This window comes from Fundulus heteroclitus, chromosome 4 (genome assembly GCF_011125445.2).
Source record: "Fundulus heteroclitus isolate FHET01 chromosome 4, MU-UCD_Fhet_4.1, whole genome shotgun sequence".
NCBI classification, from domain to species: domain Eukaryota; kingdom Metazoa; phylum Chordata; class Actinopteri; order Cyprinodontiformes; family Fundulidae; genus Fundulus; species Fundulus heteroclitus.
This window is the reverse complement of record NC_046364.1, coordinates 29,968,143-30,519,462: the sequence shown is the minus strand read 5'-3', so window position 1 is coordinate 30,519,462 and position 551,320 is coordinate 29,968,143. Positions and strand designations below refer to the sequence as shown.

General features: G+C 39.8%; 4 protein-coding genes and 1 long non-coding RNA gene across 17 annotated transcripts in view; 2 read left to right on the top strand and 3 right to left on the bottom strand.

Moving 5' to 3' along the window:
* Positions 1 to 64,783: 64,783 nt before the first annotated feature.
* On the bottom strand, positions 64,784 to 422,100 carry zfhx3 (zinc finger homeobox 3). 7 transcript variants are annotated; one of them, XM_036136359.1, is made up of 16 exons: positions 421,698 to 422,100; positions 368,463 to 368,580; positions 344,155 to 344,226; positions 294,679 to 294,713; positions 266,428 to 266,502; positions 232,003 to 232,352; positions 165,061 to 167,577; positions 164,322 to 164,901; positions 161,189 to 161,682; positions 130,868 to 131,099; positions 98,468 to 98,575; positions 83,349 to 83,485; positions 82,637 to 82,837; positions 77,739 to 77,862; positions 71,804 to 77,329; positions 64,784 to 71,424 (listed from the first exon to the last, which is right to left on the bottom strand). In XM_036136359.1, the coding sequence occupies exons 7-16, from the start codon at positions 167,539 to 167,541 to the stop codon at positions 69,683 to 69,685; spliced, it is 11,625 nt and encodes a 3,874-aa protein (XP_035992252.1). In that variant the 5' UTR covers positions 167,542 to 167,577; positions 232,003 to 232,352; positions 266,428 to 266,502; positions 294,679 to 294,713; positions 344,155 to 344,226; positions 368,463 to 368,580; positions 421,698 to 422,100; the 3' UTR covers positions 64,784 to 69,682. The 7 variants fall into 7 exon arrangements, with proteins under 7 accessions (XP_035992252.1, XP_035992255.1, XP_035992253.1 ...); XM_036136362.1 differs by lacking the exon at positions 98,468 to 98,575; XM_036136360.1 differs by lacking the exon at positions 344,155 to 344,226.
* On the top strand, positions 248,482 to 264,309 carry LOC110366585. 2 transcript variants are annotated; one of them, XR_004930931.1, is made up of 5 exons: positions 248,482 to 248,570; positions 259,584 to 259,708; positions 259,953 to 260,061; positions 261,050 to 261,309; positions 261,608 to 264,309. It is a non-coding gene; the product is annotated as an uncharacterized LOC110366585 (long non-coding RNA). The 2 variants fall into 2 exon arrangements; XR_004930930.1 differs by lacking the exon at positions 248,482 to 248,570 and having other exon boundaries at positions 257,964 to 259,708; positions 261,608 to 264,308.
* A 57,798-nt stretch (positions 422,101 to 479,898) lies between the features above and the next one.
* hnf4b (hepatic nuclear factor 4, beta) lies at positions 479,899 to 495,581 on the top strand. 3 transcript variants are annotated; one of them, XM_012882438.3, is made up of 11 exons: positions 479,899 to 479,960; positions 482,144 to 482,519; positions 485,865 to 486,036; positions 486,930 to 487,024; positions 489,396 to 489,502; positions 491,051 to 491,182; positions 491,279 to 491,366; positions 491,463 to 491,615; positions 494,733 to 494,993; positions 495,092 to 495,175; positions 495,325 to 495,581. In XM_012882438.3, the coding sequence occupies exons 2-11, from the start codon at positions 482,432 to 482,434 to the stop codon at positions 495,366 to 495,368; spliced, it is 1,224 nt and encodes a 407-aa protein (XP_012737892.2). In that variant the 5' UTR covers positions 479,899 to 479,960; positions 482,144 to 482,431; the 3' UTR covers positions 495,369 to 495,581. The 3 variants fall into 3 exon arrangements, with proteins under 3 accessions (XP_012737892.2, XP_012737896.2, XP_012737894.2); XM_012882442.3 differs by having other exon boundaries at positions 479,901 to 479,960; positions 495,358 to 495,581; XM_012882440.3 differs by having other exon boundaries at positions 479,903 to 479,960; positions 494,736 to 494,993.
* Positions 495,582 to 521,556: 25,975 nt separating this feature from the next.
* crispld2 (cysteine-rich secretory protein LCCL domain containing 2) lies at positions 521,557 to 539,733 on the bottom strand. Its single transcript, XM_036135725.1, has 15 exons — positions 539,533 to 539,733; positions 536,777 to 537,130; positions 535,656 to 535,774; positions 531,476 to 531,608; positions 529,903 to 530,018; positions 529,628 to 529,700; positions 528,100 to 528,295; positions 527,942 to 528,002; positions 527,779 to 527,845; positions 527,562 to 527,692; positions 527,327 to 527,370; positions 527,139 to 527,211; positions 526,806 to 526,881; positions 525,505 to 525,635; positions 521,557 to 522,793 (listed from the first exon to the last, which is right to left on the bottom strand). The coding sequence occupies exons 2-15, from the start codon at positions 537,044 to 537,046 to the stop codon at positions 522,742 to 522,744; spliced, it is 1,542 nt and encodes a 513-aa protein (XP_035991618.1). The 5' UTR covers positions 537,047 to 537,130; positions 539,533 to 539,733; the 3' UTR covers positions 521,557 to 522,741.
* Positions 539,734 to 549,623: 9,890 nt separating this feature from the next.
* usp10 (ubiquitin specific peptidase 10) overlaps positions 549,624 to 551,320 on the bottom strand; it is a 27,347-nt gene continuing 25,650 nt past the window's right edge. For all 4 annotated transcript variants that reach the window (XM_036136355.1, XM_036136356.1, XM_036136357.1 and 1 more), the window contains one exon: positions 549,624 to 551,320. This exon is cut by the window's right edge and continues 1,314 nt beyond it. The gene's annotated coding sequence lies outside the window, so the exon portion shown is untranslated.

Below are 551,320 nucleotides of genomic sequence, written 5' to 3'. Positions count from 1 at the left end.
AGACATGATGTCCCAGATGTGCTCAGCTGGATTCAGGTCTGGGGAATGGTCCATAGCTCAATCCTTCGTCTTGCAGGAACTGCTGACACACTCCAGCTACATGAAGTCTAGCATCGTCTTACATTAGGAGGAACCCAGGGCCAACTGCACCAGCATATGGTCTCATAATGGTTCTGAGGATCTCATCTCTATACCTAATGGCAGTCAGACTACCTCTGGCGAGCACATAGAGGGCTGTGCGGCCCCCCCAAAGAAATGCCACCCATCACCATTACTGACCCACTACCAAACCGGTCACACTGGAGGATGTTGCAGGCAGCAGAACGTTCTCCATGGCATCTCCAGACTTTGTCATGTCTGCTGGATGCAAGGCTTTGGCATTACTCCTCATGTTCCTCCTTGCACAAAGGCAGAGGTAGCAGTCCTGCTGCAGGGTTGTTGCCCTCCTACAGCCTCCTCCACGTCTCCTGATGCACTGGCCTGTCTCCTGGTAGCGCCTCCATGCTCTGGACACTAGGCTGACAGATACAGCAAACCTTCTTGCCACAGCTCACATTGATGTGCCATCCTGGATGAGCTGCACTACCTGAGCAACTTGTGTGGGTTATAGACTCCGTCTCGTGCTACTAGAGTGAAAGCACCGGCAAGCATTTAAAGTGACCAAAACATCAGCCAGAAAGCAAAGGAACTGAGAAGTGGTCTGTGGTCACCACCTGTAGAACCATTCCTTTGTTGGGAATGTCTTGCTAATTGCCTCTAGTTTCCACCTGTTGTCTATTGACATTTGCACAGCAGGAGGTAAAATTGATTTGTTAATCAGTGTTGCTTGCAACATTTGGCATTGTGCACCAAATGATATTAGGTATGGTTTATTTCTCACAGGCTGCTGGCTACCCCTCTTGGCTGGTATAGTCCATCTAAATTAGTTGAGTTGCTGTCAGGGTTCTGGCTTTTAAGAGGAGTTCTCAACTTTTTAATCAAGATCTGGACAGTTTGGTAGGCTATTTCAAAAAACTCAATGCCGTCCTTGCTTTTTATGTGCCTTTCAGCCTTCTTGCTGGTTGACCTGTGATGAAGTAGAAGAATTTAGAGGTTGCCATCTTTCCATCAGAGTCCGCTTTGCGTGATGCAACAGAACCAGAGCCATTGACAGAAAAAATACTTCCAACCACATTACTCCTATACCATGCTTATTGCTTGGTACATTATTCTTATGTTTAAAGCTGTACTTTGGGCTTCTGAAAATACTTATTTCAGCTTAGTTGCGTTTATCTTAGCAGACCATATATATTTAATCAAAAGGTATGCACATTGCAATTGAGCTCTAAGGTGTTGATTTTGGACCAGGGGCTGCTCTCTTGGATGGTAAAGGACATGTTAAACTGTCTTTACTTGTGGTTCAGTGACAGAGTTTTTTCAGCATCCTCCAATTCATAATAGTCTTAAAACCTACATAGGCTCCATCCTTAACCAGTTATTTTGAATCTGAGGGGGCAGTTTAAGAGTTTTGAACTCTAAAACACTATTATGGACACAATGGAGTGTTTTCTACACAACAACACATCAAAACTGTTTTTTGTGAACAGAATGCAAAGCTTTATGGATTGTTAAGGTTCTTGGTGAAAGCCAGACCTTGAAAATTCTGTTGACTATGTTTAAAAGCCAGGGGAGTCACAGGACACCAACAATTAAATAAAATATTAATTCTGCTAAGATGAGTGCTCAAATATGTAGCCATAATTATGCCAGGAGATTAGTTGATAGCTGCAAAAAAGCTTGTAATCACAGTGCAAACTGCTTATGGAGATGTGAATCAACTGGGGTTGTATTTATATATTTGACCTTGTGAGGATTAAGAGAAACCCATTATATATTCAACCTTCTGGCTCTGCTTTTAAAGTATTTAAAGTTTTGTATTATATGATCCATCCTAAGGTTAAACTAAATAATTTAAGTCTAGAACCACCGTGACATCTATAACTATGATGAGTAGATGAAAACTTTTCACAAGGACAGTATGTGTGAGAATTGCTTTGTCCATACTGAGCAATAGCAATATTTCCTTAGCCACTGTCTTGTGTGAAGTCTGTAGATTAATTGGTTCCCAGCAATTCTGTCAGATTATTAATAATGTGCTGTTACTGAAGCAACCACAGTGACCCAAGGTATCTGGCCAGCTCTTCATAAGTGCTGAGAAGGTCAACTGTCAATCAGCATACACAGTATGATAATCAGTCTTTAAGTCAGTAAGAGGACGCCATTAGCACCAGCAGTAATGGCTGATGAAAGAACTGTCATAACTGATAGCCTCCAGGGATGATTGCTTCAAGACTGATTAGGTGAGGAGACAAAGGAGAGAAGGTGGAAGCTCCACAGCAGAGTGAACATACATTCAGACAACAGATGAGATGGTCCTACAGCACATCATTAGCTCCTACAGAACTATCTAATAAGTTAGAGAATGGTTTAGTGGCCATATGGCTAGCAATATAACAGTATAATGCCAAAGCAGCAGAGCCATGTTTCTCCGATGAAACTGAAGTCTTAAAAGAATGTCACGGACACGTCGAGAAGGAAACAGGCAGACTAAGTGCAGTACTCAGAGTACACTATGTCAGAGAGATAAAGATGTGTCATTACAGTTACAGTATTCTGCTTGGTTTGGTGAGAAGCAGGCCTGTTTCAAAAAGTAAGATCGACTACCCATGAGAGATAGTAAGCAGAGCAGGACGTCCTGTGGGATCCAGCCACTGAATGCCCCTCATGAGTCCTACATGCTCTTTGAGATTCTGTATAATTGTATGGAACTGTTGGCAACTTAAGAGTTTAGTGTCAGGCAAACGGGAGAAAAAGAAGTTTGACATGCATGAACCTCATTCAGAGCCAAGTTTAAAAACAATGGCATGTGAAAGGACAGATGAGACAGAAGCGCTGAAACTATCAGAAAAGAAAGAATCGAAAAAGAGAGAAAGAAGAGGAACGAGTGCAAGAGCAGCAGATGAGACAGCGTGAAAGAATGGTTTGTCTGTACTGGTCCCACATGGCCTGAACTGGCAGCTGGCTAGGGAGCCATTACATTGCATGTCTCTGACAGCTCACTCTCCTATTAGGCAGCAGAAAGTTAACACCAACACCCTTGTGCCCTGGCTTTGTAATCCAGACTATATCATCAGCTATTGCATATACTTTAATAGTTTTAGTGTTGAGTTACTTCACATCTGAGATCTTTGCTGGCATTTAAAGCATTCATCAAAGTCTGTAAACACTCTTTATAAAGAGATTGCAAAGAATCACATTAAAAAAGACTTCTTATGTCTTCTGTAGTTCAATATAACAAAAACAAGTGGTCTGCAATTTCAGTGCATGCTCTCAAATTATAAGACAGAGATTCCCCCCCCCCCCCCCCCAGACATTCCCTTAAAATTAGTCAAAACTCAGTTTAGATATAGTTTTTAAGGCACCAGAAAAGGGGTGGCCAACTACTTCAGCATCAGTAGATGAGGATGTTTGTTTCCCCTCTTTTTTCCTCAGTGTTGTGAGGGAGGGGCAACGGCGTGCTAGTGTGCTGTGCCAACAAGCGATAATGACGAAGTGACAGTACTTTATGGTTTAACTGCACTCCCCCTAGTGGGAGTATATATATATATATATATATATATATATATATATATATATATATATATATATATATATATATATATATATATATGTTAACATCACGTCACCAAAACCTTTGTAAAACAAGTGTACTATTTTCAAGCATACAAATAAAGACCATTCAACTGTATGGACTTTCAGTTGACATCATTTCAAACGTATGCTGCAAAACCTAAATTTGTTGAGCCATTCATTAGATGCACAATAAAAAAAGACACAAACTCGTAGGGAGTTGAATTAACTTTGTCTCAGATTATGTCTGGTTTGATTTAAAATTACATTGAAATATACAATACGTTCAGTGCCATCTTAGTTTAGTGCAAGATTGGTTAGTAATCAACATGCTGTGGAGAGGAAACTTTCACTCCATGTCTGCAGATTTTAACTTTGATTTTTATATCTAAAGTCGACGATTTATAGTTCAAGTAGTTGCAAATACAGTGAACAACATATTGTACTTTGTGTACAGTTGCCAAATCTCTATAAACCCAAAAAGAGACTTTAATACAAAACTGAAATAGAAAACTGAAAAGCAACCTTTTTAGTGCATTTCTACTTATTTTTCCTTGATTGAGCTCACCTTTCCTTGACCTTTTCCTCCTCTGATTTGCAGTTTATTCTTTTGTATATCTGGTCTTATAAAAAATATGCAGATTTTACTTGGTCAAATCCCATTACTCCCCTGGTTCTGCCTGTTCTGCTATTTTTTAACCTGATACACTATAGCTGCAAGGCTGCTCTCCTCAGCTCAGCATTTCAGACAGCGACAGTTCTCAAACAGGATGTTTGGATGATAATCTGCTGATCCTGTGGTGGCTTTTATAGTGAGGTTAGTTCTTACCTGGTTCTTTATAGATCCAATTTACAACTTGGTCTAGAAGTCCTCCGAAGTCACGAGAAGCGTTTTAGCTGAGAAGGATAAACAAAGTTTAATACAAAGACGACTTAGATTCCCGTAACACAAAAGAAGATTTAAAAAAAAATAACAGGCTCATAATACAGTAAGTTTTTCAAATGTATATCCTCAATAGAAAGATAATAAGCTACTGTTTCAATAAGAAACAGAATAACTGCCACAATCAGAGACAAAACAAAAGAATGGAATATCCTTTTACTATATATTTTAAGTATTTTAAGTCTTAATATGAACTTGATAACACATCACAACATACTGAACATTTAATTACTTCCTCCCTTGGCATTACAGACCATGCTGTTCTACATTTTGAGTTTCTAAAACATTCTACTTCAACTTTTTTAAACAGGGCTGTTTTGAAAACCATTTACCAGGATTTAAATATTACATACTGTATCCTGTGGTTATGTATGAGTTAAATCACTGAGCGTGAGTTATTGTAAAGCATGCTATAACATCCTTAGCTGGTGTCAGCATTTGAAAAAAGTTAAATAACATTCCTGTGTGAGAGGTAATAAATGTTAACTTAAATGTTTTACAAACAACTCCCATTATTATTAAAATGCATTTCTCCAAGAGCAACAGATAACTTTTCAACCTTTTGATCAAACTTTTTCTCTTCCTGAAAATGAAGTGCTACTGACAAAATTAATATATTAATATCAATTATATATATATATATATATATATATATATATATATATATATATATATATATATATATATATATATATATATATATATATATATATTTTTTTTTTTTTTTTTTTTTGTTTTTTTTTTTTGTTACTGCATTTATCCCAAGTATGTCAACGTGTTATCATATCAATCTAGGTATTGTTATTTCAAGATCTGAAAGTTGATACAATGTTTCAACTGTCATTTAACTGTTAAAACAACTATAATATGTATTTGTCATGAACCGGTGAATTCTCTGTATTGTAGCAACGCTCGGGTTTCTTTTATAAATATTGGTTCATTTGTTTTTATTGTGGGAATTTACTGTACAAAAGTTTGGTCAGATCTCAACAGACTTACATGTGCTTAATAAAAAAGCTTTTCAGACAATCAATAGACATTTTCATTGGATATACGATGCTCTCTTACTCCTTATCCAGTCCATACACCTGTCAATTTACGCAGTAAAAAACAGACAAACCTGAAAATCCCCCCTACACAGACACATTTTCTGACCTCAGCTATAGAACAATTATTTAAACACATTTTGAAAGAGTTGTTCTTAAACTAACCAACATTACAACCTAATATTACCCGGACAATAAAAATAAAACCTAAAAACCTTGTTGATTAGAAGAGTATTGACATGCATGAAAAAGTTTCTGCCAAAATATAAGCTTACATAACCACTTGTGCAAAAATCACTATTTTTGCACAATGTTAGACTCAGGAGTTTGTATTAAGTAAATTTTTACAGCACCAAGTTAGTCTAGTTTCCATTTAGTAACCTAGTACACAAATAAGCATTAATCTTATAAAAATCCTGTTGTTACTGGAATTTACTCTTTAAACCAAATTCATCGTTATGTATTTAGCTAAAATTATGTGGGTACCTTATGTTCAGAACTGGACAATTTAGAACAGTCCAACTGACAGCAATCACTACTGAGCATTTTTATGTGCAAATTATTCCATTAGACTTTTAAGCTTTTTTAAATAATATTAACTCACAGTAACATAAAAGTAGTATTACTTGCTGTGTTTATGGGAAACTTGAAGAACTCTAATAAAGGGAGCAAGTGACTAAGCAGTTAGTACATTGCAGTTAGGCCATTATTTTTATACCAAAATAAAGTGAACAGCATCAAAAGCACTGGTAAATATCAGCATTAATGAACTGCATCAGTATTCACCTTCGTAGCATTAATTTCCAAACAGAAATCTCTAACAAAGATTGCTGGAGCAGCAATCTGTATCGATTTGAGTGACAAACAGGTCAGAGCAGGTAGAACAGGTCTTAAGAAACACTTCACAGAAACATCTAGTGAAAAAAGAAGATGGTGGTGAATCTCTTAAAGGAAATCCAGGATATCCTTCTTAATAAAACCTCCTCTGTCTCTTTTAGTAGTCCTGCTTTGTATTATCAGTATGTTGCAGCAAAGTGTTGCAATTAGAGCAGCCTTTTTCATGCAAATCAATTTGACAGCATAACAATCAGTTAGTTATGCCGGCTCCTATCTCAATCTCCTTCATTACCCTGCCCTCTCCCTTCTTTATGCACAGTTTTCCCTGGCATTTTCAGGGGTTGCTACATTTGCATTATTTATCATATAAGGTTAGTGTATGCATCACTCAGGGCAAGGGTGGATAGTTATTAGTGGCATATAATAAATGCTAAATTCAAAATGCAGTCTTTCACCTAACTTGTGCTACAGTGCAATCTTAGAATACAAAGAGAGAGAAATGACTTGTCTATAGTTCACATTGAATATTCAAAACTAAATCAACAGCCCCACGTTTCCTGATTAAACAGTTACTGATATAATTCAAACATGCACCGTTCAGAAACAGCAATATACATGGTAACTGTCGCTTTATAAAACTGACAAAATTAGTATTTTTTCGCCATTTCTCCCTTTTAGCATCTTGTCTCAAATTTTTCTCTCCTTTTTTCTTCTACCTTCCCATTTTTGTGTCCATTGAACATGAAATAATCCCAGACTTAAAGCTTTTTGGATATGGAAATCAAGCAAAGCACTATGGTGAAAGCAGTAATGCTCCACCTGTTAAAGTAAAATCTGTTGGCCTCTCTTTGGCATTAAGACAGCAATTCGTAATGCTACACTGCCAGACAGGACAGGTAAAAAAAAAAAAAAAAAAAAAAAAAAAAAAAAAAAAAACGAAAAAGAAATGTAAGAAAAAATAAAACTACAAGCCAGCCTGTCAAAAAAATAACAACTAATCAGGCAACGAAATCTTTCCATAAGACTCTTGATTTTCCAGTTAGTCACTGATGTCCACTGTTTTCCTTAAAATTTCACACCCATGCAATTGCTTCCGTCTCTTCCTTCTTTCCAAGTGTGTGCCCTGCAGTTACTTTGTCCACAAATGATGAAACAAGTTTGTTTTATTTCTGTGTCTAACTGGGACTAATTATCTTGTACATTTTGTAGGACATTCCGCTTTATTGCCAGTCTCTGTTTCTGTAATAAAACCACTTTCATATTACATTCTAAAGGCCAACTCCCTGTTCTAAATCTAATAGAGTCCACTCTGTGAGCCGGATCCAGATCCAGACATGTTGCTGGATATCAGTGTGTATGTCTCAAACCATTCCTGAAGAGAGGAGCGGCAAACTTCGCTTTTCCCTTAGCATGCTGCAACCTGGAAAATACAGAAACCTAATGTAGGGTGCAAAGGAAGGATTCTTATTCTTATTTTTATTTTGGCCTCTTAGGGCTTTTACTGTCCTGGGCAGAAAGCCATACTGCCCATGTCAAAGACTGAAATGGGATTTAACACGGATCACTGAGAAACTTAGCATCATAACCATTTCCCGACAGGAGTCTCGCCAGATTCCTGCATTTCAAGATCTATCAATAAAAGTGATTTCCATCTTAATAAAAGTCATTTTCAAGACAAATAAAGGCTGCTTTATTTCAGTTAATACATTGCAACCCATTGAATCCAGAGTTCAATTACAGAGTTTGGTTTGCTGTGCTGGCAGTTAAAATTCAAACAAAGGTTGCCATAAGCAAAAACATGTTAACACAGATGCAGTTTTTTATTATATGAATAATAATACATATTGAAAATGTGTGACTTTAATCTATGATGAGACGATTTTTATGAAGTCATCTAAATTCATATTCTCTCTGTTTTTAGTTACATGCAATGGCAAGCTGGGGAGACAGCCTAGTAAAATCAGAGGGAAATAACTGCTTCTTTTTCTAAGGGTCAAATAAATTGAGTCTGACATAAAAACTGGGGGAGAATTTAAAATAGATAAGAAAGAGAAAAAGATGTGGGTGAGAGATAAGAGAGCGTATGGATATGCATAAAAGTGAAAGAGAAAAGGAAAATGAAAACGAAGCTGCAGGAAGGTCTGTATGTCTTTAAACTGAAATCTCAATCTCATGTAGTTTTGTTCGTTAAAAGAAAATCATAGAGCTCAGTGAAGGCATTGCCTTGGAAGTCATGAATAAACATTGGATTGCCTTTCTGTGCATACATCATACATCACAAGATGATTCTATCTAATGGAGGATATTCCTTGCCCCCAGAAACATGAAACTACCCACCAAACCATTCAGCCACACAGTTGTAAAATGGACCGCTGAGGGAGAGAAAAGGAAGTTCTAATGGGAAGAAAGAGTGGGAGTAGAGAAAAAAAAAAGGGTTTGCCAAGTGGAGCCTACACACACACACACACACACTATCTATCTATCTATCTATCTATCTATCTATCTATCTATCTATCTATCTATCTATCTATCTATCTATCTATCTATCTATCTATCTATCTATCTATCTATCTATCTATCTATCTATCTATCTATCTATCTATCTATCTATCTATCTATCTATCTATCTATCTATCTATCTATCTATCTATCTATCTATCTATCTATCTATCTATCTATCTATCTATCTATCTATCTATCTATCTATCTATCTATCTATCTATTATTGAAACGTTAATTTATAGACAACAAAGACCGAACACGTTTATATGTTGTTTCGCTGTTTCAGTATGCATTCACACAGCAGAGCGTTGCGTGGTGCAGTTTGAAGGGCCCAGACCACGACAGAACCCTGTAATTGGGCTGTCTGTGAAGCTAATGACAGCTAGCGCTAGCACACAGGTCTGTTGTCGGGGGCGGTTTACAACTTTGCTGATGCACATGAGCTTTATACTGCTCTGAAACATCTGTGTCGTACTGTTAGCGTACTCTAAGCACTGTTATCATACTCTTAGCACGTAGCACCGTTACACTCGCAGTCTAATTTCAGATTAAATGTAAGTTTTAATTTTGTATTGTGTTAAATAAATTTCTTAACAAATGTGTGTAGTCCAGTGTGACTTATAGTCTAGTGTGACTTATATGCTTTTTTCCTCTTTTTGACATATTTTTTGATTGATGCAACTTATATTTCGGAGTGACTTATAGTCTGAAGAATACAGTAATTCAGAAGGGCCGGCTCACATAAACTGAAAGCCAGCTCCCAGTATTTCCCTTTTTCTACTTGTCTCTCTTTGCTCAGCGCTAGTTCTTCGCATGGCAGAACTTTGTCTTGATCATATGTGACAAATCATATGTGAGGATATAAGATCATACCATTATGAGAAAACAGAGAGGGGGAAGACTATCCGCTTCAAGTGAAACAGTTGACATTGGTGAGGAGAATGTGTGATGTGTTGCATTGTCGTGTAATATAACTACAAGAGACCTGTGGCGTCTCTGCATTTGAGGCCAGTGGGGCCAGGCCCCACTAGATGTTGCTATGGAGCTCTATGTGCACAGTAATCAGTGGGACATGATCGTTCTTTCTAGAGTAGTATTGTAAAATAAAACCAATACCCTTATCATTAAATTTCTGTTAGAAGCACCTGTGTCTTCTAACAGAAGACACACGTCTTCTATTGGGGCTGGCCCAACAATGTTTGTTTCAAAAATTAACATCTGAAATCACAGTGTGCATGCCCAACACTCTCTCTGTAGACGGCTATGCCCCAAGCTTGGATCATCCAATAAAAATACTGGAAATGCACACATTACGTTTACGTTCTGCCGAAAAGTGTGTGTTGGTTGTCCTTGCTACCTCATTGAAGGATTGTTGTGAATATTTTCTGTACAATAAATTAACATTATTAGTAAGCCTTTATTTGTAATTTTATGTATAAAATGTAATTACATTAAGCTTATATAAAATGGCATTTCTAATGGGTTGGTTTATGCTAATTTATCTATTTCATTTAAAATTGATCAAAGTCAGGTTGTATCCATCACAAAACAATTAGTTGTTGCTAATAGGTGTTGATTTTTTTTGTGCCCCATTTAACTTATGCCAGAGATGCTACTGCAAGAGACACTTAAACCTGAAGCAGCAGTCAGCTGCAGTTGAAAGATATTGGGAAGGACAATGCAGAGTACCTTCACTGCAAAATGAAAATAACCTTAAGAGCAGGTTTCACTATAAAACTTTATGGACATGTCAGGACTGTCCATCCCACAGTGAAGTCAATTTCTTTGTAAACTTGTTTTTAATTTGTGCAATAAAAAAACAAGCTCAGTGTAACTTGAAACTTAAGTACACTCTAAAGATGCGTTCACATTGAATGCAAATGGCACTACAGTGTCGCCACTTTTGCTTGCTGTCGATCACCTGACATATTGCCGGCCGTTCGCACAGCAGGCAACAGAAATTGCACATTAGGTGACAAGCCAGAAATACAGCAGTACAATGGTGCTATCCGGTGACGCTTTCACTTAACTGCCACTCCATTCTCCTCACTCACTCTTCTCCAGGCTTGCTCCTTTCTGGACTTATTATTTCTTAATAGTAATAATTGGTTCAGTCATACAACTCAGGCTGACTGCAGACCACCACTATCAGCTTTTCTTCCATGCTGAATGAAAATAGCTTTGTCTGCGTCCCATGTCACAGCCACATACAGTTCATGATTAGTTGTTACTCCGCGACAAGACACAATTCCAACAATTGTCATATTGCATCCATTGCAGATGTTGCGCTGCTCTGGCTCTACTTTAATTGGCAAAATGGCACATTTTGCTTCACTAGAATTGTCTCTGTGGCCTCGCTTAGTGTCGCTTTGTGTCACATCGCACCTGTGTTGCACCTCTGCATAGGGATGTCATGTAAATGTGTCACTCGGCCTGCAACATTTGCATTCGATGTGAAGGCACCTTAAGGGCTTTCTTTTATTTGTATTACATTATGATTACTGACTAAAAAAGTCTCTTCAAAAACCTAGAATGTAATATGCAAACAGGAAGTCACTTTTTCACTCTGAGAAGTCCCTCTTTGACCCTCTTGATCCAATCCAATTGAATCAGAAGACATATAACAAGTTGGTCTCACATGCTGTCCAAAACAGACACTTTTGTTGGAGGGTGTGGCCATGATGAAGTCTGACGTGATGCTATAGCCATATGTTTGGCTCTAATTTCCATATGTACCATCAGATAAACACAGATAAGCAAACTGAATATGACTGAGCTTAATGCAGCCCCTAAAAGATATTCAGTCAAATATTTGGTAGATGTGACCGAATTCCTCCACAGCTTCCCCTCAAAGCATTAAAAAATTTAGCCCCAAACCAAGCTTTGAATATTATGGCATTTGGTCCCCAAATGTAACTTCACGAGATTTACAAAATAGTATGTCATAGTTCAACCTCCACAGGGAGTCAGCCAATTTGGATCAAAACCGCCCTTTTGTCTCTTTTGCACATGGGCTGTTTCTCAATATGCATAATTGTTTGTACTTGTGTACACTCGTACTTGTGAAACATCATCTGTGTCCCAAGTGCAGTTCCAATCCTAAGTAAAAAAAGTTTGTGGATGTGTTCTTGCCTATTTTATTGGTCATTTATCAATGCACAATTCTGCATACTTGGAACAACAAGGTATCCCACAATGCATTGGATCACTGGCAGCAGTAAATGGAAAAGGTAAGTGAAGAAATTATTTTTTTTATATTAATTTGTCATAAAATGTAGTTTTAATATTTTTTAGGAAAGATAGTACACCTCACAACTTTATCTCTGCAGTGGGTTCATCAAGAATGTGCCTATTTTTAAATGTGCTTTGGAGTTTTCTGGAGCTATTGACAGGCCTTGGTCATTGCAGGCTCAGCGGGGTAAGACTGATTTTTTTCCCTTTAACTAAAGCTAAAGATCTAGGCACGTCACTATCATTTTATGCTACCTTTTATCCATTTATAGTGGCTGAAACTGAGGTTTAAAAATTTTTGGTATATGTGGTTGAAAACTGCAAGTACCAGAACATACAATATATTATTTTTGTCTTGAAATACTTTACAGTTTAAGTCAATAAAGGTATTTTATAAACTGTGTCACCACAATTTTTCCTTAATTCTATTTTCTTCCTAGTAACTTTTCAGCATTTTAATTTATAGTGAGTTAAACATGTTATATAACATTGATGATCAAACCAAGCACTTTCCCTTTTCCTTGTACATAAGAGTATCTTTCCCTAAGATTGACTTTTTATGTAAACCTAATTTAGTGGAGATTGAACTCTATTATTTTACATTTTTCAATATTTTATGCAGACAACTCGACAGGACAAAATACTATATTTCCAGGTTTGGATGCAGATTCCCAAAAGCTCACAATGATCCTCTTCTCCCTTCCATATATAATATTTTCTCATGATTAGGCAGTTGAGGTATCAATACCCAGGACTTCCAGTTGAGAATCCATTTGTTTTTTGTTATTCTAAGAAATAATTATTTTAATAAAAACATTTTGTCTCTGTTTATGCCATAGATATTTGAAATTAGTTTATGGGATGCTAATAAAAGAAAAATAAGCTTAATCAGTGTTTAGTAGTTAATGTAAATGGATCATGCAACTACAATATAACAACTCTGGGCATATACAGGTTAAGAAAAATAAATTAATTAATAGTTCAACCTGTTTATGGATCCTGTGAAAACGTAAGGTTAATGGAAGGAAATATACAACTGCATAACCTTAAAACTGGTCATCATATACACTGCCTGGCCAAAAAAAAATAATCAACACCTAAACAACTGGTCACACTAATATTTCGTTGGACCACCTGTAGCTTTGATTAGGGCATGCATTTGCTGTGGGACTGTTTTGATAAGATTCTGCAATGTCACAAGATTTATTTCCACCCAGTGTTGTTAGTTTTTCACTAAGATCTTCCATTGATGATGGTAGACTCTGCCCAAAGATTCACAGAGTGTCATGTTTCATGAAGAAAAACTCTGAATGAGGGCAATCCCAGAGGCAAATGGTCAGTTAAAGAGTTTTATTGAAAGTTGTGGTCTGGACTGAGATGATGTCGGCTTGCTGGGATATCTGGGCTCTGCTGGGAAAGGTGAGGTGACAGGTGAGCAGCTGGAAGGTGCTGGTTTGAATGATGAGGTGCGCAGAAACTCACTGAGGTGGAGGCTTGGCTTTGGTTTGGGAGGGTGATGTCCAGTAACCTGACCCTAGCCAGATGTATTTCGCTCTGCCTAGCTCCACTCATCCATCTGGAACTGATCCATAGGAATGGCGTTTCAGAAGGCTGGGCCTTATCAAAAATCCTTGCATATGATTGGATAAGCCACTTGTCTGTCATCTTTATTGACGTGCTATTTCAACCACTCACACCGAAGCCAATCCGTGACGCTGATGAGAGCGACGCAGGAAAGAACAAAACTTGCCAAATCCGGTCGGGAGAAGGGCGAAAACATCGTTTCCACCAACAAAAGCCTTCAGAACCATTCTCTGATGTTATTTTAATGAAACAATATTAGGTAGATTGGACAACACGAAAGAAATAGCAGCATCAATGTTAACGCTTGCTTCCTCGATGCGAGCCGCCATTGTTGTCTGAATCAAAACAGTCTCACGGCCGCTTCTCCACTACGTCACATCTATGACACTCCAGCCCTGCGTCCTGATTGACTGGACAATAAAATTGGTTGAAGAAATCACTCTCTATGGAAGAGGTCCCAGATGGATGTGAGTGAGGCTAGGCTGAGCTAAGCGGAACGAAATTCATCTGGCTCGTCAGGTTAGATATCCAGTGGTCCAGGTGGAAGGTGCAGATCCGGTTGGTGATCTCCAGTGGTGGTGTCAGAGGTTGGACAGGCAGGTGAGCTCAGGCAGGAGGGCTTAAGAAGAGAAAGGATCCGAGGTTTCACAGATTCCAGGAGGCCGGCTGGGAGCGTCTCAGAGGAGTGTCCAGAGTTCTGTGGGTTTGAGGAGTGGTCTCTAATTTGACCCTTCTGAAACCAACTGACACCTTTTCCATGACCACGGGTGTGTCATGGAAAATGAGCAGCAGCTCATTGCATCAGTTGGGGTTAAATAAGTTGTTACCGGCTGAAATATAATTGGCCATGCAGTAATTATCCAATGGGAGGCTCTTACCTATTTGTTTAGTTAAATCCAGGTGGCAACTTTTTTTTTTGTCCAGGCAATGTACTATTAGTCAATTGAGACAAAAATAATTTATAAGCAAGTAGACGTTTGAGGGGAGCAAACATTTTATTTTTAGTGATACTTCATCGTAATATAAGGTGGTAAGCCACCATTATCTATATAATGAAGCTTTTTGTATACTATCAAAAATGAAAATGTTCTCTCATTTTAAAAAGGTTTCAATTTACTATTGACACTTCTTCCTAATCATGTATATTTGTCAAAATACATTTTTTTCTTATTTTACTATCAAATATAAATGTGAAAATTATATTCTTGAGTAAAGCAGGACCATTTATAGAAACTCCTGGATATTAACTGAATAGTGACATCATCAAGTATGCTCCTCTGTTCCAATTGCCAAGCAACGATAGTGCATCCTTGTGTTTTTGGCATGAACATACTTTCAACTGTACTTGCAAAGTACGTACTTACCAAGCACACAAGAACGTACTTTAGTAATGTGAACCGGCCATGGTGTATCTGATTAAACTCCTCCTACAGCATCCAGACTTCAAAATGATTCAGTATAGTCTTATGACTTTGGAGATAAAAAGTAGCTGAAAGCTATTTGCTGCATTGAAGCCTCGAAACCCTTGCTTTTTACCATAAAAGATGCCAATTCATTAACTTATGCACACAAGGGCTGTACCAAACGTTCTGTGTGTCATCAGAAACCAGCACTCATGGACATAAATGCTGATATTACTTCAGCCATGCTCTCTTAGAACAGCAAGTCACATGTTTCTCTGATGGATGCTCACTTTTTACTCTTATTGATATAACTTTTAATCTGTGTCTGAAGATACAGAACAAGATGATGCTGAATTCTACCCTGAGCAATAGCTGCAACCTGGACCTAGTGGATGTGGCACTGCAACAAATTTAGATTTTTCCCATTTGCATACAGTTGGCTCTAAATCACACATCCATGATTAACTTTACTCCAAACTGGATATGAATGATCTTTGTTGACTCACAAAAAGGTCAACTCGACTACATTGGAATCTGAAGCAACCATGCCCCCTATAATACTGTATTTCAAATAGCTTTATCTCCATGATGCAGCAAAAGGATCCATACTAAATTTTCTGCTTCCTTGACAACTGTTGAACACATTGATATGGAAATTGATTACATCGCTTTAGCCCCATTCATTTAGAGCAAAGTCACAGGTTTCTGTGATGAATGACCCTCCTTGACAGTCTGTCAAAGTTTGAAACTTTCTCTGATAACAGATCATTTAAAATCACATTTTCAAAATACTACAGGAAGTCTTGATTAATGCTTCACCCAATAAACAGGAAGTGATCACAGCTTCTACCGGTGGGACGCCTGCAGTTTTGAAGCTTTAATTAATCTTTTCCATTTTAATTTCATTGCAGTCCACTTTTGGGAAAAAATAATCTGGATTGATAGGGTAAAATCTCAGCTCAGACAGAGAAAATATTAATTCACATTTTAGCAAGTGTGCACCCATAATGCATGCTGATAAGTCAATGAAAGAGCTGCCTATTTAGATATGGTTAAGTTATCCAGCAGGTCTCCTAGCACAAAGTTACCCAAAAACTCAATAGTGTTCCTACTGTAGATGTTTGCAAGAGTTTTTTCTTCAATACATCTTCAAGCTGGATACCATTCTACAATTTATTGTTATAACAGAAATGATGAGGATATTACTATATAACTAAATGCTGCTGAGAAATGTCTGGCAAAAGTCCAGTTAAAAATACTACTTATGGTAATGTGTAGGGTTAGAGAGAAGGGACTATCATTTCGAATTAATTTCATTTCCTACCTGAAAGTGTGGTGCATGAACCATGGGAAGCCTGAGGCAACTATGTGCAGGACATTTCCACAGTGGATCATTTGGAAAATATCTATCAAAGGCAAAAACTAATTAGACAAAGTCTATGTATCCATGAGTGTGTATGCGCGTCAAGGTATATGCGTTGTAGGGCAGGGGGATGTACACCTAGTCAACCATGAGAGCAGTGTTGTGCAGCCAAGTGCAGTAATTTCTTTGATCATTTTTAATGGCCATTCTTTCATGTGAGGCTGCCGCTCATACACATCCCCCTGCAGGTGTCATTTCATTCCTTCAGTTGCGAGATTAGTATGCGGCAGGCAATAAAAAGCCAGACCATTACACTGCGCAGCACACATGCATAATCTCAACACAGTGGGATCATTACCTTTTCAAAGGATGATATCAGCTCACAGTCTGCAGAGAGACACAAAGAAAGCAATACAGGCTAAGCAGAGGAAAAGGAACCAAAAGGAGGGGGAAAAAAGAAACAGCAAACCACAGCTGCACTTTGGGATGGAAGGCCTGAAAAATGCTCCATCAATCAGCATCAGAAATGATGGAAGCTAGGTATACAGGCAAAAATGTATAAATAGTTTTTCTGTGAAACCTTTATCAAGACACTGGCACTGAAATTAAGTTTAAAAAAGTTAGTAATACTATTGCATGGCATGTGGGTATTTGTTTTAGTATTTTTCAAATTATAATTTTTCATCTAAATAAAGAGTATAAATGATTGTAACATTTACAAAGTAAAAAGGCCAAAGAGATAGCACACAAATTTAAAACTGCATTCATATAATACTTTTTGACAATAGAAAAAAACAAACGACTCACTTGACCACAGTTGATTAGTTTGTTTGGCTCACTTAAAATCCTGCATAACTGTGATATGTGAACATGTAACAGGTCTGTCCCGTCAACAAAAATAAGATCACTAATACATGTGAATTTGTCTAGACTAGAATAATATTTATTAATAAATAGTGAGAAACTGATCACATGCACCCTCATACAACATAACTCATGGTGGTGTAAACCTGTTGCAATTTACGTTTGATCAATTCAGGCAGTTTTTCTTCTTCTGCCAGCACCCTTTAATTAGAGTGTTTGTGTGTACTAGACAATATCATATAAATAAACATTATATATGCAGTCTGAGGTTGATTGCTTTTTCCAAAGAACTTTTAAATGCATGCTGACTAAGGGTTTCTCTACTGCCTCATTATTTTTTATCAATAACACACATTACTCAGATACTACATAAAGTAAATGGATCAGAAGGTCCTTTAACAAAGCCGTGTCATCTATATACAAGACACATTGAAAAACAATGAAAGCACATATTTTAAAAAGTACAGAGTCACTTTCAATTTTTAGCATCGAAATGTAGAATGTTAGAATTAGAGGTCTAAGTAAAGCCTACAAATCCTAAAATGAAATGAATGAAATATTAGACCAGGATTTTAGAAAAAAAAACAATATGCAGCATTTCACTCATCCATCCATCCATTTTCTAACACGTCTATCCCTTGTGGGATACCCACTGCTCCACTCTGCAGCCCATTTTACACATATTTAAATGAAATAAATTTAAAGGAAAGGCTTTCCATATTCACAGAAATTTGGAGCAAACAAGAATTTAATTCTCAAAAAACATTTGTACTTGCAACACAGTCAGTGTAAAGTTGTTACTATCTTCTTAAATCTGCTGGTAGCTTCAACAGTCAGGAAACAAAACTAGCAGCTCTACCACTGCTTTTACAAAAGAGTGCAGAAAATCTCACTAAAGAATAATCAATATTTTCTTTCAGAGCGTAAGAAGTTATTGTTTTTAAAAAAAGAAATTGTAAAAAAAACAAGTGTACAACTTACATGGTGCAGATACGGACCATATGACTGTAGATTATACTTCCTCAGGTTAATTAACATTTCTTATGTGGACTAATTTCTTCATAACCTATGTATCTGTTGGAACAGATGGTCTGCTGTCCAAAAAAAGTCTAAATAATCATCCTGTCGTCTCTTCATTTTTCGGTGGGCATAAACTTGTTCTCACTCTGCTTAGTTTTTTTTTTATAATTGTCGTACTTCTTATGTTGGCCAAGCATCCCCAATTAAGTCGCTCAAAACATCATAACCCCTTTTCTGTTACAAGCCCCAGGATTTAAAGCCCCAGTTTCCTGGGGTAAACCGAAGTCTTGGGCTTTTGGGTTTCCATTTGCTAAGAGCCATTCTTTAATGTTTTTTCATCTCTTTCTTTATATACATATTAGCTTATATATTCTTTATATATATACGCTCATGACCTGAGTCCAGGAAAAACAAAGAGTTAACAACAGATGTGATTGAGGACTGTAATGCTATACAATTGATTTAATCTTTTTTTAAAAGCTGTATTTTTCATTTAATATCAGAGAGTAAGGAATAGCATTTAGCATGTGGTATAAGCTCCAAGTAATAGTTTATTTTATAGTTTGTCTTTGAAATACCAAAACCATCCTAATTTATTTATTTATTTGACCTATGTAATCATCTAATTAGGCCATATCATTTTTTCACAGTTAGTTCAGGAATACCACCCTCTCATCAGAAACAAGATCCTAAATATAGTTTCAACCTCTGCTTTCATCAAACATCTTTGATCTTCTGGCAGGATGTGGGAGATCCTTGTATCAATGGAAGAAAAATAATTAGCACTTAGATTATGTCTATGTTTGTGTTATGTGTGAGAGAGAGAGAGAGAGAGAGAGAGAGAGAGAGAGAGAGAGAGAGAGAGAGAGAGAGAGAGAGAGAGTGAAGCTGTGAGCACAGCAAGTTGGAGAAGATGGAATGGATGTGACTAAGATGCGAAGCTGCCTGTTTGTGGTCAGAGGATACGGCATGCTGCTTCTGTTGTGTGATACTTGATCTGATGTTAATGTGCTGCTGTGTGTAGGAGGAAGAAAGCTGAAACAGGCAGTGGGAAAGATGGGTTGATAATCCCGTCTGCTTGATGAGACTGAATGCTGGGATTGATTGATCGCCTAATCATAGAAGGAAATGGGCCTGAAAATGAATGGGGAATCTGCCCCTGGCTTGCTGTGGAGCTGGCTAGTTGAGTTGGAGGGGATGTTAGCTGCAGAAAGACATGGCCTTAATGTGCATGAGACCTGATTTCATTTGTGTCTGATATACAGTTATATGATCCTTGCTAAATGATCAAATAAAAAAGGAAGAAGGAGAACAGGGAAGGGGGATGTAAATCAAGGTTTATTGCTGGAATATTACTTTTTCATCTCATCTGAAATGGATGCTTTGAGAAAAGAGCAAGAATAAAAATCCATCATCAGTGTAGAATTGATGGAACTATGTGTAGGTACAGAAACCCTTGGTCCTGGATCTAGTTGACTGGCTAGTGATGGATATTAGACCATTTCATGTGACAATTCTTGGTTTTCTCCAGTTTTTCATGTCAAAACAAGTGACATTTTTTACACATAAATATATAGTTTTATGAAGGTCTAACTGGTAACGTCTGTTTTCTTTTTTAATTTTATTATACTAATCTTTTGCATATTTGCTAAACCAAAGACAAAGGTGCAAAACTGAACATTATGTGCTTCGGAAACCAATTTGTGATAAGGGAACTTTGCTTTTAATTATTTTCTCTCGTTTTTTCAAAATGGATTTGCCAAATGTCATTTTGAGCTGGATCACTATGTAATTGTCTCACAAAGATTCTAGAGAAGCAATTTTTTTTTTTCATTCTGGGTACATGCCTCTTTTTATGTGTGTTGGAATAGTCAAAAAACCCTTGAGAGTCATCCATCCATCCATCCATTTTCTGACCCGCTTATTCCCTCATGGGGTCGCTTTTCTTCTTCTCAAGAAGCCCTAGTTTTAAAACAGTGCTGTCTGAAGGTACAAATGTCTCTATTTATTGAGGATCTTTTTACTTGATGGTCAGTTCATTACATGCGTTTGATGAGCTACTACTTGTGCTGAATACTGTTAAGGTTGAGAAGATGGCCATGTAGCAAACTGCTGCACCTGATGCATGTCGGATGGGGTACACCCCAGAGAGCCTCATCCAGTCCACCACCGGGAAAGACAGACACACAAAACAAACAAGATTCAACCACTCATTCTTTAGAGCAATTTAGAGGTTAGAATTAACATAAACTGTCCGTATATTGACTGTTGAAAGATGTCTGAGTATCCTGAGAAAACACACCATGAGGCAAACTTCATACAGAAAGGCTCTGTCAGCACCACGGTACTGTGCGTCCCACAATTTGGTAGTTTGATTTTTTGTTTTGTTTTTAGGGAAGGAATAACGTATAATGCGTGGCTTTTCACATGAGGTTGTACTTAACTTGATGTAAATTTAATATGCTGATACATAAAACTTTGGACATATCAGAGGGTGTACTTACTTTTTACTGTAACTGTATGAAATTAGTCGGGCCTTTTGCTCTGTCTCCCTCTAGTGTGCAAGTTGCATTTGATTGTGTCTGAGTTGTACTTTCTTGTGATCTAGAGCTTGAAGCTTGAGTGTGGAACGACAAAAGGGTAAGACATAAATGTAAAGTGGACCCAGTGATCAATAGAATTGATCAGCCAGTCAATCCCAGGGTCTATATTGCTCTCTGTTTACACTTCACTACTGCTGTTGAGTTTAACTGAGCATGCTGTGACCAGTCACCTTAGGGACCCTCTAAAAGCCACTCTCACACGAATCATTGATTGACATGTTGATTATCTTGGGAGTTGTTGATAATGCACCTGTTAGCCATTTTAAACATTAAAGATGATTGGGATCAGGAACTTAAAGTTATAGTAAAGGCTGTGATTATTAGCCCATCACCGGTTCTTACTAAAGTGAAACACATTGAATATAATGTTGCAGTGACACAAGGAAAAATCCATCCTATAAATGTCCTATTTTTATCTTTGCTGGAGCTTTTCTTGATAACTTGGGATTTTTCTCTGGTAACCAATATAAAAAAATTAGAAACACAAGTAGTGTACTCTCAACACTTTCAGACTCAAAATGCAAACAATTTTATATAGTTTGCTAAATGTGTTATAGCAAAGTAATTGTTAATATTTAAAGGTAAGTATTTTGTTTAGATTTAAACTTTTGTGTCTTTGCTAGACTCAAATGCAGAAGAAAATAAGCAATGGGTAGGAAGAAGCACATAGTTTTATCTAGTAACAACTGACATGCTAGGTGCAGATTTGGAAAGGAGTTTGTGTTACAAGAGATTCTAGACAACTGACATACAGAAAGAAAAGAAAGGTGGCACTTATGATACTAGAGGTGAAGGCAGGCTGAGTATCAGAAGCTTTCAGAGCTCATCACATGAATGAAATCATATCTGAGCAGAGAACAGGTGGGTGAATCTTAATTTTTTTGCCAATACCTGTTGTACCCTGGTCAAGATATTTGTGTATATAAGAAGCTAGATTCTATGTACATTGTGTGTTTGTTTTTTTCCGCCATGTAGTGTGAGTTTGATGATCGTTAAAGGCCTCGTTTCAGCCTGACTTTAAGGACACGAGCACAAAAGTAATTGCATTTCAATATTCAAGATCATCCTTTGGCATCATGTTCCCTCCTGACGGAAGTAGTAATTTCTTTATGATAGTAATTTCTTTTCTCTTTAAGATTATTTAATGCAGCTATACTCTTCCTCAAAAATATTTTGGTCACAGACAGTATTGAATATTTTACCATTTCTATACATGATTGTCCTTGGCAGTCATGTCACCTCTAAATGTGTGGAGGATGATATGACAAGGGGTATTAGAGCATCCAGGGTATTAGAGCTGGCTTATTAGGCAGCACATTAATAAATGTATCATTTGTCACTGGCCATATATAGGGATCACAAAGGGAGGTAGGTAGGTTGTTTAAAGTCTGACACTCAAGAGACTCAAAAATAAATAAATGCAACCATGAAGTATTTTAACCAGTGGCACTGTCCCTATAAAAATTGCAAGAATACATGTAGACAGTAAAGATAAAATATGAAATAAAAAGTACATATTACATCTGTTCACTCATAAAATGTTTCTAACACTTGATTTTTCAGCATTCTCATTCAATTTTGAATTTACTTGAGGTTATTTGTTTAAGTCTAAAGATGAGTGTGTACATATGCTCTAACACTTTTGGCTTCCATGTGACTTAATGTTGGTTTCTAATTGGTTACTCAAATATTCTCCTTGAGGAGCAGCTCCCTGAACCAGTTGCCAATCAGTGCTTTTTGGAGCAATCTTCATCCATTCTGATTACTTAATTATACCCGTCAGTCAATGTCACACCCTGGCAACTTAAATGCGCAGGCAAAACTGTCACTCACACGATGTAAATGGCAGAGCCAAACTGCAACAACAAAAACAGAGGAGACAATGGCGGCAGTAAAAGAACATTTTATAATTTATTTACAAAATAATAATTTCACAAGGCTTATGCTGGATGAAAAAAGTGCATAAAGAAATTTAGACCAGTTGTAATTACCAACCTCTGGTACACCCCCCTTCCCCACCTTTTTATCTCCGGCCGCCACTGATTTAGACATGTATTGTTTAAGACACAGGAGCTATGGCTTATATATTTAATTTCAAAATGAAACTTAAAAATCTGTTTGAACTTAAGATTTCATTAAGGATTACATTGTACTACTGAGGGGTCTCAGTTTCACTGTCATTACACCACCGTGTTTCGGAAGTCAACACCCTTACGCATTCGTTTTTGAAGGGATCTCCAGTCGTTTTTCCGGGATGTTATGTGTAATAACATGACACAACTACTCTCATATTAATTTTATTTGGTACCTTTTGCAACATGCAGGAGGACAACAAAATGCAGGGAAACCGGTTCTGAAAGCTGGACGCTGGCTATAGCCATGGGCTCTGCGGGCAGGGGCGAGAAGAAAGACAAAGAGAAATGAGTCTCAAAAACACAGCACAGACAGACAGTTCAGAAAGGCTTTGGGGCAAGGTAAGGTGTGTATGCAGACAGATATTTTAACTGGCTTGTACTGTAATGCAGCAGCACTGCCAGCAGGTCTCTTAATAGCTCTTGTTGTGCGGCGCAATAGCCAGGAAATAGGGTTATGTTGGTGGGGAAAAAAGTTAAGCCCAAATGAGTGACTTGTCGTTCAAAAACCAGCCCAAAAAACAGAAACCTGTGATTTTTTTAAAATAACAAGCCCAAAGTCGCTTATAATAATCGGACTTGGCAACACTGTTTCCACCTCCCCTGTTGACAAAGTTTGCTATGCAGAAGAACAGAAAAATCGTTTTACAAGTCCCCCCCCCCCAACACACACACACACACACACACAAAACGGAGGGTATGTAAGCTTGTGAAAAAGCTGAAAATTGTGAACGACCCCTGAAGTAGGGCTTTGATTAAATAATTAATAAATAGATAGCGAAAGTTGTTTAAATTGGTACCAGGTGGAGCTAAAACTATGGTACTTGAAGATTTCTGGATAGAGCATATTCACAGACAAAGAAGATTAAATTGGTTTTAATTGGAGCAAAGCTGTGAGTGACAGAGGTTTTTGATGTGTGGCACACAAAATACAATTTGGGCAAGAATGTAAAGAAGCTCATCTTTGATGCAAAACATGTATACTCTTTGTATAGTTTTGACTTAATTACTGCTCTTATTGTGTTGCCCTTTCATTAAATGACATGTTGTAGACAGTGTATACCCAAGTTAACAACTACTCAATTACTAAATCAGTTGACGATTATTTCAATTATCAGTTAATCATGATTAATTCAATTATGTCAGCCCTAGTAGAGTGTTGCATTTTGTAATGCATTTGTATGTGCATGTAAGTGTTTATGAACTTAACTGGTTTTAATTACTTATTCGTGGAGACATTGTACTATTGGCTCTGTTCTTTAGTCTATTTAGTTAGAGAAAGATACCCAACTAGGGGGACTCATCGGACATATTCTTAGTCTATGAATAGATAAAGAAAGAAGTTGGAGGAAAGGATACTACGTAAACAATAATTATGTGGAAAGCAACAAAGTGCTAATCCATTTATGGCAAACATTATATTTCAGGTTTACAAAAGCTGTAACAACAACAACAACAACAATAATAATAATAATAATAATAATAATAATAATAATAATAATAATAATAATAATAATAATACATAAAAAGACTCCTATTCTGTTCTTATTCAAACTGTTCTATTTTTTAGGAAATATGATTAAATAATTGATCAAACTGGATGGTAAAAGAGAAAAAAATTAATAAATAATAAACATGACGGCACTAAGAGCAGTTATTTAATCTCTCTTCAGATAGGCACCTTGTAAAATGGAAATTTTCCATACAGATGAAAATATTTAATGAATTTTGCTCAATGGCAAAAAGCTTTTTGATGTTGCAGTGGTAATTCATAAAACAACACTAATGAACCTTTCATGCTCTCAGGACACACTACCTTTTATTAACCATGTGCTGAGTTTTCAATGTTTTACCTCTGAAAGATTCTGAACTCATGCCTTTGTGTCTGTGGACCACAAATAATAAAAATAAGACTACAACAAAAACTATCATAGTAGTAGACTTGCTGGACATTTTTTTCCACATTACCTTCTCACCTTATTTAATTAATTTGCCATCTATGTTTAATGTATTAGCCTACAGAAATTATATACTTTCTGACATAGCATTAAAACTAAAACTAAAAGAAACAAACCAAAAAAAAAGATTGACAAAGTATTGTCATAGAATAAATGTCATTCAGCAGAATATGTGGCTATTTATTTCGGTCCCACTATGATGAATCGTGCTGCCAGGTTAAAGCCTTTGGTCAGCTTGGCCTTGCCTGTCCGACATCCTGCAACATAGACACTTCCACTAGCCAAAAAACCATATTAAAGGGGAAGTCTGGTCAACAAGGAAAAATCAGGGGACCATTAGCTATAGCTAAAACTAATACGTTTGTGGTTATTTAATTAACTTATCTTTAATCAATAAGAAAATAAAAACATGAATTGTCGTCTGGATCTTTGTGTTTAGTGCCCAAACAGGGGCCCTTACTGCCCCTGTTTGGGCAGTAAGGGCCGTCTGACATCACATCCAGCGACGTGGAAAAGCGGAAGCAGTGACAGCATTTCTCTCCGCTTTCCAAGCAAAATCAATAGGAGCTGTTCTACACAGCTGCGATCATCAACAATTTTTTAGGATTTCCAGAGGACTTGACCACTGACATTCGCAAGAGCTATTGTAACAGCAACAATGCCCATGTGGATGGCCATCGGATGTTCCAACACAACTGGTAAAAGTGGAAAAAACATTGCTTATTTCAACTTTCCGATTCATGAGCCACCGGGCTCGTCGCTGGATTGCCAACTTGAAGAGAACGGATTTGCCATCTAACTTCTGGCCAGAGAGACAACACGTCATATGCAGCGACCATTTCAAAGAAGAATGTTTTGAACATGACATGAGAGTGAGGATTTTCGGTAAGTTATTTTTTAATTTTTAATTTAGAATTTGCGGGGATGGTTACGGACCAGAGGGGTGGAGGGATACCACATGTGATGTGGTATCCCTCCGCCCCAGCATGTGCTGGAACGCTTTTAAATTTTATTATTTATACAATAATGACCACCTGCCTTATTTACTAGGAGGGAAATATAACTCAAGTCACTTCAGCGCGATCTCTCCTCCGCTGCAGCGCGGCAAAGTGCTGGGCCGGAGCGCACACACACACACACACACACACACACACACACACACGTGTATATATATATATATATATATATATATATATATATATATATATATATATATATATATATATATATATATATATATATATATATATATATATATATATATATCTTGGGGGGCCCGACTGAGTTTACACTGGAAATAGGTACGGCTGGATTCCGTCAAAAGTCCGGTTTCTGTCAAGAAACTCTTCTAAAAGATCCATATCACTATCAGATGATGATAGCTCCACGGAACTCCCACCACTGTCACTAAGTAATATGTTGATGTAACTCTGCAAAGGGTATTTGTTTTTCTGGATTGTTTTTTGCTGGATTAATAGTATTCCTCTAGATGTGCAAAGCACCATTTTCTCTCCAATTTCTGAATGTTGTGCTTCAAATTATGCAGCTCTAAATAAACCAGGGAGCCATCTTCCTGTGAATAATTGTTTTCCTCTTTAGGGGACTATGTTGTCTAATGCAAAAACATAATGAGGAAATAACACCATCAACAAAAGTAGCAATTGCCAACAACAGTAGCAAGGGGAAGAAATAACATTGCTGCCATCTGCTGGGCATTTATGAGAAATTAAATGGGGGACAGACTATTATAAGTTTGATACAGCATTATATGATAAATATTTACTGTAATGAAACCTTCTTTTGGCAGTAGAGTACTCATTCAAATTGAACTCAAAGGTTATTAAAAATGGTCAGATAGGAGAGGGTTGTGAGTTATTCGCAATCAATGCCATATGTCACCTTAGGTCCTGATGGTTCTTGTCACAGTAAGATCAGGCCACTGGAAGGAAGCTGCACAGAAAATGTGTTAACATTTTCTCAAATTGAAGATTTTTGTTCAGAGGGACCAAATGTCTGTTTCTGAATACATTTTCTTCAATTTGTGTAAATTTCACTCAGAGAATTTGCCTGTGTAGTGACCCACTATTTAACTCCTACGGATACACCAACATCCTCCTGGCTTGCCTCATATTTTTCAGAACCATGTATCAAATTCTAGATTGGCTCAAACTGAGAAAGAGAGAAGGCTACAGATGAACATAATTGATGCTGTGAACAAAGCCTCAGCGATAAACCTTGAAAGTTCAAAACTATTATGAAAAAACATTTAACTTGAATAAATGCTTGTTAAAAAGTGATTGCTACTGATTATTTGATAAATTGTGATCACAGAAACACAGTTATGCAGTTCAATTTATTTCCAATTTACTGTCATGTGCAAGTATTAGTGGAAAATTATGACTGCAATGAAATTCTTACACAGAGACCATTTATTTTGTGGAGTATAATTTAAATAGAAGAAAAAGTAAAACAGCATCCCTATCATAATAAAACTTTAAAATTATAAACAGTTTTCACTTAAACACTTGCTTAATGATAATATATTATACTAAGGTAATTGCATTGTATACAGTTTTAATATGCTTGAGTTTATGTGTAAAGGTCACTCAGCCTGAATACAAAGACTTATGAGAACATGATATTAGTAACACCACATATTATATTGTGTTCAGTTTTCAGTTGGTTTGTAAAACATCTAGCCTGATGTGACAAAGTCCTACATGTTGAAATAAATAAAAACATATTGCAATAAAGGCAAGCAATTAGGCTAAAGACATTATGTTAAGACACACTAACTAATATAAGTACATTTATTCATTTCTTGAAGAATTGTTTGATAAAAACAAAAAAAAAACCGTCATAAATGGAAAATATTCAGCAAAATTTGGAAACACTTGCTTTAGTGGCTGTTCTCATAGAATTACAAAACATTATTTCAACGCTTTGCAAGTTCAAAAGTAAAACACTATCAAGTGCATGCATCTAGAATCAAGTGTGTGTATCTAAAAAAGTTATGTTGATTTTATGCACAATTATAAACAGGTGCAAAAAATTTGCCCCTTTGCAAAGAGACGATTGATCGCACAAACCCACCGCCATTAATTTGGTATGAAAAAAACCCAGTTGTACTTTTTAGCCTTGAATTCTCAACATTGTTTTGTTTTTTTGGCTTGTGAAATGTTCGTGGCTTCATTCTCAAAGACAAAACTGGGCCTTTGTTTAGCTTGGAGTGGCAATTGTCAAAAGGTAAGTCAATAAAAATACATTTTTCTATTTATTTTTTTCTATTATAAAAGGAGCAATAAGCAACCTTTCAATACTAGATGGTCTGTTGACAAAAAGACAAGCCATGCCTCTTGCTACCTCCAAAATCTAAGCACCAGTTATTCGTTTCCATTTTACATTTTTTGTCAAAAAAAGAATGCCCTGAATGTAAGCGAGGATCACGGTGGGCAGTTCACAAGCCCATGGGATTACATTAAACAATGCTAACTGTGTGAGCTAGGCTACTAGCTACTTGCCTCAGATACCAGTAATGCCTGGCCTATTGCTGGTTAACTCCAACCCACATGCCACAATTGTAGCATTACATTGAATCGAATCAACATAGCAACACATGTCTAACAAGACTGTAACACCAACAAAAACAAACATTTGTAACCGTGGTAAAAAAAAAAATTATGACATACTCCGGCTTAGGACACACAAAACAACAAACAAGCTATAAGCAATGGGTGCAGGTAATAACAGTGAACTAGAAACTGAAATTTACTGAACTGAATTCTACTTCTCACTCCCCAAACGGAGACAGTATTGTTGGAGTGTGTATATAAAACACAACATTACAGTTGTTTTCAATAAAGTTTAAGAGACAAAAGAACAAACAGTCACAAGACTATTGTAGTAGGCAAAAATCTACAGTATGTATCAGCTGCTCCGACTACAGTCCTTTATTTCTCCAGAGTCAAATCTGAGTAAAGGGGCAATGTATTTTGATGGCCAAAATGTACAGTAATGTGATGCAGGTTTTAATAAATTCGAAAAAAAAAAAACATTTGTATCACAGTGTGTTATCTAGGCATGCCATATATTTATCCACCCTCTTCATCTTTTAGCCTCACTTTTCCTCACGCTCAAATATCCACCATGGGGTAAAAAACCTTCAGCCACTCGGACCCACCCACCCAACAACCCAACAACTGCAACATTGATTTGCCAGGCATATTTGAATCCTGCCTCAAGACCCATCTTTTTAAACTGGCCTTCAATTTGAAACCAATGTCTTTCCACTATGTTAACTTTCTTTGAAGTCTTATTTCTTTGAAGACTCCTGGTTCATTGTACATTTTTCGTTTTTTTTTTCTTACTTTAATTTATGTTTTTGCTTTTGTGCATTGACCTTCAGTGTCCTGAAAGGTGCCTACAAATAACATGTATTATTATTATTATTATTACTATCATCACCATTATTATTATTATTATTATTATTATTATTATTATTATTATTATTATTATTATTATTATTATTATTATTATTATTATTATTATTGCTGTTTACATTTACCACAAATTTTACCTTAATAAGACAAGTTGTCATTAAACATAGCACATTATTATGGTGCAGTAACATTGTGATTGTAAACTGGAATTCACATAAAAAAATGCAATAAGTTTTGTAATTGTAGATTAATTCCTGCCCTTCACAAATACAAAACAGTTAAACCTCTTTGACACTATGCTCAACTGCACAAATTGTATTGCATGAGTCATATATCAAAAACCTCTGACATTCACAATCTTACTGCAATTGATCTAAAACAACAATTCAAAGATTCAAAGTCTTTATTGCCACCTCATGTTACCGTGGCAAGATTTCTCTTTGGCCACTCCCATTCATAGTACACATAATGAAGGCAAACAGACAAACAAACAATGAACAAGCAATGAACAAGGGTTAGAGTGTTTTTTTGTTTGTTTTTTTGTTTGTTTTCGTACAGTTCAAGAGAAATTAAAAAATAAGAGGATGATTCAAAAGTTGTTTGAAGTGGTTGTCTTTCATTAGTCGCACATGACAGATGAGGTAATAAGGTGCTTATTGTGCAATGATCTTTATTTACAGAAATGGACATTTAGATATGCTGAGATGATAGTCTGCAGGTAGGCAATAACATTAAGGTGATTGTTACGTATGGTGGCTAGTAACAGTGGGGTGATTTTAAAGCGTTGGACTGGAGTCTCCCATCAGGGGGTGACTGCCGTCACAGCTCTTGGGAGGAAGCTGTTTCTAAGTTTATTTGTTTTAGCTTTGAGGCTTCTGAAGTGTTTACCTGATGGTAGAGGGGCAAACAGTGCATTGCCTGGGTGGGTGGGATGCGTCTGACCCTTCTTTGAACTCGTTCTGCATAAATTGAGTCAAGATCCTGCAGACGGCATCCCACAATCCCCTGCGCTGTTTTCACCACCCGTGCTAGGTCCTTCCTCTCCTGAACTGTGCAGGTCCGATACCATACAGTTATGCTGATACATAAAACACTCTGTATGGTAGCTCTATAGATGTTTTTTAGTCGTTTAGTGGAAAGAAAGGAACCTCTTCCGCTTTTTAGTCTATAATTTAAATAGAAGTGTACTCTCAGCACTCTGAAACAAAAGGAAACTTAAAGCTAGCATCTAATAATGATTCAGTTCAGTTCGTTGCAGGCCTGAGGGTAGGGTAGGTGCGTTCTTCCTTACCCATGAAACGTCCCTTGTAACAAATGTCCCAATCACCTCACAGTGTCCGAAAAAAGTCGTCCTCACCGTTACTACTCTGGTTCTGTCAGAACATCTTCCTCGAGCGCCAATGATCCGTGCCACAGTGTGTTGGCAAGTCGTCAACACTTCAGCCAATTCCCGGTAGCCACTGAGCTAGCAGCCAAACCAGGTTTTTTTCTGCTGAGTTTGTCACTCATGCAGCTCCAAAAGTCCATCTGGTTCTTGGAAATGTTATGTCCACACACTTCCCCCTTTCGAAGACATACGTCGGCCGTCCAAACGGGTTTCACTTTCCATGCCAGCAATTCACTGCAATTCCACTCGCAGCAGTCACATCACTCTCCTGCTATCATCGCCATGTGCTCTCCTCTTTCGGTTTTTCTTCTTCGCTCTCTCTGACGAGATCTGCTTTTAAGCTAACTTAAGTTTCAATACACTCATATGTGGGAGCAAACACTTCTCCAACAACCAAAGTAGTAGATTACAGTTACATCTCGCATAAACAGGCCGAACAGGCATGAAATTCCAAAGATAATATATTTATTTACCCATACCAGCTTTGAACCTTTTAAAATCCTATTTATTTTTCCCCATAAACTTACTCTTTTTTCCCTACTTATTTATTCATTCATTTATTGCCAGTTACAAACCATATGATAATGAACATAAACCCCGGGGGGTTACACATGTGTAGTAGTTGACATTCTATTTGAGACCATTACTTCTGCCACCATCTGTTTTGGAGGGGAATTGCTTCTTCCTGAGGTGCGATCTGCAGGTCAATTACATCCCCATGAGGACAAATCACTTTGGTCTGGTTGCCAAAGATTTTGCTACCGAAATACCTTGTTACATTAAAAACAAATTAGTCCAAGAGCACTGTCAGTTTCACAGTTTAGAGTCATGCAGGCCCTTCTAAAAGGAGTTTGCTCGGCCGTTTTGTTGCAGGACTTACAGTCCAAAAAACAGAAAAATGAATGATAGCAGAATTAATGATTCAAAATTAAACTTAAGAGTGAGCATTGCTATTTGCTGTATGTTGGCTCTGTGAGGATCTAGGGATTAATGTCTACCCCACCTCCCTCATCTTTCTACCTGTTTCAAATACTTTTCTTTACATTAAATCTTGAACCAAGTTGAGATTCTGAAATTGTCCAACAGATGATTTGAAGTCATCGTTGTGTTCGAGTGCTGAGGATGCTGGGACTTTTCACTGTCCTTGTGCCTTTCTTTTACAGCTCTGATACTGAACAACAAGCTGCAACTGAATCAGACTTGGATGTTTACAAGAGGAGAAATTTGCTGTCATGACTTTTTTTCCATTTTATTTATTTATTTATTTTTTTGTCTTTTCCTCTATTGTTTTAACTCTAAAAAAAAAAACAGGCCAAAAAAAAAGTCTGCCTTAAACCCCTGTTCTAGTTTGTCTTCAGACCCACTCTACTGTATTACTGAACTGTTCAACATATCTGTGTGAGCCACAGATGTCCAGAGTGCAGCCTGAGAGTCATTTGCAGCCCCTGGACTAATTTTGAGCAGTCCTAAACTTCAATTTAAGAATAATTTGGTCCACCAGCACAGGTGAGTGACGCAGATGAATTTATTTGACATGACATTGATTTAAATTAGGGCAAAACATTAAACATTTTTATTTAACATTTAGCATTAAGTTAACATTTTTTCTACTATTGAAAATGTTATGTACAACACAATTTATTTGTCATTTAAAAATAAGAATTTTTATAATAACTAAAGATAATACATCTTTAATTTCATGGTAAAAAGGACCACATTTATCCAATTACCTTTACTCAAATGCAGACATTGGTACACCAAAACCTTTTAATAAATGTATTAAAATTTGGGAAAATAGAGTACGCGTTTTTAAAGAAAGTAATTTTCAAAACAACTTATGCTTTTTAAAATTCAACTGTAAGGTTTGAGGACAGAGTCAAAAAACCTTTGTACTTAAATTAGCCAGTGCAGCAAACAAAATACACACCAATAAATAAATAAAATTAAAAAATCAGACAGAATCAAAAAGTTGCAGAGCTCTAATGTTTTTCCAAGAAAGAATCGGATGCCACTTTCCTCAACCACCAACAACAGAAAAAGAAAACCTCCCGTTAGACTGTCCAGCTTTTAAATAGTTAGCCTGTACAATTTCAATTAAGAGGGATGACAACAACATTGACTGTTTCTATCCAGAAACAAAAACACAGTTAACCAAATTAAACCTCTAGAAAAAATACATTTACATTCAACATCTCCCCTCCCTCCCAGCCAGTGTGAACTTTCCCAGTGAGGCTGACAGAAAACACCAGTTCCTTGTCAGTGCTGCTCATGGCCACGTTTCCATGGCAATACATGACCAGGTGACCTCAAAGAAAAGGAGAGAGTGGTGAGAAGAACAAAATATTAAATATTAAATCGTTTAATTGATCAGCAGTTTTAAGCTTTCCCAAAAACTACATTTATGAATGAAGTTTAGAGCATAGAAAGTACATACATGCAGCCCTGAAGTAATTTTGACTTTTTTTTGGCCATTGTGATAGGTTTGGACACCCCATGCCCAAGGCTGTTCTCCTTTATGTCAATACCACAGTTTTTGATTAAAACTGTAGTTTATAAAACAGTCTTTTGTAAGCATTTAGTGTTCTGAAATTACCTCATGGTTTTACAAATTAAAAAAATGGATTGTATCCAGATGTTTGACCTGATATTACATATTCCTAACTGCTAATTCAGAAATTCAGCCATGGACTAATTTTTCTTTTCATTTCCTTCAACTAAGCGTCTTTGAACAACTACGTAAACTCCCTCCCTTCTTTATTTGAAACAAAATCTAATATATATGAATGTTGGCAATATTTTGTCATGAAGAGCTACATTGTTTGATTTAATTACTTGGTTTCTGCTCTGATATGCATTGTCAATAGTGAGACCTCAAATATACAAGTGTGTACCATTCAAAATAATTTTTGATCAACTGAACCTAACAGAGGTGGCCTCAGTTTGAGCTAAAAACCTATCTCACAGGAGATCTGAGGAAATCAGATGCTCTGCAGCTCAATCGTAAGCATCATGGAAAAAAGTCCTTTTTTACCCATCTCACCAAATATTGGGCAATGTATCCAACAAGCTAGTCTGACTGGAAGGCAAGCTATTTGTGAAGAAGATTTTATAGAATGAATCAAATGGTGGACTGGGAGTGATTGTGTTGATTGTACATACAATTTGCAGCACCACCCTAATTAACACAGGCAAAACCTTATTTTAAAAGAAAAAAATAGAGAAGATGTTTTAAAACAAGTTATTGATTCTTTTCTTGATGTTAGGGCATTCTAGAGTGAGGAAAATGTTAAAGACACTTTACTCATAGATTCTTTGCATTTGTTGATGTTAATTAAAAATGATGGAGAAAATGAAATCATCTCTTTAGTCAGAAGGATTTCAGGAAAGGAGTGTTCTCCTTGGGGCCGGTGTGAATTATCAGGCCGGTGGAAGTGGACAGGAAAGGCTCATAATATTACCCTGACTTGGTAACAACTTTGTTACAAACTAAGATTATTAAAAAGATGTCCCTGGGCAACTCATTATACTGTCAACTCAGGCCATTTTCTCCTGGAGTCTTTAATTAAATTTGAATGATTACAAAAGTACAGACAACAGTCAACAGCTACACGACTCCCAGCTACAACTGCATTACACCCCCGGGCAGATGACTTATTATAGATTTTAAAAACATTTTTTCTACATGCTCACAGCTCCTTGGCATGCTTGTTGGTCTTCATAATCTTGACATTTATTACTGTCTGTCTTTATGTGCTCCTCCAGTCTTCTGTGTCTTTGCAATAGATTAATAAGTCAGACCCCCAAGAATGTTTTTCTGGTGACATTTATAGGGGCGAGAGTCTTTTTCAAAGCAAGCTTTGGCAAACTGTGCCGACTAATAAATCAGGGCCACTCCTGATGTACATTAGAACCAGGCATGCATTCAGCATGTTCATTCTTTGCAATTATATTGATTTATTAACATGTGTAGCTTTATTGTAAGTGCAATTAGAAGTACAATTACTTAATGTCTGAACAAAAACACTTTAACAAAAGTCACATTGAAATGCACTCAGTATCAGAGTTTTTAGGTCAGATCATCAAAATAAGCAAACAACATGATAAACATGATTTTTAAAAATTATTTTGTAGATAATTAAATGTTAACTGTGGGCATGTTTCTTACATTTTTTATATTTTTAATTTGGATATTCTGTTTTGATGGTTATCACAGTAAGGCCATGTCAGGAGGAAAGTCCAACCTGCTCTAGGCTTGCACAGATTCATCACCAAATATTCATATTCTTCTTGCAAATTAATTGTACCCTGTGGCAGATATTAGACATTGGCATAGAAGGAAGCATGCAGTTTAAGTAGCTGCACACGCAATGTTTGATCCAGTTTTCCATAATGCTGCTGCATGTCTATTAATCTCACACTTTGTCTTGGATCTGAGTTTAAACAGGCGGTATGAACGATCATACTTGGGTAATAAAATTGTTTCAGTGAATATGTTGAGGCTTATGAAGGGAATCAAAAATATTTGAAGATATAAACACCTTGTCAGAAATCAGAGAGGCCAGTGCCAACACTGATACATTTTGTTTGTGTTCCATTTTCTCACACAGCTTCTTACAAGCACAGCCTATATCTGCCCTCTGTTGGTGCCCTCTGTTTATACACTGTTTGCCCACCAGTGCCTTTAAATACATGCTGATACAGTGATATGATAGTGAAAATCTGTGCTCTATGCATCAACCTTCTAAAATACAGATGTGTCCTAGCTACATTCCTCATTAAAACCAAGGTGGATTGAAACAGAAAAGGAGAGAACACATTCATAAACTGACACAAAAATGGATGACAACAAGGCTTTAGTGAGTACAGTTAATATTTGGCATGTGCTTGTATATTCCTATGTATAGTAGCATAAGTATTATCCCTTTACCTTTCGAAAATGTTAGCATATTACACCTTAACTTGAAAGTATTTTATTTGGATATGAGTAACATAGTAGACACAATGGGATAACTAGATAAGCACACTTTAGAGATTTCTATTTGAAAATGTAAAGATGACTTTACGTTATTTAGACTTTTGTAATTATTCTATTGAAACATAGAATATTGTAAAAGAAATTAAAAAAATCTAAAGTTTCTAATGTCTAAATCTCTTATACGCTAAGAGTAGTATAAGTAATGACAAGTAGGTTCTAACATCTCTACTACAGTACAGTAACATAAAATTATATACTTACTAATATACACTGGCACATTACATGGAAGTCAGTTGTGTCCTTAATTGACTGTTGACTAAGTTACCCTTTGAAAATGTAACTTTTCTAGGTACTTCATGAATTTAGGATGGCTTTGTCACCCTACCCCTATCCCATCTAAAACAAAACCATTAAAATTTGTAGACATGCCCCTGAACCAACCCTGTTGAATACTTCCATTGCTGCAACAGTCTCAGAATCTGAACATAAACATCTGCAAATATAAGGTCTTGAAAAAGAAGATCTCCCTGTTTAACAGTGCTGTTTGATCTGTTTATCGCCACTGTTAGTGTGTCAATGAAGCTGCCAATAGATGAGCTGTTTCTTGGAGAGCCCAAATACTGTCATTAGTTCTCAGCTGTGGTGCTAACCTCTTGGCCGAACACACAAAAAAGCAAGCCAACTGCTGTTTACAAGAAGATCTGGCCGTTGTAAATAGAGATGAGCATGACATATGTCAAAGCTGAAGACTGCAACATGAGCAGCAGCCGTGCCGGATGTGCCTTCTGTTGACAGCAGTGTGAACGTAGGAGCAGGTGTCTTTCCATTTGGTCTGATGTTTCCAACTGAGATGCTTGAAACAATCACCAAACAGTCCTGTCAAAATGTATTTAAGTTAACATGAAGCAGTTAATAATCAGAAGTTGTTAGAGCTATTTTATTTTTATTTTCTCTGCATAAGCTTCTAGTTTGACTTTATATTGGTTATCAGTCAATTGGTTATTATTTGACAACTTTGAATATCTTTCTGTGACAGCCGGTTGGTCAACTTTATTATTCAAGTTCTTGCAAATAATTTCAGTTTCACTTGTGTGCTGTTTTTTGAGGGATTTGTTGGGAAATATCACCAACTAATGTCACAGATTCAGTTTATAGCAACTTATATCTGTTGAGCCAGTAAAGCAAAGATTCTTTGGTCCCATTGGTCAGGAATTAAAAAAAAAAAACAACAGGAGCATACCTGTGCAATTTAAAGCATGTTTGCCATTCTATACACCTAACCTCATATTAACCCCTATTTCATCTACTTAAACATTCAGCTTGCCTGGAGAATAAGTCTGTCGTCAGTCTACCTAGACACTGCACCAGAACACTTCTGCACAGGGTAATGCAAAAATCCATTTTTCATGGTAATATTTCAGTTCAATGTGCAGAGTAACCTAATGTAGTCTGTAAGTTAACAAACACTTCAGTTTTTTAGACATCTTATCAATGAAGCCTCAACGTAGGGAAATGGTGCACTCCGTAAGAAATAATTAGCTCCAAATGAAATTAATTTGGTCACAATCCTCTCAGTCATAAGGTCATGTTTTATATTCTTCATAATAAAAACAAAAAGCAAAACACTGTATTTACTTGCTGAGGATCCAAAGTATGTCATAATACTGATAGAAAATATGCTTTGACTTAAAACATTTTTGGTTTCTTTAGACATATATTTAAATACAAATGAATGCATGCTAATGTTGAATGCATGCTTATGTTGTTATAATAACAGGAATACCCAGGATTTTACCTTTTAAACAGTATACTTATGGTCCTCAAAATACTGCCAAAGAATATCCATCCATCCATCCATCCATTTTCTGATCCGCTTAATCCCTCATGGGGTCGCTGGGGTTGCTGGTGCCTATCTCCAGAGGCGGGGTACACCCTGGACAAGTCGCCAAAGAATATATCACACTTAAAATGTGGATTTCTATAACATCTGCTTAATTTTAGTTTACAAAGGTCTAGATAAAAATTATGGCATTCACTTTATGGCTTCTTCATCATGAAACTATCTAGTTGTCTTTCATTATTTTAGAGTAGATTGCATACCTCCTTAAAAACATTAATGAAGGGATTATTTAATATAAAAAAAAGAGTAAAAAGAAGAATATGGCTGTTGAAACAGTTCTAATGTTTGTATCTATTACAATGCAGCTGAGTAAGCAACATTCTGTTTAAAGCCTGGGATAGATGACAGAATTAATTCTGACCTTCTCAAATTTCTTCATAGGTCATTCACACATTCTGATCTGAATGTCATATGCTAAATAGATTCATCAAATGAGGAAAAAATACCTTTCTGTTGACTCATGTAGGGTCTCATCTAGATCTGTAATCAAAAATTGGAGATTGTAGGTTAGTGTATGCATTAGAAAATGGTCGGATTATCAATCTTAGTTATATTGAAAGTAATTGGATTTTTTTTCCTTTTGAAGCCCTGCAGAAAGAGACACTGTGGTGGTAGTGGAGGGGGTGACAGGTTAATTGAGGAATAAAACCCTTCAAAGTGATGGATTTTGGTGACTTGAGATATCACAATCCATTATGGAAAATTTAAATTTGCAATTAAATCGGAGGGGTTGAGTCGAGAATTCTTCAATTCTTAGTTTCCTAACACTCCCCCTCCATTATTATGAGTGTTCTGCATCTTAAGACTTTTTCTTTGAGCTTTGGCACTTGCCTTGTCAAAAACACCATTAATACTGAGGTTTCATTTATAAAGCTACATTCACACACACACACACACACACACATATGAGCCAATTAAGAATATGCATTTGTCTCTACCAAGTTGGTTGTGCTATGTACACACAATAAACAAACTATGTTTTATTAGCATTACACTGCTTTGCAAAAGCATTGCCTTCTCCCCATGACATTTCATGTTTTGTCACGTTCCAACTTATAAATTTAATTTTATGAGATGGATCTGCACAAAATTTTTGAAGTTGGTGAAGTGAAATAAGAAACATATATTAAAATTAAAAAAAGTATTTTAATGTGCATATGTATCCTCCTCCTTTGCTATAAAACTTCTAAAAAGGTTCTGGTGCAACCACTTACCTTAAAAAGTCACATAATTAATTAAATGAAGTCCACCTGTGTGCAATCTAAGAGTCACATGGTCTGTTAGTATAACCACACCTTTTCTGAAAGGCCCCAGGGGCTGTTGCACCACTAAGCACGACACATCACAGCATGAAGACCAAGAAGCTCTCCAAACAAGTGAGGGACAAAGTTGTTGAGAAGTATAGGTTAGAGTGGGGTTCTAAAGAATATCCAAATTGTTGGCTTTATGAGTAGTCAGAACAAAAAGCCATTATGCAATGCGCCGATCAGAAAAACCTCATAATTCAGTTGGACTTAGCGTTGCACTTAAAAAGGTTTATTGTAAAAGATGTGTTGATGACAGGCTAAACAGGCAGGATAATGGCTGAACCCGCTGGTGGCAGGCTGAACAGACGCATGGTGGGTGAACAGTCAAGCAGAACACAGTACAAAAGGGGCGGGACAGGAAACAAAACCGAAGAGCGTCCGAGGTTCTGACCAGAATAACCAGCCAATGAGGTATCCGGTGAGGGCAGGGCGGGCAAAATCTCCATACAGGAAAACAGAATGGCGGGCTGTGAACACAGACACTCGAACATATATCCAGTAAGGGCAGAGAGAGCAGAAAGTCCACACAGTAACACAGGAAACGAGGCGGTGAACACAACGCTGGAGCGTAGCTCACACATGGCAAGAATTTACAATCTGGTGCTGACTGGCTGTTGAGGCAAGTATAAATAGGCAGAGTTCCATGTGTAATGAGTTTCCAGTGATTGGAGCCGAGGCAGGTGTTGCAATTTGTGTAAATGAGTGGAGCAGAGCAGGAAAACAGCCAGCCAGCCCAGAAAATGGCCGACAAAAGGCCAGCTGCATGACACCATTATATGTGTTAAAGATAAAAAGGCATGTTAAGAGTTTGCCAAAAGGCATGTGGGCGAATCCCCAAATGTATTGAGGCTGCTCTGGTCAGATTAAAATTCAAACTTTCAACCACCAAGGGAAATGGTTTGTCTGCAGCGAACCCAACATCTCCCACATCCCCAAGAATTCCATCTGGGCAGTAGAATTTGGTGATGGCAGCATCATACTGTGGGGATGCTTTGCAGCAGCAGGGACTGAGAAACTCCTATAAGTCTAGAGAAAGCCAGATTGTGCTAAATACCATAAAGGATATTCTTGAGCTAAACCTGTGTCAGTCTGCTAGTGGTTTGAGCCTGGGAAGGTTCACCTTAATGCAGGACAATTCCCTGAAGTATACTGCTAAAGCAACACTATGGCTTATGGTGTTACAGAGTAGTGTCAAATAATGCCAGTAGACTTTAATGTTATTTGTTACATAGTGTGAGGCATTTTTGGCACTTGGGTTCAAAAGAGAGTCTAAATGTTTCAACTTATCAAGCCATTTTATATATTTCAATCACACTACTTCACGGGAACAGTGTGGGGATGGCCCCTTCCTCTAGTTTAGCCTAGGAACCTCGCAATTTCCCTTACTGGCGTTAAGGAGCTATAGGGTATCCCACAATGCTTTGGATGACAAAGCACAGCCCACCTCACAGAAATCGAAAATGTCTGAAGAGAAGAGAGCAGTAACTTTGTAGTACATTTTCTGAAACGCGTATGCCTATATTTGACTCGCATCATCTATGTGCATTTCTGTCACATAATGATGTCAGAGTTAAAGGCTGTCCTTTCCTCATCAAAATAGAGTTCTTAGTGTTGACCTCATGAAAGGTCAAGGAACAGGAGTAAGGAGCTATGATTAGAGGTAATCGGATGGAGCCTTTGTCTTGAGAGAGGGGCGAGTGCTGCTATGAACCCCTTCCCACTTCTCCAAGCATTGTCTCACAGGCAGCTGACTGACTGCAGTCGTCCTGATATCCCTGCCTGCAGTCAGAGCGAAGAGCGGAGAGCGGGGAGGAGAGCCAGTCTGTTTCCACACTGCAAATGTATCCCACCCTGGATTACAAAGCGAGATTAAATATAATGTTTTTAATATAGTCTTTACTGTTGCACTAAGTCAATTCCCTGAATTTGATTCACACACAGCTTCAATCCATTATTCACCTTGTTCACTTTGTGTATCTCTGATAACTGTTGTTTTGGTAAATTGTGTTTTATGTGGTGTGGATTCAGGTAATCTATTAAAATTCATAAATTATTGTATTATTAGGGCTGGGCAACGATTAAAATATTTAATCGCGATTAATCGCATAATTTGCCTGATTAATTGTGATTAATCGCATTGTATTTACAAACTCCAAGAATGAATTCAAAAGTAGTGTAAAGAGCACTTTTATTTTAATGTTCTGCTGCCATATGAACAAAAGTGTTGTAACATTTGTAGCACTTATCAGTAACACATATTTAGCGTAAAGCTCAACCTAAACATGTAAAACAAAAAATAGCAATAATAATAAATTAAAGCTAATTGCCACTGACAGGGAATTCTCTTTATAAGGAAAAAGTCTACCAAAAACAGGCAATTTCTGAGGTAACCGCAGGGAGCAGCATTACCATTTTATGTTCAATACCAAAGTTTAACTTGGCAGTGGTTACAACTAACTTGTTTCTGTCATATTCGATGCTGGAAGAACTTTAAATTGAAATGCTTGCTAACTAGATATGCTTGCGTTGCTTGCGTTTATTTGACGTTGACACGCGTTTTTTTGTTGTTGCTTTCTCGCGTGCATATAGTGAATGGCAGGGGGAAAACAGGCAAAAACACATGGATGCTTTGAAACGAGAAGCGACTTCACCGACGGCGTCGATGCAGGCTTTGCTCCGCACAAAACTTGTTCCGTTCGCCAACTCACCGCCTCGCCTAAGCAAATTCCTGCGGGAAACACCGCCTTCCGCATGTCGGCTTTGTTTTTTTTTTTCGGCCAGCACCTTTGTTCCTCTTTGAATCCGAGGTTTGGCGCATTATCGCCACCTACTGTTCTGATTCAAACCCCTACACCGCAGCAACAGACCTTCTCAAAATAAAAGCATGTGAGCAACATGCGTTAATGCGCGTTAAAGAAAATATCGCCGTTAATAGTCTAATGAGTTAACACGAAATTAACGCGTTAACTTGCCCAGCCCTATGTATTATTAACTAACATTTATTACCACTGAAACACACAAAATTACCAAAAAAAAAGGTATTGTTGCGTACCGGCATTGGGTATCGGTAACATATCGGATCAAATGTGAAAGGTAGCCATCCCTAGTCAAGGAACAGGAGCTATGATTAGAGAGTTTTAGTTGCAGCCGTGGACCATAAGTTCTGTCAAGTCTTCAGAAGCTGTCAGCTACCACACCACATATACTGCCCATAGCTGCCATAGAACGCATGCTCAGAGTTGCCTGTGAGCCACTGAGTAGAGTCTAGATCCTGCACTAGGGTTTGCTTTATTTAGTAAATATACATTTTAAATATGGAACATCGTGTCTGGCTGAATATCAGGTTCTCTGCCAAATCAGTGCAATACAGTTATATTTTTTTAGTTTTTACCATGTTCAAGGGGCTCTATTATTAGGTAGATGTTGTCTTATTGGATCATTTCCTTGCTGCGTAATCTTCTTGTTAATGTTTGTGTTCATTTTATGAGTCCGACCACTTATTTTAAGTTTTCCTGTCCATGCATGTTTTCTCTTCCACGTGATTCCCATAGGGCGGTTTCACAAAAGCCAAATTTAGAAATCCAGGATAAGCAATAAAGCTAGGGTTGACATAGTGTGATCAGTGCATCTTGGCTTTATCCATTTCACAAAGGCCAATCCAGGCTCAGAAAGTGCGAGTGTGTCAAGCCAGGTTTAGGTAATTCAGGTAAATGCGCATCCACAGCTTTCTTCAAGAGACCATGAGGTCGATCACAGATTCATTGATGCTACACTGGATCAGTTGCTTGCACTATTCTTCAAACTAAAATAGCAACATCTTTTGATGGAGCCTTAGGCAGTATTGAAGCATATCATACCCAAGAAAGAAAAAAACTGCCTCTATATAGCAAACAGGTATTACACCCATTTTCTCTGACCTATCAAAATCTGTTAGCTCTTTCGCTAACCCCTCCATTACTCCTGAAAGAAAAGGGATAGACGGCTAAAACTTTTTGAGGAGACAGCTGTTGCAATACAATGTTCTCCTCATATCAGATTTTGGTAGTGGCATTAATGATTAATACAATCATTGTTTACATTTAAAAACAATAAGCACAAAATCTAAAACAAATTGAAAGAAGGTAATGTAGGATACATGACATGAAATTTAATGACCTATTCATGATAAAATATATCAAATAACAGAAAATATTTTCCCTTAACAGTTGCTGACCGCTGACTAAACAGATAAGTCACCAGGAACAACTACCCCAGGCTGTTGGCCTGGTCGGGAGAAGAATAAATCACCATGGTAACCTACATGCTACTACTTTTGTGAATCTCAGTCAAGGCTTAATTCAGCCGGGATGCCTGAAAAATCCCGGCTTAATCCACTATCGTGGTTTTGTGAAACAGCCCTCAACTCAGTTTTACCTGTGTTAATGAGTCTCTCTCCCTCTGTTTCCCCGTTTCCATGTTCATTCATACTCTCTACAAGGAAACTCATTCAACCCACCTGTGCCAGTCAATCACACTCATGTCGCTTACCGGTTTTGCCTGCTTTTTAAGCTCACTGGATCTCTTTTTTTAATTCTTCCATTTACTGACCCATTTCCATCACCTCATGCTGAAAGTATTTATTATTATTAAAGAACACTATTGACTTCAGTGCGTCAATGCTTTTGAGTCCTTCACTAAAACATAACAGAACCAGAGGAGTTTAAGTTGTTATAGTTGCAAAGGGCTGACATATTAAAGCCTCTGGTTTAAGAATAAGATGTCAATCAAGTTTATATGTATGTATTTGCACATGCAGATACCTGCACAGTGAATACATTTTGCAATGGAGTTTTTTTTTATGGACAATTTAGAACAAAGTGATTTTTGTCTATATAGGGAAATGGCCTGAAAAGGCTTCCACCAACTGACCTCAGATTTATGCTTTCAGCTCTGAGAGAACTTGTTGGTTGTAGCAAGATTTTTCTTCTGGACTGCATCAACTCATTTCCAAAAGACTTAATTTGTAGGTGAAGGACAGTCAGCATAAATCAATGCAACAAAGCTGTTGACTGTTGGTGGTGATATATATTTTTTTTATTTCAGCTATTTTCACAGTTTATATCCACAGATTATTTTGGCTTTTGGTGGCATATGCCAACACTTGTGTTACTATGGTTTGGAGGAGAAAGCTGAACTTTCAACAGACATAATAAGCCCTGTATTGAATTTTCTTGTGCGATTTGTATTTTCTCTAATTATATACTGTTACAATTTTTTAAAATTATTTTGTTATTTTAAAATGTTACAGTATGTTACCTTTCTACAAAGCTGAGGATTAAACTTGTAATATTTATCCTATTTACTAAAGATACTTAAGAGATGACAAATAGCAGAGAATAGCAGTGTTAGTTAAAATGATGAAATTAAAACTATACTAAATGTGGATGTGCTGTTTCTTATTTCTTTTGATTTTTATTGCAAACTCATAAGAGCAGAAGTTCTTTCACAAACCCTGCAATAAATATAATTTAAACGACTTGAAACTGAAAAGTGCATTTAATCTTGAGCAAAGGTACATGGACATGTTAAGAAAAGTGCAGTTTCTTATCCTAGTTTTGTCGGAAATATGTTTCTTTTCTTTTGCAGTTTGTGATGCATAAAATTTTTTGGCATCAGTACATCAGCTTGTTCAAGTGACTTTCTCCTTGTACTAAGAAAGAAATGGAGCTATATGAACAATATTTGGCATGTGCTGGCAAAATGGAGATGCAGGTAAATAAATTTAGTACTTCGGTTTCCCTGTGAGAACTATCTTCTGCTGCAGCACATTAATGCCACTATCAGCTACTATATCACCAGTCAATGTGACAAATGGCAGACAAGCGCCTCTCAAATATTCAGAGAGGGTGGGGAAGTGCAGTGGGTGGTAACAGGAGACAGTGTTTTTCTCAGTTCTCCATGTCGACTGTAAAATTTGCTGAGTGTGATGGTTGGAGTAAAAGTGCGGGGGAAAAAAAATCAAAACAAAGCATAGTATTTGTCTGTATGTTTGAATATGTATATGACTTTGGATGCCGAGTGAATTATTGTTATTGTCCTTTTTCTGCACCCCAAGCCCCTCCAACGACACTCCCACCCCCATCTTCCCCATCATTCGGACAGCTGGGAACAGAATTCATCCAATTCGTTCTGCTGCTTTTCTCTCTCCCAACTGCCCAATCCCCCTCTGCACCACACCACTCTCGAGTCTCCCTCACTGTCGTAATAGGATCTGCAGGAATCATTCAAAGGCTAGATATAATTTACTGCTTGCCGTGCACAATGCCCCCTCCCTCTCTCACCCGCTTTCTCAATCGCACAAGGTGCCCTGCGGATGAACTAATCATACTTGAAATATTATTTCTGCTTCTTATTCCTCCATTTTATGAACAGCTCCTTTTTATGGGGCGACGGATTTAACCCATTCCTGGTCACACTCCCACCAGTTTATGCAAGCAAGAAAGTGGTGGGTGAGAAAGAGGCAATCTGTTAATCTCTTCATGTATTTTTGTTATTATTTAGTTTTTTTGTGTCTTTGTTTTGCATTTCATCTTTGGTTTCCTTCAATTCAAGAAATAAATCTAGCGAGGAGCTTAACGAATAGACAATAACTGTTGAAATAAATAACTTCATTCACATTAATGTGTGTATATATATATATATATATATATATATATATATATATACAACTAGTATTAATATTAGCATATTTGATGAGAGACAGAGAAACAAAATAAAATAAAATACAACTTTTTAATGGGAATGTCATGATTAAACACAGAGCAACATTTGTAATTTTGCTTTGAGGCATTAGCAAATATAAAACAAGTAATTGACAAAGAGATGGATGATAAGAGGGTTTACTTCAGTAGACAGAGCAGTATTTAGAGGTCTTGATGAGGATCAAATTCCAATTAACCTGTTACAAAAATGTAATATTAAAATGTACAATATTACATAGATGAGCTTTCAAAATTGACATTAATTTTATTTAGAGCTTTCATGAGCTCGATTATTTGATTATTTTAACTTTCTATGTCTCTATTTTTGTAGTTGTACTCTTTACAAACAACCACATTGTGTGGTGCACATGTCCATACAATACAAAGTGGACAAAAACTTGATTAGGGATAGGTTAAGGTCTAAGGACTAAATTTTTAGGTTAGGGTCAGGGCATGTACGAGTAATGGCAAAAAACAACGTCGCTCTGGAAGGACGTGGCAGTCCCAGGGTGAGAGAGACAAGTCATTGCTGCAGTAACTTTGCCTAGAAGCTGAATTCTTACAATATTTGTGCATTCACAAACACACAAGACTATCTTGTCCCACTCCCGCCTCAACTGTTCAAGGCCGAACCAAAATGGGTCAGGCCAATCAAGTTGCAGTATTATGGTTTAAGGCAGGACATACAGCTGTGACAAAAGCAAGAGTTTCCGAGCCCACAGCCAAACCAAAATAAACATGGCAGCGCAGGAGGACGCATGCGTGGCTACTGTTTTCATGTCTGCTTTTCAGAATCTGCAATACTATCCTAATAAGCTCGCCTTGACTAGGCTTAACTTGTTGTTTCTCATGGCACCTACTGCTTATCACATTTTCATTTGATATCATGACTGGCAGTGTTACGTTACATGTAATATAGGTGCGCACTTTTAAGGGTCATTTTAAGGAACTTGTAACATCGGGGGCTTTAGCTTAGATCCATTTTTCATTCTCTTCCCTCTAAAGGAGCCCTACAGTCTTAATTTATGCATTTTCCCCACCGTTTATCCCTTGCGTGCAGCGCACCGATGAGGGTAAAATCCAGCAGCTGGATCATGCGTAAAGACGCAGCATGAACCCCTGTATGCTTTAAGTGTTGCAGCTGAGGGAAAAATGTTGGACCGCTTGATGAAACTCTGTCTCATTCACAAATGAGACCAACATGGATAGAATAATGATAATCTGTAGTGTTTTTATTGCCTGGATGTGAATCTGATAATTCATATTGTGCCTTTTATAACAAACTTAATATTTTCCTATCAAAGGTAGGAAACACAGATTTCTCTTCCACGGTCCAGTCAGCCACGCCCCCAACCCCCCTCCTCCCTCCCCCAATTTTTTTTTTTTTTTAACATAATCTCACTCTTAATTTTTGGTTAAAATTGAGAGGTCTGGTCAGGATTAATATATTGGCCCGGTAAAAAATATGCCTGGCCGGTTGATTTTTACATCTACCCGCCAACTTGGCCGGTGAATCAGGAAGTTAATTTCGGACACTGCATAGACCACTAGACTCTGGGAAATGGTCAACAACACCCCACTAAAAAGAAGTTTCACCCTCTCTGTGCAGTGCTTCCCCATTACAGCAAGGATCATTGTGCGCCCCAAGACCGATTAATATATAGTGTTACATATATACGGGAGGAAGCTTGGGTGCCAAGCCACCAACATGAATGCCCCCTTAAGACCAGCTCCCCAACTGGTCCAGTCTTGTCCCGCAAGAGTTAATACAAACACAGCACCAACCAAGGCCAGGGAAAACCCACAAGAAGGGAGCCCAGAATTGCCACACCCATGAGCGAGAGCAGTCTGGGAGAACCTGGGTTAGCCAAATCAAGCAACCCCAGTGCTAGCACCCCAGCAAGGACAGCAGGCACCAAGCAGACCCCAGCAGGGCTAAGCAGGTGCCCCAAGCCTTTAAACTCCCACTGTCTACCCAGACATAACCCAAATCCACCAAACTGTTTGTCTTTAAACACCTTATCTGTCCTTAGCTTGCTTATATTGTTTTTTTTCCTTTCACTGAAGTAAGTTGTAAATTTGTTCCTTAAGATCATTTTATTGCGATCCTCTAGCACAAATTTTGAATTTCTAAAACTAAGTACTCAGATAAAACTTCACACTTCCTTATCACTGAAGAAACCTTATTTTTTTAAATTGAATACAATAGAAATACATTTATTGTGTCATGGTTTGGTGGCGAGGACCAATGAGGCGGAGGCAGGCGCATGATGGAAAAAAAAGAGTCTTTAAAAGAGGTAACTTACGGAAACAGGATACAACTCAAGCTCGGAAAGGTTCAAACAGGAAAAACACGACCAGCTCGGGAACAGGCTTCAACACAGATTGCACAAACCAAGGAAAGTTAAATATGGCAAGTGACTCCAATCAACTAATTAAGTCTCAGTTCGGAGGTCTGGCATATTGTCCCACGATGAGGAAATGTGGGCATCAACAAGGCAAACATACGTAGAAAGGATACATCAGAGTTACACACTTGTTTTTTGGAGAAACTCTTAACTTTTATGAGGGGTACAGTAGAATCCACACAGAAATTGATAGTCTGCAATGCATTCTGTTATTCCATCGATGTCCTAGTCATGAGGATAGCAGAGTTCATCCCATAAAATGCATTTAAATTTGTAAACCAGTTCTAAACACAAAATCATTCAAAGAGGGAGTTCTAATGTATGCTCTCTGATGATAGAGTTAGCCTAAAAGATATAGACAGAGATTGTCTTCTGTGTTGATATTTGAGTAGTGAGAGATAGATAAAGAGAGAGGATTAGATTTTTGGATGAAGGGAAAACGTGAAAACACACAGCAAGAAATGCTTGTGTGGAGGCAAACCGAGAGGAGCGATCAGCTGTTCACTTTTAGTTAGAGAACACATTTACTTTCAATTGATTTCCAATGCTTTAGTCAATTTCCTGCCACTTTTCATTGCAGTTACTTGTGATCTCAGTTAAGCTTCTTTTAGGAAGATGGTGAAACAGTAACCCAATGGCACAAAGTCTTGTGTTGTATATATTTATATATATATATTTTACCATATAAAAATCAGCTTTATTGGTAGTATTGCTGAAAACGAACCAAGACACAAACAAAAATAATAGGTAAACTGACCAGTAAACACACAGGTCACTGTTGCGCCATCATTTGGTGATTCAAAGAAAGACATTTTAATGAATTATAATTCCTTTTTCACACTGTTTTCTCCCTATTTATTTATGAGTTGCAGTTTTTTTTTTTTACATTTTCACAGCTTACAGGTTTGATCTGTATTCTATTTGTTTTTCTCTGTCTCTTCTGTCTGTCACTGCTTGTCTTTAATGCAAATACTCATTCACCTAGTTTTTATTTTGGTGTTTTTTTCATGTTAGTTTCCATCAGAGAGTATTGCAAGATGAATATTCGGTTTGGAATAGCACACCTTCAAACAAAGAGGTCCCCCACCCACACTTCCCCAGCACATCTGCTTGCAAGAGAGGTAGAGCCTTAACACCTGGAAGTAATAAAAGACCCACAGTGAGAGAGAAAATAAGGTAGGATTATTGTTCTGTGTGAGGAAGAGATTATGTTCAGAGAAAAGACAGGGGAGGCATGCGGCTACACTTTCACCTCGAACAACAGGGCTAAAAAAACAGCCTCTGATTAAAACTGAAATGAGGGGAGAAGAAACACCTGAAAATGAAGCACAGTTTCATGCCGAGACAACAAGTATAAAGCTTTATACTAAATGAAAATAAAAAGAACTGGAATATTTCCAAGCAACTGTAGAGCTGCTACTGAGTCACAATGTTATTATCTTAGCACGGCTTTAAGTGAGCAAACAGAGCAACAGAGAGGGAGCTACAGAGCATTGGCCCAGCTGTGATGAAGCTCATTTGTTTCGTTTTCATGTTTTTTTTTTCTCTCTGCATTGAAGCTGTTGTTAATTTGTCTGCTTTCTTTTCTCTGAACTCAGTCAGCCCGTAATTTTATCACAGTTGTGGAGAAAATGAGAATACCAAGATATTGTATTATTTTTCATCAGCACTCCCCCTAGTTAGGTTACTTGGAGTAAGATATTTGTTATGAGGGGTTAAAAAATTAGCACTTCTCGTTTGATTTTCTGAAGCAAAGGCTGCAAATTCTAACATTTTTTTGTTATTTGCAAAGACATTGGACACAGGGATGGAATACCTGTGACAGGTAATTACTCTGTGGCATTCACATGAATTCTTCTGCAGGCCAACATCAAAGTACTTGGATTTGCAGAACATACAAGGACTACAATAGATGCGCCTCTCCCCAGGTGAATGACCTGACAATGATTCTGCACAAAGTTCACTGGCCTACGGCATGCAGAGAAATCCAAATGATGCACATACACAAAAACTATTCCAACTCAGGCAAGGGAGTAACGGTCTCTCTCTTCCTCATCGCTCTCCTTTATGTTGACTGGAATGACATTAGATGCCAGCACTTGTTTGTGCTCTAATGACAAGTAAGAGGGGATGGTTGTCTCCATGGCAACGACTAAGGCTCAATACATCATACCTCATTACAGTAGTCAAACAGGGACGTTTGGTCAAAAATTAATATATCAAAGGAAGGGGAAGGGAAATAGTGCATTGCGGGAAGATTGCCCAGCATTTGTTATTTGAATCTGATAAGTGAAGTATTTTAAACAGTGGCCTTATTACTTTCACACTGCAGCAGTAGGCGGCAGTTTGAAATGACTGCTCAGTGACCTTGGCTTGATACGTTACGAGCGTCATGTTCCTTCGATGAAGATGGTGAGACTGATGAAACGGCAACCCAGAGGAAGGCCTGCGTTCGTATGAGTTTGTGTTGAAGCTTTGGATGTGCTTCAGGCAGCGTGGTGCAGACTAATTGCCTGATGATTCTCAACTGGAGGAATTGTGGAGAAACAAACGGCTCAGGCATTGTTTAACTGACTCCTGTTACTGTGTGGGTGGTGTTATATGAACTAACCAGTATGAACCAGAAAATGAGGAGAAGATGTGATATAGGCGTTAAATGTGTCACTTATTATTTCTCTTTTTTCTTCCTTGTAAAACTAGTCAAAACAAGCTTGTTTGAAGCATATATTTAAAAACTAAAAGGCAAAACAATAACTGTAAATTATAAAATTGAACTACCGGTTGATGCTTTATCTGGTCCATCCATCCGTCCATCCATCCATTTTCTAACATGTCTATCCCTTGTGGGGACGCGAGGGGTGCTGGTCCCTATGTCCAGCTGTCAATGGGCGAGAGGCGGGGTACACCCTGGACAGGTCGCCAGTCCATCGCAGGCTTTATCTGGTCCATCAAGCTTACTTTATTTTGACATTAACTGAATAACTTTAAAAAGTTATGTGCAGTCAGACATATGACCAATGGGTACCTCAGTTCTAAAAGGGGTCTTAGCCAATCAGGATAGTCACCCACAACAGGTGATCAACAAAAAAAATCATTAGGTAGCTGAAGATGAAGTTGTCATGTTTGGTGGTACATGAAACCCTTGAGTAAGCAACAACTACGGACAAGAGAGAAACATTTAAACGGTTTATTGACAACAGTGAAATAATGAATCTTTCTTCCAGGTTCAGGGGAGGAGTCCAGGTTGGCATGGAGAAGGAGATGTAAGTAGTCATTTAGGGAAGCGATGAAAGGCAATCTATAATGGTGATGAAACAGCTTCATTGTTGCGGTGATGATAAAGATTTCTGGGAGGAGGACAGTGAGCCCAGAGGCTGAGGTTTGCAGATTGTGGTGAGTGGTGCAGGTATGTAATGATCCTTGTGTTATGTTTCCCAAGGAAGTTGGAGATGATGGCGGAGCATTGGATGGTGGACAGGCAGGTGAGTGTAGAGGGGTGGGAGTGTGGTGGTGGGGGAAGGTGAGTCCAGACAGTGTATCCAGAGGAGGGACCAGAGGAGCAATGAGGAAAGGAACCCTGGAATGAGTGTTCTGTGAACTCCAGGAATGAAGGGGCAGATATCTGGAGTCGTAGAACAGACTGTGGACTGGATTCCAGCTTCTTGTAAGGAGGACAATGACAGGTAAATAAGGATAAATTAGTCGGACGGCACACTTTAGGACGACACATGATTACCACTGAATGCGTTGAAAGGATTTGGCATCTGCTCAGGAGATCTGTTGCTCCTCCTGATTGGACCATGATGAGCGCCAGCTGTGAGGACACACCTGCCAGTCACACCCTCCAATCAAAAGAGGTAAGGCATGAGCACAAGGTGTACTCAAAGTTGGAGATGCTAAATTTGAGGTCCAAAAATGTTTTACTTTACCCTTTTAACTGAATATAAATCACATTTCAAAGCCTGGCCTACAGCCTTCAATGGAAGGGTTGAGGTCTTCTAAGACATTTTGTTAATGAGCTGTAACATTTATAACATATCATAAAAAACCTTCATAAAAAAAAAACACATTTTCAGGCAACAGATAGATAGATAGATAGATAGATAGATAGATAGATAGATAGATAGATAGATAGATAGATAGATAGATAGATAGATAGATAGATAGATAGATAGATAGATAGATAGATAGATAGATAGATAGATAGATAGATAGATAGATAGATAGATAGATAGATAGATAGATAGATAGATAGATAGGATTTTTTTACTCTAATGCCTTTTTTATCATTTATTAATTAAATGTACTTATTTTTGCGCAGCCTCAGATTTCATGAGAAATTAAATGCAATTTCATTTATGTTATGCATTAAGTACTATTTATTTTTCTAGTGTAGAATTCCATACATTTATATTTTTAAATATTCTTTATAACTATCTCTTCGGTTTCCTCTTTTATGATTGCACTTCCTCAGTTCTTTGTAAAATGGCATTGGTTATTTTATTCTGTGTAAAATAATTTTTGTAACATGCTGGGGACGGTGCAATTAACAACTGACCATTTTGACTGATTTACTTGTAGCCTTGGCATCATTCTGCTTGGACTCCAAAATCAATCTGACAAATAACAAAATGGCGGATTCACAAAATTAGCAAGCTGTAAGTCCATGACCCCGTTTAGCAGTTCCACAGCAAATACTGTGACGGAATTGTGAAAAAAAAAACATAATAGAAAACAGAGAATACTGAACAGTGTAAAAATGATGACCCTAAAAGAATATAGAGATATCTACGCAGCTTCTGGACAGACTAAATTAACAATTCCCGCTCCAAGTAAACAACAAAATATATTTAAGGGCTAAAGAAAGAGGATTTTGCATAGTGTCCCTTTTAACTCGCAAATGTTCATGAACACACCATTCGACCTTATAAGCACTTGCTGTTTTATTCTCACATCCTTTTCTGTCTACTTACAAAACTTGTGTACATACAAAGAGAGGATTCCAGCACATAAAACACATTTAACATGTAGTTAACAAGCCAGAAAGAATATGACATACAATTCCTGCTGAGACTGACTTTAGATGCTTGCTCATATAGTGACTGTCCCTGCCTCTTCTTTCTTTGTGAGTGATTCACTCATTTAAAAAGAAGTCTCAGTAGGGGCTTTTTAGAATCAATTACGAACTAATCTCTGGAAGACAATGCACGTTGATGATAAAGAGAGTCTTTCTACTTATATGTAATCAATGTTTTATATTTGTGATTCAACAAGCTCTTATGTGGAAAGTGCTAATGAGGACTTATCTTAACTCGAGTCTGTCTTCAGCATTTCAACACTCAGGTCAATTGACGTCTGTTGACCTCCTGTCGAGGACAGAAGTAGGGTGAACCATACCCTATTGCAATCTTTGCTCATGGGGGAGGGTGGGGTGTTCTTGTAAAGGGTTATTTTTAATGTTAAACTGCATGTTGGATTCAGCTAGCTGCTTGCTAATTAGATTGTAATTATAGACGAGCTTAGCAAGCCTGTCTGGTCCAATTAGAAACACTTTTGTCGCTGATACGCCTTGACCTCTTGTTAAAATCTTCAATACTTTAAATTAATGGTGAACACAAGGGATAAATGTTCAAACATAGCTGACACATGCACAGCATTAAAAATGGTCCTCTTGTTATCTTTTGTCATTTATAAATTAAATAGATTTGATGCATCAACTGAATGCAGTGTAGCCTGTGTTTTTTTGTGGGCACTATCAAGCATTTATAGTGCCTTTATATCCACAATACAGAACCAAGAAGATGATTAAGGTCTGACTAATTTCCAGCAGGGGCAGTGTGCCCTCCTTCTCACACAGAGGAGCTCTCAGACTGACTGAGCACTGTCTTGTGCATCCACAGCACACCTGGTCTCCATTATCTCTCCATTTCACAGACTTGCACCCCCTAACAGGGCAGCCTGGGAATGGGCCTGGTTCTTTCATCTTCCCATTATTATAGCAGCCGGCCCAGGGTCAGGGCCCAGTCTGACAGGCATTCCATCCTCAGTACTCTACAACTGAATTTGTTTGAGGTTTTAAAAAAAAAAACACAAAGAAATATTTATAAGAGCGAGTCTCTAAACAATTATTGTATTAAGAATTCCTCCCAGACTTGGCGTTTTCCCCAGAGCAAGGCAAAATCTGAAGCTGCTTCTTACAGCTGTTCCTCTCACTTCCTTCTGCATTACTCCTCCCTACCCATGACTCAAACAAAGGCATAATTTGTGGCACAAATACTCGCCTGTCTCAGAGAACTATGTATAGATTCACAGTAGTTTTGTGGTTCGTAACAAAACACACAAGGACAGGCAAAACAATTCTTCCTATTCAAAAACGGTGTTTACAAGTGATCGGTGAAACCATGCCGTGTGTCAGCTTTATCCAGCTGGTTTTATTGCTCTTAAAAAACCTTGTCCGCAGAGAGACATCTGAAGACAGATCAAGGAGGAGACAAATTCCTTCCCCTCTGCTGTTTAGCTGTTTAAAGCATTTCGCAGACCCCTTCAGAAAATCTGTGAAACACATTTATGGAGAGACGATACACCACCTGATGGTTCAGGATGGACATGGTCCACCCATTATCATTTTGCATATGAGGACAAAACGAGGTGTGATAATTGATCTCTCATGTACTTCAGCTCGGCCTCTCACGATACCGTCAGAACGGCTTTGTTTCAAGGGAAAACACTTTGAGGCAGCTCTCACCAGAGCCTTCTTAATGCATCATCACTTTGAGGTTACAGAAATGACACTATGAGAAGCACTTTGAAGTGAAGTAAAATTATCCCCATTTTCTGCTCCCACAAATGATTTATTAAGGGGTAAGAAAGAGAAGGGGGTGAGGAAAGGCAAAAGGGCAGATGAAAGATGGAGAAGGACAAACACATTCCCAGCACATATTCTCTTCATTACAAGTAAGGGGGGAGCCGATCATTCAATTACTGACTGCCGTCAAAGGCTGATATTCCTGCCTGTCAGGGCCCATTCCGGCTCAGTTTTGGTCAGAGTCCTTCTGATGGACTTCATTTCCTATTAAACAGAACCAGAAGGTGCTGTGAAAGTGGTGACACCTGATCCTGTGTTCGGGAGATGGGAGAGCCATGGCAAGGCCTGGAGTCTGCCAAGGCACCTTCCTCATCTTCCTGAGCATGAATCCCAGCTGGTTACTGAACATGGAAAGAGGACCTGGCCATTTAACCTAGAGCCTCAGTTTTTAAGACTGCATACTTTTTTTTTTTTCCGTGGTATAAACATGATGTTAACATATTTGAACTCATTTTGAATTTCTGAACTTGAGGCCAGAATTCAAATGAAACAGATCTCGATTTTAATTTGATTTCATCCCAGTCAGTTTCTCTTTGATGCTCGCTTATACCACCACTTTCTATTCTGATAGATTATATTGAATTAGTTTGACCTGTCCCTAAGGCTACGGCCTATTTTTTCTTTGACAATGATAGGAAAAGAAGACTATGTGGCAGGCAAAAAAAAAAAAAAAAGTAAATGAGGGGGCGGAAAATGGGGACGAGGTGTAGGTGTATTGAAGACTGAGTAGCTTCCGGGCTCTGCAGTGAAATTCCCATTTTTCACGGTCAACTTAGGTAATTCACCAGACTGCCTGTCAGGGGTTAACCTTTGACAGTAGCTTTGCACAAGCTGCTCATGTGCAAAGCAGCTCCGGTTAGTAAGGTATTTTATTGGCTTAGTCACCAATACACCCAGCAGATCCACCATGTTTGCTGCTACATGATTTAATTTAATGCACTTCAGAGAAGATTACAAACACTTTTAAAAATCTGAATATCAAGATATTATTTATATGTAAAGAATGTAGAAAGCTCTTACCAGAGACAAAACATGGCTTTTCATCTAAATGCCTGAGAAGTTTTCCTCTGATTCATATTCATGGTGTATGATGTAAATATTTGAATTAGTGCCCGTGGTTTTCTTGAATGTCTTATTAACAAAGGAATTACCCTTATTAATTAAATAGGTGGTTGGATGCTTTTTTTTTTTTTTTACAAAAATCTGACTTTAGATGAGGAAATGTGTAGTGGATATCAGGTCAGAACAGTCCCTGCTTCTTGTTTTCTTCTTTTATTGTGTCAAATGCTAATCCCAACAGTTCTTTTTTTTCTGGTTTAAGACAAGGCTCCAACCGCTTCAAAGTCTTTTTGCTGAGACATTTCTACCATTTACTCCCTGCAGCGACTGAAAGCTGATACTGAAGAACTCTGGGAAACCCTACAAGCTATTATTCCTACAAAGCTAAAAGTTAAACCTCTACATTGTAAAACTTCCCAACTTGGGATATAGAATACAATTAGTCTCTCTGATATTCTATCCAGTGGAGGTAAATCTTCTTGGTAAAAAAGAAAGAACATTGTGGGGCATGTCGGGAGCTTTTTAGGGGAAATAAATTGCAATCAACAGCAAAATACTGAAAAATGTCAACCTATTGTACTGTAGTGAACGTCTCATATTTGAACTGCTCCCTTTCAAGCCCTTCAAAATACCTTTGACCATCTTTAGGCCTAGTTGTAACTTCTCAACCCACCCTGATGGAGGACACTAAAATCTTAGAAAAATAAAATAAAATTATATATATATATATATATATATATATATATATATATATATATATATATATATATATATATATATATATATATATATATATATATACTGTATCTATATATGTCTTGAGCCAAGGGAAAATGAATTAATCCATTCTTTATTCATTCATTTTTGATTGTGATACTAATTTATTTATGAACATTAATGTATTTTACAAAGCTTACCAGTGCTGCATTTTACAAATCTGCACACAGCACTGTGTAATGATGAAGAAATGTGTAGAACTTCACTGATTTGTTTTAAAAACCCACCAATTGAACCAAACAGGTTCAAATTAAAAGCCATTTACTGGGTAATCTTAAAATCCCAAATTCTCCTGTTTGCAAAGGATCTGTTGTTGAGGAGTGGGCTCCACCTGGGTACTCTGCTGCAAAGACCGGACTAGTTAAGGGCTGCAGTGATGCTTGTCAGTTAGGACGCTCATTTTAGGCCAAAGTGGCTTTCTGCTTGCTGTCAAGGCTAACTGTCAGCCTTGGGAAGAATTGTGGTTATTTTAAATTTACGAAAGCCACTCTTCTATAGCAGATTTGTTTTTGTATTATCTGATCCAAGACATTGTTTTGTCCTTGGCCAATGAAAAAAGTACCTTTCTGACCTGATGGCTTAGCTTTTGGTCTGAATTACACTTGTGAGCATTGAGAACTTTTTATGGATGAAGACAATATGTGTTGAAATCATGCACAATAAACTGGACTGGCCATAGAGAAGAGAAATGGGAGACAACCCAGCTGAATTCCAACTTTTTTTCTCCATTTATTGAAAAGGGGTTCCTCTTGTCATTTGTGACAGTGCGTTTTAGTTAATGGGTGGAAAACCCAATCTCAAATAAACATTAGTGGCTTCAGAGTGCACTGTAAAATATGTACTTGTCCAAAGAGATGTATGACAATAGGAAGCTGGAAGCTGCACCTTTGGCTGTAATGGGTAACTTAGTGATGTGCATTGAGAATAGCGATTACATATGGGGCCCAACGATTGGCAAGGTGGACCCTGCAACTTGAGGCCAATGGAAAATGGGCTTGAGACCTCACATTGCCCAGGGCCTATGTTAAACGCAGGCGCTAACCCAATTTCACACTGTGTGACTGAGCCTGGCCTGTTTCAGTGAAGCCTCCAAGTGTGAGTGCCATCTGGTCCAGGCCTGTGAAGGAAATGGCCTTGCCTTTCACACTGATCGGATTAGGGTGTTTTTAATTCATTCGGGATGTGCCCTTGCGTGTTAATTGGCTCAACATGGCCAATGAATCTTGCCTGTTGCTTGCAACAAGATGTTCATTTTGTCAAAGAGTGTAACGAAAGTAAGATTTTAAGGTGTTTTAAATTTTACTTGCAAAGTGGTAAGATTTTAACGAAGAATACAAATAAGGAAGGAATTCAGCCACACTGTAGCAATCTAACTATATTGCAGTGTAATTGATTTATGTGCATTTAGAAATATTATTCAAAGAAAATTTCCCCCCAAAAACAATTAACTTCCACTTTTTCTATTAAAGTTAACTGGTCATTTGTTTAACTAGTTATCTTAGTACTGAAATGCTTTAACAATGTATTAATAAGTGTGGTTATTTTAAGATCAACAGTTAATGCATATGTATGAACATCAAAAAGCATCTCATTTTAGGAAGTTTCATCAAGCACAGTTGTTGGTGGTTCTGATTACATTAGCAACACACTGCCACCTCTTATTAAGAAGTTCACAGTTGTTGCCTAACATGTTCAAATTATGCTGGCCCACTGACGATACTTACTGCCAGAGTTAATATCATGCATTTGCTGAAAAAAAATCCAGGTGATAAAGGGATCTAACAAGATCACTCTACATAATCAAAGTAACTCAAATTCATTACATAAAATAATTTTAACACACAAACAGATTTAAGTTGAGGCTGGCTTAGAGGCCAAGTTGGGAATGAAAGTTGGCCAAGAAGCTAGAATCTGGTGCAGTGCATCTTTTCTCTGTTAGAGTTTCATATTTTTTAGAACATTGTCCTTGATCAATCAAATGACTAAATAAATGTCTAACCCTTTACAGACCAGTGTCAGTTCATTCAATCCAGCACCATATGCTTCTTCAATCAATCTCAGGCCAACAAAATGACGTGAAGTTCATATTGTTTTGGATATAAGCGAGCATCAATGGTGCCTTTTAAGGGATAGTCTTTGAAATCCAGATTTTTTTCATCTAAACAAGAGATCTCTCCCAATGTCCAATTTTCACTTGACTGTAGAAATCATTAACCTCTTCTCTACAGTAATAATCATTTAATTAATTTAATTCTAACAACATAATACTTTAATGTATGACCCCCCTTTTCAGACAATTTCAATCAATTAAAACGTTCCACACTGTGAAGTAAACTTGCAACAAACATGGGAGCCACATCTTCCAACATCAGTATACTGCACACTAAGAAATGTGATATATAATTGCCAGCTTGGCTAAAAAAAAGAAATCTTGTTTTTGGTGATATACGTCTCCTTAATTAGCCTTGCCTCTATTTTCAGCAGAATAATCATTTAGCCTGGCCTTGGTAGATATTTTCTAATATGGTTTGTAAAAACACGTATTTGTAGAACTGAGATATCTTTAAGTTCAACTAAACAAATCCTTAATGGAGGAAGTGCAGATAATCTAAAAAAAATTAAGCTATAAAAAGTGAGAATTGAAATTTAAAAAACAAGGAGATGTTTGACATAAAGCAGATGTCTGAATCTGAAAGGCACAGATATCACTATGGTGATAATAAAAAAGGTTTGACAGTAAAGCAATATAATTAAACACAAGGATAACTCAAATAGCACAATTATTACAAACAGAGCTACAGACACAAATATGGGCTGAAAATTGTTCAAACTACAACAGAAATGTTGCAAGCGAGAGGTTCAACCAGTTTAACAGGTCATGAAACTAAACCCATACCTGATATTACAACAGACTACAGGAAGACTACAGACGACATCCTTTTGCTTGCGCATTCAAGAGCAAGTATAACATACCAAAGATGTACTACATTTCCAAATGTATTTGCTCACCTGTCCAAATAATCAAAATCAGGTGTTCCTGATCCCTTCCATTAGCCTCGTGAGACCATCCTGATCTCGCGAGCTTTCAAGGTTTCACTCGCAGATCAGTCTGGCTACTTTCCGTTAAAGAAAATTTGGAGCCGTTCACCAAACGAACGTCCAATCAGCGTTGGCTTTGAGGCGGGTTGAGGTGTGACGCAACGAGAAGCGCGACAGTTCAGTCTTAAGAACATGGCGGCTTCAGTGTTTATTTAGAATCCATGGCTGGTCAAAGTAAATCAATATGCGCAGAACATCCCGTCTCAGCAAACTCTATTACGCTGAAGCATGTATTTTAAAATGGAGCATCTCAAGAGTAACAGTAAAGCAACAAAAATTGAAATAATGTTCAACTTAGTGATTATTGTGACACATATTTGTATGAAGAGATACACTTACAGTTGAAATCAAAAGTGTATATACAATATATAAAACGACACATGAGCTTTGTTTTTCTCACTGTCAACCATTAAATCTAATTACACCATCGTCTGGGTGAATACTCGATTGTGATTGGCTAAAGCTTGTCCGTTTAAAAGGTGTTATAGGACACCTATAAAAGCTTTCCAGTCAAATAACCTGATTGTTCTGAATTATTGCTCTGGCTCAAAGGTTAGCTGGTAATCTCAAGACAGTTGACGCAGGTTACCTTGCCAACGCGTCACAACGACAGATATTCTCTCAGCCGCTTCTTGTTGAAAACTTGCATATTTAACGGTGAAAAAGCATTAAAGTATCAATGATTGATTTGCTATTTATTTATTTCGTAAGTGACCATAGTATAAGTGGGATAATGCACTTCAAGGTCTCCATTATCAGCAATTAACAGACATCGCGGAAGCAACCATCTTCCTCTTTGTGTTAGAAGTTTCACGCTTCTGCGTCATCCATTCATTTCTGAGAATAGACACCTCGTCGGACATTACCCCTTACATGAACCTTTCCTTCCACAAGCTTTTCCCAAAAGCTGGCACAAACTTTGGCCCATTCCTCCTTACAGAACTTGCTCGCACACGCCTTTTCAGCTATGACCATACATTTTCAATAGGCATGAGATCAGGACTTTGTGATGGCCACTCCAAGATATTGACCTTGTAATCCTCAAGCCACTTTGTAACCAGTGTGGCTGAATGCTTTAGGTCATTGTCCATTTGGAAGACCCATTTGCACCCAAGCTTCAACTTTCTCTTCTATTTTGTGAAGTGCACTAATCTCTCCTGCAGCAAAACAAGCCCACAGGATGATGGTGCCACCCCCATATGCCACTGTTGGGATGGTGTCTCAGGCTTGAAAGCTTCCCCCTTATGCCTCCAAATGTAGCAATCATCATTATGGCCAAAGAGTTCAATTTGGCCATAATAGGGGAGTGGTGGCCTAGTGGTTAGAGCACAGAGCTTCGGTCCCAGAGGTTCTGAGTTCAACTCCCACAAGCTGTCATTCTGGGTCCCTGAGCAAGACCCTTAACCCCCAATTGCTCCCCAGGCGCCACACAGTAGCAGCCCACTGCTCCCCAAGGGGATGGGTTAAGATGCAGTGAATTAAGTGAATTTCTCCATTTTGAGATCAATAAAGTTCAATTATTATTAGTTTTAGTTTTATCAGACAACAGGACATGTCTCCAAAAATGTATTTTGTGCATTAACATCATGCTTCCTTGAATGTTTTAGGTGTGCCTTTAAAACATCCACAGGTGTATCTCAAAAAAACTTTAAACATAAACCTACAGTATGTAAACTTCTAAATTTGAAGAAGGTAATACATTTTTGTCAAAAATAGTCCTCTCATTATTCTGGCATTTAGAAAATAGAAATAATTTTGGTACTTAAAGCAGACCTGGAAGTCAGATTGTGTGTCTCTGAGAAAAAAAGCTCGTCTTTTTTATAGTGTATGTTAACTTCTGGTTTAGACTTTATATCTTATTTACCTGCATTTACTGATCCAAACTTCCCTTAATGTTCAGTATTATTTTTCTAAATGATGTTGTCTTGGTTCAAATCAAAGCATTTGCCATTTTTCGAATAACTTATGGTCATGATGTGGTCTTGAGAATTACACAAGATTCACTTCAAAAGGTTCTTAACACAATGTTGCATTCAAATAAAAAAAAATAAAAAAACATTGAATTTAATTGTATAATTTTGCACTGCAGAAATGAGAACTGTGTTATCCTTTGACCACTGTGGTACACCATGTTAAGAAATACACTTGCAGTAGCAGTGTATTACAGCTTTATTGTTGGCTTGCTTGTTTGTTTTGGAGGAAATATCCCAAAACATTGTGCTGTCGAGTTTTGTGGGAACATTAGAGGAAAATAAATTGAAATATATTAACCAATCAGTAGCTGTAATTTCTGCTGCTGCCAAAACAGCACCTCTCAACTTCTAGTTTCGATTATCTTTTTAGCTCAGGGATGCCACACAAATATATTACACAGATATATCCTGCAACCATGATTGCTGGTGTAAACAATCTGTCCTGTTATCCTTGAAACAAACATTAAGGAGGATGGGAAAAAGGGGAAAGTTGATATGGAGCCACGCTAGGTTGAAAAATCTGATCTGTGCCCTTCTGTGCTCTTAACTAGCCCGGCAACAGGGTTTTATTCAGTAATTATGTCTACTGTCGTTTCACTCAGTCTAAATGTACTAAACAAGTCATTGTCAGGCCTTGTCTGTTATATTTGTAGTCATAAAGGACAGAATCATATGTTTTATAATGCTCCGGGAGACCCCTTACTGTTTGTTTACACACACACACACAGATTAAAGTTAACAATTACAAAAGTCCAAAAACAGAAGAAATCTCAGAAAATGTATTATTTTGCGAAACACCAAAAAAAAAAAAGGATAATCTAATTTTATGCAATAACCAAAATTGCTACAAACATGGCAATCTGGGTCGCCCAGTCGGTCGGCTCGACTTTTCTGTTGCTAAGGCTCAAATGCACCTTTGCAACCTTTCATATGTCCAAACAACAAAATTATTTTTTTTCAGTCCTGGTCTGCAGCATTATGATTGTAATTCTAATCCTTACACCCTTTATCTCAAAAAGCCTTTGTACTCCTGTATGTACAGATGGACTGTCTTCCCCTCACTACACTGCTCCAAGTTCGCAATACGAGTCGAGCGTTTGGCATTTTCTGTATCTGTCTCTTGTTTTTGTTCATTTTATTCCAAACCAGCACTCTAACTGTTTAACTAGTGTCAAATGCTTTTGCTTAGACCAAAATTCACTCAACAACAAAAAGACTTTTAACTCCTTTGTTTATAAAGTGACACACACAGTCAGTATGTTCAGCTGAATAAAGCAGGTCTCTATGCTGCAGTGATATTGAGAAAAAAAAGACAGAATATGGGAGGCAAAGTTTTTTTCTGTGTTCTAATTAAGCAGACTGAACACGAAACTAACTTGAAATCCTTAAAAATGCTACTCAAGGCAATTTAATTGGTTGTTGACTTCAATGAAATCTTCTTCATGTCCTGGTGTGCTTTTTACCACAGGGCAACAAAATGCTTTGTGCTTTGCCTTTAATAGCGTTGTTTTCATTATGTTCTTGTTGAAATTTTGCACTTTTCTCCTTGTGTGCAACATCTGCACATCTTCTCTTTTTATGCGTTTTGTCGTTAGGGACAAGTAGACTTGTCTATTAGGTTTTAATAAACTTTTTTGTTCTCCCCTCATCTACTAATGGCACCTTTATATCAGCGAGCAAAAGTGTTTAAAGAAATTACAAATCTAAAAATGTGCTATTTAAGATACAGAATCACCTCCCTTTTTGATGTCCTGTCTGTCTCTTCTGGTACTGAAACAGGAACCAAAATGGTCAAGTTATTACTTTTTGGCTAAAAACTGTGTTATTGTTTATAAAAACTTTACTTTGCTCACTGCACAATTGCATTATTGTCCAAGTATGTTTGCTTGTTTATAGTGTGTTCATGTGTTTTTTACACTAAAGGCTCTGTTTGGTTTTTATTACTGCATTATTGTGTTTTTGTATTATTGTATATAGGTAAGCACACTGTGAGCTTTGTACAACCCAGAGTGAAATTACTTATGTGTTCACATACCTGGCAAATAAAGCTGATTTTGATCATAAAACACATTTTTGTGAAATTTTACTTGCTCAACAGTAAAATAAACCGGATATTTTCATGAAACACAGTAGTCAGATTTTTTTTGTATAAAAGACAGGTGTAAATTGTCAATGTAGATACAAAATATAAAAAGGGTTTTGGATGTCTGTCCTATCAAAAGAAAGGCATGCATTGTCGTACTATATTGGTTTGAGTGTTTAAACATTTTTTTTTTTCTTGAGAAGTTTTTCAGTTTGTTCTCTGCAGCAAGAACAGGTAATGAGACTCTTCAAAAAAATGTTGGTTTATTTTAATAAACGGGCATGGCCGAGTCTGCTTTTAAATAAGTCAGTGATGTCACTCAAAACAAAAAACATGGATAGTAAAAGATAGATTTGACATTTGAACAACGTTAATTTCTCAGCATCTTTTTTCAAAAAGTTACCTGTACCAACCACCTATGCTGGTGCCAGATTCCGACAATTTTTGAATTGTGGTCATATAAAATCAACTGGGGCCCATTAGCAGTCGAACCTTGGGGTACCTCTGGTTGAAGAGTTTAAACACAAAAAGGGAAGGGAACAAGGTACAAGTAAATATTTACCCCACATACAGGAAATGTGCAACCCTCACAACACTCAAAAATGAGTCCAAAACGTGCAGTTTATGCTCATACTTTTTTAATGTATCACAATGAGCAAGAAACATACTTGATGAAATATTTTCAAAGGAGTATATTCAATTACCATCTACAATCAACTTAACTAGGACAACAAGGTTTTGTGACAAAAGTTTCTTTAAAAGTCTGAAGTTCCATGTGGTTGTATGTATGTTAGTTTCCATGTATTTTGGTACAGTCTGGAAATCTTCATATAATTACAGTAACAAAAAAAAACTAACAAGACTACAGTATAGAAAAGACATCAAGAACAACATTTTTGGTTTAACTTGCTCTTTTTTGTACATTGCAAGGCTGTTTTTTTCTACCCTCAGATGGGCTTCCTGGAGCCACAGAGCCATGCTTATGAGGCTCAAAGGAGGAGAAATTAAAGAAAAGAAAAACTAAAAGCATAAAAAAACATTGTGGCACCAGAAGTCACAAAAGGAACAGAGCGCTCCAGGTAACAGTTCATCTTTGAAGCTGGAGCAAATGGTTGTTTGGTTGTTAGTTTGGTTGGTAATTTTGGTTATTACGCTTTTTTCTAGTGTGTCCGCCTCTAAGAAGGACAGCTCTGAGAACTCATCCCCTCCCTATGTTATTAATTCTCCTATTTAGATTATGTAACCAACACAGAGAGGGGCGAGTCGCCATTTGACTGGAGAGCTGTACTTGTCAGCCAGAGACAAGCACAAGGAAATTAAACGGGTAGCAACACGAAAAGGAAGAAATGAAGCAAGCATCTGTCCTGAAATCTGAAAAATGTCCATCAAAGAGCAGAAGCTGAGGCATAGCTGGAGAAAGAAAGGACAGTGCGCGGAGGGGAGGGGTGGGGGTTAGAGGCAGCTGGAGCCACTTAAGTTCAGTTTCATTTAACGACTTCCCTCAGTGTGTCACACAAGTCCGTTGGTTCCAGAGTCCATTCCCGTTACAGAGATGTCAGTAATCAAATAAGGAGGTGGTTTTTAAAGCTGTTTTGAGCCCGTCTTTGGCTCCCGTGCCCAGTTTTGGTGTGCCCACAGCCTCTAACGTCCTCCTAACGAGGTCTCCAAAGCTTCCCAGAGTCCGTTTTAATCATTTTCATTCTTTCTTCATCTCAAAGACAAAAAAACAAAAGAAAGATGTCTTTAAATATATCTATATCTGTATACAGGTACATGTTTCACAGTGGGCAAAAAATGACCTCTACAGCAAAATCTTGTCTTTGTCTTTCTCAGTTAAGTGTCCATTAAATGTATCCCAATGTTAACTAATGTGTATTTCATTGTAACCACAATAAAATATGCACTTATAAGGGGCAGAAATTGTCTCTTTTTGTCACAACTGCATTAAAGCTTTGGCCACATTAACATATTCAATCAAAGTTAAAAACTGCTCAGTGCTTCGGTTTCATTGTTCTCATTAAGAGCTATTATGTTTCAGTTTGATTTGTTTATAATTCAATCACAATCCAGCTTTGTGGTTCTGTTTATTTGGTGTGTAACACATAGATAAAAAGGCAAACAAGAAAAAAAAAATGAATTGATGCTGGCTCTTCTGAAATACACACAGATATACACAGGCACACGAAAACACACCCATACTGGCAAAATAATAATAATAAAAATTCTATTGTGGAGACCTCAACTTTGTAGTCCACAAAAGAGCCCGAATGATTACACTTTGAGTAAACAGAGAAAAAAAATAACTTTGAACAGTGAATATCAAGAACATTGTCACACTATAAAGTGGCTGGGTCATGTATCTCTTTTTTTTCAAAGTTTTCAATTTCAGCAATTCAAATTAAAGCTAGTGTTAATTTATGATTAAAATATACAGAAACTAAAGTAAAATACAAACACATAAAAAGAAAATAATACAGTACATATTTAACAATCTTTAAAAACAAAATATGGTTGAGACAGTAAACCGTATAACTTAATAATTGTTTTCAAAACAAGGTACACATTAACAGTATTCCAAGGAACTGGATTGGAGAATTTCAAAGCTTGCAGACCAGATCTACTGACTTGAACAGCACAGCATGGTATTAACACCAGATCACATTTCTCTGCCAGAAGTAGCACTTTTTAAACACTTTAGAAGTGTGCCTTGTATTCATAAGGGTAAAATATTGGCCAAAAGTTATTTTCCCCCTCCCCCCAAAATAATTTAAAGACACCTTGGTTTTGGTTTAGAAAATATTGAGTTTCACGTCATCAATGAGAAAATGCGGCCACCTACAGTTTACACAACCGTTTCAAATTGCAGCAAAATTAATTAGATGACTTCTTTGGATATGAAAGCATCTGAAGTATTTGAAAGAAAGAGACATCTTTAATGCAGAAATAATGCTTTGGACTGAAGATGTCCCTAAACAAAGCTGTAATCTAAGGGTGGAAGTGGTACCCTGCACAAACATGAAACAAGTCACTAGTAGACCTCATGGGAAAGAGTGATAAGACCTCGGCAAAAAGCCATCGATTCCCTCTGAGACTAGGAGGAGATTGGATGACATGAATGTAAAAAACAACAAAACAGAAAAAAAAACTATGAGACACATCAGTACCAGATGTATTATATACATTTTTTGGTAACCACTGTTACTTGCTTAACAAGTAAGCAACAACCTTGATTGGATGGAGGGATTTTCAGCCATGTTCCATGCCAGCACAAAATGACACAAAGAGGTCACTGCGTTCAGCAACCAATGATGCAAAAAATATACACAACAGTTTACAGTCATTTAAAAAAAATGAGAAAAAATAGATTGTGAAAATAAAATAAAACTATCAAATGAAATTAGATCGATCAGTCCTTGCTTAAGAAAAATCCATAGTGATATTTGGAATGCACTGTTCTTTACAAACGTTGTAGATCATTGGCTTTAAACATTGGTCTGTTCAAAAAGAAACTCCGCAAAATGTCCTTTGGAACATATATTCACAGTCTTCAAAGTTCCGTTTTTGCAACAAGAAAAAAAAAAAAGGTGTTGCAGAGGCAAGAAATTGGTTTATTGTTTGTTTTAGTTAAAGCTTAGCCAAAAGCAAAATGAGCATGCATCTAGGTATTAATTTTTTTGTTTGTTTTTTGTTTTTTCAAAAATCTACATTAGCAGCAAAACGTATGTCCTTGAAGACCAGACCTTATACATTTTCTTTAAAAAAATGGACATTTAAATGTGACAAAAGTCAAACAAAGTTCAATAACCTCTATCTTACAAACTGCAATGGCTCTGTAACGATGCTACTCCACAATGCAAGGACAAGGGCCCTTTTTGGTTTTTGGTTATTTACGTAAAAAAGCTACCCATGTGCTTGCGAACAAGCAGAAACGGCAACTTGGATACGTACTCCTTTAACTTTTAAAACTGTGTTCTTTCCTCAAAAAACAGCAACAAATTCTCAAGTATAAAGAAGCCTCTTTTCTCATCTTTATGCACCAATGGTGAAAGTGTTTCGTCTTTGGATTTTCTTTTGTCTTAAAGCGTGAGAATTATTAGTAGTAATCTTTTTTTCATTCATGAAAACAAAAAAGACAAAAAAAACAAAAACATATCGTAGCCACTCAACATGAAGAACAAAAGACCTGCTTTGTAGCATGCATATCCACAAAAACAGGGCAGAAGAGAAAATAAGTGCGACGAGAGGAACAAGAAGAGTGACAATTAGGAGTCAGACAATGATAAGTGCACAAAGTTAAACCAAAACTTAAATTTAAATAAATCTCTCAGTATTTCACCCAGGATCATTTGGTTTGAACAACACCAACCACATCACAAAATTAAATAAATTTTTGATCCTCAAGAGGATCCTGCCTTGTCAAGAGGGGCATTTGGGAGAATGTTCCACAAGAGTTTGAGAATAATACAGAAACGATGTTTAGATAAATTACCTCTCAATAACCTAGACTATTGGAATGACCAAGTCAACATCAAATGAAGTGTCTTAAAATTAGACGATACAAAAGTTAAATTGTACACAAAGTTTTTTTTCCCCAACCTACCATACTGTTGAAATTCATCTCCAATGCAACAATCTACTTAACACCAAAAATGCTCATATCTATCATAAATACAGAAGGTTTTATTTCATTTTTTTTATCAAAACATTTTTTTTAATTGCCCATCACTGTGTCTGCAATGCTCTCCTTATCTGAATATAATCGGAATTCCTCACTTTAAGAGGATTTAAAAATTAGGAATATTAAACCATTAATCCTTTAAAATGCCCAGTACAAATGCCTTGGTAAAATTTAATTTAACATAAAACTTTGTTGTCAAATCAAGTTAAGGAAGAAAATGTAAAACATGAATTTCTGTAACAGAAAAAAAATCTTAAAATTGTTGACCTGAGAATAAAATAGACATTACATTATTCTTTTACTTATGCAAGCCATTGGTATCTGAACGCTGAAGTAGCAAGACGACTGAACTGAACAGACTATTCTCCCATACAGTACATACTGGCTTTTGTGACTGTGCTCTTAAGTAGAAAGTATTAGGTTGTTAACTTGCATTCCTTAAAAAAGGTCTATTGGGCCATTTACCAACATTGAGGCAGTCCATTGCCATACAGTACAGCATTCCTCCACCATTACACAAAACATAACCGCAGCGATCTTTGATCTTTTATGTCCTCACACCTTAGTATGCTTGGATTTTAGTTGGGTTAAACATACAGAAAAAGAAAAAAAAAGTAAAAGGAAAACCAGCATGTTGATATGGGAAAACAATCCACTAACATTAAAATTTTTGGTTACAAGCTTTGGAATTGCAGTTAGTCTTTACACATCTTTTTCTGAAATTGGTTTGTATACTTTTAATGTATTTTTAACATTGCTGCTTTTTATGATTTTTTGTGTTTTTTTTGTCATTTTCTTTGTATTTCTTTAAATATTGTCCATCATCTGAAAGCTCTTTTACAATCTGATGGAGTCTGTTCCTACACTAGCCAGGTTACTACTACAACTATTACTGTCTTTGACATAGGTAGGCTGCTGTAGCTCCTCTGCCGCCCTGCTCTGCCTATCTGCTGACTTCTGACTGCTGTCAGAGTCAGACTCGTCGGTAAAGACGTCTGTTGGTATCGAGGTCTGAACTCCTGAGGTGCTCAATGAACTTGAGGTAACCGTTGAGGGTGAGGACACTGGAGGAAAAGAGGAGGAGGAGGGACTAGCACTGGGCTTTCCAGCTGAAGCTCTGGAGAAGGGGGCCTGGGGCCAGGGTTTGCTGGCAGCTGCGGTATTGAGTTGGGGCTTAGAAGAGGAGCATAGGGAAGTGGAGACAGCAGAGGATGGCATGGTGGCTGATGTTGTTGGCAGGGGAGATGGGCTGCTGATGGGATGAGTGGCAGACTGCGAGGTAGATGTGGTGTTAGGACTGGGGAAGCAGGCTGAAGAGTGAGGTAATAAACTAGTCACGTGCTCTTTGGCATTTCTGACTGATCGCTTGATTGTTCTGTGTTTGTGCAATGCTGATTCCAGGTGTTGACTGAGTGCTTTCTCCCCATCCAACGTAGTGTCACAAGCCAGGCAATCGTAGAGACTACCACCCCCTACACCACTGGGGACACGCAGCAACACCTCTTGCAGATTTGCCACAGATTGACCAAAGAAACAGTTAGATTTAACGTGGGTAATCGCCGCTTCTTCCTTGGTGAAAACAGCTTGACACTTGCGACAAGCAAGTTTACTCTGCACCTTGGGGACAATGTACTGGTCTAGATGAAGGTCCACAGCTTTGTCATCTTTCTCGTTCTGCTCAGAAGATACTTTGTTGTGGGAGGACGACGATGACAACGAAGAGGAGGAAGATATGGGGGGTTCACTGTGGGGGTTGCTCTTTTGCTCCTCTGTTTTGACCAAATCTTTGGCGGACTCTTTGCGATCCCCTAGGTTTTGAGTGGGAACTGCAGTTTGGCTTGCCTTGGGTTGCTGGATCTGCTGAAGCTGCCGCTGCTGCTGCTGTAGTGCCTCTTGTAAGCTTTGCTGATATTGCTGGTAATGCTGCAAAAGTGACCCTGGAGAAAGGCCCATGAGTGCTTGTGACAATGCTGGGTTGTAAGGGAAGAGACTTTCCATACCATACATTGGTTGCAAATAGCCTCCTTGGAGAGCTCCAGGGATCTGTGGGGTGTAGTAAGGGGAAAAGCCTGGCATGAAGTAGGGTAAAAACTGGTTTGTAAGGAGAGCTGTGGGGTCTGATGCCAAAGCAGCCTGCAGAGCTTGAAGCTGGGCAGGGTCGACCACATACTCCATACCAGGTGTTGGCATGGAGGTTGCAGGAACAGCCGTGTCTGGTTTCTCCTTCTTGGCACTGGCAGCAGAAGTGGAAGGGGCTGGGGTACTTCCAGTTGAAGATGGGGTTGAGGGTTTTTCTGTCTTTTCCTTGGCTTTCTCCTTCTCCTTCTCTCTTACACTTTCAACGTCACGTTCCTTGTGGTGAGCAGGTCGCAAGTCTGATGGGGTAGTTGAGGAAGTGGAGCTTGATGTAGGGGTGGGGCTTGAGTGGGAAGCAGATGCGTTGGTTTGGGCAGGGCTAGATGCCGCAAGAGATGCTGAAGAGGGAGGTTTATTCGGCAATCCAGTAGTGGGCAGGCTTGGCGAGGGAACACTGGCACCCGGGATGTTCAGGAGGTTTGATGGTTTTGGAGGAGTTAAAGCTAAAAAGTTTGTCAAAAAAAATCAGAAATGTTAGACTCACAAAGATATATCATCAACAGTTGTAAAGTACAAAAACTAACATTTTATTAACTATGTGTTATAAAAAAAGATTGCCAAAATATGCAAAAGCTATGACCCATGTCAGTCAAGCTAAACCAATCTTTTTAAAATTCCAACATATTTCTCGAACTTTTAAGAACAGCAAAAGGTCAGTATAAAATGCCTTTACAGCATGTGGGTACATTGTGGAAATTTAGGTGACACAAGGACAAGAGCAATTTAATAGATCTTCTAGATTTCTATGATTAATTTAGATTCAAGTTTTTTTTTTGCACAACTCAAAGTCTGTGAGTAAGTCAGTTTGAAATAATGACATACCTGAATTGGATGAGTTAAAGCTGGATAGAGAAGGGCTACCAACCCCCGGCAAAAGCACGGGTGGGATGCCTTGCAGATTTGGATAGGCTGACTGGAGATTCAGGGCCTGCATAGCCGGGTTATCAAACATCCCCTGCTGCTGCATGGCCTGCTGTTGTGCCAGACCCAAAACTTCATTGGCCTTCTTAATGCGATCCATCTCTTGCTGGGCCATGAGCTGGCGAACAGTAGCTGGGTCAAAATATTCTTTTTCCTTATCGATCTGGCTGCCAATGGTGTCCTTCACCTTAGATATGTGTTGCTGAGAGAAAATATGATCACGAACAGAAAGGCGAGCACTGTACTTAACTCCACACAATGTGCATTCAGTCTTCGGTCCCTCATAAGATGTCTGGTTTATTCCAAAGTGCTTGGCCATGTTCAGTTTTGCTTTTTTTTCCTTGGCACGAGCATTTTGAAACCACACTTGAACCACTCTCTTTGGAAGTCCGATTTCATTGCCAAGTACCTCACACTCCAGCATAGTGGGAGTCCTGTAATCATTAAAGCAAGACTTTAACACTTTCAGCTGGAGGTTAGTCATCTGGGTCCGGAAGCGCTTTTGGCCTGGTCTGTCTCCACTGTCAATGCTCCTGGTACCTGAGGCTCCAGGACTTGGTGAGCAGGGGTCAGCCAGGCTGGATGTCTCACTGTGGTCAATAATATTTTCGTTTTCATAGTCCTTAGCATAATAGCTTGTTGCCGGGCTCACAAGCCCCGACGACATTTGGTCATCATTTTCGTGCATACTGCTGGTACCCACAGACTTGGATAGGTAATCACCACTATTCTGGTTGGGTTTTGCATCAGCACTGTCATTATCTGCATTGGCCTCATCCCCTGTGGTTGTGTCTGTGATCGCTGTATTCACAGAGGAACAGTCATCATTATCCAGTTTGTTTTGATCAAAGCTAAGGTTCACAGAGGACATTGTTGCACCCTCAAAGTCTTCCATTCCTTCCACTTTGATGGATGAAGGGCTCAGAAGACCCCTGGGAGACAGATCCATGTTTTTGTTTACTGGAGACATGGAGGAGCTTTGGCCATCACTGTTCACTGTTGTGGCTAGTTGGGAGTAGCCGGATGTATCCAAAACATCCATTTTGATTTGCATGCTCTCCTGCTCAGGTAACAAACCAGTGAGCGTTAAATTATATCCAGCCCTTTTGGCCTCGTGCCAATGACGAGATCTAATGTGTGCCTCTAGGGCCGTTTTTGCTTTAAAAAGAGCTCGACAAAAGGGGCATCTACGATGAGCTTGGGCTGGCCCTACAGCCCTGAATTGGCCTTTTCTCTCTCTAGCTCTTGTGTTTTGGAACCACACTTGCACTACTCTCTTTTTTAGTCCCACCTCATGGGCAATGTGGTCAAGCATTTTACGAGTGGGGTTTGAATCTAACAAATACTTCTGGTAAAGGATCTCTAGTTGCTCAGGTGTAATGGTGGTTCTGAGCCGCTTGTCTCTCTGTGGTTCCTCACCACTATTTGCACTGTCATTCTCTCCAGGGCTAGTACTAGCCTTTTCCTCCAGCTTTCTTTTCAGAGAGTTCATGGTGGAGGTTGGGGTGGAGGGAGAAGTGGCAGAACTACTAGGTATCTGAGGCATTGCACCAGAGAGAAGCTGGGTCGCCAGGAGAGGATTGCTGGGATCAAACAGCATAAAAGGCATGTCAATAGGACGATCAAGGAATTGAGGATGTATGAACTGATTTTGCACAGAGAGAAAGTGCAGTTGCTGGTGTTCCTGCCAATGCTCAAAGGAGGGAAAGCCAATCTTGCACTGTTCACACTGGTATGGGATCATCTGGTGTGCCAACTGCTGTGTGGCAGAGGACAGGTGTGGATTGAGGCCCAAGTGGGAGCTTTGTGATGATGCCTGGGTTGTCTGAGAAGATGAGGGACCGCATTGCTGATGTTGCTGAGACATCGATGAATGCTTGACAGCCTTAGAGACATTGTGCATCTTTTCATCTCTCTGAGATCTATTGAGTTGGGACTCAGATTGATTCTGGAGCACAATTTCCTGCTTTATACAAGTTTGAGTGTCTTGTGGATCAGTAGAAATCTCTGGCAACTGCTTGGGCTTCTCATCATAGAGGTTTGAGGTGGTTGCTGGTGATGCTTCCTCTTTCTCAGCAGATGACAGTTGTGAAAATGCTGATGTTGATGGAGGAAGAGGGCAAAGACTTGAAGAGGAGGGCATCGGTGTGTGACAGGAAGACCCAGAGGGAGTATAGCTGTCATGGGAATAATCCATTGAATCCTCATTTTGGCTGTCATATGGCCCATCCTCATCTTCATCCTTATAACACAGCTTCTTTTGGTGTTTTATCAGGTCAAAAATACGCTGGAAAACCAGACTGCATTTCTTGCACTGATAGTTCAGATTTGATGTACGGATGTATCGGTCGTTTGATAGTTCTCGCCTTTCTCCATCTTTACCCCCATCACCCTGGTTTTCATAATTCTTTCTTGCCTTTTGTCGAGCATTTTGGAACCATACAACAATAACACGAGTGGGGAGGCTCAAAAGGTTGGAGAGCTGTTCAAATTCGTCATCTTTAGGATAAGCATTCGCATCAAAGAAGTCCTGCAGGACTCTCAGCTGGTAGTCTGTAAACCGGGTCCTGGATGATCTCTTACTCCCATAGAGTTCATGTTTCTGAGGTTCAGGGGAAGGAGGTTTGGAATCAATTTTTGTTTCCTCCAGAGTTGTTGTCGGGGGATTGTTGAAATTGTAAGGAGAGTCTTTGTTGCGCTGACGTTCTTTAAAGAGAGTATTTCTGAACCAGTGCTTTATCACTTTCTGTGGCAGCCCAGACTTATCAGCCATCTCTTTTATCTGTTCTTCATTTGGTGAGCTGTTAATATCAAAGTACTGTCGCAGGACCCTAAGCTGGTCATCAGTAATGCGTGTCCTTGGCCTCTTGTTTTGTTGCTGTAGCATGGCAGGTGTAAGCTGTTGTTGATAGAGTTGGGCCAAGTCTGATGCCAAGCTTGGCTCAACAGAAGATAATTGAGGAGGCAACTGGGTGGGCAAGGACTGCAGAGACATAGGCTGCATCATTAGTGGAGAGAACAAGGGTAAATCCATTGGCATGGATATTTGTGTCATTGGAACTGTGGGCTGCGGAGGAGGTACAGTGGGAGGAGTGAGCGAGGCAGTAGAAACTGGAATATTTGGTGTTGGAGCTCTTTGGGGTGGCGGAGGAGGTGGAGGTGGAGGAGGAGGTGGTGGAGGAGCAGGAGCAGCTTCCGGTGTTGGAGGTCTTAGTGGATACAGTTTATCATAATGCTCTCTGTATTCCTTAGCAAATCTCTCCAAAGATCGAAAAGGGAAAAAAGCCTGGTGGATATGCTCCTGGTGACTCTTTAGTATCAGTATGTTAGAGAACAGCTTTCCACAGGCTTCACATTCCAGTTTCTCTAATCCCTCAATGGGGTCTACAACCTTCATTATTCCACCTGGACCACTTGATCCAGTAGGAACACTTGCCTTTTTCTGAGCTTTTTGTTTATTTTCATTGTATTGAATCACTAATTCAAATCCAAAGTTTTCCAGCAAGGCTTTAGTGGCGTTTCCTCGAGCATCTGAAGCAATCCTGGGCGGGAGCAAGCCCGTATCTTGGTTAATGTTTAGTGAAATGTTCTGAATGTCCTTCTTTTCTTTTGGTTTACATTGAGTGGAATCTTTATTTACATTGTCTTCACTTTTTTCAGCTGTGTCTTTCTCCTTTTGCATTTCTTTCTCTTTTTCATCTTTAGAGGAGGAAAGTTTCTGCTTTTTTTCAGCCTGCTGGAGAAGGGATGCACTCTGCTGTAGCAAAGCCATCTGGCCTTGAACCTGTGAGTGAGCATGTTGTTGCTGCTGCTGCTGTTGATGTTGCTGCTGTTGGTGCTGCTGCTGAAGGTGGTGATGCATTAATTGCTGCTGCAAGCAACTCTGCTGGGCCTGCTGGGCTGAGTTTTTTAAATCTTCTTGCAGTGTAGAAGCTGCGGATCCTGCTAGGCCGAGTACGGAGTTGCTGATGTTGATATCTGGGTTAAGTTGAAACTCTGCTCCTGGGATGTAGAAAGGGAACAGTAATTGCTGCTGCTGCAGCGGCAGAAGTGCATCAGTTGTCATTGGGAAGTGCTGCAGAAGTGCTGGATTGAATAGCTGTGATTGTAAAAGAGCAGCTTGCTGTTGAAGCTCCTGCTGAAGCTGGGCTTGAGCATGAGCTTGTGCCTGAGCCAATTGCTGCTGTTGCTGAAGCTGCTGTTGTTGTTGCCCCCTTGAAGAGAGAATCTCTGTGAATTTAGACTTTTTTACTTCATGGTTCTCTGATGCTGAAGAATGGCAGCTTGTTGAAGAATTACCCAAACTTTCTATACTATGAGTCTGGTTGATGTGATTTCCTCCATGAATACTCTGAGCTGCCTGAGATCCAGAAGAACTGTGGTTTGCAGAGCTAGGAGTTGAGTTACTAGCTGGGCTTGGGCTAGATGTTGAAGTGCTCATGCTGGACCCTCCGCTGATTAGACCAGTAGTACTTGCAGAGCTAGTGATCCCTCCGGCTGCTTCAAGTTTGGCTGCCCTAGCTTTGGTCTGGTGTAGAACAGAACGCATGTGGATTTCCAGAGTTGAACTCTGGCTGTATGCCACATTACATGTGCCGCACTTAAATGGCTTATTATCAGGACTGCTCGTAGGCTCAGGTTGACCAGTAGTAGATTCTTGAAGAGCTCTTTTCACCTTGTGTAAGTGGGAGACCGAGTTATAATGGACCAACAGAATGTTCTTCTGTGTAAAAGACTCTTTGCATACAGTACACTTGAATGGACGAGATGGATCCAAAAACTTCTCCATTGTAAAGTTGGGACCCTTTCTGAATGGTAGTGCACGTTTGGGTTCAGATCCAGAATCTTCCTGTAGTGAGCCAGAATCACTGCCTGTTGGACTTTGTTTTTCCTCTGGGTCACTGTCATCTCCCTCTTTGTCATCTTCTCCCAGACTTCCATGTTCCTCATTTAGAGCTAGATCACTCATTGCCATAATGTCACCATTCATCAATAATCCTCCATAAAGTTGCTGGATATCAGCTTCACTCAGCTCCAAGTGGCTGGTTTCTAAGTGCTTCTTCAGGGCTTGTAGCGTTCTGAAGCTCCGCTGACAAAGGCAGCACATGGTAGCTGCTCTGATCACATGGTACTGTGAATGAAGCTGCAGTTTCTCCACAGTCTTGAAGGCCAAACTGCACTGGTTACATCTGTACTTGTAGACGTGCCGATCAGAAACGGGCAACTGGGGCCTTTTGTTGTGAACTTCATTGAAGTGCATTTGGAGAGAATTGGAGGATTTAAACACTTGACTGCAGCCTTTCTTCCAGCACAGAAATCCAGTGGCATCTTCCTTTTCTGACTGCTGATCTTCAGAAGGTGACTTGCGAGATTCAGCTAGGTCTGTGACGAGAGATACCCCTTTCTCTGGATCAGCATCTGTGGCATCTGTGAATGGATCAAAAGAAAGAACTTGTCACCATTACATCAACATTTGCAGTTATTTTCCAATTATATTAAGTAATGGAGAAAAATGCTGTTATTGTGCTTAAAGGGGAATGTTTACAAAAAGATCAACCTTGTGATTAATTACAAGGCGTTAATAAAACCAGTCATTCATCCAGTTGTATTATGAGTGAAAGTGAAAATATGAAAATTTATTTAATATACCGAGGGAGAAAATGAGTGGCAGGGCCTCAACATTTTCTAATACTCTCTTTAAAACGTATTCTTTTTAAGCTCAATTGCTAAATAACAAAGTAAATTAAATGCAACTTAAAAACCCCATGGGTGGTATTACAGAAAACATTTCGATTATGTTGAATAAAAATAACATTTAAAATACTCTCATACTAACCAGTCTGCTTTTTTTTATCCTCAGAGTTAGAGTTGGCTGTAGCAAGTGGGGTGCTCTGGGACTCTTTGTCTGGACTAGGCACAGGGATGAACATGCTTGCTGGTAGAACCTCAGTGGCTGTCACCTGTGAACACAAATCACAAAATAATAAAAGTGTTAATCTTATTTAGTGACTATGCATGCTTACATTTAAATTTAAAAAAGTTCAAATAACCTTTCAGGCCAGACTCCCAAAAACAGCAAAAATCCCCTTTAAAAGTCAAATAACATCAGATTTCAGATCCGTAAGACCAATGAATATGTATGTAAGAAACACAGATAATCAGCCCTTCATTATTTTTCCAGAGCAGATAAAATATTTTAATGTCAGTTGATGTAAATACAATAACCTTTGTAGCCACACCTCAATTAAAAACAGAAAGTGAGAACATTATATGGATAATGATGGGTAGTCTGGATCTGCAGTCCAGTGTCCACATTAGTAGAGGCTTGTTTTGATTAAAAAAAAGATTGTTGAAACAGAAACAATTATGAAACGAGTTATGACTGCAGCTGGTGCCTGAGAGCATAAAGTTTATCAAGTAAGAACAGTCTTTCTTTCACAGCAGCTTTTTTCTTTTTCCTCAGCAGATGTCTGCAGATGGTGTTAAATCACAATGCATGCTTAGCTTCAGCTGTGACTCTCTTCTCTGTGTCTGAGCGAAATGAAGGAGAGTGCAGATACAGTTTGATAGTTTATCAGTATTTTAACTTTCTTTCTATTTGACATGTGTAACATTAGATGGGAGTAACTATTTAGGGTCAAACCACACCAGGCTGCAGAGAAACTAACTGTAGACTGACTTTTAGAGTTTTAGCAGCAAGACAAATGGCATCCTTGGAATCATGTCTTGACAGCTACCTTACTGTAGTGTAGAGCAATACAAAGATGTGGAGAAAAGTGAGATGTAGTAATATCAAGTAGGTTATTCTGTTAGTATAGGTGTTGGGAGGAACTTGCTGATGAAAAACTGTCTACATCAGAGGAACAATGCTGGTCCAGCATTTACATGAATTCTGACAGAATTTGAGTTATTTGAATGTTTTTGTCATAAGCGGTCCCTTACCACTGGGGTAAATTTCAGATCACAATTTTCAGATCACCCCAGAGCCAGAATTGGCTCTCAACAAAGAGCTTTTAAATTCCTTGATAGGCTGCTGGTTTGTACAAATCTGAGAAAATATTTCTGCTTCCTTACTCCTCTTCACTGGATAAACTGCAACATAAATCTTAAATTTACAAACTCACATTTGAATTGAGGCTTTGTTGTTGGTGCTTTTTGGCTTGGATGGACATTGTGTTATCGTTTGATGCCCATCATTGGCATTCCAAACATAATTCAAATTCAAAAATACTCTATTAATCGCAAAAAATAATGTATTAATTCAAAAATACTTTATAAATAAGCCCAACGGATAATTAAATGTCATGACCCCTTAGCGATGTCCAGCACCCTTCTTTTGGTGCTCTGTGCTCACTTGCTTACTTTTGCTTTTTATTTTTATTTAATTTTTACATCTTTCATAACCATCAGGAGGTTTAAGTGTAAACTTAACTGGGAAGATAAAGTTGTAAAAATGACTATATATGGCCACTTAACATCCAATTGTAAAGTTAACTTCAACTGGTTAAAGTAAATGTTTACACACTAAAACCTTTCAAAATTAAATGTATAAAATCCAAACAACAATTAAACTCACAAAAGAAGACAAACAAATATGCGATTCGTACAAGAACCCTGACAACTTCCAAACAATTGCTTCATTAGGCGATTAGGTGAAAGAGTGGAGAATCCTAAGGTCACTTTTAATTCAGACTGCCTAATTGGCAAACATAGTTCAAAATGGCCATCATCCAGCCAGACGTGGAATTAATGAAGCACAATTATTTTCATCACCCCTATCTAACACAGACAGACAATGAGACCTGGAATGAGGGAGAGAAGACTAAAGGAGTAAATGTATTTTATATATAAGAGACTCAAAGGAAAAAAATAAATAAAAGGAGAGGTGCAAGTGCAAAGACAACAAATGAATTAGAGGAGCATAAACGTATCAGTATGCACACTTGGCGAGAAATAAAAGTCACCTATCTCTGAATTAATTAGGGTATTCTACAAAGACATGTGAAAGGGATGAAGTACATTTTCATCTACATTCACTAGCTGTAAAAAGCTCCTGGCTTCAATGTGTGTTATATTACTTCTGTTCTATCTCCTCTTATAGTGTTTCAGTACATTACTACCTCTCTGAAATAAATAAATATTGCTATCTACCATACTAATGTGCTTGCCATTTACTTCCCAGATGGGGGATGGAGATGGCTAGACAGCAGACAGAGAAATGTTTTATATGGTGATTGTTCAGCATGTTATTTAGCCTCAGAGCTTAGAAGGGGGGAAAAAAATGTCCTCACTGATTTAGCAGCATATTGGGAATCTTTGATTATTGCACCCTGATGTGTTAAAAAAAAAAAAAAAAAAAAAACACGAGCAAAAATAAATGTAGATTGAGAGTCACTGATGTCTCAGATAAAACAACAAGTATTTAGTATTTCTTTATTTTAGAAGTGAGTCTGCTCGCTCTAAAATATTTATTGAAGAAGTAGCAAATAACATCTCAGTTTCGGAAAATGTTCATAAAGTATTAATTGGTTTAGCTGTGTCCCCAGTATTACAACAGTTGTAATGAGAAGGCTTTGTTTTGACCAGAACACAGGTAATCACAGACGTAGCAAAACATGTCAGTGAAGTAACAAGTGATCTAAGAGCAAAGACGCCTACTCATTCTGAGATCGTTTAAAAAAGACAGAAATGCATCATGAATTTACTTCTCCAAACGACAGTAATCACAGGAGAGCTTCAAAAGCTATGAGGAATGGAAACAATGAAAAGGAGAAAAAAACAGGACTCTTAAAAAGGCTAATCCTTTTTCATAAGCCAATGGGATCGCCTGAAGCCATTTTACAATTACCATCCCTCTTTGTACTTGAAAAACAGGCTGAATGTTGTGAATTTAGATCAGTGGGGTACAAATGTCTCCAAAGGTTGGCATTTACTGTGAGCTGAGGCATTCATTAAGAGCAAGTTACTCATCCTCTTTAGAGTTTGTAATCCTTCCACTGGTCCTTAACCTGACCCAAAACTAGTGAAATTATTTGCTGCAATATGAGAAGCCTATGCAGTATTACTGAGCGAAATTGCTCAACAAAGCTTTGACCTGCCTTTTAGTGCATCTAGTGAAGAATGTGAAATACTTTGAAGCAAACTCTATAAGGTAAGAGATGATGTGATTTGAAGGGTAAACGTTGATGATGCAAAATAACTTGCAAATATAGCAACATAACCTGGCTGTTTTGATATTAGATAGCCTTGACAAGGCCAACTCAAGTGCTACATCACTTTGTTACAGTTTAGGTCAGTAACAAATTATCTACTTTATGCTCACTCACAGTCCACCATTTAAAACTCTGGACTAACTTCATAATATAAAACCTGTTTTGACTCTCACTTCGTAGCTTCTCTTAGTTGTGGCTCCTATTGTTTTGCAGGGTCAAGCTTGGGCACTGAGATCTGTGTGCATACGTCCAAGTAAACCACCAGATTATCAAATAATCTTTTCTCTAAAGATATGATATACATATTGCAATGCTTGATGTTAAACAATTTTCTTTAGATTTGAGTATTTTTAGACTCGCTGTTTTATTCAGTGTGGCAAATGAACAATGGGACAGGGGCAAATACTCAAAAAAATGCCATGATATTGGTATCGGTCAAATAGGCTTCCCACCAAAAAAAGGTCAATAGAAGAAACAACACAGATTAGTCTGGAATCAGTGAAGTTGTTTCGAAAACAAACAATGAGTTGCTAACAATGCTTTACTCCAAAGTGTAAAAGTTAAAGTTAGGACTAAATGCAGTCTTACTAACTGATATCTGCAGAAGCACCTACAGTGTCTTGCATAAGTATTCATTCCACTTGAACTTTAATGTACTTTACTGGGATATGCCTATGCAATAGAGCTTTCTTGTTCCTTGTCAACTTGCTCAATTTAGTCGAGCCATGTATAGGACACAGATAAAATGTAAAGTAAGGTGCTTTAGGCCTACATGCAAACCACTACATGTGTGGCCGGAGATATTTTCAAAAGGAGAATGAGAAGAGTTTTTAGTGTGTAGATGTGAAAGGCTGGTAGAGGCATGTTTGAGCTGTAATAGCAGTAAAGCCTGCTTCTCCAATGTTTTGACACAGGTGGGGCTGAATATAAATAACAGCAACACTTTTTACATTTTCACTTCTTTCCACTTCTAATTACCGTGCTACTTTGTTAGCCTCTCACAGAAAATTCCCCAAAAATGCATTGACACTCGAACACGAAAACCATTCAAAGGGTACGCATACTGTTGCAAGACATTGTGTCTTATTCCAGTTCAGGTTTCTTATTATTTCACTGTTTAGGGGCTACAACCTTAAATGTACAATCACCTCTGTGAACCAGCCAGGACCTTGGTACGGCTCAAAACACATATCACATGCATTATTGAAATTCTTCTGCTATGCTTTTTACATCTTAGTTTTCAAACAGTTTTAGTTTAATTTGTTACTTAAAGACTGATTCAGAAACCTGGATGCACATTTTTGCAAGTATTAGATTTAATAAAACAAATTGTGCAAAGAAAGCCTACTTGGTGCAGTTTAAAACCTACTTAACGTTGCCTGTGAGACACTCATATTAGATATGACAAAACAATAATCACAGAGAAGTACACAGATCACAATGGGTACTCAAACCTTCTCAATGTTCCCAATCCTTTTAGGTCCAGTCACATTCAAAGTAACTGTAGTAATTCAGGACTTACTGTGGCTATTAGCTTGTCGACACAGTCCGGTGCAACACTGTGGAGGTGTGTGAGGTGGAACTGCAGGTGGATCTTATTGTTGAGCATGTCCTGGCACAGCGGGCAGCGTAACATGGGCTGAACAGAGTGCTGTGTCATCACGTGCATTCTGAGGCGATTCAGGTCCGTGTTGGTGAACTTGCAGTAGGGGCACTGGTACATCTGGGGGTGGTGGCAGAGACAGAAGAACTACTGGGTTAACATGGAGAGAGAGAGGGATCATTTTCTGAAGAGAAGCTGCCGGTTGGGGGAAGAGTGGCGGCCCCTTCCTACTAACAGCAGATCTCTGTGATCACACACACTCGTGTGTAAAAGCAAGCAGCACAGAGTCTTGGCACCCACTTGAAAGCGGTCTCATCTGTCAAATGCTATATTGATTTTCCAGCTTATACACAATTAGCAGAGCTAGCCAAGCAGATTTGCTAAATTAATTTTGAGTAGATCTAAAAGAAGAAAATCTGCATTATATAAAAAAGGTCAGTGCTGAAAATTACTTGGAGAGTTTTATATTGAACTGATTCACAAGCTTGAGACTTTTAATGATGTCTTGGTAATTAACGATGAGATCATCTTTAACTAGATACCTTTAATTCAAAGGAAGGCAGGACTTTTATAAACAGCACATGGTATCGATATTTAAAAAAAAAAAAAATCTGTGGTTTATAATGCTGACCTGCTCCGCAGTTCCCTTCTCAGACGGCCTGGGACGCTTCAAGGACAGCGGGCTCTCAGAGGTCTCAGAGCGGGAAGAGGGCCTTTTGGAGGGTAGAGGAGAATCCGACTGGTGCCGCTCCAAGTGGCCGGACACACCTGAAAGTATTCAAACAAAAACAGAGGGATTTAAAAAGACTAGCAGACACATGTGTCAAGACAATTTGGGAAACTGGTAGCTTGGTACCAGATCGATAACGCAGAGAATTAAGGGCTCTGGAATGTCTTTCGCAGATGTGATGTAAGTGCATTCAATGGGATTTAGACAGGAACATTATTTTTATCAACAACATACTGTTTAGGGAATCCACTACCAATGCAAACTGCTGGGCAATTTGAGACTTAAGCTGTGGTATCAAACAACATCACAACATAAGAAAATATGTAATGGTGTGGATTCAAGTTTCACATGATTACAAAATGTCACATAACAGGAGATTCTTACTTTGATTTTGACTGTTAGATATTCCCATACTTTACGTAGGGGCAGACATCTCGGTCAACCACCTAAATGGGACTAGTATGTGTGTGCATTTGTTTGATACTACGTGATGTGAAGAATTGGGGACTTATAATGTCCCCTCGTTATTTACAGAGCTTCGCTCAATCCACCCTCGATCCTCCAAGGGTTCTTGGAAAGTCTCTGAAAACCAGTACCTGTTCTTAGCATTATAAAATTATAACATAGAAAACAATTTTATATTTAAGACATCTAATAATATGTTTTGCCTTTGATGATTTATTCTGCCCAGCTTCATACATTAATTTTAAGTATTTATTCCATAACATGTGGCTGATATTTGTTTGTAGCAAGCTGTATCTTATTGAGTATGATGGCTTTAACAGGCCTCTCTAGAAAATTAGAACTTTTTCAAGGGTTTGTATAAATAAATGTTAGAAATGAATGAATAAATTAATGTAACAATAGTTATATGTGCGTCTAGTGTAGAAAACAACAACATCAAGGTTCTAAAGCTCAGGAAGTAGATGCAAACTGGATGAAGTGAGACTTGACCAACAGCCTGAGATCTGTTTAATGAAATGTATATAACAGTAAGAAAGAGTCATGAAGCAAGTATTAAAAAAAATCAAAAAAAATAAATGTTTAATGGAAGTGTGCTAAAACATCTATTCCGCTTTTTGTGGCTAAACAGCTCAAAAGAAGTAAAGTTCAGCTTTAGCTTTCCATCTTCTTAACTATATTAAAGTTTCTGAGAGTAATAGGTGAAAAGAAGAAAAAAAAACTCAGAACTACATAAATAAATAAAAATAAATCTTGTTCTCAAACACCTGCACAAATCTCCCAGCTTCCAAAAAGCTGTTTCACAAAGAACATGTCTTTCAACTCAAGACATAATTACATGCAGCGGGGTCTTGATTAGTCATATCCAAGCATATCCATATACAACTTTTGATGTTTTTCCTGGAAGTAGAAAAAGAAAAAAAAAGACTATTGTGACTGCCAGGTGGGTGTCAGTCTTTTCCATTCTCTAAAGAGATATCAAGTATTTCACTGGCTCACACATCAAATTAAATGGCAAACCCATTCAAATGCAAACAATGCTGAAATAACCAAAATAACATGCCTATTTTATTCTGCGTCTGCAGAGCAAGGCCTCCCAAAAGAGCTCCTGTAAGCCACTTTAAAAGTACTCCACTTTATAAAGAAAAAGGATAAACGACAGTTGGCACTCTAGAGGTGTAACTTTAGTTGAACAGCTAAGCACACGTTAACTAAAAAAAAGCTAAAACCACAGAGCACCTGTAAAGGGGAAACTGCAGCAGGAGCGCCAGTGGAAAGTGTTTATTGTGAAACTTAAGGAGTTGTCTCACAAAACCCTAACAACCCCATAAAGAGTTAAATTTGGCCTGATTCGTACAGTTCTTGAGGGGCAAATTGAGAACAGAGGCCACTACTAAGGGACGGGTGGTATGGCAATGGGGGGGTCAGGTTAAACAGGGCTGACCACACTCCTACTCCAGACATTAAAATGTCAGCTCCAATCAGGATGAGGGCAGTTGAGGTGATTACCCGGTGGGAGACCTGGCTTAGGACAGAGGAGTCTGTAAGATCTCCCAGAGACACCGAGATCAGCCATGGAGACCCTATTAGGGTGCAGTCACAGTCAATCCTATTAAACACATCCGCCAATAAACAAAGGAAATGTTAAACAAAAGGAACCTCCCATTCGTTGACATTAACCTCTCAGTCATGGCACTGTGCTCACCAATTCGTCCTCCAACTCAACTCTACTCCAGTCCACTTTTTCTTTTCCCTTCTCCTTCTTCTCCCGAAAGCCCTCTTTTAAGGAGAGTTTCTCTCAAAAGCCCTCTTTCTGTCAGCATGCTTTACATAAAGATGGCCTTTTTAGGGTTCAGGATTTAAATTCCAGTTTATTCATTTCATTCATTTCTCACGGACAAATTGCATTCTACGGCACTGAAGATCATGTTTTTTCAAAAATATGTTTTTAACTATGCAATCAGCACAGAACCATTTCCTCTCTCCTTCAGCAGCTCATTATTTCAACAAGCGGCTCCTTGACTATAATTAACATCAACACCCACAAAGTAAGGAAGGATGCCTTCACTCCTTGCAACATAAAAAGGATTAGAAAAGAAACAAATGTGGAACCTGATAAATGATTAATGTGCGCATTTACATTTTTAGTGAGGATTGCGCTAGTAACTGCAGGAGGGTAACAACGTGAACGTATGGCTGTAAATACAGTCAAGAACGTATTAAACCCCCTCTCTGCCTCGTGATTAAGAGAATAAGCATAACGATTATGATTCCAGAGCTGCTCAATTAGCACCAGAGAGGTGCAACAAGTGGCTGTTCTTGTACTGAAAGCTGCTGAAACCCTGTTTTCCGGCTGAGGTGCTTCAAGCTCAAGTGTGGGTGAGAGAGAAGGTGTGCAAGGTGAGGACAGGCGCAGGACTGCACAGGCCTTACTCCGGTGAAGTCTCTCTGTCACGGCTAATTAGGACTCCATAAATCTGATCCACTGCAGCAACACTATCATCAGCAGCCCCGTGACCAACTTGTAACTACTGTTTTCCGTTTTTTTTTCCCTTGTCGTCGGCAGTGAAAACTGTTCAAACAATGAAAAACCTAAAACAGAAATATAATTTTAAAGAAATTATAGTTTTAGGTTCTATGTCCAAAGCTAGATATGAGACGTAAGAGTTGGCTAAGAAGCAATGAACAAAATGTGCTCAAATGGAACTGTGCAAAGGACTGCCACAATGACTGTGATTGGAATAAACAAAGATGTCCCAAGTGGGACATGCTTTAAATGTCAGTGGCTGACAAGTATTCTTACTTTCTAGTTATGAAGAAAAAAGAAACAACAACATTTACATTTTATTTACTTAGCAGAAACTTTTATCTGTAGTGTCTTTGAAGTGAAAAAATATATTTAAGCTTCAGTACAGTCAGAAAAGGTAGCTCCAAGATTGGGAGCTAAATACATTTAAATGGAGGGAAAACCCATTTAAAGAAAGAACATGAAAGATCCTTTCTTTGTCTCTAGTTTCATCAGAGAATCACTGAATAAAAGTACTATTTATTAACAGCTTATATATATATATATATATATATATATATATATATATATATATATATATATATATTTATATATGTGTGTGTGTGTGTGTGTAAGATATGTATACATTAAAACTCAGCCCTTGCAGGCCGTCTACCCTCAACCTAAAAGTAATTGTGGATAAAACCTTAACGGTAAGTCAGATCTGCTTTCTTGACCTTTTTTGGCCTTTAGTTCGATGGAGAGCCTTAATCTCCACCAAACATCTTCTGACAGATGCATCGGGTGACTATTGCATGAAAGCACCGACGGAGTACACAGAGCAGCAGAGGAGAAGAAAAAAAACTGCAAGCCAATAAGGTAATTATTAATTCATGTCCCTTTTCCGTAAACCAAAGGCTTTTCTGCTGTCGAGTCCCGTAAGTGAATTGGACTTTGGCACCTTGTCTCTCTTTCTTAGCTGGACTGTATAATTCAAGCAGCAAGCGGGGCTGCCAGTTTTCTGAGCCAGTCTCTGGAGCAAATCCTTGCTGCCTTGTTGTGCTTTCAAGGGGAGAAAAAAAAAAAAGACTGCTGCTGGACAGAGTGACTGACACAGCACAGACTGGATTAACCACAATAGGTCATCTCCCACTGAAATCTTCGGTGAGTGCAAAAATCGCCGCTGCCCCTAACCCTACATCATTCTGAGAGGTTATCCATATTGTAGAGATAAAAGTAAACAGCATGCAAACCTGTGAAATGTGGAGCAAGGCGGCTGGTGTTTTGAATAATGTCCCTCCTAGGAGCTGAGGCGAGGTGCACATCTTTGCAGCCTCTATTGCTTCATCGCAATTATTCCCACCATGCTCACGTAGCTTCAGGTCCTATGTTAACATCAACTATCACACATCCTGGCCATGCCAGGGAGAGGGAGTAAACGTCAGGTGGTAGAGCCAAAGTTTAACCTACGCATGTAGGAACTCCAGCACGCTCCGAGAAGCCTGCCTGCTGAAACCTTTCACCTTCAAAGCGCCGAGACCCTGCGACGCCCTTCAGCTTCTCGCGCTGCGTGAAATCCTCACCTCTATTCCCATGGAGAGTTGGCTATTAATATGGAGATGATTCAACTCCCATGGTGCTACAAGTCATTTTCTCTCTGCGCTATGCAAACAGCATTGCCTTTTCCTTTTCCCCACTTTTAACCAGGTTTTTAATCTACGGCCTGAGTCAGAGCCCAAAGCAATAAAAGGGCAGCGCTCTGTTTGGTCTTTTATGCAGCGAGAACCAACAGAGAAGATTTCAACTAGGGAGGTGGGAGCAAAAATCCACATAATTGCATTTTGAACAGGGCAACAACAAAAAAAAAAAAAAAAAAGTCAAATCTATAGGCTGTGGGGAAGTGAAATTGTTCAGTTATGTTGAGATTTCTGGATGCGGTTGTCGGCAATTTACAGGCTTCAATGAACGATAGCATGGAGTGTGCTTCACCTTAGCAGGACACAGCTTTGGATGTTGGAAACCTTGTGGTAGACCCATAAACACCGCGCTTTCAGGGAGGTGCCTCACAAACAAGGACAATTTATGGCCTATTATCTTCAAAGACGAAAGGAATTATAATTTGAGGGACGACAAACACTTGAGAGACGTGACATGAGTATGTAAACGTCTCCACTGCTCCCTCTCCCAGGGTCCTACACTACTGAGGGGCCTTAAGAGCAACAAATCCCGGCTGCACTGAATGACCCACAATTTAAAGTGGACATGCTAAACCTGAATAATTGAATTACAACTAAGCTGAGCCAGACAATTTCAACTTAAAAAACGAATAAAATCTGCATATATGCACTGTTGTGCGGGAGAACAGTTTGGATCATTTCATTTGTGCGTTTCTGAATGCGCCCACCCTGAAAGGCTAGCAGCACAAAGCAGAGCCGGAGAATAAATAAAGAAAGAAATGAAAATGACTGGGATGCAATGCCACACTGTCGCGTCTAGGGGACGCTAATCATCGGCTTCATTATCCCGATTACAAGCAGCCGCCGCGGGAGAAGCACATCTGCTTCTCTTAGCCGCAGAACACCTGAACGGCCGCATGTGCTCACTGAGGCAAGTCGACGAGAACAGCTGGTGAATGGGAAGCCAGGAGCACACACACACACACACACACACAGCTTGGTCCTCAGTCACACAGCTATCCAGATTTTGTGTTGAGATTTAGTTGAAAATAGTTTGGAGCTTTTTTTTTTAACACATCTGAGTGAATAAATAAAAGGAAGAAAAGGAAGCCAAAACGGAGGCATTTGTGTTCAGCTGCAGTAATTTAAGCAGGACAAACATCTCTTCGGAGCTGTATACTTCTGCCACACATGCGTGAGCTTTGCAAAAAAATTAAATACAAAAAGAACAACAAAACTCTATATTCAGGGTTTTAAATTACACGTGATTCTGGTTTTAATTGTTCTTAATGAGATGTGTTTAAAGGTGGCTTGATGACCTCTGCTGAATTCAGAGAAGGGCATAAATATTTGTGCACAGATTGAGTAAATGCTGTAAGGCAAGGCAAGGCAAATTTATTTATATAGCACAATTCAGTACAGAGACAATGCAAAGTGCTTTACATGATTAAAATATTGGAAAATAAAACAGAATAAAAGCAAGTAGGGATAGTGTAGAAACAAAAAAAAAAAAAAAAAAAAAAAAAAAAAAAAAAAAAAAAAAAAAAAAAAAAAAAAAAAAAAAAAAAAAAAAAAAAAAAAAAAAAGAACATTTGAAAACAGTAAAACATTTTAACTTGAACATTCAAAGGCAATTCTAAACAAATGTGTTTTTAATCTTGATTTAAAGGAACTCAGGCTTTCTGCACTTTTACAGTTTTCTGGAAGTTTGTTCCAGATAAGTGGAGCATAGGAACTAAATGCTGCTTCTCCTTGTTTAGTTCTGGTTCTAGGTATGCAGAGTAGGCTGGAGCCAGAAGACCTTAGTGGTCTGGAGGGTTGATACGCTGATAACAAGTCTGTGATGTATTTAGGTGCTAAGCCATTTAGAGATTTATATACTAACAGAAGTATTTTAAAGTCTATTCTCTGAGATACAGGGAGCCAGTGTAAGGACTTTAGAACGGGGGTTATGTGCTCTACTTTCTTAGTCTTAGTGAGAACGCGGGCAGCAGCGTTCTGGATCAGCTGCAGCTGTCTGATCCACTTTTTAGGCAGACCTGTAAAAACACCGTTGCAGTAATCAATTCTACTAAAAATAAACGCATGGATTAGTTTTTCCAGATCCTGCTGAGACATCAGTCCTTTAATCCTGGAAACGTTCTTCAGGTGATAGAAAGCTGACCTTGTAATTGTCTTTAGATGCTTTTGGAGGTTCAGGTCTGAGTCCATCACTACTCCCAGATTTCGGGCCTGATCAGTGGTTTTTAGCTGAAGCAACTGAAGCTGTGTGCTAACTTTTGATCTCTCCTCTATTGGTCCAAATATTATTACTTCTGTTTTGTTTTTGTTCAACTGAAGAAAATTTTGACACATCCATGCATTGATTTCTTCTAGGCATTTACTCAGTGCTTGAATTGGTTTATAGTCACCTGGTGACATGGTGATGTAGAGCTGTGTGTCGTCTGCATAGTTATGGTAGCTGATGTTGTTATTTTTTATTATCTGGGCTAGAGGGAGCATGTAGATATTGAAGAGGAGGGGACCCAGGATGGACCCTTGGGGAACCCCACATGTGATTTTTGTAATCTTCGATGTAAAGTTACCTACTGATACAAAAAAGTCCCTGTCCTTTAAGTAAGATTTAAACCAGTGGAGAGCTGTACCAGAAAGGCCGACCCAGTTCTCCAGGCGCTCTAACAGAATGGAGTGATCAACAGTATCAAATGCTGCACTGAGGTCCAATAGTACCAGCACGGTGGTTCTTCCACAGTCTGTATTTATATGGATGTCATTAAAAACCTTGATAAGGGCGGTCTCTGTACTGTGGTGAGCACGGAAACCTGACTGGAAACCATCAAAGCGGCTGGTCGTTGTTAAGAAGGTGTTTAATTGTTGAAATACAACTTTTTCAATAATCTTACTGATAAAGGGGAGGTTTGAGATGGGCCTGTAGTTCTGGAGTAGAAGTTTGTCTAAATTGTTCTTTTTCAGCAGTGGTTTGATAATTGCTGTTTTTAGGGACTGGGGGAAAACACCTGACAGAAGGGACGCGTTTATTATCTGAGTCAAATCAGACGCTATTACAGGTAAAACTTTTTTAAAGAAAGCTGTGGGTAGAACATCAAGGCAGCTGGAGGAGGAACTTAACTGCTGAATGATCTGCTCTAAGCTTTTGTGGTTTATTTCGCTAAAATGGGACATTTTGTCAGAAATAGTTCCAGCTGAATAAAGCATTGGTTCTGGTGTTGATATGGTAGTACAAAATGATCCTCTAATTTTTAGGATTTTTTCAGTAAAGAAGTTAGCAAATTCGTTGCAGGCCCTGGTGGAGTGGAGTTCGGAAGTCACGGACACAGGAGGATTTGTTAGCCTGTCAACTGTGGAAAATAAGACATGAGTATTATTAATGTTTTTCTTGATGATCTCAGAGAAGAAAGATTCTCTTGCATTTTTCAGTTGTAAGTTATATCTGTAAAGTCTCTCTTTATAGATGTCGTAGTGAACTAGGAGTCTATTCTTTCTCCACCTGCGTTCAGCTTTTCGACATTCCCTTTTTTCACTTCTAACTGATGGAGCATTTCTCCAAGGAGATTTTTTCTTCCCGGGAAAAAACTTCACTTTGACTGGAGCAATGCAGTTAATGATGTCTGAGACTTTAGACTGAAAGTTATCTACTAGCTCATCTACTGAGTTGCAGCCCAAGGTTGAAGTATCAGAGTAAGCTTGAATAAAAGTTTCCGCGGCATTGTCCTTAAAGGTGCGTTTTCTTACGATGTCCCTTTGGCTAAATGAGTCGCTGGTAATTATGCTTTCAAAGGTAACAGAAAAGTGATCGGATAAGGCAACATCAGTTACATTGACCTGTGAAATCTTTAGACCTTTAGTGATGATCAAGTCTAAAATATGTCCCTGTTTGTGTGTTGGCTGTTTAACGTGTTGACTTAAACCAAAGTTTCTAAGTGTGTCACACAGTTCTTTTGCACTTCTGTCTTCAGGGTTGTCAACGTGAAAGTTGAAGTCTCCAACAATAATTAAACAGTCATAATCAACACATATCACAGACAGCAGGTCACTAAAATCATTAAAAAAGTTTGATGTGGACTTAGGAGGCCTGTACACATTCAGAAACATAGTTCGTACCGGGCCCTTTACCTGGAGAGCCAAATGTTCAAAAGAGTCAAATTTTCCTAAAAACACCTTTTTACACTTTAGTGAATCATTAAACAATGTTGCTACTCCTCCACCTTTCCTTTGCTGTCTGCTCTCACAAAGAAAACTGTAGTTTGGAGGAGTCGACTCCATCAGTATAGCTGCTTCACTAAATTCATGCAGCCATGTTTCTGTTAAAAACATTACATCAAGATCATTGTCAATAATGAAGTCATTAATTAAAAGGGATTTTCCTGACAGAGATCTAATATTTAATAAACCCAGTTTATATGACTTAGTGGTTGATGATGTCTCTGTGACAGGTTGCATCTGACAGTTTATGATTTTTAAGTATTTGTTCCTGTTTATCCTTTTGTTTTTCTTATTTCTGCCACGTATTATCACAGATATTCCATAATCTCCGGCGAAAGGCCCCGGCTGATGCTGGGAACTCTCATGTCTGATAAACGTGTGGCCAGGGCCCAATCTGTATCACAGCGAAGTAATTTGGAGTTCCTCAGTACCAGAGTGTTCTGTGATACGTGGAGGGGGAGGATCTGAGGCTCTGAGGCCTTTGGAGAATCCTGGTTTATTCACAGCAGAATGGCTATGTGGAGAGGATGTCATCTGTAGGCCAATCTTAAATACTTTGTTCATGTTATGAGAAAATTCCAGAAAAGGAACTTCTGGGCTTTGTGGAGAAGAAGGGGAGGCGGGGTCCAGTCTGGACCGGTGTTTGTGAAGATGGAGGTTCTTGGTCCTTTCGTTGTCCTGCTGAGATCTGGGATGAATCGTCCTGTAGCTCTGACAACGCCTCATTCTGTGTCATCTTTCTGGCCATCTTTATCTTGGCTTGTTCGGGCTGCACTGGGCTTATCATTTGTTTTGGCACTGGATGTTCCTTGTTTTGGGACAAAGCTGATGACGCATGGTTCACAGAATAGAAGATGTTTGAAATCAGCCGTTTTGCACCTGACCTATTTAGAGAGAAACAATCTCTGTTGAACAGATGTCTTCTTTCCCAAAATATGTTAAAGTTGTCTATGAAGGTTACAGTTGTTTCTTTGCATGTTTTTTCCAGCCATTTGTTTAGCATCAGAATTCTGGAAAAAATCTCGTCTCCGCAGTTAGCGGGTGAGTGAGGCCCGCTAAGAAGAACCTTGACATTCAGGCCATCAACAAGTTTCAACAAACGAATGTAATCCTCTTTTAATACTTCTGATTTTCTTATCCTGTTGACGTCCGTCAGGGCTTCAGCTTGTATTATGAGGTTTTCCAAGGTCGGACGTTTTCTCAAGATCCTTGGAAGGTCTGTCTGAAGGATGTCTGTTAAATCAGACACCAGGCCACAGTTCCCGTCGTTATAAATCAACACCTCTGTATTTTTCTTGTTACAGAAATGTTTAATCCCCCTTACAGAACCATTGCATAATATCAGGGTCCTTGGCCCTGTGGCATGTCTTTTCTCTGATGTCTTAGAACGAAAATCGTTGACATACCTCTGGTTTTTGTCCTCCTGGGTCACATTTTGGAGCGGAGCGAATCTGTTTCGTAAAGGAATTCCAGCATTTCCAGCAGGTTTACTCCTATCATTTGTTGTGGGAACAGCCCGCTGTTGTTTTACTTGTCCTGGGACATCTCTCTGTAGTCTTGGCCAGTTTTCTTTGTCTAGGCGTGGGGTTCGTTGGTCCTTTGGTCTTGCACCCAGAGTGGTCCAGGGATTCTCATTTTCCTCAGGGAACTGTTTGTTCGCTGAGTCGCTGGGCTGGTGGTCACCGCTCGGAATCACGGGCAGGGTCGTATCATTTCCATTCGCGGCGTTTACATCATAATTCACTTCAAGTCGACAGATTTTCAGTTCCATAACAGCTATCTTCTGTAAAAGCTTGTCAAAGTCCATTGTGTTGAAGGAGGGCATCTTTTCAAAATCCAAATCAAAAAATAAGTAAAAGAAAATAAAAAGAAAATAAATAAATAAAAACTAAATCCAACTTTCTGTGGTTTAGGTTAGGAGATAAAGAGATAAAAAGTAAAAGGCAGGAAAATGCAAGCAAGCAGAGAGCAGAGAAAAAAGCGTCCGAACAGGCTGAGAGGCAGATATGAGAGTGTATACTCCAGCCAATCGGAGTCTAAGTTAGAACCTGCGTGTCACATTTAATTGGCACTACACGCAACTGTGTCAGAATACACCTACTATAATAATAATACACTAAGCCCCAATAGTTTAAATGTAACAAATAAAATAATATGGAAGGCAGAAAATCTGTTTATGGAACTGCAAAATGACACATCCATTCTAATTAGACAGACACAAATACTTTAAATTGGCTTAAAACTGTCCACTACTTTTTTAAACTGTTTTACAAAATATCAATGAAACAGTATATTCATCCTGCGCTCCATGTTAACCATTTGGAACCATTTGTTTTAGCCTACTTGTGAGTCTGCCTGTTCCCTGAGGTGTTACAGTTCAGAGAGTGCGGATGACCTACGCTGAAATATAATTTTTCACCCCTTGCTTCCACCACCTTGCTCTGGCTTGTGTAAATTGAATATAGGGGAAGGCGCGGGGAGGAATTATTTATCAACTTCCACTAAAGCCCAGAACTGAGACGCTATACTTTCCTCATCCTCTGCTTAATGCAACCCCTCATCTCTGCCACAACGTTTAGGAAAAAAATATTAGCCATACAGTTTATGCTAAATATCAGATCACATCGTGTCTAGGCCTGTGGGTGTATCAACAATTTCCAGCTTTTTTTCCACCTCTTCTATCACGTCTAGCTCTGATCACCTTCTTGTTTGACCCACACTGATTTTCAGCCTGCCTCATTTCCAGCTGCATTCTCATGGATTCATGCAAGTGCAGCAGAAATACATCATCCGCTTTAATAAAGGTAAGGATCCTGTTCGTGTGCCTTTATCTGTAGGTTATCCACTAGGAGAGGGATGGGCAAGGAAGAAAGTAGGAGGGTTAGCAATTTATACATATTTTATACATATTGTTTAAGACGACCCTTCAGTGGTGGCTACGGCTAACATACAGGTGCCATTTGGAATGGCTTCGAAATTTAAATTTTTTCTAACGCAATCTGAACGCAATTATGATAATTCAAAAGTGGCACAACACAGTGCTTTCTAGCAAAAGACATCTACATTCATTGCATGCCTTTACATGCGCATCCGTGTTTTGTCCCTGAGACAAATAAAAAAGCAATGGAATAATGAAGGCATCTTTCAAGAGATGACAGGCCAAATACATATGCATGTTACAAAGGCTTCTGATGTACCTCTAAATGATTTTAATGAATACTGAGGAGCCGTGCAACAAGAAGGAGAAAATAAGATTGACAGTGGCTTTAAAAAAGGAGGAATCTTTTTTTTCTTCCTGTTTTCACTAATGCCGTCTGTCTGACAGTGGCTGTCATTTGTAAAGGGAACAATGTTGCGCTCCGTTCCAACAGCAACATGACAACGACGAGAAGAAGTGCTTCGCTCGTTCTAATGATGGATCTTAGGAGGAGCTCGGGGTCAGACAGTGGAAGACTGAGAACCTTTCTGACTGATAACAGATCGGCTATATTTTAACAAATGCACCCTCCAGGTTCTTACTATGCAACATTTTTAGACGATCAGCAGCTCAAACAAGTGCTCCTCTGCTCGCCAAATGCACTGTGAGGTGTTGCTCCAACAAGACATGCTTTCTGCATTTCTTCTGAATTGGTATTGTATCTTTTAAATCTGCAGGAAGTTTCAAAGTACAAAAAAAGAGCCCTTCCTATTAAACTCCAGCTGTCTACTTTTCCCAACACAGCCTTGAACCCACCACACCATCCTACCCACCTTCCTTTCCACTGACATCAAACAGATCCTCAGACCTGGTTCCCTAATGCAATGCTATTTTTAACTAAGCGTTTCTAATAAGCTGCAGGGAAGCTGTAAATTTTTCATATGCAAGCACATATTTCCTTTGTGAAAACACAGAAACACTCTTATTTGCTGATTAGTGACTGACAGAGGGGAGGAAAGGAACTGAATATGCTTGTATCAGATTGCATGCCTTTCAAAAAGGAGGAATCCTAATGCAAGGAGTCGTCTTCCTGTGCACCACAGGTATGAGTGAATTATTAATCGGCCAGCTCATTTTAATGCTTTTTAAAGTGCTTTATTTTGATGTGCTAAAACATACTTTTAGCCATATTCAGTCAGGCATGCATATCATTATTTCTTCCATCAAAGAGGAGTGTCGCCCTTTCAAAGAGCACAAACAACTCAGCCTCATTTAAAATAGAAGTTCAAATATCAAAGACGTTTTACAAAGGTGAGGCTTCAAACACTGTGATGAAGTTTTTTTTTTTTTTAATCTGTACTTTATGAAAACTTCGGTATGCAAAAAGGGTGCGGATTGTTTTGCAGCTTTTAACCTGACTCGTGTAAATCAAAACACCCCACAGTCAGACAAGGGAAGTTAGACACAAGAAGAAGTTAGACAGGTGAAGAGCATCTATCAAGGCCTGTTACTGCTCTGTGCCATTAATATCAAAACTACTTTCTATTGGATAGGAGAAGTCTAAACTAGCTTTGTTTTTGTGTAATACAGGCATTGAGATTAAACTGAGCATGAAAAAAGAGAACTGGAAAAAGGTTTCATTTCCCCCCTCTTAAAAACAACAACAAAGAAAAACAACACAATCAGTAAATAAATTAAGCTTTTTGAGTTTCACGCTCTTTGATTCTCTGATACACATGCATTGTATACTATTATGGGAAAGACTCGACTTTTAAAGTTAACTGAACTTGCTTCTCATTTTGTGGGGTTTTATTTGTCCCCCACCTTTGTGAATTTGCAGAAAAAACTCTTGTTCTAATGCTTGTACCAAACATTATTAGAGCTAAATTCAGTTTGTATGGATGAGTTATAGCATATGAAGTCACGAGACAATGTGCGCGTATAGCAGGCCACATGTTTAAAAGACTATTGCCTTAATAGAGAATGATAATAACTAGCTATCGGCAAAATGGACTTAAAAATAGCACACCGTTTTGTGTTGTTTGTTGGGATAACAATAAAAAGCATTTCAAATTTCATATCTCTCTGCATACAGTCACAGCTGCATATAAACACAGACGCTGCTCAAACAAATAAAATGTACTCATTAACAAATAGGCTACTTCAGGACACCGGTTATAGCTGCCATTGAATAATTTGCAATAATTGCATTTAATCATATTTTCAAATATCTTAATTATATTGGATGCTCTCAGGGAATCAGCAGCAGAAAAAAATAATTAAAACAGTGAAAATGGCAATCCAAACCCATGTTGTTAGATTTTAGGCAGCTGTGGGTATGCAATCATCACCAATAATCATACCCTAATAAAAGTAAACGACACAACAATTGCCCCATCCCTAATGGTAGCATAAGGTTCGGACTTTATTACTTGGTTCTAGTATCTTAAAGACTATCAAGTGTGCCAGAACTTACACATCCATGCAACGTTCGATAAGGTTTGAAACTATGTAAATATTATCGTGCAATTAAGTTCATGGACAAATCATCACACTCTAAAACAAAAACCTCTGCATGCATTTTAAAAAGAAGTATTTCAAGTGAATGGTTTAATATATATATATATATATATATATATATATATATATATATATATATATATATATATATATATATATATAATATGGTAATGAAACAGAATAATGTATGTTTTTGAAACAAAATGGAGCAAGCTTGATCAGAAATTGAGGCCAGAAGCCCCTCCCCTCAACCTGAGGCCAGGCCCCTGCTTAAGAAACACCCCCTCCATTCACCATAATAGATAAGTATGGAAATAGCAATCCCGGTATGAATAAAACTATACATTCAGTATTGTCCGTGTCTAACTGTGTGCGACACAGTAGAGAGTGAGGATCACATGGGGGTTTGTACACAAGGCCTGCTCATCTATTGAGCAAAAACAAAACAAGAGTCACATGACACCTTAACTTATTTCATATATTGACAGCTTAACCTATCTGTATTATTTCTAGTGAAATTTGTAGTTTGCAGTATTGTTTAACCGTATAATAGGGTTTTATAAGAGCGTTTGTAGTTTTTTTTTCCCTAAAAATGCTTATTTAAGTAGGTTTATTATAGTTAGATAAAAGGCCTTTTGTTTACATCCCTCAGCTGCATGGCTGCAAATCCTGTGTCTAGTGCTGACTAAAAAAAGTCTGTGAATGTTGGCCTTACCTGTCCCTTTGGTGAGCTCCTTCTCCCCCCCACTTTCTCTATCTTTGGTTTGGTCCTCCTGGTCTGTGATGGTCTCACTAGCAGCCTCCACATCCTCGCTCAGCTCTCCTGAAGGGGGAGGGAGACCGGGATATGTAAATCAGCACGCCATCAGAATTGGTGGAAGCACTTAAAGGGACGGCAGCATTTTTTTTTTCTATAGGAGCTTGCAACAATTACATTTGCTGACACATAGTTGCAAGGCTAGCAGACAAAGAGGACAGAATCTGCTTTCTGTACTATCTGATAACACTGTAATATTTAGTCAGACTTGAATTATTAAATCAGAGTTGAATCATGGGGAAGAGGAAAACAAATATTGATTCATAAAGGAAGTATTTTTTTTTCTTATTTCATTGGGATTCAAAACTGCAAAAGGAAGAAAATAAATGACACGCATGTCCTAGCAGATGGAAAAATAACCGTCCTTCAAGAAAGGGACCTTATATAAGACCCCATTTGATATTGCACACGTCTTACAATCCCCTACCGCAATCTGCTATATTGCAAACCAATACCAATAACCCAATTTCGCTGCTGTTATTTTACTATTAAAAAATCATAAATATTTAAAACTTTCAGTCCTACAATTCAATGTATTTTTATGCCAGGTCAAAGTCACAAATCCCTTGTAACCACCTTAAAAGCCTCAGCTCGATATATCAGGGCCATTTAGGAGCGTTGAAGTCCAAACAATGGATATCCAATAACTCCATTTGTAAGTAACACACAGAGGAAAAGATAGCAAAAACAGATAATAAAAAGCGCATCAATCATGTTTATTTCCCTCCAGTGCCCTGTGAACATCCCCTCTGCCTGTTAAGTTTGTTTAAAAGTAGAGAGACTTGCATGCAACAGCATTGATTTGACAACAGTAAACTAGGCCGCAGTCAATAGGCTTTATCAGTTATTACACAAGTCAGCTAATTCTCAGCAAATGTACTTAAATGCTCTTTTGAAAATGCTTTCATGCCTCGGTCTCTACTCTATGAGCTATTGATATATTGACAAAACTACAACAGCAACTGAAATATCCTGGTCAAGTATTCAGCCCTGCAGTCTCTGCGCATTTAGTCAGCGCTCTTACCACAGGAATACCCCGCGCCAAAACTGCTTTTATGACGTTACGCGGTCCCTCATCACTCCCTGTTAACTCCCTCAGTTAGGGAACAGCGCTGCTCATCAACAAACCTGCATATAAAAGTCAGCATTTTATATGATTTCGATATGATATATGTGCATCTATAGTTGCAAAGAAATTAATACATTAGAGTTATTGTAATAAACTATAATTTTACAGACAACTAGGTTTCTTTACATAAAAAAGCTAGTTTGTAAAAATTAAAACACAAAACAAGACACACAATAGCTGAAAGGACAACACCTTTTTAATATTCCCCACCAGGCAACAGCAGCTACCTTCACTTCCTGCTTGCCAATACAGTTGTTGTAGGAAACAGCTGTCCGAGCAGGGTGGGAAGCGTATGGATTTTGTTGTAAAACATTAGTGCTAAAAGACCACTTGATGGCCCAGGGTTTTAAATAAAGATATTTAAAGAGAAGGCATATGTTAGAAAAGAAATACCTAAGGAGCTATTTCCGTTTTCCGCTTTAAATTTTTAAATATCTTAATTTCATCCAACACATTCCTGAATTCTGAAAAAGATACCAAATGCTCCTGAAAAGGGTCCAAGAAAATCTGCAGATTGCTAAAATCCCATCTATCTGCTGCCTGCATGAATCTTCATAGGTGCAAGAGAATTAAAATACTGTACAGCTGCACAGGTGCTCAGATTACAAAATAATCCCCAGGTAAAAAAAAAAAAAAAAATAACCTTTAAAAATGGGGCAAGGTGTCATTTTCCTGCTATGTGATGCATGTAGTGAGACTAATTCCCCACCCACACATCAATACTTACTTTGTTCTCAAACATTACTGTGATAGGCAGCCTGCATTCTAAAGCTATTTAGCTCCCGTGTAACCGCCTCCAAAATGGAGCACAAACACGTTACCTGCACATATGTGCATGAATGTTTCTTCCCCACCCCGTCGTGTTTTTTTTTTTTATTTTTTATTCTGCTTTATCAAGATGTTTAATCAACATGCATGACAATTTGAGCCTGCACAACACAGTTCCATGCATAATTTATACAAAAAAGCAGACGTATGATTCCAGCAGCGCTTTCACATCTCCGAGCGGCAAATGGTTTTGCCCGTTTCTTGTCTCATCTACAACCGCATTACAGAATGATTAAAGCTAGGTCGACTTTAATTAATGAAAGGTCACGAGTGGCCTAAGAGTAGGATGCAAATGGAAGAGACACTAAAACTGCAGCTGCAGATTAACTCTGGAAATAGATTAGGAGAAACACTCAAAGCTATGGCAGCGGGCCATTTCTAACCCAAATCTGAAAGATGTAAAGGACAATAGCCTGAAGGTTGTCTTCTAATTAATTGTCTTCATTAACCATTCTAATACAATAATATGAAACAGTTCCATTAATCTAATCATGCAAGCTGAATAAGCCCATTGCCGACACAAAGATTAAACTCATCTGTTCTGAGCATATAAATTTCAGTCCTGCTCTGTCAGTCAGTCAGAGGGGACAGTTCATGGGCTCTCTGTTCCAGCATCCCCCGACAGACACACGCACGCACACACACACACACACACACACACACACACACACAAACACACAGAGACATTGCTTTGTAGCCTTCCCCTCATGCGTTTTTCTGCCTTGCCAGTGACTGCAAAGGCCTACTCAGACCCATAGGTGTCACTCTATACAAGCTGGGAGAGAGCAACTTGCTCGCACACATTAATGAGGTGGTGGTAGGGGGGAGGGTCCGAGCCGCATCAGACAGAAACACATGGGGAAAGGAAAAAGGGAAGAAATATGTGGAGACGACAAAAGCAGATGCTACGCAAAAGCTGTCCGGTGAAGATGAGACACTGAAAATGGAAAGATTACCTTCAGATGAGAGAGAGCAGTCTTCCTCTTCCCCCCGAAGAGCAGTGATTACACTAATGCTAATCAGACTGACAAGCACAAACGGCCTAATAAATAATTGATGGTAACCACTGCACTTTCCAGTATTCCTTCCCAGACTGTGGAGAAGAGCAGCAGCAAGTAATGATAGTCACTCTGGATATCTTTCACTGGGTCAGGCTCCTCCTCCGTCCGCGGCCTCGGCTGAATATACCGCTATGATGGTAACTGCCTTTTTAAAGTGCCGAACCGCAGTCCCACCTGAAAACAGCCCCGTGGTTCTCAAACTATTTGCCGTTGGATATTCAGTTCTCAGACAATAACCCGGACGCCGGCTTTAGCTAGGCGTACACATGTCCCGGATCACCACTGTCAGGGAGGACCTGAGCTGCTTCCACTCCCGGGCTCCTGAGTTCCTGGAAGGAGGGATGTGTTCTGCCTCTCTCTGGTTTGTAGCTCAGTCTCTAAGCCCTCATTACTCTCATTATCATTATCAAAGCTGCTGTTGTCAGTCTTAACCAGGTGTCACGAGGTTATACTGTAAATCAGGGAGGAGTGTGTGCTCCCCCCCCCCCCCCCCCCCCCCCCCCCCCCCCCCCCATGCTTTATTCCTGCGTGGACAGCTTCCTTTTCTATAGCGCTGTTCTGTTGGATAAAAAGCAATCTTATTTCACACTTCACAGACTCCATCTTTCTCGCCTACTTCATCTTTTAAGGCACCCCCCCCCCCTCCTCCTGCCTCCCCCTATCACCCAGTGCTCCCCTTCCTTGTATTAAAGTTGGCCTGACTCTGGACTAGAGGGCGCAAAATGAAAGTGACAGGAGGGTACCATGGGACAATGAGACACAGGACCCATGCTGAGGGCTTTCTTGCATTGTCCGCTCCTCATATCAGCACCTCTGCACCCCGTACACAGGACCTCCCTCGCTCTTCAAAAATCAAACAAACAGGAAAACCCTCCCATCTCACGCTGCCGCCACCCCACCCTCCCGACACTCTTAGAAGCTCTCTCCTGGAGTCCTCACAAGGTGCACCACATAAAACCCCAACTGAGAAAAACATGCCTACAAAGTAGCCAGAGACAAAATTAGTTTTTTTTTTTCTTTCTCACGAACATCCAATAAAACACAATGTTATGTTATCAGACACATTAATGGTCACTTGTTTTATAATACTTAAAGCTGAAATAAAATTAAATTAAAAATGGACACATCGTATTAAAAAGAAGGAAAATCAAATGGCCGTCAAAACACTCAAACTGATATGTGGGAAAATTGAAAATGCAATTTAAACTGCAAGTAACATTATTTCCAATAAATTAAAAAACACCCAAACGGTATAGTAATATCTCAGAAACCGCACCAAACGAGAGGCAGACTGGCTCGTGCAAAATGAAAGCCTGTTTTGTCTCTGTGCCCCACTCACACATGCCCTCGGTCCCTGCTCTCCCACACAGTATCACGGTTTGGAAAGGAACGAAGAGTAAGGCTACCGCAGTGCTGCTGGTCAGCGTTACGTGTTAGATTCCTGACCTGCCTATGGGGGGGCTACGCTCTGACCTCAGGATCTAAATGTGAATGAATACTTTGTGTCTCCACAGGACTAAACGGTGTGAGAGCAAGGGAGGAGGAGGTGCAGAGTTATAGCATCTAATGACAGAAACAAAAAACACAAAATGTTAAAAAAAGAAAGTTAATCACAGATAGCCTTAGAAGCTGCCATAGAAACATGTCAGAAACTCCTTATTTGAGCCTCTGATTTTCCCTTGGTGCATGCTCATCACACCAGCCTATAGGTCCTCATTCTGATTCCCCTTGCATCTCAAAGTCAGTATTTTTGATGTGCTATGGGAGATAAAAAAAAAAAAGATTAAAAAAAATCTCTTAAAGCAACCGATGTAACCAATTTTATGCTCTTGATACTCAGTCAATTAAAAATATTTCCCCTAATGTGTTACCACGTGGGAAACTATTCTAATTAGAAATACGTCTTGCAATAATGACATGTTTGGATGCATTACAAATAAAGTTAAAGAGCGTTGCTCCAGTTCTTTTGTCTTTGTGTTTTACTCAGGTGATGAAGGAGAGGAGGATCTAGGTTAATGTGGCTGTACGCAGGGACTGAGCAGGCAGGGACTGCTCACTCTTCTGCCCCCGTCTGATGCACACACAACACACACACACACACACACACACACACACAACCCTGACTTCGTTGAATGCCTAAGATGATGGCTGCTAACTAACACATATTATGTCCACAATGGAAGATGCAGGCTGTACTTTTCCCTTTCCCCCCCTAGGAAGGCAGACTAAAAGCCTGGATAAGGGGCAAAAGCATCATTGGGCAATACTCTTCTATCTACTCCGCCTGGGGGACATTGTCCTGCACAAAGAGTCACTCTGCCTCTTTAGTTAGTCGGTACAGCAAGCCCTCCCCCCATACCCCCCCTCCCATTCTTCACCCTCCCCGTCTTACTATGCATTTATGCTTATCGTCTTCCACTCCTGCATGCTTTTAATTCAACCTCTTTTTGTTGATGCGTCCTTTTTTTTCTTAATTTTCCTCAAGCACAAACTACAATCCCTTTTACTTTGTTTGTGGCTATTCAAAGGGGCCAGGCAGAACATGGACGGGAGGGGAGGGGAGGGGAGGGGGGGTGTAGATGAAAAAAAAAAAAAAAAGAGGCATCACCGCTGTCATGAAGGGCAATCACATCAACTCTGAAATATTCACCAGTGGCTTGGAAAATGCGATGGTACAGTTATGACAGACGAACACTCTAGCCCCCGTCCCCCCCCACCCGACTCCCCGCTCAGCCCCCACTGCACCGGCCCCTCTCTCCATCAGGGCGGAAGCACGGTGGACATTCTGAATATGTAGAACCCGGAAAATGTATTGATTTTTCATTTGGCGGAAAAGGGACACACAAAAATCACATAACCTGAAACTGTCACAGCTCTTCTGTTCATAGCTCATCTCTCCTGATGTTTGGCTTTTGCCACAAACTCTCTTTAATTACCAGGTATAGTCAGCTTCAGAGCCTTTCCCCGCAGAGACACAGCCAGATACAGCCTGCTGGGCTTAACAAGGCAGCCCACATCTATTATATATGACATACACCCAGCAGCTTTTGTTTCATATCTAGCTAATAAGTGCACTGAATGTGACTATACTCATGGTTTGTTTTTGTCGTTGTGTTTTTACACAATGATGCAGCGCAAAAAAGCTTTCTTAAAGAAAGCCTTGAAAATTAAAAAATGCAGCGCAGCACATTAAAAGGGCCTTTTCATATGAAAAGATAATCCTGAATGGTCCAAGCACTTATTTCATGGGCTTTTTTGAATCCCCTCTGCTTAACATGAAATTCTCCCATTGATCCAAGTTTTTCGAGGTAGCATGCAGGTCCCCCTATGTTTCACTGAATGCGCACACTTGTGTATATCTGTGTCCATTAACAGGTACTTATCTGTTTATCTCTCCTTTTAGGCACTGCAGAGCAGTACAGTGAACTCTCTGAAAAAGATCTCTGTGTCGATTTATCGAATGTACCATTTGCATATCTTTGTAGTGCTTCCATCTGCCTGTGGACCGTTCTGTGGTGGTATTACCTCAGAAAATCAATGTTGCCATGGCGGGATGTATGCAGCCCCTACCTCTGCACGTGCTTGGAGTCTGACTTATAGCTCCCACATGGGTCCTATTTACATGAGTCCTGCTGGTAAGAAGACCCCCCACACCCCTCTTTTCAGTTCTTCAAATCTTTGTAAACTTAAAGTCCACAAACACATTTCTCAGCCCGCCTCCCAAGAGGAGGCGGGCTTGCCATCCTCCTCTGTGGTCCTATTGCCTCCCCGTTTCCATCCAAAGCCCTGAGCTTGACCGTCTGTTTGTTTATGAAAGCGTACGCAGAGATAAAACAGAATCCAACGAGGTTATGAATACCAATTTTGCTAATCAATTTTATTTCAAATCTAAAATGTAGGGTAGCATTGACGTGTGTTTGCTCTCAAAGGTCGAGCGGCCCGCTGAGTTGAGATGTTTTATGTTAGTAGAAAGGAAAGGTGGAGATAGGTGTGATATGTTTCATCTTATTTATTCATTTATTACACTTATTTCTGTTTGTTACATCATGCCGCTATACATTTATGGATGGAGAAAGCACACGAGAATACCTTAGAGTTGATATAAATCTCTCTTGGAGAGACTGTAGCAGATGTGCAGGGAAACTTTTCTTCTCAGTACCAACTGGCTGGTTACTCATAGCTAATTGCAAAAGAAATCCAATGATTACACTGCAGAGGCCCTTTAAAACATCCCGAGAGAGCGACCACATATTGGGCAAAGGGAAAGAAAACGAAAAGCTCTCTCTACCTCCATCCATTCCGTTTCTAACACAAATCAAACATGGGGCACTTTCTTTCGCCATTTGTCTTTCTTTCTGCTTCTCTTTGCATAGACCATCCATTTCTTTCACATGAAATATGAAAAGGCAATATCCTCTCTGTGTTTGTACTGAAGCGTAATGCGATTGTGTTGTCATTTATAGGAAATAATCACAAACCTCTCTTTCATTTTCCAGTTCAAATAACCATGAAAAATTAGCCTTCAATGTCAGGGAGGACAACAAAGGGATGCACACAGACTATTGCTCCACCACTGCGCTTGACATTTCGCCTTAATAGGAAAAGGGCTGATTGTTTCTGTCTTTCTTTTTTTTCTCCCCAATCTTTTTCTTCTGCTAACCCCATTTTTTTTTACCTAATTAAAAAGTTCTGGCCTGAGATCTTTGCAAATCTTTGTCTCCATTCACCATAGCGGGTCTGTGTGTTAAAGGAACAAAAAATTGGAAGGTTAGAAAACGCTGGTCCCGTGCACACAGTGCACTATGCTCATTAGCACCCTTTCCCCTGTACATTAATGGCCACTGCAGAGGGGAGATGTCGCCAGACAGCCGCTAAGGGGCCCAGGTCGCTGTGACTACCGTCCAGCAGCCTGATAAATAAATAATTCAAGAGCTATCAGACTCTCCAGCAGCGGCTAGGCCCCCCCCCCCAAAAAAAAAAAACATGCACTCAGGACACGGCTTGTAAAGGCCTTCCTAACTGATCAGCATTTAGCCCTTACAATGTACAATTATATATCTGGACAAGATTCAAGACAGCCTGAGTTAAAGTCTGAGGATCCTTTTTAATTCAGGCAATCTTTGTTTTCGCCCTGAGCAGCAAAGCAACGGCGATTTTCTTATATATTGCTACCAATAAGTGTGCAAAAGGCATGTTATTTTCCACTTTAAATAAACACAAAACAACCAACCCTTTTTTTTTCAGTGCAGTCACAGAAAACGCTTTGAAACAGGTGAATTTTAGGAAGCATCCCAAGTCAGAAAGTCTGGTGATAAAACCTAGACTTAATGTTTTAAACCCTCAAATACACATAAGACAACGTTAAGTGAAACAACAGCAACACTGATACCACACCGATCAGCACAACATTGAGACCATTGACAGATCAAGTAAATACAATTCCTGAACACGACACTTGTCTGTGGCTGGGATGTATTGAGCAGTAAGTGATTGTTTTATCCTTAAAGCAGATGTGTTATAAGCAGTAACAATAAGCAAGTGTCAGGATATGAATGTGTTTTAAAAGAGCCAAATTCTGGTGACTGGACGACTGAGTCAGAGCATCTCCCAAAACTGTAGCTCTCGTTGGGTGTTTCTGATCTGCAGGGGTCAGAGTCTCTTAAAAGTGGTCCAGAGAAGGAACTGGGGGGAACCAGTGACAGGTCATGGGCATCCTAAGCCCTATAAAACCAATAGTAGAGGTGATCCACCACTCAGCATAAAATCATCTAAATGTCTTAACTCCTCATCTCTTTCCACCGGTCTTTGATTCGTTTCTGCGTTGTATTTATTCTTATTACAGCTTTTCTCCATTTCTGTCTATGATTGTTGGTGTAACTGTGAAGCCCTTTGTTCAGCTGTTGCTTTTAAATGTGTAATATAATACAAGTTGTGCAAGCAGCTCCCCACAGGCCAAGCCAGCACAGGCAGTGTGATGCTTTGGAGAATGGGAACCTGGAGTCCTGCCATGCTTTTGGATGCTGCTTTAATAAGCAGCACCAAACTAAGCATTGTTGCAGACCATGGAAACCTTGTGTCAGACACTGTTTTAGAATAATGCAGAAGAACAATTCACCTGGCCACCAAGCAGAGATGCTTCAGAGAATGGTTGGAGAAGCCTAACAAATAGCCTCCAAAAACATCTGTGCGATGAGCTGCACAAACAAGTAGGATCCACCTCACGACTCGCAGGACTTGAAGGATCTGCTGCTAACATCTTGGTGTCAGATACCACAGCCCACCTTCAAGGGACCTTGGGGAATCCACACCTCCCTGGGTAGGGGCTGTTTTGGACCAGCAAGCTATTAGGCAAGTGTTTATAATGTTATGCCTAATCAGTGCGTAACTGCATCACAACTAAACGTCCATTCGAGTACAGTGCTTTGCCTCGGATCGTTTCCCTAACAATCCTTTTGCTAAGGCCTAGGGCTGATGAAAGAAAACTCTCACGTGATTAGCAGCTTCTTTATGCACTTGTAGTCACTTTCACATAATTTCTGCCAGAGCCTTTTAGTTATTTGATTAAACAAACACCTTTCAGTCTTAATTATGGAGCAGATGTTGCATTCAGATGTCGTAATTCTGGACTTGAAGATAGAGGTTTGCCGCGCGCCTTTTTCTATTTTGCACCTCAAAGATTGTTATCACCCAAACAAAAGGGTTGAAGAATTCAGTTTTAATTTAATGTCAAAAATATCTGAAAATGACATTTGACATTAAAAAGCGAGCACGGTTCACCCGACTTTCTTTCCAACCGCAGCTGGAGTGTTGCTGATTATGAGTGGAGGAATCATCCCATAAGATAAGGCTATTAGGTTTAAACAGGTGTGATTGCATGCGAGCTAACTTTGCTTTGCTGTGAATCTGAGAAAGTGAGCTGAAACCTCCTACAGGGGTGGAACTGTGCTGCCCGCTGTGCTGCTCTCCAGAGAAGGAGCCTTGGAGTGATTACAGTCAAACATTGCTACTCAGTTAACTTTGGCTCAGCCGCAGGAGAGGGAGAAGACGAGACGGGAAAGAAAGAAAGAAAGAAAGAAAGAAAGAAAGAAAGAAAGAAAGAAAGAAAGAAAGAAAGAAAGAAAGAAAGAAAGAAAGAAAGAAAGAAAGAAAGAAAGAAAGAAAGAAAGAAAGAAAGAAAGAAAGAAAGAAACTAGGAACAGATGATGTGACTGAAACGCGGGCCAGCTTTAAGAAACAAAAACAAAACAAAAAAACTTGTAGTGTCTGATATTGTGCTTGTATCATTTACCCAGCACTAAAAAAAGAAAAGCATCCACTCTCCAGCGGCAATCACTGAGGTCAAATGTCTTTTTTTTGTTGTTGTTGTTTTTTTTTGTTTCAGGTTTTAAGGCTGTCTGATGTCCAAAAGCTTTAACACACCCCTGGCTTGGCAAAAAAAAAAAAAAAAAAAAAAAAGATTTTCTTTCTTACAAAATACAGCTGAGGACAGCTCTGTAGGGGAGCAGATATTAAAGAGACATTTCGCATGTCCTTGGATTCTGAAGTAGAGGCCAATTAAATGGCTTAGCAGCATCCAATTTGTGCTGAGTGAACAGGTATGAATGTTGGGGTGGGGGCTTCCGTGGCAGCGGGCGGAAAGAAGGACAGAGCGGAGCGCACTCTCAGGACGGTGCCAGCCGATTCTACTTTCCGAGGATTTCGGAGCCGTGCATGTTTGCAGAACATCAGGATGACGCGACACGACATTATTTATGGTAACTTTACCTTTTACAGAGAACCTTTAGCGTTCTGAGCATCAGAAACACCCGCAGGACACTGGCTCTTCCAATCCAGCCCCTGCTCTGTTTAACGCTGACTGAGCACAGACTTATGGAAATGAGTGGGTCTGGATGGTAAAGTTCATACCCTCTCAGAGGCATCGTCACAAAATTAACAACCTCTCCCCTACAGAGACCTGGCCTCCTGCTAAATTGGTACCATGTTTTACCACATCTTGCATTTTTATTGTATGTGCATGTAGTTGTTAGCGTTGCTGTTTCGGTTCTTTTCAGTATAATAGGAGCTGTTACTGTCGTCGCTGCAGAAGACTTCTCACTCATTAGCAAAAGGTTTGAGAGCTGGGGGTGAGAACCCAGTAAGGTACGAATTTAATTATTCATCTCACTGGTTGGCGTTTTGTTGCAACTCTAGGACCTAAAGGCCGGGCCTCTAACTAGCAAAGGGCCGTCTCTGGAGAACCGCTGGAGTAAACAATTGAGAAAATGTTATGCCAGGGGTGTCAGTTACCAGGAGAAAGCAAACACTAATCACTAAAGTAATCATTAAAACACCCTGCCTATGATAATATGGCTCTCTGTAGATTTGTGGTTCCTCCCCTGTGTACTGATCCAACATCCTAACGCTCCATCATGCCCTCAGCCCCAGTCCTGCCTCTCGCTCATGAATAGGCACCGATACAGATCCCTCCTCTTCATTCAGCCATAGTTTCTGTTGGCTCAAGCCAGGACCGGTGGCCTCTTGAGGAGGCTGTGATGAGAATTCATTTCTACCCATTATGTGCTCTTGTCCACTGCCTCAGTTCATCAGTTCAGTGCAACCAAGTCAATGAAAGGGCCTGTAATGAAGCAATCAGATGCAGCCTGGTTTTCTGGGCCCAACGCTCCATTCTTAGCTACCAGACCCCATCTCCTAGTGCAGAGCATGTGGCAGGGGCTGGGGAGGGAGGGGGGGGGGGGGGGTACAGCGAGAGAAGAGCAGACATAAACTGCACAGAGGCATTAATTCAAGACCTTGTCCTTCATAGACTGGAGGATAAGCTGCTGTAACATGTGCTTCACGCCAGGTCTGCTGGTTCCTGCGGTGTCGGAGAATCACCCAGTTTGTGATAGATCCATCAGTTTAACCAGCTAACCCAGCGAGTCAGATATGGCTGGAATGTATTGTGTGATTTACGGTTTAAGATGGTTTGGTAGAGATATCTGTCATCAATATCATCTTTTTTTATTAAAACCTTTCTGGGCAAATCAGGTGCTCCTGCCCTCAGTTCTTCACATCTCTTCAAGATGTGCAAACTAACAGGAGGAGTTCGACCTTAATTTGTGACTCGAAGTGCAAGATTATGCATCTCAACACTAAAACATTTGACAACACCAAACATCCTGGAACATCACTGGGATATTTAGAAAAGGAGTTAGATTATCGGTCTCTATACGCTTCCATTAAAGTGTGCTTCTTTATTCACAGTTCAACCGCTGCCAGCTTTGGCCAAAAGACCCCACAGCTGGATTCTACCTGACAAGAACTCCTTAACAAGCAGCAGTGATTAACCTCAGGAGCAGGGAGCTGCCATGTGATGTAGTGCTTTCGGCCTGCTGCAGAAGGGCCCTATTGATCCCAGACATACTTGGTGCCTTCCTGGATGTTTATAATCAATATGCAAATGGCCAGCTGCATTGATTCAATATTAATTTTCAATTAGGGAATTCTCGGGGGGTCCTTAGGGGTCAATACAGAACCATTGAAAGGGAAGGCTTGAGCAAGTTGCAGGCATTGACGTTCCTCCACCCCAAGACAACTTACTTACTGTTTATTTAGCCTGCCTGCTGTAAGTTCTGATTAAGGCTTCAGATAATGGCCAGAGAGACAGATGGACCTTTCTGCACTCCTGCAACACCCATTAGCTAAACTGGATTTTGGTGTGAAGGGCTTGTCCAAATGAATGGAAAAAAGTTAGGATTTCACACATTGTTCGGTTTGTTGTTTCATGAAGTCGGTGGATGTAAGAATGGTGAAACTATATATAAAAAAGAAATGTTCCACATCAGTAATAAAAGACTTGCACTACTAAGAGATAAACTGATGAGCATGTGTTCACGAGCAAGTATACAACAAATCATAAATTTGATGGCTGCTTTTAAAGTCAATTAGGGAGTCTAAATAGGTAAAGGAAAACAGCAAACAGCAGATTTTTTGTATTGACATAACCTGAATTTCTTTCCGAAGTCGGATCGTCAGCAGAGCTAGAACTGCTACAGTTGTAAGAGTGTTTGACCAAGCTGACAGACCAAGCAATGAAATTAAAAACAGTTTTTATCTATAACATATAAAATAAAAGAGCAAAGCCATTGAAGGTGACTAAGGTTTCTTGCCGTCAGATAACAGGGTGGGGTCTGAAACCTTTCCTCATCAGCTGAAAGTTGCAGAAAGCATCAAGTACAGCTAGAAAAACTTAAAAGCCTGAGATGGAGAAGAAAATCAAACCAAAACTGTACAACTTTCTTTCCAATTCTCCTTCTCAAAGACGCACGATATGAATCAGATTTGGCCAGACAAGGAAAAAAACACGTTTAATGGATTGCATTACTTCGTTTCGGAGCCGGAAGATCAGTTAGCATGGCTTTGATGCAATATTAGGGAGGATTCCTTATAGAAAGCAATACTCAAGTGGCTGATAACCTCCAGCATTGCTTCTCACTTTGTTGTAAACGCTGTGGAAACTCTAGGAAAGATTACAGCTTTACAGCCATGCTAACCTAGAGCACACTAAAGACTGTGCGTGAGTATAACAGAGATAACCTGGTTGGTCCATTTGCAGGGCTCTCCTGAAGATACATCGCCTGAGGTAATTGGTTTAGGGATAACATTAATTACCACATTCCTCATTAATGGATGAAGCCTTTATTGGTTCCATTGATCAGCTGGACCTGTTAGCCATCATCCTAAGCAATGGTGGATGTAACAAGCTTACATATTGGCATATCAATTAATGCAATCAATTCCTGTCTAGCAGTTATCATGCATCCTACCCACTTTCCTTTTACCACACCAGCTTACAATCGCAACTAGCTTCCTCTCTGTCAAGGGGGTCTGGAACAGAAGACCAAGTCAAACAAAGGTTTTTGGGGGTGGAAAAATAGTCATTTAGCTGAGTTTTTTGTCTGACGTATAAGTCATAAAACCAACAATTACAATTCAATTTAAAAGTTATGCTCAATAAAGTGAACTTATTTAGAGAGATAGAGAAAAGGAAATCAACTTTGTGTGTAAATTAGAATGGTTTAAAATGCAAATTTGTGAACACGGACTCCATAGATTTATTTGTCTCGTCGTACAAGTCTTTTGACTTTAAGACGAATCTTAAGGTTAAAGCCGACTCGAGTTTTTGAGATCAGCGCGCCTTTTAAGAAGGCACAGATTACACCTCAGAATCCTTCCTATGTCATCCATGCTCAAAAAGGGGTGACAGGCTTCAAACACTAGGCTGTGGTTGCCTGGCATAATGTGGTGAAGTGGGTAGAACATCGGCGGTGAATGAGGGAGTCGGGTGAGATAACTGAAAGCACACCATGACAAAGTGGAGGGATTTACCGTTGGGCCCGCAGCACTTCATTTGCCTAATAACAGATCATTCTATAAGAAAGTGGCTGCTCGGAGGGGGATATCAACCAACGAGGATGTCTCACTCGCAGAAATCCTATTTGAAGACAACACCTTCTGAGCGCTCATCCTCTTCCATGCCTAAGACGATCCACGCGCATGACAGGGCCCATTAATATGATGCCCATGTTACCTGGCTCTTCCTGCCTCTCTCTTCCAACAGAAACAAAACCGATAGCCAGGGAGGAGGGGCATTATGTTGTGAATGAACGTGTAACAAGAGGGGTGGTGTTCATTTTTGAAAAAAGATGTCTTAAATACCCTCCTCTGAGCCACCTGGAGCCACCAGAACTAGGAGAGTGCAAGAAGAGTCCCTTGCATCCAAATATCACAGAAAGGGAAATGTTTTGGCCAGGGTTTTAGTTCTCTTACTTCTTAGTTGTGCCTCCCTGCATCGCACATCACTTAAACACCTCACACAGGCCATGCACAAGGGCCCTTGGATTCACAAGAGAAATGCTACAGATCCATTTTTACGTGTCGGCAAGATGAGTAAATATAGATATAGGGAAGATGATGACAAAGAGTTATTATCTGCAACTACGCCCACTGAGCTGTAACACAAACACATCCCCTGATTATTTCTTTAAATACACCGTGTGTAAGAGAGGAAGAAAAATCGCTTGTGGATTTCATGGGGAGCGGCGCATAGACGAGGCGTTCATCGGACAGTGTTAAATGTCGAGTGGGAGGGGGGGGGGGGGGGCAGACGAGCAGGCAGTCAGAAGGACAGCTCATTCTTACTCTGCGCGGGACCTCCTGTATGCCCCTGTCCCCCGAGCAGCACACAAGTGGGCTGAGCAATTAACAATTTCATGCTGATTGCCTGAAGCGTGTTTTGCTATGCCATAAAGATAATAGCATGAAGGGTGTAGCATCCCCCCCCCATTCCCCCTCCTCCAGTGCTCCTCTATTGCCTCCATCTCTCAATTCTCTCCTGTGTAATTCACATGTTGAAATGGTGCACTGCCTGCTTGCTTTATTAAAGACCGTCTCCCTGCTTAGAGGGCACGTTTAAGAAAAAAAATATATAAAGATGACTCCCTGAAGAGTAAACAGGGATGATTATTAAAGGGAAGGAGAAACTAGAGACTTGGTCTCCCACTGGCTTCTTGATTTGAAAGTCTAATTTGGCAACTGCACACAACAGGCGTGCAGGTATACAAAACAAACCAGTTCCATTTTGAGGCATGCTTGCCTTGGATTCAGGTGACAGCCCTCTCCTTCTTTCTCTCCCTCAACGTGGCATGACAGCCATCCACTTTGACCATGGAGCTCACCACTGTGAAACAGGAATATCTGTGCGCCAGCCAGTAAACCCGCGACTCGTGTTCAGAGCAGGCGATATCAAAGAGTCTCAGAGGGGGGAAAGAACATGAGACATTAGTAGTTGTAGGAAGCAGGAGAAGTGATGTTGACTCTGAGCAGGAATACAGACTGCATTTTGAATAGACTAAGTAGGCCTTAGGATGAATGATGGCTTTATATTGTTTGAAATGTTTTGTTTCACCAAATAATCCCAGTAATTATGATTAATGGTGGACCATTCCCAGAGACGTTCAGGTTTCTACGTGCTAAAAAGATAAAATAATTATATCTACTGCTTTATAAAACAAATATCGGAATAACTATTATGATTATTTTGGTCTCTGTGAGGGTATAAACAGCAAGTAAAAGAAATGAAAATGTAGCCATTTTCCTGAAATTCTCATCCATTTAGTGGAATATAAGGCTTTGGTTCCAGAGTTCAGTATAATCATAAAGGCTTGATTCACTGGGCATTAAATATTCCAGCAAAGGCATTTTAATATTGAAACACAAAGGTAAATAACGGCATTGAATCTACAAATCTCTGGAAACCACATTATTGACAAACTACCCAGAGAATATTGCTGTCACATACCCAAAAACGTACCCTAAAGACATGATGGGTAGTTGTGGACAATAGGTTGCAGCAGCAGTCCCTTCTGGCCCTCTGGCCTGTCCTCGTTGACCCCCACCTCCCCCCCTCACCTCCCAGGCTTCTGGTTGGCTTTCCACCCCCCCGGCTGAGTGTGAAAGTCCAGCTGGCACACTGACAGTCTCTGCACCACAAATGAATAAACTGGAGCTGCATTAAAGCCCCCATATTGTTTATAATGAGCTCCTTCCAAATGTGCATTCTGAAGAAGCAAACACACACACACACACACACACTCACACATTTACCACACAATAAGAAGAAACATGTTTTTGTGTTCATTTATAAGATATAATGTCACCCCAACACCCACCCACCTCCACACAACAACACACATGCACAGACTTATAAATTGCAGTCACATCCCCCTGCTAGAAGGGGATGATAATTGCGGACGGCCAATAAATTACTGCTGCCTCCACATCAATTATAAGCATCACGTCTGGCAATGAGGAAAATGAGATCTTGTGACAAATTTCATGAGGCTTGGCTGCCCAGCAGCCTTTCTTAACATGCTACAGATAGCAATCCCTTATCTAGCCCCTGTAATGGGGAGCTACGGATAGAGAGATGGAGCTGCAGCCATTTAATTAAAAAGCTTGGGGTAGGGGGTGGAGAGGTGTAATTCATTGAAAAAGCACAGGAAGGAGACAAAGCCTTTGTCTGCAATACATATTTTTCTCAGTATTGTTACTCATCACAAACAAAGTTTGGATAACCTCTGAAAAACAACCCTGAAGATTTTCCCACTCCTTGTGTACATTTCTTACCGTTCCCCCCTTTCTTTCCTTGTTTTTAATATTTCCCACAGGGTTTGTTTTTTATGTTTTTTTTTTCCTTCTTCTTCTTTTTAGAAATGGATGGCTGCAGCGGACAGACAATGGCAGTGAATGAAATGGCCCCTGCACCTAATTGTATTCCCACCTGGGAAAGGCAGACAAGGGCGGAGGTTTCAGGAGCGCAGCAATGAGGATTTATGGCAGACGGGGAGACGGCAAAATAAAACATCGAAAGGGATGGCCCTTAAATCTCATTCCCGGTGCAATATTCATTGTAGTTGCAATCGGGAGTGCTGATAGCGCGCCGAGGAAAAAAAATGGCCGCATGTGTTCAAATTATGGCTGTACTCGCTACTAATATTTAACATCATTAGAAAATCATTAGAAAACCATCATAAAACCTGGGATTATGACCAGAGCATTAAACACAATGATTATTCAGTGTGTTCCTTCCCCGCTTCGCCTTGGAAATGAGATTTGTGCCGCAGCGGCTATGTAGGGGAAACGTATGAATATTTTTCATAATTATGGTAACATTTGAAAAACATTGGATTGCATGAATTACTATACCATTATAAAGTCATGTTTGTCTGCCCAAAAGCAAAGCTTTCAATGAGGCTTTGCATGGGATATCATTAAAGCAGTTGCAGAGGGGTCTCGGTAATACCAATATATTAGCAACTTTTAACCTTCCAAAGCTTATGCAGTAAGATGGCACCAGATGCTTGAAAACTGTGCTTATGAGGTTTTTTTTTTTTTGTTTTGGTTTTCATATGTTAGCTTTTTTCATGTTGATCCCTCTGATCAGGCTGCGTTTTTTTCTTTTTTTTTGTAAGACTTGGGATGTGAAGAGAAAAGCTGCATTCATAGCAGGATAGATTCAAAGAACAGAAGCGACTTCAAATAATGGATATGATTTTTTTTCTTTCTTAGATAAACTCTTCAAACGGGAGAGAAATCTTACAGTTTGGGTTTTAGGGCCACAAACAAGAGTTTAGATACCTTCTACCGTACACGAGGAAAACGAGGCCCCAATACAGTTGAGTCTTTACTTTTTGGGATTTCTCGGCAGCCCCATTATCAAATGCAGCCATCAGCACTAAGATAAAAGATCCTAATGGAGCTGGCCCTAGCAGAGATGAAAGGTGCAGAGATGGCACACTGTTATGAATCTCTAATGCAGCCCATGTTTCTAAGGTAATGACTGACTCTCAGGCCTATTACACAGGCATACCTGCTCAGGGACCAGACAACAAAGTTTGCATCTTTTCTTGTCAGTAAACTGCAAGATGGAAGACCCTTCACCTCTGAGAACGGCGCAAAAAGACAACTCTAGGATGCTTTTGGTGAAACACATTTCTGGGTTTACTCTAACTTATTTAGTGAACTTAAAAATCAGTCACTGAATTTGTCTAAGAGCGCTCGCAACTTCTTAAATGAATACCAGCTACCACGATTTGCACCTTGAAGTGGCTGATGACAGTGTTGGCTGAACATGCAAGACCAGTTTCCTTTTAATCCCAGAGGCTTTTCTAAACGCTAAACTGCACTCGTTTTACTTCAAGCGAAGACCATAAACATATTCTTTTCGGGTCAGCATGAGCAGGAGGCTAATGTAAGAGCAATCTCTTGTCAAGCTTTTCAGACTAATTGAACTGACACTTATGAGAACCGATCTTTTTTTAAACACATTACTTGGTAGATATTCTGGCTTTTGTCCCTTCAAACTTTGCCAGAAAAGGGGGGGGGGGGGGAATCATGCCCTTTGAACAACACAGAGAGGTGAAAATACATGGTGAGAGGAGTCTTTTCTCCAGTCTCTTTCACAGAACCTAATGGATTGTGAGCACTTAATGCATTAATCAATCAATATCTCTCACTGTACATCAGTAGCGTGACTAAGTTATGAATGACCTTTGCAACAAGAAAAGGACACTTAAATGCACACAAGATTGCTCCTTGGTTAGTGACTTGGGCCCAGTTTTTACCATGCATGATTACACCTTCATAAGTCACAGAGCCGTTAACAGAGCACTCAATACACCGAGGTTAGTTGCTAGACCGTTTGAATAAAAGTCTGCTCGTGATAGATCGTAACTTAGAAGCCTCTTAGAAATGTGCTTCCTGTCCTTCAATACATAAATCTACTTTCACCTGTAACTTTATTATATACACAATCTTAGTACCGGGTAGGTACCCCGGTTGCCTCTGGAGCTGCCTTAATTTGTCGTGACATAGATTTAACAAGGCTCTGCATCCAACATATGAATCGCCAGTTCCACAACATCCCAAATAGGGCTCTATTGGACTGAAGGCTGGTGTTGTGTTAAAGAAACCAGCTTCAAATGATTTGAACTCTCTAACATGATTCATTATCCTGCTAGGAAGTAGCCATCGGAGGCTGCGCACTGTGCGGTCGCAGAAGGGCGGACATGGTCGGGTAGGCTGTTGCATCTTAACGATGCTCAGTTGGTACTAAAGTACCAACGCAAATATCCATCCCAGTATAACAGTATCTCTCCCGACTTCTCACGTTTTCATCCACAAAACTGCCACTCGCCGAGTATTTTCTCTATTTTTAAATCCTTCTCTTTAACACTGACCGATTATTGCGTTTAGAAATCCAAGCAGATCAGCAGTTTCTGAAATACAGACCAGCCCGTGTGGCACCAGCAACCATACTGCATCCAAAATCGCCAAACTTCCTCTGATTCCCCCCATTCCGATGTTTGATTTGAACTTCAGCACCTCTAGATGCCCAAATGGGCTGAGTCGCTGTCATGTGATTGGCTAATTATTTTGACTAGCAGTCAAGCAGAACTACCTCATAAAGTGGCTGGTGAGAGTATATCTACATTCTACATCACACAAAATCTCCAAATGGGATTCTGATTTATGCACTATAATCCAGGAGTAAAAGCAGCCTAGATTACTTGCCAACATAAAATTTGCTTTGACTTGTTCCTAGAAGTAATCAAGAATGGTAAGTGCTTTTCTTTTAGCATGGCTCACATAATTTGAAGATGGTCCCTGCCTTCAGATAAAAGAATCTGGAAGAAAGGCCATTATGAAAAGGGGGGTATTGTTTAGAGGCAACCTATAGCCCAAAGGTTTCACATTTAGTCATTTTCAAAAGCACTATTGAAAATCTCAAATAATTCAGCAACCCTCATAATAGCGGGTTGCTGAATTATTAGGTATTTTGATTTATAGTGAACTGTTAATATATACAACATTTTACTGTCCTAAATAAGCATATTTGAAAAAACAAAACAAAGCTAAGCTAAGCAATAATCTAAATCTTTTGGAAAGACAGCATACAAATTGTTCCCCTCACTATATATCTTCTATCGTAGTAGAGAGAGGAAATCAGGACAGAATGACCTGTAGATGATAATGATTTCAGATGATGGTGAAGGAGGTGATGGAGGTATAGGGTGGGTTATGATGGGGTGGAGGGACAGGGGCGTTTTTAGCCCTCTCCTGACTTTGAGTACCAGAGCATGGAGGTGAAGCGAGACAAAGTGGAACGGACAGGAGCTGACTGCAGAGTCAGAAAAAAAAGAAGATCCCAGAACAAGAGCACAAACTAATGCTATTGTGGTCAATGAACAATAGCCTTTAAAAAGTGACTGCATAGAGACCTTAAACAAAGAAGCCATTGGCATTCGCTCTCCCCCATCTAATTAGATTCTTTTAGCCAGTTTAACATGACAAAAAAAAACTCCCCATTTTTCCTAATTCTGGCTGCCGTCCTGGCCCCTGCATCACCTTAAATCGAGTAAAGCCTCGGAGTGCGGGCTCGTCTGTTAGACTGACAACGACCTGTGACATGGATTCAGACACATCCACTGTGTTCTCTGCTTCACATTTCACACACAAATATGTGCCCCGTCTCAGCTTTCCCAGGTGCTCGAAATATTCACCATATGCATGATGAGGGCTCATTTCCCAAGAAACCCCCCACTCAACGAGGAGCTCCTTCACAGAGTTGACCAGAACACAGCTGCATCAAAAAATATCTTCAAAAAGATTTAATCTCTTCAAGGTTTCACGCCAGAGTGAGAATTAAACTTGATATATTTCCTGATGCAAGCAAAACACTGTTCTTAACGAATCACAAAAAAGCGTGATCTTATTTTCTTGTATTGTTGAAAGAGTCACACACACTTTTGTCAATAAAACGAATTAAGAAGAGGAAAACATACATAAATCGTTAATCCTGCAACCCTGAAGTTCTTGTACTTTAGATATAATGTGGTTTTACAACCTTCTTTTATTAATATTTATAATATTGACTAATGTATTTAATGTTTCCTAAATTTAACAAATATTGAGAATTTATACATCATGCTTTACAAATTATTCTGTGTGAAAAACACCTAACTAAACATCCAGATGATAAAAGGGTGAAACAGTAAATGTTTAAATATTAAAGGCTTACCATAGTTTACAAATTATGATTTTGGATTATAGAATTTTTTCTTTAAATCTGGAAAACAAATTTAGCTGCAAATAACACGATGAATAATTAATTCAACCAAATACTACCAGAATAGAAAATAAAACTAAAATTAAGAAATTTTGTGCCGTCTGTAGATTTTTTTTTTTAAATCTGACAAATCATAATCGATTAATCCAAATGAATTGCTGAACTCCACATAATTTTTATTTAACAATGTAACAATGTTTTTATTTAACATCACTTGTTTGGTTGCAGCATGTTCTAATACAAAAAAAGGCATCCTCATCATCATGGTCAATTCCACTGTGCAGCCAAATCGACTTGATGTGTCCGGCTGCATGCTTACTGGGCAACAAGCATGAAAATTGAGATTTGCTTGCTATCTAGATAATGGATCAATTCATCTTAGTGCTTCAAATGACTAAATATGCAGAGACTAGTTGGGAGTTACATGCAAGTCAACAAGAAATGAAAGAATGAGACCCCTTTTTTTCTCATAAATCCATTACTTTTTACCTGTGATAACGGAAAGAAATCCTTTCCAAATGCAAACAAATAATTTTGACAGATCTAGTTAGTTAAATTCAAATTGAGAAGTCTATAAAGCTGCAATGAGCGAATTATGAATATACTCCTCAATATACATGTCTATACAGAACTTCACCCAGAACATCTTTACAAGCCACTTCTGGGTAAATACAGCTAATAGATAAAAATATATAGTTTTACAATTTGGGAAAATAAATAAGAATAAAATAGTTAAAACATGTTTTTTTCTATTGCACTCTTGTTGAAGTCTTGCTGTACACTTGTAGCGTAAATACCAGGCTTCATTTACTCGGCTAATTTAAATCTCAGTCATCGCTTTGTTCATCTCAGCCGTTTTGCTCCAAATAAACAGAAAAAAAGAACAGCAGCCAACTTGTAAAAAAAAAAATAAACAGCCACAGAGAGGCACTGATTTTAAAGCCAGACGGAAGAAATTATTTTAATAATGGTTAATTTTTTCTGTGTGTGTATGTGTGTAAAACATGAAGTCATGAAGTCCAGCTTCTGAAAGCCTTAGACCTGAAAGTGCTGTGTGATCCGTGGCATCCTCCTGTGGCGTCACAACCAAACCTGGTGACAAATTTTTTTGTCTGCTGCCAACATCCAGCTGAGGGGAGAGCCGGGCAGGAAACTAATCAAATCCAGCATAATTTTCCAGAATCCATCTGTGGAAAGTTCCCTCTAATGTCACACACACCAACACACTGTAGAGCTGTCCTCCCACTCACATTATCCTTTTTGTGTTTTTCACCAAACTCATCCATTTCTCTTCATCCATCCTCCTCTCACCCTCCTCAGGTGCTGTGTAGTGGTGCTGTCAAGCACTGCATGAATCAATGACTAGTGCTCACGCCCACAGGTAAAGGTTAGAGAGGTTCACTATTGAATTATTTCTGCACTTCTCTCATTGCTGCCATCTGCCTGGCTGCTTTTAGTTGATGTGGTTGAGGCACTGGAGGGGACTCTTTGCTAATGCATCGGAAACATGAATGTGTGTGCGTGTGTGTGTGTGTGTATGTGTGTGTGATTCCTGCTTAAATGTTTTTCGGACCGTAATGATCTTTTCTTTGCATGTAACCAGCATAACGTGAAACTGCACATTAAGCAGTTGTTCACAAACGCCCTTCTGCATGCTCAGTTCTCTCCTTGTGTCCATCTATCAGACAGCCGATAATGATTTACAACATGTGTGCTGTTAGCCAGCCTTTGTTTCATCTGCCTTTATTCTAATGGAGCCTTCTGAGTTTGAGGCCAGTTAGGGCATCCTTCATTCTCTGCTTTTGTTTTGCTGTCAGCAAAGCTGATCATCTCTGCTGGACCCCAAGCAGCACAGATCATGCCCTTTGATCCACCGGCTATCTCTGGGGGGCAAAAACAGCCTTATTAAAAATGGCTAAATAAAACTTTTCTGCCTAGGCTCAATAGTTCTCAAAGTTTCCCCCCTCGTTTCCACCCTGATGTTGCCTATGGTCAAATTGAGCTGCCTAATCCTGAGAGCGAGCCGCGTTGTTAAACCCAATACCAAAACGCTGAAACAAATGAAGCAATCCAAGTGTATAACAATTTATTGGTTGTACTTCCCAGATTACCTGGCATACAACTCTTACCACAATCAATATCACAGATGAGAGCGGGCTGGATGTACAGTGATAATGCGAGCCTTAGGGGAAAGTTCAAATAAGGATTATGTAGGAAACCTTTAAAAAATGAAATATTACAACGACTGTACAGCAGTAAACAAGAGAGGCGGAATCTGTACTTTAGTGGAAACATAAGCGGCTATTTCGGCCAGCATGGACAGTGTAAGAGTCTTAGGTCATTCCTCATTTCTTTACATTTTTATTCTAAGCAAGCACATATCTAAAGTGCTGCCTTTTCTTATCATGGACCATTCAGGCATAAAAATGTTCCTAAATCAATATCATGGACCAGTGGTAACAGACAACTAAGCACCAAACCTTCTTGAACTTGGATCTTTAAAGATTTTGTTTCAAGAAGGCTGTCGGGTATAGTTTCTTCCAATTCTTTTGGTTAAATCTGAAAATCACTTGCCGATAGCACAGTTTGACAAAAAAATTGTTTTTCAGCACCAACAAGTTGATTTCAGATGAGTGTCAGTAAAAACAAAGTACCGCATAGCTCCGAAGTTATACTTTTAAGGATACATAGTATGCCATGAATTTACATCCAGGCTCAGTTAATCTGATACTCCCTAAATAATATCCAGCACCATCAATTGCCTTATGAAGTCACCTAATAAGTAAATAAAGTCCACATGTGAATAATGTTTATCTCAGAATAAATACAGCTCTTCTGTAACAGAATCAAAGGTTTGTCAGAGAACATTAGAGGACATGGCCTCGCGTAGACCAAGAAACACAGCAGACAGGTCAGGGATTATGTCGTGGAAAACTTTAAAGCAGGATTTGGATATGAAACTATATCCCAAGCTTTCAACATCTCATGGAGCAATGAGTCAGAAAATGAAATGGATTTAGCCCAACAGCAAACCTACCAAGACATGGCCTTCCAGCTAAACGGACAGGCTGAGCAAGGAGAGATAATCAGAGTAGCATCCGAGAGCTCTGGCATGGCTGCAGAGATCCTCAGCATGGGTTGGATAATTATGTGTATGTACAACTATTAGGAATGCTCTCTACAAATCTAGACTTCATGGAAGAGAAGCAAGAAGGAAGCCATTGTTGAAAGACAGCCATGAGACGTCCAGTTTAAAGTTTGGCTGATGGTGAGCGGGGGAAACAGTAAGTCCGTGAACGAAGATGCTCCACTAAGATGAGACTAAAATATAATGCTTTGGCCTTCAAGCAAACACCATGTTGGGTGAGATTCTAACCGTGCATATCACCCTGAACGCACTGCGTGCACTCTGACACATAGTGGTTGCGTCATCATGCCGTGTGGATGCTTTTCCTCAGCAGGCCAGAGAAGCTGGTCAGAGTTTATAGGAAAATGGGTGAAGCTAAATACAAGAAACCCTGTTAGAGCCTACAGAAGGTTAGAGTCGGGTTGACGGGCCGTTTTATTTTTTTATGATGCTGTTAATCTTCTAGACATACATTCAATATAATGTGCTTATGCAGAATAATTTGTGTTTTAAAATTCAAAGTGGATATGACAATAAACAACAGACTTATATGGGACTTTGTAACTGGCATTACATTTACATGGTTGGTTGCTTTACTATTAGGATAGTTGCATACACAAAGACACACGTAGATGCCAAACGTTCATCTGAAGGGTGGAAATGCGTTTCTTCTTCATCTCATCTACCTGTGACAGAGACATGACCGCTGCTATAATTAAACCCATCACAACCATTATGTCTCTGGCACCTAATCTATTCCTCCTCCCTCCTCCGCTGTCCGTCTGTAACCACAGATTTCCCGCCTCAGCCCTGACTGACAGACCCTGTGGAGGCTGTGGTCACTCTGAGTGACAGACATGAGGGGCAGCGAGGCTACTGCATTACCCCCTTTCCCCTCCCTGCGAGCTCCTCCGGATCATTCAATCCAGCACCTCACACCGCTGATCGCCACCTCTGCTCCAGTATCCAGCGGCAAAGCCTCTTGCCCCCGAAAATAGAACTCATTAACACGTTTAGTAAGAACAAATGAGATGACAGTCTCCTGATGGACTGTCTATCTTTTGGATCAGCTTTCAAAGAGAGCGCGCAGTAATGGCAAGAGAGGGGGAAACCAATATTATAATGTGCTTTCGGCCTCCTTTAAAGATGGTCTCGATGACAGGGGGGAGCCTCTTGCAGCCACACACGGCCCAAGTTTCAGTGCAGACACCTAGGTGCGTGCCTCGTTTATGGGAATGCGAGTTTGCAAAGTAAAATCTGGTGCATACTTACACCCACGTGACATAACTGACAGTGAAATCAGAAAACATACAGCGCGCAAACAAGGTGGTCTTGGCAAGGCGCGAGCCTCTCCATGTTTGACCTGCTGAACTAACAGATCATGCTTTTCTCCAACAGTTCATAAACAACCCGATTATGTCTCTGTATGTTCACAATATCATTCAGCTTTTGTCTTTCACTAAACAAGGGGTCTCAAACTCTAGTCCTGGGGGGCCGGTGTCCTGCAACTTTTAGACGCATCTCTGCTTCAACGCGGCCGACTTAAACATCAGCTCATTGGCTGAGCTTGGCAGAGCCTTACTGCATGCTTTGATTCAGCTGTGTAGGGAAAGAGACATTGAAAAAGTTACCGGACACTGGCTCTCGAAGAGCTGCGATTGAGACCGCTGCTCTTAACCGGATGCATCTCACAGGGAGTACAGTCCAACATCACCTATGTTCCAGTCAGGGTGCAAAGCTGGCCTGTCTTTCCAGAACAGAGTCTCAGTCAGGAGTAGTAATAAAAATCTGGACAGCAGACATTCTTATGTGCAGCCTATCCCAGAATAGAGTGGTGGCGTTTGGGTCAATTTACTACAACAGGTGGGGGCACGGGGAGGATTTCATACCGAGCCTGTAAAAGACGAGGCAGGAGACTTCCTTGTGTTAGTTTTAGCAGAGGGGTCACAAAAATGCTAAAATCCTGCACTGGAAAATCTATAAAGCCATCATTTTGGCTTTTTAATAAATGTCCCGTCCTCTGTAATATTTTCGAAATGAAAAGTAATGTATTTATGAATTTCCTGGCACGTTCTACAGAAAGCAAACAATTTCCTATGCTGCCTTGATGCCCTTTGGACAAGGATTAGAAGGCAGGCGACTGACAGAGGCCTGAGTGAGCTGTGGGCCCTCTGGGGCCCTGCTCATCCAGGCCTGCACAGCCCTCATCCTCATATCCACTCTGCATCAGTGGGGCAATAACAGTCTTTATTAAAAGCGCATTGCCGCAGTGTCTGTCCATACAACTTACTTTCAGATTGCCCATAATGTGGCATGTAGAAAGGGTCTGGTGGTTGGGGGCTACAATATCCTGTTTCTGGAAAGGTTTACTTTGCATTTTAACAAGCATGAATAAAGAAGGACATTCCAGAAATGGCTACCGTCTGTTTCACTCTTGCCTGTGGGAAGCAAAAGCTCAGGCTCTGGACCTTGCATGCCATCCGAGCGTGGCCTGGCTCACTTCTGATTTTACCTGGATTTCACAGCTGTAGCATAGCCACGGGTCATGCAGATCATATGAGAGCTGGACAAAAAAAAAAAAGAAAAAGCCTCATCTTTCATGTGTTGCAGAAACGATGAGATGCAGCAGATAAAACAAAAGGATATTAAGCATATCTGACCTTGTACGGTGATTCTGACTACCTCAGAACAATAGTTGCGTTAGCGATCCGGCATAGGGTGAGTTTCCACATTTATTTGTTTTAGGTTTTTAAGAATGTTTAACTATTCATACTGTGCTACAAAAAAGAAAAAAAAAGTTCTACAAAGAAAAAACTGATTATTGAATGGTTTTAAGAAAACAAACAAAATAAACAAAGATTTGAAATATGACAAAATGTTCTCTTTATTTTTTTGCATCATATGACACACAAGGCATTTATAGTCTTGTACTTATGAGATTTTGTCCAACCAAAATAATTTGATTTGCATTCTTTCAGAGTAATTTATGGCAAAAACTCATGAATTATACCCTAATATTTTATTATTGTGCTTGATACACACACTTTCACCACAGTCTTCCACGAAACTGTTAATCATATTATATCTTATATTTGTTTTGTTACAATATTTAAGTCTCGTATTTAAAAATAACATATTTTCATTATATTGTATTACTTGCAATTACTTAAGAGAAACACTCTTTGTACTTTATGAAAACTCTGCTTCCTAGAAGATGTGTGTAACAATCTTATCTTATATTTTCCACCACAGGGTAGAGTTTATGTTTTGATACAGCAGGTTTTTGAACAAAGTAACAACTTTTCTTAAGAAGCACAGATCTCAGGAATGTTATTATATATATATATATATATATATATATATATATATATATATATATATATATATATATATATATATATATATACTGTTATTCAATATATAATAGTTTTGCATGAGATAAAAAAGGTTGTGTGTACTTGCATCTCAAAAACACAGACAGGCTCTGAAAGTAGTGAATAAAAGGGATGTTGATCTAAACTGGAGGTTTATGCTCTACATACAATCAGTCATACAGTAGCGGTTAAAACAACATCAAAAGCCTTCTACCTTAAAATCCTCCAGTTTTTACATTCACTCAGACAAGACACAATGACTGGTGGCTTCCCAGGTGGCCCCAGCCCCGGTCTTCTCCTTCCCAGCCTCCACGGCTCGCAGACAGGGATTTCCTTCTGCGAGGAGAGCCAAGCCGTCACAGCCCAGCGATCAAGGGCCTGCCATCTGTGACTGAGGCAGATTTACAGCAGGAGCTAATCCTCACTGTCAGCCACGTTTGTTCTCCATCTCTGCCTCCTTCATACACATACATTAAAACTCACATATATATACACACACACACACACAGACACACACCAGAAAAAATACTAATATTTTACCATCTTCAAACACTCTGCGCCTTGCTTTTGTCTCCTCGTCTCTTTCATAGGCAGACACAAACCAAGTGTTCACTCTTCGGTTCACTTTGCCCTTTTGTAAAGTCATGCCCTCATTCTGCTCCATGCTAAAGAAAAATAGTATTTGATTAAGCGCTAAGAAACCCCAATGTTTCACAGAGCTATACGCCCTGGTGAGTACCATTCAAATGAAATAGGGTCATCATAGGCTGGAGTGTGCCAACAGACCTCACATACGTGCCACCCTAACATCTCTTTTCCATCTTGTCTTGCATCCATTTTTACTTTCATTCTCTCACAACCCATACGATGTTCTATCTACAGCCTGGAAAGCTGACATCCCTATGCTGACATCTAGCTCACAAATGGTTGCCTCACTTTTTTTTTTTTTTTTTTTTTTTTTGCTGAACCAGGGACACATTTCACTCTCAGTCTCCTGAACCACCTTTCACCTCCTGTAAACGTGTCTCTTCATCCCTAGGAAGCCCCATGCATGTACCCATCTTTTGTCGGCATCTGTTGAGCCACTTTTCTCAAAACTGGAGTTCAAGGCTGGTGTTTTGGTTCATGTCAAAGCTGGGATTTACTCAGCGATCGCTGCACACATGGCAGCTGTGTGAGGCTGAGGTCCCTCAGAGACCTCCTTTGTTTCCCCTCAGATAAAGGGTTAAGGAAGACAAATGGAGGTGGGCCCACAGCGCAACATGCCTAAGCAGCACATTTATAGTATGAGCAAGAATTAAAACAATGCAGGGCCATTTGTCTATGTGTATTCAAATTAAAAATAAAACTTTGCTCTCTTTGGGCTTTATGCCCGATGGAGATCTGAGGCTCCAAATCCCTGCTGTCCATATTTGCATTATCTTCATGAGACAACATAATATGCGAGGATATATTAAATCCATAGTGCTAAATTATGTATTTCAGAAATATGGCTTGAATTATGAATTATGTGCAGAAAGTGTTTTATAATAAAATGTTTGTTTTGTTTTATTTCGAAGGGTATGTGGGGAAGTGGACTATAAACCGACTACCTAAACCACCACAGCAAAGTGTGAAAAAAGTGATAGAGATGGGAAATTAGGTGCTGCACTAAAAGAAGGAAAGGTTTAGCCTCAGATGAGAGGGTGGCGCTTTAAGGCGAACCCCCACAGCTGTTCAGAAGAACCAAGGCACAGTGTAAGCACTTTTGGACATTATAAATGAATACTGTTACTGTGGTATTTTAATCACAATGATTACTTCCACGCTTTGTGTAAAACAAACACTAATGTGGCTAAATAATTGACTCCCCTAAATAATATTGGGTCACGATCACTGATCTTGTACACGATCAGGTTTTTGTTAAGTACAAAGAGTATAAATCTCCAGGACAATTATACTCCACATATTCTTTCATTAATTTTTCCATGCTGCTATATTGAACAAAAATTATATTTTCGTCCAGACAAAACAGAAATTTTAGCAAAAATGGTGAAATACCCATGAGCTGTCATGGCTATGAAAAGAAAAAAACGCCATCTCTACATGCACTAAATGCTGGGCTTTAAAAATCTTAACATTGGGAATTGTAGTTACTTCATAAAAACAATTACTTCATAAAAAAAAAAAGCTTTAGATATTACAAAATTACCTTTAATTACAATCTCATCACGGTAATGTCCAAAAATTGCCTATCCCTGCACCTTCTGGAAAAACAGATGTTCGTCAGAAAATTAACTATTGGTGAAAATCATTGAACGTGTACGTGATAAGACAACGGGGAATATTTTAATGGATTATTTTCCTGACTGAAAAAGCCTTTTTGATTAGATGAAATACAGAAATTCTGCCAAAAATCATGACGTTTCTATGCCCTGCCAATAGGGGGCAATAGTACCAACTTAAACACACACACCCACATAAACATAGAAAACAACAAAGGAAGTAATTCATCCAAAATGGCAAAGGGCTAGCATTATAGTCAGTAACGTTTTCAGCTCAGGATTGATGTGTAACAACAATAGGGTCAAAGCGAAACTCGTTCTTTCTAGGTCACAGAGTAACAGGAAGCAGCAACATGATTTCTCAAGATCTAAAACTTTTCCAGCCTAAAAATTTGAAAAAAAAATCTTCACTTTGAAAAGTATTTTAAGAAAGTTTTAGTTTCTCTCATCAAAAGTGCAGTTGACATGAAAAATAGATAGCGAGTAAGGAGAAAACTTCTAATTACTGATATATCCAAGTTAGCCCAATAATAATTAGAGATATAGCAAAGCTCTACATTTTATAAAAAAAACAGATAAAATCAGTTTTGTCAGTGAATCATTATCAAACTGCCTGGTTGAATTATATACACTTTGACGGTGTTCTGTTAGGTTCCAGTGGTCTGTTTTAGTGAGTGGGGCTTCTTGTAGTTTGATAAGGTTCTGCAGGGCTGTAAACATTTCCACATTGCCTGACTCAAGGATTGAATTCCTAATTTGGATACAGATATGGTCATCCTAGACGTGAAAGTAAATTAAAAAGTAAACGGTCGATCATTTAGTAAAAACAATTTGCAAACAGAGCAACTCTTGTCTCTATCGTGAAAACAACTAAAAAAAAATCCCATCCCCCAACCCTTTTAACCTAAATGGCCCTTCCTCTTGCCTTTGCATGTTCGCCTGTCCACTGTACTGTAGTCATTAACATATTTGGAGTGCAGTGAGCAGAAAGCTTAATTGTCCCTAATTGCTCAGCTAAATATGTTCTCTAATGATTTGCTTCAGATCTGTGACTGCCTTTTGCGCAATTTCCCGGCCGCTGGCTTCATTATCCCTGCCTCCTTGGAACAAAGCGTCTTCACAGGCTGGCCCTTTTTTTTTTTCACCCACATAACACAGACAGCGAGTATGTGTGCGAGGGAAGTAAATGGTTCCTTCTTGGAGAGACACACAATAGAGGCCCTTTGTCAAGACACAGAAGTTAAAGTGATTAAAAAACCAAATCTCTACTAAGAAAGCGTGTTAATTGACCACAGCTCACTCCTCCTAATCAGTTCATAATAAATGGACAGTGGAGGCACTTTGTTTCAGCCGTTCTACAGTTGAGGCCGTGTCTGTTTTTTGGTGTACTTGTTTAGAAAGCCGCTGCTGTTGTTCAGCTCCTCCTTATTCATACATAATGCTCTTTTCTAATGCGCTTCTAATGGCAAAAAAAAGGACAGCTTCCATTAACAGGGAGTTGTGCCTTTGCATGAATATTTTGTCGTAAATCATATTTGCAGCTAAAATTCGATTAAAAAAAGTTAGGCACGTGTCGCTTATTTTGCCCTTTAGTTCAATCAGGGTAGAGAGCATGCTTACTGATGTCCAAAAGCAGAAATATTCAAACAAGCAAGAAAGTAAAACAAAAATAAGTAAAAAAAAAAAGAAAAAGAAAAAAAAAGAAAAGGTTTTAGGTGCACCCGTTATCGAGTAAGGCATGTGAAGCTTCTCAACCGGGCCACTGGATGAGAATTTACGTGTAAACTGCATGAACAGTAAAAAAATGAAGGTGTTCACACATAAAGAGCCAAAGGGTCATGTTCTGACCTGTATCCGAAGAAGGGCATTTGCGGATGGTGAAGATGGAGCTGAGGTCCTCCTCCTCCTCCGGCAGGCCCTTCTGCAAGCGCTGAAGCTTCCTGAGGCTCTCGCTGCGTTGGTGCTTCATGGAGCGCACATGTTGGATGAGGTTGAGCTTGGCCTTGGTCGAATAGTTGCACAGCACGCAATGGTAGTAGCAGGCATCCCCCTCCACCGCGTTCTCGTGCTGCTGCAGGTGCTGAGGGACGGGGGGGGGGGAAAAAAGGAGAACGACGGAGTGAAAGAGGGAGAGAGAGAGAGGGAGAGGGACGAGAAAGAGAGAAGAACGAAGTTATTGTGGATGGCAGATAGCTGGCCAGGCACCACCGACTCACTTTCACTCACACAGCTGGCAAATGAACAAATCAATTCCCAATCACGGCCCCGTTGTTTAACATCCAGACCTCTTTCACTTCAAGACAACTGTTTGGACTGCACACTTGTCTGAGTGAGCGCCTGTATCGTGGGCTAACAGGACAGGAGAAGCCAGGGAGGCACGCAAATCTCCAGGGGCCCAAGGGTGAGCGGGAATAGCATCAGCCATCCTTCAGAAGCCGTGGGTCCGCAGCCTCGCAGACGGAAGGAAGCATTGATCCCCTTCACTCACCAGAAGCTTCCCGTCTCTGAAAAAGGAAACTCCAAACATCTGCCTGTTTCACGCATGGGATACTAAATATTGATCATAGCGAGTTAAATTCTCGCTCTCGTAGAGGAACAGAGGCAAAGCCGGCCTGCGGTGAGGCAGGAGGGGACTGAGCGCCATCCGAGGGAAAACAGAACATTCCCCAACAGGAGGACAATCTTCGGAGAGCAGGAAACCGGCATCAGTATTGACCCCGACACTTAACAGCATGCCCTGTCCGGCCTCCAGCCTGTCCCTCTGTAGAGTCACAACATGCGCAACACCCCATAGTGACACCGTGCCACCGCAACCACTCGTCACACCACCGAGCTCAATCTAATTACCTCCTGCATGACTCAATCAATGATGCAAGGCCAACACAATATGGCTGGGCCTGGTGTGAGCAGCAGAGTTATTGACCATTATCCTAAAGCATCACACTAATGCATGTATACAATAAAAGTCCCTCGCTCGGTGTGTGTCACGCCTGTCATTTCTCACACGCGTATGAAACTGGGATGTCTTGCTGTGGATTTCTGGGGCTACAATCAATGTCAATCCCGAGGATTTCCTGTTCTGCCTGTAATTTTCTTGACTCCTGTGTAGACAGTGTGAGAAAAGTGTGAGAAATGTTTCCACATCTTTGTTAACTTCAGCATGTTCTAATCCTTTTGGATGATTTAAAATCCCAAAGATAGTTTTTAGGTTGAATAGACAAAGAGAACATGACATTGCCTTTTGGTCTTAGAATGAATTTTTGGTGCAAATGTAAATATTTCAAACTATAATTTTTTTTCTGGGCTAAATAAACGCAGAGACTGACCAGCCTTGTATAGCCATAAAATGATTGTACATTAAATGTCCAGGGTTTGAAGGGAACGGTTACACAAACATGTTTTGGTGATTAAAAATGAAAGAAAAATGGAAGAATCCAATAGTAAATGAACGCATCACAACTTTAAAACAAGACAATGGTTTGAACACTGGGTGAAGCTAAATGCACAAATGATCAAATGACTGCTGAGTATCTTTTATCCTTACCTCAAGAATATAATCCTTTAACTTTATTTGCCCTGAACATTCGCCCGCAAGATCAGAATGTGGTTCTGCTTATGAAGAAGAAATTGAACTATCCTCTCCTGAACTAGATGGCCTCTTTTTTTTTTTTTTTTTCTGGCTGCAAAATGTAAAAGCAATGGAAATATCACACATTTAACTGCATTACCTTCAAATCAGGTGTTGACAGCCTGGTGTAGAAAAAAGTCCTAACAATATTATGCCTCCCTAAAATGCTCTTGTCCCTTTCTCCTAATGTTTAATTTTCTGGCAATATTATAATATTGCCATGGGGTTTTCTGCGCTATTGTGTTTCATTCTCTTTGGTTTCACATTTCTTACTTCTACACCTAAAATGTGCATTAAGACACCGCTTCCAGGAAAAGGAATAGGAGATTTTTTTTTCCTCTCTTTGTGAGCCCCACAGCTCAGTGTAATAGAGTTATTAGGTGATTGTAAAAGGCTCTGTGTGCTCTCCTTTCTCGCCTCGTTTTAAGCCATCCATGATGTCATGAATAGGTGTTGCTGGATACTGCGGGGGCCCTCATCCTTCTCCTCCGTTTCCTCTCCACACAAATATTGCATCAGAACTAAGGTAGAAGGAAATCTGAGACAGATTCAGTTATAGATGACAGCAAATCAGTCAAATTGCTTTTAGTCACAGCAGATGTCTTGAATTAAAAAGGGCTGCTGCCGCAAATGACGCAAGGCTCCAAAAATCTGCGAGGAGACAAGTTTTAAAAAATGACAGCACCTGACTTTAACTTCAAAGCCAGTCACATGAGGATGGAGAGGGAAAAAAAAATCCTGGGAGTTTTATAGGTCTCCATAAAAAGCACAAGGTTTATATAGGAGTGAACTCCAGACAGCCTGCCCCGCAATCGACCATAATTCACTATAAACCTGACTGGTCAGGGAGTTGGTCTCAGTGGGGCCAAAAGCAGCCTGCCCCGGTGCTTGTAGCTCTGTCTACTATCTCAAATGATTACACCTGTAAACCAACACTTTCACCATCTCAGCACTGGCTGTGACCTGGAGCAGTCTGGGGCATTTCAGCATCAGGGAAAGAGTGAGGTGGGCGCTGCTCATTTAGCATTCTAGACTGGAGACTTGGGCAAAATTGCGCGTTGCATAAGAGAGGAGCAGGGAGACAACCTGCAGCCCTCTGATCACCGCGCTGACAAGCTTTCTCTGATTCTCAGTGGACTTCTCGAATCATCCGTATGTGATTCCTGGGATCACATCTAAAAGCACAAATACTATATATACTGGATATTCTCTTAGGCCGGCTCCAGGTTTCACTCAGACATCTACACTTTGAATGTGAAACATAATAATGCATGAGACGGGGCTTGTGTCTGTTTCCTATGAACCTGCAGTGAAGTCCCTGGTTGATAAATCACCTCCAACTCGAAAGGAGGAATTTGGCAGCCTAATGAAAAAGTCATGTTGGTCTAGGAGGACTTGGGCTGCCTGACTCTGGGGTCTCCACCTACCCTATCAAGGCCCCAACAGGAGGGGAATTGTGGACCATGGGGTGGGGTGGGGGGGGGGGGGACTTAGGGGGTTTAGGGGGGTACTGATTGCCTTGGTTGCAATAATTTCAGAAGCACTTAACTGTTGTGGTAATTTACAACATTTATATAGTGAGTCTGGGCGGAGGGATCAGCTATAATGCAACAAAATCAAGACATACTAAGACCATATCCATTATATATGTGGTGTTTAATAAAAATAAAAAGTCAATGAACATAAGTTGATCGGTCATAGTGTTGTGAGAACTGTAATTTATGTGGATTTATTAATAGGTTTTTAGCCAGATCAGTCTTAAAACATTCCCAGCTACTTTGTAAATATTTTAATGCTTGAAAAGGTATGTTCCTGTACCTTTTGTCACATTACAAATAAATTGGAAGAACAATAATTCATGGTTTCAAAAAAAAAAAAAATCAGAACAGAAAACTGGAACCTGTGGCATGCATTTGTATCCACCATCCGCAGAGCATGACACTGCCACTACCATGTGCGTGTGTCAAGGGGAATGTGTGGGTTTATCTTTCTTCCCCATATAGCATTCTGCATGCAGGACAAAAAGTCAATCATTGGTCATATCTGACCAAAATACATTATTCCGCTTGTTTGCTCTGTTTCCTACATAGGATGTAGCGAACTTTAAAAAGGACTTTTTTTTTTGCCATTTTCCCATGAGATTCTTGCTTTGTGGAGTGCATGACTTACAGCTGCCCTATTAGGAGATTGTTGAATAAAGCGGTGAATCTCTCTAGCTCCTCCAGAATTCCCATGGACCTCTTGGCTGATTCTCTGGTTAATTCTCAGTCTAGATGGACACTCAGGACTTGGTAGGGTTTGTAGTTATCATATACTCTTCCAGTTATTAGTTGCTGGAGTGAACGGTGCTCCATGAGATGTTTTAAAGCTTAGGATAGTGTTTTCTAACCTAACCCTGCGTTGGGCTCTCCACAACTTAAGACTTCTGTCTGGTGTGGTTCTATGGACTTCATGATGCTGTTTGTTCATCAGTGGTTTGGGACCCAACCTCTAAAGCTTTTATAGAACCGTTGTGTTTATACTGAGATAAAATTACACTTAGGTGACGTCTGAAGGCAGTTTGACTAGATTTTATTAAGAGGTGTGGGATCAAAAGCAGCTACTACTACTAATACTACTACTGTGTGCGGTCCATTAAATAAACTCCAGTAAAACTCTGACATTTATACTCGTGATGTTAAAAAATGTTAAAAAGTTAAAGGGGTCTAAATGTTTTTGGAAGGCACTGTAGATTTCTATCATGCTACGAGGTCCAGTTCTCAGCTTTATTTTATTTTCATGGTCTAAAATTGCAATCGTGGCGTTTTAAACCTCTCTCCCCGATGAAGGGCCTTACCTCTCGATGTGGAGGCTGAAGCAGTGCTCTGCGCTTTTTCAGGTAAAGAGGGACAGGGGCGGTGTGGGCACCACCCCATCCTCTCTCACACAACTCTACGCTGCACCTTGCCCTCTGAGTGGGCACACACATGCCTGTATCAGTTACAACACCCACCCGGGGCACGACATACATCTGCATTTCCATCCACTTAAATGCAAAGTAAAAGTGCACCTTTAACACAGAATAGTGTGGTTGCCGGGAGAGTCCGGCTAATACAAGATTAAGGGGGTATTACTGGAAGGGTGGAAGGGAGAAAGAAAGCCGGTAATTTCAAAGAATGGCTCCCAAAGGAGCCGGTAATATAGCACGCGAACGCAACAAACACATGCAAAAGTATAGACAAAAAGAGCATCAGAAATGTTCACACACGGACATGCACAAACACACACACACACACACAGTCACATGCCATTATGATCATAGCCTAATTTCCACCATTAAATTTGGCAGTGCTGTTAATACAAAATTAATGCATTAAAACAGATTACTATCTGTGAGCTAAATAGCTATCAATTCCAAGAGAGCTGCCAAATTCCCTGTGAGAGCCAGCGAGTATCAGCTTGGATATTGCTTTGTAATTGTCTCCCTGATTCTCAGCACTAAAAGCTCTCCCCTGACTGCGTGTGTATGCGCGTGCACGTGCATGCACACCCTTTATGAGCAGCATACGTGGTTTAGAAAGCTACAAATCACACCTGAAGCCATGCAAAGCACTGTAACTGGGCAGATATGAGAAGATTATATCATTGAAATCACAGAGGAAGGAATCAGGTTTTGGCTTCCTGTTAGAATAAGTCACACAGCACCTTTTGTTATTTGACCACAGTGAGGTCATTGTGGAAGTTATAAACGATGACACAACTGTTTTTATTTTTTAATGAAGACATGTTAATGTTTCCTGTTGTGTTGAAATACCCAACAACGGCAAGAAGCAGAAGAAAATACTCCTTGGCGATCCACTGTGTGACAAGTGTGCCCTAAGTAAAGACTGAGTTGGGAACAATTAAATAAATAGAAAATACCTAGACAGTTAGTCAGCCTGTCATACCTTATTTTATAAGTGAAAATGTGGACACATCTATCCATAGACTGATTAATCATTAAGAACTGAGTTAACAGATGTGCAAAAACTGGGTGCACAAAGAGGTCAAATTTATTTTAGGACAGAAGATTCAAAGAAGCAACGCACAGTGTTGCTCACGCACACACATCTATCGAAATCTTGATTAACATAAATTTGGGCACCGGGAATCCCCTGGAACACAAGCCGGTTGTTTAGCAAAGCAGTGACTGGAAGCGGTGAGTGCTCGCAGTTTTGCCTGGTGAGGCAGCACGAACAACAGCTTAAACCACAGAGGCCCCCACTGGGTGCCAAGTGCGGTGGCTGCTTTGAATTAGGCCCGGCGAGTTACAACACGCCTAAAAGTTAGTTTGTGGCTTAAGGGGACTGTCTATTCCAGGCACACACAGCATACCTACCGCTTCCTGAACCTCATCCCCACCCGTGTCCTTTCATTCCCTTTGCTCTTTAATCCCAGCCAACCCTCCACTGCATCCTGCCCCTGTGACTCAAAGCCCATAATGTGCTACGTAGCTTCCTTTATAGCAGAAATGATCCATCACTACCGGAGAATAAAAGCAACCTGTATATTTGTCTCTTGGAGTGGAGACAGAAACGGAACGGACCTCTGTCTTAAGGAAAACTACAAAGGTAAAATGGATAACTAGGTGTCCTCTAAGAGAGAATTACTTAACATTAGCCAGAGAGACAAAGTCCTTTTTGAAAGGGTGGTCATGGATACACTTAAAGGCAAGCTATTGGTGCTCCACACCCACCGCTCTTACTTACTTTTACATTAAATAAAGCAATAATTATTGAATTCCATTTGAATGAGCAAGATGCTAGAAAGTAAACAATGGGAACATAATTGCAGATGGAAGGCAATCAATGCAGCCAGTCATTTGGGCCACGGTGATTGTGTAGGCTGCCGCATATGTGCTCGGCGTGCCCGGGTGCGTGCGGACGTTTGTGCGGCCGTCGCGAACCGAAGGTGAGCCAAAGGGAGCATGTGCTGTGACAAGGAGCTGAGTAATACACTCTCCAACATGCAGGCACAAAACACGAGTTGGGTAATCCCTCCTTCAATAATGACCCAGGGCTCTAAACAATAGCTCTCAATCAGCTGATCAATGCGTCCACATAATTCATGTGCGGCTCGCTGTTTTTGAAAGGCTTGAGGAGAGGGAGGATAAGCAAGCAGGCGGTTTAGAGATCAATGCCCTGTGTAGTGATAACGAGCCTGGGTCTATGCCCACAGGAGCCCCACACTGGCGCCCAGGGTCTCTCTCATTAAGAACATTTGGATGGGCATGGCTCTACATACATAATGCACACTTTTAATCATAGCCTGATAAACACATTTCTCTCCCTTTTAATGAGCTGGGTCCAGCTTTTGTGACATATAGAAATGACTCCAAAACAGGCAGGAAATGATGTCAGCTTTGAAAGGAGCGAGTGAAACAAATTAACAGCAAGCTCCTGGCCTCCTCTCTCAGTAGCTAATTAACAGCTTAACCTCCTGGAGCTTTTATGAAATCCATGCTGGGAGGAGCTCACCAAAACTGCAGTACAATAAGATTACCTGCAGGTGGAGAGAGCAGGGTGGAGTCATGGGGTACCAAAGCAACTGTTACAAGCGCTTCATGACACATGTAGTGACAAGGTACCACCTGGAAGCCAGATGAAGCAAATCGCAACGTGAGCCGGAGCTTCTTACCCAAAAACAAGAGCCTCAAGGAAACTATCATTCATTTTGGGACAACAGAGTCAATGCACGACCAAGAAGGGACATTGTATGGAATTATACTGGAGCATATGGAGATGTAAAACTTTTGAGCAACAATAATAAGTAACTGCTTCTGTTTTAGATGCTGTCAACTCAAACTAACAGACATTGATCAGGTGAAAATGGCTTTGGGTTGAGAACATTTCCTTTGATTGTTGTTGGGCTGCAAGAAGCATCCACCCAGGCATTGCCTTCTGCTTATGCAAAATTGGTCAATGAGGATAATGAGGGAAATTAAACATCCCTCTCCCAGGTATGTTCTCCAGCTTGTTCTGGGGGACAATGAAACATCCCCGTGCCAAAAGGAATGAACAGCACCTCAAGCAGGTTCTGGGTTTGCCTCGGAGTCTCTTCCTTTTGGGGCGTGCCTGGAAAACCACCTAAGAGGACCCCTGGTAAGATGCACAAACCACAGTAAGTGACTCCTTTCAGTGTGGACAAACGATGGTTCTAATCCAAGTGCCCCCTGGAGATGGAGATTCTCATCCCATCTGTAAAACTTCAGATGGAGGAATCTAATCTTAACCACTTGTATCCAAGATCTCCTACTTTTGGTTATGATCCATAAATCATGACCAAATATACACAGACCAGTAAGTCTTGAGCCTTATTTTTTTTCTTTTTTGCTCAGACCAGAACAGCTGATTACTGCTGATGGGGCCCAGACCCGTCCATCCAACGCCATCCTAACTTCACACATAAACAAGACACCTAGATACTTGAACTACTGAAATTGAGGCAGGGACTCAAGAAACAAATGGTATGCTAATCAATTGGGCATTAAGAAAATAAAAAATAGTTTTTCTTAAAGCAATACTGTGTAACATTTAGCCACTATAGGCGCTAGACCCATAACTTCCAGGTTTAGCGCCCATGAAGGCCACTGGCAACACTGCACTATCACAAAATTAAACAGTCTCCCTCTGTGTTTTGGAATCTGATAGCAGCTTTGAAAAGTCCTGGAGTTACTAGTAAAGACAAGACCACATTCACCCCTCTAGATTAAACCTTACATCAGAGAACCAAAAATATCTGTACAAAACAATAATAACTACGCACAAAGAGAATTAGAAAATTATTTTGCAAGATCCGCTCTTGTTTTTCCTCTGGAGCGACTCCTGTCTCGCTTTCTCTTCGTGGCCTCCTCAGACATAGTTTCCCTTTTTTTTGCTTCCCTCGGCAATGACAAACTTTGACTCAAGGATGAGAAAAATAGAAGCTCGTAAGGTTAGCTCTCGTGTTTAAGGGGAGCTCAGACTGCCGTAAAGCAACCCTCTAGGTCACATGACCCATTCAGCGACGGGTCCGACCCTCTCAGGTTACATAGGGTTGATGCATCGATGCTCGCACAGAGCATCAACATGCACCAAGTGCTCTGTATTGAACTGAATAATCATTTAATTTACCTCCACTTAAGCTAAAACGTGGGTCAAAACTTACACAGTGCTACTTTAAGGAAATAAAACTACTTGAAGCACAAACCTGACACTTCGGCACTCCAACCAGGATTTTAAAAATTCCTTTCCAAACAAAAGTGGTGTCAAACAACAGAGGTTCCCATTGTGTAAATACAATATACACCACTCCCAGACTACAGACGAACTAATTGGGCCAACAAAAATACGTCACAGACATTCTAGTTCTGTGAGTCCAACGCTTTTTTGCAATCCAGAACAAATACTTGATAAAGTTGCTCAATTCAAAAATGAAAACTAACAGCCACCTAGAGCTTTATGCAGATATATGCATCTGCATATATCTGCTCCATGAGATGATCTTGAGAAATATCCCAGGTAATATGTAAAGCATAACACCAATCCTCCAACTTCAGAACTATCTGGAGATGTTAACTGATAAGATTAAATGTATCCATTTAAAAACAGTTAATAAGCAGAACTTTCGGCCAATGATGAGTTATTTGTCTCTCCCTAGGCATACAGTGGATGCAACACCTTGTTGAGTTGCTTCGAAGGAGAACGCTTGTTAGATAAAGATGAAGAATGAAAGTGAGTTTAGTGATGGCATAAGAAATACAAAAAGAAAAAATGGAGTCATGGGATGGCAGGGTGTTGGATTAAGATACAAGCAAACACCACTTGTAATGATTAATGCAGTCAGTGAGAATTAAATTCAGAGCAGGAACATTACCCAAACACAATTAGTCCTTGAGAACAAACATCCCACTCTGCAGTGAATGCAGATCCACATGCCGTATCATCCTGCGAGAGTCGAAACCGCGGACTGGTGGGATGAAACTGAACAGGCCATGCTCGGACATCCAGCGAGTCGCTGTCATAGCTACATTTCTGCCTCTTTAGACCTGTTGTAGTTTCAAGCTCAAATGTTCCCATAGCAGGAGGTGAGACTAAGAAGTCTTCTAAATAGGAGATTGGCTGATGACAAAAAGTCTCAGGAGGAAGAATGTCAGTACAGCTGCTGTTTTACCTTTCCCACTGACAAAACAGTGGAGAGAAGACACCGAATCCACTCTCCTTAGGCTTGTATTATCTCGCGCTCACCCCTGGCGTTCTCAGTTTGGTAGTGTAAATATTTCATTAACACATAATTGGTTGCAGCTTCAGGCTATGCAATAAAGCTGTGATAGCTGTAACACTGTATGTTTTCTGACTATCCCATATCCTTTCTTATGTAAAATTCATAGAAATATGTTTTGGGGAGAGGAGGGTGGGTGTGAGATTTCGTGAGGGGAAAATGTTTCGTTTTTCATGCACTGCCCTCACAACGCCTTGCTAGAGACACCAGCTAATTAAGAACAGTGATGATGTGCTCAGCCAGTGTCAATATTTAACCCAGCCTTGCGCTGCTATCTTTATTAGCAGCACTACACTGACAAAAGGAGCAATGTGCCCTTTGAGAGGTCTTCTTCTTAAAATGAAAATTAATGAGTGGGGTTGAGTGGAGGTGAATATACAGAGTAGGTGGATGTGTGGGCTCCTCTGTGTGGTATGAAAAGTACCTTGCTGGAGCAAAAATCGCTGTTGAGGGTTCTTCAAGCAGTTCAAAAAGCAAACACCCACCATTTCACCTGTTAACTAATTCCTATTCTAAACTAAAAAGCTACACTTCACTTCATTCTACAAAGCATTTGGTGACCAGTCTTTTAAACTCATTGTTTTGATTCTTGTCCTAAAGTCCTAAAGCTATTACACCCATGAACTACAAGAATCATAAAAAAAAACCATTATAACAGAGCCATTGCAGTAGGGGAAGTGTTGAACTTGTGCTTAAAAAGGTTGTTCTCTGCAGTGCCCATTCTATTCATCTGAGCATCCCCAGCTTTTATCAGTAATAAACTTTGCCTTGCTAACACAGATTGCTTTACAGTCACTGCTTGGTCCATTCATTAGCAGGGAAAAAATCCCTTTACATACAAAATAGATACAAAAACTCTCATTGATCGGGATGATCAATTAGGCATCAATAACCTAAACCCTCATCATTCCCAGCGCTGTATAATTGCTGCTAAGATATAGTTGTCATAACTAAAAATCGAACATAAACCAGGCTAATTGGAAGAGCCATTTTGCTTTGACCAGGCAGGCAAAAGAAAAAATAAAAGGCCTAGAAAGTGTTGATGAACAGTCAGCTGAAGCTTCCTAAAATAACTCCCGATGCCATTAGCAAGTGTCATCATGGAGGTCATTCTACTGGCTTCCAGGACATCAAATATAGAGCACAACGAGCCAAAACAAGAGCTTTGACTCTCTTTATAATGTTATCATGCTTTGGACAAGAAAAAAAGGAATTGTGTTACAGCAGGGGATGGGTTTTCAAAAATTGTGTAAGGTTTTGGTTCAAAACCCTGTGGTAGGAGTACCACATGGGATACTCAAGTTGCCAAAAGATGTTTGGTATAGATTATTTGCACGGTAAATGTGACTGAGATTTCCAAGTATGCTGCTTTATCAGATACTTCTCAAAGAGAAATGCAGGGGAGAAAATGTTGAGAAATCTTAGCATGTGTTAATGGCTGTTTTGCTGCATTTGTGTTGGAATGTGATTCTTGGTATGGCAATTTACCTGTCTTCCTGCTCATAATTCGAAACCCTGCAGGAGTTGTTGATGGATATGATCATTCAACTGCCCTTGCCAACAGTAATATTAGCAATAAAGGCTAATAATCAATTCCTTTGCATTTTCTACCTTTAAACACTGTAGCAACATGTTCCCTAAAAGGTTTTACATTAACATTATTGTGTGAAAGATTTAATGCCAAACAACTTTTTTCTGTACTGTAGTGCAAATAAGCTTTTCTTTTACTGCAGCTATAGCTAAGTCTATGCACAAGGAAGCCATATTGGATTTTTTAGGCCAAGAATGGTACAAAAATATAATGTCCACCTTTCTGTAAAACTTTCAAACATCCAATGTAGAAACGGCATCTTCTGAGTAAAATGAATAGCATAAATGCACTGGACCATTTAAATTGTGTTTTTTTCTTATCATGAATTAGCACCACAAACTGAAACAGCCCATTCCCTGTTCTACTACTGTTTTAAAACACTTATTGAGAAGGTGGTACTTGTCATAAAACACATGGCAGTCAGTGGCGTAGCCTAATACAAAGTACATAGCTGGCCAAGGGGATAGTTCATAGGCTGGCATCGCAAGCCAAGTTTCCCCCCAGCTGCCACACCAAATACTCTGCTCAATTGTGCAAAAAATCTAAAACTATACTTCAAAGATTACCACTTTTCCCCTTCCTGTTTATTGATTTGGTAGAAGTCTTGTTCAGTAATTGTGCAGTAAATCAAGCATGGTGACCACTAATCTCAACCCCGGGAGGAAAGTGTTAAAGGTAAAACCTGCTGAAAAGGGCATAATTAGGGTGCCGTGTTTAGTCAGGAGAGAGGACATCCTCCTCCTTCTCACATTTCTCGCTCAGCGCCTGCCTGCACAACCAGCGGCAGCCGGGAGAGGGGTTGGCGGAGGAGCAACGGGAAGTGTATACAGTTTCCAACCACCTCTCGCTCCCTCCCTCACTCTTTCAGTCCTTCTCTCTCTCTTTCTCTCTCTCTCTCTCTCTCAATGCATTCCCAACCAAAGTGCCGGGGGCGCCATGCTTGTAAAGAAACCACAGCCTTTTGAGTGCCTCTTGTATTTACAAACGGAGGCATGTTGGAATCAAAGGCATTACCACATGACATAACACATTAAACAGTTGGCAGATTGAGAATTTATACACCGCACAGATAGTGAGTGGGGTAAACAGGAAAAAAGTGCCTTTGTTGGATAAGTTTAACTAGCTATACGTGGTGTGAGAGCCAAACTTACCCAGACCAGAGTACAGGAAAGGAGTCGGCAGCAGAAGCTCCCCTCTTTCCCTTGCTTTGCCTCCCTTCCTAACACACAGCTTAGGCTGTACTCCAGGTGGAGACAGCTATCACTTTCCCATCAACTTCCTGTTCCTCGTGTCTCTCCGCCCCCTTTTTTCTCTCCAGCATCTCCCTCCCAGCCCTTTAACTTTTCGATGTCATTTTTCAAGTAATAACCCGTGCCTCTTCCGCAAAACTAAACACTGGAAGTGAGAAATGTTCCCCTTTCGCCTGAAATCTCCATCCTCCTCCCCAGAGCAGCTTCCTCGTGTTGCTGTTCTGCCTAATTCCGCCTTACTTTTTAATTCTCCATCATCAGCAGGGATCTAAAAATAAATGATGAATGGAATAAGATATTTTACAGTCTTACCTCTTATCTGTTCTTACAGGGGTAATAATAAGGTAGTTAATCCTCGAGATCCGACTCAATTTGATTAATCAGCACATGCGGACAATCAAATAAATGATTAATATTCCCCGGTCATGTGGTCGGACAGTAACCCCTGGAACCATCAGTAATAATTCAGTAACCCTTCCCAGACCACAGGCTGCAGCTAGTCAGCCTCACTCAGCATCAGCCCTCTGATGTTCAGCAGGACTTTGAACTCCCCGCACAGAAGCTCAGACACACCATGGGGGGAAAACTTTCTGCAGTCTAACGCCCTCCTACACTGCCTGCCTACCTGATCGGAATTACCCACTATAGAGACAGCAGAGGACAGAGTTTATCTAACAGCTGGTAAACACAGACGGATAAAGATCTGGTGAAGGGAGCAATAGCTGGAAGAGCAAATTTAGACCATCGGACATCTCGATAATCAACACGTTAAGAAAATGCATATGGGGAACGACAAAAACAATCATTATATACAATATAAACAGAAGAGATGCCTAAAAATAATAGAGCCGAGTTCCTGCCACAGCAGAAGCAGATATTTCCAGGAGCAGATGGGCTGTTGAATAACAACTCCTTAGATCTCTATCGCATGCTACATCCAACAGTAGTCACCGGGTCATCATCTTCATGGCTATTTGTCTCATCTCCCTCAACAGGCTAAAAGTTTTTAATCAAGTAAACAAAGCAGAGCCACTTTTGCTGCCTTATATTTGCATAAAGTTTTCACCGAATGGAGACAGAATGGGTAGTGTTCTCTCTCCATGTTTGCAAATATGAAGTTGTGAAAAGTATGTTTTTTTGCACCACAGCGATGACATTTATTCTGTTAATGTGCAGACTACCTCTGACTAGCTGGTTTCTTAAATCAACACGTGTACCATCAAGAAAGACATTTATTTGTTTTCTTAATAGGTGCAAAGTGACACTAAAGACATTTTAAGTCCAACGAAGGGTCACAGAGTTTATGGAGAGTTTCAGTAGTAACACATACTGACTTTTTTTTACTCACAGATAAGCAATGTTTTGCATGTTTCATTTGTATTTTGACAATTTCTCTTAACTCCAAGTCTTTGAGTTTGGAAAGCTTCCTGCCATCCCTTTAATATTTTATCTCCTTTCACAGATTCTCTATCATCCTCAATAGGTGCTCCTTGCTAGGCCACTCCAAAATGTATGCTTCCAGTCAGAATTTTTTTTTTTGGTAAAAACCTAAAGATTCCCGGGGGTATCAATAATTTGGGGACCTCAATAAATGTGCAAGAAAGTGAGAGGTATGAATGGAGGGTAAAATAAACTATAAAGCAGGTGAAGATTTTTTTTGAGGAGATTTTATAGCAACCAGTTCCAGTGCTAAAGTAGTGTTAGTTTAGCACCAGGATTTTCAGTTTTTACCAATGCAAGCATAAGGCCCTGATAAAATGGGTCTACCACTAGCTTCAACATTAGCCTGGGCCAGAGGGAAGAACCAATTTCATGGAGATCAACAGCCAATTGAGTTTAAATCACCTGAGTTAGTTTCTCTTTTTTTTTAAACAGAATTAAGAACAAATTTTAAACATAATTAAAAACAAAACAATACCCAGAGCTTGAAGAGTAATAAAAAGGACAGGATTAGCTCTGAACAAACATCAAACCATTGTCACTTAACTTCCTGCCGTTAATTTTAATTTCACCTGTCGAAGAGTTTGCATAGATCAACATCTACTGAGCTCACAGTCGCTACTTTATGCTTGTTCCATGAGTGTCATCTCAAACTCCATTCTAAAAAAATTGTTGGTATTTCAACATTTCCAGATAGCTAAAAAGTCCTGTTGTAAATGTTGTGTTCAGCTCCCATTTCCTGCTCCTGTCTCAGATCAGCTGGTCAAGACAGAAACAAAAACTAGTTGTTGTTTAAAACATCAATACATTATGCTGGTGTTATTGAGTAGGGGGTACTCAAATAAATTCTCTCTCTCTCTCTCTCTCTCTCTCTCTCTCTCTCTCTCTCTCATAATAGTAATAATACTAACAATGTGACTTATGCATCGTCTCCTTGCACTGGATGAAATGAGATGGTTTAACTGATGAAGTGTTTAATAAATGAGAGTTTTACAGTAATAGTTATAATGTGCTTGACATTTGGAAAACCAAACCGGTTCTCTACCAGAACCAGAAAAGAATGGGCTCCAGTACCAGCCCTGCATTTTAGTTCTTGCCAATACACACTGTAGCACATAACTTTAGCCTTAGTATGTATAAACTGGGTGCGCAAGTGGGTGAAAAGCCCTGGCTTTAGATATAGGAGTCGGGTGTTCACTTTGATCTCTTTTCTTTGCTCCGCTGTTTATAAATTGGTTACACAAATATTTATGAGCAGAATGAAGAAAATGGCTGGTCTGGTTTGTGTCTCTCTCCCTCCCTCACCCCCCTCCCCCCCGTGTGGCTAATGATGAGGCCACCGCAGACGCGGAGCGAGCACATAGGCCCCAGGCCACATCCATCATATCTGCTCCGTCTCTGGATAGTGTGCGACCCCAGAGAGGCCGGACCTAACCAAAACCAAGGAAAAGAAAGGATGACCCATTTGCTATGAATAAAGAAAATAAACAATTAAAGATGGAAAAACATCACTCATCAGTGCTCTCGTTTATAGGACACTGTAAATAATCGTTGAAGGAGTGAGAGCGTACCGAATAGGCCAAGAGCTGTGCATGTATAAGTGTTTGTCAACGGGCAAACATTTGTGTTTGGGACTAATGTAATATTAGTTTCTCAGTAACAAAGTTCAATAAATTAATACTACTGCGTTCAATACAAACAGCCTCTGCCTCTTCCTTAGTTCACCTATCCATTTCTGTCAGCAACACATACACAATGGACAGGCTCCGAGCTTCTGGATCCATATTCTTTAATTGCTCCCCCCTGCCCTGACCTCTGATCCAGATCACTCTGATATACAGCGTCTCTATTAAACTGGGAAGTAGGAAAATATTCTTCTAATGACCCTCAGTTCTGGCAATAGCACTGAAAATGGCGAAGAGGAAAAAAAAAAAATCAATCTTCTTCTTTCCTTTTTGCCCTTCGCTGACTCTATTAGTTCCTTTTTTATCTAAAGGTTGACTCCAAAAACGTGGACGGAGTTGCAGCAAAGCAAAGCACGCATTCCTATTCTGCTGGGGCAACGGACTCTCCTGAGATGAAATTTGGTAATACATAGCCAACAAGCCTATGTCAGGAAGGGAAGCTTGTTTTTGCACACCATCATGACTGTCCTTCAAGCAGGTATTGCGTTTGCTGATCAGATACATAAAAAAGTCTGGTTTCCTTTATCTAAGCTGTGCACAATGTTGACCCTGCAATCCAGACAGGAGATAATTCAGAGATAACACGGATTAAGCAAAAATAAGATGAGAACTAGACAAACTGTTTCCCCCCAGAAAATGCACAGAGAGAAAGCCTGTGTGCATCTGTTTGAGCACGTGTTCACTGTACAGTAAAGGTTGATGAATTGTGCGCGTGTGTCCGTGGGCAGAGGTTGGGCGTAGGGGGTTGAGACAGGGTGGTAGTGGTGGACTGGCTTGTCGATCGATGCAGTGATTGGCAGTTAATGGCTTTCCCTGTTCTGCCTTGGTAACCCTGGCCTGATGGCTGTTGGGTCTGATCACAAATGGCAGATGGTGTTTGATTTTCGTATATAGACCTCTGACTTTGTGGAGATGGCTTCATCATGTTTAATGATTTAAAAGTTAAGTTGAATACTGGGAATACTCCAATGCTGGATCTCTCATTTAAAAAAAAAAAAAAGCTTTAACCTTCCTTCCAGATGGAAGGGCTAATCTCTTTAAACTATGTGCACTGATTGTGGCTAGCTTGATGCTGTAAGCCACTCAGCTCTTTGGTGAGAAATGATCAAAACAGGACCAACAACATATGCTATGATCTATCCACTGTTATCCAGTCACACACTTCACCTACAACTTCAATCTTCAGCTCAGTCACATTACTAATCTGACTTAAAAAAAATTGCCTGACATAAGAAACTAATCGTAAACACCAAACGGTCTATTGTCGATTTATTCTAAAAGTTTAAGATCAACAATACAAGTCTGAGAGAAAAGACTAAAATCAACAAGTCTAGAAATGGAGATAAATTTGGCAAAAAGCTATGCTTATGTATGAGAGAAGACGGCAGACGTGTAAGAACATCAGACACAATTATTCTAGTTTAATACACCGATTATTCTTCCCTTTTAAGATTTTTATTGATATAAGATTGAACCCTAATTATTTTCTAATAACTGACATTATACTGATAATGTTTGACATCTTGCTAAAAATTAAAAAAATCTTTTTAAAATGTATGTCGAAACCATCCAGATGTCCTACAAAAACAGATTATCTGTAGGTTTGATAATGAAAATGTTTGATACTTTGGTAAAGTCTTTATCAATGTGTGTGTATGTGGAGGGAGAGCGAGGGGGGGGGGGGGGGGGGGGGAGTGTGTGTGAGTGAATGAGCGAGAGATTCAGCGATATTCTCAGTGGAATAGGGAAATTAATACATTTTTACTTCTGAATCATAAACAAATAATACAATATTTTGCTTTACAAAACTTAATAAGATTCTCTCTCCCTCGTGGCTTTCTGCATGCAAATTAAACGCTGATCATTTGAATAATCATTTGCATTCCAGATCTCACAATTTCAAGTCCAAACTTTAACGGCTCCCAGAGTTCTCATTTCAGCTGCAGCTGCACAGGCCGTCCTTATGGCTCAGATTAGTTTAACATGATTCACTTCTGGAAGGATAACTCAGGGAAATTCCTAGTTTGTGAGAAGAAAAAAAAAAAAAACGGGCCACCTATAGGTGAAATCAGAGTTTATGTTATTATGAAAGCACTCATTTTTAGGGAAAATTGAAGGGTGAATCTGGTGACATTTAAAAAAACAGAAGCAGTTTAACAGCCGGGCAGAGAGGGATGTTAAAGCGTGATCTGGGGGAGAACCTGGACGTCCACCGGCTATGCAGTCTAACTTGAGCATAAGATAGAAAAAGGACTTAACAAATGACAAATGCTCAAATTTGCTTGCAGAAGAGAGGGCTTGCTGCACTTGTGTGCCATGAAAACAAAGAAAGTTGAGGTTAAGGTGAGTATAGACGAGAGATGATATGTTAGGGAGGGGCTTAAAGGCGGGATAATCAATCTTTCCTTTTTCTTCAAACATCGCTGAGTCTATTCTGGGCATCAGTATGTCATGAAGGAATGCTTAAACCATGAAGTATCGGTGCTATTGAGAAGCTGAAGAACATTCTTATCCCCAACCTTTTTAAGTATGTTTTTCATTGTCACCTTCCGCTATTCACTATCCTTCACCCAACTTCATAACTAAATCTTAAGTTCAGTTAAAGTCTAGATGGTATTGTTGGTAAAGTTAACATTTGCAAATGTTTAATTAAAAATAACATTCCTCCAATATTATTCTTTGGTGAAACTAAGCAATAGCCTTGGTCCCAACAAAATTACTATCTTTTGTCTCCACCGCCCACTTATCCTTCACAATACCATATTGTAATTTCCATATAATGTAATTTAAAAAAAAAAAAATCTAACATTCTTACCCAGCATTTTTGTTTCAATGTTATCCATCTTTTGTATTCAGGAGTAAAAGGCATTATGAGAAAACAAGGTGGGAAAGAATCTTTTCCAGACCTCCTAATAAAAACCGCATGACACCCTGGCCAGCACCGCTTAATTACAAAAGGATGAAATCTTTTCTTCTCCATCTGGAGAAAACATTGTCTGCATAACACTGGGAGATTTACAACTCCCAGCACTGGACTCCAGCACACAGCAATTAGGCAAAACATGGACGGACAACCAGAGCCATGAAATTCAGGAAGAGATGGCTATTCAGTCTTCACAGAGCCAGAGGCTCTGCGATTTTAAAGAGAAATTCTTGACTGGGACACCTTTTTTAGGGGTCAGTCTGTGGTCGTGTTGACAGCGAAGCAAGAAGGACTTTCCACAACAGGCTATAGTACTTTACATCATTAATGCATAGATTTTAGCTCCATTTGCTTCAGAAACTTTAAGAATGGAAATGGAGCCAGAAAAGTTAAAGGAAGTGAAACAGGCAGGGGAACATATCTGTCCATATGTAAGATTTATCCCTCCCATGACTCTACCCAACATGCCAAACCCGGAGAGAATGGGTCCCCGTGTACTCATTCCTGCAGCCAAGACTTCCTCCTCTCTTCATCTGTCTCTTTAACCGAACTTCCCTTTATGTACAGCTCTACTGAACACAGCCCTCAGAACTGAGTAGTTTTGTGGCCCTGACCACTCCGAGGCCATTAATCTGGTGGCTAAGCCACTGATGTATTGATGGCACAGAGCCGGCAGGCTTGTCTGCCTCACTTTCTCCATCCCTCCAGCTTAGAAGTTAAATAGATTCAGAGGAACTTCCCCCTGGCCTCATCAGGGCAGCATTTACCTGCCAATTGCTGGTGTTAGCTTCATAAGGGCAGTAGCCACACTCTACCCAATGACAGGAGGTTTGGTGCCGGCTGGAGATCAACAATCTGGGGGGGGGGGTTTAGAGGTTGTTTATTGTTGCTTCTCCAAGATGCACAACAATAAATTCTACCTTAAAAAGTCCATCCACGGCCACTTTAATGTACCTGGATTTTTTTTTTAGTCTGGTTGGTCTAGTCTAAATCCCTAGCTGCTTATTCTACTCCAGCGAAAGGCTCGTAAAATTACTATTTTATAAATACATTATAAAATGTTCTTTAACTTCCACCATTATCTCCTGTCCTATTGTTGTTGTACTCTGACTCTGTCTGCTTCCGAAGCTGCCAAGGGTGTGACTTTGATTGGCAGGTGTGATGAATTAATCTGATTACATAAAGAATTACACAAAAAAGGGCCAATTTGCTACATGCCCCCACAGGAGAATCCTTATGTAACTAATTAGAGACCAGCATGAAGTCACATGGATGTCAAAGGTTTAAAAACATACACATGTCATTTGTCCAGCGTCACATTTAAAAGACTTGTATATAGACTTGCGCGAAAAAGTAACCTCAAGTAAGCCCAAAATGAAATGGGAATGCTGATAAATCAAAAGTCAAATACATTTTATGAAAGAACAAATGTGTTTTTATCTGAGTATCTGAGCGCCTCCCTATTGACAAACCGCCATTGCTAAACAAGATGAACACAGTTCTTACGCATCCTCCTCATGCTGCAGAGTTACATTTTTTGTATGGGCTTCCTACACATTTTTACTTTTATATAGTTTCTCAGAATCAATTTGCTAGAGTTTATTCTCCAAATGTTATAACATTTGAGTCACCTTCAGTTTATTCGTACAGTTGTCTGCTCTTATCACAAGAATGATTAAACAAGGCTGCTTTTGACTTCAGAATGACTTGTTCTCAGCTTTTTTACCATGATCTCTGTTTTAAAATACATGTGACTTGATCTTATCCAATCAGCTTTTATCATTTTCCACTAAATGCCGATTCCTTAACATGATGTCTATTGTTTGAGGTTAACTTCATTCTGTTTAATAAAATAGAAAAAAAAATATTTGGCATCTAAACGGAAAACCTCAATTGAAAGTTTTAATAAAGGCGATATAAGTACTAAACTTGCGGTTTTTATTTTAAATAACTCAGAAATAAAGCAGGGATGGCTAAAAGATTAAGCTCAAGGTTTGATGGGAAAAACAAAAATACCTCAGAACTCATGTAAATATTGCTGAGTTTAACATTTTGTTTCAAAAATTACGTTTTTTCCCCAGTGTAGAAATCTTTCCATTATGGGTTATGTTATGCTGCCTTGTCCTCTCCCTTTTAAATATTATAACTCGGCTGGATACTACTTAAATAGAGATCACATAAAACAAATGTGTAAAAAATGTAAAAGTTTGAGAAACTCATGAAAGCAGTTTTCTGTGTTTTACTTTCTTTTTTTATACTTATCCAAACCAAAGCAAAAGACTATTTAGGACCGTCTAGAAACACAGTCTGTGGATGAGGACATAATGACAACGACATAGGGAAAAAAGTAAATAAATTGTAAATATTTTATTTTAAAGTTATTTACTGAATTACACCTCATTTTAATGCAACTTGCGAACAATCAGTAATTAACGCCAAAGCCATGGGTGCCACATTGATCACGACATGGAAACCATCTCCCAGGGATCTCAGCTGTAGGGATTTTGTGGAAGTTTTAACCACAGGAGACCATGACTGATAGGGCATGTCTGTAATATCATCTTTACAAAATAGAATCAGGTCAAGCTATTGTACAAGATTAGACACAGAAGGCTTCCAGTAGGTGCAGGAAGAAGTTTCTCCAAGATGCAATTTCCCCCTCAATAAAGCTCACAACTCCTAAAGGGAAGAACTTCATTTTGCCGTTTGTCCTAAGAACAACACTGCGGTGTAGACGGCGTTGCGCATGTTCTTGTTGAAAGGCAGACCTGTTGATTTAATAAATAAAATCTTTAGGATGACGACGTTTAAATAACTGTTCTCATCAACGACCGGCCTTTTGAAGAAACTGAAAGCAGCCCAGCGTGGAGACATCAGTTTCGAGCAAAATCCCTATTTGATGCTCTGAAAGAAGAGCTAAACACTGCTGTAATCAGATGCAGCCGTACTGCTCAGATCAGAAAATGGTGACAATGATCAGAAGTTTTTAATCCAAGGCACATCAGACTACTCATCTGTCTTCCTTCAGAGGGTGACGTGTTGGCTTTTTTTTTTTTTTTTTTTTTTGCCTTACACCTCTACATACTGACTCTTTCATTTGCTGAAACGACTGCGGAGATATGAGACAAAGGAATGTTTACTGGGGAAAATTATTAGTTTTCCAGCATGGATGAACTACAGAATCCTGCCTTGTCTATGTAAAGTTTATTTTCTATATTTTATCTTGTGGAGACAAGAGAAGGGAAAAAGTTACTGCTAGAGAGATGTAAATAAACAGTAAGAATAAGGCACGATTCACAAGCTACATTTCTGCATCATTCATCACACCTGATTTTGATAAAACTATCCTCACAAAGTGGTGCTTATCTCCGTTTTGAACTGTGATGATCCCACCCGCCGAAGTTAATCTAACACTGCTTCCTCTTCCTTTCCTAAACAGCAATCCCCGCTTTCTGCTGATCAAACTCCGATAGCAGGATCACCAGTTTGTTTGTTTGTTTGTTTTTTGGTTTTACAAACTAGCAAAGACTTAGTGCTCTTCCCAAAGGAATAATAATAATAATAATAATAATAATAATAATAATAATAAAAAGGTTTCAACTATTATAGCTTTAGAGAACAACGTCTAAAATAATGGGAACTTAATGGGAAAAACAGTGGGTCTGATTTGTTTTCATTCACCATCCATGTGTTAGTCTCAGTAATAACCTGTGTTGGGCCTTTGTGCGTACAATTAACACAACCAGAAAGAGCAGCTGTGTTACGGGTCAAACCCTGACCCCTCTCTGCCTTCCTGAGAGGTGGGAGCTTAAAAAGGTTGTAAAATTCCTGCACCGCACCAAACACAAAAACCTTACCAGACCTCCTTTACCTTTCCTGGACTTTAAGATGTTTGCTAGTCTTTCCTTGTTAGAGACTGAGACTGGTTAGAGGTAAGATGCTGGAGTTGAAACCCCTGCAGGCAACTACCGGCACCCAACACGAGGCAGCTCGGGTTGCGGGCCCTAAGGGTAAAATATAAGGTTTGTTGCGGGTTTACCACGTTCACAAATCTGTCTTTGCGATGAGCTATTAAAAAAATACTATGAGGGTGCAGGAAAGCATCTCCCTCACCGTGGTTAAGCATACACTCACACTGGCTGACAGGAAGTTTGTTTGTGTTTTGTTATGCTTTCTCTCTCGGAGGTCACTCTCCTGAAGGCGAGATTCATGATGACGCGCACACGCGATGACAGCCTAATGATTTCACCTGGCGGGAATTCCCTAATCATCCCCCCATTGGGGCAGACCATTGGGCTAAAGGTGAGGGTGGAAATGGATTGAAGCCTAGATGGATTTGACTCAGTTTGTTTTGTACTTAGTCAGGTTTATGTTGTGTATGTAAAATAGCTTCAGTAGCAAATTGTATATCTTTATTTGTAAATGTACTGTTTAGGCAAAATGTGATCAGTAGTATTGTCTGTATATATTTAAGCAACATTGTAGTCTAGATGCTATGCTAGATGCTACGACCTTAATGCCGCAACTGGTGAGACCTCTTGAAAATCTTGAAAATTTAAAGCCTTTGTCCATCATGTGATCCCGTTCATGACCGCTGGTCTTTGTCCTAATTTGGCTGTTTCAACAACCACAAACTTGGCCAAATACAAGTTATGATTGCAGTGACACTTTAGATTGCTCGTGAGTATGTGCCCATCCGTCTCTTTGTGTGCATTCACACGCCTGTGCATGTGAAAGGAGAGAATGGGCTGTCTCCCAGGATGTGCAGCTCACGCTTTATTAGAGCAGTAGTACCAGTAAATCAGAGCTCAGCTCTTCCTGGAACTGCTACAACCTTTCCCACTGAGCACTATTACTGAACAATCATAGGCTAGCCATGATAATTAGTAAAGTATCTATCCGTCGAACCCTCCTGTAAACCCCCACCCCCACCCCCACCCAACCACACACACACACACACACACACACACACACACAGCCCCCTTTTTCCTTCTCCTCCTCTCTGTCTCTCCAACCTCTCTTCTCCACCCATCATCTTGCTTGAAATCTGAGTGATTAAGACAAGGCTCTCACGGGAGCTCACTTTGAGGACATCTCACATTATCTGTCACAATTTTTCCTTTGATGTTTGACAGAGTAGCATCTACTTCAAGTCCACAGGTGCATCCCAGTGAATTTAAATATCGCTGAAAGCTGGTTTCATTCTTAATTCAATCCAAAAAGTGAAACACATATGGATTTATTAAGCACAGACTGATATACTTCAGATATGTACTGTGGCTCAGTTGATTTTGATGATTATGTCTGACTTAAGGAAAACCCAAAATTCTATTTCTCAGAATATTACGTTAGACAAGACAGATAAAAAAACTGTTAGCAACGAAGACATTTTACCTACTACCTGTGTACTGTACAGTATATGCACACGCAATTTGGTTGGGGCTCCTTTTGCATGAATTAGAGTCAGTACAGTGTGGCGGGGAAGCACACAGCATGTAATAGCGGTCTTAAGCTTGCTCAGATAGTAGGTTCTGGTGTCTTAAATCTTCCTCTTGCCGATGGTCGACAGATTCTGCAGGGGGTTAAATCCAGGCCTGTCTAGTGGCAAACCAAAGGGATACCATGGTGATATTTTTTTTATGTCATTCTCAATTTTTTGAGAGTGACCTGTTTTAGAACAGGTGGGTTCTTTTGGCGGCGAGGTACCACGTGTCTGCTGCAAAATGTTATGAGCATCTCCATAGAGCTTGACAACAGTGGGGAAACCATGAAGTGCTCTAACTTTTCTTGATAAATAGCAGCACTGACTTTGGACTGAGGGACACAGTGGTGCAACAGCAGCACATAAAATGGAAACTTCACACTGGACCTTAAGCAACTAGGATTTTCTCCCTCTCATTTCTTCCAGCAAATTTTGGGGCTTTGATTTTCAGAGGAAACTGAAATTATATTTTTTTTCCTAAAAAGAGGACTGGTGAACTGAGCAGTGGTCCAGTCCCTTTTCTCTCAAGCCTAGGTATAGACAGGACTGAGGTCATGCCTGGTTCGGGAGTGGCTTAATGCAAGTAGTGTGACATTTGTAGCCCATGTCCTTGAGATGGCTGTCTCTTGAAGCTCCAGCACAGTCTCCCTTAAATTATTGAATGGACTTTGCATCACCTTCCTTTCAAGGCTGTGGTTTCCCCTATTTTTGCACCTTTTTCTCAAACATATTTTCCTTCCACACACCTTTTAATATACTTGGATTATGTAGTCTGTCGTCATTGCAACGCCACAGAAAAATGGATACGCAGAAAACTATTGAAGGGAAGCTAAATGTCAAACTAACATGTCATCAGCTAAAATATCACTGTGCTAAATGTAACATTTTTTTTATTATCATTAAAAGTCACATTCTTATCAACTGATCCTCTGTTTTAGTGAATTAAGCCTGAAGAACAACATTAACCTCTGTATATTTCCCCCCAAACCTCACATAACTGTAATTCAAAAGGGTTTGGAGTCAATCCCATCGCTCAAGATCATTAAAATGCGAAGTAATCAAGGCTCTCATTCCACAGTCTGCTGAGAAGGATAATGAAGGAAAAACGTAACGCATGTAACAACTAATCCCTTCATTTATGTTAAACCCTTTATTCCTCGATCAGCAGTTATCGGGATTATTTACTCCGTGCAGAAGATTGATGTTTTCTTTGGTTTTACTTGCTCCATTTCAATCATAATAAGAGATAAAGTAACTGTAGGTACTCCGAAAATTGTTATCTGTGTTGATGGATAGGACATAGGATCAAAAGTGATGCTTTTTGATGGAACAAATAGTGGGTTTGAATGAGCGTATGAGGCCAACAGAGGACGGAGAAAGCATTTTACAGTTTGGTGTGCTCAATAGAGCAGGAAGGGATGTCAGGACTTTCTCAGTTAAAGATCCACGTTTGATAGTGACGGCACTTTCTCCCCATCTTTCCGTAGCCAACTGGCATCTGGAGTGGATTTTGTGCTAGCAGACACCAAGGAACATGATTACATTCGGCTAACTGTGCTCTAAACTGATTATGCATGTGCCAAGCTAATGGACTACATTTGCAAGAGGAAAAATAACATCCAATCAATCTCAATTACTGCCGATTGCACCGGCCCCCGAGACAAGGAAGGTAGCCAGCAAATGCACCCCCCTCCCCCCATGCTTCTCCCCTTTCCCCCCAACCCTCCAAATGCAAACGGGGGCCTATACCTAGGCCTGGTTAGTCGCCATCCTCTAAAACGTGTCAGAGCATCAAGGTTCTGGAGATGGATTAGCCTGCCAGTTCCATGTAATATCATAAAAGGTTATCCTATACAAATAAAGTATCATGTAAATGTCCAGTTGCAAAGCAGGTTTACTCAGTATCAACGACAAAGTTACAAGCTACACACACACACACACACACACATATATATATATATATATATATATATATATATATATATATATATATATATATATATATATATATATATATATATATATATATATATATTAGGGCTGGGCAAGTTAACGCGTTAATTTCGCGTTAATTCATTAGACTATTAACGGCGATATTTATTTTATCGCGCATTAACGCATGTTGCTCACATCATGCTTTCAGTCAGTGTCAGTCAGCACGCGCGCTGTCACGGCAGCACTCTCCCGCCCCCCCTCCCCTCTCGTACATGGCTCAGCGGCGCCAGCCAATCAGCACGCAGGCTCAGCCTGGCCCGCGCACTCAGCTCTCACACAAACTTAATACACAAACAGCTGAGAGAGAACGCAGCAGCGAAAAAACATGAACAGAGGAAGTAGCACCGTTCGGCTTTATTTTAATACCGTAAATGAAATCAAGCTGTATGTTTTGTAAAAAGCCGGTTCATTTAAGTGGAAACACAACAAATTTATCTAAGCACGTGAAAAAACATGAAAACGTCGAGCCCCAGAAACGGAGAGAGGAGACGAAACTTCTCTCACTGCCCCGACAGATCCACAGACTGATGTCTCTGACTGAGGCGTTTCAGTCCTCCAGGGAACATCCAGGTAGATGGATGGATGGATGGATGTTACTGGAGCCCACACATAACATGTAATTAAGACCTTGAAAGAACCTAGTACATATATTAAAAAGTGTTATTTAAGATAAGATAACATTAGCTAATCCTTTTTTTATCCCACGACGGGGAAATTTATAGGATTAAAGCAACAGGCAGGTGCACACAACACAGACAAAATTACATAAGGATTGAAATATATAAGAGGTGGATTAGCGAAAAAACACTGAACATAACATTATTATTATTATTATTATTATTATTATTATTATTAAATTGTAATAATAAAATAAAAAAACACAAAACCCAAAAGGTCAACAGTTTCATGATACATCAAGCTTAGGGACTGGCTAATATACAGCAGGTCAAAAAAGGCCATATTTTGGCTGCAGTGCTTGTTCTCTTATGAAGAAAAGATCAACTAGTGCACTAAATTCAATAGATGGGTTGAAAATATCCAGTATAAAATAAGTGGTACAAATGTTACAACACTTTTGTTCATATGGCAGCAGAACATTAAAATAAAAGTGCTCTTTACACTACTTTTGAATTCATTCTTGGAGTTTGTAAATACAATGCGATTAATCGCGATTAATCGCGATTAATCAGGGCGATTAATCGCGATTAAATATTTTAATCGTTGCCCAGCCCTAATATATATATATATATACACACATATATATATATACATATATATATATATACACACACATATATATATATATATATACACACATATATATATATATATATATATATATATATATACACACACATATATATATATATATATATATATATATATATATATATATATAGTCATGCAAACCAATGATGATTATCTGAGTCATCTGCAGAGTAAAGTAGCATGGGTTAGAACTTAGTAATGACCATTACTCTCATCAGAACCACTGAGTCCCCCATGGCTCTCTTTGAATATAAAAAGGTGAAGGAACGCTTGACATCACATGGTCAAGAGGGACAGAACACAGGTTTGAAAAAGGGAGTATTTCAATTGAGAAAACAGTTTATAAAGCAGAAAGCATCAGCCCCCACTGTGTGGTGGTCCAGTGGTCAGGATAAGTTGCTGGATCATTCTGTGGCCTCCTGAAACATTCCAATACATGGGGTGGTGGGGGTGATATTTTTAGAAAGCCCTAATATGGGCCACATACCACAGACTCTGAAATTATCTCATCTAACTTAGCTCTCAGTTTAAACCTTCCTTTTTAATTCCAGTAATTACAGGCTCCAATTTATATGGAGCTGCGCACACAAAAGCCCTGTTTAATGCAAACCAGTTTGATTTGGGTGAGCATGTCCCACATCTGTTTATGCTGAGTTGATGATTTATTTTGTCCCTGTTTTGATTTTGTCTTTTTTTTTCCATCCATGCATAAACTAAGAGACTTTTGCAGCCATTGGTGGGCAAGGCGGATTTTTGCCTGTCAGTATCTCGACCATAACTGTAAATCTGAAGGAGTACGAAAACTGTGCAGCTGAGAAACCTCAGCACCATGTATTTGTCACATTACTAAGCCATAAACTACTGTAATGAATCTTGTCAACTTGTGCTCATCTTTGTTAGAGTTGTGTCGGGGATGAGGCAGAGCTTACAAGGACTAACGTTTTCTCCGGTTTATGGAGCAGGTGATTTCTGGACAAACGCACAAAGTCTTAGTTGGAAAACCAATTGGTTTTAAGAAATATGGAGCCATCTTAAGAGGCTTAAGTCATAAAAAATGATCATGCCTGGATGTGTTGTACATATTTAATCCTCCACAGCCTGAACTCTAGTGTGACATATGTATTTTCTCTCCTTAAAGGCTTGTGTGAAAAAATCTGGGGGGAAAAGAAAGCACAATCTCCTTTGATTTTTTTTCCGCCTCATGCCAAAAATACAGCGCATAGACAATAGGCAATAAGAACAATATTTCTCTCTGCAATTGTGTGAGGATGACAGATACAGTACCTAGCCTGAGTCTGTCCACTTGGATCCAAAATTGCACCCCTAAAGGTCAAAATAGCTACTCAGACTTACATAGAATGTCAATTTTCCAGATAAACAAAAAAAAAAAAGAAAATCTTCAGCAAACCTTATTTTGTTTCCAAAGAAAATGGCAAATCAAAAACCTTCCCTGTCCTCTGTAACAGATACAGCCAAAGCACTCCATTTCACCTGCCTTTTTAACAAGACCAAAAAATTGATTTCCCCATTTTTACTGTTGTTTCAGTACAATAACACTTTGAGGAAGAAAACATGTCTGTCATGCCATTGAGCCAGGGTTACTACTTGTCATACCACTGGGTTCTCAAATAGATTAGAATTTTTTTAGAGGTTTGAAATGATTTCAGCTCGGATTTTTGTGTAATTAAAACCCCCATTCTTAAAGCAGCAGGCATGCCTTTCTCACCCTCATCTATAAATATTTCTTGCAAAAATATACGGCAACACAGGTGCAATGAAATGCAATAAGTTAATAAAATTCCTGTCTACTATTAGAAACCTAAACTGGTTAATGGCGATAAGGGAATCCCCCCTCACCCCCCCTTTCTTCCCAGCTGTAGATAGATGGTGATTTTCTTGTATGTCTCGCCTAAACTCCCCCCCCCCCCCCCCCCCTTGTGGTACCAGAGTTTCAGTGTTTTGTGCGTATGTGTAACTATGCCAGTTTGGGTTAAGCGCAGAATGGCCAAAGCCGCAGACGTACAGGATAGGCACCTAAGTGGAATCAGGCCTGTTAGATTTATGGCCATTTGTTCTGAGAGTGTTCATCCACTGGCTATTATGGAATGATTAGAGGAGAAGGTGAAGCTCCAAGTCCAGCAAAAATCAATACGGCTGTCGAGAACAATTCAGCCCTTCCCGCTCAGAGGAGTATTAGCACCAAACCTCTGTCTCCTAACACTTCTTCATTCGTCTACCAAACGATTTAGTCCTAAGCTTCCAAGCCGGCTTGTCCTGCCATGTTCTTCTCAGGGCAGCAGTATGCCCAGCTGGAGTATGACAGCTCCACAACAAAGCTGCTATTCAAGCCTCCGCAGAACAGCCGGCAGTGACGTCGGCAACACAAGAATATTTATTAAGTATTGCTGAGGCAGATCAAGTTTGCAGGGAGTTAGCATTGAACAAGCCTCCTATGCTTTGTGCGAAACTCTATAATGTCCCAACATTTCTAAAAGATATTTTTCAGAACCCATCTGGACCAAAAATTGACCCCTTTCTTAATTAAAATATTCCCCAACTGATAAACTTAAAAGCAAAGTAAAAAGGTGAGAGGTGGGTGTGATTAAAAAGCAACTAAATGACCACTAACCTTATACAGTTTGAGGCTGGCCTCATGGCGTGAATTGACCGTGTGCATCCTCAGCTTCTCCAGGCTGTTAGTGTAGTAGTCACAGGCATTGCACTTTAAGTGCACGGGATTGCCTATTGCCACACACTTCAGGCGCCATTCATTGCCTTTGCCCCCTTCTTTGATGTGGGCGACGAGCTGGTACTTCTGCACATGCTTGTCTGTTTTGCAATGCAGCTGGAAGTTGGCCTTGAGCTGAGTGGTGTAGTGGCACAACTTGCACTGATGAGAGTCTCCCACCACGGCGCGCCACTCGTCCTCCGACAGGCTGCGTTCGGCGCCCATATGCATGCCCAGCACATCCAGGTTGTCAGTGGTGAAGCGGTTGCACACGGCACACTGAAAGAGCTTCAGCGAGGGATCTGTGGTCTGTGACAGACTTTCTCCAAGGGTCATCAGCTCTTCGGACACCAGCTGCCCACCGCCAAGACGGACATCCATTGGGATTTCCCCGCCTACAGGAAAACAAAAATGAAAACAGAAAGACACAGGGAAAGTGCGGATAGGTTATCAAACTGATAGCAACGATAAATTTATTATTAGATTACATGATCTTTAAACCAGATGCTTGCATACACTGTAAAAGAAAACTTTTTACTCTTACTATATGACATTACACTATGTGATATGGGTCAAAAATTTTGGTTTATCCTTCTAAAGGCTTTCAGTATAGTTTGCTGGAATTCTGGCCCATTCTTCCAAACAGAACTGGACACATTTCTAAGCAAAACGGCTGAAACACGCCTTTCACATCTGCCCACAAATCTATTGTAGAACTGAGATCAAGATTTTGTAATGGCCGCTCTAAAAAAATAACTTTGCTGTCGTTGAGCCATGTTGTAACTAGTTTAGTGGTATGCTTTTAGTGATTGTCATCACAGGTCTTGAGAGGTTTGCTCCATTTTATCTACATAACTTTAATTTCCCATGTTTTCATGTATTTTGTTAAGTGTGCTAGTCCGTCCTGCGCCACCCAGGTGGGATAGCATTAGTCCCTGAGTGCATGGGTCATTTTGTGTTACTTTTGGAATGATGGCTTCTTCTTTTGGTACAGGACTTGTTTCACCGTGGATCACGACACACACCAACTTCAGCCCACATCTTCACAATGCCTCTTGCTCATATTTTAGGGGTTGATATGTCATCAAAATGCACTAGTCTCTGGGACACACAACCCACCTCCTTCCTTAATGTGATGGGTGGACATGCCCATGCAGAATTGTGGAGATCTACAGTTCTCTCCCTGATAAAAACATATCTGTGCTGATTTCTGAAATGTTGTAACATAACCCATCAGAGCTTTACAAACCCAAACAGTTTAAAGGCATAGTCTTTTTAGTGTATGTGAATGTCTCACCCCGAAGAAAGCAATAAAACATTGTTTAAAAAGTTATGTCTGTCATTATTCTCATATGTTGCCAATAAAAATTATTTTTGTAATTCTAACTGAACCTTTGGAAACCTTAAAAAAACTGAAAGTTTATGTGATTTTTTTATGCGTGGTAGTTAAGCATCTAGTGTCAACTGTATAATTAAATGTCACAATTTAAAGTTAATGCCATTTTTTTCTATTATCTTAAAAAAAGATAACTTGTTAAGTCCCAGTACGAGCATATGTTCCCTCCCACCAACAATGCAACCTAACATGAAGGTTAACTTAAAATTTTTTATTAAACATGAGGTAAGAGGTGTCACTTTTGTCTTGATTTGCTGTTCTGACTGGGCATGCATGCCTGATTTGGCACTGCTTTACTCTAAATTAATACTAGCGGCTCCTTTTTATTTATTGCTGCAAAAGGCAGGCTTGTCTTGGACGTTACTCCATTACCTGGGTTTTATAGTATATCACACACAAACACACATATACACACAGAGAGAGACAGAGAGAGAGAGAGAGAGAGAGAGAGAGAGAGAGAGAGAGAGAGAGACTTTTGAGAAGTCCTCTGAAATCACTTGCAGACCATTGCTGTTATTGCTGCTTGTGCTCACTAACAGATGCACCGACATGCTGGTGACACACTATGCTAGTACTGTTCTGCATCTCATGCCTCCCATTTCTCCGTGACTTCATGCTCCACACCTGTATAGACTTATTGATTCACTATGGGTATGGATCCTGCATCACAGTGAATTTAGTTGTAAGTCATAAGTTCACGGCACTGATTTGAAGCTTAGCACCTGTTTTCACACGATTCTTCAATAATAAACCACAGAGTTGAAATAAACACACAGTATCTCCGCCAATCTGTATTTAGGTTTTTATAATTCCATAAATTAGCTGTTAGATTTAAACACTAGTACTTTTAGGTAGTGAGCCGGCTGTACGGGGAGTACTGCTGCACTGTGGTGGACAGATGATAATCTATATCACAAGTTACCACTCACCCACCCTTGTTCTTTAATTATGAAGATTGTCCTTTCATTTCATAATTCCATGACGTTTGTGTTAAGCTGTACACAAAAAGTATTTAGCAGTACATAGAGGGCCAAATATGGTAGGTATCATCTGTTTTGGTCTGACATATAATTGGATTATATATACATTGTCTCATAGGATTTACACAGCCATGAAGAATATTATATCAGATTGTGTGGAAGCAGGGGTAATGGTCAGAAATCCTGCAGAACTCGGTGGTAGCAGAACAGACTGCAGGAACGAAAAGTAATGGTTTGAAATCCACCGGGAGCAAACAACAGTGGAACTTGGGCACTTGTGCAGGGCTCTAGTAAGAGACACTAACTCACCAATATTAAAAAGAGATGGAAGAATGCATTATTCTTTGGGTTTCTGTTTCACATATTACACATTTTGCTACAGATTAGCAGTGTTTTATATTATAAAATGGCCACGTGGACCAATTATTTTATGAATTAAGGTAGAAACTCAATTTAAGGTATAGGTTATCAAAATGTACAATTCTTACTCCTAATCTGGCCTGTGCTTGATCCCAAAAAAGTTGTGTTCATGTAAAATAAAAGCATGCGAGAACAGAGTGAAATCAAAATTTTGCCACATGAAATCATTTGCTCTAGTCTCTAACTGGTGGGTAACTACCACGATTTTTAAAATCAAAGGAGGAAAAATGTAACTCACCAAGTGCAGGGCCCAAGGCAGCCATGCTGGGATCCAGATGAAAACTCCCCATCAAGAACTGAGCCTCAGGTCCAGCTGGATCGATCTTAAGGCCTGGTGGAAGGCTCATGTTCTGGGTCAGGTAATATTGGTAAAGCTCAGCCTCAGATGGTGAAGCCATGGCCCCGAGGCCAAGTCGCCCATGCTGCATCTGAGTCACATTTTGTTGCAGGAGCATCATGTTGTGCATGTGCTTCTCACTGGTCATGTGGATGCGTAGATTCCGTGCAACGTTGGTTTCATAGTCACAAACCTCGCACCGCCAAGTCGGTTTGCTCTTCGGCTTGGTTGGTGAGGGGGCTCCACATGGTACAGACATATGAGTGGACGACTGCGTTGGATGATGGTGAGGAGTGTGATGGCTGCTGGCTTGGGTCACCGAGGGCACAGCCACCACTCCGCCTGGGGTATGTCCAAAGACCTGCTCCTGTGCAGAGCCAATAGAGCCTCCGTTCTGCAGCGTCTGCATGTTGTTTAGATGCTTGTCTGACTGCATATGGATACTCAAGTTGCCTTTTGTCGTGGTGGAGTAGTTACACACCTGCAGAACAAAGCATGTTTTATCTTTAAGTGTGATAATGCTATAGAGAGATAATTCTTAGATCAAATTTCATATTTTACATTCATTTAAGTTAAGTAAAACTATAACAACATATGCAACTCTTAAAAATGGGCATAAGCCCTTTTGCAGGCTTCATACCTCACACCGGAAGGGCTTGTACCCGCAGGTATAGCTTTCTCCACGAGCCAGTCGAGGGTGACTCTGACCACTGCTGCAATAGACACAGGAGCCTCCAGAATCTGGGTGTTTTTCTTTCATATGGGCCTCCAATGTCTGCTGGTACTTATAATGCCAATTGCATTTGGGACACTTTAGTGTCTTGCATGAGTTGCGCGAATGCATCATGGTCATATGACCCCCCAAGGAGCGTGATGAACCCAGAACGGTATCACATTTAGGACACTCCACTCCACTTCCTCCACTCCCACCTGGGCCGTGGTTCTGTGAACACTCACCCATCCCAGTTATGTCACAAGAGCCCCCGGGGAGGGGGAGGGAGTGACCATGTGATGAAGGGTGGAGGTGATGATGATGGTGGTGTATGTGGTGATGATGCAGAAGGGTTCCATTTTCCTCCTCTCCTTCTGCTGGGCAATCATTTGGTTCTGGAGCTGTGGCACTATCTCGATTGGCACTTTCATCAGCAGCAGCATTGGTGGACAGAGGCGAGGAAGAAGTGCCAGCAGTGTCATCCTCGCTCCTTCTGACGGCAGCTGCCGCTATTGCCACGGGAACAGTTGGTCCCTGGCAGTTAAAGCTCAGAGGGAGCTCTGATGTCCTCCCCCCACCATCTGCAGCTGAAGCCTCTTCCTTAATAGAGGAGGATATGGAAGCAAGGGCTTTGCTGTTGAGTGTGGAACCGACTGCAGAGGTGCAGGCAGAAGGCTGGAGAGTGCTACTAGGCATTAATAAAGGAGATTTGGAATTGCTTTGGTTTGAGACAGCTGGTTCCCACGCCTCACTCCCACCGCTGCTACTGTTACCACCACAGGCCACTGCGGTGCTTTCTGCCTCCACCTCATCTTCCTCTTCCCCTAATAATAGCTCGTCCTCTTCTTCTGAGCCCCCCAACTGGTTAGATATCTGCACATTGCTTTCATGTCCCTCAGTTCTTCCATCGTCTCCCTTGCATGCCAACTCTTTCCCCACAGGCTCCTCTATTCTCCCTCCCTGTTTGGAAAGGGCACTGGAGTCTTTGGCAGAGCCTGGAGAAGAGGTAAGAGTGGATGCTTTGGAAATACTTAGCCCACCTAAAGAAAGGACTGAACCAAGTGGCGTTTGTTGCTGCTGCTGTTGCTGAAGGCCAGAGTCAGAGTCTTTGTTCAGGAGGGTCTCACTGCCCCCACTGCTGTTTCCAGGCTCCAGATGTACACCACTAAATGTGCCATAGAAGCTCTGTCCAGAGTTCATGGGTAGCAAGGTAGGTGGCAGAGGACTGCTCCTATTTTTTGGTTCCAGGAAACTAATAAGGGGTTCTTTGTCCTTCCCAATGCCCTGGATGATGGCAGACGCATGCTTGTCCCCTAGCAGCTGTCGTTCATCTTCACACAGTGTCATGCGGTGATCATGGACAGCATGAGTGGCAAAAGAACGAGCATAGCCAAAGGACAGCTTGCAGAGAAAACACATTAGAATGGGCTTACCCTTGCCATAAAGGGCTAGCCCATCAAATTTGGAAAAATCCACATTGTTGGGAACATCTTTGGATACACAGGACTTCTTGGCAGACCCATCGCTGTTCAGGTAATCCTTGTTGCTTTTGTGCCGCACATCAAAGACACGAAAACTGTGCAGGACAGGGCTGAGGCCTGCAATCGTTGAGGTATTGGGAAAACCTTGGTCTGAATTACCAAACCACTTCCCAAAAGACGATGCTATGTGGAAAGTGTTGATGATCTGTGGGTAGACTGAGGACGAAGCCCCAGCAGGTTCTCCCGGTTTCCCCCCACTTGTGACAGAGTTTGTAGGAAGCAGGCCAGGTACCATACCTCCACTACTTTGGATCAACTGGCTGAGGCTCTCCACAATGTAGGCTGAGCCATCTGGCTGGTAGACTATCTCTCCAGCCAGATTTTCCACATCACTGCTCTCCTCTTCCTCTTCTTCCTCTCCTTCTTCGCTCCCACTCTCAGGCGGTCCCTGCTGTTGTGTGGGCTGATGTCGCAAAAGAGTGGGCATTCCTCCTCCCCCTGAAGTTATTGGCACCCCAGGGAAGGGCTGAAGACTTGGGAAACAGCTGTCAATCTCCATTTCATCCAAGTCTTCCGATTCTTCCTCTTCTCCACAGCTCACTCCCTCCTGCTCCACTTCCTCAAGACCCTCTCTCCTGGAATGCAGCTGGCCAATGACAGAGCTTTCGCGGTGGGTCTGGGGTAATGTCTGTTTTGACTGTGGCTGCTCTGACTGCAGGTCTCTCACCCCGTCATGAGGAGCAATGGAGTTCGGGGGCTGAGAAGGGTAAGACCCAGAGAGGGACAGGGCATCCAGAGAAGGGGCCTGGTTGGTGCAAGTAACCTGTGAGCTTGAGTGATCGTTCCAGGGCTGTGGCGGTTGCTGCTGTTGGGAGGAGCTGAGCCCATCCTCTGTCCCAGAAACCACGGGAGACTCACAGCTGTCCATGCTGATGCCTACATGAGGCGTTCATCGCATCCAGGCCTGCAAAGATACATATAAGGGATTATTGGACTGTAGATACTTTACACGTCCCATTATTTACCATGTCAAAATTAGAAACAAGTGTCCATATTTTAAACAAAATTACTGCCTCAATTGGAAAAAATCCAATGTTGAAGTATGAAGTTGAAATCTATGCATGGATCCCTTAAAAAAAGTATATCAAACGCATGGCACATTGAACAAGAGCCAAAACCCTGAGATATAATTGGAAAGCTGACACCCTACTCATTACGCTAGATTAGGCACTTAAACACAATACCTGAGACAAGCACTAATAAGCCGTCCGCGATTCATCTTCCTGCCATATCACAAAAGTACCATCTTTTATCTTCACCTTCCAAACAACACCCTTAATCTTATATTCTGTGAATCCTACATCCGTTTTTAATTAACTTGCAGTCAGACTAACTTAATAGATCAAATAGATTCCCTGTAAGATAATTAGATGCTGAGAAGCCGCCCATCAGCATATCACACATTTATAAAACTTGAAGAATAGGTGAAAATGTGTTGTTTAAAAATTCTTTAGCAGTATTACAGTTATTACTCCAACTAGAGTTGCACTAAAAAAGGAAAAATATAATTCTTTGGCTTATTGAGATAAAAATGCCTAAACTCACACAAGCAATAAAAGGCTGCATTTTTTTTAAGGAGCTCAAAATATATAAGCTGGGTTGGGACTTCGCTGCAGCTGTGTTTAGATCTTGCATCCAATAACCTCTGAGCTTAGCCTGGTTTCAAACACTCCAGCCATCATCCGCCTCCGAAATAATAAATGGGAGCTGAGCTTTCGGGAGCTGGCCATGCCCCGAGCATCTGAGAGGCCCAACGCAGGCTGCAATTTAGAGCACAGAAGAGATAAAATGATAGCACAAGATACTGCTGAGCTAATAATTTTATTAAAGGGATGCAGCCAACATTGATTAAAGGGGGCAATCGGGCTGAAGCCAATAACTCTGGGCTGCCCTTTAACCCACCAGTGCTGAATATTACATGAGTAAAGTTTCCCGGCACCGAGCTCACTGCAATGTCCCAGTTGATTAGCAAATTCAGTGCTTGCACTTGATTTATTTACTTATTTACTTAGGGATGCAAATTTCAGCTGTGATCAAAATGGAGTCTATCCCAGCAGCCTAACATATTAACCACTGAGCAAGAGGAAAGATTGATAATGTCTGTCTGCCTATTCATGAATGTCTGATGAAAAGTACCCCTTGTGAAAATTACCTCTTTAACCTATAATATTGCCCACTACAAAAATAATGTGCAGCTATTTTAAAGGTACAAATTTGTGTTTAAGTTTCATTGGTAACAGTAAGAGACCAAAAACCAAACTAAATATGTTAAATAATATAAATTAATATTTAAATGAATACAACAAAGGAAAGGGAGTAAAAAACTTGAAGACAATTAAAAAGGGAAAAAAATAAAGATTTAGACACATTGTAGTTCCTAATTGTTAGAAATGTGCACAAATCGGTTTTAGCAGGACGCACAAATTGTTGTTGCTTTTTAATGCTGAACAAACTAACCCTGAACTTTTGAGCTAGTTTGCATATAATTTAATGAGATATTGGAGATGGTAGACTGACTGGCTTATTAACAAGATTGCTTTATACAACCAGACATGATTTAAAGATGGCTGCCATATTGAGTGAGGGGATACTAGCCCTACTGGTCTGTATTTATTATCTGCTCCATTAATAAGAGGCTATGAGCTCAACGGCCATTTCACACAAATGGACAGACGGCTGTGAGAGTGGAAGAAAGAGAAAAAAAAGAAACACCAAACACAGTGATTCTTCAAGCTAAAAGCCAGAGGATAAATCGTGCAAAATTAAGCCGAACAAACAGCAGGAATGAGCAGGGTCTGAAAGAAACATCTCGCAGGGAAATATTCCCACGTCTGAGCACGGAATATTTCATGCTTTGTTTTTAGCATCCACTCGCCCATTCCTTCACATTCCAGTTGTTGCTGAGAAGGGGGGAACTTTGCACACATGCACAGCTAGCAGTTAAGACTGCGGCTTAACAATGACCTGCTTTTGGCCTTGATGAGTGTGAACAAGCTGAGTACAGTGTGGGCTACTGTATCGAGAATATGTAGCCCTCAGTTCCCATTACAGCTCTAAGATACCGCAGGCAATTAGCAGTAGTCAGGGTAACACAATGACTCTCGATCAGAGGTGAAGCTCGGAGCTAGCTTGGTGTGTCCACTGCTTACAGAAAACAGGATTGCCCTTTAAAAATCAAGATGGTGTAATTCAATAACCTGCGCTGGTTACAGATGAGCAATGGGATTGTCTGGAGTCAGAAAGTCGCAGATGGGGCCAACTGATATAAAACTGTTTGTCTCTTGGATGTCTGCCTGGCTCGGTGACACCTGTTTAAAGCAGGAAAAGCTTTAATCTCTGGGAGGCACTAAACAAGTACAGGAGACAGACACAGAGACGCAGTCGAAGTAGAGGGGAAGTGGAGGAGGCTGGAGTCTCTGAGTGCTGACTACGTTAATAACCACAAATCAAAATGAAGGAGGAGCCCGCTGAAGGTGACTACAACCGAGCATTATTATGGACAGATATATCATGTCGTGTCCAGAAATAAAACTATTCTTTTCGCATGCTGGCGGTACAACAAGTGATTGAGCCATGGCCCCTGCAGCCTGTGTTGCTTTGTAATTCTGAATGTGGGCCCACTGAGTTCACAATAAGCAGGCTGTGTGCAGCCAAAACAAGCCTTAGCTGACAATATGAGATAATCACAAGGAAGAAAAGGCTGGATTCCTGAGCTGATCTAAAAGGGAGCATGCCGATGCACAGATCCTGCTTGTAGAAGTCACCCTCTGCTGCCACCTACCTTCAAAGACTCTTTGCCAGAATTACTCTGCTCTCTTCTTCTTCTTGTGATTAAAAAAAAGCATCATTCCACTAGATAAGTTTTCAGCTACAGGTAATTTTATTTGGTGAGATTTATCATGCAGGGTAAGAATTAAAGGCCAAGGAACCATCTGATTAGAGGCATGCCTGATTGCTTGGTTTGAAGGCTAGATCCTGCCTCTAAGTAACCCTGCTTTCCAGGATGTCCTAAGAGAATAAGCTCTCACTCAAACTGCAAAAAAAATATAGGCAGGAGAGGGACCGAAACACCTCTATCCACACATACGTCAGCAATGAGAGACCTCCTCTTTAAAAAGGAAAAGACAGAGCTACTTAATATGCCTCAAGGACCACTAACGATACAGCAGATCTGATTCTCAATTGTTCCTCAGTGATGTAGCTTGTCTGTGTCTAGTCTCTGAGCCATCACAGAGCCAGGCCAGCCACCGCAGGGTAAGGGGCGCTTATTGAAAAATCAATGGCGTGAACGCTAAGCAAGTTACAGGAAGATGTGGGAAGGAAGGATTCTTATTGATAAAGCAGGGGAAGGCTTTTGATGTTGCACCAGGGACATGCTCATTGACGAGGGAACTATTGTAGTCCTCAGGCAGGGAGAAGCCTGGGTTTATCTCCCAGGTTTGTTCCACTTAATCACCAATAAAGGCATACGTTCACTTTAACATTAGCTTAGTGAATCCCTGCTCCAACACAGCACACTAATAAAGATGAAAATGGAAATATGTGGTACCCTTTTTGCTAAAAAAAAAGCAACCCTTTTAAATTCCCCTTAAAAGAAGCATCTGAATAAAACAGGCAGACTAATGTTCAAAGATGCTTTGCTGAGCGAATAAGGAATAGTTGGATGTGTGAAAAAAAGAGTTGCAAAATTAAATGAGGATAAAATATACAGCAGGTAAATAGATCACTGACAAAAGACCAGCCAGGAAAAGAAAATAAATCCATCCCTGTATTTTACTGTCACTCTATAACTTTAAGAGCCGTAGCCCAAAAACAGTACTATAAACCATTATGATAATACTAAGCACAAGGAGTTCTTGTCCTCCTTTTTTTCTACATAAAGCTACAATCGTGACAACTGCTGCGCCATACATTTGTTGTTAATTGTGTTCTGCAACTGTTCAGCCTTCTCTTCCACTAATGCAGACATAAGGATGCTCCAACTGCAGGAGGTAAAAAGTCACCTCAGGTCGATGGCACTCAGCCTGTAAACAGGGCTTCCCGTAAAATCAATGATGTTCAGTGGGAGCTATCAGTCTGTGAAACAGAAATAGCTAACGCTGTGTCAAGTCTGAGGCATGGAGGAACAGTCATGTGTGTTTACAGCAGAGCGTGCATGTGCAGGAGGCTGCTCCTTGGCACGGCTGGGAGAATTTCTCAAGTTCGCCTGAACTGAGGCATGCAGTCTGCCGTTCACGCTTGCTGGCAGCTACTGTGCTTTAAACAAAATGTAAAGCACTAGCAGACATAGTAATTTCTGATAATGGTCCAACAAGACTAAAATGTGACTCAACATCACTCAACCTTAGTGAGGAATTTTAATGCTAATAGTATCTGTGGAAGAATGAAAAATGTATTTATTTGTAAAATAAAGTAGAATCTTAAACTTTATTACATCCTTACAAAACACTGCAGCAATAGACACATATTGTGCCAATCCAATTAATGCTGCAAACTGGAAAAAGTTACATAAGAGACCAAAGCACTGAAATCACAGATGCACTAGATGGTGTGATTCAGTGATAGGGACACGAGCTAGGCAAACTTCTAAAACCCTGCAGAAAAGACTGATACTGCATCAGAGTTGGTCTGGTTTCCAAAGGTGTGATGGAAACAGCTCGCCGGTGTAATTAGAAGTAGTTAATTAGCTGAGGGTTAATTACTGGGTTCTGCAGAGTGATGGTGAAAGACCTGGCGGGGTGGCAAAGCAAAGAGAGAAGCTGTGAACGCACAGCAGGAAGCTCCCAGTCTCCCACCAATTAGCAAACAGAGAGGGCGGGGGGGGTGCAATGTGAAAACCCCTCAAATGAGAGAAGAAATTAAATAAGAGCAGGCAAAAGGTCCATGCTCTAAGAGGATTCTTATTATTGTCTGGTGAAAAAAAGTCAATAAATCACGGCAAAACTTTCCATTTTTTAACATTAATGTATCTGGAAAAAAAACAACAACATAAAACAAAAGCAACTTCTTCTCACTGCTTTTCATTCTGAAACATAGCAGTCGTTTTTCTCCTTTGTTTCATGTGGTTTGCTCAGAAAACTTTGTAATTTAGAAGTGCATAAATTATCCTTGCAATTAAGATATTGATGTAAAATCAGAGAAGGGCTATTGGGCACAAACTACTGTTCACCCCCAGGCAACCCCGTGAACAGCGCACTGGTTGACATCCACACACAGTGGGGTGTCTGTAAAATTGCGAGATAGAGTGGGAGAGATTTTCAAATACTCATCAGATTGGTTAGATACACATCCTCCATTTCGGTTCAATTTGAGACCAACAGACATGGATGTTGAGTGATTTGAAACGGTTTGACATGGAGCTTCACATCCTTTAGCACGGACCTCTGACATTCTCACAGAGTGGAAATCCAGAGGAAAGTCATACTCTGTGCCTTTATCTTTCAGGAGTTAATCTTTAATGCTTTGGAATCCTTCTGAATTTAGAAAAGTAGAAAAACTTCTAAATAAAAGACCTGTGTGTGTACACTTGGGCTTCATTGTGTCTGAAAATTAAATGGAATGGAAAGATGTAAGATTAGATTGAGATATGGAGCTAGACAGAAAGCGGGGAAGCTAAAGATACATGTCCAATGAAAGGTCAGGGACAAGGGGAAAATGTGCTGATCAAATTCTTGGAGCCCTAGGTCCTTCATTTCTTCTAATTATCAGATCTGCCCCTATTTATAACCGCAGGAAGCAGACATTGTCTCCAGAGAGGATGGAAGTGAAATCTGCAAACTACAGTGCTTTCAGGGGCCTTTTTCTGCACTCAGTTGATCCTATTAATTTTTTTTGGGGGGGAAGAGTTGGAATAGAGTGAGTTTTGGGAATGTCGCTATAAAGTGTCGGACAGAACGTTGTGTGCGCAGACTTAGTGAGGCTAATCAAGGCCAAATATTCTATCATCCTATTTTCAGAGGTGGGACACTGGTTTTAGTCAACAAAACGAAACATCGAGAACCGGCAACACGTACGAGAGCCGAGAGCGCGTACACACTGCTCTGCAGCACATCAGCTTAGGCAAGGCAACCACAAACAAAGTTGTTAAGATGATCAATACCATTGAAATATGAAACCTTAAGAAGCCACAATATTGATTTGGAGCCTAGTGATAAAATGGTTTGTTATCACAATTGTAAGGCTTTATGTAAATGTTTTGGGGTTTTGGGGCGTGGGAGGGGAGCTTTTGTGATTCCCAACACCACACAGCTCTTCTCCGTTACCTTGCCACCCAAAACCTGAGGGGCTCCGGTGAACAGGGAGACGTCGCTACCATTACCACTACGTCCATTACAGTTTGCACACAGAGTTCCAAACAACAAAAAGGAGAGAAGAGGCGTCCCCTCAAACCCCCTACTGTCCACCCAGGAACAAGCTAAGCCCCCTGAAAATGCTTCTGAAGAATCCCAAGCAGCCTATTACATTAAATAGGAGCATACAGATACACAGGACACAGGCTTCTTGTGAGAATCATGCCCTGGCAGATAAAATGGGGACATGGATGACATGCCTATAATGCTCAGCGTTACCATGTAATCTAGAAAACAAATACCTTAGTAATGACCCAGTCCTGCACCTGGAAAAACACAGGCTTCGCAGCCACCTGGAATTAGGCAAATACCCATTGGCGGGGTTTCTTAAAGGGGCAGAAACCAAAATGCCAAGCATATTTTTAGGACATAATTATATGAAGTGACCATACATGTAAGGAAATGTATGCATTTTCTGCGCAAAAATTGAAATAGACAAGCAAAATAACAGCTCATGTACCAGGTAATGTAAAGATCAGCATTTGGGACACTAAGCTGGCACACATTGCAGAAGTATGAGGAGTGAGTTATGCCAGACAGAAACTCAAGAGAGTCAGGGGCAGTGTTCGGTTAAGTGTGTAAACCTGAGCAGGGTGATAAGATCCCTTTTAGAAGGCATGTGAAGGCCAAATGACCAGGAAACTTGAGCAATGTGGGTGAAAGCAGTCTGGTGTGAGAGCGGCATGGAGGGAAGTCATGCAGGGTTATGTGTGGAAAATGGAAACTCGCTATCTCTTTTACGCACCTCTTACTGAGAACCGGTGCAGTCCCATCCACATACTATAAGCTTGTGTGGGCATATACCATATCATGTGAGTGAGCACATATCCAGACACACACACACACGCACATAAAGCATGGATTATAGTATCCCAGTGAAACCATTCGGTGGAAATTATTTTGCAGCAGAAAAAAAACATGAAAGCCTAATTCTAGAGTAGGATATCCTGGATAAATAATTAGAGGGTTACTCTAAAGACCTTGTTCAGCTGAACCGTTCACTCTCCACTTCACATTTGTTAAAGTCATTAAGGACAAAGACTTAAAAGGGAAAAGCAAAACTCTCTCTGCTACACAGATCCTATATTTGTAATATCGAGGCTGGTCCAAAATCCCCTCTGCCCAGAAGAGGCCCTTATCCTGGGAAAGGAGTGCTCCTGTTTCAAACAATAAACCTTGGTGGGAACTGTTTGCCTCTGCCTCCTTCCTCTGCTCAACTTAAAAATGTCCATCCTATAAACAATTATTTATCTTTTGTTTATAAAAGGAAAGTTATATATTTTGAGGGCAAATGGATAAAACACACTGGGGGGAAAAAACCGACAAACATCGCGGACATTGACAGAGCACGTCAAACGTATTTGCTAAGCCGCTTCACATTTTGTCACATTACAAAGCAAAATCTTCAGTGCGTTTTCTTCAACACACCATCACAAAGAAGTGCATTTGTGGTGGGGTAAAATGGGTATGTCTCTACCAACTTTTCACATCTGAAATTATTGCCCAGGATTTATTTATTTTTTGCAAAATATAGCTCCGGCTCAGGCAGATGAGGTGGTGAGCCTCTATGAAGTTTGTTTTCAAATCTTGCCACAAGTTTTCAACTGGATTTTGATCGGCACTTTGATTATGACAGTCTAACATCTTGATCTACGCTGTAGCTCTAGCTGTATGTTCAGAGTAGATCTAGTGCAAGAAGGTGGACTGCCACCTTGGAATCAAATCTTTTGCAGCTTCCAACATTTGTTTGATTGTGAGGCCCAGGGTGATGTGCTGTCTAAGTTTTCCACCATGAATAACATTCACGTAGCTTTTTTTCCTCAAACAGTGGCTTGATCGAGCCCCCTTAAGGCCAAATTTGTTAAGTTAATTTGCTGCATTTTATCGAGGAGTACCCGTGTAAAGGGGCTAAAAACAACTGCACTCCACACTTTTCAGATTTTTAAGTGTAAAAAAAAAAAAAACTAGTTTTAACCATCAATCACTTCACTTCCGCTTCACCAATTTTCACACCCTTGTGTTGGTCTACCACATAAAAATGCAGTTTTATTCTGTTGGAGACTGTTTTTAAATTATTAATTTTCCATTCTGATTTTAACAGTTTTAATTTGAGTGTTTCTGCTGTTATAAAAGATGTTATTCCTGCTAGACTGCTTTATTGCTGCTAAAACTGCTCTATTTGTTGTACTGTTTTTTTCATTTGCTACATCATTGCTAAATTACAGGGCTGTTTAAACACATTTTGTTGTACTGTATGCCTGAACAGTGCAAAGACAATGAAAGTGTTGTATTCTATAAAAGCCAAATAAAATACCTTAGATTATGTGGGTATAACATGAGAATATGTGAAAAGAAAATACTAATTAATCTATGCAAGAAACAAAAATAAAGTCTGACAAACATGTAAGGATGACAGACGCCACCTACGTCTCATACAAAGCCATTGTTATGTCAACCAGGCAAACATTTCCTGTGTGAATGCTCTAATTAAACCTACTCAGAATGGTATAGGGTTAACATTAAATGATTGCAGGAGTAAGGAACAAAATTGCACACAATTCGATCCTTACAGGTGAGCTTGAATCTCTTATTATTTTGCAGAAGATAAATTTACTAGCTGACATGCTAGAGACACGCCTAATCTTCATACCAGTGGTTTGTAAACACGGCATTCATAAATCAGCTTTTGACACAATTGTCATCCTAGAAGGACAAACGTGCTTGCCTTACGGTTGACAAGGAAAGATTCCAAGGCAAACTTTGGAAGGTAAAGCAAATTCCTTCGGAGCAAACCAGGGATGAGGAACTGTCAACAGAGGAAAGGGGAAAGAAAACAAAGGAAAAAAACAACTTGTTAAGTGTATAACAAGGTGGCCTAGAGGGCAATGCTGAAAGACACCTCAGCACTTGACTCTGAAGTGTGCAAGAAACATCAAACGGCAGTTCTGTTGAAAAGCCGAGCACTGACGAAGCAGACCACAGCGCACGGAGACTCTTGTGTAAAGAGACACGCTGCTGCTATCAGGAATAAACAGGCAAATGTGACAAAAAAAGACTGCACCTTTCACGTTATTACTTTTAATAAGTGTTCAAATGCACCAAATCTGAGGCGAGGGGAGGGCTGAAGCTGTCACCAGATTCCACAACTGAAACATACTTCTAATAAAAATGAAGGTGAAGGCAGTTCATGTCTTCCCAGCAAACTGTGTCTCCCTCTATAGGTACAAGGTGCTGGATTCTGGGATTCAAGCAGACGTGCAGCTGTGGCGAGGCTGGACCTCTGTGTCAAGCTGTACAGATGGAGAAAATGAGCTTAAACCCTTCCCTGCACAGCAAAAAAATATCTAAGCAATTGACAACAGCTTGTGCCAACCAAATAGTAGCATTAACTTTGGCACAAGGCTTTTCTACACTCAAAAACTAAGAAAAACTTTCAAGAACGCCACCTCTGTAGACAGAGCGACGACACGAGAGCAAGGCAAGAGACAAAATCCGAAGGGGATATTTTAAGAGTTGTGGAGTGTGTTAATAAGTTCCTTTCCTTCCTCCGCTCTCCCAGCTGGGTCTCAGTGTTGTGACAGTGGTGTGGAGCTATATTTGAGAAAGACCAGCCTGCTGTCCCCCCCCCATCTCTGCTGCACACACACTGCAGCCCTTGTTCGTCTGCTTTAATGAAAAGGCCACATGTCTCCTCTCATCCTTGAGTTGCTTACACGCCGTAACACCTGGTAGATATAAATCAGCGCTAGTGAGCTGTATTTGGGAAGTGAGGCATTACGCATGACATAGGCTGTCAAAGTTCACGTCGCGCCGACCGCAACATCTCGTTGAACCGCTCCGAAACAGACCCAAGACCAGGGAGCCGGCCTACCATCAGCCTCTTATCTTGTGCCTCACAGCTCTGCATGACATGCTGACACATCTGGACCCCAGCTGGGAAGCCTGCCGAACAAACCATAGCCAAGCTATGGCTAAGCTGCAGAGCACAGGAGCACCAGTGGTTTTCATGGTAAAACTCCCTTTACGAGGGATCAAAAACAGTCGCCTTTTAAATGAGCACTGTTTGCCAGCATCTACCTCTGGGTTGTCTTATCAGTGAGCTGTGAGGGGGTTGTGGGTATTATTGCAGGATTTTCAAGAGGTGCAGGTTCTATTTCTGAGCAGGGAGATAAAAGCATCTGAGGGTCCAAGTGTTGCATATATGCAGTCTGTGTGTGTATGTGAATGGAATTTCAGTCACGTGAGTCCAGGGTCTGAGGGTCAATTGCTGCAAGAGAACCCACACATTCCTCAGAGGACAGGCACACATCTTTTAGCGCCTGGGTACTCTGAAGTTTGCATCAACTTGAATGCATGCATGTGTCAGCAAATCAAACTAGCACAGATCTCCCTTTTCAACCACTCAAGTTCATCAACATATTCGGCAGAATTAGATATTTTTCACAAGGAAAAAAATGTTATTTTATTATGTAGTTTTGATTGTTGGGTTTTTCAAAGGCTTGTTTTTTTTTTTTTCCAAGGTGCGAGAGTCATAGTTTTAAAAAAAATTAAGTACTGGAACAGGACAGAGCTGAGGGATGGTACAAATGACTACGTTCAAACAAACCCATGGTGTTATTACACTGACTACAACCTGTAATATTATTGTTTACGCTGTTGAGTAATTAGCCAGAGAATCATAGTGCTCCAGCCAGCAACTGAGGTTTTGCCATGCAGGCACAAGCAAGTATGTTAACCTGCAAAATAAATACTCCGCCTGCCTTTATCTGTGTCGCACAAAATAACAACTAAAATCACAGGAATTCCCTGACAAAATAGGCTGAATACAGACAATGCTTTTTCTTTTTTTTTTACAATCCTTATGTGTATACACATTTGCATATGCATAAATAGAAATTACATGATTGTTTAGAACACCAGAGGCCAACATAAGAAGTAACTGGAAAACACAAAGAAGAAGGCACATTAATATCATATCAGGAAAATAATATAATATTGGACATATATTCATATCGGCAAAAAAGAGAAGCCACGTATGAGTGAAATGGAGGAAGAAGAACACATGGTTTTTCCACATTTTCAAAAGTTAAAAACCAGAAAAGTGTGGCATGCGTTTGTATTTGTCTTGTGTATATTAAAAAAAGAAAGAAAGAAAACTGCATCCACCAATCTCCGAAGCAGTTAAAATCGTCCCGTGTTATAGTGTAAGTAATGCAATCGCACCATAAACAAAGGTTTTGAATGGAGGTTTGTTGGAGAGCATAAGTGAACAAGTAGGATCATGACGGTCGAGGAACAAACCAGTCAGGTCGGGGATAACGTTTTGATAAGTTTAAAAACTTAAATTATAAAGTAATATCCAAACCTATTAGCATCGTATGGAGCACTAAACCCCCATGAATGGGTAGTGGCAGCACCATGCTGTGGGATATTTTTCTTCAGCTTGGACCGGGAAGCTGGCCAGAGTTGATGGAAAGGTGAACAGAGCTAAATACTTTCCAATACAGGAAGGAAAGCCCTTAAGCCTCGTTCACAAAACATTTCTGTCATAAACTTACAAAGGCAAGCCACCTCTGAACAGCCAGAGGGCATTCATAAATAGCAGGTGGATACAATGATATCCTCGACAGCTAGGCATTTTACACAATATAACTGGTGGTGTTGGACAACAGTAGTTGTTAGAAGACTCCCCATACCGCTCTTTTCAAGACAACAACAGCAGATGGTGGTTTTGGGTGAGCAAATGCTTTTAAGTTTAAATGCAACGTGTTGCCATCTTATTCTTCTCTTTGGACGTTATTTCTGAGTCTTGTTTGCCTTTTAAAATTCCTGCAGCTTTCTGCTCGCACAAACCCTACGTCATCACTCCCTCGACCTGCCAAGCCAGCTTGCCCCTGCGCAAGTCAGTTTTCTGGGCCGGAGACAACCTCACTGGGCGAGCCAGAGGCATAGCAGAGGTGGGCCGACCTCACCCCGCCCTCGCCGGATCGGTCCTTTCACAAAACCCACGGAGATGGCAAAAAAGGTGCCTTAATCCCACCTTGAAGTGTTTTGTGAAAGGGGCTTAAGAGACAACAAAAGACATGAGACTCAGTCAGAGGTTCCCCTTCCAGGAGACCAAGACTAAAAATAGAATAGTTCAAATCAAACATTATTCATGTTTTTTTAAAAAGAAAGAAATGACAAAACTAGTACTAGATGTGCAAAGCTGGTAGATGACATTGCAGCAAGAATATTGACTCAAAGGGTCTGGATACCAACTTTTCAGACTTGTATTTGTATTTCTTCTTTCACTTCACGATTATACACTACTACCACAACTAATACTACTTAGTGTCGGTCTGTTACATATATTCTCAATAAAAATATACTGAAGTTAGTGGTTATGACACGACGAACTGTGGAAAACTTTAAGAGGAATTACTGTTTTTGTGAGGTGCCACATGCTAGAGTACTGTTCATATATTGTTCTCCACACATGCCAACTAAAAATGGGAAATGAGCCATCAGGGTGAGGATTCAGATTTCCTTACATGCAAGGGGCACATGACACAAAACGCACCACAACAGAAACAGAATCTTAAAAAAAAAAAGAAAAAAAAAAGAAGAAGACAACAGTACGGGGGGGAAAAAAACACTCATTCATGTGAGCATGAGCAAACTTGCTTGTCCACATTTTGTGCTCACCTCCTATAACGTACACAGTGAAAAAAAAACATGTCAGCAAGGAGGTGAGAATTACACCAGGGCCAACTGGCTCACCCTGAAAGTTCAAGTTGAGTGCTACTACAAATTACAAGCTGACAGCTATAACTGTCCCTGGAATGTGTTCCTTACAATGTATGTGCATGTTGGAGTTTGCTAAGGCAAATGCCTGCAGACAGCTGTTCTGGATGAAGTATTTACGTGTCACAATTATAACACACACACACACACACACACATATATACACGCACAGAAACAGACAGAACAGTTATCTATATTAAAAAAAACTGATTTTATTTTAACTCAGCTGAACACCAACTTGGATCAGTCATGTCCCAAATAACAAGATCCTCTACCCAATGTCTAACAGATGCCCCCATATTTGATCTTTGAGAGTAGAGGATGTTAGGGACAGTGTAAGATGATAGGATGACTAATTGGGTCATAACCCGTAATTGGGGAGAAGTAATTGGAAAGGACTGGCAGATGCCAGGTGCGTCTCCATGAGGTGGGGCAGCGCTGTGCCCTTTTGCCTGGCCATAAGCGTGTGTTTGGGGTTACAAGCGACTGCACGGGGATTATTTGCTGAGGGGAAGCAACGTTTCAACGGCAGAGCGTCCCCAAAGAATTTATTTTAAGCGTGACATGTGCTTATTAGCTTAGCAAAACCACATAAAAGCCAATGACCTGAAATCTGAAAACAGGACAGCCACACCCAGAGTGAATAGGCGCATACACGCAGAGGGGAAAATAGGTATTAAACTGGTCAACAATACTCCTGTTGAGCTGAAATTCATAGCGGGAGTTAGTAAGAACGAAACCATTTCACACATAAAGAAATAATGACGATTCAAAAAATACACTCCACAAATTAAGTTAAGCATAATAACGTAGGATGAGAAACCAGTCCTTGTATTGCTCGGGTCAAAGTCTGACCCATTCCTTCACACGAACTGTTTTCAAATCTTAAAGTCTCTGCGGGCCTCTTCAGTGCACTCTGATCTTCTGTTCTTTCTATAGATTTTTAATAGAACTAAAGTCAAGTGATTACTGGGCTATTCTAGCAGATTAAGTTTTCTCTCCGCTTTCATTACTTTGTAATTTGGGATTCTCTTGCTAAAAACTGTACCCTCTTCAGATTCTTCCTTCAAATCTTTTCCTTCATCCTTCCAGTCGTATTAATTCTAGCAGTGCCATATGCTGAAAAATGCACACTAAACTGTTGGAATGGTGTCTTTGGTATCGTGTGCAGTACTTTTCTTTTTTTCTTAAAGGTGCATAGCCACAATCTTTGGCTTTTTTTTCAGTAGTTTACTCTGGTTGCATTCAAAGTTTTTATGCAAGATTATCACATCCTGTTGGAGTATTAGTTGTTATTTTGGTGTTTTATGCTTTGTTTTTGCTCATTTTGTTGGTAAATAAAGCCTTTCCTGTTTATTTACAATTGTAACGGAGGTACGTACTGCGCGTGCGCAGCAGGGGTTAAAACAAGGAAGCGGCTAACGGCTATTAGCATCTCCCAGCGAAACAATTAAGAACGGTCCAAGATCCAGGGGAAAATAAAAACCAAAAAAATATGATACCAACACTATCAAGATGGAGGCTTGGTGTATATAACCTTATTCTATGGTGATCAAATGGTTTTTGGTCTTTTTTATAAGCCTATTACGTGGCTACATACCTTTAAATCTTCCTGCAAGTGGTCCACGGCTCCTGAACAACTGTTCTAATTATGTTTTTGATAGCTTTGGGAGAAATATTGCAAGGATCAGGTATTCATGTAGTCTTTTGAAGAAGTGACACTCTTTGCACTTCCAAATTATGGCCTCAACTTCAATAAGAAGGTAAGCAATAAGTGGACAGAAGGAGCAGGGTGGTTTTCTAATACATAGAGTTCAGGTGGTTTAAGGGCTTTAATGCATTTTCTTCACGTCCTCAATACTTATTGCATGTGTCAGTCCACTATATTACACATTACTTGATTGATGAACAATTTTGTTCTTGAGTGTGTGCAGTACTTAGGTTGTTCCCATGTCAATTTCCTGTGAATATACAGTACATGAGAAATATATGTACTGTATATTCACTTAGGAAAACGTTGACCAGTTCAACAGTTATTTTTTCCCACTGCCCATACTAATATATATATATATATATATATATATATATATATATATATATATATATATATATATATATATATATATATATATATATATATATATATATATATATATATATACACACACACACACACCAAGACTCAAACGAATACACACATACAGTACCACAACTTCATGTTCAATGGTAGAGTTGCACTATGCTGTTTGCTATAAGAAATCTGCAGCTCAACATTTTCTCATGGTTCATGTGGTGGGTCAATATGATCAATGTGTTCATGGTCCACCTAGCCAATAACACACCTCTCCCAATCAATGTAATGGGGGCTGAGTGTTAATTGGTACAGAGTAAAAGAAGGGTGGGTGAAGGAGCGATATAGCTTTTTGCCGAAGCATCAGAAATGCTGTACAGGGTTGTGAGGAAAGCTGCGTAATGTGGACAGCATGACCGCTTGTTTAACTGATTGGTTAGGGTCTTTTTAAGCAACGAACAGGGACAGATAAACATGCGCGCAATACAGCCTTTGAAGAAGACAATATTTAGCGGAACATCTGTTTGTCCAGGCCGTCACCTTATTATTGTCTGTTATTACTAAGCGGTTGTGTGAGTGCAGTCATGCATTCCCTTCTTTGGGCAGGCAATCAAGGCACCCACATAATACACACTCCCTACATCTTCCGTAATATCTGATATTTTGGTTTAACATTGTGTTTCCGTCTGCATCAATAATGAGCAAGAGAGAATAAACCTAAAAACAGCAACCAAAAGCAAATATTTACTCCTTGAAAAGTACTGCAAGAAATGCAATAAGAAAGTTCCCTTGACAATGATCTCAGTCATGCACAGAGGTGTTCTCTATAGAAACGAGAGCTTCACATCCTACTTGAAACAGGATGTTAAGATCCACTTCAAAGACAGAGCAGATCAACTCAGCAGCAATGCCTCCAATTTATTTAGTGGGGAGGGGAAAGAAATGCTAAAAATGACGACGAGAAGTAAAGTGGGAAGTTGTTCTTGTAGTTGTTCAGCGATGCATCTTGCATTGTTAAAAATAAGACTGCCACACTCAAACATTCGCACATCCTTTCCACACCATGCACCTTTTGATGGTAATCTGGGGGAACTTCAACTGAAGAAATGAACAAATTAAACAAGAGCAACACATGAACAGAGACAGCGAGAAAAGGAGGTGGAAGGAGGGGCATTTCAGAGTCAACTGTTTATCCAGCGTGTTAAGTGTATGCTTGTTTATTTCTGGTGAAAAGGCTGCGGCAGACAACTAGAAAAAGCATGTAAAGCACAGGAAAAACCTGCCTGACAGATATTCTGTCTGTCAGCTAAATGGAAGTAGGAAATGATGGTAGGGGAAACAGCCTCCACCAGAGTAAAGGCTGCTTCCCCAGTGTTGCTGTTGTCTCACCCTGTCCGCACAGGACACGAGGTTCATCTCATTGGCATCCAGCCCAAAATCCAACTGCAACGCACTAGTTCCGTAAAAGTTTGGAAAGCAGACAATCAAAAACACAAGGACAGTTTGGACTTTTTGACATGAATATTAAAATACATCTTACTTTTACAATTCAGTGCTATCATTCACTTTACTGAGTTATTTATCTGCCATATATCGCATAACAACAGATTGCTTTTCCACTGTTATGGTATGATTTGGTAAAGATTAACACAGCATTCCCTTGCTCTACCCTAACCTGCTCACACAACAGAAGAAGGTCCAACGTGAGGATACAATCAGTCCAAAACACAAGGCGACGCCCTGTAAGACCCTACCATGGGTCCAACCTCCAGACCTCTAAATTACCTACGAAGGCACAAAGGTGGTGGGAGAATAGAGGGCCCGTTTCAACTGTTTACTGAGGCCAGTCCGTGAACGGGTCAAGACCTCCCCATTAGGAAGCAGGTCAAAGCCACATAACTCTTTAGCTAAGGTGAGGGTCACTGCGGAGCTCTGTCCAGCCAGGGTCAAACTGAGGTTTCTGGTCGGTGAGGTTCATGGCAATACAATAAAGTAATCAATCTGGCCGCTGGACCCTGGTCAATAATACACTCCCAGATTGTACAGGGTCACCACCTGTTCCCCGTCCTCTCCTTGGACTGTCCTGGCCTATTGAACTGGCAAAGGCTCGAATTTCGCTGTTCTGAGGAGAAACTAAAAGTCAACGACAGAAAAATCCCAATTCCCAAGACACTGTTTCGGATTTTAGTAAAGTATTTGGCAATCATGTAATATTAAACATATTACATGATGGTCATAGCAATTAGAAAAGCTAAGAAATAATACAGATCAAAACCTTCTCTGTCGAAATTTGCTAATTTTACATCCAACTCCCTTTGCTAAATGTATATAAAGTGACGGTGCACCTGGTTAAAACTTCTCATACAGCATACATTGTCAGCATCACCATATATGAAATCACATTGCTGTTCCCCAATACGCGTGGCATTAATTTTGTAGGGATACAGATTTGTTTTTATACATGTATTGCACAAAATAACTGTCTTTTGGTACCCAAGAGGATAACATTCTGTTTCAGAACCCATAACACTTTCTTCACAAAGTTTTTTTTTTTTTTTTTTTGTGTGTGTGACAAACACTACCAGAATTTATTTTCCCTCTCCGTCTTCTTTTTTTTGCCCTCTCATGGCTGCCATGAATGGAGGCAGACAGTACCCTTGGCGACAAGTAGGATGAGGGAGCGATTAATTCTTGGCTGGCTTCCTTCTCGGCTTAAAGGCAGGTTTAAGGTTTCCAACAACTCCAGCTGGCCTTTTAGAAAGGTGATTTCAGTGAAGGGTCAGAGTTCCAAGCAGGTTAACCAACATCTTCTCCTTTCCCTTGTCACCCTTATCGGTCTCCCAGTGGTGCTACCAACACCCTTGCAGCATCACCGGAGCTTACCCAAATTCCAGTAAAAAACAATCTTCAGGTCTCACACTGCTTCCTGCCTGGCAGGTACTGCGGTCTGTCTCACAGAGGAACATAAAACTACTATGATAAGATCAGAAATGGAATCTAACAAGCTAATGAAACAACAAGGAGTTGTTGCCAAAACCTCTTCTCCAGCAACGACTGCTTCCTTCTCTGTTCTCCCTCGTATTTTCTCTTCACCTCAAAAGCATGTCATGTCATTAGGCAGTATAATCAGCATCTTATTTGCATGCATCTCCTTTATTTTATTGATTGCTACTCATTCGTTAAGATTCAGGGTATATAATTAATGACCAACCCCCTGGTGCCACACCCTGGGGACTGCTAATTCCGCTGCATGCCAAAAGGATTTCAGCATAGGGTACACAAGTGGGCTTGTCACACATTGGGCACTGGGCCAGTGTCAGTCCCAGTCCCCTCCCCGCCTCTGGCTGTCCTTGGTCCCAGCCAGCTTCTTTAACAAGGAGAGCTTTCCTGGGCCACGTTAACTAAAAGGACAATTATCCGGAGAACAATGATGCTTTTCACAGGGGCTGTTGTCATTAATGCAGTGGATCTGGTTACAGCAGCCTGCTCCGGCTAATTAATGAATGCTGTCTGTGGACTCTCATTGCTTCTTAATTAAGTGAGATGCATTTCAAAATGGGGTAGAAATATCATTTTTGGACAGAGGGTGCATCCTTCACTTTGTTTCCTGTTTAGCTTTGGTTATTAATAAAAAAATAAATTTAAAAAAATGGCTGCATGGCATGCAGTGTGACTGCATGCCATAGATACAATCTGGTAGTTGACATCTCTTTTTGGATTTTGTCTTTTCTTTTACCTAAACACTCTTCTGATTAAAATGACTGACTTGTTGACCGGGTGACAGATGCATTGAATACTTTGGGAACAGTTGCTTTCCAAAAAGACAGCTGACTCTTTCTTTCCAAGGAGCGTGATGACCTTTTATAAGGATGAGGGCTGTTAGTCACCAGTAACTCAGCACTGACTGACAGGAAGAAGGATACTGAATGAGGGATGTGTGTGTGTATTTGTGGGACAGCAAGAAAAAAAAATAGTTACTGAACAGACATTCAAGAGATCCTGTTAAATGTTTGACATCTTAATGATGAACAAAGAGTTTAAAGTGGCATATAAACCCATTAAAAAGGTATTATATAACATTAAGCAAGCTACATTCTGCTGTCTGCAGTACGTCCAGACAGGCAGTTTATAAAATGTGCTGTTGTAAACATGCCATCTTGTGGCATGGGATCTCAAAATATTCTTAAACTGCAATGTTTTTGTTAAAGAGAAATATTTCTCCTAAAGCTGAGATAATGTGACATTATCTAACTTTATCCCTCTATGTTAGAGATTCTTATTTTGAAGAACGAAGGAGTAATTCTGGAGCTGTTGGCCTGATGTGTTGAGGGAGTCACCTAAAGACTTGTTATTCTAGCCGAAAACACATAGGCCTTAAAGAAGCCCTCTGCACCTTTTAAATTGCTAACTAACTGTTAGCCTGTAAGGTCGTGAAGTTACCATCTAATATAAGCTTCCCATCAATGCTAAGACAAAGGATTATTTCACTGTTTTTTTTTAAGAAAGTGGACTAACTGTGATCATTTATACTTGAAACTCTAAACAGCTTGTGAAATTTAGGCTGGATAATTCACAGAGCAGAGATTCATTAAAACACAATTTGAAATATATATCATACCTTTATTTTATTTGTGAAACAAAAGTAGCATTTTCACTGCTGTTTTGTGATGTTCGGACTACTTTAGAATTAGGCAAGTGCAAAAAAAAACAAGAACATATTCCTTAACTTGAATATTATGTATTGAATACAGATACTTGAAAATACAGTATGGGATTTGTGAAAGCTTTCCTGTATGTGAAAACAATACAAGAACATGGTAATTCTTACTCTTTTTAAAGCTATTGCTAAAATCTCATCCCGTCCCTTTCTGGTGAAACCAGTACTGTGCACCGTGACGTCCCACGAGCTGCTATCACAAACTACTAGCTTCTAGGTGTGTGGTAGCTCAGAGACAACCAGATATGTAAACAGAGCCATGCATGAATGCATGGAGCTGGTTTGGCAACTATATATGCCCTTACTTGCTGGGTATTGTCAGGAAGGTTACAGCTGTCGATTGTGATTAAAATGTAAACAAAGGAAGAGTTCGGAGAAAGGGTAAATGAGTGAGCTTGGGGACTGATCAACTGCAACAGTCCTCCACGCCCTCCCAAAAGGAGCAGGTTTTCATATCGCTTATATGGTAACATAGAAAAAAAACAGATATACACACACACACACACAAATATTAGAGCGAGTGAGAGAGACAGAAACCGAGTGATTTCTTTATATTTTAAACAAAGCTTTATTTACAATGATTTCAAATATACAAAGAGACTATTAAAGCAAGTTTAAAAATTATTTGAATGAGGAGCTTATTATATCATAGCTCTGCTTGTTCAGACAGAGCATGCAAAATCCCATTGTAGCCCCACAACTGCATAAAATCCCCCATGTTCTTAGTGGCCCTGTGGAAGCAGTACTCCTGCCTTATTCACACAGCCACAGCATCAGAAGTTAAGGTCCTTCCTGCAGTCTGAGAGAGAGAGAGAGAGAGAGAGAGAGAGAGAGAGAGAGAGAGAGAGAGAGAGAGAGAGAGAGAGACTTTCTCTTGAATGGGGTGCCCATATTTGGGGTCACTCTTCCCATCAGCAGCAGTTCTGCTTCTTCCATTTACCCTGCTTTTAGCCTCTTAACATGAAAAATGTACTGTTTTAAGTAATCCTTGTTTGTCTTCACCATAATTGATTGGGTAATCCTGGTTTAACGTGCACTAAAGCCAGTGCTTAAGAAACTATTAGAAGCTTGAAGAGTCAGGATCTGTCTAAAGTTGCCTGCTAGATCTGCATTTGTGTGCCAAAAGGTTGGAGGCATTTGCTGACCCCTTGTTTTGTGACCCACTTTAGGTCCAGCGTTGTGCTCTGCTTGCTTTAATGTTCAACATGTTTCTTTATTTGCTCGTGCAGCCACGTGCCCAGGCGGCACCGAGGTTTATCCGCTGATCGTCACTGGTAAATCTCTTGGCCCTCTTCCATTAACCTGGTGACACAGTTCTGGAGGTGTTCAAGCCAGCTTCACCCACAGCGCAGGCCATCGCCACAGACCCAGCGCCAACAAGTTGCCGTCACCTTCAAATGACACCCGCCAAGCCGCACACCCATCAATGTCACAAACGCTGTCATAATCAACACAAATCTCTCTGCATCAGCATAGGGGCAGGATAGTGCTTGGGGCCGGAGACGGCAACAGAGAGGCAGGCATGCTAAGCATAGGTCATAATACAGGATCAAGCTGCAAGTGTGAACATTGGTGTGCACACAAGGCAAGCTGACTAGGGGGAAGGCTAATTCCTGCTCCTCCTCCTGCTGCTCTGGCCGCTGCGGTTTGTGCATGACGCATTAGGAGGTGGGAAGGTCTTTCTTTTACTTCATGTCTCACACACATCCATCGTGGAAAGAAGAGAAGGAGAATAATCCCCACCAAGACCTCTGCCCTAATGGGGCCCACTACTGTAATTACAAGGCACAGATTTCAGATCAGCCACTTAAATAGGCAGCGAAGAGTGCCCAGAAAATAAAAAAGCTCTGTAATTATCGTCTGCCTCGTCTCTCCGCTACTCAACTTCAGTTACCTGTCACGCTGCTGTTTTGTCAAGAGTTCATTGTTTTCCTGGATTCTCCCTAATCCATGGCTGGAAGCAGCCCTGGCTGTACGCCTGTCTGTGTAGGATGCACATTTTGGCTCACGAGGGCGAGTGACGACATGGCACAAAAAGATAGCAGAAACCTGAGTCCTCAAAGACCCACAAGTCATGAATGCATTTTTTTACAAGAGGCGAGGGAGAGAGAAAAAAAGGAGGAGGAGTGTTCAGTTTGCTTGAGACAAAAGAGCCATTGTGCAATGAAACTTTATATACATATTAGAAACTCGAAACCCTTATACTCGGCAAGTTGGATTCTTGTAACTGTGAACGAGATAACATTACCCACCATTCTCTCGTTATGTCCACACACAAAAAAAGGTAGAAAAAGCCTACCCTGTTTTCTGCCAGGATCTTATTCTGTGCAATGGATTCCTGGGTTTTTTTCCTCTGTTTTTTTTTTGCAGGGTCATCTAATATCAGTGATAAGAGAGCTGCGGTCTCCAGGCAGTTTTGTGGCCCATTAAGTAACACATTCCCCAGGAGGAGCAGGGCAGGAGAAACAACTTGTCGACAGACATTTGGACCCTGCATTCTCTTAGCTTGCAGTCAACATCTGCCCTACCTCTCAGGTGTAACAAAAGGAATTGTACGCCCATTCCCATATTTGCTCGCTCACCTGCTTCAGGGTGGAATGCATTGTATGCATACTTCCCCCTGCTTTGGTAACACAACTCAAACAGATAAGAGTGTTTCACTGTTTTTCTTTTATTTTATTTTTAACTTAGGAAAAAGGGCATAACTGTTATAGTTAAGAAAAACACAATGACAAATCCAACAACATGTGATTAGTTTAACAAAAGACAGAAATGGCCAAAAATAAGAGCAAAGTGACCCAACACCAAAACCATGACCTGAAAAAAACAATCCCCGCCCTTGCAAAGATAAGCACTGCTGCAACAGGCAAGTAGTAAATGATGTGCAAAGTGAACTACAACAGTCATAATAACCTACTAATAAAATCCAAGTTAGGCTGCAAAACACAGAGTGTGATCCATTACAGTGAAGCATTACATTTGATCAACATTTAGTTCACTAAAACTGTAATTTCATTAAAAAAAATTGAACTTGGAGCTCAATTTCTGTTAAGTATAAGTGCAAGGGTATGTCACACCGATTAACAGACCTGCCCAGATCTGTTCAACTGTACACCCTTTATTACCATAGCCTAAGCTTGCACGTTTACCTCTAGAAATGGTCTGAAAAGTCATAATAAAACTCTGGCAATTATTGAATTCTTAAAATTACATAGGAGGTTTTCAACTTTTTAATACCAAGGAGTATTAAGCTCAGTAAATATTATTCCAAGAAAAAACAATGATGACATAAAAAAAACTTTATCAATTTGTTGTACTTACAACAGCAATAAAAAATGCCAGTATTGTCCTTTTGCACATTATGTTTAGTTGAAGGATCCAGTATAAATGTACATACAGTTTTTACTTGGAAGTCTAAAGGTCCTCCATACTAAATGTTCAAGTTCCAGGATGAAAAAACAGACAGGAAGTCCATTGAACTTGAAATGCTAAGTGAGAAAACGGGAAGGTTTCTTAACAACACCAAACCTCAAATTCCAATATGGCTGCAGCCTTTTTAGAAAACGGTGAAAGCTGCAGTGTTAAACAGTTTGTTTGCACATCGGATGGTTTGTAAATCCAGTAGATAGTTCTGAGAAAATGTGAACTTGAAAATTCTAACAAGAGCATCATCCACGTCTTCCCCTTGCTCTCCCTCCCTGCACAGCTCCTCCCCTACGGCGGAGCCTGCCGTGCTGCTCCAATGTTAACCCTTTTTTTATTTTGGGCTTGGTCTAATTCTTTGTTTTTAAGCTTGCTTTTCGTCATCGGTCTTCATCTGTTTACCTGTCTTTGTTTACTGAGCAGGTGCCAATCAGGATATTGTCAGTTTCCCATGTGAGCAGTGCATGCACCAGTGTGATTGACACTGCTAACCACGAATCAGAGCCAGATATTCCTCCTGGCTCTGACTGGTTGTTTCTGACCGGGAGCAGTGTTATTTCTGCAAATGGCAGTAGGAGCACGGGGGAGGAGCAAGAGGCGCTGGATTTTTTTCCCACTGATTATCCATCTCATATTTTACTGTCAGGATAGAGACAGTTTTAACAAATATGTAAAAAAACAACAACATTTTTACAAAGGTTAACTACTGCAGCTTTAAACCATTCAAGCATATAATAGGTTACTGTGCAACACTGGCCAGCAAACATGTTCAAAAAAGGCTGTCATCAGCTACTGGGAAGAGAAACGCAAAAGCACACTTGCCACTGCCGACTAGCTGCTACCCTACCCCGTAGGTTTTCTAATTTAAAACTGGAAAACTATCAAGTTGGGATTGGTGTTATCCCATAATTAATGTTCTGATCTAAATAAATTGTTACTTTAAAATAAATGAAATTCTACCACTTGTCGGTACAAAGTTAATTTCTTCGATTTTTACTGGGAATTCTCAAACTGTACTTCACTGAACTTATCTGTTGAGAAGTTTCTAATGAAGCAAAGCTCAATCTGCTTGAACAATGCAACTTTTTAGTTGGTATTAAGATTTCTAGTTACCTTGTAAATGGATGATGCAAAAATAGTATTACTAATGGCAATCCAGGTACCATCAGTGGTAAATGAAGACGAGTTTTTGAACATGGTTTAATGATGACATTGTTTCATTTTTTGTTTTTCTTTTATTTATTTTTTCTTTTCTTTTCTTTTGTTGGGCGGGGGGGGGGGGGGTGTAGATTAAGAAAAAGATTATAACTCACACAAATCTCTCCTCTATAGTCAGAGACACATTGTGTGACAAACTATGATACTTATGATTCTAGCAAAAGTTTACATCATAAATAGATATTGTGGTGTGTTTGGATAATACACTACAATATCAACAACTTTCATTGTAACAACTTCAATTAATAGTCTCAATGTGGATGATTCATTGTGAACTGGGGAATTTTTTTCTTAAATTCGTAGCACTAAGAAATTATGAAGCAAACACTTATTTTAAAGCTTTGGTGTACCCTGCTGAATTTGTCATTTCTTTACACTTTCAGTCTGTTCTTGCTGCGGTTGCCATGAAAAAGTGTCGTAAAAAGGACATTGTTGAATAGAGAACTAAGCCCAACTTTATCATTTATGGGCCTCTGTGGTTTTGCATGAAGCGAGATTAGGCGACGTCCAGTCAAATGATGCAACTGGCGCCAAATCACCCTTTGTTAGAGCCCTTAACTATGGAAAGATCATATCAAAGTTTGGAAATCAAACTGGTACAGGGGACTCAATGTGAACACTGACTCTGTCTTATCTCATACTTTGTGCTTGGGCAGGTCTTGCCTCACAGAGACTGTTCTGGTTGACCTAATGTAAGCACAAGGCCTGGTTTGGTGTGCCAGGGAGCCTAAAGAGTAAAGAGGATCCTAAGTTAGTTTTAATAGGCACATTATTTCTATCCCTGACACCCGCACAGGCTCCAATCTGAGCCACTAGCCGTTTGAAGTTGGTAACAGCTGTAGTGGTTCCAGCCTTTATTTAGAGGTCAGCACTCTGACTTCAGTTAAAAAGAAGAGAAGGACTAAAGGGTGAGAGAGAAAGAAAGAGGAGAAGGCAGCAGGAGGAGGAATAAAGAACGCAGAGCAAGTAAGAGGTGAAAGGAGGAGTTAAAAAAAGAGTTACTAGTGTGGCGAGGGATTAGCTGAGAGAAAGGTTAAAAGTTTGTGGAGCTGCATCTGGCCTCCTGCCTGCTCTGTTGTTTGTTGCCGCCGGCGTGAAGATCTGGTGCCAACATTAACCGCACCTGAACCACTCTACGGCACACACAAGCACGTAAACACACACACACAGGGACAAAACAGGAAGAGGCGTGCATGTGCACAGCTTGCATTGTACACCAGCACTTTGGCAAGATTTAACAGTGTACCAGCTTTTTTTTTTTGTTGTTTTACCTTCTACTCCACTGTGTGTGCAACTTTTAGCGTGTGAATGTATGTAAATGGGCTCATACTCCACTAGCAGATGCCTAGTCATGTCTTCTCATATGTTAATCCTATTCCCTTCCCATATTTGTGCTGTGTCACTCTGGACGGCTGCCAAGCCTGTCTCAGCGTAATCTTCCCGAGCCACCCAAAACCTTGCTTTGACAATGTTCCACCTCTGCAGAAACTTCCACGTGTTCAACAAACACAAGACAGAAGATGGTCTTTCTAGAAGTCCCATGCGCCATCATCTGTCAAGCCAACACAGACTGGAACAGAGACGTGCTTGGGGGGGTCACTGTGAGCAGAAATTACACACAATAATGCCACCCACGACAAACGAGTAAGACAGACCCTTCTCTGTTCGACTTCTCTCTTTCACTGGAATTTCCCATAATAAAGTGCCAGTTTACACATTATAGCATGGGCACATACACACGCATTAGAGGTGCAAAGATTTGCAGGATTGATTACAGGGCATTCCTTTAACCCCCCACTGCCGTTGTCAAGGCTAGCAGCCAGTAAGACCTGAAAATCAGCACCAATATCATTCTACCCTCTATATCACCTCTTCTCAACTCAGTCTTTGTCTTTGGAACTTCAATTGCCGGAGGTCATGCTCAAAAGCACATGAAAAGTGACTAGGTGTGAGCACCGTGGATTAGGATAAGTGAATAGACCTTCACATCTTAGGCTAACTTCTCCGAAGCACTTGGCTTCCTCCTGCCACAACAGTATCCAAGATCATTTTGGCCTGACACAGACCCCTCCTTTGCTTATGGAAGTAATACCAGATTACAGAGCAACTGTTGTTAAATGTTGATATAATGTGTTTTCCTTGTTCTTTCCCCCCCCCCTCTCCCTGTTTGCACAGCTGTTCCCTAACAGCAGGTCATCTCACGGTTCTTCTCTTGTATGGCTTACTTTGGGCAAAACTGACATATCACTTCAGTTTAATATGCTTGGAAAACATTAACGTGCTGGCTGTAACAGAAAACATTTTTGATGAAAATAAATCGCGGAATTCCAGTGATATATGCATATCTGGCAGACATTAGCTTATAAGGCTAACTTGTTTCCTGCCAACACAGTGCTGTGAGAGTTAACTTATCTCTCTGACTCAGTCGCACACGACAAGTCCAGACATGGCGACCAGCAACTCAGAAACACACCGGCTGGGATCTCCACAGCTCATAAAACGGGTGATATTTCGCTAGAGCACGAAAGGTCTGAGAAAACAAAGCCAGAAGAGAAAAGAAAAACACCTCCTTGACAGCATTTTTGTCTTTGTTGAATCAAAGCGGGAGACGATAAAAGAAAAACACCCATCAAAACAACCATTCATAAAAATAAAAGAATACCACCCTCGGGTGCCTGTGGTGAACAAGGGAGGGGCAACATACTGAGAAATGGGTCCACGGGTCAGCAAGTGAACAAAGCAAAAGGTAGATTTACGCAGCGTTTGAGCAGAAGCCTGGCCTCTGCCTGTCCTACTCCCCGCCCCACCTTCCCTTCTCTCTTTATGTGTACATGTGAGGAACCAGCAGGCTGGAAGCTCTCCCAGGACCCAGATGTGCTCTGTCAACACCGAGATTCCAGAGAGGAAGCAGGGCTTTACAGCAGCAAGCTGCACACACACAGCCAGAACCTGCAAAGACCGGGAGCCAGGAGAGAACAACCTGCTCCATGTAAACACAGACCTCCCTGTCCTCTGTCTGAGCCACTGGTTCTGCTTCCTCGCTCCGAATGGGCACAGTCCACAGCAAGCCGCTGCAGCAGCAGCAGCAGCAGCAACATAATCCTAGTGGTGGTGTAGTGAGCCACAGAGTTCCTCCTGCCTCGCTGGGCCCCCTTCTCTGCCTGCCACCGTCAAGAGGTAAATAGCTATTGGCTGCTCAATAAGTGGCTTCAGTGTGTTGGAGTAAGGGGCCTTTTTTCCTCCACACTCTCCCAGACTTGACAAGCGTGTATTGACAGAGCAGTTACACACTAACCCATTGGGGGAAATCCTCCACATTGTGCCGCGGGCAGCTGATAAATGGAACTCATACAGTACCTGTAAGCATGATCTCTTAGGCATGGGCCTGGAAAGGTGCACTTTCGCATACGAGCCGCTTAATGTTACAACGCTAAAGCAGACACAAGTAAGGAGAATGTTTCTTTTAAACATAATGTGATGACTAATAGAGGATGCAGAAAATAGAGAAGAAGGCTGATAGAAAAAAAAAAAACACATTTTGATGTTTCTGTTCCATTGCTAAAACCGGCATTCTGACTTAATGCAACGGCGACGATTACTAATGAAAACTAGGAAGAAAATCTAACATGTGGAATGCTTGAAGGGGAGCTTAATGCTAACTGTAGAAGTTTGGAAATTTCCATTAAAAAAATAATCTCTGGACTCTTTACAAGTGCAGAGATACGGAAAATCATGAAAAGGCAAACATAGTTTGGACATCCAGGGATGTTACTGGCCACTGGCCCTATACAGCCTTAATAGCGTGTCCAAGCAAAGCGAGGGTGACTACTGTCCAGGAGCGAAGCCTGGTCACATAGGTGGAGTCAGTAAAGTAGCCCCCCCCCAATATCCCTGTTGCGATGCGTTGCCACCTCCCCTCCTTCCCTTCCACTCCCTTTCATGTTCGACCCACAGCTGATAAATAGCTACGGGTGCAGCACTTGCTTTCACTTTGTGATATGATGTCAGTAACCTTCATTGATCTGTTGGCGGGTAGGCACGCCTTATCGCTGCCTCTCCCCTTGTGATATACTGTGATCCAGGACCCTGACTGCTTTTTAATACACTGCACTTTAGGTAACCATGTCGCAGGCTAACCACCTCAGCGACTAACACCTGCGGCCATATTTTACGACAGCCCCTATGATGGCCAGAAAGATTATGGAGAAACTAACTGTGGAAGAGCCTGCCAGCCAAATGATAACACTGGCTGAAGCATAAAAGCGGAGATGTGAGGAATCCTCTGGTTTGATCGCGTATTTCGGTAGACCTTTACGGAGCAGGAAATGTATGAAGAAACGCTGCAAAGTCCCACTCTAAGGACATTATGTTGTAAAAGAGGGTATGATATTCCTCATCAACGTCATCAACCCATCGTATTTCCCACCCTAAATCTTTACAATCCTCTCCTGCTTCCAGTTGGATCCCTTCAATCCCGAGGCTTTGTTCAAGGCACTACCTGTGCTGTGTGTTTAAGTCTAATCAAGCACCTCTGTCAGAACATGGAGCATGTGTGTTGACAGAGCACAATACTCTATGCAGGGCTGAATTAGTGCTGACAGATACTTCCTCCCACCAGATTTATATATGTACCTACTCTGAGACAACAACCTGAGCTAATGGGCAGAAGTTTCATTCACATCATATGAACCCTTAAGAAGTGAACAAAAAAAAGGTCGGGTTGATAGTGCACTTGGCAATGATCAACTTTGTATACATGTGTTTTCCAGTTTCAAAAATTGTGGCAGTGATTATTGTAATTAGGTCGGATGTGTACAAACTCTGAAAAAGCAACGTTATATCCAAGTTATATATCCTATATAATTAACACACACCGAGGCACACTCCCGCTAAGAAAAACACCCAAGTATACAGGTTGGAGAAGGCTGCAGATAAAGCAGACTGGGCGACTAGCAAGAGAATTATCCCAACTATTGATTTTAGCTGTTGGGTATTACAGAAGGAAACAGCGGGTTTATCAGGCCAAGATCCCTCTGCACTTTTACTAACTAAACGAGTATTTTCTGGGCTTATCAGGCAAAAAGCCCATCACTGATGTTCTCAGCCTCCCCCACAAACAGACAAAGGAAGACGTTGGCCACTATTATGTAGCCATTGCATGGGTTGGATTATGTCACGCTTTCACAAGATCGCCTATACTTATCCAGCACAGCACAAAACCAGAAGGATGGTCACCTAGTCTCCTTTAACATGACACCCCTCAGGATGATTGTACACTTCATTATATTTATGCATATTTACGGTTATCTGCTAATGGACTTGTGACCTTCTCAACAATCTGCTTAATACATATTTCTCTTCCACTATCTCTTACTATTTCTTTGGGTCAATGTCATTTCCATTGCTTTTGTATATGAGAAATACAGGCAGAGATAGTGGAATGTGCAGTAATCCGTGAGTGGAGCCTAATGCTGGTCTTAATCATAAAGCATAAAATGTATATGTTTTAATTAGAGACAGTAGATACCTGTGGAAGTACCTCTAATGACGTTTTATCTATGTTCTAGGAATACATACTGCTCTGTATCTGCTGGCGTGAATTGAAGGTTCAGCTGTTTTAATCTGAAATTACTCTCAGACATTTTGAATGAACACAGATTTCCCAATATTAATAATGAACAAGAACAGAGACAGAAAATTTCCCCTCAGCAATTACTGTGGAAATCCATAAACTGATCAATGCACAATCCCAAGGATTGTCTTAATACATATAAAATATGGACAATACCATGCGCTTGTACCAATGTCCGTGAATGTATTGTGGTGTAAAACGATCTCGATGAGATGAGATTATAATTGAAAAAAATAAACCATGGGGTTTCATGATTTGCGTTTTTCATCGCAGGCATAAAGAGCTGACAGAAAAAGGTTATTGGCGAACTGCAAAACAGAACAAAGTCATAAAGAAATTATACAACATGCTGTATATTTAGTTTGGTCAGCCAAACTAACTGTACAGCATGGATATCTAAGACATTTTAGATAAATAAAACTAATACGCTGGTCAATAAAATAAAATAGAAGAAAAAGCTCCATCTACATGAGTGAGAACAAAGTTGTCATGGGCCAGACTGGAAGGGTTGTCCTGAGGTACACCACCAGCTTTACTGGTCAGGAGTGGCCCTAATGGTGTCACTGGAGGAGGCTGGAGATCCAAATCCAAACTTGGCACCGATGAAGGGGCGGCGCTCAACTGCCAACTGGCCTGCCTTAATGTCTCCAAGCCAGACCTGTAATTTGCTTGGAGCAGAGATAAATCTTATCTCAGAGACCTGATTAAGTTTTTAATTTACACACCAATCAATAGCCCGGGTCTATTGGCAATGTGTCTAAAACTCTATTTACCAAAGGATTCCCTGCTATCAATTGATCAAGGACCCGGCAGCCATAAATTATGGGAACATGTGTGCGCGTGAGCAAGAGAGAGGGAAGCACAAGGAAAGGGCAAGAAAGTACTCCAAGAGGGAGAAATTGAAAAAAAAGCCTGAATGTATTTGGCAGATTTTTAAGCAAATAATTCAAAAAATGGCTGTAGCCTGCTAGCACCCAATATAGACGGGCGCATGTGACCAGGGAGTAAGACAAGCACATGGAAAGCTCTGTTTAAACTGCTTTAAAAAGGTCTCCCCAAACATCATGCAATGACAAAAAGAAGCTGAGTGACTTTCCGAAGATTCACACCCAATGTGGCCATGCTAAATATCTGGACAAATGAGACACCCTCCCACTTCCTGCACGTTCTGCATGAATGCCATTCACTGTTTACAAAGTATAGTTTCCCAGCAGAATAGTAAAAAAAGGAATTTGCAGGGGTCTGGTTCCACAAACAAAGTGACTACATATAGCTGTCATACTATGGCCCATACAATCCTTGCTGGAAAACTAATTGAATGACTTTTCAAGCACAGGTCCATTTTTATAACATCCAAAGCCACAGGTTTCATGTTGATTCATGTAGTCAGAAGTTCAAGATTTGACTGGTCAGTGCTGCAATGGTGTGATTCTGTAAAAACACAAAGACATTGTCATTCTGACTAAAAGTTAGAGGGGACAGATACAGCAAAGCCTCTCTCTGCTCCCGTGCAAAGGGAACGAAGGGGAGGAAAAGGAGGGCAAGCGCTATCACCGTGGAGAAAGTCTCGTCATGGCGGTTCTGCTTTGACCCTGCTGACTCGCCAATTCCTTAACATGAGATCATTCTGGACAGCTGACCTCAATATCACTGTGCTCCGAGGATGAAACGGATCCAGTGGAAGATCTTATTCCCTGCGCCCTGCTGCCAAAATATAAGCAGGATGCACATTTACAGCAATTTTTCCTGCACCAACAGTAACAGGAATTCCCAGAATAAAGGGAAAATGTCACCTTCGTCCCCCCATGTGCCTACGCTCAGTATGAAGTAAAAAACTGTTTTCTTAGTTTGTGAGCAGGCCAGGCAAACTACCATTGTGTGTCTCCCAGCTTGTAATTAAAATTACAACATAGAATCATAATGCAGAAAAACATTGTCATAACAAATGTTTAGGCGGAAGTTCTGCACTACTTTGTCATTAGTGGAGAAGCTGTCTGGTAAAATCAGGCATAAACATGTGTCAGAATTACATGTAATTATAGTTGGAAAAACTTCCGCATGAGAGTATGAATCACCTCTGCAGCTGGCTGGCGTGGCAGGAGAGAAAACAGTACCCTGCTATCCTCACCTTCATAACTGCAGTGGGGGAGGGGTGCAAACCACGGGAGACACGCTGTCTAAAGAAGACAGACAGTCTCATACGAAGTCAGAGCGGCTGGCTTGCTGGTCCTTTGCTGGATTATCTAAAGAGCCACCGACGGATATGTGTAATCAGCCCCATCCCCATGTTTCTCGCTCACTCTCTGCCTCTCTGGCTAATGTCTCCGCCTGATTCGATTGAGGCAATTAGGCAGTAATCTATAGAGCTAGGGAGTGATGGAAACATTTCCCACTGTCCTCCTCATGTTTCTCAGAGCTGCTATAATTAGCTAACTTTGTTTCTCATTAAACATCAAAGGAGTATTTACATACCCAGATCCAATTTGGCTCTATGGAGCCCAGCCCTTTTAAACCATTGTGAAATCCTGAAACATGTCTTTAAACATAGGAATGAGGGAGCTGCAATCTACAATTAATTCAATCAAACCTTCGTTTAAATCAGTAGGACACAGTGGATATTCGGGGTATGGAGTACAACAAGTAAAAGAAGAAAATGCCAACATGTGTGGAGGAAACAGCTTGAATAAGTTTGATGCAGTGGGTAGTTGGAAATGGGCAAAAAGCTTCTAAAAGGGCTTTGGTGAAGTCAACCTGGCTTTTAATAGAAATGCCCAAATTCATTGTTCTAACATCAACTGAAAGGACATATGTGTGTTGTCTGTTACACAGGGTCGAAAGAAGACAACCTCATATGGATTCCTAGAGTTTGCAATGTGCATTTAAGCAGAATACATAATCCATCAATGTTTCTGCATTTGTCCCAACATCACAAACCTAATCAGCTCAGACTATATAAGAAACACTGTGTTTTGAAGGATATACAACATGTATATAGTGCATGCACATTGTAAATCCAAACAATTTTCTGCTCTGCAAAGCTAGATTTCCTAATTTTCAAAGGATACCTCAGAATAACTCATCTCATACAATATACATACATTTAAATACGCAAATTAGCCCCGCATCTGACTTCATGGCTGTTAAGGCTGCAGCTGCTCACCCTTAAATCCACTTAAACATGTTCCCTCTTTGGCCTGACAAGTACAACAATAGGGTTGAACCATACTAGCTACTAATGTGTTGTTAATGTTAAACGAAAAGCTTTCCCCAATCACATAAGTTCTTACCCTCTCACACACACACCCCCATCCCCCAAGTCTATGTGACTGGTTCCTTAAATTTGTTTTAGGAAAAAAAATCTAGACTGTTTTAATCTATATCTTCTAAAATTGTTTCCACGGTTCCTAGTTTGAGAGTATAAAACAAGGAATAGACAGCACATTTGTGCAACCCTTAACAGTTCTACAGTTTAGTGTCTTAGCCAGTTGTTAGCACAGTTGCTTTGTAGTAAGAATGGCCCATTGAAACTGTGTGGTGTTTGCGTGTTCTCTCCTTGCATGCCTGGGTTTTCTCCAAGGAGTATGGACTCCTTGGAGAAACATGTACGTAATGTTGACTGATCACATTAAATTGTCCCTAGGTGTGAGTCCATACATGCACAGCCGTGCATGTATGCTCATTCACATCTACCCAAATTGGCGCACTTCTTCCAGCAGCAGCACACAGTAACACTGCAAGCTCCTCCCTGGAGTCACTTGCCTGACCCAAACTATGAGCCGCTGCTGGAAGTTTTAAAGTCTGCCAACATGTAGAGAACAGCAAGAAGAAAACATGCAACTCTCTTTAAAGACAAGATAAAAACAAAAGCGTTTTTCAAAGAAACTTTCTTTGACGGACAAGAAAAACAAAACGCTGCATGCTAAGCTAAAAGTTGAACACAGATTTTTGGACAAAAAAAGATCAGTAAAGCTCCTGTATATGCGACAGTGAAGCAGTACACCTCCCGGACAACATAAGCTAACGCTAGCTGTTATTAGCTTGACAGACAGCCCGATACCGTGGTTATGTTGGTCTGACTGTGAGCTCCACCATGCAATGCTGCGCTGCGTGGTTAAATAAGCAATGAAACAACAAACCAACCCCCCCTCTTACTTCTACTGCCAGATTTAGCCCACTTTTCCGAGGTAAACAATAAAGTCACACCATTCAGTGACCAACTGGAGACTCTTAAACCATGGGAGGCTACTCTTCAAAACAGGAACAGGTTACTTGATGAGACATTTTAGAAGCTTCTTGTTTTGAGATGGAAATACTAGTTTAAAGGATGGATGGAGTTGAAGTTGGATTTGGCAAATGAGAATTCTTTATATTTGATTGTAAGTAGAGGAAATGAAAACGGGACCCTTTACTAGACCTCTGCTGTCAGATGAGCACTTGTGTGACTTGAGATAGACTGTCAATTACTAAAGACAGTCATCAAGTTCAGTCTTTTTAACAACTTGTTTGCATGTTTATACCTTAGTTTTATTATAAAGTGCATTTACCTTTCACTATTACACTGATACCACATTCAACCACGTTTACTTTTGGAAAAGCTGAAAATACTTGTTGAAAGTCATGACAGTTTGGCTTATTTAATTTGTACGTTACGTGACAATCATAAATAGATTTTTGACTTATTTGATAGCCAGCTGCAACTTGTTGATGTGCAAAATCTAAAACACCTGAACTTAACTTGATTGGTGTCTTGTTTTATATTATCACTGAGTAACATAGGAATAGCTTAGATTAGCATACAGTGTTTCCTGTTTGTAGTTTCTTCTGTTAATTGTCAATTTACATTTACATTTATTTATTCAGCTCTATAATAAACATTTGAACATATATTTTAAAATTCCATTAGGAGGGTCCAAATGTTTTTACATATTTAAACATGTTTATTTAAAAGTAATGCAATAGTTATTTTCCCTGGTAATTAATGACTTTTGTAATGTTGTAACTTGGTAAATAACTAAGTTTCTTTTTTAAAGAAGTAACTAGTAACTTTAGGTTTTTAAAGTAACTTACCCAAAACTGACTTATTCCCTAAAACTGCCTCTATGAGATATAATGCTAAGGAACTGGCACATACCTGTACTAGATTGAGTAATAATATGAATAAAACACACAGAGGGTATAGTACAGGGAGGATTGAGTACATGCGCAACACTGCAGCCAGTTTTGGGGAAAAAAGGCTAATTCAATTAGCTGGATTCCAGCATGACACAGATTTACTTTGTCAGTTACGCTTTAGGAGTAATTCATGTTTCTGAAAACAGACACAATCTCGGCAAAAAAAAATTTTTTTTTTTACTTTGATACCTGGGAAAGGTCATGAAAATATATATAGAAAATATATATATATATTTTGTTTTTTTGTTACCACCACAGTCCTGTCAGAGCTGCCTATTTTTCCATTTCCCTGGGGTCAGACAGAAACAAAGTTCTTAAATTAATGTATTGTGCAACAAAAACTTAATTCCTACAGTACATGGTTTGACAATCAAGGAAATTGATGTAAAACAAAAAGTAGATGAGCATACTGATTATTAGTGGAATGCAAAAGTAAACAGTAGGAGGGGCAGGGTTGCATGTAGAAGGCCATATGGGCTGGCAGGGGGGCTTGTCCAGGGAAAGGCTGTCCAAGCCCCCCTCCTCTGTTCCCCTCTGCTCCTGTGTGTAGAACTGCAGCTAGCCTGGCCTGAGCAGCAGAGGGTTAACTGCACTGCCCAGTTGCAAGCATGAAAAAAAGTGAAACAATAAAATAATGGCAGTGACTGAATGCTCAAAGGCAGGGGGCACAGTGGGTGTGGGAGTGCGGGGGTCTTGCCATAGGCTCCTGCAGATGTTGCTGGGCTTCTGGGGGTCACACAATCATGCGTATTAGCATTCCTGATAGAGGGAGCCTGGATTAGGGAGCTGAATGCCTTTCTCAACTCGGTCTCTGAGTTTGAACATGCCAAAGAAGCCAAGAAGAGGCAGAGAAATCCCAGCAATGTGGAAATGTGGCAAAAGAAAGGTGAGAAGATAACTGTAGTAGAAGAAAGGCAAAGGAAAAGAGCAGCCACAACACTGAAGTTATAAGGAGAGAGGAGAAAAAAGGACAAAGAGTAAGACTGACAGACAAATTGAGCAAAACTGGTTTGAACAGACAATGAAACAGTTTAACAACCGGACAACAACCAGAAATGAAGCAAATGATAATGTGGTGGGTTTTAAAGCGGTGTTCCTATGAAACGAGCATTTCTATTTGTAGCAATGAGTGAATAAGCAAAGACAAACGGCTTTCTTTCTTCTTTGTATGTCTGTGTGAGCGAGAGAGGGCAAAAGAGGGAGGGAGGGAGAGAGAGAGAGAGAGAGAGAGAGAGAGAGCTACATGAAATAAAAGCTTTTCAAAGTGGATGTATGCTGTCCTGTCCCTTTTTTCCCAGGACAGAGGTCTGGAGAGGCCTCATATTTCTGGCTGCTGTCAGGCCAGGGTGAGAGGCAGAGACAGCAAGGGGGCAGCTGTTTTCTGGGAGCCCTTCCCCACACATGGCCTTTGATCCATTTTGGTTTCTTGGGCCAAACACTCTCCCAACCCCCCCACCCCACCACCTCTTTTAAATTTATTAGTACATCGAATGCATTTATGTGATAGCCTATGTCAAACGAAAGTATAGTTAGCACAGTAAGGCACACGAGTAGTGGCGAAACGTGGAACCAACTCTGAAACTTAGGTGGTAAACCAAAATGAGAAGAAACACGAAACCAGAGCTTTGTTCTCTTCCCCTCTCTTTGTTTTAGACAAGACAAATAATTTCACAGGAATGCGGCAGAGCTGGTCTCTACTGCTTTGTTTTCAACTGTTTTTTAGAATATAATGAAGAAACTGATAAAGACATCTTTGTAACATCCAGCCTCTTATCCAAGGATAGTTTTAAATGAGTTAGGTTAACTATAGATTTGTTTTCCTTTCATCTGTTTGATGGGTAACAATTTAAAGCGAAACGGAGGGCCAAGTAAGAGAGTCATAAGTGCATCAAAACTTGAAGGAAATTTTCACCAAAACTTTTTCACCAAAGCCAACTGATTATAAAACCAGATTTCGTCCGTAGTGTGCTTTAATTGAATTCAGTTGTTTTGAATACCCATGTCCAAATAGGAAAGTTCTGGTGCCTGAATATTGCCTAACTTATGCACTAATTCGACAGATAAAAATCCCAAATTTATACTGAATCGTCAACCCATTGCTTTCCTAATGTGATCCACTTTGAAATTCCGTCCCACCCGGTTCCAATGCTACTTCTACAATCAGTCTAAGCATTAAACAAAGCCTCACTTTAAATTCTGCTTTACTTCATTATGTTATTGCATGCAAGCATATCATTACACTGGTTCAAGCAGAAGAGAATCACAGCCAAAAAAAAGAGTCTCAGCTCATCAGTCTCACCGCCCCCGCAAACAAAAAATTATGAAAAATAAAAGAACATGCGGTGACAATTATAGCAAACACAAATTTTCATATTTGACAGTTGAGGCGGGTGAACCTTTGTCCCCATCCAGCGACTATCCGTCACTCTACAAGTTAATATTTGCTTCTGCTTGCTCATAAATTTGCATCGCATTAGAACCTGACCTAAATGCATTTTTATCACCCAAAGTAATTAGCCGAGCATTAGTTGTAAGCGAGCGTGAGCGTAGTACGAGGTTGAATCCTCCCTGAATGAGCGGTGGCTGGCCCAAAGCTGCAGGCAGGATGGCTGCAGAGTAAAGCAGAGCTCCGCCACCAGATAAAAGAGGAAGTAAACATGGCCAGAGTGCTGCCTCTTTAATCTGCTACATTAACTCCAGCACTACAAGGGGAGGAGCCAGAAAGCAGGCAAACAGCGCTGCCACATAAAAGGGGAGTGTCAATGAGGGGGTAATAAGGAAAGACAATGAGTAAACAAGCAGGGGAAGTCCAAGCCCGGTGTGCTAGAAACTCCCTGCTTCTCGCTGCATGGCACACACAAAGGCCCCGCTGTAATTAGCCACCCCAATAGGTTGTTTAGCATTTGCATATAAATGCCCTCACAGGCAAACGCTAAACACGCTGACACAAGCCATGCCAAAAACAGACGTTCGCCACACCTCTACCCCTCCAGGAGGTCTCAGGGGTCCACTTATGCAGGGGATGCCCCCCCCCCCCTCCCTCCGCCCCGTGCTTGTACCCACTACAGGCAAGCTGGCATCTATTTAAGAAAAAAAAAAAAAAAAAGGCGCACCCGAGTGCGGCCGCTCGGTTCTTGTTTCTGGAGGGATTGTGAAACACTGCAGCCAGGCTTCCTGTTGAAGGCCCGCATACCCATCTGTCAAGTCAAAGTACATTTTCCCCAAACCACACGGCGCAACGAGGCAGCGCAGGTGGCAGTCAGTCGTTTCATATATCTGTATAAAAAAAAATACTAAGAGGAATTTGGTAAAGTTGAACATCTACAACCAAACACCTGTGCAAGTCTGCGAGTGTGCATAACCAGCAGAGCGAGGGGTCAACGCACGGGGGTCGAGAAATAAAGTTTAGGTTTTGATCACGATCAAAAGATAACCGGTTTAAACGCACCCCTCCGAGAAGAGAAAAGGGAGATGACCAAGATGATAGTTGCGCCCCGTTACCACTTCAAACTAATGTTTTCAACTGTGTTGTGCGCGTTTTCCAGGATTCATCAGCCTTCCTCTTGTCTATTGTTTTCATGAGGGAAACGTGTGAAAACCTAAAGAAAGGAAGGAAGTGATGAAACTGGTGCCTGCCCTGACCACCTCCTCTTTCTTTTCTCTCCCGCCTCCAAAACTCAAGATTCTCTCCTGTGCAAACAAAGGCCGTGTCATCCCCACACTTGTCCTGCTCCTGGCTCTGCTAGGAGTGAGAGAGCGTAGAGCTCCTGCAGCATACGAGGGCTGCTTCCTGTGCTAATCCTCAGCGCAGAGAGCAACTTCACCGGCCTGCCCCGCTTGCTTGCAGTGAGGTCTCTCTGAGCTCTGCTTTTGGCACAGGAAGACCACAAAACGAAAAGCTATAGTTCGGTGCCATCGACCACAAAAGCTAAAGCTCAACACTGAATTCTCACCTTCCGTGTGGCCTGTTGTTCCCCGTCAGGGCATGATCCGACATGAGGAAACACCTGGCTGAAACAAAAAAGCAAGCTGTAAGAGGAGCCCTTTTTTTTTTTTTTACCCCTCCTCCTTGGAAAGCTTGTCCTGAGATACATCGACGACCAAACATAAAAAAAAGACACATGGTCCAATTAAATATGAATAAAACTTGTTTTTACATTTTTGCTTGTTCTAAGCTAATCTACAATGGCTGAGGCGGGAGAAGAAGAAAAAAAAAAAAAAAAGAAAGGTGCTTCTGGGCGAGTTTGCAATGACAGCAGAGAGGAAGGAAAAAGCAGGGCATATCTGGTCAAAAGATTGGCACTTAGCACAAAGAAACTGTTGAAACAGCCAGCATCCGTTTTGAGCCTCGCTCTTACCTCAGGTTGACTTCCTATGTGTGGTCAGTGTGCGTATTGTTTCATCGCTTCGCTCGACAATGCATATACACCGCTTGTTACCACCTGGGTAAAACTGAAATGTCAAGCGTTGAGCTTTGCTGGAAAATGTCGCCTTTAATTAAACCGAAACTGAGCCGCAGCAGGCTTGTGGCCAAGCAGCAGGTGATGAGGTGATACAGGGGATGCTTTAAACTCAAGCCGCCATAATAAATGTACATAACGCCCTTCCTAGCCGTCTATGGGATTCCATTTCAGCAGAAAGGAAAGAAAAATATTAACTGTATGGGCTAGCCTGAGGATCCCATCCTCATTCATTAAACAGTAGAGGGGGGGAAAATGAACGCCATGGTGACCAGACGAGGCAGATGACGTCACAAAGCCGAGGTCACCAGTCTGTTACGACCGTCTAGCCCTCAGTCGGCCCCTTGGGAGCTCTCTCACCCCCTCCAGCCTATTGGTTCGACCTAAGCTCTGTGGTGCTGAACATTAGAATGAAAACTGTCGAGGAGGGCAGTGTGTCATATATTTATTCATTCATTTTAATGAGATCAGCTATAGAATGAATTATAGCAACTCAACTAGATAACACACACATATTATATATATATATATATATATATATATATATATATATATATATATATATATATATATATATATATATATGGTTTTAAATCAATGCATTTTGGTAGGGGGAAGATGAGAGGATGCCTCATCTTCTTCCTCAGGCTACATACACAAATTTCTGTTTTTTTTTTTCTTCTCTCTTTTTTTGCTGTTGCTGTGTGGGAGCCTCGTCCCCTCTAATCAATTTATTATGAGGGACTGAATTCCTTATGTTTGTTCATTTAACACTGGGAAAATGAGAAACAACATTTGTTTCTGGCACGGTGGGACCAAGCTAAAGTCCATACGTGTTTTGTGAGAGAAAGAATGAAAACCAAGAGAGGATAGGGGGAGAGATAGAGACGCACATGGTGGAAAGACCCCCTCCCACCACCACCACAGTATAACATAAAGGTGTAATAATGTGGCTTTGAGGAAATACGGCTTTAATTGCAGCAGGGCGTAACATTTAATGTGACCTGTATGACACCTGGCAAAAATGGTTTACGCTCAGGACGGTGCCAATTATAATTCAGCCAATGAGGAATCTTTCATAAATCCACCAACATGCCCACTGCAAGCGTTAGATGCTTATTTGACAAGATGAGATGGGGCGGGACGGCGACAGGCGCACATGCAGTATATCTTCTTTTTAATTACAATGTCTGCAGAGGTGGAACTCTGCTATAAACAATCATCTGTGCAATCAGACGCAATAGCGCCAACACTGTGCCTTATAGAAGCCCATTCTAAAACCGAGAAGCTGGATTACCTGGAGAATGTTGTTCTCACCGGTCCTAGGTTATTTTCTTGAATACGTTATTAAATTATTCACCGACGTCAATAGCTTAAAGCTGAGGCGTCTAAATCTGCAGGCTATCTTTCATTTGCCGGCCAGAGCGGCGGGACATCCTCATTCGTTTTTACAGTGCCTATCAGGCGGTGGTGTCGCTCAGATGAGCGTAGATATTTACAGGCATTCATGAGAGCCAAACATACGTCACTGGCTATATATACACAGAGCCATTAGCATTCTACTCAATTTAAATCAAAGAAATATTGAATGTGTGCATTTATCCAGGTGCTTTTTAAAAACGTAAACCCTTTTTTGTTCAGGTGTCATCAGTACCCTCACATTCATCTCCTAATATAACCTTGCATAATCTTCTCTGATTATGTGCGTTCTCCGTTTGTTACAGATCCAAAGAAAGTGAACAAAAATGCAGTTCAAATGTGTGCACGTCCCAAAAAGACTCCTCTATTTGAGCCTATTCTCGCAGAGACTAACCTTGCGTGAGCAATAAAGACATATAATAGCGAACACAAGGATGTACAGTATATGTAGGCGTGCAGTGCATACACGCGGCACACCGACGCAGCGAAATACGGGAAAAAAAAAATAAAGCGGCAGAAGCTGAAAGACAGCTCACTTCAGATGACTATGGAGGCTGCAGCACTTAGAGGCCATTTTATTGCTTTGCTGTGGTCAAGTGAGGTGCACCGAGCTCAATTCCACCACAACAATGGGGAAGAGGGCCGCAGAGACAAAAGAGGGCTATCCTTGCTTCTTAACCCCTTCGCTGCTGGCAGATCAGTGGCCTACGACATCGAGCCAACAGCATCAGACGCCTCAGGGGAAGATAGTGGAGCGACAGCCCCCGTCCTGCAGCGTCTACCTGCCGTATTACAGCAGCTCCGAGGGACACATAACTATAGCTGCTTATTCTTACAAAGTCGAAATAATTTAACAAAAATATTTACATGATCTGGAAATAATTAGTGCAGATCAGTTGGTTTTCCTGACCAGGCTAGAAACAGTAGCTGCACCTAAGCCCTGATTCACACCAAAACACGCCGCAGCCTTCCTCTCGCCATCTCTCCCATATGTGCCCCTCCCTCTCGCCTTTTCTCTCCTCAAACAGGGTACTACACATTTGCAAGTGAATTACTCTTTTTGTTAAGATTTGTGTGCGTGTGTTTAAGAAAAAAAAAAAATGGGGAAGAGGGTGTGTGAGAAGGAGAAGGAGTGCTCCTGCCATCGCTCTTTTCTTTTCTTCTCTCTATAACCCTGGGGAGGATAAGCTGTGAGGTACACAGAGAGGAAGTGCCACAGGGCCTGCTGGGGTCCAGCACATCCCCAGCAGTGCATTCCTGCAGCCGTGGCCCCATCAGACACGCAAAGATCGAGTGATACTGAACCATCACGGCCAAAATCGCATAGACAAGTGGAAACTGGCAAATCTGAAGTCAAAACTGAGCTCTGACATGAATAACGAAAATAAAAAAACAACAACAACCTATCCCAAGATAGGCAAAGATATATATATATATATATATATATATATATATATATATATATATATATATATATATATATATATATATATATATAGTAAATGATAAGCATGCACAAGTTGTAACATAGGAGAAATATTACTACAGCAAATAAAATATTATTACTATTTTTAAGAGCTCTTTTAAACATTGACACCTGAAAGACAGAGTCTAATTGTGAACACACACATATATATACTAACACACACACGATGCATGCACACACAATGACGTTGCATCACTGGGTGACCCGCCAAAAATTTCAACATTTAAATGTTATAGATATGATTTAAAAAGCCCGAAGGATCAGACCATAATGACCTTTGCCTTCTTCAAACCATTTTCTATTTTCTTCAACATTTTTTTTTCATTTAGTCAGTTGGACTTTTGTGTCTCAAATGAAAAATACTTTATTTTTCCAAAAATCCAAATGGATTTTAAAATCCATAAAGATATATATGATATGAAGCATGAAAGCAGGAGTAGCGCCAATGAGGCAGCGACAATTTGTTAAAGCTGTCAGTCCCTCAAACAGGGCGCCGCTCGCGCACACTTACACTTTGGTTACACAATGGAGATTTCACAGACACAGATAAACAATGCGAGGGCAGTTATCACTCCACAGAGCACAGTAACACAGAGGAAGAGGAAGAGCATGACAAAGAAACAGGGGGAGGACAAAAAAGATGGCGTGTGTGTCGTCAGAGTCACAGGCCAGAGGGGCCTGCACATTGTTTCGCGGCTCGGCGTAGGGAGAAAAAGGCGACCTGGGCAGCCTCTGTCTAAGCGTCCTCCATGTTTTATGCATTCTGTCCTTTGTGATGATAAGCGCCAGCGCGGAGGGTGGAATGTTGGCCTCCAGGGTCCAGAAAGAAGGGTGGGCTTATGAGGAGCAGCGTGGGGGCGGGGGGTGGGATGGTGGCCGGGGTGCAGCTCCATTTCAATTTTGAAGCCCTCAGAGTCCTCGCTGTCATCCCCGCCTGGCCCGCGTGTGGGCATATGTAGCTTCTGCAGACACATCCCTAAACATGAGAGCTAGCTGCTGCTGCTGCTGCTGCTGCTGCTCCTGCTGCTTCGAACAGGATGGAGTCAGCAACCCTGCTCTACCCCGACACACACACACACACACACACACACACACACACGCTCACACACTTTTACAAAACTGCCAGTCACGGATAGGCATGCATCACGCAGGCCTCTGACTCACGTGCAGCAGCACAGAAAAATAAACTGTTTATCAATGTTATAGTAGCAGTATCTAACAAAAAAAGCCTGGTTTGCTAGCAAACTAACACATTTATTACAGAAATAACATTCAACTCAAGGACAGATGAGCGCATTTTAAGCTGCTTCTGTCACTGCGAGTGCTTCAATTCTTTGTTTGAAAAAAATAAATAAAATGAAAATAAATATTTCACACATCATTCAGCCACGTTCTGTCGCCTCGACTGTATCCAAGAGTGAAGTGGAGAAAAGGAACCGCAGTTTGCTTTTATGCTTAAGCTGCTCTTCTCATTATGACTAGTAGACAATCAGAACAATGTTGCTGCGAGACACTTAAATTTAGCTTTTCTCTGTTAAATTGTCAAAATGTTGATTAAAACCAAAACTATGACCTATACATAGGTAAAAATAAAATTGGATTTATTTAGGATGCTTCCATATAAATAAATCCGGACGTTGCAACAGACACACACACACACACACACACACACAGGCTGTGACACATGCGCATCTTCTCAGTCATAAATCTAGTCGACCACAATGATTTAACCAAGATTGTTAACACGATAACGTGTTGTGAAAAAGCAAACCACAAGAAACCCCGCCAACTTCACTTCAGAAAGATAAAACATTCGACAGTGAGAAGGAAAAAAAAAAGAGAAACTGTAAAGGGAACAGGAGGGGGAATTTTTGAGAAGGAGGGGGGGGGGTTGCTCTCTGTGGATCAAGAGGACACTCTGGACTGCTGGGATTAAGGATCAGGTAGAGGATTCGTTCACACTGTAAGCATGCCTCCACATACACACACACACACACACACACACACACACACACACACACACACACACACACACACACACACCTGCCCATCGCATCCTTCCCACTCAGTGTTGAGCCAGGACCACCGCCACGCCCCCAGCAGCTTGAACCCTTTCTGGGAGCCATGACGAGCATTTGCTGGACTTGGCTGCAGCATGACTGGAAGAATCGGTCGTATCGAAAAAGCACACATCAGACGAGAAGCCCTTCATCCGTGTCTGTCAGCCGCACTCATCTAAACATTCATGCGGTTAATGGTGGAGACAAGACTCCTGGTGTTGCTTTCTGGTTTCAGAGAACACACACTCCGGCACAATCGCAGACATATTTATGAAGCCGTCTCGGAAGAGGGAAATTAATTGGAAATGACCTGCGATTGTTTAGGGGAAATGGAAATAAATTGTAAAGCTAAATAGTGAATGATAATAATCGTGTTACACTGGTGGAAAATAAAACACTTCTTGTGTGTGCATATCTACATGCAGTTTTTTTTTTTTTCCTAAGCATAACACTGCCTCAGTGCTGAATCCTCCATGTATGCTCCCAGCCAGCTCCTCACCCAAAGAGGGCTCCCTCTGACCGAAGACGCGGCACCGATTTCCCCCCACAGTGCCACATGGAAAAGGTGGGCGTTAAGGACGGGGAAATCTGCAGAGATGCCAAGAATAAGATAGGGAGAACGAGGCGCACCGGGGGTGTGGAGGCGAAGGGGTTATGACAGCCAGAGGCGCTGTCTCTGCTTTTCTCCGTGTTACCCCCCACAACCCACCTCCGCCTCACGCCAAACCATAAAGCAAGCCAATCCGTGACGACTGCGGCTCCCCCCCCCCCTCTTTTATCTCCTTTACCCAACTGCTGGACGCTCTGTTCCCACTCCTGCAGACAAATGGCACCTGATTTTTCCCAACATACCTCTCATCAAACGTTGCCACAGACGTGGGTCAAGTGCAAACGGTGGACGGCGCGGAATCGGTGGCTACTGGACGTCCCCGCGCTGAAAACTGCAACCGTCTAACGTCAACACCATAACCCTTGTTTCTCCCCGCAAAAAAAGCAATGACAACACGTCACGTCTGCTCTTGGGTGCATGCTGCTGAACGCAGAGCACAAAAGCTGCAAACATAGCTCCTCTAATCATTTAGATCAAATTAAAGCATTTCCTGACATCTAATTTACACTGTGTATGTTTATAACTGTGAGCTATCTCCAATCACAAATGCATATAAATAAATGAAATGCACTACTAAATTAACCAAAATGAGGTAGAATTCATTAATTTCTTCTCTTTTTTTATCTCAAAATAAAATCTCCCAAAATATTTTTAAATATTTTTTTTAAATGTGACGAAGAAAACGTTAATAAAATGTGAATAAAATAAAACAAAAAGTGATAATTAAAAAACAAATTTATACATATATTTTTTATCTATTAAAACCATCACTCTCTGATTGGAAAAGGAGTCAGAGTTGAGGATATGTGAGCTACAGCCACCAACACCAAACACCTGACTGAATTTCGTGAAAAGGGAATACATGGAAAAAAAAAAGAGAGAAATAAAGCCTGTGACATTCCCATACCTTTTCCTGGAACTGGTATAATTAAACATAAATATGGGAATGGGAAAGAGGAAAGACGGAAAGGGATGGGGGGGCAGGCAGGTGCAATGACAGTAAACATTTTCTGCTGTCTTTGTTTTGTAACAGAAGAGGGAGAGGAGGAGGAGGAGGAGGAGGAGAGGAGTGTTTTACTGTCAAACGGTGCAGGAAGGGAGATTATTGGTGTGTGTTTTTTTGGCAAAGCAGCCTTCCGGTCCTACAGAGCATCTATAAGTTTTTCATCACAGCAATCCGAAGTCACCTCTGCAGGCAATAAAGCTGTTCTGTGTAAGAAACCCCCCCTCTCCAAAAAAAAAAAAAAAAAGAAGAAGAGACAGAGCTAAATTATGAGAACTAATGCAATCGTAAGTACTGCTAAATATTTCTAAAGAACGCCCATTTCTTGTTTTCCTTACGCTGCTGTCTCCTGTATGAAAAGTAGGGATCTGTTTACCTGACCTCTTCCTCTATGGCCCATGGCTATCTGACCTCTCTGCTCTCCCACCCTATCAGCCCTCCCTTCCCCGCCCCTCCCCTCCTCTGTGGATGGAGTTTCTCGCCCCGCTTGGCGATTAATTTTATTAAAGCCGGTCCATTTTTGATTCCCTCGTTTTTAAATAAAGCAAAAGCCTTAATCCTAGCAAATGCTGACAGCAGTGAGACCCCGTTTTTGAGTCGCGGTACACCCCGGCTCAAAAAGACAAATATCAGACCCCAACAACAATTCAGATCAGCCTTTTTTTTTTTTTTCTACCAGCCAGACCCAACTCTCTCCCCATTATCCTCTGGGCTGTTTGCTAGGGGGTTTCCTCTCTTTCTTTCTTTTTTTTTTATCTCTGCACTCACTCCATGACCCCTGTTCCCCTCTGTTTCTTGCTGTCTGACCTAAGCCCCCCCACCCACCCACCCACCCAACCCAGAACCCTCGTACTCCCCACAAACACACTCACAACTGCCACCACCGCCCCACTCCCCCTCAGCAGTGCACATATCCTAGTCTCTGCTCATCGCAAAACATTTCCCCCATTTTTTCCCCCCTCTCGTATTTATCTGGCAAAAACTAAGAACACTCGACGTGTTAGCTTATTTTTTTTTCTACTAAAGGAAATCTGAATCTATTTCGACCTCTCATTACAAAAAATACGCTCTTTTTTTTCATTTTAATTACTTTTTTCTCTGATTTTTTTTTAAGGTTACAGCCAAAAAAGGCCCATTTCGCGTTGCTGCTTATTATTATTGTTATTGTTATCATTGCAATCGGTCTGATTTAGCGCATTTTGTCATATATTTATTTCCTACATCCTGATGCTCTGACTAAAAGCGACCCCGCGGATGCAGCCTGGACCTCCATCCAAAGTTTCCGGTGGCAAATTTGCATTAGTTAGAACATCCTAAGGTCAGATGCATACGGGCAGTCGGTGTTTTGTTTTCTTTCCAGGAGGAAGAGGTGTGGGGGGGAAAAAAATGTTCTCTCGAAAAGTCAGACTCGGCAGCCGGGTATAGCAGAGCCAGCCTCCCTGTCTCTTCCCTGAACCCACATGTCTGATCCCTCGCCACGCCAGCTCCCACTCGCAGGCTCTCTCCGTGTGCGGGGTCGTCGTCCTGATCCCGCACCCCGTCACGCACCGAGACCCGGTGCTCCGTTTTATTCTCCCAACCCCATCAGCAACAGCACCAACAACCACATCCAACTCAACGCCGAGCCCCCCTCGCGCACGCACGCACGCACGCACGCACGCACACACACACACGCTTGTCAATCGATCCGCATGTGACTTCGTCAGTGAATGAGCGAGAATCGAGTGAAAAACATCCCCGAAAGGAGGCAAACCTCTGTTTCAAAATAGAAAAAAAAAAGGGGGACTAGAACACGGACAAAGTGTTGGGGAATAGTGGGGGAAAGTGTGCGGCTGACGGAGCTGAGGCAGGGCGGAGGGATAGCACATTTCACACAAGAGACGTTTGTCGGAGAAGAAACTGTCCTCAGCAAGAAGAGGATTTTATTAGAAAACGACGGTGGCGAAACTCTCCGGATGTGGAAAGTGTCCAATCCGTTCCGAAAAAAACAAACAAACAAACACCCAAAACAAAAACAGAGCAGAAAGCGAGAGATGATTTTCCCCCCGGACGCCCACGGACCCACAGGCTGGACTTGGAGCTCCTTCCCTGGGCTGCGCTCGTGTGGAGCTGCCGCTGCCCCTCGTCCGCTCTGCACAGCTTTTTACCCCCCTCCTCGTTGCATTTGTGCTTTAAAACACGTCTCTCAACAACCATTAGCCCTCCACGTCCCTTTCCCCCCGGTTCCACCTCCGAAAAAACACGCGAATCTGTTTTTAAAACCGTGTTTTTTCTACGATCAACTGCTCCGGAGTGGATCGCTGTTCTTGCCCGTTTCTTATCTGCCGCTCATGAGAGGAGGAGAGGACGGGAACGCTCATGTAAACACAGGTAACGATACGGATTCTCTACAAAAAAAAGGGAGAATAAAACCAAACTATCTTGCATGAAAATGAACTTGTGATCGCCGGTCATCTCTCTTAAAAAAGCGAGAATAGAGCCGGGTCCGCCAGAGGGTAAACCCACGACCAGACAGAGAGTGGTTCAGATAAGTCACACAGCGAGAGAATAGGATCGTGGAAACAAGAAGAGGAAAAAAGAGATAAACGCAAAGTTGAAACTTACAATTTCTCGCTGCCGCTTTGTGATCCTCGCTTTTTAATCCAGTATTGAGATGATTTAGCTAAAGATCCCATCAAGGCAGTCTCCTTTTGGTCAGTTTGCGCTTAGGGTGGCAAAAGAAAGATCATTGTTGTTGCGGAGCGTAAAAAACCGAAGTAGGTAGGCTACTATTAGTTGTTAAAGGCGATATAAAAATAATTTGGATGCAAAGCAGGCGATGAGTCTTGTGTTAGAGGGAGCGAGGAAGAGGTGAAAGTGAGATCTGATGATTGAAAAGAAAAAACTCTTTGGATCTTTATTCCTGCTAATTAGTTTCCTGCAAAAAATGGCTGTGATTAATTCAGTGCGCATGTGCTTCATTACACAGGCACGAAGGGAAGGGCTAATTAGCCGCCTTCTGGATCAATAAGATTCAGCAAAGGAGAGAGGCTCGGGAGGGAGAGAGAGGGAGGGAGGGAGATAGAGGAGGGAGGGAGGGATGGATGGATAGATACAAGTAGAAAAAGAGGAAAGTAATGATCAGGAATTGAAAATATGGAATTACGAACAGCGGAAAGTAAGAGTTTGATTAGACGGAAGACAGTGAAAGTTAATGCGGGAGCGGGCAAGCCGCAACACCGACGCCACAGGGCGCACGTTTTTTTCTTCTTCTTCTCTCTTTCCTTTGCTTTTTCCACACTTTTTAAAGCGTTTTTGTTTTGCTTGTTGGAAAAATAAATACAATGTATGCAGATTCAGCACAAAAGCGACACAGCTTTATTTTTTTATTCCAGCAATTTAGAGTTTCCGGCTTTTTTTTGTCGCTTCAAAACTAGAGGCTGGTTCGTGTTTTTCGACGAGTTTTAACAACTTATTAAAAATCATAAAGAGTTTTTTATATATATGTACAAGAGTGACATGTAAAGTTCTAGATCTCGGCAATCCGTACTGCATAAAACCATGCAAATGACCGATTGTGGGCATTGTAAAAAACAATTTTGCGAACATTAAAAGCGTGTTTAAAGCGTTTCCTTTACGCAGAACTGTACAGTAGCAGCAACACATGAGCTGGCGCGGTGCAAGGGCTGCTGTTGTAATCTGCAAAGACCAGAGCTTATCGTAAATACAGTGGCACCTGCATATTATCACGGCTAACTGTGCATTTGGACCGGTAAATATATATTTTAAGCATTAAGAGTAAATACCTCCAGTCCCGGAGCAGAAAATTAATATGAAGTTGTCCTGACGGCGCAGCTTCGGTGTTTTAACTTTGATAAAAGTTCATCACCTGGGTGATGCAGTCGGGAAAATTCAAAAATATATTTTTTTCCCCTGTTCAGAATAAGGCTTCATAATAAAGAACAGGAAATACAACTCAGATCAATGGCTGTTTCAAATATTAAACATAAACTATAGATTTTTATTGATTTAGAAGTAACAAAAAGCCAAAAATCCAAGCTCTTATCGCCTTAATTTACAATTATGAAATTTACCCTTGAAAATTAAGAATTTGACACGTTTTCTAAGGTGATGTTAGAAGCATGTTTCATGTACCTTTTGCTCCCAGCTCACAGTACACGCAGGGATTTATGTTGCTTTATAGCGCCTAAAATATGGAAGAAATATGTTACATATCCTACGAAAAGCAGGACAATTTTAAATATTTCCTTTCAGTCAAATTGGGGGAAATCATAATAGCTGCTTGCCTTTGCACAGCAGGACTGTAACTTCATGTTTTATTATTATTATTTTTTTTTAGAAATGCCTGTTTAAGCTTCAATATATGCTGTATACACGTGTTCATGTTTCAAATCAGAATTAACAAGGCGAGGGTAGAAATAGCTGCAAAATACGAGTAGATCTGTCCTTACCAAGAACCCCAGTGAAAGACCTGTGAGTGGAGGTGTGATGAACCAGCGTGCCATTGTAACATCTGTTACCAAACTTGTGGGAACACGTTGTCGATATATATGAGTGGGTTCACGCAAATAACAACAAGAAAGGGTACAAACTGCGTGACTCAGACTGATCAGCGCGTTCCTTCAGGTCCTCGCTGCATGTTTTTTGATTTTTGTTATAGACTCTTTATTCTAGTGCCCACATTCATCTGACATCTCATTAAAAGGTGATCAGAACTCAGGTAAACACACAGTTTTTGAACTTTTTTCTTCTACTTTTTTTTTTAAATACAACATAACTCTGTAGAAGGATATGTATCCCCCACCCCTGCTGAGTGAAAACATTGTAGTGATAGTGCAACATCTGAGTCTCTCATTGCTCCTTTTTTTTTTTTTATCAGAATTGTATTGTTGGTTCTGTGAGGACGTGGACAATCCCTCTCTGTCTCAGTTATACACACTTTCTATGCAAACAGCGCTCAGCGCAGAGCCCAAGTTGCTGCGAACACAAGCAGCAGCTTTCACCGAACGCCTTCTGCTGATTGAAACAACGCGGATCTGTTAAGTCCACGTCAACGCGCCGAATTCCGATGCAGAGTTAATAGATAAAGGAAATACATTGACACATCTTGCTTGACCGGTCTACGAACCTTATAAAAAAAATAATAATAATCCGACTGCTGAAGATGTCATAACCGGATTAAGAAAACTACCTAATGTGTGTGGTGTTTTTTTTTTTTTTGGGTTTTATTTCGTATGTGTGCCGGATAGAAATTCATACCGGTGTGTTTTTATTTTAAAGCCGCGCCGAGTTGTCACGGTTCAAGACTTTCGTGATGTTCGGTTTGAGAAGGATGGCTGATGAAATAAATAGACTATATTTTATGTTCTCCAAGGCCCTTTGACTTAAAGGTTAGATAGGTTATGACCCCCCCCCCCCCCCTCCTCCTCCTCCCCCCACGGTACGCGTCGGTGTTTCCACAGATTCCAATAGCACATATTCCTTTGAAGAGCCTCAAACTTCTTACATTGTAGCCTATATGGCCGGGATCCAGTCTTCCCCCCCCCCCCCTTTCCCTCTCTCCCTCCCTCACTGTCCTCTCCCCTCTCTCCCTGCTGCTAAAATATATGGTGTGCTGTAACACGGCATTTCCTCGGCAGTCCACAAGCAGCTGCATGCACTGATACCTGTTTTTAAGTAATGCAGCATCTGCTGTATAGGATCTCCCCCCCCCCCCCCCCCTCCACACACACACACACACTTAGGAATAAAACAAAGATAAATAAATAAATAAACCGCTCCAAACTGCTGGCATTTCCCCCCCTCGCCGCATGTGTGAGAGGCAGACAGCAGGAATCTCGAGGATTTGCGACGCGTCTGCTCTCTCGGGAAGAAGGAGATTGTAAAAATGAATAGGTTGAAAATAGCGTGCGAGAGGAGTTAAAGGGGGCTACCAGATAATAAAAGAGTCTGGTGTAATTTGAGGCGTGCATGGTAGCAGCTTTCAGCCAGTCGCTCGCCCCCAAACGCCTGCAACAATGCAAACTTCAGTTTACAAATTAATGCAAAGGCCTGATTGACATTACTCCATCAGTGGCCATATTGAGCACGGTGCGGGCTAAATAAAAAGAGGGGAGCTGCCAGACGGAGGCCTTCATGCTTTTAGGGCCTATGCTTGAGTGAAAAGAGAAAAAAGGGGGGAGCTGACAGGGTCTGGGGCTTTTGTGTTGCCAGCATTCAATTGCGCCTCTCAGTGGGAAGGATAACTGTCCACGTGCCAGCCTCAATAGGCATGCATCGATGAGTGGCATTGCAAATTCAACGCAACCTGTGGCTATGACAGCCCGTGGATGTGACAAAGAAAGCCAAGAGTGGCTTGAAATGCAAAGTGCTGCGTGGATGGCAGGGCGCGTGGAAGTGGTTGACCATCACCAGAGCTGCCAGAAACAAAAACACCGCCTTGAGACGGAGGGGCCCAGAGCCCCGCGTAATGACTGCTCAAAGAGACGGGGGGGTCGTCCATTGCAAGCAGAGGCGCGCGCACGACTCGTCAGAAACATTTATTTTAATGTCTTCAAATTGAATCACAAGTTATTCGCTGCAGAGGGCAGCGGGCGCGCGCCCGCGAGCGTGGGTGAGTGTGCACGAGCGCGCGCAATCCCAGACAAAGCACAAAAGGAAACAGAGGAAATGAGCAGGGGTGAAAGTATTTAAAGATAAAAGCTGCGTTCGAGAAAAAGTCATATAACTTTATAAAGAGATACCGACTAATATATTTCGAAGGATTTGGAGGGGGGGGGGGGGATTTAAGATGTTCGGAGGCTCTAATACTAAGGAGTGCACGGTGTGAGTTGTATGTTCAGGCTGAGGTAAACAGAGATGAAAAGGGCATCATAGTTTTCCAAAGAATACATAGTGAGTGAGATCGTGCTCTGAAAATATTTAAATTAGGAGCGAATGAGAACTCTGCACCTGATTTTGTAAATAAAATCACACACATACACAGAAATATATATATATATATATATATATATATATATATACAGAACGGTTTTGACGGTCTTCTTTTTTGATAAAGGTAGTAATTATTACTTAAACATCTTCAAGTTTAAGATGCTCGTACTTCCTTACTGATTTGATCTCCATTTTCTGTTAGAAACAGCATTTTCTACAGTATAAAGCAGTTCAGACAGCCCTGTTTACCCCCACATCACACATGGGAGTACGGCGTCCGGCTCTCCCTGTGTCTGGGGTGGATAGGGCAGCACAGCCAGGTGCAATGGGAGCGCCCTCTTATGTTCAGCCTGACCACTGGGATCAAGCAGAGCATCAACTGCCTCCCAGCCACCAGGCGCCTGCGGACCAACTGGTCTCTGCCAGAGCGCACCTTTGCCTCTCTGTCCAACGCTGCGCTGTGCTTTAAACCGCCTCTGAACGCACCTTACACAGCTTTCGGGTTACTCAGATAACCGGAGAAAAAGAGGCGATCGTTTTTGGGAGTTAAGTGCTTTTTAAATTCGCATTTATTCTGAAAGGTTTGGCATAGTAAAAAAAAAAAAATAAAGTGTCTAAAACTGATATAATGAGTAAAGAGCACGTTTGTTTTGTGTCGTCCTGAGAAGTGACAAACGTCCAGCTTAGAGATCAAAGTTGAACTTGACCTATATGAGCCGGACAGACTCCAGACATCCGCCGACGCAGAAATACAAAGGAAAGAAAATATTCTATTAGGATGTTTTCTGATCTATGTTTTTTTAAAATAAACTTTCATAGAATATTAGAAATTTATGTTTGGTGATGCACCTTCAAGTATCAAGCTTTAAACCGGTTCCTCTAGGACAGAGGACACATGTCTTTAATAAACCGGAGTTTTCCCTGTTAATTCTTCAATCTTCTCTCTCAAGCACCATTCTAACATTTGTTTTTTTTTCTTGAATTTATATTCAGGTGGTTGGTTAACAGAAAGCCTCTCTGTGTGGATCAGTGTTGGGAATGTTTTTTATTCATCTTTTATTTTATTAATTTTTTGCGTTTTCTGCATTGATATTTTTACACTGCATGTTACATTGAACCTCTTCAATCATTCGCTCATATAGGTGTTTGTTACAGATGCACAGCCTCTTCTGTTTTTTTTAATTACCTTCAGCTGTTCATATTTTTTCTAAACTGTTTGAGTTATGATTTGTTTGCCTATTTCTCATATATGTGAATGAAATACCTCTGTTTCGTTTTATGACTTCATCTATTCCCAGCCTGTGCAGTTGCAATTTGATGTTGATGTTAACTTTGCTAAATATTGTTGAAATTAAATATTAAGAATAAAATTCTCCTCAAAGGCGACACATCGTCTGATTGTTGTTGTTTTTTTTTTTTTTATTTCTTGAAGACTCACAATTTTGTCATAAAGATGGGGAATTGTTTTGTAGAGGCCATAGAAATCATAAGCTAAACATCATCTCACATGGGCAAAACTACACCAGATTTGTGAATTCAGCTTGAGCTGCAAAAAAAGGGGAAAAAAAGAAAAAGAGTAAAAAGAAAAAAAAAAGAGAAAAATAAGAAGAAAAAAAACTGCCCAGCGCCGCTGGTGTTTTTTATTTTTGAGTTTAGAACAGAATAAGTGTGGACCGGACGTCTGGTCGGTCAGCTTCATTTACATGAGAAACAAGAAGTCATATCAATTCTCCTCTCTCATGCATTTACTCGCCCTGCCAGTACTACCTTATTAAAGATCCTATGCATTATTCAAAAAACACATTTGACGTCTGATTTTTCTTTTTTTCGCCTGCACCTCCGGAAAATAGATGTGTTAAATCCTAATTCTTCTGTCAATATTTAGAGAATATCGTTGATGTTTTTGCTGTCTTTAGCTGATTGTGGAAATTGTTTCATCGTGATCACTGCGATTAGCGCGAATAAACATTAAAAACGCACGTAAAGACAGCCTCAAACGTGACTGTCTGTCTGTCTCCCCCTGTCTGTCTGAACCCAGCCTTTTTTTCTTTCTCTCGCTCTCCGTGTGTGTGTGTGTGTGTGTGTGTGTGTGTGTGTGTGTGTGTGTGTGAGCGCGCATGCGCGCGCGAGTATGCTGTCTTTGTAACTCGTGCCCGTGCGTGTGTGTGTGTGCGTGTGTGTGTGAGAGTGCATGGTTAAGATACATAGAAGGGTCTTGTATTCTCAAAAAATATTAATATTATTAACAGTAGTAGTAATAATAATAATTATTAATAATAATACTAATAATACTACTACTACTACTACTACTACTACTAATAATAATAATAATAATAGTAATAATAATAATAACAATAATAATAATAATATTAACAATGTTGAAAGGTACCACTATATACCATACCCAAATATGAAAATAGAAATCTAACAATTAAAAATATGCAATAACCTTAGCATACAGTCCCCTGACATTTTCTCAGCTGTATACCATAGTTTTATCGTATTGCAATTTTTTTGAAAAATAAATAACTAATTATATACTCTGCAGACATGCTAAAAATAAGACAATTATATATCTATCTATATATATATGTAATCTAAGAGTGTGTGTGTGTGTTATTGTTACCTGGATGTTTAATAAGAAACGTCCAAAATGTTAAGCCTATGTTTGTGCATCTATTTATATGTGTTTTAAAAGAATTGGGCTGCAGACAACGATCAGGTGTTGGGGATAAAATTCAAAAAGTTGTTAATAAAAGGAAACATGCAAAGGTAGTGTTTCTTCCTTACAGTCTTTTGACAGTTTACCAGAGTACAATATTCAAGTGTTTTTTTAAAAAAAAAAAAAAACTAATATTAAAATTATATAAAATTATTTTCAAGCAGCAATAACTGACAAAAAAAAAAGGGGGGCAAATGGAGTCGAGAGCCTCAAATAATGCTCATTTCAGGTCGGTCACACGGTGAATAATGGAGAAATCCTCAAAGCTGCTGTCACGGTGTCCGGGTGAGACCCGTGGGGTTTTACGCGCTCTGGAGCGCCTCACTGGAACAGAGGGATCCCAAATCAGAGCCATATGAACACTTCAGGCAGCAGCTATGCGCCCGCTGATGGTAAACCTATCCAAAGAGGACGAGGGGGAGAAGCCCAGACCTCTGCGAGGCCAAGCCTCTTCAAACATCACTTTGTGCTCACTGCATATGCACAGAAACATAATAAACTTAGTTATGTTTTTTTTTTTACTGTTATCAAGAAGAACACACCAAAAAAAATGAAGAAAAAAAGAAGCGGTGGAAAACACGACGAGATGAAAGATGACAGGTGGAAGCGACACAGAAGGCAAGTACAGATCTAAGATTTTCCCCTGAGGTCAAATCCAAATCCTACCCTGATGTATGGATGATGTCATCTGTGTTGTTTGGGTCAAACAACAACAAACAGTTGTTGTTTTATTTTAATGATGATTTATAATTCATGAAACAAAATTATAATAAATGATACACATGGGGGAGAAAAGGGACATCATTTTGAACAGATTTTGAAAGTATAACACACAAATTTGATGTCAAAGAAAAAAGGTAATCACAATAAAATGATAATCGGACATAATTAGGGACACTGTCCTCATCAATACAATAAGTCTTACAGCAAATCAAGTAAGGAAGCTCTGTGTAACGATACCTTTAGACCTAATGCTACCTAATTTCTGGAGTTTTGGTGCATATCTATTTGGCAGCGAAGCTTGCCTGCACATTAGAATTCACTCAGTGGGTTTCTTAAAAAAGAAAAAAAAAAAAGGAAGCAAAGAAAATACAGACATTACAACTGCTTGTTGTAAAACAGTCCAGAGCAGCTGATTTGAAGCTTTGTGGGATCAACCCTTCAGACAGCGTGGTAGCCCACCTCCCCACTTATTTGACTGTAACCGAGATACGTTTAACCTCTGTAAGCTCTCAGAACTCCAAACTTTGTTCAGGTTGCCGGCGAGCCCCACTGATATTCCGTGTGTGTGGCGAGCTGTGAAAGGGTTGAGGTCACAGAGCTTTGCTTGTCCATCAAGCGCTTTGGCCTCTGAGCTTGAAATACTTCAGTGGAGGTGAGACCCCCTCAGTATAGCCTTCAGTGTTCCTGCAGCCAATAAAACCAAGTGCCTAGTTGAGCTGTTTCCTTTTTGAGGTGTTAACTTGTAAAGGAGGTTAACGGTACAGGTGTTTACTTTTGCATGGCAGGTACACTACCCAAGGTTTAGCGAAGATCTTAAAATCGAGAGGTCTGCGGCGGTCCATAAAATCCTGTCATGGTAGAATATGTTCCAAACGCAGAGGCATGAACAGAAAGTGAAGTTAAACCTCATAGGACGAGAAATATATCTTAATAAGGGGCCTTGTGTTTTAGAGATACCTGCAGCACAGCCGGTTACCACAACTCACGCTGCACAAGACGTTTGCATTATAAATGTGTGAACAATATAAATTCATTTTTGCGTGTATGTGTCGATTTATTTATTTATTAATTGCCACGAGAGAGCAAAGAGCAGCAGCTCTTTGGTCATGACAGCGCATGCACACAAATTCTGACCTTGGTGTGGATGGCACCACGTTAAGACGAAATTAACTAAAATCCAACATGGCTACGGCCACACCTCTGTCAAATCTAAATCCAAACATGCCACCGGGAAAACCTGCTTTTCTGATCCAAAAGGTCACACCTTCCCGCGGGTCAGATGACCAGCAGGGGCTTCATGTTCTCGCTCACAGCTGACAGGATCAAACGTGTGCGCAGAATAGCACATTTCTTCACCTCATGAAAGCTCCAATCAAGCTGCAATCCTCTTGTTTAGTTTATTTGCACCTCTCCAACCCATTTTGTCAGTAACACTGCAAAAATGTCACGCAGGACTTTGTTATTTCTGAAGCCTGTAACTGGTGCATCCATTCAGGATGACTTTTTTTTTCCCTTTAGTTGGGAGGTTTCACATTTTAAACAATAGAGTGCCTTCCAAAAGTGTTAATACCCCCTGAATGTTTATTTAATGTTACAAACGCAAACTTAACTACATTTAATTGGGGTTTTATTTGATACACTAACATAAAGAGGTTAATAATATTGAGGTGAAAGTAAAATAGCACGTGATGTTCTAAAAAAAAATAAAAATGTAAAATAAAAATCTTAAAATGTGGAATGCACGTGTCTAGCCTCCTTGAATCAATACTTTGTGGAATCCCTTTGCTGCAATCACAGCTTCAGGTCTTTTGGGACATGTCTCTACCGGATTTGCCACCTGGAAACAGAAAAAAAGTGTCCAAACTGCTTTGCAAAATAGCTCAAACTCAGCGAGATTCAATGCAATCTGAAAAAACAAGTCTTGTTTTTCTAATTGTCAATTTGATTCAGATCTGGAGTTTGAGTGGGACATTCTAACACGTAGATTTTGATACAACACATGATCATAACTGATCATAACTCTGTTGGATGGTGACAACTTCCCAGTCTCAGGTCTTTTACAGTCTCTTACATGCTTTCTTACGAGGACTAGCTTCCCAATCCATGCTGAAGAACATCCCCACTGCCACGGTCTGATTCAGGGTGATACAGAAGGTTAGCGTTCTGCCAATCATAGCCTTTTGCATATAAAGCCAAAGTTCAGTTTGGGTTTGATCTGTCCAGAGCAACTGCTTTCATGTTTGCTGTGTCTCCTAAATGACTTGTGGCAATTTTCAAATGGGAATCTTTACCACTTTATGTCCACAATGGGATTTTTTTTTTGCCAATCTAACGTCAGATTCATGGCATACAAGATTAATGGACTCTTCTAGAGACTCTCCAACTGTGGACCCATGTAGCTCTTCCAGCGATACCATGGATCTCTGTCTCCTTCTCCATCAAGGTGGATGGTCATGTTCTTGTTGGTTGTACATACACTTTCTAATTTCGGTTGATGAATTGAACAATGTTTAATGAGACATTTAAAGCTTGGGTTATTGTTTTATAAGCTAACCCTACTTTAAATAACTCCATATCTTTATCTCTGATCCGTCATGTGTTTGTTGGTCGGTTTTTTCTCACTAATGTTCTCTAACTAACCTCTGAGGCCCTCACAGAACAACCAGGTTTAAGATGGCATAAATTTTCTGTTTAGGTAACTTCTTGCATTGCATTTCACTGTATTTAAAGAAATTAGATAAAGGTGGCTGAATATACACGTGTAAAAAAAACATGTATCACTACTTTGGTGTATGACATAAAACCCTAATACAATAAATGTTATTATTGTGTTGTAACAAACGTGAAAAGGTTAGGGAATATTTACACTTTTGGGAGGCACTGTAAATCTTTCTTGGTGTAGTTTTGTTTTTATATAGTGTCTAAAATGTCACATTTTGGCTCACAACACATATGTAGTTTAATCCAAACTCAGAAACTTAATCTCTAAACTGAAATCTTATATATGATATTCGTCACTTTTACGTCTACTGTTTTCTTTGCTGCACAAAACAAGCCTGACTGAAAGTTAATGGCACCCATTTATACTACATTAAAAAAGAAATTTCATTGTCAGAGAAACATTATTAGCAGTCCTAAATGCATTGTTCTCAGTGTTTCAGCCCACAAATATTTACAAAGAGAAATTGCAGTATAAATCCAAATGCACTGTGTATTTCTTTAAGCTACCACAAACTGTCTGGGCTACACTCTGATAATGTGGAGTTATGAGCTATAAGGTGGCAGGTCCTGAGCATTTTGTACATTCATATGAGTTATAACAATAATATCAACCTGCGTTTGGTCCAGCTTTTGATGTTATGTTTCTGAATGTGTGCAAAAAAAAAGAAAAAAAGTAAAAAGAATTCAAGAAGAAAGGCTGAGAGAAAGAGGGAACAGCTTCTTACAGGTTCTGTTTAGAATTGTAAATGTATACCAAGGGCACCGCTGTCCAATTACATACATCTTTCATGTACGAAATCATGCATGTCTTTTTTTCTAAACGGAAAAGGCTTGCACAAAGGGAGAAACTCTGGCTGCGGAAGAACAGTGAAAATAAGGTCGAGTGTCGGAGCCCCGGAGCCTTGAGCGAGGAACATGGCTCCTTCAGCACGCAGATTTGGAGGGATGATGCCCTCCACCCCCCAGATGGAAACTCTTTTCACTCCTGACTTCTGCTTTATTATTGTTCCCTTCTTTGGAAGGCAGCTGATCTGTTTGGTCCTAATTCAGATTTGATTGAAAAGGCTTTCCAGATCGTGTCCATTATCATCTCTGCATGCATAAATATTCTTTATTGTGGGCTCAAAGTTTATATATAACCAACACTAGCATATTTTGAAAATAAAATCATAACAAATCTTTGTTTACTTATACTTGTTCTCATTATTAGATCAAGTCTCTTTAGATCCTTAAGTCCAAGTGACTCATCTCCTGCTGGTTGGGCTGCATTTTTTTTCTCTCTCTCCATTTGTTAAAATATTCTCCCTTGATTTCATGAAACAATTCCTCCTGTTATCGGACATCATTTCAAGTGAAAAATTATCTCCTTTTTGTGTCATCCACAAACAGTTTTACCTTTTGAATGAAGGGTATTTTATACCGTCTGAGTCACTGCAGGAAATATTAACCCGTGTATTCTTTCCAAAAACAGAATTATTTGATCCAGTCTAAATGGGTTCAGGGGTTGATTGCAGACGAAGCAAAGTGCTGTCAAACTAAATCAGAAATTGGGTCCTATGCATCAGAAAATTTGTATTTTTGATACACGTATAATATAGTTCTGGGATCAAACTCACCAATGCACTAAAACATATTTTAATAAACCTACAAATATACACTAACAGCTTTTGTGGTAGCAAATGAGAAATATCCCCTTTAAAGTCTTTGACCCTTTAAACTAGTGATGGGTCCGGCAACACCGATGCGTCGGCGCATGTGTCGGTCTCATAGAGCGAAACCCGTGTCGATGTGTGTATTGCTACGGAAAAGTCACGTGACCGATACAGGAACTGTTTCGGTCACGTGACCAATACAGCACCTGTTTCGAACTGACTGACGCGCCAAACTGTTTCTGTTCCCTCTAAGCTGCACGCGTGTGCATTCGCGCACAGCAGCGCGCACAGCAGAGCTATGCTGCGCAGTAAAGAAAATCCAAGCTGAACTGTAAACAAAATAACGGTTAATAATGGTTAATTTTTAACTATTTTGCAACTCTGGTGTGATGGTGTTGTACCACAGTCTCGCTCTGTGAGCGCCAGGTGCTGATCGGAGCGCACCACTGATGGATGGGTTCTGCAACGCTTTTTTGGTTGGGCGGGTTGCGCTGTGCGTCTTTGTTCTGAGCGTCGTTTCAGAAAAAAACGGCTGATCTACACTGAGTAGAAAGTTGCTACTCTGAGTAGTTCTTCCTTCCTTTGTCATACTCAGCATGTCCGATTTCAGAACAGATGATATCAGTCAGGTAACTAAACACAGCGCCCGATCAACCATTTGTAAAAAAATGAAAAAGCCAGTCCACAAGCATCCTCCTTCACATTATTTATTGACTGTATCTAAAAAAATATCAAATATATGTTTAATTCAAATGAAAATATAAAATAATACAATGCAACATACAATGATTTAAATTGTATTGTGTATACTTGGTCATCAAATCAGTGTCAGTTAACTCTGTCAACCAGGTTGCCTGTAGGGATTTTTAAGGTCCAGCAGGTGTCAGTATTCAGTGACACAGTATCGGCACAGTATCGGCACAGAGTTGCAATGTGTCAAAACGTTTCATGACGCCTCATCGACCCATCACTACTTTAAACGTCCATTAATGATATTAATATAACATACACTTGTTTGCATCGTGATCTTTTTCATAAAAGTATAATTTGTAAGTGCTATTGTGATGCCAACTTGAAATATATTTGCATAGGTCCAGTTTCTGTTTGAATGTCTACATTGTCTGACAAATAAAGTTTTGCAGACAGACCCTCATTTTACATTAACCAGATGATCAACCACATGTTGGCATGTGTACCACGTGCACCTTTCTCTTTGCGTTTTGATGGGGTCATGGTGACTGCCTCCGCTCAACCAAGTGATATTTATGGTCTATGCGCAAAAAAAAAAAGGCATTTATGTTTTTTGCAATAAATCTGAACAGCAGGATGTTACACTGATGAAGAGATGAGCAAAGTAGGGGTTGCTTAATGTGGCATAATGTCTTCTTTGCAAAGAAACTGTTAAAATGATCTCACAGAACCTGTCATTACACGAATAAACTATGATTCTCAGAAAACACATCCTTCACAAAGGCTAGAATAAAATCTCGCCATATTTCAAGGCTTCTTTCTTTTAACACACAATTATTAACAAAGTTCCTTTCAAATTTAGTACAGTGGTTTGAATGCAGTCTTGGCAACAGACAGACAGAAAACAGCGTGCGTCTGACTCAGAATAGCTGTGGCCACACTGCACCATGCCGAATCCAGTCAAATGGGTGAAAAAACAGCCTTCAAACACACACAAAATATCAGAGAAATAGAGAAATTTACTTAGAACTCAGCAATTTGGAATATTATAAAATGATAGAAAATAAATTAAGTAAATTGTATATTTGTGCTAAAATGTTAGGTCACTAAAGAGTATGTCCATGTAATGTACAAAATGGATTCAATAGATGGTCAGGGCTCCTTTTCATGAATTACTGTATCACTACAGCTTTGCACCGAGGTGCCACCGAGGTGTTGAGGAAGCCCAGATTGCTTTAAGAGACGGCGTCTCCTCAGCATTGTTGGCTCTGGTGTCTCCCATATCCCTATATCAGATTGATTCTCTGTGGGGGGGTTTGTCAGGCGATTAAGAAGGCAAATCAAGCCGAAAAGTGACACCAAGATCATTAAACCAGGTTGACCGACCGGGCAGATGGCATGGCTAACCAAATCATCAATGACGGATAGTGGAATTCACACTGGACCACAAACAGCTTGGATTGTGTATCAGTCAAGAGCCAACTAATCCTCTATGGACCTTGTTTTACAACATACTGCAACATATCTGAATGCAACATTGGTCTGAAAACAGAACACTGGAACACTGAGCAACAGTCAAGTCCCTTTTCCTCCTTAACCCAGGTCAGGCACTAACATTGTCTCTGTTTTTAGGAGTGGTCAAACACAAGGACTGTGAAAGGTTCGTCCTTCCACTCAACTTTCTATTAAGATGCTTGGGTAAAGCCAGCTTCTGGAGCAATGGCCTTTTACTGCTTATGGTCCTTGTGGAGGGTGTCTATGGCTGTCTGCTGGACAACTGTCACAACGGCAGTCTACCCCAGGATTTTGTAGGACAAAGTTTGGTGTTTTTATTAGCTTCAAACAAAAATAATCAAACTCATCAGAAGCAAAATTACTGCTCTGGAGACTTTAAACTTTATGCAATATTTGTGCTTATTAGTCATTGTAAAACTGTTTTAAATATCAAACCAGCTGTTTGGGGGGATTTAGTGAGCTATTAGTGAGATTTTCAACCTTTTCCAGGAATTGCATGAATGTTTACACACCCACAGCAGGATTGTGAGGCTAATTTGACTGCAATAAAATATGTGACAGAAAACCTGTGAATAGCGTGGGTCTGTTCTTTACAGTCATGGATATGTGTGAATCAAGCTGGGAAGATTATTAATATAAAAGTACCCTGTGACTGCATGGAAAAAAAATGCTTCCTTTAACAGCCAGACGAAACCAATAGAGTTACCAATCTGGACCCCAGATTCTCAAATCTTAAATGCCCAGAAGAGGAAATTTCAACTATTCAACTCCCAACATTTTAAGAGCCTCTAATCCAAGAGCAACAAGAAAAAACAGGGCAAGAAGGTGTGGCATTTCTGACTCCAGTCAGACTTTTCTTCACACCAAATCCAAAAAAACTAACAATGTGGGGAGCAAGTTAGCTTCAAAGTGCTGTTAAAGACTCACTCACTAGGCAGCAGGTGCAATGGGGTCTTCACAGCCTTACCTGATGGAGGGTTGTGGTCTGAGATTCCAATACACAGAAACCTTTCCAACGGTGTTTCCTTTTCAGGTGTCTGAAGTCAGCACGCAGAAAGGTCGCCCCCTCTTGGCCTTAGCACGCTTGTTGTGGACATGGACGGCCAGCGACTATTGTTAATATTCAGATAGTCTTTCTATGTATGCACAAACGGAAGGAAGAGCGTAAAGCTATTGATCCGGTGCCTGGGCACCTGAAGGTGCTTTGGTGTGATACTCCTAGAATTCCAGGTATTTCCAGGGTTTTCCAAAGCTATATGGTTTGGGATTTAGGGACTCCCTGGTCACACGGACAGCGCATCAAAATGTCTCCATCGCCTAGAACAAGGGAGGGGAAAAAAGAGAAAGAAAAAAAATGATTTAGAAAGGTTTTTCAACACACTTGGAAACCATTAGAACACAGAAAAAAAAAGTTCCATGGCAGGCCTCTAAGAGCCCCCCAATTTCTGTACCTCATCCCGGAAATATGAGCACATAATAAATGTCTTTCAGGGGAGGCAAACCAGAGCAGTATGATTTCCATCAAGACTTCAAAATTAATCATCTGTTTTCTGAGTCAACAGAATTAATCTATAATTATTTGTATGCTACCACTGCTGGACAGCCTTGCATGATTTCAAGATTATATTTAATAGCAAATGAACTGCTGTGAGTAATTTCTTTTCTCATACCACTGAAGACTTTTCAGATGAAAAAAAGAGAGAAAAAGAAAAAAAAAAAAAAGATTTGCAGAGAAACTTAATTTCCCTGTAACTGGAACAAGTCATATTCCTGTAATAGCATATATAATTGCCTGTTCTGCAGAGGATCTCCAGTATATGACAACAAAGTCACAGACAATACTTATTTATTCAACTGTCAATTCCAGCAATAATAATAATGACAATAAAAAAAAAAAAAAAAGAGAAACGCGTCTTAAAAAAGGCTTTGAAATCCACGAGGGCCTGGTTTGTGAAGCTGGGTAAATATGCTTGTCATACGTTCCAATAGCTCCAGAGCGACTGAGAGTCAGTTTGGGAATACATTCGGGATCGGCAGACAGCTTGTGATAACCGAATAGCTCTTTTGAAGCGACATCCATTTGGAAGCACTATGCGATGGTTTTTACCTCTGTGGTTAGGCTGGAGTTAAAGCCTGTGTTTAATTGTTCCCAAGAGTTCTTAGCGTGGGGCTGATAAGGAGCTCTGGGAGCAACATTTAAAAACTGCAGCTGAAAAATAACTAGAGTGTCTCTGGCCGCGGGTTTGATACATAGACTGACGACCGAGCGTCCACAAAGGCAGAGACAAACGGACGGCGGTGAAAACGGAGGGGGGACAGCAGCAGGCCGACAGAAGCAGGGGTCAGGTGTGACGGTGCGCTACATGCAGTTGAAATGTTTCATTTGTTTTTCCTGACTTCAGCTTCTTAGAATCCACTTGAAATATCGATTTCAATAATGTTCCTTCGGCCCATCTTAAATAAAGAGGGTACAGTGTCTCGCTTGCTAATCAATAGCGAAATTATTTTTATGACACGGTTTCGTCAGCAGTTACGGCAGAAGAAGAGCGGCGCTGTTAATTTGTCATCCCTGCCTTCCTGTCTCCCGCGCTCCGTCCAAGGCCGCGACTTCCCGGGTTTGTCAGGGGCGACCTGTGGGAGTGTGTGTGTGTCAGATCAATAGCCCACCCACAGCAGAGCCGCGGGCGATCCCCTGACCTGGGGTATTGATTAGGCCCGCCTCAGCTGCCAATAGCAATGTGCTGGATGTGACACCGGGCTAAAAGCGGGAGCCGAGCAAGGGGGGGGGGATTCTGAATTGCCGGTGGCAGCCCCACAGCACACCGCAGATAAAAGTCAATTCCAATTAAGCAAATCACTTACAACTAAATAGTTAGCAGATACGAGAACGCGCAAAGTGTGTGATGGCAGCGGCCACGTGGCTTCGGGGATTTCCCCTCCACCGTGACCTGCGTCGAGCGAGCACAAGTGGCAGGAGGAGGCACGCGTTTGTTTGTCCTTTAATGGTGGCCACAGCTCCGTCTCTTGGTTACACCTGCCTCATCGATGCATTGATTCAAAGAACACCCCGTAGACTGAGCGTTCATCAGGTGTTTAGCATTGATTGATGTTCACTGACATTTAAGGAATGTATACCACTTAATCAGGAAGAGAGAAAGAAAAAAAAAAAAAAACCCCGTCCCCACAGCAGTTCAGAGTTCCTAAACGGACAAATGATCGGACTTTTAAATGCGGCTATTAGCTGTGAGTTTTACAGTTGAGTTTTCCTGTGCCTGCACGCTCAGATGTAAAGCAGGTCCATGGCAATTGTCAGACTCCTTTCGATCCATTTTGCTCCCAGTCATTACGAGCCAATATTAGAGTAGTTTACATGTCACTTTACTGGTACTTTGCCTCATGAATGTAATTCTGTGGCTAGCGATTCTTGCGTGCATTCAGTGTGCATCCATGACTCCATATCTCTCCTGGTAATTGCTGAGTGACAGAAAGGCAATACCGACCGCTTTATTATAAGACAGCAAGACTAACTGGACAATGGCCTTTTGGCTCCGGGTCACTCAGGTCAGAATGACCTTATCTGCCCAGGTCGTCAGGGGTCAGTCACCCAGGAAGTGTCGGGACTTTCCTGAGGTTTACCGTCAGTGGCACACAACAAGGTCAGCTGACCCGGGCGAATTGTTCCTATCAGGTATTGATTTGCGGTTCGTCCGCTTCAGCTGAAGTTGGACTAATCTCCCAACACCATGGGTCTCAGGGGCAGAGACTTCTGTGTAAAGTTAAGCATTGGAACTAACAGCAGTGATGGTGCAGCTGGAGGATACAAGCGAACATAAGAGGGTCCACCAGAAGAGCTATGGGAGTTTGGGATTTTGAAAAACAGTGCGTGAAAAGAGTGAGCTGTAGCAGCAAGACAGACACAGTGATGGTTCAATCTGAAAAAAAAAAAAAAAAAAAAAGTACTGCATGTGAGCCATCAAACTCTGCGCAGGGCAATTTTATTTTTTTTATTTTTGCCACAGCAAACTGAACATTTGCAGTCAGGGTGCATATTATACCACTTTGGGAGGTGTGTGTGTGTGGATGGAGGGGGGTCAGACTTGTACAATCCAGGCATGTACTTTGGTAAAGTAAAGTCTTATAATCTTCCTTTCTTAGTTTGACATAATGTCTGCTCTGTATAGGTCACTCAGAATCATATCCAGTACAGCATTTCACAGGGCATAAAACACACATTTATTTTGAGGTCGTCCATCTCCTACAATTTATTCTGATGCAAAACTGCCAGAAGATCAGAACCTCGCCACACAAAAGCCGCCGAGCCGGACCATGTGCTGCATCCAAACAGCCCAATGAATATGATAAAAAGGAAGATGGTACAATCGAAAGTCATTTATATCAGCTCTGTTGCTCACTGGATACGAAAACAGGAACGAGCAACTTATTCAGTCTGTCTGCTATTTTCTTAGGAACGTTTAATCAAGGGGCAAAACCAAAATTCTTCATTATTTCTATCAAATTTCTGTTCACCAAAAAAATAAATCAAAAATAAAATGAAGACATAGATAAACAGATTATTTAATAAAGTGCATTTGGAAAAATAGCAGATAATGCACATTGCTTGTCTCCTGAAAATCTGTACTGACAAAATATCTGTTCCTTTTAAGGAATGTCATCAGTGAAAAAGGTACATAGCAAACTGGATCACCAAGGTGGACCATTCTGTGTTATCATACTGCACTCCACTGAGTTTTTAAGCGTTTAAATTGCATCGATTTTAATATATTATAAGACGCGGACTCAGTTTTGGCAGATTGTTATTCATAAATGACTCACAAAACAGTACTGTGACTGTGTGGCGTTTTAACAGTCTATTGTTACAGAGTAGGGAACGTGGTCTAAAAACCTGAGAAAAAAATACCCAATTTAGCACACGATGTCATTCAGATTGTTTTTAAAATTTTGAGACTTTTTCCTTGTAGCTTTTAGTGATGTTTGCTTCCAACACTTTTAAGTTAAATACAGAAGGCCCTAATCAGTCATTGCTCAAACGGTACTCCATAACTCCGAAAGTTGACACCACTTCTTTGAGCCTGCCATCTCCTTTGCGACAACATAGAGAGACAAATATATGAGATTGTTAGTCGGTAACTATGTGTGTATTTGTGCGTGTCTGCACCCGTTGGTGTCTGTGTGAGCCCCTTTATGTACATACTAAAGCATCTCTGTTGCTCGTTAACTCTCGTCTCTCCGCCAACCGCTTGCCACCGTACATATTAAATCACATTAATGGCAGATGAGCCCTTGCTCTGGAGAGACAGGCGTCTATTTGAAACTGCATTTTATTGCACTTTGTTCCGTTTAATCAAAAAAATGCTATGTGAAGAGATAACCCGGTTTAAAAAAAAAAAAAAAAAAAGAAAAATTCCCAGATAAACAGCAACGATTGCATCTTTAAATAATAAATGACCCTCTGCCTCTTACAGACGGGAATATGACTGAAATAATTGAAGACAACAATGTCCTATAAGAGCACCGCTGCTGCAGTGCTGATTCAGAATCCCTCATAACTTCAAACGCTCAGTCATAAAGTATGGATAATCCGCAAAAAGAAAAAGGCAGGTGTGGGTTGTTTACAATTTCTTTCTAATTAAAGCTACATGATGGGGTATACTGTGTTAAAGTTTATGTGTGTTTGTAAGACTTCCCCCCCCCCCCTAGAAAACCTGTAACTGTTGGCAAATTAGGGGCTGAATGGAAGCATACAATGACTCTCTAATATGATTCGCAGTCATGGAATGAATATTTCACAATCTGTCTACATTTGACACACTTTTAGTCAAGAACAAAGGATTCCAGAGGAACAAATTGCAGAAACTGCAACTTGAGTCAATAGCCTATGTGACCTGCATTAATTCAGCATGTAACTGGGTGTATAATTCATCTCAGATTCTATGGAGTTATTGCTTTAAGTCAATAAAAATGTCTGTGGGCAGGTATGGAAGGGAGGAGCGGAGGATGCTGAAACAAAACAAGAAGGTATATAAAACTCCAGGGCTGGTCAAATCAGGATGGTTTGGTTTTGAGATGTCCGCTAAAACGATAACCGGGCCAACAAAGCAGTGACGCCTTATTACCATCGCCTTTTCAGTCTCGTTGGGCTGAAAGCTGGCGTACAACACAGTTCCCGAAACAACAGGAGCACAGACCATCTGCTTTCACAGAGCCATTTGTGAGAGTAAAGAAAATGAAGCGGAGAGCTCGCAGATGGAAGTTTTGGTGTCTTCTATTTCCTCGTCTGTGAACGGGCAAGCAGTCTGCTGTGTGCCTGAGAGGGATAAGGCGGTGCTTGATGATTAATCACTGGACATAATAAAGCTTCTCACCACGAGCGCACGGTCCAGCTGATTCTGTGATATGATTGAGGCCGATTAGAAAAGAGAAATAATCATTCCTGACAGTGCATTCATGGCACACTTTAATGACATCCTCTGATTGGACCTTGTCGAGAAGATAATGCAGGCTTTCTTTGGAGTGCCTTCCAAGATTATTTCTTTAACTTCATGAAAAATGGGGCGGGGGGCATGGGCCTGGATGCGGCTGATTTGAGGATTAAGATAAGATGACCTTTCACATTATGTTACTATGTATAAAAGATGAAGTTTACAGTTTTTTTTATAACATTAGAGTTTATCAATGGCTAGAGCCTCCGTGAAGCCCCTTTGAACATCAGTGTTTTTTTTAGATTGGTATACAACAGGCTTCTACCCCCCAGTGTGGGATTACTGTGCCTATGTGTGTGTGTCTGCTGAATGGGGTGTGTTGTGCACATGCACAGTTCCTTTTTCAGAGTATATTGAAGAACTAATTGTATGTAAAAACTTAATTCTCTCTCTCTTTTATGGTCTCTCTGGGTAAACAATTACAAGCTTTAATTAATACAGAGTTTTTATGCAAAAAATCCACATATATTCAATATTAGACATAATTATTTATTTTATAGTAATAGCTACCTGTACATCATGCTCATAATTCTGCCTATAGTAATAGCCATCTGTACATACTGTATATTCATAGTACATGTAAACTCTGTTATAATAACAATCATCTGTATATTATGCTATTGTACACATCTGTAAAACTCCATTTATAATAATATCCACCTGTATATTATATTCAGTACATATCCAGCTGTAAATTTAGTTCACAATACTAGTTATCAATATATTATATTCATAGGACAAATCTATCAGTAAAATTCTGTTTATAATAGTATCCATCTCTATATTTATTCAGTAATAACCAATGTCCTGTACTTATGGAACCATTGTTTATCCTGCACTTGCTGCTATTGCACTTCTGGTTAGACCTAAACAGCATTTCGTTGCCTTGTACCTGTACCTGTGTAATGACAATAAAGTTGAATCTAATCTAATCTAATCTAATAATTAGCGTATCAGTACTTTTTATTTGTTTGCCCAATTTCTAAAACACAAATACAACAACTCCTGAAATACCCATCCATCAGTTGTCTAAACCTACTCCTCTCTCAGTCACTGGGGGACTGATGCACGTCTCCAGCGGGAGAGAGGGACCCTGAACGGGTCACTAGTCCATCGCCAAGGGCAATTTGGAGACCAATTACCGTAATATTCATGCTTTTGGATGGTGGGAGGAAGCTGAAGTCCCTGGAAAGAACCTATGCATAGGGAGAGAGAAGATGGAAAACCCATACAGAACGACCCCAGGCTTGGGTTTGAACCTGGGACCTTCTTACTACAAGACAACAGTGCTAACAACTGCATCGTTGTGCAGCCCAGAATTCAAATTGAATGTGGCCAAAACCTCAACTGGAGGGATGGATGGATGGATGGATGGATGGATGGATGGATGGATGGATGGATGGACAGAGCAGACGATGTGTCCTTTTTAGCATGTATTCCCTTTCATTCTTTTCCAACAGCTTTGGTGGCAGGAGATAGTAATATAGCGTTTGTTTGGATTGGTTGTTGTGAGCCACAATGGAAGTTAGAAAAAGTCGTTGATTTAAGCATGGAATGCCTCCATCAGCCCCAGTCTCTGATGTACAAAGAGCCCAGAGGAAGGAGCTTCACAGCTGTTTGTAAACTATGAAAACAGGAAAGGTCAACAAAGTAATGCTGCGCGCTTTTTTTTTTTTTTTTTGTAACACATTTTCCTCTCTCCCTTTTTCCATAGTGAGACAGCAGCGCTGTGCCCTGCCTCGTAAGTACTGGTGCATTTAAATTACTGTTCTTGCCTGGAGAATAATGGTGAAAGCATAACCCCATTGTATTCTTTGATAAACTCTGGAAAATGCATGATATAAGCTGGGAAAGAAGCACAGTTTAAGGGCACAATTGCCTTGCAAATCTACCATGGCAAAGTTTTTTTTTTTTCTGAAGGGAGAGAGGGAGGAAAGGAGGAAGAGAGTGATGAGGAGAAGGAGGATGGTGGATCAGACGGTTGAAGGAGGAAGACGGAGATAGAGGATCTTGCATGTGGATAGAGTCGCGGGTGGGGGCGTGTGGGCATGGGGTGGGGGGGGTCTCTGTTTCAGGGACATGTGTTATCTCTGGGTGCAGAGGACTTTGTTTGTGGGGCACAAAGGTATAGATTTCCTCTCCATGTCAGTGCCTTTATTTGGGGCTCAGCTCTCGGGGGACAATAGGGGACTAATCCACTTGTGAATCAGGATTAATATTCAAGCCACAAATATTAATTCACAGCGCAAAAAAAAAAAAAAAACCGGAACCGCTGAATCTATCAAAAAACTCTGAAACAAACAAAGAACTAAACAGCCAGAGATGTTTGACCAAAAATCCTCATTCGGAGTATTTTTTTTCATACGTGTGCATTATTTTGACCGCGGGCCTGCCGGCTTGTCTCAGCATTCTGTTTGATTTCAGTATTAATCTTTATAATGAGTTTCTATAGAAGAGTGAGAGCTGGAGGAAGCTGAAGAGCTGCATGTTGTTTTTTGGCTATTCTCCTCACTAAGCTCGGGATTTAAGATCTGGATTTGAATATTTATGATTGAAAATAATGGGGGTTGTAAAAATAAGTCCCTGCAGAGCTGGGCTGTAAGTTAGAGGGGGTAGATGCAATGCCTCCCACATGAAAGGAGCCTGGAGATGTTGGCCACTATAGTCTGACGTTAGTTAAAGCCTATGGTTCATCACCCCAGCCCAGCTGAGAGTTTGATCCTGCTGAAGATGTATAATCCCACTAGTATCATTCGCTCTCAGCGCTCACAAAGTTGCAGAATTCATTAGAATTAAGTTATTTAGTGCAGTTTACTTTAACAAAAGACAAGAGAAAACACACCCGGCTCCTAGGTGAGATCATTTGACTTGTTTCAAACACGGCAGGACTTGTTTTGAGATTGAAACAAGTGATAGCGTTTGTAACTGACAGTTGAGTGACTTGCAGGATTGGAGAAAATGTTTTAAACATGCTGGTTTGAATATGAAACAAGTGACACTTTGCCTCCCAGTCCCAGTTTTCTTTTCTTTTCTTCTTTTGTAAAACCCTCAGATGCCGAAATTCAACAGAAGTGTGAAAGAAATATCTGCTTTCTCTGTTTTTGGGTGTCTCAGCAGCAGAGCCAAAAAAAAAAAAATCTATGGTGAAAATCTATTATTAATAAGATATAAATCATTTTACATACAGTATAGAAATTTTATGATATTGACATTTTTTTAACAGTCCCCCACAGTCTGATATTTCTTTTTTATTTTATTTTAAGATGGCCTAGTCATGAATTATAACCATAAAAAGAAAACACAAAAACATATCTATATTCAAATAAAACAATATACGTCTAGCGTTCGTTCTGATAGAGTCAAAGACCAACCAGATCTATACAGTTGGGGTTACTTAACCTCTTTATTTTTGTATCCGTCGGGCATTGCCGACTTGCTCAGCTCAAACACGAACGAGTTTGTGGACGCCTCGTTGAGCTCTAAATCGCATGTCGACATTGCCGCCATATTGGAGGTGGCATAGTGGAGCGATTTGATCAAGGTGCCTCATTCATGTGCTGCGTGGATTTGTACCAGTTGATTCATAGTACAAACCAGATCCACTGGTATTACCTTACAAAGGTAAGAATGAACATATACTTATGATTGCATTTATTCCTTTTAACATCATTTGTCTGTGAGCTCCATTGCTTCTCCTCGTTTACTCATTGTGCACATGTAATATTGGACTTCCAGTCACGCCGTCTTATATATACACAAAAGCTTTCCGTTTACTTACAAATAGAGCAAAGACAAAGTGAAAAAGAGGGAAATTAAAAATAGTAAGCCATCAACATGAAAACCTTTGCATGCAACCAGAGCGAGCTACTGGTTAAGAAATTTGTGATGTCACAGCATGTGAATAGGCCCCTTTAAAATACAAGTTTCACAGGGAATGCCAACAAAATTACGCAGTGCACTTTTTATTGCAAGACATTTTCATCTCTCTCTTTTTCATAGAGATGAAGAAATTACTCCACATTTACATTACTTTGTTGACTTTTCCTTTTCCCATAGTTTACAAAGAGCTGTGAAGCTCCTTCCTCTGGGCTCTTTGTACATCAGAGACTGGGACTGATGGAAGCATGCCATGCTTAAATCAACAGCTTTTTCTGACTTACTTCCATAACCCAGCAAACACATATTTACTATAGTCTGCCACCCAAGCTGTTGGAAAAGAAAGGGAGGGAAAATATACAGAAACAGACACGGCATTCTTCAAGTGAGCATGTCCATAACAAGCTAAAATCTAAAAACTCTCACTCTTAAAGATAAGTTAATCTTTAATTTTGTACACATTCTAACTGTAAGTTAAGCTGCTGTTAAATAGACTGAATTTATATAGCACTTTTCAAGTCACCCCAACCACAAAAGTGCTTTAAACTAGAGCCATCTTCATTCAATCGCACACATGTTCATACACTAACACACAGATCGGTAAGTATGGTGAGGTCAAATGTCTTGCCCAGAGGCACATCAACATTCCGGATGCTGGAATCAAACCCATATCTTTCCAATTGGGATACGGCTACTCTACCCACAGGCCCACAGTCTCCTTAAGTTTTGATGATAAATGCACTAATCAACACATAATTGGCAGCTCCACCGGCTGAATGCCTCCAAGCATACAGTTCACACCTGTGGTTTGTCGTGGCATTATGAAACCAAATAGGAAGATCAGGGCTACGAGCAGAGGCTTTTGCATGGATTGTAGTCTTTGGGAGTCCCTTCTTCTGCACAGCAATCTTTTCAGTGTTAGTTATTTTGTTGTACTAAGAGATTTTCAACAGACTAATGGATAGACAGACCAATTTGTGTATTTCAGAGTTTGAACTACAGACGATCAAACGCCTCCCAGACTTTGTGACAAATGCAGAAATAGCCCATTAATTAGACACCGATAGCAATTCACACGGCAAGTTTGGTGTAACCAGCTGTGGTGCACGGCCCTATTTATTTCCAGTTCTGACGGTGTAAGCTGTACACAACAAAAGGAGAAGACCGACTCCAAATTAACAGGGAAAGAAAAAAAAAACAATTGCCAACTCATTGATAGTGGGCTTTTTCTCTTTTTTTGCATGAATGTACCTCCTCCACAAGCCAGGCCACCCTGACTGTTGAACCTCGTCACCCATATCAAAACCCACCACTGGCTTTAAGGTTCAGTGTCATTTAATTAAAAGAATGTGGTAAAACGGGGAAAAAAAATCATAAGGAAGGAAAGAGAATTGTTTCAAAGAAAAGAAAAAGGGAAAGTAGGACAGAAGCCTGGAAACATAAAGGAGTGCTGAGGGAGGAGTGCAGGACAAGGATAGGTTCTGTCTGCAGACCTGGTCAGACTGATGAGAACAGGCAGCCATAGTGATGTCATTATGTTGTTAATCAATCTGCTGATGTTGGCGTGTCTGGGTGGGGAGATACTCACAGTCTAGAAGGGGTTAATGGGAAATCAATGAGAAGGATGTGCTTATGAGCAGGACACAGGGTGGGGGGGGGGGAGAAGGGGCAAAGAGGAGGAGATTGGAACAATGTTTCCTGTGATAGCAGAAGACTTCACAGATGTTATCTGTCATTCAGAACATTCTGGCGACCAGGTGTTTGGGCTCAAAGTGGTGGAGTTCAGATATATATTTATATATATACATACACATGCTAATGGGAGATCAATACAGGCCAAGTGGATGGAGATACGCGTAACTAGTCGGCCAACAATTCGATGTCTTCACAACACAAAGAAAAGTAAAAGAAGGCTTTTAGTTTAGCAATCCATTAAAATCATTTACTGACATTCCCACTGACTGCAAAAATTTGTATAGGTTATTTATTTATTTATTAATTTATTTACTTTTTTACAATTATTTACATGGATTATATGTTTGACCTGCATCGGCAAGACATGGATTTCTCCATTACAGGGAACAAAAGGAAGAGCAGATTTGAAAGGAAAGGTAAAATAAATGCAGCAGACATTAGCTAGGGTATTTCTGAAGGCCTGAGGGCATTTAAAGGGGTGGGTGTGGGGTTGGAAGGAGGGAACCAAGACCAGGTCCCAGGGCAGCAAGGCTCTTTGTAGTTGGAGCATTCTGAACAAGCCAGAGGCTTACTGCTCTAACCCCAACCACTCAGTGAGCCTGTTTGGGGAAATTACACCACAGCGTAATAATTAATCAAGTAAACATCAAACTGCTTTGATTTGGATTACATTAACATATAATCAATAATGCATAAATCAAATACAAACAAACACCTCCACATAATGGCGTGTTTAAACAGCTAAAATTTCAAACTAAAATGGAAAAGCTCATCTTCCTCCTACAGCGTGGAAACCCACTGCAGACTACAGAGGAAGCAACAGCGGCAACATCCTTTTGTGGTTTCAGAAGCCCCCCTTTTTTTTGCCACTTAAACTGCCTGGGCTCATCAGCTTCCTTTTTCATCACAGCATCATCCATTTTAAGCTTTTACCAGGAGGCAAAAAAAAAATAAAAAAATTATGAAGTCATTTATTTACCCTTAACAATGGCAGACCGCGTCACACAGAATAAATAAACACTGATGAGGCACCGAAAACACAATGCACAATAATTTGTGCAAAGCTACTCCAGGTTTGATTCCAAAAGTAGCAAAGCAGATTGAGGAAAAGGAGTTAGTCACTTTTATCATTGGCAGAGGAGGGGAATCAGCTCCGCTTTTGTGTTTTCACTTAAATGCATGTTCTGTTTTTCACCGATAAGTTGTGTTGTTTAAAAAAGCATCCGTTCTCGCCTTGCGCTTTGTTCACTGGGGAGGAACTTTATGCCCAGGGATTTTCTAAACACAATTCATCAAAGTGGAACATTGGTCTCTCTCTCTCTCTTTTTCCTGCATTCCTAATCCTTTTTGCTGCAGATGAGAGATTTGCTGTTCAGACTCATTAAGATTAAAGCATTTTGCCAGAGTTATTTAAGAATGCAAACTTCCATGTGAGACCTCTGAGTTCAGAACAGAAGAAAATCCTATTGACACGCTCGGTGCACTTGGGGCTGATCTTAGCCTATATTTCTATATTGGGTGTCAGTGATTGAGTGATAGCATGTGGAATGTGGTTTTCCTGATGCACAACGGTTTAGATTTTCAGTCGCTTTTGTTCCTCACATGACTACAAGTAGGTTTCAAAGTACATCAACATTTGATAAATGTATACAGTATGTTAAAACTGCCAGAATGGTCTATCATACCAGTAATGTGCTTTTTTTATTGAGATGTCAGAGATAAAGGTAGGCCGGTGGGGTAATGAAGCACCGCCTTACCCAGACCTGTTGCTGCCTCTGCTAATCAACTGGCTGAAAGAAGGATAATACACTTTTGCATTGCATAAAATAACAAATTTAGCTGTTTTGGAAATTTTGCCATTTAAAGAAAGTGTATGTAAACATGTAGTGGAAACTATAGATATTTTGCTTCCCTGAAGTTACTCTTGGCGAGCTACTATGAGCGTGTCTCGCTATGCTGTAAGGAACAGGATGATAAAAAGAGAAATATACTGCGCCAAAAAAGTAGGAAAACCACTGCTAAATTCAGCAGGTGTTAATATTATGCTTAAGATTTGGTATGCAAATCCAAAATAGCAAATGAGTACTCTAGATAACATTATTACAGAAGTAATAACCCATATGTTATTTTATTTTAGGATTCATCATTCAACACTTTTCTGTTTTGCCCTTGTTATGTCTATGTATATTTTACATTCCTATTTTAGCTTAACTTTGACTGTGTTACTGTAAATTGCAATACATTTGGCCACACTGTGAAATTTTGGAGGAATTAAAAAAAAATTATTCTTTTCTATTATTACTCTTTATATTAAACAGAAGAATTTGGGTCCCATTGACATCTTTCTCTGCCAGGACACCAATTCAAAAAGCACTTTGTGAACACATGATTACTACAAATTTTTTGCTGATTTTATTTATTTTGTTCCCTTCATTGCCCTGAATAGAAAAATGCCATTTCGATACTTACAGCAGGTAAAATAAGTATTAAGCATCTCATTGTTTTTCTTAATGTGTTTGTAACATTTCTAATGATGTGAGTTTTTCACTAGATGTTAACAACCACGTAATCCACACAAATAAAGAATACAAACTAATCCAAAAGTTAAGCTATGTTTGATGAAGTGGAATGACACAGGGGGTATGTGTGGATCACATGAGGAAAATGATGTCCAAAACAAGAAGAAACCAGCTTAAATCTGTCACTATTTAGAAAACATTCCTGCTGCTTTATCAATATCAACCGGTTAGAGTACTTGGTCAAGCCAGGGAAATACTGGGAGAATTTTAGACTGGTGAGATGAGGTCAAAAATGAACTCTGTGGATATCACTACACTCGTCAGGTTTGGAGGAAGAATGGTTTTGCATACCAACCTAAAACACCTTGCCAAAAGAGAAGTTTGCAGGTGGGAACATCATGGTGTGGGCTGTCTCTGTCAGCCTGTGGGACTGGCAGACTTCATTTAACTGAAGGGAGGATGCACAGAGAAAAGGTACAGATACTTTCTCATTAAGTATCTGAAGAAGACAAAGGTGTGGATTTCCAAGCAAGGTTATAGTCCCAAACACACAGCCACTGAAGATCTTTATTGGTTACAATAATTAAACCTGGCCAAGTCAATAACCTGATAATCACATAGACCCTTAGAACAGTGCTGCTCAATTGTGGTCGTCGTGGTCGGGTGTCCTGGAACTTTTAGATGTGGCCCTGATCCAACACACTTGAATCAAATGGCTGATTTAGCTCATTAGTATGTATTCAGGTTCTACAGAGTCCTGCTAATTACCTCATTGTTTGACTCAGGTGTCTTGAAACAAGAGTATGAAATAAAAGTTACAGGACACTTGCCCTCATGGACCGGAAATGAGGACCACTGGCCTAGAACTTTCGAGATTTGAAGATAGTTTGTTGGGTGCCATAATCAAACCAGAGAAATTAATATGGCAAAGAATCCATACAGGGACTTACAAGTCTTACAGTTGTCACTGACAGAAAAATCCTTTCCACCAAGTATCTCATTACATTTTTTCATATTACTTAAATTAGTTGAAACAAGAACATTTATAAATATTTGCCATGTATGGTGAGGACTGCAATACTATATGCATGAAAGAAATTTAGAAATTATATACATCCATGGCAAAAAGCCTTTTTGTTTCCAAGGTACATAAATATAGGACATCAGAGGGTTAATTAGATAATTTTATGAATTTCTGTTTTAAACGTTGTGTAAATACAGAGAACATTTCTTACTTTTACTCAGGGTTTCATTCAGGGCTTCAATTTCATGCAGGTATACATTCATAGAAGTTCATGGATGAGACTGAAGTTTCTATCCTAATTGTAACTAATTTATTCTCCTTCACAGGCAAAACCATGACCTGAAATGAAGACATCTGGTTTTGTTCAAACAATTCTGTTTACAGGTTGTGATAACTATGTACAAACTAGCAGACAAATAAGCTGTTGTTTCCCAAAGGAAATAATACATTAAGCCCATGGACCATAAATGTGCGGCTAAACATGCTTTCTAGAAAGCTTTTGGCAGCAGAGCTTGGCCGTGTAGGTTTATCACTCATCTGGCCGGACAGACAACTTTTTAACGCATTGCTCAAGGCGATGGTAGTGTTTTAGCAGAAAAAAAAATAATCATTGGATCTGACTTAGTTTAGTTTTCTGCTTAAGGAGCTTTAATATTAGTGTTTTTGGCTGGACGCTCGGTAGTCTCTTGGCTGTGCTTGAAACCTCCTTCCACAAACTTTCCAGCTCCAAGTGTTGCAATCTGGTTCCATTTTACAGCTGGCCTTGAAATTGTAACAGAGCGCCTTTTTCTCCCGGCTCAACCGCATATTTAATCCCTGTGCTTATGTCAAACTTAATTAAAGGACCTTGTACAAAAAAAATAACAAGACTTGTAGGGGGACTTGTAGGGGCGAGAGAGAGAGAGAGAGAAAGAAATGTGGAGCATTAGGCAAAGGAGAGAGAAAAAGGGACATAACTAGGATGGTGGGAGGTGTGGGGGGGGAGGGATAGCTGAGATATTCTAAGTGTGGATTTAGTTTGGTAAATGACCAAATAAAAAGCAGACCATGTATGCAAACATGAAGAATGTACCACAATGAATACAGAATCCCAGAGCATGGACACAGCGTGCAGTGCATTTAATATACTATACAGAAATAAGATTTTTAGACAAGAAAATGACCAAATAGGAAGTACATTTCCCACCTACCAATTATTGAGCTCCAAAAATGAAGAAAATGGGGGAAAAGAAATTAACAAGAAGTGAAATCATTCACAGCGTTTTTGCGTGTATGTTTGTGCATGTGGAACTATTCACTCCATAGAGGTGGAATAGCCGGGGAGTATGTTTAGTCTGTCAGTTTAAAACTATTACCTCAAACTCTGGGAATATGAGTTAAGCCTGTCGTGCATCGAAACGGGGAGACAGCGTTGCGAAGAACAAGCCTTTGAAAAGTCGAAATCAATTTTTGGGGGAGTAACATAACAAACACTTCACCGCAGCATTGGGGTGGGTGGGTGGGGGGTGGGGGTTCTCCTTTTTTTTTAAACTCTTTGAAAAGCACATATTCATACAATCTTCATAAGGAAAAACAGAATAAATGCAGTATACATGAAGTCTTTTGAAAAGGGAGATGACAGGAAGGGAGAATGCGGAAAGACATGGGGATGCTCCTATAAGTAGCAGACAAAACAAACAGGAAGACCATCAATGCGATACAAAGCCCTGCTTTTTCTGTTTCTTTTTTTTTCTGCACAGTACACATTGCACACACCTTCTCACCCATCCACCCACCCACCCCTTAGGCCAGCCTGTTGGCGAAAGGCTTCCAAGCTTCCCAGACAAGACATGAGTGGTCAAGCAATGGACCAGAGGAGAGGGAGAGGTTCCCATGCCACTGGTGCAGGAACTGGCGCGCCACCCGGAGGTATTTATAGCAGGTCAGCTCCAAAGGACCAGGACAGAGGGCATGCTTGTTTTCCTTTCCATTCCCAAGGCACTTCTACCAGGCCTCACATGTGGGTGTTAAATATATATCCAAATACTGGGAGCAACACTGTGGGGGCACAGAACAGGAGGCAGCGGGTTCTTGTGGAGCAACAGCGAGTTGGAAAGGAGGTATTTAGAGAAAGAAAAGAAAGAGAGGGAATTTGTGTTGGGGCTGCAATATCAAAGGGATGAAGAGATACAGTTGAAGCCGGAAATGTACATATGTGACATAAAGAGACACGCTCCCCAACTTTGATACAGATTTAAATTGTTTAAGTTCACTGTTTAAGTGGAAAGGATCATGAAAATGTTTTATCTTTGCTGAATGCCAAAGTAAACACATATATATGACGTCGAGCTTTCTTCAATGTCAGACGTTTACTGAAACTTAACAATTGGTGGAATAGCCTTTTCAACTGTATGACTTTGGTGAATCATTTAGGGTATCCTTGCATAAGCTTCTCAAAGTAGACAGCTGAACTCTTGGCCCACTCTTCCTGACAGAACCCTTGTAACTGATTCAGGTTAGTAGGTCGCCTTGCTCACACACACTGTTTCAGCTCTGTCCAGAACATTTCTAGGGGACAGAGATCAACATTTCAGCAAAACGTTCTATCCTCAGCCCGTCCTGCAGAGAAAGGCCACATGTGATGCTGTTGTTCCCCATACTTCACAATTATCAGGCTTGCAAGTGTCCACCTTTTTCTTTCAAAAGTAACCATGGTCATTATAACCATACCCTTTAGTTTTAAGCTTCCGTAGACCACAGGTTGCTTTGGGTGTAATGACTTCTTTCTGGCAGAGTAGCTTTTCACCCATTATGGAAAATTACTTATTTGATTGTGGATAAAAAACACTTAACAGATTCAGCCAGCATCTTCACAAGGCATTGGACTCTTGTTCTAGGGTTGATACGCATAACTCAGCTCTTTTGCTCTCGGACACAGAAGCCATCTCCTTCTTGAACTAGGATGATCTCCCATGATGGTTTCACTTACGTCAAGTTTTAACAGCTGGACACGGCACCTTCAGGTATCTGAAAACAGCACATGATGCTTAACTAGACTTGTCAAGGTCCACAGTTGTCCTCCTGATATCTTTCTACTACGTCCCACAAGTAAGAGCGGTGTGAGATGTACCTTAAATGACATCCACAGGTTTGCCTCGAAGTCAAACTGATAACCTTATTACCTGGGATTTCCTAAATAAGTTAAAGGCCAAGTAAGCTTAGTTCATGGAAACATCTCACGTTTAAGAAAGCAATAAAAAACAAGACAAAAACTGATCCTTTTCATTAATTTGGCATTTAGAAAATACAATTTCTTAACTATAACTGAAAAAAGGTTTCATCTGATTTAAAGTCAGATCTTTCCAACAACAAAAAAAAGGCTGTGCCTTTTTATGCACCGTGTAAATATTTGGTTTTATTTGTAGTTTGGGCCCAGAACCTGGTCCAAGGCTCAGCTGAGACCAAGACATTGACAAGGCTAAGGTTAAAACTAAACTGAATGGATTATATCCGCAGAGTCTGAAAATCTAGTAAAAAATGAAAGCAGCAGCTCCACCCTAATGGCATCCTTGACATCAAAACATATGGGGGCACTTCTTTCTATATACTCCATTTCATGCTTTGTCTTCCTGCTTGGGAATTCCAGAGTGAGATTAGAGTATGATGAAACCAGAACCTATAAATGTGTAGTACTGTGATGAATATAACAGTGATTATGGAGGCAGACATAATTAGATCAGGAAAGTAACGGACTCATTGAAGTTTGCTCCGTTTCTGTGTTTGGGAATTTTATCTTCTGCCTAATGCATGAGGAATTGCAGAGCCAACAGAAGAGTGGTAATCATTTGGGTCTCCAGCAAGAGCTCTTGGGACCTCTTCAGTGATGCTTTCTCCTGGTTTAGCTCTTTGCTCCCACTCACAGCTCTGGAAAAGCCACCCTGGTGTCTGCGTTTCTAATGATTGTTTGACCAACAAACAATTAATTTGGTGCCCCATAGATGCCTGTTAAAAAATGAAATAGGCTGGAACAATTGAGTGCTTCCACTAGGGGCCATCCAGCAGTTCATGCAATGTTTTCCTCCAGTTTTGCTCGTCTGATTTTCACCTTCGTCAGCAGCTCTCTTGCTTACCCAGTTTAGATCTTTAAGTCCTAAGACTTTAACAACACCCTGGCCTAAGCCCCTGTCCAAATCCCAAATGTACCAAGGCCATCCCACTAACCGGTTGCGTCAGAAAGATTCCACAGCCGTAACCTCTATTTTTTCATACTTGTGGGAAAATAGCAGTTCATGTTTCCTTGGATGCTTCACACATTCCTCACCCTGTCTTCAGATTACAGGGCCCCCGCATCATGGACACGGCCAAAGCCACTCCAGAGGAGGTGTTTGGTGTATAAGAGGTGTGGCTAAATGAAAATGGAAGAGATTTTTATGTGTGTGTTTATTTAGGAAGGAGTTGCCAAGCGACGTGGATTGAAAAAGGCAGTAATTACATCTCCCAAAGCCTGATGAGTGTAACAGAACTTGGACAGGAACTTTCCAGCTCATTTAAACTCTCTGAACACAGCTGGGAATTATAGATAACAGAACATCTGGAAGTCACAAAAATATATCTCCAACGACTGATTCAAACTTAAAAAGGTTGCCACATCCTGCTATGAGCGACATCCCAGAACCAAAGCGTTGACAGGTCCCATATTTCTGGTTTTGTTGAAGAATAAATTGACAACCATAGTAGTATAGTAATCAGGCCAAAATGTAATGCATTCTGTATTTAGTCTGTTTCCCCAGCTTTTAGCCAAAGACTGAAAGATCACAAAAACGCTAACAAATTAAAAAACCTCTTCCAATTCATTAAGCTGTGCAACTTAGCTTAGTTTACAATGAGCACAAATGGCAGATGCTTCAACATGTAATCAATTGAACCAACAAATTCATAACATGACTGCATAGGTCTCACAAGCTCCCATCAGACACACTGACAGAACTTTACGGGCACAAAAGTTTGGTCTCATCCCAAATTCCTGACCTCAAAATTTCAAGACAAAGGTAGTTAGGCTTGATTTATGCATGCCTCCATTTAGGATGAAGAGAACAGGACACAGTAGCGAAGCAATTAATTCTGATGCTGAAAACATTATTAATGGTAATGTTTAAAACATCAAAGCCTCGGCTGACAGAGAGGCGCAGCCTTTTCAGTCAGGCAAGATGGAACAGATGAGCACACTGGAGTCAGTCAAGGTGAGGCACAGAGGGGGAAGTAATTTGTCTCCTTGCAGATTTTCATTGTGATCTCATGGAATGTGTTGTCCAAAACAGGTTTAAGCCTCTGCACATTATATTTATATACTGTGACTTACCAATTCCAGATTACGCATTACTGTTCTTTTATTGGGATGTTATGTTATAGACCAACACAAAATAGTGAATATTTATAAAGTAGAAGGCAAATGAGACGTAGTTTTCAAAAATAAAAATCTGAAAATGTGGTGTGTATCTGTACGCAGCCCTTGGTCTGATTGCCAAGGGCGTAAGCTTGGTCAGACTGGATGGAGTGCATCAATGAACAGCAGATTTCATGCATTGCCACAGATTCCCAGTTGGATGTAGGTATGGACCTTGACTGGCCCATAGAAACACATGAATATGCTTTGATCCATTGTAGCTCTGGCTATAGGTTTAGGAATGGATACCATCTAAGGTAAACCCCCAACCAAGTTCCAAGTCATTTGCAGTTTTGAAATGGTTTTCCTCTGCAGCCACCACCATGTTTTTCGTGAAAAACACATAGCAGCTTTCATGTAGGCCAAACAGATAGGCTTTGGTGTCCCTAACCCTGCAACTCTAAACAAGACTTTGTATAGCATTTGGTCGACAATGGCTTTCTTTTTCTCATTCTTCCCTGATGACCAAAGTTGTGAAGTGCATGAGTAATATTTGTGGTGCTGATAGATTATTCACTGGAGCTAAGGATCTCTGCAGCGCCTCCAGAGTTACCATGAAGCTCTTGAGTCCTCGTCTGACTAAGACTGTCCTTGGCCACCCGTGTCCCGTTAGGGTTGCATACGATGGATTCAGTGGTACTCCATGAGATTCTCAAAGCATGGTATGTTGTTTTAAAATGTGGTTCTGCTATAAACTTTTTAAAAACTTGGTCCCTGACCTCTCAGCTGTGCCCCTTGGTTTTCAGGGTGCTGTTTTTTCAACAGTATTCTCTGGGAAACCTCAAAGGTCATCAAGAGTTCGGTTTGAAATTCTGATTTCACTACAAAACCCTTTTCACTACATACAAAGGCCCCTCTGCTCTGGAATCAGCTTCCACTTTGGGTGCAGTACACTAGCTATATTTACATGCATAAAGTTACTTGATCAGATTGAAATGTGTTCGGATTGAAAAAGGCAAAATAATTTGAATAGATTGCTTAAATGGGCGCAAAATCAATTATTTCTTGACGAGGCTTCATTCAGAAAAGAACCACTCTGACATGCACATAGTTGTAAAATTTCCCTTAAAAAAAAACACTGAAGAAGTTATGTCTGGGCTGAAAAAACAAGAACAAACAAAAGCGGAAGAAAGTTTGTTCAGTTTTTTCTGAGCACCCAAATTGGACTCAGGCCAGGTCCTAAGAACTGTTGAGACGTTACTGCACTCCCTAGTAAAGCTACAGGCTAATCAACACATGCTGCTGTTATTCCTACATTACAGGATGTGAGACCAGGAGGAAATTAACATTTTGCTTCCCTGCCATAGAGTCTAGCAACTGATGGTGGAAATATGTCACATTGACATAAGGCACACATGCTCAGTCAGGGTAGTTTGCCCCAATCCAAATAGCATGCATTTATTTATCTATTTAACAGACTTGTAGTCCATATACACATTAAAAACAAATAACACGAACGACAAAAACTAAGAACACAACAGCAACATGATTGAAACAATCGTGAGTAGATGGACGCTGATTAGATTAAAGATGATAAAGCATGAACCCGTCTTATTTGGGATACGATTTCATTTCATTTGAGCTTAATCTGCTAACAGTATTCCGACTGGCGTGTTTACATGCCGCATTTTTATGACGTCCATGTAAGCATAACTATTTACACCTTGCTAGCATTCAAAACGTACCTGAAATATTACCTGTGTGTAAAGAAAGCTGAGACAAATTTCAGTTTCGCTCGTGAAAATAAACTTTTAACTTCGCCCCTAACCTCTCTTCTGTGTTTCTTGGTCTTCATGTTGCTGTTTGTTCACTGTCCTCTAGCTGCCTCACAGTTCTCGCTGGAATAGATGTATTTACACTGAGTTAAAGTTACACACAGTTGGACTACATTTAATGATCACGTAATTCCTGAAGGCAAACGCTTTGGTTCCGTTTTTTTACGTAGACACAGAGTACACTGAGCTACAGGCAGGTCACGTGTTTTGTGTTAATACTATGTGTTGGTCTGTCACATAGAATCTCACTAAAATGCACAGCATTTTGTGGGTTGTGATGTGACAAAACGTGAAACGTTCAATGGCTATGAATCCTTTTGCATGGAGCTGCAGTTGATCTGGCCAGGAACTGGCATTGCCTTCATTTTACAAAATTTCAAACTATTTTTTATAATATGTAATTTAAAAAGTGGTTGTCAAGTCTAGCAGGGAGTAAATAGTGCTTTTTAGAAAATAATTTAATCAGAAGAGAACACCATCAGTTTTGACTGTAAAAACCTTGAGTTTACAAGTTTGGATAGAGCCTGTCAAGGACCCCGCCTCTATCCACTGTTGCTTTGGGCAGAGGGATAAAGCTTCTCTGACTTCCACATATTCATTTACCCCCTACCATCACGCCAATTGAACCAGGGAGTCTGGGGGTAGGCAAATTGATATTCACCACACATCTCCATCCCCCAGCCAAAACCATCCCCACTGGAAACATTATTTCATTACATATATTATGCATTCAGTAAAAGGGAGGTGGTGAACATGCACTATGCAGATGCCTGCGTGTGGGTGTTGGCAAACTCAGATGTTTCCCTCTATGTATACATGACTGTGACATGTCTATTGTTTTTTTTTTTTCTTTTTTTTTTAAAAAGAGGGTGTAAAACAGATATAGTGCCCCGGGGGTCCGGTGTTAATGGTACTTGGTTTACTTTGTGAGAACAAAGAGAAAATATTTATTTCATACAGTTTTGTGTCAACACAAGATAAGTGATATTTCAAGTTTTACCAAGCGTGGTGAAAAAGTTTCCAACAGAGTTATGATAAATTTCATCTGTTCTGTTCTGTTCTTCCGAGTCTGCGTGTCCACATTTGGTTGTACAGACTGTGTCTCAAGCAGAGCAGGAGATACAAGAGACAACGTAGAGGAGAGAGACCAGAAACAGATGAAGATAGAGACGGGAAGATCTTACATGTGACAAGCTGCTCTTTGGGCCCAGGTCCAGATGTCACCAGAGCAGTTTTTGTTTGTTAATGTCTTGTTTTAAAAGCCCCCTTAATAGCGACTGCTGCTTTTCCATTAAGTCCTTAAGTGGCTCAACACGATATAGTCTTGTCTGATTTGAACAGGAATCAATTTGGAAAAGAAACCATTTCGCTTCTGTTTAAGCACAGCTCTGTCTCTGCTGTGGCATGCTGACCTTTCCAGAGGTCTGTCTTGTGCTTCTAGGCGGGGCTAAACAGAGGATATGCCGGGCTAATTAGACTGATTGACGTCAGCAGGCACGGTGGCTTGTATTTGAACCGTTTGTCAGGACTCACAACTGCATCTCTGTTAAGGACAAGACTCACAAGTCACTCTAATTTCATTTTTATAACCTGCACAACATTTACTTCTTTGCTAATTTCCTACCGTATAGTTTGCTTTTCATTTTTTTTCTGATTAATTCTCTACAATACTTTTTGATTGCCTTTTTGTGGAAATCAGAAAATGAGACACCTGCTTGGTGGTAAATAATACAGTTTGCTTTAGGTTTTCCTGCACTTAGAGAAATGTTGCTTTCTCTCAAACTTTAAAAAGCCCTAAATAGACGGGAAGGCTACATGCATATTGTATTCGGAAGCTCTTTAGTCAGATTCTTAAAAGTGGCTGTCTGCAGGAACAAATGTCTGTCTCCTCCCATCCTATTAGAGTCTTATTCAAGATCCACCATCACCCTCATCTTTCTGACTGCAACGCCTGTCTGACATACATTTCTTTCATACGTAGCAGTCTCCCATGCAGCCAGACACAGTATTGTGTGACTGCTTGTCTACCAGAGAATTGCCTAAAAGCTGAAAAAAAGTTTGATTGTATAATACATTTATTTTATTCAAAGTTACAAGTATTCATATTTATTGATATTAGAGATTTAGACCCCTTTGACAGTACTAACCCTAACCCTGTTGTTACTTTAAAAGGGGCTTAGTCATTTATTTCAACCATAAAAGAAAAAAAAGAAAAAAAAATATATATATATATATATATATATATATATATATATATATATATATATATATACATACACACACACACATCTTCAAACAAAACAATATATGCTAAGCATTCATCATGATAATCCTTAGTCTTTTTTGAACCTGAAAAGAATTTTGCATAGGACGCGATCAGCAAATTCTATCTGCATCCGAAATTTTCTAATTCCTGTTCCTACCTCCTGTTCCTTGACCTTTCATGAAGTCAACAGTAAGAACTCTATTATGGGGAGGAAAGGAGCTTCAGACTGCTTTTCCGAGGTCTGACAGCCTTTAACTCGTACGTCATTACACAATGTAAACACACTGATTCTAGTCAAATCCCAGCCTACAGCCTTCTAAAAAAGAACTACAAAGTGTGCCTTCTCCTCTCCAGAGATTGTCATTCATTTCCGTGAGGTGGGCTGTGCTAATATGTCATGTCACGCAAAAACTTGTGGGATTCCTTAAAGCTCCTTAGTGACTGTAAGGGACATTGTGAGCTCCCTATGCTAAAGGAACTATGATAGGAAGCATACAGGCTCCTTTTCCTAGCTCCTTCTTTACTGACTGCACTTTTCGAACAGCATTTATGGACAACGCTGACTCACTTCCATTTTGGCTGAAGAGTCCTTACCAATTAGACCGTTTCAGATGCATCCAAAAACATTGTTGTGCCATCGGCCAGCAGTACCGCAAAACTATCACAAAGCAAGATGGCGACATTGACGCAGCTACTGTAAGAGACCGTAGACCGCTTGCCGTGGTCGAAGACCAACCCGATCTACAGGGATAGAGTTACTTAACCTCTTTTTTTTTGCACCTCCGCTGGGCATTGCTGACTCACTCAGCTCCATTGCTTCTCCTTGTTTACTCGTTGTACTCATACTTCCGATCACTTGGTCTTGTTATGGTAAATATAAATAAAAGTACTTTGTTTACTAACAAATACAGCCAAAACAAAGAGTAGAACACAGAAATAAATTATAATTTCCCAACAGGGGGCGATAATTTAATCGGAAAACCTTTGTATGCAATCAGAGTGAACTACTGTACAGTATATGTCACAGTATGTGACTAGGCCTCTTTAACCAACCACCACTGGATGCACCACAATTAGCTAAATTCAGTCACATTGGAGGGTTTTCAAGCATGGACTGCCAGCTTAATGTCCTGCCCCAGGGTCTCTATCTTGTCTAGTCCAGAGAAAATTCTCCCAAAAGTATCAAAGATCGTCTAGATGTATTTTTGGCAAATACGAGACGGGCCTTTAGGGTTTTGTTTGGTCAGCAGTGGTTTTCTCATTGAAAGTCTCCCTTGGCTCTGCAGTGCAAAAGATGTTGTTTACCTAAGCCAAAATACCTGTCTGAGTGTTTTATGACTGCCTTTTTTGAGAGTATTTATATTTTTACCTTACTTTCCTCAAGGTCATCAACTGGGATCTATGTGCCTTTCAGGTGAATTTCTTTTGGTTCCACTCCTACCCTGGTTCCTTTCCTTGAGAACCTTTCATGTTTGTTGTCTACCAGAAAGCCATCCACAGTCGCTCTCTGCAGGTCCCTGCCTGCCCATTTTTCGACTCCCTCTGTTTAGCCCCTGTCACCAACTCAAGCCTCTATCTGCTCCATTCTGACTGGAGATCTACTTGTAAACGAACCCACCTCACCTCCCACTCAAACTTCCACCAGGATTACCAACCCCTCTCAACCTCTATCAGCCTCACTCCCACAGTAAGCTGTTTCAGCTTACTTCAGAAGATTCCTCATCAAATTGTCTCTTGTCTCAACTAAACTGTCTTCTCTCTTCCCCAGTATCACTGAACCAAATTACCAGACCACTCTATTCCTAGCCCTTGCTTTGTAAATAAACCTTGTTGAATGCCTAACTTTCTGTATTCTGATGTGATTCAGCATGTGAGTAAACTACTTCCTGGGAATTTAACAGAAGTGGGCTTGCCCACGTAAATATAGAACGTACTGTAGATAAGGATTATAGGGGTAACAGAAGAAGGTACAATTGGTTAAAAAGACAAAATGACCAAATGAGGATTGCTTGGCTTGTTTAAACCCAACTATAGCATCATCAAAGTGCATGCAACATGTGAAGGCACCAGATTTCTTCATCGTATTACTTGAAGACAAAGCTGTTGGAACAACCCATCCATGTTGGTTATGAAAAGAGCTCCATTCTGTCTTTCCTAGCTGATGTGCATTTGAGGAATTGGGGTGTGGTGGGACATCCTTGAGTTGGATCAGTTTTTTTTCATCTTCAACCCATTTTCATCAGGTATGGGTATGAATCTGTGGTACAGCTTCATCATCTATGTTACGTACAATGCTTTGAGAGCCGTTCAGTGGGGAGAAGTTCACCAGAGATCAGGCCACGGTCTACATTCACATACACTCATGCATCCAGAGAAATGTGGCATAAAGAGAGGCCTGGTGGAGAGAAATCTCACCTGCAATTCAAGCGGATTACGCTGCCCTTTTGTTTGCTCTCGTTTGGTTGCGGGGGGAATGTGCTCCACTCTGACCTGGGGCCACTCATCCAATCAGCTCACTATCTGCTGCAAGGGGCCTCCATAATAGTGACATTTTTCCACCTCGTCAATAAAGTGGTGAAAGCCACCCTCCACCCGCTACTTGACCATTTAACTTCTTCCTGAAAAGGCCCTTTCTTTCTGTCTGTCTCTGTGTCTGACTGAAATCAATAAAGGCAGCGCGAGGAAAGAGGCCGATCCAACAGCTGCATTAACTGGTGGTCTCAACTTGGGTACATTGAGGGCTGCTGGCAGAGGAGAGTTGGAAGCTCCCGTCTCTCATTCATACAACGGTGCAAGAATTCCGCTTTTGGTTTACGCCAAATGTTGCCGTCTTGTAATGCGGTGGAGAAAATACCAAATTAAAAAGTCTCACCAACAAACACGAAAGGCTTCACGCACGCACACGTATCAGAGAGAGAGAGAAAAAACCCCAGACAATTTTAAAATATTCATGCGGAGAAAAAGGTGAAAATCATATGCAAAAAAACACATTAGCACATATATAAACTCTGCAGTCTCTTATGATCATTGCTTGCCATGACTCATTTAGCAGCTGCATCCACACATCACCACATGTCTGCAGTGATTGACATAATGGCATCAGAGTGAGAACAAAATGTCTTCCAATAAAGGAGCAGGAGGGAGAAAATGAGAGAGATGGGTTACAACTCTGCCCGTGCTGAAATGAGTGTAGTGCTTTGTTTGGTTATGCTGTCTGAGCTGAAATTGATTTCTGTGAGAAGCATGCACCAAAGAGCCTCTGCTTTCAGATGAAATAAATAACATACTCTTGTGAAGATGGGAGGGTCTGTGGAAGAAGGAACAGAAGGTGGAAAATGGGATCAGGGAGGAAGGCAAGAAACAAAGATGGATAGGGTCAAAATGATTTTATGAGGGGAAAGAAAAGCTGGGATGGAAAAAAAAAATGGAAGGAAACGTCTAAATGTGCCATACTGAATTTCATGTGTTCAGTCTAGTGCGGCACCGAAGAGACACAGCCTGGGAGACATCTGGAGTAGAGGAGGATAACAGCCACACTGTGCTCTCCAACCACAGACAACATGATGAGGGATTAAACTTCATTGCAACATGTTATGGTAATGAATGGTCTGTGGCCGGTTCTGAACGTGTTAGAGTAATCACCACTTTGCAGCGTACGTGTGAGTGACACTTTTTGGATATGCTCGCAAATGTATGTCTCCCTAAGCAAGTGTGGAAATAATATGCTTTCCCTACACATTGGCCAAAGCAGAAGCATGCAAATTAAAATATGCAACACTTAAGCAGTTGGTGTGGTATGTAATATCTCCCATAATTTGTTTGACGCTTGTCCCTTAATAGAAGATGGGGAGGACCAGACATTGCGGTCTGAGCCAGCGTCTGGACATCTGGGTTTTCGGATTGGTGCCAGAGAGGGAGGAGAGCAGACCTAGTCAGACGTCCCAGAGTGGTAAGGTTGACTCCGGGTCATGCTGGCTGCCTGGCCTTATGGCTCACAGATGTTTGTCTGCTTCAACAAGAGTTATGTTTCTGGAACGATTTACACTACGTTGTGCTGCATGCTGCAACGATCTCTGTTTAACGAAGATCTCATACATCATTGATCAACAAGACACAAGCAAAAGCACGTTTGCGGATTAAAAGCATTCAGAAAGCAATGAATCTGCAGAGCTGAAGTGTTGTGGTGTTTCGAGTTGACTGCCCCGTCAGTCTTTCCCAAGCAAAGCAACAGATTGTTATTGCTGTATGACAGCACAGAAGGCCGCTGTGGCTGGTGTGCTGCTGTGGTAGATGCAAAACAACCCCACAACTGGAAAACAGACAAGACCTCAATGAAACTATATCATTTTATTTATTGTAAACTGTACATTTTGTGTGTGTGTGTGTGTGTGTGTGTGTGTGTGTGTGTGTGTGTGTGTGTGTGTGTGTGTGTGTGTGTGTGTGTGTGTGTGTGTGTGTGTGTGTGTGTGTGTGTGTGTGTGTGTGTGTGTGTGTTATGGGGCAGGTATGAGACTTCTGGGCTGGTCATAACAGAAAAACTGGGCAATAATCAGGATGGCACTGCAGAAAACCTGTTTTTTTATTTTTGTTTTTCTACATTTTTTTACAGGAAAAAAAACTGATCTACAAGACAGTGAATCAACAAATGAAAGCTTGTAGGCAGAGTAAAATAGCTTACATATATTAAAGAGCTGATCAAAACTTCTGTTGTCTAGAAAGTGTTGTTGAGGGATTGCTGTACACCAAGCAAAGACAGCAAAGCGAGGCAAAATGTACCAGTCCTCTCTCTGGGATGGCACGAGGCAGGCGGCCAATCAGAACTGTGCAGGCTCTCTCGCAGGCGAATGGCGGGGAATGTTGGCTGTCTCGTGGCCCCGCCTCCCGTCCCCACTGAACTGCTGTTGCCCATAATGATTTTATAAACATTTTGCCAGCAGATCAATACCTGTATTGATCAGGCTTTGTGAGAGTGATCCGTCTAAAACCCAGAACAGCCTAGAGCTCAGAGGTGGGAGGAGCGAAAGAGAGAGGCTGCATAGAGGATGGAGAAGGAGAGCGAGTCTGCAGCCACAGTGGAAAGGAGAAGAGGTGCAAGGTTGGAAGAGACTGAGAGAGAGGCGGACACAGACATGGAGGCAGGTGAGGATGCAGATTTTGGGAAATGCTGCCAGGCCGCGGGGACTGAGGAAGACAAATGGTAATTGCTTTCTCATTAACAGAGGGGAGGGGGCGAGGGCAACTGATGACTGCCGTGTGAAAGTGAGCGATGACAGAACAAATGTGAAGAACTTTGTAAAATTCCTGCTCTGGCTTGGCCTGTTATGGCATGTAACACTAACAGGTAGGCTGCTGCATGCGCACGAATGCATGAGGTCAAAGGAGATTGCTTTTTTATAAATTTGTTATAAGACGATGAGCGTTGATAAAAACAAACAAGTATTCTCACAGTTTTATGTCTAACTGCAGTTTGATTTTGTATTTCTGCTCTTTTCCAGAAAGACGCTCTCAATAGAAGACGTTGACGTGATTTGTAGTTTGTTTTGGGACAAAGGAGTTTGAGTGCACACTACTGCTGCTCTGAATTCAGTTGCTGCAAAAATGTCAAAACTAATATTTCCTGTAAAGTTCTTAACATCCAGAAGAGGAATAATTCCCCATCACCACCATGGATAAAGAATTACACAAAATGTCTGAATGTAAAGGAAATGTTGACGCCAAAAGACAAACATGGCAGCATGAGGAGTCTCCAAAGTAAAGGATTTCTGCTGTTTTGCACACATTTGGATTTGACTGGCTTTTGGAATGTTTTTCACACTCTGGGAATTCACCAAATTGGATGCAATATTTACAATTAAATAGGAGATTTACTCAAGCGGTGACTCACTGAATGACTCAACACAAGTTCAAGGCCACAATCCGCCCCGCGCTGGAGAACAAATCAAAAGCTTTTGGCGTCATCCCCTCGTGCTGTGGGGAAATCAAGTTTCATTGATTGTTTTTAAATAAGATGTGTTGTGCATAATTGAGGATCTGAAGGAAGAGCCATTTCCTCAAATGAACTGTGGGGAAAGACATTGATGCTCTTGAACTCATGTTACATTGGAGACTAAGTGTGGAAGCACCCAGTGAAAAAAAAGGTTCACATTTCTGAGCGAGTTAAATAAAAACTATCAATGTGCTGATTTAAGACAAGAAGAACCTGAAAACAGTTTTACTAAAGACATAAAGAAAAACACACATTGCACATCCTTGAGGATGAAGGACTCAAGGTGCCTTGCCAAAGTACTGTTGGTTGAGCTTTTGCACACCTTGTCTGTCACCATACAAACACAAAATTCAATACATTTTGTTTTGATGTTATATGACAGACAAAACGAAAGTAATGGAAAAAGGTATTTGTTAAAAAATATTTAACAAATAAAAATCTGAGAAGTGTGGAGTGTTTTTGTATTCAGCTTCCGCTTACTCGATAATTGCAGAGCAACCGTTCACTGTAATTGTTGTTGCAGGTCATTTGTGGTGTGTCTTCAATTGGTTTTGGAAATTTAGAGACGACATTTTTGCGTTTTTCTGAAACAGATTGGCTCAGATTGGAAACGTAGCAACTGCCATGTGTAGCCTCAGATTCTAAATTGGACATAGGGCTGGATTTTGACTGGGACATTCTCACAATGATCTTAGCCACTCCATTGCTGTTCTGGCTGTGTGTTCAGGTTGGTATCCGGCAAAAAAGATAAACGTACAGCCCAGTTTCAGGTGTTTTGCAGCCCTTAACAGATTTTCATCCAGAACTGCCTTGTATTCAGCTCCATTCATTCACCCTTTAACTCTCATGAGCTTGTAAGTCACTGGTGAAGAATAGCCTACCCTAAGCATTCTGCTGTTGTGACCCTGTTTTACAAAGGTGACATGCAGTGTTAGGTTTATGCTACACATACCATTCTGAATCTAGACCAATAAAGCATTTTTTTCCAACATCTTCGCAAAGGCCCCTTCCAAGCTTGTGGCAAAGTGCAAGTGAGATGTACTTTAACACTGGCTTAATTACTTCTACTTTTCCATACATACCAGATTTGTAGAGCGCACAAACAATGATTGTCCTTACTCTTTTATTATGAGCTGTGGATCACTGCAACTCCTCCAGAGTTACTATGGGCCTCTTGGATGCTCCTCTAAATAATGTTCTCTGTAATTTTAATTTCAATGCTAAGTCTTGGCGGGGTTGCAGCCGTGCCATAACCCCATCAAATGAAAGGTTAGGCTACAGATAGCATTTTCAAATGAAAAGGTGCTCATGGTGATTTCTGAAGACAACTATATGGACTAGATCTGATTGATCTTATCAAAGAAAATTGGACTGAATATAACACATGCTACACTTTTTCTCTTATTTTTCTTTGTACAATACAAAACATGCTTTTATTCTACTTCATAGTTATGCACTATTTTGTGTTGGTATTAAACACGGTAAACTAAAGACTGGTTGCAATGTGACAAAATGTCAAAATTGTTAAAGGGTATTAATAATTTTGAAAGGCACTGAACTTTTGAAACATCCTCAGTTAAAGTCTAACACACACATTATATGAGAGAATCTTCATATATTTTCTCTATTTGCCTGTCGGATAAAAACAAGGAAATAGGAGAAATTTGCTGAACAACATATCTAAATAAACTGGATTATTTTTATTGACATCAAAGTAAGAGCTCCATAAGTTTTGCAACATGTGCAATGAATATCAGTCGTCCTGAGTGTCAAACATTTTCCTGGCAATTAGGACAATTCAAATGAAAACTCACACATGAATGAATTATAGTGGACAAGTGCTGTGTCCCAATGAGAGCCAGGAAGTAATAGTTGATATAAAGTGCAATCTTGTGCTGCACTTGAGGTGCAATTTAAATCAACTACAGAGCGGATGAGGGACAGGCATCTGAGAGCAGGGGACTTAAAGTTGCAGCTTAACTTAAGAGCGGTAATTTACAAGTCAGCTTTGTTCTTTGCACACAATGTACAAATGATGTATTCCTGAAAGGATATAACTAAAAGTTGTATTCATTGTGGTTGCAAGGTAAATTGCTCAGAGCTTTTAGATAGCAACGTTAACAGAACAAATGATGGAAGAAGTTGAATTCCTATTTGTTTGTTGTGGAGTTTTCTAGCTACTCTTTGTGCATAAAGTCTGGGATTTAAAAAAGAAAATATGAATAATCATTGCAAAAAAAGGTACACCCATTTTTTAAATCCAACCTCACGTGACAAAAAACACAGCACATATTCTACTGCATGATTATTTGTGTAATAAAATAATGAATCTGAAATGCAAAAATTTATGTTAACCACAAAATAAACTTTGATATTTGCATAATATGTCCAACCCTAGAACTTTAAGGGGATGGCAAACAAACTGGCATCCGTTCTGACCTGAACTGATACTAACTAAATAACTAAAATTCATCATTAAATGTTTATAATCTTAAAAAAACTGGGAAGAAGGAGGACATTACCATCTCTTTCTGTGCAAATTATAATTCTGTGCCATTGGGCGAAGGATTATTATGTATACAATAATTTGCACATAAATATTACAGAATTATGTAGCAATAGTTAGACTTATTCAATGCAAAATGTCAACTGTCTCCTTGTCATAGGTTAGTCAAATCAAATTGGGTCCCATCTGTTTATATCACATAATAATATACTGTAACAATAAAATGGTGTTCTTGCTGGCTTTTGCAAAAAAAAATCTCTATTGGCATGCCTTTTTAACAAACCTTAATCATGTTTTAACACTAAGAATCCAAGATACATTTAGTAAACAAAGGACCACAGAGCAGGACCATAAGGCCTGCTCTGTAAGCCATTAAAACGCTTCTTCGAATTGGGAAAAAAATAAATAAATATAGATTAATTGATCAGTCTAAAAGTTTGAACAACTTACCAGAAACTGTCAAAATTTAAGTGAGTTTAACTAGCGTGTTTACATGATCAGTGTGTTTGAAAGTGGCAGACCTTGGTATTGGCCATATGGGCTGCTACCTAGTGTTGCATTAGAAGGGGAGGTGGGGTTACCGTTCATCCTATGTTGAGGTTTATGAGCATAAAGCCTACCTGCAAAGAATGTGTTCACGGGTCAAGTTGGCTGGAGGATTACACAAAAAAATTAACCCTACAAATTAGGTTAAAATATTGTAGATTTTTTGTAATAGTCAAAGATTAGTTCAACTAGTTGAAATCTAATTTTCTAAAACAAGCCACTGTAGCTTCTTGAGCACAGAAAAGGCTATATAATAGAATTCCTTGTGCATTGTTTTTATCTTCATTTACATTACCTCTCAATGTAGATTATTATACTATTATATAATATTATAATATATTATCATAATAAAATTGCGATGATAATTTTGGCCCAGAGAACAAAATAAAAAAAAAGCTTTCAATTAGGGATCATCATTTGCCTTTTATGTATATATCAGTGCCCCAATTGTCTGTAAAAGCTTAATTACAGAAAGATAAACTCATGAGCATTATCAGCTCTCTAAACGACTTAATCCATGTGCTATCAAAGCGAAATTTGCGTGCCGAGTCGTTTTCATCTTTCCATTCACCCTTTTTGATTAATTCCTTCTGTCAAAAACAAACCTTTGGATGAGTGCCAAACAGTAAATTAGGGTATTCATTAGACACATTAAACATAAATTACTATTCAATTAACAAGCAAGTCGAGCTGAACTAATCAACTAATTAGGTCATGTGTGTATACACAAAAGCTAACAAAAGCTCATGAGTCCCCTGGGAAAGCAGTAAAACCCAGAATAAGAATGACAGCAAGGATGAAAAGCTACTGGTTTGAGAGGGAAAGGAGAAAGCCACCAGACGTCTGGCGCACAGCTAAGCTGTTTAGCACCTTTAATCATAAACTTTATTGTGCTGATGCATTACTTTGATCACTTTCAAATTAAACTAAATAGTAAGTCAAACTGACTTGCAAGGCACATTCAGAAAAAAAAAGTGTTTAACCCAGGTGGTGAATATTAAGATTTCAAAGAAGAAAAGTGCTAATAATAGGATGAGGTTCTCTTTTCTCCTTTGGCTTGCACAGGTTCAGAAAAAAAAAACACAAACAAAGAAAAAAAGAAAAAAAAACTCTATACTTGCGTGACGTAAAAACAAGGTCACATCTTATTATTATGGCAGAGCAGCTCAAATAGTAACCAAGGTTCAAAAAAGATTCTTCTTCTCACACCCTAACTCATCTGTAATGTGCCCTGTGGCCTTTTTTCGCTAGGGCTGGTCTGCCGGTTCTGGACCTACCTTTGGTCCAAAGCAGCTCTAGCGAGCGGGACAGGCTGTTCAAATATTGTCTTCACACGCTGACCAGGCTGCAACCTAAAGGGGAAACAAACACATGAAATGCATGCCTTTATATACAGAAAACACCCAGACTAATAATGTGTTCATCGTTATTGTGCCATTTGTAGAGAATGTAAAAACACAGACTGGAGTCACACCCTTTGGACCAAAAAATGTGATTAAGATACAAACTGACTGAGACAGTACTACGCATTCCACCCATCATATCTAAATGTCTGAGGTCTGCTGGCGCTCCACTAAAGGCCAAAGGCGGCTGTCGAGAGGAGAACACCATTATTGTACCAGTAAATGTCAGAACAGACCCATCTAATTGTGCCATTACTAATTCATGTTTATTAATGCCGTGATGTATGATGGCTCCACAGGCAGACTCAGTTTGTCTGTGCTTGTCATGTATGGCTTATTCTTTGCCGGTGACGGCTGCAGGGAGAGTCGGCAACTGCTGGACCGGGCGGCGGGTGTGGGGTAGAGGGAGCGTATGAGCAGCAGTGCCAAGTGGCGTGTGACTTAAGCATGAAGGCAGTTGACTGATGGTGCTGGTGCCTTTTGTTGGCCTGGTGCCAGGGCCCCCAGGTCCCCAGTGTCCCAGCCGCTCAGTACCCCAGAGCCTCTGGGCAGGAACAACAGTTATTGTTTTCACTGCCAACCAATTAGCAACACTTAGGCCTTATTTAGTCATGCTCTAATGTGGGCTAATTAGCTCGCATTAGTGCTCGACAACATTAGAGCATCACCTTGTCCCTCACACCAGCGCAAGGCGTCAGCTGGGCGAGAGTGGGGGAATGCAAGCGAAGAGGAGGTGGTGAGGAGGGTGGGAATATGAGGGGAGGTGGGGCTGAGCTGGAAGGATTACAAGAGCACCAGCCCAGCTCTGTGGATCAGCACTTTTTAACAGATCTTCAGGGGCCTGTTGGCTGAACGCAGAGCAGGAGAAAAGGGCAAATACAGCCCAGTTACACTTTTATAGAATGCTTTGTGGAAAAACACCCCTGACACACACCTCGGTCTGGCAGCGCGGTTTGTCATGTGGCCCAGGGGGCTCCGCTGGCCTATCACATGACCGCTGTAATGACCTTAAAGGGCAGCTTCCTCAACAAGCTCAGACCACTCCCACTGGCTGAACTGTTCAGTGCAAAATACAGCTCGGGTCACTGCATAATGTGATGCATCTGGCCCTCAGGGCGGATATTAAAGCAAAAAAAAAAAAAAACATCATCAACATAGAGTAGAAACCAGGCCAAAAAGATGAGAGCAGAAGCTGACAAGCAGGATAAAACTGCATTATGTTTTGGAGGATTTGAAACTGAAAGTCTACACCGTGATGTCATATGTTATTAACAAGGTGATGTCAGAATGACCTTTATTATGAGTTTACAGTCGTCTGAAATGGCGGAGATATCTTCAGCTATCCTTGATCTAATGAACATGAAATAATGATCTTTTTGAATAGGTGAATTGTAAAGTGTTATAGCTGTAGCTCAGTCAATACATGTGAGCAGATAAAGGTCAAAGTCAGGTTCAATCTTTTCTGTTTTGAGGGGCATAAAAGGAAATCCCTAAATATGAAACACAGAATGAAAAAAATGTATACAACATATGTCTGTGATCAGGAAAAAATGGTTAAAGAAACAATGCAAGGGTTCACAGGCACAATTTTTTGTGTTTTGTTTTTGGCAGGTGGCTGCACTCTGATCATTGGAGTACTGGGCCTCCTCATCACTTAAAATCGCTAAGCAGTATACAAAAGGCGGGGCTATAAATGAAATATCACTTTCAATTTTATCTCCGGGGGGCAAAGGGATGCTCCAAGCCAATCAGAACCTCACAAGTCAACCCATGACCTTTTTTCATCTCAATATGACTGCCATTATCTTTCTAAAAATTAGACACATCTCACCATTGTTCACTAGCAACGGGGGGGGGCAGCGGCGGAGGTTATTTAAAGATAAGAGTTTAAGTGCTCATGATCCATGCCGTAATCACACATGCCGGCCTGATTGCACGAGGTAAATGTGCACGAACAAAGCTTTGTTGTGATGCTTTAATGGTGAATGTTTAGCATGTAAGTAGCTCCTTATTTGGATGGTAAACCTGTCCTTGTGCATCAGACGGGAAGGTTTTAGAGAACGCTTTTGTATCACGACAAGCAATAAAGAAAAACAGCTTAAATGCACAATTCAAGCTCACTTTAGAAGGGAAACTCAGGTAGTTATACACCGTTGATTTCACTGGTCTCCATAGGCAACTGGTTCACCGCTGGCTCACTTATAAACATGAGCAGTGCGAGGGATAATGTCCTCCTAGTAACAAAGCCATTAGGTGACAAATATGAATAGGACTCTGAAGGGCTGAAATTACATGACAACATGATGCTTGTGGGTGTAAAAAAAATAGTTGAGTATACGTTTGCCATTTTATAATCTCAAAAGGTAGAAAAAAAAACTTTTCTAACCTGGTTTATGTTGAATAGATACTTTTGAGGAGAAATGGCGTGTTTACAAGGTATCCAAAACCTTCTTGTTGGTTTTCATGAAGGTTTGTGGATCTGTGATTCATAAAGTATGTTTTACATTCAAGGTATAACAAAATTATGTAAATTCTGTGATTTTACTTTATTGTAGAAAAAGAAAATCATTTGTACTTTGATATGCTAGAAATAATTATGTTTTCTTTATCATGACTGTTTAGATTTACAATGAGCGTTTCAGTGTTATTTTATAGTATATTTCACATAGAGGAATTTACCAAGAATTACTATCCTGGAGAGAGATTCAAAGTCAAGGCTGAAATATGTGTCATATAAATGCATGGAATTATTCTCTGCATTCAAGTCTCTATAATCTATTTGTAAAAATTAAGTTCACAAGTTTTGTTTATATTTTGTATAGTAAGAGTAAGTACATAAGGCTTTTACTTGCACAGCACCTAAGTAAGTCTGACTTATTTTGTCTATTTCTATGGTCGTGCACACAGGCATCTTTGTATAAAACTTTAGAGTCAGCTGCAGGTTTACAAGTAAATGTTGGGGTTTACGAGACCTTATTTGCATCAAAGCATCACAAAATTCATAGACTGAATCGGCAGGGAGGCGATTGTAGACAAACTGTACTTTGTAATACACAGCACATGTTGATGGTTTCCATCGCATCAGAATTTTTTATTTAATAGGCTGATTTAAAAAAAATGCTTTCTAAAATGCCTTGTTAAACTCAAAGGCATATACAGCTACTCTTGAATGTCTTAGTGCTCTCTTTATTTTTGCTGTTGCCATTTGCCTAAATCCTCACACTGCCATGAATACTGTTTGCTCTTCTGCTTTTGAATGTGGCTTTAATGGTTCAATTAAAAGAGAGAAATCTTAATTTTATTTGAGAATGAATGAAGCGCTGCATGGGAGTTAATGTCATTACCTTTAAATAACCAAACTTTCTTCATAATGTCAAACAGAAACATTTATTTCGTATTAATGAGCGTGGATTGGAAGAAGTATATGAAAATCAAAGGTTTAGTCAGGCACTTTTAACACGTTGTGTCAATAATACACAGTCAGCCTGCAACAATTTTGGTCTAACCTAAGCATTTTGAAACATACAATATTGATAACAATTATGGCCCAATAATTATAGAGTCCATATGTTTTTCTTTACAGTATTTTGGGCAGGCGTTACCTTGTCCACGGGTTTGCAGCACTTCCTCTGAAGGACTTGTGTTTTCTTGGGCACCATAAAACAGCAGGAAACCGACTGTGCTATCCAGCATATGTCAGTGGGAGGAAATGCTTTCCAAAAACCCTGAATATATTATTATTTTTGCTCTTTTCTCACTTTCAACGTTAGTTATTATCTATTATCATGCATGCATAATGCTGGAGAGGGTCACAGGATAGTTCTGTTTTAAATGTTATATTTCCATGATTGGTTCATTCTCTCCATTTCCTGTTCATTGTGTGCAAGCAACCTCCATTGTCTGTGGGTAGATTCTGCTCGGCCCTGAGAGGGGCCATCCCCAGGGAATGCCGCATCTTTTATTAATCAGGGCCGATGCACCACAACCCTGCTTATCTAATTTAGCAGCCTGCCTTGATACAACTGTGTTGGCTTCGGTGCAGAAAGAACGGGACAGGGGTATGGGGGTGCAGCAGGGTGTGGAGAGAATGGGGGTTGGGGGTGCTACGTTTGGATTTTCCATATTGCGGTTGAGGCAGGGTAGTTTGGGGGGGGGGGGGGGGTTGTACCGAAGGGAGGTAGTGACTTATCAGACACCTCGTCACCAAGTTTTAGGACTGAATCACAATACAGCAAATTACCTTCTGCTGACAAGAAAAAATGAGCACGGCCCCCATACAGAAAAAAAAAAGGGATTGTCAGGAAGGGGTGACACATTGATTGCTTAGTATGCGCATCTAGAAAGCTGGGGTTCAGAGGCGTCCTTCCTATATATATGTAGAAGAGGCTCAGCAGTGAACAGCACAGCCATAAGGGGGAATGAGAAATTGAAATGCCATGTTAGATTGGAGTCTCCTCCTCAAGCCAATCTCTTTAGTCTAGCCAAGGCTGGCCGATATTAGTCCACCATATCATAGTGCAAACCTTTGACTTCTAGTAAATAAACTTAAACTCACCAAACGTAAAACAATTTGATGCTCATTGATAGTGTAATCTCCGTGAACAGGATTTGGTGTACTGTACACGCATTGATGATCATTTTAATACCGGATCTGTCCGTGTTTTATTCTTCTTTTCAGGCTGACCCTCCTCCCCTTTTTCCCCTCTCATGTGTGTCATGGCTCAGATGAATCAGTGTCACCGGTGTTGAGAGCACTTACTGTCAACCCTTGCGCCCCAGGCTACAGCACTGATGGACACAAACTATAAAATATCAGCCCCCTGGGGAGACATCTCTCAAGCACTGCCCCACAGCCCAGAGGGGGGGGGGGGGGGATCTGGTCAGTGGGTATGTATTTTACAGAGGGTGTTGAGGGAGCAATATGCCAATGTGTTTGTCTGTGTTTCCGACGTGATTGCCTAATTATGACCTAACTGGGTGTAATGGTGCAGATGCTTTTCCATATCGTTCCAGTGATAGAGAGTTAAAAGCAATGCTGATGAGGAGGAAATTATTTACAGTGCCCGAGTAAAGCTGCCATGTTGCTCTGTTTATCTGACTGGATAATACAATAGAATATTCAAGATCCAGCACCGCTACTTTTTTTTTGTGTATCGCAGAAAAGGACTAACTTTTTGCCCCCTTTCCACAAAAGCGCCACAACCACTTTGAAAAAAACATGAGGCAATCGTATGGGAAAGCCAGAAATGAGTAAATCAATAAAATCAATGTGCTCTGTCTGAGGACAGGTCCTGTATCAGCTGATAAGTGGTAAAAATATCCTTCTCCTGGCACCCAGGAACTAGAAAAGAAACACATGACTAAAACTAAATGATGTGAGAGGAACATCTGAAAAGGTAAAAAAAAAAAAAAGTTTTAACTCTAAATGAAAAATTTCTGTCTTTTCTTTACAACTCTGCAAGCGCCTGTCTGTCACTGTGAAATCCTTGTCACATATTCAGCCCTGTAGGAAAATGTGCCAGGGAAAAGTATTCACACCCCTCCTTTTTTTTCTAAATAGATCTGAAAAATGTGTTGGTCATTAGTATAGAAAAACCCTTTGTAAAACCTCATTTTGCTGCAGCTAAAGTGTTTGGTGGTATATCTCTAGCAGTTTGTTTCAGTCTATTGACAAACTGTTTATTTATTTTTTTGCCAGTTCTTTGCAAAATAAGTGAAGCCTCTTTAGGTTAGACAAAGCACACATGTAAGGGTTGCCACAAACTCTCCATTTTAGTTAGATCTGGACTTTGACAGGGTTGATCTAACGCAAGAACATTCAGTGATCTAAAAACTATTCCTTATGCAGTTTGCTGTTTATGGTTAACGTCCTACTGGAAGGCGAAAAAGCTTCCAGTTCTAAAGTGTTCTTGCCGCCTCCTCCCATATTTAGCTTTGTCCATCTTCCAATAAACTCTGAGCCTTTTCCCTGTACCTGCCAACAGGGCCATAGACCTTTGCAGCTCCTCCAGTGTTACCACAGGCCTTTTGGCTGCATTTGCTATTCATGTTAAACTTTTGAGGCCTTCACAGAACTGCTGAGTTCGAACAGAGGACAAACTGCAGAGAGGTGGTTTCTGTTGACAAACTGAGTAACCTCTGAAGGCAATTGTTTGCACTGGGTTTTATTTTGGTGCGTCTGAATAAAAGGAGCTAGTTTTTATTCATCTAGTGCTTTAATACATACCACCAACCCACATATATTTTGAAGTTTTTGGTTGTAATGTGACAGTATGTGAGGAAGTTTAAGCAGTATGGATTTTTTTCAAAGTCAATGTATAAAGAAATATACCACAGTTGTACAATTGTCTGTTTAACGTCAACACAAAACTAAGACATAAATGTATTTAACATGTCTTTGGTCTATCTTTTAATATTGTCTATTGCTTGCTTTTGTAAATGGCAACATAAATGAATAAATTAAATCTTTTATACTGTCTAATTTGTGGCTGCTTCATTCAACTAAGAATTAATAGGCTTCTATAAGATTCAAGGACAAACACATTATGGAGAAAATTGAGCAAGGAAAATTGAGTCGACTGAAGAATTGTGGCGCTTCAGACCACTAGAATCTACACTCTTGTGGTCTAAAGTACCATGAGAGCTTCTCAGATGACTGTAGATTAGCATTGAAATTTGAACAAAGAAAAAAAATGCAGCTAGATGCACACAGTATTATTTCCCTGCATAGAGCCATTATAGAGGACTCCTATGATCTAACGTGAGGATGATATGATCAAACACAAATATCACTTCCTGGAAGATAAATCACACCAGATAAAAAGTACACTTTGCGTGATCAAAGGTAAATGGGTAAGAGTAATCAATTTCCCTTTCAAATGTGATTGTTAATTGACTTTTGAAAGCTGAACTCTGGCCAACCCTGCATTTTCATTTTTAGCTTTTTATCTCAATGTGAAATACAGAAACCACCCACTGAATTTGGATAATACTGGCCTTCAGTTTCGTAATGCGGTCCAGAAACTTCTGTTATTTGATCTTAAAATAAATCCCAATGCACAGTGGAAAAAGAAGAAAAAGTAATGAGAGATATAACACACAAATTCCAGATGTTAGCAAAGGCAGTCTCATTAAATTTTAGTTTCAACAGTGAGAGATTGGGGCTGTTTTAAACAAGGAAGGGAGACAGGAGCTGCAGACCTATGTGACAGTCACTCAAGCTGAGCCTTAGTCCGCCGGGTTGCCACATAGTAAAACTCATCTATAATTTGTGATGAGCGTAATGCCTTATCCACTTCATGATTATGTGATAGTCTTCACCTCTGCCGTAGCCAATGAGGCCAAGAGTTGGCAGTGCAAATAGCTGGAAGGCAAGTTCAGCCTGAGGAAGAGGAGTGAGGACATGGGAAAACGATTCATTTGTAGTCAGCTTTATCCAACAAACTAATAATTGTAGAAATATTTAAAATACAACATGTAAAAAATGATATGATCAAATGACTATAAAGTAAGCCGATCTTTAGACCTATTACCTGAATTATTTCCTTTACTTTGTGAGATGTAAAAATTGTAGCCTCATTTTACCAGATTCCTCCGCTCAGTCTAATGAGGTTCAGTCGCCAAAGAAAACAGTTTTGCCCTGTGATACTGATCCCAACGACACTCGTTAAGGAGAGCGTGGAATCCTGGTGTCATTGAGGACTACGTCCACCGGGGAGATCTCGTGAGAGAACTCCCCTAGACTCATTTCCAGAAAAGTGCTCCGCTATGCTCTTATGACTGGTCTCAATGTTATGAATAAGTAAATAACAACATTTTCCCAGTCGTTTAATCTCTGAGTACAGCAATTAGTAAATCTGTAGTTTGTGCTGCCTTTTTTCTGCCCTTATTGTTATTGAAATGTCACGCTCTTATTTAGCTCAAGGATGAATAATAAATAAGCTATAATTACTGTCTTGAATGAGCTGACGGCTTGGCTTGGTCAATGGGAAAGAGGGACCCCCCCACCACCACCACCACCATTTCCCTCTGTTCACCCCACTGTTTCTTTTTTTCTCTATCCCCCTTTTCTTCCTCTCTCTCTTTAATTGGATCTTGTAATTAGTTTCTCTGATGGATCTGGGAGGTCTCAGGCATCTTCTGCAGTGTTCATTAGTGTTCTTGGAGGCGGGTGCAGCTCTTAAAAAGCTCTCCCTGCTCCATCTCTCACATGTCATAACACTAGATATGAATCTGCCCAAATACAACCAGAGCAGCATTTAGGTCGGCTCATCTAGCCTATGTATCACCAAAATAAACCAGATAAGCTTCACTGTCATTTTCGGACAATTAATGTGTAATAATATATATATATATATATATATATATATATATATATATATATATATATATATATATATATATAAAATTAGAAATCTAAATATAATAAATAAAATATTAATTAAAAGTATATAAGATCAAAAGACCTTAGAAAAGTAAATGAACAAAGGTAGCCATAATATATAATCTAAAGTAACGTGTCCTTTAGCTAGCTGCTAGAAAGCCAACCAGCCTCTGTAAATATCTATTTTGAGACATAGACATGTTCAACACACATTCTCTAACACACACACACAATGATCAGGTCTATAATACACCCCCACCGCCACCTTCTCGGACACCCCCCCGCCCCAACACCCCCAACACCCCCCCACCCCTCCGTCTCCCCCATACCCAACCAACCCCCCCACCCCCCCACCCTCCACTGGCCAGGCAACACTAGACATCTCTTCCTAATCAGCAGCCTTGTCTCGCTCCGAGTGGTTGCCATAGTAATATGCCGGCTGGTCGACATGGCAACCGCTCCGAGGTCCACTATTAAATGAAGAAGAGTGGAGGGAGGGACAGGGAGAATGGAGCTAGGATGAGAGACAGAGAGAGAGAGAGAGAGAGAGAGAGAGAGAGAGAGAGAGAGAGAGAGAGAGAGCAACGGACAGGGAAGGATTGTCCAAGACGGGGGAAGGGGTGTAAGGGTGGGGTAGGGGTGAGGGGGAGTTATAGAAAAATGAAAAAAAAAAAGGTGTGTGTGGGGGGCGTGGGGGGGCAGGGGGAGAAGGGCATGGAGAAGGACTACAAGAGCAAAAGAAAAGAGAGACAGTGGTGCTGCTTCAGGTTCCCTATTACATTATCTGTTATTAAAAGTGTCTGATCTGCGTCACAACAATGCCATTAACTCTGTGCGTAACGTATTGCACTTTAAATGCCTCATATTTAAAAGCCATACACATGGAAAAGGCAGGGTGAAGCTTGTCAAAATCTACATAAAGGATTCCTAAAGTGATGATTCTGGAGATACTCACTACGTTATTGTTATGTAGCCTGATATGATTGAAGTTATAAAGTATTTATGTTTTAAGTTATAGTAAAAATGAATTCCTCCCTCTGTAAACGATTGAGGATCATGTATTTGTGTAATAAAATATTTTTGGTTTCTACTTAGTTTTTGACAAACTTTTGGATCTTGACATTATCTTTGTTTATAACAAAATGTGTTGTATGGAATGTGTTGTATGTATGCGTACATATTTACCCAAAGCATTAGAATATACTTTGAAAACCTTTCCAGAGTGGTAGATGTCAGTGATTTGATTTATCGTCTGCTTCCTTTAACAAACCAAAGACATGATGAGAAAAGCTTCCTTCTGTATTTAGGTTATCTTTGTATGGCGATAATATTTGTTTGATTATCTGAAACATGTAGGCGTAACAAAAGTACCTAAAGTCCCTTGGAATAGTGCAAAGGGTACCCTCCAAGTTTTAAAGCGTTTCCATGCTTGGTGGGAGTTAAAAGAAAGAGCACCTATCTAAAATTACAGGACTTTTTACATTTACGGATTTTTCGAGTGAACTTAGTTTCTCACAAAACTTTTCCATTTGGTTTTCATGTTTAGTGAGGAAAAATGTTGTGAAATAATATGTGATGTGTTCTTTTATGCACATACAGTTAAATGTAGACAATTGTAATGCCCAGATTATTCATATTAAGGGATCACAAATTACTTTTGAACCAAAATACAAAATGTTTTTGTCCCGTATATGTTCTTTTTGACTGTTCTTTTTTGTTGTTGTCATTTATGTAGCACCATTGGCCTTTAATGAAATTAGTTTGACAGCAAGGGAAGCTAAGAGAGAGGGGGAAGACATGTGGCAAAAGTCCATGGGCCGGAGTGGACCCGGGACGGTCTCATCGAGGATGAAGGCCTCCTCACGTGCGCTACCTCTGCACCACCGGCATGGCCCCCCATAACTGGTTTATATGAAAAATACATGGCCCCTAAAAACTCTCATGTCCCAAAGCTACATAAATGTTTTGCTTCCCAACTGGTTAAAATAACGTTACCCATTTTCTTCTATTCCAACTTTATTTATGAAGCATAATCTAAATATGTAAAATGTGCATGTAAATTTAAACCGTACGGTAATCTCATCTGCTTAAGAAGTCATTATTTCACAAAGGCAAAATTTGAAATACATTTAAAAAATATTTTTGTTTTACTTTGGCATCTCTGTCTCATATCGTTTCTAAATGCGCCTAACCTTTTTTTATAAAGGCTGGTGTCTTTCTGCCCCTTTTCTTTCCCTTTTCTCCCTGAATGGATTTTTCTTTTTTGCTTCTTCTATAAGCCTCGTTTTTTAACGAATGAAATGTCATTCCATCAAGATGCCACCACATCAGTGACACAAAATAGCATTTGCTGCCTTGTGTGTGAAATTCCTCCGTGAACTGAAACCCTCTCTTTTTCCCTGGAGCATCTTATGAAAGCTAGCTAATTGCATGTCCACATTGTACCGTCAGTCCCTGCTTCCCCAGAGCACCATTCAGAGGCAATTAAAGTGAGCTTAAACAGAGTAAGAAAGTGCGTCATCCTCTTAATGCAATTAAGGAAGTGTGCACACAAACATGCAGTGATAGCGCATAACAGAAACAGAAATATATAGAGAGAACAAAGCACAGAAAAGCCAGCGGAAAAGGTCGATTTATTGGCCAAAGCAACGCTCTTACTTAGTTGCATCACATGCCATGTTCAGAGCCAAGGTTGTGCATCACAGATATAGTGTTCAAAGTTTGTGATACAGTGTTTTTTCTCTAATGTAGCCATCAACCTCATTTTTGTACATGGCTAAAATACTTGTTTAAGGATAAACAGACAGTAATTGTCAAATTGCTTTCTGCATCCAGTTTCCTGGCAATTCTACCACTCAAGAAAAAATGTCTGTGTTGTTAATTTGTTCCAATTGAACAGACCCTAGTAGACAAGACAAACGTGTCCAGCGTTCAAAAAGAAATTCAGAATGTGATGCCAGCAATATACTCAGAAAAAAAAAAAAAAAAAAAAAAAACATAAACAAAGGAGAATTGAAATGCACGTCTTTCATAATAGTATGCAATCAGAAGCTTGTCATTTTGGATACATTGTCATTGGGACCCCTGGTGAAGTTTAGAAAAACATAACTTAAAAATATATGCCTTTCATTGCACTTGCTTAATCTCACCCTAGAAATGTTAGAAAAATGAAACCTTTATTTGTATGACATTTATTCAGTGGGGGAAAAAGTCTCATGTCAAAAACAGAACAGTTATAACAAAGCCCCTGAAAGTGCAGTAGCTGGTAAGGTAAGAATCTCTTAAGAATGGAATTAAAGCAATTTTTAATTTAAACTGCACATTTTAAGTTGATCAGCATGGGAACTTTTAATTAGTTATCCATGACATTCAGTTTACATGGTGTAGAAATATGACATGACAGAAGCCTGTTCCTTTACGGCACTGGCCAGAATGCATCTAACCTGACCAGCCAGACTCGTAATGTGTAGCACTCTATGTTCTGCACATTATCACTGCTCCTATGGAATCCATTTTGGGGAAAGGAGGAGAACTCTCCGAGCTGATTGGGCTAAATAACATCTAATGCCCACCTACCAAAGGTTGGTATTAGCCAATGAGGGTATCAAATTAAAGCTTTAATTTAATTTAAACTAGTAAAAATCTGGTGGTCTATATCAGAAAACTGAAAATGTGTAGTGTTTGGGTACTTTAACTGGGTAATGGTTAAAACCTTTGACCATATAAACACAGAAATAGTTCATCAGACACAAAATCACACTTATTTTACAAACACCTCATTCAATAGAACCACATTTAATTGAAAACCCTGTAAGGTTAGCTGAAGAGAATAGTGCATGAGGTAGGGTGCCAATAAAGGTAGCCAGCAATGCATTTAGTGAACTCAGAGGAGATAAAAATAGTCTATTCACTTCTACACAATACAACTCTTTTTTAATACAGGGAGTTCAGGGAAAGTTCCAGGGTGAAGAACCTCAACTGTTGCATGACCTTTAACGATGGGATCATAAGTGTATCTTGGAAAACCCTTGCCATATAATATAGTCAGCCACTGCATTCAAGAATGGAAGTAGAAACTCCCTTATAAGGGAAAACCTCAGACTTCTCTGGGCTCAAACACATGTGAGACAGGAGTTCTCAGATCAGATGAGTGAGTCACTACCGTCTGTTTGCTTTTGGGGAAAATTGACAACAGGTGGTATTAAAGGGGGCAACAGTGGCGCAGGAGTTAGGGAGTTTGTCCTGCAATTGGTGGGTTGCTGGTTCGATCCCCCACTATAACCGTCTCAGTCCTTGTCTTGCTCAAAGACACAACAAGACAAGAAGCTACTAACTTTTAGCTCACCACTGTCTGTGTGTGAATGGGTGAATGACTGACCATAGTTTAAAGCGCTCTGGGGTCATCTGACTAGTTAATGCTATACAAGTACAAGCCATTTACCAAAGAAAAATCACTCAGATTGTTTAAGCAAAGCTGCTAAGGCAACCTTTTAGCATGTGGGAACACAGGAAGTCATGGACTGGATTATCACTGATGCAAAGGTGCTTATTCAAATTTTGAAAGAACTTTGGTATCACAAATGTCATAATTTAAACTAAGAAGTGAGGTTGTTTTTTTAGCTGACAGGATGTGGCCTCACTCTGCTTGACTTAGAGCATTATGCATGTATGATGAAATACATACGTTTGACTGACCAGCAACGACTGAATATGTCTGAAAGGATCAATCTAGCAATGATGGACATAGACTGCTGAAAGGAGATATTGTTTCCCTTGTACATGTCCCTGTTAAATTAAGAGTTTAAGTAAACCACCACATTACTTTTTCTGTATTGCTAGTTAGAAAACACTCCAGGCTTTCCCTTTTGTTGAACACATTTTATTTTGTTAGTTACTTAGATAAGTAGGGAAAGCAAACTAACTATGCCTTTTGCTGGCTTGAGGAATGCTTCCCGTGTTTGTAATTGCAGCAAAGCTGAAGTAGTCAAGCACGAAGCACACACTAAAATTATTTTCTAAAAGTATTTTCTAAATCAGCTTATTTTTCATTTCTTTTCCAGGAGGGAAGACTTAAACGCGATGAACAATAACCTCGTTGGGCTGATTGCAACCACTGAATGACGAGATGAAGAAATCAAACAATGCCTTTTTAAAACACAAGAAACTGAAAGCAGTTTTGAAAGTGCTTGTAAAGTGAGTTTGCTTCTTTTGTATTTCAGCATGAATGACACCACCTGCACATTCTGGTGGGAAAAAAAAAAAAAACTTGAAGATGCCATATTTTAGTGTCTCTTGTGAAGAGGTAGGAATCGTCTTCAAAAATATCAACACATGTTTTTTTCTCACCCAAGGACTTTGGGGAGCCTCCCCGCAATACAATCATTATTTTTTTGCTTTGCAACAGAGACTAAGTTAGCAAATACTAAAAGACCAGTTTTATGAATAAACAAAGAAAACTACGCAAACCGACACCACTGCAGTGTTAGGCTTCATGCGCCTGTAAAATCCACGCCTACGTTACACAATCCTAATTCTAATTAACCCACTCTGACAAGAGCCTATGCTCCCATTCATAACTGTGTTCACACAGGTCACAAGCAGTAGTTTATACACACAGTGCTGTCTTTTGTCAGGCATGAAGGCTCCATAATTACTATTGATCTGTCATTACAATGTTTAACTCACAAATTGAATTTCTCTAAGTTTCTTGTCAAGTTTAGTGCTTTAAGTGAAAAAAAAAAGATCCAGCAACAAATCGAGCTCATCTGACCACAGTTCTTAGTGTGCAAATGACAAAGCAGCCATTCACATCTGTGTTTTAAATTTTAAGGTCGCAGCACTTCTTAAATTCCCAGAAATACCTTGCTCTGCAAGATCAAAGGAGGAAATGAGCATGGAATAGCGCTACTACCCTCTTACACAGAAAGGATATGCCAAAACTGTGTCGCACATTGTGGAAAACACGGACATTTCTTATTTTACCAGGGCTAAATATTGTTTTATTGTCAGTAACAAAAGCTAGAGTGTGACTTCTTTCTCCGAACCTGCTCTTTAGGACCAAAAGTTTTATTTCTGCTCAAAGACTTAGTTTTCATTTGTCTACCAAATCTTCATGAACCCACAGACCTTCACGCTGCTAGAGGACATTCTTCTATTAAACTGGATTAGAATATTGATAGCAAATAGAAGGTAAAACTATAACTACAGTTGGCCTTCAGAAGGTAATATAGTATAATAATCTGACAAAAAGTAAAGAAACGAGAAAATAACATGAGTACATTGCATTAAATCCCACCAAAAAGGTTAAACTAGTGTGTTAGTGTTTTTTGTATAACTTACAAAAATATATACCCCTTGAACTTTTTGACACTTTGTCCCAGAACAACCACACACTTCTGTGTTTTTTATTGGGATTATCTGTTACAGATCAACACAGGTGGAGGGAAAGGAATACATGGCTTTAATCCTTTTTACAAATCTAAACCTAATGTGAGGCAGGCATTTACATGAGACACCCATAAGTCAGGAACAATCTTTTGCTATGATTATGGTTGCAACTGTTTTGGTTCATGTTTCTGCCAGTTCTTCTCCTCTAGCATATTTCAGTATTGACCATTATTCTTTATAAAATACCTCAAGTTCACTTAAATTGGGTGGAAAGCATCCATACAGAGCAAATTTCATGTATTGCCTCAAATAATTAATTTAATTTATGTTTAAGTCGATATATTACATCCAACCTTTAAATTGTATGTTTAAATCTTTTTTCAACTTTAAGATGGACCACTGCCTTGCCTTAAAACTTTTGCTGCTACTAACAATATTTGTTTTAGGACTGCCCCGTTTTTAGCTCCAATCATCTTCCCATCAACACTGACCATCTTCTATGTCTCTGCTGAAGAAAAGCATTTCTGCAGATTTTTGCAATCCGCTCCTTGCTTCAGGCTGGAGTCAGTGTATTCAGGGTCTTAGAATTCCTCCACATAATGTGCCTTCCAAAAGTATTAACCCCCTCGGGCTTTTTACCTGTTTTGTTATACTCCATCCTGCAATTTATACTATGTGATTTTTTTATCCTTATGCTACGTGATCTTTTTCTAAAAGTACCCAGAGTCTGCAACACCACTAAGTAAGAGGCATCACACTATGAAGACCATGAGCTCTTTAAACAAATCATGGACAAAGTTCCTGAGAAGTACAAGTCAGGGTGAGGTGACAAAGAAATATCCAAATCTCCAATGTTCCCCTGTGAGCCATCAAATCCATCATGTTCAAATATAAATCACATGGCAACACAAGAAACCTGCCAAGAGAGGACCACCTAACTCACAAACTGGGTGAGGAATGCATTAATCAGAGAACCACAACAGAGACCAAAGGTGAACCTAAAGGATCTGTCCATAGGACCACAGTAAGCCCTACACTCCATAGAGCTCCATAGACCTCAATCAAACTGAGAATCTGTGGTTAGACTTGAAGATCACGGTTCCCAAGAAAAACATTGAGCATGAAGGAGTTGGAGCAGTTTAGCCTTGAGGAATTGGTAAAAATCCCAGTGGCAAGAAAGCACTGACTTTAGGGGGGTTAAGTTTTCTGTTATTTTGTCCTATTTGTTCTTTGCTTCATATTAACAACATCAACGGCATTTTTAAAGTTGTAGGCATGTTCTGTAAATGAAAAAGAGGCAACTCACACAATCCATTTTAATTATAAGTTGTGAGGCAACAAAACAGGAAAAAAATGCCAAGTGGAGTGAATACTTTTACAAGGCATAGTATGGCATTTTACATGTGCGCTAGAAAGTTTAATTTTAGTCTAATATTAGCAGAGGACGTTTTATATCCCTTGTTCGTCCTCTACATTGCCTGTGGCCAACTGCAAAGGGGAGTTCTTAAGGATTTGTTTCAACAATACAAAAATCTTGTCACTCTTCTTTCAAGTCCAGACTGGTGGTGTTCACAACCAACTGCTGGCATGTATGCAGATCCACCGGAGCTTTGGATCTCTGCAGCTCCCCCAGAGCCTTCTTCGTTCCTCTGATTAATGGTCTCTTTACTCATCGGATGTCTTGGTAGACTTACAGCTATGCAATCCTCTTTCTGCTTTTAGACGATAAATTGAACAGTGCTCTATTAGATGTTCAAACCTCTGGACGTTGTTTTAACAGCCTTATTTTGTTTTATACTTCTCCTCAGCTTCATCCTTGACCAGTGTGGCATTTTCCTACAGTAAGGCTTTACAATGCTGTCTATAGATTTATATTTGTACAAAATTTGCCAAGCCTTGCAGCATTTTGCTCTTGTTTCAGTTATCCATTACTTTTGGTTTTGGTCTGCTAAATAAAATAAACATTTCATTTAGCAGAAAAAGGCTAAAAATTTTAACATGTTTAGATTTTTCTTGACAAAATCAGAAAAGGGTTCAAAGGGTATTTATATCTTTGCATTGCATTGTCTTTTGGTAAATGCGGAAATTATGCTAACTAGTTGTGAGATTTCTCAAGTCAATTGACAGTAGACATAGACATCTGCTAAACGATACATCGATTCAGATCAATATATTGATCAAATGATACATCATAATAATACAATTAAATTGGTGCAAAATGAAAACATCAAACTACATCGTCATGTCTAAGATATGCCTTAATATTTAAATACACAAGGTATGAGACTATAGTGACCAGGTGCTCTATCCTTCTTTTTACTAATTGAAAAAACGACTGTTTTAGATTTAAATGCCTGATGCATTTAAAAACTTAGGGTTGGATGCTTTAGAAAAAAAAAGCATATGAATAAAATAGAAAGATATTGATCGATATCGATAATTGTCAAAAAGTTCTAAAAATATATTTTTGGTGCAGCCCTGGCCATTTAATGCTGTTGTTTAATGACCTATTGTTAGATAATGAACACAAACACTGAATTCAAGCTCAAATTGTTATTAAACCAATGTTTTACCAAAACCGCAAGTTTTAAAAAGAAAAAGAAAAAGAACACTGAAGGGTGTGGAGCTTTGTGATGGAGTGTTCCTGGATCTGTGTTTGTGATTAGTTGGGAGGAAGTCATGACTATGGTCTTATCCTACATGATAGGCTGGAATGCAAAAGGAAGGAAAACTGTTCTCCTTTTGAACTTTTTATCAATCAATTGTTTTTTCTATGGCACCACACGTCTATCAATAGATATATATTGTTATTTAATTAACGTCTGGCACTATAAGAGCTTACATATAAAATGAGCAAATTATTGTTTTTGTGATTTGATATCAATATGAATAACTGTGTTAGATGCGCAGGTGATATTACATCATATAATCACAGACTTGTGATTTGAATTGAAATCATATTGTGACAGACTGTGATATTGGCAAACATCGTATCGCCATCCAGACAAATTGATATAACGTCTTATCTTGACAAAGCTGGTGATTTACACCCCTACCACCTACTAAATGTTGAATAGGACCGGTTATGTTTGATATTTAAAAAACGTTTCAGTGTACCTCAAACTGTAATGCGCTGTGATGTCTTTTATAAACAATTTGTACTGTTTTACTAATTTGTGGGTTCCACCACTGTCCTCTTCCGCTGAAATGTAATTTATGTTGGAAAGTTGTGTTTCCAGGTAGAACGTGGGACTCGTTGGTGAAATTATGTAGGTGAGTATGTTAAAGCAGGGTATTCCTGTGTGATAGTCATATTACAGGTTTTCCTGCAGAAGAACATTGCAAGAGTAAGAGCAATGTTACTTCACCTGCTGGCGGTCACAAAGTCGGTTGCGTACACCTTTCGTGCCAAGAGATGCTTCAAAAGCCATTTCCATCTCAGGTTGCTAAAACAGATGCAAAACAAGCAGAGAGCACCGCCAAATACTGTAAAACATATAACCAACATGTGCACTTTTGAATCTTTGGAAAAAGATAAAATGAAATAAAAACCTTTCCCTAAAACATTAACATAACTGAATGGTGAAGTATCATTCAAGCACCGGTGAAAATTTGCGCTTATATCAATCTGCGAAATGTGGAGGGTGGATGGTTTTAGCCTATTACCAAATGTGCCAGTCTCCGTGGCAAATTGACAGTTGCAGAACAAGTATACAGCATGTGCAGACTATTCATAGCCGCCTCACAATGACTGGACTGTAGAGGGGGCTTCGGCATGCCTCTTATTCGGCATGCGCTCACCATCACAACCAATTCTGTCACCAAATGTAAAGTCCTACTGCCCTCCAAATCCCTCCCAATTATAAAAGGTCCTTGAGTTGCTGTTTTGCCCCCTCTCTAGCTCCTGTCTGATTACTGAGTGTGGGGTGAGCTGTGCAGGCAATCAGCCGCAAAGCTCAGAGCACCAAGAGGACAGGAGAAAGAAAAAAAAAAAAATCAAATCCAAAACAGTGCAAAAAATAAACTAAAGGGAAACTACAGGGCCGCAATTACAGGCCATCCAGCCAGTCCTCTGCTCCGGCACTCAAGAGCTGCCGTGATTTCCGACAGAAAAGGTTATTAGTTTTTATTGGAGGAAATAGATGCTGTGTGGCTTTAAATGGCACAGTAATGCGGAAGGTGGAGGGGGGGGGGGATTGGAGGCGGGGGCTCGTGACCTGGGTCTCCCAAGAGTCCCATTGCCCTGCCACAGAGACACACGGAAGTCATCACACTGCCTCTCTCCTTCCACCGGTCCCCGTGGCCTACAGGTCCTGCTTGACCTCCAGGGCAGAACGTTGCACTCTAACCTTGATCTCAGTCTGAACAGCCACTTCTTTTTTTTTTTCCATCTTTAGACATATGGGTCTAAATCCGGAAATGCTTTAAGGTCGTCGTTTGAAATTAATGTTTGCACATTAACAGAGTTTGTTTTGAGGGTGTCGGTGTGTTTTTAGGCTATGTCTCAAACACCTGCCTCCAGCAGCGGCAGAGCACGTGAAAGCGCTGCGTGTCGGCGCGGTGGCCTCGAGTTTGCTCGGCCCGGATTAATGACCGCCGGCGAATTTCTTGTCACGAGCGCGCGAGCCTACGACTCCAGAAGAGGACGACGGGCGTGCGGCCATGTTTGCCTTTGTGCATGGCTGCCGGCGTGTGTACTCTGCTGTGTGTGACGTTATTCCAGAGCGTGTAAGCTATGATGTGCTCACGTCAGATAAAGTGGTCTCCAGAAGCTCCGGTGTTTGTTCACTGACAGATGTTTCGTGTCAGCCAGAGGAAATATAGAGAAGCAGCGGAATGGTCTCCGCGGTTAATTTAAGCCCATGATGCAACAGTTCGGTCTCAGCTTTAATTGCGAGCCTGTGTTTCGAAATATGTCATGGTGTGTCAAAGCAGATAATATGGTAATGTCGTCTTTTGTGAGCGCTCACGTGTGTGTTTGTCTTCATTGCGCTTGCAGCCCGTGCTCCCACCCTAATCTGTATTCAGTGCAGGTGGGCTGCAACGCGGACCCACAGCTCAGTAACTAATGGAGGGGCTGATGGGGGCCTGATGACGACCACGGGGCCATTTGTACACATACACGCAGAGTGCACGTATACAAACACAAACACTATTTCCAGCCGCAGCTGCTCCCGTCACGCAGCTAGTGGCCAAGCAAGTTAATTACATTGACCATTTAATACTGGCCTTTTTTCCTTTCTTCCTTTGGAGCATGGGGGATGCAATTTGATCAATTTGATCATCTTTCTGCGTAAGTGAGTAACAATTGCAGTGCAAGCCATCACCCTTTTCCTATGTTGATTACCCCGCTCCTATTTCTTAGCTTTTTGGTTTTTCTTTAATTGCCTCTGCTGCAAACTTTTGAAGCAAACCAATAAGTTGATTACCAGGATGTGTAAGGGAATTAGAAAATTAATGTCACTCTGGGATCACTGCTTCGCAGAGGCACACATAAATGTGTTTCAAAATGTTACAGGGCTAATGAAAAATAGTTCTTTAAGTTTCATGCACATGTTTTGAAAAAAAAAAAAACAGAGGAAAATTAATTAGTTGTCACTCCAGAAAATAAAGTCATGTAGAAAGACTTTGGATTGTATTGGAGAAGTGCAATCTTACTCTGAAAATTTCAGAAACATCAAACGTTTAACTTTAATACCTTCATTTAACGGAGAAACCTAATTTCATGTAAAGAAATACTTTTTAAGAAAATCACTGGTTGCAGAATTGCTAGGCTGTCAATAGGTCTTTCACAAAGCTAAAGTACACACAGAGGGGGATTTTTGATCGCTCCTCTGACAAACCCTCTCGATCCTCCACGGTCTCGGGGATCTTCTCTTAGCTGTTCTTCAGCTCACTTCTCTGGTTGTCTGAGGTAACTAGTCACATTTATAAAGTTACATTTACTTAAGTCCCTTAAAAATATACTTTTATGGGTGGTTTTACTGCACCATACTTTTTCTTGAATAATATTGTGAAATAAAGCTACTCTTACTTAAGTACAATTTTTGGCCCCTCTACCCACCTCTGCAGGTTGTCTGTAGGACTGGAGACTGAGATCTGCGTTAAAGATGGCTGTTTTTTTTTTCTTCAAGTGAACCAATCTGTGCTGATTTGGCCACATTCCTGAATCATAATCCTGCTAAAATACTTACTGTCAAGCCATGTTTACTTTATTGCTAAAGTCCAGGTTTTAATTTACATTCTGGTATTACAATGAGGCAAACTAAGATTTCCAGGGCCTTTAAATAAAAAAGAAGGCCCCATACATCACATATCTTCCACCGTACTTAGGCATGATTTGAGGTGCTCAGTCGTAGCTTAACCTATCCAAAACACAGTGTCAGTAAAGCTCTGGTATTACAGCTTAAGTTAAAAAGTGGTTTTCTTTTACATTAATTTTAAACCGATTGTACCAATAATGGTGAGTTTGTAAAAAACAATAATTTCTTAACAACAGCTCTGTTCTCCCACAAATAAATATATTCAAAGCTTGGTTTTGTCTAAAACTTTTTGCGAGAGGGAATGATAATTTATTTAAAACATTTTTTACACATCTTCATGTGAAAAATTAAAGACTTGGATACATCTATGATTCTTTTCCCAAAACAAAACAATAAACTGATGCATTTTCTTTCAACTGTGCCATATTGGGTCTTTTTAGGACCTTCCTCCATAGACATCCATCATTTTATTGGCAGACGTGAACATGAGTAACGATTCTGACCAGCTCCAAACCCCGTTTGTCTCTGAAGAAAATACAAGAAGCCTTTTTTGGAGTGGAGTTCATGTGAACCATCTCATTCAGGGCAACAACAAAACAATGACCTCCTGCAATGGAACAAAGCACCCTCAAAAACACAAAGCTACTCATGGACGGCTTGATTGGCTCCAAACTTTGACCTGATCTCCAGACTCTCCAGATTCCAGTCTTCAATCATCCATCAAACACACGTAGAGTTGAGTTGCCATTAAACCTCCTGGACTAAAAATCCGACGCGGCACAAGTTATCCGTTAACGTTTATTTGAAAACATACAAAAAATGTAATAGCAACTTAATTGGAAATTCAAGTTTGCAAGAAATATTCCCAGCAACGTATCGCCTAATATATTCTCCTTCTTTTAAGCACACAGACCATGAAGCATCTGTCTATCTCCTATAGGCAACTTTTAATTTTTTTCCCCCTGTTTTCTTTTTTTTCCCTCTCCTCTACTCTTTCTTCTCTCTGTTGAGTTTGGGCCAAAGAGCTGACAGCCAGTGACCTAGGAGTCTCCAGGGTTTCCCGAGGAGAAAGGTAATGGGCCCAACCCCGGAACACACTCTCACTCTCTGCACACACAGGGCTGCCGGCAGCTTTGATCCGGTAGCCCCCACTTTGGTCTCCTGACGCCTGGTAAGGAAATTCATAGGAACAACTGGAAGAGGCCTGTGTTTATTCAGCCCCTTTAATGAGGAGGGAGACGGATTATCGGGGGCCTAAATCTCACCCCAAAAAAACACAGGGAAAGAAAACTGCTGCTCATTCCAGATGTTGCTCCACCACCAGTCACTCCAAAAGCATCCAGGAGAGCAAAAGAGAGAGAGAAAAAAAGAGAGAGTGGGATGGTTTTATTATGCAAGATGGGGAGACTAGTGGTCAGCAGGAGAATCTCTTCATGTTTTCTCTGTCTGGCCAGATGTGGGAGCTGGCAAAGCGTCTCTTTATGAATGCTGAGGAGCCACCCAGGGGCAGCACGGAGAGCGCCGAGAGGGACTATGCAGTTTTTTTCTTTTCTTTTTTTTAATGTTGTTTTTAATGCAGCAGGTTTAATAGCATAGGTAACCAGAGCTTGTAGGCATGGGTTTTATTTTAAGCAATTTGTGCTGTGTTAAAGAGAAAAAGAAGCCATTTCCTGAGCCTGCCGCATGACTCCTAATGTGTTATTTTTTCAATTTCTACACAGAGCTTCTTTGTAATGATTACTAATTCAGCAAAGCAAGTGACGTAGGATGGGACGTATGAAGCCTCTCTGCCCCAAGAATGGAAACAGAAGCCTGATCCAGTTAGAAAACAGCACAAACACTGCAGGTTGTGGAAAGACAAAGGTGCCTCTTTCAGCATGGGTGACACCGTTTTACCTAAGCACCCTAAGACGAGTAGCATTGCACATCAGCCTCTTGACCCTTTGCAAGGGGGGCTGACAAGATCAATAGGTCTCTCTATTGTCAAATCATTTAGGAGCGGATTATAGGTCAGACACCGGTCAAAGATCCTCACACAGACAGACCAAAAGGTCAGTCTGCGCTACATATTTACATGAGATTTCCAAAAAAAATCAGGTCTGCTTAGGCCAAGTAACTGTTGTGCAGCGTGGTCTGAGTCAATTTCCACATTTTATGTCAGTTTTCACACTAAAGCATTTACTCCGACAAGGAGAACACTGTCATCACTGTCCAGTGAACTGCTGAGATCTCCAGCAGGTTCAAGGCCATGGACCATGATGATACTCAGGAGAGGGGGTCTCCTTGTTCGTGTGTGTGTGTGTGTGTGTGTGTGTGTGTGTGTGTGTGTAAAGCGAAAGACTTGTGATAGGTCAAGTTCACACATCCCTTACAGACTCTCCACGTTCACGGGCTTGTACAGAGCTTGTCCATGTGGAAGTGAGGCTGCAATTGAGAAATAAAGTAAAATATATCTTCTTTGCAAATTTAGTATCACTGTTTTGTGGTATATCTTATAGTTGCTCTGTTTAAAAAGTATAATGTGATTTGTCATTTATTTTCGACAGCAATCTCAGTGTTGTCTTATAAAAATACAAGTAATAGTACGTATTTATTTATCAAATAGCCTTAGCATTACTCCTAATCAATGGAAGTGTGTCAGATTTTTTTTACATGACTAGCAAAACATTTTACTCTATTTAAAAAAAAAAAAAAAAAAAAAAATATATATATATATATGTGTGTGTGTGTGTAATTTCTTTATCTAAATGAATTTAATAATAATGTTTTTTTATTTATCTAATATTTTCTTTTAGGCTAATTGTTTAACTTATAGCATGTTATTGTGAAATCGTATGGGTTTTACATTCAGTCTGGTGTATATTACTCCAGTAAAATAAAATAAAATAAAATAAATGACTTAAACATTTTATCAAAAGTGAGACACAGTTTAGAGTATAGGGTATTTACGTGTAAACATTTAGTAAATCAGCAAAAGAAACAATATATTTTCTTTCAGAATAGTACCACAGTACAAACCATAAAAATCTCCTGGCTTCTGAAATCTAGACTTTAGGGTAAGAAAAATAATTTTGTTTCTATTCAATCTCTGTTTTGGTTAACTCTGTAATATTTTCAGCTGTTTTGAAGGAGTGGTTTTATTTCCACTGACTGACAGATTCAATACACTGCATTTTAGGACCGCACAGCTTTGCACATGGCTGTCAACAGAAGGAACAACATACAGAGAGGTTTATTTTCCTTTTCTTCATGTACTTGTTCTTTAAATTATGCACCAGATCATTATTCTGCTATAGAAATCCTTCTCCTAACTGACTTCAGGACACCTGCATATATTTGGTTACAGTCAAGCCCCCCCCCCCCCCCCATGCAAATTATTGCAAAACAAAAATAGATTCTCCACCAACTCCAGGACGTCCTGTAATCTGCTGCCACCACAGGGTGCAGAAGGTATAGCACATAAAAAAAATCATGTAAGATGCTTGCTCTTTGTTCACCTAATCATGTGAATGTTTTCACATGCACAGCTTTTAACCATGGAACACCGCTCATAACCAGCATGTGACGCTTTTTAAAAAAAAAAACGTCTTCAATGATTAATTACTCTCAGGCAGATAAAATACACATTTTTACTTAAGAAAGCATCACATTATTTCATGCTGTGTTGTCATTTGACTTATCACCAGGTAAAGACTAGAAAATTAAAACAATGCTATAAATCCTATTTTGATTTGTTGAAACAGTCTTGTTAGAAGGCTGAGATAGAAAATGTTTGGAGTTGGTTACAGAGCCGGTCCATGGCTGTTTGAGGTCCAGAGCAGAATTTTATCAGGGGGCCCATTTCCAGATAAACCACATTGTCATTATTATAGATCTTACAGTGTAAGATCTATAATAATAAGAAGAGAAAAAAAAGAAAAAAAAAGATCTTACAGTGTAAGACAGGACAGGCATATAACTGTTTTACGCACAAGCTGGTTATTGCAGATTTGTATTCCCAGAAAGAAAAATAGCAGAAAAAAATCCAACTGAAGGTGTTTCTTGCATATCCAACCTGTCAGTTAGCTAGGTTGTTGTTTTACAAATGCAGCTTTATTTAAAGTGGAACTCATTCCCATATAAAAGCGTATTTCCACCCCCAGACAAATTTGAAAAACTCCATTAAAGTGGGCGGGGATACGTGGGAACTGGAGGGGGATGTGTTCAGCATGGAGGGAAACAGCCATTAGTTTGATTTGCCATATTGAATTATGGAAAGGGAGCAAAGTTATGCTGGTAGTTACGTCATGGTTCGATCTTTAGAGGTGGAGGAAGGGAATTTCACAGCAACCGCGGTGAAGTAAGTTCTAGGTTGGACAGTGGACATTCACACTCCATGGCTTCAGCAGCGTCTGCCTCCTGTTCGAGCCGATACAGGGAGGGTAATCTGGGGCTTCCGCTCTCTGTCTGCTGGCTGGCTGTTGAAGCCACGGAGCGCGATTTTCCTATATCCAACCCAAAACCTGCTTCACCGCGGTCTCACACCAGCCCCTTCCCAGCTGCCTCAAGACACGAACGGCAGAACAATTGGGTGCTTTCTCGTAAATTTGCCAATAACACATAAAAAGTTGGTAGATTTGTCCCTTTATTTGAACAGAAAATGTTGCTAGAGGGTTTGAAAAGTGTAACAGTGCTCGCTATGGAGACATAAGATGGAGCTGTGTTTTTGTTGGGCTTTTTTTAAAGACTGAGCTGATTTTATACCCTACAGTGGCAGAGTTACCGACGTCACTATGTATAAGAATTATGTCACATTAACTGAAAGCAATGTTAATTTGAAACTCAATGCAAGACCACCGTTTAACAAAATGTTTTCAAAATAATGACCAGGATATGTAGACAGTACTATAAGAGAACCGTGTTAACAGTTTACTGGCAAAAAAATGTGATTTCGGCGTGAGTTACCCCTTAAATACCATTGGTAAGTGAGGACTGTGATATATGAAACAGTGTCCAGCAGATTTGTTTTCAAAATGCATTTCATTATTCAGAAGTTAAGATGTGAATCATGTGAACCGATCCTAGATAGTTTTTAAAAAATATATATTATTATCTCTGCTCTTCCCTGTTGAAGTTATTTATGCACTGGTGTTGCACAGAGACCACATTTGAAGTAAGATGTTTTCCAGCAGATTCCTACCAGTTTCGCTCTTTCTCTCTGTCTACCATGTGAAGTTACACCTAAAGGTTTTCTTAGAAATCTTCTCTTGACTTTCACATCTCCTCTAATTTTAATGACATTCCAGAGATTGGAAACTGCACGGTGAAAGGCCTTCAATATATTTTGATAGCCTTTCTCTATTTTGGAGGCATTAAACCTTATATTAATTTTCAAAATTTGCAATGAATTACATTAAGGAGCTTGTGCTTACTGAGGGTTACCATAAAGAGTTGAAGAGACTGAATGTGCAAATCATTTTCAGGTCTAATGATATATAAGGCCTGGGTCCCATCATGTATAGGCACCAATATATACTGCTCAAAAAATAAATGAAGACTTTTTAATCAGAGTATAATACCAAGTCAAGTCATTTACACTTCATGAATTATGATCTCATCAGTTAAGTTGTAGAAGGGGTTGCTAATCAGTGTCAACAGTTTTGTTGTTAATAGGTCCACTGAAGGGGAAACAATAAGACAACTCCAGAAATATGAATGGTTTTAAAGGTGGAGACTTTTCCTTTTTCATGTTTGACTGCTTTTCTGTACTTTTGCATTTGACTAGGGTCACTACAGGTAGCATGAAGCGATACCTGGACCCTACAGAGGTTGCACAGACAGCCCAACTCCCCCAGGATGGCACATCCATACGTGCCACTGCTAGGTTTGCTGTGTCTCCCAACACAGTCTTAAAAGCATGGAGGAGATTCCAGGAGACGGGCACTTACTCTAGTAGGCCCTGTAGGCCTACTAGAGGATGTAGGCCAACTAGAGGCCTACCAGAAGGCTGGAGTATGTAGGCCCACAAGACCTGTACAGGATAAACAATGGGACCCTAACTGCCATTAGGTATCAGGATGAAATCCTTTGATCCATTGTTAGACCTTGGTCATGCTAGGCGTTATGTGGCAAGAGAACGCAGGCAGTTCCTGGAGGATGAAGGAGTTGATGCCATTGACTGGTCCCCAGACTCTCCTGACCTAAATCCAATAGAACAACCCTGGGACATCATGTTTAGGTCCATCCGACACCACCATGTTGCACCTCAGACCAGGAGCTCAGTGATGACCTGGCTGGGATCTGGGAGGAGATACCATCAATCATCTCACAGGGAACATGCCCTGACAGCGTCAGGTAAGCATACAAGCTACTGAGTACTATTTTGAGTTGCTGCAATGACATTTCAGCAATCTGAACTAGCTTGTTGCATCAATTTTTCAGGTTCACCTTTTCTGTGACTTTGGATTTAGCCCTTGTTGGGTTGATAACTTAGATTTTCATCAAACAACTTGGAATCTGTTTGTATTCAACACATTACCCGTTACATATCAGCATGAATAGCCAACATGATATTTCTTCCAAATGAAATCTGACATGTTTTCAAAATGTTCCTTTAAATCTTCAGAGCAGTGTATTTACCTTTGGTCCATTTTGTCAAATATTTCACTTTATTTAGCTAAATTATGGTGTCATTTGGTGTTATTTAAAATAACACTGCTGACGTGTAGTAATTTTTTTGTTTATATAATAATTTGGTATAGTATGTTACATTTTTTTACTTAAATTCTTAGGACTTGCTAAACAGTCAAACTTTGAAGAAAAAGGAATGTTTTCACTGGATCAATTTAATTGGAATTTGTATTATATTTATATTTGATTAAAATGGTTTTATACAGTAAAATAATGGATTTAGGGTAAGAACAAAATCTAAAACATGGATGACAGCTTTTTATACATTTTTTATGGATTAGTTAAAGGATTCTTCAAAGCATTAGTCATGGTTTGAAGAAACCCCTCAGCTGATATCCTTGTTTCTGAAATCTGTCTAAACATACACATTTTCTGCAGAGACAAAGATTTCCATTGATAAAAGAAGTTTAAGGAATAACTTACCCACTCTGAAACAGGGACAAGGTGTCTTCATAGTCCTGTAAAATACAAGACATGTATTTTACTTCCCACATTCTTCAGTAGTTTGTAAATTAATCTATTGGAGGAAAAATATCTTGGATAATGCTGAAGTAAGCCATTGTTCTTGTTGTTCCTTTATTTTATTACAATTACAATTCACAACCTTTTGCCAACATCCTTCTGCCTCAGGGCTGTGCTAAGCTTGCAACACGATCTTATGAATAAATGGATAAAACCTGAATAATTTGGAATATCACAGGCAGCCATTATGTTGGTATTTTGCACTTACTTTTGCCTTCAGGTTCTGTACTCCTCTTTTACAAAGTTATTACAACCTGAGGTCGATAAAAGGACCCTCTGCAAACACATTATGCAGAAAACTACAAAAAGCTACATAAAAATATATTCTTTGTCAGGGAAAATCTAAATGTAAATCAAAAACTACTCGTCTTTCAAACACCAGCAGCATTCTCATTATTTAGACCACTTTATTAAAGCCCTTCAGACAGTCCAACACATTGTCCCTTACTTGTTCAAACGATACTTTCCCTTCTCAAATGATCATCCTAAAATATCTAACATGTACAATGTGATCTGCACACTAACAGTCTGAATACAGGGAATTTGCAACATGCTGTGACATCCATTTCCTTTTCTGTTTCCAGTGTATATCATGATACCCATGCAATTAAGCGTAATTCAGTGCATTTACATTTGAAACCAGATGTATGCATACATTGAAAAGACATAAAATCGTTTTTTCTCACTGTCCGACATTAAATGACGCTCAAATATTCTTGCTTGCGGTCAGTTAAGATTATCAAACTTCCTTTTATTTGCTTAATTTCTATTTACCTTCAGTTGCATCACAGTTTGTCAGATGAAAACAACTTTCACTAGGAAAATCACAACCTATTATCAAATGTGCGGCTTATAAGAATATAACGTGTATACAGAAGTAATAAGGCCACCACTCATGCAACTCTGTCTTATGCAATACCTGTTTTTTTATCATTTAGCCTACTTCATGTTGTCAGACAGGTTCTACTCAGTAGCTTTTTGAATTGTAATCATGTCTGTGTTTGGTGAGTAAAACAGAAGTCATCTATCTGAAGAAATTGTAATATTTGATTTAACATGGGAGGAATATAAGATTTACATTTAAATGAATTTTTTCTCAACCTAGATGTTTGCTCTTGATAGGACCTAAGACATACATCTTTCAAAAGACAATATAACAATGGAAAAGGAGTATTCTTTTTAGAAAAAAGATAATTCCCAGGGTAGTAAAATTAGTGCGTTATTTAAATATTTTAAATCATGCAACATCTCCATACCTCCTTGCGCAACATAATGAAACCATGCCAATCAATCTGTAACCCCTGCCTGGAAAGGCAGGTAAAGGCATCCATTCCCCCTGACTTCAGGTCAGTAAGTAAGCTTGCCTTTTTTTGGATGGGCGCTGTCGATTGTGTGTGTACTTTAATAAGCAGTCTGCAGGTCAGGCAAATTTATAGGCCTATAGTGGGGTGGGGGGATCAGACTACCCTGGCCTCTGGTTTCCCTCTGTGCCATTACGCCAGAGTGAGATATAGTGGGATATTGATCCCAATGCCACTTCATTTCGCTATAACTATTACACAATATTCTCCCAGGCTGCGCGTGTCTCCTGATTTATGCTGCCTTGCTATTTACATTACCAGTAAGTGTTTTTCTATACCAAGTGAGGAGGGTCGTTCAGCCACAAAAATGGACGTGCGAACATTCACATTCTACGCCATGCCTGTCCTCCTTTTGCTCTCCGCGATGCATTTTCACAGTAGTGAGGGTCTCTTAACACAGCACTGCCTCCTGAGTGAGTAATGGATGATGCAGAAATAAATATTTGAAGAATGTATCCCAAGCCAAGCCCTCATTACTGCACCACAATTGACCTTGAGGCAATGTTATTTACTGCATTATGTCTTATTTAAAAATACCTGCCTCATCACCTCCACTCATTAGAATGCTATTATACCCGCGAATATATTCTAAATCCTTTTATATTCATTTTCTCTCAGTGGTATAAACAGACAAATGAACATAGAAATTATTGGTATGTGTGTGCCAAGATAAAGAATCATAATTTGTGGCATGACATTATAGCGCAGTGCCCCATTGCATGCATAGTGCAGCCCTTAAAAGCTAAACCAGCAAAAATTCCTGTGGAAACACATTCAGCCGCTTGCCTTTCCCTGATACAAATTTAATTAAGTGCTTCAATTCTGCAGATTATATCAAATGAAAGAAACTGTTGTCATAATTAGAACAATTAGGATAAGCAGCCCATGGCCCCGGCGCGCCATCGCCAGCTGCACACTCCAGATCTGGGTCTTTGCCAAAGTACCTTCCCTCACAGTGCCAAGCTGGTGCTGTGCTTGTTTACACACAGAGCACAGCTGTGTCAGTAGGCATGAATGGGAAGAAAGGCTGGGAGAAAGACCCTGTGTGGAGCTGACATTCCCACGTGGAGCCCCCACAGGTGGCACTGTGCCTCAGATACTGTCACTGCAACATCATGCCTCTAGGGGGGATAGAAAACAAACAAAAGGATTAATAACCCTTAATTGCTTTGGAGCTGTTAAAAATAAGATGAGTGCCACATAAGCTGGAGTATGTAAATCAAATCCCTCCCCCTCCTCGTCACTCCTCCCATTAGGGCCCCCTCAACGCTCTCCCCTGGCACAATCGAGCCTTTTTTTTTCCTCACATGGGGGCAGGGCAGCAGAGTGGGCTCACTGCCAAGTGAGGGGAGCTGGCAAGCGTGGTAATGTAGAGACACTTGTTGCCACAATGCTCGCCTGTTACGCTAGCACATGGCAGAAATTAGGTGGCTGAGGAGCATGTGTGGGGGGGAACAGATGGGCACACTATAGCCTCCACGTGCTTCCATAACAAACAGCCAAAAGGACACGTGCTCGGCTCTCAGCGCTCAAAGCTGGCAGGGACCGCGTGCATGCCCCATTCATTAAGGGGCCCATTCATATGCAACATTAAGTGTGATTGTACACAAACGCCCCATCAGTAAGGAAAGGAGGGGTGCTTATTTGCACAGTTTGAATGTGTGCTTATGTATCTTTGATTGAGGCCGTTTGCATGGGGAACGCTTAAGAGGTGCCGTAGATTAATTAGATTGGTAGAAAGTATTTCATAACTAGAGGTTTTGTTTTTTTTTTGTTGTTTTTTTTTGTGTGTGTTTTTTACAATATACAGAAACTTTAATGTACCTTACAACCTTTTGGCTAACACAGATGCAAGGTTCTTTCACTTTACTTAATGAAATGCAAGATGAAAAGAAACGTGTTAAATAGGGTAAATATTTTTAAAACAGTTTGACTCATTAATGAAAAAAAAGGAAATTCTGAATTTTTTAAATGATATCGTAGCCGTCACTAAGCCGTGCCGCAGGCAGACGTCTAAAGCCTTTGACCAAGTGAGGAGTGAATGATGTCCTCCTGCTTCCCTTCTGTCCCACTGCTCCCACCATAGACACTAACATCGAGCCTAAATGCATTTCTAGTACCTGCATACGCCTTTGCTACATGGAGTTTTGGGTGATTTAAAGACAACAGCAAACCTGCCCCATTTTCCGAGTGACATTATTGATATACTGTCACTTCATATTGCAGGTAACAGCTAATGGTTGTTTTATGATGCATGTGTCAGATTTGATTTGTACATTTTTTCCTCCTCAGACAAACTGTAGTATTTGATTTAATTTCAACTTAATGATTGCCCCAAGATCACTGCCACATTTTTATTAGAGTAAATCCTTAATTCTGCAAAGATATTAGCAACTATTGACCTTTCACACACATAGCCTGCCAGGTTTAACAGCATGAAGTCTAAATGTGGTTAATACTATCAGTCATTAACCAGGTCATAGAACTGACATACAAAAAAATTCATACTCCTTTCGCAATTTGACATTTTGCAAATGCAACGTTTTTGTTTTTGTCATGAACCACCATTTGCACCTCATTGTGAAGCAGTGGGAAATAGTTAGCTATTTATTCAAATTTTTAGCAAAAATCTGCAAAGGTGTGGCTGCAGATGTTTTTAGCCCCCTAAAAGTTGCTTTATGCTTGACGTGCGGACACAATGTCTCCAGAATGTATGCTCTGTGCAGCCTGTCCTCTGAAGTAGCACTATTTTCCTAGACTCTAGAGGGCAACGTTGGACTCCTGCGCCAAGCATACTACATCCCACTACACGTAGAAGTAGAAAGCACAGTTGACTCCAAGATTTAAGCCTCATACTGTCTTCTAAGAGTGACATATACATATATATATATATATATATATATATATATATATATATATATATATATATATATATATACATATACATATATATATATATATACATATACATATATATATATATATATACATATATATATATATATATATATATATATATATATATATATATATATATATATATATATATATATATATATATATATATATGTCCTGGAATTGTTAATAATTTGTTGATTCCATTGGTCTTCTTGGGCCGAATCATAAAGATGTTTATAATTACGAAGCTCCGCCAGATGGAGCACTTGCTCGTCCACCATTTTTTTCCACGCGAGACTGTCCACGTAGTTAGGAATTTTTCTAGGCGTGCCAAGTGGAAACAATAGGCCGCATGGAGTGAGGGCCAAAATGCCGTAATATGGCCGCACAGACTTAGTATAAACCAGGCTTAAGACAATACTTAGTATAATCACTTTTCATAACAGTTGTTGTCACAGCTGTTTTAGGTGTGTATGTACCAACAATGCATATCTACAGACTGACATTTTTACTCGTTCTTTGTAGAATAGCTGAAGCTCAGTCAGATTGGAGGTACAGATTTGTTTGGGATTTTGATCTAGACTTTGACTAAACCATCCTTATACAATCATTTGCTTTGCTCCAAACCACGCCATTGCAGATTTGGCTGTGTGTTTGGGGCTGTTCTTCTTATAGAAGATGAACCTCTGCCCCAGTCTCAAGTCTTTCCTCTACCTCTAACACATTTTCTGCAATTATCATCCTGTATTTTGCTCCATCCATCTTAACTGAAACTCAGACCAGCTTCCCTGTCTCTGCTGAACAAATCTCCCCCTACAGCATGACACTGCCATACGTTTTCCTTTTCATATAACGTTTTGCAGGGAGGCCACAGGTATTTTTTTTCCTCATCTGACCAGAGCTCTTTTCTCCACATGGTTTCCGTTTCGCCAACATTGCGTTTTGCAAGCTTTAAACTTTGTCTGGTTAAAGCAGTGCTTCTCAATTATTTTCTGTTACGCCCCCCCTAGCAAGAAGAAAACTGTTCGCGCCCCCCACTCCCCACCGTGACTATCCATCCCTGCATAACATTTTATCCTTATTAACATTAAAGAAAAAAAGAAAGACATATGGTCAAACTTACAAAGAATAACTTTTTTAAATCGTGTTTTAAGAAATTAAAAATAAACAAATCCTTGTTTAAACTGTAAACATGTTTGACCAACTAATTGCACCATTGCAAAATTAAATCAGATCAATAAATATTTAATTATTATAATAACTAATAAACTACAAAAACTATATACTATATATATATACTATATATAGTATATACTATATACTATAAACTATAAAAATAATGACTAATATATATTCAGTTCAGCAACATTAACTCAGGAGCACAATATATAAAACACTTGAACCTACAAAACCAAAATGAATTAAACAATTTGTGCTAATTTTTTCTTTCTTTTTTTGATCAAAATGAGGAGGCAGTATCAGCTCCTCTGCTATGGTGTGGGGCTGTTTGCACTGCGCAGTTTGGTACGCCACCTTATATGATGCTAACAGCGCTCGATTGTTTACTGAAGTAGCCTTCACAAAGCAGGATGACTGTTGGCAATATTCAGCACGTTTTCGCTGAAAAAACTCTAGCGGCTTACCGCCGTGATTGAGGTGTAACGTATTTAGGTGACGCACTAATTTATTTGGCTTCATGCTGTCCGCTGCGAGCATTTTTAGACACAGCAAACACAGCGGTCTTTCCTCTTCTCCAACTGTAGTCACCGTGAAGCCAAGCGCTAAATACGCTTCGTCGTATTTCCTCGTCATAGCTTTCGGGTGACTTTCTTTTGTCTCATTATCTTTGTCTCTCTCCGCTTTCCTTTTCATCCCTGTTAAAAACTTTTTCATGTTGGGGGTTGTTATGTTGAATAACGGAGGCTGTAGACAGAACGCAGACGGAGCTTTCCGTTGACTCAACACTGGTAACCAAGGCAAACCTGTAAGTCGTAAAATGTTGCACTGTCGCAAACGTGACAAAAGTACCAATGAGAGCGCCACTGCCCCTACTGTAGTGGATGCGCAATTACACTTTATACTAGTACGGCCAAAAAAAAAAAAAAAAAAAAAAAAAAAAAAAAAAAAAAAAAAAAAAAAAAAAAAAGCCTGTTCCCTAGGGTCACACGCGCCCCCCCAGGTATTGCACCGCGCCCCCCCAAGGGGGCGCGCCCCACCATTTGAGAAGCACTGGGTTAAAGTCAGATTTGAAGTATGCATAACTAAGAGTTCTCCTGTTAACATATTATCCCACCTGAGCAATGAATCCCTGCAACTCCTCTAGACTTACCATGGGCCTTTGGGTTGCTTCTCTCATTAATTACCTGCAGTCAGTTTAAATGGACAGTCATCTTTTGATAGTTTTCAGCTCTGCCATGCACTTTCTATTTTCAGGTAATGGATTGAGCAGTACTCCATGAGATGTTCAAAGCTTGGGATATACTTAACCTTGCCCTGCTTTAAGTGTCTCCTAAACTTTCTCATGGACCTGTCTGCTGTGTTCTTTGGCCATCACTGTGCTCATTATCCACATTAATGTTTTCTAAGAAATCTTTGAGACCCTCATTGTACTTGGGCAATATTACTTCAGACACCACTAACGTAAGAAACATCTTTGGCTTCCCTGCCCAGCTCTAATCACGTTTGAGTGTGAGTGAGGAACAAAGGTGCAACATCACAGACACACGGTTGATGATTGTTTATGACTTCTTGTACTAATGTGCTGAGGCTGTTGTGCCATATGTAGGGCAGGTAAATATACATTGTGTTCAGAAAAGAAGTAATGTGCACTGACAAAACATGCACCTTACCTTAGTGTGAAAATTGATCATGAAAGCTCTATGTACTGAAACAATTTGAAAAGTACAAGTTTCTTCTGCCTGATTTAAGTATTTTTAAGTATTTTAGTTTATTATTTTAAACTACAAAAATTTGCACAATATTTTCAGAGTTTAGCAATTTCATAAAAATAATTTAGACTTAATGATCAAACGGTTGCCAAGTGCTTGAGTAGGCATTTCAACAACATACTGTCTAACCTCCAATTATATGATTTCTGGAATGGCTCCTTTTTTTCTACTAGAGTAAAGTTATTTTGAAGTAACGCTACTTATTCTTGAGTACAATATTTAGGTCCTCTACTCACCTCGAGTAACAGGGGTTAAAAGTTTGTAATTTGGTACATTGGTCAGTGCACTAAGGAACAGGTGTTAAAATATTTTCATTTGGTACTTTTTATAGAACTGAAGAAAATTAAGTTAACATACTGTATACCATATTGCTTTTAGGGCAATAATATGTGATTGGAGCATATATTGTGTAGGAATTTTTGTCTAGTGTGCCTATTAAAAAAAAAACATGTCTTTACTCTTTATCCACTATTGTTTTTCCCATGTAACCCTACATGCCCTCTTGTCGTGGATTATACCCCCCTATACTAGCATGAACAAAGACTCCATCAGGGTGTGTTTATGTGTTGGTCCAGACATTGTGTGAAGAGGAAACATGTCTCCCACTTATGTCCAGATCTTAGAGGAGCCCAATTTGTTAGGCATTAATCAGAACACCTGCTCGGAGAGAAACCTGTCAGTGGCTTACTTTTTGTAGCCACTGGTTTGCTGGTTGCCGGCCTCTTTGTTTCCCCACTTCAGTCATCAGTGTCATTTGAAATCAATTTAACAATTGTGCCTGAGACTGATTTGAGTATGCAAATGCTCACATGGGGAGAAAAGGAGTAAGCATTGAGAAGACCGGAGTAAGGCAAAAAAAAAAAAAAAAAAAAAGGAGGACCTGCTGTGCATTACTCTGACATTAAAAAGCAATAAGCCATCAAGTGTTGTTCTGCAAACAAAAGAATGAAAAACAGACTTGGCCTCGACATGTTAACAAGCTACTAACCTGCGTAAAAATACAGTTTGAGGAGCAAAAAGGGAAATAAAACACCACGCCAAGACGAGGAAGAGTAGGTCAGAGAGGGGTCAGGAATGAAAGGGGGTAGGGGGGCGGTTGGGGGCAAGAAAGAGGAAACAAATGAATAAATTCATGGGTCACAACATGAAAAGAAAGATGGAGGAGAGCAGAGCGGAGCAGAAAAAGGGGCTCGGAGTCATCAGCGGAAGATTTTTATTGCCCGGACAGTGGAGGCACACACAAAAGCACAGGGGAGATTCAATTAAGTATCATATGCAGTGACCTTATTGCCATGGTTACAGGACGGTGGAAAATATTAATCAGGCCTGTGCTTACAACAAGGAGAAATGGGATGGTGGAAGGAGACGAACGACAGCAGTGAGGCAGACTGAGGGAGAGGGGGTAATGGCACAGCCTCTGCGTGTTTGATTTGATGCGTTTTAATGAGTGAAGTTGCAAAAGTTCATAACTGTCCCCTTGCAAGCTTTGAACATCTGCACATTGACACAGAAGATGCCACTTTTGACAACAGATTCTTTCTCTTTTGTTATAAATACATTTCAAAACGCCGCTGCCTCCGACAGCGCTCGCCCGGCTCACATTTACACAAAGACGAGTCAAACATGTGAAATGAACTCAATTCCGAACTCATTTCTTACCGGGGGGGTTAACTTGCTTTTCAGCTCACAAAGATTTATTTTAGCTCCCTCCCTGTTTTTCAAGTTGAATTTCATGTGCCACAATTTCTGTTGACGCTTCCTTGGCAAGGAAATAAAACAATCCCTGCACATCTACAATCCATCACACGCGCATGAATCCATTAATAACCCAACTTGCAAATGTTTGCCACATGAAAATGAAATGTTTTCATCCATCACTGTGCTTTTTTTTTCTGCATAAGGGTACACTTACACAGGATTCTAAATAAATCCTCTAAAAAAAAAAAAAAACAACAACACTGGCATACTGTTACAGATGCACGCAAAAATTACGCCGATCATTTTCAATCATATGCCATTATGATGTTCCTCTCAGTCACATTTTCCTGCACGCTGCAGAAGGGGAAAGTTGAAGATTGTTCTGTTTGATGAAGCTGTAGTGTGTTTGCTCGCTGTCTGCAGGGACTGTCTTGAAAACAATCTATCTGAAACTCCCCCCGCTGAGCAAAATGTTAAATAAACAAAGACGGGGATAAACAAAATCCTTCCATTTCAATGTCACTGAGAAGAAAGCCAACATTTTTATGCTGCGGCTGTGAACAGAAGGTGGTGGCCACAACGAGATCTGCATTTAAACCTTGGACACAAAGAAATTTTGATTTTTTTTTTTTCAACAGCCTCACTTAAAATCAAGTGCCTATCAATCTACTAAGAAATGGTGGCCTATGGTAGGACGCAGTAAATTTAAGCTATGTTGTAAGCCTTTATAAAGACCCCTCAAAAACAGGTGTAAAAGCACACTTGACCGAGGTACTGACCTCCCAAACAATTCCTAAAATGCATTTCTTTTTTTTTTTCTTTGTTAAATTCAAAATTTGTAAGTCAAGGTTTTAGCTGCATAATAATCCACGACTTTGTTTCCATATAATATAAATATTCCTTGAAAAAGAGGCCTAATTCCCTTGGTAATTCTTCAAAATGGGAAAGACAAGAGTGCATGTTTTTTAAGTTGGTTCAATGTGTGTTGATCCTCATAAGTCAAGAGATCCATCCATCCATTTTCCGAACCGCTTTATCCCTCATGGGGTCGCGGGGGTTGCTGGTGCCTATCTCCAGCGTTCACTGGGCGAGAGGCGGGGTTCACCTGGACAGGTTAAGTCAAGAGATGACTTCAAGATATGGGTACTGGACTAAACTGGCCCCTTACACACAATCAGGGCAAAGACGTTTCAAACAACTTGAACTCTGATAAACAATACTAAACGAGGAACCATGTTTATCTTAGGGCTGCGCGATAATTCAATAACAATATGTGTCAATCGGTAGACGTGTGGTTCAATAGAAAAGAAGGGGTCAATAAAAAGTTAAATAAAAGAACAGTTTTCTTTTCTTTTTCATTCATGCATCATGTAGGTTAGGACTACAGTCAATACATCCTCACAAACAATTACAAATGCAAACCTAGGAGAGCTCCTTCACCAAGCTTCAAAAGTTCAGAGAGCACGTGTTCTTTTTTTTAAGATTTAGTTTTGGTCAAAAGTTGAATAAAGAGTTGCTTGAATTTAGTGTTCTTTGTTTAAAAATAGGTCATTAAGCAACAGCATAAAATGGTCAGGGCTGCACTTAAAATATATTTTTTTGAATTTTTTTATAATTATCTATATCAATGGGATTTCTATCAACATGCTTTTTTTCCTATATCGTCCAGCCCTAGTTTATCTTATCACGACACGCAGTGCAAGGGAATGCAAAGGGTGGTAAAAAACATAAATCTTTTAATCTCTGCATCTCACATCCTAAAAGAGTAAAGTTTCCAGAGCATCAATCTGTTTTAGTGCTTTTGCACACACCGTTGCCAGAAGTGTCGATAATGATGGAGAGTGTTACATTGATGTTTTTAACATTCTGTCATAATTTATTACTTTCTTTAATCCTGCAAGGAATATTGCGCATCTCAAAACTTGCATCTAAAACAGTATCATCATTACCATGTTGGTGCTGCACACACAGTAACTGCAGAGCTCTTGTATAAAACAACAACCATTCATTCATTTTAGGGAAATTCCTCTGGTATTATTTGGGAGCAAATACTGAATACAATGAGAGCTTGTATGCAGATTTTTTTTTCTTTCAATGACTGCAGTTTAATAATTCTTACATTTGTGCAACAATAACCGGTTTTCTCCCCAATAACAATATGGATTTAGGAGGCTTAAATCAGCGCTTTAGTCAGATCCAGTTATCACAGAATGATTGCATTAATAAACCGGTCAATCTTCCACTGCAGCGATCACAAATTATCCTTCACAACAAACTCCAAGGGTTGGAGCCGTAAAAATAAGTGAACAGAATATGTAATTTCTTCCACAATTTAATGCAACAGTATTTTGAAGTTTGATGCTTCCTCCATCTCAGGTCAAATTAAATCACATCAAAATAATAATTTAGACTTGAGTTTACACAGAAATAAGCAGGTGGGATTGCCAAAAAATAAAAATAAAAAAGACACCACTCCCATCATCTCTGCTGAAAAACCCCGTGGTAAGGCCAAATGTGTTTTTTTGTGGTCTTAATGGCTGTTCCTGCCAGAGGAAATTAAGCTAGCCACCTGAGCGGCATCCTTCAAACCTCAATTAAAAGTGTCTCAGACGGAGGCCAGCATCAGTTTCTACTAACTCTGTTCAATGGCTGCTTTAAGGGTTTTAGGCCAGCATTCCAATTGAAAAAAAAATCTCTTTATTTGTTTTCCAAAACATGTTTTGTTATTAAAACCAATAAGACAAGAATTTATTTTGACCCTCTGTAAACTGCACAATAATTTCATTTCTACATTACTGCTACACTACATATCAGTTTGTTTCACTCAAAATAATACATGCCCTCTAAATTGGAGTTTCAAAATAAAATATGGAAACGCATTAGGATTTATTTGAGACTATTTTGTAGATAAATTGATATTTATGAAACAGTCTGCAAAGAACTTACAACACTCACATGTTCCATGTTTGAAACTTGTTAAAAATTAATTTGAATTTCCTTAAAGGATGGAAAATGCACATTGCAAGGTTACACACGTTTTGCACCTTTTGGATTATTTATTTGGCATTAGAAAGGAAAACAAGTTTGGGTTTTTTTTGACATTTTTTTTTTCTTTCTTTCTTTCTTTTCGTTATTTTACTTTGACATTGGTTCTGTCCCCTCCCTAATCTAAAGCTGAGCCCAAGAGTTTCGCTGCCCATCTTAGTAGCAAATATCCTTCAGGTGAGCCACAGGAGAGGGCCCGAGCAGAGAGGCTGTTAAAGCGTCTGATGTGACCATGACCACTTCCAGAAACAATTTAATTCCACAGCTTCAGCCATCTCCAGCTGATCTACTCCTCCAAGGTCATTAAATGTGCCACAGAAGGTCACATGATTAATGAGTGACAGACCCTCCGGTGCAATAACGTGTATGAATGTGCCCCATTAATTAGACAGAGAGGCCAGAGTGAATGAATGGCCAGGGACAGCTTGGCCCCCCTCACAACCCTGTATTTCCCAGACCCCATTTTTCATTTTCATCTGAACAAACAGACACATACAACCGCTTATATTATTCCCCAAATGCCTTGTATTCCCGAAACCCAAGATACAAAACAACCTATTACATGAACAACTTCAACTTAAAAAAAAAAACAAGAAATTAAAAAGCCTAAAGCACAACGTGAAATTTAATGTCATCTTTGGCTATTTTGCTAGGTAAAATGTTGACGTGGCACTCAGAAGTGCTTCCTGCTCCCCCCCCCCGGTTGATCTGGGCATCAAGCATCTGAATGTTGTGTCGTTACAGCCCTTTTTTCCTGGACTATGATAAGTGCTCGGCATTACTGAGGGCAATCTCTAAGAGGAAATGAAACATTCGCCCGCCACAGGCTTGGCTTTATTAGAAGACAACAGGACCAGCCTCTCGGGATATACAGATCAGGAGCTTTAATTGATGCTGACCGACTGTCGATGCACTACTATAGCTGGGAGAAACAAGAGTGTTTAACACTGCTCCATTGTAAACAGTATTCATTTCTCAGTCTAATCAACTTAATGCAATTCCAATAAGTCCATTTCTTAGAGTGGCCCTGTTGATTTTAAACCCCATAGCCTTCTGTTTTATTTTCACCAGGGCCAACAAATGTAATGGCTGCTAAGTATATTGAGCAATATTATACAAATGCTTTACATCCAGTGCATGCATTTCAATTTTACCTTGAGGTCATAGCATTATGGATAAACCCCAGCGGAGTCATTAATCATAAATACATTTATTATATGTAATAACAACCAGTGGATGGATATAGACTACAGAGGTTTAAAATGAGGACTTATATGTGGTCAAGAAACACAATGACTTTGTAAATAAACCCGCCTCATCAGTTGGCCAACCTCACTAATGCTGCCAAACAATCAGCCAGATGACTGCATTAAGTCATATTTTCAATTGTCACTGTGCAGGAAAGATGATAATAAACAGTGACAGGGTGAAATAAAATCAGTCTGAGCAAAAACAGGAAAACAACATCCTATCGAAAGCGAAGAATGTGATGTTGAAATGTGTGTGTTTGTGAAAAGACATTTTTGTTCTTCGATGATTTCTAGGTCAAACGTTTTCATCTTTGTTCATGAATATGATGGTGAAATAATTTTCAAGTGGGCTGATAATCAAGATAATTTTAATAGGTATCAGCAACACTTTTATGCTAAACAAACAACAAAAATAAAATAAAAATAAAACTTCCTGCATTTCATCAAGCACTTAAGAAAACCCCTTGACCCTTCTGAATAAAGCATCTCTCTCTTGAGATTCGACACACATCTCTCAGCACAGATCAGATGGCAGCCATGAACGTTGTTTGCCCTCTGATATATTATTATTATTCAAATCATATCAAATATGTCCCATTTCAATAATTGATCTATCTATCTAGTAGAAACATAACATACTGAGCTTTGGAGTTGGATTTCTCTGCTTCAATCAGTGCATCTTCTTCACATTATTTGGAATAAGAAGGGGGGGGGGGGGACAAGGCTGCTTCGCAAACGTGATGCACTATGACAAGAGATCTAAAATTGGCACTTGCTTAGTAACTTTAACTGCAAAATATTGGTTCATAGTAGTCGAAAGCGTTCTTGCATGCTTGTGGGAAAAATCAAAGAGTATAATGTTGTTGTTTTTTACCTTCATATTTTAATCAAATAAAAATGCATCTCCTTGTCTTTGAAATATTGTGCAATAATACAGGGTAGGTTAAAGCACAGTGGTTCATAAGTTCATGGCTCAGTGTCATATTTGCACTCAAATGTTTTGAGAAAAGGAAATAAATTGTTCATTGTCTATGAAATTTTCTAAAATGTATTTTTTTTCCCTTGGTACAATACAAACGTTTCAAAAGACAAACTGAGTTTTTCATCCTATCCCAGCAGCATCTCCTGTAGTGGCAAATTTCCTTAGTGCAAGAGGTTCCCACCTTTCAAAGCTGTGAAGATCCAAGGGGGGGCATGGTGGAAAGAGACGAGATGGAAAGAAGGAGTAAGGAACGAGGAAGGAAGCCATGCTGGGGGAAAGGAAATCTTCCATGAGCAGAAGCAGAGTGGTTAGAGGACATTTCACGCTAATGGCGGCCAGGCCAATTGAAACGGCTCGAGCGCTGCATGATTTGAAGGTCAGGAGACAGAGGATTATATTCCAGTAGTGGCGGAGGAGGATTTGAGGAGTAAAATGGTGTCTGCCCCCCCCCCCCCCCCCCCCCGAATTATTGCAGAACAGTCAAGATGGAATCAACATACCTCAAAACCCCTCTATCATTACTCTTACAGGCAGCACACCATGAAACGCACACTGTGCCGGCACATTATCAGGAGCTATTCCATTCAGAACTTCAGCTGGTGAAACCGTTAACCACAAGAAACCCTGCCTGACTAGTACAACACTTGGATTTACCTAAATGGATATCATATACAGCCAAGACATTTGAGAGTAAACTAAGATAAAATCTTTCCTGCAAAAGACAAATAACCGTCAATAGAAGAATCTGATGTTTCACTACTACTACTACTAATAATAATAATAAAATGTATTATTATTTAAATGTATTATTATTATTATTATTATTATTATTATTATTATTATTATTATTATTATTATTATTATTATTATTATTATTACTACTACTTCTGGCCAGTATTACAGATATAAATCAAAAAAACTTTACATGTAAAATGAGGTGTGGCAATTAAAGATACAAGGCATCTAGAATAATTTCAACTGGGTCTAGAGCAGTGATGTCCAAACCTTTTGCCAAATGGGCCAACATTGTAAATTTCTTTACAATATAGGGCAAAACAATATACGGGAAAACAGTATGATAAATTACAACATGGTAATATTTTAACTTCCTTTAATATTACTCAACAAATACATATGTATAGGACAATTCAGCGCTGGTTTGGAAAAAAAAAACTATTTCACAATGTCACTTCTTTGTTTGGCAAAACAGACAACATTATAAATGTTAATATCCTTTATGGATGTATGCACATTTGATTCAGTAATTCAAGTATTTTATTTTATCATAATTAGCCCTTATCTTTAGTGTTTAGTGCTTCTGTGATATGGCGCGAAGATGGCTTGCTATAGGTTCCTACTTGTTTTTTTGCTTTAATTGTCAGCTTCAGCCTGGTTCTACAATAACCTGTGTTGTTATTAGCCACGTTAGCCTTCAGTTTGTTTCTTCACTATTTATTAGCTAACTAAGAAAACAGCTATTTTTCCTGCATTACCTCATAGCGCTGTGAAACTGAGCTTTTTGTGGTTTCAAAACTGCACAACTTGAAAGTGCATTTTGATGGGCGAGCTTAGACTGACAGAACACCATCATTGGGTGGTATCTGTCTGTGCAGCTAATGTTCAAACACACAGCATTACCTTATGTCATCCAGGAGGTTTACAGAAGGCTTTCTGACCATTTAAACTTTCTCTCAATCATAAGTGTCATAGCAATAGCTTGTAGCGTTTGCACAGCCAGTATGTGGTATGTTCGGCATTTTGGCTTTTGCCGTCTATCTGCCTCAGAACCACAGTTTTGTGTTTGTCAACAAAAGTGGGTCATTCATATATATATATATATATATATATATATATATATATATATATATATATATATATATATATATATATATATATATATATTTCCTGGTTGTACTCGCCATGTTTGCAGAGTTTAGGCTACCAGCAGCAGCTCAGTATTCGGGTCCGGTGAGTGGCTGCAGGGAGGGAAGAGGCTGAGTGCCTCTGGTGCTGCAATGCTGAAGTTGAATGGGTTAGTTTATCAATTTTGACGCAAATAAGTATCTTTGAATTGTTAAATTTTTGTATTCCAGAACGTCATTCTGTTTTAGAGCTTTTTTATCGCTGTCACCAGAGATGTCAATAATTGTGGTGGCACTGCAATGATGTTTTTACCATTTTTTCTAAATGTGTGACTTTCTTTAAACCAGCAAGGAATCTAAGCTTACATCTAAAAACACAACAGTATACAACAGTTTTGATGACCATGTTGTCTAATACACTAAATGTTTTTGTTTGTTTTGAAAGCTAAACAACTTCGTATGTATGCTGGGCTGCACTTTAGAAAGGGCTTGTTGGAGTGCTAGCCCAGGGCACCAATATTTTGGGTGGCTCAAAACATTTATTGATTTGTTTTGTCTTTTTACTGAAGTTTTACAACCATTGCACTTTATACTGAAGAAGAAATTTAAGGCCAAACCATGATGAGGTGTTTTAATTGTTGGATTTTTTTATTTTTTTTTTTGTGCAGAAAACTATCATGCAACAATTGGAGAATAATATCATATCCCAACCTCTAACGTAACCCTGGAAACGTAGCGCATCCGCAAGTCTATGTACCACATCTTTGTTTTTGATGAATTTCAATGACCACCACATACTGACATGATAACCATAAGTTTTTTGGGTAATCTTTCATTTTTGATAAAGTCAAGAACAAAAATGCTGTGATTGTTGTGGAAACCTTTTAGAAATAAATTATACAAGGCCTAAATGGCCTTTAAACAATTTAGTTTGTGGGTAAACATTTTTGTGTATAGGGCACCAAAACTAACTCTTGCCCAGAGGCCCATATTTTCCTAAATTCACCCCTGCTGGTTGTGGAAAACTAATAAATGCTAAATGATGTTAGAAATTTGTTTAAATTACTAGTTATGACGTGTTAGAATAACCTTATAATCAGTGTCATGACTTAAAAAAAACAGCAATAGTGATGGTATTTGTTCAATTAAATGGCAAATATGTTAATTATGACTATAATTCAAATGAAAAGGTTTCCTTAATGTGAAAATCCTTAGCACAGAATGGAGACCTACAGTAAGCGATGGTGCTTCACAGACCACTGTTCTTGTAAAACTTCAAAGAAGATAACAGGCAACCAGGGTAGGCCAGTCAATCCAGTGCATGTCTGAATTGGATGACCATGCTAAGCTCTTAAAGCAGGCATCAATCCAGGATTTTAGAAGCAAAGCTAGGTTTGGCACCTTATCATGGCAAGGCCCAGACCTTAGACTCAGCTCAATCACTATGCGGAAGCACCGAGAGCACCGGTCGCAAAGGCCTCATATGACTTCCACTGCTGATGGACTGTAATGATTGGCTAGTTAATAATATACATCATACCCAATCTATATGGAACTTTTTAGTGTTTAAAGTTCACGTCAGTGACTGTGAATACATTTCATTTAAATTTTATTTAAATTTCAACTAGTTATTTATTTTCCAACACATTGTGGTAACTACTCACTCCCTCAAATGGATTTTGCCGAACAAGACAACTAGATGTCTTATTTTTAATGTGTGTTGCATTCTGTAAACATAAAGCATGCTCAGAGTTTTGTCTCTGACTGAGCCAGAGTGACCCCCTTGGCCGATTTCAGTGCCAGCACAAACATCATTTCTCTAGATATACAAAAGGCCAGAGCAGAGCTGACACATAACCAAGCAATCTCTGCTCTGCTCAACTCCAGAAGCGCACAGACCACCTCGGATCAGCAAAGAAGATGAAAATATTATGAACTGACAGCTCCTGACCATGCATCTGAAAAGCTGACATCATACTGTTTAAGCAAATCAAACCAAATGCCCTTCCACCAAAAACAAAAGCAGTGAGTGCACCGCCATGTGACTCCACATGCATGCACCCTCTTGCACAAAGACATGCACACGCCAATCTAAGGATGCAGCAATGGGGCTTGGACTAAGGCTTAGACGTAGAGCACAGGCTTAGAGAAATGTGTGCGCTTGTTGGAAGAGTGAGGTTATTAGGGGCATTGCACTGACTTATAAAAGGTCCCGCACAAAGGACCTGATTTATCATCCGACATATGAAAAAATACCACAGAAGCTGTGGAGGAAAGAAAGGAAATTAAATGACAGTGGTATTAAAAATAAAGGAGGGGGGTGGTCAAACTAGCATTGCTGCCGAAGGTTTTTTTGCTCATAATTTTCACAAACAAACAGACACAGCATGTGGAGGAATACACACTGCATATCACTTTTAATTAATGTCTCCACATTTACTCGGCTAGAAGCATGGCTAACACACATGTCAAAAATAGTCTTAGAGAAACTCCTGCCTCTTCCTGTGTGGAATTTATAGGGGACTTTAGAATGTGGGTCACCACAGTGTGACAGTTTTTATTTTTATTTATCATTACAGTGTTGCACAAGGAGAGAAACATTGACAGCTAATAAAAACAACGGATTATTAATCACATCTTTTGGAACTGCAGGTAAAAAAAAATACTATTGACCATTGTGTGTGTGGAGAGAGAGAGAGACAGAGAGAGACAGAGAAAGAGACAGAGAGAGAGCGAGAGAGCGTGTTTACATTGGATATTAAAAACAAGAGAAATATATATACGTATATTTTGCTATCTCAACAAACTTATTCCCATGTTTATGTAGTAAAGAAAGATGCAATGAAGTTTTCTGTGTGTTTTTTAAAATATTAGTGCTTAAAATTTGTACATTTTCCCCTAAACTAAAAATTAATTACACTTAAACTTATTTTGTAGGTTGTTGTGAATTGCAAATTTAATTTCTTCTGTTAATCTGTTGTCACACACTGATGAGGGGTTCTTAATAGATGAAATAAACATTGCTAAAAGCCATACGTTCAACCACCCATAGAAGCAAGGAGTCTGGTCAGCTTTTTTAAGAGGAAAGATGTAATTCCACATTCATCACATCTCAACTACAGAAATTTACAACAGGAGAAATCCAACACTTATTAACACTGGTGGAGTTGCTGTGCATGGTGGATATGTGTGTGTGTGTGTGTGTGTGCCTGTGAATGTCAGTGAGAGAGCCAGTGAGTTAGGGAGCGAGAGACTCCAAATGATTTCAGCCCTGGAATAAATCACTGTCGCCACAGAAAAAGGCCGACAGCTGTGATGGATGGCTGAAATTTTTGTGTTGATGTCTTTAGTATTGCTGACAATTTGGTAGTCTGGGCTTTTTTCACTTTTCCTTTGCCTGTGTGTGGCTGAGCACATCTATACGCTGACAGTATTTTGCCCCTGCTCATAAAAATGTTTTTGGGAAAAAAAATATTGTATCAACTAACATTACATAGTCAATTTGAATTTTAACTCCATGACGTAATATTCAGGATGTAAGAAGTGTTATGATGAAACATTTTAAATAAAGAAACATAAAAAAAATGAACTTTCAGAATAGTATTGTGAGCACAAATTCCCGTCCTGAAGCTATGGACACCATCTTGTGTGTGCACCGTGGTCACATGGTCTTTCTGTGTGCGCAGGCTCTGATTGGATAACTCCCCACCGCATGACATAGTGACTGTTCGCTATGTTTGGAGCTTTACACTGTCTGTCTGTCACCGGCATCTTTTCTTTACGTCATCCACGCAAACTGGAGATGAAAAGTCCTGTTTTTTTTTAACGCCCCATTGTGACCCATTTCATTTCCTGGGGTATTGTCTCGCTCGCCCTTGACGTTGCACATCCAAATGCATACACACACCTACCTTGTCTGAGAGCATATATTTAAATTTTTTTTGCAAAAAGCAAGCAAAACACACAGAATGCAGGTGAACATCCTCCATAGTAAAAAGTAAACTAAAGCTAGACGCATACAGAGTTATGTAAACAATATATATACACACAAACACATACACACACACACACACACACTGTACCCTTACATATACACGTACTAAATAAAAAGTTAGGCCACTCTATACCAGTCCCCCCCCACCTCCACGCTTTCCATCTGCTCTCACCTGGCAGGATCAAAAGAGCACACTTCCCACAAACTTACAATCAATACTTTCTCCAGCAAATCAGAACAGTCGCTGGCTCCGTCCCAGCTTCACACTAACTCCACTTAAACTGGTAAAGACTTAAAAGAATCATCCATGGAGCTGAATCCACTGAATAAAATCAATTAAAATAAAAATACTGACCTTACTGCCTTTTTCCCCTTTTATCTCTGATGTCCAATCCCCTGTTTATCTTCTGCTGGTTCTTGTCCTCTCCCTCTCTCTCTCTCTCTTTCTCTACCCCTCTAGTCTAAGTAAGTCATGCGGGAGCTTTTTCCTGCTCCTGCTCAGTCCTACGCCACTGTATTAGTCTGATTTCACACTCTGCAGCCTTGCCTCCCGTCCTGAAGGGGACGGTGAATGTGCTGCTTATTTAGAAGCCGGCACACACTACCTGGGCTTGTAGGCAACTGTTTAAAGCACGAGGCAACATCCAGGGTGCATAATACCCACCACCTCCTCCACCACCACCAGACGCACACACAGATGCGTCTTCTCTCTCCTTCTTGCTCAAACACATACACACACACTCGCACACTTGCTGGCTGCCTGACAAGATAGGCAATACACAGTGAAGCAAGGTGAAACACACACACACACACACACACACACACACACACACACATGCAGGCAGTCTGTCAGAGGTCTCTCTACCTTGGCTGGGATAGCAGGCAGTGTGAGAGCACACACACAGGCACACTGAGATGGGTTGGCCGCTCCGTTCTGTCTCCTTCTCTCTAAGTGTTTAGAAGACAATTTCAACAAGGGATTGCTCCCAATCTACTAGGGTGATCCACATGGATGAGTTATAATATGCTTGCCACTCTCTCCCTCTCTCTTACCGTCTCCCCCCCCCCCCCTTCACCTCTTCTCCCCCGGTTCCCTCTCTCTCATCACTCGCTCCCTCTCTTACTCTTTCACTCTTGTGCTCGTTGTTTTAGCCTATTATCGAGCCGTCAACGATTTCAGTTAAGGAGGAAAGCTTTCCCTTCTTGGATTCTACATTTTTCCCCTCTCCGGATGTGCACGGGATGGGCCAACGACTGACTCCACCTGAATGCATATTAGTAGAATGCATTATTTATTAAAAACCTGCATCCCCCCCCCCATACGCCCGTGGACACACAGGGGGAAGGGAGAAGCGGTGACGACTGCATCAGGGGTGTATATGTGTACTTAGGGGAGGCAGGCGGTAGGGGATAGGGATGATGGGGGTCAGGATTTGGGAGAGGAGGGTTCTGAAGGGAGGTGAAAAGAATACATAAGAAATGATTTTAATTTATTTATTTATTCAGTGGCTGGGATTGCCTTATCATACAAGGTGCTGCCTAATGACATCAATGCTGGCTCCAAGCTATCCCAAATCACACTGCCACTCATTTTTCATCAAAATGACTTAGAATGCGGTGTGAGTGATTATACTGTATGTGTGCGTGCTGCTGTTGGAGTGCCAGACAAACAAAGAGAAGGTAGAATTATCCTAAAGATTTATTAGAAACTACTTGTTTCTTAAACAACAAGCAATTGTCCCTTAGTGTTAAATAATGACGACCTGAAATATAATGTATTAGTTAATCACATGAAGAATATTAAATACATATCCTAGAGCAGGAGGCTCTTAATTAGGCTTTCTTTAACAACAATGATTATTTCCAGGTTTAAAGGCAAGTAAGAAATGTATATATTTATTATTAAAAGGGTAAACCTGGTAAGGTTTCAGCATTTAAAGTTTTAACAACAGGATCAAAATAAAAAAAAATCATTAATTTTACGAACCACAGTCCAGGGCATTGCAAGCCATGAAGCTGTACTGGGACACAAAACCCAAAATTCCACTTTTACGTATCAGTTTATATATTTCAAAATGTATTGATATTTAAAATAAAAAAATAAAAAATGTATCTAGTGTTCTGGGTTTGTTATTATTATGCTCCAAAGATATAAAGAAGCTAAACTGCACAGGAGAAAAGCAGAGAGCATCAATTATATGAAAAAAAATCCCCTGCTTTCTAATTGAACTTGTCTAAATCACAGGTGTTTTCAGTGTAAAAAAATTTATGTAAAACTAGTTTGAACATGTATTTTGACATTTGCAATGGTTCTGAGCTTTTATTGTGCATTTTATGAAAATAACCAGCTTCACAATGCAATCTAGCTGCAAAAAAGGATTTTTTAAAATGATTCTTAAGTCTTTATTTATCAATTTAATTAATATAAGCAATCCCAACAGTCTTGTAGTTTTTCAAAGAAGGATCCCTCCGTGCTTTATTCTTATGGCATTTTACTGTTATTCGATTCAAATACCACATTAAATCAAAATATGTTTAAATCTCGACCACTGCAAAAACATTTTGACCAGAGACAAAGATAAAACGCAAAAAATTTAAATTCCACTTTTAGAGACTCTTGAAGATTAAAGCAGAAGCGCAGAAAACCTTTGACCTTTTAGAAGGCTTTTAATTTTTTTCTTTGATTAAAAGAAAAAAGTTTAAAAGCTACGTTAAGATGCTGTTAAAACTGATTAAACCAGAACCATTTTTTTTGTATTCCTGCAATTCAAAAGATGGAAAAGTGTTTTTATTCAGAAAATTTGAAGTTTAAGCCTAATGTCGCTGAATCAAAAAACTAGCTTTTGATACATCTGTGCATATCAAAACGAGAATAACTCACTAAAAGGACAAAAAAATATATTTTTTAACATTGACATCCTTCTATTATTAATTTGTATTCAGCAATTAAAAGAAAAACACTGTGGAAAAAACTGAAATAATTTCTAATATAATGGCTGTGTTTTGTTTTTTGAACAAAATGTGAACAGACAAATGTTATAGCATAATCTTTGGACTTGGACATTGAAAAAGAGAGCAAGAGGGCTTGAAGTGCCTGCGTGAGCTCGAGCTGCCCCGCTGGTCAACAGGCTGCTGCAGTGTGCACCCTCGGGAGTCAACGTCCAGGCAGAAGTCATGCCTGCAGAGGGGACCCTCAAGACTCTGTCAGCACTGTCAGCGGTGCCCCTCTCCTGCAGCAGGGGCAGCCGACTAACTCGACGGAAACGCATCTATCCAGGAAAATAACTCGCATGTGGTGTGCTGTGACATGAATGTGCTGGCTAAAATCCCAAACACTGAAACAAAAGCAGATTTATTCAGTTCACGCCACTTCATTACAAACATTGCACAACCGATGGCCTAACAGGTGATGCGACCTGTGCTGAATTTATACTTTTCCAGTTAACGGTTCCTCAGCCGCAGGACGCCTGTCTGCCTCACATGCAAAGAGAAATAATATGACCCAGGGCCAGGCCGAACCATTCTATCACTGACATTAGGGCTTAAGTAGAGCTGGAAAATGACTCCAGTGGTATTACCAGGGCATCTCAATCATTTTAACACCATCATGATCATAAAGACTTCCTAATATTATTTTTTAAAACCCCAGTAAGAAAAAAAGAAATTTAATTTCCATTGCTTAACAATCTTAAATTGAGAGAGACTAAGCGAAGGGTGTGAAGCGAGTGGGGAAACCCAAGGTATGAGTCAAAGACAGAGAAAGTAATCATTCACACTTGTGTCCATCAGGCTACACACTTGTGTCTGTCTACAGCACGTTGCCGCCTCCCCACGTTACGAGTCAGAAAATAGGGATTATATAAACAACAGCATGCATATTAATGAGCGGAGTGGTTTAACTAAGTAGCCCTATCATGTGTTCTCCTTGACCTCAGCCTCTCCATCGGACCACGGAGAGAACAACCTGCGCTCGGATGACCTGCTTCCCCCGTCTGCATTCATCATATTCCAGACACGCAACCGTGAAACATCACTAAACACTCAAAGAGTTAATGTTTCCTTTCTTTTCTCCCCTGTTTTCAACTTTCAATTTTCCTGAATAGCGTTATTATGTTTTATTAATATCTTTGAATTATTACTCATTTTCCTCTTAAAATGGAGTGCCTTAATTCACATTTGAAGTACTCATCAAGGCTGAGCACCGCGATGAATGTGGAAGGATACATTATGATTGCAAAAATGCAAAGAGTGAATTAAAAATATATAACAATACTGAAATATTAAGTATTAATTTCAAAAAAGATAATTTGCCAAGGAAGGGGGGGTAGAGAAGCCTTTTCATTACTTCTATGACTTTCTTTCTTTCTTTTCTAAGTGTACTTCTCTATGAATGAATAATGTGTAATTACCTTGTACCTGTGATTCAAACAGAATTTATAAAAATGTGGCTGGGAGAATCAGAAAGCCCTGTGCGTGTGTGTGTTTACTTTCATTAGAACTGATCATACAAAGGACATGGGTGCTATATGACTAGTTGAATCAAGGCAATACTCCAGCTGACTGAGCAGCAAGCTATCGGATGAGGTTCACTTGCAAAAATCAACAGCAAAAAAATCTCTCCTTACATAATAGTTTTCTAAACTATTCACCCCTCATGTTCAACTCTTTGTGATTTTTTTTTTTTTCTACAACGGTGAACTCTAATTCCCATGATCACCCTTGAAAGCATGACCTTGTGCTGTGTGACAGGAGATAGCCGCAGCATGAAGACAGGACGCCACTTATCATCAAGGGACGAGGTGGCTGTTTAATTTCACACCACCAGTGGCTAAAACCCCTGTTAGTGTGGAGTGCCACAATGGCAGCCACGCTTGGGGAGCAGATGTCCTCGTGAAGGGGTGTAAAGAGGGAGGAGGTTGTGTTGGGAGAAGGGCAGGAGGGAGGAGGAACGAGGGCTTTGGTGTTGTGTGTGTGTGTGTGTGTGTGCGTGTTGTTCTGTCACCATGTATTGTACCCAGAACACAGTCTGACACCGTGCACATGCCCAGCAAAACAGCGCCTCTGTCTTTCGCCAGCGCAAAAAAAAACGCACCAGGTACCGCACACGTGGTTAGCGCGCCGCTCGGTCACGCTTACAGGGCTCTGACTGAAGGTTACAGAAATTTGGTCCACGCTGCGGGGCCCCGAAGAAGACGGGCGTGAGCGAAGGCGGAGATGGGAGGATGTTTGATGAAAGCTGAGTTTTGCGGGCGCACGCGACAGCACACACACGATTTCTGTCGTCGACCGTCGCCGGTTATGAACTTGAGCTCCCCCACCCCTGGCTGCCCCCTTCGCAGCCCCTCACTCAAACCTGACACAGACAGACACACCGCACACGATCAGCTGACGTCTGACATGACTACAGGCTCGAATAGGGACCAGCGAATCCCAACACCGCCGAATATAAAACACAGTAATGAGTGCCGCAAGAAAATGGCGTCCCTCTCTCAAACATGGCTGCTTACTGATGGCCGCACAGAAACTGAGGTGGGGGAAAAAGGTCACATCTCATATTTTAATACACAACCTTCTCCTTCCCCCCTCATTTTTCTATTGCAGTTCTGTTTTATTTCCCCCCCCCCGTGTAACAACAGCCACAAATACCTCCTGTTTTCCTCGTTTCCTCCCTGGTCACTCTCCTTGCCCCGCTCTGCTTGTTTATGTTGGCTTATTGTGCCAAAGACAAAGGAAGAGATGAGGAGCAAGCATCAGAGTGGTGAGGAAATTGCAAAAGTGCAATCAAGCTTCTGAAACAACAGCACTTCACGAAATGCAATGCAAAAAAGGGACATACAACATTCCATTCTTTTTTGTGCAACTCAGCGGGGAAAGCTGTAGCCTCTACTTCCATTCCTCCCCAGCATGATTTCAAATCTCCTACGGGCGCTGCCGTCCAATCAGATATATTCATTTTCCTACTGTTTCCACATTTTTTCCACTACTCCCCCAGTGTCATTTATATCCATTTTCCCCATCAGCTGGTTTAGCACAGAATGCTCAAAATGCATCCCGACTGCTTGATTTCTATTTTCATAATATCAGAACATCAAGTTAAAGATTATAAATGTTTATTCAGCAGAGAGGGAAATGTTATATTGGTTCTCGAGGGTGAGAGCCCACTCTAAACCGGTAAATCACCCCGATCTGGAAGATGAACGGCGTGGTTTGGAGTTCATTGCGTTTCGTCTCGGGCGAGTGGTCGGTGCAGCGATGGCCCCAGCAGGCTGTGGTGGAGGTGGCTGCTGATGTGGATGGTTACAGGGGGATAATGGAGCGCCGGCCAGCCAGGGGTTCGCCTATGTTTCGCTCACCGTGTTTACCAGGTGTGAACGGGCCAATGCCGGATGCGAGTATTAGCCTGTCATAATCCTGAGCCATTAGAAGGTATATGCTCCTTACAAAGTGGGAAAATACGTGGAAATTATCAGTTGTTAATGTTCTGTGTAGCCTCTGTTTTCGCATCCGTCTGTTAGCAGCCACTATTCTGTTTCAACTCCTCACTATGCTCTCAAGAAGAATAAAAACCTTTCAAGACTCCTCTAACCATGCATTACCCATCTTTAATCTCAGCCCTCTTTCTGACAGACATCTTGCCAATCTAAGCCTATCTGGTTCACAACAGGTATAAATTACTCTAACAACCTGGCCACCACATTCAGCAACATACAAACAATTTTGTTCAAAGCACACAGCCGCATTTAGACCAAAGAAGGGCTTCAGTGCCTGTTTCGGACCAAATATGGACATATCTTATGACCATGAGATTCAAACAGCCCCTGATGTACAACATCAAAACGCTTTTTTTTTTCATCAATTGCACAAGATTTATTTCTTTTTTTTTTCTTTTTTTGCATGTTTGTCAAAACAGGCTACCCTTACACAAGTAGGTGCACTACCTTGAAGCCTCAAAGCAAACGTATTAGTTTGGAATATAAATTGCTTTGCTGCACAATAGTGCAAAAAAAGTGTTCATGAACACGGTGATTTGTACACTATAGGACAAACTTGTGCTCATTATTCAAATTCACTATGACTGTAATCGTTATTTGGACAATGCACAGGCAAGTATGGGATTCTGATGAGCTTGAGTAAAAATATCAACATTTCAATTCATCAAATCATTTACAGAGATCTTTAAAACTATGGAAGTGCTTTTATTTAAAACAGAAGTGTGGCACAATAGGATGACATTGATTTTTGCAGGTATAGTCATTTTATCAATAACATTGCCTTATTGTTCTTTAGATTTTTGCACACAGACTAAAACTGAAATCCCTGAAACATTTAGTAGTAGTTTGCAAGTGCTTATTGTTGAAAAAAAAAAGATAAAACTTTTTTACTATTCTGTTTTTAGAGCAAAGGCACAGTAAGTCAAGTTTATGTTATAAAGCCTATTTCATATGACAATCAGACTCAGTGGGCTAGGAAAAATACAAAATAAAAGTAACCAATACACACAATAAAACAGTAATAAAAACATTAAATAAGAAATACATACAGAAAGGGTCAACATGCAAAAATAATAAGTAGCAAAAGGGATATTAAAATGAGCTAAAAAAAAAAACACCTAAGTAAAGGCTTGAGGAAATAGATATGTTTTAAGTTTGCTTTAAATTTGGACACTGTAGAAATTGATCAGAGGTGTTGAGGAAAAGAGTTCCAGAGAGCAGGACCATATGACTAAACCAGCCAAAAGCTAGGCCTAAATACTGTATACCCCTGATCTAATTAGATTCCAATTATATTTTTATTAAACCTAGAAGTTTGTTTCATTTCTCAAGAGATAATTAAACAGCTTAAAAAGAGCATTAACTTAGAAAGCTATACTTTATGTTTTTATATCCATCTTAACAAAAGTGAAATATTTAGAATGGTATTTAGATGATTGTATTTATACACTTCTCAGTAATCGATGGCTAAATCTTAATTGGCATTGCAACCATCAAACTCGACTCAGAAGTGTTGACAAGCTCTTTGCATGGTTCCGCTGGTATTTTGAGGATTCAACTTTGATAATGAGCTCCAAGTCTTTAGGACTGGAAAGCCTCCTTGCCATCACCCTTGTCTTTAGTGAGATCCATTAATTATCTATCAGACTCAAGCGTGGACTGTGGCTGGGCCGATTAAAGACGTTAACATCACTTCCAGTCAGAAGAAACATGATGGTATCTAAATCTAATGGGGTATGATCCATTTTGGGCTTAACAAAGTGATGCTAGCCTGTTAAATAGTTAGGCTGCCTGCTCTGTTAGAGCACACAGTCAGCTGCTTAATGGACATGCTACTAGTGGTAGCATGTCCATTAAGCAGCTGTCATGGAACTTTAATGCGATGGTGTCAAAAACACCATCGCATTAAAGGCCACATCTTATATTTTAGAGCTAGAAAACCCACACAAAATCATAAAACATGAATAAATCACAACCAAGCTCTCTGTTGTTTTTTGTTTGCCTACTCGTTTGTCATTTGATGCAAAAAATTACTCTTCCGCACTTTTCTGAAACAAAACTAGCTGTGTTGCCTCTGTAGTGTTTTAATGAGTAAAATGAACATGATTGGATTTAAAGAAAGGAACAGCCCAGAGGTGATGGAACATGACCCAATGCAGTTCTTACCATGTTGGGATTTTTACTTTGTGTCGGTACAAAATCTCTACTGTTGTCCACAGCATGGGTAGTCTGTCCAGCCACCCAGCCAGACTGACTTACACTGTATGCACCTGCTTATCTGTCTGGTAAGGAGCTGGTAGAGCTCGATTTGAAATGCAGGACTAACAGGGTCAGCATCATCAGGTTAGCACCAATCAGATAACTACGGATGTGACGCAAAAAACTCCAAACGACACACTGTTTTTTAGATTTGTAGTCCGTGAAACATGTCATGCCGTCGAGCAAACTCTCCAGTAACTTTGCCACGTTTGTCTAAAAATATAAATGTAAGATAAATGTACTTTCTTAATTCTCCAAGGCACTAAGTAGCAAAATTCTCTGTATGTATCTTGACAGTAAAGCACCGCTGCTTCATGGGTAATTCTGACGCTGAGAGTGACGCAATGTGAAGTCCCGCCTTCTGTGCTGTGATTGGTCCGGTCTGTTTTAGGCCGGAGCATATGGAGCCTTACCAGACTGACTTACGCTCCGTGTACCGGTAAGTCAGTCTGGCAGGCTAGGCTACAGCATGGGTGCCTAGCTCAACCATGATAAGCAGTTGTAAAGGAGACTCCTTTTTCTCTGTGTAGGCCACATAAGCCGAATGGATAGCAGAACATTTCATTGCAGGTGCTGTCCAAGTAATCTCACTTTCCCCAGCACTTGCTTAAAGTGACATTTTAGAGCCTAAATAATGTGTGCCGAAGAAACCCGCTGCAAAATTACTCATACAATCTGAATGGTGAGATGGACAGTGTGCTTTAGGGAAATGTTTTAACAGCTACATTAGTGGGTTTAAACCCTAACAAGTAAATCACCAACTGATTATGTGGAGGAAAAGTAACTCGCTTACTAACAAAACCTATTCTGGTGACAAAGAGCCTTCAATTGTTCACATTTCTGAATCTTAGACATGAAAATGAAAACCAATACCATGAGCCACAAGTTCATTACTTGAACACAAATGAAGAGGAAAATCTGTAATAGATAGATAGATAGATAGATAGATAGATAGATAGATAGATAGATAGATAGATAGATAGATAGATAGATAGATAGATAGATAGATAGATAGATAGATAGATAGATAGATAGATAGATAGATAGATAGATAGATAGATAGATAGATAGATAGATAGATAGATAGATAGATAGATAGATAGATAGATAGATAGATAGATAGATAGATAGATAGATAGATAGATAGATAGATAGATAGATAGATAGATAGATAGATAGATAGATAGATAGATAGATAGATAGATAGATCGATCCCATTTGGAGAGTTATACGTGTGCTCTTTTAGGTTCAACACTGACGGTACACATTCTTTTCAACCAGAAATAATATCGAAAAGCCATATTTCTCTTTCTTGTAAGTATCAGAAAGGCATCAGCTTTCTTGCAGCCTCCCTCACCTGTCGCTGCCAAAGTTCAGCAAGAGGTGAGGGAGGGTGACCGCCCCATTCCTCTATTCTCCACACTGGGTGAAACATTTCTGATCACTCTGGCACTTTCTCTGGCATCTCACGTGAAGGACTTCAGACTGTCGTAACATTTATGTTTTAAAACCTTAAATTTGTAAAACATTCGCACACATTAATTCTGGCATACAGCTAATGCCTGTTTAGGACAAAAGATTTTTGTGGTTCTGTAAGAGAAACAACAACTAAGCTGAATAATTATGCCTAAGAGGAGCGTTAATATTGGAACACATTACAACAGATGAACAAAATTTTATCTACCAAATCCAACTTACTCCAAGAAAAATAAAAGCCCTCTCGTCTCACCTGCAGCTAAAACTGGGATGCAAGGCAAAACATTTAAATAAGGTGATAGAGTTTATCAAGATGACAGGCAATTAGCCTGGCCATACATGTGATACAAAGGAGAGCGAGAGTTCCCAAGCTCCATTTCTGTTCCTGGACAGCCCTAAATTAAAAATCCCCAAAGACCATTAGGCTAAACAGCCTGAGGAAAGACTTTGTCTCACCCTAGAAAAATGACAGTAAACTCAGGCAATCATGCCGCCGATCAATTATGCATGAATTATATTTTTCTTGGACTGTTCAAAGTGTCTTACGGTAATTCCCCCAAGTATACAATCCCCGTTATTCGTGAAACATGTATATGTATGCACACTCTCTAAATGAGGGTTTTCGTAAAGATTTATCAGCCCCTTGTTGCTAGTTGAAGTGAAAACACTAAGGATGAGTTGTGCTTCAACTGTTAAACGCAAAAGCCACAGGCAAAGCCGAGGAAGGTGGCCAATGCTGATAACCTATAGCACCATAAATCCAGTCAGAAAACATACCCAGAAACTAGAAAGTCATCAAGGTGTGTTTGTAAACTTTTTTTATAGAAACTGAAGAATTTTTATTAGAGAAACAGAATAAAAAAAGAGAAAGAAAAAGACGCAGGCCTGAATACGGCTGCGGCAGGAGGGTGAGGGGTTCGCCTTGACCTGGCCCGTCTCTGCTTGTGGCCTGTTGAGCTGGCGGTCCCTGAGGTCCCCGCTGTGACCCAGATCTCTAATGATGACCTCTGTCTGACCGTGATAGTAGCAGACAGGTATTGGCAGACCTGCTGGTCAGTGTCACAAAGGTGTCAATAATTGGGTAGTGTGTTAACAGCAAGTGATCTAATGACCTCTGAAACCTGACCTGCTTTGGCGCCAATGCAGGGCCGCTGTCACTCGTAAACTTAATTCTGGGCTATTGCAAATTAAAAATGTGATGAGCCCTGTCCACATTAACAGAAATAGCTTGCAAAATAAACTTTTTCTGATGTGTTTGCATTCCTCGTCCACATACAAACTGTCAGATTGGGTAGCTGAAAAAACACACTTCTGAAGTTGAGATTTTTAAAGCTTCAGTGTATTGTGTATATGGGCTGACCCAGAAAAAGAGAGAATTTGATAAATGGTGACATAATTGTCTGCTTTGTTTACACCCACTGGTGTAAGACAGCAACAATGCAGCTATTTCTAACATTTTTAAACTCCTGAAAAATAACACAAACTAGTGTAAATTTAACAGAATATTGTAGTACATATGAAAATCTTGAATTTGATTATTCACTTACATAAAAGCTCTTTTTCTCCTGGTTACTTCTAAAATGTATTTGCTGAACCTTTTTTTGTCTAGATACAATACATCTTGTTTCCATCAAATGCTGTGCAATGTCTATATCTTGCACAAAATTCTTGCTTTTATATTTTCCTACTAGCTTTGTCCACACATTTTGGGAATTTGTCCCTATAAATAAAATGTCTCCAGAAAATAATTTCTTGTGTCCAATCCCACTCCGAATCCAAAGCAGAGGACCACCAAAACATAAAAAACTAGGCAAAAACTGACAGCCCTCCAATCTGAAAGACCTTTTGGGCAGAACAACCACTGTTTTACACCAAGGTGTCATGAATCCCTTTTGTGAATAACTCAAATACAGAGATGAACTGAGATGAAGCTGGGTAATGTTAAAAAATAAAGAGAACTTACAAAATGGTCTTGCACATGGAGAACAGACATGAAGCACAGGAAATTGACTGAGCATAGGATGGTAGTCAAACTGAAGAATCCAACAATAAACAATAAGAATCAGGAAGCTTAAATACTGAAATTGGCTTCACACTTACTATGTTCTGTCGCAAAATATTCTGTATTGCAGAATTCGCCATGCAGCAATCCACACTGCATGTGTGTGGGACCCGTTCAGGCATCCAGAAAGCCTCCCCTCTTATTTTGAAATGTTCTAGATCTGCTTTACTCTTCTCATATCTGACTTCCTCATAAGGTTTCTAGAAAGTTCCGCCTTTTGCTGCGTTATCGGTCAAAAATAGACTTGATTTGTTTTTCTGACATTCGACCAAGGAGGGCTGTCTGTCATGGAACAGCACCATGGAGCTTCGTTGACTAGAATGGCTTATTTTTGCGACAAGGAGAAAAACAAACGGATGTAGTGGTCTGTGTGAATGAGGGGTGTGGCAGGGGTGGAAGAAGACAAGCAGATGTGAGTAATCGGGGAAACTTAGAACAACTGAGACAGAGTGAAAGCAGGGAGCTGAGGGAAGGAGACTACTTAACCGCAAAGGAGCTGAACATGCAAAAAACTGCAAACCAAGGAAAACCTAGGAAAAGATAAACTGAGATCTAAGAGAAATAAATTCAAATGTACAAAGAAAAGAACACCTGAATAAACTGAGAAACTAAACACAAAGGGAATAATTAAAAAGGTAACAGCTTTCTAACAATAATGAGCCAAGGGATTGTGATCTCAATGAGGCAAGACCTATAAGATCATAGTGTGGAAATGCTGAACACAATACCGCACACAAAAGAAAAACAAAACCCAAACTTCTGGAGATTGTGACACAAGGTATCTCCATCAGCCAAGCTTAGAGATGAGACAGTGAGGAATTGCACACCGGTCGAGACCTAGTCTGATCCAGGAGCAAGCCAACAACCTCCGACTACAGTAGACAGAAGGACTCTTTGTTTTCTTTCCCATTGAAAGTTTACGTTACTTACTGTCTTTGTGTGAAGTGCTTTGATGTGTGAATTGGCGCTAAATAACCAAACATAATTAAATTGAAAGCTTAGGGCCGGGAAGAATTGTTCACCATGAAAAATATCGGTTTAAAAAATGTCTCGAGTAAATATAAAGAACTCCGACAACAGCTTATGCAGAGGTTGTTTAGACATTTACACACACAAACACAGCCTCTTGCACCACCCATTCAAACTTTATGACAGGTCTTGATCTTCCGCATCGGTTCCCTCTTATATTACATGCAACACAATCCACCTTTACACACTAATTTGTTTTGTTTGCCTCTTTTTCTGTTTCAGTGTAACTGAGCCCCCGAATATATACAGATTTAATAGAGCTAATAGAATCATTATCAAATTCAGATCAATATAAATTTAGCCCCTGCACGCTTGAAAGGCAGCAATATTGAAATACAACACTGTCTGTGCTCTTTCATTCTTCCGCCTACAACTGACGTGTGCTGCCACCAGACATGAATTACCAGACAGGCACATTACAGCTAATAAGAGCCTCACAAAACACCCTTTATTAATGCATGAGAGAGTCTTTGATCCTGGGGAAAGCAGTAATCACTGAGCCTCAGACAGCACAATAAGATGCTTCCCATTATCTTTGAAAAGTCAACAAAGTGGCTGAGGTCAAATCAACCTGAGCCAGTGCCGCATGTCTTCGAGGGGAGGAACCGTACGGAGCTGCAAAAGCTCATCCTTGAGATGCTGTCAGTCAGGAAACTTTTAAGGCAGGAATCAGACAGCACGTATGCTTTCAACAATTACACCTGACACAAGGCCATAGGGACAGTTGGAAACAGAGATTAAAAATGTTAGTGATAACAAAAGGCATTTATTTTTAATGTAGAAACAAGTTTTCCTTTTATTTTGACATGCAATTATAGCAAAAAATATATATATTTTGCCTCATGCCTATATAGATACAACTAGAAAAGATAATTTGGCCAATTTTCTGATTTTGTTGTATTAAAAGTGCTTTTTATGTTGACTTTCCTTTAACTCTGTACTCCTTTAACCTCTAACTCTGCATTATGGGGTGAAACTTTGTCTTAGCTATCACTTTTCTTTTGTTTTCATGGGTTTTTCCTTCTGTTTTCTCATTAAAACCAAAATGCATTGCCAATTTATTTGTCGGTTTGGACACAAAATCAATCAAATTATGTTTTAACGTGACAGATAGATATTGTTTATTGCAGCAGATCGATGCTATCCTGTTTGCTAACAGGCTAATAACATCTAAACAAGTGAAAATCAGCCAACACCAATTTCTGGTCAATATGTTTGAATCTTTATAACGTAACTAAATTATTATTAAGTAAACACACCACATACATTCTTACACGTCATTTTAAACTGAAGACTCATGCTATGTATTGCAGTAAATAATTTTATCACAGAAACAGAGATCTATAAATCATATAAAAAACATCCCAAAATGAATAATTAATTAGAATCGAATACCAGCACCAACACAGTCAGAGTAACTCTCACAAAGTCACAAATTTATCAAGAGTTTGTTCCGCATTTAAACTCAAGGAAAGTTAACTTTTTAATTAACAATCGTCATTTTCTAACAGCCCTCTATCCCTTTAGAACAGCACATAGTAATAATGTTGGAGCGCAAAGAAATGATTGAATGAGGAAAGATTTCTGGTTGAACTTCTGTTGCAGTGATATAGGATTTGACAGAGGCTGTCACATTATAAAGTCTGAACATGGTTACTGGAATTTCGAATGATACCTATGATGGAAATTTATTGAAGTGGTCAGCAAGAAGCTCATTCTCCACAGAAAGCCCTGGGGCCTGAAACTGGTCAACGAGGAGCAGGCTCTGAGCCCCTCGCTGTGGTGCCATATGAAGGAGGAGAAGACCCTTGCTTGAACAACTGAGGTGCCATCTCAAAATCATCACCCACTTGTGACAAGTGTGAAACCCTCCATGTTGAAAAAGGAAAGTTTTGACCAAAAATAGGACTAATGAGGAAAGCAGGACCCAAAATGAGTTTCAAGTTAAATATCATGCTCACGGTCTGTGGTATTTTTTTAAATACTGACTGATAAATCCCTTATGTTTGATCAAAACATATAAAAGTCAGTTTGCATTACACTAGTTTTCTGCTGTTGATGTTTTTGTTGTTTTTTTCTCCAACTTGAGAGCAAAACTGCCCTGACTATGGGAGATGTGCCTTTGGGACCGTGCTGGGGCAGCTTGTTAAACCTAAAGGGTCAGAGGGTCAGGTCTGGATAGGGACGGCATCCCAAACTGACCACAACAGAATGCTGAGGAACATCTGCTGTCTGTGTGTCACACTTAGCTGCCCCCTGTAAGCCCCCTCGTGGCCCCTAAGGAGCCTGGGAATGGCTCAAAGTCAAGGCCAGCCCTTGCGGCTCTGACCGGACGTGGCAAACGTCTTTTTTTGTTTTTTTATGTGTATGGGAAGCAACCAAACTTAAATATCTAAATTTACAGATGATGCTTACTGAGACGGATCCCAAGTCTTAGCAGAAGATTTACTGTCATTTCCTAAAATTCAAACTGGGTGTGAATTTGTTTAAATATCCCCCATGTCCTGATTGTGTGACATGAAAAATTATGACAGTATGCCCAGTTACTTGCCTTTTCAATATTTATCCCACAATACTGGATTTCACTTTGATTACAGAGAGATCGCCGTTAAAGACACTTCCCCTCCATTTCCTTGGCAGCTTAACAATATGCTTAAAAGACGCCATCAAATGATGTCAATAACTAGATCAATATCCTGGCATGTCTCAGTTTCCCCTGCAGCAACTGAAAAGCCTTAAACGGACCCTCCCGGGCAGATCGCCTAGCACAGGTACTGTGTTACCGTTGCCGTCGCTGCCGAGGGACGAATAATGGTGTAGAAAAAAAAAAAAAAAAAAACACCACGAGCGTGGGACATTTCCCCTGTCTGTCTAATGCGCTGCTGATCTACACCTGCTGGGCTCAGAGTTGCTTAGGTACACGCTATCTGCTGACAACATCAATCACTCAGCGGGTCTTATTACTGCCATTTAAAATACATTTAAAACGATTCACTGGAGCCAGTGTCCAACTCGACATGGACACTGATAGTGATGTGTTACTGCGAGGAGTGCCTTGCAGTAATGCTTAAGCCAGGAACAGATGGGGCCCTCTGTAGTATGTTGTATGTTTTTAGTCAAAAAGCTCATCTTCAGTCATAATTGTTCAGATTAGTAGAATAACAATGAGTTAAGTATGAAGACAGTGCCTCATCCTTTGTGGTCTCTGAGCTTAGGAGGACGGACAAATGCGCCTGGACTCTCAGGTGAACGTAGTAATTGACACAATCACTCTAATTCCCCTTCAATTCTTTCACAAAATTGAAAACTGCCAAATGCAGCCTTGATTACATCCCACCCAATCAGAGTGTGTGACCTGGTGTCAGTTCAGCCGCATCCACCCACCCACCCGTCCCCTCGGGAACAAATGCGATGCATCCCTCCTGAGGTCCACACATATTTCAGAGGTTGCCGTACACGGGTCTGGATGATACGAGATGGATATATTATGTAGATATTGGAAGCAAGAGCGTGATCTAAGAGGCAATCTGCTTGGTCGGCACTGAAAATGCAAACAGATCAAAGAACAACCACGATTATGGATCTCTCCTTGCATTTAACTGGTCAAGGTCTATTGACCAAAATTAGATTACCTAGCGTCTACTTACAGTGCCTTTCCTCTTCGTGTCCCCTGTACAGTGACTTAAATCTCTCTCTCATTCTACAATTTAGTATTCCAGTTTTCTAGGGTTCACTTTTATCTTTAAAAGGTTTATTAGCATTCTTCTATTTCAATAAACTCAAATCCATTTGAAGTATTCGTCCAAAAAAAAATGTTAGTCAAAATGTAATTTATGATCATAAGACTTTTTTTTTTTTTTGGAAACCGGTGAATTGAAGGTTTGGAGATCTATAACAAATGCATGACCTCCGCATCTTCGAGACGTCACTTCTGCGTGGCAGAACAAGCCGGGGAAGTCTGACAGCAGCCACAGCAGACTTGCTAATTTCCCCATCCTCTGCAGTCATGTGATCAGGGTGTCGGCACAGCATTCACAGCGCAGGGAGGGGCTAAGCATCACTACACTCACCACCATTTTGTGTGGGTACCTGGCTTTCTTTTTTGTGAGTATCTGCCTCATTTATTTACGTCCTTAGAATTAGCTTTAAGACGTGTGCCATTTCTGCACCGTGGCATTGAAGGGTTTTTTTTTTATTTATTTTTTTCTTTGTTTTCGAGGAAGGTTTGACTCAATGACGGGCGTTGTTGCTGAAGGAGGAACGAAGGGATGCTGCGGACAGAATCGCATGCGATATCAGTGCAGCACAATCGCTGCCCATTCTAGGTTTTTATGTCGTGCATTTTGTCCCTCTCCTATTTCTCCTGGCCATGCTCCCGACAGACCCCTCTCCTCCTTGCCATTCTATGTGTGAGGCGCATATGGTGAAGTGAAATTGCTGTCTGTGAGTGCATGCCTCTGCCTGTCCAGACTTCATCAGAAGGATTAAAGAAAGGGATGGGGGAAAAAAAAGAATCAAAATAAAGTGATGATAGCGGGGCTGAGGCTTTTTTTTTTTTTCTTATTTTTCCCCCTTGCACCCCCCCATATCTGGCCCCCCACCTCCACCCCTGATAGCTCTGGTTTAAGCAGAGTGGAACATCAGATGACAGAGAAGGATCTCTAGCTGGGGTGCAGCGGTTTGCAGGGAAGAGTTGCCCGGTCTGCAAGCTTCAGCGAGTTTATTTGGCTCTGACAAGGTCTCACTACAAAGGAAAGCCAAATTACTGGCGGTGGTGTTCCTCCCCGCACCCAGCAAGGGAAGTTTGGGGGTAAAACCTGCATCCAATTAAAAGAAAAGTGACTCAGCAGTGGAGCAATAGCTTTCTTTTTACGATTACTTAGCTATCTCACTCTCTCTGATGTGCCCGCGCAAACAAACAGAAGACCAAACGTGGAGCATTATAAGAGTGGAGAGGTGGGAACATGCGTGCTGAGGTGGTCTGTTAGATTCACAGTGATGGGGATTTTAGGAAAAATGAAAGAGGAGAGTGGAAAGATTGCAGGATATTAAAGAGTAATGGATGTCACACCAGGCCCCCTGTAACAAATTCCCACATGCTTTCATCATTGCTCGATGAGACTGATCAAGGGAGGAGGACATTACTTGGTTCCCAAGTGCTGTTATTACCCAGGAAGAGTAAATAGTTATTGCTGTGTTTATCATCCTGAAAGATTGCGGAGCAAGCAAGCAAGCACATCTCCTTTTTAATATATTCCATCATCAAATAAGTCAGAGTTTAGATGGAAACTTTTAGAATCAAAGTTATTGTAATGATATGCGACAATTACTCAGCGATGTAGCTTGTAAACTAGTTTGAACTGATTTTGAGCAGCAGGACCACATCAGCTGTAAATCAACGTGAATTTTAACTGGCCAGGTTTTAAGAAACAAAGAGGACTGAAATTCTTTATGCAGAAAAGATGTGCCTCAGACAAGATCATGGAGACGGTTTCGCAGCCTTCCGACTAAAGTCAAGTAAATAGTGATATATGTTGTGAGGTTTATTCTGGGATTTGTCAGATACCAGATCTGGCCCCATATTTGAGTTAACAAAAAGGCAGCCCTGACATTTTGCCCGACCAGCAGATAATATTTGCTGTTCAGAGACTGGCTTTCTTTTGTTCCAGCTTTCTGTAAACCCAAGACACTTGAAATTTAAACCAAGTTCAAGAAATATTATTTGCCGCAGGGCAAGGTAGATCTCTCGGCAGGGCTTTTCAAAGAGCTGCCCTGGGTTTGTTTACAATTGATCTTATTTAAAAGTGTTTTTTTGTTGTTGTTTCTTTCGTTAGCTTTCTGAGACATATGATCTGCCTTGATTGTGGAGCTCAAACTAATCATGAATGTTTTTTGTTTTTTTTTTTGCTTAGACTAGCAAAAATAAGTCCAATTATTAGAAGGTAAAACTGCAGAAAACACAATTAAACCTGCGAACGCTCCAACTAGTGGAAATTTAAAATAGAAAACACATACAACTTCAAAAATATAGCATAAAAAAAGAAATGCTGAGTTAGTAAATAAATACAATTTTAAAATCCGAGATCTTCACCTTCATGGATTTACTGAAATATGAGTTGCATTACGGAAGAAAGGTGGGGAAAAAAAAAAACATGTTCAATCACATCAGCAGTGTGTGCAGGCAAGCATGTGAGTATGTGCTGCAGTAAAAAGAAAAAGGCTTATGAGTTGCATAAAACGGCAGCTTCTCTCATTGTTTAGGGAAGCAGCGCACAATTTTTATTCAGCCTTCTTTCTCCGAGAGAGCGACTGACCTGCCAACTGACCAATCCACATGAAGCTCAGGGGGTGGGGTGACAAGAGGAGGAAGATGGAGGCAGAGAGCACCCCCGTTTCAGCCCAAGAGACAGACTCCCTCTGTCCAACACTTCTTCTCTTTTAACCAAATCAGAGGGTGTTAAGTGGAGCCAATAAATCATTATTTTTGCTTCATTCTGTACATGAACATTAACTGGTTTCAGTTCCAATAAAAAAACATCTTCAAATGGGACTCCTCTTTCCAGAGAAAGTGAAAAGACAGGTGGAGAGAGATGAGGACTAGAGTTACAGCCAGAAACTATCCTCTAGAGCTGGAAGGGTCTGTGCGGGGCCCAAGGGGAAGAGTTTGTGGCTTCGGGGGACCGAGTTGGACTACCAGGGGTCACTGCAGTGAGGACTCTCTGGCAAATCCCCCTTCATCTGGACTACACCTGGGGGGCCAAGGGGACCACCCAGCTTAATGGCACAGTAACGACTTCAGTAACACACAGCAAACAGCAGAAGAGCTTCAGCTTCAGTGTGAGAACAGAACACTGAACCCTTTACATGTGACAGATTTACATAAAATATTTCAGAATCAACTCCTTTTTCAAATCAGAATAATAATTGACATATTGTAAATATACATGACCAGAAAACAAACCCAAGTGAAATCTGTTCATCTAATAATGAACGAAACATCTCAGTGTACACAAGTTGTTCTAAAAATAGCAGCGTATTGGTTTTTCTGCAGGTGCTCGGTTCGGTTTTATCTGTAGGTATAGCTCCCTTCTTCAGTCCTACTCCAAATTCACCTTCCTGTATGAACCATAGTTAGGTTTAAATCCATCTTTTTAATTTGTTGTACACTTAAAGAGACATTATTAAACAGGAGAGCTTAGTTTCACAGGATAATTAACTCTAAACCAACCCAACTGCAGCATTTTCAGTAAAGTTGTAAGTTTAGAGGACATAATCAGGAACTTAAACATGTGTCGAGGCAGACTTCCAAAATTAAAGCCCAGGCCACATGGTATATGTTAAGTGAGGTTCCTCTCTACGGTGACTTGCTTTAGAGCTTATGAGCTGCTCCCTGGGGCACCTCGATTTTTCCCAGAAACTCCCTCCAAGGCTCTTCAGGTTAACATGTCCGGTTTGACTATCAGATCAATAGTTTTAAGTGACTTCATCAAACCATGTGAACACAAGTGCCTGCACAGTTGTAAACTGAAAGCATTGCGCTGCATCAAACCTGAGGCTGCAAATCTATTGTGATGCTGCATTTGAAAAAAAAAAAAAAAAAAAAAGAAGATTCATGTGTTTTTATACAAAGAACTACAAAGTCAAAAGCGACATTTTTAAAGCAAAAACACATGTTCTTGTTAATAACTATCAAAAGAAAAAAAAAAAAGGTAATGCATGTTCAAAGCTACGGTATCTTTGGTAGGAGTTAGAAAAATCCCCACTGATGTCTTTCTGTACCTCTTTTGTTCTTCTGGGATAAGAGGTGATGTCAGTTCACTCCCAAGCCTCCCTAAAATGCCCCCAAAGCCTACCCGGCTCCTGAGTGGGAGTGTGTAATCGGTCCTGGCAGAGTGCTGGTTAATGGGGGGCACAGGGCGATGGGCTGGAGATGTATTCATGTGCGTGGCGTGGCGCCTGGACCCAGGGTGACACTTCTTCATTCCTGCTGCCTCAGGCCAGGATTAGGACTGCACCCAGCCTCACAAAGCCGGCCGTAATGCAAAATCATTTTCATATTAACCTCGTCTCTCCTCTCTGGGCCTGACAGTGGACAGGCCTGCTCTCTTTGGTACTCAAATTATCCTCAATTACTGGGGAAAGGCCAGGCAAGGGGACGTCACCTAACCTTCACCATCTGTTAGGTTCAAAGCGTTAGCAGTCGGCTAGCCTGCCTGTCTCCTGCCTCCGCTGACCTTTCCGCCTCGGCCAGCTCTCGCTCCTTTTACCCATCCCCACCCCCCACGATAGCCCTGCCCTCTGTGGACACAGATGGGAAGTGCATGCGTGCACATCTCATTAAGGGGGAAAAGGTTATGTCATGCGTTTTCGCCAAAGATTTAAATATTCAGAAACCAAGCAGAGGCTAACACAAAACCCGTGTTGGGTTAAGTCCATCTCTTAAGGAGGATCCAATACCTCTGAGATGAGGCTGGCTTTTATTGGTGGTAAAGCTCAAGAAAAGGACCTTAGACTACCATCGAAATCCTTTTGCCACAGGATGTAAATCGTTACAGTATGTAATACTTTGGATATTTCTATAAGTTCTAACATTGTGTCTCTTTTATTTCAAATTTAGAGTAATAAATGTTTTAAGTTCAAAAACGTGTGTAAATTACTTTAGCACAAATTGATTAAGCTCGATTCTCTAATTCAGTTTAGGTCAAATTTGGAGTTTCAGGTGCATTTTTGAAACAAATGATTTTTTGGATTCTGTATTTATTTAAGTGGACCTATAAGGTTGTTTTCATGTTGGTATTATTTGCAAAAGTTAGTTTTCATTTAACCTTTTTCTATATTTGAGGCTGTGCATGTAAAATATTGAAAAGCTCTTATTCCTCCTCCAGTGAATTCCCCTCTCAATAATGCAGGCTGTGTTTTCTGTTTGTTTGAAGCCTATATGTTTTAGCAGTTTCACTGCATCCATTTGGATTTCCTGTCTGGCCACTCAGGAGGCCTCCTCCTTCTCAGGTCATTTGGCTGGACTTGATGGTTCTGAAACAACTTTTAATAAGCCTGCTAAATAATATATGGAGCTTTGGTTAAAATTGAAGCATGGAGAGACAAGCGGGGACTGAGGACGGCGAGATGGAGAGAGACAACAATCAGGTCCCGGGCATTCCCTCACCGTCATCTGCAGCAGCAGCAGCAGCAGCAGCAGCAGCAGCAGCAGCCGTACGAGTGGCCACGTTGAGTCTCCTGCGACACCTCTGCTCCAGACCCAGACTCCCTGAGGTCAGAGGTCCTGGACTTGACCTTGTGGCACCCAGGAGGATGTTCACTGGGTTTGGGGAATAATTTGGGATTCATTCAGCAGGAGGCCCCTGTCTCAGGCAGCATTATGTCTCATTATCCCTGGACATTCTCTGCTCACAGGGCAAACACATGAGCTCTCCATTTTATCTACACTTTTAAAACTGGCAGCATTATTTGCTAAAATCCATCTTAAGCCATGTGAACAACAGAAAAATTAATTTGGGCCTTATGCAAAAAGAAAAAAAAACTCAATTTACTATTGTTTAAATGTATAAATTTATGTCTTGTGAATATAGCATGTAATTAATAAATAGAATGGAAAACTGATTTATAATCATTTTAATCTTTTAAATACACAGATGTAAAAAAAAGTGTGAGATTTTAGGTTAATCTTATTTCAATAATATATATTTTTAAATCTTTTATATTTTGAATTGAGTGTTTGAATTCAGATTTTCTTTGAATTCATTAATTTTATTAGAGGAGGAAAGTTACACATAATGCATACAGACATAATCGTTGAAGGACACGAATACACAACCACAATAATTAATAAATTAATCCCATCCAATAAAAAATAAATATCTCTACCCAATAGCTCAAGGCTTTGGTTTCACATAAAATTAAAAACTTGAATACTACTAGATAAATCTGGCTTTACCAAAATGCAGGAAAAACCTTAAAATATTGTTTTCTGGGGAACGGTCTCGCAAATACAATTAAATTCTGATTTTAATTCGCCTTTATTTTGATGAGTGCTGGCTGCTCACTTTCAAACAGACTGCCTGTTTCAAATGGTAAAAACAGAAATTGTATGAAATAAATCTGGTTTGATTTGCATAAAAAAAACTTTCACTTTCCGCCACAGAACCAAAAAAATATATAATTTTAACAAAACCAAAAATATACATATCCTGTCAATTTAGAGCTTTTTAAATCCCTCCCCCTTATTACAATAATAATAATAATAATAATAATAATAATAATAATAATAATAATAATAATAATAATAATAATAATAATAAATGGAAGGACATTTTCAGAAAGGTGCTAAAAAAAAGTCAGATCTTTCCTATTATGTGAGCTTCAGTCTAAGTGGGTCCCTGTGGAGGACACTTTTGGAGAGATGTTTCGTGATAAGACACAAGCCCTGCATGCATTAATATTACATTAGAGGTAGTATATCACAGGCCCTTCTGCTCAGTCAGGTAGAGATCTTTTCATTGACATCTCCTTATCATGTTAATATTACACTCATCAAAGAACATGCCGTGGCAAAAAAAAAAAGGAGGAGGGGGATGTTAAGACGCAATAAAACGTGCAGAGTTACAGATTATTCTTATGAGAAGTCTAAAAGGGAGAACAGACGACAAAGTGGTTATTTAGGTCACGCATTCGCTGTAACGCGCTGGAAAGAGGCAGATGCCGCAGGAAAGGCGTTGTTTGCGTGTGTGTCGGTCAGAAATATGACATGCATGACTAGTCACACACACACACACACACACACACACACACACACACACACACACACGCGCGCACTCCTCAATGCAAGTGGCAGAAGGAGGGGTGCGAATCTGCAAGCGAGAGGGGAGACAGGTGCAAGGCTCCGCTCTCCACACTGTAGCTTAAACGCATTTAAAGCCCTTCCTTAACGCGCACACACAGCTCCCCCTCGTTTTATTTCAATGAGATTATTCTTCTGCTCCGCTTTTGTTGGCTCGTGTGCGCGGGTGGCTGTGCGTCATTCATGGCGTTCCTTCGTAAGATGTAAATAAATATAAATAACACGAAAGAAAGAAAAGGGGGGGGAAAAAAGAGTCGGACAATTAGGTGATGTGATACAATTTTAATTACTGTCTCGGTGATAATTGGGATAGGCTGCTGGGCACGGTGCCCACCTTCCAGCAGAATAAATAACAAAAAGCTCCCCCAGAACACGTGTCGTGGTAACAAAAGGGTGGAGTGTGTGTTGGTGTGTGTGTGTGTGTGTGTGTGTGTGTTGAAGGGCCCGGGAGGCGGACGTGTGCCTGCTCCTGTGCCAAACTTTTCGGCTCTCATTTGAATGTGAATGGCGTTTAACACCGAGAGCTGCTTAAAAGCAGCCCGTATCTACAATATGCAAGCAGGGTTTTTTCAATTAGCAGCCCAGCCCACCCTTTCTCCACGACCCCTCCCTTTCCTGGGCTAATCGGCGCTAATTAGGCCTTATCAGGCGGTAATGGCTCATATTAATTGCCTCGCGGGGCAACTGTTAAGGAATTTGGCGCGTGATCCGATTGAAGCTGACAAGTTCATTCCGTCTATTTAATATTCATTATATTCTAATAGGACACTTGTTAGCATGAATACACCAATTAGGGGCCGGCAACACGGTGGGAGGCCACGTTTGTTTCGTAATCTTGACGGAGACTTTAAATTTAAAGGATTCAAATCGCAATTTTGAGAAACAAAAAAATAAAGTCCCCCAGGGGAATGTACGTGGGAACAACAAAATCTATTTTTTTTTTAACTACGAGGACAGTTTCAAAGTGTTTTATTTTTCCCATCACATAAAACAAATTTTATGGGAACAGAAGCATTAAATGTCAGATATTAAACCACAGCTTACTATTAAATCGGACTATTTGCTTTTCATATTTTTAACAGTCGAACTGGTAATAATGAGATTGCCACATATTAAAAACAACGTGCTTTCATGCGTCATTTTTTATTCATCGCCCCGTCTGTATCCGCATAAAGCGAGAAACGCTGTAGTTTATTATTTATATCATACCGAGGAGGACGCAGGGCCTTGTAGTCTTACATAGCCAAAAATTGACGCGCAACAAAAATAGTAGTCTGGAAACATCAATGCAGGATGTAAAAGGATCTGCTGCCGAGAATCTTTGATCATTAATCAATTAGCATTCGCGTAACAAAATAGTATTGGGGAGCGAGGGAGATCAACAGTGGAAGGCAGACTTGCTATCATGATGTAGAAAAAGAAATTATTAATTATGTTTACGTTTAGGCTGATCGTTACGCCTTTGACATCATGAAGGACACATTGTAGGCCAGGACTTAATTCTTTTCATCCCTATAAACTGATTTAGAGACAATTAGTTCCAACATTGGCGTAACGACATGTAGAATCGAGGCCTGTTTATTCAGTTCATACAGAAATAGTTCTAACAATTTTGAAGTAATATTCATTTTAAAATAAACAATAAGCAGCATTTTATATCGTGCATTTAAGATATAATGATGACAATTTTTGGTTCCTAATAAAATGTAAAAAGGAAATTAAATCAAACATCCAGGGACCGAAATGGTGGGCATCTTTCCTAAATAATAATTACAAATAAAAAGATCCGGTGAGGATGACTCCCCCTGTCGAAACAACATTCACTTGAAGGCATATGGCTGTGCGCTACCCCCCACGTCTGAAGCCCCAGCCCAGCGTGCTCCGGTGAAGTTCAAGGTCTCTGCAGCCAGTGACCATTAACGGAGCGGGGAGGACGCAGCGTCTGCTCTATGCGTGGGTGAGAGACCCTCTGCCTGACCTTCCCACATGTTCAACGATAAGACTCATAAACGAACCTTTTATTTTAATATTATTATTATTATTATTATTATTATTATTATTATTATTATTATTATTATTATTATTATTATTATTATTATTATTATTATTATTATTACTATCCGAAAATAACGGGACTTTAGATGAGCATATTAAAGAGCTATCTATGTAGGAGTTTAATTAGCAGAAACTTCAAATTTAATTTTATTTCACATTGTTAACAACACATTGGCTGCCAGACAATAATTTAAAAACAGGGCTATGGCTAAAAATAAGAAAATGTTGGGGTTTTTTTTTAGTAAAGATTTTCACCTGTATCTTGTTGAGGCCCAGAGGGAAACATCTGATAGTATTTTTGAAACACAAATTGTTTTTTTAATTATTGTTATTACTATTAAGATGCAAACAAAAAAAAAATTGTACCAGTATCATTGCTCTCATTATGCACTAACAATTAAAAGAAAATCAATATTTCAGGAACAACAATTAAAAGTATGCAAAACATACACATTTATTTAAAAATCAACATCTGTAGAACTTAATTTGAATTAGGAACCTGTAAGTTATAGTTTTTTCATCTTTGTTATTTTTTCTTTTGTTTATTTATGTATAAAACATTTCATTAACCCTTCTTTTCACCCTCCTATTGGTGCAGGATTTGGTAGGCCTACCTGATTTCTGTTTTGCCTTTTAAACTTTTTAATCACACTGGAAAACACTTAGAAATACAAAAATGTTACATGATCCTAAAAGCAGAAGTTACATTTTAAAAAGAGATGGGAGTACTTTGTCATTGTGCATTGGTGGTTGTTGTTGTTGTTGTTGTTGTGTGTGTGTATGTTTGTTTGTATTGTATTTTATGTATTTATTTTTTTACATCTCCACAGCCATAGAAATCCAAATGGATAAAGGTGGCCTTTATGAAATTCTGGAGTTTGGGGGATGAAAGAGTCTTATTTGAAGTTGCATCAAGGCTTGTTAGGAGAAACTCTGAACAGATGGACCGCATCATCACATGCACTCATGGATTAAAGACAATTATTTGTATTTTTTGTTTTATTTAATTTTTGATTTCTCTTAAAGAGACTGCTGTTAATTAATTACTTTGCAATGCATTTACCTGTCCCAGTAAATGAGGGGTGTCATTTCCTATTAGATCTAAACATATCAGGCAGTTTTTCAGTCATGCAATTTTAAAATGATTCAGTTATTTAAAATTACGAAACTCTCAAATCTTCTGGTAAATGAATACAGATATCAGTGCTACTAAATCCATCTAAACTCCTTAAGGACCGAGGTTCTTTATTCGATCTGAGCTAAGTTCATTTGACCTAAAGGTATACAACGTTCAAAGCCTGCATGACGAAAAAAAATAAATAAACCTCGATTAAACATGAAATGCCAAAAAAAAAAAAAAAAAATAACCTCTCCATTAAAAACCAAACCTAGATGAAATTAAAAGAGAGAAACCAGGAGAATAAGATGAGAAAAGGGCTACAGATCAGACAAAGACGACAAGAAGAAAAGGGCGCAGAGTGGACGTCTGCAGCGAAGCAACAGCATCACAAGAGAAGATGCAGTCAGGGGATGATAGGTGGTCCCAGGTGTCTCTAATGACATCAGCACGGACAGCATCTCTGATATGCATAGTGGAGATCTTGTTTCCTTGTAAAGTCTCTTCATGAGAGACAGGTCATGGCCAACAGCCTCTGCCAGACACATAATTGGCAATATTGATTATAGGTTATCATATGCTGTGGGCCATTTGTAAGCTAATGCTGCAGGGGTTAATTTGTCACCCATTAACCTTTTGGACTGGTGAATGCACGTGTAAATTCAGTTTAAAACAACTTCTAAATGGGTTACTTAGCTTCATCTAATAAATGGAATGCATTTAAGATATATCAGAGCACACACCCCACAGGATGCCATGTTTTTTTTCTTCTTCTTTTGGAGGGATGGGGGGGATTTTAGGGAGTCATGCCATGTGGTTTCCAAATTAGACCCCTCTCAAAGCACCCAGAGCAGCAGCGAATATGAATTCTCCTGCTGACCCTTGAGAAAAAAAAAATCTCTTCATCTAAAACTCAGAGTGACATTTAGAGGAAACACCTCTTCCTCTTCCCTGAAATCTGTGAAGTTGTTGCTTTACTACATGCCTAAAGGACTGAAAGTTGATCCTTTTCTGTCCATCAAAACTAATGGGGTGGGATGACTTGGAAGAAGGGGGCTTTGTAGTAACTTGTTAACTTAAACTAAAGTTTCAATGTCATAAAACATGTTAAAAAAGAGTTGTTTCAATGGGTCGCAAAGATAGAGAGAGATAGCAATAACATAAAATGTAATTTAACCATAAAAATGCAGAAAACAACATTTTCCTGCCTCTAAGAAAACAGAAAAAGATCATCCTCTTTTTCTTTTTCGCTGTGACTTTTTTCTTTTCTTATTATTATTATTTAAAGAAAGTACAACACTCCAGTAACCACTTCGGGCTACAAAGTAACAATGTTGCGAAGCAGTCAAACAGATTTAACTGCGTCAAAATCATCACAGTTTGCCACATACTTTGGTCTTCATCTCAGCAAGGAATAACACATCAAATGCACAAAAATCACAGTAAAGAGAGGAGCTGTAACCTTTGTGGAAGTCGATCAGAGGCGATCAGAGGTGCAGAAGCGCCTGGTACAGCCCAGAGCAGTAAAGACAACCCACTTCAACTTCAAACACATGACATTTGCCACCTCAGAGCATAAAATGAGCCTCCCTGACTCTACACCTGTAAACCTGTAAACCCACATGGTGTAGAGGGAAGCCGAGCTGTGTATTCTCACTCCAGCAAATACTATTAAAAGTTGCTCAGTGATGGGACCGTACACACTAGAGCATTACCTTGTGTACAGTGCAAGTTTATGTATGTGTGTGTGTGTGTGTGTGTGTGTGTGTGTGTGTGTGTGTGTGTGTGTGTGTGTGTGTGTGTGTGTGTGGCATGTGTGTGTGTGTGTATGTGTGAGAGAGAGAGAGAGAAAGAAAGAGGAGCAAGTTAGAGAGGGAGGGAGAGCCAGGATGGGAAAAAAGTGAAGGCAGGAGTGAATGGCAGTCAGCAAATCAGTCAGTCAGCTTAGTTTGACGAAGTGAAGCAGAGCAGGGTGGCTCCACAGAAAGGTACCTGGTTGGAGTAGTCTGGTGGTGGCCCTCCAGCTCGGCATGCATTAATTTATCCTCCACAAAGATGAATGCTCTGGCGTGGCATTTCCAATGTCCCACAGTCCAAGGGAAGGGAAGGAGAGGGAAGGATGATGGGAGCGGGAGAGAAACGGGAGCGAGACGGGGAGAAGAGAGAGGCAGAGAGGGAGGGAGAGTCAGATCCACTTCTGCCCTGACACCATGACCGGCCCATGTGAGATTGATCACACACACTCATGCTCAAACACACGGAGGCCTCTGCGGTGACGGGGTGGAACTGCCAAAGGAGTTGCAAGGTTTCGTCTACCCCGGTTGGAACGGCACACACTTGCGCTCGCATTCACGCCGCTGGTTTTTGAGTTTTAAACACAATTAAAGGATTTTTTTTTTCTTTCTCCAAAAAAACGCATCCCATATGACCGTGTCTCCTATTCTGCCATCTTTTGTAAGGATTTGTTCTCTCACAAGCATTCATTAACATTTTTGCCCCCCCATCTGTTCTGCAGTCTAACGCCTGTTATGTGGCAGAGCAGCTGAAAACGGACAGCTAAATAAAAGGGGTCAAAAGTCTGGCACTGAGCAGCGAGAGGACTGTGATTACGCACAATAGACTATAAAAGAGATGCATATGAGCATCGGCAGTGTGCCTGGCCTTTGCACCTTCAGGGAGGACAAGGTACACACCGATCTCATGAATGCTTTATGTTTACGCACACAAGCACACCCACGGATGCATACTGTCCACCCATAAACAGAACATTTGCAAAGCTTTGTGGCTCAAGGAGAAATATTACCGCTGACATTTGAATTTGAGCACGCTTTAAAAAGAAGCTGTTTGCCTTTTTTGGAATTGTTTATGTCTCCAAGTTCAAGATTCTTTATATATAAATCATTACTGATCCACAAAAAAAAAAAAGTCTTAAAGTGGTAAGATGTGAAAAAACGAGTGATAAACCGTCTTCTTCTGCCCCTAACTAGGAGCCGCTGCATCACTCAGCTGGCCTAAGTATGCAGATTGAGCCAGATGGACATGGTGTCCAGACCTCTGTCCCCCATAGACCCTGGGGCTGAACTTGACTCTCAAGGCTGCAGATGGAAAGGAGGGCCCCTTTGTTGGTGAACCCTGGACCTCACCCTCTAACACCCCCCCCCCCCCTCCCCCAATATGGCCAAGCACGTGCTGAGCCTCCCCATCTAGTGTCTAGTATTAACAATCATTAACTGATTCAATTCAGGTGTGTCTCCCAGCTGTTGTCACCACAGCGAGCTGATCAATACCGGGACACCATCACAGAACACTTCCTCAAACTCAGTGTCAGCATGCAAGTCTGTGAAAGGGGGGGGGGGGGAGCGCGCGTGCGATCGCTGAGACGGGAAAAGAAGCCGCGGCCCTCTCGGTTACGCGGAGGAGTCTCACAGAGGAGAGCTCCTCGAGCAGACCCTGAACCCTGGGGGATCTACAGGTTCGACTCGCAGCGCTGCGAAGCCTGCTGAGCCGAAACTTAAAAGGGGATCAGAGGGGTTGCTGCTCTGAGCTCCCCTTCCCTTTTGACTTCTATGTTTCCTTCCTTCCTTCTGTATTTTCTTCCTTTGTTTTCTGTTTTGCCTTCCTTCCTTCCTTCCTTCCCACCCTTTCCTCACACATTCTTCACACAAATCAAGCATACATAAAGAGACTTGGTATTTTGCTTTTTTCCATTTCCCTCGAAAAAAAACAGTTTAACTGACAGTGACTCGACGCAATCAGCTGTCCAATTTCACCTCGCTCAAGATGAGAGATTGCTGCGAACTTAAGGACTCGATGCGGCTGTCTGGGCCTCGTTTTACCAACTGGCATTATATGATCAAAATACTTTGATTGCACATTATTATAATTAGGATCGAACTGAACTGTATGCACGTAATTGGATCTGAATGCGACTTTATGATCAGAACTGAAATTGGACAGACTTGGGTTTAATATAACTGCATATGAAGTGCACAGGTTTGTGAGGATTACGTTTTTTTTTTTTTTTTTTGTTTTTCATGAGCAGAACTACACAGATAAACTGAATTAAATGTAATGAAAAACAAAACAAACATGAATGTAGGGTATTGGGGCTTTCAGAACTGTGCCTTCACCTTAGTGAACCCTTGGCTTTTGGTCCCACTGTCTGAGATGTCTTGGCTGGAGTCCCTCGGGGCCTTTTCTGTCATGCTAACCTTGTTTCTGATCCAGTCCTGCTATGTTCTGACAGAGTAATGTCGTTTCCCTCACTTTCCCCCGGTGAGCGTCTCATATTTTGGCCTTATCAGAAACCTATCTTAACTGCACAACGTTTACCTTGCTGGAGTTTAGCAGAGGGAAAGCTTGTATCTTCATCAAACCGCAGTCAGAAAAAGAAAAAAAAAAAGGGGGGGGGGTGGATTGAGGGGCTGCTGTATGCATTATTAAGATTAAAATCTTTCTCATATTACCCATCCTTTCCTCCTTCCATTCCATTTTCTTCCCTTTCTTTTTTGCTACTTTTACTTGAAATTTTAAAACATTTATACCCTCCTGTTTCTGAGTAAACGAGCTCAGGGCCCATTTTCCATTAAAAATAAAAGTTGCACGTAGGAGGAAAAAGAGGAGGTATGTAGCGTGATCGGTTTTAGTCATCTCTAATCAGTCCAGTGTATCTGTGCTGCAAGGAAAGGAGTCAGATGAAACAACCGGGTAATGATTTTTCTTTTTTTTTTTTTTTTTCTTTTTTTACCAGTTTTCTTCAGTCTGAAAACTTAAAAGGAATGTAAAAGAAAGACTTTCTTACCTGTTATTATTACTGTCAGCGAGCACTTGCTCATTCTACCTTTGTTCATTGGTCTAGGCAATTTTCCAACTTATTAATAAAATGAAGCATTAACAATGTACTTGCCATTATCCTGGGTCAGGTGTTTCTGAATGGAGGATTCGTTGCTAAGAGCCTAAGCATTTCTTTAATGATAGCCCGCCTATATCAAAGAGACTGGCCTTAACCTGTAATATGATCTCATTCTGGTTCTCTTCTTACCTATAAATGCCTTACTGACTGGCTTAATTTGCAATAATTCATTAGGAAAAAAGAATTTGAAAAGCTAAAGCCTATGGTTTTTTTTCTTTATAAGTACAACGGCAAGACGCTTCACTCATACAATGAAGGCCACAATCCTGTCAATCACAACAGTGTTTCACCTAAAAGGATATTTAAAAAGAACAAGATTTTTAACTGTATTTTTAGTTTTTTTTAAGTTAAGGTTTTTTTTACTTGTACTCATCACTGTTTAAATAACGTTTGTGTGCAGGTAAATTAAGTTTAGAAGTCCTCAATCTCAATACAGCAGTTTCCACAGAATTTGAGAAGAGATAAACGAGAAATAAAATAAAATAAAATCAGTGTGTCCAGCTTTAGTTGAAGATTTCCTAACTCACACGTCGACACCAATGAAGGCCCAAGACATAAGAAAACTAAATGTATGCTGGAACTACTTTACCCAAAGCACTACTGATTAATTAAAACCTGTGAAGTAACTGATATGACAATATAAGACAGTCAGTTTAAAGAATCCTTTTTAGATCAGTCGTTAACTATAAAACACGTGTTTAAGGAGGGACAACATTAAAAAGGTATCCTTGATGCTGTGAGGGCTGGTGGGTGATGGGCTTTACTGTAAATGCTCCCCCATAATCAATTCTGCTTAAGGCTCCATACAACCTTGGACTGGCTCTGGTCAATATTTATATTTCTGCCCATTGAGTTTAGGGCCAAGTGAACAACTTTGCTCTTAAAGATAACCGAAGCATGACTTACAAGTACATTTCTGACCTATCGGGGCATCACAAATAGGTTGTAGGAGCAAAGGTCATAAGACCACATTGGAGCAATTGGGACACAAAGGCCTTTCTATAGAGCAGCCGGCGTTATCTACTTGACAAGTGAAGTCCAGTGAACATCAGCTACATTACAACGGTCGTATCTACATACACTCCGCAGTCTTAGGGCAAGTTATTTATGATGCTGATACTGTACTGGGAGCTCACAAGTGTGGTTATACATCCTGAGTGGTGTCTGTTTAAATGGGTTCCTAATAAAATATTTCTGGGCCTGTGCAGAGTTGGGGGTCTCTGTGCTCATTAGAGGTCTCTGACCAGTTTGATAAGTGCAGCCCTGCGCCGTAATGATTTATTAAGAATGGAGGAGGAGAAGGCTGGTGGGTCCAAACCGCCTCAGGACACTTCAACCGCAGAGACATTTAAGGGTAAAGGCTCGAAGCAGAAGGTGCCTCTGAACAGATTTACATCATCCAAGATGCATATCGTATTGAATTATGTAAGATGAAATGAAATGCATACGTCCTACATTTTACTTACCGACTTTTTATCATTGTTATTATTTTTGCCCAGAGCTCGTCTTTCTTCCATGCAGAGCTCTGGTCTGCTTCGCCTGGAGGTAAATGTACGGCCATTTGCTTCACACAGCAAAGAACTAATGGATAGACAGAGGAACGTAAGTAACTGCGTTTAAAAATGGATGAAATCGGGAGGGTCAGATGCTGATGCTGTAGTGACACTAACTTCTTTCAGGTTCATTTCAAGGAGCATAAGGCGCTGTATTGATATTGTTGTTTGGTCTATTAAAGCTGACGTCATATGCTCACAATCTCGTTTTAAAATGTGCTTTAATAGGTTGTGTTCAGCTGCATGTTCCGGCAACAGCAAAAGGTGTTTAATTATATTAGTCAATGTATAATTTATCTTAGAGTTGCTTACAAAAGTATTCATATCCCTTGATTTTTCTTCCTATTATGCACCCCTGTGTCAATTCTGTGTAGAATCACCTTTTGCAGCAGTTGCAAAAAGTTGATGTGTCATATTGCTATCCCATCCAATTAGATTGACAGAAATTTATTTCTGCCTGTTGTCCTTTGCTCAAACTCAGTCATGTTCAGTAGGTAAACAGCAGCGTTCAAGGCTTGCCACATATTATTAATTGAATATATGTCCGTACTTTGATTGGGCCATTCTAAGACATCAACATGCTTTGATCTATTCTACTGTATGACACCAACTTTCTGCCCAGCTTCCCATGACCCATGCATGATGCTGCCAACATCATGAGTCACCATGGCAATGGTGCATTCAAGGTGATGTGCAGCGTTAGTTTTCTGTCCAACACAACATTTTCAATGTAGTCCAAAAAGCTGGTCTGATATGACCAGGGCACATAATTCCACAAGGCTGCTGTGGAATAAGGTGCTTAGGTCATTAGTTATGGCCAACTTTAAATGGCATTTCTTTAGTCTTTCTTTCAGCAATCTCTTTCTCCTTGCCGCTCTTCCATACAGAGCAGATTTCTTGTCAATTTCTTAACAGAATCTGTCACTTGAGCTGTGCATCTATGCAGTTCCCCAGAGTTACCAACAGCCTATTGGCTGCTTCGCTGATTAATGATCTCCTTTTCCGGCCTCCTGGTAATGCGGACGGCCATGTCTTGTTACATTTGCAGGTGTGATAAACAGTTTCCATTTCCAGACGATGGACTGTTCTGTGAGATGTTTAAAGTTTGGTATATTGTTTTATAACCTGTTCACAAATGCTCTTTAACAAATGTCTGATGCCTTTAAAGAGTAGTCATTCAGCTTTTGTAGTTTTGAACTGATCACAGATAAACATCTGTTACTTTCCTTTTAATTGTCCACTACTTTGTGTTGGCCTGTCACCAAAAATCGTAATTAACTCAACGGGGAGGGGGTGGGGGCGGGGGGGGGGGGGGGGGGGATGGGGGGGCGGTTGCATCCTGGTGAGGTTCCTGGTTCAACTCCCTCAGACTGCAAGGACCGTTTGCCCCAGCATGCTTCCTAGGCACCGCTCAGTGCAGAGGACAAATTTCACTGTGTGCTGCGATGATGATGATGATTTTCAGTATTATTATTACATTTTCATGCACATTTGTTAAGTTATCATTAATAACTAGAATATAACGTTACAAAAAATAAAATATTGTTTTATTGAAAATTGCCCAAACAAGGACAAAACTTCCAAAATCAGAATTTGATCACGCAATAACTGTGATGGTCATAATACTGAGATCGAGTGTAGAAACATACACTGGCCGCTTTTTGTTGTCTAAAGGCCTAAAACCAAAAAATAATTATGCAGACAATGGTAACCACAAGATGTTGTGAATTTGTGGTCTAAAAAAACAAAAAAAAAACAAAAACAATGGTGTTAAGTGATCAAGACCTATAGAGCAGAGTGTGAAGAGGTGTGAGTCCGCGCTAGTCAGCAGACATTAAGAGAGCAGAGACAGGAGAGCTTGGGGGACTAGTGAGTCATGGAGGCATCTCTACAGAGAAAATCTTGGTATCCTCCAACAGAGGAAACAGGCTTAGTGGTTGGAGGATGGATCTTTTTTTTTCTTTGCCACAGTTAATTTTCAAATCTCCAACATCCTATGGCTGTCTGTTTTTCTTTTTTCCTTCTTTCATTCGTTTTTCCTCCTTTTTTTTTTAAATGAAACTGGAGCTTGGGCGGTGATAGTGATAGATGGCTCAGCGCTCTAACACTTTATCCAATCCGGTGCAGATTTCATCCAATAAAGAATCACTTGTGCACTCTCAAACTAAATGGAAGTCAGACAGCGGAGAGAAAGGGGCTGCCGTGTGTTTCTGAGCTGCGAAAATCAAATTTTCTTAAAGCCGCCGCAGCGGTAGCTGGCGGAAAAGCAGCAACAGCCATGACTGGCCAGGGCCACTACGTCTGCACACACAATTTAATCCATCACAGAGTGCCTGACACCATATCAATCAACCTTTCATCAGCATGCCCCCAACCCCCCCCAAAAAAAACTGGGGGAAAAAAAACAATATTTCTCTTCAATCACTTCTGACTGAACCAGGCCTGCAACCTGGTGACCAGTGGGAAGGACCAAACTCCTGCTGGTTCAGAAATCTTTCTTTCAGCACCTTAGGTTAGAACATGTGGCTTTCCTTAAGCGTCAAGCACCTGCAACCAAAACTATATGCGTTTTCATATTAGACAAACAATTGCTATCAAAACGTTTGTCCTTCTTTAGCTTTTACTGTACAAGCTGCCACCTCTCCACCTTACCCCCACCCATTGTTGTCCTTTGTTCCGGGAATATGGTCCATCTTACCCTCTCTATATCCCACAGGCTGTGGCTCCAGTGGCCTATGATTTATAATTCATAGAGGCCGCTTTTATACGGGACCTCCATCTACCTGATACTGCGCCACTGGGCCTGTCCTGGGACAGTGGGAGGGGGGCTTTTCATTACGGCTGGCACCGGAGCACTAACATGACACCCATTCTTTGAAGCACCACCGCTGTATGTAAATTGCACATAATAATCCATTTTCCCCTGTAAAACTACAGATTCATGTTCCCGAAACAGATACCATTTTTTTTCCCCCCTGATCGGCCATTTTGTTTATCCCGGTCTTTCGGTAATTCTTTCTTTACTGCCGCTCTTGAAGGGGAACTGAAACGAACAAAGTACCTTTTTCACTCTTAACTGAATTTTCATTCAGTATTTAAGCCTAAGTCTTATCGTGGACCTATATGACCAGGCTCTTTCTTCCTCCAGGACTTGTGAAGCTCGGGTCTCTGGATATCCACATTACTTCCTTTCTATTTTGCTCCGTGCTCTGACCTCGGCGATTCCCAGAAAGGTCTCCGACCCAGGCTCTGCTCCATACTCCATGCTCGTGGCCCAGGGCTCTGCTTGGCCTGCATGCTCCACCGGCTCCCTAAACCCTGTTGAGGCTCCAAAAGGCCAAACACTGTAGTTGATGTGGATGCCCCGCCACCCACCAGCGTTTTTGGCAACGGAGAGGCATGTGGGGTGAAGGAAAGATTGTCAGATTGCCAAAAGCCGCTGAAATGACAAAGAGAGAGCAGCTCAGTCTGGATCAGATGTGTGTTTTGTTGTTGTTGATACTAAGTGCTCCTGACTAATTATTCCTCCCTGATTTGCAAATAAGACCCTCTCTACATTTCCATATCAATGGGCATGAGGAGGGTATGTCAAGGAGTGCGGGTTAAGCGTGTGCCTAACCTTGGGGAGTGTAGAGGCCTTCAACCCCACAACAAACAGAACACCACCAGCCCCCACGACCCACCCCCTTAAAACTCCCCGCACTGCTATAACCCGCAACACAAGCATGACACCCCCTGGTACTTTAGTCCAATAAACAGACAAAAAAAAAAAACAAAAAAAAAGAATAGAAGACAGGCGGGTTGTTTGGGAGAAGGGGGTGGGTGCGCAGGGTGGGCACAGAGGAGCTCTCTGTCAAATCAGCGGGTTGCCCCTGGATTAGTTCAGTTGTAACACAAACCCACGCTCCACGGAGATCATTTAGGCAATTATCAAGAACAAGGCCGGCTGCAGTGTTGAACAGCTCACTTCAAAGGCCTGCACCAGATGAACAGTTACAGCACACTGGTCAATTTCCATACAAGCCATCCCTCCCTCCTCGCTCCCCTTTACTCACTCCTCTTCTGCGTATGCCCCCAGGCTTTTTGACTGTGCTAATGAACATAACACCCCTCTACCCACCCCAAACACAGACTCGGAGAGGCTGTATGATGAGACGTCCATGATGAGCGCTCGCCGCTGTCCCTTTGAACCTCAAAGAAGAGCGGGCCACAGTGAAGGACACAAATGCCTGCCAGACACTTGCTTATGTTTGCTTTTATCAGATGGATGAAAATGAAAGTTTTTTTTTTTTACATTCTGGATATGCAGACTACGGCTCTGTATTGTGGTAAAACCGATGTCAGAGCTCACACGGAACAAACGCATCGTCGTTAAGTCAGACGGTGAAGGTAAAGACTTGGGTTTTAGAGTTTGTGTCTTACAAAAACAATAACAAGCTGTTTGTAAAAAAAAACAATTGCGCACTTGGAATAAAAGTAATGGCTTAAGATATCTGTTCACTTATCATTGGAATTCCTTTTAGTTTTCAAACAAATAAAGTTTTGTATAGCTGACTATTAGGATTTCATTGAGAAATAAAAAAAAGAAATGGGAAAAGGTTTCTATTCCGCTTCTTTTACTCTGATACCCATAAATAAAATTGACTGCACAGATTTGAGTCACCATGGCATATAAACTTAATAAATCCCGCAGTTCTGTTAAGGCCCCAGACGTTTGCTTGAGAACATTAGAGCTCATCATGGCCAAAGAACCAGGCAGACTATTTTTGAGAAGTTTGAAACATGGCTCGGTTATAAAACAACATTTCAAGTTATCACACGGAGCACTGTTCAATCCATCATAAGAAAACGGAACAAAATATGGCAAAATTCATACCTTCTTGTCTTTTCTACTTTCTGCTTGACTGCAAAGTGTGCGTGACGTAAATTTACCATCCGACCCACCCACTGGCTGACTCTGTGCAGCCCAGATTGTTGTGATTGCCTTGGCCGACGCGCTGGCAGGACCAATAACACCCACAGTCAGAGGCTGGCGCCCAACACACAAAGAGAAAAATGGAGTCAGATTATGAGCGGAAGTAGAGGGGAAAAAACTTTTGTTTTTCAGAAACACAGGGAAGAGATTTGCTGGTTTCTCTATTTGGATAATCTGTCTCTCAGAGACTATTAGAATAGAGAACTACATTGGTATTCTTTTGCAAAAAAGTAATTCTTTCTTTTCAGTTATTTTCTGCTTCTCCCTCTCTGTGTAGAACACTTAAACCAGTTTATCGTAACCACTTAAGAGGCCGTGGTGAAAACTGTTCATCACCGAGTAGAATGTGATCGTTCAGCTGAGCTAAAAATAGTATGAATAGGAGCACATTCTTCTCCTTAGACCTTATTCCACAACTGCAAACCTGCAAGACGTGGTCATCATACAATGATAGGTTGGGCAAGCAGTTGGAGAATCAGCCTGAAGGACCATGGTAACTCTGGGCAGGCTGCAGAGGCCCACAGCTCAGGTGGGAGAATTCATTGGACAGAACAACTATTGGTTCTCCACTTCACAAATGTGATCTTTGTGAAACAGTGGCAAGAAGAAAGCTGCTGTAGAAATAAAAAAAGATAAGAAGTCCCATCTGCCATTTGCCTCAGTGTCATCATGTACGTGATACAACAAATAAGGTGGAGAATGGAACATGCAATCTGAGCTAAAGTGGACTGGATTAGATCTAACCACACCCATGTTTTAGGATAACAGTCATATAACTCCAGTTAGAAATAATGACAAGACTAAAAAAGTGACTTCCACAAATGCTGCACATTGGATCGGACTGAGTTTGAGCTGAACTTGTGCAGAAAAAGTCATAAAATGTGTCTAGATCAGGGATGGGCAACTTCCATGATAAAGAGGGCCACATTTTTTCAGCACGACCATTGGAGGGCCACATGATCACGAACTTCAAATAATTGGATATGAAAGACGCTACAAATTATTCTCAATAAGAACAAATTTTAGATGAATTTATATCTGTATGTTTACTGCACCAACATATAACTATTTTCTGCATATAAATGCATTTTCATATGTCCTTAAGCAAAAGACAAACCGTTTGCTTTAAAAAAAAATAGCAAAAAAGGAATTTAAACTCCTCCACATCAATGCATTCAGGAGCATGGGACATTTCAAATTTACAAGGAAAGAGGCTTAAAACGGCACAGAACTTAACTCAAACAATAATGTGTCTATCCAGAAACTGTGTGGGCTTTCTTACAATACTGAATGCTCTATAATTGTATTTCTGTTACTTTTTGATTATGCACATCTGTTAGCTTTTTATTCTGAGTGTGATGCATTCACGAATGCATCACACTCAACGCGGTGCTGTGTAGATGCACGTCTGATCGTCCGCTTAAGACAAAGCTTTGCAGTTTCAAAACTCACGTCGGCTCTCACGGTTTGTTGTTGTGTGTAAATGACAAGAGACCAACAAATAAAAAACTTCCCCATGTCCGTACTTCTTCCCATTTTGTCTGAAAATTCTGACTTTCTCGGTCAAGTTTTCCCTTTATGGCCATGGCTCTTGACTTTCTTCCTCGCTGTTGCAAAGCGGCCCATGCCCTCTATTGTTTGGGTACGGCCCCCTATCGGTCAAAAGTATAATTACAAGGTTTTTTTTTTTAGTTTTTTTTTTTATCATTATTAAATTATTATTGATCTATTCGCGGGCCGCACTGAGTGATGACGAGGGCCGTGTGCGGCCCCCGGGCCACCAGTTGCCCATCCCTGGTCTAGATTTACTAATCTGGTGGAGATGTACTACAGAAAACGTGCAGCTGTATCTTCCACTGATATGTGGTTCTGCAAAGCGTTGACTATAGGGGCTGAATACAAATGCACTGTTCAAATGTTTATTTGTAAAAAAAAAAAAAATAAATAAAAAAAAATATCCATGCATCAATTTTTATCCACTTTACAGTTGTTAATTACTTTGTTCTGGTGTATCACTTGCAATCTCAAGATTTTGCAGCAAGGTTTGCAGTTGTTTGTAGAGAACAAATTCTGTAAAGGTTTAAGGGGTATGAATAATTTTGCAAGGCACTGTATAAGGAAAATACCAGTACAGGTTTCTTTTTAATGAGATGAAAGATTCTGAAAATATTTTTTTAAAACTATGCCCACCTTTCCTTCTACTTGATAGCTGTGCATTATTTTGCATTGATCAATATTTTTGGAAGGCACTGTGCCTTTTACGTGCGATTAAAAAAAATGTTTGAGGAAATTAAGAATTTAAAGAGATGAGGTCAAGTTTCCATACACTATACTTATAGGTAAGCTGTCTCACTGAGACGATTCAGTCGCTTGATTGTCTTCGCCAGGAGGACAAAGGAAAAAGAAACAGAAAAATCAAAGTCTTAACAGCAGTTTATTGATACCGTATTGGCTCCTCCAGTCACACTTTAAAAACCCAGTTCTTCTGTCTCTCATTAGTATTTTTGCACGCGCAGACACACACACACACACACACACACACACACACACACAGACAAACAAACAGTCTTTGAAGCCACGGAGTTTCTAATCAGACTGGGTCATGTTTTATTGTAAAGATCCAAGACAAACATACAAGCAACCAGATCCCTCACTCAGGATAAAGTTTCTAATCATGCACTATAAATTATTCAGCCCTGAAAAATCTGCCCTCCCTAAATGTTTATTGATGTACTACAGACAGTGTCAGGATATGGATACCATCAAAGTTCGGAAGGAGCCACGGGGTGAGGCGACGGGGTTGGCCCAGGGTCAGAACGCAGAACTATGGATACCCAATGCATCCGCTAAGGGGAAGAACCATAACCATGGTCTCAATCGATTGACTTTGAGAAGCAGAAACCTAAGAATAGGCACCATAACGAGAATAAATAAGATAAAACAACTCTAGGAGGAACTGACAGACAAACATACAGGAAGCTATGGATTTTCCAATTTATGTGCAATTTTTTGTGAACCTCAACACATATTTTAAATCAGCAGGATACATTATTTCCCTGAATGGTACTGAGCAAAAGGAAGATATGTTGAAAACATTTAGGTGGTTGAATTTTTACAATTTTGAATGTATTTTCAAACGACGGTAACACCAACACTTGGCACATTGACAGGGTGGAAAATGGTTATAGACTATGTTTACGCTGAAAATAGAATAGAAAAGAATTACACTTTATAGTCCATACAGTCCGTGGGGAAATTCAACTGCATCAGTAGCAAAGTAACAAATAGAAGCACATGGACAGACATATAAAATGAGGAATATTTTAATGATAAAAATAAGGCAGACATTGTACAGTAAGGTCAAATGGACAACGTAAGAGAAACCTGTTTTGAAAAATAGCATAAACAGATTCTAAGCAATGTGCAAGTGTAATAAGATATAGTACAGTATAAGTATAAAAACATATATCTGCAAAAACTATTTGCACAGATATCAAGAATAAAAAAGCTTTATTGTCATCATGTGTTACCATAAAAAAATTCTCGCTCAGAATGCACATAATTACACATAATAGTGACACAAGACATAATCCTTCCAGTTTTTTTTTCTTTTAAATCTTTTTTTTACCCAACGAAGAGTTGATTGCTCTGTCCAACAACACCACTCCCTGAGCTGCCTAAACGTACATATAGTCCTTAGCAGCTACAATACTGTGCAATTATTTAGTTGTAGAGTTGTGCAATTTACATGGGTGTCTAACAAGACAGTCCCTGATGTTAATCTATTTACGAGAAAATGGACCCATCCAATGAATGGCAGGAATGCTAACAGCCCCTATTGTTTGATGGGAGCCGTGATGATTATGAAGTCTACCCAGCTGCCGGGAGGAAGGAATGGTGCTAACGTTCCTTTGAGCATTTAGGATGCAACAGTCCTTCACTGAAGGAGTTCTCCAACTCTGCAAGAGCTTCATGTATGGGGTGGGAGATGTTACCCAAGAGCGATGTTTTCCCCCCCTAGAGTTCTTCTGTCGCCCACCACCTGCACTGTGTCGTGCATCCTAGGACAAAGCTGGACTTCCTAGTGAAATCATCAAGTTGTTTTCTCTCAATTCTCTAATTTGTTGCTCCAACAGAAAACACCGTAGAAGACGAGTGATTCCATCACATAGTGAAAAGAAACCTTCAAGACCACCACACTCTACTTGAAAAGACCTCAGTTTCCTCAGCAGGTAGAGTTTTCTCTGACTCGTCCTGTAATACATCAGTGCTGTGGCTCCAGTTCCGTTTATTGTGCAGGTATAAACCCAAATATTTGAAGGAGTCCACTATCTCAGTGTCAGATCTCTGGGTGTCCACTGCCCTGACACTGGGCAGTATAAATCTGCAATACATTTTGGAGCATGAGATAATACTACAGCAATTGCAGAGGAATTTATTTAATGGCTTTTGGGACAACTTTAACAGAGGTGCCAATAAATGCAGAAAGTGTTGTATTCAATCTAAATATATACAGTACTCTATAGCATGTGTTTTTATTTGCATTAAGTAGACAGGAAAAAGTGTCAGCTTAGCTTGTGAATGACAATTTTTAAGGATATGTGTCTGTAAGTCTAATCACTGAATATTTGTAGGTAGAAGGTTATTTTACTTTAAGACAGATTCTGGTATCAATGCCAGCTCATTTATGTCATTGGTTGATAATTAGTTATGTCGGGATGGCTGTTCACCCAGAAAGAACAATCATGTTTGCTTACAATGTTACAGAAGAATGAATCCACATACAAACTAATGGACGAGCTGTCATTGTGTGTAAATTATAGGTGATCTTATGATCCACTGGTTTACATGTTTGTGTCAATTCAGTAGATACCTTGTCTGCAAGTGTTGCTAAACATAAACCCTTTCTAGCTCACTAGATTTAGATCTAACTAAAATTAAAATAAAAATGTCCAGTTTCACTTATGTTCTTCAGTGGTCCAGGTGCAGTTGTTACCATTGTTGCTTTGCAGCAAAAGAAAAAAAAAGTCCTGTGTCCAGTTCTGGCCTGGGGGCTTTTTTGCGTGCAGTCTGCATGTTCTCCGATTTTGCTTTAAGTACTTTTGGCTTCCTCCCACCAGAGCCGGCCCAAGGCAGAAGTGAACTAGTAAGCTGCTTAGGGCAACCAAACCACCAGTGGCCTCCCATAAATGTTGTGTTAAAATGAATTTTAACACGGACTATAGCTCTAAAGTTTTTATATCCGTTTATAGAGATTGGTAATACTATTAAATTAGATTAAATAAATCAGATAGAACTGTTTCAGCAAAGATAAGTTACAAAAATGTATATAGTGGAAAATTTAAATTTAACATTTAAAGAAAATGGCATGTTTACATGTAAAGTTGCAAATAATCTTCATTGTTTGGTTTTTGTGTTAACATAGTTACGATCAAATACTATGAGTTTAATGTTTTATTTCTGCTTGAGCTCAGTTTGTTCACAAATACATCTCTGCTAACGATAACCGATCATTCATTATTGCTGTCCAGCTCAGCCAATTAAACTCGGCTCTAGCAGATTCCATCAAATCTGTATCAAAATGCTGTTAGTGGGGGTGATGTTCTTGACAGGAAGAGGGGTCCCAAATCTAATTTAGCTTAAGGCCTCATACAACCTTGAGGCAGCCCTGCCTCCCATCGTCCAAAAACACGTCTATTAGGTTAAATGGTCTTTCTAGGTTGCGCTTAGTGTGCATGGCGGTCTCTCCTTTGTTGTTCTCTGATGGACTGGCAATACATTCAGCTTGTACGCCACCCGCCACCCAATGATTGCTTGACATAGGTACGAAGCCCCCCACTCCACCCACAAACACCTGTTGATGTTATTATTCCCATTTAAAGTTCAAACAGACAAAGCTTCCGAATTCAGACATGCCAAAGCATCAGTTCTTAGGTGTTTTATCATTAGGATTGAATTGGAACGTATGTAATTGACTTTGAATCCCCTTACAAGATTAAATTGATTTGACTATATGCTATTTCAGAATTTATATGTCTGTATCAGTTGACTCTGTTTTGTAAAGCGCCTTAGGAAAATATTTGTTGGGAATCGGTATTATGTACATAAATAGAACTGCAGTGAAATGAAAATCGTACTCAAAATTTGTCAGTGGCATGAAAAATGTTGGACGTAACTGTAAAGTATGGGTATAAATGTAAGGTTAGAAACATAGCTATCGGGAGGAATTTATTGAATAAACTTTATGCCCAAAAACGTTCAAAAAACTCTAAACTCCACAGATGTAAAAAAAAAATTCTCTCTCTCCGAGTGTAAAAAAATACTAAAAAAAATGCGTTTAGAGTCTGCATTTTCATGAACTGTATTCCTCACTTACCCTCTAGGATTTAATGTCTAATATGGACACTGACCTCTCAACTCTGCAGCATTATCAGGCAAAAGAGCCTGGTGCGGGTATCTGAATGGTGTCCCTGTGTGATGCCTTATACGTTAAAGCAATCAGAGTTGGCATCACTCTCTCCCTCCATAGATGAGGTCTCGGTCAGTCATACAGTCAGCGGGCTGAAGACTGTATCTATCCCCACAAGAGCACTCTCACCCTCTCATCTAAATATTGCATAAATTACACGTGCTGGGTTGCCCCCACTGAGTTAAGCACCAGTGATAAGCACAGATGTCATGTTGCTCCTCTGCTCTGTTAAATTTAGCTCTGAGATGATAATATAATTTTCTTGCTTTTTAATGTCAAACAGCGGCAACAATATTTTCCATTTTCATCATCAATAAACTGATGTGTGGCTCTTAAATATTGTTTTATATGTTGTTAATTGGTCTCCATAAATAGTCCTGGGGTATGAGTGTGCTTTGGTTTCCGCTCTGTTTGTCTCGATGCTGCCCTCTGACTGGCATCCTGTCCACGGGGGTACCCAGCCCTTTTCTCTCAATGACTGCTGGAGACAGGTGACACTTCCCACACAATCCTACAACTGTGAGTTGGTATAGACAATGGATGGCTAGACAAATATACAAAATCTGAAACATCTTTTGTGAAAGTCTACATAAAACTTGTTTTTATTGTAACCACTGTCATTTAACTGTGACAGTATCATACGCTAGAAATCAGCCACGGTTAGGACAGGAGAATAATTCTCTCTCTTGTACTGCACCAGGAAGGCTAAAAGCCAAGGTTGAGAGCTAATAATTATCATCTAGTAGGTCTTGTGGAAACAGCAGCAGCATGCAGAAATCAACTAAGTTGATGATCAAAACGCATTAGATTTATTACCCTAAAGGAAGCTCTGCATTATGAAGTTTAATCCTCAAGATCTATATCAGTAATTGTGGTGCATTACTTTTCATTATTGCTGCAGCATCGATAATCCTGTTAATGCCAATCAGATAGGCGGGGGGAATCTGTGTCAAAGAGGGCAAGTGAAAGGAGAGGGAAAAAAATACTTTTGAATAATAGAAAGCAACTTCATCATATAAAACGGAGGGGGGGGGGGAATGTTAGACAGTCAAATTCCATGGATATTGAAAGTCTTTTAGGTAATGAATCGTGATGGTTACTTATTGTTTATGTAGGTTTTGTCATTCATGGATTTTAAATGATAAATCTCTTTCCTGCCAGTCATTCTGAGGGGATTGTCTTGTACAGATATTTATGAATACATAAGGATAAATTTTGACCCACTCTTGGGTGCAGAATTGTTTTAATTCAGGAACGTGGGAGGCTAATCAAGCATGAGCAACCTGTCTAAGGTGATGCCACAACATCCCAATCAGATATAAGTACAGACTTTGAATAGGCCACTAATAAAGCATTTAGTATTCGATGAGCTGTTTGTGGACTTACTGATGTGTATTAGATACATTTCATGCAGAAGTGGGCCTGAGCTTAAGGTAATGTGCTGATGACCGTACACTCTGTTTCAGGATTTTCTGCTGGAGAACAAAATTAATTGGTTCCATCCCTTAGGGCAGTGCTTCCCACATAGTGGGACGCACCCTCCAGAATGTGAGAGGCCTTCTAAATCATTCTAAAAGTGACAACAGCAAGTTAAGTTTACTCCAGGTACGAGTCTGGCTAAAAGCCATATATATATTGTTGTTAATATTATATAGTTAAAAAAGTGTGGCAATGTTGAAGCATTCTAGTTGTTGTATATGTTAGAGATTTTAAAAGCAACTGTGGGTAATCTCAGAATGACAGCTGTAAGGCATTAAAACGGTGAAAAAGGTGATATAGGTTATAAATGATGAAGGTCACATTTTTGACCCATTTTGTTGGGATGAGGGAGTGGCCTGAACTTTGTTCTCTCTCCAAACAGAAGACGTTTGAGAACCACTGAGTTAGGTCAACTAGCCCAGAAATAGAAAAAACAAGCAGCTCCAAACCATCATACTACCACCACCACATTTTACCAAAAGTATGAGTTTCTTTTTCTAAAATGCTGTTGTTTTTAAACAAGATGTTACATAATGCAAAAAGTAGTAAAAATTTCAGATTTTTCCATCTAAAGAGTCAAGAATCAAGAATCCTTTATTGTCAGAGTAGTTTTCCACAATAAAAAGGCTGCCGCTGCAGCACACCAACAATCTTGAACGACGGTACGTGTGATGCGGGGAAGGGTGTGGGGAGCGTACACGGTTGTGATTGACACTGCTAAGACATTCCCCCTGGCTCTGATTGGTTGTTTCTTCTTTGGAGCGGTGTATTTCTGCCAATGGCAGTAGGACAGCTGGGAGGAGTTGGAGGAGCTGCACATTTTCACAGTTTATCTGTCTCATATTCTACTGTCAAAACACAGTTTTAACAAATACAGTGGTGTGAAAAAGTATTTGCCCCCTTTTTTGATTTCTTATATTTTTGCACATCTGTCACACTAAAGTGTTTCAGAACATCAAGCTACTTTTAATATTAGTCAGAGGCAATACAAGTAAACACAAAATGCAGGTTTTAAATTAAGGTTTTTATCATTAAGGGAGGAAAAATGCAAACCTGCATGGTACAGTGTGAAAAAGCGACTGTCCCCTAAACTTAATAACTGGTTGGGCCACTCTTAGCAGCAACAACTGCAGTCAAGAATTTGTGATAGCTTGCAATGAGTCTTTTCCAGCGCTGTGGAGGAATGTAGGCCCACTCATCTTTGTAGAATTGCTGTAATTCAGCCACATTGGAGGGTTTTCAAGCATGAACTGCCTTTTTATGGTCATACCACAGCATCTCAATAGGATTCAGGTAAGGACTTTTACTAGGCCACTCCAAAGTCTTCGTTTTGTTTTTCTTCAGCCATCCAGAGGTGGACTTGCTGGTTGTCCTGCTTCAGAATCCATCCTCGTTTCAGCTTTAGGTCATGTACAGATTTGCTGGACGCTCTCCTTGATTTTTTGCTCAACAGCAGAATTCATGGTTCCATTTTTCACCATAAGTCTTCCAGGTCCTCCAGCAGCAAAATAGCCCCAGACCATCACACTACCCCCATATTTTATTGTTTGCTATAATGTTCTTTTTCTGAAATGCGGTGTTACATTTAAGCCAGGTGTGATCGGACACACAGTTTCCCAAAAGGGCCAAGTAGGTTTGGATTATTTTCCCATAATAATAAAATAATTTAAATACCGTATTTCGTGTTGACTTAAATTTATTAAATTTATTTGATTTCCTGAAGCACTTAACTGTGACAAACATGCAAAAAAAAAAAAAAAAAAAATCAGGAAGGAGGCAATCACTATTCACACCACTATGTGAAAAAAATCTGTTTTTACCTACTGCTGCTTAAAGTAATTTCTCCAAACTGAATGTTCTTATTCACAAAATTCCCCATTCTGTGATCTGTGCTTATAAGGTCTTGACTTTAATCATGTGTCATGTTTCTTACCTTGATTATAATAAATTTTGCTTTTAATAGGCAGGAACTCAGTTGGACTAACGTAAATAACTGTTATTCCCTTATGGTCTGACGCCAGGCATTTAAACTCACTTTCTAAGTTGCTTTTATCAATTTTTTCCCACCTACCAACTGCTCAGCCACCTTTCAGCCCAGAACCAAGATGCGAAATTAATGGAAAAATCCTGCATTATTTCAATCAGGCTTCATTAGCATCCTTCCTTTAAGACAGGACTAACACAAGAGACATAACTGAATGAGGTGAAGAAGCCTCAAAAGGGAGAAAGTTAACTTTCTCTTATTTTCTCTTTGTTTGCCTGAGGAAGGATGTTAGTAGATGAGAGAGGAAAACTCAGGCAATGCTTGAGCTCCTTCATCCTGCTTATTACAGCGCTGCCCTGACTCTCTGTCCTCAAGCCTTTCTCCACCTCACTATTTTAACTACACCTGTCATTTGCGGTCCAGTCATTTTACCTCAATGCTTGGCTTTTCTTTCCCCGCTTACAGGGACCGTTAACTGGGCCTGTCTGTCATGCTGGCTGGGGCTGGATCTCGGGCTGAGGCTGTGGGCAGATTTAGGCTCGGGTGAGTGGTGGGAACGGGGGACGAGCGAGGGTGGGAGTGATTATGAAGGGGAGGGATGTAATGAGCTTGCGGCGGTGAGGAGCTATAGGAACGATGCCTGCCTCTTGCCTCCGCTGAGATGCATCCGTCTTAACTGCAGCAGAGATGGACAAAGAAGAGGGAAGGGTACGAGGGGAGAAGTTGCAGCAACCCCAGAACAGATGAAGTCAATTTCGCATTTCTTTTGTCCTTATAGTTGTTTAAATGGTTCCGTCCGTCTCTCCAATTTACACTCCATTTCACTTCTGCTCCCCTTTTAATTCAGTCAGTGCATTTTTGTTGTATTTTATCCAAAAAAAAAATCTCCGAATGGAGGGAGTACTTTACATAATTTAATCCAGTTGACTGTCTGAGGACAAATGAGGTGCATTGTGTTTGTTTATTTCAGAATTACAGTGACTACAGCTACAAACAATAATGAGATACACAACACAGTGGTATATTCCGAGATTTGTGTAGTTCTGAGAGTACTATGCAAATATAATTGCTGTCTCCACGCTAAAGGATACAAGTAAATGTTGACATGAAATATGTAAGATTAAACTGTTTTTAAAGTAAACTGCTGATTTTTTATTACTCTGCCATGCAAAAAATCCACATCCCTTGATTTTATGACATAAATTATTTCCAAAATGTTGTACATATTTAAAATCTGAAAAGTTTGGCAAGCCTTTATATTCAATGCCCTTTACTCAGATAACAGTTGCTTTTATTCATCTAATTAGTAGAGCCCACATGTGTAATCCAATCTCAGTATAAACCCAGCTTTTCTGTGAAGGCCTCCGAGGTTTTTTTAGAGAACATTGGTGAAAAAAACAGCATGATGAAGAACAAGGAACACAGCCAACAGATCAAGTTGTGAAGAAGATTAAAGCAGAGTTAGGTCATCACTGCTCGATCAATCTTCTAAAACTTAAAACTGAAAACCTACATAAAGCAGGTTTAAAACGATGCTTTCGTGGGAAGGAAGACATCCAAAGCAGTCTGACGCTGAGTTGTTACCCGCTTGGTTAAATCAAGAATTGACACTAATCACATTTACGCTTCACTCACTCTGTTGTTACAACACCACACATCACCCTAAACACATACATCCCCACAGTGAAAATGACAAATGGAATTGACTTGTATAGCATATTTCTAGTCATATTTGCCATGTTTCTATCAAATCGTCACGCTAATTTTGAGCAAACCTTTAAAATGTTGCAAAAAAGAAAATGTGAATTAGGCATGTTTCCATCTACTGGTTTAGAGTGAATTACCCAGCTACACAAAGCGCAATTTCGTCAGCAGTTGACGTAACCCATGGCTGTAATTAACAGGAAGTAGAGTTTGCAGACTAACATTGATCACATAACTAAAAAAAAAATAGAGAGGTTTTCAGGAATGTGTTGCTATCTGGCAAGTTGCACCTGTCCTGTCATGTCAACTAGTATAGACGATGTTACTTGGAGTCCAGAGATGTTGAGGAAGAAATGCAGTTCTATATGTGTAATGGGAATATCCGAGAAGACACCTATAGCAGAAACAGCTGATCAGTCGTGTGTGGTAAATGTTCGCTACGTCAGAACTTATTTGGCAAACGAGTTTTTATTTCCTGTTTTGTGCATCAACTTTTTTTTACAAAAACACCTCAAGTGAGCATAAGAACTTTGTTGCGAAATTGAGGAACATTGATACGTGACAGCTGGAATTGAACTCACAACCTTCCAATAGCACGATGGTTAATATCCACCAAGCCACAGTCGCCCATGGCAGTGGCTGCAATCATGCTGTTAAGGTGCTTCTCTTGAGTGCTTCTTGAACTTAATACAAAGCAAACCTGGAAAGCACATATTAGTGACTGCACAAAACTTTAGACAAGGATGGAGGTTCACCTCAGGAGGACAAAGACCTTCAATATGCAGTCAGAGCTACAAGGAAGTGGTGTAGATTAAAGCATTTCCATGTATTTATAAGGCTTGGTCAAAATTATAATTTAAATGAATCCCACTGAGAATCCAAAGCGAGACTTGAAAGCACATTTTCACAGATGATTCCCATCCAGTCTGACTGAGCTTGCACTATTTTGCAAAGACAAATGGAGCAACATTTCAGCCTTTAGTCTGTGCCATTCTGCCAATAAAACTTAGTGGAGCCACTTTTTGCTGTCATTACACCTCTAAGCGTTAAATTAAGGGTTGTGAATTCAAATGCACAATCATGTTTTAGTTTTATTGTTTGTTTGTTTTTTTGGTAGTTCAGGAGTATAAATACTTGTGTAAGGAATCAGACATGCATGCCAAAAGTCACCAAAATGATTCGACAAATGATTAACAAAGATCCGTTAAAAAGAACAACAAATGTAGTCTATTTTTTTCAGAACAACGGAGTGTAAATACAAAATAGAACAAGTCTCTGTTGCCTGTGTAAATTATATACATTGTTTGACGTTCTTTCAAAATCCCATAAAGCGGTGTAAACACTAGTGTTCATTCCAAATGAAAGAAGCGTGTTACACACATTCAGAGCAACTATATAGAGAAAAAAGTAAAAGAATAAAACAGTTTTGCATTGACTAAAGTATACTATCATCCACTAGACGGAAAACACAGTAAAGAAAAGGAAAAAGTACAAGAAGAAAATGGAGAGGAGCACTCATTAGGTTTGAACCTTCCCTCAGCGCCTATGAGTGGATAAACAGAAAGCCAAGTGGCAATACATCTGTTACTTCACTGCCAGCTTCCTTGCTGGTGTTGCTTTATTATTTCATTAAGTGTAAATCCTGTCAGTGCCATTTTACCCCCAAATTCAGTCCAGTCCAACCACTCCACCCTCAGCAGGTTAAATTATAATTTAATTACCCAGCCTTAGCTGCATAAGCTGCTTGGGAGCACTGGCCTCCCAGAATAATTTGAAAAGATGGCGCCTACACTCATCTTTGTGTGCCTGATCCACTAGACCTGAGCCCCCTGGAGGCCCAGTTCAATATCCCATCTAATTATCTACCTCAAATCATGCACCTATTAAAGAGAAATATCAGTAATTAAGTTGGAAGGGAGGGAAAAAAAATCCTATTGTTCAGGAGTTTTTAATAGGACATTTTTCTCCCTAAGAGATTGGGTAGGCTGAGTGCCCTAAGGAGATGTTTCTTTAAGTTATTTCTGTAGCAGACTTTACTTTATCTGCAATGAGGTGGTGGTAGTCTACTGTATCAGTAACCACACTTTAACATCTTTTAATACTGGGGCTTATTCCCAGTGAGCTGTGCCTCCCACATGTATCTGAACAGCAAATTGTAACTCAAATTTGCTTTGAACGGATTTGGCCAAAAATGTACATTTCTTTCTTGCTCAGTGGGTCTTTCTAAATAATTACAATATTTAGATCTCGGGATTGAGTTATTTAGAAAATAATTCATATGCAGCTGCAGTTGTAGCTCATGTCTTGTACAAAAGCCACAAACTTCCCAAATAAAACTCCTCATCACATCCAAGTGTTAAAGAAACACGTGGTTTCTACATGGATCTTGATGGTGACGGAATCTAAAATAACAACGTTTTATCAAACGCTAAGATACCGCCATGACAGTAGTGTAAATCTGCACTGACATTCATTGAGAGGGACAATGACAACTATGTTTTACAGGGAAACAAAAAACAGGAGAAATATATTTTCATATGAACTCCCTTTGGCTGCATTTATTTGAATGTAAATACGACAGCCAGTACTTGTTTATTATTCTCTGTCATATGATCTCTCACCAAATATGAATCATTTATGAGCGAATTACATTTCAAAGAAAAAGTAAAATCACAAACTCCTATTGTACAGGATATCAAAAAAAAAAAAAAAAAAAACCTGGCATACAATTTTCTCTTCCTGTCTCAAAATTATATTATAATTCTCATTGCACTAATTTAAGCCAACAAAATTGGCAATTTTATTCAAAAGGAAAGCGTGATGTGAGACAGAGGGGGAATGCAATTGGATGAAATCAGGAATCTAATACAGTGTCTATTACTAGAGGAAACCCGAAAACTACTAATTTGCTATTCATGCCACTCTCATAAGATACCAACAGTTTAGGTTAACTCAACCACGTCAGAGGATAAAGCTCTGTTAAAAACCATCTACTGAATAAAAGCGCCCCTTTTAACACAGATTTTTTTTTTTCTTGAGAGACAAGGATAAGTAAATACAGAGGAGATAATGAATAGACTAGAAAATGAGTGCTACCGCTCTGCACTGTACAATCTTGGGGACAATTGCAGCATTTTGGATAAAATTGCTTGCAACCCCATCACCACCACACCTCATCTTACACACGCACACACACACACACATGCTCTCTCATCTCATCTTACCCCCTCTCCTCCTATAATCCTCTGGTAAAACCCTTTCTTTCCATGCGGACCCCCCAGCCAGAGGGACCCTGCCGAGGCAAATTAGGGAGGGGTGGAGGCTTTTGTTTTGCAGCGCTCTCTGAAAAAGAAAGAAAAAAAAAATCCAAATTATTTCTTGAGCTGGAGCAATTTGACATGCTGTGATAACTGCTCTGTCAGAAACTTCTTTGACATCTCTGAAAGAAGATTTTCTTCATCCAAACCAGGCGTTTACATAGAAAATAGTTGCAAGGGTGACAAAAAAAGGATGCTGAGACTCATTAAGGGGTTTAATTATGCATTATTTGTATCTGACTCCATTTATCGCTCGTACCTCTCAAAGAGGTGGTAGAATCAAACTAGTCCCATCAAAGGGAGCCTGAGCTTCTCAGTTTACTATGGAGCTGCACCCATCTTCCATTTGGAACAATCTGCCTTTTCACTTGTTCCCTTCCTTTGTACCTGTCCTTATTTTTGCACTTCCCAGAACAGTCTCTGCTCTTCTTTCTACCATTCTCCCCTTTGCATTGTCCTCCAAGCCTATAAAGTTGGTTTGTTGTCTTGCTGTACCACCCGGCCTTTTGTAAACATAACCCACTTGTGTTCTTTGAGAAGTGATGTTGTTCAACCAAAGCTCAAGTGCTACCTATAACCTTCTCAGCTGTTAACATTTGGAGCTACAGTTGGTGAACGTTGGCCATATAATCACCAAGTAAAAGCACATGCTCATTCAGATTTAGATAAGGAACGTAAAATTAGTTTTCTTTCTGGTAAAATCAAAAGTTAATTTTGGTGCACATAAAATCTATGTTGTTAAGCAATGTTTTCACTCAAAATTTCCATCCACACATCTGTCCATACTTCTTTCAATCCATCTACAAAGGGCACTAAAGCTTGTGTTCCAGTTACTGAGGGATCCCACTTCCCAGCCTCCCTCCAAATCTTTACTCCAGGGCAAAGATGTCAAACTCCAGTCCTTGAGAGCTGGTGTCCTGCATCTTTTGGATGTATCCCTGGTCCAACATACCAAAATCAAACAGAATAATTGCCTCATCAGCAGCCAAGTTCTACAGCATCCTGCTAATCACAATCATGTGTTGAAGCAGAGACTAATCTAAAACCTCACATTCATTAATTCTGCCTGTGAAACAGAGAAGCAGATCTTTAGTAAAAATTGCTGAAGGTGTCATGGGAGCTGGACTGTCTGATCCACTTGGGTGTTGTGTATCTGGAGAAGACTCGTGTCTATGTCCCTCAGGGTATTTTGTGAGGGATGTTGCAGGATCATTGGGTTCTCATTGCCCTGGACGGACACCACAGAGGCAGAGCCAGAACCATGCTGGAGGGACTATATACTGTACATATCCTATTTAACCCGGAGCAGGCTATGATCCCTGAGACTGAGGTGTGTAGTGTTGGTGGGAATAGAGATGTCCAGCTTTGCAGGATGGATGGATGGATGGATGGATGGATGGATGGATGGATGGATGGATGGATGGATGGATGGATGACATTTCAGGTTGCTTGAAAAGCTGAAACCTTCGTATGTGATAATCTCACTATTTATTCACTTCAAACTTTCACCGAACAAAACAAAATCGGTGATCAAAATGTTATTATCTGAAGTATCAGGTTTGTTATTATTGTTGTTAGGTCATGAAAGGTAGTGCTACTGGCAACATATTTAAAAGTCCTTTCTATAGTTCTGTTTCCTTTATATGTTTTGCATTACACATTTATATCTTGCATTTGTAAAATTGAATGAAATGAAATAAGAGTCAGCTTTGAAGAAGTAGTCCACTGTATTACCTTCTGCTAAAATGAGAACATCAAGCCCCTATTTTTTCTTTTTTTTCTTTTTTTACATTTTATTTATTTTAGTAAGTGGTGCAAAACCAGTGAACACTAACAGCCTTGAGATTCCAGGCAAGAATCTCCACATTTGAAAGATATATATAGTCCTTTAAGAAATAAAACCTTAGCGTTATTTGTTATACATTGTTTTCAATAAAGACCACAGCATCACTTGTCTGTCTGAAAACACTCAATGCTCAAATTAAATTGTGCCACTCAATGCATTTCCCTCCCTTTAAGATCAATGCGTTCTTACATTCTTCAACCCTGTCTGCCAATATCAATGAGGGAGAAATATCAATAAAGGCAGCTACATTTGTATCTGTATCATTTCAGCAGCAGGATCTATTCCTCTTCAGCTTTCTCCACTGTTTTCCCGCTAGCAGCTGCACAGCTCATGTTCAGCCAGGCGCGCACAGGATATTAGCTTCTCTACCAGCAAATTTGCTTTTCACATCTATTTCTTTCTTCTTCTAACCAGTTCTTAGATGGTTTGTTATTGAGCTTAGTGTCCACAAATGCCATTGATCCAAGCCACAACTGAGATCCATACTCAGGCACTTTAACACTCTCTTAGTGTGTTAGTAATTCTAATCCTGCTCCTCCTGCAGGCCCATTGATTTTATAGATTTTGCCAAAAGTTGTGATAATGATCTATCATTGTTAAATTTGGTTGAACAAACTGCTTTGCCAATCTGTCAATGCCTTCACAGGCTTTCATTCCAAGACAGCCTAGTGTCACAGTGTCAGATTTCACTGTTTAGGCTTCTTTAGCAAGACATCGACAACATTAAACAGTCCTGAATAATGTATTTTATGGTAATGTCCTAGCATTTAGCAAATCTGAATCTAATATAAAAAAAATATTTTTAAGATGCAGTATCAGTCACAATAGGAAATGCCATGAATAGTACACCTGACAACTTAAAATCACCTTAACATGTATATTATAATGAGGTGCCAACAAACTTGTAAAGAATTGTTTACTGAAACCGACTTTTCTGACTTATTGAGGTAACAGGAATTTGTCAAAAGAATTTTCCTTAACTGCATGGTCCAAACTCAATAGTTTATAATCCATCCATCTTCTGCCGCTTATCCGGGTAGGGGTAACAGCCTAAAGGCTCTCACTTACTCGGGTGTACTGTGCGCATACTGTCAGCTGCGCGGTCTCAGCGCTGACTCTCCGTGGACGTTTTACCCTTCATAGTCGAGGGTAATGTTGCCTACATTTATTGTGCCAAATTCCTAGAAATCCCTCACTTTCTGCCAATGGGAAGAAGTGGTGGAATGGATGTTAAAATGCGTGATTAGCTAGCTGAGCACCACGAGCCGTTTCTTTTCCAGCAGGCTCCAGTAGTATATGACCATAGATGAGGGTGGGAACGTAGATCGACTGGTAAATCGAGAGCTTTGCTTTTTGACTCAGCTCTCTCTTCACCACAACAGACCGGTACAGCGCCCGCTTCACTGCAGACGGACCACCAATCTGCCTTTTGATCTCCCTTTATATCTCTCTCATTCGTGAACAAGACCCTAAGATACTTAAACTCCTGCGGGTCAGGGAAGATGTCCTGCCCCAAGTGGAGAAGGCACTCTACCATTTTCCGGCTCAAGACCATGGCCTTGGATTTGGAGGCACTGATCCTTTAAATATTGAGTAGAACAAAAACTAATTATCACACTTGACAAAGAACAAATAAAATATTTATTGATTATTCATTAATTACACTGATAATATTCAGCCAAAGTTTGGGAAAGACTAACAAAGTTTGAACTCTATCATTATTATTAAAAGAAAAATAGGTTTATTAAAAATATCCAAGTGTTATGTGCTCTTAGTAATGGCTTCTTTGTACATAAAATTGTTTCGCTCAAGAGTACCACTAATATCTGTTACTTTTTCCACCGATTTATTGTGAGTTCAACCACTTTTAGAAATGCTTGTAGAAAATTGTTTTTGCTTTCAGTCTCTTTTGGTCTGTTGAATTCTCAGAACTAACAGCAATAATATTTTCATCTACAGACAGGGCAAGAATGTTTCAATTTACTGTAAAGTTTGCATGGCCCTGATCTAATCCAGGAGCTTTTTCTCCAAATATACAAACCAGTTTGTAAAATTAAAAAAATCTCTTTAATACCAGCAATGTTTATAGCTGACAAATGTTTAGCGAGCATGTATGCACTACAGACATTCTAGCATTCTTCAATTTAAACAACTCTTAAAAAAGTATTCTTATCCAGATCTATAAGCCAGTAACTAGCAGCTACCAAGTTGAGTTTTAAGATGTTATTGCCCAGTTTTTTTAAGGAATCGACAAAAAAAGTTTAAATGCCACTCTAATCCACCAATTCACTCGATTTTTTTATTTATATAACACCAATTCACAACATGCCATCTCAAGGCACTTAAAGTCAAATTAAATCAAATCAGATTGGTCAAAAAGTTTCCATCTAAGGAAACCCAGCAGATTGCATTGTGTCTTGATGCAATCTGCCAAAGTTATCAGAAGTTACCCTTTTGTTCCAGATCCAGCTTGCTACCTCATATGAAAGGGGAGAAAATAATCAAGTTCATAGTTCATACAGTTGGCAGATATTTCCCACTGACACTGTTCCCAGAAGTGTCTTCCTCTGCAGCTGCACCAAAAACCTCAACTGTATTTCCTATTCTCCTAATTAAAATAAAAAAAATAATACTAAACAAAACCCATTACAAATCCTTGAACATATTCTTACAGTTAAGGCAACTGCACGGGATTGGTTTGAGTCAAAAATGGAATTCCACAAGGCTTTATTCTTGGACTAATACTACAATATAAAGCTAAACCCAAACTATTAATGCCGCTGGAAGATTAAAATTTAATTCATACCATCATAAAGTTTGTTTCAGACAGGAAATGAGACATCTTTCAACAGAAAAAAAAATGTAAGAGGGGAGAGACTCTTTTTGTTGAACTTTTGTTTAAAAACAGATTTGTCTAAAGATTTATGCAAAAAAAAAAAAAAAAAAAAATAGTAGGTCCACTGGATGGGTTCCTTGTTGAAACATTTCATCTCTTCCCCATGTGACTTCATTAGTCTGAGGAGTTAAAGGTAAACTCAACCTTATAAGCAGTACCCTCGCATAGCGGAGCAACACCCATCAGGTGAAAAGAGGACCCCAAACCAGTAGTCATTCCTTATGTTGCGGGAATTTCAGAAAAACTGAGCCGTTTATTTTCTAAACATGATATCTCAATAGCTTTCAAACCCTAAAACACATCTGGGCGTTTACACTCATCTTCAGGCCAGAGGTCACTCTTTCAGGGGTGAAGATGTTCTCATGCTGGACAGGGAGGATGGCTGGTTTGAAAGGGGCGTAAAGGCAGCCATTTTTGTGAAGAGAAATCCCCCACCTTTAAACAGGGGTGGTGGCCTCCCGGTCCAATTGTCCCCCTTTTTCAATGCAGTCATTTTTACCCCTAATATTTGACTCAAAATATTTTCTGTTGGATTCAAGTCAGGACTGGGCCACTCCGAAACACTGATAATTTTTGCTAGTGAGAGAAATATGTTGGTAAAATTAAAAGATTGCTTTAAACCTCAATCTGCTAGGGGTATTAATCATTTTGGGTCTAACTGTTTACCCCTCTTGGTCAAGTCATTGGGCAAAACTGTGATTTCTATGCAAGTGATTTTCAGTCATACTTACCTATAAAGCAAAATTAAATCAGTTATTTTGACAACAGGTATTTTCTGAAGGTATAAAAGTCTGAATTACTTCTAATTATTTTCTTTGTTTTAATTTGGAACATACAAAGATGTCCCAATAACTTAGTGGCACACAGTCCAATTAGCTTACTTTAATTCTTTATCAGAGTCACAATCAGAATGCTTTTATTGACATTACACAGTAGGATTGCAAATTATTGCAACTGCAAATGCCAGGTGCATATAAGAAGAGTATATAAGAAAAGTAAAAGCAATAAAAACTAAGCATATTGACTTAGAAATGTAACTCTCTTGTTTCTAGTCTTGAAGATAATAATAATAATAATAATAATAATAATTATTATTTTATTTGTACAGCCTTTTACAATAACCACCAGGTTAAGCGAAGTACATTACAATCAGTAAAATAAAACAAAAACGCAAGTAGTTAAACAGCATTAAGATAAAAAAAACAAGAAACAATAGACAAATAGATGTGAAAAGTGTCACTATTACTCAGTATTAAAAGTCAAACTATATAGAAATGTCTTAGGTCTTAACTTGAAGAGGGCCAGATCACGAATAAGTCTTAATTCCCCCTCCTATTCAATATCTACATGCTCCCTCTAGCTCAGATCACAAAAAACAACATCAGCTACCATAACTATGCAGACGACACGCAGCTCTACATCACCATGTCACCAGGTGACTATGAAGCAGTTCAAGCAATGTGCCAACATTTTCTTTAATTGAATAAAAACTAAACTAAAGTAATAATCTTTGGACCAGTAGAGGAGAGATCAAAAGTTAGCACACAGCTTCAGTCGCTTCAGCTAAAAAACACTAATCAGGCCCGAAATCTGGGAGTAGTGATGGACTCAGACCTGAACCTCCAAAACCATCTAAAGACAATTACAAGGTCAGCTTTCTATCACCTGAAGAACATTTCCAGGATTAAAGGACTAATGACTCAGAAGGATCTGGAAAAACTAATCCATGCGTTTATTTTTAGTCTAATTGATTACTGCAACGGTGTTTTCACAGGTCTGCCTAAAAAGTGGATCAGACAGCTGCAGCTGATCCAGAATGATGCTGCCCGCGTCCTCACTAAGACTAAGAAAGTAGAGCACATAACCCCAGTTCTAAAGTCCTTACACTGGCTCCCTGTATCTCAGAGAATAGACATTAAAATCCTTCTGTTAGTCTATAAATCCCTGAATGGCCTAGCAACTAAATACATCACAGACTTGTTATCAGTGTATCAACCATCCAGACCACTAAGGTCGTCTGGCTCCAGCCTGTTCTGCATACCTAGAACCAGAACTAAACAAGGAGAAGCAGCATTTAGTTCCTATGCTCCACTTATCTGGAACAAAACTTCCAGAAAGCTGTAAAAGTGCAGAAAGCCTGAGTTCCTTTAAATCAATATTAAAAACATTTGTTTACGACTGCCTTCAACTGTTCTAGTTAAACTGTTTTACTGAAACATCATTAGTTCAACTTTATAGTCCAACTGGTTTTCATGTTTGCTTTTAGTTTCTATTTTCCCATGTTCTATTTGTTTCTACATTTCATTCCTACTTGCTTTTATTCTGTTTTATTTTCCTATATTTTAATCATGTAAAGCACTTTGCATTGTCCCTGTACTGAAATGTGCTATACAAATGAATTTGCCTTGCCTTGCCTTAATTCAGCCTGTAGCTCAATCACCCCACTATTTAATTTAGACCTGGGCTCTTCCAACTGCCGCTGCTTTGAGGCCCTCAAGACTTGGCCATGCACACAAACAGAGCTCACAAATTCTCACAAAAAAGAGCTCACAAATTCAATAAAGCCAAAACCATTAAGAACTTTAAAAACTAACAATAAAAGTTTCAAATCAACTCTAAGCTATAGGGAGCCTGTAAAAATATCCAGAAATTCCCCATTGCAAGACAATAAAGGAATTATTATTCTTAAAGCGATGCAAGCATTGGTGTGATGTGAACATGGTTCTTAGTATTTCTTATGAGACGACAGCAGTATTCTGTATGGTTTGGATGTGACTCCTTAAATACCAAAATACAGGGAACTGCAGTAGTCCAGATGTGAGGTTATGAAAGCATGGACTGCTTTTTTAAGGTCATGACGATTTAAAAACATTTTGGCTTTGACCACGAGTTTTGACAACACTGTTGTTTGTCAAACCACACGAAATTTATAACAGTAGGGATACAGCTGAAAGAAGGATCAAAGCTAGTTGCTGCACTGTTGCCATAAAGTAAAGTACACTTAGTTTTGTCTTCATTTAAATATGAAACATTTTGAGCCAGCCACTGCTTGATATCTGACATACAGAGAGACAAATTAGTAGGTGCCTTTTCCCCTGCTAAAATAAGGATGAAAATAGTTTCTAAAAAGGACTGCAGTTGACTAAAATTAACTTTTTTAAGATTTTGGGAAGAAGGGGCAGGTGAGAAAATACAGGACTAAAATTTTAACGTACAGAAGGGTCTAAACTTGGCTTTTTGAACAGAGGTCTGACCAGCACATGTTTAAATGCAGCAGGGACAACTCCTAAAGAAACCCATAGATTAATTAAAAAAAGAGAAGAGTTGAGCCAATTGTATGAATAGCAGATTTAGTACTGTGTTAGGGATAATGTCCAAAGGACAGTTTGTAAGTTTTAAAGATCCTACAATTTTGCAATAGTATCATGATTTGCGGAGGTTGTGGACCCAAAGTGCAGCAAGAGCGACGCTGAGCCATCAAGAAGAGTAATATATTTAATAAACTGAAAACTTGACAAACAGGGCAGAACGTCAGGTAGCGTCAGAGAATCCAGCGACTAATGAACAGAAAACAGGAACTTAAATATGTTGGGAAGTAATCAACTGGTTAACAAACAGGTGAGCAACAATCAACAGAAATACACACAGCAGGGGAGGCAACTAGAGTGGGAAACTAGAAGGGCATGAAACTGTCATAGTTTCAGTTCCTGCCTTAGTTTTAATTTCTGTTTTTAGGTTCTTGTTTTCTATTTTAGCTTGTGTCCTGTTTCAGTCTTGGTTTGAGTTCCATCTTAGGTTGTGTCTTGTCATTTATTTTGTGTTTCAGATTGGTTCTTGAACTGTTTTAGTTTAACCTGTTTTCACATGGCAGTTATTCAGTCAGTTCAGTTCCACCTCAGCCACTTCCCTGATCAGCTCCACTTAGTCTGGTAATTAGTTTAATTCTGTTCACCTGCTCACTCCCCTACTTATAGCTGCCTCTGTCCCTTGCACTCTGCCCGATCATTGTGTTTGTGTTTTTTTCCTGACTGGGGTAACTCTGATCCTGTTTTGCCTGTCTGCCTGTACCCAACTTGATTCTGTTAGTTTTTACCTGGATTATTTCACCTGTTCTGCTCTTTTTGTTAATAGACCAGCCTGACTCTTGATCAGTTTATTTAGGGTGTTGGCTGTGGACTGTTTAAGTTTTTTGGACACTGCCTCCTTGCTTTTTGGCTTGGTGCCCTCTTTTGGTTTTTGCTTTGTTAATAAATCACCTTTTTATTACAACCTTTTGCTTGTCTGGCTGAATTCAGGGTCCTCTGTTTCTGATTCATGACAGAAACACAGGTAAACTATGCACAAAACAAACACTAACTGAAACATGCACAATCCAAAAACTTAAAAACTAATAAATAACCAAACATCTTAGGATTGTGACACATAGATGAAGACAATTTAAACTGATCGAACAGTGCAGACTGAGGTGGGCCGATCATCAGGTCATTACTACTGCACACATTCATTGTTCTACTTCTGACTTGCCTTACAGAGTGTCCTTTACCTAAAGAAAAGTTACGAAAAGGCCTGAAATATCTTGGCTCTGAATAGAAGCTGTTTTGGAAGGAAACATATAAAGGACAACCTAAGCAAAATCACTCAATTGAAAAAGTGCAAGCAGTGTACCTGGACTAGCAAAACACTCAGTGTCAGGTCATTCTCTGTTTAGCACTACATACTTATCACTGACATCAGTCCGCGCTAATAATAACAACAGAAGCCTGTAGCAGTTTGTCACAAGCATCACCCTGACTCCCCAGATGTGTGTAGCTCAAGGAAGTTGCATGTTTTCTTATGGCAGTTTCCAATGAATTTTATGGATTATTCAATCATTGTGAGCATGCAAAGAACCACATGGTGTGTAATCACATTCAGCCAAATAACGATAATAAACAGAGGTTGGATTGTGTGTGTTTGTCTTAACACACTTTCAAACACACTGAAATGAAAAACAGTTGATGCAGAGTTCTTCTAGAGGGTAACGTCAACAGGGAAAGTAAAACTGTACCGTGCACCAACCATGAAATGGGGAAAAACACCATAAATTGGCAACAATGGAGCAAACTGAAATGTGGCATTAATGTGCAACTGAGAAAAATCATTTTTTATATACGAGTACTTGGTCTGTCATAATTAATTTATTGCACAATAAACAAAGAAGTGACTTTTTAACAGAAAAAGCATGGAGGAAAAGGCCTGATGGAACAATTTTTATTTATAAAATTGCTCCGTAGTAACGTACTATATATGAATGATCCTATTTTGCTCATTAAGAAGCAGTGGAAGCAGAGCCAAAACACAGACAGGAACTTGGGATGAGCAGAGTGAAGGTTTAATAATAGAACCATAAAACGTACAGATCTTGCATAAGGTGAACATGAGCATGACTGAGGTAACAGGAAGAACCTGTGAAGATCAGTGAAAACCAGGTAGCTTATATCTTGATGGAAGGGTGGAGAATGACCCTGAATGTAGGCAAGTTGATCAGGGGAATGCAGAACAGCTAGGAAAGGAAAGTGCTTAGCAAGGGAACTGAGGGAAGGGAACTAATCGACACAATGGAAGCTGAACTACACGCACAAAGTGCAAACCAAAGCCTAACACAAATCTGAGAGAAACAAATGTGCAAAGAACAGAAAACAATTATAAACTAATCAAAGAACGAACCCGCATAGCAACACCTTTCTAACAATAGTGACACATAATAATCAACAGAGTGCGACAAGCTCAATAATAAACAATAATGAAGAACAAAACAAAAATACAAATGAGAACCAAAACACCAAAGGATAATAACACAAGTTTGAAACAAAAGTTTAAACAACCTCAATCATGAAAAAAAGTTTTTAAAATATATCTTTTTAATAAGCTGTCTAATGTGCAACTGCTCCTGCATATTATCTATTTCACCGTCTGATAGATTAATCAGCATCTTGTGACAACTCTTCATTCTCGCTGTTGAGAGCAGAGTTTACCAGGAAAATCTATTATATCCGGAACTTAGGATAAGCCTTGCCTGGCTGAGCCTTGAAGGATTGATCACTGTTTTGGATTTGGTTGTTCTTGTACAGTACTATACTGTACAGCACTATATGACTCTGAAAAGTATTTTATAAATATACCATCACCATTCATTTATCAGATAATTAATTAGTTCATCCATTTATTATTGTTATAATATTTTTGATTGCAACTTATGCCACCCTACTTTGATCTAATTTTGAGTAAAGGTCCTGAAACTTTTTCTGTTCTGGATTTTGTTTAGTGTCTAGGGATGGGTACCTTTCACATTTGAAATGATACGGTACCGATGCCAGTACTTAACAGCACCAATTTTTGGTACTTTTGTGTGTTTATGTTGTAATAAATGTCAGTTTATTAATAAAATCACAAAAATGTTAAATTTTTTTATATTTCTCAATATACAAACTCGTTTGGATCTACAAATAAACCTAATTAAATAATTTATGAATTTTTATACATTGCCAAAATCCACAGCACATCAAAATATTTTTTACCAAAACAACAGTTATTAGAGGTGTACAATGAACAAAGGGAATTAGACATTAAAGCCGTGTGTGAATAAAATTGAGGTAATTGTTTTAATGCAAGTTTCTCGCTTCGCAAATCTGGGCGGGATACATTTGCAATGAGGGAACAGAGGCTTTCCTCTCCACTTCCTTTGCTCAGACTACAGGCGAGTTACAGGACAAGGCTTCAGCAGACAGCTGTCTGTGAGACAGTGCTTGGAGAAGTGGGGAAGAGGCTCACAGCAGGACTCTCTGCTCTCTCAAGACAATAACTGCAGAACGATTAATGCTTACATGGGAAGTCACTAATAACAGAAGAAAGTCACAAGATTTTTCACCAGTCACTTTTTTGGAAAAAGGTCGCTGGATGTGTCGGAAAAATTGCTAAATATAGCAAGAAAATTGCTAAATTGGCAGCTGTGACCAGTTGCGTCCTCAAATTAGAAATATTACCACCGCTGACCTTGTACTTCCCCTCACAAATATTGCAGCGAGTGGAATCTGCAGCGCATTTTGGAAAGTGGAGCTAGACTTCCGAGCGTTTTCTATCAGCCATGCTTTGCTTACTCGACCAGAGGCTACTGACGTCATTACGGCCGTGTGTGCAATGCTGTGTTCATGTTTGGCATTGGAAAACCAACCTCTCATCAGATCTCTAAGTGTCACAGTGATGCGTTTAGGTACCAAAACATGGTATTCGGATGGTACCTATAAAAGTACCGGATTCAGTACCTGGCCCTATTAGCGTCATCTGTTAACTCTTGTTAACTGCTTTTTCTTTATATCTAACCAGGTTTATTAATTGTGAGGAACAATCTAAATCAAACAACTCGAGCCAGAACAGGCAGCTGTCAGTTTCTGAGTGACCTCTGGACAGACAAAGCCACCTCAGTTACAAGAAAGTTGGTTGTCTCTCCCGCCAAGGGGGAGATGGAGGAGAAGGAACTGCTGCAGCTGAAATGCAAGTTGGTTCTGAGAAAGTAAACAGCTGTGTCGGCCCAAGTAGGGCACTCTTATGAATTCTGTCCCCTTGTGGTTCTGCTAGTGAAAACTGACAGGTCCATGTGACCGTGAGATTTTTAAATCCTCCTTTTACTTTAAAGACAGACCTTTGAGAGACCAATAGTCTCTTGATGAGTGTTATACTTTAATCAGCTTAGATGATATTTTTAGTTCCCAAGTCATAAATCCCACCTTTACCTTGTAACAGTAGTTTGGTAGATTTAGCCTTAGAATGTTTGCTCTTTAGATTTGTTTGTTTGCTCTTTTAATTTTATCAAAATACACAGTGTAAAAAAAAGACAATATAAGGATACACATTCACAAGGATTTTTCTTAGAATTTGTAGTTGAAGCATGATTATTTTTGATTGATCTGTAATACATTCTGATCCTGAGAAATATCAAGAATGTCCTAGTTCTTATATAAATGCAAGGTAAACAGTAATACAAAGTTAAAAAAAATATCCTTGTGGTTGATTTTAAGAGATTGTCAAGTTGATATACTTATAACCTTAAAATAATACAACATAACTTACTTATGCTTCATGCAACATAGTAATACACCAACAAAACCAGTTTTTCTGGACAAAATATCCATTCATCTCTGTTAAACACACAATTGTTCATAAACTCGGTTAGTGGTATTATGCTATATACTTTAAGATAACTTAATTTTTACTCCACAAAACCCCAAAAGAAGTGAGTATTTGGCAAAGCTTATTGAGTTGCATGGTTGCTTACTTGTGTTTCCCTTTAAAAACAGCAACATGATAACTTTGTATTAATCAAAGGGAATTAAGAAACGTGGACTTAGCACCCATGGTTATTAAAATCTATATTATTTTTGCACAACCAAAAAAAATTTTATCACACCTACATAAGCTTCAGTAATTAGTTTTTCATTAATTGAAGAGCATCTATATGGACCAACTATCTGGTTTAGTTTCATTACTTTTTCTGTAAGACCTTCTACATTTCTTCTCTGAAGTCTTTTCCGTTTAAAAACAGTTCAAACAAGTTTATGGGATGGTGTTTTATTTTATAAAAATAAGTACAACCAAGTTAAAATAAATTACGCTACACCCCCTTCAAAGAGCTAAGAGCTTACAGTTAACTTGATTTGACCCAAGTTGGGTCAGAGAAGAAAAAGTGATGTAACCCTAAAGTAGCCACTATGTTGTCCTCTTCTGGGATCGGGGTGTTTCTGGTTGGGAACTGATGGACTGAAAATTTCTTCTTTTGAATTTCACTATTTTCTTCTCCTCTTCAAACTTTCCTTTTAACTGAGTTGGTTAATTAGAATTTCAAAATATGCAACCAAAGGGCCAAAGGGCCTAAGGGTGTCAGCGAAATAGAGAAAGAACTTTTCATCATGTTACACATTTAATCACCCAGAGAACGTTTTTTTTACTTTACTAGCTCTGTGTTGAATTTGTTTTGGCTTTGTTTATTTACATAATTAATCATTAATACATAACTGTGATTACTAATAGCTTACCTGTTGATTTTGTAAGTGACTAGTTCCAATATTCATTAAAACTTGATTTGAAGTGGCAATATTGTGATTTAAAAAAATAGATAATTTTCCATAACAAAATTGATTTATTTATCTTTAAGGTTTGCAATAAGATGGCTTAGGAATTTACTCATTTAATTGTTATTGATCATTTGTATTAATGAGACCAACAAGACTCTTGATATATAAATATCATTAAGTATGTGTATTAACTGCTGCACTGAAGGGTCCCTCTTTTATCAGTTTTCATTGTTCCCTACCCTGGGTACAGTAGGATTTATGGTTTAAAAATTTTTTAGGGGTAGAATTTCACCACATTACAACATGACTTAGCACTGGACTTCCAGAATATGTTCTCTATTTTTTTTTTTTCAATTAAATATCTCAATTGCTTGATTACACTTTTTAAACACATCATATCTGGTTCCTCACAATGAGAACTAATTGCATACCCTCTAACCAGATATTCGAAAACAATGATTTTTTTTTTTGTCTAGCTCTGCGGGCAGGACCAGACCAGAACAACAGAGAGAAAATAAGAGGGAAAATGTTTATTGTGAAAGCTCATATTATAGTTGATGAAACACTGCGGGGTGGAAAGCAGATAGCAGAGCAGGCAGAAGTAAAAGATGGGGATGGGAACGCTGTGGGGTGGGGGTGAGGTGGCAGAGGGATGAGCGCGGGGAATAGAAAAGTCTGGAGAGAGAACTAATGGGCAGCACGGCAACAGCTCAAACCGGAGGCGCGGTGAGGCAGCAGTGGCCTGACACAGCTGAAGGCCTCAGAGGAGTGCCAGGCCTATTAGAGAAAGATAAGGGCCTGCTAGGAGAAAGCATCCTCTCAATGGTGCAATAGGCAACAGCACAGGCATGGCATCAATTAAAGAGAGAAAATATGACATAGACGTAGCAGCACATTAAATAAAAACAACAAACTACCAGTGCATCTGCACCCCCCCCCCCTCCTTTAAAGGACTGAGAGTGGGCAGGGAGCATTGGCGGTGAAATATTGTCAATTTATTCTCCACAGTATTGTCCATGTGGGGGGGGGGGGGAGTTTATGATGAGGTGCAATGTAAAGGGTAGAAAAGAAATGAGTCTAGATGCCTCCTGGACACAGAACTGCGCACACAGATGAAAGATGAGAGACATGGAGACTCGCATAAAAAAAAAAAAAAAAAAGCAAAAATACACAATCTTAAGAGAAAAAAAAATCTTGCTGTTATGATAACTAATTTAGCTTTAATTCACCTTCCATTTCTTGCCTTTAAGCCTATAGGCAAGATGGGATGTGCTGGACTGCAGTGGCCTAGATTATTTCACTGATGGAAACAGCTTAACAGAGTGTTTAAATAACCAAAATGTATTCGAGAGATCAGAAATTAATTGGTCACAAATTCAATTAACCATGCGCCTTTTAACCCAAAATTACTCGTCGCAGTCTAAAGAGGTCGACCCCATGTATCGGCCTGACTCTGTTACAGATCTTCGACCCCAGTTGTATCCTCACAAGGTGCTTGTCGAGTGCCCCCAAAAAGGAGGTGTGGGTGGCAGACGGCCTCCGTGAAGCACAAGTAAACAACAATAAGCCGAACTGACACATGCTGCTGATGAAAGGGGAAAACAGAGACGCTCTCCTGTTTTTGTTTAGAATATAGCGCGCGCGAATGTAGGATTTTATTTTGGTTTGAGTCTGGTTAATGTGATTTCCATTCCGCCTGTCGGTTCCAGAGAGCCGGCTCTGTGAGCGGTGGTCAGGTGAAGCCTGGACGCAGCCCCCTATGGCCATTAGCGTGGAAAGAAGACAACCCAATAAGCAGAGAAAAGCTTGATGTGCACAGGTCACTGCACAACCAGCAGTCAAAAAGCATCTTCCCCTGGAGACTATTAAGGCAATAACATGCAGTGGGAACCCCAAGCTCTTAATTACTGGTCACTGTCTGACTGTCCTGCACAGACTGTGTCTGAACTGGTGTTGTCGTCACAGTTTTCAGCGCGCTCGGGGTGGAGGCAGTAGATAAAAAAACAAATTTCGGTTCATCCTAAAAATAACATTTAAAGAGAGACCCAATATGGTCTGACTTCTACAGTTTTTATATTACCCAGTGATACTTATTTAGTGTATCCTTTTTCTGTTTACCCCTCTTTCTTCCTCCCCATTTTAGACGCATACGCTTTCGCTCTTTAAAAAGCACTGAGAGCAGAGCTAGCAGTAAATCTTTAAGGATTTGACTTGCAAAAAGCCCCTCATATATTGTTTATGAAAAAAGCTGAGGTTCCCTTCACCTGCCTCCGAGCATCTTAGTTTATTTACTTATTTTTAGACTTGCACTAGTTAGGCATAGGCATACTTGTCTGACTACATCTTTACAAATAAAGACAGACCGCGTCCTCATCTGTCACATTTCATAAGGAGAGTCAAAACTATTCTATTCAGGTTAAAGATTCTTGGGTGACATCTTCAATTGAGTCAGATGAGCTGTCTTTTGTGCTTTACCCCTGAGGAAGAGAAGAAAATGGGGGAAGCATTTATAAAAATACAGTAAGTGCCATCATAACACTGAAATATTATTAGGAAAAAAAAAGATTTAAAAAAGAATCTGTCACCATGTGTCAACTTGATCCATCCTGCAGAAACCCTTCTTTTGTTGGGAACATATGGAAGAAAACGGGAGAGTAAGAAAATTACCCTCCATAATTGGTGTCCTGATCAAGAATGACCGTGGCAGTTGAACAATACAACCGTTAATTTATCAGAACTCTTTATGAGCTCCTCCTGTAATGCCAGACAACATTAGAATAAATAGTGACAGAGAGCAGGGGAACCAGTCTGCGGTTGAATTCCTTTGTTGACTGCGTGAGGAACTGAGGAGAGTGACGGAGGGGGAGCTAGTGCGTGAACGCCGGAGGTGCTTTGCATAAAGTACAGAATTGAGTGTTGCATGCCCGTGAGTGTGCGCGAGCATGCCTGATCAGAGTTCATGCTAATCGCAACCTTGACAGATAAATGTGACATTGTGCACAGGGGGTTTTAACATGGTTCCTGCCTTTGCTTTGCTGTGATTGTGACTGTAAAGGGTACAGGTAGAAGTGGGCTGTCAGAAGTAACAGGGGACGCCTCTTCATGCTTTTACACATGTGGACCCTACAGGATAAGCCTGTTCCTCCTGTGCCCCCAGTGGATAATGCATATCTTTCAGCTGAGTTGTCAACTTCAGCATTTGGGGGTTGATGGCGTGGAGCGACAGTAGAAAGCATCTTTGGCTGTATTATTTATCTGGGCCTGGCACTTTTTTGAGAGTCAGCAACATGCAATGGTCCATCACTGCACAATCTTTGAGTGGCTTTGTTTGGGTTTTTGCTTGCTTGTTTTTGTGCGTTTGTGTTCATATCCTTTACACAAGGTCCTCTATTACAATCAGATGGTGTTAAGCCATGGTGTTGCTTGTGACTTGCTATGTTTTTTTTTTTTTTATTGATAAAAGGAATTATGAGTTAGTGTGTGAATTGTTGTCTTGGGTTTTTCGTATGTCCCTGTGATGGCCTGACAACCTGTCATGGAGGGAAGGAGGGACGAATGGAAGAGTGCCCTGTTAAATGCTCAAATATTTTTATTTATGGGTACCACAGTAGAGAATACTGAATACAAATACAGACCAAAAGATGTTCCAGTAATACGTACTTCTTTGTACTGGTTTAGTGGTTTGTAACCTGAGAAAATGTGAAAGGCACAGTACAAATGATGTTAGTCAACTCTTAAGCCAAACAAGTGAAACCTGGTTAAAAATGAAATTTAACATTTTAATAATGTTTTAGTAAATTCAGTTATGACTGAATTCACAGTGGTCAAGCCAATTTGAAAAGTCAGAAGTCCTGTTAAGGAAGCCAACCGAGTCCATTGAGCATTGGTATTAAAGGCCAACTGACACATATATGTTTGATTAAATATTATGATACAATGCCCATCCTCATTTAAGCAGAAATCATCTTTAAGACAATTAAGATCTTGCCAGACTCAAAGGAAATACACCTTGTGAAAATGGTGCTGGAAAAAGCTACCTGTACATTTACAGAATGAGCAGAGGAGATAATTGGAGAACTTTCTTGAACATTGACAATTGTAACCTGGTGCATTAGAGTTCTACTGCATATGTTGAAGTGCTTTGCTTTTTGTGTTTGCATCAGAAAATATTTCTAAAAAACTATTATGAATAGTACATCTGATTCTTCCAAAACAAAGTTAAACATGGACCATGGACTCCATCTTTGTGGCGTGGCTTTAGCTACCAGTAGGAAGAACGCAGTGTCCTTCAGCCGCAGGACATTTGTGGGTTCAAAACACGCAAACCTTCCCCACCACATGTCCTTGAGCAAGGCACTGATCTCAAACTTACCCACAAGTTTGTGTATAACCATTTGTGAGTGTGGATGAGTGAATGTTACTTCTAATATAAAAAGATCTCATGGGTATGAGCTCTTCATGAGTTTACAATTTTTCTACAAAGTCTTTGAGGTTGTCGTCTTTGAACATTTCTGTTTCTCTTGAATAAAAGAACGAATGAATGACTTTGATGTGCTTGCGGGTATTTCACATCTCGACATTTCATATAAATTAGTGATGAAGTGGCTAGTGGTCAGGGGAAAAATAGGACAAAAGACAATGAAAACTGTCACAAGCATTCATATGAATTAAATCATGTTACATTGGATATCCATACTTTAAGATTTTATATTCTGAGTAACTAAACATCATCATATCTTTTGGATATTATTCTAGCACCATATTTTAGATAAATGTAATGCAGATTAATTGCCAGCATTGCAGACATCAAAGAATAGAAGGGGGGAATCCAGTTTATTGTAAGAAAATCCACATATTTTAAACAATGAACACATGTTAACTAAATTATGTAAATATATTTGAGCACGACACTTCGGCCATCCAACCAAGAGTGCGAGTTAAGTGAAACTCCTTCACAGTGAAGTGAAGTCTCTTCTCTCCTAATCTCCTGAAATGGTGGCACAACACAGAAATGTTCATCTGAACTTCTGTGAAATACCTGTGAAATTAGCAAGAAGTGCTCGAGTCTCTGCACGGCACCTTTTCTCTGCCGTGACATGTGCCGGTGCATTAACTGGCCTATCTACCCTACGACAGCTAAAATGGACGCCACATGGACACGCCGGCTGAAGAGGTAATACACTTCTTGTAAGAGATCAAATTGTCCTCAACACCCTTCCTCTCTTTATTACCCAGGCTCCTCCACTGGTGTTGGTGAGTGGCTTTATTGTGCAGCAGACAGTCCATCTCTCATTAGTTGCCAGTATGTGAAGCAGCAGGAACTAAAGACATTTTTATGACTAATCTAATATATGGTGCTGAAACCCTCAGTTCAGTACATAGAGATAGAGTTCATTAGGGTCTGGGTCAGAGGAGTAACCAACACAGCACACAATTACACAGTGCGTAACCGAGTAATGTAATATTTGTAATATTGTCTGAATATGTCGTATGGGCAGAATCGCATCCTGCGGCTCACAACATATGAGCACAGACATCACCCGATCCCCTACCGGAGAGCAATGCTGTCATTTGCACCTCCACACTTGGCTTCTCCAATTACGACAGCAAAACTATCACCGCACACCTATATACCCTCACACATCACAAAGAGAGAACATACCGGTGACTGACACTCAGCACAGAGGCTCATTATCACCTTCGGCAGCCTGTGAGTGGCCTCCTGTCCTGAGCACCATGTGCGACCCTGGCTGTAAGCCACCGCAGCTACTCTAATCTCGTAGCCAAGGAGGAGGAGTGCTTATTGTTTCCTCTGGTTTACATTTGGCTCCTGGAGATGGGCTTCTTTCACAGGGTAGGAGCTGCTCCGTCATGGAGCAAGGATCTAAGCAGACGACAGATCTACCAGTCAAAGATGGCAGGAATACTTGCTCTTAAAATCAATCATAAAGCCCTCCTAAAGGATCCCAGGCCTTCTCATCGTTTAGCTGGAGTGTATGAGCACCAGACTAGCTAATGCCCGACCAAATTTAACGAAGTCTGAAGAAATTAAGTTTTCACAAACTGCGCTTGCAGTCAGGGTGAGGGGTTGGGGGACAGCAGAAAGGAGGGAAGGCAAGGCAAGTTTATTTGTATAGCACATTTCAGTAACAAGACAATTCAAAAGGAGGGGCTCACCCAGGCTACTAGTCATACAACCTCTGTCCTAAGCAGGGAAATAGTGTATTTTTAGTGCTGCTTCTTTGGCCTTGTAATGAATAGGGACTGCTCAAACTCTTCCCACATGTGCTTACCAACTCACTCACACACATCGACATTCACAAGGTGCATGATTATACTGGTACATACATTTTAACAAAGCGGGGATAGATTAAGCTGCAGGGCTGATTCTGCAGGTTTTCCTCCAGGCGTTAAGGCCACTCAACTGCAAAGACATTTTGTCATTAAGCTGCCTCGGCTTAAAGGTGTTATAAAGCTGTGGACGGAGTGTCTTGTGTGAGATGGCAGATATTATTATTATGTTAATTGTTGTGATTGTAAAAGAATGAAGGTTGAAAGCTGTGAAAGGCTAAATATTTATAAATGTAAAACATTTAAAAGCTAAACCAATCAAACTACAGCAAAACAAGTGCATCTTAGCAGTTTTCAAGAGGTCATGCAACTCCTGTCCTGTATCTCTGACCCATGACAAATCCGTGGCTAACCCTAACCTGATGGGCTGCGCTTCCCAGGCTAAGCTAGGCTCCGCTCCTCAGCCAGTCAGAGCTGAAGCCGGGGCCGAAACCAAGCGAGGTGCTACATGTTTTAGCCTACACCCCAGACCACCAGAGTGCAAGAGAGATGAGGAGATATGTAGGAGATAAATCACTAAGTGCCTCACCTTGGGTCACCGATCACACCAAAGGCCGCCAGCAATCTCTATTTGAACCACAGCATTTGCTGCTTCAGGGCTTTGCTCTCTGGCCTTGCTATAAATCAGCATGCACCATCTTATCCCTTCTCTCCCCTTTTCTCTCTGTCCAGCCCCCCATTCAGACACTCAAGTTGCAACATTACATTAAAACTATAAAAATGGAAACTCTGCAAAATTAAGTAAGACACAAAAGCTAGAAGTCTGTGTATTTTTGTAACACTAGGTTCTGCATGATCAAACATTTTTCAAACAATTTAAATAATGAACCTGAAAAGAAAACACAGTTACATTGATGTGATACAGTTGCAAAATGTGGACACTGTTTGAAACAATAGCTTGCATGAGTAAACTCAAAATCATATGGCCTCAGCACAACAGAATAGAAAAAATTATTTTGGAATTATATCAAAAAAAATACATATTGCTGCATACTAAAATACAGCATTGGTTAGTGACACTACAAAGCTATGGGAGGGATATAAATCTTATCGCTCTGCAAAGATTTATACATCATCACAAAACAAAAAATACAAATCAAAAACAACTCGTTTAGCATTCGTACCATTGTTATGTGTTCATTCGAAACAAATCTAAATCACCTGCATCATCGAATTCAGTGCTGCTGTGATGTGAAATGATATTTAGATGCAGATCTGCAATTAAGTGAAAAAAATATGTGTGATAGAATTATTTCTTATATTACACGTTAAAATGCTTTCAAATCCAGAGTAGACGTACAGATGTCCAATCCAGATGAGATTTTGTGAAAAGGACAAAAGAAATGCAAAGAAGCCATGGTGACATGTACAGAAAACTAAAAATACTTAAATGTGTCGCAACCAATGTTTTGATACAGCCAAATGTACTCTTAGAAAGGAAATCCTCTGTAAAGACATTTAAAAATATCTGAATGAAAATGAATGATTTATAATTTTTTACCAATAGTTAATTCTTAGTTGATGGAAATTCCTGACGTCAGCAAACCAGTAATTTATACTTTTATTATTAAACACTGTAGATGCTTTGCCTTTCTCTACACTGTTTTTTTTATTTTACTCTCAGTACAGCAGCGTTATTATTTTTGTTATTTTTTTCATTTCAAAAAATCTATTTAAAAGATGCCTGTTGAATTTAAATCTTGGCTTAGTCAAAGCTTAGTATTTCCAAATCTGTTCAAATTTTGGCGAAACTAAAACACAAAGTATTTAAAATAAATAAAAACTATTTGCATGTCTCATATTAACTATTTGCATCTCTGAATGTTTGTTTTTATGCCAGACATTACCAAATGCAAACAAAGTTACTGGTGAAGGGTAAAAATAAGAAAATAAAAATGAGTTAGTTGCCAGTAATTTTACATTACAATTTCACATTTTTCCTAATTGGTTATGCCTGTGGTTTCTTTGTTTCATCTTTTTCACGTCATCTAGAATATCAAACCTAATCTAGCCAAAACCCAAAATAGCATAAATAGTTTTCACCACACCTTTTAAAATCTAGGAAAAATCCAAATTAAGGAATAAAAGAAAGCTCTTGATTTAAAATGACAAAGGATATTCTGCTTTGAGAGCAGGTTGCCAGGAAACAACTTTTGTCTCCAGCCTGTCCAGAAGACAGTCCGTCAGGCATGGGTTGCCTTGAGTGTGACTGTTCTCCTTCTTTCTCCCTTTCCTCCTCAGGTGACATAATGGCAGCGGACCAGGTCTTGATGGAGGTAAGATGGGAGTAATAAAGAGCCCGATGGGAGCAGTGTGGGGGTGTCACATGTATGGCATTGCGGCGTCGCTACAGATCAGCAGGCCACAGAGCTGCAGGAGAATGCTTTTACAATGAAGGAATGCTGCAGGTGATACATACAATTACATGACATGCGGAACCCCTGACAGGCTGACACCCACAGATTGCACTCATGTTGGCATGTGAATGTGTGTGTGTGTGTGTGTGTGTGTGTGTGTGTGTGTGTGTGTGTGTGTGTGTGTGTGTGTGTGTGTGTGTGTGTGTGAGAGCGTGTGTACAAGGTAGGCCTGGAAAGCAAGCAGAATGAGAGAGAGAGAAAAAAAACAAGGCAGAAATATGAAAAATAAAAATAAACAAAATGCATTAAAATATCTACATCCTATTAGCAGTGGAAAATAAACTGTCTCACTCTTAAAAGGAACTGTCTCTGCCATTTAGGAAGAGTCCTTACAACCATCAGAACACTTGGAGAGGCACAATAAAGAATTTTAAGGGAGAGGGAGGGAAAAAAAACACACTGTGGCACAGTTCGCCTTCAAATATACTCATGATAGAGAGGAAAAAGAAGGTTAAGGAAGTGACAAGGAGGGGGAGAGGCGAGTAAGCAAGAATAATTTTACTTCTTCTAATAACCTGATGTGATCACAATAGCCTGGTCGGCTGCCTTATTTCATGGAATATTAAATTCAAATGTGACTGAAAAGAAGGACGGAGCAGAAAAGAGGGGGATGGGACATAATATTGTCTCCCTGAAACCTCTGCAAGCGTTCGCTGACCAGACGCAGTTTACTCCAGAAGTCAGTGTGTGTGTGTGTGTGTGTGTGTGTGTGTGTGTGTGTGTGTGTGTGTGTGTGTGTGTGTGTAGCTTGTACTTTTTAGACGTGATAGCTAACTTACATTTAATCAGCAATACACTCAAAACCTAATTCTTTATTGATCAGACTCAAACAGAGATTTTTTTGTTAGTTTTTTTTTTTTTTCAATAAACAAAAATATGTATATTTGGCATATTAATGCGTGTAGGAATTTGTGAACTGGATTTGTTTTTGTTTGCTTGTTTGTTATGTCCAAATTGATAAAAATATAATTAAAATTCCCCTGTCAAACTGTTCCTTTATAGTTCTTTTGTAAATAACATTAAAATCTAAATTTAGGGTTTTATCTTTAACACATATAGTCCCAGTTAATAAACACGAAAAAGAAAATTAGATTTTTTTTTTTTTTCACGTCAACCAGAACAGGGCAGTTATTTTAAGATTTTACAATATAATTGATTTTCCTTTTATAACTCTAAGGTCAGTGTTTGTGAAGGGGTGTTTTCAAATTGCAGCTAAAACATTTATTTGTCTTTGAACCTAAAAGAAAGCAAGTGATCAACACGGTTTTCATTGCTTGTGGTCTCACCTTGTTACCTGAATTCATTTCACAGACCAAATCTTTGCCACATGTAGCCGTTTGGTGAATATTTTAGGACATCTTCAGTCCTTATACATGTGATTGCAGGTGAATTTTAGCAAATTGCTAAAAGTTTAAGAGTTATATGAATCTGCGCACTTTCATAATCTTCAGCTTTACAGGAGAAATATGCAACCATATATTCACTGAAGCAGCAATTGTTGCATGTTGTACAAGTAGATGGGATATTCAAAGGTACATTTATGAAATTAACAAGCAATATAATTCATACTCATACAACACATCTGAACGCACTTCAGCGTTTAGACATGCGCAAATTAAATATTACATTTTTCAAATCCAAAATGTTGTTTTATGCAGATCAGCTTTTGATCAGATTCTGATCAATTAATTATTGGTGGGTGTCTTATTAGCTCAAGTTGCGATCCAAAAAGGATGAACTACATACTTGTAATGTTTTTTTTCTTCTTCTTCTTCTTTTAGCTGAATAAACAAAATGTTTTGATGGAGCTACAATTAATGTGCATTCAGCTGCACGCTTTTCAGAGAGGAGAATGCTGCCTCCACTTGGTTGGATGCAACACAGGTCCTTTCTGTGGCACAAACTGTACCATATAAGTTAACTTGTAAAAACATGGATATAATTTACAATTATTGTCTTATTTCTTTAATAACTGCATATTGCTGTCAGTGAATATAACATGCTCTGTTGTGATTTTGTGTCTTAAAGATTAGTGCATTTTTTTTCTAAATTCAAATTGATAATTTCCCTCCTTTAAAAGCTGTTATAGGGTGAGATGACCTCAGTTAGTATAGTATTGTCAGGTATGTTTCTACTCACCTTCATTTCTAAATGTAAGACTTGTGTTATCACAAAAAACTCAAAATAAACAGAGCTGTTTATTTCTGATTAAATGTGAGCCTTCTTTATCTACAGATAGAGAAAAGGACACAAGTACAAAAAAAAGCATTGTAGTGCTATAAAAAGCATTTCTCCGTTTTTTAAAGTTTATTGCCTTTTTATTGTGGGATAAATCCGCCTCTAACTAGACAGCAGTGATTTAAAGGCAGCGTGACATTAAGGACAAGAAGGTAAACCACAGACCCATGCTGTCACCGACTGGTTTACAAAAGACAGGAAGTAGAGCAACATGAACAAAGAAGAGCGAAAAATAGACAAAGTCGCTCTAAATTAAACTCAGCAGAATACTTGTTAGAGCTCATTTTGCCGTTGTTTCTCAAATACTTCGTCCGTAGTTTTATAACGCGTCGTCATTGGGCAAAACCCGGCTGCAGCGAGACGCTGAGAGGAAATGAACTTGGAAGGCAAACTCATCATTAGTCTTTAGATGAAATCAGATAAGAGGGAGTGTTCAGGCATGGTTATCCAGTCCGGGCTTTTATGAGCAAACACCGTTCCTCCATATGGGATGCATAATAAGCACCTCTCTACCCTCTGGGAGCGTGCGGCCATCACCGTGGCTGCGGCGTGTTGTGATAAACCTCTTCCATCAGAGTGTATCTACATTAGCCATCAGCTCTCCTGGTGTAATAACAGAACAGGACACCAATTCACCTGCGTCAAAGGAAAACCCTAAAGAGCAATAATATCAAAGAAAAAAAGAAAAAAATGAGACCGTTTCAGCTTGGCAATTACACGCATTCCATATTAGGGCAATCCTTCCATGAAAATCTCAGGGCTATCACTTCTCATGGACTTATGGAGCATTACGTCTTGCCAAAGACACAAAGAGATATACAGCTAACATCGAAAGTCTCTCAGATCCCACCTTCCCATGTGTACCACTTGTTCAGCAGTGGAGATCAGTGATTTAGGCTACCACCTTTAACTCAACTAAAAGATCCCCCTACACTACCCGGTGTCAAGGTGAGCTACTGCTGATTGTTTCATGAGTGTGAGTGCTTTTAAATAACTGATCCTCATTTCTGACTATATATATATATATATATATATATATATATATATATATATATATATATATATATATATATATATATATATATATATATATATATATATATATATATATATATATATATATATATATGAATTTTGATGGATGAGCAAACAGTGAGATTTATTAAAGCTACTTGTACTTTTTCTATAATAAGGGCTTTAATATTCAGACTGTAATTTCAATTCCAGCATTGAACCAGGCTCTTAATTTCAAGGAAACAGGCAAAAACAGGCATAAGTATCCCAACTTTTCTCATTAAAAGTATAAGTATCACCTGTTCTCTATGTCCTCCTCTCTGAACTCCAACTTCAACTCTACTGTGACTCTCTGCAATGCTCCGGAGGGGGAAAAAAAAGATGAAGTCAGTGAGAGAGTCAGGGGGATGGGGACCAGAAGAAAACTGATTGACCCGAACCAAGACAGCTTTCACCTTCTGCAGCACATTTTCCCCCCTTCCACTTCCTCTATATTAGCCTTCAAATGAATTGAGTTCTTCATGACGAGGTCTAAGAAAAATTAACCTTCAATTTTCCCAACTGTACAAATTGAGTCCGATATTAACAAAAAATCTGTGGCAAGGGGGACCATGTGTACAGTGTCTTGCAAAAAGTATTTGTACCGCTCCACTGGAACATTATTCCTTTCAGCATGTTACAAGCACAAACTCCAATGTCACTTATTAGGAAATAGATTAACCAACAGAAAGTGCATGATTGTGAAAAGTGTAGCTTGCATTTATCTATTCTTTACAAAGTAAATCCAGCTCAGTCAGACTAGATGGAGAGAGCCTATGACTATGTATTTTTTATTTTTTCAGCAGATCCTTAGTCAGATTCAAAGGTGAAGTTTGACTGGATCGTTGTAACACACGGATTTTGATCAGTACCAGTCCATTATAACTTTGCTCATTTGCATAAGGGTTGCTGTTCTCTTTGAAATTGAACCTCTACCCATTATTTTGCAGCCTCTGACAGGTTTTATTCCAAGACAGCCCTATATCCATCTCGATTCATCTTTTGATCAACTTCAACCAGCTTCTCCTTCCTTCCAGAAGAAGATATTTTCCCCCAGCATGATACTGCCATCACCATTTCATTGCAAGGAAAGGGTCTTCAGGGTGATGTGCTGTGTTAGTTTTTAGTTTTATCACACATGGCCTAGGCCAAAAATGTGAATTGTTGTGTTTTCTGACCAGAGCACCTTCTTCAATATAATTGTTTTGTCCCCAATATGACAAATGACATATACCAGTTCTTGTCGCTTTCTTCTAACTATGGCTTCCGTTTTCCCAGATTTGTGAAGTGCAGAACTATAAGTTGTCTTATCAACATATTCCCCGACCTGACCTTTGGATCCCTTCAGCTCCTCCAGAGTTACTAGGGGCCTCTTGGCTGCTTCTCTGATTAATGCTCTTCCTGCCTTTCAGATCAGGCAGACAGCCATGTCTTGCTAGGTTAGCTGTTAGCCATTTTCCTCGATTGAACAGAGCTCTGTAAGATTTTCAGCTATTGCTCTGTAATCTAAGACTGCTTTTAATTTCTAAACAATGTTCTCTATTGGCTGTAAGGTGTTGCTTTGTTCTAATAGTGTGGTTTGGTGTTCCCTACCTAGGGCTAATCTAAACAGAGCTGCAGAACATCACAAAAACAAGAACAATATTTAATTGCTACTATTGCAGTTAACCCACACTTTCTTTACCCTTCATTTTACTTTACAATTACACAATGGCTCCCCCACTCGTGGCATCTGTATGGGCATTTAAGGGGCACTTAGGCTAGTGTATATCCAGCTTGTAAACATATGGATATACATATGTGAATACATTTATCGCAGTACAATATCCTAAAGCAGTCCGTTGCGACTGTGGGTGTTGTAGACAATGATTCTGCGATTCAATAAACTGTGCAGCTCTTCTAACAAACCTCAAAAACCTTCAGAGAAATACTGGGTTGATCCTGAGGTCAAATTACCCATGGGTGGATTCTCTCAGGTGTCTTCTGAAAGTCCATGGATTGAAATAGATTTTATTTACGTATCAGAGTAATGAGATTATGTGCACAAAATGTTGAAGGCAATGTCTGATTTTGCATTCACTTTACAGTTATGGGCTACTTTGTGTAACACTAACCTCTTAAAATCCACATAAAATAAAACCTATTGCAATTATGAGTTACAAAAATGGCAAAAGGTTTAAGAGTTATTTAAGAGTTAAGAGTTAAGGTTATTTCAGGTGTTTCATTCATTCAAATGATTAAAATGACAAATCACTTTTCTTTCTTTTATTTCCTGAAAGTAAATAAATTATTTACACTAACTTTCAGTTTTTAAAATCAACACGTGTATCTCCCCTTTTTTATAAGACGTAAGGAGAGGAAAGTCAGATGAGAGAGTGGAGAAAAAGCACCACATACAGACTGTTTACAGATTTCTTCAGGCTCACCACAGGCAATTACACCATAATGTTTAGAAGACCAATTAAAGGCTTTTATTGAACTCAGGACCTTTTTTGCAGGATTGTTGGCACGTTGCTTTATCTGCTATTGAGATGCTTGGGATTTTGGATTTTAATTGTTTCATTTGAAGTTTGCGAATACACTGAAGATAGTGCTAAGAAATTCTGGCATTAAACGCAAAGATTTTAAAGACAGCATAAGGTTAAAAGAGGGTTGAATTTATTTGCACACCGTACTTTGCGGTAAGTACATAGAAAACTTTATGGGCATTTTTGTGGCATTTTAACTGTAAATAAAAACCAGCAGCTCTTAGAGACCAAGAGATGCTTCCATGTGAGGCCTATAGCTACAGTAGCTCCAGTGTGCAACGCAGTCTCAGAAAGCCCACCCACAACAGCCACCAGCAGAGAGGATCACTCCTACGTGAAGAGCACAAGCCTCCACTATGCTTCTCACCACTGGTAGGCTTAATCCCCTCGGCTGCGGCCTGAATCCTGCAGGTTGTTACCACACAGAACCGCAGGAGCAGCAGAGGTGGCTCAGCCTGTGGTTTCAGCAGGGAACACAAAGGACGCCTCGACAGACTCGAAAAACATGCTATCATAACAAGTATCCGAGAGATACACAGCTTTGGCAAAGCAGCGTACGGTATTGTTTGTTGTTTTACTTCAGTGAGATCAAGTGCACTGTTATAGACCGCATGAAAATGGGTCTGGAAACTGGATAAATTGATGTATGCAAAAAGTGAATGATCATGCACAGAAAGAGACACACTGCTGGAGTAAAAGTTTACTTTCTTTTCTTCCAAAATGTGTCCTTAAGATGTGACGTCATTTTCAAGCAATTTCTTCGCAACACATAGCCTTGAATTAATTGTTATTGATTTATTTTTATTACCTTAAAAATGAGTAGCTGAACTAATGAAAAAATGACTATATCCTTCCCTAATATACTTTCCTAATAAGACTAGAACCAGTCTTATGTCAGTGTTTGTGAACGTTTTTGGACTTTGATGCAATCAACTGGTTTCCTTATATAGGACATTTTTGACCAATCTGTATAATATGATTGAACTTGACTTTGTAAAGAGCCTTGAGATGACATGTTTCATGATTTGGCGCTATATAAATAAAATTGAATTGAATTTTGTTTTGCTTTTTTTTTTTTTTTTTTTTTTTTTTTTTTTTAATGGGACAATGGGTGATTTAAAGGATAAATAAAATAAAAGGTATGTAGATCTGATGATGCCTCAGGAATTCTCCTCCAAAAACTCTAAAGATACCAGATACAAACAACCAGCACATAATTAAATGTAAATAAATTTTTCTTTCTCAAATATTTTGTGCCATTAATGTCTAGACCTTCTTAGAAATAGAAGCAAGAAACTAAAATAAAACTCTGTTTAATAGCTTACAAAACAATAGGGAAAAAAGTAGCGGGTCAATGCAGACATAAACTGAGGTCCGGGATGGCTGCCATGTACATAAATTGTGTCCCAGTTTACAAACCAATTGATAGCTTTTCATGACAGTTTCACAGACTGTGATGAATATGTGCTGTAAAGTTTCAATTTTGCTATTAAAGTTCTTCTAATAATTTTGTTTGCATTTACAACACTCGTTTAAAGATGGGCGCTGTGTGATGTTCTGCACTGGCAGTAATACTGTACCTTTAAAAGCAAACTAGCCAAAAGGCCAAACAAATATAATTCCTCTGTGACTCTGGTATATGCAGTGTAGTCATGGTGTTTAAATACCATCATAGGTGTGATCAAGACAGATTTATGGTTTTATGATTTTGTGCTGTGGGATATTCTGTCTGACATTTGTTTATAAAAAAAAAAAAGGCATCTATGTGGGCTCAGCCCAAACATGAGGCTTAGGGGCCTATAAATATACATATATATGCTTTGTGTATGTTTTCCCCACAGTGACAAAGCAGTGGAGCCTTCTGTTTGCACCACAGCCAAGAGGCAGGTGAGGCTGTGTAGTTTTTCTTTCTTTCTCTGAGTCTATGTTTGCAGGCCGAGATGTGTGGCTCTGTTCTGTTTACCCTCTGTATGTTTAGGCTAAGGTCTGTTATCAATAGATCATGTGTGTAGATGCACCTCCAAATTAACTCCGAATCTGCGCCCAGAACACCAACATTGTTTCATTCTTTCCGTCTCTCCTGAGCCATTTCACACTTTTCAGGTACTGAAATGTTCCAGAAAGAAGACAAACGAGAATATCAATTCCTGCAGCATTATCACAGAACCTTTATGGGGCATTTTCCATCAAGTATCTCTGTAAAAAGTCTGTAATAACAGAGGGTGAGATGGTGTGCAAGCAGTACGACTTATTACCAGTAAATAACATAAAAAAAACTGAGAATTTGCATTTAACTCATTCATACCTAAGGCATATTTCTAATAAAACATTTTTGCGCGCAACGCTTGAAAAAGCCTCCTCCAACAGAGGATTTGAGAACCTTGAAATTGTCAAACAAAATGTTTGGTAAATTGTGATGTATGAATCAGTACGAAAGACAAAAAAAACAGAACCGTGGCCACAATAGCTAAAAATAGTCTACTTGCAAGAATTTAAAACAAAATGGATCTTCTGTTATTACCCCTGCTAAAATAATTTCAGGTATACATATAAACCTCTAATAATATTCGTTATATTCCAGAGGCATAAATGGGGAGCGTACATACACAGGTGATTTGACAGTATTGATCTGTTCAAAATCGTCATCTGGTTTCTTATACTTGTGAAATACATTTTTAGAACAGTCATCTATGGATTATTTTGGGATTAAAGTCTAAACCCTAACTGAGTCAAATCCTGGTTGAGGTAATAATTTTTTTTTTTTTTTTTAAAGGAAAAATGTTTTTAATGATCTGCTAGTAGTTGAAATCTGAGGTTTTGGAGTTGTGGGTGAGAATTCCTGACACATCATTAAAATAAACAGATATACAATCTTTATTTAATTTGAAATAAAATTGTCTTTACATGTTGCAGCTTTTTTCCTTCTACTGTTACAGGTGGACATAATGCTGAAGGACCCAAATAAACAAAGTTTAGCAGCTTTTCAGTAAATATGACTTTTAGCAGATTATAATATTTCCTGTGATTCTTAGTCAAGGTGGAAGAATGAAAGCTGATGCCGGTTGCCATTATTACAAACTTGCCGAGCCCCGTTTCATTTTACTGAAAGTTGTGACACCTCTAGTGCCTTGTTACCAGCATCTTTGACTGAAATCTGTGACTTCAACTAATTTCAGTCAAATAGAAATCTTTTAATGAAACTAGAAACACATTAATGACATTTTATAGCCACTTGTGTGTGCAATTCTCATCCAGCTGACTTGTCCAACTTCCTGGCTGCTGGATTATTTCTGCTGTAACAGCACTTACTATATTTGTCTGTGGAATTGTAATACAAAAGCTTTTAATTAAAAACACCACTGACAACTCGATATATAGAACAAACAAGATGACGTCCACTGATAACAGGGATATCCACTAGACCAGACATTACCCTGTTTTAAGGCAAGGGCATCAGTTTATTCAAATGTTCACCGTTTTCTCATCCAGTACATCCATTTAACCCAACCTTCACCTGCCTCTGGAACTCAATAAAGACCGGGCTTAAACGTGTGGCAGAGCCCTGTACCCCCACTGGATATGACAATAGTCTGGCCTGTCAGGGCGCAACGCACAACAACCTCTGCTGCAAAATTAGACCCACCACTGAGTCAACTGATAAAGGGATGCTGAGATGCAATTACCATAAAAGCTGGGCCCCCTCAGAACTACCACCTCTCTTTGCACCCCACAGCACCCCTGACCTCCATCTGCCTCTCAAAAAAAAAAAAATCCTCACCCCCTTTTTTTTCCCCCCTTCACAATATTCCACATATAGCTCCATTGTGTCCTGCAATTTCGGGACTCCACTGGGAGCAGCAATCCTTGAATTTCTATTCATTTGATGAACTGTAATACGACTGCGGTTGCAGAGTGTGTGTTCCTTGTGGGATTGCCTTCATCTAGCAAAGGCTCTTGTGAGAAGTAGTTGGTGCCAAGGAAGTTAAAGACACCTAAGTCCCACTAAGTCAAATTGTGAGGGAGCTGAGATCTATATGATTTAGCACTTTTTTTTTTCCTCCCGCAGCACCTTTTATCCTCATTACTGTATTTATTCTCATCTGATTCCGTCAGCCCCTGATCCGCTGGATGCTGCAGTTACACTCAAGGTTGTGCTGGAAATGTGGCCGATAATAGGAAACAAAGGGAAGACGTTGGCGGGAGCATAAAGGTGTTGATGTGAGGCAGAAAGAAAACAGCACTCAGAGGTAACCTTTAAGGAACATGGTCATTAACACCTCCATTACTAACTCTTCTGTATGAGCAGGTCTATTAGTCATTTACAGCCCACGCTTACCATACATTTCCTTTCTTTTTTTTTTCTTTTTTTATCTGGATGAAACAGCAGGATGGTTAAAAAGACATCTTTGTTTTCTTTTCAACAACAATCGGTCATCACCATTGCTACCACCGACTGTTTACAAGCTGCTCTGCATTAAGCTGATCTGCTGGCTTACCCTCGCTGCGTTGACTGCAGAATCACATGACGGGTCAAGCTGATCCTTGTATATTCAAGGTTTGATGCATAAACAGACTCTATAACAGCTGTTGTGGAATGGTGTCAATAAAAAATAATATCAAAAACTCTTTAGTGGGAAGACAAGGGCTTTCAAAATAACACCGTTTCACCTTTTTGAAAATTTCAAATAATCAGCTCACATCTTTAAGTCAATTTCCTTTTAAATTACAGCATTAGTGCGTCCCTTTGAGACCACTTTTCCCTCTAGACTTTAATTGCCTTTCTGTGGAAAAATATCTTATCTTTAAATTGAATCCATATGTTTCTTTTTTGTCCACTGCGATTTCATTTCTCGTCCTGCTGTGTTTCATATGATGCAACTGTTTCATAATTCAAATGGAGGAATCAAAAAGACAAGGAGTCATTAACACCTTTACCAGGTGTAATGGAAAAAGTGATTCGTTAGAGGTCTGAAAATAGGTCTTCTTCCCCCATCTAATAATTATAGCTTGGAAACACTTTGTGTTAGAGCTGGTGTCTTCAGCGCTGTTGCCAGCGAGGCCTGATGAAACTCCAAAAGACCAGTCGGGAACCGTAATTACACAGGTATGTACTTCAGCCCATCACCTCCTGTTGTTCCAGTGTTAATCATACTTTGAAGTGGTCGTTAATTTTTCTGCCCATTTTCTTTAACTTGATAAAAGGAAAAACCTAAAGTTCTCTCAGTTTTTCCTCTTTTTTGTTCAGCCATATACTGTATAAAGCATATTTCTCTTTCATCCAGTTATGGCTAATACCAGGCAATTAAGAGCAGAAAGAACTCATTCAAGAAAAGAAGAAAATCTGTCACAGCCAACGAGAAAAACTGAAGTAGCTTGTCAGATCAGAAATGTTGGGGATTAATGTATAACAAGAAATATAAAATACTTTTTATATGACATGAATGTCCTAAGGACTACAATAGGATAATTTCTTATGACCAAAATATACGGACCAGGAAGTCCCCATTATAATCAACGATAAAACCGGCAGCACGTGTTTTCTAACATAGTTAAAGACCATTGTTTTATGTTTACAGCAATCCTGTGAACTTTTGATTTATAAATACATTATGTTTTTGCGTTATTTTCTTTTTATATGTTGTTATTTATTAGTTAAAACTTCTCAAGAATGTCTCACTGCAGACAGCATGAGGAGCAACCCCATACGCAACATCCACCTCTACTGCCAGAAATAGATCATTTCTACCAACAAAAAGTTAATAAAAAAATCAGTTGAATATCACAGGTAAAATATGTCTACGTATGAAAAGTATTTTACAACACACAACAAAGAAAATAGTGCAAACTTGTACTAGTATTGCATAACTCTTCTACTATTTGCACCTATCTATCAGTGTAATATTTGTTTTTCAGTGTTTGCATCCTGCAAATACGACCGAGGTTTCGTCTGGTTCACATTCCCTTCAGGTTCCTTGGTATAGATACTGACAAGGAGGATCCATTTTATTTTTTTAAAAACCTTAAAAAAAAGGTTTTAAAACCCTTTTTTAAGGCCACAATCTGCCTTTTGGCATGAAAGGTTGGCTCATGCTTAATATTTATCAGATTGTTAATTTAGGGATTCAACTGAAAGAAAACAACATGGACTCCTTGCAAAATATCTTAATATTGTAAGCCAGGATTTTTTTATATCTATAAATATAAATGTGTTAAAACACAACCCTGCTCTGCAGTCTTTGTCAGAGATGTCTTGTTCCTTTAAATATCCTTGAAATTTATGGAAAAGAATTCAGCAAATGAAGTGAGACTGGTCTTGATAGCTTTGATTTAACTGATCTCAATTTAATTCATGTATTTCATCAAATTTGGTCAAATATTATTTGGAAGGTGCATAGGGCTAAAATATTATTTACCTCATGAGGATTTCTATTTTGTATTTCAACAAAGGAGTAAAAACATTTTTCCACCATTTGCCTGATGTTATTGTTCTAACTCAGAGCAACTCTAACGTGTGTTTCCATTGATTAAAATGACAGCTAACTGCTAATTTTGAACGAATAAGTTACACACAAATTGTGATAGTCTTTTTTGTTAAATGTTTTATGCATACTTTGATTATTTGGAAAACATGTAAGGTGCAGCTCTCAACTATTAAGTCTGTCTGTATTATGAGTGAAACTCATAGCTGTATGATACACTAAATTGCCAAATGTATTCACTCACATGCCTTGACTCTCATATGAGCTTAAATGACATCCTGACATCCCATGCCTAATCCATAGGGGTTCAATATGGTGTTGTTCCAGCCTTTGCAGCTATAAAAGCTTCAACTCTTCTGGGAAGGCTGTCCACAAGGTTTAGGAGTGTTTATGGGAATTTTGACCATTCTTCCAGAATAGCATTTGTGAGGTCACATGCTGATTGGATGAGAAGACCTGGGTCTCAGTCTCCACTCTAATTCATCCCAAAGGTTTTCTATTGGGTTGAGGTCAGGACTCTGTGCAGGCCAGTCAAGTTCATCCATAACAGACTTTGCCATCCATGTCTTTATGGACCTTGCTTTGTGCTCTGATGCACCATTCATGTTGGAAGAGGAAGAGGCCAGCTCCAAACTGTTCCCACAGAGTTGGTGACTTATAATTGTCCAAAATATCTTGATCTGCTGAAGCATTCAGAGTTCCTTTCACTGGAGCTAAGGGGTCTCAAAACGCCCCACACCATAATTCACTCTCAACCAAATTTTACACTTGGCACAAGGCAGTCAGAAAAGTACCGTTCTGCCGGAAACTGCCAAACCCAGACGGGTCCAACAGATTTCCAGATGGAGAAGAGTGATTCGTCACTCCAGAGAACGCATCTCCACTGCTCTGGAGTCCAGTGGTGGCGTGTTTTACCCAACTGCGTCCGACGCTTTGCATTGCACTTGGTGATGTATGGCTTGGATGCAGCTGCTCAACCATGGAAACCCATTCCAAGAAGCTCTCTGCACTGTTCTTGAGCTAATCTGAAGGCCACATGAAGTTTGAAGGCTCCGTCAGTCGTTCCCAAATACTTCCATTTTCTTATGATACAGCTGACAGATGACCGTGGAATATTTAGGAACGAGAAAATTTCACGACTGGATTTGTTGCACAGGTGCCATCCTATCGCAGTTCCACGCTGCAAATTCAGAGCGACACATTCTTTCACAAATGTTAGTAAAAACAGTCTGCAAGCATAGGTTCTTGATTTTATACACCTGTGGCCATGGAAGTGATTGGAACACCTGATTCCAATAATTTGGACAGGTGAGCAAAAACTTTCATGTATTTTTAAAACTTTTATTTATGTTTCTGGCTTACAGCCCATAAAAAAATACTAAATTCTGCTTTTTTGATAAAATGTCAATGTTATTTGACAAATAAGAAGATCTTTTACACAAAAACTTGAGCCACTGAAAATATGAGAACACCTCCTGGTCAGGCATCATTTTTGGCATGACTTACTGCATCAATGCTTTGTGCCATGGAGGCGATCAGCCTGTGACTGCAAGCTGCTCTTATAGTGGCCTTTAGCTCATTTGCGTTTTGTTACTTTTCACAATAAGAGCAGGTTCCAATTCTGACTTTGGACTTGATCGAACACAGTGGACTAACTCAAGCAGAACCCCTAAACCATCACTGATTGTGGAAACTTCAGATTGGACTTCAGGCAATTTGGGATAGCTGCATTCCCACACTTCCTTCAAGCTCTGCAATGCTAATTTCCAAATGAAACAGAAAATTTACTTTCATTTGAAAAGAAGACTCAGGGCCACTAAGCAACAGTCCAGTCCTTCCTCTTTCTCTTAGCCCAGGTAAAATGTTTCTGACTGTAACTCTGTCTTAGTAGTGGCTTAAACCACATGTATCCTATCTCCTGGATACGTCTGTGAGCCGTTGGTCTTGAGAAACTGATTCCTGCCATAACCCACGCCTTACAAATCTTCCCAAACTCTAGCATGGGCTTTGATGCGTGGCATTTTTAATGATGCGTTCATCTTTGCTGTTTGTGCATATTTTTCTACCATACTTTTATCTTCCACTCGACCTATCACAATGTTTGGACCCATCTCTATGTACACAGGCAGCTTCTTTAGGAATGAGCTTTTGTGGCTTACTCTTGTAGAGTGTTTATACATGTCTGTTGGTAATCTGTCAAGTTAGCAGTCTTGCCTTGACTGTGACGATTCAGAACATATCTTTATTTTTATTTGCCTCGTGTAATATTGAAACATTGTGAGAAACTGAATTCTCATTAAGTGTAATCATACAAGTAAGAGCAATAGGAAAATAAATTTTATCATGCTTTGAGTAATACATTTTCACAGCAATTTCAAATTTGCTCTGATTTTATTGCCGACTTACTTCAATCAAATGATAAATAAATGATTGAGATGAAGTTATCAAAATTGCTCACAAAATGTATATCCTTAAAAAGGACATTTGTTTAAGCCTACCCCTGTATGCAGGAAACCCAATGTAAATAAAATGATTTTCAGTTTGTTTATTTGCTTTCCGTACCTTTCATAAAGGTAATCAAAGTGTAATAAAATGCCTACACTTTTGCAGCGTTCGGAGCCTCTATTTGGAAGCACAAACAAGGGGCCATACAAATCCGTGCCCCACACACAAACGTCCTGTGTAAATATGAGCAAAGTCAATTTCAGCCGAGGTCGTGCATGGTGATGCTCTGCCTGATATTGTAGTGGTCATGCTCTGTGTGTATGTGTTGTGAATGTGAGCGGATCATCCAGCCAGGGGAGTTAGGAGCAGGGGTGGTGCGGGGATGGAGGGTGGGGGTCGCTGGATGGACCAAGCGTTTCTTTGAAGTCTGGATTCCAATTAAACCCCTGACTGAGTTCTAAGCGCACAAGAAAAATGACTGAGGTACATGACATGGCCAGGTCCCCTCGTTCAGCCAAGCCTCTCCGTTTTAGCCCCTTTGTCTCCCTGCAGCTCCTAATATTTATGATCACCTCTCCTGATATAACCCCCACAAAGGGCCCGCCATCTCCCACCATCCTACAGAAAAAAAAGGGACTAGAAAGGTTGAGGGAAATTGATGGGATTTAAAAACAAAAGTGACTCACCCCTATATGAGAATATAAAGAAGATAAGAATAACCAATGCGGTGGATTAAAAATACAAAACCTGCCATATTTTAATGACGATAAATTCAAATATTGATATTTATGGCTTTGATTCTGTTTAAAACATTCACATGAGCGCTCGCTTCTATTTACAAAGGTGGAAAGGTGTCAGAAAGGACTGAAAAAATACGAAGATCAAACACAACGAACTGTCTAACAAATGCAGACGAGCCTATTAGTAGGGTGCATTTCATGACAGCAAGAAAACTAATTCCTCTGTCAAAATTACACCCCAACTAGTTTTCTGCTGTAGAAAAAGCCATCGAAATCTCTCTCTTTTGACAGGACATTACCAGGAAAAACATGCAGATGCTTCACCTGGTGAAACACAATCCGTTCACTCAACAAAACGCTTCAACGGCAGTTATGTGCAGTCATTTTTTGGGTGCCATCCGTTTGCTCCAGACAGCGAAAACAAATGATGTATGGTGGGTTACTCCAGCACAATGCCAATTTACCTTTGAAAACTTCACAAAACATCTTTACAAAACCCAGAATCAGGCTGCCATTCCGCACAGTTTTGTTTTCTCTTGAAAAAGTGGTGGTAAAACAGTGAAGGTGCACCCTAGCTGGGGGACATGTTTTTGTTGAAAGTGAATGGAGAAAAATGTCGGATTTCAGAGGCATCGCTCCTGCAAGGCAACCGCAGGCAATTCATACCGTACCCGGCACTATGTCTACAACACTCCACAGTTTTTCTGTTTTTATTTCTGCACCTTTCATACGTGAATTCTATTCACTGGCACACTCTGAACAACACACAGTAGGTAACGATACATGCTCCATAATTCATATAGCATTGAATTTCATTTCCTTTGCTCTTAAAACTAAGAAAGAGAGAGAAACGCTGCACACACCTTCCCCGCACGCTGCACAGGCAATACAGTACAAAGAGCATAAGCACGGGCGTGTATTGCTCCTTTCCGAACTGAGTAGTCAAACACCTAACAACCCAAATACACAAGCTAAACACACAAACATGCTCTGGAATAAAATATTGAAAAGTGACACAGACAGCTGGTCAAATGCTCATATGTTTCCCGAAGGAAACCCCCCCCCTGAATAAACCACTTCCTCCGGGTGGGAAGAGTGGAAAAAAAAAAAAAGAGGCGGGAAGAAGAAGGAAAAATGGAGGTAGCAGATCTGAGCAGGAAGATGAGGTTTGTGTCATGTTGGATGCAGAGATGGGATGAAGCAGGAAGGGGTTAAGACCAGGAGCCGGCAACCTTTTATCACACCGGTGGAAGACAGGGAGCTGAGAGGCGCAGAATGGTAAATATTTTAAGATGATGGGTGACATAAACAAAAGGTTTACCCTCATTCCCACTTTTTAAGCTGAAAATTTTTCTGGCTGGTAATTCATAACAGCACTTCCTGCTGACACAATAACACAGCGCTGAAGGGTAGACCACTGCGACTCAACGCAGAAATTTAAATATCCGCATCATGAGCAGATCTGGTTCCTCCACCAAAGTCATAAGCTCCCTTTTTCCCCCAGTAATGACACTTAACATGTTTATTAATTCGTTTTTTAGTCCAAATAAATAAATCAAAAATTAAATTGTGTGTCTTTAAAGGACTTAACTATACAATTGTGTTTGAAATGTATTTCTCTATATGTTTTGTACTAAGTTTAGATAAATGACCTCCTTCTATCAGGGACGCAGCACTTGGCCTCAACTCCATGTCAGAGAGCAGTCTGTCAGTACGCCTGTGAAAGCCAGATAACCCTTTGATGGAGAGTACCGGTGGTTACTGTTGTCTGTACCCTCCACCTTCCCCTTCCAGCACATATGAAGATTTATTGAAGGAGAGGGCCGAGCAGCGGGGGCCTGCGCTAACATGGCAGGCCACGATGGCAACAGGAAAGGAGGCAGGAAGAACAGAGGCAGGAGGCAGACACACCAGGGGGTGATGGGAGCTACTCTGACCTGCTTGCAGAGGACACAGCGCTCAGGTATCGGCGCTATGATTATCTGGCTGTTGTGCGGGACAAATAATGTAAGGGCCGCTCTGTCTCCAGTCAAACAAAGGATCGCCAACAAACAGAAACAAAGTGCGTCGGGGACGACGTAGAAAGCCACTTCAACTACTGTTGAGTATTTCAAGCGACTATATAGATCTACTTTTTATCAAAATACAAAGATAATTGCTCTATCAGTTTTTGAGAAACAAAAATATATATATATATATATATATATATATATACATATATTATTAACACAGATCCAACATTTGTCCGCAGAGATTTAATGTTCTAAACAGTCCAAATTATATCAACAACATAAATAACTGCATTTTTATTTATGTTGTTGATATAATTTGGACTGTTTAGAACTAAACTTTGGCTAAAAATCTTTTGAAAATGCTCCTAGAGCTGTTTTCAACATTAAAAAGAGAGTATGCTTTGTATAAAGTAATGATTACTGAACATTATTATATACAATTTATTGTTTAGCATGTGAACATATGGACATTTAACTATCCCGAGAGGCTATGCACAGATCATCAAAAGAGCAGAATCTGCTATTAATCATCTTTACTTTTAACCCATGTTTTACAGCACATGATCTCATTTACTCTCTTCCAGAGCTGACATAAATTCTTGCAGCATATGGCTTTGAAATACAGCATGTATGGCAAATTGTTGCAAAGACAGAGGGAAGCAAAGCAAAAGGAGATAAGACGAGACAGAAACACAGAGAGAAAGTGCCAGAGACTGCACATTGCCGACACATAGTGCCCTCTTCTGCTTGCAAGCTGCATGAAACAGCTTTCTTCATTTTGATCAGCAACAAACAGCTCAAATCCACCTGCCACTGGACTAAAGTGCGTTTATTTTCCTTTTGTATTTCTTCAGATGCATAATCATTTTTAATTTTCTTGTGTGATGTTATAAAGTATGATTGTCATCACTTGGTCACTGCAAAAACCGTAAAAACATTACTCCCATTACACAATAATGACACAAATATATGTTAAGATAGAGATGTTTGTATTCTTTTTAATCTATGGAAGTCTTTTTAATACAAAGTTGCACACACTTTTGAATTCATAACATACGAGTCATGTAAATTTTAGACAGAATCTGTTTTGTATTCTTTAACTGCTCTGAAAATCACCAACTGTAAAAGATTAACTGTCAACAAAGTCATTAGCGCCTCTTGCATGCATGGCACCTTGGGCGGGCCTCTTCCTCTGAAAACACTTTCCAATCTATCCCTACACACAAGCCAAGACTCAAGAATCTTTATTGTCATCATGTGTCACCATAATGCCATTTTTGATGAGACAGGCACCGGCCCACAATGCACACAGATTACATGTAATACACAGACACAACAAGACATGATCTTTCCAAATGTTTTTACCTCTGAAATCAGACGACTGCACTGATCAAAAACATTTTAAGAAAAGCTTAAAGCTTGCATACAGTCCTTAGCATTTGACTCGTTTCCTAGTTAAAAGGTCATTAAAGGGAACAAAGAATGCCAGTAGACTGGAGAACACACCTTTTTCAGGTGTGTTCTGTTACTATTCTACACCTTGAACTGATGAATAAATGCAGTGTAGATGCCTTTAAAAGAAGTAAACTAGCCCTTTAACTTGGCACTGAATTAGATGCTAGGAATCACATACCTACATATGTGTTAGCACTCATAGTAGAGCCATATTTTCTTACAGCACTGAAACTATGAACAACTAAGTCGCTGACAAAGCCCCATTAGATTAGATTTGTAAATAAGGTCTAGAAAGATGATTTGGATGTAATTGATGGATACATTTTTTTTATTTATTTTTTTCTTGCAGTAGTGCTGCCCCTGAAGCTGTGCTGCCCTGGGTGGAGAGTCATACCACTCGAGAGTCATCTCCCTAACATGTTACCATTGACCTTTATGGTGCAGCAACTTTTGACCTTTGTGACTATTTATACTCGAGTAGAAACCCCTAAATGCTTTAAAATTTTGACAAATTTTTATTTCATTTTTTTATTTTCTCCTCCTACCAATCACACTTTTCCTTTTTTTTTTACTTTTTAAGAATTACTTGTGTTTTTCAGTGTTCTGTGAACTTGAAATACTTTCAAGGATGAATATTCTCTGCTTTGGAGGGAAAAGAAATGTTATGGTGCAGTGCAGAAAGAAATGGAAAACAGAAAGCTCTTGAATTTCCTGGGCTTATTACAAGAAAATAAAATGTATTGTGTGCTCCATTGTGTGCATACAAAGAAAGAATGCACTTGCCCTTGCAGAGATGTTTTGCAGCTGAGTTCAGTACGTCCATACATGTGGTTTCATTCTCAAAATGTTGAATGTGCATACAGAAAAAAATACAAAAAAAAACAAAAAAAAACACAAAACATAACAATGGCAACAAGCTTTAAGGGCCATAAAAGAATGACCCGATTTTTAACCCACGTTTGATCACCTGGTTTTTATTAAAAAATGGATCCAAAGAGCAACATTCGGCATTTGAATTTAATGAAAGCTGTGTGGGTGACAGGAGGCTTTTGATTCATACGCTGTTATTAAAGGGAGACAACCAGGTAAGCAGGCAGCATGAGGTGGGGAGAAGAAGAGGAGCCGGACCCCGGAATTTGAGCCCTTCAGGTAGACTCAGAACCTTGAATCCCCCTCTTCCCCGTGCCCCCACCCCACACCACTTTCCACCTGCTCCCCTCTGAATAAAGCAGAAGCGGAAAGGAGCCAAGGACACATGCTGTGTGCCACCCCTCTTTCACATCCCTATTCCTCCTGTGATACCTCCTCCATTATTCATATTAAAAAACAAAGTGATGTAAAGATGAATAATAAATACAGTCAACACAAAAACAAAAGCTGGCGGACCAGTGCTGCCGGTGTGGTCACTCCATGGAAATTTCACGCATTTGGTCGTTTTAGAACAAGACCAATTAGATTTCACTTCCAACACTCTTTCTAGAGATTCCAGTTGAATTTACTTTATGCTTTAACGTCTTGAAAAGATAAAGCGTAGCTAACCTGACCCCAGAACATGTGTTGTAGAAGAAAAGTGATCCCTGAGTGGTTCGTCTTTGATGCTTCAAAGCTACAGTAGCTGTCTGAAATACATCAACAAAACTTACTGAAGGAGATCTTCACACTATGCAGCTGTAACAAAAAAAACATTCAGCTGAGGCCACGATACCGGCCAGAACCTTTTATGACAAAGATAGTGAGAATGATCACATAAAGGGTTGGATTGCTGCGCTATAACTGCATCGCATTACAGACAGTTTCCTGGAGTTTAGGGTCTTGTTGAAAGAGTTTATTGTAGTCAGATCCTGTGTTGCCTTTTCCCAAACACAGAGAGTGAAACAGGATCACACTTCGTAAGAAAAAATGTTTCAAAATGTAAGAATGAGGGGAAAAAGACGTTCAAGGGAAAAGTCTATCAGATTTCAGCCCACTGTTCCTCTTTAAAGGATGATTAGATAAGTGCCTTTATCTTCTAAATGTGTTTCCTAAAAATGCTTTTCTTTATTTCTCGCTCTCGAGTTGGCATGAATCAAAAACGTCCTTGATGTTTGCTCGGTGATTAACATTACAAAAATTCCCCATGCAGTGCTTCACAATTAATATGAGTCCGACACACTGGCTGTCTGACTGAATATCTAATACAAAAACAAAATGGGTGAGGATTGCATTTTGTTTTCAATGTTTTGCTCAACCGGAGCAATGCTGTCATGCCTGCTTTTTTTTTCTGAATGTCAGACAAAAAAAAAAAAAAAAAGAAAGAGAGATGGAGAGGGAGGGATCCTGGAAGATGGGGGAGGAAAAGGAGGAGAGATGGAGGAGCCGCTGACATGCACTTGTCTCCAATCTCTTCGAATCCATTGCACAATTCATCTGCTTTGTCTCTTCTGCCACGGCTGAGGACAATCAGACCAGACGCCCATTAGATTCTTCATACTGCCCCCCCTATGTATCCCCACCCTACCCACTCACACACACACACACACACACACACCCCGAACACATTTTTTTTAATGTGACATGCTGACTGAAGGAGAGCCAATGCAATTCACGAGTCTCCCCAAACGGGGAAATGTCAGGAAAAAGAACCCACATCAAAACCAGGTTGTCATGGAGATGCAGCAGAGTCCAGAAATTACAGAGATGCACATAGATGCTGCGATACAGTATAAACTGTCAGGCTTTTATGCACACCCCGATATGAGCATTTGCTTTGTGGATTTCATAGACAGACTATATATGAGCAAAACCAACTTGTGCATTTTGTAAATAAACATTTTTAATAATAGCAGGTTTCTAGACTTCAGGAACAACAGAAAAAAATTGTAGACACACACGCATACACACATTTATATATATATATATATATATATATATATATATATATATATATATATATATATATATATATATGTGTGTGTGTGTGTGTGTGTGTGTTTGTGTGTGTGTGTATGTGCAGGTGTGTGTGGGCGGTTGGGTTCACTCAAATTTTGTGAATGAATATTTATTTAACTTTATATATATTAAATAAATGTAATTTTAAATGACAAATTTATCAGAAATAAAATGTATTACATACCAATTACAAAATGCAAAAAAGGCGTGTGAGTATTTAAAAATTAACACTTATTTCCTATAGAAGAGGTAGATGGACATTTCTCAATTTAACATTATCTTAGCACGCATAAAAAAGGTCTTCTTAATGAAAATAAAGCAGAATAGAAGTCATTTACAGAGAAATCGACTCCAGTGCTTGGCAGAGATATCTAAATACTTCAGGGAAATTTGACAACTATGTCATGTGACCACAGTGTCCATCCACAGTAGCCATACCTCAGCCAATAGTGTTATCAGACACTGTTCCTGGAATCCTTGGCATTTCAACGATCTTTCCCCACAACAAAAATAAAAAAACGGGAGAAAAAGGGTTTTGGAAGTAAGAGGATAAAAAAAATGTGCTCCTTCACCCTTCTTCCTCTGAAGGATGCCAGCACTTAGCTTCTTCTTTTTGAACAGAACCAGACCGGCTCTTCCCATAGTGCAAGAGGACCCTCAATCCGAACAATTATATTCATACACCACCAGGCCTCGCTGGGGTCACTTTATTGAGGTTAGTCAGCTCTGCGCTAAATAAAAAAAAAAGAAGAAGAAATCCAGGGATATTAATGGTAAATGTGGCATGGTTACCGATTTAATACCCTTTCTCTGCCCTCCCTTTTTTCTTTGTTTGGCCAGAGGAGCTGAAGGCTTAGGGATAAAGGTACTGCTCAAATCATGAGACAGGGATAAAGCAAGGAAGAGATAGCGAGCTCTGACCCAACGACAGAGCAGTGGATAATTAAAACACCCAGGGCCCCAGAACTGCCCTCATCCATCTCTTCTTCCTTTTTCTAAGGTTTTTCTCCTTTGCTCGCACAGTCACCCTCTCCCTCCACCCAAGAAAACTCTCTCTCTTTCTCACTCACGCACACCTACAGGTAACAGAAAAAAAATCTAAGCCAAAGCATATCAAGAAGATGTAGACTTTCTAACAGGGAGATCCACCAATGAATGACCCTGTCAGGAAAACCCCTCCCACCGGCCCAGTATGATCTATTTATTTTTCATTTGTACATTTTTAAGCATCATAAATGATTCTCGTTTTTATCTGATTACTCCCAGACAGTCTGCCTCCACTGTCTCATAAAAAACATAAAGGATGGGAATAAACTGGCACACAAGCATATAGTCTGTTAAATTTACAAAATGCCACCGCTCCTTTTCTTCTAATGATATTCCAAGGGATGTTATTGTTTATCAAATGCAGTGAATAAATGATTTGGCTTTTCAACCACAGCTCTGCGTTTGATATTTTATACCCGGGATAACACTGATTTAAGATGTACCGGGAGGAAATTAACTATAATCCACATGAAACGCATGTGAGCCACAGTGAAGATCAGAAAGAAAAAAATATAAATATGCACACCACTGTGAAGAAAGAAGGAAAAAACAAAAGCCTTTGGATGTATGGACATCAGATATGTTTATAGCAACCAGGCAGAAGACAGGGGATATGAAGCAAAAGAGTGTATGTGTGTGTGCGCCTGTCTGTTTGTGTCAGGTGATCACAATGCTCCAACCTTGAATTCGCAGCTGCTAGCCATGCTGATGGGCAGGCCACACTGCCCTCTCTCGGCGGCTCCATAGCATTGCCGCTGAGAGCGCATTAAACAACAATTAGATCCCCAATTTTAATGTCATCCTCCATTTTCTATTACTTACCCAGCTTACCAGCCTTTGTGTTTTCTCTCTAACCAGTTCTTGTTACGACTTAATGACGCAGCCTCGCAAATATTTCCTTTGCTTTTATGTTGATTGGGTGCGAGTGACTGAATGTACTGGTTAACTCAAAGCCGGCTCCATGTGTCATATGTGTGGTCGCTGACGGAGCCTGAGAGTATCCTATGAACTGCCGGTGAATGAGGATGTGTGAAAGCGGGGAATATGGCCGAGGAACAGCGGGCTCAAAAGGGACCCCCACACGTCGCGGCAGGCTGAAGTCATTACCGGCGAGGCTTTGATTTCCACATGCAAAAACCTCAGGTTGAAGACCAATGTGTTGTTCCCCCGGAGCACAGCTTCTACTAAGTGTGTTCATGTGGTTTTCGGCTGTCTGGCTACGAGGAGCAGTTTCGGAAAGACAGAGGGCAAAGTGCTAGCACTGATGAATTTTGAATGTGTTGAAGATGATTTATTAGAGCACTTAAAAGGTCTGCAGGATGTCCTTCACACACAGCTCACCCCTTAATAGACCGCAGTGTGAACTGATACTGTTCCCACTAACCATGATACTGTTTACAAAGTCAGAGATTTGGCTTTGATATTCCAAAGTGTACTATCTGAAACACATCCGTAGTGTATTTTGTCTATAGCAAGGGTGCAGTCATTGCTCCTCTCTGCATATCTGTGGGTTTGTTAGGCTGCAGACAGAGCTGACAGGAAAGGAGTTAAAAGGCATGAGGGGGAAAAAAAAGATCACCTGCTGGCTACTGACCCACTTGGTCAAAGTCAAGCTTTGTCTGGCTAATTGTGCGGCTAACTGTATGTGCGGGGTAAGCAAAATAACTGGACGTTGTAACAGAGCTTAATGGGGAATATTTTGCATAGAGACATGACCGCTAATGGGGAAAAACATCTTCTTCCTCTTTCTTTCTAAGCAAAATGCCAAAAGTTACCAAACTATTACAGACTTTGGCAGAACAATATCTTTACAAAGCTTTTTGAAAATGAACACCAATGAGTGTCAAAGTGCTGAACACATTAAAATTGAACTGAATAATGATCTGGCAGAGAAACAAACCAGGCAGAAAGTAAAAAAAAAAAATTTAAAAGTATATTAGCATGTGGCCTAATTCAGGGAGGAGTTAAAACAAAAATTAAATCTAGAAAAGCAAATAGTATAGTAAAAACTGTTTAGTATAAGGTCGACATTTTATACTCTGTCAAAGGCATGAGAGCGAAATTGAGGTTTTTATCCAAGATTTTAATTCATTGCAGGTGTCAGCTTAATGAAAAGCATTCTGCAGTTTTGCAGCAGGCAACAGCAAAAAAGGTTTCACCTCTGAGTTTGTATCGTGTCTTCGGAAGCATCAAAAGCATCAGGTCTCCTTACATGAGGGTATGTAATTGTACATATGTGTATAGTTGTTTGGACAGATAAAAATGGGGCAAATTTATAAAAAAGACTTATAAAAAAAAACTGTTAGCAGGCTGGGAAAGAATAGTAAAATTAAAATGTTAAAAAAAGTGTTCTTGTTGAGATGTGACAGTCAAGAGTTGTGTGGCAGTATTGTGCACGTGTTGTAAGGTAACAACGACAGGCTGACTGAGCCAAAAAACCAAAGGCGTTACAGTAATGTAGACACAGTAAAAGCCTATTACTTTCTCAAGATTTTGTCTAGAAAGAACAGGATTTATTATCGACAGACCTCGCAACTGATAAAAAGCAGGATTCAGCCAGAACATTTACCAGACTGTCAGGTCGAAGGGGTGGATCCGTTTTCGAGGCCAAATTTGTGATGCACCCAGGGAGGAAATATCATTAGGTGAATGTCCCAGTCCATCTCCTGTCCGCTAAGCCCCGCAAACTAGATTTGTGTTGTAAATTTTGTCATCCGTACTCGCCCGCTGGAGTCCACGAAAAAACATCTGTGTGCAGGTCAAATTTTTCTTCCAAAGGGTGGCGCCAAACCCAGCCACTGAAAGAACATGGGAGTCGGATCACATGAAGAAGTACCAAAAAAAAATACGGTTGACGCTTCTTCGTTTTTAAAAAAAATTCAGTCAGATGAAATCTGCTGTTTCTCTGTTTGGATCATTTATCTCTCGGAGCCAACAAGAATAGAAGCGTGCACGGATATCCTGGTTAGAAATCACTACAGTTTTTCCACTCTTTTCTCCTGTTCTGCTGTATATGAACCAGCAATTTACTGTGCCGTCTGAGTCTGTAATAAAATCTGTATATAGGTGGACTGCTGTGGTTGGTTCAAGTGAGTACGAGTAGTGGTGAGTGCTTTTTGATGTCACTCAATGCCATTACGTTTACAGTATACAGAGAAGTAAGTTAGCGCCTTAAGGATATCCAAATTCATACATACAGCATAAGCGGTTCATGCGTAGTTCAGAAATATATTCTAATGAAAAATAAGAAGGAACAGGGAAATTCTACAAAAAATACCTTAATATATATATTTTTTTACATTATTCTTAGTGTCAGTGATGGATTTAGCGTGTTTGCTGAAATGTCTTGTGCTTACTGCCACCCAACACGATATGTGCACACCTGAATCCAGCGCAGGGTTAAAGTCAGCGACAACAGATCTAGCAGCTTTAGTCTCCAGAACAGCCAGCTTACACAGATAAGTAGGCCAGGCCGGATAAGCCTAGCTGAAGTATTCTATTACAGTGCCAATTACTCTTTAGTAAATAATATGGGCATGTAGAGGAAGCTACTGGCACAAAGTGGAATGTGTCCCAAAAAAAAAAAAAATCGGTTTATTTGTTTCCTAAAATAAAATCTTGAATTACAAACGCTGTATGGTGAAAAGAGTTGAGGGAAAAAAAATAGCTACATATTTAGTTGGAGATGCAGCAGCTCGTGGATATCAATCACAACAAGTGGTCAGGGCCAAAGCAGCCTGGATGGCTGTTCCATGGCGTGGCCTGAGCAGCCCCCTTACAGCCGACACACAGAAACCGGGACCTCTAATAGGGACAAATTGGCAATGTCTGTGCGGGCTGGTGCTGTGCGCTTGGAGCTGGGAATTGATAGTGATGCCTAATGATCCTCCTGGGCAGATCAATACCAATAATCCTCTTTCCCACCTATTCTGCTCATTGATGATGGAAAACCTGGAAGGGCGGGATAAAACCCCGGCCAATAGACGGGGCAAGGAGTTCGGGTCAAAGGGTGCTAACTTTTACTCCTGCAATCAATGTTTTACAGACACATTCAAAGCAGTGACATGTTCAAAATTTGCAGCATTGCCACAAACACAAGCTTTAAAATGAAAAGCTATGTGCACACCTGAGCATCTCTGCAATGGCTCTGAATACCATGAAAATTATAGGAATCAAATCAAAGTCACCTTATTCTCATGCACAGAGTGATCAATATTTATTTTTCCGTTCTGCGTTTATTAGTGTGCTCAATTTCATAAGCCATGAGGGCCTAGCTTATATCAGTTATTTGCAAAGCACGGGAACCACAGGCTCCAAACGGCTGCATTGAGATGTGATTTGTAACAAAGCAAATCTGTTCAGTAATAAAATTACACCACAGCACCAACAAAAAGAATATGCAATGGCATATTATTCATGTTTTTCTGAAATATTGGAAAATCGTTTGTTTACAAACGCAAATTCAATATGTTGCTACTGTTTAACAATCAGATACTCTGTTTTAATTCAGAAAATGCAGCTTTGGTTATATTCACCACCACACACTGCAGATTAAAACAGAGCTTTATTCTCATTTATGCTTTCTGCAGTTCGAAAAATGCGTTTCACGTTTGTTCTACAAAGAACAACAATGAATAGGGAAGAACTAAAAAATAAAAAGCGGAATATTTCTTTGACCGAAAGCAAAAGGAGAAACGAACTGGGAAGCCTGGGATATGTCCAGCAATACCAGGGTGAGGCGAAGCATACAGTCCCAGCGGACCTCCATGTACGTGTGTGTCAGGGTGTGTGCGTTTGTGTGTGTGTGTGTGTTGGTGCAAGCTCTGCAGTCATAAAGCCTCACATCATCCCGGTGCACCCCGTGGTCGGCAACTGATTACTCCCACCAAACACATCCATACACTTTATCCCAGCTGTCACAGTGCATACTCATTACCCTCTGCACCAGCCAGCTGACTCCACGCGGCCACGCCCGCCTGGACATGGCTCCGGGGCCGTGCAGGGGAGTGTATCTATGCATAAAGTATCAAAGTAGTTCCGAACGTTGCTTATTGTTGACTCCAAATCAGCACTTGATATTGCAATGTGTGTATAAATTAAAGCATCCTATGAGCAGAAAATATTTTTGCCTATACTATTCACGATCACGTCAAATTATTATTATTTTTTACATATATTTATTTAGTATGAATTAACCTGGACTACTGGTGCAATAGTAAAACCATGAGGGGAAAAAAGAAAGAAAAATATAACTGAATGGATTTTTTTTATTATCAATAGTAGCAAAATAACTATGTTACAGGGATAAAAAAAAATATATATATATATATATATATATATATATATATATATATATATATATATATATATATATATATATATATATAAAACAGATCCCTTTGGATGTCTTTTTCATGTGTGTTTGTTTATGTGTGTTTGTTTATGATGTCAAACGGGACTAAATCTTTTGGACTAAAAATGTTTCTTCACATTGACCCAAGTTAGGGTTGCACAATCTGTGAAACTCATAATGTTGATTTTTTTTTTTCAGCTGGATTCCCAGGTATTACTTTGATATTAGTGTCAGTGATTTTAATGTGTAGGCACCTACTGCAATGAGACTCCATCCAACAGACTGAACATGTTAGCATGCTAAGAGTGGACTTATAACACACATTAGAAAATAAATTCCAACCAATCTATGGCAATATTAATATTAAACACCCTGGCATTGCAATGCAAATATAATATTTTAAAATATTGTGATGCATTAACCTAAGTATTGGAATTTAAATGATTTTTGGAGACATTAAAAAAAAAAAAAAACACGGCAGCGGTGCATCCATACACCTTTTATGGCTGTTAAGCATATTGATTTCAATTCCAGATATTGAAGTAAATGTCAAAAAGGTATAGCTATATCACATTTTTGTTGTTCGATAAAGACTAAAACTTTAAATCAATGGAGTTAACAGAGAGGAGAGAATCTAAGTGGAGAGAATAATGATGCAACCTTTAGACCTGAGCTCCCACCTCCAAAAATACTGAAATACTGGCGAGGACAATTATGCTTTAAAAGGGCAAGTTAATTCACTTGTAACAATTTTTTCTTTAGATTGTACCTTTCAGAGATAAAAACCAAATGTAAAGACAAACCATAAAAATTAAGACCTGATTAAAAAAAAATAATAATATTTTGATGATGCAGATGATCAAAGCACATATAAGATCACATTTTACAAAAATCTCAAGGGAAAAAAAAAACATTTGAATAAGTTTAAAAACTACAAACAGAAAAAACTAGGTAAAATAAAAAAAATTCACCTATTTAGCAGAATAAGAGTGACACAAGTGATAACGATGGCCAGACTCTGCTACAACTTTATGGGAAACAATTAAACAGGATTCCCATTTTACAGCTGAATATGAAAAATAGTGGATTTAAGGAGCACGCTGAAAAGATGAACAGCTTTTGTAGAGACGGTGACATTCAGGAGGCATGTGATCAGCGAAAACATGTAAACCAGATTAAGGTCACTACAAACACAAAAGCAGCGGTAATCAATTTAAGTAGAAAGTGTTATTTCAATCAACCCCCCCCCCACCCCTCCCCACCCCCAATAGTCCACTGTCCTTGCCTCCTTCTACAGCTAAGCACAGAGCTTAAACAGGAGTATTTAATTCATTACATCATTATGTCATCTCATACTAATCTGTGCAGTGGCCTCCACTGCTTTGACATGCAAATGGTTTAGAAAAACGTCCGGGGAGGTAAAAGGAGGGGAGGAGGGATGGGGGAAAGCGGCAATCATCACATCTTGTCATTGGGGTGAAAATATGCCCTTAAGCTGCTCTACCATTACCCCCTCCTCCCCCACCCCGTTCTCTTTCGTTCTCTTTAACACTTTATTTCTATCTGTTTTTCTCACTCTCTCCTTCTCTGACTCCGCCGTTTTGCCGTCTATATCTTTGTCAGTGAATGCTCTAAACAAAGCGGCGGCAAGATCACACCAAACACCGGCATCTGTTGAGGATCAGGCTCCCTGCGGAGAACACATAAACAGTAAAGCGTGTGGCACGCACTTGTGTCGAGCCTCCTCCCATTTATACATGCCCCTCATCTGCATATTTAGCAAAAAGGCCCCTCTGGCTTTCCCTTTATCAGCAAACCCCTCCCCACGGCCTCATCAGCACACGCCGGTTTGACTAAGGGAAAAGCAGGAGGGCTTGCAACGTGTGCCGGCTGGGAGCGCGCACACTCACATCCAGATGATACGCAAACACACACAAATGCACAAAATCAATTTCTGCACTCTCTGTATACAAATGTGCAATGCCAGAGTAAACAGAAATCAGAAGGGGAGTTAGTGAGATCTGGCTGATGCGAGCGCTGGCCATGCTCATCTAATTTCCACCCCTCCTTCCGTCCTTCCCTCTAAACCCCTCGTCCTCCTCCTCCCCCTCTCGTCTCTCTCTCCTCTCATCATCAGGTACCTGGTGACGAGCGGCCCGTGATAATCCACAGCCTCTAACCAATCAATCAGCAGCGTCATAATCAGCAGCGTAGAGAGGGAGAGAAAGAAAGAAGCCCATAACTTACCCGGGGTCGCCTCCAGTCTGCTCAGCAAGAGTAGAGGTCTGGTCAGAAGCTCTGGCTGCAGCTATGTGGACAACTTCACCAGAAATCTGAGAAACATTCTGAATCTATCTCTAACTTTACCCAAGAAAACCTAAATCTAAATTTAGATATATATTTTTTTTTCCTATATAATAAACATGAAACCAACATATAAAGCTCTCCCCCCTCCCTTTTCCTTTTTCAGTCTGATTCTCCCTCAACCTCTCTTCCTCCCTCACTCCCTTCCTGTCACTATCTCTCTCTGTGTTTCCCTCTCTCCTCCCTTAATGTCTGCCTGTTGCAACAGTGTGGACATATACACACTCTATACTGTGGAGATATATATCACGATGCTTGCATCTCAGTGAAGAGGACACCAAAAAGCTCGCTGGTGTGGTATCCTGCAGATTTTCTGGACCTCGTCTGTCCGTCTGTGTGCACGAGTTGAGCGAGGGGGGGCTACGGTGGGAGGGAGCAGAGAAGGAGGGTCAAAGCTAAATGTTCTACAAAGAACAGGGGGACAAAATTCAGGTTTTTCCCCCCCCCCTCTTAGAATCAAACACATATTCCCTCCCTCCTTGTTCTCTTTTATTCACCCTACCCAAGCCCATCATACCCCCTCCCTGGACCAAATTTCCGCTCATAGGCATTCCCTCTCCAGACATCAGCATCCTTTGAGGGGGTTAGCTGTCTCTAGGAAGAGGAAGACTTAACGCCGCCTAGCAGCCTTATACATTTTGCCTTGAGGGCGAGATAGCTGAAAAGCCATGTGCTATCATCATTTTTTAGGTGCGCCGGAAAAGCAAAGACAAGAAAAACATACTGGTTTTACACAGCTCCCCTAAAGATCTGATGCCGAATTTAGCATAGGATTACACAAAAAACCTCTCCTCTGAACCCCTGAGCAGAACCCCCTATTCCTACAAACTCTGTGATTCCCCTCCTCCCCCACACCGGAGAACAAGGTGTAGAAACTCTACACAACCCGCAGCTATGGCATATCGCCTAAGTTTAGTTCTATAACAACAGCTCTTCCGAAGAGGGGGGGGGGGGGGGGCAGAGAAAGAACGAAGCACTGCTGCAACGTTGTAACTGCTCAGGCAGCCTCTCCGCGGAGATATTCCTGAAAGAGCCCACATGCGCCGAGTATTTCTGGAACTCTGTCGTTGCGAGGGGCTGCGGCTGACTGTCGCGTTGTATGAGTTGTATCAGGGGGGGGGGCACTGGAGGGTCCGGGGCGAGGAGCAAACTTGTACACACGGACGGCCCGACTGGCCTCGAGCGCGCAGGAGCAGGGTGTGGGACGCGTACTGTAGCGTAATGCTATGAGGGAAAACAAAGCCCGAAAGAAAAATAATGATGCACTCCCATCACCTCCTCAACACCCCCCCCCCACCCCCAACTCCACTCTCAAGGACTCCCGGGGATGCATGTCTTGGTTATATTAGGGTAGTGGTGGAGGAGAGAGAGGGGAGGGTTAGTGTAAAATGGGAGGGAAGAGAGGGTCCGCCGGTGCCCCTAAGAGGCCTGTGCTGTGCTCGGTGTTGTTTTATTAATCTTCACACTTCTGTGGCTGCAGCCCACAAACCCCTTAACCATGAGTCTGCTGACCTCTCGACCTGCAGACCACCCATCCATCTCCTCCACTAGTCCGTTCTCTTAGCGCAAAGAAATACAAAAATATTCAACGACACCCATATGCAGGCAGCAAATCAACTCTGAGCCCCTTCACTTTAAAAATATGACAGATTAGGAACCCTGTTTAAAGCATAATTAATCTACGGGACTGCCTGCGGATAGATATTATGCATGCGTGTCACATAACCACATTTTGGAATACAGAAAATCACTTTGAAGTCGACATTTTTATTTAGGCTCCATATGAATTTTGTTCAGGCAGGACGGCCACTAAGTGGGCCTGAACTCACTATGGCCGTCTGGTTTGGGACCAACACAAGTTAAACTCAACCTGTACGGTAAAATCAGTTGAGAACCCATGGACGGTTTTGGCTGGGTTTCAAATGAGTTTTAGGAAAATTCTCATGTGCAACACCACCAAACATTACAAAGGTACAAAATGGCAAAGGGGCAACTGACATGCACATCAGCCAAACTACTTATTGATATACTTTTCAAGCAAACCTCTGCAGATTTATCTGCATTAGTCAACCCTCAAGTGAGGTCAAGTTGTTCACAGGTGGCTTTAATAGCATGTTTGCATTGGCACTTTCTCATTCAAGACAAAAAGCACCCCCCCCCCCTTGTTTCATTAAACCATGTGACTGGCCTACAGAGACATAATGCTCATATAAAACCCCAAAGAGAATAGTTTCGGTGAGCAGGGGAGCTAAAGTACACTCGTGCCCCTCGCTAGATGAGAAGCCTCCATGTTTTCCATGAGCAGACAGAGAGAATTTACGCAACATGGCAACACTGTGTTGTAATGCATCAACCCTACTGAGAGCAGCACTGTCACTACCACTCTTCATCAGGAGAAGAAGAAAACACCAGCCATGCATCGTCTTTGGGGCAAAAACACTATGTATGTTTGTGAGCATGCTGCTTTGCAAGAGAAATTTCATGCCCATGCATTGCTGCGGATGCGCTTGCATGCATCATGTTCGCATATGCAAACGTGTGTGTATACATGTCCGCCACAACAGCATCCATATTAAACAGCTCCAGAGGTGACTGTGCTTCCCTGGGTGTCATGAATATAAGAGAAAGCATCCATCTTCTTGGAATGCAATTTCACAGGTAGTGACAGTAAAACTGACTCTACCCACTGAGAGCCGACACACACAGACGGAAAGACACAGAGGGTGGAGAGAGACACAGAAAAATACAGACACAGACAGACAAAGCTGCTCCCCTGATTCTAAGTCAGATTTCACAGCTGCATCCAATGTTCAGCTTAGGCTGTTATTTTTTTTTTCCAACTGCTAAATTCCACTAAAGGCTAACCATGTTGATTGATTCAGCCTTATTCAACCCATGCTGACTTTATTCAAGCTACAGTTTCTGTGAAACAGGCCTAATATTAATTCCAAACTCATCAGGCAGACAGATATCAGGTCACTTTTCAAACTCAGCCTCATGCTTATCGAGCAATTACAATTTAGGTCCAATCCGAGCAAAGATATCTGAAAAATTTAGGAAACCGAGAAAAACACATTTAAAAAAAAAAAAATCTTTTTAAATCTAAAAGACAGAAATAATGCCTCATTCATACAGGAGTAGAAATTACTACACAATACATGTGACCCTTTTTTCTGCCACACATGAATTATCCATGTTTCACATATAAACTGTGTGAGAGATTATCTGTAATTAATTAACTGATAAAAACACATGCACGTCTTCATTTACACCCATTTTTCATTAATAATGTGAAAACGGAATTACAGGTGGGAATTTGCACCATTATACCTGGTGTATCTGTGAGAATAATTAATCTCATTAAATAATCAAGGGGAATTCATCATGTCTAACAGGAAAAAAAGTCACAGTATTTAACACCAGGCTAATTATCTTAATCATGCATGACATAATGAAGTAATTAGGCCAATTAAATTATAATTAACGCCTAAAGAACAACTGATTATGCCATTCACAGACACATTAACAGATAGATTATGTAAAGTCTGCTTTATACTGCTTGTTTAAAAAAAATGCATTTACAGGAGTTAAAAACAATATGAAGAAGAATTAGATGAAGGGGAGAGTATAAGACTAATAGTAAATGACAGCTGTCTGAGAGGCCATCACTCTTCTCTGAAGATGGAGGGAGAGAGCCCTTTTGTCATGGCCAATCATTCTAGCCTTGAACATAAGCAGGGAAAACAATGTCAGTTTCAGGTTGAAAGAACAAAGAATCTGGAAGGCAGAAAAAATTGCACTCAAAGAAACATGGCTCACATATGAACCCAACAGGAGCTGAGCTGACAGGCAGCAGAGCCCAGATGCAAAGAGAGCCAGTCATATGGCTCCTGCCATCTGAGAATCCAACCTGGAGGAAACTAGGGTACACGCGCCACTCCCTTGTTTTCTGCCGTCTTTACTAGCGTTCACAAGAAAACATGATTTTCATCTTACCAAATTTCTGTCCGCCTTACAAATATTTTGATAGCGCAAGCTATAGTCTGTGTAAATGAGTGTTTTTGTCAAGCGTTCCAGTTTTTGTCTGTTCAACCAAATCACTTCACATAGATGCTCACAGATCTGGAAGCATATTATCACGTTTTATTGCAAAATTCTATTGCCATTGTTATATATGTGTGTTAGAACAGGTCTTCAGCTGATTTTATAGAGACAGTGATATAAATATGTATAAATAAATACATATATTTATATAAATGTATTTTTTTTTTATTGTGCATTTGTGTTTTTCCCTTGGTGACTCCCTTATTCTGACCACTGCATTCGCTTCAGCGGCCATCTTCAGGAGGCGCAGCACGCTCCATGGACATGAGTTGATGAAAAATATGACTGACAAGATTCATGGCTATCAGAGCAGTAGAGGAAAAATCGTATGGCAAAAGGAGAAAAGGGGGGGGGGGAAACATTTCATAAAAAAAGCTATTTTTTATTTCTTCCCAAGGACACAAGGAATACAGAAGGCATGAACAAATGAATAAACACACCATCATCTTTCATTCTACATTTACTTTTTCTGTGGTTTTTTTTTCCTTTTGTGTTTGAAAATAATTAGGTTTTTCTTCTGTTCTTTTATATTAGTAATTTAGCCTTTCAGTATGCAGGATATCAATTTCAGCAATATTTTTTTTTATAAAATAAAAAAAAATAAAACTGCTAATTTTTACATATTTTTTTATTTTCTGTCAATGTATAGGGACTTTTACTAAATTGAGTCTATTTCTGAAGACCTTAAAAAATTATTAAAATACGTTTAAATTAATTAAATTAAGAATACAGGAACAAATTTTGCAATAAAAGGTTTCTACATTTGAAAAAAAAAAACTAAATTCAGCGCAACTATGTCATGTATTTAAAACTGATTCCAATTGTTTTGAGTGTGTGTTTCTTTACACCGTGTACAATACTGCAATAGATGCTGCAAAACAAATAACCTTATTTATTTGTTTTGCGGTGGTGTTTTTCCCTCTTTGCTGGAGCACAGCGATGACTCCATGCATGATTGTGCAGACAACCCGGGGATTTAGTGTATTTGGGCAGTCACTTCTGAAGTTCCACCTGTGCTAAAGCAAAACAGCCCGTTTCCCTTTTAGCTCCCTCAGCACTGCTCACTGATTCCTACCAGATGCATCTGTACATAACATACAACCTTGCTCTCAGCCAGGGGGGGGGGGAAAGTCTGTGGATTAAACAGTAAATATAAAAAACATAGGGAACAAAACCTCCATTAATGTAAGAAGATACAAGTTAACCAAATTTACATATTTTTACACCACACTCATGCATTTAGCTGAACACTGTATCAAACTTGTCTGATCTTTTCTAAATAAGAGAAAGTTTTTAAAGAAATGAATATGGAGTGTGTTTACAATATTATGATGATGCTTTTCATTCGGTTTTAAGAGATGCACGCATGCGCTACTCTTCAACAAAAGCTTTTGCACATTTAAAATCAACAAACAGTAAACAGAGTTTTATGCACGAGCACAATAAACGCTGCGGACACCCCGAGACAAAATGCTTTTTCGCCACATTGTGAATGAGGATAAAAATGGCAGACGTCACGACACCTGTGCCACAGCAGCCCAGAATTGGTTCTTCAGCAAGTGGCGAGGGGCTCCAGGGACAGAGGGAGGAAATGGCTGCTGTGTTTGCTTGAGCGGAGGTTAGCGGAGGGGCACGCCGGATTCTGCTGTGGCCCAGATTTTCTCCAATCCCTTTTGTCCGATCACTCCACATTTGAGTGGCTTTATAGAGAAATTGCTTTTATTGTGTCCACTCAGGAAAATCAAAAGCAAAAAAAAAAAAAAACACCTCCAGCATCCAGTCCAGAGACAATGTTCACAAAAGCGCAGAGGAAATGACTTACGGGCCGGAATTAGGGAGTCAACAATGTGCCACTTTTGCTCTGCTTTTTCTAAGTAATATCTGGCTGTTTACGATTGAATACGTCAACATGTGTGTTGCTCCTTCCAGGTACAGTTTTTAAAGCATGATGGAAGTGCATTATGCTGAACAAAATGTGGAAACAAGACATCCCAAGAAAATAGATAAATGTCAGTCCTCATCATTTCTCACGTGAGGGCTAAAACATTAACTGACCAGGCTGGACTAGTAATGTCCCCTTTTCTCTTTCCAGCATACAATACACAATGTTGGATTACCAAAATGAGAATCTCTAATTTTTAATTCAGCGTATTGATCGTTTTGAAAAGTTGTTTTCACAAATCCCAACTTTGTTTGAAGAGTGATTTTATTTCTAAAAAAAAAATATTCAGTCCAGTTTTGACCAGGATGTTTGTCGTTGTCATGCTTCTTTCTCTTTGGGGAAAAAGAAAAACTTGGAAAGGCTAGCTTCTTTGAGATTGCACCAGCAAAATAAAAGGTTTTTAGAAATGTCAAAAGGATTTTTGAAGAATCTCTTATCCACCATGTAGTTTTTAAGACCGAGTTCCACTTGTGGGTAATACAAAAAAGCACAGAGATTTTTTTGGATTGGATTCCAAGCATCAATTCATAAAAAAGAAAAAAAAACCTGTTACAATTTTTTTTTTTCAAGCTCTTGTGCTGCTCCTGGCTCAAAGGCACCCTGGGTAGTGAGCCACAGCAGTCATATCTGAAACCACTAATGCGCTGGAAGGCACCGCCACAATGTATCTATCAGAGCCTGGATCACACCCCCTGATTTACTTAAAAGCTCCTCAAAAACTTTTAAACAAGTATTTCTTAAATTATTTGAGTTCAATATATGAATTTTACAGTTAGCATAATTAAATATGAACATGCATTTTCACATAAATGTTTTTACAGTTTTTAAACAGTTTTAATATAAAGAAACTAAGCAAGGAGACATAAAAGGAATTTTGTTTTGAAATCTTTCAAATCGGTAAATTCTGTAGATGTACTAAAAACATTCTTGTCTAAGCAGAATTATGCGTTCTGCTCCTTTACAAGAGCAGACCATACACGCAGGTTATATTACTTTTTTAGAAAACCAGGGCTTTCTCAGACGGGAATCATTGAAAAGAACATCTTGTTAGAAATGAATAATAGTTGTAGTGCAGGTAAGACATGTTGGCTTTGCAGTTGTTTGAGTTCACACAGTGGTTAAAGAAAGCAAAAGAAGGAAAAGAATAAAACATTTCTGATAATGTCTTTTCGGTATGCATTACATTTTTATACATTGTAAAATCATTGCGAAGTCCAGGTTCACACTGCAGACACGCAGACAAAGCAGGGGTATAAAATTGACGCACATTATTACACACAACGTATTCTATTCCCTTCTCTTGGATGAGCAATTTCAATGGCTCCTCTTCCATGCCAAGAGCATTTGTGAACAGAAATGACAACACAGGCTTTTACAATTTCTGTTCACTTCCTTGTTTTTTTTTTGTTTTTTGTGTGTGTGTTTTTTTTTTTTTTTGGCTTCAAGAAAACCATAAAGCGGTTGCATCTGTATGTGTTTAATGAAGTGTGCAGCTGCCACATGAGGGTTTGCGCACACGCACACACACTTCTGTGTGTACATGGTGATGGTCACCCACACATGTTCAAATGTGGGTCCTGGAAGTGATGGACCAAAGCTGAAGGATGGGGGAGGACACGCTTTGGTGTTTCTTTGTCCATGACAGTGTATTTTTTTTTTGTTTTTGTTTCATTTGGTTACTTATTCATTCATTCATTATTTGGGCACAAGTGATGCAGTTTTCTCACAGACACCAACTCCAAGGAGACAGACTAAGACAAATGCAAGAAATGCTGAATAGTAGCAACTGCAACACAAAATAATAAGAGACATCATTGAGGTGCGGTGGCAATGCAGAAGGAAGGCAGGTGGGGACAAGGGGATCAGAATTTGACAGAGAGGCAGAAAACAATACAGACATGCTCTCTTATTAATGTCTATCCAGCAGTCGATGAATCTATAAAACCTTTGTGGTGTTGCACTGCGTCCATCTTTTGCAAAGATGGTCAAAAGCCACCGGCAGATTCTTAGCAGTCATAACCTTAACAAAGGAAAAAAAAATAAGCACACAAACAAATAACCTTAAGATAGTGAGTTATTACAACAATATCTTTGTGGATATTTTTGTGACAATCTGTCAATGTCTGAGGGATGTCAAGGTAAAGATGTCGACCGAGCACAGGCTTATCCTTGGGCTTATCATGTCGAGCAATACAAATTCATTTCATATTCCTCAGAGTGGTTGTTCTCTGCAGGGGGGTTCGTGGCGCTACCTATCCCTCTCCCCCTTTTTTCTTTGATTTGGCTCATTTGAGCGGTGCGGTCCCCGGCAGCTTGTTAGAACTGCCACCTCGGTGACTCTGCCCCCTGGATGGAGAGGGGGGGGGCGTGGGGGGAGATGGGGGCGATGGCAAAGATGGAAGGGGTTCTCAGAGGGAAGTAGGGGGTTGGGTGTTGGGGACGCGAGGGTTATGGCTTGGGGAAGGGGGGTGTGGAATGATAGGTTGGGGAGGCCTACCCCAAAGCACTTTCACAAGTCACGGGTGAGCAAGCAAGGTTCAGTGATGGCAACGCAGGGAAACCTGAATTAGGCCCACCATCTACTGGCCATGCATCAGTACTGCAGAGGTACTGCTGGAAGAGAAGACGTGGAGAGAAAGCTCTCACCAAAAGCTCAAAACTCTTTCTGCCTTCTTCTAAAGGGATTTTCTAAGTAAATCTATTCATTTTAATGCCTACACAGCCACTTGGACATGACTTTCATCAAAGGGCTCATCACTTTTTATAGTTGCGTTCGGTTTGCAGACATATTCAAGAATCAGGAATCAAGAATCATTTATTCTTGAATATGTCTGCAAACCGAAAGCAACTACAAATGAATTTAGCATTAAGGTCAGCTGTAAATTGTGTTTCTGTTTAATTCAGTTTATTTAGGACTAATTGACAACAAATTTCATCTCGAGGCACTTTACAGGACAAACAGGTGCAAATCTTAGCCAGAAATAAACAATCATTCCACTACCGTCCAGTCATACTGACAACATGAAATTCAATTACTAATATATCAGCTGGAATACAACTCATCCAGGTAAAAAGTTATGCATTTAAGGAACCATAGTTGATTGTATGAGTCACTGAATTCACAGCAATCTGTCCTCCTGAGCAAGCATGTGGAGATGGTAGTAATTTGAGCGAGCATCTTTTGATGATGAAACCTAGACCAGATCCCAGTCCAGTATTATTGGCTGTTACGGAAGTTTATTTTCAATAAACAAGAAACATGTTAATATGTGCAGGGGGGAAAAATACAATTGATGTTGGTGCACACCAACAAAGAATTCAGCAATTCACTTCTAATCCTGCCTGTTGCCATGTTAAAAAATGGTGAGCAGGCGATCAGATATGCTGATATTTAAGAATTGATCTGATAGTTTTGTTCATTTAAGTGGTCTTTTGTTTAGAAGAGTGATAGGTTAGATCGACAGAAATGAATACAGGTAACAAGTAGAACTGGAAAGTAGACTAGGACCGTGAGCTGATTTGGTAAGGATGGTAGGACGGGGCTGTAGTTTGGCAACTCTCCTTTAGATGCATGCAGGGGAGCAAACACCACATACGTCAGCTATGTCTGTTATACATTACTGAAATATAAACACCTAAATGGTTTACCATACATTGGGGGTAATCCTGAAACATCTGGGATGAGGGGTATCTCTTTGACACATTTTGTGTCCATCAGAATTATCTTAGTTATTGCTTGATGAAGTATTTCTTTCCAGAGGAGAATGGTCTTTTTCCCAGTATAACTAAAACTACTCATTTCAAGAACAGCAGGAAGCTCCATAATAAGCATTCTGGGACAAGTACAACTATGTATAAATAATAATATGTCATGGCCTTTGCTTTCACCAGAATTTTGCAAAAATGAACACTCATAACAGATTTTGGTCACCTTAAACAATTAAAGGCAGAAGGCGTTACGAGGGTTTTGTTCATTTTTGTTGATAGAACTCTCCCCGACATATTTTACAAGCTCCATTAAAAACTGCCTTTCAAATGAATGCATTTGGTCTCTACTGAACACATTCTACATTGGGACCGATAAATATATAAAAATGTGTGTTATACTGTTCTTCAACCTTTCAATTTTCTAAGGTCATGCTCATTTATCACTGCATGATGTGCAGCAGAGACTGGACAAAGACTTGAATATGTAATGGCAGGCCGAGGAATAAACAGCAGAAGGTTTAAGGGTGAGGGCCAAAACATATTCAGCCTGAAGACCCGGCCTGATTAGATATCCAGATGTGATATAACCTTCCGGATCCGACAGACAACTCGTACAGCGGCACTGAGGGTTACCTGCAAAGAAGTACACGGAAATGTGGATACACGCAGAAGGAATGCGCAATCAGGAAATGTTCCCTTTTTCAGTACTTTTGAATAAAATGAAAACAGGATTTATTATTTAACCGTATAGCTGCCCTTAATCTCTTCACTCTTTCTTATGGATGATATGGATCTAATCTCATCTTCCTGCAGGCCAGTCCATTAAAAAACCCAAAAAGATGCAACTTTTCTTTTTTTTAGCAATTCTTCAGAATTTTCAGCAACCAGTTAGCATTCAAGTATTTTGAGAAAATGAAAAGGACACATCAAAGGTGGAAAATGTTGGGGAAAGACCATGATGGGTCACACATGGGCATAACAGAGAACTATTAAATAACTATCAAATATGCAGCAAGGATTGTGGTGAATTTATAATCATGTAATACTGTGCATCACAGTTAAATCAGCCCAAATATAAAAGATTGGCAAACTCTTTATTCTAATAAAATAGCATAGTTCAGTGTGCTATTGAAAAGAAAAAACGAAAATCTCAGATTAAAATTGCATGCATGTCTGCAAGTTATGCGCAGGATATAGTGGTACAGTAGCAGATTGCAACGAACCAAAGACCCATCACCTCAATCTCCCTTACTGTGTAAGAAGTTAGAGGGAATATAAAAGCTCAAAACCAATCCTTAGGGCCTGTTCTTACATTTATGATAAGAGTGTCACACCAATGTGGCATCTAGAGCATTCTGAAACCTTGCCATTGAAATTTGATATTAAATTGCATAGATCACTCAATCAAGTATAGTCACTGAAGTATAATGAGGGAGCAAAATCTTCATGTAGATCTGAAGAAGCTTTATAAATGTGACATCAGGTGACGGGGGGTGGGGGGGAGGGGGGTTGCATCTAAACCAAACTAGAACGGAGGTCCAGTTCAGTTCTCTTCAGGCACACTAACATGTAAGCCCTATTTTGTATTTGCTTTACAGTGAACATGGTTTATTTTGACAAACCGAATTAAAAAGTGAGAAGTGGCCTTCCACACAGTTTCAAACTAATCAAAAGTAAGTTAAAAAAAACTTATTGAACAAGAAGCACAAAGAGAACTATGTCTCTTTGTACTTCTTGTTCAATACTGTATATTATACAGTCCAACATAATGTACTAGTATACTGTGTCAGACTAAGACTGAACTACAACGTGACAGCATGAAAGATATATCTTCTCACCCTAGATATCTTATCCAACAATGCTCATCCTTTCTTTTCAGGCTTCATGTGTGAACAGGAAGCCAAAATGGAAGGCAGCGTTTCCAAAGGTCCCTTTTTAACCACGACCTGAGTGTTAGTGTCCAGCTTTTAGGAGACTATTAATGGGTAGTTCAAATAACTTCAAGGGGCTGGAGAGAAAGGAAAGTTAATTACAACATTGCCAATGACAGTTTTTTTCCCCCCTTTCCTGAATCTGAAAGAGTTTTTCATTAATGGTGTCAGTGAGATCAGCACTTATCAGTACCTCCGGAGGGATGGTGGAAGAGTGTGGGGGGGGGTTGGGACAATCACTGATTCTCTCACACAATTTCACCATCTAATTTCCGACCATGCATTTTGGATCAAAATTAATTTCCTTGGCTATCTAATAGATCAGAAACAAGTGATTGCTGAAGATGCCAATCCCAGCAGGCACAATGAGATCTCTCGGTGCCACTCTTGCGGAATGGATTGGGTATCCCTGTCAAAGTGGAGACAACTCACGTAGACTGCGACACAGTTCTGGGTGGGATCTCCCTCTTAATCATACTCTCATTCACTCCTCCCTTTATTTAAAGAAAAATAAAGGCAGTTGTGCTACACCATTTTTGGTGTCTAGTGTGTCTTCCTCATTTCACTCTTCTGGCCAAATACTAGTTTTATTCGTTATAAAGGAAAACAACACACTCTGCATATCTGGGGGTGCAGCAAATGTAGATTATTTCATCCAGCGGTTCCCATGACCCACTCTATTCTGCATTATACATGCACTATCTTGTAAGATTCAATGCATGTTTTCCACATGACTTCCCACTGAAACAACTAGGGGGTTGGGGAGGGGGGGATAGTTGAGGATAGCCTGAGGCATTTTTGCATACACATAATCTTTACGAGGTTTTACACTATAAAGAGTTTGAATGCACACCCAGGGTGAAAAGTGGATGAACCATGCCTACGTAAATACATTCAATGAAATACCATTACCGTTATCACGGCATGCACTTTAGCTGTAGGGGCGGTCCCTGGGTAGAGTCTGCAAGTTGGGGGCAGGGTGCAGTGGGCAGGATGGGTTAAACGGTGGTGTTGTAAAACATTTATCGGCTTCAGATAGAGCATTACATAGGTTGAACCTCATCCCCTGCCATTACAGAATTACCCTAACAGCTGCCGTTGTGTGCCCAATCCCTCTCCGCCACGTTATTGATTTTCACACCCTGAGAGACAGTGTTTCCCAAAGGGCAGTAAATTATAGAGAGTTTTACAGGGAATTACACCTGAAACAGAAAGTTTACAGGGATACAGGTGCCATGTGCCATTCTTTCACAGAGGACCGGGAGAAAAGAACCATGGAGGGTCCTATTTGTTTATTTCAATAACTTAGATTAAAGCATTCAGTCACACAGCGGCAGAAATAGAAGCGCAGCACAGTGTATATATCCACTGCTGTGACATTCAAAGAAAAAACAGGTCTATAAGAAAATGCTTCAAGCACTGTTATTTGACATTTTACCCCTATGGCTAGCTGGGAAGTGACTAAAAGAGACTGTAATAGAGGACGATGACATACAGTGCCAGGAAAAAGTGTTTGCACTCTTTGAGACATAAATAGAACCTGTTTGACAACATGAAGTGGGTCAAAAGATCTCAAAAAGCAACATATCGTGTCTTGAAGAAGTTCAAGAATACAAGATGGGAAAAAGTCACTGACATCTAGCGGTCTGGAAAAAAGCTAAAATCCCATTTTTTAAGTCTTTGGAACCTCAGTAGAACACAACGAGAGCCATTACCTACAGAACAAGAAAACACAGGACAAAGGTGGTGGTTGGCGGCGCAGCAAAACTTCTCCAAATGTGTATTGACAACTCATCCAGGAAGTCTCAAAAGAACCCAAAACATCTGAAGCACTGCATGCTTCTTACCTCAGTTTAGGTCAGAGTTAATCATTTAACAAGAAGAAAAAGTCTGGGCAAATGTGGCATCCATGACAGAGTACCAAGGCCAAAGCTACTGTGGACAAAGTAGCACACAAAGACGTGTCGCATTTGGTAAAAATGTCTTGATAATCCATATTCTGTTGTCTGTTGATGCATAAAATAAACCTTTTGCAAAGTTTGCATCCTGTGTCTTCTGGTGGTAAAGTGACAATATTTGAGAAAAAGTACATCAGACTGACAGTCAAACATCACGCTTCCTGTGGGTTTTGGGGCTGCTACACTACTTGAGGACCAGGCCGACTTGTGGCAATTTATTGAACCACAGATTTTGCTCTGGAGAAGAACATTCTGATGAAGAACACCTGGCTACGGATTCATGAAAATCAATTCAAGCGCTCTTGGATATTGGAGCATGACAATGAGCCAAATCACACCCACAATTCCACCAGTCAAGGGCTACTAAATACCAAATATAGTTTTAAAGGCCAGGTCAACGTCCAAACTTAAATGCAATTGAGATGTGGTGGCATTACTTGAAACAGGACGTTCATGTCGAAAAACATCCAATGTTGCATCTGCTTAACGGCAACTGTTGCCATAAACGTCGGCACAAGCAGTTATTAGATTTAAAGGGCGATTACATTTTTCACAAAGGGCCAGACTGACTTGAATACCTCTTCTATCATTCTCAACGAAACTGCATGTTGTAGATATTTAGATTTTCTTTGATAAGGTGTGTTTGTTAGTCCGAAACTAGTAAGTGATGCAAACAAAAGCAAAAACAAAAACAATATGTAGGGGGGGAAATACCCAGGTCAGATTTGGCACAAAAAGACAGTTGACATGCATGTCCTCTACAAGCGTTTTCATTTTAAATTCAAGTTTTGCTTAATTTACAAGCAAACACAATTATGTAAACTGGTGGCAAAAATAAACAGAACTTAATATTAGCATGGTGTGAAGTTACTTTAGTCCAACCTCCAACAGTGAATGTAGAATTGGTATGAGCAACTGCTAAAGCTCTCTGAATCCATTGTTTTTTGCCATAATGGAGATACCTTCAATATGAAAACATTATTTAACTATGTAACCACAAATTTCTGCATCCCTGAAAGGACAAACAGGTGTAGATAATGGATGGACACTGCAAACTGGAACATACTATACTGGAGTTTTATTTGATAGACAAACCCAAAGAGAGACAAAGTTGTGAAATGAAAATGTATATATTTCTGATTTTGTAATACCAATAAAAATCAGCAAGTTCTGGCCTGCATTTGTATACAACTACATTCACTCTGACCAGAAAATGTGAGCTTCCCTCGCATAAAATCCCTTTAATATGTACACCAAGGTTTGCGGTAATGTGGAAACATGTGAAAAATATTATAGAGCACCTTAGCAGGTTTTGTACATGATTTAACTTTTTTGAAAAAGTCGCTTTGTTGAGAATTCATCCTATATGATCTTCTGTAATTAAAGCCAGACAAAAAGCCTTGCAGATGGAGGTATATCATAAACTTTAATAGCCAGTGGAGGGTTCAACAGAGAGAGGAAAATCTCTAATAAATTCCTACAGAAAGAGAAATGCACAATGTTCTTTATGTAGTGTACTGTTGATAATGCACAAGGCACCATGCAGACTTTCATTCATCTTTCTCCTGAACAACCAACTCTGCAACAGATAGGTATGGTATGGTGCCAAGGGCAGATCTCTATAGGGGTGGAAGAAAGAACGGAGGAAGAAATTGCAACTAATAAAACTTCCTTACTTCTACAACACTTGGACGTATATGGTTTCTTTTCATTTGTCCGCCAGCTCCACTCACTCATAGTACGACCGGCTCTCACCACCAGCTCTCCGTGACCCCGGGATAGCCCTGCAAACATGAAAGACCCTTTATCTGTTCCAGGTGTGGCCCGACTCACACTGGGAGTGTGTGTGTGACTGAGAAATCAAGTGAGAGATGCAGATGTTTATGTACAGGAACAGATTCGAGATCCACAGGCAATTTACAAAGCTAAAACAGAAGGGCAACACAAACTCTCCGTTACGTTCAAAGCATGTGAAAGCAATAAGGCGGCTTTGTACGCCGCCCGGATCAGAAGCACCGATACGGATAGACATGCTTTCTGCAAACAGCTTAAAAAGACTGCAGCTCACTTATAGCGTTTCTGCAAACAGATTTTTAAAAAGTAAAAAAAGAAAAAAGAATCTAGCATTGCTAAATTATCTTTAAAATGTGTTTTGCAATATTGCCACAACTCTCAATGTAAGATGAAATCTTTCAAGAATACAGAGTGGCATGGAGCAGTTTGCGGCGCAGCAGTGACCTCAGCCCTTCCCCACCACCCCCCCCCCCTCGCTCTGTCTGGTTTCAGGTTAAACTTGACCCCTCACACTTGACCTTTGAGGAGCTCGGCTCGGCGCTTCTCGAGCCGACAGAGAGGCAAGGGCACAGCTGTGAGGGAGGGTCCGCGGCGGGACAGACTCCCCTCCGACAAAGGGAGAAATTCAATTGAAGCATATTAGTGTCCGAGCAGCTGAATATCACTCATTCGAGCTAACTGGAAACGTCTTTTCTCCTGTGCTCAAGGCAGCTTCCATTAACCCAGCAAAAACAGTGGGAGGGCAAGGGTTGGGCGGGTCACACAGAAAAGCTCTCTGCCTCAACTTTCCAACCACTTATCTGTGGCCCTATATTTTTAACCTCTGATGCATATTTTGTTTCTCCCAACGATTCTGTCCCGAACTGTCACACGGCCGGCGGGTTTGACGTATGAACGGTGGTCCATCACGAGAACAAACCAGTGAGCGTGCGGTTCCCCGCAGAGGGTCAAACCGAAGACAGATGCGTGGACCCAGGTGAGGCCTTTGGGTGCCAAGGGACGCTGCTCAGGACAGATTACAAATAGGACTGAGAGAAAAGGGGGAAAAAGCAGAATAAAACCTGATACTCCACAGAGATGCTCATCCCATAACTGTCACCTCTGCGGATTGAGCTGTGGCGCTAAATGAAGAGGAAGCATTGATCCACAACGTAACATCTGGTGTTTTGTAAGCATAAGAGGTTTCGCCCGAACATTGCTGTCAACGGCAACACGGAAATTTACAAACATAAAAAAAAAAATGGGAGACATCTAGCATGTGGACGCAAGTTCCCTCTGAGCTTCCTCGCGACAAATTAAAAAACAAGACCCAAAAAAAAAAAAAAAAAAAACATACTGAAAATTGGGTCTCATCTTGCAGCAACAACACACCCCCACCCCGCTATCCCCAATGTCTCTTCTCTCCACAATCAGTGTCAGAAGAAGCAGTGAGGAACGGTTTGTGAGAAACACTTATCTAGCACAGCGGCAGAGCCCTGTTCCTACACCCTTTATCTCACCAGGAGATGGAATTCAATATACAAAAACCCCATCATGCAGCAGCATCACGCCTGTGCTGGGGATAAGGGCAGGGTTGCCAGGTAATTGGTTGGTGGTGGACGAACACAAGGTTTGAGACTACCCGTGGAGGAGTGGAGATTACAGGAAGGGTAGCGCATGTGTGTGTGTGTCTGGGGGGGGGGGGTGTTAGGGGTAACAGGGAGTTACCAAGGGGGGTACGAAGGGGGGATTCTAGACAACCTTTGCCCCTCAACCCCCTTAATTTTCCCATCTACTTTTCCTGCTCATGTGATCTAGATTTGCCGTAATGTGTAGATGTGTTTACTGGTTGGTGTGCTGTTTTGTTTTGTTGTTGTTTTTTGTGGTTCTGCAACATAACAAATTACCCATACACATGACATATATATATATATATATTGTGCACCTAAATCTAAAACCCAATCCCCAAACCTGCTTTTCAAAAAAAAACAAAAGACACCACGTTGTTTCCATTAGGCAACTTTTTTATTTGCTTCTCCTCTGCACACATTCATTTACAAAACCCCCCCACATCCATGACATTTAAATTAAAATTAAAGCAGATAATGCCATGGCAAGAATTGAATATCATTATAGAGGAAAAATAATTTTGTTCCTGTGAGATAATGTAAAAGGGGATTGGAGGGTGATGATCCTGCACATTCAGTAAGAGCACCGAGAGAGGAAAAGCGAGCAGGAAATGGACCAACACACTTCTTTTTTTTTTTTTCCCCTATTTTCCAGAGACCCCTCAAGATAACAGGCATTGTAGGGGAGGTAAAATAAAAAGGAACATGTGAGAGAAAGAGAGAGAAAAAGTCATTTCTCTGATTTATTTATGATGCAATGAAGGTATGCTGAACGCATCAGAACGTGCAGCAGTGGTCATGCTGTCAGGGAAGATGAAGTGTCTTCATAGTCGACTGAGCGAAGAGCAAGGAAAAGAAAGAGGGAGAAAATTAGAGAGGGAGAGAGAGGAGGGTAGCTATACTGCAGGAGGGTGTTAACCATCTCATCTCTGCTGCACCACCGCACTCGCCACAAAATGGCTACTTTGTTCCTTCTGACGGCCGGCACCGGGAGGGGGGCCCCGTCTCAGCCGCTGCTATCTCTTCTCCCACCTCTGTAGCCTATTCTTCAACCTCAACTGTTTCTAATATTTATGGACTGTTTTTGTCCAACAGTCTGCTGAGCAGCATCTCACCTGCGCCGTTCTCTAACTAAATGGGATTTGTTAAATACTCCTAACTTTTTGAATCTCTGTTTAATGTTCTGGTAAATTACAAAACTACCTCTCAGTTCCATGATTTAATTTGCCCCAGTGGCCCCCGTCGAGAACAATACAGTTAGGCGAACAAAGACAGACTCAGGAGATCCGCTGCATGTTTGCGCGATGCTCCCAGTGCAAAAGAAGGGGTGGTTCGGCTGGAAACCAGCACCGAGTTGCCCAAATGGACAGGTTTTGATCCTAAAAGGAAATGCTTGCATACAATACAGATTTAGGCAGATATTGTGGGGGAATCAGTGCATGCTGTTTGGCTATTTAAAAAACATAGGACATGAGTTGATCTCTAGGCCAATATCACCCTCTGCAGGCAGGAAAAAAACACAATTACTCTCCACAAAAACCTCCCCTCTAAAATATTATTGAAACCTTTTAATGATTATGTTTTTGTTTTTTTCTATTTCGACCAAATTTAGGTTTGAAGACCCTTTATGGCATACAGCTTTAAATACCAAACAAACGTGCACACTCAAAAGGGAGGTGTTCAAATGATCAAAGTGTCATTGTACAAGCGAACCTTGGATCATTCAGGCCCCTCCGTTTGCCATTTCAGCTTTTTCATTCCGCCTTTATGATCATTTTTTTTATTGAACCTTTATTCATGCAGGTAGTTTCATTGAGATGAGTTCTCATTTATAAGAAAGACCCTCTATACTCATATGTGACATATATACCTTGTTATAGCCGTTAGCAGCATTATCTTGTGAGCCAAGTAAAGGTTTCATGCATGTGAAAATACGAGGCTGTACCTCCCAAGTCAAATAAATAACACTGTTTAAATATTGTGCATTCATAGCATGTAAAACATTGATCTTTTTTATACTTTTCAAAAAAATGTTTGCCCTAACTTTACATTGAATTTAGCAAAACTGAACACCTGTAGCTTTAATTTAAAGATAATCATCAGGCAATAAATCAGGGCATATCCTCAGGTATGCAAAGGAAACCTGGGCTTTTAGGACGCCAATCCATACATTCCTCAAAGTTAAAGTCTATAATTAATACTTTGTACTTTAAACTCGTAACTTATGTTTGCAATTTGGATACCTTGAGAAAAAAAAAAAAACAAGTTCAGCATAAAATACAACCATTTTTGGAAGTAACTCAACACGCCGGTCGATATGTCTACATTATCATTCTGCTCAGAAAATTAAAAAGTACATAAGCCCGATGAAAAAAGATCTACGCTTACGTGGTACCATATTTTGCTGCAGTTTATCCACCTATTGGCCAAGCACTTCTCCCTTTGTGTTATAGACGACTTTGCAGCTGAGCCTTTGAATCAACTGATGCTTTTGCACAAGCCCTCAACTCCAAGGTTATTTCTTCTGGATTTCCGTTAAGTTCTTTAAAAAGGAGCTGGCATTTGGAATACATATTATACATTAAAACGCAGTTAAATAAACTAACAAAAGTTCGGAGATCAGCAGCATCAAAGCATTCCTGGACCGGTTCAAACCACATGATGAGCCTTGTGTCTTTGTGAGCAAAAGCTCGTAGATGTTCAGCACATTTCTGAGCCCGGCTTTAGATTTTTTTTCCACAAGATTATCTTTTGGTCTTTGAAGCCCAGAACCCACCTGCTTCAATTCCAGCAGAGCTGCTCCTCTGGTTTCCAGGCTGTGGTTCCATTGGTCAAAATAAACAGCACCTATGAGCCTTACCCTGAGGGAAATTTTTCTTTATTACTGACCAAAGTCTGTGCAGAAGCCCAGCAGAGATCTTCAAAAAACCCTGTTAAATATGCCCTCCCTATGAAATATAAGGTCTTAGGGTGCATTACTAGAAATCTGATATAAATCTAACTCTATGGATAAGTCAACAACTGTCCTTGATATGCAGCGATCGTAACTTTAACAGAATTCAAGCTGAGCCAATTCAAAAGATATTGACACTGATAAATACAACTCCTATGTTCAATGTGATATAATGTATTTTTTTAAAAGAAAAAGCTGACCAAGGTTTTATGAAAAATTATTCATATTATGATAATGACAAAGTATGCAAAACAAGTTTAATTTACCATTGATGGGCAATAAAACAATACAAATTTAAAGTTTAAAAATAAGAACTTTTGGGTTAGTAGTAAACATGTTAAACATATTCCTTTAGTTTTGTATTTGGTTAGGAAGCATGTTACATTATTTTGACAACTTTTTTCTCTTTAAAGCTCATGCTTTTAAGCTCATGATATTCAAATTCAATTTCAGAACTGAAATAGAGAAATATACAAAAATACGAGGAACAAAAGGAATGAGCAAAGTTCAGAGTTCCTGAAGAGAGACAACGTTATGTGGGAATCCCAAAGTTGTACATCTTTGTGTGTTAATGTGGCATCAATGTCCATCCAAGACAAAAATGGTGACATCAAAGTCTGTCGCCCAAATTCTCCAGTTAAGAGAAAGTAATTAGGAGAAAGTAGGAAAAATATTTTCCGAGGAAAGTAGGTTGGAGACGTGACAAACCGGCACTCTGGGAAGAAATATAAAAGCTTTGCGGTGTGGTGGATGGACAGAAAAAACAACACTGTAGTGAATCAGACATCAGACTGCAGCTCTATTCACACAACCCTTACAGCACTTTGAGATACTGGCTATTGATTTAACACAGCCTGCAGTCATCAGCAGGTGCTTTATACCAAAAGAGTATTAAACAAAAATGAAAAAGCTCTGTAAAAGTATGCATAATTTTTTAGCCGATTAACTTTAAGCTAACAAACAGCTGCTATGGCTGTTTACACCCTGCTTGAGCCATCTGCCTACCGACTTATGCTTCGTACAAACATAATCTTTGTAACTAAAGTGTTAACAGTTTTCTTAGCTGTCTGTAAATTGTGACAGCTCCATTTATTACTTTCTCATAGAGGAGATCTTCTTAGGACACAGTTATTGCCTTACACACATTTACACAATGCATGTCCAGATTACATTTCGATTGCTCTACATGGTACTCGTTTCTTCTTTTTAAGAACACTATGGCCACAACTGCTTTAAAAATGTACGTATCTGCTCTAAATGTGAATAAAAATGATTTTTGTTTTATTTTTTATAAATTTTATATTTATTGGTATGTAGCAATTGCAATCTATTTCCCTATGGCTAAAAAATAAACCTGATCCATGTTTAATCGCTTGCATCAAGTATAAACAAATATTCATCCAGCAGCAAAACTATAAAACTTTAAGACTAAATAATAAGCCCACGTGCACCTGAGATGTTAAGACAAATGGATGCAAACAATTGGGCTATTTGAATGTACTTAATTTCTTTGAACTTAAATGCATGTACATGCAAGTTCAAACTCTGGAAGCAAATGAGGTTTATTCCACTGACAGGCTTTGTGTGTAAATCCTTTTGTCGTTTCGTCTCTCATGAAGTGTTGCTGTCCTGATTACCCCACAGTGCAGCGGAGAGGCAAACGGGTGAGCATCAAAGGAAATGGAGGGGGGTGGGAATATGCGAATGAGATGCTCACTGACCCTGCCACCATCACAAACCACCAGTCTGATCTAATATCCTGAATGACTGAAGGAGGGGGAGGCTTGGTCCACATCAGACCAGTTCTGCAGACATGACGCTCTCGTTCAAGCATCACACTGGTGTAATAAAACCTAATCATAGAGCATCAATAACAAAAAGGCAATAACAGCCATCGCAGATTGTTGGTGGTGTCCGTGCTGCCCTGACTTTCTATTAAATATAATTAAAACGAGCATCACAACCAACAACTATGACTCAGCCCTTTACATTGATAAGTCTTTTACATTTGATTAACATGGGATAGTAGGTGAATGGGGCAAACAAATTAATATTTGTGGCCCTGTATAATTCATTAACTAAGAAAGTCTGGCTAAACTTAAAACCAGACCCCTGTGACAAGATGACTTAAGAGATATAGAGCCCATACATTTATAATAATCATTTGGGTTCCATTATACCCCCGAATCAAATCTTACAATTAATCTGGGTAGCAATGTTGTTGTTGTTTTTTCATTATTAATTACATAATGTTCACAAGTTCTTAAAGACATAACCGAGAAACTTTAGTTAAGCACACTTCTGAAAAGTTTGCCCTCTCCTCCAACTCTTCATGTGTAAACTTTACTGAGAAATGAATTTGCTCTGCCAAGTTGCGACAAATCCAGGCCCAGAAAGCACATCGACAGGCCCGTACACCACTGCTCAGTAAAATCAGCTAAACGGACAGTAACGGCAGAGACTGACTGCATCCCCGCGTCTGCTCAGATTAAATGAGAGGCTGACGATGCTAATTAGGCAGAGTGAATTTACATCAACAAATTATGTAAGTAGCTACGAGAGTAACAAAGCGTGATACCAGTTAAGTCGCAGTTTGGCAAGCACTGCACTGCCACTTCATGCTGATGTGGCCATGGTCGATCAAGCAGAGAAGCCTCAAATGCCAATTAGACATGAGTGGGTAATTGTGTCAGGGGGGCTGGTGGCACAAGGGAGTTTGCTATAATGTCCTGAGGCACTTTGGGCTTCTATCCTTCCCTGACATAGCAAGTAACACATCTGATTACACTTAAAGGGAAGTGCTTCTCACTAGCACACACATGCATGCCCTTTGCACACAAGAGCACAAAAGAAATACAGTTTTGCTTTTTAGGACAAAAAAAATTAAAACTCTTTCTGAGAATACTGCAAAAAAAAGTAGGTTTTTAATGAAAGTAAGGGACTCGAGAGATCATTTTGCTTAAAACCAAATTAATTTATTTTTATTTACACAAAATACAATCCCATACAAAGCCTTCAAGTAAAATAAATTGTACCACCATGGCTTAAATCGGCACTAAAACACAGTTCAGCCCATTTAAGGTTTGACACCTTAGATTGAAAAAAAAAAGATGCTAAAGAAACCTTTTCAAACTGTTTAATAAAAAATAAAGGGGACGTATCAAGCAAAATCCACCTTTTTATCCCTTAAATTCATTTTGCTGTGTACCTGGAGTTTCTATAAATGCAGAAAATTTTAATGTAGTCCAGGAGTTGCACAGATATCTTTATTTTCTTTTTGGGTCACATTTTTTAAATCGTTCAGTGTTCTCCATTTTCCATTACATTTTTCGAATGATCACATCACAGTATTTACTGTGGAATGGCTAAACAAGGTCATGGACTTCCAGTTTACTAGTCTCGCAAATCCAAAATTTTTATTCCTCCAAGTGATTTGGTAGTCGAAAACTGAAGGATGCCGAAACTACAAGTGGATAAGCCATCGGTCGTTCATTACACCATACCCCTGCATACTCCAAAAATGGCCGATAGGGTGAAGTGGAATGCTCTACAACTTGGAGGTGGTGGGGTGTCGAGTGCCCCCTTTAGATCTAAAGAGACAGCACCAAAACAAGTAAAAATTTGGTGATGGGGTTATGCTGTTGGAACACATTTCTTTAGCAGGAATGGGAAGCTTGTCGTAGCTGATGGGAAGGTGGATGAAACTAAATTCTGGAAGAAACATGGTACAGGCTGCAAAAGGCTTGACAGCAACCCTAAACATACAGGCAGAGCAATAAATTAGAATGACACAGTTTTAAAGGGGCCTAGTCACGTAATATGACTTTATGAATTTCTACGGCAGTAGCTCACTCTGGTTGCATACAAAGGTTTTCTAATTAAATCACACCCTGTTGGCTTATCATATGTCCTTTGTGTTCTGCACTTTGCTTTTGCTCTGTTAGTAAATAAAATGCTTTGGTTTACATTTACCCTAACAAGACCATGTGATCGGAAGTATGATATTGCACATGCAAGCAGTAAACAGGGAGAAGCAATGGAGCCGAGCGAGTCAGCAACGCCCTACTGAGGTGTGAAAAGAAAGAGGTTGATGATTGAAATACATGACTAGGTCCTTTAGGTCCAGACCATCCACAAGGACTAATCTTGAGCTACTTTGAAGGAAGAAGGGGTAAAGATTTGTGTCTTTAGCTGTCCAACACTGATAGCAACAAATGCCAAAAGGCTTGCAGCTACAGTTAAAGGTAGTCCCATATCACCTCATCGCCATTTTTCAGGATAAAAAAAAAAACTAGAATAAAAAAGTGATAACATGCAAGAGATCAAATGTGCTAGTTTCAAAATCAGTCCAAAATTCACATTTTACTGTGCTGTTTTCGAAATGTTGTTTTTAATGACACATTTTAGCATAATGTGATTATGTAATGTTTTGCCACATCAGTGTGCACTGATTATCAAATAGTTTTACTTTTAAATAACAATGGAACACAATGAGAGAAAACCCTTGATGGCCAAGGATAATTTTAGTCTGCTAAAAGCAAAGGACACCAGCTCTCTTCTCTATTCTGAAGCTTTACTGGTTTCTGTCATGCCCTGGAGTCTTTTCTTTCCCCTTCACTCTCGCAGCAGGTCTTGATAACCCGGGATGCCCACCCACATTTCAGCTATCTAGGCTGCTCTTGATTCTAATTAGCTCAGACCAGTCTTATGCCTCTGTAAATCCCTGCATGCGAAAGGTCTCATGGTAACATTCTTTCACCTAATGGCTGCACAGCGAGGGGCATTTTCAACCACATTACCTCTTACTGAGTTACGATGTCCCATTGTTCCAAATAAGACAAATTTAATCGATCCAGTCTATAAAAATCCCTGTGCCACTGTGAAAGCCCTACTTCCTGGGCTTTTTTATTTATTTATTCACTCTGGTTTCCCCCACCATGGAGAGTTAAGCTCCACATGAAGCACGAGGAAATTAGTTTTACTCCAAACCTTGCTGAAAAAAAAAAAATGGAAGGATGCCGAGAAGAAATTCAAAGGTTTCAAAATTAGATCAATGGTCCCAGCAATCAATCAAAGCAAGGGTTCCTTGGGTGTCAGCCTTGGTTGTAAGTTCAAAATGAACCTTTTAAAACAGCAGGTGCAGAGTCCACTCTTAAGTGAATCATTCAAGAGAGACTTAAGCTGTGAGAAAAGCTTTGGGGGGAAAAAATGTTGCAGACAAAAAAAAAAAAAAAAAAAAAAAACAAGCGTCACCAGCACAGTGGGTTTTTTATATTATATAATTTATGTTCCTTGTGTCTTTTCTGACACACTCTGTACTGAGTAAAATGTGGAATACTTTAAAGGGCGATAAGGATTTCCAATTTCACGGTCAGATTAGCAAAGATGAGTTCTATATATGCTAAACAGAACTGGTCAAACTAAGAGTATGTCCAGCAAATACAGCTGTTTTAATTTTTCTTTTTTTTTCTTTTTTTTTTTTTTAAAGGAAAACTTTTCCACAAAGTAGATCTAAAAAGTATATTTGTGGCCTGACTTTCAACCACCGTACACCTAATCCTGTTACCAAGCGCTAAGGATATTAAGCTCAGCATAATACTTAAGTGATTAACTAAAATAAATACTATATCCTGTGTAAATGCTGGGGATTGGATTGAGCTGAACATTAAAACACTGGCCTTGAACTCGGCTGCTGAGGAGGGGAAAAAATGTGATAATAAGGAGAAAAACGGTGGATGAATACTGAAGCAATCCTACCAACAGAGTGCTCCCACCATGAAGGATTTAACCATTCCCAGCAGCTAGATAAACCCAATGTTATATTGCAGGGCACAGGGTGGTGGTGTATGCAGTTTGTGGTTCTGGTGAGATGTGTGTTCAGAAGGGGGCATAACCCCCCGTCTGTTCAATAAATTCAGTGTCAGGGTGCATAATTGGTCCTGCGTTTCTTTTTTTAAACCTTCTGAAACACTTCTGTTAATCTGATTTTACAAATAACTGCTCTTTAAAAAGGAAAAGAACAGTGTTATTTTATATTAAATTTTATATTAAAATTGTTGCTCCATTTTTTTTTTTATTGAGGAAATTAAGACTCAAAAATGTAACTGTTTAGCTTTCAATTAGCACATTCCTATAGCAGCAATAAGCGAAATCTCACCACTAGGTGGCTTACCACACATCTTGTAGACTAAAACAAGATGTGTGGTAAGCCACGCCTCTCTCTATCTCCAAAATATAAGCACCAGCTATCCATTTTAGTTTTACTTGTCAAAGAAAGAAAGCCCTGAATGTACGCGAGGATCACAGTGGGCAGTGCCACTACCCGATCTGTACAAGTAGCACGACCGGTGCCATCATTGTCGTTGAGTGTGCTTTATTAGTTTAAAAAGGACCAGAAAAAAATATTTCCATCCATTCCTACAAAATGCTATTGTTCTCTTAATAACAACTGTCATAATTTTTGTACAAAAAATATATTGTATTAGAAAATAACTTGAGTGAGCTGTAATGCCTTTTTCTGTCAATCCGCCCTCTGGTGGACCCATGTTAGACAATAGACAACCTTGTTATGGTTGCCACATTGTTTATTTCTTGCAAAAGCAAAACTGCAAGTGACAAAATATTGCAAACGGTTCCATTCTTCAACACTGTTGGAGTACATAATTAAGTACAGAGTAAATCGAAATTTCAAATTAATTAAAATTTTGCTCTGTGTGACTTGATTATAACGCATGCTCTGAGCAGTCAAAGCAAAATGCGATTTAACCATTTTCCCCCCGCATTTTTGTTATTCCCTTTAAGTCGTGCAATATTCACACAGTTACAATGAAATACAAAAAGAAACATCCCACCCAAAATAAGATAAAAGAATAAAAAAGAAAAATTGCCTTCCTGGAAGTTATTCATGATGCATTACACAATGCTAACTGTGTTAGCTGGGCTACCGGCTACCTCACATAGCAATAACGCCTGGCCCATTGCTGGTCGAACGGCAACAATTAACCCACATACCACAATTGTTGCATGACAATGAATCAACAAAGCAACACAACACTGTAACACCAACAAAAACAAACATTTGACTTATTGCTGTTTACTCAGCTGTCCAAGAGGATAAAAGCTATCTAAGAGTCAACCTGGAGCCGCTTCTGTTCTCAAAATGCTCTCCACCTTGGAAACACAAGGCCAATATTAAACCTCGTTTTCCCTGTCTGACAACTTCTTAGCCAAAGATTGTTGTTTATTGAGGTAACAACAGATCCTGATCGTCTTCAGGTGAATGTGACGTTGGCAATTATGGAGAGGGAGGGGCTAATCCCTGAGTGGCAGCTGTTCCCATGCACGTACGTTTCGGTTTTGAGTCAGAAGACAATTAATGGCTTATTACATGAAGGGATTGAACCAAATTCTTTCAACAGATTTCAGTAAGGCCAAAAATGCTTGGAAAGTAATTTTCTATGTCTTTGCTTTTGATATGTTTCTTGAGGCAAATATTCTTGTTTAATTTTTATAACCTTAAAGCTTCTTTGCACCACAGATTTGATCATATTAAGGCAAAACTGCTGAGTGAAAATCTGTTAAAGCTTTCATACTTTCCACAGTGGATGGCAGAAATACATTTTCACATGTAGGCCTCTTTGTCTCAGCATGCGTGTGTTAATAACTATCCACATGGAAATTAATGTATTTTACTCAAACATTTTTTTGAGATTTTTAAATGACCTGATAACTGTTTCCCACTATAAATTTGAAATCTTATTGCAAACATAAAAGAGGGTTCTAATTTAATACCTGGCAAAGATACAACTGCAGTACAACTGCTTTTTCGATGAATGCAAGTTAGGGAAGGAATTGTAAGCATGGTTAAATAAAATATCCTTGCAATCAACTTTCCCAAATGCACATGTAGAATGAATACTAATGAACTTTACAGATGGAGCTGCTGGAAGAAATTAGGAATGGGGCAATTAAAGAATGCCTGAAGCAGCTGAACAGAGCACAAAGTATCCAGTCTTTCTAATTAAACGCTGTGGCAGAGACATGGCCTTTCACCTCCTCTTCCATTTCACTCTGCTCCCAAGTGGTAATAAAGACGAGGGGTGCCTCACAAGTTTTATACCACTATTCTCCATTTGGGCTGAAGGCAAAGCCTATCTTATTCATGGATAGCAGATTTTATCAGCAGCAGTACGCTGGAGTCTTGAAGTAAATAGATATCGCTGACTTTTCCCAGTCTAGCAGGATTATCCCAGCCTTGCGCTGTACATTTGACTCAAAAGTCAGCTGGTCTTACCAGTAAAAAAAAAAGTTTGATCTATGAGGGAACCTTAGCCATACTACTGCAAATTTCCCTCCATTTAGAGGCATAATTTTTGTTCGACATTTGCATCACTGATGTCAAGAAGGTTATTTCAACAGCTCTAATATAAGTAGTACATACTCTATACACTTTTGGCACAATTGGATAGAGATGGCTGCTTTGTGAATTTAAGAGAACAGGACAAGGAAGGTATCACAGACAGTTCCCACAAGGATTTCTTAGAAGGACAAGACAGAAAAGGGGGGGGGGGGGGGGACAACTGTCAAAAGGAAGCTGTCTGGTAATGGTACGGAAGTTAATAAAATGAAGAGGTAATGGAAATTGCTTTTAAACCTCTAGCTACATTCCCCCTAAGATAGAGATTGCTTAGGCTAATAGAGTCTGACAGCCTATTCCACAGCAGTTCTTCACTTACAGGAAATTCACCTATTCCACTGTCTTAGCCAGCACCAGGTAAACCAAAGAGGATGAAGCTGTAACATCACACAGATTAACTACCCCCAGTTATCGAGTTATTTACACTTTCTAGTTCCAGTTGAACTAGAAAGTGTGAAGCAGCCGCATAATCCCAGTTTTCCTAAACCTAAATTGATCTGCTTTCAAATGATGCTGAAGGTTGAATCAAGACCGTAAAAACAGGGGTGGCCTTGTGATTAGCACCTGTGTATTTATAGAGGAGTAGCTCCTCTTATACCCTGACCAACTGCACTTCTATTTTACCGTAAAATGGATTAATTGTTAACTTTTAAATTCAGTCATAACACATTTAAGTAACATACGTTTGATCAAAAGCAATATCTAAAACTGTTCTAAGTTGTAGGAAAAAAATCTTCGGATTAGTGAAGCACTGCAGTTCAAATTTGCCCAGTAGTTCTCTACAGACTTAGGTTGTTTTCATACCCGATAGACTAGGTTTAGATTGAGGACTAAATTGCAAATTTTCAGCTGGTGTGGTTTGCTTTCATGCTGCACTTTGACCAAAAAAAAAAAAAAAAAAAAAAAAAAAAAAAAAAAAAAAAACCTTATGCCCAACCTGTTCAACCCCTCGCCTGTGGTGGTGCTGAGGTGGCACTACACCCAGAAACTTAAATAAAAGAGGTTGTCAGGACCATGCAGATTGTTATATATTTTATTCAATGCGTGGTGCATCATGCTTATACAGATGTCGAGCAAGGTATTTACAATATGCGAGTCACTTCATCAATGTTATTGCTCAATTGCAATTACTACCCAGACTGCCCTGCACTGTAGTCTGCTTCCTGCTTTTGGAGCAACCTTCAGTACACTTGGCCTCCGATCCACTTGGCGAGTTCGCTTTTTTGGTACGCACCAAAATTCAATTGCACATTCACACCTCCCCAAACAAAGTGAACTTTCTGAGCAAATGAACCAGAGTCTGATTGGTGTGAATTCACCCTCTGGCATCCTATGGACACTGTGGCTACTAATGGCCAAAATTAAACACACTGCAAACTAACGCATATAAATATATCTGTATGTTAATGGAATATTTTCAGAAAGACCTGAATTTTTCAGAGCCTAATGCCATTTCTTCTTGCTTTCTTAGAAAGTGAGATTTGACAATGTGTCTTTACCTCATTTGGTACATTGAGGTCATACTGCACTGTTACTGATACATCCATTTTTAGGTTGTTCATCATAATTCTACTGATCAACATTGTAACAACTTCCTCAAATCGTATTAATAAATTTCTATCTATTCTCTTTTTCAAACCTCTCACCCATTAGATCTTCTCCATATTAAAAAGGATTTAAGCTTAATTTTTCCAGTCTCACTTGCTACAACAGTGGAAAATAATTATTAAAAACTGATGGGGCACCAGTATTAAACCCGATTTCCACTCAGTTAAGTTGTACAGATGAAAAGATGGAGAATTCACCCCAAACCTGTAACCTGTAGAAAATAACACGGCAAATATATCCGTTGTGACACAATATGTCATACAGGCTCTAGATAATCAAATCATTAGTTATTAGTTCAGACCCGAAGTGATCCATTTATCATGAAGAGAACTATTTTTAGACTATTTATAATTGGGATTTACCTAATTTTTTAATGAACTTTCTTAGGGTTAATTGCATTGGCACTGTAGCATGATAGAATAGGGACAACCAAGTTAAGGAGGAAAAAGAGTCCTGAAGTGATTTAAAAAATTTCAAATAATTACTATGGAGGCATGTAGATAGCTTGACAAGGATATCCTTCTGTGGTTCATGCTTGTTGTATGTCCAACTGACCTACGCAACAGTTAAGATATGATTTCCTTCCAAAACATATAAATAAGCCATTTTGTGGTTGGGAGAAATTGACCAATGTTTTATGAGGATATAATTATTTGTCAAGGTTGCAGTGGTGTAGTCACTGTCTGACATATAAACAGTTAGAAAAGAAACTCAGCTAAAAAGGTAAAGCTCTGATTTACTAGTTGGACATTTGCTTATCTTCATCAGTGGCTGTGAGTAGATGTGTTTGGACCAAAACAAGATATACACCATAAAATTTATTTGTCAATTTATTAGGTGAGGGATTAAAATCTAAAATATAACTCAAATATTTTACGTTGAACGCCATTTCGGTAGATATCGAATATGTACCCCTATATAGACAGGCATTTAAATCAATAGTACAACAGGACTTTCACAGCTATTTTTTTTCCTCTTTAAAAAAGGGAAAAATGTTGGCCAAATATTGTAGATTTAGCTGAAGGGTAGTTTAATATGTGATGGTTTTATCCATCTGTTGTTCACAAGGGATCATGAAAAAAAAGATGACTCTGCCCAAGCATGACAAAAAGTCTTGCCTAACCTTGACAACCTGCCTAACCTAATAAAGGAGCTGAGTGCAGCAGCCTTCTCAGTCATGAGAACGCAAAGCAGGAAAGACAAAGAAGGCCCTGAGTTGAGGAAAAGCCATTTTGGATTTTGTTATATTCGTATGGTAAGAAAACAACCTTATACTTAATTGTAAACATTTTCTTCATAGTTTTCACCTCATTGTGTTGACAAAGTGTTTGCAGGACTGTGAAGAGTCACGTTTGTCTTGATTGACTTATCCTCAGTAAGCACAAAAAACCCTTAAAACCAGCAATCAATATGGATGTCAGGCTAAATAATATATTTTTATGACATACCCCTGTAGCCATAAATTTCCAAGTTTTCATATCATATTTACAGGAACAAAAGTAGTCACAGCCATTCATTAGAGGTACTGAAAGTGGATTCCCATTTTGCCGTGAAGAACTTTGACCATCCTCACAGGGTAATACAGTAGTTTGTTTTATACTCAGAAACCAAGCTGAGTTATACAGTTTCACAACAGAAATGACTGTACCATTTTAATACGTACAAACTCTGACCTGGATGTTTTTGAAAGGAATGCAGTGCCATGTGCGTTTGGTTTTAAAGGACTAACGCAAGCAGGTACCAGGCAGGATTACAGTGGAAGTGAATGAATGATAAAAAAGACCAACCTACAACTTGCAACGGACAGAACCGCAGAGGCACCATCAACAGCAAGAAAGCTGGCAAACAGCAGGATCTAACAACAAATGACTGAATAAAGGAGTATTTAAACAGAGAGGGGCAGAGAGGTCCAAAAACTGGACTGTTAGTTTAATTGGTTGTTCTTAATTGCCAGCATATATAAATGTGTGCCTGCATGATTATCTGTCCTTTATGTCCATGTGATCTACCCTGCCTCTCACCCAGTGATGACAAGCAACCTACCACATGGATGGATGGATGGATGGATGGATGGATGGATGGATGGATGGATGGATGGATGACGGTAAAACATTGATCAAAGAATACACAGGGATAGATAAAAAGTACGAACACAGAACACAATTAAACATGAGGATAGCCAGAAATATACAACACAAAAATGTACCTAAATATGAAATGCAAAACTAAAGAAGGCAGTGATGAACAGAGTGGAGGCACTTGCATATGTTTTGTTGGAGCATTAGCATATTGAAATGTGCATGGGAGTTTTGTGAATGTGATAATTTTCTGGTTTCATATAGAGGATTTTCACATACTTCAATGAAGAGAGACTTGCCTTCCTGCCCAGACCTCTTGCCACTCCTTTGCCTCCCTCCAATATAATTTTTTTTAGATCCACTACTGAAGCAAAATGATAGAAATAAAGGGGAAAGAGGAGGATGGGGTGATCAAAAGCTAGGCAATATTCCCCATTTCTGTACTGTGGTTCCCCTGAAATCTTTATGTTTCTACTGTTTGCTTCACTTAAAAGTACATGTGAGACATATTTTTTTACAGTTTGCTGTATATTTACTATCTCTCTTGAAATTTAGAAAAAAATGCATATACAGTCTAAAAATGTATTGACCCAAATCTTTTTTTCAATTGCTTTATTAAAATAAAGTATATAGATATAGCATATACGGTATTAAACTAAAGTATATATAGAAGAGAGGCGACGTGAGTAAAGAAGGCGAGAGAGAGAGAGAGAGATATAGAGAGAATGAGAGAGATAGAGCGAACTGAGAACACGGGTATGAAAAGAAGGATAGCGAGAGTAGAAGAGAGAGAGAAGGCGAGAGGAGAGATAGAGATAGAGAGAGAGAGAGAATGATGATAGATAGGATAGAATAGAAACTTATGTAAACTTAAAGGATAGGAATAGAGAGATTAGAAGAGACATGTAGGCAAAGGATCAAAGGAAGTAGATAGTATAGATATATGAATAGAATATATATATATATATATATATATATATATATATATAGAATGATATATAGTATATATATATATATTAAATAAAGTATATATATATATATATATATATATATATATATATATATATATATATATATATATATATATATATATATATATATATATATATATATATATATATATATATATATGCCTCACAATAAAGGTGTTCTGTCTAATCTGACTTCATTTTATGCCTCTTTAACCATGACCAACGTATTTAAGTAGCTGTTTCTTCAACAGATGCACAGTTCGAATTATTCCTAACTGGAAATTTGTAGGAGCAATATTAAATATCCTTCAGGCCAGGATGCCTAAAGAGAACATGGGAACATCAAAAGGCCAAACACTTCAAAAACTAAAACTAATGATCTTAGCCCACCTGTGGGGATAAGGAGGGCTTCAACTCTGTCCAATAACCCGCTGGCAATAAAACACCTCGGTTCTTTAAATGGAGATTTGACCATTCAACCATCCCTGCTACTACTAACTTCCCAAGTGATTTAATATGAAATAGATAATGTTCAGTGTCTCACAAAAGTGAGTGCACCCCTCACATTTTTTGTGAATATCTTGTTATATATGGCATGCATATATTACTTATATCTATTCATCAGCATTATCTTGGACAACACTGAAGATATAACACTTTGATATAATGTACAATAATCACTGTACAGTTTGTATAACGGTGTTAATTTGCTCTAATGTAAAAAAAAATAATAATAATAATCAACACAGCCATAAATGACTAAACGACTGGCAACAAAAGTGACCGGACCCCTAAGTCAAAATGTCCAAACTGTGCCCAAAGTGAATGTTTTGTGTGGCCACCATTATGTTTAGAGCACTGCCTCAACCTACTTGGCTACGGAGTTCACCAGAGCTTCACAGTTGGCCACTGTAATCCTCTTCCTCTCCCCCATCATGGACATCATGGAGCTGGTGGATGTTAGAGATTATGTGGTCCTCCATCTTCTGTTTGAGGATGCCCCACAGATGCTCAATGAGGTTTAAGTCCGGAGACATGCCGGGCCAGTCCAGCACTTTTGCTTCGGCAAGGCAGTGTTCTTCTCGGAGGTGTGTTAAGGGTTGTTATCATGCTAGAACAATCCCCTGCGGCCCTGTTCTGGAAGGCAGGTGATCATGTTCTGCTTCAGTATGTCACAGTACATGTTAGCATTCATGGTTCCCTCAATGAAGTGTAGCTTCTCATATTTGGTAGCAGTCATGCAGCCCCAAATTATTGAGGTGCATTGGGACAGGAAAAGAAGAAGGGCCTTGTTTTACAAAATGGACTAAATTTCTTTATTCATTGACCCTTGTAAAGATTGTGTTTGGTACATTATCATATGTTACAAGATAAGAAACATCAAAGCAGATAAAAGCTTCAGTGCCTCCTCAAACTCTTTTGGCATGGAAAACCCCCTTTATTGTGCCAGCAACTTCCTCTTTCTGCTTTTCCATTTCACTTGCCACAGCAAGTCATTTGTCTCCATCTAAGCCCCTCTTCAGTATCTTCTCTCATACCAACAACCTTCATGTCCTTTTTCACTTCACATATATCCTCTGTGGTCCTCCTCTTGGACTCCTGCCTGGCAGTTCCAGCCTCAACATCCTTCTAGTGATGTACTCACTATCTATCCCTCCTTTGTACATGTTCAAACCATCTCAGTCTGGCCTCTCTGGGTTTATCACCAAAACATCTAACATGAGCCGTCCCTCTGATCTACTAATTCCCTTATGCTATCCTCAAGGACCAAAGTCTGGTATAGTTAAGAGTTGTTATTCATCTGATGTTATGTGGAGATGTCATTGGTAGCAGGTGTCTTACAAGCAGTGGATACCTTTTGGAACATCTCAATTTAAGAAAAAGCAAATAAGTAAAAGATTGGCTTGCCTCAGTAAATTTATAGAACATTTATAGAATATTTATTTGAACCTTCAGGAAATATCTCAGATTCTATGTTTTGAGGTGGTGAAAATCAGTTCTTCTGTGGTTAGTTGGATAAGATGAATCGAAAAAAAAAGGATGTTCAGAGAGTTTATATAAAGAAAGGAAAACACTGTGGTTCAGTTTTGGCAAGCAGCTTCTTTACGTATGTTATCTGCACCTGTTTTACTTTTCAATGATTTATCACAGCACTCTCTCCCCAACGGGCACATTTTTGGCTGCCTCTACCGCAGCCAAGTCGTTGATGCAAGAAGACGGAGAAGATTCTCCTAAACTCTAGATACGTACTGTATTGTGATTAAAACATCTGAGCTATCCTAGCAGCTTCGATTCTCATAGATACATTTCTGCACGCTGATGTCTGCAAGCCTTTGATCGAGCTTAAAAAGAGGGGGCAAGACTTTATGCAACAAACAACAGTAGCAGGCACAGATATGCAAAACTAAAGTCAGTTTCCTCTAAAGAAAACCGTTCTTTTTTTCTGGGCCGGGCCTGGTTGAATGCAAACCTGTAAGGTTTAACCGACAACAGCTGTCTTTGAGCCCTGGAGAGCTCCACAGTCCCCCATCAGAAGAATAAGGCCCCAGTCCTGTTAGCCACATGCCACATGTATTTGATTTTCAACATCTGCTGGCTCTAAGGTTCTGTGTTTACCATACACACTGCACATTCTTTACAAATTCAGTAGCTTCCTTCTCCTACATTTGTAAATGTTGTTGATTGTGGAAACCGTCCATGTTTACTTTGAATCCCAAGCCAGCTCTAATTACCTGCAGCTGCTCACTTTGCTGCTTTGGTCAGCTACATTCTTCAAACCCAGGGTAAGGATTTTCACTCTCAATTATGGATTTCTATAAACCCGATCTTAGTAAGGTTAAAACAAGCTTGTGTAACATGCAACACAGATCTATTCACAGTATTTTAGCATTTCTTGTAAATGTGTTTAATCTTTTTTTTTTTTTTTTTTTTGCTAAAATCCAAATAAATTGGATTAAAGAAATCTTCAGTACACAGCAAATGTACCATTTTTATTCAGTGTCATGGCTGTTCTTTATGCAAAAAATTCTCAATTTCGGTGCAATTGTCCATCTCCAGAAACAGTTGTTTATCTTTCCTCCCATGCCTTTGATCTCTGCTGGCATAGAAGGAACAGAAATGGGAAGGAGAGGGGTAAAAGAACTACTCGAGCAGCAGTCATCGGCGTCTTGCCTCAGGACTTTGTCTGCTCTCACCTACACTTTTTTGGCAGCGACGTAACAACAAATTTTACACCGTCTGGGACACAAATTGGCATTCTGGACTCTGGTTATTCCTCAAGTATAATCTAATTATAAAACACTGCCAGTGGGTTAGGATTCAGAGCATTAAAAAAACTTTGACAGGCAGACATAAAAGTGAAATTTCATAACATAGAGAGTGCAAGTGTAAAGCTTCAGAGCGTTCGCTGGGAGAGGTTTGGGATAACTGAATTACTTCAGCTTACATGCTCTGCAGTGACTTATAAGTACAATATTAGGTGCTGTAATAAGATTTACTATATATATATATGGCTTTGAAGTCCATCCAAAATTTTGGGACATGCTTTAGATGTCATGCTGCAGAGGGTTGGATGAGCGGGTAACATTTCAGTGCACAGATGTGTTTTTAATTTTTTTCACAACGTATATCTCAGTATAAAGTTTTCTGGTCGCAATGTTTTGACATTTTTGGTAAAATTCATATTTGGGGGTTCATACTGCACAGAAAATTAAAACCAAAACAAAATGACAGAAGTTATCCCATTTAAAAAAAATGCAGCTGATTGTACAGTTCTTCAACATCAATGTGCAGAGCAGGGCGGGTGCAAAACCTTAATCTAGTCAAGAAAATTGCATTGTTAATTTTTGCACCTGACACTTGGTAGTGATATAGATTTATAACAGGGACAGTAAATATATTTTCGGCATGTCCATAAAGATTAAATAGCACTGTGACCACTGTAAAACACACAAGACTATCCACAAATGCATTCTACCAGCCACAAATATTTCAGTGTCCGGAACAATGATAATTTTTGTATCTCTTCAAAAATATTTATTTCAATGAATTAGCAGAATTATGAAATAATTACAGGTTTGGGAGAAACACCGAACACCTAACCCACTCCCAGTAATGAAATAACCTCATTCTAGCACAACTATGTGTTGAATCCTTACCATCTCAGCTTCCACTTTCAGCATAATTAAAAACAGATTCTTCCTTTATTACCTTATGCACTTTTCCTTCTCCCTCCCACCCCTTACTCTCAGGCATGGTAAGCAATAGAAAAAGCAGTGTTGCAGACAATGCACAAGTGGAAATCAGAACCATAATGTCTTTTGAAGCTCAAGTCTCAGCAGAATTTAGGCAGGTGTTAAGTTACAGCATAAAGGAGAGATTGTAAAAAGATTGTAGGTGGAAAAAGTGTCTCTTAATTAGATTTGCAATAGTATGCATAGCTCTTGTCCTTTTCTTTTTTTTTCCTTATGAGTCATGTGTCTCACCAAACTTTCATTATAGTTACATAATGACAATAAAAGATTCTTGACAGTAGATGTAAGGGACACAGCAAAACATAAGAAGTATGTTCTGATCAGATGAGACCAAAAATAAACCTACATTTAAAATACCATGTGTGGTGCAAAACATTGCACATGGCCTTGAACATACCATGCCCACTATGAAACATGACAGTAGCGGTGTGGGGATGCTTTTCTTCAGCCGGAAAGCTAGTTAGAGTTGATGGAAGGATAGATATAGCTTGTAAATATAGACCAATGGAATAAAATCTTAAATGATATTTGGAGATAAATATATTAATTTCCCTTCCATTTAAAATGTCTGCTCTACTTTGTAATGACTAATATAAAGTATTTACCACTGATCAGCCCAAAATCTGGGTATAATGATGGACTGTGTGCACCTGATAAATCTCTGTCATCAGATTCCCTGCTACGTACATGGTCTTCTCCAAATAAACAGTTCTCCAAGTTGTTTATTTGCAGAAAGAGGTACTGGTAAATAAATGCACATTGTTTTCAGCGTTTTTGTACATTATCTTGTTCAGACTGCAGTGATTCCCAATAGATTTGTGTCCCTTCAAAGTAGACAGCATAAGCTATAAACACAAGAAAGGAAAACATCTGTTCTATCTTTGTACACAATTCACTAATGTGTGGCATTAACTATAAAGAAATCTGTGACAAAGCTTAGAGAGAGAGACTCACAGAGTTAAAATGTATGGCTTTTTTATTTTTATAAGCTGAATATTGGGTATTCACACTGTGCTAATTCAGTGGAGTGTTCTTTCGGTTAGATCTACTTCAGAGGAAAGTTTTAAGAGCCTCCACGCGGACAGTGATGGTTCCTGATCTTGGCAGCCACTGCGGCGTGGAGTGAAAGCAGGTTCCTACCACAGCGGATGCCCAACCGTCCAGTAGCCTCCACACGGCTGGAGGTTTGCACCACAACGTAGAGGCTGCCGGGTGAGAAGGCTGCTGCTGTCTGTGTCTCTGTTAAAAAGGAGTTTTCATCTCCGCTGTCGCTTCATGCATGCCCAGCTTGAGGGATTGCTGCAAAGCCATGGACAATGCAGACGACTGTCCACTGTGGCTCTGCGCTCTTTCATGAGGAGTGAATGCTGCTTGTCAAGACTCAATGCAATCTGATGGGTTTCCTTAGATTGGAAACTTTTTGACCAATCTGTCTAGATGATTTGATTGAATTTGACTTTGTAAGATGCTTAAGATAACGTGTTGTGAATTGGCACTATATAAATAAAATTTAATTCTCTCTCTGCCAGAAAGCTGCAGTAGCAGCTGCTCTGCCCTGGACCTCACACATACGACAGTGGTTCGATCAGCGGCCGTGAAGAACAACTTTTTGAACCACACACTCTGTGGAGACAAAACTTAGCAGCTTTCCGTGTAGTTAATCCAATGTGCCCCTCTCCAAGTATCGAGTCGGCAAATAGCAATTGATTCCCCTCCCAAACTCTCCACTGTCGTCTGGCTGGCTGGCCACACCCACGGCCAATCACTGACTACCAATCTGCTCATGTAACATGTCTAATCCCTTCGACTGCCACCATACTAGCTTCTGAGTAGGGTCAGGAAAACCCAGCCGAGTAGGGAGAAAAATGCAGTGTTAAACCCAACACACGCGGAGTGGAGTATAGTGTAGCTTAGTGGAGTCCGTGGAAAAGTCCTATAAGCAATAGAAGTTTATTTACAAAGTTCATCACACCCCCTTTGCCTCCTTTACTGTCTCAATTCTGCGTGGCATTAATTCAACAAGGCGTCAGAAACATTCCCGAGGTTTTGACATGATAGTTGCTGCAGATTTTTCTGCTGCACACCAATGATGTGCATCTCCTCATCCACCACATGCCCAAGGTGCTCTACTGGAATAAGGTCAGAGGTTGAACTGCCTTGTCGTGTTTAAGAAGTTTGAGATTATTTGAGCTTTGTGACATTTTGTAAATTCATGCTGCAACTCTTCGTGAGAAGATTGCGACACTATGGTCACAGAAAGAAGGACGTGGCCGACAAAAACACTCGGTGGGTAAATGCTGCTTAATTGGTACTAAGGGGCCTGAAGAAATCCTAGAAAATGTCCTAAACACCATTAGATGATTACCGTGTCTCACTGTTAAACTTCAGGATGTATAAACCTTTTCTGTACTTCACATGAAATTTTGACTGTACGACCAAAACGTTGCAGCTCAAGAATCATCAGACCAGGACATGCTTTGCCATTCTGAGGGATTGAAAGGATTATGTGTTTTCTAAGAATTTATCCCACATAGCTCAGATGTAATGAGTGGATTTTTGAGCTACTGTTGCCTTTCTATTGTCTCAAATGAGTCTGCTCGTCTTCCTCTAAGCTTTGACATCAACAACGCATTTTGTCCACATATCTGCTGGTTGTGGGGTATTTTCTCTCTTTTGGGCCATTTAATGAAAGAAAAGGCAGGGTTTCTGAAATAGAGCAGCCGTCTGGCACCAACAACCATACCATGTTCAGTGACTTCAATCGCCTTTCTTCCTCTTTCTGATGCCCAGTTTGGATTTCAGTAAGTCGTCTTCGTCGCGTCTGGGTGCCTAAATGTAGTGACCTGTTGCTAATTTACTGTTTGTATTAACAAGAATTAATTATTAGAATGTCTACCTAATAATGTGGCCTGTGAGTTTGTTTGTAGACAGTTAAATACTTGTGGGATATGGACCAAACTGATCCATGGGTCGCATAAGACAAGTGGAATTTTAAAGATTCAGCTGGACTAAATTGTCTAAAACCGATGGAGGAATGAATCAAATCAGGGAAAGTTGGGATTTGGGTTCTCTTAACTTCAGCTTTGTGTTCTTTGTGATGAAATGTGTTGCAGCCTGCCACATACCTTCTAAAAGATTTTAGTACGAAACAAGACCATATGATCCAAACGCTGAGCACAAGATGCAGAAGATTATTAAAACCAAGTGAGCTTATTGGAACTTTACAGGAAAAAAAGGGATAGAAAGTATAAAGCAGGTTTTAGAAACAAGTTAAATAAGGTTTTAAACATAATAAATGAGCTAAATGAAACCAGGTAGTGAAGAGAAGGACTAAAAAGGCAGACTGAAAGAGATTAAAGCAAGGCAGACTTTAACGAGATTAAAACAAAGGACACAGATATTTTACTAAATGCCTCTTTCTTTATGGGGAAACACTGTCAAGAACGTGGTAGACCTTCACATTCTGTGACACAGATGGGGGCACAAAGCTTGATGTTGCCACACACAAAGTATATTTCTCCCAAGGACGTGTAGAGCAGTCACAGCTTGAAGAGACCCTTCCCTTGGCTATACTTCTTTTTTATAATAATCATTTTAAAAGGAGGTAAAAATTAATAAATTGCTAAATTACACCGTCATTCTGTTGAATGATTTGATATGTGCATACTGTAATATTATGCTATCAGAAGGCGGAAGAACACCAAAGGAGAGACAAATCTGAGTAAAAAAACTAAATATAGTTAAAGCCACAAATTACCTTTCTTAAATTGAGAGTGGTGTGGTGTTTTTATTGCATTTTATGTGGCCAATTCCTACACCTTTGGTTTAGCTGGGCTTGGGACTGTGACAAAATGATAACTGCTTCACATGATGTCCTGGGTGTGTTTGTGTTAGCATTATGTTACAGTTTACGTCCAAGCGTTATGTTTTTGAGAGTAAACATCATTGAACCATTAGCTAATTTGAATTTTGCCTTGTTGAAAGTAAATTTCCTTGCAAATTATTTTCTGCTAATGTTTCTTTGAATAAACTCAACATTGTTTGTCCCTTTGTTCAGATCCTACATCCAGGACAGGTGTGTGGGAGGGGCGGGCCGAGTACTTCTTGTTTGTACAGACTCCTGATGTCATTAATTGCATCACTGGGCAAAGAAAAATGAAAGGTTTTCTTTTTTGTATAATGTTATTAATTTAAAGTAAACTTTTGAGCTGGAGTATTGTATTTTGCAAACTATGTAGTTGTGTAGATGAGCTTGAAATTAAATTAATAATCCAATTCCTGTTTCTTTGCATAGAATGCCTTGGTTGGTTTAACCTATGTGCTACACCATATGTGCTGACTGATACGTTTCAGGGGGTTTTCAGCTCTGTAGTAATATTATAAACGAATACAGTGAGCGTATTCGTATTAATATAAATTAAATAAATAAATGATACTTAAAATACTCCAATCTTTTATTAAAACTTCTGAATACAAACTGTCACAAAACATATTATATAAATTATTTCATCATCATTCAGTCATTCATGCATTGATATCACTTGTTTAAAGTTATTTAATTGTAAAAAAAATAAATAAATAAATAAAAAAATGTAAAAAAAATTGGGGGGCCCCAAGCAGCCGCTTAGTTCATTTAGCCTCGAGCAGTATCCATTTAGCTTCGCTTTCAGCCCCTCATTGTTGCTCCGCTGCTCTCACCGTATACTTTGCAAATTGCTGAGAGTCGCAAGAAGCGAACTGCCTTACAAGTTTATGAGCAGAGGAGGAAGGCCTCGGAAGGAAGAATGAATCTGGGAGATTTTTTCACGCAATCCCCCTCACGAGTGGCAGAGCAGGCAGGATGGTCTTAAGCATGCACAGTTATTCAAAAAGATTATTAGATAATCCTTAGATTGTCTTTAAAATGACTACAATATTACCTTGCATACAGGCTGACATGTTTAGCCTGCAGTACAACCACACTTTACCCAAGTTTAGATCCCACTAATATTGCTCATTTTGTTAAAGACTAATACTTGAGAGATGTGAACTATGACTAACTTCTGAAAAAAAGAATGATTATTGTGTCTGCAGTGTGTGTTGCTAGTATATTTGGAAGGATTGGAAAAACAATAAAGGTTCCCCAGCAGAGAGAAGGAAGATTAACACAGCATGTAAAAAACAAGAAGAGGACGCAGTGAGTTGTGCCCTAACTGTATCACTGGCATGATTTATCTAGAAAGCAGTTATCAAATTGTAATACCAGATTTTTTCAATCTAGTTTTATTTTTATTACAGTTGTATTTATGTCAGAATGTAAAATAATGTTTCACTTTTTATCCATTGAAATCATATTTTATCATTTTATAAAAAAACTAACATTTAATCAATAGACTGAATATCTGTGTGCTCGAAGTCATGAGTAAAAGTAAAAAAAAAAAAAAACCTGTCTTGGCCATGAGTTTGGTCTATGTTTTCTGTTCTTGCAACTAACCAGACCTACCAAAGCTCAACCAAATATAATAATTTCTTGGGGAGGTTCTACAGTAGCAGCAAAAAGCTCATTCAAGCCTAGAGTACACAGTCAATGAATGTTTCAGGGAGGGAAACAAAATGAATGAAAATGTGTCTCCATTTGCCCCGAATCAATATCTCGCAGATAATGCATCCCTTTCTTCTTTTCATAATTTTACACGGTAAATTTCCTCAAACACTAATGAGAAAGAATGAAGCAAAAGCGAAGCATGAAATAGCTTGCGGGTTTTGTCTCCTTCCCATTGTCCTCACTCTGTGCTAGAAGATGGTATTTTTATTATTAATTTTATTTAATTATCCCACGAAGCTCTCTTTCTTTTACACTCTGCGTGTGCCCTACTCCCGCTGTGTGAGTTTGTAATTTAATAAAGCTTAATTTAAAAGAGAGGTTGATTAAAAAAATTAAGCTTTGGTGATCACCAAACCTTCAGCCCTCCCCATTTTAGGGAAAAGACCTGATATTTCCTATTATTAAACTGTCGAGCAGAAATTATCACCGCAGGACAAGTTAATGCTTTCCATACAATGATGTGACGATGACAGCAAACCCCAATGAAGTGAGAGCGTCCCACTAAAACATCTAAAAAGACAGGAGATTAAACCATTTCCCTGAAGGTCAAGCAGTTTTATTTTTCAACTCCCATTATCCCTGCTGGCTATCAACAAAGAGTTAATATTTTTTTTATACATAATTCTTCCAGCTTTTTCTGACAGCAGGTGACTGCCAAAAGTTGTCTTACACAGCTGGACAGGAGATTTCTTATATTTCTGCATCCTCATAGTGAATGATGACATTGTTTGCAATACTGGATTGAGATGAAGGAGAAAAAAAAGTCCATGCAGCATACTTTCTTCTCCTTGGTTTCCCTGTAAAAAAAAAAAAAAAAAATTGCACCAACCGCCTTTATAACTTATATTTGGGCAAACTCTTTGAAATGCAATCTCTTTAAGTCTTCCCATCTGTTCACCACACTGTACACGTGCACATAAATTCATGCACAAAATGGGCAAGTTGTCAATTGTTATTTAAGGAAGGGAGAAAAATATATAATACTAAATTTAATCTCCACACTGGAGCTTCAAGAGAACTACATTCTTGCTGCTGGAGAAACCTAATCCACACAATTAAAGCTGGAAAATTATAGCCTGGATCTAATGGCAGTTTTGAAGCATAAGTTATTGATTTGGAAATGAAAACCTGTACTCTTCAAGGTTAAATCCAGTCCACCCTTATTATTACTCTGTCCTTGAGAGGCCCGCACCAGGGCTGCGGGAAAGAATCGAGAGGACTGCTTTAATGAAGGTGAATTTAATGGGATTTAATGTTGCTGGGGGCAATGGAGCAGCAGAGATATGGTTTTAACAAAGAGCAAGGGACCACAAGTAAAGGCAAGGGAGCAGCCATTTTCCTTTCTTTTTATTTATTTCACATCTGGCTGAGCAGAGTAAAAGCACCACACTCTCTGCTCCAAAGAGTCACTGCTTTCATCCCTGCAATCATGATAAGCAAGGCCTCAAGCTCCCTGTCATGACATTTACAAATACTGCAATACAAACTGTCATCGTAATTGGTAACTTGATGATGTTCAAGTCAGTGGGAATATGTGACCTTTAAATATTAAAAAAGAAAAAAAAAAGAAATGATGGTCAAATATTTGAAACGCCTGTTTTAGCTTTGGAGAAGTAAAAGAGAAATGTGGCAGACAATGCGCAGAGTGGTGTCATTCAAGATAATTTCATGATGTATTCTACATTCTGCTTCATACATGATGAAGTCCCAAATGGATCTGGCATTGGATGGGTCTCAATACTGGAGCAAGGTCTGTCTTCCCGAGATTTGGACTTTATCTACTTTACCTGCTTTTGACAGGTCTCTTTAAAATGTTATCCTAGAGCCAAATCTAGTCATAACAGCTCTTATACCCACAGCTGGTGGTCTTGGTTGTCCAAAATATGAAAAGCAAATGACTAGAGCTGCAGCAATTAAATATTTCAGTAATTGAATAATTCCTTAAAAGAGAAATTGGGTGCATTAACCCCCACAATTCACTACACCATCCCCCAGAATACTACACGCTCTGGCTCTGCCATTTTAGCTCTTCACTCACAGACTACAAGTTTACTGGTGGCTCCAGGAGTCAGTCAGTCAGTTTATCTTCCATCCAGGATGTTTTTGTAAAGATCTATAGGTATTGGTTAAGATTTTACTGTGACTACCTTTATGTGCCCTCTTTCATCCTCTAGACTTGAATACTGTCTCAGAGCTTATCTGCAATGCTATGTTTCTCTCACTTCTCTCTATTAGCTATTATAGTCAATTTGTTTATTTGATTTGATCCCTCAACTTTTGATTGGTTGATCGGTCCCTTGTAACAGCACCTCGTTCAGAAGTGAAAGCTGCTTGAACTGATGAGATGAACTGAGTCCTGAGATGCTGGCTCAGTCTGAATACCCTTACAGAGCAAGTACTCAAAGCAGCAAGTACCCAAAGCAGCTAAAATAATCACCATGATAAATGTTGTCCAAATAGTGCAGTCAGTAAGAAGTAGGTAGGAAAAGTACCCTGTGTGCTCCTTCCCACGGCTAGTTTTGCTTAGGAACCCCGCAACGTCCCTTAATGGCGCTAAGAACCCTTAAGGTATGCCACAATCCTTTGTGTGACATGATGCATGAGCACAGCCCCCCCTCACAGAAATCAACGGAAATGTCGGAGAGCAGAGAGCGCACACTTTCTGGTTCATTTCCAGAAGGATGTAGGCCCGGTTTGATTAGTATCATCCATGAATGTTTTCATCACATAATGACAACAGAGTTAAAGGCTGTCCAAATTCAGCATAGCAGTCCAAAGCTCCTTTCCTCCCCACAACAGAGTTCTTACTGTTGACACCCCAGGTCAAGGAACAGGAGCAAGGAACAAGAGCTAGAAGTTAGTATTAAGGTATTCGGTTTGAGCCTCAGACCTGCCCTCTGAATGCTTCAAGCAGGTTTTCAGCAATTTAATCAGGGAGGGTTAATCAACCTTTCAAGATATAGTTGGACTAAGTGGGGGTTTTTTTTCATTCACATTTCACTTTGCATCCTATGCTACATGACCCTAGTCTGTGTTCGCGTAAACTTGTTCAGTTATCCAGTTTCCTTCATATGTTTTCTTGTATCCATCAACCACTCTCTCACTTGGGTCTGAAACACATTTACCCCACTCCTCACTTTACGCTATGAAAGTTTCTTCCATTTACAGCCAGTATCAAATCACCCCACTTCATCTGATTGAGATTAAGATCTGGGCTTTGGCTTGGACCATTACTTTCTATTATTTAATTCCCAGTATTTGGTGGATTTACTGGTATTTTTTTCTTACCATTGTCATTGTTGCAGGGTTCAGTAGCATAGAGCTCCAATTGTTTTTTTCACATGGTCTCAAATTTTCCTCAAGCAACCTGTGATACAAGATAGAATTCATGGTGGATTTTATGATGGGGAGCTTGCTAGTTCCTGTCTATAATACAAAGGAAATCTAAAATACCTAAGTTGAAGGAGAAAATTATATGCTGAACAGATATTGTTTAAAACATATAATGAGCGTCATACTGTCTGTTCTGTTTGTAAAAGCACAGTTTTAATTGCTTTTTGGCATCAAAATAACCTTAGATTGAGACAAACCACAATGTTTAGAGGGGTCGAACAAGGGCTAAATCATTTTTCATATATTACAGATTCTTCAAGTTTGGATCTGTGTAATATCTTTATGAAAAAGGGAGATTTTAACTGTTTGCTCAAAACAGTTGTAACAATCTTTAGTCACATTCCCAAGAACAAGGGGCTTGTCCAGAGTTGCCATTTTCTGCAAACCACCCCTTCTTTAATTGGATGGCAGAGAACCCTCCAGGTTTCCTTTTTTTACATTTGAAAATATATTAGGAAGAAACTCTGTGTAACGTAAATGACAGGAGTTCTAACCTTATGTGAATCTCTATATTAATTTATGATACACAGCGACGAAGGACAACAAACCAAGGTTATTAGTATTTGTTTACCACATGAAATTAATTCCCTACCCAGATGAGGAAATCAGAGTGCAGCGTGGCTCTTCACCGCCAACATGATCAAGATGAAGCCTTATAAAAAGTGTCCTTTTGTTTACCTTTTGTTTGAGCCTGGAGAAACTCATGGCCTTTTTCATTAGTATGAAAAGAATACAGAAACATGTATGACCCTGACCACCATTCTCTTCAGGGTGGGGTATGATAGGTTTAAAATAGATATATTGCTATTTTCTGAGAAATCCCCCAACTTCCAAGAAGAAACTAACCAATAAACTCTTTCCAGATTTTTTTCCTTTTCAGAAGAATGTCATCTTTATTTATAAGTGGACTTTGGGAACCTTGTCAATGCAAGTTAAGTTTTCGGGAATTGCTAAAAAGCTGTGAGAGCTGTAAAACAAGCCCCTCTGTTCACACATCTGCATTTTCCATTTAATCTTTGACTTTCATTGGTGCAGTCTGTAATCCCTCAAATGTGACTAATGGGAAACATTAAGCACAGGTTTAGGAACAAGTGGATTTAATTATAAGACTGGCTCACAAAAGACCGTGGAAAAAGAGAGTTTTTTTAAATCATTCTTCACAGTGCTCTGCTTTCCTTTTGTTGGCAGCTGTGCACTCATCCACACATTAAAAACACATCAAGAAGGAAGAAATGATCTAGATTTATCCACGGTTTACCCGACCAGCAGCATTTTCTAAACTGCATTTATAGTCAGCAAAAACTATAAGGTTTTTAACTGAAATCTAAAACATTTTTACCCAGAGTTGAAATTACTTTTTTTTTTCCAATAGTCCACTTAACCTACATCTTAACTTATCTTATTAATAGTCAGAGTCAGTCTAAGGGATAAGCAATCTTAGGTCCCTAAAACCATCAAGACCACCAAAATTCATATCGAGCATGCATGAAGCGACAGTGGAGAGGAAAACTCCCCTTTAACAGGGAGGAAAACCTCCAGCAGAACCAGGCTCAGTGTGAATGGTCATCTGCCTTGACCGACTGGGAGTTAGAGAAGACAGAGCAGAGACACAAAAGCAAAGAAGCATACATTGATCCAGGAATCCTTTCTATGTTAGATGGTAATAGCAGATGATCTGCCTCCCTCGGATGGCGTCACAGCTGACAGAACGCCAGACCAGGTGTACCTACTAGGAAGAGAAAAATGACAAAGAACAAAAAGATCAAAGTTGAAATAACAACAAACAATGCAAAATGGAGAACAGTAGGAAAACTAAGCAGAGTGAGAAAATAGACCCTGATGTCCTCCAGCAGCCTAAGCCTATAGCAGCAAAACTGCAGAGATAGCTCAGGATAGTCTAAGATCCTCTAACTATAAGCTTTGTCAAAAAGGAAAGTTTTAAGTTTTAAGATTTAAAAGTAGACAGGGTGTCTGCCTCATGGACCAAAACTGGGAGTTGGTTCCACAGGAGAGGAGCCTGATAGCTAAAGGATCTGCCTCCCATTCTACTTTTAGAGACTCTAGGAACCACCAGTAGACCTGCAGTCTGAGAGCGAAGTGCTCTGTTAGGAACATACGGGGTAATCAGAGCTCTGATATATGATGGAGCTTGATTATTAAGGGCTTTATTCATGAGAAGCAGAATTTTTAATTCTATTCTTGATTTAACAGGAAGCCATTGAAGGGAAGCTAAAATAGGAGAAATACAATGCCTCTTGTTGATTTTCATCAGAACTCTTGTTCCAGCATTTTGGATCAGCTAAAGACTTTGAACTGCATTTTGTGGACTTCCTGATGGTAAAGAATTATAATAGTTCAGCCTTGGACTAGCATGGACTAGTTTTTCACATATGTCCTCTTTAAGGGAAGATATTCATAGATGGACATTACTACTGTTAGTCCAGAGTAAAATACACAACATTACAACTTTCTAAGGAGTAAGGTGGGCTTTCCCTTCCAGACCAAGGTATTTGGGCATATTGTTCCATTTCATCTGCAAGGGGAACTTTTCAAAGCCTTAAGAACAAACATGATCTGGAAAAGCAAGACTTTTTCCAGTATCTTCCGGTTAGATCCGGTTTTAACGGTAATATGAAACCTTTGAATGAAAGCAATACTGGCCAAATTACCCTTTTGACTGATGCATAGAAATCTAAGAATAATACAGAATTGGTTGCTAAAATATATTCATGCTGAACTGAATAATGGGAAAAAGAAGCAAGATTACCATATCGCATGAACACTGGCACAACATTTGCAGAACACAACTGAATACATCTAGTTCGGGTTACTGGAGGGAATTTGATTGGGGAAAAATGTACTGGATTTTTGTACTACCCCAAAACTAAAGCTAAAGCAGAAGGTTCAATCTAAGTATGTTCGCCGTTGGAGACGGTGTAGGGAATTGGTGGCTGATCATTTTTACATCTTCTGGGATTGCCCCGCTACTCAACCATATTGGAGCGAGGTTGTAGAAGTAGTTGCACATGTGATACATTTGAAATATTACTTTCGTACCATTTACTTGGGAAATATTTCAACATCCATTTCCTACAGTGGTCGACAATTAATATTTTGTTTGCAGTTGGTTAAAAAAGCTATTACCAAGAAGTGGTTAATGGAAGAATCTCCAGTAAAGAAAGAGCAGAAAGAAATAGTGAAGGAAATATAGAAAATGGAGAAATTGGTATTTTCCTTGAACCTTAGAATGTAACAAGGCAATAAATACTTGAGGAAAAGGGAAAGCTATATTGAACAGCATAACAGGCAATAGTTAATATCTGACATTTTATGTTAAGGTGGAACGTATGGAAGGTATATTGACAGGAGGATGGAAGTAGATGTGCATGTGCTTGGTGTCACACTGTTAATGGCACTGATCTGACCAGACATAGGACTCAGATCATCTGCTAAAGCCTGTACCATCTCATTGACCTACCTCGAGACCCTGGATTTGATTTGCTTGATTTTGAATCTACTTAATTGTAAATGTGATGCCTGTGGCACATTTTTCACCTCCCCTTATTATTTTGTTTTTGTGTTCTTTTTCCTTTTTATGTATTGTTGAAAATACTGTTGAAAACCCCCAATAATGTACCTGGTGAGAGACGGTTCTTAACAAAAAACCCCGAACCAGAGTCTGCTTTTTAGGCCCGACGCAACCTCAGGCCCTGTTAGTGGTTTTGGATGTGTTGTAGCGTAATGACAACAATATGACCTCAGCAGCGAGTGCAAGCATGATAATCATGAAAACCATGGCACTGAAACCCCAGGGAAAGAAACTTTAATCAGTATTATTCCCTTCATAGTTATGACATACTTAGCTAAATTGATTCAACAAGGCAACATTCAAACAAAATGACCGACTTGATTTTAAAATAATCTATACGTTTGACTATGGATTACTCCTACTTTTTGCAACAACGGAAAAATAAACAAGTCTAATGTTTACTGCAAATTATTTGATGAACGGGGTTAAAGAGCAGCTGGACACATGGTTTTGAAAATGTGCTTTAAATATGCGGCAAGGAGGTGACGCCTGTGAGTAAATTCAGGCAGTCAACTCAAGTTGTGCTGCTGCTTCACATGTGATCTACTTGCTGCTCTTTACGGCTTCTTTTCAGCCCCTCCACCACTCCAGCACATCCCCTGGGCTCCGAGGTCAGAGACCCTCTCATCAAGTCCTGACATGCAGAAGACATGTTGGTGGGGGGGCAAAGATCACCATGCAGTATGGCCATGGTGAGATGAGATTGATGTCTATACACCAAACTAAAACTTATGCTACATTGACTAATAAAGTGATATTTAAACATTTACACATGAGTTAACTGACTGGACTACTGTTACCACTGCCCAACAGCTAAGTGCATATGCATAGCTGGCATCATGGTATACAAGTTAAGACAGGAACTGTTGAAAGCCCTGGTCGATTTAAGAATTTTGTTTTTCAACCAATTCAGCTCAATTCAGTTCCATTCAATTTTATTTATGTAGCGCAAATTCATGTAACATGTCATCTCAAGGCACTTTCCAAAGTCAAATTCAATCGGATTATGCAGATTGGGTCAGATTATACAGATTGATAAAACAATTTCCTATATAAGGGAACCCAGTTGATTGCATCAAAGTCCCGACAAGCAGCATTCACCCCTCCTGGAGAAGCGTAGAGCCACAGGGAGAGTTGTCTCCATTGACCATGGCTTTGCAGCAATCCCTCATACCAAGCAAACATGAAGCGACAGTGGAACGAAAAACTCCCCATTAACGGGAAAGCAAAACCTCCAGCAGAACCAAAACCAAGTATTGTACATTAACAAAAATAAACCATTACAGAGGAAAGTACACTGCAGTGGAATAGTAGCAGCAAATCAAGATATAAGACAAGTTGGACTACAAACTAGTACATTAACATTTGCATACAAGGTGACGGGTGAGAAGGGGAGGGGAAAGGGGGGGCCGGGTTACAGCTGGATTGGAGGTAGAGAGAGGTATGCCTTGTGACACATCAAGTTTTGATCTACAGCAGGGGTATCAAACATACGGCCCGCGGGCCGGTTCTGGCCCGGTGGCTAAATGCATTATCATTATTCAACAATGATTTTTTTCATTGAGGCTCCTAAATCTGCAGCAAAAAACGTTTCCATAAAATGCATTAATTACTGTGAACAATAATTAAAATGAATTATAGCTACTGTAATCACATACCCAGTTCCCCCCTTATCATTTCATTCAATTAAATATTAATGAATTATGTGCCTACATCATTGCAATTAAAGATGCCATGCAATTAGTGAACTTCCTTCTTTCTTTCCTTTCTGCCTTCCTACCTTTCTCCTTCGTTCCTCCCTACCTTGCACAGCCAGGTTGTATTTATATAAGTGGAGAGCTGTAATCTCAAACATAACCAATCACATCTCCATATCAGGAACAAAATACATAAGATCTCAAAGAGAAAAAATTATATATCCTGCTGGATATTTACACTGGTATGGAGTGTTGTTTCAGGAAAGAATGGGGTGGAATATGGTTTAAAGCCCCAGTGTGTAAGATTTACACCCATCTAGTGGTATGATAAATGAATTAGAACTTACCTGGCTGTTAGGTGCATAATAACTACAACAGAAGCCGCAGAGTGTCACGAATGTGACAATGTCTGCAAATATGTCCTCCATGTGTTTGGTCTCAAGCTACTGCTAATTGCTACGATCATTGTGTGAAATGGTTTTTGGTGACCTGCAGACACAGAGATCATCTGCTGAAGTGAGAGGGAGACGGAGACGAGCAAACTGGCCGTCTCTACAGGGAGGAAAGAGTAGTTGCTAGACTACACAGCCCTGTTCCTAATATAATGCTAAAATAAACTTCATTGTTATATTGAATTAACTGCCTGTCCAGCAGAAAGCCGACAACCTCCACATCCGTTTTGAAGCCCTGCTTCCTCATGAATTGTCTCCACCTGGTAATAATAGCTATGCTGATATAGACTCTTGCTTTCTCCTGGTTTTATAATTATTTTTCTTTTCTTGGTTACCCTCTCTTTCCTTCCTCTGGGCAAAGAGTATGGATGGTCCTCCATTTCAAAAGAAAATGGCAAATAGAATGATCTACTGTCGTCTTTGCTTGTTTTATATGCCTCCACCACCAACAGCACGTCTTCATGGAGAAGACAGATAGGGAAAAGGTGTATGGCTAACAAGTTTGTCCCCTTTCAGCTACTGATCAAAAATGCCGACGCAACAAGGCGTCTTTCACTGGGTGCACTGCCACCTATGCATTTATAAACTACTCATTCTAAACTATGAGAACGCTTTCATTCTTGATGTGATTGTTACTTGACTTTGGCAGAAAATGTATTTATGAAAGCAATACTTGAGTTATGCTGATAAAAAGCCAAATTAGTTACACACTGTCCCTTTAAAAATAAAAATTGTCAACCTACAGAGGACTAAATTAAAGTAAATGCAACAAATCAAAATTAAAAATAATGTACTAAGTAAGACAGGTTGTGACTAAATGGGCAAGAGGGGGCAGTTGGACCTCTGGGCACCTCCATGAAGGGTGTTTCTAAATGTCTGATCAGAGACAGTCACACCACTGATGTCCTGGATATCATTGTAAGGGGTCTCATCATTTTCGTCCTTGCACAAACACGCAGATACCAGTCCTGTTGATGGGGAGAAGGATCATCTACATCCCTGTGCAGCTCTCTTAGAAGTCCTGCTTCTAGCCTCCTAAAATCATATTCTTTCTCTCCAGACTGTGCTGGGAAACACAGCAAACATTTGGACAATGATACATATGCATGTACCATTATTTCATAGTTGGACTAGTTATGCAGCCTCAGTAAAGTCCATAACCTTTATGCTACCTACAGTGAGTGTTACACTTTCCACATGTAAAACCACGGAAAAAAGCATCTGAAAAGTTATGGAAAAATAGAAAAAGTGACCTCAACCAATAAAATAATTTCTGAAACGGATTATTTACCACAACTTCTGCTACTGACCAGATCTGATTGTCTGATTTATTGCTTTACTGACTAAAAAGTGTTTAATCTTCTTTAATGAGCATGTATCATGTGCATTCGACTTGCAATGTGCTTTCCAGCTGGACTGAACAGTCCAAATTGGTTTACAGCCTCCAAAGAATCTGATGTAGAATCACCTAAGAAATTGTTTGATAGAAAGCATCTTAGATTTTGCACGCAAGCCTCATATATTTCGGTTTTTCAGAGCAGTTTAATGTCTCCGAAAAAACTTTCTGCAACAAGAGCTGCAGGTGTTTGAAATGAAAAACAGATGCATACTCTGTTTTCTTTTTAAGGTTTATCAATCACTCAACCTGAGCAGAAAGGCAAATATGACATTGTTGTGTGACAGATACAAGAAATGTCCTAAAAACATCAAATATTGTTAGCACACATAGATAAAACTTAGTTGAAACCTGAAGAATAACCTATCAGGTTCTTGTTCATTTGCCAGGTTCTAAAATTATTTCAGCATAATGTCAAGTGACAATAGATTACATACTGTCATTATTTATTAAAGAAGATGAGGCAAATATGAAAAGTTGTGTATGATAAATCAAGTGCTCCTTTGCTGCTTCCATACAACTCAAAAGGGAAAGTAGCAGCTAGAAGCTGCTGATTGAACCAATAGACTTTTATCATCATCAAACGTGTCTGGCTATTTTGAAAGAAGCGGTTTTGACAGTTTGCTTTTCTGTAACAAATGTAGTGTTGACACATTGCCAAGAAAGAAAAACAACAGCCATGTCCTTAGAGAGCACAAAAGATTATAATTTGAAGTCCATCTTTCAACAGAGAGAATGATCATTAACAAGTTTAACATTTAAGACAGTTGTCAATCTTAGCACAAATGGACAGTCCAGCAAATTTAAGGTCAGATTGCCTAAGGTCAGGCAATTTATTGAGCAGAAAAATTGAAAAGAAAAAACAAATAAATAAATTTAAAAAAAAAACACAAATCTAGCTTCATTTTTGAAGAAAATGGATGTGGTGGTCATATTTCAGCAAGAAAAATAAAATAAAATCACAATCTAAACTTTAAGCAAAACATTGTTTGCATTAAGGTAATATGTAGGCTTTGTTTGTTTTTTTCCCATTAGTTTCCTCTTACAGTCCAAGGACTTGTGTGTTTGGTTAATTAGGGATTTCTGCTCTTTGCAAGAAATCAATTGCTCATTATGCATTTTGAATCCTTTCTTACATCAATTTGCCATCTATTGCAACATTTTCATAGCATCACTTTGTTCTGTTTCCTCATTAATGCATGTTTCGTTCACATCTTCTACCTCTGCTACTGCCCAACTTTGATGTTCTATCTATTTAGTTTAGAATCTTGAACTCTTTGCATCAATATAAAATGCAATTCACTGAGTGAAATAAAAAAAAACAACTTGTAGGGGTAACTGGAGGTCATTTGTTCTCCCCCAAAAGCCTCACAGACATGGATATGTCTGTGGCAGTCTCTCTGCTGTATGGGGACCTAGTGTGTGTGATGTATTGCCACTCTTCCACTCTTTGTCACATCACTAAATCATAGCCTTAAAATGATTTTATGACAGCTGTTTTCCGCATACATTTACTTACGTGTTGTTGTTTTTTTTTTGTTTTTTTTGACAAACCCACTAACAGTGGTTTCCAGTCAAACTTAAGTTTGTTTATTATGGCTTTTCTACACAAGTGGATATTTTAATTGATTATATTCATGACAAAGACATCAGATCTTGTCAGTTTTGCTTCCAAAGGCCTCATTTCATTATAACTTGCAATGTTTTCAAATGTATTGCTTTCATTCTTTGTTTTCCATTATGTCTTTCCAAAGCAAAAACATTTTTCTAATGACACGTTTGGTCTAAAAACATCTTAGTTATTCATAAAAATTATGGACACACTCGGGAACAAGTAAGGGCAGGAAGTCAGAAGAGTGGGCCAAAAAGAGGGCATGTGCATATCCACTTAACATGGACAAGAATGTCATGGCAAAATTGCACATTATGCAAATCTATTGTTCTCAAACTGTGATCCTGTTGGTACTTTGGGGCCTTTCCTTTTGGTAACGATTAAGGTAAATACATATTGGGTGTGATGGAGTGGAAAACATTAAAACCAGTCCCAAGTGAGGGTGACTATTCATGTTATGTGTCATTTACCGTGGAAGTTAGAATTTGGATGTAGGAATGGCACCAAACCAAAATTTCCAGTTCTAAATTTAAAAAGCTGTAGGATTTTCTAACTGATCCCCAGAGCAAGAAGGCAAACTGTCATGAGCAATACAAGCCATTACTGTCTATTATTGCCTCTTAAAGGGATCCACGATTAGTTGTAACAATAGCCTTTATTTGAGAAATATATGTTTTAGATGTAAAAACAATACAGTAACAATACTGTAAGATGTTTAGTTTTTGTAAATATAAATAAAATATCGTCACACAGATGTCGGCATGTTGTTTACGCTACAATGCATTCTGGGTAAACAATGTATGCTAGGTCCTTTAGCGCTAGCTCCGTCCAGCCAAAACAGCAATGTGTTATGTTAAACCTTTACAGTTTTAACCAGAGAGCGTTGAAATTGATAACAATGCAGTGATGATGATGATGATGATGATGATGATGATGATGATGATGATGATGATGATGATGATGATGATGATGATGATGATGATGATGAAATGTATAATATTTATAACAATAATAATGAATTACACGCACCACTCGTAGGACAGTGTGATCCCGGCAAGTAGTGCTCTGTGTCTGGTGTTAGGTCCAATAATACTTGCTTAGGATCTAAGGATAAAATTATGTTATAATGAATAAATAGTATCATAAGTATATGTCCATTCTTACCTCTGAAAGGTAATGCCAGTACATCTGGTTTGCACTGTAAATTGGTTGGTACAAATCCACAATGCAAATGAATGAGCTCCACTATGCCACCTCCAATATGGCGGCAAAATGTGATTTAGCGCTTAACGAGGCGTCTACATATATTTGTTTGTTAGGGAGCCGAGCGAGCAACACCCATCAGAGGTGTGAAAAGAATGAGGTAAAGTAACCCTGACCCTTTAAATCGGGTTGGTATTTGACCACACCAAGCTGTCCCTTTACTGCGAGGGATTGCTGGACTGTCTACATTTGCTGCAGTAGCTGCGTCAATTGTCACCATCTTGCTTTCTAATAATTTTGCAGTACTGCTAGCAGATGGCAAAACAAGGTTTATATCTGCTGATTGTCCCAGATGCAAAGTTCTTGTCAGGCTCCAAAGGACTAAGTAAACACCATCAGGACGAACGCTTGGTGTATATTGTTTTATATGAAGATCAATATATGTTGTTTTTTTTATTGTTTTTTATGGTCAAAATACGTGACTAGGCCTCTTTAAAGACTTTTTACATTTCCGAGGCCCTGCATGCACATAAATGCCTGTTTTGGGAGTGTTTCTTTACTTTGTAAAGACACTTTTTTCTTATGTTATCTTTTTTCATGATTAATGATTAATTCTCTCTGATTGCTATATGGCCTGTATTTATGTTTCTTGAGCTATGTGTATTTTCAAAGTTCTGACTGTATTTTGTGACTGCATCTTTAATTTACTGGGAGGAACCAAAGATACATTTCTACTTATAGGCCCATAAATATTAATTGAATTGAGTACTGGATTTTAAATTTAGGTTTTGTAAAAAAAAAAAAAAATCTCCAGTTTTCCCACTTGAAATTCTGACCTCTATGCTACTTCTTTGTCCTTTGTTTGCATATTCAGATTTAGAAATTTCAATTTATAAGGAAAGATTTAATGTACAATTGTAACGTGTCCTCCAGCAAACCTTGCTGTTACAGCAGATATGATATTTTCTTTATTTGAATCACATAATTTCATAACTGAAAAGGTCCTGTATAAAATCTCGTGATACTTGCAAAACCTGGTATTGACAGAGCTGATGGTTTTATGTTTGAGAACCAACAATATTCACAAAGCCAGATGAATAAAATTAACCAGTTTTTGTTAACACTTTTTAATTTATTCTGAATTTGTTGTAGATAACATGGAGAGGATCAATAGTATACTAACAAAGTGAAAAACATCCATATAGTACAGCTAATGTTTGTCTTAATGTTCTAGGACATGTTCCCCTATGACCTGACATTGAGCCGCCTGTTAGCGAAATTCTGGATGAACGTTTGACCATCGTTTGTTTGTGTAATTGACCAGATTGTGGATCTTCTGGCAAGAATTCAACATCAGGCAGATTGCATGCTTTCCAACAGAACAGAGGTCAGGCCCCTGAGATATAATTTCTAAGAGATCGCTGATAGTTTTGTTTTTATGCTAAAATCCTACCATTCTACAGGAACAGCCAACTGTGTTAAAGGTTCCACATTTTGACAGATTTAGAATAAAATTCAGGGTTCTTCATTTATCGCTTTGCCTTATTTCAAATCAGCATACAAGACCCAACAGATTTTTGTCAAAATTGCTGAGTGACATTGTTTAGTCTCATTTTACTATAAAGCCTTTCTTCTGATGACTTTTCACATTTTTAATCAACAATTTTCTGTCAGTTTTTAATTAGCATCTGTTCAGAGATGATCTTAGAATTTTTCTGATCAAGTTAGAGTTCAAAGACATAGAAACCATTTATTAACATATATAATTCTTTTTTTTAGAGATAAAATCCTTTTTTTGCTTTCTTTTGTACAGGATGAACACTGTTAACTTGTTTTGTACTGTCCCAGTGAAGCTTCCAGCTGCTGTCAATAAGAGGAAGATTGGGGACTTTGCCAGGTTTGAAACTCTTTAAGAAGATATAAAACAATTATTCTAATATATATTACATCTGATGAGGTAAAAGTGTATTTATTTTTATTTTATCAGTGTTGGATTCTGAAAATGCTAAAAGACACATGCTGTTAAATTCTTATGTATTTGTTTGTATATGTAAGATGATGTTAAAATGTCCAATGGGCCTCTATTATGTTTATATTTACATTTTAAGAATGACATAAAAGTGTTTGTACCCTTCCAAGTATTCAGTTGGAAAGCATTTAATGGACTTACCGCCAGCCATTAGCCTGTTTCCAAGAGTTTTTTTTTTTTTTTCTTTTGTCTTTGGTGATGTGCTCCTAGTGTTTGAGATTTGAAGGCCTCATTACCATCACCCTAATCTTTAGCTCCCTCGACAGAGTTTTTTTTTTTCTTTAGGTTCAAGTCAGGACTCTTGCTGGGGAACTCTGAAATATTAAAATTGCCCTTCCTGTCAGGAGAACCATGCCGGTCAAATTAAAAGATGAGTTAAATCTGCCATGGGTTTGAATAATTCTGGGCTTAGCTGTATTAGACAGATGAAGAACGCTAAAGATGTAAAGTTGAAGCAAATTTGGCAGCATAAAGTGTACTCTGTCTTCCCCTAGTGGACAAAGTTTGACTTCTAGGTTGCTTCTAGAGAAATACGCCTACTTGTTTAGATTGACTTCTGTTCATAGAGAATCAACATACTGATGGATGGTATTAAGTGATGAATGTTAAACTTTGTTAAACAAATGTTTTAAACCAAGGCAATCAGTCTGCAGGAGCTGAAAATATCTGTGCTATAAACTCAGACTGCAGATCTCACGCTATAACGCACATAGTCACTCAGGTGTTTTTGGATGTTAAAGCGAGACGATCAGTATTCATGGGTCACTTTATCCCTTCGCTGATGGAAGCCCACAGACCACAGGGTCCCATTTTGCCATGCTCTTATGACTGGGTGGTTTTTACGATCTATCAATCACCTAAATAAAGCTCGACTGCCTGAGCCACTGCCAGGGGAGGTCTGACCTGCGGCCTAGCATGACATTGAAGGAAAGAGTACCACTCACCCAGGAAATCCTATTATACTAAAGTATGATGGATATCATCGCTTGGGAAGCTCATAAGAGGAGTGACGTATAATTTGTTATAATTTGTAAAATAAAAAAAGTCTGAGATCTGCTATGTTAAACTTTATCTTTGTGTTTCGCTTTCCTTTTTTTTTTTACATAAGGACAATTGTTATTCATGCTGCATTCAAGATCATGCAGAGCTTCAGATTTATGTTTAAACAAAGTTAAAAATTAACTTATTTATTGCAGAAGTTAGTAAAAATGCATGTATGGACTGATGCAATCGGAAATGCCCAGCATGAAAAAAAAATGTATATATATATATATATATATATATATATATATATACAGCCAGTTTTTATATGGCTCCCTTTACTGCAGCAAAAATAACTGCAACTGTCTTTTATGTGCCTGTCTTTACTGTATTTTTGCAATGCCGATTCCACAACTAAAATTTCAGGAGACAGGATGGCTTCAATAATGACCAAAAAAAATAAATAAAAAAAATACTTGCATACTTGTGTTAACTGAATCACAGCAGCATAGATTTTTTTTATGTGTCAAAGGACTCCTGTGTTGATCAATTCTAGCAAAGATATTTTCATGAGTCAAGATGAACAAAAGCTTTTCACCATCATGGAACTAAAATACTTTTATCAATGGGAAACAAAAAAAAAGCTATCCACTTTAAACAAATGTCACTTGCACCCCCTGCGATGAGGCATTTTGTCACGCCTCAAAGATAAAACAAAAGGTTAATCAGACGCCACAAACGCTCTTCTCAACAGTCTGATGCTGTATTTGTTTGTTTGTGCCACATAACTCTTCAGTGTGATATTGATTACTCAAGCAAAGAGAATCCCAGTATTATTTTCAGCTAAAATTCAATAAAAGAAAACATCCCAGCAGGCAACCTTAGGAAGCTACTTTGACTTTATTGACGTTTCAAAATCCCATTTTCCAACAATAAAAAACAAAAGAATAGACGAAGTATCGTTGCGCTAGCCTCATACCACCAACAGGTCTTTCTCACATCTCTTTATCGGTTTGTTGTCTTTGTGGAAAATCTTATCTGCCTCTGAACTTTCCCCTGTATTTGTGCAGCCGACGCGAAAATGGTAAACAAAGAAAGGACCAAATTTCAGCCCTGAGGTCAAAGAAGGGGGGACGCAGCAGACGGAGCCTGTCGACTCACTAAAAGAACATTTGGAGTTACACTCTCGGATTAGGAGCCCCCAAAAAAAAAAAGCAATCAAATAAAGGAAAGGGACAGAACTGGAAGAGTGAATAACTGTGACAAAGTGGCAGCGAACTGAATGAATAACTTCTGTTTCAGCTGACACTGGTGGAGTTTTGCAGATCGGGCTTGAAATCCATCAAACCATCTGAACCATGAAGCTTACTGGGACAATCATTCTCCCGGCTACCGCCGAAGACTTTAACGCTTATTTGCTGATGCCGCTACAAAGAAATACAACAGGTATGCAAATTCTGCCTTTTATCTAAACCAGAGGTGTAAGGCTCCTGAGTTCTTTTGGAAAGTGACTACATAATATCGAGGTCTTATACATAAGCTTGTTTACAACCGATCTTCTTGGCTGAAACAGGAAATTGTGTCCCAGAACGGTTCTGTCAGCCTTCAACGGGTCAGATCTGTTTGGTGTTCTCACTCAAAACTGTGCCGTCCTGTTCTACATCATCACAGGTGTTGTTAAAATGTTCCTGCCACGTGAACATTTTCACTATTTTGTCACATTACAGCCAGCAACTTTAATGCTTTTTTGGAAGGACTCTTGTGTTATAGACCGACATAATGTCGTGCATAATTACAGACTGGGGGTGAAAAGTAATAAATAATAAAAACTTTAAATGTGTGGTGTGTTTTCATACTTGGCACCTCTGAGTCAAACCTTTGCAGAGCCAGTTATAGCTCCAGCTCTTCTGTGGTAGGTTTCTACCTCCTTTAATCAGCTAGAAACTGTACACTTTGTACATTCATCTTTGGAATCATCCATCTTCTAATTTTTTGCACAAATTCTAATTTGGACTTGTGTCTCGACTTTGACTGGGTTATCTTAAAATATGACCTTGCTTCAGTCTGTTGCTCTGTAGCCCTGGAGGTATGTTTAAGGCGTTTGTGCCACTGGAAGGCAGTCCCGGTCTCAAGCCTTTACCAAATGTTTATCAGGTTTGCTTCCAGGATTTTTCTATCGTCCCATCGTCTCTGGGGTGCCTTTCTGTCCTGCTATAGAACAGTGTTTCTCAACTCCGATCCTCCGGGCACACCGCCCTGCATGTTCTGGACCAGGGTTGAAAGACACAGCTGTACAAGCGTGTTCAGGGTGACGTGCGTGGCTTTTCCTTCACATTTGCTCTCTGAACGTATGACAAGAAGTTTGGTTTTCATTTCATCTGACATGACCTGTCTGCTGCGTCAAAATTGTTACATTCATACTCTGGACTCTGGAGCAAGCAAGGATTACAGACACGCTGAACAGGTTTAAACGGTTCATTGAAACAATACTGTGCAATGACGAGCCTTCTGGGGTCCTGGATTCAGACCACTGAGCACTGAGGGGAATTGTAAGTGATGATGATGATGAAGGTAAATGGGATAGTTAGAGAAGAGGGGAGCGCTTACTGTTGAAGATGAACGTGGAAGTCCTGGAGAAGTTGATGAGAGCAGGTTTAATCTGGGACATGTGGAACGTGGGATGAATGCCGAGGTGAGGTGGTAATTTGAGGTGAAAAGAGGAAAGAGTCTTGATGTATATATCTTAGGCCAAGAAAATTGGGGGAAAGTTTGTTTGGAATAATAACCAACACCTCTTGTCCGGGTGAGTAGATGGGTGCTGGAATTAGCTTTCTGTCTGCAATCTTCTTATTTTGGGAGGGGATGCGCTGAAGGGCGACTTGGGTCTGATTCCAAATTTAGCTGGATTGGAGGAGGTGCGTCCAAACCGAAGGAATGACCGAATCTGGGAAATAATCAGGGAGGAGAGAAGGTTGATAACCTAGAGATTCCCCTGAATGGAAAAAGCTCAGATTTTGCTGATATGTGGGAACTATGGGCATACTCGATCCAGAGGAGGTGTTGACTCCAGGAGGCAGGGTTTGTAGCACACAAGCATTGGAGCGTTTTTTTTTTTGTTTGTTTTTTTTTTCAGCTCTTGGTTAAGTTGATTTGTTGGTTTGTGGATGAAAGCCAGAAAACAGTTGGGACTTGATACCAAGAGCTGAGCAAAAATCCTCCCAGACTTGGGCGACGAATTGTGGACCTATTTCTAAATCTGTTTTAGTGGGGATAAAATCTGAAAACATGTTGAAAAAAAAGGAGTTTAGTGCTGGTAGTGGTAGTGGGTAATATAGATCGAACAGTGAGATGGCAGGCCTTGGAAAAACGGCCCATTATAATGAAGATGAAGGTTTTATTATGGGATGCGGAAGCTGGGCAAATGGAGGCCATGGCAATGTGCGACCAGTGACAACTTGGGACTGAGAGAGGCTGGAGGAGACCAGATGGGGGTCAGAGAGAACTCATTCATGGACATCTTTATTCAGCGAGGACCACCAGAAGTATTAGCAAAGAAGAGCAATGGTGCAGGATGACCGGAGAAACCAACCTGCTCACAGTTCTGTGAGTAAGACAGTTTGGTGACTTCTGAAGGCAATAAATGATACTGGATTTTACTTTTTGAGATATCAGATCAAGCAAGCTCGTTAAATATGCTCACGACACTTTTTAGATTTTTAGTGGTAATAAAAATGTGTAAATAATTTTTCTTCCCATCTGCAATTATGTGCTACTTTTTTTCTGCTCTATAAACTCCTGATTAAGCTACATTGAAGTGTACGATTGTAACATGCTAAAACGGATCTGGATGTACGAATGTTTTGCAAGCTGAAGTACAATAAACATCCACATGTGATTTCAAGTCAAGATTTCCGTTTACAATTCATTATTCTTACATAATCTAAAAGAAAAAAAAAATCATTCTTCCAATTAAGGCTCTGTGGAGCTGAATGAGGCTCTTTCCTTTGCGCTTTAAATGAAGCACTTTTATCACCAGGCGGCTCCTCAAATCCATATAACTCCGAGGCAAACGTATTCTAATCTCTTAATTCAATCTAACTGATCTTTGACCACAGAAAGCCTTTTCCTTGTTAAATCGTAATCCCCAGCTGCCTCATCTGCTTAAACGAAGTGTGCAATTTGAAGACATTATTGCCTGGGGTCTGTACAGTCTCCGCAGCAGCAGTCAAACACTGGCAGCGTGCGGTTTAGAGCAACACGGAAGGGCCCATGGTAGAATTAGCCAAAGGAGAGAGGACTGGACTTTGCTTCACATTGACCTCTAGCTGCTTTAATTAAATGGGGAGTTTCCTTCTCCTCCTGAGTAATAACTGGCAGAGCTCCTCAGAGGGCCCTTGGCATTCTCACACAGAGCAGCGATAAGTCTTCAAACTGTATAACCCTGCTTTTAATATCATCTCACTGAACCAAACTGGACGATAAAACAACCGCCTGATGAGTCTGATGTTCTGAAGTTGAGCCCCTGCATAAAGGTGTTCGGGGGGGTGGGGGGGGGGGGGGATTAGACTTAATGTGCCCTAATTGATGAAAGGGATCAAGAGCTATAATCTCCATCCTGAAACCTGTTTGGTTTTAACAAAGCTGATGTTCTCAGGAGCGATCTTACCGAGATTCCTCTGGAGCAAAGTCTGTTTTTTTTTTTCCTCAGGCATGTTTACTATAAATAACTCCATTATAAGCTTGGGATTGTTGTTTTTTTTTTTAATATATATATTATTTCATACTCTACAGATTCCTCAGAAACAGCATCCACGTCGTCGGCCTCGCAGACTGATGGTGGCGGAAGTCGTTGTTTTATTTGTGCGGACAGAGCCACAGGTAAACACTACGGTGCGTCCAGCTGTGACGGCTGCAAGGGCTTCTTCAGGAGGAGCATTCGCAGCAACCAAAAATATAACTGTAGGTGAGTTTCCTCGCAGCGAAGTTTCTGCTCCAGTACAGCAAACCCAAAAATAATCCGTATGAGACCACATAAAACTCCGATTAGAGGCGCCGGGGACTCCCACTTCATATGCTGTAAAAGTTTCATAAAGGCTTTGGTGGCGGCAGGAGGAAACTGGTTAAGTTTAATAAAGTGTCAAAGCTGATGTCACTGGAGTCAGTGTTGGAGACTTTAAATGTAGAAAATAAAGTTCCCTTGTACAACATCCAAGCAGTCTCTTTACTTTTCATGGACCTTATTACATAAGTACCCCGGAAAGAACAGAGGTACACACAAACCCTGGAGAAATCATTGAGAGCACACTGTAAAAATGGATTTTGGTTAAGGTTAAATTGACTTATTGCGTTCGTCCTCGGCTCAACGCACTGTAGCCAACCGCTAATCTTTACTTATCTATAAGCACTTCTTTAAATTAATCAAATAACTTCAGTTTATTTGCATAGATCCAAAACACAAAACAACAATGTCATTTCAAGATATTTTATATGACAAAACAGCCAGTTCTATTGTCACAGTATGCATGCTTAGTTTGGACGTTTAAACTTCTGTTTATCGTCTGTTTTGGAAATCCATCTAGACATGAGGTGACAGTGGAAGTAAACAGCCCGGTGAAGTCAACTCTCCACTGTCATAATTGGTCAAAATCAGCAACTTGATGCAATCGACTGGATTTCCTTAGATCAAACTTTTTTTTTACTAATTGGGCCACTGACTCGTGACTCGGATCAAATCTTAAGTGCCTATAGGGTGACATTTGTTGCGAATTTGGAAAATATGTGTACTGTACTGCTATAAATTCACCAAAGAGAATAAAATATGTGCATGTGTGTTTTAAAATGGTATACATTTTACAGGTTCAACCGACAGTGTATTGTGGACAAAGACAAAAGGAACCAATGTCGTTACTGCAGACTGCGTAAATGTTTCAAGGCTGGAATGAGAAAGGAAGGTCAGAATCGCTTTTGTTTTTACGTCTAACAAACAAATTGCCTTCATTGTTCAGAGGACACAATATTTTAAAACCAGAAAAGCTAGCAGAAATGTAATTCTCTTTGCAAACGTGTCTGCTTAAACCAATTGTTTTCAGCTCAACTAAAAGAAAACGTTTGGATCTTTAACACGTTACTGTTCATTTTTGTACGTGTTCTTGAGTATTCTTGCATATCCTTAGCCTTATCTTCCACTGACTGACACAGATATGCTGGGAGAAAAAAGGTCTATTCTCCACACATGAATAATTAAAATTCCTTAGCACGGATTAATATTTGGCTTGCATTTTCCTGAAATTATGTTTCTCCCAAAACGCTAAAGCGAAGGCCAGAGGCAAAAATTTTAATCTGTACTTTACTAATTTGCCTGATTTCCATAACGTGCTGCAACATTACTTCTGAGTTAAGCTTCGAGCACAGCTGTGGTAAAGCAATACACAAGACTCCACCATCCGGGAATTTTATACCTGACTTCTGCGCTTGCTCTAACAGTTTGTTCCAGATCTAGACTTAACTACTGACCCATAAAAAATCCCTTTAGTATGGGTGAAATAAAAAGGCAAGAAAACGTCAGTAAAGCTCAAAGGGGGTCAACAGCTCATTTACTTTCACATGTAGCTTGATTAATGTGTTTTCTAAGCCTCTGATGAATGATTACTGTGCGACTTGGCGGTGTTGTTTGACTTTGTAGAGTCACTGAAATCGGTCTGAGGCCATCCACAGTGCCGTTCATAATTACTCGTGCATATAATTAATCAAAAACGATGATATTGCCGCCAGAGCAGCACAAGGCATCCGTGCACTAACTTCTGCTTTTGTCCGAAGCTGTTGTTAGAGAAGATGTGTTTTAAGAAAATAACTCATCAGAATTGGATTCAAACACTACCCTGTACTATGTAAAGGATTAATACATTCAGTAAACCGTATTCAGTGCCATTTAAGTTTGGAGAATCACAAAAGTACTAAAAGCGAAATCAAGCTGCGCAGAGCATCAGCCTAGACAAGATTGTGTTTCGTTGATCACATGTAAATTCAAAGTAATGAAATTCCCAGCCCACTGAGCAAAAGGTTGCTTTTCACATCACTTCAGATGTGAAACAGCTTTTTGGACGGGCAATATCTTCTGGACCGACCATCATTAATGGTGCCAGTTGTCCACATTAGAAATCAGTAAATAACAATAAGAGCAGAGACCGTCAATGCTTCCTTATCCTGCTAGTTGTGACTTGGACTTGCTTTGGTTTTATCCCAAAATAACAGGCAATAAAGCTGGCAGATTACCCAAAGAACCACGTCTTGCATTAAGATGATATCTACATGACGCAGAGTAAAAAAAAAAGCAGGGACTATGAGTTTGAGAGAAAGCAGATCTCCAAGGTGTTTAGAGGTGGTGCTGTAAGCATATGGACTTTGTTGACATGCTTAGCAAGTATCCAGACCCCGCTAGTGAGTCTTTTTCAAAGAAACTGGAAACAAATCTAAGACCTTTCTGGTATTATTGGAGATTTTTGGGGGACTGTGATGTGAAACCACATCAATTTTACTGTCCTCAGCAAACAGCAGGTGCTATCTTCCTCTGGCTCAAATCTGGCAAAGGTTCGCCCCTCTGGATGAACCGTGTATGCGTGAAGCCGCCATGAACTGATCCTGCTTGGTTTTAAAGTCACAACCAGTCTTAGAATTTGGATTTTGATCCCCACCTCTTTCTGTATTTTTGAGTGTAATGTCTAGACTGAGGAATTATGTGCCCACCAGGTGAATCTATCCAACAGTATGTCAGAGAGAGGCGCACAAACACAGTGGACACAATGAGTAAGTGATGAAACCGTATGAATCAAATGCAGCGATTCAACTTTTAGGCAAAAACTATTAATAATAAAAAATCCATATTTGCATATTTCCAGGTTCTTTTCTGCACTATTTTGTCTTTCTAATTATATTATTCTCTTATTATGAGTACATGCACATGACCAATTATGCAGACTGGGTGATAATAATTTTGTTATAGGCTTATTATTGTATCCTGTGCCTGCTGTTTCATTTAATCTGTATGCAGCAGTTTGGTCCTGTAGGATGCAACGACGCGTAATACAGTGTAGATCTGAGGTGCTGAAAAGTTTTGCACTGTAGGTTTTGTTTTTATAACGAAGCACTTCACTGTTGTATTAGCCCTGGTCTGAGTTGTTGCGAGTCAACCGCATCGCAGCGTCAGGATAAACAGACTTTCGACAAGGCAGCTTCTTTCACGATGTGTTGAAGTTTGTACAGGGCTAACATAATAAAGAGCCAATAAACTTTTCTGAGCAATTTTTCCCATGTTACGATCTCCAGCTGTTCAGAATGAGAGAGACTACATCAACCCCCACAGAGCCAAGGGACAACCAGTAGGAACTCTGTCCGTCGACGTGCTGCTGCAGGCGGAGAGCAGCGTGCAACAGGTAACACACTGCTCTGGATCTCAGATGCAAAGTTCTGTGATGAATACTGATGCCGATCCTAACCATGACTGGCAAATGGATCCTTCTCTGTTTCTGGGAATAACTTTGGTGAAGGTCAGAGAGGAAAAAATCTTAGATTACATTTTAGGCAGACTCTCTTCGGGTTGGATTTAGTTACTCATAATTGAACTAAAGGACAAAATTGCACTGGGACCTCGTCTAATCATGGCCCATTTGATGTACCAAGAGGTCTGGCATGGAGGTATTTTGTCTTCAAGTACATAATAACAACCAGATATATATGTTTTTACCATTTAAAAGGAATGCATGGGGGGGAAAAACCTAACAAGAAACCCTTAGACCTAATTTTGAAGAACACAAGCAGTTTTTAAAATACCCAGGATGTCACTGGAGAAATGCAACAATCAACCAAAAGTGCTGTCTTTAAATCGTTTTTTTCTTCTTTTTTTTTTACTTTTTTTCATTGATGCATGCATCAAACAAGGTTATGGTGGCCATGGAAATCATGAAAGACTATCTTTGTTTGTTTCTTTTTCTGGTCTGCGTTACTGTAGGAACAAGACAATGTAGCACAGCATGCTCAGAGAAACCAACCAGCTAAAGGTCAAACTTTTCCCACTGTGATTTGAACTTGGATTGGGTTAAATGCTTGTAATTAATACAGATTTTGTGGGTTTTCTCAGCGGCATAAAAAAAAAATCACTGACATATTTCTATCAAAATAACAATAACAAAATGTTAATTTTACTGAAATAACTTTTTGAGTATGTACAATATAGAAAATTGTTCTAACTGCATGTTCTGGCCTCAGAATTTAAGCCCTCATAGAAAACTTAGCTAGTCTCTAACAGTGAAGCTATAGCTATATATATATATATATATATATATATATATATATATATATATATATATATATATATATATATATATATATATATAGCTATATATATATATATATATATAGCTATATATATATATATATATATATATATATATATATATATATATATATATATATACATATATATAGCTATAGCTTCACTGTTTATCTATTCAAACAGTCAAACCAAGGAAAACCAAGGAAATCAGTTTTCAGCTCAATCCACACAGTGAAGGGATGGAAACAACTAACACTTGATAATGCAGACATTAGTAAAAAAAAATAGGAATAATAGAAATTTCCTCATCTTTGCTCAATTTAAAAACTATGTGAATCCTGTTTACTTTGTTGTAAGTTTTAGTGTCAGCTAAACTTTATTAGAATTATGTTAAGAAGAGACTAACATTTTCAAGCAATAAGTTTTTTGTCTGTTTGTTTTGATTTGTTTTTTGTGTCTTTTTGCTTAAAATCCTGTTTGAAAAGGATAACCCAAAAAAAATTATTGTCAGACTTTTTAAAAAAAAAAAAAAAAAAAGTCTTTCATTTACCTGCATAATAGTTAGACATGTTGACCACGGCTTCATTAGTCAGGGTCTGGGCCGGCTGCCTTTCATTGTTCTCGGCGGCCTGTTCTCTTCTCACCGCAGAGTCCTGACGTCAGCACCAAGAAAACCGCCTGCGTGGGAGACGTCTTTGAATCAATGAAGCAACAGCTCCTCCTGCTGGTGGAATGGGCCAAACACATCCCAGAGTTTTGCGGCCTTCACATAGATGACAGGGTGAGAGCAACTTGACAAACAGACATGCAATACACAATAAAATGGTGAATTCCAGCAGCTCTTTGTATAAAACATGAACCCTGCATGTGTTTGTAGGTAAATCTGCTACGAACTCATTCTGCAGAACATCTTATACTGGGGGCAGCACGACGGTCGCTGCCTTACAACGATGTCATTCTTTTAGGTAAGAAAATTGACTTATTTCACTCCTTGTCCTTCTGAGGAGCGTCTATTTCTGCAGTAATCCTTATTATTATACACGTTTATGTTTCCTGACCAGGCAATGACTTTGTGATCCCCCTAAGAGGAGCGGGGTTAGAGGTGTCCAGAGTGGCTCTCAGAATCCAGGAGGAGCTGGTCAAGCCTCTCAGGGAACTGGACATCACTGACAAAGAGTTTGCTTGCCTCAGAGCCATAGTTTTCTTTGCCCCAGGTCAGCCCGTACTCTAAATCTGTATGCGTTATAATTTATCTCCTGCTACCTTCTGTGGCATCACAAAGTATTCATTTTCAGCTTAGGTCTATTTATATTCTTGCCGGTTTTCCCCCGGATTTTCTTCTGAGTGGTACGGCTAAGCTGGATTTTGGGAGTAAAACATTTGGATATGGTGAAAGTTCTTTACTTTAAGGCGGACCTGGTCGCCTGCTGTGATTAATGGCATACTGGTCTGAGGTCTTTAGAAAGTAAAGTGAAGAACCAAAGAACAAGGAGTGAACTGCAGCAATGATTTCTCTCTGTTCAACAAAGTTAGACTCTCTGCGACTAGAGTTGAATATATAATTAACCCTAATTCACAAAACTTCATCAGCAGCCTTTGAAGGTTAAAACTAAACCATATGGTTAGATTTGGGAGAACTCCATAGAGATTGCCGACAAGAAAAACTTTCCATTGTTTTGCAATTCTTCCCATGGAACAATTATAGCCACTTATATGAGAGTAAAGATGTCTTTATAATTGTAAGGATTTATTTCTGATCAACACTACTATGGACATTTAAAATAATCAGAAAATTAACGGGAGCAAGCAATCGAAAACTAATTTAACACATTGTTAATCAAGCTGAGCTCTATCTATTAATCATTAAACTAGCCAATGAAATGAACAGCAAACACCTAACAAACAATTATAAAACAAACTCTATTGTATAAACACAAAGTGGAAAGTTTAATGCCAAGGTGTTAAAATGCTCAAAATATTATCTTACAAAATTAAACATATTAACAGTTGCTCCAATGATTCTTAGGAAAGGAGTTTTACCACTTAGTTTTTAGTAAAGACTGTATTTCAATCATTAATCCATTCATTTTCCATACCTGATTTTCAATGCTGGGTCATAGGGTGCTGGTGCTTATCTCCGGCGGTCATTTGGGCGAGATGCGGGGTACACCCTGGACAGGTCGGCAGTCCGTATTTCAATCAGAGCAGGGGAAATACAATAAGTAGACAGAGATAAATGATAAGTCTCAGAACCAGCAGGACCCGCCGTACCGTGGCCAGATTCAGTTTTAACGCAACATGTTCCTTCTGACAGGTTACATTAATATTTCAATGGGGCCCCGTCAGACTCCTGACTCAAATCTGGTAGAGAATCTATGAAGGGAACGAAGAATGGAAATAATCCTAAATTTAAATCTGCCAGGGGTTTGACTAATTTTGGGCATAAAAGTAAACATCTTACAATAGTCCCAAATTGGGCCGTGGTCTCACTGACAGAGACAACTGGACCGCTGCTCTTATGTTTCCCTCAGCTTGGCTGATTGGGGAAGCCTCGGCACAAACACTTTAGCTGGTTTCTCATTTAGAAGTTGGAAGTGGGCTCTTCACAAAAGGAAAGGTGTCAATGAAGAGTTTCTAAGCACCACATGTCTAAGGTATGGAGGGAAAACAAACAAAATGTTTTTTTTACACAGAATCAGATTAATTTAGTATATGGCATAAACAAAAAAACGAACAGAATCTATTAAAACAGCAGTCAGGTTCTTCTCTGGTTCGGTCGATGGGTTTGCTGGATCTATTTTTTTTTCTGTAAGACTGAAGTCAAGTCACTCTTGAGTGTAATCTGTGGGAAAAGCTTCTGTCAGAAGGAGCAGATCAACCGATCTGAAGGGGATTTGAGGAAACAAAGATCCATCAAATTACACAGCCAATAATAAACTGGATTATATTATTTTTTTCTTAAACGACATTCTCTTAACTGAGAGACCAAACATTTCAGCAATCTGTTACACTCACAGAAACACTACAGCATGTCCTGACTGGAGCTGTTTTCAGTTTTAAAGGGGCCTAGTCACGTACTATGACTATTTAAAAAAAAAAACATATATTCATCTTCAAATAAAACAATATATGCCAAGCGTTCGTCCTGATAGTGTTTACTTAGTCCTTTTTGAACCTGAAAAGATCTTTGCACCTCTTGCTTTTATTTTTGCTATATTTTAATCATGTACAGCACTTTGACACAAAAATATACACGTGTTATCTTTGTACTGAATTGTGCTATATAAATAAATTTGCCTTACCTTGCCTTACTAGCAAATGAAGCAAAAAAAGTGTAAAGCACAGAAATAAAATATAATAAGCAAACAGGGAGTGATCGTTTAATCAGAAAGCTTTTCAATGCAACCATAGTGACCTGCTGAAGAAGAAAAAGTAGTCATAAAAAGAAACTCATAGTACGTGACTAGGCCCCTTTAAAGCGTCAAACCTGTAAAGAATTTATGGACTAAAAGACACCAATATTTAATTTTACCACTACATAGAAATTTATTCAAAGCTTCATGATTTTCTAAATTAGCCAAAGGCTATGGAGAGTCCATGAGGCTAAATGGTTATTTTGGTTGGTCCGATATTTTGAAATGACTGAAAGTAATTATTGAGGTTTAAAGGTCAAATCTGAGGGATTTGTGTGAACAGTGGCAAGTAATAGTTTAACCTTCATAGTAACTACTGAAAAATTTACATTGGAAAACGTATTTGCACGTCATAACACTGCTGAATAAGAAGGAATTCAGACTTTTGCACCTCAAGTCACATTTTTGCCATTCCGCTAACGAAGCACGAATTAAACTTTTTTCTAAGGGTTCAAAGGACTACATGTCATATTGACTGGAGATCAAAGCACATGTTAATATTTTTACAAATAGTAATAAATTTAAGCTCAAAAGATTAAAACAAGCACACCTCCGAGCTATCCAGAAATCTTCTTTATTGTTCCACTTTTGTCAAAAAAAGTGTGCAGTCATTTAATAATCTCAACGTTTAACTGCTAAACTAGAGCCAGTTTTAGACAAATAAACATTGTATTTTTATATCTGAGAAGGTGGTGTAATAAGTTCAAGAGTTCTATATTTATAGATGAATCGGTTATCAGTTTTGTTATCCATGTTTTGGTGATCGATTCAATGCAAATCTAAAATAGCCCTACTCCAAAACTCAACAGTATGACTATTTTTGTGTGGGTGTGGGTATTTTTTTCATCATTAAAAATCATTATTTGAGTGTGCTCTGCCTTAATACACCCAAGTTTAATGATCTTCAACTTCTTCCAGCAGACTGTCCGGGGCTTGAGAACCCTCAGGTGATCCGATACTTACGCCTCCAGGCCCACGTTCTTCTAGAGGAAGCAACGTGTGAGCAACGAGGAAGGTTTGGAGAACTTCTGCTCATCCTTCCTCCCCTGCAGAGTGTTGCCTGGCAGATGGTGGAGACGCTCCATTTGGCACAGCTGCTCGGTGAAGCAAGGATGGACAGCCTGCTGCTGGAGATGCTGCTTGGAGAGGAAACTGCAACAGAGGAAGGACAGAGTGCAGGCAGGATAACACTGCACTGTGTTTAGCACATGATAAGGTTTAATAAATGAACATTCACTTACAGTTGACTTTTCTGCAACGTTTCCCACATCTTACAGGCAGTGACCTGAACTGCGAGCGTCGGAATGACCTCCGATCTTCCCCCGCCACCTTCGCCTCGGTAATCTCCCATTCTTCAGCCAGTAAGTATCAGAGCAATCAATAGGAGTCAATATTTTACCAGCAGATGGTTTCGTTTTGCCTACCAGACATTTGTCTTAATGTTACAGCAGTTATCTCACACGCTGAACTCCTAGCACTTAAAGAAGCGACTCGTGTTTTTTTCTGTCAGTTCTAACAACTAGTCTTCCTGCTGCCCACCCAGACTGGCACTGAGGTGTCCACAGACATGGAGAGGCTGCCGGTGTGCCCACAGTGTACCCGAGGTGCAGGTCCCCTACCAACGAACACCTCGAGGAGCAACAGCTCAACCAAGGAGGACTGGAGTCCTGCAGAGCCTTAAAAAGAACATAAGCAGGAATAAAGAGCCTCAGTCATGTATTCAGTACTGAATGTAAATACAAACATCCAGAAATAAACAAGTTACGCACCTCAGTTTGTGTTGAAAGATTGTTTTTTGTTCGATACATTTTAAATGGGAAATTTCAAATAGGGGCAGGGACCCTTAAACTGACAACATAGAGCACAGTGTCAAGAAAAAGAGGGTAAAAAAGCAACGGTAAGGCTAAAGTGACCGCATTAGGGTGCACTGATCTAAGATGTCCAACAGAGGGCGCTACAGTCTTGTTCTTTGGCATTTTCAAAAGACAGGTTTCATAAATTATTGGCAGAAAATAATTAATTATCCTTTACTCTCCCTTAAGGCTATGGGCCCCCTTATTCACAACCTATTCCCTTGTTCAAGAAATCAAAGGAGAGTTGCTACAGATTAACTAAAACCTAAGATTTGAGGTGTTAAGCTTCGTTTTAATGAGTGAAAGTGATATGACGAATACTAAGCATCACAGAGTCACAAACCGAACCCTGATTAAAATCGTCCATGTATGCAGCCACAGTCTTCCACTTATCCAGCATTGGTTCACAGAGGTTGTGGGTTCAAGAGACAAACCAAGACAGCCCTCCCCCCAGTGGTTCCCTCCTGCTCATTCTGGGGAAGGTGTTCCAAGACCGCAGTGGATGAATAAATACTTCTTCCAGCAAGTTCTGGATCTTCCTCTTCCTCTCCCAGTGGTGTGCTGTACCTTGACAAGCTCCAAAGGAAGGTTTGTCAAGGTGACTCCTTTCAATGCAGAAGAGCAGTGACTCTACTCTGAGCTCCCCTAAGAGGATGGAGTTCCTTCCTTCTGAGGAGAAGCTCAGAAACCAAAGTGTATGTGTTTTGTTTTTGTTTTTGTTTTTTTGTTTGGTTGGTTGGTTTTTTTGTCATGGTGGATATCTTATCACTTATAGAGGGAAAATGTTGGCTGGATACATTCTGGCTAAGCTCTTTTTCATCCTGACAAACTACAATAATGGTTGAGTTGCTGCAGATTAACCCCATATGTATCTCTTGATGATGTTTTTAATCAAGCAGAATAAGCATATTTTTGGGCAAACATAACATACAGTCTGAAAGTTTGTTTTGTAATGACACTGGCAGCATTTATCAAAGCCTTCTGTTTTGGTGAAAACAAAAACTACATGAACCTATTTACCCCTTTAAAGACCCGTACCAGGATGCGGTCAGTTCTGGCGCAGGGGAACAGCGCTTGAGCCATGTACGGAGGCCTCCATAACCCGGACATCCTGGGTTCGAGTACCGGCACTTGGACCTTTGCTGCTCTTCTTGCCCCTCTCTCTCTCTCAATCTTGTTTCATGTCAGTTCCCTTTCAAATAAAAGTTAAAAGCCACAAAAGTTAAATAAAAGCATCAAGACCCATACCAAAGACAAAAATACACTAAGATCAAATACACTGTATGGCTGCATTGTGATTGGTAATTCTGCAGTATATAAAAAAGGGCATATGCTTTTAAGAAAAGCATATGCCCTCAAATGCATTGATGTGTAAAAAAGTTAGACCAAGTTGATTCATTTCTGCTGAATTATTGTAATACAGTTAGTAAAGTGACTCTTTGCCTCTCACGCATTGACCGCCGGAGACGAACAGAAGCCACCCCTTGATTCTGCACTGATGGAAAGTATCACTAGTAAAAATGGTGTGTTAGTAATATGTTGGAGGGACAGAGACGACATTTAATCAACGTTTGCTGACCTCAGCATAAAGTCAACCTTCAGAGTTAAAAGAGAGAGAAAGTGAATGTTTAGATGTGTACTATACAATGATGGAAGTATGTATGCCCCCCATCTTGTATTCCCTTTCATCTCTGGACTGCACTGCTGAGCTTTTTGGTTTGTGTTTTTTTTTGTTGTTGTTGTTGTTAAATAAACAAAAAAATCAATAAACATATCTACAAAAAAAAAAAAAAAGAGAGAGAAAGAAAGCTGAACGTGTAGCATTTACTCTCACAACCACTTCAACTGGTGACTCTTAAATATGACCACAAATGAGCTGAATTAAGTGTCCTCGTCATAATCAGGATTCACTGTTTGTCACTCTTACTATAACAGGCTCGGCTGTGATCCAATGGCAGTTTCCTCTAAGCCAATAAAGGGATCGTCCAGCAAAGAAGACCGATTGCCTCAAAGAAGGATTTAGTAAATATCTGTGAGTCAAGTTTCCTGCCCAAACTCCCCCCTATGACCAAACTCCCCCCTTCTTATCACATCAAGCCTTAACGGTCTGCCTTACGCAAAAAAAATAAAATAAACTATAGTAATGTTGGAAGGTTTTTGTCCATTTGTCAGAACATAAATATTGTTGAAACAAGGGTAAGAACGCTTTAGTTTTCCTATGAAGGCATGACGGGCCCAGCTTTGTCATGGTGTTACTGGATTAAGCTTGTGTGGGAAGACAGAAATCATCATGTTCTTATGTTTTGATAAAAACCACAAAAAAAAAAGAAAAAGAAAAACAGATTACTTTATGTGAAGCAAGAGAACAGTGGAGTTGTGATTATTTCAAAACGAGCTTTGTAGTCTTACTGATTATTCTTTTTTGTTGTTTTTTTATATATCACCTAAGCTGTTAAGTATAGCCAGTTAAATACTAAAAACAGACACAAATAATAAATAAATAAAAGTGGCTTTACATGCTGGTGACTGGTGAATGAAGAGTTTTTTTCTCTGACAGGAAAGCAACATTTCACTCGCAAGCAACCACAGAAAAAATGCCATAACTCAGAACACGTTCACAACTGGTGACCTGACACCTGAAATACGTTCCTGGCTCACATACAAACAGCTCAAAATGACATTATCGAACATTTTTCACATCACTATAAGGACTTGCTTCATATACTGTGGTCCATCTTACCATGAAGATTCACTCCTGTGGTATGAACTGTAGTCAAGGTCCCTTGTAAGTAGAGGTACTACACGTAAATAGCTTTGTGACTGAAATATTGGACAAGATAAGGTCTGCAGCACTGGGTTTTCATTTTAAACCTCTTCCTCCTTTCCATATACAAACATCTCCTGCTGCGCACACTTGAACAGGACAAGAACAGAGCTAATGTCTATTTTAGGAATACTGTGAAGCATGCTTTACTGTCCAATAAATATTGGACCACTTAAGTAGTGAAGATAGAAAAAAAAAACTGGGATGTCACTACAAGTTCAAGTCAGTTTTAAAACAAAGACCTAAAAATAATCCTTTTTAGGCCATTCAGTAATTGGTGTAAAAGCTTTCCTTGGGTTTCACACAGTACATTACGTAAGGCACTTTTTTAAAGATAAGCAAGATTTTTGTAAGGAGTATAAAGTTTCACCTCTTAAAGCAAAACAAACTGAAGGAATACGGCTTTTTCTCAAAAAGGTTCCCTATTTAAGACATTTTTGTGGTGCTTTATTATTAGAAGTGGCAAAAATATTGGCTAAAACATTTTTTAAATTGTTTAAGAAGTGACTTATGTGATAACCCCAAAAGAAAGATCTAAATGTAACCTGTAAGGTGCTGACCCATGATCCCTTACCACACTGCCATGGCCTGTATGCACGCTGTACTGTGTTCGGCACAGGCCGACTACATATAATTGAATGAGGGATGAATACTGTTTCCCTGCAACATTTCATTTCATTGCACATTACATCTATCAAAAAACCTGGTAAAGATTTTTAAAAAGTTTAAAAATAAAAGTGTCTTTTAACTGGAGTAACATCATTTCTAAATGGGGGAAAAAATCCAACTTTAAATCAGAATAATTTTACCCTGTGAAAAGAAAAGTTTTACATTGAATTATTTGCATCAGAATTATATTGGCTCCCTGCTGTTAACACTTTGCACAACTCCACTTTGGCAAACATTTACAGTTTTTTACGTGCGTTCGTTTTTACAGAAGCACACTCAGGAGGTCCTAAGGGCCCCTACTACTTACTAAACAGTAAGTATGAGCTGCTTTTTTTGCATATCCATTCTTTGTTTCACAACAAAAACAACTAAAATACTGATAGAAAACTGAATCTTAGTTTCATCAGACCAGAGCAGTTCCAGTTGAAGAGACCCAGTGTCCATAAGATGCTACCCTTTGCTGTATTTTCCCAAAAGTGAGACTTTTTAAAACTCCTTTACCATTCTGCTCTCTGTGTTTTGGCTTTAGATCACTACAGAAAAATCTTTAGATAAGCTTTCCTGGGTGGCTTAGAGAAATGGGTTCTTGTTTAACACCATGTTTATATCCTTATATCCAAACAGGACATCATGGATTACTAATTTATACTTCTTGTTCATACTTACACAGTATGAACAATCTTAAAAAGGAGTGTATAAATTACAAAAATGTTTGCGCCCAACATGGCATTCAAATATTAGTGTGACAACTATTCCTTAAAGTGGAATTTTATTTCCCCCGTTTATAAATAAATGAACTCAAATTAAAAGGTATTTCTTATTTCTTGTCTGAGATTAAGATACTTTAATAAAGGATGAATTTATATTAATGCTTTTTAATACTTTGAATACATGGAAGGGCAATACTTTTGTAGGGCTTATTTGAATGAAGTTGCCTCGCTGTACACCCCGCGCATCCTTCAAATTTAGCTAAAACACTGTTAAGGGGGTTTTGCTATAATAAATTCTGGTTTGTGCAGGAAATTTTTTTTTGTTTTGGGGGTTTTTCACCGCCATTTTAAAGGTATTGATAAAAGTTTAAAGTTAGGTCATCCAAGGTCACCCAAGGTCACCCAGGCCACTTAACTTTACTCAACTTCAACAGAAAATGTGTCGATGGTTTGTGTTCTGTAATGTTTGTGCTGGTTTCTCCTGCAAAAACTTTTGTTTTGGAAGATATTAAAATGGACAGGGTCATCTTAAAGTCACTGGCCCATCTGGTGGGTCACCAACAAAAGGTACATAACGATTTTTGACTTTTTTTTCTCCTTTCTTTTATACTCAATGAAGGTTGCAGCACAAACCTTTGACCTAATTTTTTGAATTTTTGAATCATGTGGCAGCACTAACTTCAGGCATCTTCTTTAGACTCCTGCCAGTTGTAAACTCCATCCATCCATCCATTTTCCAACACGCTTATCCCTCATGGGGTCACGAGGGGTGCTGGTGCCTATCTCCAGCTGTCAATGGGCGAGAGGCCAGGTACACCCTGGACAGGTCACCAGTCCATAGCTGTAAACTCATCTCAGTGAAATTTTCCTGCTTGGTTTGCGTGGAACGACTCCAACCTAAATTTCTGCCCTAAATACATTTGTAAACTTCGTCTAATGCTTTTACGGGCAGGGAATTCTGATTAAAATATATCAGACACAGGGTTCACAGACGTCTCTCACCAGAGCAGGTCTGAATTAGCGCTTGGATCGCAGAGCTTAACATAAACTGACCACGGCACCCACCTGCTGGGTTTGTTTGACCAAGACAGTTCAGACAGAGGGGGATGATGCGGGCACGACGATGGGACAGCTGTGTTTGCCGAGACGAAGCGGGGACGTGTGTTGGTTTTTCTTCTCTGTAACCTTCAAAGAGCTCCTCGATGCAGAGCTTGGGTCGGAACCCAAACAGCATAATGAGTAGTTATGGTGTTTTAGAGCGACGTAATTACACACATGTGCATTAGGAGGCTTTGCAGTCGCGTGACAGACGTCAGAGTGGAGTGAAAGGACGGACAGCACCTGTGTACACAAATGCAAAAAGACGCTCCGACGGGACAAGGCTGCAACCCCACCATTCAGTTTGAGTTTTACCGTTGCGGACAAGCAGAATGAAAAACACCAAGCTTGCAAAACAAAGACCATAATTAACAAGAGCAAAGAATGGATGGTTTTGAACATGTGTTTTGCGGTGCATATTTTCCTAAGTGCGCATTAGTTTCCTAATATCAATTCATAAATGTTTGGTCTTGGTTCAAGAAGGGTTTTGAGTTTGGTTAGTGACGGCGGATTTCCTGAATGACGCATACGACTGAGTGAGAATTAAAGTGTTACAGATTGAGCCCCTTAGAAGTACAGGTGGGAAAAGCTGCCCTTGTTGTCTTTCTTCACCACACTCGCATAGAAGATGAATAAACCTGTAAAGAGGAAAACGGTATTACCAGAATATCAGTTTATGTCAACGTTAAACTGACTTTTTAAATAATTCTTTTTATTCTCACTTCAAACCTCTACCTGGTGCAAGACACAGACACACGGCCCCTTCAGTCCAACCTGCCTCCGCTCGGACAATCGTGTCTTTAAGCAAACAGGACCCGTGTACCTTTGAGGATCAGCTGTCTTTCAGCACTATTACTGATGCCGACGTTATATGACTAACAGGGACTCTTTGACACCTACCAAGAAAAAGAAAAGAAAATCCAGCTTTTGTAAAAGAAACACTTCACTTTAACTATTGCCATTAAAAAAACAACAGATGGAGCATTTTTTCACATAACACTCTGGTTTTGATACAAAAAATGCTCCTTGAACATATTTAGCACATCCAACACTATCTAATCAGTTTGTAAGATTTATTAGAGGCTGCATTGCAGATGGTAAAACTGCTTTATGGGCAGCATCTGTTTTGTAAATAAACTGATTGGACATTCGGTCTCCACATTGGGGAAAAAAAAAAAAAAAAAAACTTTCCACAAACTTGAATCTTGTTCAATTAGACATTTTTCCATGAGGGCCCCAAAGCTACAGGGAGCATCTTGAGGTTTTAGTTGTTGACATATATTCAGATGCTACATAGATGTGAATGCAGATTTAAAAAAAAAAAAAAAAAAGCTTGGACTCCTTCTAAATCTAGTTTGCTGTGTGCGGAAAGTATGTATGAAGGCAAATCATATAGTAGAATAGCTTGAATGGAATATTTAGTTAATAAAAAGCACAGGTTTGATAGTATAGGTGTGATTTGTCGTTTTACGTCACAATAAGAAGTCACAGAAAGATACACCTGAATGCGTGCCTAAATGCTAAAACATACTCCACAGTTAGGTAGAGATTTGGTCTTTCTGTCAAAAAATAAGTCATTTGTGGCAAGGACATTCCATATTTCACAGGAGTTAAAGTACAGATCTACCAGGAAGTCTTCATAGGGCTCTCCCACTGCAACACAACCACTTCATATTTGCCCAGAATATGTCTGAGGGACAAGCTGCAAGAACTCCCAAAACCATCAACAGTTTAAGTTTTTTTTTCACACCACTAGAAGAGAGAACAAATTTATTTGTTCTTGCAGAGCATGTATTGGCCTTGAATTAGGCAGCCATGATCTCAGTCCACTTATAGAATAACGATTGTTTTTTAATAAAATGTTTCAGAACAAGACTCACACCACTACAAAGTGATCTTTATTTTTAGTTTTGCTTGTTTTCTTTTTTCTTCTTCATTCTTAACTCATTAATGTTAATGATAGTTGTTCAAAGCTAGAAAATTCAGAGAAGGTGTGCAGTATGTTGAATAAAATAGTTTACAGTCTGTTTTATTCAATGTACCTAAGAAGTTGTAATTTCATGCTTTTAAAGTAATTACAATCAGCATCTATACAACAATCCTTACTGTAAGAAAAAAGCATGTTGTACCAGTACTTTGTTTAATGTTTATACTGTAGCTAAACAAAAAAATTATTTTATGTGGGTTTTTTTTTTTTATTATTTCATTCATATGCTGTTACTGTTGAATTTAAATAATGTAATGAATGCAACACGAATCAACACTTCTGTCTATAAACAGATGATCATCAGCGATCAGCAGCTACTTGATAAGCACTGTCACTGTCACTTTATACATTTAGTATTAAATCATACTGTATATTCTTCAGTGACGGTATCAAGGCATTGGTTGTTTATAGCTGTAATACTTTATCGATTTGTTTTGCTGTTCTTTTTATATCTCTCTTTGCAGGCGTAGAGGCAGACTCCAAGGATGTTATCTTGCTCTCTCCCTTTCATCTCCTCTTTCTCTTTCACCTTTTCTCCCTTTTAGCATTTTGTCTCATCTGCTTCTCTCCTTTTATCCACTTCTACCTTCCCGTTTCTGTGTTTATTAAACATGAAATAGTCCAGCTATAAAATCTTATAAAGCTTCTTGCATTTATAAATCAAGTGGAGCACTGTGGCAAAAGCAGTAATTCTCCACTTGTGAAAATAAAATCTGTTGTGCTCTTTTTGGCATTAAGACAACAGTTATTATTGCCACATTGCCAACAGGACACAAAAAAACAACCTAAATGCACTCCATTCATTTTGTCAAACAAAACAGAACTTATGACCACATACCCAGCATAAATTATAGTCCAGTAGCTGTTCAGAAAGCAAATGGGGATTTATTCATCGCTGTGCTCAGTAACCAAGCTAACTTTTATCACAATCATAAGGTGATAAAGCAATTGCCTGTATTTTATATGTTTGCACACTGTAACAACATGCCCACTACCAGAGGTTGTGTGACCAATTTAATGATATAAAAACCATTAGAAGTGCAGACAAACATTTCATCACTGGAGCTGTCGCCACCTTCGACTAGTGCTGCACAATATCCCACGAATATTCATCACAGTATCGGTGTGTGCAATATTGCACAGCTTGAACCGCAAGAACTGTTGACTAATATGTTCCAAGAGTTATGGCCTCAGATGTTTCATGCTAATGAAATAGCCCGTGGGACAGTTTCACAGCAGCAGATGCTCACATCGGACTCAGACGACATTGCCCAAAATGCTGAAAGGTCACAGAATGCAGGAAGCACAGATGAACAAGAGAGTAAAGAAGAAAACTGATGTCATTGCTATATGCACCGTCGTTATCGTCATTGCAAGATTTTCTAACAGTCTGTTCCAAATTCCAGCTTCTTAGGACAAATAGACCACGACATTATGACATGATTCTTCCTTTCCTACAGCGTGGAGTCATGCTACACATTGGCCAGTTGTTACGTTTTGTCGCAGTCCAGTTTTAGCCTTATTCTGTATTTTGAAGAATGGGTTTCTTGTGGATTCTGTCATGTACCGTTTAGTTGTCCAGTTGAGCCTTTTTTTTTTGTTTCTCTTGTTGCTTATACTGTATTTCACAACTGTTCACCCTAATTTGTTGTTTATTTTATGGATATTTATCTCCTATTTTAGAACCTCTGCTTGTCAGCTCATGTAATAACATTCACTGTTTCCACCTGCGTCTCGTCATCCTGACTGTGTTTACATAACCTTGTCTCTCCCTCTCTTTCCCTCTTTCCACCTACATGCTCTGTCTTTCAGTCTCTTCTCAAGTGATGTTATGTCGGCCCTTTTAAAAGGTTTCTTCGGTACTTTGAACTGTTTCTATTATCCAGCTGGGTTCTGCAGCACATCCAGTTCTCCTAAATTTATAAAAGTCTTTTTAATCTATCGGTCACCTGCCTCCCATGTTTGGATTTTTCTTCTTTTTTTTTATCTACGCTGCATGTGGATGTGGGGAATGTAAAAGTTGTAATTGAATAATAAAAAGTTTATAGTTTGACATCAAGGCAGCTTGAAAAAAAACAAAACAAAAAAAAAATGTCTTCTTCAACCAATCCATGACTATTGTGTCATTAATGAATGTCCACTGTTATGTTTATTATTCTTATCTTTACGTCTGAAAACCACTGATCTTTTCAGCTGCAAATACATTCAAGTTCCCTGTGTCAAAGACCCAAAAAGATTCGAAATATGCAGCAACATGTAAAATAGATGACACTCGAGCTGACCTTGCTACTGTTATATTTCTGTGTTACATAAGAAACTGACAGCGGGTGATGGACTGTACCTTGTCAGTGCACATCAGTCCAGAAAAACCCACAAAAGCACCATAGCTGTCAGTGCAAAGCAAGGTTTATGCTCTTTTTCCTGGAAGAACCTAATGTTGCGGAGCAACAGTCAAGGAGGAAAAACAGGCAGACACTGAGAGACAAATATGAAACCAATAATGGAGGTGCACTTTTTCATACTTATTGTAATTTATTTGATTAATGCATATTAATCATATTTTTTTGCCAATAAAAATATTTTCAGAAATGCTGTAGAACAATCACTACGTCCAAAAAAAGAGAGAAATTTCACACACAAAAAACTGAAATTACCACAACTTTCTTTCCATAGATAAATGTATATATCGCCTATAGTAATCAAATTAACCTTTGAGTGATGTCTAAAATAGGGTGTAAGTCATGTCTTATTTATTTTTTGGTGCTAGTATTCTTCTGTCGGACAGTCGTCTTATTCATTTTATTGCAAAACAGTTACAATATTTTGTCGTTTAACAGAAAATGGCCATAATGAGAAATGTAAGTCAATAAGCCTATTAGGCAGTTTGTGGAGTCAGCTTAGTTTAATCACATTAACAAGAGATTACAAACAGTAGTTTAAATTTGATTCACATGATTTTATGCTTGGACTCAAATATAATTGCATTCTTAAACAAAACAGCAAATTGGTTTTATACATCAATATATTGTTGTAAAAGTGTTTTTGTTTGTTTTTACTTTCTTACTTGTAATTCATAATGCCCAACAAGGCTCAAGAACATTGTGTACGATTTTGGCAATATTTGAAAACAACTCTCATTAGATATTAATGTTATTTAATCTATTGAAAAACATGCTGTCTTGAAAACTGGATTGTTGATTTGAAACCGCATTGGGTAATTTATCTACATATCAATAGAGATAATATATATATATATATATATATATATATATATATATATATATATATATATATATATATATATATATATATATATATATATATATATATATATATATATATACACGTTTTTGTTTATATTACTCAATATCACTGCTTTATAGTAATGTTCCTCTGTGCTTCCAGTACGTCAAGTCAGGGACATTTTCTTTCTTTTTTTTTAAAGGACAGTTGCTTTTCTAATCCCTTTACACCTTTTGTTCCTCTTTTTTTAGTGTTTGGTTTGGGGGAAGTTTACATCACATCATGAGGTAAAGTTAAAGGACATGTTTTCTCAATATCCTGTTTATGATGATATTTTCTCAAACTAATCCCCTGTCACGAAATTCTGTTTTTGCCTATGATTTCAGATCAAGAGGCATGATCATCAACCCAGGGTCACCTTTCTGCACAGAGAAAACTAGAAATTTAGAAGAAAGTTCGGAAAACAAAACGCTGCTAAATGTGCAATAATTTGCAGCTTTTTTTTAAAAATGGGGCTTGAAACGTCAGATGACGAATTAAATGGGTGCAAACCTGCAAACCACCGTACAAGTAAATTACCAAGTCATTGAATTTTGTGATATTGTGGCACATAATGTGATGTTATATAGTTTAAGTAATAGTAAGATGCAATGCCACATTACTGGGAATTTCTGTCTTGTAGCCCTCAGAGTCAGAAGCATACAGCACCAAGTATGAATATTGCCTTGAGATGTTAAATGATTTAGCACTGCATTCATGAAAATGACCTGACTTTAATCAGATAGCTATGTAAAAATTGGTGATTTCATTTGTCCTGAGAATTATGACAAGTGATTTGGACCTAAAATTTTATCACGGTACATTGTGGTAATATTGTGATAATGATAAAACTGATGATAAAAGAGTACTTACAGCTACTTGCAGTCTTTTTCAGGAAACTGTGTGGCTGCAAATGCATGCCAATTATTGCCTGACAAACACTAATACTGTCCTTAAAAACAATTAAATATTTTTTAATTAACCTTTATTTAACCAGGAAAAAAAATATGTATCATGTTCTAAAACAAAAAATTCAAAAGTTGTTTCACCAGGACTCTAGTTACATTAAAAAAAAGTGTGATTTATGTATTACCAAGCTGCACACAGTAACTGCATTTAGTTATAGTTTTTTATTTATTGATTTTCATTGATGCTCTCAACAAACCAGCTGTGGAGAAAACGGCAAAAATACCAATCCTGACAATTTGGGGGATTTTCAGACACCACTAATTGAATTTTATCGTTGTCAAGATAAATCCAAATTCTTATCACGATAAGGAATTTTTCAAGAAAACATTAAACAATACGATAAAGGCCCAGTCCCATTTCAAAATGTGATTGTTCCTATTAGTATGGAAGAAAAAGGTGAGCTGTTGTACCAGAGCGAACAAACAACCATTAGTTCTAATATAACTGCTTTCTATACCCAAATAATATCAGTGACTCGTTATATTTTTATCATTAAAAGATAGTAAATACACAAAGCCCACAAATGAGAGGGAATAGGATGAAATATGAAATAAATCTGCATTTTTTGTTTTAAATAATTGGCCGTTATCTTAAGTGGGCCAGTTTGAGGCATTAAACTCCAAGGCTGAAAATGAGTCCCATTCAGGCCCTCCCTATAATGATGAGTGTTAAGTATGGAAGACATTACATCGTTTACTCTGTTCTGTCACTGTAGCACACTAATTTGAAATCTTCATCCTGATACAACTGCACACACTTCGTAAAAGTTTTATAAAATGGACTCCAGTTCTTCAGGTTCCTATCCCTGCAAAGCTCGTTTTTCCAGGGAAAAACTGGTTTCTCACTCATCACAGCTCACCGATTCCAGGAAAGCATCACAGCCCAAGTAGCATTTTCATTTCTACTTGAAAATGAATTGCGTCAGCAGGCCTGTTAGGACGGTCTCAACATTGGTCAGCAGTTTTATCTCCCGTTACTCCCTACAACAGGAAAACACCGCACTGAGTCAATGAGACGGTTTGCTCAGACGTCAAACTGCAGCCGCCACTCCCAAAATATGAATTATGGTTTGTGGAGGGACCACATTTTTTTATTTTTATTTTTGTTTCGCTAATTCTCTCTTTGACTGAAGACTAAACCTAGTTTTAAAAATAGCTTTTATTACAAACATATTTCTGAAAACTACATTTCTGGTTTGTGTTATTTATGATAACCAATCAAGGAACCCTGTGGACAAGAAACAGATTATGTCAAGTAAAGTTCTGATACAGCAAGAGAAACATTCCTATAGGGTAAAAACAACATTTTTCACAATTACATTAAAAAAAAACGTTATGCAATGTGTCAATCTGAAAGTAATACCAGTATGAGCCAAGAACAGAACAAACATTTTAAAAGTGTTTCCACAATGGCCCACAGACCAGCTTCTGGCGTTTTACTTAATCTTACAACTCTTCAACAAATGAACGTATTTTTCTTTCCTTTGCAGAACCTGGCAAACGTTTCAAGGGAAGAAACACTTAACGTATCTGTCTGGGAAGCCAACCTTTCCCATACCCCTTCCACTCCCACTGTGTGAGAGGCAGCTCAGGGGGAGATTCCAGAGCCTACTACAACAAACTCAGCATCACCAGCTTGAACTCAGGCTGTGACGTTCAGTCTGACATTTCTCCTGAAAAGAATAGTCAGTGCCAACATGAGAGTAGATGACATCAAAAGCATGGGAAAAAGTGCCCTAGGGGTATTAACTGTTCCAGCTGGCAGCACAGAAATTGTAATGAACATTGCAGCTGAGAAATGTTACATTTATTGTCCACACGGGTGGTTTAGGGCGAAGTTTACTGTGTCATCAGCAAAATAATAGGAAAAAGAAACATGTGAAGATACAAACACCCAAAAAAATAAATAAACCAAGTATAAAATTCAAAAACTACATTCAGTTGCTTAATGTAGGGAAAAAATCTAAGAAAAAAAATTGGTCACCATTGTATAAATTGTGCTATTGCAAAAAAGGCCGCAAGAACGTTGACAGATATGTTGCATGTAAATACACAGAAATACAGAAGTTTTTACTGTAAAATAAAAAAAGGCCTGTCAATTAAATATGGTCACATAACCATTTGTATGTATGTTGATGAGAAAATATCCATGTTTCATTCAAATGTACATGATTCAATGTAATCTTCGTATAGTGGCATCTCCGTGGTTGATTTAGCATAAAACATGGTAAAAAATAAAGAAGAAATAAAGTAAAAACCCTCCTCTAACACACTTCCTTAATTATTGCAGTGAAAGTAATGAGACAGTTCACAGCAGGACCCACAGTAAACAGAGCTTATCCAAATGATAAAATAATCCTTAGCTTGAACATTTTATTCTCAGTTAAGCGTCTGGCTTTGGTTAGCTGAAAATAACCCATATGCCATTAAAGTTATGAGTTGATCGTGCCTAGAAAGGAACGTGAAATTTATATTTTTCATACTGTGCTGCCTCTAAACTTTTGTTGCCAGTCCTTAAGACATAAGCAAACAGATCATAACATTTCAATATATTATTGAGTTAATGAATGAACATTCACTTTAAAGAGGACATATGCAAAATCCACTTTCTTATCCCTCAGATACATTTTTGTTTTGTACTTAGAGTTTCTATGATTGCAGAATATTTGAATGTAGTCTATCCAGGTGCCTGGTAGATATCTTTATATTGCTTAAAGCTTATAATTTTCAAGCCATTTGGTTTTCTTTGTTTTTGATTACATTTGTTTGTTTTTTTACAATTACATCACAGTATTTGTAGTGGAGCTGCTATAAAAGGTCATTGACTGCTGGCTTTTGCAATTTGCCGTTTAAATTTTTTTCTCTGCGATTTTGTAGTTTAAGCTCAAGGATGCCAAAGCTCTACAAATGGATAAGTGAGAACGTTTGGTTGTTGGGTGTATAAACATTACACCACCCCCAGCGTAATATAGGGTCTGTGTGGCAAGAATAACATTGCAGTTCCGTTTTCTATAGACCACAACTGAATGATTTAAATGTGAAAAGAAAGGCACCAAAATGCCTAAAATGTTCCCTTTAAGCTGTTGTTCATCATTTGCAATGAGATCTGAAATCCATAATCAAGAGAAGAACAGCAGCTATGCTCATCTGCATTCAGCTGCTTACTGAACTGTTTTATATCAGGAAATTCCAAGAGAAAAGAGTGAAGAGAGACTGAAGGGGACTAAAGCAATTTTATTTAGTTACAGCTGAAACATGACATGAATTCAAGTGGAAGTATTTTTCCAATATGCACTCATTTGAGTCACCCAGAGTTAAAACCGTTCAGCATAAGAGAAAGAAAAACTCCAGGTACATAATTTACTACTTTGTTTCAGAAAATAAACGTTTTACACGCAAAAAAACAGTTAAATGGTCGCCAATCTCACAGAAAGTGCCTAAGACTTTCAATTATGCATCATAATATGCCCAATTCATTTTGATTTATTGTTTTAATTCTCTCTCTCTCTCCAAGTCTGATGGATGTTTCACATCGGTTCTGCATACTTTTTCAGTGCTTTATAATTAACGGCTGCTGCATGAAGTAGAGCTTAGTAGTTAAAGGTATGAAGTCGCTTTTTTTCCCCCTTCCACAAACAAGAGTGGTCAAGTATATCTGGAGATAGTATTCTATAGTCTGTGGAAACAGAAAATCTGGAGCTCTTTAAAATGTTTACTTTCCACCCTCAAAAAAAAGAGTAAAGTTAAAAAAAGCATTAAGTAAAAGTATGCCAGTTTTCTCTTCATATAGTGAGCAATTAAAATAACAACAATTTGCTTATTATAATAAACTAGTGATGTTACGTTATGTGCCGAGGCTTCGAGGCGTGTGTCGAGTAATGGAGGGGGCGTTTCCGTGAAGCGCGTATCGAGGCTTGCTTCATTTAGGGGAGGAGCCGAAAACGATGACGTCTGAAGCCTCGCTGGCCGGCTGTACCACGTGACTGCTTCGGGAAGTGGCTCAGATGTTGGCGCGGCTTCGACAGCTTTTAGAAACCCCACAGGCTCCGTTCAAAATGTGGGTTGTTGTAGGCGAGTTGCGGTCAGTTGAGAGAGTGGATAGAGTTTTGATAGTTTGGATAGCAGAGTTTGGATAGTGGTTATTTAGTTTGAGACAGTTAGTTTGGTGTTTGGAGAGTTTAGGAGAGAGATAGATAGATAGGAGACCAGTGCTCTCAACTATCACGCATTGACTTCACACGGTCACACGCAAACATGGCATTTTTCACGCATAAAAATCCCAACGCCCATCTGGGCAGCGGACGATAAAAACTCCGCCTTCCGCTGAGATGTTTCAGCTTCTTTCACAGCTTGTGGCCATCAGTAATTCCTGCTGCAGTTCTTGTTAACAGAGCAGCAGGAAGAGCGATCAGAGTTATGAATAATTTTAGTCTTAACCAGCGGTTGAAAGTGTGCCGGTAAGGTCCTGTACTACGTACGCAGGAGGGGAGGGGGCGGGGGAAGAGAGCTGCTGCCAGATATTGCCTTCATTCAGAACCAGTGATGGCTGCACTCTGGATCATAAAACAGTTTTGCTCACCAGATGCAGTTTAAAACGCTACGTCTGGTTATAAGTTGTTTTTATTAATTCTGCATTTTTTAACTACACGCACCGTATTTCTGTGCCTCAGCGCTTCGATGCGCTTCTGCCGTGCGCTTTTTTCAGGTGCGCAAAATTACGTTACTTGTAATTTGGGTGCGCGCTTTCATTTTAAAGAACTTGTAACATCAGGAGGCTGATCTCAGACCGGTCAGCTCCTATGATCACTGTATAGGAGCCCTTTACAGTTTTTATTTATGCATTTCCACCCTGTTTATCCCTCGCACGCAGCGCACCATCGGGTAAAATCCTCCCACCTCACCGCCCAGAGCGCACTGAGGAGAGCAATAGAGATTTGTCTGGTCGACTGAGATGAGAAACCTGTTGCTGTGAAAGGTGATATAGGTTATAAACTGTTACTGTCTAGAATTGCATTGAGCTGAAAAGAGGGAGACATCAGCAGCTGGATCGTGCGTAAAGACGCAGCGGGAACCTCTGTCTGCTTCAGTGTTGCTGCTGAGGGGAAACTGTGGGACCGTATAGTACTGGGCTAATCATTGGTCACAGTACCCCAATCTGTACATACTTGCACTTATTTATTTATGCACCCCGGCATCATCTGTGCCATGTGAGCGTGTCTTTTCAAAGGTTGGAGAAGTAGTATCAAAAAAGAGAAATCATTTGAAACCAAAAACTGTGGAGAAATTGTTGTTTCTTAATAAAAATGCATGAAATCATCCAAGTTACACAAGCATTAGCCTATTCACTACCCCCTGCCTAGTTCCACAAGCACTTTCATTGTCCTCTGCCTGATTAAGCCCATGCCATTTTTCTAGAGTCACAGAAAAACATTATTACACAACATGCCATATCATGTCACTACTATTTTGGGAATAATTACACACAGAGAATACATTCAAACAATATTTTATTGTACACACGTGTTTACAAAATTTATGTAGACAAATGATTTCGTCCTACACCTTCTGTGAAGTCATTCCCAAGAGCCATAATAGACAAAAATGATATGCATCACACGTGTTAAGATACAGCTGGCTGTGATTATACAACTTGCCAGTAGGTGGTGCTGTGTGCACATGAACCGTCAAGAAATGAACCTTTTCTCGAACCAGTTGGCTGAGTGGTTCAATGCCTCATGAGGCTTCATCTCGCCATCACTATAATAAACTAAACTGGTTTCATCCAGATGAAAGAATATAAAAAAAAGAAAAAGAACCTGTCATAATTTGTAGTGGTTGCTGTTGGACCCAAATGCAAAGAGGCAGATGCAGCGAGAAGTTATTGGATTTAATAAAAATCCAAAACTCACAAAAACACTGGAGGATGCAGGAACCGGAGCAAAAACAAAACGTAGATCCAGGAAGCAAACGAGGAAGAGATTGGGCAAAGTGTCAGGAAGCAAACAGTAGGTGCTTAAATACTGTGAGGATGAGAGCTGGGACAATGGCAGGGGCTGATTGGCTGATTGCTGGCAGGTGTGGAGAAGATGGAGGACAAACTGAGGAGAGATGGCGAATGGCAACAGCGGCGAGTGAGAGCAACAGGGGAACAGGGAAGATAATCTAAATGTAACTGAGGATAATTAAACCCAGGGAATAAACTAAAGACTGTACAGAAGGAACCTGAAACAAGACTGATCTAATAAATATAAGAAAACACAGGATGACCAGGGGAAAACCTCCATGCAAGGAAAATAACGAGGATAGCTAAGAATAGACTGAGACGTCAAACAATGAATTAAACATTATCTAAAGATACTGAAATGCTAAAACAGAACAAAAAACAAAAAGTGTGCAGACCGTGGCAGAACCAAGTTTTACCACACATCATTTTACAAGTAACTACACAAAACCTAAACATCTAATTTACAATCCATTTGCCTCAGAAATCCAAATTTAGACTGGTGAACGTGTAACACCAGCGTTGTTGCATCCATTGATCGGGCTAACAATTGGCAACACCAACCAAATAGCTACCCATTATTCTGCATGTTATTTATTTTAAGATTTTAGAAATCATCAGAGCTTGTTCGAGACTCTGTGTGTGTAACTGACATAATAAAAATACAAGAAGTCATATTTGTAAATAAGTGTTTTATTGCAGCCATGACTTTCCAACTCACACTTCTGGTTTCAAGGGTTATTCCAAGTCCGTTAAAATTTCCACTTTCTTAATGAAAATTAAAACTACCAAGAACAGAGGGAGCATCACAGTACCTAGAAGTCAAACTAGACAGCCTAAAACAGTTTTCTAGAAGCTAACTTTGGGCCTTTTTGTGACATGTTTACATTATAAATCTGTGTTTTCCCTCTTTATCCTTTCCATTCTGTTTTCCAATTCCTATAACGATATACAATTGACTAGGTTATTTCTTTTTTTCATTACCGTTAACAGGAGATTTAAATGGATAAGCAACCTATAAAAGGCTGAGGTCATATAATCCAAACTAACGAGGCATAAGAATCGTTTCCTCTGTGATGTTTTTTTTTTATTTCTTATGTTCTGTTCATGTACAGCCTCTTGAATTTTCTTGTTACTGAAATGTGCTTTACAAATAAACTTGCCTTGCCTTGCCTTGCCTGAATGTCGAGCAGTTCTTCCTTGCTTGACTTTCCTAGTTTACCACCAAGCTGTAGATTTCCTAGATGTCCCCGTTTTGCCTCGCCCTCGTCAGACACCTCGTCGGCTCTCTGTTTTCTGAACACCGTCTGCACTGTTTTTCTGACCACAATCCTTGCCAAGCCCTTGTAATCTGTCAATCTTCATCTGCCTGCTTGTCTATGACCCAAAGTCTGACTCATGGACCTATTTTCAACCCTGCCCCCTTCTGTCTGTACCTGGCTTTTATTATTAATACCGTATTTATCAGACTATAAGTCGCTCTTTTTTTTTTTTTTTTTTGGCAGATACTGCAACTTATAGTAAGGTGTGACTTACATATGTTGTTTTTATTTCCTCTTTATGACGCGTTTTTGACCGATACGACTTATGTTCCGGAGAAACTTATAGTTGCCCAGGAGAATACGGTAGGTCTTTTAAACAAACTCCATGTCTGGCTTGAACATCGGGTTCTCAGTCTGAGCGTTACAACCTTAGCAGTAATAAATCACACTTCCCCATTGAGCTGTATATTTTTTAATACACAGTTGTTATTAAAAGGAATTAAATATCTCTTTTGTTATGTTTTTTTTTACTTTAATGCATCAAATGTGCTCCAGCCTTTTTCTGTAGTAACGGTTTAGCTCCCACACAAGCCCTCTGAGGGTAGAGCTTTTTAAACAGACAATCCCACTGGTACTCAGTCTTTGTTTACTCCATCTGAACTTTCCGCTTCTCTTGCTGTTCCACTTGGTACAAAGTGCCGAGAAAAAAAAACGCTTGTGCTATTTATTCTGCTCATGTGCTCAGTGTGTAGGGCAGAAAAGGCACAAAAGAAGCAGCCACCCATTACTAGCGTGTGATTTTGTGTCAGCTTCACAGTGAGATGACAGAAACCCCAAACTGGGCTATGAGTGAGGCCTTTGTTATAACATCTATAATGAGGTTTTCCATCTTTAGACTTTGTTTCTGACAGCAGGTTTATGTAACTGTTCAGCGTTTAGGAACCCATCGTCAGACAAATACTGGGCTAATGAGACGGCTTTCAGCGAGAGAGCTCTTTCAGGTTTCAAGGAATCCCACAGAGCATTCAGTGGAAAAGTTTAGCTGGTAGTGTATTGTGTTAAAAAAAATTAAATAGAGGCAGGAGAATTAAATGTAATCCAGTGCACAGTATTGAGCTGAGTCTCCTCATTGTTGTATTTGAGGATAATGTTGATTTACAGTATAAACTGTGCGACATGTATTACAAGAGAGCAATGCCTCCGATGTTTGGCCGTCCAATCACCAGTGATGTATTTTAAACATTGAAAGGATCTGAAATGGGTTGTGAGCAGAAGAGATTTGGAAAGAAACATCCTGAGTTTAAACAGTAACACAAAAAAATCCCCACTTCAAACACATTTATAATAATTGCTTAACTTAAAGCTTGTGCTGTATTATGGCCTTTAGCTAAACATGAGGCTACGACAATAAACAACTAGTTACAAATCTAACCCATACTACAATATCCAGCTACTGACAAAAATCATTATTTCCATTTCAGCAACAAGTTTTTATTTAAATAGTTGTTTAAGACCGACGTCTGCTGTTAGCGTAGTTAAGATTAACGCTGAACAATTAAGCGGCTCTTTATGTAAAGCAGCACATACCTAATTTAGATCACCATGACCAAGTTTGTAAAGCTTGCATAGAGTGATTAGGACATCATGATGAAGGAAAACAAAAGAATGAGAACAATATCGGTTAATAGTAGCCAATATCATTACAATATTTATGAATAATATCACAATCAAACCTTTCCCTTGACATAGCACAACCATGCGTTCATGCAATTAACTGTATTTCTAAAGCTTTACTTTTAGTTGTCAACTTTAACTTTAACACTGGCCATTATCTTTAAATTGTTGGATGAGTGCCACGAATATTATCAAGAAAAGATGTGTGCCTAAACGTTTATGCTGACCTCCATGGAGTTTAATGTTAGGAATCACAATGGATTGCAAGAAATGCAGTCTAGAATTACTTTTTCACATCATCACAAATTCAGCTATATTATTTGAACATAAAAGAGAGAATATCTTCTCAACTTAGATGACAACTTAGATGTTTTATGCTGCGATATAATGTTTTGATTGGAAAAATCTTGTAGACTTTTCCCATAAGCAAAGTTTGTCACAAGAGAGAAAGACAAACTTTCTGTGGGACATACAACACAAAGATGAATAAAGTTTGCAACTGCTTTGAGACATATAGATTTACACAAGCAGTAGTTTTTTTTTTCTGTACCGCTCGACTGAACACACAACATCCACAAAGATTATTCTTCATTTCCGATAAACCAGACAGTGATTTTTCTGTTGAGGTTGCCTTGTTAGAAGCCAGAAATTAAACCAATTCCCAAAGACTGACATAAATATGCAGCTAATTAATCAGAATTAAAATATCGATGGACTCTATTGCTTCATTGAGCATCATATAAAATGTCCATAAATGCCTTGGCTTATTTATGACAGCATGACAGATTCTGTTAAGAATCTGTTTAATGGCTTTGCAATATTTTTGGGTTCTCAGAGCTGTCAAAGGCAGATTTCTCTTCTTCATGTGCTTTTAGTGAACAATACCAGAAGCAGAACCAACTCCAATCACCAAGTTTGTGACACAAACAAGGAATTTGACTTCGGTTCTACTTTGCTCTCAATAAAGACATTTTAAGTATAAGTACAAAAAAGAAAGGCACGTCTGTAAATTCATATAAATGTAACATTACAGGCTTTGTTCTAACCACACTACACAGACAAGCACACAAGCACAGACTCAGTCACTGACACACACACACACACACACACACACACACACAATTAATAACTAATGACATGTGAACTTACTGACACACACACAATTAATAACTAATAACATGTGAACTTACTGTAAATCTCTTCAGATAAATTCATAAAAGGCTGCTATGTTTTTTTGTATCCAATCATTTTACCGCATCTTTGATCAAGCAGCCAATAACTCTGCTCTGTTAATGACATCAGTCACATCTCTGCTTCGTTTGTCCTGGACTATTCTGCATTTCATTCAAACAACTCAAAGATTCTTCCACATGAACTGCCTCACCTGTCTTTCCTGAAGCCATATGCTGTTCCACTTTTTTTCCATCACTTTCTTATTGTTTGAATTCTACTTCTCATGTCTTGCGAGTGATCAAGGTCCTGGTCGTAAGGTCTTGTTTGTGAACTGAATGCAAACACCACATGGCTCTTCCGCAATAACAATGGAAAACTGAACATCAAAGCTCAGCAGAGGAGGATTTAAACTTGATTTATTTAGACTTCATGCAAATCCATTTTTGCCACAGGCAAAACTGTCAGTGTTGTTGGGAAAGTCGGCATGATTAAATGACTATGATCCCCGTTTATTCCCTGCCTTATTTGCTTAGGACTTTAATTTGTATACGCTTGGTTAAATATGCCTGAAGACCATAAATCAGTTTTTATAAGTGGTCTCAGACCTATTAAAACTCATCAGATAATCACAAACTGCTGTACAGGATTTATATCCAATTAATCAGCCAGATTTTAACGGTGACTCGAAAACAAAAACACAAAAACATGGAAATGCTGAGGCATTAAATATGGAATTTGCTGAACAAACCCTAATTTTTGTTGGAAAATTGTTGATTCAAATGTTTCAGCAGATAACGGGTTATTCCTGTTATCTGTTGTGCCCGTGTTGGTTGTTTATTGCAGGACTAATTACTTACTAGATGACAGGATTCATCAGTCTAAGACTGTCCTAGATAGTTTAGGGAGCATGAAGCAGTATTTTTACTCCAGGCATTTTCGTCAATTTCCAAAAGGTGGACTGTGCTTATACACCATGTCATGCAAAGGATTGTGGGATTCCTTATGGCTCCTCAGCACCAGTGAAGGCCCTCCTTTCGTACTGACTGCACTATTCGGACAGCATTTATAATGGCGAACCCTGACGCACTTCTAGTAGAGCTAAAGAGTCCTCACCATATAGACCTTGTCAGGCACAGCCCTAGTGTGGAAACCAGTCCATGCCTTTCCTTGACGGAAGGGAACAAAGAAACAGCATCATCAAACTGTGGTCCTTCACCACCAGCCAAACTCAGCCTCTGTGGTTCTGCTCACCTGCTCCTGGACTAAGCTTTGTCGCTAACATTAAGGAGCCATTTCTACCAGCCAGTCCATTATATTCACCTTCTTCAGTATCAAAACAGAATCCCACTGGGAGCCCAGAGGGTCCATTCTCCTGTCCATTGCATTCACTAAACCTGTTAAACCGTCATACTGTGTCCGTGAGTGCTGCCTCCACTAGAGTCCAACCTGAGAGAAGCAGCACATCTAACTTATATTAAATGTTTTTGACTTAATTTTGAGTTCTAATATCTAATGATAATGTGACACTTTAGACAGGTGAGCTTCTCAGCTAAAAACACCTTAGCAGAAAAACCAGGACACTTCACTGTGGTCCAGAACTTATCTGATGTTGGGGTGAGGAAAACCCAGAATAAAAGCTGTTATCCTGGCCTCCAATTCATGCTGTGGTTGGGACGTAGTTGCTGACTTATCTGGCCCAGTTTATTGATTTTGTTTGGGTGGTTTTCCATTTTAGATCACTCCAGACCCAAATCAGGAATCAAGAGGGAGGTAAACAGAAGCAACAACAACTTTGCAGGAACTCACTAGACAGTTAAGAAACAAATTATATTTTAGTCTTCTGCTTCAGTCTTTAAACTCAGAATTTAATCTACCTATCATTTGTAGATTGAATAGTCACCAAGGACCTATTTCCTGCAAGGCGACGGTGCTACTAAGAGCAGTCGGTTAACCAATCAAGGATTTTCTTTTCTCAATTTCCATTGTTATTTCTTTGTTATGTTTCATATGTGTTGATTTATAAGATCAAAGATAATGACTAAATCTTTATTGCGTTTCAATGATCATCTGCACAGCTGCAATGTTTAATAACTTTCAAACTATGAGTACACACATTATTTGGTATTGTGTGTATTGGGGAGACCAGATTTTGTTTTGCAGATACGACCAAATCACACTGAAGATAGTCCTTTCAAGACAAAACCAAAACATAAAGACAGTAAGATTAAAAAAAAAGACAATAATAACACTATTGTTTGAATATGTAAACAAAACACATACTTTCGAACAAATAGTTCCTGCCATTCCCCTGTAGCTCCTACATTTTGCAGCTAGCGCCACGACTACAATGTTCTGTTGTGGAAAACACGTTTTGAGACACGGAGAATATAAAACTGGAAAAAAAGCTTCACATCTTTTATCAAAGTCGTTTGGGGATTTACATAGCGCATACAAATCTTTATTTTCCTTGACAATGGGAGTAAAAAAAAGTCATTCCACAGCTGTTTATCAGCAACACGTCCAGGGTCCTGTCCAAGCAGGGCTTAACTGAAACTGAACATCTGCCTCTGTCAAAAGCCCTGGAGTATGAGGGGTTTTTAGTGCCCAATACAACAGTGAGCTGTAAATAAATCAACAGCACGTACGGTATATAGGGACTTTATCTCAATCAGTTCGCTGATGAATGAAAACTTTACAGTGACATTTAAAACTGATACTAACAGAGATGTTTTCCAAGTCTAAGATTTGTTTTTTTCTCCTTTATGACTGAAAGGCCTGCTGGCAGATCATGTACTGCATTGTGGTTTTTGAAAAGTGATCGTTACAGCCTGTTGTTCCCCTCCTCTTGGACCCGCGTGTGCCCACAAGAAGCAGAGCCATGACATGAACGCGGTCAGTGACACCCCTCCAAAGACAACAATCCAATCCTGGGTGGCCTTCGTCTCAATCTTACTCAGAATACATGTTACGCAGTTTTTAACCAAAATACTCCACTCAAACTACATCTTATACACTTGTGAATGAAATGCACCAGTCTTAGCTAAATACAGCTAAGGTTTAAGAGCACCATGCAAGTGCAATCATTGCCTGTAGTACAGTAATATACGGTTTCTACTCAAAATGTACATCTTTTTTAAAGGTTTTTAGCCCCTTGTCGAAAACATTGTTCCTCCAAAAAGTTGAAAAAGTGCTAAAACCTGGAAACTTGGGAGAAATGAAATCAGTATTTTAGTTTTTAAAATGTATCTATGATGAAAAACACACTGCCCCATCGGCATTTGTAACGCATACTTTATTTTCAGATTGTGCAAAAACGTATAGGACACACCGCATCTGTTAAAAAATACAGCACAGGCAACTCAAACAAATATACATGTTTCAAACATAATTTTAGGGAATGAAGATTCGAAAACAAAGATCCTATTATTTACAGTTGCCCTATTTTACAATTTATTTTACAACAACCCCCCCCCCCTTCCCCCCTAAAAAATATTGCTGAGCAAAGCAAAAGGACTGAGGTAGAATAAAGAGATAGAAAGACATAGTATGCATAATGAAACATGGCTGCATTTTGTTCTTTGACTATAAAAATGTTTTTTTAATCTTCAGAAATTATCAAAACAGGAGGAGCAACCACGCTTAAAGGTGCTTTATAATGTCTACTGTGCTTTAGGACCAGAGCTGAACACAACAGGCATAGAAAACATAATTTATTTCTTTTATCAATAATTTTGAACAAGTAAGCGTGTTTTCTTCTATAATAAAACGAAGATTCAAATCAGCATAGTGAGAAACAAAGGTGTCTTCCCTAATTGTGCTGCATAGCGTAAGTTGTTTCAAAGTGCACAAACTGCAGTTCAATGTTACAAACCTTTAACACACTCGCACCATTAAAATAAAATAAAAAAACATCTCTGTACCTGAACCATGCAACACATTCAATTGTCATAGGTGGGGGGGCGGGCATGGACAAAATGGTATTCTCATATTCACAACAGGGCCAGAAATGATCAGAGCAATAAGCAAGCACTGAACAAAACTGAGATATCGGCGCTCATCTGTTAAAAATGCATCTGGTGTTTGATATACTCCCACTACTTCATCCCTTAGAAATTCTCCTTGACCGTGGTTCCCACACACACTTAAGATTGTGGGTTTGGATCAACGAGTAGACCTTAGGGCTCTATATTTCTACTACGGCTTCTACTAGTTTTTTGCTGACATACGATTTTTTTGTGTAAGGTCATATTACTGATTAAACGACCAACATCAGATTTCTATCTGAACGCTTGAAGACGCCAAAGCGACCGCGTGCGCACATAACAGAAGGAAAAAGTAGACGTCACACAGCAGCGCGCTTTACGGAAGTAATGGCCGATGTGATTGTTACTAGAAGCTTAATTTAAGAAAAATAAACGTATTAGTGGATACCTTTGCATTACGAAGTTTTGAGCAGTGGGAGTCAACAATATTTAGACTCATCATGACAAGACAAAGAAAGGTAAGAAAAAAAAAGAGCACAGCTATTAACAATGGCCTTATGTGGAGTCGTGACTGCTGCTGCTGTAGAGAAGCCTGTGTGGATGTGTAGTGAGAGCCAGGACAGTGACGTCAAAGACGGATGAAATGCAACATGACCGTTCAGACTGCGGACGCTTTGAAAACTATGGGATACATGTCCGATTTAGTACCACATGTGGAAAAAAGGCACAAATCTGATTTGTTTCGTGCGAATAGATCGTTATTGGGCCGTTCACACTGCAATGGAAAAGAAGGATATGCGTTGCATATCGGCAAAAAGGTCGGATTTGGATCGGATTTGCCTGCTAATCTGAAAACAAAATAAAGAGAAAACTATTGTGGGTCAAAGGTCTCTGTCGCTGTTATTTGTATGTCAAAAACAAAAAAGTTTGGTAGCCTGTGGTCTAAATGTTCAACAGTATAAAGGCAATCATAACCCAGTTCAGCTCTCAAAGGTTACATAATAATATACTGTAATGATTGTAGAAAACAACATATTTTCTGTACAGAAGGATTAAATACAGTGTGATCAGTATACATTCTTGTGTATGAAAACTAACATATCTTTACTATGAACATTATTGTAAACATAATTATTTCTGTGTAACTAAAATATTTCAGCACCAGCTGTTCAATTCATAATAATATCTATAAAATCTTCTGTATTCACAGATTATGCATGCCTATGAAAAGACAAGTAAAAAAGAAAGACCATCAAAATACTATATGCCCAAATGATCATGAAGCATGTTTACTGGAGATTACAGCGATACATGGTGGGACAAAGCGCCTTAGTATATTTGAGGGACTCCAGCGCACAGGAGTCATGGTATCCAACCTGTGGGCACTTTCTGCTTTTCCAGACCGGCTGAGCAAACTCTGTTGGTCCCCAGACTTCAGAAGGGTCACACCTTCACGGCGAAGAGTCTGAAGGAGCCTCCGTCTGTGTCGCTTTGGCTAAAAAAATAGACAAAAAACATGTTATCTTTGCTGTTAGAGATCTTAAATGTGCATCAAGCATGTTGCTTTCCGTGGAAGTGAGAGATTTAAACCTCAGTTAAATGCACTACTCATCATTTGTGCCATGCAAATATAAATTGAAAAATAAAATGAGTACTTGTGTCTAAATGAAACTACATGTATAAATATAGTTTAAAAATTTTAAACAGTTTTTGAGAGCTCTATGACTCTACAGTGCTAGCAAATGTATCCATACCTGTTGAACTTTTCCATATCTGGTCCCTTTACTTGTATGTATTTTATAGGAATTTTAAGTAATATATTTCATTTTCAAATTAAATCTAAAAAGTGTGGCATGCTTTTGGATTCAGCCTCCCTGCTTCATCGCTTTGTAGAAACGCCTTTTTTGCTGCAATTACAGCAGTTTTTGTGGTTGTATTTCTAACAGCTTTCCATAGATAGAAACTGATTTATTTAATTTTTTTTACCAATTCCTCTTAGCAAGTTAGCTGAACTTCAGTAAAATAAGACGGAGTGCATCTGTGGGCATGAATTTTCAAGTCTCACCACAGATTTTTTAAGCGAATGTAGGTCTGAGCCATTTTAACACACAGGAATGATTTGGTCTCCATCGCTCTATTGTCGCTCTTGTTTTTCTCTGTGTTTCTGGAAGATGAATCTCTCTGTTAATCTCAAGTCTTTTGCAGCCTCTTAAAAGGTTTTCTTCCAGGATTGTTCTGTATTCAGCTCCTTCTTTTTAACAAAGCGATGCTGCCACCACCATGTTTCCAAAAGGCTATGGTGTGTTGAGGGTGATGTGTAGTGTTATTTTCCTAAAAGAATTTCATTTTAGTCTCATCTCATTTTTTGTTGTTTGGGATGTTACTTTATAACCCAACCTTGCTTTAAACTTTCTCTTAGAGCCGTCTGCTGTGTTCCTTAGTCTTCATCACACTGATTAATCACTTTTTGTGACGCCTTTACAGAACAGCTGGCTTTATACTGCTATTTAACGACATACAGGTTGACTCTATTCAGTAATCAGCTGACTTATGAATGCAGTTGGTCGCGTAGGATATGATTTTAAGTCGAGGGGGTTGAACACCCCCGCAAGCCAACACAAATCACCTTTGAAAAAAAATACATTAAAGTTTGTGGTTGTAACATGACAAAATGTGAAACATTTTCAAATAATATGGCTTCTTTTCTCAGACGTTTTAGTTGAAGTGCAGCTCAACTAAATATGTACTTATATGTAAAAAGAGTTGCCTGAGCGATGCTATGAAAGACGAACACAAACAGGAGCAATGTCTAAATAAATGCTGATGCTTCAATGGGTTGCCGAAGCCATTAATAATACATATTCCCTCTGGGATTATGAAAGAATGTCTGATTCTGATATGTTGTATATTAATCCAACTACTGAGTGATAAGGATGATCAGAGATTAAGCAGATTTTTTCCTAACAGTTCAAATGATCTCAACAGTGAAATCCATCAATGACTAAATCAAGAGTTCATCTTTTGGGTTGAAACCTCCATGAAACTGCTGTTTGCAAAGTGACTCACTGCTCCAGTATTTCGGAGTGTGACTTCTTTTTTTTTTTTTTTTTTTTTGCTCCCACACGTGCTCCACTCAATGATTTTAATTAGTTAATTAGCAGAAAGACCTTGAAGCTGTGCCATGATCAATATCCACAATAGAATAGTACAACCGGAGTCCTGTAACGGATAATTGGTCATATAGGAAAGCTTGGCAGATTGGCTGACAGCAGATCCAGTTGGAGTAATTGGATAGGCTGTAATTACATTCACAGCAGCACAGAGCAGTCCAAACTGCCCACGCTGCCATGATGTTGGCACGTGGCATCAACCCCTCCTCAGGCCTTACTGACCTCCTGTCCCAATGCCCTGAGCGCGGCCTTCACGGCTCTGCATCAGGTTTCAAACACTCAGACTTGGATTGTTATTAGCCATTCAGCACTTTGCTCAGTCAGATGAAATGTATGGGTAAAGTAAGCAAAGAGCCAGTGTGTGGCCTATCCACACACCAAACCACACCATTACTCTTGCATCCCCGTATGCCAGTAGAGCTGACCACGAGGGGTTCCTTGCCCGAGCTTGGTCCACTGGAGCTAACCAAAGACATAAGAGGGATTTGTGAAACATGGCGTGCATGCAGAGAACCCGCTGCACGCACTATTACAGTGGACATTAATCAAGCAGCTTTCTCTGCCGTAGTTTCTTTCTCTGCATTGTCTTCTCCCTCTCCAGTCCTGCTGGTCAAATAGTAGATTTAGCTGAGTAGGATTTTATCTTCAACAAATCATACTCGTGTAGAATGCTGCATTTTGGATGGATGTTTTCAATCAGAACTGGGATTCCAAAGGATATTGGATTTTTCTAACAAGAGCAGATTTTAAGAGTTATTATTCTCAATCAATTAATCTGCATATTCACTCAATCTTCTCACAGCTTAGGAGGGTCGGCAGTTTTCTAAGCTACTAAACACTTTGCCTAAAAGTTGTCACGCCAGATGTTTAACTATGTTTTTGTCTTACAACACATTCATTTTTTTATGTAAATTGCAACTGCTCATGCACGGTGCAACATTTATTTGCCTTTGTATCTTTCATAGTTGACTAACGAACACCATTTAGGGAAGTGTAACCGCATTTAGTCCAGTAAACACCAAAACAGGGAGGTTACCTTTCAGATTGGATGCCATTTTTCAAGACTCCAATATAACTCCTTTTTCTTTCCAGTGGCAGAACATCGACAAAACCACCGTCTGCTTTGATTACTCCTGCATGGATGGCTGCTTTGCAAATGCTGGAGCTCTGTGAGGAATGGAAAGAATTAGAAAAACTTTCATCCATACTTCTTTTCTCCACATAAACCTAGCTAGCATGCACACGTGCACACACTCTCACACTCACACACACACTAAGAGGAGTGTGTAGAAGTCTGGCTTCAGCATAACAAACCATAAGCTCTTATCAGCAGAGAATAATCATTCAAATCCAATGTAAACACAGATCGCACTGTACACTCCAGTAATGAGTCTAACCAGAGGTTTTATATTTCCTGTTTATCCAACATTTAGCCTCCGCACCACTGTAAAAACAGATCTGAGTGCCCTGGTTTGCAAAATACTGTTTAACACTTAGAGGGTCTGCTGCAGGGTCTCTTTTGGCGCTGCACTTTCTACCAAGGTGACGGCATTAAATGGCAGTTTCGTCAATTTAAAACTCAACATAATCTTGTGTGATTGTGCAGATCAGCAGCTCCACAAATTCACTGCATGAATACAACATGATGCTCAGTTTGAGAAATAATGTACATATCTGTATGCATTTACACACCTAATTAATGAGCTCATGTCTACATTTGGACCTAAATTGATCTAAGCCCTACAGCCAATGCAGTTCACATACCAAAATGTACAAACTAGCAGTTATTTGCAATAAAGAAATCGAGCAAGAACAATTCAAATAGCTAATCAAATGTTAAATGAGGAGTATCCAAAAAATAACTCTAAATGTCACTTGTAATGATTAGTGCAGTCTCAAAATTATTGAGCCCCCTATGGGAAAAAGGCCTGTAGTGCACAAATATTCTTTGATTTGCAACTGGCTTTCAAACGTCATCTGTAAAAGGTGACTCCAGTAATCAAGAGGAGCTTTCAACCAGAGCTACACATCTTCTAATCAACTCCAACTGACTTCATGGATGACAATTTTATTGATAAAGAGGACAGGAAACAGTTGTATTCAGATTAAAGCAGTTTTCAAATCAAATAGTCGATAGGTGGAAAGAGGTACCAGTTATGTTTTATGAGATGCCAATTAAATTAAACATCTAATTTATCTTGTCCCACTTAGTTTTGTGCTGGAGCTCTACATAAATTTCATAAACAGCCCACAAAGAAATAACTATCGTATGTGCAGAGTTCAGGAGAACGTTCAGCCCAATTTATGATCATTCTGTAAATATTTATCAGAACTCACGTCTGCATAGATGTTGCTTCCAATTACAGGCGACCAGTAAGAGGGCTCATCCTTACAGCTGGCTGGACAGATGATTCTGAGAACCGCAGATTTATAAAGGAATTAAGAATCATGTTGCAGTCATGAGATATAAGAGGTCACATGAGGATTTAAAATCACATCACACATTCAAGTCACATTATAGTCTTATAATCTGTCCTAATATATAGTCCTGTACTTTCTTTAAAATCTGCAGCAATAAAACCTTAATCGCTTACAAAATATCTGTTGTGGAGTTAAAAAAAACAATTAAATGTATTAAATAAATCAATTTTAACAAGGGAGTGCAAGTACCTTGGACAGTGTGAGAATGGTTGTCTAAAAGGACAGATTTCAGCCCCTGTGGTGTAGCAGTCAGCATTATATTCTGTCAACCAGACAGAAAAGATAAGCGCTTAACATACAAGATTAATATGCAATATAACATGCTGTAGGTTCTAAATTAATTTTTCAATTCTGCTTAAAAACAGTGATTTACTCACCTTCCACTTTGGCCACCACAAAGGAGTTGCCAGGTCTATATTTGCTATAAAACAGACAGAATCATTTACTTTTGTGTTTTGTTGGTCCTACTCATGGAGTGGAGCCATAACTCATCTTCAAAATGTAACTTCTTATTTATTTAGCATTTAAAGACTGATGTTTCAAAACGGCATTTATATGCTCATAGCCTCGTTTTACTGTGAAAAAGCAGCAGTAAAGAGTAGACGTATCAACCTGAGAGTCTCCACTCCGTTTTTTGTGGATCTGACAAAGAACGGGACTTTGTCTTTCCTCGTGACGTCGACCAGCCCTCCGTTGTTGTCGATGACCCCGGCGTGGATGGCAGCTCGGCAAATACTTGATTGCTGTGACAACAAGAAGTGCCCTTTAGGAATGCTACGATCTTATGAGCTGTAGCAAGATGCAAGATGTTTCCTTCTTTGATATTCACCACATCGTAGAAAGCAGACCCCCAGACTTTCCCTTTCTTATTTAAACAATTTGCAGGACAATTGTGTCTGCAGAAGAAGAAGACATACTCTTATTAGAGAGGAAGTTTGCACTAAATGAATGAATCAGCAATTTTCCGCTGAAAGTCTTCATAAGGTGCTGACCTGTTGCAGGTCGCTCCTTTACACTTGTCCCGCAGCCTGGTCTCGCACTTTATGTTGTGAGCTGCGAGAATGACACAGAACATGGAAATTAAACACCAAACACTAAAAAAAAGGTTATTTATATATAATATTATATAATATTATATTAATATGTCTACCAAGATATGGGTTGTTGGTATTCCTTGGAGATGATTTCCTTGGGGTGGCAGGTTTAGAAGAGGAGGGCTTGGTTGGAGGTTTCCTGGGAGCTCTGGGGGTCGGTTTGGATGTGGTCCGAGGCGGTAGCGGTACCTGAGGCTTTTCCACCTCGTTCATATCCTCTGTCTCCGAGCGCTGAGAGGCTGATGGCGAACGTATGCGTAGACGTTAAGTTAAGGCATTAATTTAAGAGAAAATATGTTGCAATTGAATTCAAGGGTTTTCTGAGCTTGAGTTTAAACTGTTGAATGTTGAAAATTATTTGACAAAAATCTGAAATTTACTGCAAACATCTGTGTCTATCCTCCTCGAGTCGATACCTTTTTAAAACCAACGACTCCTGAAATTACAGCTGGAAGACTTCTGGAGTTTGGTTGAACATCCAGAGAATTAATATTCAGAAAATCTGTCAAATTGGATGAATAGCACCTGTGAACATATCTTTAAGTGCTGAGTCGCATCTTTTGCTGTGCTGTGCGTCTGTACCAGAGGCAATATATTTGCTTATTTTTCTTTACCAAACAGCTCAAGTTCAATCATCCATGATGGTTAAGTGTGTGTAAACAGCAGCTTTCAAGTCTCGATTGGACTTGACAGTAGGGGGTGATGTAGACAGTATGTTGGTTCAGTCCATTTAACTGAGTTGCTTTAACCTTTCTTACTAACTGGTGCAACATTTTAATGGCATTCCCATCACTTTTTTACAACCAGGCCTGATGGTGTGGTTCCCTATCCATCGGTGTCGGATGAGACTCAGGATGGGGGGGGGGGGGCAGCTGTTTTCACCGGGGAGAGCTTGAGTTTGAATTCAGCTTCCCTGTGCCGGCCCAGTGTCAATCTGACCTTGAGTAATGTCTGCAGGTTTGTGCGTGAGAATGTCTGCGTTTTTTAAGTGTGAATGGATGCTTGTGGTGTGTTGTGTAAAAGCTTTTTTCATCGGTCACTAAGACAAAAAGATGCATTAAAACTGTAGTTCGTTTGAAACATTTTTCCGAAACGAGAAAAAAAAAATCCAGTTGCCTCTGTTTAAGCGCTTAGGACTAAATTGACCTGAGTCACTGAGGGACTTTTTTTTTTCCCCACCAATACCAGTTCTAGTGCTCAACGACGGCTTTGCTTAGCATCTACTCTTTCTGTTTCCAAGTTCCAATAAACCGATTCCACCCTTCCGACTTTGAGCCGGACAACAGGAAAGAACCACATTCATCAGGAGCTGGAGGGGGTGTAGGGTAACTAACAACCAATCGAAATGTGATGCTTTAAACCCCTAAGTTAGTTTTTGAGCTGTTTACTTCAAGACCAAAAGAAAAACAGTGAAACCAGTCAAAAAACTGGCTGTAGAGTAAAGTACTGGTTAAGCGTAGGACCCATGTTTGCAGAGAAAGATGAAAGAATTTGGACTTTGACTTTGTAACTCAGTAAAATGGTAACAAAGTAGCTCATGTGACCGTTTTACTTCTTTCAATAAAAGAGGTCGTCTTATCTTACCCGTTGTTTCTGTCTCCTACTCGGAGCACTTGGACAAGGCGACAGGTGATATGTCTCTCCGATCCAGTTTCCCCTGCAGACAGGGGGAAAGAATAATCAAAAAGTGGTGATAATGCCCCATATACCGACCAAATTATTCCCACCATCATTAAACTTAAATTGATTGTATAAATTCAGATACAAACTTATTAACATTTTCAACCATCTACAGGGCAGCACAAGCAGGTCTAGAGGTTGTCGATGAAGAGCGGAACGTGGAGGAGTACCGATCTTACTTGGGGGCATAGTTGCAGACAAGGTAAACAGAGTTCTCCCATATTTCTCCCCACACGTTCATCTGCGGACACACGTGCACAGCACAGCCCACTCGGTTCGTGGTTGCCCAGACCATCTAAAATGAGAGGGAAAATAAATAAATGGCCAAAGTTAGCACTGGGATTTTCTGAATGAAAAGACTTCAGCATTTCTTGAGTGACGTTTCACGCAGTCATTAACTCAAGAGGAAACACTTAGATTGACGGTTTTAATTAAGCGGGCCGCAGGGACCTGCTGGGGTCTCTCGTTCTGCCTCGGTCTAATGTGACGTTTTTCACGTGGCTGTTGAAAGGAAACGAAAGGTTTTCTAATATCTTAAATGTATCCTTTAAAGGGTTTAGGTTTCAAGAGATTCAGAAGATGCAGGAAAAGAAAAAGGTGTCACAGATAAATCCTGTCCTATACGACGGGAAATAAAAAGCTGCATGTTCCAAAACCTCTCGCAACACCTCCCTCCCAAACACGTGCACTCCCCTTCCTCAAGAATGCTTCTCTTTTTTTTTCCTCGGAGGCTCAGAGGCCTCTGGAAGCTGTGAGTCAGCACACGGGCTGACATGAGTGTCTAACTTAGCACGACTCAATCCAGTGGTGGCATGGCAGCGCGGCAGGCGCTTCGACACGCAGACTACAGGCGGTCAGGTGACGGCGCTGCCCCTCCTGCTCCCGTCAGCAGCATCTTCAAAGGAACCCGGGTTCGGGCAGCGCAGGATGTCTGCTGGGGCTGGAAATGACTGCCAGATGAGAGTGATCGGGTTTCAGGGTGAAAGCGAAGAGGAGAGCGTGAATATTTCCGTAAAGTCAACCCAACAGCTTACGAAGCTGACTGTAGGCCAGCTCTTCTATCTGTGGTTCCTGGTGCAATTTCTAATTTGCTTATTTGGACATTTCCTTCATTCTTGCCCACATTTTTTTTTTTTTTGCTCCAGACAAGTTATATACTTAACTGCTAAGAGATTTGGTATTTTTATCGTGCAGGAAACCCTGCAGCCGTAGGCAGATGTGGTTTGCACACACTAACTTAGTCTTGTCTGTTTTCTAACATATGCATGTGTCTCTTTGCCTTCAACGTTACCCACTACACAGCCTTTGATCTGGTTGATATGGCTCTTTGCCCAGGGTGCCAGTGTGATGGGGGTAGAGCACGCAGCTGCTGTTCTAAAAGGCCAAACACACCCGTGGTGCCTTAACGGGTTTCTTCTTTTTTTCTGGCGCAACCACTTCTGAGGAAACATCAGTGATCTGCTCTGTCTCACTCATTTCAGGGCAACCTGTGTGTTGATGGCAAGAATGACGATCGCGATCTCAGTGTCTTTATTCCCTACCTAGGTTGGCCTTTACAAGTCTGTGACTACTAGACGCGTATCAGCGGTGGGTCGACTTCAACCCCCCCCCCCCCCTCCTCCCCATCCCCACAGTTTCTTAGGAGACACAGAAAACACATTGAGACAGCAAAAAAAATGCCCCAAATCCCAGGAATAAGTGTTTTATTAAAGAGGCCACTGACTGATAGGTAAGAGTCTGCCATGCTGCTACCTGGGTATAGTGGGTGCACATGGGCCCAGAGCAGCGCTCAGGGCACTCCGGGTTGCACTCCTGAGGGTAAGGGTAGGTGTAGTCCTTTACTTCGTCGTACCAGGCCTGGACATGGAAGGCAGGTGAGCGGTATCTGCAGGGGAAATATGCACACACACACACACACACACACACACACACACACACACATTCAGACAAACAGTAGGCTTAGTCACAGCCGGCCCAGCTACCCGGGGCAGCAGGGAAATATCTGAGGGAGTTGCCAGGTGCTTTGGCTCAGACTTGAGAAAGACTGCATAAATCTCTCTTCCCCGACTCTTTTTTAGCCCTCAGAAGATGAGTCCGATTTGACCTGGCGCAACGAACTGCACGCTGGTCCCACATAACAAGGGGAAATCAAATTAAGATGAAAGAAAATCAGCGTAAAAGAGAAAACATAAACACGGCGCCCTCGCCCAACTAATCAGTGAGAGCTCTTAAAAACTTTTTTTGCACAGGTGAAAAGTGCTGATGAAGGTGAGAAGGAGAACGGGGGAGGTGGGGGGGGTGGGAATGCTCCAAGTCAGGGTCTGTTGGCAAGAAAGTAAGGGGAAATGGGCTTGAGAGAATCAGAGCAGATTCCTGGAATGGCACCTGCTGCGATATCCATGTGTTGTTGCACACAGAGGCCAACAGTGTCAGTCCATTCAGCGACACACTTCCTTGCCATCGCTTTGGTCTTCCACGGATTCTGGATGGATTTCAGGTATGAACTCAGCCTGGGCCAGTCCTGGATGTTGTTATTGTTCACCGTCCAATATTTCAAGACCACTTTAGCAATATGTTTCAGATCACTGCCATGCTGGAAAGCCCTGCGTTAACCAAGAGAGGCTTTTTGTGGATGTTTAACTCACACAGGTCCACTTGATGAGTATGCCCATTTCTGATATCAGCAGACAAGGCAGACAACCCAGCAACATCCCCGAATGGCTTCCTTGTCTAACACATCACTCACATAGATACGTACAAACTTACTTTATCTTTCCCTCTGCTCACCTCAAATATAATTAAAGCTTTAGGTTCTAAGTATGTAGAAACGGTATTTATATTAAATGTGGTAGGTATGACTTCTACTTTGGAGAAGTCTAACAACAAAAGGACTACATAATTAACTTTGCGTAGGTGCATAGGCCTTGCACTTTGCATTATTTGGGTTTGTGGTGGTCAATTCACCCCTTCAACATTCAGAATGTTTACAGTTTTGGTCTTTTGGCAACTAAATCTTTCGGATCTGAAAAGGAGCCACAAGGCTGGTCTTACTGTCCACGTGTCAATTTTTACCTAATTTAGGTGCATTTACTAGAAGAAAATATGCCTATTTGACTCCAGTATGCATAATACAGTAGCTCCTTGAATAGAGTTATTTTGGTTTGCTCAGAGGTCATAATTCATCATATTCCCATATTCTATAAGGGTCATCTGGCCTATATGGAGATCTGAACAATAATCATTTCAAATACGATGAAATATAAAATACTCTAAGAGGTAAATGCAAGAAAATTTGAATATACGAGAAATATAAATATGTATGTCCAAAATGTATTAAAACACTTGTAGACAGACAATAAAAAATGAGCTGATACTGAACACAGTACTGAGATTTGGTGTGAAATTAAATGAAAGTGGTAAGGATTGAAACGACAAGTCATAAAGGAGGTGAATCGGACAGTAGCCATTCACGACTGCCTCTTAGACAATGCCAGAAATTCATATTATATATATGTTTAGCAGCTAATGGCCACAGGCTTTCAGTAGTGCAATTGAAAGCTAAATGCGGTTCCTTACAGGCCATGTTTACCAGCGAGTGTGCAGCTTTTCCACTGCTGCACGAGTTATTATGCTCTGGGGAAAGGATTCTCTGTGACCTGTCAGTGATAAATATGGCTTTATGTCAGTGCTTTATACCAGCACACCATGCCAAAATAGTTGTGCTAAAGCTGTGGTTAAAACCTGTTACAAAGTTGGCAGGATCAGGTCCTGTCACAGCAGAGAATCACATAGATCTGTATGAAAATATCAGTCTAGATAAAATGTCTTGACTTCCCACTGTAACACCAGGCAAAAGGAGAAATTTAAAGTGGTCAGGAAACAGCTAACACAGAATACCGTCAATCGTTGGGGGGGAACTGGCCGAATTTCAGACCTGAATCAAATCAATTCTTGGAGAGCACTAAAGACCAGAGTTTGCCAGGAAAACCGTCGAGCCTCGGCACCTGCTCCCCCTCACGAAATGTTGGCGGTCCCAACGCCAGTGGAAATGCATTTACAAGGATTGTTTTGGTTACTCTGCAGGAAAAATAAAGACACTGCTGCTGATTACTGACAAAAGCGTGGATACATTTTAAACAGATTGTTTTGATTTTCACTTTTTCCACCATCAGGTCATAAAAGATTTATTGTTAAATTAGTATTTTCCTTACCACGGTTACACTTATTAAAACATTTATGTCTGGACCAAAGCGCTAGAACTGCAGGCCAACAGAGCTACGTTTCTATCACTAGAACCGGTTAGAAAACCTTTTGACTTCAACCACAATCAACTAAAACAATTTTAGATGAAATCAGGAATAATAAAAAAAAGACCATGCTTAAACAGAAATGAAGACTGTCTCACATAACTCTCTATATCGCTATCATTTTATGTCTTTTAAAGCAATTAATTAAACACCAGGGAATTACTCAATAATCAATAATATACTATATTAACTTTGATTGCTTGATATTTAAATATTTATGAAACTTTGTAAGTGCAACTTTTCCAATGAAATAGACTCTACAAAGAGTTTTTGTGTTTTAATTACTTAACATATTTTAAAATCTAGATTTACTCTGAAGTACTTATTTAAAATTTTTAACGTAAGCATTACTTAGTGAAATTACTGGCATATCAATAAGTTATACACATTAGAAAGTGTTTCTGTTGGGTGTTACCGGGTCTGTTTCTAGACCTAAACTGTCCCTCTATGTTGACAAAAAACTGGTCGGTGTTCAGAAACAATCTAAGGACTAACAAGGCTGGAGCACATCATCATCTGCTTGGAAAGAACCATGTTCCAAAATTGATACCCTTAAGCTTCTCTAAAACTTGTGGCTGCCAACATGAACAAATAAGATGCCGTTTGGAAAAAGGAAAAATGCTATGGTTGAAACTAGTGTTGCGCCGATGCCATTTTTTGGCCCTGATACCGATACCTGATACCTGGCTGTGCAGTATTGGCCGATACCGATACTATCTGCTTCAAACTAATGTGTGTGTGTGTATATATGAAGAACTGCATACTACTTAGGGTAGTAGAACTTTTTATTGCCTACCTGAAATGGGTGACAATAGTTGAATAAACTTTTGGCTCTCAAAGGCCAAAATAGTGCAACATTTGTGAAATTATAACATGTATAATAGTAGTGCAACAGTAAGACAGTAAAATTACATTAATAACTGAATAATCTCTTTTAAACCCTGGGTTTTGGCTCTCAAATGCCAAAATGGTGCAACTTTCATGAACTTATATAACATGTATAATACTAGTCGGGAGAGAGAAAGCTGCGTTCAAGTGACATACAAACATCAAAATGGTATCGGTGCCTTATTTGTTGGTACTCGCCGATACCGATACCACCATTTTATTGCTGGATTGGGGTCCCGTCAGATATCGGTATCGGTGCAACACTAGTTGAGATAAAGATTGAGCTGTCTTGCTACAAAGACAGGAAGCGTGCTTGGAGAAGTCAAGGTGAGGCTTTGATCCTCAGGAAAAAGGATGGTGGTGCCGGCATCGTGCTGTGGGGCTGTTATTTCTGCCAGTAGTCGTGCCGCCTTGCATAAAATGGACAGAGTGATGACGAAGGAGGGCTACAGCCATATTCGCCTCAATTAACTATTAGATTAGACTTTCCAAAAAGGGCAATAATCCCGAACCGACATCGAACTTGATTTCAGATGTATGAAGCAAATTAACATTAAGCTTCTGTAACGGCCAACACAAAGCTCCCAACCTTAACCCCATCTTTGAAAGTCAGGACTATGTTTTACCAAGAAGCTAAACGTTTCAACTAACTTTACCGATAATATCAAAAAGAGCGCTGATCAGTGTGTGTATTAGAGAAGAAAAAAAAAAACACATTAAATGTGACTGAAACTCACCTCCCCCAGTGAACTGCCAGGTTTTGTCCAATGACCTTGATGAGATCCTTGGGTCCGTGGTCCCACTCACACACCTCAGCCCAGTGAGTAGCCGACCGCTCCAGCTCATCATCCCAAACCTGCGTGCAGGAGATAAGGCACACCACAATTTGTTACCCAGTTGGAAAGGTGTCCCATAACACATGCGGATTTTCCAAGCTATTAACCTCAATTTGTTCAAGACCCTCTGCCACTGCGCTTCCTTTCTTCCTTATAGAGGTTACTGAACTGAATGCGGTCTCAATGTTAACCTGCAATGATAATATTTGGGTTCAACGGCTGGCATATGGCCCCAGTAAATCCACAGCAATCACGGCCGAATTATTCTCGCTTCCTGAGCGGGGGATCCTTCGCAAGTGATGGAAAAGGGAGGAGAGAAGTAAAGACAACACCTGACTCCGACGGTGAGACGCGGCGAGGACTCCCAACAGCCTGGCCCCTCAAAGTACATCCCCTCAGTAAATTTCCAGCCTTTCGGCGGTCGCTAAAGCATGCGCACACAGACACCGCTGCAGCCCCCAAAACACCCGTCCACCGACGCAAACACAAACTGCTTGTTCCCTGGAATATGAGAGAGTAGAGTGGGTCTACAGACACTTTCCTCCACACCGTAACCACAGTCCAAAGACACGCGGGCTGCTGCCGCTTCTCCCAACCACACACACACTTCTGAGTGATCCTCTGTGTGCAGCAACAATAATCCCTCTCCTGCTTCTCCCAGAAATGTTCCAATGGAGTCCCTGAATCTTCGCCGTCAGCCTCTTCCTCGCTCGTTTTCTTCAAAGCCGAGCTGTTTGCAGGTAGCACAGAGTCAGCATTAATGCCCTCCCTGTAAAAGATTGGCACAGCAGGCTGGCGGTAGGTCAGCCTTTATGACTGCATGTTTCCAGCAGGGAGCGAAGATTGTTTTCTCACCACCGCCACCTTTTGCCGGACAAATTAGAGCCTTTAAACCCTAATTACAAGCCCTGTTTCAGCGTTTGTTTTCTGCTGACGCGTCAACTTGCCGAGGGATTAAACTTGGAAGACTTTTGATCTGTTTTTATTGTTATTTAATTGAAGTTTAACGTGACGGATCTCACCATGTACTCCATGTTTGAGGCAGTGGGGTAAACGCTGCCCCTCAGCTTGTTGTGCAGCTGGAGGATCTCATCGCGGTCCGACCAGAGAATGGCCCGTCTGGTCCTGTTAGCAGCCGCGGGGCCAGCGTTGCTCTGGTCTGCTTCCAAGTCGTAGCGGCTCAGCAGCTGGCGTAGTTCCTTGGAATCCGGCAGGAAGATGGAGGACGAGTCCGTGACGCAGCACAGGAGAAGGCAGAGGAAGAGGAGGCAGGACGAGGCAGAGTGGGTCATCCTGGCACTTAGGCTGCCTTGGAATAAACCGGGAGCCTTTAGCAGCTTTTTCTGTGAACGGTGCTCCTCGGGAGTCCAAATAACCTGGTGATTCGACAAATAAGCGGTACAGGTTACAACATATACTCAGACGTGCTAGAAACTCTACTAACTTTAGCAAGTGGGAAAACTAACTTGGATGGAAAAACTCTCCTTCAACACCACATTCTCTGACTCTGTCTACATAGTTTCCACAGTGAAACAAAGTGTATGTAGACAATAATAGATTTTTTTTACTCTCCTGTTCCATCCAGCAGATGAACCTTTTTCCATTTTTTTAACGTGCTATTTACGCTATTTAAGCTATTTACCTATTTTGATTATTACGGCTAATAAAAACCTCATATTACGTTTCTCTCACGATCAGAATAGTAAAGAAGCCCGACAATATAAGCTTTTTTAAATACAGAAATGTCAGCCTACTGAAAAGTATGGTCATGGAGTTTGCAGTGCATGTTTTCAGCAGTGGGAGCATTAATTACTGCATTAATGGAGCGTGTAGGTGATCACACTGTGGCTCTGCTGAGGTGTTAAAGAATCCCAGGGTGCTTTAATCGCAAGGTTCGGCTTGACAGTATTGTAGGTCTGCAGCCTCTCATCTTCATGGCAAAATTCTGTGTGGGATTTAAGTCAGCGGTTTGCTTGTAAAGCAAGCACAAAGATACCAAGACCATCGTACTGTGGTCGTTAAAGCAGGTATTGCCACTTTTGACAGAGTGGGCAGGTCCCGAGTTCTGCTGGAAAGTGAGACCAGCATCTCCAGAAAGCCTGTCCACAGAGGGAAGCATGTGACAGACAGCCACACTATCTGTGGACCATCCCCAGCAGGTGTAACTTTACTTTCTAGACCTCGGGAGCAGCTTTCTTGATTCTGGACCGCTCCGCTCTTCCTCCAGGCTCTGGAACCTTGATTTCCAAATGAAACGCACAAACTGTAATTCAGAAGGAGGATTTTGGTCCAGTAAGCAATAGACCATTGTAGTGGGTTTTGCTTCCCAAACCTTCCCAAACTGCCCCACTTTCTAACGACACACTTGGAAGAGGCCCTTGTTGACCAGCCAGCTTCCTCAACAGCGAACAATAGCTGCTTGATCTCCACCTGTGTAATATTAAAATCTTCTGAGAATCTAAATGTTGGATTTTCATTTGCTGTAAGCCATAATTGAACAGAGATAAACGTTTGAAATAGGTCACTGGGCACGTAATGAATCAATGTAGTGTAGGGAGGTTCACTTACTGAAGTGAAATAACTCTCACATGATGTTCTACTTTATTGAACCCCCTGCATAAAGTTTAGCGCACGTAGAGGAGATCAGAGTGAAAATCTTTGATTAACGAAAACTTTGAATATAGCTTGCTCTTTGCATTGTTAAAGCAGTGCTGTGTGACACTGAAATGCCGGCATGCTTCCTTTCAAACATGAATGGCTGATCGTCTGAATTAACGTGTAAACAGTGCTAAGATGTACAATGATCGGATGCTATAATGCTGTCCAATGTTTGGCTTCTACAGACGGATTCTCTGTGTGTTTCGTCAACATGCATGTTTTCTATAATGAAAGTTTATAGGTAAAAATGATGATTACATGATGGACAGGGCAGAACCCTGTCCCCCGATGCCCCTGCGTGGAGCTGATTCTTCAAATGAAACTCTCCCACCAGGCTGCAGCCACAGAGGAGGAGGTCCACAGACTAAAAACTAAAGCAAAGATCACAAAGTTTTCTAGAGAGGGGAGGCGCAGTAAGGCCAAACAAAAATAAATAAATAGACCAAGCTCCAGCTTGCACTGGTTGCTCTTATCCTTGAATCCCTTCACCCTTTTGCCTCTGGCTGAAAAGGCAGCTTGAGGTCTGGCGCCGGCTCTGTGTCAACATGCTGTGCCAGCTCTGGGCACTGCGAGCCAACGAGCAGCCCAGGCACCACACCCTGCTCCTCGGCCTGTGCCATGTCTTCCCCCCTGAAGCCCAACCAGCTCCTCTGTCTGGTCCCTTCTCATGGCTGTCGTGAATTTTATACCACAGTGACAGACAGAGCAGAATGTGCGCATCTCTTTTATGGGAACCACCACTGGGACAGCACTCTGAGCCAAGAAGAAGAAAGTGTGCCTTAACATCTGTTTAATGGAGACGCATTTTAATTAATTTATTTATTTATTTTTACTCATTCAAGAGTGAAATAAAAATAAAAACTTATTTCATAAACGTACCCTACCAGCAGCTGCTTTATGATATTTTTCATCACGGTACTACAACTTACTGACTTTCTCCATAAACCTTCCAGCAGGAGGCTGCCGAAAATGACTATCAGCGTCATTTGCACCTGCAGCTAAAATATAGAAGTTCATGTTTACAGACTAAGCACATCACTCATTCACCAGCATAGCAGTCGCGCCATTAAACGTGACCATACATTCAAAGCAAATGTGCGTAACGTCTCATTTGGCTCACCTCAGCCTCCTCCGCGGTCGCTGGAGGATCTCGGCGGAGTTTCCGATGCGCGCTGGCTGAGTTCCTTATTAGAGGACCGGTCTGCTGCTACTTGGCGATTTTGGTCAGGCTCGTATGGAACAGCGTTAGCCCTGTGAAACTGAGTGCCTTATATAGCTAGAGAAGGAGACCCCTGATGAGCAGAGAGAGAGAGAGAGAAAAAAACTGTCTCCCTTTGCGCACTACCTCCCCCGCCCTCCCCTTGTTCTTGGCACCCGGCGCGTCTTGCGTTCACCGGTGTCTGGGGGGAAAAAACTAAAGCTGTGAGCAGGCATGCTGTCTAATAAATCAGCAGCAGGCAGTTAAATTCTCATCACTGGATGACGAGTTTTTGCAAAGTTATATCTTAAGAATCGCATCTTAAAAGACGGCAACCTACGAGTGAAGACGCTCCACATGGGGAGCATTAAGGATAAAACAGTAGCATTCAATGCGCCCCTCTCCTGATGACTGATCTGTTCAAAATACATATATATATATATATATATATATATATATATATATATATATATATATATATGCATTACTAAGTTCAACCCTATAGCTGCCATGTTGAATTAAACTAAAGACAATAGTTGGTATCACAGCTGATTAAGTTAGCAAGGCTTTCTCCACTATATTTCAGATTGGAGGCTCAATGCCAAATCAAAGCCAGTATCAGTTCAGAGTAAAATAAAGATATATGCACTGTACTTTACAATAAAGATGCACCAATAATTAGAAAACCATAAAGTTTTAATCTCATTCATTTATCTAATTGAAAGTCAAAGTTGTTTCACTCCCTTCACAACGCGCTGCTTGGCGCAGCGTGTATTCGTCAGTGTTCAAGATTCTGGCTCACAGCTGATAAAAAGCCAATTTTGTTTCTAAGGAAATTGGATTACATAAAAAAAATATGTTAGCCTCCTCCAAAGTATGACCATGCTGTGTGGTGGAATATATGCTAAATCAAGGCTGTCTAAAGTTTTTTCGTCTCGTCAAAGTGGAAGTACTCATTGGCCAACAAAAAACTAAGTACTTTAAAAATACAATCACTAAGACTTGAGATTTTTATTTTTTGTATGCTCTATTTTAAGCAGACAAATTAAGTGGTCAGATTTTTATATATATATATAGGAATGTGTAAATCAATGTAGACGAAGGGTTTTGCATGTTAAAAAAGCATCCAGTTTGCAGATTGTTTTGGGATCAATTAATTAAAAAATGCAAAAATAACCACTTGCTCTCAGCAACAAGAACAGGGTTTTTGTATTACTTAACTAAAAGCAGATGTTATAAAATTACACTTTCTTACAATTTTTCATTGTAATATTTCTATTCCGCTGGCGACCTGTCCAGGGTGATCCCCGCCTCTCGCCCATTGACAACTGGAGATAGGCACCAGCACCGCTCGCTGTGACCCCAGCATGGATAAGCATGTTGGAAAATGGATGGATGGATATTTCTAATCCAGAATCAGAATCTTCATTTGGCCATGATTGTGTGCACAATCAAATAATCTGGCGTCGGTAACAGCATTCGCAGCTCACAGACGTTCACTGTGTTCATGATGAGATTGACAGCCTGGGGGAAGAAAACGTCTGGCGGTTGATTTTTGCAAATAGTGGAGCATTGACCCAAAGCTAAAAGTCTAAACAGTTTGTGTTCAGGATGTGTGAGGCCTATAGAGATGTTAGATGCCCTTTTTCCTGACCGTAGACCTGTACAAGTCCTGGATGGAGAGGTCAGTCCTGATGATCCTCTCTGCAGACCTAATTGTTCACTGACGTCTGGACCTGTCCTAATTTGTGGATGAGGCATTTGTGGATGACGTTTAATGCCCAGCTGAAGTCCCCAAACAGGATCGTAGAGTACGCTCCTGGGTGGACGAGGTGATGCAGGATGAAAGGTTGTCCCAAGTTGACTGCATCATCCACCAACCTGTTTGCCTGGTAAGAAAACTCAAGAGGTTCCAGCAGGGAGGCCTGTTCAGCCCTAGTCGGTCAAAGGATTTCACGAGCACGGACTACAGGGTGACAGATGTGTAGTCATTATCCTCATGTTGGTGCAGTTCTTGTGGAATGGGATGATGGTGGAGCAGGAAGGACTGTCACTTGGCGGATGCCGTTTGGCGAAGGCTAGGGGTCACAGGAGAGAGGGTTGTAGAGGAGTTGTTGTCCTAGACTGCATCATAAAATGCACAGCCTGAGATGCTCTCAACAAACCAGGTTTAAGTGAGGCGGAGGGGAGCAAGTCTGACTCCCTCGTGCCGAGAAGGAGCAGCTCATCCATTTGTTCACTGGGGAACGGATATTTGCCAGGTGGCTCGAAGGGAGTGAAGCACACAGTTCCTGCAGCTGGAGCGATACAAGCATGGCCTCTGCTTGTTTCTCCATTCTGCGTCTTCGAAGAAAAAAAAATCCACAGGGACCTGCCGTGCTTCCAGAGTATCTCTGACATCAAGGATGTCAGAAACACTCCCTGGATCGATAAATACCAGAGAAAAATGGCCCAAGCGGACTGCCTGATGCGTAGGAGTTGCTCCCTGGTGAAAGTGACTGCGAAACTCAGCAAATTGGTAGAAATAAATCTAAAACGTAGCAGGCTACCGAGGCTTCAGAAATACCTCTGCCCTCATTAAAAAGAAAGTCTCCATCTGCATCAACCCCTCTGTGCTGGTAGTCCAAATCTGTTTTTCTTTCATTGCAACCCCGCTCTAAATACTTGCTCCATGCTAGTTTTGCATGAATTACTGCAGCGTAGCATGGAGGCGAGCAGCCCAAGGTTGCTTCAGCTCGTCTGCATTGTTGGGCATGGTGTCTCATCATCCTCTCGATGACACACGACATGGGCATTGAACAAGATTGGCTTAACACAGGCAATACAATAGGAGACGTGTGTGTGGGGAGCCCTGATGGCAGTCGATGCCCCGCACTTTGAGACACTTCGTTTCAGTCCTCTCCATCCTGCAGTCACGCCTGTCGCTTTCTCACCCTTTGCTGCCTCTCAGCCTTGCATGAAATCCTACACAGAACGAACTAAAGGCCAAACAATTTGTTCTGTTAGTTTACATTTCTGTCTTTCAAAAACCTGGACACACGGGATGTGTTGCTTTCAAGTTATTTTTAGGTACGTACTTTCTTTTAGGGCTGCTGAAGTAAAATTGTTCCAATCTTCTCATGGAAGAAAGGTATTGGAAGCCTGAAGGAAAAATAGATTTTTAGGAGGGGACAAAAAAAACATTACACAGCTTTATTTGGATCAAGGCTTTAATGAAGGAGAGCTGGACAGATGATAAAGAAGGGAGGAGATGACCCAGTTTAACATCCCGCCCTGTATAAGGCTAGTAGCTGTGTGACCCAAACAGTTCACATTTTTCCTCTGCCATGCATTCGCCTTCCTTTTTAAAAGAGATGCGAGTGGCATGGCTGGTCCTGGTGAATGCCAACAAATTGAACCTTTAACCTTTTCTTCCCATGCAGATTCTGCTTTTGTAGCGCCCAGGGAACAGGCGCTCTGTAACTATCCTCCCGAGATGCTAGACAAGGCAGTGATGGGTTTTTTTTTTTTATGTTAGAGAAGTCACAACAAGACGATTCATTTGAAGAAATAACTGAACATTGGCAATCTTTTAAATGCTCCATTTGATAAGCTTTCTGTTGCCTATTAAATCGTCGTTTTGAATGGAATGAAGGAAATATGGAAAATGGTATTTTCCCTCTTTGTGAAGCCATTTTTTTGAAGGCCAGTCAGATCAAACCATGTTTGGCCTTCAAGCTGCCTGGCTGGAGACCAACCAAAGTAAGCTCTGAAGGAACCAAACACATATGAGCTGGATGGGCTCCAGCTCATATGTGTTCTTGTTAAGGGGCCTGTTGACAAAAAAAAAAAATAGTGCATACCTATAACAGAGAACCCAGCATTAAAAAATAACCAGACTACAACCAGAGTATGAAGCTCCGATAAAAAAATGCTTTAACGTGTCAACAGATTAGATGTTATAGCGTTAACATTCAGACTCGTTTGGTTGTTTAGCTCCAAAAACCTTTAATGTGTCCTGAGCAGACAGGTTCTGACAGATGTTGAAAATTTGTTTATTTACTTTTTACGCATTTGTTCTCAGAGCAGTGACTCATGTCTCTTAGCTCCACCTGAAACCTGACGTATAATTCGATACAGGCCAAATTAAAAACTCGCAACTTTGCCCGTAAGACACCAGCAGGGCTGCACAATTGACGCAACGCCTCCCTTTCAAAGATCAACCTGCTCCACACGGAGGCCATTTAAAGGCAAGCGCTGCCATGCCCATTTTTAACACTGAAATATTTAAGAATTTAGGACAGCTGTTGGATCGGTGGAAAGAGTTGTTTTACGACCAAAAGGAAGATTTTGGGATTGAGCTTCCTTTTATGAGATTGTTGAAGTGCTTTTTTAAAAGGCCCTGAACCCAAAATCCTAATCAGCAAAGGTTTATGTGTAAATGACGCTTTCAGCTTAAAACCACTCTGAGTGGTCAGTGAGACGAGAAAATCCCCTTATACAGACTGCTTTTTTTAACAAGAGGTTACAAAGCACAGGGACAACCATGTGGTGTACAAGGTCAATTTTAAAACCAAATCAGTGGATGAAACCAAAGGCTTCAGAGACAATCGGAGGTCCAGGTGAAATTATTAGAAAAATAAATTCAGAGAAAATAGTTTTCAATTCAATTCAATTCAATTTTATTTATATAGCGCCAAATCATGAAACATGTCATCTCAAGGCACTTTACAAAGTCAAGTTCAATCATATTATACAGATTGGGTCAGATTATACAGATTGGTCAAAAATGTCCTATATAAGGAAACCAGTTGATTGCATCAAAGTCCCGACAAGCAGCAGTCACTCCTGGGGAACCGTAGAGCCACAGGGAGAGTCGTCTGCATTGTACATGGCTTTGCTGCAATCCCTCATACTGAGCAAGCATGAAGCGACAGTGGGAAGAAAAACCACCCATTAACGGGAAGGAAAAACCTCCGGCAGAACCGGGCTCAGTATGAACGGTCATCTGCCTCGACCGACTGGGGTTACAGAAGACAGAACAGAGACACAACAAGACAGACAAACAAGCACAGAAGCACACATTGATCTAGTAATCTGTTCTACATTAGATGGTAGTAGCGGGTGAGCCGTCTTCTCTGGATGATGTCACAGTTAACAGAACGCCAGACCAGGTGTACCTACTATGAAGAAAAAGAGAGAGAGCAAAAAGTTAAAAGCTGAAATGACGACAGTCATTTCAATGTAATACAATGCAAAACTGGAGAACAGTAGACTGAAGAACAGTAGAAATCAGTAGAGTGAGAAAATTAGACCCTGATGTCCTCCAGCAGCCTAGGCCTATCACAGCACAACTATAGAGATAGCTCAGGGTATGAGCCACTCTAACTATAAGCTTTGTCAAAAAGGAAAGTTTTAACATTAGTCTTAAAAGTAGACAGGGTGTCTGCCTCACGGACCAAAACTGGGAGTTGGTTCCACAGGAGAGGAGCCTGATAGCTAAAGGATCTGCCTCCCATTCTACTTTTAGAGACTCTAGGAACCAGCAGCAGACCTGCAGTCTGAGAGCGAAGTGCTCTGTTAGGAACATACGGGGTAATCAGAGCTCTGATATATGGTGGAGCTTGATTATTAAGGGCTTTATACGTTAGAAGGAGAATTTTAAATTCTATTCTTGATTTAACAGGAAGCCAATGAAGGGAAGCTAAAATTGGAGAAATATGATCCCTCTTGTTGATTTTCATCAGAACTCTTGCCGCAGCATTTTGAATCAGCTGAAGACTTCGAACTGCATTTTGTGGACTTCCTGATAGTAAAGAATTACAATAGTCCAGCCTTGAAGTAACAAATGCATGGACTAGTTTTTCAGCATCACTCCTGGACAGAATGTTTCTAATTTTGGCGATATTCCGGAGGTGAAAAAAGGAAACTCTGGAAACCTGTTTAATATGGGATTTAAATGACATGTCTTGGTCGAAAACAACACCAAGATTTTTAACTTTATTACCAGAGGCCAAGTTAATGCCATCCAGATTAAGGGATTGATTAAGAACTTTATTTTTTGAAGACTCTGGCCCAAAGATTACAACTTCTGTCTTGTCAGAATTTAAATGCAGGAAATTTAAAGTCATCCAGCTTTTGATGTCATCAAGACATGACTGCAGTCGAAGTAACTGATTGGATTCATCAGGATTTATGGATAAATATAGCTGAGTGTCATCAGCATAACAGTGGAAATTAATCCCATGCTGTCTGATAATTTTGCCAATCGGAAGCATATATATAGTAAATAGAATTGGTCCAAGGACTGAACCCTGTGGTACTCCACAAGTGACCCTAGAGTTTGAGGAAGATTTATTATTAACATGAACAAACTGGAATCTGTCCGACAGATAAGATTTAAACCAGCCTAATGCTTTTCCCTTAATCCCTACAGTATGCTCAAGTCTTTGTAGGAGAATATTGTGATCAACTGTATCAAATGCAGCACTGAGATCTAACAGGACAAGTATAGACACAAGTCCATTATCTGAGGCCATGAGAATATCATTAGTGACCTTCACCAGAGCTGTTTCAGTGCTATGATGAGCTCTGAAGCCTGACTGAAACTCCTCAAGTAGGTCATTACTTTGTAAATGTTCACATAGTTGATTAGCAACTACTTTCTCAAGAATTTTAGATAAGAAAAGAAGATTAGATATAGGTCTGTAATTTACTAACTCATCTTGATCAAGAGATGGTTTCTTAAGTAAAGGTTTAATAACAGCTACTTTAAAAGCCTGTGGTACATATCCATTTACCAAGGATACATTAATCATGTCTAAAATAGGACCACTGATCAGAGGGAATACCTCCTTAAACAACTTGGTTGGGATTGGGTCTAACATACAGGTAGAAGGTTTAGATGAAGCTAAAATTTTAGATAGCTCAGAAAGCTCTACTGCTTTTAAACAGTTCAGACACTGCGCAGGTTCTAAGGATTCCTCCAATGCTGCCTCACTTACTGAGGATGAGGTAATCATGTTTGGGAGGATGCCAATTATTTTATTTTTAATGGAATCAATTTTATTTATGAAGAATCCCATAAAATCATTACTGCTAAGAGCTAAGGGAATGGATGGATCAACAGAGCTGTGGCTCTGAGTAAGTTTGGCAACTGTACTGAAGAGAAATCTAGGATTATTCTTATTCTCCTCAATTAATGATGAAAAATATGCTGCTCTAGCTCTGCGAAGGGTCTTGTTATACAACAATAGACTGTTCTTCCAGATTAGGTAGGATTCCTCTTGGTGTGTAGAGCGCCATTTTCTCTCCAATTTCCTAACATTGTGCTTCAAGGAACGCAGCTCTGAATTAAACCAAGGAGCCAGCTTCCTGTGAATAATCACCTTCTTTTTCAAGGGAGCTACATTGTCTAATGCAGAACGCAATGACGAAGTCATACCGTTTACAAAGACATCTATTTGTGAATTGGAAGAAACAACATTGCTGCTATCTGCAGGGCATTTCTGCAATACGGAGGATATTAAAAAGGGGACAGACTCTTTAAGTTTTGATACAGCATTATCCGATAAAGATCTACTATAATGGAACCCTCTTTTGGGGGTGGAGAACTCAGTTAGATTAAACTCAAATGTTATTAAAAAATGATCAGATAGGACAGGGTTGTGAGGAAATACTGTTAATTCTTCACAATCAATGCCATATGTCAGAACAAGGTCTAAAGTATGGAGCCGAGAGTGCGTCGGTTCATGCACATTTTGAGCAAAACCAATTGAATCTAGGATAGTTTTAAAGGCTACACTAAGGTTATCACATTCTGTGTCAACATGGATGTTAAAATCACCCACTATAATAGCCTTATCAGTATTTAACACCAAATCAGATAAGAAATCTGACAACTCATCCAAAAACTGAGTGTAAGGGCCTGGTGGACGATACAAAACAACAAACAGAAGAGGTTTTATTGCTTTGCAGCTTGGATGAGGGAAACTGAGGGTTAAATGTTCAAAAGAACTGTAGTTATTAATTGGCCTGGGACTAATTAATAAATCAGACTGAAAGATAGTTGCCACTCCTCCTCCTCTTCCCACAGATCTGGGAATGTGGAAATTTGAATAATTGTTTTCAAATTTGTTTTACTGGTGTGACTTTAGAGCCAAAAACAAATCAGTTTTACAGGGCGCGTTTTCACACTGAACATATACAAAACCGTACAATTTAACTGAAACTGCTGCTAGAAATGACCATAACTCTGCTATAACCATGTTTTCTGCCTCCTTAAGAGTTTGCCACCATATGCTAAACTAACCCGGCATAAACAAAATGAAGCAGAAAGGCGCAACAAACATGTAATTTGGTTTGACCATTGGCCTGAAATGTAGATGCAGTTTTATAATCTCAATTTTATAAAAATAAAAAAAAACAACTCAAGATTTCACACAGAGTGAAATACTTGAAGCATGGGTTTCTGGTCATTTTAATAGGATCAATAAAAAAAAAAAAAAAGGTTTTCAATACAGAAATGTTAAGATTGCTGACTCAAAGTTATTCCCTCTGCAAGAAAGGATAAGTAGGTACATGTCATTGTGAAACCTGGCTTTTATGGAGTACAGTACCCAAGTAAATTAACAAAAATGAGATGAAGGGGGAAAAAAACTGCAGCAAAGCCAATCAGGAGTTTAGTTCTCGTTGGCAACACAAGGACTGCAGCTAGAGTTGCTGGTTCCAACGCTATGACAGACTTGTCCAATAGATGAGCGCCAACTGTTGCGTTACTTGTGTCAAGATACGTCTGAACCGGTCAACGTCGGAGGCAACACACCTGGGCTGAGGAGAAAAACTGGACTGCTGCTCAGTGGTCCAGGGTCCTCTTTTCAGAGGTAAGAAAAGTCAGTTTCAATTGAAACAAGATTCCAGAGATTAGAGGAATAAATATTCAACTTGCCTGAAGTTCGGTGTGACATTATTCCTAATTGAGTGAGGATTTGGCATCATGGCATCTGCTGGTTCTGTTCATCAAGTCTAAAAAAGTGAGAGCTGCCAGCGACCAGATCTTAGAGCACCCCGTGGTTCCCTCTACCGACGAGCTTTATGGAACTGCTGGTTTCTTTTTTCCAGCAGGACTGGAGTCCAGCCTACAGTACCAATACCTGCTTTAAGAACCATGATCACTTGCCTGTGCAAGTTCTGTTCTCCGGGTCATCGCAACAGTACACAGGCTTAAATAGGAGGTAACCAGACTTTCATTCAGTTCTTTCTGAAACCATTTGCTGTAACCATGATCACTGTGCCTTCTCATTAACCAATAGACTTAAACCCAGGAGGAATTACAAGGTGTTGCCAGGTGGCACAAATTACAGCAATGATGCAGTTGATCCAAGTGTATTGCATCTATCTAAACGTTTGATCAAAAAGACATTTTTTATTGTTTAATGTGTTGAACCTCACCTTTATATTAACATTAAAACTTTCCCATTTTACATGAGCGGCAAGCAATGTGTTGGTACTCATCTGAAGAGCAGACGCACTTCTTTAAAAACCCCAGCGGATGTTCCACTTACAAGAAAAGCTAACCACACAAGCACTGAACGGGCCTGCAGGGAGGAGCAGTGAGGCTACGTCCAGCGAGGCTTGGACACGCATATCGGTGGTGGATGTAGGCGTCCAATGTGCAATTTTCTCCCCTTAGCCTGTATGCTCGAAGGAAAACACGAGTGCTTTCTTATGGCAAAAATGTTATACATGATTTGAAGTTTTAGGGTGAACCCGACGGAGAGGACAGCTATAGTATGAAAGGAATAATATTATGGCATATAGCAGGACAGAAAAGCCTGACATGGCAAATTTCTCAGTCATGGGTCTGCTTCTCATTACAACAAAGCGAGCCGAGCCCGGCCACAACCTCAACAAATATTGTGGGTCCAGAGGCAGCCAGCTTGACCTCAAGAGGAGGAAGGTACAACAAAAGGACAATTACACATATAGACATACAACAAGAGGAAGGCGATTAAAGATGTGCGGTAGACCAAGAATCTAGAACATTTTGGTTTATTGTGCACATTGTGTTGGCCAGTCCAAGGTCTAGAAGCTGCAGAAGGGTTTCCGTCATAAGAAAGCAGGTACTCTTCAGACTACACGTGGTTAGCAAACTGCTTTTTTTTTTTTTTTTTTGCACAATCCTTTATTGAACAATAAACAAAATAGAATGCTGAAGGCTTCAAAATGAACAGATCTTGTTCTGGATGAAGATCCCAACAGTTCCCAGCAGACTAAAGTGTTCAGAGCACACACTTAAAAAAAGGAAAAGAAAAAGAAAAGAAATAAAAAGACATCGAAGCCGTTTCTCCAGCAACATTTCCTTACCAGCCAACAAGACACCGAGATACAACAGAAAACTCCAGGCGTCCGATTCAAGTCCCCAAAAGGAGGAAAAACATTCTTTTAATAAAAAGGGGTTAATAAGCAAAAATAACAGTGTCGATTCTGAGCAGAAACAAAAGCCAGCAGCACAGCTGAACTACGTGAAAAGTTGTGATGGTTCAACCGTTGACGTCATTTCCTGCGCGCGACGACGCCGGACAAGACCTCGAATGGACAAGGCAAAAGAGAGTCGGAGTACAAAGTTGATGAAAGGCAGTAGGGGCGATATAATGCTGTCCTTTGGTTTACCTGGAAAGATTTGACCTCATAACCTACAACCTAACACTGAGAACAGAAATAAAATCCAATTATCAGGGTTTTCTTTAGTTGTTTTTTTTAATAAATATTAAAATTTTGTCACAAGCCTAAAGTGTGTAGCTTTGAAATCAAAAGGCATGGTAACTAATTCTAAATGCACATACCTCTGAAAAGTAGAACATTTGTTACCCTGCAGCAAAGGTACCATTGAAAACAGTCTGAACCGCACGCCTTGTTTCACTAACCAGACCGCTGCGCGTCCAAAGCAAAGTCCACATGAGAGAAGACACAAACTGGACTTCAGAATCATGTGTTGGGCTGTGAAGGTGACACTGGTGGCTGGAATGAAATGGGTTTGGAGTAAAAAACAAAAAAAATTAAAATAAAAAGGAAAAATAGGAAGAAAAAAAGTAATAAATATCAAGCAAATAACTATTTTATTTGTTTTTGTGCTTTAGACTTTTCAATTATTTGGAAAACACCAATTCCAAAGCAAGCATTTTTTTTTTTCTAAAGGGAGCAAGAGCAGTACAACATCTAATCAATGACAAAAATGAAAAGAAAAAAAAAAACATTTTAGTAACGGCAAGAAAAAAAAAATCAATTAAATGAGCAACATCCAAAATAAACCCAAAACATTTCAACAAAAGCAAAAAATGATTTCCATTTGTGTGCATGTCCAGGGTCTCTATGCAAAGCTCAGCAGTGATATAGCCCCCCCCCCTCCCCCTCATGACTCATCACTTCTCTGGAGATTATAAAACAGCTGGGATGTCCTTAGCTCTTCACAGATGTTAGTTTTACAGAGTTTTACCCCCGACTTGCAGCACAGTTCAGGTGGAAAGAGCGTCGTGTGGCTCAACGCTGCACTTATAAACCACCAAGCACACAAGTGGATACCTCTGACGAGCAAATAAAGAAAGAGAACAGATGAGGAACATTATTTTTAAAAAGTAAACAGGGCGGGTTTTGCAGTGGAATCTGTCTCGATCTTTTTTGCTTCTTCTCCCGGACAGGAGCTGCGTTTTAAAAACCAGAATCGGGACTCGTT

Bases quoted from the DNA above. Each gene is read 5' to 3' on its own strand.
- hnf4b (XM_012882438.3), top strand. From the start codon at position 482,432: ATGAAGCTTACTGGGACAATCATTCTCCCGGCTACCGCCGAAGACTTT. The intron at 482,520-485,864 runs GTATGCAAATTC...CATACTCTACAG, and splicing joins GCTACAAAGAAATACAACAG to ATTCCTCAGAAACAGCATCC. The intron at 491,616-494,732 runs GTCAGCCCGTAC...AACTTCTTCCAG, and splicing joins CATAGTTTTCTTTGCCCCAG to CAGACTGTCCGGGGCTTGAG.
- zfhx3 (XM_036136359.1), bottom strand. From the start codon at position 167,541: ATGGACAGCTGTGAGTCTCCCGTGGTTTCTGGGACAGAGGATGGGCTC. The intron at 82,838-83,348 runs GTCAGCATTATA...CACCACCCCCAG, and splicing joins AGAAGGGAACTGCGGAGCAG to ATGTACCAGTGCCCCTACTG. The intron at 77,330-77,738 runs GTTAGTATGAGA...ATCCATTCACAG, and splicing joins GGATAAAAAAAAGCAGACTG to ATGCCACAGATGCTGATCCA.
- crispld2 (XM_036135725.1), bottom strand. From the start codon at position 537,046: ATGACCCACTCTGCCTCGTCCTGCCTCCTCTTCCTCTGCCTTCTCCTG. The intron at 535,775-536,776 runs GTGAGATCCGTC...TCCTGCACGCAG, and splicing joins CCTCAAACATGGAGTACATG to GTTTGGGATGATGAGCTGGA. The intron at 525,636-526,805 runs GTGAGTTCTGAT...CATTCCTCACAG, and splicing joins GAAGCAACATCTATGCAGAC to AGCTCCAGCATTTGCAAAGC.